At 44.2% G+C, this 576,716-nt stretch overlaps 5 protein-coding genes, 3 long non-coding RNA genes and 2 other non-coding genes across 70 annotated transcripts; 5 read left to right on the top strand and 5 right to left on the bottom strand.

The window, feature by feature from the left end:
• Positions 1 to 25,930: 25,930 nt before the first annotated feature.
• CXXC1 (CXXC finger protein 1) lies at positions 25,931 to 45,756 on the top strand. 6 transcript variants are annotated; one of them, XM_070221116.1, is made up of 17 exons: positions 25,931 to 26,773; positions 29,611 to 29,906; positions 39,524 to 40,200; positions 41,029 to 41,147; positions 41,248 to 41,348; positions 41,656 to 41,730; positions 41,983 to 42,186; positions 42,593 to 42,619; positions 42,697 to 42,942; positions 43,109 to 43,216; positions 43,388 to 43,572; positions 43,899 to 44,106; positions 44,186 to 44,296; positions 44,429 to 44,478; positions 44,628 to 44,724; positions 45,083 to 45,235; positions 45,317 to 45,756. In XM_070221116.1, the coding sequence occupies exons 5-17, from the start codon at positions 41,265 to 41,267 to the stop codon at positions 45,461 to 45,463; spliced, it is 1,695 nt and encodes a 564-aa protein (XP_070077217.1). In that variant the 5' UTR covers positions 25,931 to 26,773; positions 29,611 to 29,906; positions 39,524 to 40,200; positions 41,029 to 41,147; positions 41,248 to 41,264; the 3' UTR covers positions 45,464 to 45,756. The 6 variants fall into 6 exon arrangements, with proteins under 6 accessions (XP_070077217.1, XP_070077215.1, XP_005612960.2 ...); XM_070221114.1 differs by having other exon boundaries at positions 41,656 to 41,891; XM_005612903.4 differs by lacking the exon at positions 29,611 to 29,906 and having other exon boundaries at positions 25,955 to 26,773; positions 41,656 to 41,891.
• Positions 45,757 to 46,289: 533 nt separating this feature from the next.
• Positions 46,290 to 64,083, top strand: MBD1 (methyl-CpG binding domain protein 1). Of its 50 annotated transcripts, none has more exons than XR_001377362.3 (18): positions 46,290 to 46,978; positions 48,360 to 48,494; positions 51,486 to 51,600; positions 51,699 to 51,865; positions 51,953 to 52,035; positions 52,189 to 52,229; positions 52,611 to 52,757; positions 52,852 to 52,980; positions 53,146 to 53,220; positions 53,338 to 53,457; positions 53,541 to 53,609; positions 54,185 to 54,352; positions 54,708 to 54,995; positions 55,089 to 55,226; positions 55,558 to 55,689; positions 55,776 to 55,837; positions 59,002 to 59,289; positions 60,764 to 64,083. XR_001377362.3 is itself a non-coding variant. In XM_070221090.1 (18 exons), exons 1-18 carry the CDS (start codon positions 46,563 to 46,565, stop codon positions 60,778 to 60,780), a joined length of 2,463 nt encoding a protein of 820 aa, XP_070077191.1. In that variant the 5' UTR covers positions 46,290 to 46,562; the 3' UTR covers positions 60,781 to 64,083. The 50 variants fall into 50 exon arrangements, 23 of the variants coding, with proteins under 23 accessions (XP_070077191.1, XP_014583181.2, XP_070077190.1 ...); XR_001377356.3 differs by having other exon boundaries at positions 58,995 to 59,289; XR_011421067.1 differs by having other exon boundaries at positions 56,996 to 59,289; positions 60,764 to 60,883.
• On the top strand, positions 62,044 to 105,802 carry CFAP53 (cilia and flagella associated protein 53). Its single transcript, XM_005612936.4, has 8 exons — positions 62,044 to 62,184; positions 66,330 to 66,559; positions 67,049 to 67,222; positions 80,230 to 80,533; positions 86,029 to 86,247; positions 94,876 to 95,092; positions 97,153 to 97,255; positions 99,983 to 105,802. The coding sequence occupies exons 1-8, from the start codon at positions 62,116 to 62,118 to the stop codon at positions 100,209 to 100,211; spliced, it is 1,545 nt and encodes a 514-aa protein (XP_005612993.3). The 5' UTR covers positions 62,044 to 62,115; the 3' UTR covers positions 100,212 to 105,802.
• Positions 105,803 to 123,026: 17,224 nt separating this feature from the next.
• Positions 123,027 to 471,454, top strand: MYO5B (myosin VB). Of its 5 annotated transcripts, XM_070221084.1 has the most exons (40): positions 123,027 to 123,600; positions 262,570 to 262,680; positions 275,075 to 275,246; positions 278,833 to 278,977; positions 314,437 to 314,593; positions 323,217 to 323,360; positions 324,942 to 325,023; positions 330,475 to 330,582; positions 334,467 to 334,576; positions 340,299 to 340,564; positions 351,369 to 351,450; positions 351,977 to 352,117; positions 360,855 to 360,977; positions 361,744 to 361,827; positions 373,170 to 373,325; positions 374,238 to 374,335; positions 380,769 to 380,855; positions 394,393 to 394,504; positions 399,298 to 399,509; positions 401,370 to 401,526; positions 403,387 to 403,626; positions 409,870 to 410,103; positions 421,261 to 421,345; positions 422,658 to 422,806; positions 423,975 to 424,094; positions 426,215 to 426,355; positions 429,848 to 429,913; positions 431,912 to 432,151; positions 433,049 to 433,149; positions 439,669 to 439,746; positions 442,228 to 442,426; positions 445,991 to 446,084; positions 448,783 to 448,926; positions 452,034 to 452,185; positions 453,901 to 453,990; positions 456,226 to 456,376; positions 458,539 to 458,824; positions 459,441 to 459,615; positions 461,005 to 461,085; positions 467,294 to 471,454. In XM_070221084.1, the coding sequence occupies exons 1-40, from the start codon at positions 123,574 to 123,576 to the stop codon at positions 467,444 to 467,446; spliced, it is 5,553 nt and encodes a 1,850-aa protein (XP_070077185.1). In that variant the 5' UTR covers positions 123,027 to 123,573; the 3' UTR covers positions 467,447 to 471,454. The 5 variants fall into 5 exon arrangements, with proteins under 5 accessions (XP_070077185.1, XP_070077186.1, XP_070077184.1 ...); XM_070221085.1 differs by lacking the exon at positions 439,669 to 439,746 and having other exon boundaries at positions 123,178 to 123,600; XM_070221083.1 differs by lacking the exons at positions 123,027 to 123,600; positions 439,669 to 439,746 and adding an exon at positions 230,083 to 230,235.
• A 53-nt stretch (positions 471,455 to 471,507) lies between these two features.
• Positions 471,508 to 477,144, bottom strand: LOC138915298 (uncharacterized). Of its 2 annotated transcripts, XR_011421058.1 has the most exons (3): positions 476,679 to 477,144; positions 475,168 to 475,223; positions 471,508 to 473,423 (listed from the first exon to the last, which is right to left on the bottom strand). It is a non-coding gene; the product is annotated as an uncharacterized lncRNA (long non-coding RNA). The 2 variants fall into 2 exon arrangements; XR_011421059.1 differs by lacking the exon at positions 475,168 to 475,223.
• Positions 476,927 to 476,996, bottom strand: LOC111774862 (small Cajal body-specific RNA 18). Its single transcript, XR_002810163.1, has one exon. It is a non-coding gene; the product is annotated as a small Cajal body-specific RNA 18 (non-coding RNA).
• On the bottom strand, positions 477,075 to 477,218 carry LOC111774865 (small Cajal body-specific RNA 17). Its single transcript, XR_002810166.1, has one exon. It is a non-coding gene; the product is annotated as a small Cajal body-specific RNA 17 (non-coding RNA).
• A 627-nt stretch (positions 477,219 to 477,845) lies between these two features.
• Positions 477,846 to 508,507, top strand: ACAA2 (acetyl-CoA acyltransferase 2). Its single transcript, NM_001309272.1, has 10 exons — positions 477,846 to 477,891; positions 486,791 to 486,957; positions 494,856 to 494,984; positions 496,595 to 496,711; positions 498,044 to 498,191; positions 500,139 to 500,314; positions 500,849 to 500,978; positions 504,635 to 504,705; positions 506,684 to 506,838; positions 508,091 to 508,507. Exons 1-10 carry the CDS (start codon positions 477,876 to 477,878, stop codon positions 508,173 to 508,175), a joined length of 1,194 nt encoding a protein of 397 aa, NP_001296201.1. The 5' UTR covers positions 477,846 to 477,875; the 3' UTR covers positions 508,176 to 508,507.
• Positions 508,508 to 538,733: 30,226 nt separating this feature from the next.
• LOC138915299 (uncharacterized) lies at positions 538,734 to 551,561 on the bottom strand. 2 transcript variants are annotated; one of them, XR_011421061.1, is made up of 3 exons: positions 551,423 to 551,561; positions 539,794 to 539,876; positions 538,734 to 538,918 (listed from the first exon to the last, which is right to left on the bottom strand). It is a non-coding gene; the product is annotated as an uncharacterized lncRNA (long non-coding RNA). The 2 variants fall into 2 exon arrangements; XR_011421060.1 differs by having other exon boundaries at positions 538,839 to 538,950.
• A 5,744-nt stretch (positions 551,562 to 557,305) lies between these two features.
• LOC138925412 (uncharacterized) lies at positions 557,306 to 562,923 on the bottom strand. The gene is made up of 3 exons (XR_011441527.1): positions 562,679 to 562,923; positions 562,345 to 562,411; positions 557,306 to 561,496 (listed from the first exon to the last, which is right to left on the bottom strand). It is a non-coding gene; the product is annotated as an uncharacterized lncRNA (long non-coding RNA).
• Positions 562,924 to 576,716: the final 13,793 nt, after the last annotated feature.

The following is a 576,716-nucleotide window of genomic DNA, read 5'->3' as shown; positions in this document are numbered from 1 at the left end:
ATCTTTGGGCGCTACGCTTCAAATTATCATGCGTGCTGGCCTTGAGATTGCCTATGATACAAGATGACTGCCAGTTCCTGTCCTCAGGTTCCTGTCTAGGCCGCAGAAAAGAGTGAAGAGTAACAGGCTTACCTGCCAGTTAAGCCAGCTACTTTACAGAGTTTCTCTGGAAGCCACAAGCAGTGGCGTCTATCTGCTTTTCACGCACAGCTGCAAGGGAGACTGGAAAAAAAATCATTAAAAAATAACCTGATCTGGATAGTTACATTGCATCCTCAACAATACAGGGATTCTGTTTGTAAGGCAGAACAAAAGTGTAGATTCTGGGTAGGCCACTAGTAGCCTTGGCCAATTCTACTTGTTACTTTGATTATGGAAAATTTCAAACATGTAAAGTTAGAAAAGTATAATGAACCTCATGCTCAACTCATCACCCAGCTTCCACCATTATTAACTTATTGCAAGTCTTGTTTCATCTATACCGCCTTGCCTCCCATCCCTTGCTTACTGGAATATTTTGAAGCAAATCTCAAACATTGTATTTTTTATCCAAAAATATTTCCATATTTATCTCCCAACAATAGAAACGTTTTAAACATTACCATGTTAGTATTATCACATATTTTAACAATTATTCCTGAATAACAAATATCCAGTCAATGTTCAATTTCCCCCAATTGTATATAAAGTATTTATTTAAAAAACATTGGTTTGTTTGAATTAGAATCCAAACAAGATTTAAACATTGTTATTTGGTTGATACATTTTTTTAAGTCTTTTCATCTTGACACACCTACTTATTTAGAGCTAAATTCCTTTAGCAGGAACAAAACCTTTCATTGCAGGACTAGATGTGAGGCTTAAACTGTCAATACTCTGGGAAAAATAACACAGTAACAGAAATTCACCCTGCAGCATCAAGGACAAACACTATCAGATTATTTCCCCTAAGAAAATAAATAGGAAGAAGAGAGCACAAAGGCACTAAATACAAGAGGAGGGGGGGAAATGTGGAAAAAATATAGAAATGAGCAATTGGATCACATGGCCCACTTCATATTTCCCTTCTAGGACTGATTTATTTGTCAGGACTCCTTTTTACAATAACAGAAACTCAATCCAAACTGACTTAAGTGAGAAAAAAAGACTTATTTGGCTTATAAACTGTAAAGTGTGTGTGTGTGTCTTCAGTTACAACTGGATTCAAGTCCTCAAACGTGCTGTCAGGAAGCCCTCTCTCTCTCTCAGTCTGTACTCCTCTGTGTTGGTCCTGTTGACCAAGGAAAAATCACTGTAATTTAAACAATAGATATTTATTTGGGCAATTAGAATTGCAATTCAGGAGATGCAGAGTTAGGCAGAAACCCAAAATGTGCTCTGGAGAAGACAAACAAGGCAAGGGCTTATAGAGAGAAAAAAGAGAGAACACACACAGGTTGTTTTGCAACACATGGGATGCTAGCAACAAGATGGGTGCTGGCAACAACTGTTATTCCTTGGCTATGTGTGATTGGTTGCTAGGGCCATTTCCAAGGCAAAAAAGTTCTTATCTAGGGAAGTAAGCACTTTTCTATAGAAGTAAGTGTTTTTTCTTTTCGTAAAGAAAGGTCAAGGTAACAACAGTGGGGCACAGTTCAAAAAGTTACATTCCATCTGGGCAGAGACATGGCATACATGCATAAGCCTCACTTCCTCAACGGCCCCCCAGCTCTGTTTTAGAAGCCCTGACATATGTTACTCCATTTTGTTATCAACGTCCACAGTTCCATTCTCAGGCAAGCTTTTTTCCATAGTGACTTCTGGTACCTCTGGACTTATACTCTTACAGGTTAGGAGTTCTCGCTTTCCTAAGAGATCTAGGGAAGGCCCCAGGATTGCATCTCCTTGGCCTGACTTGGGTCATCTGCCCATTCCTGAACCAATCCATCTATTTAGAGGGATGGAATGATCTGATCAGCCAAACACCTGGAAGCTAGGGGCCAGGTCACCCCTACCCAAAACATGAGGTCTGAGAATGGGACAGAAATGTTTTCTCAGAAGAAAATCTAGCCACTTTTATGAGACAGTAGGCACAGGGAGATGTTTGGAGGCAGATAAAAATGGAACAAAACCAAAACCTGTCTTCTTCAGGATTGTAACCACATATATACAAAAGGGAAAAAATGAAAAGAGCAGGGTGTAAGAAATTGCTGAACTGTTCCTCGCATAAATATGAGCAAGAATAAAAGTAATGTGAACTCTGGTCTTCAGGAAAAAATTAATAACAATAGCATCAGTTAGCATTTATTGGGTGCTTGCTCTAATCCAGGTATTTTATGTATATTATCCTATTGAATCTTCGTAATAAACTTATGAATACTTATAATCATGATCTATACTTTATGGATGAGGAAACTGAGGCTTATAATTAAGTAACTTGCCCAAGTCAATAAATGGCAAAATGGGGCCCTGACCTCAGAGCCTGTCCTCTTCACCATGATGCTCTGCTGTCTCTCAGGAGCAGGGGGTCATTTGTTCCCAGGATTTCTGTTTCTGAACCTAAAGACTTCCATTATTGTTTAATTCCCTCATGTCACTTACATCACCGCTTGAACAATTCTAGATTATTTATGAATTGCAAGGTTTTGATATCCAACTGACTTTGAGAGGAAAGACTTTATTCATACTGTCCATACTTCTCTTTGTCTTTTTCTCCCAGCTAGGTGTCAGGTTTACCTTCTGGATGTACCCAAGTCAGAGTTAACCGAGGGCCTCATTGTCGAATAATGATCAAGGATCTCTTTGAGCAACAGGACTCTGCATTTCTGGGCAGCTTGGGAAATCTTTATTTCTCTGATTTTGTCCAATGACTAACAACCAATTCGTTCAATAAGTTTGGGGACAGCTTCATAGCTTTCTGGTGCTAATGGGTCTTCCTTTCAGAAGAAGGAAGGTTCGTTCTAAGAGATGGGGCACCTTCTGAGATGCCTCACTGATCAAAAGGGACAGATTAACATCCAAGGCAGATTATCTTTTTACATTTCCTACTAAATTACAGTCCTTCGGCTTGTTTTTAAAAGCCATCTTCCAACTGACAAAATTATAACCCAAGGCATTTACTTGTAATACAGTTCTCACAGGGATCATTTCTCAATTCTCATCAGCAGTCATAGCAGCTGAGATGAATCATCCCAGAAAATCAAACTTCTTGCTTTTCCCAAGTCTCGTACCTAAAATGAGTTATAGCTCTGGCAGTTTTTTTTTAATCAGTAAGGAGAAGAAAAAGAAAAAAGCTTTTAATTTCCCCTAGAGTACTTCCTTCACGTTATTGAGTCTTTCTCCGGTGTATATTTTTTCAGTGTTATAGTCAGAGCCCCAATTTCTGTGCCACCAGGCTGCCCTTAACAAAGGCCCAGAGGTATGCGGTATGATTAGAGGCAGGAAGGGAAAGTCCCCACCATGAAAACTACTCTATCTCTTTCTCTCTTTCTGTCTCTGATGTCTAATCCTCCACTTATTAGGGAGACAGAGGAAAACCTTTTCGTAGTCCCACTCATCACTAATTGCCTGTGTGAACCTGAGAAGTGAATGACTTCCAAGATCACTTCCAGCTCAAAGCATTAGGTTCTTTTTTCTTGTGAAACATATTTCCCCCTTCCGATAGCCTGCTTTTCAAATATAAATATGACTAGGTAGAGGATAGTAGACTTTTAGGTTAAAAAGGAAAATCCACAGATTTTTCCTTCCCCTACTTAACAAAATGCACCAAAAATATATATTTTTTTAAAAGCATCCCTCCTCCCCCCAAAAGGGGGCACTAATAATTGCCAACGAGGAAAAGGAGCTAATATAAGGTAATACACTTTAAAAACTTTTGTCAAGGAGGGAAGCAAGATTCTGGAGCAGAGAGGAGAGCTGGGACACGGCCTGGCTCCTAACCACAGTGCCGCTCCTGAAATCACATTGGAGAGCCCATAGCTGTAAGAATTGAAGGGGATGTAGAGATTAGCAACTGAGGGATACCCTTTCATTCTTCCTTCTTCTTGGCCACGGCTCTCGCTCTAACTGAGTCTAGTTTCCCACTGGGAAATGACACGAAGGTTGAGAGTATTCCCCAAAGGGATGGGCTAGTCCTTGGAATTGTGAAGAGTAGAGCATTGGTTCAGGGCATTTAATAATGAAATCAAATGAAAGGGAAAAAAAAGGAGAAAAGGAGGCAAGAAAGGAAGAAACCATGCAAAGACTGGTAAAGAAAATGACTTTACAGAAATACGTAATTAAAGGAATAGCAAAAAACCTATATCTATATGAAAAACACCTTTACACAATAAATACAGTGAAGTACAAATAACAAAGACTAGAAAAGAGACCTTTGAAAATCAAGTTAAAAGAAAAGCTTAAGATGATCACAGTCCATGCAGTTGAAAAAAAGAAGAAATTAAAGCAAATACAGACAAGCCCACAGAAACAGAAGACAGAAATGATCCAACATGAGGATAATTAGTGTCCTAAATGCAAAGTGCCAAAAAAAATGGACCAGAAGAATCCAGAATATATAATAAAGGTGATTACCCAGAAAAAATTGAGCCTCTAAATGGAGGTGCACATTGCATTCCAGGAAAATTTATTAAGAGACTCTCTATAACTAGAAATATCCAAGTTAAGTTATTCAACTTTAAGGATAAAGAAAGAATTCTTCAATCATTCAGGTGAAAAGCAAATTGGCTACAAGAAGAAAAAAACTAGGTTAGCTGGCCTTAGACAATTGCACAGTAACATTTCCCCCCAACTTTTTATTTTGAAAAATTTCAAACATACATAAAAACGGAAAGATTTGAACAACAAACACTCATATACTCTTCACTTAAATTCTTCAAATGTTAATATTTTGCAATATTGTGCTCCCTATATATCTATACATATAATAGTGGTGGTTTTAAAACTCCACAAATGTTATAATATGTTGCAAATTCTAGAGAAACCACTAAAAATATTTTAAAAGAAGTATAATTGTTTACTAATAAAAAATGCTCAACTAAAACCAGAGAAAGTAGGAAAAGAAGCCTTTGACAACAGATAGAAAATAGTTGCCAACATAGTTGATACTAACCCAAATATATCAATAATCATATTCAATGTGAACAGGTCTAATTACACCAATTAAAAGACAGAGATCCTCAGAGTGGATTTAGAAAAAAAACACATAAGACCTAACTCTATGTTGTCTACAAGAAAACAACTTTAAATATAAAGAATACAAGAGATCAAAAGTAAAGGGATGGAGAAAGATATTCAATTATGATACTAATCAAGAAAAAGCTGAAGTAGCTGTATTCATTTTGGACAAAGTAGACTTCAGAACAAGGAAAAGTATCAGGGATAAACAGAAACACTACATAATGATAGAGGGGTCATTCTCCAAAAAGACATACAGTCCTAAACATGTATGCACCTAACAACAGAGCATCAAAATATGTGAAGAAAAACTGATAGAAATGAAAGAAAAATAGACAAATCTGGTATTATGTTGACACTCTCCCTGTCAATAACTAATAGATCAAGTAGGCAGAAAATCAGTAAGGATATGGCTTCTTAGCAGGCATGAGAATCATTCAGAAAGCTTTTTTTTCTGAGGAAGATTTGCCCTGAGCTAACATCTGTGCCAATCTTCCTCCATTTTGTATGTGGGCTGCTGCCATAGCATGGCTGTTGAGTGGTGTAGGTCCACACCCAGGATCCAAACCTGTGAACCTGGGCTGCTGAAGCAGAACATGCCAAACTTAACCACTACACCACAGGACCGGCCCCAGAAGGCTTTTTAAAACACAGCTTCTAATTCACTGCATCTGAGATGGGGCCCAAGAATTTGCATTTCAAGTTCCCAAGTGATGCTAATGCTGCTCATCCAGGGATCACACTGAGAACCATTGGCTTGGATCAAAGGAGCCATTGGTCAGGCTGAGCTAAACTCTGTGACCTCATTATTTCAATTACAACTTGAGGGAGGGATAATTCATTGAAATATTGATTTGTATAGGTACACATCTTCTTCCTGCCTTTGCAAGGAGAGAACTTGATCTTTAGCAATTTCTTACCACATGTATTCTTTGCAAGGTGTAAGGAAGAAGTTCTTTGAACTCAGGGGCCTTTTATAAACACCTACACTCAATTTTAAAGAGTTTATTCCAAGTCTCCTTGAGACAGAGGGGGAAAAAGAGGTTCCTTTGAGATCCAAAAGAAAGATGTCTTGCTTAGGCTGGAGAGAAATCTAAGGTCTATAGTCAGAGGCCTGTGATCAGAGGGGAAGTTGACACATTTTATAATCATGTCCTAGAGATATGGCAAAATCCCCAAAATTGGAGCCTCAGGTGAGAGTGGTCCTAGTCTGGGCCTCCCAGCCTTGCCCATGATTCTCACACCCTGCACATGGGGCACAGAAGCAGCAGAGCAATCGGGATACAGGAAGTTGTGAAAATGAACATAGGGAGACTCTGAGTGATGACTAAGGGACTCCCCTCACCCCTATTTCCAATAATCTGCTACTATGTTAGACTTTGGGCCTCTGACAGCTCTGGAGGAGGGAAGCACCATAATAACAGAATGGATTTCTTGCCAGCTGAGCACAAGGGAGGCTTGGAGAAGGATTTAGATAAATTTAATGACAATAAATGTTATTTCTTACACATCTGAGTTTGTGGACTCAGAATTGTACTTGCTCTTCTTTGTTAAGATGGAAATTGTAAAATTATTTTAAGAGAAATTGTGAAACTAGGAAATCACCACTTTATATACATTGTCCATGTGTTTTCAGGGAAAAGTCTAATAAAAAACTTCATACTTGGGCCCAGCCCAGTGGTGTAGTGGTTAAGTTCATGCGCTCCACTTTGGTGACCTGGGGTTCACCAGTTCAGATCCTGGGCATGGTCCTAGGCACTGCTCATCAAGCCATGCTGTGGCAGCATCCCACATAGAAGAACTAGAATGACCTACAACTAGGATATATAAGTACATTCTGGGGCTTTGGGGAGGAAAAAAAAAAAAAAGAGGAAGATTGACAACAGGTGTTAGCTCAGCTAACCAAAAAAAAAAAATGTCTTCTTCTTCACCAAAAAAAAAAAAAAAAAAAAGCAGACGTCTAGAGAAAAAAAAAAGCTAAGAGGTGACTTCGTGAGAATTTGAAATAAAAAACAATGGAGATTTTGGTGTAAAGCAATTAAAAGGATGCTTGTAGCTCCTGTTAAGTAATCAGAACAAACTAAACCACAGGCCAGCTAGTTCACCAGAGAGAAGCAGGGAAAGATACAGTTAAGAAGAGCCCCTCTGGGGTCAAAAAAAACTTCAAAGACTGCCTCAAAACTGCCCCTGTCTAACAGATTGACTTCCGGCATGACAGTGCGAAGAGTTCCACTCACCCTAGCCCCTGTGAAATCGCTGAAAAGTATTAAAAAGCAACCAATTGAAGCTGCTGAAAATGGTCCTAAGGGCAAACAGCAAATGAAGAAACATCAATTATGATAACCTAGTCCCATTTTTACAAAAGTTTTTCTTCCTCTGTAGCTATTTCTGCAATCACATATGGGATCAGAAAGTTGTGTGAAATGATGTTCACCTAATAATAACTATGATTACTTCTGGACAGTGGGATGTGGTGTGACATTTTTATTTGAAGTTTTGCATTTCAAGTCACTCTAAATTTTCATATCTGAGCATCTATCAATTTAATGAAAAATTAAACCAGTATGAGATTTCTTCAAAAAAAAAAAGGGAGGTTGGAGTGGAAGCAAATATGCCAACTAGATTAACAGTGGTTCCCTTCATTGTTACTGCTATTATGGGATTTTTTTCTGTATTTGCAATACACCTAAATAAAACATACACTAGTCTTAGTCAGTTCAGGTTGCTATAACAAAACATTATAGACTTGGTGGCTTAAACAACAAATATTTATTTCTCTTCAGTTCTGGAGGCTGGGAAGTCCAAGATCAAGGTGCCGGCTGGTTCAGTTCCTGATGAGAACCCTCTTTCTGGCTTGTAGACAACTACCTTCTCGCTGTGTCCTCACGCGGTGGGGACGGCGGTGGTGTGGGGGGAGGGGGCCAGGGAGACAGGAAGGGAGACAAAGTGTGATCTCTTCTTCTTATAAGGCCACTAATACTATCAGATTAGGGCCCCGTCCTTTATGATCTCATTTAACCTTAATTACCTTCTAAAATTTATATCTCCAAATAGAGCCACATTGTTGGGTTATGGCTTCAACATGTGAATTTTTAGGGTACACAATTCAGTCCATAACATTTATATATTTTTTTAACTATGAGAGGTTAACCTTTTATGTCTCTGGCTTCTAGAGTCTAGCCTTTTAATGCGACAGAATGTGTATGTGTAATAAAAGGTTATGATGAGAGGACCAGTTGCCTACGAGGGAAAAGGACACAAAAGAAAAAAATTACTTAATAATTTTTCAATAACAATCATAAGAATATCTGTCCTCTTTCTAGTTCACATATTCTAGGGGATGGAGGCTGCATATGGATTGTAAAATGTCCAACCCGAACAGTAGCAATCACCCCTTGAATCCTGACAGACTGCGGGCAAGCTGACCTCAAGAGAGATTTAGAGCTGCCTGGAAACTGGAGCTTTGGTTTCTTCTTAAAGGAAAGGAAGATGAGACATATTAATAAAGCAGTCTGAGAGTACAGAATTTCTCCACACAATCGAGATTGTGTTAGCACTTTTTGCCATATGCTTAGTTCACACAAAGGCAAAGAGTGAACACACTTCAGCATTCAAGGTGTTGGCAAAAATCAAATGGAAAATTCACATTGGATACTTGGAGGAGAATTTAACAGAAAGGACTACTTAAAGTGTGTGGGCATGGTTTAGGGAAGGTAACAAGGGATGGTGCCATTCCCCCAAGGTTTGCCACCTCAGGGGCAGTTATTACCTCTAAGCATGACGGCTAATGGTCACATAGCCTGGGGAGGCAGCTCTGTGGAGGGTCCACCTGGCAGGAGCTATGGCCTCTGGCTAGGTTCAGAGCACACTTGTCAGGAACCCAGCAGGAAGGAAGCTGGGACAATAAATATCTGCCTCCATTCTCCTGCCACCTAAGGGTCTTCTGCTAATAACCTGCACTTCCATTGACTGGACCCAACCTGAAGCCAGGAAGCCAAAGGAAACTCTTGAAGCCATCTACATAGGTCAGGCCTCCTGGGTCCAGGGCTGGATGGCAAACCATGGAGAGTGGATCCTGAGGGCCAAGCGGAAGACAGTCAGCACGTACACTCAGATTATGGCATTCATGTATTGACATACTTTGTGAATTTGGCAAAAATAGTTCTTAGAACAGGCATCAATACTTTATACATAAATATTTGAAATCAAGTACTATAAGTTACATAACCCTGTCTTTTATTTCATAGACTCTTCCAAAACATTTAAAGGATATTGTCATATTGGTATTTACAAACTGGGCAGTCATGCAATTCTTGAGGTAGAGGGGAGTAAGACTTGCCGAATTTTCCAGAATCAATTAATTGTGGAAATACCTGCCAATCAGATCTCCAATAACAGGGGTCACAGGAAAGCCAGAAAGGAGCATTTGTATATCATTTATATCACTGTGTTCATTTTACTGAATATATTCTAATCTCCTGAAACCAAGGTGTTTTTCTTGCTTACCTTCTGAAAGTTACTTTTCTTAAGGAAAACTTAGCAATAGAAGGGAAAACTCAGAATTTCATTTTATTAACTGTCATTATGATATCCAAGTCTATATAATGATGAAATTTCCATGTTTTGGAAAACCTCTGTCTGTGTGGATATGACCAAGCATACTGAAGTACATTCTGTATAACAGGGTATGTTTTTTTTTTATTGAGTTATTGATAGGTTACAATCTTGTGAAATTTCAATTGTACATTAATGTTTGTCAGTCATGTTGTAGGTGCACCACTTCACCCTTTGTGCCCACCCCCCACCCCACCTTTCCCCTGGTATCCACTAAACTGTTCTTGGTCCACAGTTTTAAATTCCTCATATGAGTGGAGTCATACGCAGATTATCTTTCTCTTGCTGGCTTATTTCACTTAACATAATTCTCTCAAGGTCCATCCATGTTATTGCAAATGGAATGATTTTGTTCTGTTTAGCAGCTGAGTAGTATTCCATTGTATATATGTACCACATCTTCTTTATCCGTTCGTCTGTTGATGGGCACTTAGGTTGCTTCCACGTCTTGGCTATTGTAAACAGTGCTGCAATAAACATTGGGGTGCACAGGACTTTCGGGATTGCTGACTTCAGGCTCTTTGGATAAATACCCAGTAGTGGGATGGCTGGATCGTATGGTAGTTCTATTTTAACAGGGTATGTTTATAGCCTGACTCATTGCTATCCATGGTAGCTTTGGAATTGATAATAGCGTCCTTTGTAATGGTCAACTCACACTTGTTATTGTTTACAAAAGTCGAATCAGAATTGTGATTCAGCTGACAGGAGGGCAGCCAAATCAAGGAGGCTGGGACAGGATGGTCAGGAGTGAGTTGAGTAATCATGGTTGTGGTAGGTCTAAAGTCTCCCTTTCTGAAATGCTGAAATTGAAGCCCTTTAGCAAGATGCACAAGTCCACCCTTGGCCTGGCCCCTGCCTGCCTCTTCAGCTTCATCCCCCAGCACCTCTTGCTTGGAAGTTTGTCCCGCAGCAACAGATGCACGCAAGGATGCTCCTGTGCCCCTGAATGTGACCCCAGACAAGACACACACAAACCCTGCCAGCCCATCCGTGCAGTTTGTCACCTCTACATCTTTGCTCACAATGTTCTTCTCTACATCCTTCTTTCTTTTCTGTCTCAATTATTTCCATTCATTTTTCAAAGTTCAGCAAATGAATCATCTCCTATCTGAAGCCTTCCTTGATCCCTCTTTCTTGGGTTAGATTTCCCTGCATATTTTTGTCTGTAATTCTCATTCAGTTGGTCTAGCGGTGGGGTCTAGGATTAGAAACTTTTTAAATTCTTCAGATAACTCTAATATGCTTCAAGCTTTAAAAGCATTGAGTGGGATGATAAGGAAGATAGGAAGAAACAAGGAGGTAGGGATTTGCAGGTACCAACCTGAAGCTGACTGGTCTCCTACTGAAATGTGACATGAGGAGGTGTTATGGGGTGAACCGAGCACCCCCACTTCAAATTCATATGTTGAAGTCCTAACTCCTGCTACCTCCGAATGTGACCTTATTTGCACATAGGGTCTTCACAGAGGTAATCAATAATGACTGATGTCATTAGGTGGGCACTAATCCAGTATGACTGGGGTTTTCATTAAAAGGGGAAATTTGGACTCAGAGATCCATATGAAGGGAAGATGAAGTGAAGAGCACAGAGAGAAGATGGCCATCCGCAAGCTGAGGAGAGGAGCGTGGAACACATCCTTTCCTCACAGAAGGAATCAACCCTGCGACATCTTGATTTCGGACTTCCAGCCTCTAGAACTGCAAGACGACAAACTTCTGTTTTTAAAGCCGCCCATCTGTGACACTGTGTTATGGCAGCCTTAGCAAACCAACAGGACGTGACAATAAGAAACTCCCACACTATGCCCTAGATTTACTGATAAGCCACAACTAAACCTGGGCTCTTCCTGATGATGGAGATATTGTTTAAAAAGACCATGAGATCTAAAGGAAAGGTTGTTGTGTTCAATATACTCTGTTTGAGAAAAGAGTAAGAATGTTCATTTAATTTTTGTGTAGTTTGTAAAGAGTTAAGCTTTGAGCAGAGAAGCTATGTCCCTTGATGATGCCAAAAGGATGAGATATTACCATAAAACAGAATACTTCATCTGTATCTGGTACCAATTAGGTTTCAACCAAATCAAAGTTTTACCTAGAACTCTGTTTATTTGTTGTCTTCTTCAAACTTGATAAAACAGATGTTTGCTTTATTGAAATGCTGGTTGGAAGGCGCTCCTGCCGTGTGGCCACTAGGTGGCAGGGCAGCATCATTCTTCTTGAGAGCACCAGCAAAACGAATTGCAAACTCAGGGATACGTGGCCACAGATAGGAAGTCCACCTGCTCTAAAAGTTTATGAAGCCAAACTTCACTATCTTCCTTTTTAGGCACTCACTTTTTCTATTACAAAAGGAGCACATTTTTTTAATTGAAAATTTGAAAAATACAGCAAAGTATAAGGAATAAAATGAAAACTCTCATTATTCCTTCTGTCAGAAACAAACACAGGTCCAGGTCCTGCTCCCCAGGATAAAATGGCCAAATGTGGACCATTCCCGCGCTCTCTGTAAACACTCCCTGTTCAGCTCCCTCCCCTCTCAGGTACGACGAGTTTCACCCAAACCTAACCCTAACCCCAACCCGCAATCCCTCTTTTAATAATGGATAATGGATACTTTTTGAAATATGCTAGCAATGTGGGAAAAGGATAAGTTCACCATTCACAGCCCTCACCATGAGTATCAAATCTTGTGACAACTGCAGCAGCAGGTACCAAGGTAGGTAAAATTGATAAGCTCTGTCATTTTTAAATCTAGGTAAAACACTGACATCTGAAGAGACATCACAGAGAAATTAGACTTTGGTTAAAGAAACAAAACATATATCAGACATAGGAGTTTTACTTATTTTTTGGTAAAATTGTAAATTTCTACTTTTAAATTAAAATACAGTAAAATTGAGTTTTTATAGGTTTAACGCATGTATTGATTTGTGTAAATACCATGATAGTCAGATGCAGAAGAGTTCCATCAGCCCAAAACAACTCCTTTGTCCCTCTGTCATCACACCGTAATGGCTAATGATGCTGAGCATCTTTTTATGAGCTTACTGGTGAAATATATATTCAAATCTATCACTTTTTCTTTTTGTGAAGAAGATTGGCCCTGGGCTAACATCTCTGCCAATCTTCTATTTTATGTCAGATGCTGCCACAGTGTGGCTTGACGCGGGGGTGCTGGGTCTGCGCCTGGTGTCCGAACCTGTGAACCCCGGGCCACCAAAGCAGAGTGTGCGAACTTAACCACTATGCCACTGGGCCGGCCCCCAAATCTATTGCCTATTTTTAAGATTGGGTTGTTTAATTTTCTTAATGTTAAGTTTTGAGAGTTCTGCATATGTTCTAGATAGATGTCCTTTCTTGGATATGTTATTCAAATATATTCTCCCAGCTTTTATCTTGTCTTTACATTTTACTATCATTCACAGAGCAAAAGTTTTGAATTCTGGTGAAGTTCAGTTTATCTATTTTTTCTTTGATGGATCATACTTTTGATGTCATGTCTAAGAACTTTTTGCTTAACTCCAGGTCATGAAGATTTTCTCCAATGCTTCCTTCTAGAAGTTTTATAGTTTCACATTTTACATTTAGATATCCGTTTTCAGTATCTTTTTGTATAAGGTGTGAGGTTTGGGTTGAAATTCATTTTTTCTTTATTTTGCCTGTGGATGTCCAATTGTTTCAACACCATTTGTTGAAAAATACTATCCTTTCTCTAGCGAATTGTCTCTGTATCTTTGCAAAAGATCAGTTGGCCATGTTGAGTGAGTCTATTTCTGGACTTTCTATGCTATGCATTGATGCACATGTCTATACCTTCATTCATACTATATGTCTTGATTACTGTAGTTTTATGTCTTAAAATCAAGTCGTGTGAATCCACCAAATTTCTTCTTCTTTTAAAAATTGTTTTGGCTATTCTAGTTCCTTTGTTTCCATATAAATTTTAAAATCAACTTGTTTATATATACACTAAAAATCAAGCTAATATTTTGACAGGAATTGTGGTAAGTCTGTAGCTCAGTTTGGGGATGAGTGACATCTTAAATACATTGAGTCATCCAATCCATGTGCCTGACATGTCTCTCCACTTAATTACATCTTCTTTGATTTTTCTCATTAGTATTTTGCAGATTTCGGGATACACATACAGCACATATTTTGTCAGATTTATACTTATGCATTTCATTATTTTGGAGTTATTGTCAATGGTATTATTTAAAAATTTTTGGTTTCAAGTTGATATGATGTCCACATAGACATATGATTAATTTTGTTTGTTGACCCTTTATCCTGTGACATTACCAAACTACTTGTAAGTTCTAAGAGCTTTGTCTTTAAAGATTCCCTGGGGTTTTCTATGTAGAAAACCATGTTTTTTGGGAATGGGGGCATTTTATTTCTTCCTTTCCAATCTATATGTCTTTTACTTCTTTACATTGTCTCATTTTACTGACTAGGACATAAGCATGATATTGAATAGGTCAAGCATGATAAGCATGAATGTTGAGAGCAAAGGTCCAGCAAGTGACACCAATTTCCTAGGAGCAACAACCCCAGGATGTCAACCCACTGCATGGTCTACAGGTGTTGGGGTAGCCAAGAAAGACATGACTTACAGACATGACTCGTGCTGGATAGAACAATGCTTTACTCACATAGAGAAGAGACAGCAAGATCAGCTTCAATCGTGAGTATCTGTTCCCCATAGTCAGTAGGCTTACCCCACAGCAAACACAAGGAGATGGTCGGCCCACACCTCTCTTACGCTGCAGGCAAAGGACCCTATTACCTCCCTTCCAGGAGCAGATGTAGCAGTGGGGTTGGTCAGGTGGCATATGACATACACACTTAAGCAGAACAAAAAAGTACACGTTAAGCCTGGAACAGAGAAAGATATTCCCAAATAAAGAGATATGCCCAGCACAGGATGTAAGAGCTCTTTATGTCTTTGCAAGGAAATGTTCCAGGCCCGAGGCCACTCTTGCACAACCATGCAAGGGGCCAGAAGCTTCATATGACTGCCTTTCCTGACAGCAGACATCCTTGCATTGTTCTCAATCTTAAGGAAAAAGCATACAGTCTTTCACTATTTAAGTGTGATGTTAGCTATAGATTTTTTTTTTTTAGATGTACTTTTTCAGGTAAAAAGTTGATCCTGTACTTTGTACCTTACAATTTTGTTGAATTTGTTAGTAGCTCTAGCAGTTTATTTTTTGTGGATTCTTTGTGATTTTTTATCCACCGGATCATGTCATCTAAGAATAGAGATAGTTTTTCTTCTTCCTTTCCAATTTGGGTACCTTTTATTTCTTTTCCTTGCCTAATTGCTCTGGCTAGAACTTTCAGTAGAATGCTGAATAGCAGTGGTGAGGGTGGCCATTCTTGTCTTGTTCCCACTCTTAGAGGGAAAGCTTTCACTCTTCCACCATTTACTATGATATTAGCTGTGGGTTTTTCATGAATGCCTATTATGTTGAGGAAGTTCCCTTCTAGTCCTAGTTTTCTGGGTGTTTTTACCATGAAAAACCATTAGATTTTTTTCAAATGATAACTTTCATCATTTGAGATGTTCTATTAATGTGATATATTACATTAGTTAATTTTCTTTTGTTGAACCATCCTTGCATTCCTGAAATAAATCCCACTTGGTCATAGTGTATAGTGGTGTATAATTCTTTTGATATTCTGTTTGATTCAGCTTGCTAGTATTTGGTTGAGGATTTTTTGCATCTTTATTTATAAGGGATATTGGTATGTAATTTCCTTTTCTTGTGATGTCTTTCTCTACTTTGGTATCAGAGCTGCTGGCCTCAGAAGATGAGTTAAGAAGTTGCTATAGCCTGAATGTTTGTGTCCTCCAAAATTCACATATTGAAACCTAATTCCCAAGTAATGGTATTTGGAGGTGGAGCCTTTGGGAAGTGATTAAATTAGGAGGGTGGAGCCCTCATGAATGGGATTCATGCCCTTTGAAAAGAGACTCCAGAGAGCTCCCTGGTTCCTTTCACCATGTGAGGACACAGTGGGGTGACAACTACTTATGAACAAGGAAGCAGGCTTTCACCAGACACAGAATCTCCTGGTGCCTTGATCTTGGACTTCTCAGCCTCCAGAACTGTGAGAAATAAATTTCTGTTGTTTATAAGCCACCCAGTCTATGGTATTCTATTATAGCAGCTCATATAACAAAGAAGCATTCCCTCTTCTATTTTTAGGAAAAGTTGGAGAAGAATTAGCATTAATTTTTCTCTAAAGTGTGGTAAAATTCACCAGTGAAACCATCTGGTCCAGAACTTTTCTTTGTTGGGAAATTTTTTAAAAAGGATTTTCAATTTGGGAAATGTATTTCTTTGTGTGGTAGAATATGCATAACGTAAAATTTACCATTTTAACCTTTTTTAAATGTATGGTTCAATGGCATTAAGTACATCCACATTGTCCTGCAATGATCACCACCATCCATCTCCAGAACTTTTTCATCTTTCCAAATTGAAACTCTGTATCCATGAAGCAATAACTTCCATTCCCCTCTTTTCCAAGCCCTCGGCAACCAACTGGGAGATTTTTGATTATTCATACCGTCTCTCTAGTTGTTATAGGTCTGTTTGAATTTTCTATTTCTTCTTAATCAGTTTTGGTAATTTTGGTGTTTCTAGGTATTTGTCCATTTCATCTACATTATCTAATTTGTTGGTATACAATTGTTCGTAGTATTCTCCAACAATTCTTTTTATTTCTGCAAGATTAGAGGTAAGGTCACCACTTTCATTTCTGATTTAGCTATTTGTGTCCTCTCCCTCTCTCTCTTCATCAGTCTGCCTAATTTTTGTCCATTTTGCTGATCTTTTCTAAGAACTAATTTTTGTTTTCATTGATTTTCTCTATTATTTTTCTATTCTCTATTTCACTTATCTCTACTCTAATCTTGATGATGCCCTTCCTTCTGCTAACTTTGGATTTCATTTGCTCTCCTTCTTCTAGTATGTTGAAGTATAATGTTGTTAATGATTTGAGATTTTTCTTTTTTAAAGATTGGCATCTGACCTAATACCTGTTGCCAATCTTCTTTCTTCTTCTTCTTCTTATCCTCCCCAAAGCCCCCCAATACATAATTGTATATTCTAGTTGCAGGTCCTTCTAGTTGTGCTACGTGAGAGTGCTCAGTGTGGCTTGGTGAGCAGTGTTAGGTCCACACAAAGGATCCAAACCAGCAAAACCCTGGGCTGCTGAAGTGGAGTGAGCAAACTTAACCCCTTGGCCGTGGGGCCAGCCCCTTGAGGTCATTTTTAATGTAGGCATTTATAGCTATGAATTTACCTCTGAGCACTTTTGCTGCATACCATAAGTGTTGGTATGTTGTATTTTCATTTTCACCTTACCTATAGAGGAGCAAGGATAAGAATTCAATTGGACTTCTCTCCAGAAACTGTACAAGCAAGAAAAGAGTAGAGTGAAATATTTAAGGTGTTGAAATAAAAAAAAATCACCAATCTAGAATTCTGTATCCAGTAAAATTTTCATTCAAGACGAAGAAGAAGTAAAGACTTTCTCAGACAAACAAAATTTGAGGAAATTTGTCTCCAGTAGACCTGGCTTGTGAGAAATAATAAAAGAAGTCCTTCAGTGATAAGGAAAATGATAGAGGTCAGAAATTTAGATCTACATAAAGAAAAGAAGAGCATTAGAAAAGGAATAAATGAAGGTAAAATAAAATCTTCTATTTTTCTTATTCTTAAGTGATTAATAGATAGCAATTTGTTCAAAATAATAATAATGGCAACAATGTATTTGTAATGATAGCTGCTGGATAAGTGCAATGAATGATAGCAATCTTCTAAAGGATGGGGGAGGGATTAGGAGTATTTTGTTATTATAAGTACTTGGCACTGCCCATGAAGGGATAGTATGTTATTTGTAAGTGGACTTGGATTAGTTGTAAATGTATATTGCAAACTCTAGGGCAAACACTAAAAAAAATTTTAAGAAAGAAGTATAATTGATACTAAGAGAGAAGAGAAAATACAATCATATAAAAGCCTCATTTAAAACCAGAGAAGGCATAAAAAGAGTGGAAGACAAAAAAAGAAACAAAGCAGGGTGATGAATTAAAAAACAGTAACAAATATGGTGGATACTAGTCCAACTATATCAACAATCACTTTAAATGTCAATGGTCAAAATACACCAATTAAAAGACAGACACTGTCAGAATGAATGGAAAACAAAGATCCAACTATATGTTGTCTACAAGAAACCCACTTTAAATATAAGGATATAGATTAAAAGTAAAGGGATAGAGAAAGATATATCATGGTAACACTAATCAAAACAAAGCAATATTAATTTTAGCAAAATAAATTTTAGGCAGACAACTTCAGAGCAAGGAACATTATTAGGGATAAAGAGGGACATTACATGATGATAAAAGGGTTAGTTCTGCACAAAGGCATAACAATCCTTAATGTACATACACTTAACAACAGAGTGTCAAAAGATATGAGGCAAAAACTGATTGAACTGCAAGGAGAAAAAGATGATCCACCAGCACAGTTGGAGACTTCAACACCCCTTTATCAGTAATTGACAGATTAAGCAGAGAGAAAATCAGTAAGGACATAGTAGAGCTGAACAACTGGAACTAATTGACATTTATAGAATAGTTCATCCACAGCAGCAGAAGACACATTCTTCTCAAGCTCATACGAAATACTCACCATGGTAGACTACATTCTGGGCCATAAAGCACATCTCACAAATTCAAAAGAATAGAGGGGCCGGCTCCGTGGCCGAGTGGTTAAGTCCATGTGTTCCACTGCGGCAGCCCAGGACTTTGCCTGTTAGGATCCTGGGTGCGGACATAGCAACTGCTCGTCAGGCCACGTTGAGTCAGCATCCCACATGACACAACTAGAAGGACGTGCAACTAAGGTATACAACTATGTACCAGGGGGCTTTGGGGAGATAAAGCAGGAAAAAAAAAAAAAAAAAAAGGCTGGCAACAGTTGTTAGCTCAGGTGCCAATCTTTAAAAAAAAAAAAAGAATAGAAATTATACCAAATATGCTTACATACCAAAATATAATTAAACTAGAACTCAGTAACATAAAAATAGCTTGAAAACCCCAAAATAATTGGAGATTAAACAACACACTTCTAAATAACACATGGGTCAAAGAAGAATTCTCAAAAGGAATTTAAAAGTATTTTGAACTAAAAAGCATAGACTAAAATCCTCAACTGAGTAAAACATAGTGGAGAGAACTATTCATAAAAACTATCTGTGTACATAGAGAAAGCTCTTTTGCGCTCAATAAGAAGGGGAAATCGTGGGATGAAAGACTTTCAGTATTATCAGAAGAGCAATTAAAATCCATTGAGTGCTAACTCATACTTGTCATTGAAGGGTGGCACTTTTTAGAGATGAAAATACAGTTTTCAGTCTTGCTTTCAGGGTGAGCATAGCTCACACAGTGTGTATGTGTGAAAAAACATAGATGAACACAAACGATCTGATATGAGAGAGGGTGAGAGAGAGATAGAAACATAAGGTGCAGGTGGCTGGGAACCAGAAGGGAAGAGATTTGCTAACTTCACAGAAAGTAGTAACAAAGAAGAGTCTGGGGCATCTGGGGGCATCTGACCCTTGGTACCCCAGCAAGGAGAAGTGCAAGAAAAGAGGCTCGTGGAGTTCCCACCAGTCAAGCTGACATTTTCAAACGTAACTTCACTAGGCATTAAGGGAGAGAGAGCATCAAGAAAACACAAATGAGGGACAGGCCAGGTGGTGGAGTGGTTAAGTTTGCACACTCTGCTTCGGTGGCCTGGGGTTTGTGGGTTCAGATCCTGGGTGTGGCACTATACACTGCTCATCAAGCCATGCTGTGGAGGCATCCCACATACAAAGAGAGGACAATCGGCATGGATGTGAGCTTAGGGCCAATCTTCCTCACCAAAAAAAAGAAAGAAAGAAAAGAAAACACAAATGAGAGTATTAAAGTATTAAACTCACAGAACACCCGTTGTCATACCTTTCAACCCAAGGGATAGTCAATTTTTTCAGCCAGACTTTATGGCTCCCTTCCATCTCCACCTCTGAGTCTGCCACATAAAATAGGTTAAATCTCACCCAATTACAAGGGAGAAGATGGCAGGGCCCCTTGTCTCCTCCAGGTTGGAAGGAAAAGATCAGATTCCTGTTTCTCTTCCAGAGCCACCATACATCGTGCCGATTTCTAGATAAAGGAACCACCTAATGTGAGTTAGCAAAGCACCTGAGGGTGCTGGTATGTACAGGATGACTGGAGCCCACTGTAATATAAGCACACCTGGGCTGTTCTCCATGGCAATTGGGTGAAGTACTAGAAGTCTGCAATTCTTATCTGTACGAGTTTATACAAAGTAAAAAAACTTTTTGTGATGTTTCTTGGGTTGCTCACTGTGAAGGTTAATTTTATGTAGTAGGGCTCTGCCAGTGTAGACCAGATCCCTTTCCTCTCCTTGTCCTCAAGGCCCACTGGATAGTGTGGACTATGGGGGTTACTTCAGCCGGAAGATTCCTCAGGAAATGGCTGCTCGGTAGTCTTATGCCCGAGGGGGCTGGTGACCGCAGACCCCTCGCCCCAGCCTGCCCATTGGGGGTTTTCTTAGCCTCTTGCTCCGCGTTCTGTCTCTGTTCCCTGAGGCCAGTGATGCACTTCCTGGCTTGCGTGGGGTCTATCCTCTTCCCACCTGGGGACGCTCCTCGTTCCACCTGTCCCCAGATCTGAACAGACTGGTCCCTGGCTCTGCGATCTGCCTCTCCAACGTGGAGGCGGAGGCTGAGTCCTTCCGGAAGGATGGGAGCGGCTTGGCCGCCGACTCTGGTTTCCCGGCGAGAGTGAAGGGCAGCCGGTGGTCGGCTGCAGACCTCGGCCAAGGAAGGCGCGCGGCCCCCACCAGGACCCCGGGTCTCCACTGACAGCCATCCTGGTCGGGAGCGTCTGCAGGGGTCTCCCCGGGACAGTGCCCGGTGCGGGGACAGCGCGGGTCTCCTATCGCTGAGTTGAGGCCCCTCCTGCTTCAGGTGCGCGCTGACCGCCCGAGAATGCAGGATTTCCTTTATGGAAACCCACCCTCCCAGAAGCAGGTTCGGAGGTGGGACAAACCTGCACAGAGCCGACGGACCCCAAGCGGGACCCAACTACTGGGGGCTCCTTTGCGTGATGGCGAGCTCTTGGAGTGCCCACTGTCTCTGGCTGGGGCGCCTCCCGCCGGTGCCATAGTGGAGGCACCAACAGGCAGCGGAGGCGACCCGGCGGGGTGCAGGGCTGCAGCTGCTGAGGGACCTGGAGGGACCACCGTGGCCGCCACCATGACCCCTGCTCTCTCCTGCCTGCTCCAAGAGGGCACCCGCCTGTCCACCCCCATTTTAAGCCGGTACAGTTGAGATAGAAAAATAACCAAAGAATCCTCAGGCGCTATGAAAGCCCTGCGTACTTTTAAACTAGATGCGATCTACCTAGGACTTTACAGTTATTATAGTTTATAAATTGCAGGTTATAAAGAGATTGTAATTAGACCCTCGGCTTTTCTTTTTCTCCTTAAGGAGGCTCTACACCGCCTCTGGGACTGAAGCGGGGAGGAGCGAGAAAAATGTGAAGATCGCACAGGCTCAGCTCCTCCTCTCTAGGAAAACGTCTCGAGTTCCTGCGTCCTTGGTTCCCATGGTGACAGTTCACCTGCGCTCTAAGCCTCGCGGGATGCACACACCATGGCAACCAGACCGTCGTGTCCCAGAAGTGGGTCCCTCGGCCCCGCAGGTCGCTCTAATCGTGGGATCCCCATTTCAGAGGGGACACGGGCAGTGGGCTTCGGGAGGCAAAGTACCCATTCCCTACATGGTGATCTGGTAAATGCAGGAGGGCGGTGAGTGTTAGGCCCCCACCCCTAGCCCTATCTAGTCCAACTGGGCGGGCAGTTAGAATTCCCCTAAGAGAAGAGTATGACCTGGACTGTTGTGTTGAGATTTGAAAGATGAGAATATATAAGAACTCTAACCCCTGCCCCCTTTTGTGACAGGCATAGTACAAAATCTCCATCTCACTGCAATCTATAAGGATCTATATTTAAAGAACCATAACCTGGGCATCTTGGCCGTCTTTGAGTCTAAGGTGCCCCTGGAAAGGCATTACCTTGAGATGGGGAGCACGTGTCACCAAAGGGCACTGTGCCGGGCAGCAGGAGATCTGGGTTCTGAGCTGGCCATTATGCAGCTGCACCTCCTGGAGCATCCTCTGTGGACAGGCTTGAGCTGCAGATGTCTCTCAAGCCTTTTTCTGAGCTTGCTTCGGGGTATTAACTTGACCATCTCAGCTGCTGTCAGAACTATCCCTGCTGGCCTGGCAATGAGACACAGGATAGATGCTTTGTGAGGACTGGGATGGTGGGAGGAAGACAGGGGAAGACCCCTTCCTGCAGGATGTTGACACAGGCACAGAGCTACGGACACAGGCAACATAAACTACTGTATTGGCCTCAGCACCTGGATTCCTTTTTGATGGCAAAACCAATTCCAACAGGCCGGAAACTCCTCTGTCTGCATGTGGGCAGTTACAGAGGTACTGACTGAGTCTCTGCTGGGTACCCTGCAGTGTGGGAGATACAGTGGTGAATACAATGACCCTAGAAGGCTTATCCTTCAGGACACACAAGATTCCTGCCTTCAGGGAGCTTATACTCTAACTGGGGAAACAATTTCCCTACGCATGAAATCATTACATATGAACAGAGGAGGTAATGATGTGCTACATTGTTTGTAATGGAAGATTTGAGAAGAGAGAAGAGAGAGAAGGGATAATTAAGGGGAAATAGATGGTGGACACAGAATAGTAGGCAACGGTTTTGTGATGCTCCATTTGGCGCATAGTGAACTTCATTCAACATACAGACCTGCTCCCTCTTCTCTAGGTCCAAGGACCTTAAAAAACCTGGAGCTAGAAAGCAGTAGACTGGAGGCTTCTGCAGACTGTAGGATTCAAGGTGATATTTACAGACCGACTTTGTGAGAGACAACACTGATCTACTCAGAGGCTGGACCATAGATCGGGGGGCTTTTTGTAGGAGTCAGTAGGAACTGGACAAACCTACCGCCGAACCAGAGGAGCAGGCCTGTTCAGTACTTTGAGCTTATAGAGGAAGTAGGCAGAAACGGAAGAGAGAGCAGACAGTTGGTGCATCTGCTCCAACTGGTGCAAATCCCAGGAGGCTGAGTGTGAGAGGAAGTGTGGATATTAAGGATGGGGGAGCTGGGGTGGAGGAGGGGATGTAAGTAAAGCCACTACAAAACAGCCTAAATGAGCCACCTTCAAAAATGATTTGAAATGGCTTCTGGGTGAGACCTGGCAGTGTCTCTAAACATTTTCTCAGGGAGACAGCAATTGAAGATGTAATGTTAATAAATGAGGACAGGAGTTCCTCCTATGGACCTAATGTATTTAATCCTGAAAACAGTCTTTTTAGGAAGACATTGGTTTTGCCAGTTTTTGCAAATGAGAATACTGAGACTCAAAAGAGATGAACTTTCCCAGTATCAAATATCCAGTGTTGACAGAACGTAGAATCAAACCCAGGTTATAAGACTTTGTTCTTTAAGCCACTAAATTGTACACTGGAATCCTGGAAACTATAACTTTAGACATTAAATAGTAATAGAAGCTTTCAGTCACCTTGAAAACACAAGATGGATAGCCAATCCCTTGTTCTCCTCTAGGCTTATAGCCTCTGAAATCTATATAATTCTCATGTGGCTTAGTCACTTTCCATTTCTAACTCCCACAGGACCCAGCCCTCTGCCACATACCTTCTTCCTCCTCCCCACCTCAGCATTGCCCTACCTCATTCAACCCAAATCTAGGAACGTGTAAGTGCTCCTTGAGCCCAATTTCTGATGTTGATTTGTGAACTATAATGATGTAAGTAAATGAATTTAATACTCAATATGATAGAAAGATTCTCATATTTTTAAAAAACACCATTCAACTATATAGTTTGAGACACACTCAAACCAAATGGACCCAATTATATAAAAAGAAAAAGAACAGGCTGCACGTGGACAGCATTATCCTTCCAATCTCATCTCCAGGTTAAGTCTAACTCCGTCAAGCCCAGAAGTGGTAGTGGACTTTGATTTTAGAAATACTATAGACATATTCAGGAGCAGACATCTTCAGACTTGCAGGAGCAAATGTGGAAATGCTGGACCTCTTTCCTCTTCCCACCTACTCTCAGGGAAGAGGCAGTCATCCTGCCCTTATTTAAGGACTTGGTCCATTAAATTCTGCCCTCTGTTTACTGTGTAATTAACATCTTGTCCAGGATTTTTTTAAATAAACCTTCTTCTGGCATTGATTAATTAACTAGCCAATTGATAAATCATTCAATACAACTGAATTTTCTTGACTTTAATCCTTCTGCTTACAGCATTGTTTTCCATTAACCTTTTTTTGTGTTGTCTGCTTTGGGATCTCAGTGAAGCCTCCTGGTGAATTTCCTAGCAACACCACCTGCAGCTGGGGAAATATGTCCCTCAGTGGGATCAGGGCAGTGCAGTACAGCATCTACTATACCTGTACTTTCTATCGCTAAACTATTTATCCTCCAGAATGGAATACCTGGATGGTATGGCCCACTACCTATTGTGCTGTTCTGGCCTTGCCCAGCTCCTGGTCCTGCCCTTTCACCTGGCTTGCCCCACAGATGTTCATGACAGATTTGGAATCAACAACAGCATCCTCTTATGAACCACCATGCTCAGATATGTTATTGCTTATAAAAATAGGACCGGATTTGGAGTGCAGCTGACAGGAGGGGAATGAGATCAGGAATGGCTTGAGACAAGATGATCACCGGTGATGAATTGAAATGGCAAGCAATAGGATATATTGGAGTATATGAGGAAGCCATTTGGTATAAACCTAATTCGGCCTGACTTTGTTTTTTCCAAAAGGGCCTGACTGTGGCCATTAAGCATGCATTGTATACCTGCTTAGACATTTCCTATGACAAGAACAAAGGCCCTTGAGATAAAGGTGCAACTTCCCTCCCCCTCACAACGTTGGCATCTCCTTAAAGATTAAGCATCTTTCCTTAGGCTAGGAACCGATTGCAGCGCTCACCTGTGACCACCCAGCTCGAGGCAACAGACCTGCCACCCTGCTGTGTTCACCGAGACAGCAGACCTATCTGCTGTTTCCATCAATCACTGTGCCAGCCTCGTAACTATTGTAAAAGGGACATTTCAATCACATGTGAAACATCCTCTTTGAGGGTTATAACCACCCTGTATAGCCTCACTTCTTTGGAGTGCTCTGTTCCTTTGTGGAAAGACTCTCCTGGGTTATAATCCTCACATTTTAGCTCAGAATAAACTCACCCAAATTTTCATTTATAGATTGGTTATGGATTATTTTCATTGACACTGGTGGGCAGGGTGATTGTGGTGGGACTCAACGCTTCCCCAACAAAAGTGTTTTCATGGCTCCCTATCATCTTTAGAGGGAAGCCCAAGTTCCTTGGCATGATACGCAAGCCCACCGTTGTTCTGGATCCTGCCCATCTCACCAGCCTCAGCGACCACCCCCTCTTGTCTGGTAGTTAATCCTACAAGAACAGCTGTTTGTGCTGACTGCCACGTCTGCGTGCCCCCCAGCCCCAGTCTGCCAGTACATACATGCTGTTTGACACCTCTACGTCTTTGTTCATGATGTTCTTCTGTCTAGAATATCCCTCAGTCCACAAACTCTTTTTACCCTCTCTGAATAATTCCAAATCATCTTTCAAAATTGAGCTCAATAATTCCCTTGCATGCCATCTTCCTTGATCCTTTCAGACTAGGTCAGATTTTTCTGAAATTTGCATTCCTCTATTATGGATGGTACTTTAAAAAATTACTGAAATCGTTTCCTTTTATATCATCTTTCCAACTACATGGTAAGTTTCTCATGGGAAAGGAAGCTATGGTATACACCATAATAGATTTCCTGAGAGTCTCCACCTTTCCACCCGAACCCGAGAGCGAGCGAGTTACGGAGACTGAGAGTGCGACCAATGGAGAGGTGAGGACTGCGCAGACTCAGCAATTCAACCCTAATAGGAAGTAGCGAATCCTGGCGTCTTCGGTTCCCATGGTGACAGAGCCCACTTCCGGTCTCTTACCTCAGGGTATCCTCTCTGAGCGCGCCGCGCAAAAATATAAGGCCAGTGGTTTGACATTGTGCAGCAGGAGATAAAGGGCCCCACTTCCAACGTGGTGAGCATGGTAAAACGCGGGAGTTGGGGGAGTGTGCAAGACCCCGAGATTTCTCCGGCTTTCCCCGCCCCCAAACCGCATCCAGAGCTCTAGTTAAGAAGAGAGTGTGCTCCAAGAAGAGGTGTCAAACAGCATGTATGTACTGGCAGACTGGGGCTGGGGGACACGCAGACGTGGCAGTCAGCACAAACAGCTGTAAGGAGATTTGACAGAAGACTTCACCACCTACCCTACCTCCAAGAAGTATCCTCCACGAGTCAGCTTTAATGTATAAATTATGTCTCCGGAAAATCATCTGGGGTCTTGAAGGCCTTTCAGTCTCCAAGACACCCAGGAGGGCTGTTCCCTTGTGATAGGGTATGCATGCCCCAGAAGAGACACAGGGCTGGGAGACAGGAGATCTGGGCTCTGAGCTTGAGATATGGGACTAGTTCTACATCTCTTGGAGTGTGGTCTGTGGAAAGTGATGGAGCTTTGGGTGTCATGCCTACGTCTCTCAGCCTTCTACGGCTGCTTTATTTGGTCAGTCAACCCTGAGAGCTGCTTGGCCGGACAGATTCAGTAGACCTGAAAACTGGAAGAACGATAGATGACTCAAAGGACTGTGGTTGTGGAGGAGACCAAGGGAATGCTGCTCACCAAAGAATGTTGATGGGTTCCACATAGCGCTGCAGACTGTTGGTATTAGCACCCGAATTCCTTTGTTTCTGCCTAGCAGGTACAGTATTTCAGAAACCTCTCCATCTGCACTTATGTAATTACAGAGATAGCTATTTAGCCCCTGCAGTGTGTGCAGCACAATGAAAGACCCAGGTGGTCTCCATTATCCCATGCATTACTGGTGGGAATGTAAAATGATGCAGCCACTTTGGAAAACAGCCTTGCAGTTAATCAAATGATTAAATATAGAGTTACCATATGATCTCCCAGCAACTCCATTCCTAAAAATATATCTAAGAGTAGTGAAAATATATGTCCACGCAAAAACTTGTACGCAAATCTTCATAGCCGTACTATTTATAATTGCCAAAAAAGTGGAAACAACCCAAGTGTTCATCAATGAATGAAGAGATAAATAAAGTATGATATATCCAAACAATGGAATATCTTTTGGCCATAAAAAGAATGAAGTACTAATACATGCTACCACATGAATGAACCTAGAAATTATGCTAAGATGCCAGTCACAAAAGACTACATATTATATGATCCCATTAATATGAAATGTCCAGTCTAAGCAAATCTGCAGAAACAAGAAGTAGATTTGTGACAGCCTAGGGCTGGGGAGGTTGAGGGTAAATGAGTGACTGCCAAAGGGCACAGGTTTCTTTTTTGAGGTGATAAAAATATTCTAAATTGATTGTGATAATCGATGCACAACTCTGTGAATAGACTAAAAATCATTCAATAGTACACTTCAAATGGGTAAATTTTATGAGATATGTGAATTATATCTCAATAAATTTGTGTTTTTAAAGACACAAGGAGATAAAGAAAATAAAATATATTGCTGGTGAAACTGGTACAGCCACTTGGGAAGAGTTTGGCAGTTTAAAAAAGTTAAACATATACTTACCATATCACCCTGCAATCCGACTTTGGTATTTATTCAAGAAAAATGAAAATTTATGTTCACAGAAAAAATTATAAGGAAACATTTATAGCAGCTTTATTCATAATCACCAAAAAATGAAAACTACCTAAATGCCCTTCAATAGACAGATAAAATATGGCACATCCATAGAAGGAATCCTACCATAATTAAAAAGAAGGAGCTATTGATACATGCAACCACTTGAATTGAAAAGCATTAATCCAAGTGAAAGAGGCCTGTGCAAAGAATTCCTTCTGTATGACGTTTTGGAAAAGGCAAAATTCTAGGCAGGGAAAATGGATCAGTGGTTTCCAAATGCTGAGGATTGGGGAAGAGGTTGGATACAATGGGGCAGCACAGGGGAATTTTTTGGGGGGTGATGACAGAGTTCTGTATCTTGATTGTGGTGGTTGTTATATGACTATATGCATTTGTCAAAATTCATGGAACTCTACAGTAAAAGGGGTGAATTTCGTTATATGTAAATTAAATGAACTAAAAAATAAATTTAGCCTGTCATGCCCTTCCTGGTTTCCATGAGGTCAACACCATTCCCACCTGGGGCCACTCCTCATTCCACCTGTCCCTGTATCTGAGCCACAATCTGCCTCTCCCCATGTAGGGGCAAAGGATTGAGTCCTGAGGGGGATGACAGTGGTTTGGCCATAGGCTCCTATCTTATGCCGCCATGTTGGGACTTTGTTAAAATAACATTTGTTAAGAGGAGCACAGGGTGCCAGGCGGTGAGCCCCCCGAACCCCCTTCAACAACAGAGCACAAGAGAAATTGAAATAGAGAAGTTTATTACTCACAGGTCCCGGAGGAAGTACACAGCATGGCTCCAGGAGCCACACTGGGAGGTCAAGGCAGAGTGCAGACAGGAAAGGCAGGACCTGGTGCACATGCCTTTAATAGGGTTCCTGGTTGGAGTGCTTTGGAGTTCCCCAGGCTGGGGCTGGATTGGTCAATTCAAACCAAAAGAATGGGGTTTTGGCAAGCCCCATGGGGTCTTATTTAATGGGTACATAAGGCATAGAGGTGCTGGGAAGCTGGGGAGACTGTTGATCACAAGGGCTGTTGGGGAAGTCATATCAGGAACATAGATTTGCTTGTGACTTTGTGGCTGCCGTCTGGGGCATACGCTTGCATGAGGGGGCTAGCGTCGGTTTAAGACCCCTGCAAGCCGCTTGGCCAGACAAATGGATGCAGAGACAGCAATATCATGGAGTAGCTTATCTAAACTCTCCATACGCTGACATGGGTTTTCCAGTGAGAGTGAAGGGCAGCCGGTGGTCGGCTGCAGACCACGGCCGACGAAGGCGCGCAGCTGCCACCGGGACCCCGTGTCTCCGCTGACAGCCACCTTGGCGGTGGGCAGAGTCTGCAGGGGTCTCCCCGGGGACGGTGCCCAGCTTGGGGACAGCGCGGGTCTCCTGTTGCTGAGCCGAGACCCCTCCTGCTCCAAGTGCGCGCTGACCGCCCTAGAAGGCAGGATTTCGTTTATGGAAACCCATCCTCCCAGAAGCGGGTTCAGAGGTGCGACAAAGCTGCGCAGAGCTGACCGACCGCAGGCAGGACCCAACTTGTGGGGGGCTCCTTTGCGGAATGCTGAGTTCTTAGAGTGCCCACGGTCTCCAGGCGAGGAGGCCCAGCGGGGTGCAGGGCTGCGGCTGCTGAGGGATCTGGAGGGGCCACGTGGCCGCCGCCATCACCCTCGCTCTCTCCTGCCTGCTCCGAGAGGGGCGCTCCTGCACGCCTACCCCCATTTTAAGCCAGTACAATGGATACCAAAATCTTCCCCACGTGCTAAGAAAGCCGCAATTGTGCACGCTTGGAACCAGATGAAACCTAGCCAGGCATTTATACCTATTATAAGATACAATTAGCTGCATAAATAGAAGTTGTATTTAGACCGACTTCCCCAAGAAGAAAAACGTACTAAGACTTAGTTTGCCTTCCAGGCAGAACCCGGAAAATACCCAGCGAGGAGAGAATTGCGCAGACTCAGCTTCTCAGCGCAAGAGGAGGTAGCTAGTTTTGGCATCCGCGGTTGCCATGGTGACTCTGTTCCCTTCCGGCAGGATGCAAACACACCCCCAACCACCTTGCTCACGGAGTGAGTAGCCCCTGGCAACCAGATCGCGGCATCTTGAAGCAGTCCTCACTGGTCCTATTTCTGGGAACCTGCCTAGGAAGGTTCTGGCTCTGTGGGGCAGGAGGAGGTGAAAGGCCACACTCTCCCTACTTGGCGATCATGGTAATGGTGGCAGCTGAGGGGTTGGACGGGAGGGAAGCTAGAAGTGGGAGGAGGAAGCGGAAAGAAGGGTGTTAATAACTTGGGCGCTAAACCCTAGACACTTGTCCAGCTGCCCCCATTTCTAGGCCCAGCCTAGCCCAACTGGACCTGCAATCAAGGCTCATGTTAACAGGAAAGGGTGACATCGTATGTTTGTAAATTGGAAGACTTAATATTGTTACCATGGCAGTACTCTCCCAAATTGAGCTACAGATTCAACACAACCCATAACGAAATTCCAGTTGATTTTTTTTTTTTTGCAAAATTAGACAAGTTAATCATAAAATTTGTATGGAAATTTAAGGAACTCAGAATGGCCAAAACAATGTTTAAAAAGAATAACAAAGTTGGAGGACTCACACTTCCTGATTTCAAAACTTACTACAAAGCTACGGTAATCAAGACACATAGAAATGTAGTTCTTGCATAAGGGTAGGCATACAGATCAATGGAATAGAACTGAGTGTACAGAAATGAACCCTCAATTGATTTTTGACAAGGCTACCATAACTATTCCTTGGGGAAAGAGTAGTCAACAAACAGTGCTGAGATGACTGGATACCTATATGCATAAGAACGAAGGTGTGCCTCTACTTCACACCATATAGAAAACTCAAACTGGATCTTTTAACTCAGAATGGACCAAAAACCTAAATATAAGAGCTTAAACTATAAAACTCTTAGGAGAAAACATAGATGTGAACCTTTGTGACCTTGGATTAGGCCATGGTTTCTGGCTATGACACCAAAAGCACAAGTGACAAAAGAAAAAACAGATAAACTGGACATCATCAAAATTAAAACTTTTGTGCTTCAAAGAACACCATCAAGAAAGTGAGGAGACAATCCTCAGAATGGGAGAAAATGTTTGCAAATCATATATCTGATAAAGGATATGTATCTGGAATATTTTTAGAACTATTACAAGTAACTAATAAGAACAAATAACACAATGAAAAAATAGGCAAATGATCTGATTAGATATTTCCTTAAAGAAGATATAAAAATGGCCAATAAACACATGGAAAGATGTTCAACATCATTACCCATCACGGAAATGCAAATCAAAACTACAATGAGATACTGCTTCTCACCCACTAGCATGGCGATAATATAAAAAGCAGATACAAACGTTGGCAAGGATGTGGAGGAATTAAAACCTTCGTATACTTCCGATGGGAATGTAAAATGGTGCAGCCACTTTGGAAAACAGTCTGGCAATTTCTTCAAACAGTTAAATATAGGGTAACCGTAAACCCAACAATTCCACTGTTAGTTATATACTCAACAGAAATGATCGATATGTCTATCCTTACGTGAGTGATGGTCTATATGCCCCCCTCTTGTGCTGTAGGCGAAGGACCCCATTCCTGGTGGGATATAGTGGTGGAGTTGGTCAGGTGACATATGATGCCTATGCTTTAAGAAGACCAAAGGAGTACACACTGAATCTGAAACAAGGGAAGATGTTCCCACACAAGGCAATAAGGGTCCCACTTGCCATAGGGGAACCAATGCCCACTATTGAAGCTGATCTTACTTCATCCCTTCTCTATGTGAGTAAAGCATTGTTCCATCCAGTGCCTCTGTGAGTCCTGTCTTTCTTGGTGACTCCAAAACCTACAAACTATGGAGTGGGTTGACACCCTGACACTGCTACTCCTGGACAGGCATTGTTACGTTATTTGCTATGCTCCATGCTGTGGGATTCCTCCTCTGGGAGTGGTAACAGATGTCATTTGCTCAACATTGGCAGACTGTAGAATTCAAGTTGATATTTACAGACCAGTTTATGAGGGATAGAAACTGACCTACTCAGGGACTGGATCAAAGCTTGGTTGCTAGGGCTTGTGTGGCAATCAACAGTAAGAGGAAAAATCTACACCAAACTGGAGGAACAGGCCTTTGTGCTTTTAGAGGCAGTAAGTGGGAAAGGAAGAGAAGATCAGAGTGGAAAATTGGTACATCTGCTCCTAACCAGGAGTCTGAGTGTAATAAGAGGTGTGGATGTTAGGGATGGGGGAGCTGGAGGCAGGGCTGGGGGTGGACTGTGTGGATAGAGTTAAATTCACTATAGAACAACCTACTCAAGTCCTCCTCATAAAGTTTTAAGTGTCTGGTTCATGACATTTGGCAGTGTCTCTAAACATTTCAGGGAGACATCAATTTGAAATGTAATATCTGAGAAGAAAGGACACTTATGTTGGAGGTCCCAAGACCAACATCAAGTTCAACGATTTGTCAGGACTCAAGGAGCTCAGAAAAGTTGTTAAACTCACAGTTACAGTTGATTACAGCAAAAGGATACAGATGAAAATCAACAAAGGACAAAAGGCACATAGAGCAGAGTTCGGGAGAGACCATGCTCCCAGTTATCCTCTCCCAGTAAAGACACATGCTTAGGAGTCTTTGGTAGATCTAGGCTCATCTCTCCTGTTCCTATGGTCCCAGCTTGTGCTGGGGTCCCATACTTGGTTCTTCACTCCGTATTGCTTGTTCCCCTGACTAAGATCCTGATCCCTGGGGTCTGATCACCTGGACTTCTGATCCCTTTCCTGACTCGGATCCACTGTGATCCTCAGCTTTCAGAAACTGCTCCATCCTGCAGCTGCTCCATCCACCTTTTCATCTAGCTGCTGTCATCCTAGGCTTCCCTCAGTCTGTGCCCCGATTTCAGCCCACTGACAAACACTCACGGTAGGAAGAATTTTTAATAATATCAGATTCATTATTCCTGCCTGTGTGTGCTGGCAAGAGACTTAGTCTCCCTGAGTCTCAATTACTTTCACTGTAAAGTGTGGATAATAATCCTTGCTTTCAGAGATTTAAAAAAAAATTTTGATATTAGTTTTAGAATTATTCTTAAAAAATTTAGGGACGTGGAAAAGTATTCCTCCAAAAATGTTAGCTCAAAACACCAAAATACAGGTGCTAGCCCCATTGCCCAGTGGTTAAGTTCACGTGCTCCACTTTGGCAAGCCCAGGGTTTGCTGGTTCAGATCCTGGGCACAGACCTATCCACTGCTCATCAAGCCATGCTATGGTGGCATCCCACATAGAAGGACTAGAATGACTCACAACTGGGATATACAATTACGTACTGGGGCTTTGGGGAGAAAAAAAAGGTAGGTTGGCAACGGATGTTAGCTTAGGGCCAATCTTCCTCACCAAAAAGCATACTTTAAAGAAAACAACAAAATAGAGTGATAGGAATACAGTCTAATTCCAAATCTATTTTTTAGCGTGTTTATGTACATATATGTATATAGCTAAATACATTAACATCTTAACAATGCCTATCTTTAATCATAGGATTACTGGCCTGTTGGGGTCTTTTATCCCCCTCCCCAACCTTAAGGTTGAGCATTCTGTCAAATTGGAAGTACGCTTCTGGAAATTGCCACATTACTACGTATCTTATTGTGTGCTTTACTGGAAGCTGAGGTTTTATTGTTCACTTATCTAGTTTCTCTCTTAAGAGTCCATTCCACTCAAATCAATAACCTAGCTTTCCAACTTCAAATAAATAGAAAGAGGAAAGTGAAACAAATCCAGAGTGATCAGAAGGAAGGATAATAAAGATTAAAGTGGAAATTAATGAAATAGAGATGAGAACAACAATGAAACAAAGAAGTAGTTCTCTGAAAAGATCAACAAAACTGACGAACCTTTAGCTAGAAGGACCAGCAAAAAAAGAAGACTCAAATTACTAAAATGAGAAATGAAAGAAGGGACATTTCTAACAACTTTACAGAAATAAAAAAAGAATTATTTTTTAAAATACGATGAGTCGTTGTATGCCAACAAATTAAGTAACTTAGATGAAATGGACAAATTACTAGAACAACACAAACTACAAAAAATGACTATAGAAGAAGTAGAAAATCTGAATATACCCATAACAAGCAAAGAGATTGAATTAGTAATTTTAAAACTTCCCACAAAAAAGCCCATCCCAATTGGTTCCACTGGTGAATTCCAGGAAGTGTTTAATGAATAATTAATGCCAAAAAAAAAAACAGACAAAGAGGTAAAACTTCCTAACTCGTGCTATGAGGCTAGTATTACCATGGTACCAAAACCAGACAAAGATTTTGCAAGAAAATAAAGCTACAGATCAAGATTCCTTATGAATATAAAACACAGTATCCTCAACAAGTTACTAGCAAATCAAATCAAACAACACATAAAAAAGATTATACACAATGACCAAGTGGGATTTATCCCAGGAATGCAAGGATGGTTTAATATACAAACATCAATCTTTGTAAATCAATATTTATAGACTAAATAATAAATTTATATGTGATCTCAATTGACACAGAAAAGCATCTTACAAAATCCAACAGCTTTTCGTGATTAAAAAAAAAAAAACAACTCAACACACTAGGAATGGAAGGGAACTTCCTCAACCCGATAAAGGGCATCTACGAAAACTCACAGCCTACATCATACTTAGTAGTAAAAGACTGAATGCTTTCCCTCAAGATCAGGAACGAGACAGAGATGTCTACTTTCTGTCTTGGTAGACTTGCCTATTCTGAACATTTCAGATAAATGGAATCATATAATACATGGCCTTTTGTGTCTGCTTCTTTCATTTAGCGTAATGTTTCCAATTTCATGCATGTTTAGCATATATGAGTACTTCATTCCTTTGATGGAATAATTTACATTTTATGGATATAACACATTTTGTTTATCCATTTGTCAGTTGATGGACATTTGGCTTGTGTCCACTTTTTTGGTTATTTGCTGCTATGAACATTCATGTACAAGTTTTGTATAGACATATGTTTTGTTTGTGGGTTTTTTGTTGTTGTTGTTGCTGAGGAAGATTAGCCCTGAGCTAACATCTGTGCCAATCTTCCTCTATTTTGTCTGTGAGTTGCTGCCACAGCATGGCTGATGAGTGGTGCAGGTTTGCACCCAGGATCCAAACCTGCAAACCTGGGCCATTGAAGTGGAGCACATTGAACTTAACCACTACTGCATGGGGCCAGCCCCTCTATGGACATATGTTTTTAATTTATCTTGGATATATATATAGGAGAGGAATTGCCAGGTCAAATGGTTGCTCTACTGCCAAACTTGTTTCCAAATCAGCTGTACCTCTTTACACTCCCACCCATGCATGGGGATTCCAATTATTTCCAAGGACCAAAATGGTATGGCTAGAGTTGGCTGATTAGACTAGAATAACACTGTAACCTGAGAAAATGTGAAGAGTGATCAGTTATTATTGGTTTCCCCCAACTCAGGGTCAAGTGTTGTATGTGGTATGTAGTCAGTCTGTCAGGAGCAGGTGGGGCCAATGCCCCATGTAATGTGGCCTACTTCACTGTACACAAATGCACACTTGTGATAGGAATTACAAGTCTGCCATGTAGTCGTGGCTTCTGCATCAAAACCAAGGAGTCCTTTGCTTTGTGCCTAGTCGCTGATGGTGGATGCACTGCAATGTCTGGTGGCGATCTGAGCAATGCAGTCTTGATTAGCAGCTTGATTCCATTCGATCTCACCAGAGAATAGTCCCTTACCATGGGCATCTACATGAGTGACCAGATGGTCTGATCAGGAGCAAGTAGTTCACAGCCCCAAAGAAGAGTGTCTTACTCTGCCAGGCTGTATTCTTAAGTGGCAGAGCAAACAGCCCAAGAGTCAGTAAATAAAATAACAGATTCATGAAGGGGAGTATTGGCTGGGCCTATGAAAACGGCTTTTAAATTCTTTCCACAGAGCACAGCGACCACACCTGCTTTTGATTCTGTGTAGAGGACAGTGAGGTTCAACAGTGGTAGTAGAGTAGCTGCCACCCTTTATGCAAAACCAAGATGACCGTAGCACTGGGTCAACTGCACTCAGCAAGCCCTGTCTAGTGAAGCACGTCCTATCTGGGGAAAAGATAGCAGTTTTTTCTTGACTCCAGAGAGCCTGAGCAGTGTGAGCCCATAAACCCAAAAAACTTAGCAAATAGGCCCCTAACTTTAGGAGGGGGCTGGTTATCAGCCTCTTGTGGGCAGAGGTATGATAACGCCTTAGGTCATTGACACTGAGGCTTTGACCTGCCAACCAACAGGTTATTATCTAGTTAGTGAAAGCTTTGGAATCAGGATAGAAGCACTCGCCCTAAATCCTGACCCACCGACTGGTGGCAGTGGCAGGGGAATTTGTCCCATTACACTTTCTAGCTGTAGCTCTGTCCTAAAGGGGAGAATCTCCCCTGGAAGTTTATGAGCATTTATAGGACAAGCATACAACACATCAGTTTCACTATATATTTGGCAGAGGAACATATAACGACAGTAGATTAATTGGCCTAAGGCCTCAACCATATGGTCTCTTTAATTTTTTTTCCTTTTCACTGTGAGTTTTGCCCAAACCCTATCAGGAGATCATGTTACCTTCTGGCTGGGAACTTAAGGAGTGCAAGAGGGCGGTGGAGGGTGGGTGGCAGAGCTGTGGAACCTTTTTTATCCTTTGGCTCCTTGCCCACAGGATGCCTTTTCCTCCCCTGTGCTTGTCTTCCTTGGTTTGGGAGGAATCCAGGGCATTTTACCAAGGCTCAGTTAGACAGCAATTAAGCTTTGCCTGCTTGGCCTTTGTGGAGATGTATAAGGTCATCAGGGTCCCATGGTATAACTATTCCCCTGCAATATTGCAAATATTAAACCAATTTTGCATTCTTGGGATCTTTATTCATGGTATAAATACACTTCCTCATGGTGTATTATTCTTTTTATAAGTCGCTGGGCTCAATTTGCTAATATTTTGTTAATGACTCTTGCATCTGTGTTCTAAAGAATTTAACCTTGCCCAAAGAGAGATCTGGCATTTGCCCTCCTTGGCTTCTGGGAGGTAATCTCTAGCCCTTTAATGTCACATCTGACAGGAGTACCTTTGTTTGCCTGGAGGTCTTTGGTCACTGGATAGTCTAATGATGTGATTTAAGGTGAGGGCTTTGGGTCACATGTTAGCAACTCAACCTCCTAAGGGGCTAGGAACTGAGATCTGGCACATGGACAGTCAATGGTGCCTATGTAATGGAACTCCAGCAAAGACCCTGGACACCAAGGCTCAGGTGAGCTTCCCTGATTGACAGTTCTCTGTGCATATTGTCACATATTATTAGTGGGAGCAGCTACCTCTGTCCATGAATCCTCTGGGAGAGGATAACCAGAAGCTCTGAATTTAGAACCCTCTTGGCCTCTGTCCCATGGCTGATTTCAACCTGTATCCTCTTCCTGTGATAACTGTGAGTGTAACAGCTTTCAGTGAGTTCTGTGAGTCCTTCTAGCAAGTTAGTTCGGGACCCCCAAACTGGCAATTGGTGTCAGAAGTAGGCATGATCTCCTTACTCTTAAACTTAAACCCTTGAACTCTGCAGTAGCATCAGAAGTAAAGATGGTCTCTTGGAAACTGTTCCTCAAATTTTGCAGGATCTATGCTCATGTGGTATATTGGTCTGTCATTTTCTTTTCTTGTAATATTTTTGTCTGATTTGGTATCAGGGAAATGATTCCCAAAATGAATTGGGAAGTATTTCATCCTCCTCTATTTCCTTAAAGATTTTGCCTAGGATTGCTCTTTTATTTTTATTTTTAAGATTGGCACCTTAGCTAACATCTGTTGCCATCTTTTTTTCTTCTTCTTCTTCTCCCCAAAGCCCCCCTGTACATAGTTGTATATTCTAGTTGTAGGTCCTTCTGGCTCTGCTATGTGGGACGCCACCTCAGCATGGCCTGATGAGCAGTGCCATGTCGGCGCCCAGGATCGGAATGGGTTAAACCCTGGGCTGCCAAAGCAGAGTATGCAAATTAACCACCTGGCCATGGGGCTGGCCTAGGATTGCTCTTTTTTTCTCCTTAAATATTTGACAGAATTTACTATTGAAGCTATTTGGGCTTGGAGTTTACTTTGTGGGAAGGTTTTTAATCAGAAATAGAAATAACTTTGTAATGATATGGCCACTCACATTTTCCATTTCTTCATGTGTTAGTTTTAGTAAGTTGTCTTTTTCAAGGAATTTGTCCATTTTATCTAAGTAGCCAAATATATTGCATTAGGTTAGTATAAATGTGTGCATAATATTCTCTTTTTAACATCTGTAGGATCTGTATTGATGGCTCTTTTTTCATCCATGATGTAGGTAACATGTTTTCTCTTTATTTTTCCCTAATTAAATAAATCATATTTAATTTGACAAGTTATATTTAAAAGTATAGTAATTGAATATAAATTTAGTTAATTCAATTTAATTACATGACTATAAAATTTAGTTTAATGAATTAAGGTGAATTTGAATTAAAATTTAAATATGTTAAATTAAATTGAATGACTTGAACTGTCATATTAAATAAAATGTAATATAACAAATTAAAATTGAATGATGCACAATGACATCAAACTGAATAAATTAACTAATATTAAATTATTTTAAACCAAATTACATTTAAAAATCAAAATTCAATTGTTAATTTAAATTTAACTTGAGTAATTAAATTTAAGTTAAACTAGAGCTATATTTCCTTAAACTTATTTTCATACATCCAATTGTAATTAAATTAAAGTTGAATTATATAAAATTCAATAATCGCTGTTAAAATAAATTTATCTAAGTACCTGTTAATTAAAATAAATTACAATCAAATTAAGAATAATTCAAAATTAATTAACTAATAAAAATAAGACAAGTCTTATGCTGGATCTGAAGGTCGTTGTCTCGTGGATTAAAAATCCCTTTTGAGGAGAAGGTCACAGAACCTTTGTTGTGGCCGTTGCCTCTTGGTGTCTGTGAGGGTGTGGAGGGGACCATGTTTAAGAAGGGCGGGGGGCGGGGAAAATCAGACCTCCAAAGCCAGGAACAGCAAAATCATCAGTAACAAATAAGCTGCTACTATGTCTGGGCCAAGAAATCCAGAAAAACTGTCAGCCAAGGGTTAAACATCTCTTTTTGCCCAGACCCCTCTCCTCAACCGGAAATAAAGTCGTTCTGACTTTGGAAGTGGACGTTTACTATGACCATGACCGTCGCATCTAGGAAATGGGTGTTGCATATAAAATAACGCTGCATGTTCTATCTCATTTGATCTCTATGGTCGCCCAGGTTTGACCATTATCCTGGGGAGACGTCTAGCTCTCTGACTTATACAGACTTTTTTTATTGCACATAATTTACATTAAAAAAAAATTAAAACTAACTTTATCGGAGAGAATATTGAATTTGTATGAAAGAAGAGAACCAAAGTGGACAGCAATAGGAAACAGGCAAATCTACACTCGGGGGCGGCGGGGGTGGGGGGTGGGGGGTGGTCAGGGCAGGGCTTGGTGAAGCCAGTTGTCCCTGATTTCAGAATTTACTTTATTCTGGCCACTTCTCACCAGAGGAGGTAAGGCCAACATCGTGTCTGGCCTTCCTTCGTCTCTCGGGACTAATTCTGAGGGATGAGAGCGCTCTTGCAAAGGTCCACAGGCTGAACCGTGCCAGGCCCGGTTTAGGAGCTGCAAGGAGTAAGAGCGGGAAAGAGTGGTGGGAGGTGACGTCGGAGACCTAACAGCGGGGCTGGCTTCTTTTGCAGCGCAAGGCACACAGTCTGCCGGCGTCCCATGAACACAAGTGGAAGGGAAAAGTGATTGAATAGAGGAACGAACACAGCTTGAGGGAGGTAGTGTTTCAGGAGCGGCCGCTTTCCCTGTGAACTTTTCTGCAGTACAAGTTGCCGGCGTACGGAATCGACCGCCAAGATGGCGGCGCCCTGGCGGAAACCGCGATCAGGATGCTGCCATGTGTTGCCTGTAACCGTACGGACTCGGCCATCTTACGGAATCAATTCCAAGATGGCGGCGTCTATGTGGAAGTCGCGCGGTAGGCGCGGCCATATTGCCTGTAACGTCGAGGCCGTACAAGAAGATACTGTACGGACCTGACCGACAAGGTGGCGGTGCCCACGGAAAAGTAGCGATAGAGGCGCGGCCATATTTCTGCAGTGTATAGACTCGGACGCCATACAGTGTCAGTAGTCAAGATGGCGGCTCCTGAGAGACAGAAGGAGCTCTAGGCGGGCGACCTGCTTGTTTGTCGTGAAGCCGACGCACCGGGCCTGCGCAGTCGGAGTACGGTGCCCGGGAGGCGCCACCAGAGGCGGAAGTAGCTGTGGGCGCCTTTGCAACCGCCACGGACGCTGCCGAGTAGTCTGTGCGGGTTCGCGGGTCTTTGGCGGGGGTCGCGAGGGGGTGTTCCCGGAGCTGAGAGATGGTGAGTACGGGTCCGGGGAGGGGTCCGGCGGTAGAGGTCAGTGGGATTGGTCATGGCGGGGTCCGTCGGCAGACGCCTGGGGGTCTGTGGTGAACCGTAACAGGAGTCTGTGGGCAGAACGGTGCGGGCCTGTGGTGAACCGTTACAGGGGTCTGTGGGCGGCATGATGGGGGTCTGGGGGTCTGGGTTTTTTTCTGATGTGTGAGTTCTGTGGGAGTCTCAGAGTTCTGTGATGAGCCATATGGGGGTCCGTAATGGAAGTTTAGTGCGAATCCCTGATGGTAGTTCCAGGGGGGTCCAGAGGGGGGCTTCTTTGGGCAGAGTGACGAGGGGTTTGCCATGAGCCGTAGTGGGCGGTCTGTCGTGAGCCGTGGTGAGTCTGTATCAAGGGATCTGTAGGGAACCGTAATGGGGACAGGGGTGTCAGTGGAGTTGTTAACGGGGGATCTGTGGGGACCCTGATGGGAAGTCTGCGGAGTAAATCACAGTGTCTGTGAGAACCTGTGGTGGGGTGTGTGAGGAGCCGTGATGGGGGCGGTGTGGGGTGAGCGGTAGAGTGTTTAGTGAGCCGTTATGAGTGTGGCGATAGTGGGATGGGCTGTCAGTGGGGTAAGCGATGGGAGGTCTGGGGCAGAAGGATGGGGTTTATTAGCAGAGCAATGGTGTGTCAGGGCTGTGGGGACCGTGAGGGGGAGGTTTACGAGGAGCCTGTAGGAAATGTGTCGGTAGAGTGTTGGGGTCTGTGGCTAGCCATGGCAGAACCTAATGGAGGAATGAGGCGCTATGATGGGGGTTCTCTAAGGAGCCATAACGGGGGGACTCCCACAGGAGGGGGATGGTTCAGACCCAGAGCCTCCAGACGCTGGGGAGGACAGCAAGTCGGAGAATGGGGAGAATGCGCCCATCTACTGTATCTGCCGCAAACCGGACATCAACTGCTTCATGATGTGAGCCGGGGAGAGGTGGGCGGGGCTGACACCTGGCAAGGTTGGGCAAGGCCATAGGTCTGGCCCCTCACATCTCCACCGCTCACCCCATCCTCTGCAGCGGGTGTGACAACTGCAATGAGTGGTTCCATGGGGACTGCATCCGGATCACTGAGAAGATGGCCAAGGCCATCCGGGAGTGGTACTGTCGGGAGTGCCGAGGTGAGGGGGATGGAAAGGACAGGCAGTGAGGTGGGACTTCGAGGGAGGAGGAGGAGCCGTAATGGGAGGTCGGGTCATGGGGAGTACTGATATGTGTCTGTGGGCAGAGTAATTGTCGGTCTGTGGTGAGCTAGAATGGAGGCTCCATCATGAGCCATAATAGAGGGTCGCACCAGGAGGGGCACTTCTGCCCTGGAGTAGGGGGACACAACAGGTGGGTGGGAGAGAAAAGAAAGAAAGAGTTCTAGGACCATCCAGATCCCCCAGTGCCAACCCACCCTGGCCCCACCATCTGCCCCCTCTGCAGAGAAAGACCCCAAGCTGGAGATCCGCTATCGGCACAAGAAGTCACGGGATCGGGACAGCAATGAGCGAGACGGCAGTGAGCCCCGGGATGAGGGTGGAGGGCGCAAGAGGCCTGCCCCGGATCCGGATCTGCAGCGCCGGGCGGGGTCAGGGACAGGGGTTGGGGCCATGCTTGCTCGGGGCTCTGCTTCGCCCCACAAATCCTCTCCACAGCCCTTGGTGGCCACACCCAGCCAGGTGAGTGGCTGTGGTGGCTGGGATAGCTCAGGTGATCCCATCTCAGGTCCTCCTTGAGTTCTTGATTTCTGTTCTGGGTCCCTCCCACCAGCATCACCAGCAGCAGCAGCAGCAGCAGCAGCAGCAGCAGCAGCAGCAAATCAAACGGTCAGCCCGCATGTGTGGCGAGTGCGAGGCCTGCCGGCGCACTGAGGACTGTGGCCACTGCGACTTCTGCCGGGACATGAAGAAGTTTGGGGGCCCCAACAAGATCCGGCAGAAGTGCCGGCTGCGTCAGTGCCAGCTACGGGCCCGGGTGAGCCTGGGTGGAGTTGGGCAGGGTCAGGTGTTGGGGGGCAGTGTGTCCAAGAAGAGCTAAAATGGGTGGGCCAGGTGGGGTGGGGTCTAATTACATACAGACAGATGGGAAGGAGCCTGGCCTGTCCAGATGAATTGGGGCATGCCCAGGTGTGCTGAGCCAGCAGGGGAGCCCACCAAACCCAGGTGGGCAAAGTAGGACCAGATGTTTCTAGGTGGTCAGGCATGTCAGGGCAGGTGGCAGAGGCCTTAGCATGTCCTGGTGATGAGAGGAGAAGGGGCAGGTGTGTCTGGAAAGGCACGGCAGGGCTAGTTGGTGGGGCCAAGCACCTGTGGGAGGGGCTAGGGCAGGGCCACCTTCCATCTATCTGGGGCTGACCTGGGCCTTCCTCCTGCCGGCACAGGAATCGTACAAGTACTTCCCTTCCTCGGTGAGTCCAGCCTCCCAGGGCAGGGCAGGGCATGCGGGCAGGGCAGTCAGGGCCAGTCCTGAGATTCTGCCCTGCAGCTCTCGCCAGTGACGCCCTCAGAGTCCCTGCCAAGGCCTCGTCGGCCACTGCCCACGCAGCAGCAGCCACAATCATCACAGAAGCTAGGGCGCATCCGTGAGGACGAGGGGGCAGTAGCATCAGCAGCAGTCAAGGAGCCACCTGAGGCCACGGCCACGCCTGAGCCACTCTCTGATGAAGACCTACCACTGGACCCTGACCTGTACCAGGACTTCTGTGCGGGGGCCTTTGATGACCACGGCCTGGTGAGCAGGCAGTGTCGTGTGTTGGAAGGGTAGAGGTTACCGAAATAGAGAGTATCCATAAGGTAGAGAGAGGAGGCCGAGAATATGGAAGGCCGATTTGTGAACTGAGTAGGTGGTGGGGGAGTCAAGAGAGGGGCAGATGGGCCAGTGTATGCCTCATTTGTAGCCCTGGATGAGCGACACAGAAGAGTCCCCATTCCTGGATCCTGCGCTGCGGAAGAGGGCAGTGAAAGTGAAGCATGTGAAGCGCCGGGAGAAGAAGTCTGAGAAGAAGGTGATGGAGACGGTGAAATGGATGTGGGAAGGCAGAGGGCAGGGTGAGGAGGGAGAGGCAAAGGCCAGGGGCCGCATGGGGTAAGAACCAGAAAGGGATGGAATGCAGGGGGAGACAGGGGTCTGGGGCTGCCTTCAACTCCATCCTGACCTGACCTGCCTCGTCCCATAGAAGGAGGAGAGATACAAGCGGCATCGGCAGAAGCAGAAGCACAAGGACAAGTGGAAACACCCGGAGCGCGCTGATGCCAAGGACCCTGCATCGCTACCGCAGTGCCTGGGGCCTGGCTGTGTGCGCCCTGCCCAGCCCGGCTCCAAGTATTGTTCAGACGACTGTGGCATGAAGCTGGCAGCCAAGTGAGTCATTCCTGGGGGCTTTAAGGGAGTCAGGCAGTACTGGGTAGGGCATGACCAGAGCCTTCTGTATGTCTACCAGTCACCTGTCCACCATTTAGTTAACCAGGCACCCACCTGTCCCTCCTCCCACTCACTTATCCATCTGTCTCTTCACTCTTCTATATACCATTCAGTCACTGTTGTGCCCATCCATCTACCATTCAGTCACCTGTTTACTTATCCTTTCACCATTTAGTCACCCATCCATTCTGCCATCCTTGCATCATCCCACTTACTCATCTTGTTGCTTGCCACCTGCCCGCACCCAACCAACTGCCTCCCTGCAGCCGCATCTACGAGATCCTCCCCCAGCGCATCCAGCAGTGGCAGCAGAGCCCCTGCATTGCTGAGGAGCATGGCAAGAAGCTGCTCGAACGCATTCGCCGTGAGCAACAGAGCGCCCGAACCCGCCTTCAGGAAATGGAGCGCCGATTCCATGAGCTTGAGGCCATCATTCTGCGTGCCAAGCAGCAGGCAGTGCGTGAGGACGAGGAGGTGAGCAAGTATGGGCATGGTAGTGCAGGGCCCAGTACCTGGTCCTGCCTGGCCTCATTGTTGCTTCCACCTCATGCAGAGCAATGAGGGTGACAGTGATGACACGGACCTGCAGATCTTCTGCGTCTCCTGTGGACACCCCATCAACCCACGTGTTGCCTTGCGTCACATGGAGCGCTGCTACGCCAAGGTCGGGGTGTCAGCCTGAGGGCTGTGGGAACCTCAGTGGGCCCATGGGGGTCAGATGTGTTTTCTGGGTGTTGTTTTGGGAGGGCATGCAGCGCACATCCACAGTTCCCTCCACTTGTGCTCATCCCTCCAGTATGAGAGCCAGACGTCCTTTGGGTCCATGTACCCCACGCGCATTGAGGGGTGAGTGTGGGCGCCACGCGGAGTCAGAGGAGGGAGGTTAAGGCTGGGATCAGAAGTGGAATGGTGGGGCAGCATATGGGTGTGGGCAAGGATAGGTGGCCCCCCTTCTTCTCTCCCTCCACTACCCTCTCTCTACTCCAAACCCCCAGGGCTACACGACTCTTCTGTGATGTCTACAATCCTCAGAGCAAGACATACTGTAAGCGGCTCCAGGTCCTGTGCCCCGAGCACTCACGGGACCCCAAAGTAAGGTTTTCCCTCAACTCTGCCGCATTCTGTCCCTCCTCCCCTCCTCTTGCCCCACATTTAGCTCTTCCTTCCTCACCTCCCCTGCTTCTTTGCCTTTTTCCTACATGACCATTTCCATAACCCCCCTTTCCCTGCCTCATCACTCTTCATTCCTCTCCTTTTTCCTGTGTCATCACCTCCTAGGCCTCCCCTTTCCCTGCCTCTTTATCCTCTAGTCCTTCCCTTTTCTACTCCTCTCCACCCTCCCCTGAACTCTCCATTCCTTCCCTCCTCCCTCCCTGACCACTCCCCCATTCCTGTCCTCCTTCCTGGCTTACCACCTCACATTCATCCCCATCCCCTGCTTTCCCTGCAGGTGCCAGCCGATGAGGTATGCGGGTGCCCCCTTGTACGTGACGTCTTTGAGCTCACAGGTGACTTCTGCCGCCTGCCCAAGCGCCAGTGCAACCGCCATTACTGCTGGGAGAAGTTGCGGCGTGCTGAAGTGGACCTGGAGCGGGTGCGCGTGGTAGGTTTTGATGCTGGATGTGGCCAGGGTCAGGCAGGGCTTCTGGAACCCCTTCTCATGGCTCCTCTGCTCTCCTGGCAGTGGTACAAGCTGGACGAGTTGTTTGAACAGGAGCGCAATGTACGCACAGCCATGACGAACCGGGCAGGACTACTGGCCCTCATGCTGCACCAAACGATCCAGCATGACCCACTCACTACAGACCTGCGCTCCAGTGCCGACCGCTGAGCCTCACTGGCCCAGATGTCCTCACACCCTGCATTCCAGGCAGGAGTGCCTGAATTCCCCATTTGACTGTTCTGCCATTCATCTGTTTCTCCAATGGTCCCTGAGTTTCTCCCTGTGCCCATCCACCATTTGCCCATCTGCCCTTTCCAGAGGGTCTCAGAATTTCCTCCCGTTTTTGTCTATTCTCTGTCTCTCCATTCTCTCTGCCTGGGTGAGACTGTGGAGTCTGCTCACCCTTGCCTCCCCCATCCTCTGGTTTTGTTAATAAAATTTTGAAGAAGCAAGAAAGATTACTACTGATGGCCTCCACAGTTTATTCAGTTGTAACTACATTCCCAAACCCCTAAGGTAGATGGGCCATGGCACACCTGTACTCAGGAGGGCTGCAGCATATGTGCAGGGCTGCAGGTGTACAGTTGGCACCCACTCTGTGCTCTGCAGACTGCCCCTTGGGCTGTGGGATATGACCTGCTGAGAGAGAGCCTAGTGACCTACATTCTCTGCCTCTCATTTTGAGACAGTGGGTGCACAGCACTCAGTGTGTGGCTGATTTACCACTCCTGTGTCAGCGTTAATATTCTCCAGACCAGAGGTGTACTCAATGACGGACACGAGGCCCCCTCTTTCCCTACAAACCCCTTTTCGGAAATGTATACAGCAGGAGCCCACCCCGCCCTCTCGTCGGGTCCAGTCGGCCCCACAGCGCGGCCTTTCCGGGATGGACCCGCCCTCGTCGGTTGCGCGGACCTGGCCTGTTTACCTGCGGCGCGGCATCGCCGCCTCCCGGGTTCCCGCGGAGGAGCGGGGCCAGCGCGCGGCGGGACTCGTCTCCGCGCTCCTGCGACTGTGCAGCGGGGAGGACAGCGGGACACAATAGGCCTGGGGGGATGTTCCGAAGGACTGGAGAGCACAGGCTCGACCCAGGCAGGAGGTGGGAGAGGAGGGCTCCGACACAGTCCCAGCCTTCGGAGCACCCCCAACCTTCGGAGTCCCTCCCTCCCGGTTACTCCTTGCGGAGGTGGTCTAGGAAACCTGGAGCGCAGAGCCAACCCGAACCCTCCACGCCCCCTTAGGGCGGGACTGGAGAGCGCAGGCGCAAATGAGGAGGGCGGGGTGGGGAGAAAGCGCTGGTTGGCGACGCGAAGAGCGCAGGTGCTCCGATAGGGGCGCAGGCAGCAGTTGGACGTCAGCACGCAAGCGTAGCAGGTCCTTGGCAAGGGGCGCGCGCCGCTCTAGGACTCAGTACGCAGGCGCGGGGGTCCTCCCTACTAAGGGCAAGTGCCAGCGGGGCATTAGCGCGCAGGCGTCTCGCCGGGGGCGGAGCCCAAGAGGCAGGCAGTGTATTTCCGGTTCCGGGAGCAACGAACGGCCGCGGCGGCGACAGCTACCGCTTGAGAGGAAGAGGCTGCAGAGGAGGAAGAAGAAGAGCAGGGCAAGGCGGGAGTTACAGGCGGGACCGTTGTCATGGGTCTGCGGACCTAGAGCGGCGGGAGCTACTGGCCCAGTGCCGAACTGGTGAGACAGTCGTGGGGGTGGAAGTGGAGAGCGCTCAGGCGGAGGATAGGGAAGAATTGAGGCTCAGAACGCTGACGGAGAGGAATGAAGGGCCCTCAGGCCGATGAGTGGGAGGAATGGCGGCGTCGGAATATTGAAGGGGAGGAATGGGGAGATTTAGGCGGGGTACAGGGAGGAATGGGGCTCAGAACGCTGACAGTTGGAAGTGTCGGGATCCTAGACGAGGACGGAGAGGAATGGGGGAGGATTCAAACGCTGAGGGGACACATCGGGGCCTTTCAGGTAAAAGAGAGAGAAGTGGGAGTTCAGAGCGCCGAGGGGGAGAAATGAGGCGCCCTCATGCAGATGAAGGAGAGAAAGGGGGGCGTGGGATGCTGAAGAAGGAGGAAAGAGGGACGTATATGGAAGACGAGGACAGATAAGTCAGAACGCTGACAGTTAGGAATGGCATGATCCCGGGACAGGAACAGGGAGGGAGTTCAGAATGCTGAGAGGAGAAATCAGGGTCTCTCAGGCTGATGAGAGGAATGCAGGGTGAGGACGCTGAAGGGAAGGAGTGAGGGAAGTGTTCAGCTGCAGAGAAGAGGAATAGGGAGGTTTGGGGGCTGAGATTGGGGAGTAATGTGGCTCAGAACAGTGACAGAAAGGGAAACTAAGTGGGGGAGGCTTTTAGGCTGAGGGACAGAAGGAATGAGGGACTGTTCAGGTCAAGGATACGGAGGAGTTAGGGGCTCTCTGGCAGAGGACACAGAGGAAATCAAGGCAGTGACACTGAGGTAGCAGGATAAGAGGACATCAGACAGGGAAGGAATGGGAGGGTTAAAAGACTGAAAGAGAGAAACTGGGGACTCCTGGGTCAAGGAAGGGAGTGAATAGGAGGTCAGAACACTGAGGCAGGGTACTAGGATCTCGGTCTGGGGACAAGCGGAATGAGGGCCTCTTGAGCTGAGGATGGGGAGTATGGAGGTTTTGGGGTGACAAAGGGGAGGAATGGGGCCAGGAGGTCAAAGACAGAGTGTCTCCTGGGCCAAGGATAGGGAGAAATGCGGGGGAAGGATGAAAGTTTCCTAGGTTGGCAGTGGGGAAAAATGATGGGCTCTCAGGCTGAGGATGGAGAATAGGGCGTCAGGACGCTGTGAGGAATGAGAACCCCTGAGTTGAGGATGGGGCTACTGTGTCAAGAAGTGGGAGGAGTGACAAGCTCCTGGGCCCAGGACAGGGGAGAATGGGGGTTTTCTGTTGCTTATATTGGCCAGTTGCCTGTGGCAGGTCCCAGGTCTTGCACAAGCATTAATAGATATCAGTGGGTTTGTGTGGCCTGGGGCACAGCATTTCTTCTCCTAGAGCCTCAGTTTCTCCCATTGACCCCTCCACATTGCAGGCTGCTGCTGCTTCCTGTGGCCCCAATGGCTGAGGACTGGCTGGACTGCCCAGCCCTGGGCCCTGGCTGGAAGCGCCGTGAGGTCTTTCGCAAGTCAGGTGCCACCTGCGGACGCTCAGACACCTATTACCAGAGGTACTGGGTGGGTTGTGGACAGAGTCAGGAGTAGGGCTGAGCTTTGTTAGGCATGGTGAAATCAAGGGGTGTGGTTCAATTTATGGGTGGGGTTAAAATTATGTATATACAATCACTCTTCATTATTTGCAAATTCCATATTTACAAATTCGTCTACTCATTAAAATTTATTTGTACCCCAAAATCAATACTCACTGTGCTTTCATGGTCAGTCATAGATGTGCACAGAGCAGCAAAAAAAATTTGTCGCCTGACGCATGCATTCCCAGCTGTGGTTGAACGAGGCCTTCTTATTTCAGTTCTTGTACCATAAATTGTTCTTTTTGCGGTCTATACTAAGTGCCATGTTTTTCACTTTTTGGTACTCTTTATTGGTGATTTTGCTGTTTACGGTGGCTGTTTACAGTTTATGGTGTTTAAATGTAGTTCTGAAGGGCTGTCTAGGTTCTAAGTGCGAAACATTTGTGATGTGCTGTAGGGAGAAAAATACACGTAAAATATGCTTCATTCACGTGTGAGTTGCAGTGCTGTTGGCTGGGAGTTCAATGTTAATGAATCAAAAACACTGTATATCTAGAAAAAGAAGAGGAAATATGCCAATTTGTACATGAGGCTGCTCCAGAAAGTGCTGAAGTAACATCTATAGTATGTGGTGAAGCTAAGGAAAAGGTAAAAAGTGTCCAGATTTTTGTGGATCCACGAGATGACCAATAAAATAAAGTATAGTGGATGGTGTTGTGAGGCTGAAAGCCAAGGACGTTGATAGTTGTGTTACCCAGGGTTAGGAAAATGTTACACCTATCCCAGGTAGTGCTTGCTGGTTTACACATTTCAAAAGGTGATACATTGTGAAAAATGTTAAATTTGCATGCAAGGCAGGTTCTGCAGATGAAGATTCTGTGGAAGAATTTTTTAAAATAGCTGTTATTTTTTATTCCACAAAAGGGTTATGTTGAAGAGTAGGTTTGCATTGCTGATAAGACTGGCTTCTTTTACAAGGTGTCAACGCAAATAATCAATATTCATTCTATAATAATGTAAAAAGAAAGTTTTATTCAAGACAAAACGGAGGATTATAGCCCGGGAATCATAGCCTTCGCATGTGAAGAAAGTGCTCCAGAGAAGAGCGATTTTTCAGCACAGTTATATACCATTTCAAAACAAAGATACATGCATGAAGCATGACAGGGGCACATTCCTTCAGTGGTTCAAGGAGATGTTTGTTACAGATTAGCACATACACAGCAGGTCAACATGACTGGTGTCATGGGAAGGGAGACTTATCTTCAAAGAGTACTGACGTCATAAGAAGGGAGGCATTTATTCATTATCTTCAAAGAGTACATTCTTTAGGGTAATAATTAAAGCAGATGTACAATGTACATTTCACAGGCTGTAAGTCGGGCTTCTCTGGTTCAAATAAAATTCAGGCCCACTCAAGTCTAAACCAGGATGGCTTCCCCATATACTTGGATATATAAAATTTCTCATATCAAAGGATGTTGGCAAAGGAGCCTGTATAACACAGATAGCCTCCAAAGCTCCTGGCTTTAAGTCATCCAGAGGCCATGCAGTTAATTATTTGTAAGATGGATATATTAAGTAAGGTGTCTTTAAACAGAAACATACATAAAACAAGGTTACGTATTGATCGATTGACAAAAATGTTGTGACCAGAGGCTTGCAGGAACCTAACCTGTAGTTCCGCTAGGAGGACTTGTTCTGTATTCACTAATTTAGCATTCAAGGTGACTTTATAGAACATAAACATAACATACTGTGAATAATGAGAATTGACTATAAATACTAAACATACATGTTTATAAACAATTTACATTTAAGGATTTAAGGTGTTTCAGGATATGTTATAAGGTATGTCAGGATATTAAGATTTTTACACTCTTTTTGAACTTTTTTTGTATCTGAGTTGCTGTTTTCCTGGAGGAATATAGTAAAATTATAAATATAGTTTCATTTGTTTATATTGTTATACTTTTATTTTTGTATTTAGAAGTTGGAAAAAACGTTCAAAGTTTATAAGTGCAATTATCAAGAACTATAAAGGATCAGAGATTTTATCCTGATTAGAGCAAGGTAACAGGTGGATATGTCACAGTCTTGTGGATGTTGGTAGGAGATATGAGACTCCTAGGTCAGAGATGAAAGACAGTTTATTACTCACAGCAATAGCAATATCCAGAATATCATTTTTGTGCCAGATCCCCTAACACCGGTTCCCAGACAATAACATAAAGAGAGCTAATAGCACCTACTCATGCCCTGGATTGTGTTGTAGGAAAGGAACCCTGAGCTTAGGGACTCTCATTTTTTTATAATGTTAGGACAGCAAGGATGCCTTCCCTTTGCTCTGGAAGGAGACCCTATCTCTTATCTTCCAAGGCTATACAAACATCCTTGAAAAGATAGTTCATAACAAAGGGCAGTCAGTGCTTCTCTTGCAAGACATGCAGAAATGCAAGAGACCTGTGGAGTATCATTTCCCAAAACTGGTTCTTTATACTTTATTTTATATGTAGTTGCATTTACTTATTTACAAATATGCTTATTTGTGTATATACATTTATTTATATGTATATTTTTAAATATTTGTTTCTTATGTAAGTTTCTTTGTATATTTAGTATGTGATCCTAGTACATTTACATGCTATTTAATATATTTGTGTTCCTATTTGTGTTTATTTTCATCTCTGTAGAATACTACTAGTAGCATATGTTATAAATATTTCATATTCATTTGCATTTATATTATTTCTTAATGTTTGTATACACACTGGTGTTTATAAACCTTGTATGTTACTGCTATTCAAGGTTATTTGTGGTAAGGCCTGGTCAGGGCTTCCAGGCCTATCTCAGGCTGCCTCCTGTATCCCACCAGCCCTGCAGGCCTCTTTACCAGCCCAGTGGGAGGGTTATGTGGGTGGAGTGGCAATAGCTCCACCTGGGGATCTACTCATCCTGGCCCACCCCCAGCCCCACAGGAGACAGGATCCGAAGCAAAGTAGAGCTGACCCGATACCTAGGCCCTGCGTGTGACCTGACCCTCTTCGACTTCAAACAAGGCGTCCTGTGCTATCCAGCCCCCAAGGTACTACACAGTTTGGGGTATCCAGGCTGGAGTTGTTGAGCCACCTACTGCTCACCCCCACTGACCTACATTCTTCCTGCCCTTGCTCTCATCTCTAGGCCCATTCCTTGGCTGCCCCCAGCAGGAAGCAGAAGAAGCCTTCAAGGCCAGCCAAGGCTCAGAAACGTCTGGTTGGACCTCAGAGGAATGAGGTCAGGAAGGAGGCCCCAGGGGATGAGACGAAGGCTGACACTGATACAGCCCCATCTTCGCTCCCTGCACCTGGGTGAGTGTTGGCCTAAAGTGAGCCAAGTGGGTGAAGGTTGTGGTTGGAGGTGCACTCAGGGCCCCACATCCATGTTTCCCATCCCAGGTGCTGTGAGAATTGTGGAATCAGTTTCTCAGGGGATGGTATCCGAAGGCAGCGGCTCAAGACATTGTGCAAGGACTGCCGAGGTGAGTGCCCCTAGGGAACTGGGAGATAGGAGTTAGAGCAAACCTGGTGTCAGGCTTGAGGTTGAATGGTGGTTATCAAGGTAGAGGCAGTGGTTGAGGTCGGATATCTGATGCTCCCTTTCCACTTCTCTTTTTCCCTCTCCCTCCCTGCAGCGCAGAGAATTGCCTTCAACCGGGAGCAGAGGATGTTTAAGGTAAGTATGACCTGCCTCCTCCTCACAAGTGTACTGTGGGAGCAGGATGTTATGGAGGTTGGTGGAGGGTTTGAAGGAATGGTGACGGATCCACAGGATGTCAAAGTCATTTTGTAGGGAGCTGCCATGGTCAGCAGATAGTAATGGGAATTACCGGGGTGTCAGTAGACACAGTGATGTGGTTAACAGAGAACCAGTAGAAATTGTGATGTCCTCAATGATGGTGGCTAATCAGTAATTATCAGATACAGTGATGAGGCAAATAGGGGACTAGTAGATATGGTGATGAGGGCTAATGTGAGGTCAGCAGACACATGAGGGGCAGTGCTCCTAGAGCCACTCTGTCTGGGCCTGTGACCTTGCCCCACCCATTCCTGGCAGCGAGTGGGCTGCGGGGAGTGTGCAGCCTGTCGGGTAACGGAGGACTGCGGGGCCTGCTCCACCTGCCTTCTGCAGCTGCCCCAAGACGTGGCCTCAGGGCTATTCTGCAAGTGTGAGCGGAGACGGTGCCTCCGAATTGTGGAAAGGGTGAGTCGGGCAGGTGGGGTGTGCCCAAGGCTCACCCCAGCCCCTGGCCCTCAAAGCCCTGGCTCTATGCATCACACCTCCGGCCCCCCCACAGAGCCGAGGGTGTGGAGTGTGCCGGGGCTGTCAAACCCGAGAGGACTGTGGCCGCTGCCGAGTCTGCCTTCGCCCTCCCCGCCCTGGTCTCAGGCGCCAGTGGAGGTGCGTCCAGCGGCGCTGCCTACGGGTGAGTCAGGCTGGAGGGGCCAGGGCTGGGGCAGAGCTCATTTTACTATTAAAGTTGCTGCTGCTGCTGCTTCCTCCCAACCTGGTCTTGCCCACCTCATGTCTTCCTTTCTTTCCCACCCCACGCTCACCTCCCTGGCCCCATCTACCTGTCCCTGTCTGCCAGCACCTTGCCCACCGCCTCCGTCGCCACCATCAGCGATGTCAACGACGCCCTCCCCTAGCTGTGGCTCCCCCTGCTGTGAGTGCTCCACCCCCACACTCTGCCTACCTGTCCAATGCATGCTTTCCGCACGGGGCGGGGTCCTGTTTCTACCTGGTGCCACAAGCGTAAACTACCCTTTTGGCTTTCTCCCAGGGTAAACATGGCCGCCGCAGGGGAGGCTGCGACTCCAAGATGGCTGCCCAGCGGCGGCGCCCTCGAACCCAGCCGCTGCCTCCACCTCCCCCATCTCAGCCTCCAGAATCCCCAGAGCTGGTGAGGCCCTAGTGGGCAGGGGGAAGGCACAACCCTAACTTCACCCAGTACCTGCCCTGACCCCACCCCATTTGCCTCTGCAGCACCCCAGAGCCCTGGCCCCCTCGCCACCTGCTGAGTTCATCTATTACTGTGTAGACGAGGACGAGCTAGTGAGTGGCCCCACCCTACCTGGATAAGCCTAGACTTTCCCAGGACACTTGGTTAATTCTAAAGAAGCAGATCTTGCAATGGGCCTAATAGGGGAACAGCAAGGCACAGTAATGGGTATTAGTATGGGATGAGCAGACAATGGGCGAGCAACTAATGTAGGATCACCAGGTGCAGTGATAGTACCTAATGTCAGATGAACCAACACTCTAGTGGGGTGAATAGAGAGAAAACTGCTCACAGACATAGTAGGCACAGTGATGGGAGCTAAGAGAGAGTCAGCAAAATCCTGCTGGAGGTGACCGTCAAAGACATTATCTTGGTAGCTAGTGGGGGACTAGCAGATAGAGTGATGGATAACTTTGTTAGAGCAGTCACAATCCTAATGGTATCAAGGGCCATCCGGTACAGTGTTAGTGCCTGACACTGGACTAGCAGACACTGAGGTGTGACGAGTGAGGAGTCAGATTAAGACTGTTGTGCAACCAACGCCCTCTGATGGGGCTAGTGGAGGAGCAACAGGAACAGCACTGTAATAGTCCTAGTGACAGTACCCCTTGTTCTTCCTGTCCCCCAGCAGCCTTACACGAATCGCCGACAGAACCGCAAGTGTGGGGCCTGTGCAGCCTGCCTTCGGCGGATGGACTGTGGCCACTGCGACTTCTGCTGTGACAAGCCCAAATTTGGGGGCAGCAACCAGAAGCGCCAGAAGTGTCGTTGGCGCCAATGCCTGCAGTTTGCCATGGTGTGTGGGGCAGGAAGGGTCAAGTAGGCAGGATAAGTTGGGTGAGGGCCCCCAGTACCTGGGCGTGGTGGGCAGGCCTGGTACGTGGGTTGACCAGGTCAGATGGGTCCTGCAAGTTCAGAGGGGTAGGCAAGCAATGTATTTGGCCAAGGATTAGCAGACTGTGCTAGGGTAAATGAGGAATCTGGGCGGCACTGGCATTGCTAATAGATTAGCAGGCTCAGTGATGAGGGGCTCATATGTAAGCAGATTCTGTGCTGGGACTGTTGGGGCATTAACAGGCTTGTTGATCAGGGTGGGTTAGTGTGTTCAGTCATTGCACCACATGACTATAACACTCCATCTTTCCTCCCAGAAGCGGCTGCTGCCAAGTGTCCGGGCAGGGTCCGAGGATGGAGCAGGGTCGCCCCCACCTTACACTCGTCGAAAGAGGCCTGGCTCTACTCGACGGCCCCGTCCGAAGCCCCCCTCAGCCACACCCACAGCCCGACCAGACCGTGCCCAGGTTCCAATGAAGCAGGAAGCAGGCAGTGGCTTTGTACTGCCCCCACCTGGCACCGACCTTGTGTTCTTACGGGAGGGTGCGAGCAGTCCCGTGCAGGTGCCTGGCCCTGCCCCAGCTTCCACAGAAGCCTTGTTGCAGGTGAGGGCCCTACCTTATCCTGCCCTTCCCAACCCCACCCAGCCTCGTGTCAGGAAGCTGGGACCAAGTCTGCTGCAATCCTCCTTCATACAGGAGGCCCAGTGCCCTGGCCTGAGTTGGGTTGTGGCCTTACCCCAGGTGAAGCAAGAGAAGGCGGATGCCCAAGAAGACTGGACACCGGGCACAGCCATCCTGACTTCTCCTGTATTGCTGCCTGGCTGCCCCAGCAAGGTGGGGGTCAGTGATGGGTGGTCATGACAGTGGTTCTTTGAGCAGAGCAGTAGGTGTGCTGATTGCAACCTCTTCACAGAATTACCCTGCCTGTCTGACAGATGCCCTATCTTCCCCAGGCAACTAGCTTTGCTTGCTTTGCTGCTCAGCTAATAGAAAAATGGATATCTGTGAGGAACGAGAAAAGTTTGTAGGCAGAGAGCTGGTTTTTCTGTGCCTGAAGTGTGACAGCAGTGGGATTTGTCAGCACAGTGCCAGACTGGCTGATAGAGACTCTTTCCTCAGGCCCACCCTGTCCTTCTGACTGCTGCCCGTTTCCCACCTCTCCCAGGCAGTAGACCCAGGCCTGCCACCTGTGAAGCAAGAGCCACCTGACCCTGAGGAGGACAAGGGGAAGGAGAGCAAAGATGACTCCACCTCTCACTCGGCCCCAGAGGAGGCAGGAGGGGCTGGCACACCTGTGGTCAGTGCTGGGGGACACCTCACCCTGCCCTGACCCTGCTTTAGCCCCACCAGCCATGTTGACCGATGATATTAATTCTTTCCCAGATCACGGAGATTTTCAGCCTGGGTGGAACCCGCCTCCGGGACACAGCAGTCTGGTTGCCAAGGTGTGCCCCGCACAGTGAGAGGTGGGGATGGGGTGGGTGCCGGTCAGATGTGGGCCCTGAGTTTTGAAAGTACAGCCAGCAATTTGGCATAGTGCAGTGGGAAGTAAAGTCCCCACACCACTGCACTGCACTGATCATGAGTAGTGAGGGGGTATGTGCAGGACCCTAGAGATTCCTCCTGAGGTCCAGGTCAGGGCTCTCCTTGAGGATGTGGTTGGGCAGAAGACTTGGTGCCCTGTGGTGAGATTTGAAAGAAAAAGAAAGATAGGGAAAGTCTGGTCCTCATCTCCCTAAGTAAATCCAGCAGGGGTCAGACTTAGTATATAAATTTTTATTCAGAGAATCATCATTTGGGGTCTTGAAGGCCTTTGGAGTCTCTAAGAGATGACCAGGTGGGCTGGGCAGTGGTAGATGGGCAGGAGATCTGAGTCCTGAGATGTGGGTCTGTGATCTGGTTCCACACGTGACTGTGGGCTAGTCCTGCACCTCCCTGGAGTATCCTCTGTGGAGAGGTTAGGCTGTGTTTCTTGAGCCTTTCCTGAGCCTGTTGAGGTTATTAACAGTTTCAGCTGCTGCACAGAACTGTCCCTGCAGGCCTGGCAATAGGACAAAGGCTAGGTGCCTATAAGGACTAGGATGATGGGAGGAAGACGGGGAATGCTCCTTCCTGCAGAATGTTGACAGGCCCCGCACAAAGCTACAGGCACAGGCAACATAAACTATTGGCCTAAGCACATGGATTCCTTTGTTCCTGCACATAGTTTCTGCAAGCCAGAAACTCCTCCGTCTGCATGTGGGCAGTTACAGAGGTACTGACTGAGTCTCTGCTGGGTACCCTGCAGTGTGGGAGATACAGTGGTGAATACAATGACCCTAGAAGGCTTATCCTTCAGGACACACAGGATTCCTGCCTTCAGGGAGCTTATACTCTAACTGGGGAAACAATTTCCCTACGCATGAAATCATTACATATGAACAGAGGAGGTAATGATGTGCTACATTGTTTGTAATGGAAGATTTGAGAAGAGAGAAGAGAGAGAAGGGATAATTAAGGGGAAATAGATGGTGGACACAGAATAGTAGGCAACGGTTTTGTGATGCTCCATTTGGCGCATAGTGAACTTCATTCAACATACAGACCTGCTCCCTCTTCTCTAGGTCCAAGGACCTTAAAAAACCTGGAGCTAGAAAGCAGTAGACTGGAGGCTTCTGCAGACTGTAGGATTCAAGGTGATATTTACAGACCGACTTTGTGAGAGACAACACTGATCTACTCAGAGGCTGGACCATAGATCGGGGGGCTTTTTGTAGGAGTCAGTAGGAACTGGACAAACCTACCGCCGAACCAGAGGAGCAGGCCTGTTCAGTACTTTGAGCTTATAGAGGAAGTAGGCAGAAACGGAAGAGAGAGCAGACAGTTGGTGCATCTGCTCCAACTGGTGCAAATCCCAGGAGCCTGAGTGTGAGAGGAAGTATGGATATTAAGGATGGGGGAGCTGGGGTGGAGGAGGGGATGTAAGTAAAGCCACTACAAAACAGCCTAAATGAGCCACCTTCAAAAATGATTTGAAATGGCTTCTGGGTGAGACCTGGCAGTGTCTCTAAACATTTTCTCAGGGAGACAGCAATTGAAGATGTAATGTTAATAAATGAGGACAGGAGTTCCTCCTATGGACCTAATGTATTTAATCCTGAAAACAGTCTTTTTAGGAAGACATTGGTTTTGCCTCTTTTTGCAGATGGGAAAACTCAGATTCAAAGAAATTAAATAACTTGTCCAGTGTCAAACAGCTAGTACTGATAGAGCCTAGAATCAAACCCAGGTTGTAAAAGCCATGTTCTTCAATCCACTAAACTGTAAATTGTAATCCTATGTTCAATAACATGTAATAATAATATAGTAACAAGTTTCCAGTGACCTTGAGAACAAGGTGGATTACTCTAAGCATTTTTTGTGGGGGGAGGTGGGGGGCAAGATTAGCCGTGAGCTAACATATGCTGTCAGTCCTCCTCTTTTTGCTGAGGAGGGTTGGCCCTGAGCTAGCATCTGTGCCCGTCTTCCTCTACTTTATATGTGGGATGCCTGCTACAGCATGGCTTGACAAACGGTGTGCAGGTCCACGCCTGGGATCTGAACTGGCGAACCCCACATCGCCGAAGCAGAGTATGCGAACTTAACCGCTACATCACCAGACTGGCCCCTAGGCAATTTTAACAAATCCCTTACACTGCTGCCTCTAGTGAGGTTTAGGGAATGCCATCGCTGTATGGATGGGGTCACCTTGTCAGAGCATTCGTGCATCCAGAGACTGGGTTCTTCCCATGCCTTGTGTGCTGTGTAGGATTCCTCAAACCCTAAAGGGCATCCTTCCTCACTGGCTGCTGTCCATCTTGTTTGTTGCCTTCACTACCCCTCTTCAGCCGAAACAGCCTTCAGAAGTAAAGCTGCCAGTCTGGCTCATCTTTGCTGTGACAACGTGCATCCCCTGCCCCTTGATAACCTTTGTGCTTGGTTTCTTCTCTCAGCCCTTCTACTGGGAGTCTGAGTCCTGCTTCAAGTCTTGCCTAAGGGCCAGTCTTGGCTCAGCCCCTGCCTCCCTTTCCAATTTTTCATAGAGTGCCAAAAAGATTAGACTTGTGATTCTTAGCCAGCTTTACAGGGCCAGGACTGAGTGCTTGCCTCCTTCAGTTTTGTAGCCTCTGTGCCTCCTAGTCCTGCAGCTTTAGATAATTCAGATGTAGATTAGCCATTTCCCTGCTGTAACTCATGATATAGCCCTCTGCACCTTCCTTTGCCTCACTCCACCTACTTCAGCCAGAGTCAACTCTGGATAATTTTCTGATATTCTTTTGCTCCCCTCAGGATCCAACCACCCAACCCTAGTATTCTGGTAATTCTGAAAGTGATATCCTAAGTGAAATTTATTTGATTGGCATTCTGACTCATGAGATAAGAGTCTGGTTACCATGTTTATCAGGGTTCAGTCAGAAAAGCAGCACCACTAATAGAAAGATTTTATATATATATATATATACACACACACACACAACATATATAAGGGATTTATTATAGGGATTTGACCGTAGGCAATTGTGGGAGCTGGTTAAACAGGCTCAGTAAGGCTGTTATCTTTGCATCTAATGCTGGAGCTTGAAGTCTGCAGGGCAGGCATTCGGGAAGGGAAGATGGATATAAAGTGTGGGAGACCGAGGACACATTGGCGCTCACGAGCAGGAGCTGGAACCCACGAGGATGGCCTGGAACCCATGTCAGTCTCTCACCACCTCCAGCTTCGATGATGTGGGTGTCCTGCAGAAGAAGCTGGTGCCCTTCATCACAGAGTTAAATATGCATCTGACCCAGGAATTAGAGAAGCTGAAGGAAGATTCCGGGGAAGGTGGAGCAGCTGCAGGCCTGGCTGCAGGCCTGCCTGCTGCCCCACACCAACGAGGTGAGCCAGCAGATACATGACAACATGTGTGAACTGCAACAGTGCCTGGTGCCCCTGCACCAACCTTCCAAGTGTAAAAACAATATGCTGCTGCTTCACTTCTGCCCTCCAGTTATCACGCAAATGTCTCTGGTGGCCCATCCTAACTGGAAGCATACGGGGAAGGGAGTTCTGGGAGACGTAGCCTAGTCAAGGTGATACATTACAAAGCCACCCTGCCATGAATCAGCTCCCAAGGGTCTCACTACTCACCTGAGGATAACTTGATAAAGCTACGTTGCTGAAAATGCAAAGCTGAAGACCATGGATTTCATGGTGACCCCAGCAAGTACAGAAATTCTGTCAAGCCCACCCAGAAAAAACTTGCTGGTCTCGGCTATTTTTGTGTGGTTCATTCAAGTATTGAGAACCTGGCCCATGGTAGGCACTGTACTTAATACTGGGATACAGGAATGAGAAAGATATAGCCCATACAATTTTATTAAATGCATCAATATGTATTACAAATGGTGAATGGAGTTCCAACTTTATCATGGAATTTAATGGTGAAAATATAGAATTCAGGAAACTATCAGGAGGACAGCCTTTGCGTGAACCTTGTTGGGGCACAATAGGAATTGGAAGTAATGTGGTTTCTATCCCTAAGCTGTTGTATTTTTAAATTATTTTTAAATGATTTTTATTGTCCCGTTTGCTGATTCATATACTTAGTTGTTTCTTTTGGGAGTGTCTTGATGGTGGTAACAGTGTTGACTGCCTCTGAGAAAGTGGGATAGTGGGTAGCAAGATCAAGGTCAGGTTCTGTCCAAGGACCTTGGGCGAATCTCTTCTCTAGGCCGCCGAAGGGATTTGGCTAAAGGCCAGGGCTTACCGCACCGGGGGGCCGGGCCGGCCCCTCCGACCTCCGAATAGGCTCGCCAGGGGGCGCCGGGGCCGCGGTCCTCCCACTGGGGTCTGGAGACAGCTGTCCCCCAGCCCTGGCCTGGGCGGCCCTGGGGCGTGGCCTCTGCTCGCCGTTTCCCTGGGCCATCCCAGAGGGAAGCCGACTCCCCTTCAAATGGTGGTAAAGCCGGCAAAACCCAATCGGAGTTAAATTATCGGGCTCGCCCAGGGTGAGGGCGCGGCGCGACGAGCTCGGGACCAACGCTAGGACGTTCGAGGGCAGCCGGGTGTGGCCTAGGGTCGGCTTCCCCCGCGCCGAAAACTTCGACGGGACTCTCCAGGCTGTACGACCTCGGGGGGTGCCCGACCGGCGTCCCTGAATCTCGGCGGCTTCGCCCAAACCCCGCGGCTGGCGTAGGGCGTTTTCATTGTCTCCCATCTTCCCCAAGGGTGTGGTGTGAGGGGTGGTTCTTTCCAGACCAGCCGTCAGGCCAGGCCCCCGTGGGACCCAAAGATCAAGGAACTGGCCCTCAAGACTCCGTCCAGGGAACCGAGCTGACCGTCTAATTTCTGTCTTTTTTGTTTGTTTCAGGCTACGTAAACTCTTAGCAGTAAATGAAAATGAGTATTTTACCGAACTGCAATTGAAAGAAGAAGCATTATAGGAGAAAAAAGACAAAATGATAATTATTAAAAGATTATTGAAAGAGAAGAGAGACATTATTTTGTGGCTGAAAAGCTGAACCAGCAATTCAGGAAGTGGAATCCAAATCTAGAAACGTACCACATACAAAATCTGAAGTGGGTGGATCACAAATGATTAAGGAATGCTAATTTACAGTAAATTGCGGCCTTAAGATGGTATACACAGTAGTTGTACTTCGGTTATTACTACATGTCAGTGACGGACTGGTACTGGTTTTTTTCTGTGCTCTAGTGTTCTATGCTTGCCCCCACTTGAGAAGCAGAGTACCAAAGTGTCATTCACAATTGGCTTTTAGGTATTAACTACCACCTTGCTCTTAACTGGGAGTACAGCTATGGTCTCCACCTGTGCTGAGGGCCTGTTCCCCTGCCTGGGATCTGGATTCTCAGGGCCTGATTACCTACACTTCTCATCCATGTCCTCACCCTGGTCCACTGTGACCCTTGGCTCAGACTCTTGGTCTTTATTTTACCCAGCCAGGTTGTGTCAGTGCCCTACTGGACCATCTGATCAGCCACCCATCCCAGGGTACCCTGAGTCTAAGCCCTGGTTTGTGTCCAGTGCAGTAGGAAGATTAATAACAGTTGTCTCATTACTGGTTAGGTGGGCTGTCAAGGCAATTAGGATCTCTAAGCCTTAATTGTCTTAGCTGTAAAATGAGGATAATGCCTGCTGTTCCATCAATCCTATAAGATATTTGTGAGGCTCAAAGGTTTTATGTGTGAAAATACCTTGCAAATTATTGTAAAGAAGTACACAAATATAAGGTTGTCCTGTGATGATTATTACTGTCATCAAGATTAACCTAGAGATGGGCACAAAATTTAGCCTTCCCACAAAATGTCCGCTAACGTTTCTCATGCTTTTAGACCGATTACAGGATATAAATAGCAAAGTCAGTTGGAGTATAATTAGATCTTCGCCTTCACTTCGGGTTAAGGAGGCCTTTTTCTGCTATTCTGATGAACCCTAGAGGAAGGGAGCAAGGTTGGCCGGAGGCCTGGCCGAGGGCGGGATGAAGACCACGCAGACTCAGCTCCTCCGCTGTAGGAGGAAGTCGCCAGTGCCGGCGTCTGGTCACCATGGTGATGGGACCAACTTCCGCCCCACCCACCTGCCCCTCACCCCGCGAAGCGCACCATGGCAACCAGATCTCTGCGTCGCGGAAGCTGGTTTCGCAGGTCGCCGCGGTGGGGAAACCTCGGCGGACACCGCCCCCATCCTGAGGGGACTCGAAAATGTACAGCCAGCGATTTGGCATCGTACAGCGCGAGGTTAAGGGCCCCACTCCTAAAGTGGTGATCGTGGTAAGCAAGGGATGTGTGTGCGAGACCCTACCGCTTTCTGCATCTCCCAGCACTCCAGGTCCAGCTGATCCCAACCTGGCCCCTAGCTGGGGCTCTCTCGAGGGGAGTGGTGCCTGACGCAGTGTGTTGAATTTTGAAAGAAGGAAGAATAAGGTCGTTCACCTGCTCTTATACTCCGTCCCTCCCCCAACCCCGCGTCAGTGATAATATCTAGTTCTCGATTTGGAGAATACCCCTTGGAATCTTAAGGATTTTCAGTAACCAAGACTGAAGGAGACCTCCAGAAGAAGGTCTGTCTCCTTGCGATGCGGAGTGTGTGTGTCATGGAAAGGGCGCTGTGCCAGGCAGCAGGAAATTGAGTCCCAACACAAGGAATGGCACTTGAGCAATCAGGGTCTGGGCTGGCGGTGGTTCAGCTGTATGATCTTGGGCTGTTCTGCACCTCTAGGAAAGTCATCTGTGGAAGGAAGATTGGGCTGTGAGGGGTTGTGAGCGGTTGTAGAGCTCTTCCTGTGCTGACAACCATACAGAAGTGTCCCTGCAGGCCTGGAAATAAAACAGTTAGTTGCCTCTAAGGTGGTGGTAGGAGGCCAGGAGAATGCTGCATGCTGCAGAATTTGATGGGTTTGGTCCATGCACCTGGATTCCTATGTTCCTACAAGCTAATTTCTAGAGGCTAGAAAACCTCTGTGTGTAATTAGGCAATTATAGAGGTATTACTTGAGCCCCTGCTGTGTGTGCATAGGGGTGAATACAAAGACGATGGGAGGTTTACCCTTCGTTAGAAGTCTGATCTCTGCCTTCAGGTTGCTTATCATCTAGTTGCAGAAACAACTTGCTCATGCGTAAAACCATTTAAGGTTAACATAGTAGATACTGATGTGCTATATTGTAGGTGATGGCACTTTATGGAAGAAAGATAGGGATAGTGAAGGATACAGTTTTATTATGCTCCACAGTGCACATGGCAGTTCTCAGTCAACTTATAGACCTGCTCCCTATTCTAGGTCCAAGGACTGTAGGGTCTGAGTCTGGAAATCAGTAGACTGGAGGCTTCTGCAGACTGTAGAGTTCAAGGTGGTAATTACAGAAAGATTTCATGAGGGATAGAAACCGATCTACTTTGGGTTTTGTATCTGAACACAGAGCTCAGGGTTTGGGCTATTGCTCAGATGCCATTGCTTGTACTGGGAACCAATAAGGAACAGGAAAAAAAATTTACCACCCATCCAGAGAAGCAGGCTTATTGAATAATACACTGAGCTTATAGAAGAATAAAGAGGAAAAGGAAAAAGTCAGAGTTGGTGCGTCTCAGATTTCAGAGTGTGGTAAGAAGTGTGGATATTAGAAGTTGCAGAGTTGTGGTGAGGGAAGAATTAAAGTCACCAGAGAGGAGACTTAAACAATTCCTCCAGGAGAAAGCAATAAAAGATGTAACGTCTGAAGTAATGGAGAAGTGAAAGGAGCAGCTATTTGGTAAGTGCGCCTAGGGACCCAATGACTTAATTCTCAAAATAGTTTTTTCAAAGGACATTTGCTTATTTTGACAGATGAGAAAACTTAGAGATGAAGTAACTTGCTCAAGATCACAGTAATGGGTAGAGGCTAGACTCAAATCTAGACTGTAAGACATTGTTCTTTAAGACTTTAAACTGTAATGCTAGCAACTATAATTTGAGATGTTCCAGTAACAGAAGCCTTCAGTGTCCTTGAAAATACAAAGTAGTTATTAAATCCTTTGTTCTCCTGACTTTAGCATGGTTTAGAGTTGCAGTGTGCAGTTTGGTAGCCTCTAGCCACACATGACTTTTGAGCGCTTGAAATGTGCTTAGAGTCACATGGTGAAATGACAGTATTTTGTATATATATTGGTTAAATAAAATATATTATTAAAATTAATTTCCCCTGTTTCTTTTTACTTTTTTAAATACAGCTAGTAGAAAATGTTAAATTACGGATCCATCTTACATTATATTTTTATTAAACAATGTGGGTTTTGGGTAATGCCAAGACTGTGCATAGATTGGCATCACTTTGTTGTTGGAGAACTCCAGGTCGTACCTTATTCATCCAGAGAGAGACTGGATCCTTCCTGAGGACAGAGTCCTGTGTAGGATACCCCAAGCCTTAAAAGGGCTTCCTGACCCCCTGGCTACTCCTCAAGCTGTTTCTCACCACCTTCCATCCCAATTCCCTTCTTTAGTCAAAATATACCTTAGAGCACGGTTCTGCCCTGACAACTCAAGACAATTGATTCTTGATGAGCTGGGCGCTTGGTTCCTGTTCTCAGCCCATATGTCTACCGGGAGCCTGAGTTCCTGTGTGTATCCTGACCAAGGTGTAGTCTTGACCCTGCTTTGCTTCATTATCACTGAACCTGCATCCATAAAATACCATACATATTAGAGAACAGTAGTTTGTTAGTTAACTGGCTCTAGGCTCTAACTAATTATGGTACAATAATCCCCCCCTTACCTGTGGTTTCACTTTCCACGGTTTCCATTACCTGTGGTCTGAAAATAATGCTATGTCACAATGCCTACCTCATTCACCTCATTTCATCTTATCATGTAGGCATTGTATCATATCATCACAAGAAGAATAGTGAATACAGTACAATGAGACTCGGGAGAGAGACCACATTCACATAACTTTTATTATAGTACATTGTTATAGTTGTATTTTGTTATTGGTTATTGTTGTTAATCTCTTACTGTGCCTAATTTATAAATTAAACTGTATCATAGGTATGTTCGTATAGGAAAAAACATAGTATGTATATAGGATTCAGTACTATCTGCAGTTGCAAGCATCCACTGGGGGTTTTGGAATGTATCCCCCACAGATAAAGGGGGACTACTGTATGGATTAGCTCCTTCCTGTGATATAACCCCCAACATCATCTCTCCAACCCATCTCAACCCTACCTTATCTTGTTCAACCATATCTAGGTACCCAAATGTGTACTGTGAACCCTGAATGTTTTCATCAGTCTATCTTCAAGTGTTGATTTTCTTTCCCCAAGAAACTCCTTTACCAAGCCCCAAACCTGGTATTCTGGTAATCCCGACAGTGATGTTCTAAGTGTAAATGATCAGATTGACTCTCTGCTACATGAGTTAAGCATTCTGTTGCTGTGAATCAGCACCCCAGAGTCTCAATATTCACCTAAGGATGACTTGATAAAACTGGCTGAAAATACAAAGCTCAAGAACATGGATTTCACGGTGGCCCCGGGAGGAGCAAAAATTGCATCAAGCCCACCCAGAAACATTGTTTCATTCATTCATTCTTTCACCCATATAGAGAACCCGATGGTGGTAGACATCATGCTCGATGCTAGGAATACAGAGATGAAAAAGATATAGTCCATGTGATTTTATTAAATGTATCAATATGTATTTAAGTGGTATATGCATTTCCATCTTTTTAGTGGAAGTTTGTGTAAAAAGAATGTACTTACAGAAATTCAAGTTATCCCGAAATGTCAGGAGCATAGCCCTTGCATTAAACTTCTGGGCACAACAGAAATAGGAATCAAGTTCTACCAGTTTTTCTTTCCTTTTTTTCTGTTCTTTCCCTTCTTTCCCTCCTTCCTCCCTCTCTCCCTTTCTTTCTTCCTTCTTAGTAAACGGTTTTTCATTGTCACAACTCATATATATCCTATATACTTAGATAGTAGCTTCCTTTAACTGAAAATATTTAGATCGTGGTAACTATGTTGTCTATCCCTGAGAAACAATGTGGCATAGTGGGTGGCAAGATCAAGGTCAGGAATTAGAAGAACTCTAGTTCTTGTACTATCTATATCTTCCCTTTTGGAGCACCTTGGGCAAATCACTTAATGTCCCTGGGTTTGATAGATAATCTCTAGAGTTCCATTCACATTTTTAACTTTATAATTCCATGAACTTTTACTCAAACGGCACTGGAGAAATATTTTAGACTGATTTGATAACATCTTAGGTATAGACTCAAAGAATCAAATAAGTTACACCTTAAGCATATAAACTGTAGTAGTAGCAGGATGTATTGGTATTATATACCCAATTCTATTTAGTATGAGTATGAGGAGGTCATGATTACTTGAAAATATGCAATTGATTTTGGGTCTGTCATAAGTGATAGTTGTTATTTGTTTTCAGAGAGCCAAGCCTCCCAAAGGCCAAGGGGCTGAGCAACGTCTGGAAAGACTCCAACGTACCCATCAGAAACATCATGCTTTTTTGGCTTCTATTAAGTCAAAGGAGCGGGATCGCTTGAAAGTTGAGTGGGAACAGCACAATGACCGCAAGTTTGTGGACAGTCTTGTGAAAGCAAGAATGAAGGATGCCATGCAAGGCTTTATCATCAACACAGAAGAAAGACGAAACAAGTAAGGCTCATAAACCTGGTGACTCAGACTGTGAAACATTCCTAAAACCACAACTTGAGACTGACCAATTAAAAACCAAGTGAATAGTAAGGATCATGGCTAGGATATTCATATTCCTACCAAGTCAGTAGCTATTGTTTATTTATATTTTCATTTGTGATAACCTACTACGTTTGATAGAAAGCAAAAGAATATATTGTTTCGTATTTTGTTGCTTTAACTAAAATATGTTCATTTTATTTCTTTTGTTGAAGATAGACATTACGTATCTCATCTGTATGTGATCAAATAAAATATGGCACAGATCCGTCTCTTTATTGCTTTAAATGGCAACTAGTCTTATTTTATGGAAGACTGCAATGATTTTTTCCTTTCTTACAAAATTTATGATTAAACGTACTTCTGAAATCAAAATTAACTAAATAAAAATCATTTAGTAAAATGGTGCGTGTGACATGACAGTTTTAATTTTTTTTCATTTTGTTTCAGGCTCCGTGAACTTTTAGCATCAGAAGAAAATGAGTATTTTACTGAAATGCAATTGAAAGAAGAAACAATGGAGGAGAAAAAAGATAAAATGAGGGATAAAACCAGATTATTAAAAGATAAGAAAGAAAAAGAGAGACAGGATTTTGTGGCTGAAAAGCTAGACCAGCAATTCAGGTAATGATGTCTGAAAAACACACACACACACACAATCTGAACTTGTTTGTATTAAAAATGATTTAGGAATGCTAATTTGCAGTAAAGTATAACCTTAAGAGGGTATGCACAGTAGTTATATCTTTGAGTCTTGATAATTATGTACACGTCATTGAATAATACAAGCACTGAGGGTTTTTTTGTTTATTTGTGGTGAGAACACTTAAGATCTACTCTCTTAGCAAATTTCCGGTATACAATACTGTATTTTCTGTAGTCACCATATTGTACCTTAGATCTCCAGAACTTATTTATTCATCTTATAACTGAAAGTTTGTATCCTTTGACCAACATCTTTCCATTTCCCTCACCCCTTAGCCCCTGGGAACCACCATCTACTCTCTATATGTTCAATTTTTTTTTTTTTCAGATTTCACATTTGAGTGAGATCGGACTGTATTTCTCTTTCTCTGCCTGGCTTATTTCATTTAATATAATGTACTCCAGGTTCATCCGTGTTGTCTCCAAGGTGGAATTTTCTTCTTTTTTGTGCTGAATATATTCCATTGTATATATATATAAGACATTTTTCTTTATTCATGCATGCATCAGTGGACATTTAGGTTGTTTCTGTATCTTGGCTATTGTGAATAATGCTGCAGTGAACATGGGAGTACAGATATTGAGATACTGGTTTCATTTCTTTTGGATATATACTCAGAAGTGGGATTGCTAGATCATATGGTAGTTCTATTTTTAATTTTTTGAGGCACTTCTAGACTGTTTTCCATAATGGCTGTACCAATTTGCATTCCCCCTAACAGCACACAAGGGTTTCCTTTCCTCTACATCTTTACCAAGTCTTGTTATTGCTTGTCTTTTTAATAATAGCCATCCTAACAGCTGTGAAGTGATATCTCATTGTGGTTTTGATTTGCACTTCCCTGGTGATTAGTGATGTTGAGCACTTTTTCATGTACTTGTTGGCCATTTTTACATCTTCTTTGGAAAAATGTCTATTGAGGTCCTCTGCCCATTTTTAATCAGATTATTTGGGTTTGTTGCTGTTGAGTTGTATGAGTTTCTTATATATTTTAGATATTAATCACTTAGAAGATATATGGTTTGAAAATATTCTCTCCTGTTCCATAGGTTGCCTGTTCATTTTGTTGTTTCCTTCCTGTTCAGAAGCTTTTTAGTTTTCATATAGTCCCACTTGTTTACCTTTGCTTTTGTTGCCTTTGCTTTTGGTGTCACATCAAAAAAAACTTTGTCAAGACCAATGTCAAGGAGCTTTTTCCCTATGTTTTCTTCTATGAGTTTTACAGTTTCAGGTCTTATGTTTAAGTCTTTAATCCATTTCCAGTTAATTTTTTTGAATGGTCCATATAGGGGTCCAATTTCATTCTTTTGCATGCGGATATCCAGTTTTTCCCAGATGATTTATTGAAGAGACTATCCTTTGCCCATTGTGTGTTCTTAGCCTCCTTGTAAAAGACTAGTTGACCATATATGTGTGGGTTGCTTTCTGGGCCCTCTATTCTGTTCCATGGGTCTGTGTATGTGTTTTTCATGCCAGTACTGTAGTGTTTTGATTCCTATAGCTTTGTCATACAGTTTGACATCAAGTGGGTGATCCCTCCAGCTTTGTTCTTCTTTCTCAAGATTGCTTTGGCTATTCAGGGTCTTTTGTGGTTCCATACAAATTTTAGGATTTTTTTTTATTTCTGTGAAAAATGCCATTGGAATTTTGATAGAGCTTGCATTGAATATGCAGATCACTTTGGGTAATATGGACATTTTAACAATATTCATTCTTGCAACCCACGGACAAAGGATATCTTTCCATTTATTTGTGTCTTCAACTTCTTTCTTCAGTGTTTTATAGTTTTCAGCATATGGGTCTTTAACCTTGGTTAAATTTATTCCTGAGTATTTTGTTGTTTTTGGTGCTATTGCAAATGGGATTGTTTTCTTTATTTCTCTTTCAAATAGTTTGTTTTTAGTGTGTAGAAACCCAATTGATTTTTGTATGTTGGTTTCCTATCATGCAACTTTCCTGAATTTGTTGATTAGTTCTAACAGTTTTTTTGGTGGTCTTTAGGGTTTTCTAAAAATAAGTTCATGTCATCTGCAAACAGGCAATTTTACTTCTTCCTTTCTGTTTTGGATGCCTTTTATTTCTTTTACTTGCATAATTTCTCTGGCTAGGTATTACAGTACTATGTTGAATAAAAGTGGCAAGAGTGGGCACCCTTATCTTGTTCCTGATTTTAGAGGAAAAGCCTTCAAATTTCCACTGTTGAGCATGATGTTAGCTGTAGGCTTGTCATATATGACCTTTATTGTGTTGAGCTACATTCCTTCTATATCTAGTTTGTTGAGAGTTTATATCATGAAAATATGCTAAAGTTTGTCAGATGCTTTTTCTGCATCTATTGAGATGATCATATAATTTTTAATCCTTCGTTCTGTTAATGTGTATCATATTTATTGATTTGTATATATTGAGTCATCCTTGCATCCCAGGGATAAATCACATTTGATCATGGGGTATGATCCTTTTAATATACTGTTAAATTTGGTTTGCTAGTATTTTGTTGAGGATATTTGTGTCTATGTTCATCAGGGATATTTGCCTCTAATCTTATTTTCTTGTAGTGTCCTTGTCTGGCTTTGATAAAATGAGTTTGAAAGTCTTCTCTCCAGTTTTTGGGAAGCATTTGAGAAGGATTGGTATTAGTTGTTCTTTAAACGTTTGGTAGAATTCACTAGTGAAGACATCTGGTTCTGGGTTTTTCTTTCTTGGGAGATTTTGTATTATTGATTCAATCTCCTTATTCCTTATTGGTCTTTTAAGATTTTCTATTTCTTCATGATTCAGTCTTGGTAGGTTGTATGTGTCTAGGAATTTATCCATTTCTTCTAGGTCATCTAATTTGTTAGTATATGATTGTTCATAGTTGTCTCTCATGATCATTTGCATTTCTGCAGTGTCAGTTGTAATGTCTCCCCTTTCATTTCTGATTTATTTGTCTTTTCTCTTTTTTCCTTAGTCCTGCTAAGGTTTTGTCAATTTTGTTTATCATTTTAAAAAAGCCAGGGGCCGGCCCCGTGGCCAAGTGGTTAGGTTCGTGCTCTGCTGCAGCGGCCCAGGGTTTCGCCGGTTCGGATCCTGGGCGTGGACATGGCACCGCTCATCAGGCCACACTGAGGTGGCATCCCACATGCCACAACTAGAAGGACCTGCAACTAGGACATACAACTATGTACCGACGGGGATTTGGGGAGATAAAGCAGAAAAAGAAAAAAAAAGATTGGCAACAGTTGTTAGCTCAGGTGCCAATCTTTAGAAAAAATTTAAAAAATAAAAATAAATAAATAAAAAAGCCAGCTCTTATTTTCATTGATCTGTTCTATCATTTCTAGTCTCTATTTCATTTATGTCTGCTCTGATCTTTGTTATTTCCTTCCTTCTGCTAACTTTGGCTTAGTTTGTTCTTTTCTAGTTCCCTGATGTGTAAAGTTCAGTTGTTTATTTGAGAGCTTTCTTTTTTCTTAATAGAGGTGTTAATCATTATAATCTTTCCTCTTAAAACTGGTTTTGCTGCATCTCATAATTTTGGGTATGTTGTGTTTCCATTTTTGTTTGTTCCAAGATATTTTTTGATTTCCCTTTTGGTTTCTTCTTTCACCCATTGGTTTTTCAGGAGTGTGTTGTTTAATTTCCACATATTTGTTAATTTTCCAGCTGACTTCCTGTTATTGATTTTTAGTTATATACCATTGTGGTCAGAAAATATATGATTTCAATCTTCTTAAATTTGTTAAGACTTTTGTGACCTAATATGTGATCTATCTTGGAGACTGTTCCATGTGTGCTTAAGAAGAATGTGTATTCTACTGTTGGGTGAAATGTTCTCTGTATGTCTTTTAGGTCCATTCAATCTAAAGTGTAGTTCAAGTCCAGTGTTTCCTTATTGATTTTCTGTCTGAATGATCTATGCATTGTTGAAAGTGGGGTATGGAGTATTGAAGCCTCCTGCTATTACTGCATTGCTGTCTGTTTCTCCCTTCAGATCTGTTAATATTTGCTTAATATGTTTAGATGCTCTGATGTTGGGTGCATGTATATTAACAATTATTGTATCCTCTTGATGAATTAAACTTTTTATCATTATAAATGACCTTCTTCATCTCTTATTACAGCTTTTGAGTTACAGTCATTTTGTATGATAGAAATACAGCTATCCCTGCTCCTTTTGGTTTTCATTTGCATGGAATATTTTTTTCCATCCCTTCACTTCCAGCCTATGTGTGTCCTTAACAATGAAGCAAGTCTCTTGCAAGCAGTATATAGTTGGATCTCGTTTTTCAAACATTTAGCCATACTGACAGAATAATTTAAAATTACCTGTCTTTGAGGGGCTGGCCCCGTGGCCGAGTGGTTAAGTTCGCGCGCTCCGCTGCAGGCGGCCCAGTGTTTCGTTGGTTCGAATCCTGGGCGCGGACATGGCACTGCTCATCAGACCACGCTGAGGCAGCGTCCCACAGGCCACAACTAGAAGAACCCACAACGAAGAATACACAACTATGTACTGGGGGGCTTTGGGGAGAAAAAGGAAAAAATAAAATCTTTAAAAAAAAAAAAAATTACCTGTCTTTGAGTTCTCAGATTTTTTTCTATACTTGATTAAATCTGATGTTGATGCTCTCTCTTGCATTTTTCATTTCATCCATTGTATTCTTTAGCTCCAGAATTTCTGTTTGGTTCTTTTTTATGATTTCTGTCTCTCTGTCGAACCTCTCATTTTGTTCATGTATTGTTTTCCCGATTTTGTTTGGTTATCTATTTGTGTTCTCTTGTAGCTTACTGAGCTTCCTTAAAACAATTATTTTGAATTCTTTGTCAGACGATTCGTAGATCTCCATTTCTTTAGGATTGTTTGCTGGAAAATTGTGTTCTTTTGGTGGTGTCATGTTTCCCTGATTTTTTGTGTGTTCCTTGAAATATAGCATTGCTTTCTTCACATTTGAAGAAGCAGTCACCTCCTCCAATCTTTATTGACTAACTTCAGGAAAAAAATACCTTCACCAGTCAGCCCAGCTAAGGATTCTGAGGCTTTCTCTATGAAAATCTTTCTCTATGAGATCTTTTCTATGCATGTGCCTACTCCACGCTGTTCTCTCTTGGGGGTCAATTCTTAAGATTGTATGCCCTCTCTTGATCTTGCAAAGCCAAGTCAGATGCTGAGAACCTCCAATTTGTTTTCCCTAGTGTGGTGCCCTGAAATACTCAAGTTTGTAGCTTCTCCGAATCCCACAGAATCAGGCCAACTTTCTGCGCATACTCACTAGCCATCTGCAAATGCTCATACTCATCATCCACTGGAGTGCACACAGGCAGCTGGCCATGGGGCATGTTGTAGAGTGTTGTGGGTGCCCATGGGCCAGTTTGGCAGGTCTGCAGGAAAGGCATTCCCAGTGGCTCACGGATGGGCTTCCTCATGGAGTCCATGAGGAGTCCAGTTAGGAGGATCCACATCCTTTGATAAGATCCAAGCCCTAGGTGCTCTGCTCTCAGCCTCTTCCAACTCCTCAGCCATGCAGATCACCTCACTATTCTGGGTGGAGTGAGAAAGAACTGGGCCTCTTGGGCAGCTGGGGAAGTCAGGTGCTAACTTACTTCCTTTGTCTTTCCCCCATGGGAGAAATCGCAGACTGAGGGGGTCTCTCTTGGCACTGAGCTCTGCCACCTTGGGGAGAGGGTGACATGGATAAAGTGAAGCTCTTCTTAACCTCAATTTATCTATTATTGGATTTTTTGCTCCAGTGGTATTCTGTAGCTTTTCTACTGGACTCCCGGACTCCAATAAAGGTACTCTCATCCATCGGTGACTATCAAAATCAATATTTTGTGAGGAGATAGTGGTAGAAAACTCTTCTTCTCCTGTCTTGCTGATATCCATCTGCGTAGGTACTGAGTTTATCTGAGTACTGTGCTCTAATGTTCTGTGCTTGCCGACCAATTAGAATGGAAGTACCAAGTGAGAGTCTGTTATTGAATTTTAGGTATTAACCTCCACTAGTGCATGTGTACTTGGTTCCATGTTCTTTATTGTTTGCCTGGTGTCCTGACCCTTGGCGTCTGATCACTTGAACTTATCACCCACTTCCTGACTCAGATCCACAGTGACTCTTAGTTTTCAGATCCCTGGTCTTCACTGTACTCAGTCAAAACCTGTGGTTGCCTCCATCAGCTCTTTTCATTTTGCTTTTTCCATCTGGGAATATCCTGAGTCTATGCCCTCATTTCAGCCTAATACTCTGCACTTACAGAAGGAAGATTTGTATGGAAGTACCAAAGGAAGTGCTTCTGAGATGGTCTATAGTGTTATATCATCAAGAGCTTGGCAAGTGCTTTTAATTTCACAAACTGTGAGAGATTTCTTACCTATAAAGCAAAGACATACTAAAAAGTCTCAATGTGTTTCACTTCTTCTTAGATCTATAGCTCTTAGAACAAGAACATATTTCCATATTTATAATTTATAATTTTATTATATATGTAATTCCTCAGTTATATTTTCAGTAACTCTGATACTTCCTTCTAAGAGTGTAAACATCAAGAATAGTTATTATATATCTCAGGATGTTTTGTTCATTTTGCCCCCTTTTTTCATTCATGTCTCTTGATGTCTTGTGATGATCACATCATGTGACCCATGGAATGCCCCAAGTCATCCACTTTATCAGTCTTTTAAGTTTAGAGTAACTGACAAAGATTTTTTTCTTCAGAAGGGATTTTTAAAATTCAAATACTACCTGGAAATGTTTAAAACATAGCCATTAGCATTCATTCAATATTTTCCCTACTTCGTGTCAGGCCCTATGATTGAATACTGGATTGATGGGCTTCACAAAAAAAACGGAAGGTCACATAGGCTATCAGGTCACCAAGTGTGAGTGGGGCAGGTTGTGTATCATGTTACTTTGGATTCAGGAGCAGAATGGTCCAAGATAAAGTAAATGTAAACCCTGAGTTAAAGTCTACTAGAATACAGAAGGAATACAAGAATTCATTTTGCACTGCACTCAACATTTGTGGTGAGAAATCTGAAGGTCAACAAAGTGTGAGAAAACAGCGAAACCAGGCATATGGAGGAATCAAGACATTGTTCAGAGACAAAGCTTTTGCCGTCTCCTCTCTCTCTGCCATGAAGTTGCTATTAATCATATAGACTGCCCTAAACCATCCTAGTAGAGGTACAAAGGAGAAGTAAGCTATTGCAATGAATAGTGCACACAAATTGCAGATGCAGCTGCTAACAGAGTAAATTAAACTGCTAAAATTGGAGAGAATGGGACATTTCAGGGCTTAGGGAGCTGCTGAAGGAGGGCAGTGAAGAAAACCAGATTAATGATGCATATGGCCAGACGGGAATTGCCACTCTCCCCATCTTGCAGATGGGTAATTTGAGTTCCACAGATAGTAATTTGCCTAGGTCTTCAAGCTTGCAGTGACCAAGACAGGATTAGGCTTAGATTTCCTAGCCTCACTGTCTGTTCTTGGTAGGATTTGGACACTCTCTACTGGCTGCTGGAGGAAAAGATGCTGTGAGGGACAAAGGGGACACCAGCAAGTGAATTTCAATGGACCCTTCATATATTTTCCACTCCCTAGTAAATGTTTCTCAACATAGTAAGAAAAATGAAGTTTCATAAGTGGTTTGTGCTCTTAAAATAGTCATTAATTTGGTAACATTTTATAGATTTCATAGATAAATCTTGCATAACTGAATATACAAGAAGTTGTATAACTTGCTAGTTAGATGAATGGTTAGAATTTTTGAGGAAACAGTTATATCCTACGGCAATATAATTTATCTGAAAACAAACTGTTTTCAGTGTTTTTAATGCAATACTGCCAACTCTTCGATATAGAACAGCAAGCATAGTTTTAATTAATTATGAGAGTGAAGGGCCAGGGTTAAATTTTGACCAAGGATGTTAAATCCGGCCCCATTACTGAAAATATAATTGAAGGTTTATTATATATATAAAGCAAGATGAAATTCTTCTTCCCCCTTTCCCTCCTCCTCCTTTTTGTATTCCATTGTATGAATATACCACAATTTATTTATTCATGCTCCAGGTGATAGGCATTTCAGTTATCTCCAGTCTGAGACACTTATAAATAAAGCTGCTGTGAACATTCTTCTACATGTCTTTTGGTGGACGCATGTATTCATTTCTGTTAGGTATATTCAGTGGCATACCTATAATATTTGATACCTGGAATGGGTCATTTTTAGTGCTCCAAGACCTCTAAACAGTGAAATTATTTTCAGTAATAATAATGAAATGAATAATAATGACAAGATAACCAGTGATTTAAAACTTTTTTTAATCTTTAAATCATTATATATTCATGGAAATTACAAAGATAGCACAGAGGTCCCAAGTACCCCTGCCCCAGTTTCCTCCAATATTTATATCTTACATAACTATAATATAATATTAAACAAAGAATTGACATTGGTACAATATGAATGTATAGTTCCACGCCATTTTATCACATGTATAGATCCAGCTAACCCACCACCACAATTAAGATACAGAACTATTCTGTCACCACAAAGGTCTCCCTGATGCTACCCCCTTTATAGTTGTACCCACCACTCTCAACCCCATCATTCCTAACCTCAGGCAACCACTAATTTCTTCTCCATCTCCGTAATTTCACCATTTTAAGAACAGTGTGTAAATGGAATCATAAAATATGTGCTCTTTTGAGATTGACTTTTTCACTCAATGTAATGCCTTTGAGGTCCATCCAAATTGCTGCATGTATCACTAGTTTGTCCTTTTTATTGCTGAGTAGTATTCCATTGTATGGATATACGTAAGTTTGTGTAAACCATTCACTTATTGAAGGACATTTTGGTTGTTTCTAGTTTTTAGCTATCATAGTCGAATCTGCTACGAACATTTGTGCACAGGTTTTTGTGTTTTTCGTTTCTCTAGGATAATTGCCATATGCTATTGTTGGGTCTTATTTGTATGTTTGTTTTTTTTAAGAAACTGCCAAACTGTTTTCCAGTGTGGCTGTGCCATTTTATATTCCCACCACTAATATGTACAAGATCAAGTTTTTCCACACACTTGTCAGCTTTTGATATTGTCACTATTAGAACGGAAGCGTGTAGTGATATCTCATTGTGGTCTTAATTGGCATTTCCCTAATGGCTGGTGATGTTGAATAACTTTTCATATGCTTATTTGCCATCTGTGTATCCTCTTTGGTGAAATGTCTCTTTGTGTCTTTTGCCCATTTTATAGTTGGATTAGGTATTAATTTTTGGGAGTTCTTTACATATTCTAGCACAGAGACATTTGCAGGATATGGGGTTTGGAAATATTTTTTCCTACTCTGTAGCTTGTGTTTTATCCTCTTAACAGGGTTTTTGATAGAGAGAAAGTTTTTAATTTTGATGAAATACAATTTATCAATACCTCTTTTATGGATCAATACCTCCTTTTTATGGATCATGCTTTTGGTACCTCATGAAATTTATTTTTAAGTGTCCTATATTTATACACAGTTAGTGATTAGACCCCAGATTAAGGTAGGCATTTTTTGGCTTTGTTTTGGAGTGTTTTTATTAAATAAATACCCTAGGATGTGGTCAGAACACTTGAGAGTAGTCCTGCCTCTGTCAATTACTGGCAGACATGATTTAATGAAGTACCAAAGAACTTAAAATCTAGGACCAGACTTCAGGTCTTCAGTCCCAGCTCTACTACATACTGTATTAAATGTATGAACTTATGTAAGATGCTTAACTGCTCTGTGCCTCCATTTCCTCATCTGTAAACCAGGGATAATAATAATAATGAACTTGCAATAGTGTTTGTTGCACTATGTGGCTTGGGAAGATACTTAGGCTCCCTGAGTTTCAATTGCTTTAGCTCTAAAATCGGAATAATACTTGCTGCCCCATCTGAGTTAGAAGGCACTTGTGAGGGTGAAATAAGATTTTATTTGTGAAAGTACCATATAAAGCACTCACAAACAGTAAGTCCCTTTTATCAATGATTGTTATCGTTAAAATAGATATTCTATCTATCTGTAGATAAAAGTGAGCATCCCTAAATCAAGGGTTCCCTAGGTCAAATGAATGGGTGAATCATTAGGGTGGAGGAGGAAAATATTTGATGTATTTTATCTCATCTCTTTTTAATTTTAATTTTTGCATATATTTAATAATTTTATAATATATTTACATAGTAATAATGGCATATAATTTATAAATAATCATTTGTTTGTGGGTGCTAAGAACTTTTCTACTGAAAGTGATACATAATCAAAAAAGTTTGGGGCCAACCCCAGTGGGCTAGTAGTTAAGTTCAGTGCGCTCCACTTCAGTGACCCAGTTTCAGTTCCCTGGTACAGACCTATAACACTCATTTGGCAGTGACCATCCTGTGGTAGTGGCTCACATACAAAGAGAGGAAGATTGGCAGTGGATGTTAGCTCAGGGCGAATCTTCCTCAGCAAAAAAAAGTTTGAAGACCTACTGATCTAAGGAAATACTTGATATGGGCTCTTCATATACTGTTAATTCAGGCTTTCTTGGCAGCATGCGTCAACTGCCTTACCAATGTTTTTGTACTCTGATTTTTTCTTAAGGAAGGAAATTACCTTAAGGAAATCATCAGAGATAAGTAGAAAGAGCTACATTTAAGAGTGTTCATTGTTGGGCCAGCCCTGTGGCTGAGGGGTTAAGTTTGTGAGCTCCCCTTTGGCAGTCCAGGGTTTCTCTGGTTCGGATCCTGGGGGTGGACCTATCACCGCTCATCAAGCCATGCTGAGGCAGCATCCCACGTAGTACAACTAGAAGGACCCACAACTACAATATACAACTATGAACTGGGTGGCTTTGGGGAGAAGAAGAAGAAAAAAAACGATTGGCAACAGCCGTTAGCTCAGGTGCCAATTTTGAAAGAAAGAAAAAAAAAGAATGCTCATTGCAACATTATAATAAAAGAAGTAACCTGTATGTTCATCAAATAGGGAAATGTTTAAATAAACTGTGATTTATAGGTTCCAGCCTATGTTGCACAGCTTGGCAAGCTGTAATAAAGTTTTAAAGTTAGAAATTATTTCAAGGAATTTTTCGTGACGAAACATTCCCAATATAATGTTAGGTGGAAAAGTTAAGATACAAGGAGATACAGATATAGGTATGCAGAATGACTTCAACTCTAATAAAAATGTACATACATAAGACCGGAAAGAAACACATTACCATGCTAATAGTGGTTATCTCTTGGTAGTAGGATTAAGTGTTATTTTTAGTGTTTTCATACTTCTCTATATTTTCCAGTTTTCCTGCAATGATCATGTATTAGTTTTGTACTTAGGAAGAAAGAATTTTTTTAAAAAGAAAAAATATCATAAGCCATACTTGTTATTCTTAGGCTTCAGATTTTTAATTAATTGAATAACTTTGTAGGAGTATGAATCACAGGATTGGGAAGGACTTTAATAAGTTATCATGGCCAGTTTTGAGAATTTCACTGATCACTTTCAGGCAGATGAATTCATTTTTCAATGTTAAAGTGTATTTTGTTTTTTTGGTAATCTAGCAATTTCGGCTTGTTATCTTTTTAAGCCTTCCACAGAATATGGATAACTGCTGGTTATCACTTATGTTGCTAATCAGTATGATTATGTATCAGTTAAACCAACAATTATTTATTGGGCATTGGGTAGGTAGTATGGGACATATATTCCTGAAATATATTCCTGAGTCCCAGCCCTCAAAGAGATTCCAGTTTAGTTAGGGAAATGAGACTAATCCTTGTCAAATGGTGAACAATACTCAACAGTATTTGACAAATGTCAATTTGTGTGGTATTGGCCACTCTTGCAATAAGACTTTAGACATCCTTTCTTTCAATCTTAGCAAGTCAAACTTCTTCAAAAGTTCTTTATTGAGCCCATTCTCCAAACTTCAGCTTCTTGGTGCAGAATTTGATTTAGAAACCAGGAAGACTTGATGTTTATAAACAGTGCCTTCAGTCAGAGGTTCTCAAACTTGGCTGTCTGCCCAAATCTCCTGAGGTGCTCCGGAAGAACACAGATGCCTGCATCCTACCTCTGGATATTCTGATTTAACAAGTCTCATCTGAGAAGGAGGGAGGGAAAAGGAGAGAGGGGGACTTTGAAAATATCCCTGAGTAATTCTAAAGTATAGACAGTGTTGAATATCACAGCTCTTAAATTAAAAATGGGCTCAATGAAGAACTTTTGAAGAAATTTGAATGACTAAGACTGAAAGAAAGGACAAGGTCTAAACACTTTCTGAAAAAGCATTTCTTCTTTAATGGTGACATGAACTTGGGTATGAAAGGCAACAACAGGGCTGTTTTTACGACCCTGGCAGAAACCCCTTCAGTGGACTTGTGCCCTGTGAGGAATCAGGGCAATGGGGGAGCCTCACTATAATATGCTGACTCTACCCTTGGATCTTTCCTTGGACATGCATGTGGGCTATCTTCCTACCAAAGCCTTAATCCTCTTGCAATATTGCAGGGACCCGTCCCTCTTCTATTTCCTCTATCCCTCTGTTTCCTCTAATAGTCATCATTTATTGAGCTTCTGTTATCTACCAGGTGTTTACATCCATTACCTCTGATCCTTACCAGAACCTTGAAAGACAGTTCTTTTACCGATGAAGAGACAAAACAGGCTCAGACAGGGCAAGTTTTTGATCCGAGGTCACAAAAAAAATGTCAAAACTAGGTGTGAAAGCCTGCTCTGCCTGACTCCAGTGCCTATTTTTTGTCTGTGACATCATGGTGCCTGCCTCCCTGCTGCTCCCTCACATGTTTCCTCTGCTCAGATGGCCTACATGCTGGTCTTTTACTTTTCTTACTTCAGTGTCTGTGCAGATATGTGCTTAAATAGAGCGGTGTCTCCTGAAAGGCTGGGTTTTGCCTTTTTAAAATTCTCCTTTCAGGGAACGCTGTGAGGAGCTCCGTGCTGAGTTGTCTTGTATCCATGAGAAGAAGGTGTGCGAGGAGCGGAAAGCACAGGTTGCATTTAATGAGGAGCTGAAAAGGCAAAAACTGGTGGAAGAACAGATGTTCTCAAAGCTCTGGGAGGAAGACCGATTAGCCAAGGAAAAGCGAGAAGCCGAAGAGGCAAGGAGACAGAAAGAGCTGGTGGAGAACACGCGCCTGGGGCTGAATGCCCAGATCACCAGCATCAAGGCGCAAAGGCAGGCAGAGCAACGACTGAAGGAAGAAGAGGCGCGCCTTGTGGTGGGTCTTTTAAAATGCTTGTCACAGGATTATCCGCTCAGTGGGTATACTGCGTAGTTTGTAGGCCTGTTACTGTACAGTTTGTCTGATGGGCCTGGGCTGGCTCACAGGGCGACAGACCGTGGTCAGAGCCTTGCATTTCAAGGCCCAGCTAACAGTGCCGTCTCCTTGTATAGGGGACTGCTGTGACTCAGTTTCTTTATCTGAAAAATGAGGCAAAAGAGCGCTTGTCTTTGTTGTGAGGATGAAATGGGGTAATCGTTAGCAATGCCGTGGAAGGCTAGTGGCAATTTGGCAACATCCCCCCATTCTTTGATATGGATAATTGGCAGTTTCCAAACCATATGTAAAGTGCTGTACAACAGCTACAGTGATCTCCTGGCCACCAACATCAATAATTTCTTTCCAGGGGCTGGCCCCGTGGCCGAGTGGTTAAGTTCGCGCGCTCCGCTGCAGGCGGCCCAGTGTTTCGTTGGTTCGAATCCTGGGCGCGGACATGGCACTGCTCGTCAGACCACGCTGAGGCAGCGTCCCACATGCCACAACTAGAAGAACCCACAACGAAGAATACACAACTATGTACCGGGGGGCTTTGGGGAGAAAAAGGAAAAAATAAAATCTTTAAAAAAAAAAAAAAAAAAAAAAAAAAATAATTTCTTTCCAACAAGATTGTAGCCCCTGCTGTACAGAAATTAGAGCTGTCACTGGAAATGCATGAAAGCATCAGAAAAGTAGCAATTTTATATGTATATAAAAAAGCTTTCAGAACTGGTACTTCAACACCATTAAATTTAGGAAAAAAGGTATTATTTTCCTGGGAAAACTCAAGTATTGAAATTTGGAACCATAAGAAATGTCAAAGGTAAGGTATTTCAGAGCTCTAGAAGCCTTCTCTGGGTTTTTTTTTTTTTTTTTAAAGATTTTATTTTTTTCCTTTTTCTCCCCAAAGCCCCCCGGTACATAGTTGTATATTCTTCGTTGTGGGTCCTTCTAGTTGTGGCATTTGGGACGCTGCCTCAGCATGGTTTGATATGCCATGTCCACACCCAGGATTCGAACCAACGAAACACTGGGCCGCCTGCAGCAGAGCGCGCGAACTTAACCACTCAGCCACAGGGCCAGCCCCATTCTCTGGGTTTGAGACGTTTCTTTTGAAGAGTTTACTAGACGATGCTAAATATTTTAGCTTCTCTAAGAAAATCAAAATACTGGGCCCCAAACTGCCTTATATATGTGCATCCTCTGGTGTAAGATACGTAGTGAGCCATTTTTACTCACAACACTTCTGACATCAAATGTGTGGGGGTTTTTCCGCACACTAAACAATTCTCTGATTCTCTGTGGACACCAGCTAGGTGTCCTCCAATTCAATTCAGTTCTGACACTAACTGGAAATAGCATCAGACTCCACAGGTGTAAGGTCTCAGTCCCGCAACACTGCCTCCACTTCAGATGCCAGTTTCAAGTAGTGGGTCCCCAGGTTACCTACACTTCTGTTCAACTTGACTATAAAGTCAGAGGTTCTCATGACTCCCCTTCGCTATTTTCTTTTTTGAGGAAGATTAGCCCTGAGCTAACATCTGCTGCAATCCTCCTCTTTTTGCTGAGGAAGACTGGCCCTGAGCTAACACCCATGCCTATCGTCCTCTACATTATATGTGGGACTTCTGCCACAGCATGGCTTGCCAAGCAGTGCATAGGTCCACACCCGGGATTCGAACCAGTGAACCCTGGGCCGCCAAAGCAGAATGTGCGAACTTAACCGCTGTGCCACTGGGCAGGACCCTCCCCTTCACTTTTAATAGTTCACTAAAATAACTCAGTGGACTCAGGAAAGTGCTTTACTTACTATTACCAGTTTATTATAAAGGATACAACTTAGGAACAGCCAAACGGAAGAGATGCATATGGCAAGGTATGGGAGACGATACACAGAGCTTCCATGCCCTCTCTGGGCACACCGTATTCTCAATACCTTGATGTGTTCACCAACCCAGCTCTCTGAACCCTGTTATTTGAGGGTTTTTATGGCGGTGTCATTATGTAGGCATGATTGACTAAATCCTAGGCCATTGGTGATTGAACTCAATCTCTAGCCCCTCTCTCTGCCCTGGAAGTTGATGGGTGGAGCTGAAAGTTCCAACTCTCTAATCACATAGTTTGGTCTTTCTGGTTACCAGCCCCCATCCTGAAGCTATCTCGGGAAGCCAGCCACTAGTCATCTCATTAGGATACAAAAGAAAGTCTTACCACTTTGGAGATTCCAAGGGTTTTAGGAACTATGTGCCAGGAATGGGGGACAAAGACCAAATATTTATTTTTTATTGTACTACACTTAGCTATCTCTATTTCTACCTTCCTTTAAAAAATTTGTTTTGAAAATTTTTTTGGAAATAATTTTAGACTCACAAGAAGTTGCAAAAAATAGTAAAGAGTTCCTGTGTACCATTATATAACCAAAGATTATATGTATGTTTATATATATTATAACTATAAAAGCCAGGAAATTAACATTGTTGTAGTACTTTCAACTAAAGTTTTTCCTTATTCAACTAAATTAAACCTTCTTTGGATTTCATCAGTTTTTGCATGCACTCTTTGGGGGAGAAAGGGTAATAGTTCTGTGAAATTTTATCAGATATATAGATTTATGTAACCACTACCAAAATCAAGATACAGAACTGTTCCATCATCCAAAGAAACTCCTTCCAGCTACTCTTTTATAGTTAAAACCTCCCTCAACCCTAACCCCTGGCAGTTACTGATAGATTATTTATCCCTATTATTTTGTAATTTTTGAGAATTTGTGTGAATTCCACCCTTTTTAATGTTTTATTATGAACATTTTCAAATGCATGGAAGTGGAGAATACAGTTGCAAAGAGTTCCTCGACCCAATTCCAATGTGTGTGTGTAGGCTTCCCCACACCGACAAGCAGTTCCAGATGCCAGCAGGGTGTTGGAGAATTCAACTCAATTCTGACAGTCTCCCCAGAGATAGAATCAGATTCCACAGGTAAAGAGCTCAGTTGCACAAGACTGCTCTCCACTTCGGATGCCAGCCACAAGCCCAGGTTGTTATCTGCGCTTCTGACTGACCTGCTGTAAACTGGAGGTTCCAACAACCCTCTCCAACTGAGGATGCCAGTCTCAAGTCCAGGTTGTTGCCTGTACTTCTGACTGACTGGCTATAAGTCAAAGGTTCCCACGACCCCCTCCTTGGGTTCAATTAATTTGCTAGAATAGCTCACAGAAGTCAAGAAAACCTATTTACTTACTAGATTACCAATTTATTACAAAGGATATTAAAGGATATGAATCAACAGCTAGATGAAAGGATACACAGGGTGAGGTCCCGAGCCAAGGAGTTTCTGTCCTTGTAGAGCTTGGGGCTTGGCACAGTGGCAGTGGAAGTGTTCTGGTTCCCCAAACTAGAAGCTCTCCAAAAAAGGGCCAATGAGCTGTCCTTTTAGGTTGTTATGGAGGCTTCATTACCTAGTCATGATTAAGTTACCGGCCATTGAGTGGGACTCAGAGGTGCAATCCTCTGATCACATGACTGGGTCTCCTGGCAACCAGCCCTCAGCCTTGGAGGGATGGGAGTCAGAAAGTGAGCACAGAAGCTCCTATTGCTCTTACCACTCAGGAAATTCTGAGAGTTTTGGGAGCCATGAGCCAGGAACTGTGGATAAAGACCAAATATATCTGAGAAATGTATTTTGGTCATCTGAATGACCAAATATATATTTCTTATAAATCACAGTAATATAACAATGACCCCCATGTACCATCTCCCAGTTTCAGTAGCCGTTATATTTGCCGTACTGGTTTCCTATATCCTCCCTACTCGCTCTGTTTTCATGTTTTTAAAAAAATCCAAGATATGTCACTTCTTCCTTAATTACATCTCAAGTATGCATCTCAACAACAACATAATTAAGAACATTTTCTTATACAATGCCAATATCATACCTGAGGAAAAAAATAATAATTCCTTTTTATCATCTAAAATCAGCATTAAATTTCCATCATTGTCTAAATTATTTGACACTTAAATCAGAATCCAAACATGGTTGTTTTAAGTCTCTTTTAGAAAGAGTGACTGTTTATTATTCAAACCAGGGAACATTTGAGATAGAAAGGGTGCAATAAATTCATTACCTGAGCACAACAGGTGTAAAATCAGAACTATGCTGGTGAAGCCAAGACATGGTAAACTAGTTTTAGGTCTCTTACTCTTGAACAGCTCTCCCCCATCTCATCCCTACCATCTCATAGTCTGGATTTGGCTGATTGCTTCCTCCTGGTGTAGTCAACCTTACTTTTAAAAAAGTGTAACCTGCTATTCCACTGGCTTTCGTGTTTGATGCCCATTGCTTTTCCTTAGATACAGCAGAGCATTTTCACTTTATCTCATTTGACTTTCAAAATTCAGTGTGGATTTACTGCTCATGGCATTAATGGAAAAGTGTAGCATATAATTCCCCTCTCACAAATCAGTAATCGTAGTAATCATGCCTGTTGTGAGTCTTGGTTAAATCAAGTCAAATTGGGAATTGTGTCCCATCCTCACTATTGCTACATCATCTCCTGTCCCAGCTGGGCAAGTACTTATCCCTCCAGGGGAGTTCAGCTGTCTCTGGCAGGAGGACTGATGCCTGTTTATAACATACCCAGATTTTCTACCAAACCTACAATGCCTAACTGCGTTGCTGCTCCAGTTAAAACTGCTTGACTGGCCAGGCAATTAAGACAGCCAAGAGGGTCAGAAAGATAAGAAAATGAGAGCAATGAGAATACTTTTATTTATTTTTATTTTTAACTGAGCTAACTACTGCCAATCCTCCTCTTTTTGCTGAGGAAGACTGGCCCTGAGCTAACATCCATGCCCATCTTCCTCTACTTTATATGTGGGATGCCTACCATAGCATGGCTTTTTGCCAAGCGGTGCCATGTCCACACCCGGGATCTGAACCGGTGAACCCCAGGCTGCCAAGAAGCGGAATGTGCGAAATTAACTGCTGTGCCACCAGGCCAGCCCCGAGAGAATACTTTTAAAGAACAAAATGCCTAAAATTTAATTTTCTATATTTAGCTGATGTGCACATTTCCATTTTTGGACTCTTATTGCTGCTTAATAATGTATCCAAATCTAGATGTGCATAGAAGAGGAAAGTCTAAAAGGCCAATACACGGAAATGTTGACAGTGGTGGTGGGTGATGGGTACTAGGATTAAAGGTGATTTCTCTTTATACTTTTATGCATTTTGAACTCCAAAACTATTACTGTGTAATCAAACACACACACATACGCACAGCAATTTCACAAAGCCTTGTTGCTAACTCAGCAATGAAAAGACAAATTTTATTTCTTATAGTCCCTCTAAATCCAGGTGTATTTCCAAGAAACCCTTTATTCTCATCTGCTAAATGTATTAACTTGTTTGTTTTGTTGGACTGTACTGATGCATGATCTTCATTATTGTTCTACCTTAGGAAAAGGACAAAGCACAGGTGAAACTTGAGAATGAACAGGATAAGCTAAAGACACAGAAGACAAAAAGGGAAATTAAGACTGCTTTGCAAAAAGCCCTCCAAGAGAAGATAGAGAAAATTCAGCAGGGTTACAGAGAAGAGCAGGACTTGGACATGAAGCTTGTGCAAATGGCCCTTCAAGACTTACAGGAAGAGGCTGATAAAAAGAAGCAAAAAAGAGTAAGACATTTTTTCGGTGCCTGCTTTGTGCTGAAAGGAGATTCCTTGTTGAGCTCTCAGTCTTACAGAAGCCAGCATCTTGTAGAATGAACTATAATAGTGCTACTATAAGTGTGGTCCACAAACCCACAGCATCAACATCAGCTGGGATGGTGTTAGAAATAGAAATTCATAGGCTCCAAATCAGAATCTCCAAATCCAAATCTTGGCAAGGGCAAGAAATTTGTATTTTAACAAACTCCCCCAGGTGATTCTGATGCTCACTGAATTTTGAGAACTCCTGTTCTATAACATGGCCTTAGCACTGTGATGACAGTTTGGGATTGCAGGAAATGGAGTGATTAAGTATGCCTGGAGTTGGGGAAGACATCACTAAGAAAGTGGTATTTGGGCTGCACCTTGAAGGATATGTATAGTTTTGTCAGGCAAAGAGAGTAAGGTATTCCAATATTTATTTAGCTGTCTGTTCCTTTGAAATTTGTATTGAACTCTTAAGGGTGTTGTGCTTTTCCTATAAGTACTATTTTTTTTCATAGACTTTATGTTTTAGGGCAGTTTTAGATTCACAGCAATATTGAGAGAAGATAAAGAAATTTCCTACATGCCTCCTGCCCTGACACATGCATAGCCTCCCCCTTTATCAACATTCCCTGCCATCAGAGTGGTACATTTGTTACAATTGATGAACCTACATCGATACCTCATTATCACCCAAAGTCCATAGTTTACATTACAGTTCACTCTTGGTCTTGTACATTCTATGGGTTTGAACAAATGTATAATGACATGTATCCACCAAGAGAGTATTATACAGAGTAATTTCAGTGCCCTAAAAATCCTCTGTGCTCCACATGTTCATCCCTCCCCTCACCCCCAATCCTTGGAAACTATTGATATTTTTCCTGTCTCCGTAGTTTTGCCTTTTCCAGACTGTCATATAGTTGGAGTCAGGTAGTAAGTAGGCTTTTCAGATTGGCTTCTTTCATTTTTCAAAATGCATGTTACATTTAAGTTTCCTCCATATCTTTTCATGGCTTAATAGTTCATTTCCTTTTAGCACTGAATAACATTCCATTGTGTGGACGTACCATAGTTTATTTATCCATTGCCTACTGAAGGACATCCTTGGTTGCCTCCAACTTTTAGTGATTATGAATAAAGTTGCTGTAGACCTCCGTCTGCAGGTTTTGTGTGAACATAAAAATCTGGGTAAATACCAAGGAGCTTGATTATTGGATCATACAGTAAGAGTATGTTTAGTTTTGTAAGAAACTGACAAACTATCTTCCAAAGTGGCTGTACTATTTTGCATTCCCACCAGCAATGAATGAGAGTTCCTATTGCTCCACGTCTTTGCCAGCATTTGGTGTTGTCAGTGTTCTGGACTTTGGCCATTCTAATAGGTGTGTAGTGGTATCTCATTATTATTTTAATTTGCATTTCCCTAATGACATATGGTGTGGAGCATAAGGGTTCTGAGCCCAATTCCAATGTATGGAGGGGGGTTTCCCCCCTATACCACCAAGCAATGCTCAGGACACCAGCTGAGTGTCCTACAATTCAACTTAATTCTATCGCTATTTACCTGGAGATAGCATCAGATTCCACAGGGAAAGGGTTCAGTCCCACAAGACCTCCCTCCACTTCAGATGCCAGTCACAAGCCCAAGTTGTTACCTGGGCTTCTGACTGAAGGGCTACAAATTGGAGTTTCCAACAACCTTCTCCAACTCAGGATACTAATGACAAGTCAGCTTGTTACCTGTACTTCTGACCGACTGGCTATAAATCACAGGTTTCCATGACCCCCTCCTTGGGTTCAATTAATTTGCTAGAGTACCTCAAAGAACTCAGGAAACTCATTTACTCACTACATTGCCAGTTGATTACAAATGATGTTAAAGGATATGAATTAACAGCCAGATGAAGAGATACAGAACATGAGGTCCTGAGCAGAGGATCTTCTGTCTTCATGAAGTTTGGGGCCCGGCACAGTGGCACATGGAAGTGTTCTGGTTCCCCAACCTGAAAGCTCTCTGAACCCTCTCCTTTTGGATTTTTATGGAGGCTTCATTACATGGGCACGAGTGATTAAATCATTGGTCATGGGTGATTGATTCAACTTCCAGCTCCTCTCCCTACCCTAGAGGTCAGAGAGGTGGGACTGAAACTTCCAACCCTCTAATCACATAGTTGATTCTCCTGACAACCAGCCTCCAACCTTAACTGGGTTGTTTCTTTTCTTATTGTTGTCTTTTAAGAGTTCTTTGTATGTTTTAGATAACAGTCCTTTATCAGATATAGCTTTTGAAAATATTTTCTCCTAATCTGTGGCTTGTCTTATTCTCTTGACAGAGTCTTTCAAAGAGTAAAGATTTTTTATTTTAATGAAGTCTGGCTTATCAATTTTCTTTCACGAATTGTGCCTTTTGTGTTGTATCTAAAAAGTTATCGCCAAATCCAAGGTCTTCTAGATTTTCTCCTATGTTATCTTCTAGGTCTTTTATAATTTTGTGTTTTACATTTAGGTCTGTGATCCATTTTGAGTTAATTTTCATAAAGAGTCTAAAGTCTGTGTCTAGATTTTTTTTTTTTTGCATGTGGATGTCCAGTTGTTCCAGCACCATTTGCTGAAGAGACTCTTAGTTTTATTGTGTTGCTTTGTTCCCTTGTCAAAGATCAGTTGACTATATTTATATGGATCTATTTCTGGGCTCTCTATTCTTTTCAGTTGATCTATTTGTCTATTCTTTCACCAATGTCATACAGTCTTGATTACTGGAGCTTCATAGTAAGACTTGAAGTTGGATAGTGTCAGTCCTCTGACTTTGTTCTTGTCTTTCAATATTGAGTTGGCTATTCTCGGTCTTTTGCCTCTCCATATAAACTTTAGAATCAGTTTGTCAATAACCACAAAATAACTTGCTGGGACTTTGATTGAGATTACATTGAATCTAAAGATCAAGATGGGGAGAACTGACATCTTGACAGTATTGAGTCTTCCTATTCATTAACATGGAATATCTCTCTATTTATGTAGTTCTTTGACTTTTTTAATCAGAATTTTGTATTTTTCCTCATATAGATCTTGTACATATTTTGTTAGATTTATACCTATGTATTTCATTTTTTGGGGTGCTAATGTAAATGGTATTGTGTTTTTAATGTCGAATACCACTTGTTCATTGCTGGTATTTAGGAAAGCAATTAACTTTTGTTTATTAACCTTGTATCCTGTAACCTTGCCTATACTTATTAATTCAAGCAGATTTCATTGGTTCTTTCAGATTTTCTACATAGGCCATCATGTTATCTGTGAACAAAGACAGTTTTATTTTTCTTCCCAATCAATATACTTTTTATTTCCTTTTCTTGTCTTATTGCATTAGGTAGGACTTGTAGTACAATGTTAAAAATGAGTGCCGAAAGAGGACTTCCTTGCTTTGTTCCTGAGTTTAGTGGGAAAGTGGCTAGTTTCTCACCATTAAGTGTGATATTAGTTGTAGGTTTTTGTAGATGTTTTTATCAAGTTGAGGAAGTTCCTCTCTATTCCTGGTTTACTGAGAGTTTTTAACATGAATTTATGTTGGATTTTATCAAATTTTTTTTGTATCTATTGATGTGATCATATGATTTTTCTTCTTTAGTCTGCTGATGTGATGGATTATATTAAGTGATTTTTAAATGTTGAACCAGCCTTGTATACCTGGAATAAATCCTACTGGGTTGTGGTGTATACATTGTTGGATTTGATTTACTAATACTTTGTTGAGGATTTTTACATCTATGTTCATGAGAGATACTAACGTATAGTTCTATTTTCTTGTAATGTCTTTGGTTTTTGTATTAGGATAGTTCTGGCTTCATATAATGAGTTAAGAAGTATTCCTTCTGTTTCTGTCTTGTTAAAGAGATTGTAGAGAATTGGCATAATTTCTTAAATGTTCAGTAGAATTCGCCAGTGAACTCATCTAGGCCTGGTGATTTCTGTTTCAGAAGATTATTAATTATTAATTCAGTTTTTAAAGTAATAGACATATGCCTATTCAGATTGTCGCTTTCTTGTGTGAATGTTGGCAGATTGTTTCTTTCAAAGAATTGGTCCATTTTCTCTAGGTTATCAAATTTGTGGGCACAGAGTAGTTCATAGTGTTTCTTTCTTATCCTTTTAATGTCTGTAGGGTCTATAGTGGTGTCTTCTCCTTCTATATCGTTCGTGCTGGTGCCTTTGGGTTTGGACTCTCCCTCGTCATTGGAAGCTTTGATTATGGTATTTCCCTTTTCCCACATGGAAGGCTAGAGGGGGCCCAGAGTTGGATATTTCCCTTCTCCTGGGTCAGTTAGGTTCTGATAGAAGCCCAGCATGTTAGACTCTGGTTAAATCGTGTCTCCTAAGGGCAAACCTTGTTAAGAAGAATAGAATGCTCTGGTGTATTTCAAAATGGTTCCTTTCCCCCTCCCTCAGCTGGAAGCATTGGGGGATTTTTCTCTGATATTCACTGTGAGAACCTGGTAAAAACTCAGGAAGTAAAACTTGCAAAAGTGTGGGGGCTCCCATGACTGGGTCCTCTTAGAGTTTTTAACTCTTAGAGTCTGGGTCCCCTTAAACTCGCTGAGCCTCTAGCAAGTCATCTATTACAGATGAGGTCGTTCTATCCCAGCACTGCTTCCTATGGAAGTTTCTGCTCATGGGTTTCAGCTACGGTGAGTTGTGATTCTCTGTATTCACCTGTCTGTCTCTCCAATTTAGGGGGCAGTGGTTTGCCCTGTGCCCTCACTTCTCTTCTGGATCTAAGATTAGCTGTGGGCTTTTCAGTTTGTTGAGCTTTTTACTTAGGATAGAGTGGCAACTTCTAAGCTCCTTACATACCAGACTGGAAACCAGAAGTCTGCTACTGTGTTCTTTAATTAAACTTTTATTTTGAGATAATTGTAGATTCACGTGCAGTTGTAAGAAATAATACAGAGAGATCCCATGTACCTTTTACTCAGTTTCTCTCAATGATAACATCTTGCAAACTCTAGTGCAATGTCACAGCCAGGATATTGACATTGACACAGTCAAGATACAGAACATTTCCATCACCACTAGGATCCTTCACATTTCCCTTTTATAGCCACACCAACTTCCCTCTTGTCCCCACCCTTGGCAACCACTAGCCTGTTCTCCATTTCTATAATTTTGTCATTTCAAAATGTTATATAAATGGAACCATATAGTATATAACCTTTTGGGATTGACATTTTTCATTCAGCATAACTCTCTGGAGATATATCCAGATTGTTGTATGTGTCAGTAGTTCTTTTTATTGTTTATTGCACCACAGTCTGTTTTCACTATTTACCTCTTAGAGGTCATCTGGGTTGTTTTCAGTTTAATGGCTGTTATAAGTAAAGCTGCTATAATCATTCGTGTATAGGTTTTTGTGTGAACACAAATTTTTGTTTCTCTGGGAAAAATGCCCAGAAGGGCAATTGTTAGGTCATTGTTTAGTTTTTCTTCAAGAAACTGCCAAACTGTTTTTCAGAGTAGCTACTACTATTCCACCAAAAATGTTCATTCCCACCAAGAAAGTATGAGTGATCCAGTTTCTCCACATCCTCACCAGCGTTTGGTGGTGTCACTATTTTTTGCTTTAGCCATTCTGATAGCTGCGTAGTGATATCTCATTGTGTTTTTAGTTTGCATTTCTATAACAGCTAATGATGTTGACCAACTTTTCATGTGCTTATTTGCCGTCTGTATAGTCTCTTCAGTGAAATGTTTCCTCATGTCTTTTGCCCATTTTCTAGTTGGATTGTTTGATTTTCTTTCTTTTTTTGTTACTGAGTTTTTCTCGGTTGGATTGCTTTTGTTTATTTTTTAACAGCTTCATTAAGGTAGAATTCATATAACATACAATTTATCCATTTAAAATGTACTTTCAGTGGCTTTTAGTATATTCACAGATATGGGCAATCATCACCACAGTCAATTTTAGAACTTTTTCATGATCTTGCTTATCCCTCTTTCCCACTGCCAACCCCTAGTCCTAAGCAACTACTAATATACTTTCTGTCTCTATGGATTCCCTATTCTAGACGTTCCTATGAATGGAATCATATATTATGTGACCTTTTGACTGGTTTCTTTCACTTAGCATAATGTTTCAAGGCTTATCCATGAATACTTCATTCCTTTGTATGACTGAATATGTTCCATTGTATGGATATACCATATTTTGTTTATCCATTTGTCAGTTGATGGACATTTGAGTTGTTTCCACTTTTGGGCTATTATGGATGATGCTACTCTGAACATTCATGTTTAAATTTTTGTTTGGCCATATGTTTTTGTTTCTCTTGAGCAAGTACCTAGGACTGGAATTATTGAGTACCAGGGTAACTCTATGTTTAAGCTTTTGAGTATTTGCCAAATTGTTTTCCAAAGTGGCTTCACCATTTTACATTCCCACTAGCAGTGTGTGAGGGGTCTGATTTCTCCACATGCTTGTTAACACTTGCTATTATTTGTCTTTTTTATTTTAACCATCCTAGTGTGTCTGAAGTGATATGTGATTGTGGTTTTGATTTGCATTTCCCTAATGGCTAATGATGTTGAGCCTCTTCTTTTCCTTTGCTTGTTTGGCCATTTATATATCTTCCTTGGAGAAATCTATTAGCAGTCTATTCAAGTCATTTGCCCAATTTTTGATTGGGTTGTCTTTTTATTATTGAGTTGTCAGAGTTCTTTATATGTGCTAGATACAAATCTCTTATCATAAGTGATTTGTAAGTAGTTTTCTCATTCTATGGCTTGTCTTTTTACTTTCTTGATGGTGTCCCTTGAAGCACAAAAGTATTTAATTTTGACAATGTCCAATTTACCTATATTTTCTTTTGTTGCTTGTGCTTTTGATATCATATCTAAAAAACCGTTCCTACTCCAAAGTCAGGAAGATGTAGTCCTATGTTTTCTTCTTCGAGTTTTATAATTTTAGCTCTTAATTTTAGGCCTTTTGATCCATTTTGAGTTACATTTTGTATATGGTGTGATGTAGAGGTCCAGCTTCATTCTTTTGCACGTGGATATCTGGTTGTCCTAGCACCATTTGTTGAAGAGACTGTTCTCCCCTATTGAATTGTCTTGGGACCCTTGTCAAAAATCAATGACAGTAAATGTGTGGGTTTATTTCTGGACTCTGAATTCTATTCTGTTAACCTATAGCTCTCTCTTTAGGCCAGTATCACATATCTATATGTCTCGATCACTGTAACTTTGTAGTAAGTTTGAAATCAGGAAATGTGAATCCTCCAACATTGTTCTTATTTTTCAGATTGTTTTGATTGCTCTGGCTCCCTTGTATTTCCATATGAATTTGGGATCAGCTTGTTGATTTTTGCAAAGAAGGCAATTGGGATTTTGATAGAGATTGTTTTGAATCTGTAGACCAATTTGGGGACAATTGCTATTTTAATAATATTGTCTTCTGATCTGTGAACATAGAATGTCTTTCCATTTATTTTGGTTTTCTTTAATTTCTTTCAAAAATGTTTCTTAGTTTTCAGAGTGTACGTTTTTTGGGGTATTTTTTTTTGGTGAGGAAGATTAGCCCTGAGTCTGTGCCAATCTTCCTCTGTTTTTTATGTGGGATGCCCCCACAGCATGGCTGATGAGTGGAGTAGGTCTGCGCCCAAGATCCGAACCCGTGAATCTGGGCTGCTGAAGTGGAATGCACAGAACTTTAACCACTTGGCCATGGGGCTGGCCTGCCAGAGTATAAGTTTTGCACTTCTTTTGTTAATTTTTTTCGTAAGTAAGTATGAAACTATGTATATAAGCCTTTCTGAGGGTGCAGCTACACCCTCAGACCTTTCTAGTCCTACCTCAGATCTATGATATTCTCGAAAGAGATCAGATCAGAGATTGGATGAACTAGCACAAATATAATACTATGAAAGACAGAGAAGCCAATTGAAAATGCCTGCATTATAAAGCCCAGTTCCCGCCCTTTGCTGCACATTAAAATCACCTGGGGAACTTAAAGGCTGCCCACTAGATAGGAATCTCTGGGGGTGAGACTCAGCCCTTAATGGTTTTTAAAGCTCCCCAGGTGATTTCAAAGTGTAGCTAAGATTGAGAATTGCTATTATAAAGTATGAGGTGATTCATCTTTCAGTCAGAGACAGTGCTATAATAATAGTATTGACTTACTTTGTTTATCAGGTTAAGATTTCATCCATCCAGATGAAAATAAATGAAAATAAAGCCGTATAGTTGAAAATTATTTGAGAATCGCGTCGACAAACACTTTGGGAAAGTGTTTGAGTTAACTTATTAAAAAATGTATTATAAAACATTTCAAACAGATACAGAGAATAAAAAAAGTGAACCCACCTGTGTCCATCACTTAGTTTCAACAAACATCAACTAATGGCCATTCCTGTTTCATCTACCCCCACGCATTCCCCACCACCACCCCTGAATATGTTAAAGTAAACTCTGGACATAATATTTTATTTGTGAATGTTTCAGTATGTAGCTCTAAAAGATTGGGATTGTAGCTCTAAAAGATTGTCTTTAAACTTATCTTCAATATCATTATCACACCTAAACATTTTAACGTGGGGTAATTTTTATGTTATGAAGGAAGAGATGGTAAGAGAACAGAAGATATATCGTCAATATCTGGCACAGCGGCGTGAGGAAGACAAAGCTCAGGAGAAAGAATTGGACAGAATATTGGAGGAAGAGGAGAAGAAGAAGTTGGCTGAGAAGGACAAGGAGCTAAGACTTGAAAAGGAGGCAAGGAAACAACTTGTGAATGAGGTCATGTGTACAAGAAAGCTTCAAGTTCAAGAAAAGTGTAAGGAAGTGAATCCTAATTATATTATAGTTGGGCCTTAATTTAAGTAGCAACCAAAATATTTATTAAGTAGGTATTATGTGTGAAATACTATGGAGGATGTTAAAAGGATTAAGGTACGATCTCTGTTTTGCAGAACTTATCTAATTGAATACATAAAGTATAAACACATGAAGAGTTTTATATCCCAGCAGATTCTGAGCAGTCATGGGGGAGATGTTCTCAAGGTTAAAGGAACAGTATGTCCTGAATGCTCTTGTGCCTTAGTGATTATAGAGGAGAATGAGAAGGTAGGGCTCAGACACACACCTCCTCCTCCTCCCTTTTAGCTGTCCCTCTTTTTTTTCTGCAGGTATCTCCACACCTCCATACCTCCATACCTTTGCTTGGGTAGTTTTCTCTCCCCTGTGATGCTTTTGATCTTGAGTCATCCCGCACATCCTTCAAGACCAGCTCAAATGTCTCATTCCTTGTGAGGTTCTCTGTGTCCCCCTATTCATAATAAATCCTCTTTCGGGGGCTCTCACTGTGGCTTGCTCACATTTCTGTCTTAGCACACCATTGTGTTCTCTCAGCTTCCAACAGTGCTTGGTCACGAAAGGAAATATTTGTTGAGAGGATGTCCTGCCGTCTCCAGATTTTCACCGTTCCATGTTTAGCCCAGTGAACTGGGGAGACAATAGATGGACAGATTTACTATTAGAGAACCATTAGATTTCACACTAATTCTCTTTACAAGAGAAAGCTCATCTTGGTTCCTTTGATTAATTCTCTACTCTAGGAATGATAACAGCAGTTGAAAATTATTAAGCTAGTATTATAGTTTTAAGAAAATGAGAAGAAAGCTTATAAGCTAAAAAGATTTCTGTATGCATCCATGATAAATGTTTTAGAATATATTAAGAAAACATGGAAAATTTAAGGGGCTGGCCCCGTGGCCGAGTGGTTAAGTTTGCACGCTCTGCTGCAGGTGGCCCAGTGTTTCGTTGGTTCGAATCCTGGGCACGGACATGGCACTGCTCACCAAACCACGCTGAGGCAGCGTCCCACATGCCACAACTAGAAGGACCCACAACGAAGAATATACAGCTATGTACCGGGGGACTTCGGGGAGAAAAAGGAAAAAAATAAAATCTTTATTAAAAAAAAAAAGAAAACATGGAAAATTTAAGTATTTGGAACCATTTATAAACAAGGAAATAAAGTCAACCATAATTCCACCACCCAGCAATAGCTACTATTCACAACTTCATGTATTTCCTGCCAGTATTTTTACTATGTATATAATTTCCCCCCACAAATTAGGATCATGTTGTATATATTGTTTTTCAGCCTGCATTTTCCACTTGTCATAAACATTTTTCCAGGTCAATTATAGGATTTGTAATGCTGCCTAGAAATCCATTATAAAAATGGACCATAATTTACTTTACCTAAACACAAGTAATGGACCTTCAGATCGTTTTGAATCCTTTTACTACTATTTTAGCACTGCAGGTTACTATCTGTCTACATAATTTTTTTGGCTTATATACGATTGTTTAAGATAAATTCCTATAAATGGATTTTTGGACCAAAGATATATACATTTTGGTTATATTTATTCTTTTGTGAACTCTGTTTTCTTTATAATTTTTTTCTACTGGGATGCTTAAGTTTTTCTTATCTAACTTATAAGATCTTTAAATACTGTTTTTCCAATATTTATTTTGTAGTAAATAAACTCTTATTAACATAAATAGCAATAGAAAGAACTGTTTGTCCTCAAGAAGAGAAAGGTAAGAAGTGTTCTAACAGTGGCAATCTGGTATGAAAAGGACTGACCACGGATTTTCAGTGAAAAATGATTAAGAGAAAATCTGTATAGATTGCAGCGCTTATCAACCTAAACCCTATTCTTCCCTCAGTGGAGATGACTACTACCTTATTGATCTAAGATCCAGCCCAGTGATTCTAAGCTCTGCCTCTCTAAAGACAACATAGCATTGATGCCCAGAAAGATGTCAGCAAGTCTTGTCTGAAAAAAGTCATTTAGCAAACATTACTTTTGTGTTTCATAGTGCAACGCAAAGCAAAAGAACAGGAGGAACGTGCTATGGAACAGGAACGCATAAATGAAGGTCTTAAAGAGCTTAACCGTGAAGAGAAGGAGAATTTTGCAAGGTATGATTTTTTTCTTTATTATTATTTACTACCTAAAAAACTATGGAGATTTTTACATAGAGAGGGGACGATGTGCCATAGTTCACATATTATCGATGTTATTTTACATCAGTATTACATTTGTCCTAAAAGCTCAAGTCAGTTTACAAAATTTCGTATAAAAGTAAGCACCAACCATCTTGGTAAAATCAAATTCTGTTGCCATTGTGTGCTTTCTGATTATACATATTAGGTATTGAATTAGATGTACATCTTAAAAAATAAAATAAATTAGAAACAATTTTTATGAAATAGGCACCAACCTTAGATCCTAATGAAATAAGATTTTTTCCCCCATGAAATAAATTCTGAAATACAGTGTGACCTAATTAGTTAAGATTAGCAGAAATGGCTTATGGGGATATGATTCCATGCAAATGTCCCCAGGAGGAGTTGTGTAGCTTCACTGGGCTGGAAAACTGAAATGCTCTGGGTGCTTTGGGAAATTCCACTGCCGTCCTCTGACAGGTGTCCCTCTGATCACCACAGTCAGGCTCAAGTGGAGGAAACAGGCAGGCCCCTCCTTGTGGCCTTTCTCAGACTATAGTAATCCTTTTCCCCTGATGGCCATGGCACCCAATTCAGGAAACCAGTGTGGCCGAGGAAGAGGACCCATCTCCTCTGATTGCTAGTCACCCTCCCTGTCCCTGGGGCCTGTCCCCTGACTCACCCACACTTGGTGCATAGAGATAAGCTCTTTTCTTACTAGAAAGAGTATGGTTTATGTACCTGGGGCTATTGTCAGTTAGGTGCATTAACAATGTCTAGCCTACGCTACTGACTTCCTGCTACTGCTTCTCTGGAGGTGTTTCCTTTCTGTTTTTGAATAGTCTGTTATTGGAGAGGTGAGGGAACTTAATGGATAGTAACTGTCTTCCCTGCCCAACTTCTGAATCAACCGAGAGATAAAAAAAAAAAGTGTGGGCCGAAGGTATTACAGGTACCTATTGGTGCATAACAAAACACCCCAAAATTTGTGGTTTAAAGTGAGTTTTGATTGTCTTTCACGAGTCTGTGGTTGACAAGGCTCAGCTGGTTGGTTCTTGCTTGGGATCTTTCATGTGGTTCGAGTCAGATGTTGGCTGGGGCTACATTCATCTGAAGGCTCAACTGGAGTGGACACCTAAGAGACCTACTCATATAGCTGTCAGTGTGTGCTGACTGTAGTTGGGAACCCATTCTGGTGTTATCAGCCTGAACATCTACATGTGGCCTCTCCATGTGGCTTGGGCTTCTCACAGTGCAGTGGCTGGTTCTGAGATGGAGCTTCAGTAGCAAGCCATTTCAAGAGATAGGAGGATGAAATTTCCAGGCCAGTTAAGGGCTACACCTGTGACTAGCATGGCATCACTTCTGTCATATTCTTTTGCTGGTAAAAAGGGCCCATCCAGATCCAAGGGGATGGAGAAATAAGCTCCACCTCTTGATAAGGGGAGTAGAGGTTCACATTGCAGAAGAGTGTGTGGGAGAGGAGATATTACTGTGGTCATCTTTGGAGAACAGAATCTGCCACAGAGGTACATGCATTCTATAATCTTTATTTCTGATAAAAGCTGATATTAAAATGTAGCTTACTGATTGTAAAATGGTGCAACTGCTATGGAAAACAGTATGAAGTTTCCTCAAAAAGTTAAAAATAGAATGACTATATGATCCAGCAATCCTGCTTGTGAGGATATATTGAAAATAATTGAAGGCAGGGCCTTGAAGAGATATTTGCACAGCTGAATTCATAGCAGCACTATTCACAATAGCCAAGAGGTAGAAATAACCCAAATGTCCGTTAACAGATGCATGGATAAACAGAATGTGGTATACATATAAAATGGACCATCAGCCTTAAAAAGGAAGGAAATCCTGTCAGATGTTACAGCATGGATGAACCTTGAGGACATTATGCTAAGAGAAATAAGCCAGTCACAAAAAAACAAATACTGTATGATTTCACTTACCTGAGGTACCTGGAGTAGTCATATTCATAGAGACAACAAATGGAATGGTGATGACTAAGGCGTAGGGGGAGGGGGCAACGGGGAGTTACTTATGGGTGCAGAGTTTCTGGAGAAAGATGAAAAAGTCCTGGAGATCTGTTTCACAGCAATGTACTTAACACTACTAAACTGTTTACTTAAAAATTGTTAAGATGGCAGATTTTATATTATGTTTTTTTTACCACAATAAAAAAAAGTCACACTATAAATTTTAAAATGTGTCTTATATTTGGAGGAAATTGTCTAGTTAATACTGAATAGAATGAAGCAAACTAGCCCACCCAGCCACCAGCAATGTCACACCACTGCAGGCCTCCCCTGCAGGGCCATGGCCCTCTGACAGAGAGCAGAGGGGAAAACAGGCAGACTAGCCTGTTCCCAATAGGTAAGTCCCCTCTTCCTTAGAGAGGAGCGAGAGAGGGAGTGGAGAGAGGCAAGGACTCTCTCCACAAAGTAATCAATGTTTTGAGTGTGGAAGAATTCCCTCCCTAAAATCAATATTTCTTCTAAGATTATCTTAATTCTTATTATGTAATAAACACATTATTGAATTTTTTTATCTATTTCTTCTTCACTCACTCTGCTTTTAATGGGAATTTTAATTTGACCTCACAAGTTACATTTTAATTTTAATGCCCTAAGTAAATCCAAATGCTTACTTTTATAATTGGATACTTTGTCATTTCTAACACTTTAGACGCTCCAGTTTAGTCCAGGAGTACAGGAGGCAACTTCAGATGCAGATGTCCTACCAGCAGCAGGCCCGGGAAGCAGAGAAGGAAGAGGAACGCCGAGAGTTTGAAGCAGGGGTGGCAGCAAACAAGCTTTGCCAGGACAAGATCCAGGAGGTCCTGTCTGTCCACCACGTGCTGCCCCGAAACATTCATCCCATGCGGAGGGGGTGCCCGAATAAGCTGCCGCCATAGTTTCATGAGCATCAATATTGATTTTCTCAGTCTTTTAATATTTTTAACTACAGTATGCTTGTATGTTCCTTTTAACTCATGGATAACTTTTTTCCTCAGAGTTTGCATAATTATACATAATTTTCTTCCTTCAAATTAAACTTTGTTCCTTTTTTAGATTTTATAGACTTAGGAATCTGAATGATGTACTTCATATCACACAGTTATTTTCCTGACTTACCCCATGCCTCCCTTTCTTGTTCATTTATTAAGAGCTACACTTTCTTCCATCTGTCTACCAATATGCCTATTCCCTGTTGCCTCCTTTCTCTTCTCCCTCATATAAGTAATTCACAATATTAGCAGGGCATTTTTGCAGACAGAGCTGGGACTGGCCGCCATTTTCATTAACCCACTTATTCAGTCGTTAAAAAAATATTTACTGAATGCCGCCCCTGTGCTAGACACTATTCTGGATACTGAGACTTCAGCAAGAACTAAACAAACCTCTTGCTTTCATGGAGCTTACATCCTAGTGGAGGAAACTAGGAGATGAATGTTAAGTGCCATAAAACAGGAAATGGCAGGAGTGCTATTTTATTTTATATGTGGTGGTCAAAAAAGATCTCTTTGAGCAGCTGGTATTTAAATGAACCAGCCATATGGTTATCTGGGGGGAAACATCCCAGGCAGAGAAGAGAGCCAGTGGAAGAGCCCTGGGGCAGAAGTCTGCTTAGTGTGTCTGCTGGAGTAGAGTGAGGAGAGACACGTAGAAGATTAATCAGAAAGGTAGTGGGGGCCTGATGATGTCAGTCCTTGGGAACATGGTAAAGACCGGCTTTTATGTGGCTATAGGAAGCTGTTATAACAGGGTTTTGAGCAGAGGAGCAACATGATATGATGTAAGAGGGTTGCTGGCTGCTAGGGTGAGAGTAGACTTCAGGGAGACTGAAACAGGGGTTCAATTAAGAAGCAAACACAGTAACCCAGGTGAGAGGTAACAGTAGTGTGGTAGCCAGTCTCCAACATGGCTTCTTGTTTTGTGAAGTGTCTATTCAAATATTTTTTCCCCATTTTCTAATTGGGTTGTTTGTCTTCTGATTACTAAGTTGTAAGACTTCTTTATATATTCTGGAAGCAAGTTCTTTATCAGTTATATGATTGGCAAATATTTTCTCCTAGTCTGAGGCTTGTTTTTTCGTTTTCTTAACATCTTTTGAAGAGCAAAAGTTTTAACTTTTGACAAAGTCTAAATTATTTTTTTCTTTTATGGATCATGCTTTTGGTGATGTATTTGAGAAATCTTTGCCTAACCCAAGGTCACAAAGATACAGCAGATTGGAGCTTTCAGCCCCACCCAGAAAAGGGAGAAGCTCCAGAAAGGGGAGAGGCTAGAGGCTGAGTTGTATAGAAATGCTTGAATAATGATGGTCAATGGAGAGCTCCAGTTGGTGAACACGTGGAGGAGCTGGAAGGGTGGCACATCTGGAGAGGGCGGCACATCTGGAAAGGGCATGGAAGCTCTGCCTCCCCCGTACCTTGCCCTATGCGTCTCTTCCATTTGGCTGTCCCTGAGTTGTATCCTTTATAATAAACCAGTAAATGTAGGTAAAGAGTGTTCTTGAGTTCTAGCAAATTATTGAAACTAAGAAGGAGGTCATAGGAACTCCCGATTTATAGCCAGTTGGTTAGAAGTACAGGTAGCCCAGGACTTTTGACTGGCCTCTGAAGTGAGGGACAGTCTTGTGGGACTGAGCCTTTAATCTGTAGGGTCTGCACTGACTCTGAGTAGTTAGTGTCAGAAGGGAACTGAATTGTTGAACGTTGGTGTCTGAAGAATCACAGATTGGTTTTTGGTGTTGGAAAACACCCCAGTTAGTAAGTGGTGTTGCTGGCATTTGAACCCAGCCTGGATTATAGAATCTATGCTTTTGTCTCTCTGCTTTACTGCCTCCCCACAATAGGTAGTACAGGTAAAATCAATGAATTAGAGACTTTTAGAGCTTAAAAACCCATCACAAATATTTTAGGTTTCTTTAATTTGCAAATAAACAGAAGCCCAAACAAATCTCCATCTCTTGGTTCAGCACTTTTTCCATCACATAACATCATCATTTCTTCATAAAATCCAATTTGTTATCAAAGCACTCTTAATCAACCAATATGCCCTTTAAGGCTTGTTGTTTGAACACATATAGCAGGAGGCTATTTTCACTCCATTTCCATCACTTTGTGGTCTCTATCCAAATCTTTATTTTTGCTAACATAGCATTTTGTCGCAAATCCATCAAGCACATCCATAAATCACACATGCGCATGAATACTTTTTCTTCTGTAAACCATCCTTCTGATATTTCAATTACCTCACATAAACTGGGCAAACAGCCTCTCAGAATATAGATGAGGATTTCATCTGATAAAAAAAATACATTCCTATGTAGAGAAGCCTCTGAGATAACTGGAAAAGGGTATTTTATCACACTTAGTGCAGGTCACAATAAAAAGATGTGATTCTGTTTGTCTCCTGTGAAGCTGTTGGCTGGAGGAGGGCTCTGAGATCCAACATGCCTCCGATGTCAATTCTTTTCTATAAAGTTATAAGACGTGTGTTTTGGATAGAGGCTGAGGGTTATTAGCTTAGTGCTGCCAAGCATTGTGATGTGGGACTTTTATTTGAAATGACTTGGTAGATACGGTTTTGGGGCAATTGACATAACATGACAGTTTCATGCTAGATTCTTGCCCCATGTACCATTAATCAGCTGTGTGATCTCCGGCAGGACTTCCTGGAATTCACTTTTCTTGTCTAAAAACTGAGGTGCTTCGAGAGCCGAAAGGGACCTGAGAGAGTGTCTCATCCAAATCCTTCGCTTTATAGATGAGAAAGTGAATTGGGTTTGGTTGCCTATGAGGACTTGGCTGCGGTTATTTGGTAGGTGATCCAGGAAGCAGAAGTGTCAGGCAGGCAGAGCAGCGGGGGAGGAGCCAGAACAAGAATGTGTTATAGGCTGGTTACCGCTGCAGGCAGCTGCGTCTCATTCCACCTGGGGGCCTTCTGAGAAAGGGTGTAGAAAGCCTCGCAGGTATGGACAGCCCAAGTGGAGGCTGGGGCATTTATTGCCCTAGTCCTACCCCCTTTGCTTGAGGGGTACCCTGGGGGCACTGACTCCCCTCACCAGGTGGGAGGCTCAGGAGGCTGTAAGAAAGCCCTGGGGCAAGATGGTACTGATACAGGGCATGTGCTCGAGGTGACCCTGGCGCCCTGGACAGAACCATCAGTGGAATCAGGTGGACAGAGGGGAGCAGCGACATAGAGCATCGCAAGGCCACGGAAGTTATGAGGACTTAGGATATGTCCAGCAGCACACAGCTGAGACTATGCTTTTTCTTTTTTTGCATATTTTCCATGTATGTGTGTATGTGTGTGTGTTTTTCTCCAATTAATTGCTTAACAACTGAGTTGCTTAAAGCAGGTACCAAGTCTTAGACAACTTTGATGGTCCCAAGCTTTCAGCACAAGGCTTTGCCTAGATCAAGGCCTCAGAAAGTGTTTCCTTATTTGTTCTGGAGGACAAAAGGAAATATCAGTGGCCAGAGTGAAAGGGTGACCATCAAGCCTTCTTTCCTATTCCTTAGCACCCAGACCTAAGAAGGCCAAGCAAGGCTGAAGTGGGATAAAGCCAGGGCGGAGAGACACAGGCCCCAGAAAACAGCTGAAATGGCCAGCAGCAGGCTGGAGCTGAGCGTGAGGAGGCAGAGAACCCTGACGATGAGGAAGCTATGCAAGACCTGAAGCAGGCAGGTGGTGGGCCAGGAGATGAGTCGTCGGAGGTAGGAGACTTGGACATTTCTACAGCCGCCAGCTCTGGACAGGAAATGTCTTTTAGCTTTAAGTAGCCACAGACACTGGCATAGAGCAGGGAAAGGGCTCCTTTCGTATACAACTCTCTGAGCACCGAGAATCCAGCTACCCAGAACGGACTGTCACCATCACCCAAGCAGACACCCTCCCTGTCCACGCATGCACATTGCCCCACTGCTGTGCCTTTACTCAGGGTGTGGCTTCAGGATGTCATGTCCTCCCTGCCACATGCCCCGTGGAATTCCACCCTTTCCCTCCCTGAGAGCTCAACTCAAATGTCATCTGCTCTGTTTGCCCCCCAGACTCCCTGAGGGCGCCCTGCCTCCCTGCTCACTCCCAGCTCTGAGTTCTCTTTTCTATCACATGTCACAGTTTAGCTGGGATCTGGCCTCTGCTTGCTGCTGGCTATGAGCTATTTGAGAGAAAGGACCCACAGTGACCTGAGCTGTGTCCTCCCAAATTCAGGTGTTGAAGTCTTAACCCCTCAGTGTGACTGTACTTGGAGATAAGGCCTTGAGGGAGGTAATTAGGTTTATGAGGTCATAAGGGTGGCGCCCTAATCTGATAGGGCTGGTGTCCTCATTGGAAGAGGAAGAGATACCAGAGATTGCTCTCTCTCAGTGTGCACAGAGAAGATGCTATGTGAGGACACAGGGAGAAGGTGACCATCTTCAAGCCAGAAAGGGAGGCCTTGCGATAAACCAGGCTGTTGGCATCTTGATCTTGGTCTTCCAGCCTCCAGAACTGTGAGAAAATAAATGTCTGTTATGTAAGCCACTCAGCCTGTGGTATCTGATATGGCAGCCCGAGCTAACACAGAGACCTTTCTTTTTTTTTGAGAAAGATTAGCCCTGAGCTAACTGCTGCCAATCTACCTCTTTTTGCTGAGGAAGACTGGCCCTGAGCTAACATCCATGCCCATCTTCCTCTACTTTATACGTTGGACGCCTACCACAGCATGGTGTGCCAAGCGGTGCCATGTCTGCACCCGGGATCCGAACCGGCGAACCCCAGGCTGCCGAAGCGGAATATGCGCTCTTAACCGCTGTGCCACCAGGCCGGCCCCAGAGCCCTTTCTTATTCCCTTTAAAAATCTCTCGCAGCACCTGGCATATACAGACCCCCCGAAGCAAATGTTTGCTGAACTGAATTGTAATCCCCGAAGGAATGAGAGATAGATGGTGCCACTGGGGCCCTGGTCTGGAATCTCTGACAAACCCAGTGGCCAACCCTACTTCATATACACAGCAGAAGCCAGCCCAGCCAGCAGCCCTCACCTACAGCTGCAACATCCAAAAAGCTCTGACTCCGGAAAGTCTGAGGCTGAACCTCATTTAGGAGCAAAACCTGACCTGAACAAGAGCGAAACTACTTAAAATTATTTCACTAGGTTTTACTGTAGAGCTATTAATGTTTTTGATCACTGGGCATTGCCCCAGTTCTGGCTGAGAGTGTTATAAAATCTATGCCTTAGGCATCTGCTACCTTTCTAAAATCCAAAAGACTCAGAATTCCAAAACATATCTGGCCCCAAGGGATTTGGATAAAAAATTGTGGACCTGTGCTACATAAGGGTCCAAGCTTAATGCCATAATGCCAAGCCCACCGCTGTCAACTCGAGGAAGACCATGGGAAAAGCTAATCATCTATGTAAATAAACTGCAATTGGTATTTGAACAGAAGGAGAAATAACTTAAACCCAATGTGGGGAGATGCGTGATTGGAATTAAAACATGTTTATTGATACGCACGCTACAGATGTCAGTGTTGTTTTTGAGCAGTTTATCTCATTAGCCTGCAAAATGTGCTGAGTATAGTTTTTAAAAACGTAATGAAAAAGTACAATCTCACCTTGGAAAATAGCAGCAGTGCAGTTTAAAGTCCAATTGGTTTTTTATAAATTGTGTTTAACAAGTGGAGAAATCAATACAAAATGCAATAATAAGGACACTAACAATCATTCATTATGACTATCAGTATTACTAGTATAAATAATATGAATAAAATTAATTTGCTGAATTTACAAAATATAGTATGGTTTTAGCAGAACATCTCAACGCCTTTAGTAACTAGTGCTCTCTTGGCTACGTTAAGCCCTCTGCTGGGCCCTGGGGAGCATACAAAGTAAGAGTGACACAATTTCTTCCCTTGAGTTTATAGTCTTGTTGAAGATCAAGACCTACAGACAAGAAATAATTGAGAACAGTATGAGCAACATGCAATCAAGTGCTGTGTTAAATATAATCAAATGTATAGAACAGACTTAATGCTGAGCCCTCTGAAAGGCTCCAGAATTTCTGTGTAGCTTGGGCTTAAGGGAGGCCTCTGGTTAGGAGACAGGCTTAGAGAGAGTGTCTTGAAGCTGCATTTGAATAGCAGCATACTGTCTTTGTTTAGCGTTTTTGGTTTGTTTTTCTTTTGGTGAGGAAGATTGGCCCTGAGCTAACATCTGTGCCAATCTTCCTCTGTTTTGCATGTGGGATGCCACCACAGTATGGCTTGATGAGTGGTGTGTAGGTCTGCACCTGGAATCTGAACCCACAACCCCTGGGTCACCGACGCAGAGCGAACGTAACCTCTACGCCATCAGGCTGGCCCCTGTCTTTGTTTAGATTTTATGTCTATTTGGAGGAGCTTGGAAGAGGAGGTTTTGGTGACGTGGAGGAGGGTGGTACTATCCAAGCCACACTTTGGAGCCACACCACTGCTGCTCTGGGTTTTTGGAAAGGGAGAATTTTCCCATGGAAGGGGCTATCAAGGAAGGCTTCCGGGAAAAGGGGGCACTTGAGCTGGACTTATAGGTAGACTGTAGGTGGTTTAGCGAGGGAAGAGGATATTTGGAGGCGAGTCTGTCAGGGGCAGGTCCACAGTTAGAACTGGACTCGACTCAATTGGAGAATCTATCTTGGGAGCAGGAGGTCAGAGCATTCTGTGGCAGACCAAAAAGTCCCATTTCCCAAATGAGAGAAAGGAAAATTTCCTAAACCCCACCAATTTTCAATAGAGATTAACTGCCTGTAGAATTTCGATCGCTGCACTCCCCATCTCAGGCGTGCTTCACGACCAGACCGAGTCACCTCCTTTCTCACTAAGGGCACGGTCTTGATTATACGGTTAACACTACCAGCCGTAACCATTTGCACAGAACTCCAGGAAGAAGAAGGGGTACTGTTAGTTGCCTGCAGAGCCATAGTGACTTCGAGAGCTGGGGCCTGGCTGAGTGGTTGACTCACTTCCATGGCCAGGTGAGAGGTCAAAGAACTGAGGGCAGCAGAGCTAACCTTGCCTTGACTGTTAGGAAATTCAGTGAGATGATACAAGCCCAGGGTTAGCACTCAACAAATGCTCATTGCTATAATTCAACATTAGAAATATTACAGACTGTAATACGTATCCTATCCTTCCAGTGAAATAGGGTAACTTCCCAGAAGTGCTCAGTTTCTATTATCAAATTAGTTCTGATCTAAAAGAACAGTATGGCTTTCTTGAGACTTTAACATCTTTCTACCACATTGTTATCACTTAACAATAAGCATTCATACGTGTTTGGTGTTTCGCAAGTGTGTCTGGTTTACTTGGTCCTCACCATAGCCAAGGACACTTTATGGGGATTTTTTTTTTTCTGTAATTAAGGTATAACAGTCCTACAGTAAAATGTGTAAAGTGCACGGCGTGGTGAATTTTTACCTGTTTGCCCCTGTATAACCCCACCAGATCAAGATAGAGAACATTTTCCGGCATCCTGCAGTTTCTCTCATGCCCCCTGCTAGTCAGTGCTCCCTCAGAAATAACCACTATTCTGACTTCCACCACCATCCATTCGTTGTGCCTGATCTTGAACTTCCCATAAATGGATCATACAGAATTGCAGTCTTGTGTGTCTGGCTCCTTTCACTCGACATCATGTCTATGTGATTCGTCCATGTTGTTGCATGTATCAGTCCCGTCATGTGTCGCTTAACGACGGGGATACATTCTGAGAAATGCGTCATTAGGCAGTTTTGTTGTTGTGTGTACAACATAGAATACACTTACACAAACCTAGATGGTATAGCCTACCACACACCTAGGCTCCATGGTACTAATCTATGGGACCACTGCCAAATATGTGGTCCCTCGTGGACTGAAACACCGTTCTGCGGTGCACGACTATAGTTCATTCTCTGTCATTGCTGGGTAGTGCATCATTGTGTGAATATACTAGAATTTACTTATTGTCTTGTAGGCAGGGATTAGTAAATAAAGTTTACAAATGAAGAAATCCAGGGCCAGAGTCTTAGTCCCTTAGACCCTCAGGTCAGGCTGCTGGGAAGGCCAGGGTTTGAACTTGAGTTATCTAGCCCCAAACCCAGTACTCTTTCTAACAAACCCCTTTGAAGCGGTGCTTCCTGAAACTTTTTTAGGTTACAGAACTTTGAGTTACATGGCTTGTAGTATCTTGAATCACTTGAAGAGTATAAGTAGCTCAATCAAAAAGCAAAAGCAAAAATAAAAAACCCATTATGTTGGAAAGCCTCATGTGAAAATGTAGGTATGTACTCAAAATGAACACCATGCCCATGGCAGTCCTTGAATAAATGCTTAATGGTCCTGATTCATATGGAAGAAATCCTGGTGGGGGGGGGGGTGTGTGTGTATGTGAACTTAGCATGCCACTAACCATGGTGAAATTCCAAAGCCCTGCTGTGCATATGGGCATATGCCTCTCCCTGCATTGGAAACTGAGGCCCATTGCTCTGCCCCTGCAGATCCCCCCCAGCCCCGCTGCCGCCAGCCCACCCCCCAGCTTTCAGAACCTCTGTCTCAGGAACGAGTGTGGCCACTCTAGCTCTTCGTTCAAAGGACTAACCGCAGTCTCGCTGCGGCCCAGGGAAGCAGCCAGGGGCTGGCACCTGACTCAGGGAGAGAAGCTGGAGGCAGCTCAGAGTGATTTGTAGAAAACAAGGGCGGGGAAAACAGAGCCAGACAAGGATTTAGAGCAGTTACACTAAACAACAAATCATTTCATTGAAATGCTGCAAATCAAATTCCAAGTCTGAGGCCAAGAACTGGAGAAATTTATGTGAGGCAAAAAGGCAAGGGAGGAAATCACTCAGATTGAATGAGCTTTCCCAACAGCGTGTGCTAAATACAGCTCGGTACAGTCAGGAAGAGGGGGGACTGCTCTGTTACTTAGTTGCCTGCAAGAGGAGTCACCAAGGCCACCCAGGACACAATGGTAAAAGATACAAAAATCAACTTTTATCTCTGGCAGTTTCCGTGTCTGCTCTCAGACTGCTGCCCTCCTCCTACCTCATGCTGTTTGGCTCCTCACAGCCCAGCACCCAGGGGGTAGGGTCCCCTCTCCCTAACCCCACCTGCTGGACACATCTCTCACACTTGTTTCTCCCAAAGGACACATAGCTACCCATCCTCCCCCCACCCACAGCCAGTTCTCCTCTCTCTCTTTTCTGACCCCAAACTTACCTGTTCTGGGTCCCCATGTGTGCAATGCCCTACCCTTACCACAGAATGTTCTGGTAAACTAATCTCCAAGACTGCTATGACCCAGGTTTGGACCAGTATCTCCGTGGACAAAATTCCTTAGGGCATTGTGCTACCAGGAGACTCCTGTAGATGGATATTCAGGTAGTTTCCAGTCTTTTGTTATTTCAGGTCATGCTGCCATGAATAAACTCACGAGCATACCAGGAAAGTAAATTCCTAAAGTGGAATTTCTGCATCGAAGGGAATGTGCATTTTGATTCCTGATCATTATTGCTGAGCAGCCAGCACTATGCACCTCCATGCTACTGACCACCTTAGAAGAGGAGGGGCTGGTTGATGACTCCAGGGCTCAGGTATGGGAGGACGAACCTGACCATGTCATGCTTCTTCAACTTTTCCATGTATATTGCAAGTCAAACTTTAAATGCCGGAATATTTGTTGAAGCATCTGAAAGGATTGAAAGACACAAAACTAGACAAGTTGGCAGTGATTACAACATGGTCACCACTGTAGCAGCGCATGCCTCACAGTGTCTGTAAGAGCACCCGGGCCAGCGGACTACACGCTGACCTCCTGCGTGTAGGTAGACTGCTTGACTGCACCATCCACACTCTCAGCCTGGATGTGCCAGCAAACATGGTACCTCATTTCTTACCTCTCAGTCTAAGCAGATGACATCCTGTTCATAAAAGTGTGTTCATCTTCAGTCATAACAAAAATAAATTTTACACTGTAATCAGAATTTGGTGGTGCAATAGTGACAGTTCACGGTGCTGCATCCGTGTGCCATGGGACACTGACCCCCAAACCAAGCAGATCCCACAGGGCGAGCAGAAAGTCTGGGAATGTCCTAGCAGTGGGTCACAGGAATCCTGACAGGTGAGTGAATCACAGCATCGGGAATCTGGAAGCAAGCTACAGGCAGGTCCAGGCATCCAGGAGGAAGTGCTGCAAGTATTGGGACAAAGTCGTAGACCTGGGCTGAAAGATTAGATCGCGGACCAAGCGAAGACTGTGAGGCCGAGTCTTGTCCCAGGAAAAGCTGGATATGACGTAAGGAACCAGGGAAAGATGAGGGCACTAGGACAAGAGAAGGATTCAGTTACTATAACCAGACTGCGACAGAGGCTGGGTGAACGAATAAAGCAGGATCCCAATTACTGGAAGAGGAGTGTAGTTCAAGGCAAGATGAGCGTCAAGACTGAGTTAGACAATTTACAGACTTTAAGCTTAAAACCGGTTGCAGTTCCAGGACCCAGCTTGCCTGTGGGTGGTATCAGAGGTACGAGGAGTGGGAAGCCAGGGGCGGGACAGTTACTTCACCGACCACTTGTGGAATAAGCTTTAAGACCAGCTTGAGCAGGAATGGCACACGCTTGAGTCAAAAGACATCTTCTGTATGTGAGAATTTTACAGCCTAATTTATGGAGTAACACAAGTTGAAGAAAAAGCACACCATAAAGTTTTAGCTAGAGCATAAAAATGAAATCCTAAATGACATACCTCCCCACGCTCCAAAGCTGCTGAGGCTGGGGAAGCAAATATTATCCGAGACGCCAGCAGGTGGCTGCTACCGGATGGCCCAGGAGGGGAAAAGCTGCCTCTCACCGGGTGGGCAGCACAGGACCAACCACACTGCCCACTTGTCATTGCTTTTCCTCACCAGCCTGGGCACTCCTGGGGGTAGGGGGCTTGCCTGTCACTTTTTTGTCTCGAGCGCTTAGCAAATGTCTGGCTCTATAAATGTTTGTTAACTAAATGGGTAAAGAAAGGAAGGAAGACTTTGCTTCATATAAAGGATAGTGGCTCCAGCCCCATGTCTTTGTCTTGATGGCACAGAACTGTCACTGGACAAGGACATCCTGAGATGATGAAGTCCTAACCCTGTGTACCTCAGAATATGACCTTACCTGGAAATAGGTCCATTACAAATGTAATTAGATAAGATGAGGTCATCTTGGAGTAGCTGGGCCCTTAATCCAATAGGACTGGTGCCCTTATAAAAAGAAGAGAAGAGACAGAGACACACAGACACACATAGCAAGAAGGTCATGTGGCAACGAAGGCTGAGATTGGAGTGATGCAGCTGTAAGCCAGGGGACCCCAGGCGTTGCCGGTCAGCCCCAGAAGCTGGAAGAGGCAAGGAAGGATTCTTCCGTATGCAAGGTCCTGCAGACACCTGATTTTGGGTTTCTAGCCTCCAGAACTGTGAGACAATAAATGTCTATGGTTTTCAGCCACCCAGTTTGTGGTTCTTTGTTATGGCAGCCCTAGAAAGCTAATTTATCACCCAAACTATCACTTCAGTCTGGAAAGAACCAGGCTTAAGGTGAGGATGTCCCTAAGAATTAGAGAATAAAACAGATTACATTCTTGAAAGGCGAGGGAAACAAACAAATAAACAAGGAAGATCTGTAATATGCTAGACTGTGATAATGGCAGAGAGAAAAACACAAGGAGACCGGGTCTGGAACGCCACAGGGACGTGCAGTGTTAAATGAGGCAGCAGGAAAGGCCTCAGGGAGAAAGGCCCCGAGGAGACGGGCGGCGAAAGCCATGGAGACAGCAAAGGCAAAGACACCAAGGAGGGACTGACTGTGAGGTGTGAGGGACAGCAAGGGGCTGGTGGCTGGAGTTGGCGGGGAGTAGAGCCAAGGCCGCTGAAAGTGCGTGGGGAAATCTAGGGAACAACAGGAAGGGGACATCCTGGCCAATGGAATGTTTGCAGTCAGGACCCATGCAGAGGCTGGGGCAGGAGGCCAGGAGAAGGATGGGGGTCACGCTGATGAGCACTCTGGGCCCAGGAGAATGGATGGTCATGACCAGGCAAGAACAAGGGAGCCATACAAGACTCAGAAGTGCAGGCATCACAATGAAAGCATGCGTGTCTGAGGATTTTGTTAACGCGTTTTCCCTTCAGGGGTGTTCGTAGTTTAATAATAGATACCTAGAAATACAAATCTCCACTGAAAAAGAATGAGTCATTTTCCTAGGACACACCAGAGCCACAGGCCAGAGTATCTCTTAATGAGAAGCTCAGAGGCAGCGGTAAATGGATGTTTTCTGCACGGCTGGAGAGTTTAAATGTAGCTAATTTGAGTTAGGCCAAGTTTGAATACGAAAGGTATTTTCTGTACTCGGACATGAGCACATCTTGTCTGCACTCTGTAAATAGCTCTTGTTAAATTGGTAAAATCAGGAATAGTAGAGGCTTCCTTCAACTCTAGTATTCTATCTGGTTTTGTCTCCATGGGTCCTTTCAGCCTTCAGACCCCGCCAGCCACAGAGGGCAGCTTGGCAATGAACTACGCTGGAAGGAACCTCACCTGTGAGCTGCTCTTTGTGTCTATTCCCACATAGGAGTTTCAGTCCCCAGAGGCTCAATGCACATAACATTTGGTGAGCATCTCCTATGTGAGGGACACTCTTCTGAGGTCTGGGAGTCCAGCAGTGAACCAAGCAGGCAAGGTCTCTGCTTTTGTGGAGCTTATATTTGTTGGGTCATAGGGATAGTCAGGAAATAACAAGAATATGAATAAGGTAATTTCAGAGTGGGAAGTGATCAAATGAAAAGAAAAGTGGGAGGTGCAATCACAGGTAGGGTGATGAGGAACGGCCTTTCTCATTAGGTGCTATTTGAGGTTAGGAAAATGAGAAGCAACAGCCCTGATGGTTGCAGGGCCAGGACTAGGGTGAGGTGAGTGAAGGTACTAGCTTTGGGTGTAAAATTTAAGGGGCAACAAAAAACTCAATCATCAAGATAAACAGTATTTTTAAAAATCCAGATTTATGCAAAAAAATCCATGAGGAATGAAATATAAAAATTTTAAATAAAGGCAGGATCTGAGAGTGGCATGGGCTATCAGAGCTTGAGGCCAAAGGAAAAATGTATGTCCCTATGTATGTTTTAATGTGTTTCTTTAATGGTTACCTTTTTCCAGAAGAAGATTTTAAGAATATTAATGATGAGTTTGCTTCTTTAAAGCCAAATAAGTAAAATTATAATAAATTCTGTCTTGGGGATTGAACAGTAAAGGATTAACTCAGCAGGCTTGGGGTGTTCAAGCCCTTCACATTCCAAAGAAAGGAGTGATTGGTCCTTAATCAGCTCCTGGGAGATAACCTACGAGCCCTTGGAATCCTGCCTAGGAGTGTCTTCGTATACCTGGGCCTTGGGCCGCACCAGAGAGTTTATACTACCAATGTGAATTATGGTGAACGCCTGCTTTTGTTTCCCTGGGGGCTCTGGGCAGTGCTGTGTCAGTTTCACTTTGGGAGTGGGGGGAATGGAGAATGAGTAGTTCAGGTCAGTCACTGTGGTCTCCACGACTACGTAAGCAACGCCCAGTAAAAACCCTGCAGGCTCGGATGAGCTTCCCTGCTTGGTAACACTTTGTACGTGTTGTCTCACTTCATTGCTGGGAAAAGTAAGCACAGTCCTTACAACTCCACTGGCTAAGGACAGCTGAAAGCTTGCCCGTGTCTCACCTGGATACCGCCCTATGCACCTTTTTCCTTTGCCCATTTTAGTTTGCATCCTTTCACTGTAATAAACCAAAACCATGAATTTAACAGCTTTTCGGAGTTCTATGAGTCCTGCTGGGGAATCATCATACTTGAAGGTGGTCTTGGGGGACCCCCAACACAAGCATAAATAAAGCATTTAAACTTAAAATAATGTTGTGAGTTTTAATACACTTACTTTACAGTTTTTCAGTGTTTTTCAACTCCTTTAATGTCCTAGGAAAAAAAATCAGCATTTAAAAAAACATAAACGCATATATATAGGGGCACACATTTTTACTTTTGCTTCAGGCTCTTCTATGGCTCAGCATGGCACTGATGAATGCTGTCTTTATTTAAAATTGTGATATTTTGTTCATCATGAACTTTTTACATTTATTATTTTTTTTTTACTATTGCCTTAAAATAATGTCTTGATTGATGAGATATTTGGTGCCCCCTTAAATTTTGGGCCTGAGGTGAATGACTCGATTACCAGCACATTCAAGTACCCTGAGCTGAGAATCAGCTCAGCGTGTTTGGGGAGCAGAAAGAAGGTTTGTGGCTGGAAGAGCACGGTAAGAAAGGAGAAGGGCAGGAAGAGATGAGGTCAAAGGGTAGATAGAGGAGAGCAGTTGGGTGGCCTTTGCAGTGTCCAGCAGGAAATGGCTGGGACCTGATGACAGTAGAGATGGAGAGAGGTGACAGATTGGAGCAAGCATTGGACATTGGGCTGTTGGGCTTTGCTGGATGGTTTAGAACAGAGAACTGAGGGAAAGAGAGGAATCAGGGATGACTTCTAGGTGTTTGGCTTGATGTTAGATGGTGAAGCCATGTATCAATACGGGTAAGATCTGGGGAAGAATATGTGTAGGGGGTGAAAATCAAGACTTTTTTTGGGCAGTTAAGTTGGAGATACCCTGAGACATCCATGTGGAAAAGTCAAGTTGGCTATTGGATGTCTGAGCTGGGGCCCTAAACATATTTTATCTTTAAATATCTAGTACGTTGTAGGGTTCGTGTAACATAGTGGGTGTTTAATAAACAACGTTTAGATGGATATTTTTTAAAAAGAATCAGAAATATACAAGACTCCGAGTTAGAAAATGATCTAGGTTTATCTGGTCATACACCACACTTGGGGGCTTTTTGGTGGATAACAGTAGTTGTTGAAGAAACTTGAGCTCATGGCTACAGGTTATAAAGAGAGTAGTTCAGGTCAAAATTCTGCCACATATACAGATGTTACTTAAAGAAGCCTTCATTGACAAGTAGGTAGAGAACAGTCATACAAACGGCTTTAAAAGCTTGATGAAGTCCCAGTGCTCTGACCTTTTAGGGGCTCTGACTATACCTGTAAGGCAGGGTCACTCTAGGTTCACCTGAACAAAAGCTTCATTCACTGCAACATTTCGGAGGGAGAATTTCAAGCCTTCTAGTCAGCACCATACAATCAGACATCCTCCTAAACCATTGGCTGGACACAGGACCAAACTGGGATCCAGCCTCGGGCACCCTCCCTAATGACACAAGCTACAAGGAGCTCAGGACTCTTGTTCCAGCAAGGGGTAGGAGGGTCTGTAGCCAATCCAAAAATCTTGAGTACCTTTAATTTCACCAGAGACAGCCTACTTCTGACATCCATTCTGCTATTTAAGTTTCACCAATAACAACTCATTAAGACATTCAGTATGCTAATAAGCCAAGACTTGGTTACTGATTGAGATGTGAGTAGCACAAGGACTTCTAGTGGCTATGTATGGAATGTGGCCTTTTCTGATGTGCCACTCTGGAATGGAAATTCTTGATAGCATATTATCCAGCTACCCCTAGAATTAATACTCAAAATAAGCACGTGTACTGAAATATTTCAAAGCATGTTACAAATATTGTCAATCTCAGGTACCAAATAGAATAGAAACATATATCCATGTGGTGTGGGAAGGCTTCATGGAGAAGATGGGATACGAGGTAGGCCCTAAAGCTGAGGTTCTAGACCTTGGCTCTGGTCTTGAATTACCTGGGAATGTCTAAAGACCACCCCCCAGAACAATTAAATTGGAGCTTCTGGGATGAGATACAGGGATCACCTGTTTGAAGTGATTCCCAGGTGATTCTAATGTGTAGCCAAGACTGAGAATCATGGCCCTAAAGGATGAGTGGGATTTGGAAACAGGCAGCATATTCAGCATATTTCAGGCAGGACTTGTTAATTTTCAGGGTTGTGTAATTAACACAAGCCCCAAGGTCCATCCTCAGCCCAGCGTCTGGCTCTGATTCCCTCTCACTTCATCTCAGGATACCAGAAAGTCTCACCTGGAATCAGGAATAAACTTGAGCCCCACAGCAAGACTTCAGTTTAATGTTTCAATTTTGATTTATTAATGGGTGATATGGGGTGAAGGGTACACTTTCTGAGCAAGGCAGGGGGGGAGAGATTGTGAGTGAAATTCTCTGCTACTCAAGCAGGGCTTGTGAGCCCCTATCAACTTCCTAGTTCTTCCCAGAAAAGTCCAGGCCAAGAGCAGCTAGGCCACCAACCAGCTGTGTGGCTTTGGGCAGGTCCCACCTCCTCTCTGAGCCTTAGCTTCCTCATTTTTAAAATGAGAAGGCTGGACATTTATGCGTTTGAGGCCCTTCTAGTTATGACTTTGAAAGATCAGGGAATTATAGAATATTGAAAATGAGAGAAAAAGCAAAAATAAAACCAGCTGTTGGGAAAAGTATCCAGAAGAGGGAGCAAGATGCTGGGGATAAACCTGATTGTGTTCCTGGCCGTCCTCTGGAAAGGGATCTACCTCACCTGAAAGCAAGTGACAGTGAGGGGGGCATTGTTATTATCGGAGGACTACAGGCTCAGAGTCACTTTAGTGCGGATGTGTAGACTGTGGGCATGCAGGCTGTTACGTTTGCATTTACTCGGATCCATGCCACCTCATTTTCCTCCTCCCTTCTCTCCATCCAAACCCCAGTAGATTTGTCATTCCATTCTTGGGGTCATTACAGTTGTTTATACAATTGCCCTTGGCCTTGTGAACAGTCCCCGTGAACAGAGATTTTGGAAGTTCTGGGAAAGGTTTAACTCCACCCTTTTCTCTCCCTCTTCTCTCAAGAAAAGAATTCAACCCTTCTGCAGCTGAGTCAGGATACCTAGTAGGAAGCAAGCCTTTCATTCCGTTTAGAATTAAAGTCAAGCTTTAAATGAAACCCCCCTAAAGGGAACACAGGACTCACAGTCTTACCGAGTTGTAAAGGACCGATATCAGATCTTCCCAGGAGCGAGCTTTGAGATGGGGGTTTTCTTCCTTCGAGGTTATCAAGACAGCATTTGTGACCACAGCTCTAAACTTTCTTTGGAGTCATGAGCCAGGTGTATGCAGGGCAGCCACCAGGCCACAAACACTGACTCCTAGCAGTGGCACAGCCAGTCCTCCCACCCAGAATCTACAACATCCTTGACAGTGATAATCTAAACTCTGCCTGAATTCCTCCAGGGCCAGCAAGCTCACTTCTTCACAAAACGCCTGCTCCTCTCTTAAACAGCGTTTCTTGTTAGAAGTTGAACTTATTTGTTATGGTTGTTCAATATCTATCACCCTGAAACTTCCTCCCTGTGGTCTGGATCTGGCCTCCATTAAGCAGAGCCAGCTAATCTCTTTCACATGACGGATTTTCAAATATTTGAAAACAGTTGTGACATCCCCACTTCTCTTGTGGGGGCCCTCAGCTCTCACCATACCTCAGTCCCCAGAGTCTTTCCTTTCCCAAACCAACCTCCTCCCAACTGTCTTCAACCATCCTCATGCGTTAGGGCTTCCACACTGATCACCACCCACCTCTACCCCGTGGAGGAGTGCCCATGTGAAATCCAGGCTGGGGTCTGTGTCAGGGTCTCCTCTACACAAATAGTGTCAGAAGTCACAGCTTAAACCCTCACAGGCTGAGTGCTAACTTAGAGCAGGTGAAAAGTAAGTCTCCACTGCCCCAAGGGAGACCCAGAGACGCCCACTGAGCAAACCACGATGCTGAAAGTATTCCAGAGCATCAGGCTGTTAACGTCATTCTCAATCCTGAATTCCCAATAAAGATCTAATTGGGAGATCATGGATGTGGCTGCCCTCTGCTCCATGGGCTTCAGACTTTCTTGCTCTCAAACTCTCTAAAGGAATTTTGAAAAACCATGTTTGTCTCCGTGCATTTTTAGGTTAATAACTAAAATGTTTTACAAGTTTAAATAATTGAAAAAGACATAATTTCTGGCATATTGTAGATATTGTCAGTTTACAATAAAACTATGTCAATCTTTTAAATGAACCCAATGGACTCTAACTGCCATAGCAGTTTGATACCCTTTATTGCCAATTTTAAAAAATACACCAGTTCTTTAAAACATTCATTTTTTTCTTGAGCCTGAAATTCCATTCCACTTTCCCCACAGAATTTTAGCCCACATTTTTTATGCTGGAAACTCTTTTTAACAATCACCCTATAATACTTATCTATAGCTAAAATATGTATATGTTAACATGTTTTAAAAATTTCCAGTGGTCAAGTATTAAAATTATTCTGAACTGAATTGTCTTCACAGCTGGTATCATTATACAACTTAAAATCTATTATTTTTGTTATATATATAAGTGTTATATATTTGTTTACATAAACAGATAGATGGTAAAGGAAGTTTTGTTAGGACAGTGTCCTCGATTCTTAGAATTCCTTCTGAGTTGCCAAAAATCTCATGGCAATCCATCGAAAGATTATTTTTTTTGAGGAGGATTAGCCCTGAGCTAACATCTGCTGCCAATCCTCCTCTTTTTGCTGAGGAAGACTGGCCCTGAGCTAACATCCGTGCCCATCTTCCTCTACTTTATATGTGGGACACCTACCACAGCATGGCTTGCCAAGCTGTGCCATGTCCACACCCGGGATTCGAACCGACGAACCCAGGCCGCCAAAGCAGAATATGTGAACTTAACCACTGCACCACTGGGCTGGGCCCCAAAAATTATTTTTAATAGTCAGCTGACAACTGGATCAGGTCCTCCTTCAATTTTGTGGATAACAGAATTGGAAACCACCAGACCTGCACAGCATGTGGCTCCTTCATGAGAGTCACTCACTTTCTCAACACCTAAGTTTCGCTTTGTTTGGTGTCCTACAGGCTTTTGCTCCCCAAGCACAGCACCCCCCCCCCCCCCCACCCCACACACTCTTCAGGAGGATTGAGAAATGTGCCTTTCTTCTGCAAAGTGAGAGAAGTGAGAGGCAAGATCTGAGAATGAGCCCCCATAACAGCAGGGTTGTTTTTTGGCAAATTGGTGTTTAGAAGGAATGAATAAAGAGATTTAGGATCTGGAAACTGACTCCCTTAAAACAATCTACGGAATAACAACTCCTTGCAAATTCTTGATATATATCGGGGAACCACAAATCCCAGTTTGAAGATGACGCCTTAGGACGTAGGAGCCTATGGGAAACCAAGCCGCCATGAAGGGGAGGAGAGAAATTGCTAGGATGAAGTTCTTGCCAGTAAGTCATCATAGAGTACTTTTTGTATGTGATTGTATTAGTCACCTATTGCTGCATAACAAATTACCCCCAAACTTAGTGGTTTCAAACAACACACATTTATTACCCCACAGATTATGTGGGTCACAGACTTCATTACCTCACAGTTTTTCTGGATCTTCTGCTTCAGTGTGTATCGTGTGTCTGCAATCAAAGTGTCAGCTGGGGCTGTGGTCTTCAAGTTGAGTGTGAAGGTTTGACCGGAGAAGCATCTGCTTCCAAGCTCACTCTCTTACCTATTGGGAGAATTCAGTTTCTCGAGGGACATTGGTCTGAGGCCACCCTTAGTTCCTCGCCACATGGGTCTCTGTATAGGGCAGCTCACAATATGACGGCTTGCTTCATCAGAGCAAGCATATAAGACGAGCCAGAGAGATTTCCAGCAAGACAAAAGTCACAGTCTTATAACCTAATCATGGAAGTGACATCCCATCACCTTTGCTGTATTTTATTTGTTAGAAGCAAATCACTAGGTCCAGCCCATACACAATTCACCTACTATTTCCTGAGTTCTTCTTTGTGCAAGGCATTGTGCTAGGAAGTGCAGAGATACAAATATGTGTCAAGTGTGGATCTCATCCTTAAGGTCCTTCAAGCCTAGTAGTGAGGAGGAGAGAGGGATATTAGCACACATGCAATGCAGGGTGCAGTCAGGGGAGCTCCTTAAGAGAGGTGCAAAGGAATGCTTTGGAAGTTCAAAGTTCTTCCCCATTTGTATGTGATGGAAAGCCCCACCTGTCAGGAGCGAGACCAAGGCATACCCAATGGATGTCTTCTCTTTACTTTGAGAAGCCATGGGGCACAGAACAATATTTCTTAAAGTAAGGGCCCTACACCACCTGGGGTACTCATTAAACATGCAGACTTGTGGACCAACTGAATTAGCATCTCCTGTTATCCCCTTAGTCCTGATACCCACATTCAAGAATCACTGGTGTAAAAAGCAACTGCTTAGACTCTAGAATGAGATAGAGTTCAGCTGAATACGAGCTCTTTGATCTAGAATGTTCCTCACTCTTCCAGACTCACTTTGCTTATCTGTGAAATAGAATTATTATTCAAACCTTCTTTAAAGGATTGCTCTGAGACTCAAATGAGATCACAGAAGTAAAGCACTTGGCATGTTTCCTGGCACAAAGTAAGTTTTAAAATATCTTTATTATTATTCAAAGGAGGGAAAGACCTTTTCTGATTGTGGGATTAGAAATTCACAGGGATCTGGCCAAGAGTAGCATTCTCCTCAAGGGCATGACTCAGTTCAGTCAGTATGCATTGAGCTTTTAATTTGTGCCAGGTAGGATGGAAGCCAGAAAGTTGGAACTGGGTTGGGGGTGGGGAGGAAGGATGGAAATGAATGAGTTTCAGGTTGGTCTGAGGTCCCAGTGGGATTGTTAGCCTTGCCTATCTGGCAGGTGGAAAGGTGGGTCTCAATTAAGGTTAGAATTAGATTTGAGAGTTAACCTTTCAGTAAGAGGTGAAATAGGGGACGTGGATGAGAAGAAAGATGAGGTCTGGGAAATGGGCCACAGTTTTATTCAGGAACCAGGAATAGGAAGCAGAGCTAGAAAAGGGCATCACAGAAGTGTGGTTAGAGAGGCTTGGAAAACAAGAGGAGAAAAATGATAGATGCCAAGGGAGGACATGGTTTAACATGGTGGGAAGAATCACTTAGCACCCCATGCTTCAGAGGGAGAAGGCAATTTCAATAGGATGGGGTTGAGTGGGAACCACTTAGGAAGGAATTAAAGCTGCAGCTCTTAACCTTGACTGTCACTAGAACCACCTGGGAGCTCTTAAAAATTCCTTTGCCCAGGCAGTACCCCAGACAAGTTAAATCAGAATTTCTGGGAATGGGAGCCAGGCATCTGTTTTTGTAAAAGTCATTCCAATATACAGAAAGTGTTGAGAACCAGTGAATTATGGAGGGACTGGGTGTAAGTGGAGCCAGCTGGTACCAGCTACCACCTCAAGAAGTTTAGCAAGAAAGGAGAACAGGGAAAAAGTCAAGAGCCAGTTGAGAGAGAAAGTTGCTGGTAGAGAGACAGGACCACTGATGGAGCATGAAGCGGAGAAGCGAAGGGAATCTGGAGCACATGTGTGAACTGCACCTTAGCAAGGGGTCTTTCTTAGTCTGAGGGTGGAGAATCCCACGAAAGGCGTGAAAACACTGAGTGCTGGGTCCCACCCCCAGCATTTCTGATTCAGTACATCTGCGGTAAGGTCTGATAATCTGAATTTCTAATAAGTTCCCAGGTGATGCGGATAGCCCAGGGGCCATGCTTAGAGAACTACTGGACTACTGGGAAGGAATCAATGCAGACAGATTTTTGAGAGAGAAATGATGGAACCATTTCCTTTCTGCTCTTGACAGTGGTATGAAGAGCTCCATTTCGGATCCAGGAGAGTTGCCCAAGCTTTGGTTACTGCATTTGTCAGCCCTGGAAGTACAATCCTTTAGACTATGGAGGAGCTTAAAAAATTCAGATAATTCCCATTCTTCACCAATAAATCTGAATTCCTGAGGGGGCGGGTCCTTTCCTTGGAATGTTAAAGCTCCCCAGGTGACTCTCCTTGAGGAGTCGCAGTTGAGAAGGGTCCACGGCGGGGGAATTAAATGGGGATCCTGCATTCCACGTGGGAAGATCTTGAATGAGATGAGTTTAAGAATCACCTTCCAGGGAATGGGGCTCCAGAACAATCACTCCAGCGGTTATAGACAGACACTCTGGCTGAGAACCACCCTCAGAGGCCATCCCTCATTCGAGTACAAAAGCCACCTTCAGAAAACCAAAGCCATGTCCCCGCCTATAGTACTTACTCTCCCTCCACCAGCTCCTGTCAACTATTTTCCTTTTTGGCTGAAATTTCTATTTTTTGCTGGAAGTTGAAGAGGGACTAAAGTTGCTGTAGGCAGCCAAGGGACACTGGCAGAGGGGACAAAAATGAATGCGGCAGGGAGCGGCAGAGGGACTGAGAGTGTGAGCGTGGGAGAGAGGGGAGAAAATATGAGACTTCCCAGACAGGCCAACAGTCGCCTGATGGGGGCAGCCGAGAGCCTAGTTGGAAGCTGTGAGAGAACCCGGCCAACAAAGTGAAGTTACGACTCCCATCTTCCTGGTGAGGATTTCAGCGCAGGGAGCTCAGTTTGGCGGAGACAGTCTTTGGTATATCCAAATCACCCTAATAACAATCTACGACATAACTGAATTTTAATCATGAAAATGTTGAATGCAGCCACGTAAAGTCCAGAGGAAAACAAATGGAGCCTTTCAGCCACAGGCATCTTTTATATTCCTCTCTTCCCCTCGGGTTCTTTTCCCTCTTTTTTTTTTTTCTTGTCGCCACTACATCCCTGCGCGGCTTCCCAGGGGCGCAGCCCGCCTGAGGCAGAGCGCGGCGCGGCAGGTGCGGGCGCCCGGCGCGCACCTGTCCCCGCGTGCGCTCGGCGTCCAGCAGGGGGCGGCCGGCCCGGCGCCTCGCCCGGCCCCGCCCCCGGCCCCGAGGACCCCGCGGCGGCGGGGGCGCGGGAGGGCGCGTCCAGCCCGGCCCCGGCAGGGCTCACAGGCGGCGGCGACAGCGCCCCGGCCGCCCGCTCCGCCCTCGCTCGCTGGCTCCCGCACCTCCTCCCACACCTGCGCGGGGAGCGGCGCCGCGCCGCCCCCTTCCCCGCCCGCCCGCCGCTCCGGCCGGGCCGCAGCTGCGCCGCCGCGGCGGGAGTAAAGGTCGCGCCGGCCAAGAGCGAGCTGGCCGCGGCGCCTCCAGGAAGCCGGCGGGGCAGGTCGGGGGAAAAGGACAAGAACCAGAGAAACTCCCGGTCGGCACAGAAAGATGGCGCCAGGCGGGCCGACCGTGGACTGAGAGCCGCCGGGCCAGCGAGGAGCCGGGCCCCGCCACCCCCCGGTGCACGAGCGAGGGCCGCCCGCCAGGCACAGCGCCCCGGGCTCGGCCCGGCCCGCGGGGTCATGTCGGTCGGCGAGCTCTACAGCCAGGTGAGTGCCGGCTGCGGCCCGGGCGCGCGCAGGTGAGCGCAGCGGGGGCGGGGACGGCGCGCTCCGGCCACCGCGGCCCTCGGGGGCGCCTTCTCCTGCGGCTCGGGGAGCTGGAGGGCGACGGAACACGCCGCACCGACTCCCCCTGGCCGCCGCCGCCTCAGCGCCCCGAACTTCGGGTGGCGGAGAAAGTTTGGCTGTCCCGGGAGCGCCCCGCGCTGACCGGCCGCGCCGCTGCCCCTGGCCAAGGCTGTGCCCCCTCCCAGACGCCCTCCCGTCGCTTTCGTGGCCCAGGGGCCGCTCCCGCTGAGTTCCCCGAACTGCAGGGGCGTCCCCCCGAGATCCGAGCCCGGGGCGTGGGGACAGCACCCCGCGGTGGTGCCCTGCGCGCCGCCGCCCCCTCCATTTGCTGGTGGACCCCACCCCAGGTGCTCCGCAGCGCGAGCCTCCAAGGGCACCCCTCTAAGGCTTCCTTTCCTTCCACGTGCCGACGAGGGAGGACCCTGAACTTGAGGAGGGTGTTCCTGCGCTTGGGAGTGGAGAGAAAAAGGGACCCAACCTGGTGTGAGGGGGGAGGCAAGCAGTGGGAAAGCGAGAGGCGCTCGAGGGAGCTCTGGAGATCCCAGGGAAGCGCGTTCTTCCTCTGCCGGCGATGGGCATTTTGAGGCGGCCCCTCTGGGTGGGTACCAGCCGGGCGTCGTTTATTGTAGGGAGGGGATCGCAGTAATGCTGACTTGGGTAATGACCTCAAGGTCAGAATGGATGTGCGGGGCTCGGCCCTCAGAATCGGGAACAGGTGTGGCCGGGCGGAGACGCCCGACTTCCGCGGCAGTTGCTGTGGTTAAAAGTTAGGGACCAGCCACCGCTTCCCCGAGCGCCTACGGCCGCGCTGCAGCCGCCGGGGCCTCCTCGGGTTTCGGCATCTCTCCAGGGATGAGGGGGGCAGGGGCCTTTAAACACCCTTCTCGTCCCCTTAAAAGAAATAAGTTTTATATGTCCCGACTCCTCATGTGCCTTTTCTTCTTCTCTGTGGCCGGGACAGGTTTGACAGTGTTTTGTGCGCACGTCTCCGTGCAGAAGTGTGCGTGCGTGTTCCGTGCACGCGCGCGGGTGTGGGTGTGCGATTCCCAGGACTCCGGCCTGGGCCAGCAGGTCTGGGCGGGGGAGGAAGAGCTACTTCCGCATCCTCACCTGGCGATTGCTCGCAGCTGCCCCACGCGTGGGCGAGTTCTCGGCTGGATGGCTGGCCGGCCACTCCTTTTCTTTAGAGGAATTTTCTAATCCCTTCTCCTGGAGGTGGGCAGGGCCGAGATGGGCCGACAGGAGGTGGCCGCGGAGGCTGTAACCTGGCTGGGGGTGGGGTCACAGCTGCATCTGACACACGCTCCGCCCCCACTAGGGTACCGCGCGGACCCCCTCCCCCCGCAGCTGTCACGGATGGACTCCAGTTTCGAGGAGAGGAGAGGGTGTCGGTGCCGGCCAGGGGGTGAAATCTCTGGCACTGCTGGCTTTGGGAAAGAACGCCACCCCGTTTACCCGTGGGAGTCCTGGGAGGAGCCCTCAAAGCTCCAGCTTTCAGTTCTTTTCCTGAAGCGGGCTATCCGGAACTTCTGGAGGCTGGAAGCCAGCGAGGCCGGGTAAATATGCACTGGAGTCTTTAAAGCACTGAAGCTTTGTTACACTAAAGTGCACGAAAATACCACTTGTACTCCCAAGGATAAGTGACTCAACTGGTTACACCTGCAACGTATCGTAAAGTCCTTTATCAGACAGTAATTAATTGCTGTATTATATGAAACTACCGGGCAATTGAATAAGCCCTTAATTTTTGGAGCCCTGACTTTGAAAAATGAGAATTAATATTGGGATTGCTTTTAAAGACAGAACTCGTTCAGGGGAAAACACTCAACGTGATTTTTGGTTAGAAATGAGTATAGTGCACTTTCATTACTAGGAATTATGAGTTAGTGGAGGTCTGAGCTAAAGAATTTTCACTGTACTTTTTCCAGACTTACAGAGATAGAGACAAAACTGTTTCACCAGAGAAAAGTCTTGGGAGGACAGATATTTAAAAAAAGTGTGAGGGTTTGGCATAATTAATCCAAAAACAGTATTGGTTTCTCCCTAGGGCTGGTGGACTGCATCTCACTCTGTTAATGGGTTTCTAGTTCTTAATTGTCTTTAGGGTTTTGAATCTGAAATTAAGATTTTCCGTGGCTGATGCAGTAGCTTCTAGATTTGTGTTTGGAGCTCTGTGTGTGTGTGCTCTCGAGCAGAGTTGAGCACACTTACGCCTTACTATGAGAAGCAGTTGCGTTGTTTCCTAACCATTATCACCCCTCTTGCTAGGCTGGATTTTCAGCACGTGTGCATATGAATCATCAATTATACAGAGAAATCGAGCCTGCTACTCAGACTCACTTTGTTTCTTGGGAGATTTAGTTTTAGTGTATTATCAAAATAGACAGTGTTCCCTTTTATTTTTAACCTGCTAGTGGGCTTTTCTAATGTGATCAACACTGGATCTAGGCATGCACTTGAATGCATGATGGAAATAATTATCCATTATGCCCACAGCATTTATATGTGGATGGAAATTTTAAAGCCCTTTATTGGTCATACCTGTTGCTTTAGTGACATAGTTGGAAGATGTTATTATTGAATATGAGAGACTTGAGTGTATAAATTAGCCCGCAAGTATAGTTTCAGGTAACAGCTTAGTTTATGTCCATTCCTAGTTATTCAAGAAGAGAGTTTCTTCTTTTCCATCCCTCCAAGTTACTCTTGTCTTGCTCTTCTTATCCATCTGCTCCCTTCAACTGAAGGCTCCTATGTTATTTGAATGGTTTTTTTTTTTGGAGTTGATTTTAGTCATTGGCAAAGGACACTTCCTGTTAACAAAGGCTCTCCTGTTTTCAGAAGACCCAACACTTCACCTCTGAGAAATTGCTTTCTTTGTGGTGAGGTTTTTCTGGATGAGAAAAGTAAATCAGAGTGAATGCCAGCCGCTTTGACGGTGATGTCAAGGTGAGTCAGCCCCATCCACGCTTGCAGAAAGGTGGAGCTGACGATGGGCGTGCTCGTCCCAAGTGGTATATATGTGGCAAGTGTTGGTACTTTGGTTGCAACCCACAGGAAAAGACAATCTGGGCTAATTTGATTTGCACAGGTCCCACCCAAGAAGACGCCCAAACATGTGCAAGCATGGTATGATTCGATTATGGTAATTGCAGAAAATAGTCTGATTTTTAGAGTAGAAAATGTACAACCTCCCCCTCGGACTGAATAATGCAGCTCTTCTTTATAGAAGGGTTATTCTGGATGAAAAATTTAAATATTGCTCTTTCAAATAATGAGATTTTCAGTATACTGCTTTGATTCTAGCCAGCAGAGTGGGAAATCACCAGACTGAAACCAGTACCTTCGAATAATCCTTTTCCTAATGGGTTTTTGATTGATAGGTGGTGTCCGAGCAGTGGATTTTTGAATACTGTTAGGAGGTTGCTTTACTGGCGGACACGCCCTGTGTATGTCAATGGTGGCTTTGAGCACAGAGGCTTTTACTAAGGGCACCGATTCGGGGCCGGTCCTTTGGAAAATAGAACTTATGTGCTTTTGGGCTGGTGTCCTCTAACTGTCCCTTATCTGTACATCTGGTAGTGTAGGTTCCTCCCAAATGTCAGTCTGTAAGGCAGGAAGAGCTCCTCTTCCCTCTGGACCCACCTGCCCGGATTGGAGGGACTAATGAATCAGCCTGTTGGCTCCCAAGTGCTGTTGTCCTTTAAAAAGGGGGTGATGTTAGGGACACAAAGGCTGGCAGTCAATGGTGGCAGATGCTGGTGGTGGTCCTCTGTCTGCCCTTTACTCATCTCCTGCACACTGCCTGGTGCTTGCTTGCTCTCAGTAGCCAGCAGTTGTGTCTCTGTTAGAGGTTCCTAGAGCCTGAGAAGTGACAGCCCCCCAGCAGGACAGCTCTTTAATCAATGGGAGTATCACAGCTGTAGCTTCCTATCCCCCCACCTTGGGAATGGGACAGCTCTAAGGTGTGTCCCACACTGTTTCCAGAGCTCCTGTGCAGTTGGAGCCAAAGTTGCTCTGCCTGAGACTTTCCTGACTGTCATGCCCCTGCTTGGCTTCCTTCCCTGGCCCGTTCCCCACTCCCTTTCCTGGGAGCACTGCCTAATAGATCTCTTGAACAGGAAGCGTCATCTCAGGATCTGATTCTGGGAGCCCAGGTGAACGCAGGACCATCATGACCTGGCTGAGTGGGGGTTGGGCAGCTCAAGGGTTCTGGCCTCCTTAGGGCCCCAGGTGAGACTAGGGAGCGGTGTGGAGGTTGTGTGCCACAGTCTGCTCTCCTTCCCAACCCCATCCTCTGCCTTGCCTCATGCCTTCTTTCCCATTCCTTGCTCCCAGTCCCTTTCCCCTCTGTTCCCCCTTCTCAGGTGGGCCTCTAAACCCAGTAGGACCTTCTTGGCCCTGCCGGCCACCGCTAGAATTCCAAAGTTTGCATGGAAATTGTTATTCAGTTCAAACGGCATGTTCTCTGCCTGCCTGTTACCTGTATGCTTTGAGCAAGCTTCCCCTGTCCCTCTTTGTTGGTAGTTTTTGTGTCATGTCACATCTCCCCAGTTAGGCTGAGATCTTGGGGAGCAGAGGTGGTATCAAACATTTTTGGGAGCCTCCAGTATGTTTAGTGCTCTGCCTTATACTTAGTAGGTAGGTGCTTGGGAGATTGTCCCCCTGTACCTCAAAACCCTTTGAAGTCCTGCTGGGTCTGAACTTCGTTGTAAGACACCGTGTCTCTCCACTTGGGCCTCTTGGGAAAGCTTGCTTTTTAGCTGCCAGTTTCTTCCCATTTCCTTTTGGTTAATGTGCTCCTAATATCTCATTAACTGCAGGATAACCACCCATTAGAAGGCTTTTTGACAGGTGCAGGTCTGGTTAGAGTCTAAGTGTATTATTGCACTGATCTTGTTCAACAGCGATGCCATTCTCTTGCTGTTGGAGGGCCAAGGCACCTCGGAGTAGAAACTAAATAGACATTCTAAATTATGGCAAGTTTTCTTGTTTTTAATACTATGATTTTTCTGTGGTAAGGGTCAACCCATAAAATATACTGCTTACAGTATATAAGTCCAAATACTGCCTTCCCTAAGTGATGGCGGATTTGTCACTATGCATACAAGGTAAACCTGTATGGTTTGAAATAGTAGTTGACCTCTCTTTTGTTCTTCCTTAGGTTCCTGGAAACCACACTACAAAGCAGCCCATTTTAAAGTGAGCAGAGCGTGTGCACACTGATATACTTGTCTACGCGAACACATTTTGCATTGTCATTGGGCAGTCAAACCTAAATACACTAAGTTAATGAACAAGACAGCGTTGCCCATGTGTCATGAGAGGAGTGCAGACAGTTTCAGGCATTTTGCAGAAGCTGTGGTCAGGTGGGCTGCGGTAGTGGGGAAAGACTGACTTTAGCGGCAGTGGGACATGAGGGGCCTTGAGGAATGAATAGGATTTGAATTCACATGGAGCCTGGGAAGAAGGGCACTCTCAGTAGGAGACGATGGGAGAGTGAGTTTAATCATGGGGGACAGGAATGAGCTAGACGTATGTGGGGGTAGTAACCATAGTAATATTTTAAAACTCTTTGTTATGAAAGAATTTTAGACTTACAGAAAAGTTGTAAAAATAGCAGAGTTCCTGTGTATATTTTTCTGGGTTCCCCTAACGTTAACACCTTGTGTGAGCGTAGTGCAATTATTGCCACCAGGAAATTAACATTCATACAATACTATTTACTTGTCTCCAAGCTTGTTGGAATTTCACCAGTTTTTCCAGCAGTGACCTTTTTGTGGTGCAGGTTCCCATCTAGGATTCCATGTTGTGTTATCATCATAGCTCCCTAGTCTCCAACTGTTACAGTTCCTGTTCCTTTTCATCTTTCAAGACCTTGGCACTTTAAGAGTAGGCATCAATTATTTTGTAGACTGACCCTCCATTTGGGTTTGTCTAATGTTTTCTCATGCTTACTTGGAGGTTATGAATTTTTGGCAAGAACACATCAGAGGTGATGTGCTTTTCTCAGTGCACCATCTCAGGAGATATGTGACATCAGTGTCTCATTGCTGATGGTGTCACTTTGATACCTTGGTAAGGCAATGTCGGTTTCTTTTTATTGGAGAATGGTATTTAGAAATGAAGATCTGGGTGCTAGGTGTGTTTATTATTGCTTCTTATAGTCACTTAGAGATTATTGAGCCTAGAACTCAATACATGTTTGATTACACGGGTGAGGGAAGGAGAAGAGTGAAATATGACCTTGAAGTTTCCAGCTTGCAGGTAGACAGACAGAAGTCGGGATAGCGTAAGGTTAATGCTTGATTTTGACATGTTAAGTTTGGGGTGACAATGGTTTGTCTAAGTGGAAGTATTTACATTTGAGGATATATGAATGAGCTTAGAGGAGAAACGTCAGGATCTGTTGTTGCAAATAAAAGATGCCTGGGATTTGCTCTTCTCTAATGAAGAAAGGCAATTGCCTTACAGCATGATTTTAAGAAAGAGGAGATCGTGACCTTGGTATAGGCAGTTCTGGCCTCTGTGGTCATGATCTTGGTGTGGACTGTCCCGGGTACTGTGGTTAAACACTCTCAGCTCTGCCACCTTGGAACAGACACTTTCTGAGCCTTGATTTCATTATCTGAAAGATTGGGATGGCACCTGCCTCATGAGAAGGTTATTGGAGGATTGTGTGATCTAGCATACGTAAAGTGCCTGCCAACACAGTGTCTGCCACACTGTATGTGCTCGGTGAGTGATCGTTAGTTTGCTTACCCTGTAGTCTTGGTGCTGGGTGGTGGCCTTTTCTTCTGGCCATCCCCTGCCATTCTGTGGGGTGGATTGGTCAGAAGGGGTCTTGGAGAGAAAGAAGGGGAAGAACTGCTACAAATACTTTACTCCTGGAGCAGCACGCGAGCGAGGCCTGGGGAAAAGCTTCCCGCTCCACACCACCCCCTGGGGAAGGAGCAGTTGGAAAAAAGCTTTTAAATTTAAGCTGTGCTTTCTAGTCTCCTATTAGAGCTTTAAAGGAATATTAAAAAGCATTTTTCACAATGCTCCTTTTTGTCTTTTAATACAAATGATTATTGAAACAATTCATACAAGGCAGGAAAGGCAGAGGCTCTGTAATCCCATTCCCAGAAACAGCTACTGTTAACCACTTACATGTGGTCTCCAGACCTGCATTGTCCAATGGTGTGGTAACCACGTGTGCTACTGAGCACTTGAAATGAGGCTCACCCAAATAGGGGTGTGCTGTATACACACCAGATTTCTAAGACTTAGTACAGACAATGAACGTAAAATATCTCATTCATACTTTTTTATATTGATTAAATGTTGAAGTGATAATATTTTGGATATATTTGGCTAAAATATTTTGATTTACCTATTTTTAACATGGCTTTTAGAAAAGTTCCATGTGTGGTTTGCCTTATATTTCCATTGGGCAGCCCTGCTTTAGACTTAAGCACAATACAATATATTCTTAAAAAATAAGTGGAATCAGCCATACATATGATGCTAAATCTTAATCTACTGTGCCTTTTTTTCCCCCATGGCATGTACAGTCGTCTCTTGGTTTCAAGGCATGAAAATTGGTTCCAGGATTCCCGTGGATACCAAAATCCGCGGATGCTCGAGTCTGTTATATAAAATGGTGTAGTTTTTGTGTATAACCTACCACATCCTCCCTTATGCTTTAAATCATCCCTAAATTACTTATAATACCTGATACAATGTAAATGCTATGTGAATAGTTGTAATACTGTATTGTTTAGGGAATAATGACAAAAAAAATCTTACACATGTTCAGTATGGACGCAACCATCGTAGGCCTTTCAGTCTGCCATTGGTTGAATCTGGGGATGTGGAACCCGTGGATACAGAGGGCCAGCTGTAGAGGTAACATTCCCATTTTAATGGCTGCATGAAATGACCTTGTGTGGATGTACCACAATGTTTTTAACCATTCCCATGTTGATGAACATTTAAGTCCAGTTTTTTGATGATGTGAAAAATGTTGCAGAACACTCTTGGAACCTCTTTCAATGATTTCCTTAGGGTAAGTTTCGGAAGGTGGAGTTGCTGGTGTGCACATTTGCAGTCTTCATGGATATGACCAGTAGCCTCCAGAAAAGAACTGTTTCTTCACCCCTCCCCGGCACTGGTCAGTGTTCTTCCCTGTAAACCTACACTAAACGTTTCATTCTTGATTTAAAGTTGACTTTCACTGGAGCGTCTTTTCATGTGCTTGGTGTTTTCATTTGTAGTTTTCCTTGCACTTCCTTATTAAAAGGCAATATTTATAACTAGGTTTTTGCTCATTAAATGATTATATTTTTAGAGATAGGAAATCATGGAAACAAGAGTGTTCAGGATAAAATATACAAGTATATTTTAAATAAGGCACCTCGGCATGTATTTTTCTTTTCGTTTGGAGCTTGCGCATCTCTGAGCTCTACATCTGGAAGACGGCTAGTTCTGGTAGCTAATGTTTATTGAGTGCTTTTGAGCCAGGCCATTTCTACGCACCATGTATTAACTCATTTAACAATAACCCTAGGATGTAGGCACTACTGTCATCCCCATTTACAGACAAGGGACCTCAGGTTTACATGACTTGCCCAAAGCTGCACAGACCCCACCTCCAGGTGTCTGGCCAAGGGCCTGGCTTCTGACCTCTCTGCTCTACTGCCTTCTACAATGTTCTGTCCCATTGCTGGTGGATCTGGAACATCATTTGTGCATTAAAGAGGCCCTAACATGGAGGGTCCTTTCTACCTAGCACTGCCCTGCCCCCCCCAGCAGCAGAGAGAATCCCCCTGGTCGAAGAAGGGAGAAAGGAGAGTCGGAGTGCAGAAAGAAGGGCAGATGGTCTGCCCTGCAGGTCTTTCCTTTGGGAATCTGCTGCTTTGCATCCTTTTGCCACCACCATTCTCAGCCCCATGGGTATCCTGGTGCTTCTTAAAACTGTCCCAAATGTAGGCAAAACCCTTGTTTTTGGCTTTCCTTAGGCCACGTAAGCCCTGAAAGAGGGTCACATCTTCAAAAAAGGCTAAATGTAACAAAGAAAGATGTATGTGAAACTCAAGCAGAGTAAAAATATTTATTTCTGATTGTAAGTTTAACCATCCTTTCTTGCCGGGGCATCATCTGCTTTCCAGGCGCTTGGCTCCATCTCCCCTTTAAAACCCTGCAGTGAGAGCATCTTCTTCTCCACCATGGTTGATGTCTAATGGCATCTTGTTCCCTTTCTGAACTACAGCCGGTGAACCAGGAATGAGACTCCTGGAAACCCTCTCCCATCTGCCCTTTAAGTCAAAGTTCTTCACATTTATGGGCGTGCCCTGCTTACTGCCTATTGGCTGGACAGGTGTTTGGAAAAGGAGCTCGCCCTCCTTGTTCAGGTTGTCAGCTTGGTCCCCTCAGACAAGACTCCCTCCTTCAGCATCTTAGGAGAGAGCCCTACAGGAGGAGACCCAGGATCCAAACCACTCCCCATGATAACTTTAGATGCTTATTGGAGGCTTTGTCAAAGCACCTCAGAAGCATCTTTCAAGCAGGGGCATTGCAGGTTGGACAGGAGCAAGAGGTCCTCAGGTTGTCTGGATCCTGGCGTAGATGAGCGCTGGTAATATCTTGCTAATTTGCTGTGGGGATGATCATACTTCTATGTTGGAGCTCCAGGTTAATGGCTTATTATGCTCCTCTTAACACTTATTCACTGGCTCATGAATTAGTACCGTTCTTTGAGTGACTCTAATAGTGACACAGGTCCTGCAGGCTTCTCTCTCCTTTGCTGAAGTTTGAGGAGGAATGAAGGGATCTGTTTTGAAAAGTTACTTTATGATTTTTCCCAGAGAGCTTTTGCCATTATAAAATTCAAACGCATTGTGACATGAAATCCTAAAAGTAACCAGAACATCCAGATGCCTTCTGCAAGAGATTCAAAGACGTGGTTTGTAATCTCTTCAGCACTAGTAAGTTCTGGTCCTCTGGCTTAGAGACTGGCCACCACAAGTGAAAAAGGATACTGGGCAATAGAATGCCAGTTCTGTCCATATTGTGACTTGGTTACTGTGTATCTTTGGTGAAAGATGAAAAGGTAAAATATTTGGGGGCGGGCCCAGTGGCGTGATGGTTAAGTTCCCATGCTCTATGGATCCAGGCATGGACCTACACGCTGCTTATCAAGCCATCCTGTGGCAGGCATCCCACATATGAAATAGAGGAAGATGGGCACAGGTGTTTTCTCAGGGCCAATCTTCCTCAGCAAAAAGAGGAAGATTGGTGGCAGATGTTAGGTCAGGACTAATCTTCCTCCAAAAATTAAAAACGGTAAAATATTTGAGCAGGTAAGTTGTCCTGTATTCAACTATCTACTTTTGTGCCCTGGCCATTCGCTTTAGACTCTGGTTGAACTTACTTTGCTAACTGCCCGCCCAGGTCCCAGTATAGTCTCACCAGATGTACTATGCATGCTCAGAACATAACATTTGATTTTATATGATGCTCAGCTTATCTATTATTTAAGGTGCTTTGGAGAAAACTATGTACAGAATACCACTTTTATGAATTTCCGAAATAAGCAAAATAAACACTATTGAAGGACACCTGATAAAACTGAGGAAAAATCAGGGAATGAGGGAAAAGGAGCTAGAATAGCAGTTACCGGGCAGTGGGGGTGGCGGTGCTGTTTGCAGTCTGCTAGATTGCATGGTGAGTTCATAGGTATTCATTTTATTACTATGCTTCATTAGTTAACATATCAAAAGGTAATTCTCCGGGGCTGGCCCCATGGCCGAGTGGTTAAGTTCGTGCACTCCGCTGCAGGTGGCCTAGTGTTTCGTTGGTTCGAATCCTGGGCGCGGACATGGCACTGCTCATCAAACCACGCTGAGGCGGCGTCCCACATACCACAACTAGAAGGACCCACAAGAAGAATATACAACTATGTACTGGGGGGCTTTGGGGAGAAAAAGGAAAAAAATAAAAAATCTTTAAAAAAAAAAAAAAGTAATTCTCCTGAAAAGAGGATAAGTCACAAAGCCAAATTTTAAGAAGGTTTGAGATTATACGTAATTTTGGATTCTCTGTTTTATTTTATGTGCATGCTATTGACGATGGTGCGTATATATTTGTAAAATTGCTCTCATTGAAGATGTAGGTTGACTCTTATACTTACATCCCTCACAGTTCCCAAGATATGGCTCTGCATACTGTAGGCACCCAATAAATGTCACCGAATTGGTTTTAAAGCCTGGCTGTACTCCCCTCCTGTTTCCAGGCCGAGGCTCTTCCAGGAAAGGCCTGTTTTCACGCAGGAGCCACCTTTCCTGTAGTGCTATCTTCTCCTGTCTTGGTGCAAGGCTTTGTCTCAGAGTGCCCAGTGGAAAACCCATCTGTTTCCCCTGGCACTTGCCTAAATCTATGGGATGTGGAGTCCCTGTCAGGAGATAATTAAATGTTTTATTTTTTTTTATTACTGTGCCCAAAGGCTTAACACAAGGTGTTAATGTCAATAACAGCAAATAACATTTGTGGATATGAAATCTGGAATGACTGCCTTCTTTTTGAATATCCTAATTTTACACATAATTTTGATTATATATATATTTTTTTGCCCATACCTTCCTAAAATTATCATTTACATTAAAAACATCATCTTATGTTTTTCCTCAATTAACTCACTAGTTTTTATTAATCTCATGAAGACTCATGGATATTCACGTGATCAGATGGAGATGCTACATTCAAATGAGAGGCTCCACACGGATGGATCACTGGAAGGTATGGATCCCCATCCTTCGTGTGAGAGCCAGTGAATCAGGGAGGAACATTAGATCGAGTCTGTTTCAGTCATCTTCTCTGCCACAGGAACAATAATAATGCTCATAGTTTTCATCTGAGGATCAGACCATCTTTTATGTTCATCACTCAGCCAACAAGTACCCAGAGTACCTTCTACCTGCCGTAATGTGCATCACAGCCTGCACATGAGGCAGAGGGGAGAGCCCATTCCTGCAAAGCAGTCTTTTGACCTTGAGTTCTTCCAGTCTGGTGGTTCATTTGTTGTATGAATCAGCGTTAAGGAGGTATTAGCACACTAAAAGGAGATAAACTACTTTCTTGTCTCATCATCAGATTTAATCACATTCTCAATTTGCCTGCACTTGCCAGAGGGCTAATGTTTACTTGTAAAATAAGGAAAATAAATGTCTCCTCAGTCAGAAACTAGTGTGTGTTTGCTGTCAAGCTGCTTGCTCTTTTAATTGTCATGTTACTGGGTATACATGTGCATAACTATGTAACAAACTATGAGTACCAAAATGGTGAGAACAACTGACTTGATAACCACCATGCCAGATCCTACCCATCTGAACGAATGTTGTTTCCTTCTGGATGGTCTCTTTGGCAGAGGTCCCCTCGGCCTTCTGGAGCTCGTGAGTCCCTCTTCTGAAATTGGCTTCAAGTCTGATGTATTCTTCTCTTTCCTTTGTCTGGCAGCAGAACTTTATGCTTGGAAGGTAGGCTTGCTGTTCTAGAAATAGCCAAAAGTTATTCAAAGAACTAAGCTGCTTGAGTAAGGTAGAGATTCGCTGACTTTTATTTCTGTTATAGACAAAGTGTGACTTGCAGGTATTAATGCTGGTTCTGAGTGGCCTCTTGCTAGCTGTCATCCTCAGGAGGAGTTACAGTTGGGCTTCGAAAGCTCTTGGTGATCCATCAGTGTAGAGCCTCTCAGGCTGTCAGGAAAATACTCATTTGAATGAAGCAGTTCTGGTCTGTTTGATTAAAAATTTAAAGGCTCTCAGAATTTTGTAGTTACACTGATTTATAGTCCCATACATTTAAATATATGTATATTAATATAATTAACTTAATACATGGGCCTATGATTGCCTCAATGTTATGGCAAGTATAATAGCATTAATAAATATCCATTGATTGAAAAATCAGAGAGCCCATGTCACCTAATTTCCTGAAATGCTCTTTTGAAAGTAGATGGAAGGATGCTCTTTGTACTTTCCCCCTGCTGTGTGTCAGGCGGGATGTCAACCACTGAATATAACCTAAGAAAGGAGAGTGGAGCAGCATTATTCACTATAGCCAAAAGGGGTGGAAGCAGCCCAGTGTTCATGATGGATGAATGGATAAGCAAAATCTGGTACCTTGTGTGATGGAATGTTATTCAGCCTTAAAACGAAGGACGTTCTGACACATGTGAAACATTGATGATCTTGAGGACGTTATGCTAAGTGAAATAGCCAGTTAAAAAATGACAAGTATTGCATAATTCCACTTACATGAGGTGTCTACAGGAGTCAAATTTATAGACAGAAAGTAGAGTGGTGGTGGAGGGAAGGTGTGGGGGTAGTTGTTTAATGAGTATGGAATTTCAGTTTTGCAAGATGAAAAATTCTGGAGAGGGATGGTGGTGAAGATCATACAGCAGTATGCATGTACTTAATGCCACTGAACTGTATGTTTAAAAGTGGTTAAGATGGTAAATTTTGTATATTATGCAACAATTAAAAAAAATTAAATTCTGGAAAAAGGCAGGGAAAATATAGAGGTGAAGAGCATAACCTTTAGATTGAGTGGACCTGGATTTTGAGTGCTGGTTCCCTGTTTACCACCTGTGTGACCTTAGGCACTTACATAACCTCTAGGCTTCAGTTATCTGTACAACGTGGGTCAGGAGCTAGTACAAACCTCAGAGGCTTGCTGATGAGATAAAATGAGATAATACATGAACTGTCTTAATAGTTGCTGCTAGTCCTATTGCTAGGAGAAGGTCTTGTGCCACAGTCCAGCTCAGGGCGGTGTTGGGGTGAGAGCTTGGAGGGCTGAGAAGGGTGTTCTGGGTGATGATTCACTGGCTCTCGCTCCTCCATGTGGGGCTCCTCCGTGTGGGGCGGCCAGCCTTGGACTAGGTCCTCTAACCTAGTGAAGCACCAGCCTTGGTGGAGAAGCTCTAGGGCTCTGCATGCGCGTTTCCATTTTTAGGTGTGGGCAAAGAAGGAACAAAAGGAGTCTTAAGGTCCTGGCTTTGAAGACCACCTGTCATCGCAAATCTTCAACCTTACAGCTCCAAACCTAACTGTTCCATAGCTTACAATTGCGGGACTGCCTCCAGATTGTACTGAGAAGAGCACCCCACCTTGACACCACTAACAGGATGCCTGTGTCTATCTTTAGCCCTTCCTGGCACTTGGCGTACTTGGCTATTTTGGTTGCAAGGGCACTTCAAGATGTAGGCTCTATTCTAAGGATGCTCTCTCAGGAACCAGGCTTAGCTGGTCTGAGCAGTCTGGCCTAACAGGCCAGCACGGTATTAGAGGACCACAAAGATGCTCAAAACCTCCAAGGCTCTAGGGACCGGGTTATCCTGTCTGCAGCAGGGATACATTTCCTTCCATGCTGATGTGATCAGTGTGACTCAGTTACCCTTGGCTCTGTTCTTCTCACCTCTGCCTTGGATTAAACACCCTTTTCTGAATCTCCTGCTCTAGTTTAGATTGGTCCCCTTATCCATTGTTATTCCTGTGCCACTAATGACAAAAGCGCTAAAGCTTTTGTAGAAGGCAGACTCTTGATTGGCTGCTCCTGGGCAGGTATACCTGGTCCAGGTGGCTTTGGCCACGTAGGCCCAAGGAACTTCCCAAGATGGCTCAGGCACTGGGAACCATGTGTTTCCCTCAGCAGAGGCTGTGAATGTTGCAGGCACTAGAGCCGTGGTTTTCCCACTTTGGGGTGCATCAGAAAGACCGGAGAGCTAGTGAAAATATGATGCGTCTCACCCATGTAGAGTAGGATTTGGGAGATTTGTCCTGGGCCTGGATCATTTCTTGCTAGATCATGGTTATTTATGGTACTTGCACCCTTGTGCTTGAGATTCCTAGTCTGGCTTCTGATTATCCTCAGTCCCTGCCTTGGCTTCTGATGGTGGTTTCCATGTTTGGAAGAGCTGTAACCTGCTGTCACACTCATTGTCTTTAAATGCTAGGATATGGGCTTTAACACTCATTGTCTTTAAATGCTAGGATATGGGCTTTAACATCTGTATTACAAATAGTCCAACAATAAACATCTTTTTTCTTTTTGTATTTTGTCCATCTCCTCTGCTAAAAGTGTTATAGGTCCTCTCCTTTTTTTCCAGTTACTTCTTTCACTTCTTTCCTTCTCCCTTGCCTCACATTCCTTAACCTTCTGTAATCCATCCTTAATAAAGGCTCTAGGGATTGCCCACTGTGTTAATATCCTTGAAATCTGACAGGCAGTGTGAAACCCAACCCCACTCAGCAGGCTGCTGGGGTTACACAACGCTCAGCCATGTAGAGAGTTCTTGCTGAGTGGGACAGATGCTAAGGGTATCAGTCTGAACTGTGCTTAAGTCGCAATGTGAACCATCTCAGAAATCAAACTCCCTAAATGCTGGCCAAAGAATAATGTGTCCAGGGCTGTAAATAACACCAGCATCCCTGGAACACTAGCCTGTATCTAAAATGATGTAGTTAAGTGCCAGCTAAATAATTAGTTAGGCTATAACTGTTTTCTACTTTATCTCAATAAATCAACTCTTGGCTTAATGCTGGAATTTAAAATCTCACCTTATGCTTCTTGTGCTTTGCCCGGGGGGGAGGGAGTGGGGCGGGGGAGGGTCACTGGTAGCACTTTCCCGCTGAGCTGTGTTCATGCATCTGTAGTTTTTCTGTTACATTACTGTGCAAGAGGGACACCTTAATAAATCGTAATTTTTCGTAGTTATTCACTGTGGTAAACAGTGGTTAGTATTTGAGAGAGTTCATGGCACTGAGATGGGGAAGTTGGATAGTTGTCAGTCATATACTCTGACTTAACAGAAAGCTATACGGATGGGAAGTAGCATTGATTCAACTTTGTGCCAGTTTGGGTTGTGAACTCTGCAGGGAGTCTGAAGCTCTGTTTTGTGGAGTTGTCCACTTTCAGCTCATTGTGTGTGCCAGAACTGCCCTGCCCCGGAGATGAAACGTCTTCCACTCTCGGTCTCCATGGGTTGGGCAATGCTGTCTAACACGTACATGTTTGAGAATCTTCTTGATGTCAGGCACAGTGCTGGAGGTGAAAGGTGCATAAGATATAGTCTTCATTATGAAGGAACTCACAATTATATTCAGTGTAGTAAGTGCTGTCCAGGAGTAGTGTGTCAAGGAAGCATTTTACCAAGATGTTAAGAGTGGTGGAATGTGGCCCCCATCGAGTTAAGAAGGTGAGGTTCCTTGGCTGTTGTGGCAGCTCTTAAGATAGTGGTTTGGAGGACGTCTCACCTCTCCCTCCCGGCAGTCCCTCACCGTGCCCTTCTGTCTCTGCCTCTGAGCACTGAGGAGGGCACTTCTGCTTGTCTAGTACCGCACTTCAGTAGGTGGGGATGAAGATCAGAAATGCATCACCGTGGTGCTTCCAGCCCCCAGAGCTGTTCCCTCTTCTGACCTGCTCAAAGAGCTCGCTAGAATGGGCGCCTCATTTGTTCACCCAGAAAACCGCTCTTCCTCCCTCTAGCCTCAGGGGCTCAAGGCTATGTGTAGGAGAGTGGGATAGAGGGGTGACAGCCTGATTGGATGGGGCAGGGTAGGGCTGAAGCTTGGTTTGCAGAGCCCTTCAAGATAGTGAAAACATCAAATATTGGTATCAAAAATGATTCCCATAAATTACCATGCCATTTGAAGAGGAAGGTAAAGATAGGAGTATATAAAAATCCAAACAGAAAAAATGGTAACAAGCTGTTATAAAAGCTTATTTAGTGTATTCTTTTAAAAAATGAGTTCATCTAGAGCATAAAAATACAATATCCGAAGTATGGAACATTTTATTTGCATGAGTCTTTTCAGGACTGCCTCCGACACACTGAGCTGTACCTTCTGTCTTACCCATGTCGTCCTTTGGAGCTTATTTTCGAGAACAAAGTTAATTTAACACCAACTTTTTTTTTTGGTAAGATGGCCTGTGTTTCCATAAAATTAGGATTATCTTGATTTATGTAATTATGCTTTAGTTTTGCTGTTTTGACACTGTTTTAAACAGGGGTGTCATGTGAAGTTCTTTCAAAGCTTGCTGTTCATAATCCCCCTTATAAAATAGCACTTTTTATCCTAAATGAATAAGTCTTAACTGTGGTTTGTCTGCTGCTGGGGTACTCCAACATGACTTAAGGTGACTTTAAGTATAACCAGAAATACATAGGCAAGAAACTTGTGCCAATAATTTTTTCACCCTGGATGATAAATGATGAGTGCACAATTGTCTTCTAAGCAAAAAAATTATAGTTGCTTAAATTGTTGCAGCCTCTAGAAAAGGATAGTGCTATTGATTTTATGTACTATGGTAAGATTCCTATCACATTAACCTCCTTATGAATGCTTTTTTATCAAGACAATAATTTAGAATGGTGAATCTTCAAAATAGAAGTTTTGTAAAGTTTTTTGGGTGGACTGTGCCCAGCAGTGGCTCCTTTTTGGCCATCGTGAAGTGTTGGCCTGGATTGAGGACCAGGCATGGAGGGGAAGTTGAACTTGAAGACCCGAGGAAGACAGATCTTCTTTGAGGAGAACTGGGTAATGGTGGCCCTGTCCTACAGCCAGGTGGTCCTGTCCTGGGTAGATCTGGTTCATGGATGCATTTAAAGTCAGGAATGCAGCAAACGTGCTAGGCAAAAGAAGACAATCCCCAAGGAACAAACCAACTGGAAAACAAGAAAAAATTGTTTTAGTTGCGTGAGTGATCCCCCTACTTGGTGAGGATGTGCCCTGGGGTGACAGTGAGAGAGAGGGAGGGAATATGTTTCCTTCAGCAGTTCAGAGCTTCTGCAAGTGAGAGCATCTCGCTGTGAAGATGGACAGTGTAAGGGATTTTGAAGGGTAATTTTGGTGCTGCGTGACTTCTGCTGTACTATTGGCTTTAGCATTGAGCCTCCTTCCCTTCCAAGAGGTGACTCCACTCAACTATGTTCTGATGTTGATGACGCATTTAAGGGGATCTCAATAAATGGAGCTGATCTGGAGGTAGCTGCCTGGAACAGAGAGGGCCTGGAAATCATTTCGTATGAGGAACAGCTGGGGGACTCAGGGCTTATGGTCCAGAGAAAAGGAGATATAATCCTGAAGCACCGCAGGGCTGTCACATGGAATTCTCGTGTCTCCTCTCTGAATTCTTCCAGAGATCAGAGTGATCAACCGTGAGTATATGTGGCAGGGAGGTAGATTTAGCTTGGTGTGTGGAGCACGTGGCCAATCAGACCCCCTCCGCCCCACCGCCCGCCCCCCAGGAGTGGAACGGGCTGCTTTGTACAGAAGTGAAGGCTTCATCCCTGTAGGTGTCTGAGCAGGCTGGGTACCATCCAGCAAGGATGCCATAGGGGAGAGCCTTAGAATGGGAATTTTATGCCTATGATCTTGAAACTGCCTGCCCTCCTGAAATAGCTAGAAATGACTTCTTGTTGGGAAGGAAAATAAAATTAAGGTGAAAAGAGTAATTTCAAATAAACAGGAAAAGAAAGGAAAGAGGGAACCATTTTGTTCTTGAGATTCCACTTATCTATGGAAGTAACCCTAAAGGAATTGATTGGTTTTTGTTTCCCTTCGAGAAATAGGTTTCCAACTCACTTGAATTTATTCTAAGAATGGGAATTACAAAGCATTATTGATTCAGTACGAAATAGTTTAAATGTGTGTTAGTTCCATGTTTGGGCGGTGGTTATTTAGTGGTGGGAAGTAGAAGGGCGATGTGAAAGGACCATCTGTTACCTGTCTTTTAGGATGAGCCATGTGTAGGTTGCAAGTTTGGATGCAGACGGGAAAGGGATAAAAACGAATGAGGGAGATTAGAGAGAGGAAGGGCAATCCAGGTGGAGGAGAGTGAAATTAAAGAGGTACGGGGCACAGTGTGGGCTCTGCCCCTGGCTGGGCTGGCGGTCCATGGACCCCCTTGCACAGAATGTTGCTCAGCTCAGCCCTAGAAGAAAGGCTGCTGCAGTGAAGTGGGATCAAGTCCCCTGAAAGGCTGGCTAGGACCTGGTTTGCCTTTTTTTGGATGTCAGTTCCCTATAATGTCCTGGAAGCTCATAATTTTGCTTTGGATCAAGCATCTGATCAGTGATAGATTCCAAGATGTGCTGTGCCTTCCTTCTGACTCCCCCAGCTGCCACTCTACTCGTCACTTGATGAGAGCCCTGGCATGGGGTGTGTCCTTCTAGGAACAGGGCCTGATGTCTGAGGTCTGAAGTTACAGCATATCTGCATCAGGCAAATCACTAGCACCTTATGTAAAGCATTTGTATAATCAGATGAAAGAAAACATGTTTTCTACTTCCTGCGTGTGCATCAGTGTCTATTACTGCCCTTCCCCAGTGCCCTAATGCTGGCCATGTGGGAAGGGAGAAGTGGCCTTGAAGGAACCCACAATTTGTTGGCTTGTGCTTTTCCCCTTCAGAAAATATCAGCTATTTATTCTTAACAGCAATATCTTATATTTTTATATACACTTTATACTTTCCAAGTTGTGCACCCATTTAGTTGTCATTTTTCTTGTTCACAAGAGTCCTCTGAGGTAGGGAAGGTAAAGAAGGAGCTGAGACCCTGAGCTGTTGAGTGACATGCTCAAACTTACTCTGCAAGGTAGGACTGGAAGGCAGGGCTCAGGCCCTGAAGTTAGGGTTCCAGCACGTGCCTGCTGGTGGTGTACCTCATTAGGAACTGTGGGCTGATGGGGTTGAGGGCATGCCATCTCCTGTGTACTTGCTATGTGTGTGTGTTTTCCTGGAGACTAAGTGGCTTGTTTGTATCTAAAGGAGTAAGGCCTATGTCACTAGTTACAATACTGTGTGTGTGTATTTTTTCCAGTTTCCAGTCTATTGGTGTATTCAGGCTGTGACACCAGAAATAAACATCGATCTGCTATACGTATCGTGATAAATAGCATAGAGGCTGAGCACATGCAATGGAAAGAGCACTGAGCTCTCTGCTTGGAGATTTTGATTGTAACATCTTATGTGACACAACTGCCTTGACACTAATAGTGACACTTATGTGACACTAACTTGGGCAAGTCATTGTATCCCTCTGGCCCTCAATTTCCTCGTTCGCTAAACAAAGGGAGTAGGACCAGATCTCTTGGGTCCTTTTCCATCTCTAAGATTCTGTGAAAGTGTCACTTAATCTGAGTCACAACTTGTACATTTGAAAAATAACAGTGCTGCCTCTTCCACAATTTTGCGGATCCACTATGGAGAGTGAAATGGTTCAGCCTGAAAGTGTGTATGTTTCTAAAAGTGGCCACCTCCCAACAAAAGGTGCTTAAGAAGCAAACTTGTTTGTTGCTCTTCCTGTTTCTCCCTCCAGGTCTCCCTATTTCAGTAAATGCCAGGATCCAGTTAGTCTTCCAGAACTTAATCCTTAAGCCTGGGATCCAGGCATCTCCCCTCAATACTCACTCTATCAGCAAGGCCTGTTGACTTGACTTCCAACCAAAACCCAAGTCCTCACTTCTCATCCCCCTCACGCCCCTGAACTCTCCAGCCCACTGTGGTCTCTGGACCGTATAGTGGCAACAGTCTCCTAATTGGCTTGCCTCCTTCTTCCCTGGTCTCCTTCCAGTCTGTTCTTCACACTGTAGCCAGATCAATCTTGTAAAGTGTCAGTTGGATTCTGTCACTCTTCTGCTTGAAACCGTCCAACTGCTTCTCTTTGCTTTTGGAAGAAAATCAAGCCCCTGTTGGTTCTACGAGGCCCTGCATAATCTGGCCCCTGCCTGCCCTGACCTGTTAGTATCCCTGTCTCCCTCACGTGCCGGCTCCATACACACCAACCTCCTTCCTGCTTGTTCATCGAACACTGCAAGCTTCTTGCCTCCTTAGTGCCTTCATTCCCAGTCCTTCTGCATTGGTGTCCTCTCCCAGGCCTTTGCACTGGTGGCTCCTTGTCATTCAAGCCTCTGGTGAGTCACCTCCTTGGAGGCCTTCTCCACCACCCGCTCGATCTGTCATCTTCTTTCATTTTTTTCCTTGCACTTATCCATACCTGGCACATTTGGTGGCTTGTCTTCCTTAAGTAGGTTCTGGGCTCTGTGAGAGCAGCCGTTGGCTTGTTCATTGCTGAATCTCCAGAACCTAGAACATTTGTAGCACGTAGAAGGTGCTCAAGAAACACTCTTTAAACAAATGAATGACTTTACCCTATAAAGTGAATCTTTAGTGTAATGCTTCAGTTGGCAGACTCCCCTAACCTGTTTCACAGATGTTCCAGTATTAGAATGAGGGAGGTCTACCCTGTCACTGAGTAGGAGAGTCTTGCTTGGGTACTGAGCCTGGCCAAAGCTCATTAGACAGGACCTCACTGTATCAGGACTATATTGGGAATTACAGTTTTCTAGGCCTGGACATCAGTGTACTTTTTCTTCTGGGCCATCCTATAAGAGATGAAGTGGTATGGGCAATCTCTTTGCATTCGTTCGTTCACTCACACACTAGTATGTTAAGGAAGGTTCCAGTGCAGTTTTGCTATAATTAACACGGGTCCCCAGTGGTCGTTAGACTGAAAGTCTCTGCTGAGTCTACAGGCTTCGAGCAGCCATTCTGATTAGATCCCCTTAATATCCCATATGTATTTTTTGATAAATATGCATTGGCAGGAAGATCTATTGTTGCATTTCCAAATCTCGTTTTGGATTTGGCTATTAGATGAGGAGCCTCTTCTGGCTTTTCTCCTGTAATCTTCTCTCTCAGGTTCGTTTTAAGGGTGAACTGTATGGGACAGTGCTCAGCACTCACTAAATGGTAACCATTTGTGGTGGTTTCTTCATCCAGGATCATCCACACCCCATTGTGACTTCTTGGCAGAAGTTTCATCTTGACAAAACCCCCTCCCCTGTGCAGCCATGTGTCCCGGGCTGAAACAACACTAGAACTTACCAGAACTCTGGACTCGGTGTCACATGACATAGCAGTGTCCTTCTGTTTACAGTTTGAAGCCTTTCTTGTAGCCAGAGCATCATGTCTGATATACTGTCAGTTGACTATTGCCTTGTATGATTGACTCCCACTGGCGGAATTTGGTCCACTTGTCATCTTCTGAATGTATCTTGAGTTTTTTTGCATCTGCGCTGTATCTACCTGGAATATTCTTTCCCTCTCTATATCTAAGTTCATTCTCTCTCTCAAAACCAAGGTCAAACTTTAGCTTTTTCCATAAACCCTTCCTGACTACCTCAGCCTAAGGAGTCTATTCTGTGTACTCTGAAGAGTTACTGTAAATAACATCCATCCATTACTGGGTCTTGCTTGGTATTTGCCCATATCCTTCTCTTATGCCTCTGCTCCTGTCATTGATCAGCACTTATTTGTTTCTTGGGTCATTGCTTAACTTTTTACATATTTGCCTTATCTCTTCAACTTACCCATGAGGCTGTGCCAAGGGCCAAGCACTGTGCCTTACATAACAAGCACTCAGTACTTGCTGTACTCAGTACTCGGGGCTGCACGGGGACTGGCAGCCAAGCATTTGCAATTCTCATATTTCTGTGAAGTTTCCAAGGGCCTGGAAAATCCTAGCTGAGGCAATGCTTGCTGCAAGGAGAGTCTCAGGAAGGCAGGTGTGGGCTCACCCTGGGGAGCAGTGTTTTGCAACTCTTCACTTCTGAAGCAAATGTGAGCGAGTAGAGGAAGATGGAGGAATGCTGAATTTCCTGCACATTCTTTCTTCTGAGGTTAGGTAAAATACATGCATTCCTTCCCACTGACTATCTTCTGACCTTGTGTTCTAGCCAGTTATAGTGTAGTCATAACATAATCTTCTAATCTTAAGAAGGCAGGGAAGAAATGTTATAAACTGACAGTGTTATTAACGATATACCATGCAGTCGGGCAGCAGAACCCTGGAGTAGAGTCGTGGTTCAGAATTCTTGTTTCATTTATGACCTTTCCTTCCTATGAGAACTTGGGCAAGTAGCTTAATCTTCCTTAACTTATGTGTTAAATGGAAGCAGTTGGATTTACCTCACAGGGCTGTTGAGAGTGAGAATTAAATTAAACTTAATGGTATGAACTTCAAAGATTAAGGAAGGAATTGGCCCAACAAGGTACAATGATGCTAAAAGTACATTGTGATTGGAAAAATGAAATGTAACTTGACGCCTAAGAAACAAAGTGGAATTATGAATGGAATAGCTGTTTATAGAATTCCCCAGTGTGTTGACAGGTTATATTCCAAAGGTTACTTTAACTACAGTGTCTTAGTCCGTTCAGGCTGCTATAACACAGTACCACAGACTAAGTAGCTTATAAACAACAGACATTTATTTCTCGTAGTTCTGGAGGCTGGAAGTCTGAGCTCAGGATGCCATCATCATCAGGTTCTGGTGAGGACCCTCTCCCAGGTTTCAGACGCTGACTTCTCCTTGTATCCTCCCATGGCAGAAAGAGGGGGAGCGAGCTCTCTGGGGTCTTTTTTATAAGGCACCAATCCCATTCATGAGGGCTTCAGTCTCATGACTTAATTACCTCCCAAAGGCCCCACTTCCTAATACCATCACTTTGGGGGTTAGGATTTCAACATATGAATTTGGAGGGGACAGAAATATTCAGTCCATATTGTCCAGAACTTAGAATCTTTCTCATTGAGACTGTTCTCAGTGGCGATCCAATTGAAAAGCAAGCACCTGAAAGCCTATTTAACTCATCCCATATCTGAAGCAGGTGCAGCTGTGCTACACAGATTGAAAATGCCGCTGAAGACGTCTTCTGTCCCTCTTTCATCCCTAGTCTATCAGAGTCCTACCTCGAACCTCATTACTCCTCCTCCCCCACCCCCTGCCCATTTTTGGTGGAAATGGACCTGCTATGGTCGTTTCTGGCCACGCCTCCTTTACTTACTGCGCGTTGCTGCACAGAACATGCAGCTTCTCTGCCGCCTTGTCCCTGGAGCAAGTCATAGCTTTCCTGACATTTTTGGTGGGTTTTCAATTACCAACAGTGGGAAATAGGAGTGGAGTTAGGAGTCTTTCACCTATGAAATGTGTTAGGATGGCTTTGGTTGTGAGCCACAGAAAACCCTACTACGGTGACTTGAACCATTGAGGGGTTTATTTTCCTCCACATAACGAGAAGCATTGAGGTGGGCCAGCCAGGGCTGGTGTGGCACTTCTACAGCTCCTATATACTGTTCTGCTATCCTTACCTACCTTGGGACTTCATCCTCGTGGCAGCGTGTCTGTGTTCCAGGCAGAAATAAGGTGAAAGGATGAAGAGCAAAAGCTGTTTCTTTTAAAAAATATTTCATTTTGAAACCATTTCAAACTTATGGGAAAATTGCAAGAATAATTCAAGGAATTCCTGTATACCTTGAGTTGACCCAGTGATGTCTTTTATAGTAAAGGATCTGATTCAGGATTACACATTACACTTGCTTGTCGTCTCTCTCTAGTTTCCTTCAATCGGGAACGTTCCCTCAATATTGCCTTGACTTTCATGACTTGGACATTTTTGGAGGTGGTGGCCCACACACTGTTAGAAAGGCTCTCCTTCTGGGCTATTTTGGCCAGATGCTGTGAAGATGATTGCAACCCATTGGGTGGCACATCACGTCTACTTTGTCCTGTTACTGGTCCTGTTAACTCTGATCACTTGTTCAAGATGGTATCTGTAAGGCTTCTCCTTGATGCAGTTGCTTTTTTCTCCCCTTTGTAGTAAATATTTTGTGGGGAGATACTTTGAGACAATGTCTCTGGCTTTCACCTACTGATTTAGCCTCCTTTGATGTTTCTTACCTGAACTTATTTTTAGTATGGTGGTTGCCACCTGGCGATTGGTTATTACCATCATTCCTTCTCCATTTGTTTGTTGGCTTCTATTGTAAGGAAGTGCTTTCTCTTTTCCCCATACATAGCCATTTATTCACTTACGTGTGTGGGCTCACAAGTTTGTATTTTGTTCAATAGGTTATAATACATGACTGTAATTTATCTTGGTGTTCGAATTGTCCAACATCAGGTCAGTGGGCATCCAATTAAACTGACGTCTATGCTTTCTTGACATGATCTCAGTTTTCACCACAACATAATGTTCCAGACTCATCTTGTGCTTCTCTGCCCCAGCCCAGAGTCAACCACTTCTTTGAGGAGCCCTGGTTCTTTTTAGTGAAGAGTGGTAGTTGGAAACCAATTTCTGGGCATAAATATGTGGTTGCTCCTGGGGTGTCACTGCCCCTAGGTCCTTTGGACAGAGCTGGGAAATGATTGTATATACACATGTAATCCTCTACACTTAGGGTTTTTAATATAAAGAAATACACGTTCACACCAATGCCTTCAAATCCCAGCCAATCTCACTTTTCTGTATTTGTTCTCTCTTTCTCTGAGGGCCTGGCTTCCACAGTCTTACCCTCAGTGTGTGGCCAACCTCCCAACCTGGCTGGGTGGACTCCCACCCGACTTGTGTTTGGGTCCTGACTCCACACATCTCCTTGGGCTTATCGTCCCTTCCCCCAGGCCACCTACTTGTTCAGGCCTAGTGGCTTAAAAAAATTAACTCCTTATTTTGAGATAATTGTAGATTCACATGCAATTGTAACAAAACAGAATGATCCTATGTACCCTTTACTCAACTTTTCCCAATGGCAGTCTTCTTGCAAAACTATAGTACAATGTCACAACCAAGATTTTGTCATTGATAGGCAAGGTACAGAACATTTCCATCACCACAAGGATCCTTCATTGCCCTTTCATAGCCACCCCCACCTGTGCCCCTCTGTCCCCTGGCCCTTTTTTTTTTTCCCTGCTTTATTTCCCAAATCCCCCCGGTACATAGTTGTATATCTTAGTTGCAGGTCCTTCAAGTTGTGGGATGTGGGATGCCGCCTCAACGTGGCCTGACGAGCGGTGCCATGTCCGTGCCCAGGATCCGAACCCTGGGCCACCGCAGCGGAGTGCGCGAACTTAACCACTCAGCCATGGACCTGGCCCCGCCCTGGCGCTTTTTTAACCTCCAACAACCAGTAATCGGTTCTCCATATAATTTTTCAGAATGCTATATAAGTGGAATCATACAGTATGGAACTTTGTGGAATTGGCTCTTTTCACTCAAGACAGTCCTCTCAAGATTTATTTAGGATGTTGTGTGTATTGATAATTCATTCCTTTTTATTGCTGGGCACTTCTTGGTACGGATGTACCATAGTTTGTTTAACCATTCACCCACTGAAGGACAGCTGGGTTGTTTCCAGTTTATGGCTGTTAAGAATAAAGCTGCTATAAACATTGGTGTACAGGTTTCTGTGTGAGCATAAGTTTTCATTTCTCTGAGATAAATGCCCAGAAGTGCAGATGCTGGGTTTTATGGTTGTTCATGTTTAGTTTTTTCAGAAACTGCCCCATGTATGAGGGATCCAGTTTTTCTACAGCTTCATCAGCATTTTGTGTTGTAATTATCTTTTTAAATAAACTAACTTTAGGACAGTTTTAGATTTACAGAAATTGCAAAGATAATAGAGTTCCCATACACTTTATGCCCAGTTCCTCCTATTAACATTTTATATTATGCTACATTTGTCACAACTAATAAACCAATCTTAATACGTTATCATTAACTCAAGTCCATACTCTATTCATATTTCCTTAGTTTTCCCTAGTGTCCCAGATGGTACTGGTGTAGCTGAGGACCAGGCAGTGGGGAAGCCCCGCTTGTCTCCGGGACTGCAGTGGGAGGGAGAATCGAGGAAGAGCCCTTAACTGGGGCAGCCTTTCCCTTCCAACGTGAGAGACAAAGGGAATTCAGGTTTGTTCAAAGAAGAGAGTGTTTTCTCAAATGCCAGGTGTGAGAACTGTCCTTCCTTTCCTCAGTCTTCTGGAACTGCAGGCCTCTGAAGGGACCTCAGTCAATCACCTTGTCACCAGATTTTCCACTTGGCTTCCTTAGCTGTTGAACAAGTTTGACTTGGGTGGATGAAGGCCCTTTGGTGTGCTGTGGCAGTTTGAATGGCGGGAGGCAAGTAGAGAGGTCTGTCTCCGATGCTGTTAGAGGCAGTAACAAAGCCAAGAGGATTGTTTGGAGCTGGGCTTGTGCCTTAGGGGTTCGCATTTTAATTAGTAATCTATCAATGCAGTGCTGAATAATTTAGAATTAACAAAAAGCCAGCGAAGGCCCCATATGCTACTTCATATAAGTGCAATATAAATACTGTAGAACCTTGCCCTATGTGAAATTTTACAGCTTTCGCTAATGGTGTATTTTATTTCTCAGTTGTTGGTTTAACCTAGACTGTAAGCCCCAGGGCAGCAGTGGCCTTTATGCTGTGGTTTCTACAAATGATAAAGTGTTTTTGCCTCATGGGGCCAGATGGCAGATGGGCTTGGCTTTATTTGTTTTGCAGACTTGAACATTCAAGTTACATATATTGCTTTAAAAAACTGAGGAATGAGCCCTAGGCCTAGGAGATAATCTCCTGACTGTGGGTCACGGCCTGTCTCAGCTGGGGAGGCAGGATGGGGAGAGGGCTTCTTGCAGGCCAGTGGGTCTTAAACCAGATCGTAAAGAGCCAATAGGATTTGGGCCAGAGGACAGTACGGAGGGAAAGCATTTCCATGACCTTTCATGGGGTAATCCAATTCTGATTCTTGCAGCTACTTGCCTCCTATGCCTTGTTTCTCTTCTGCTGTGGATTGAGTCTCTAGAGGTTGGGACGGTTGATAAATAATTTCTAGATTGAAGGGGGAGGTTGAATGGTATGGATCAGAGTGTGGACCTGAGGGAGGAGGAATGAAACAGATGCCTGGGATCCTTTACACACATCATTTAGGTAACTTAAGCTTTATTTCAGGGGTCAGTAACAGAAAGTCTGAGCTTATATATTAAAAGACAAAACAAAACAGAAAGCCATCCTCAGTGCCTGGAGACACCTGGTAATGCCAGTGAAAGCGCTCAACACATTGCCTCATAAAATGGTCTTTGAACTTTCAAATTGTGGATGCATACAAGGGGGCAAAAGTAGAGGGGGCCTTGTGCATTACACAGCAAGAATTTTCCTAAGGAAATCTGTGAAATTCTTTGGTTTTTGTTCAAGCATTCCCAGCTAGGGTGTGCTTGCCAGGGTGATAGTCACTGAAAGTATGCTTCGGAGATTCAGTTAACTTTGTAGGTTTTTAAATATCCTTTCCAGGGAGTTCTTCCTTTAAAACTTTCTTGGCATCTTTTATGTTCCCTTAAAAGATTGAAACCATTGATTCAGTATGTGCATTCAAGACTAGCTCTTCTTTCCAAATGAAATAAAAATTGATGTCCAAGATGGTGATCTTCATAAAGTAAAATGTTGTGTAGTTATACTTGGTTTTGGTTTCCCCTTTTCTCCAAAAAAAGTTGTGCATTGAGTCCCTATCAGTGGCGTTTTCATATGCTTTTAACTCAACCTAATCTCCTAAGAGCAATTGTATGAAATCAAAGCTCTGTGGTTTCTCTTGGTAGGTTGGGGTGAGAAGTGGGGATAAGGAGGGAAATTTTACTTAATATTTTGTGTCCAAAGCAGTTTAAATTTTACTTGATTTATTTTTGCAATGAGTTTTTAACTCTTAAAGTCCTAATAAATTAGAGAATTTTTTTTGTGTGTGTGAGGAAGATTGTCCCTGAGTGATCATCTGTTGCCAATCTTCCTCTTTTTGCTTGAGGAAGATTGATGCTGAGCTAACATCTGCGCCAATCTTCCTCTCTTTTGTATGTGGGATGCCATCACATCTCACATCATGGCTTGATGAGCAGTGTGTAGGTCTGTGTCCAGGATCCAAACCTGCGAACCCCGGGCCACCAAAGTGAACTTGAACCACTATGCCACTGGGCCGGGCCCTAGAGAAAATCTTTAAGGACCAGTATAACAGCCTGTAATTGACAAACCAGGTTTTTTCTTTTTTCAACCTGATGTTTAACAGAAGACTTAACAAACTTGCTTGTGTCTGTCTTTCCTGTGGCTTAACTGAAAAACTAGACATGGCCACTTCAGAAAATAATTTGGGCTTCATTTATCAATATTACCCATCAGTCAGATGAACTCATCTAGAAGATCACTCATAAAATGTGTGGCCGTTAAGTCCTGAGGCCGGTGTGTATTCTTGGGAAAATATGAATGACATGCTACCCGATATCCGGCATAAGGTAATGACTCCTCTGGTAACTGATTAAAAAAAAACAAAAAGAGGACAGGGACAAGTTGTTGTCTGAGTTTAACTCTCATGTTGGGAGAGAATGTTTGATTGTTGATGATCCATCCAAACCTTAGGGTGTAGGAGAGCCATCCACCAGCCGTGCAGCTTAAGGGAACTGTCTAGTACCTTCCGTCAAGCCGTCTTGTTACCCTGAACAGACCCCTGGGAAGGAGAATCTGGCTGGCCCTGGTTTCGCAGCCAGGTTACTTTAGACGTTAATCAGTGGCATTCTGGTAGATGTATGTGTGTCTCTGTCCTGAGTTGGTTCATTTCCTGGTCTGCAGACTTGCAGCCAACACCTGGTTCTCTGGTGATCCCTCCTGCAAGGTGGGGGTCATGCCCAGCACACCAGAGACACTCCAAAACCCTGCCAGATATCTGATGAGCCGCATACCCTCCTGATAGAAGAGAGGTGAGGGACCTCCACAAAGCAATATACAGCTCATGATATGTCAGCACTGAGTTGACTCCCAGTCTTAACATTTCTTAACCCAGCTTTAGCTCCAATAGGAAGCAACGTTTTCTACTTATCACTCTTGATAGAAAATTTTTTAAAAATCATCACAATTTGAAAACCTTTTTTTATTAAACAGATCTAATTCCATAGGAGGTATTAAGTCACAGATTCGGTGTATAATGTACATGAATACCTTAGCAAGGGGACCTTTCCCTTAAATGAAAATACTGTTAAATGTGGGGGGAGGACACTCACAGTTGTCACTTGAGCTACCTGTCTTTCTCAGTAGACTCTCTCCCTGACAGCAGGTGGAGTGTGTTAGCAGCCATGATGATGGTGTCATTGGCCAGGCTGGGATGTTATGCTTTATTTGGAGAGAATACCACCCATAATAAGGTATAGACTTTAGGAGGCACATTTTAGGCTTGAAATAGAGGGTGAAAAAGGGACCTAAGTAACTACTACATAAAGATAACTAAAGCACAATAATAATGCAAGAGGTACCCCAGATTAGGAGTAGTGAGCCACTTGACAGCCTAAACTCAAAGGTCACTGTGGGCCAGCTTCTGTGTCTTTGAGTCCTGCATGAGGATCTGTTGGCTTTCTTACCTAAAACCATCACTAAAAACCATTGTGGTTTCAGGCAGAAGAGAGCCACTTAGTTTCCTTGAATTTTTCTTTGCCTGGAATTATACACCTCCGATAACGTGAACTTATTTCTTGATGCTATGTGTGTTAAATGAAATAGGATTCTGTTCCTGCCTACATGGCTAACTTATGAAGTTAATAGAGTTTAGACGTAGAAGGGATGCTAGAGGTCATCTAATGTGTTTTTCTGGGATCTCAGAGCAAATTAGAGTTTGCATCACAATCATGCCTCCTCTCTTCTCTTATTACTGATACTAGCAAAGTAATCACCTTCAATCAAGGCTGGCATGGGAGGCCCAGCTCCGTGGGTCACTTTTTCATCTTGCTGCAGCCTGAATGATCCTGGTTGGCGAGAGGTGCCTGGTCTCTGCTAAATGAAGCCATTTTTACTCAACTAGCTTTTAGATGCTGACTGGACCTGTGAATGTTTTTTTTAGGAAAGGTGCTCACAATCCTATCAGAAATGCAGTGCAGAAAGTTTCCCACAGTATCAGGCACCTGGGCTGCTGGCGGTGCCTAAAGGTACTGAAATAAGATAGGAGGAGAAACTAAGATTATGTGCCCCAGGAGAGTGGTGCTGTTTCTGCCTAGAGCTGCTGCCAGGTGTTCCCCTTCTCCCTTAACGTGACAGGTTGAAACAGTAAAGTGGCCTTGCCAAGGTGGTGTGCAGGACTGGGCTGCCATTGCGATGGAGGGGAAAACCAGAATGTGAATAGGGCCCCTGTTTGCCGGTCTCCTGGGAGAGTGGAGGCACCCAGAGGAAAGACACTACCCTGAAGTGAGCAGGGCCAAACTCTCTACCCCTCCAAGTTCTACATCAGGATGCATTAATTCCTATGCGTGGCTCTTCCTGCTTTGGAGAGTAATGAGTTGGTATGGGGAGAAAAGGAATAAATAGAATGGGCTTGGTTGGACTTCTCATTCACCAGAGGTCTGTTTACACAAGGTCTTGAATCATCTTGTGTCTTGAAAAGTTGACAACCTTGGGACAATTCATTTCAGAAGGTCTGATTGTACTGCGTTGCACGAAGTCGTTTTTGTTATTAGCTACAGTTGCATGAACACCGAACAAAAAATCATTGAAATGTAAAATGTGGCTGCCTCAACCAGTTTGTAAAAGGAGGTCTCTGTCAAGGGCACTTTGCTTTGCTGGTGGATGTTGCTATTCGTAACCCAGGATGTGAGAGGGAGAAGCTGCCCTGGTGGGACTGGAGTGGGGTCAGCTGTGAGATGCTGTACAGCGGAAAGATGCATCTTCCAACTCCTTGGGCAGCGATGTACTGACCCTGGGTTACAGGTGACACTGCCTGAGAGAGGTTGGCACACTGTAGGACTTTGGGGTCCGTGGACACTCCATAATCTGATCCGATGTCCTTCAGTATCAGCCCGTGAAGGGGAGGTGCTTAAGGGGTTAATGTGATGTGGTTGAGGGCTCAGGGGTCCCAAGTTGGCTGCTAGAGTACACCATAGATTTCCTGAAGATCTGACATATTCTAGTGTTTGCCTTCTCTCATTGGTTCCATGAGGCTGTGGCTGAGCAGTGTTGGCAATCTTAGAGAAAATATGCTCTGTAAAGGCAAAGTGTTGTTTGTGGAAAGTCTGCTCTCACTAGTAGATCAGCACGGTCTTTCCAGATTGTTTAGCCACATAGGAGACATTCTTCTGCTATCCTTAACTTGTGGCATCAAAAACCAGGCACTGGGATTCCTCTTTGGAGTGATGATGACATTTCAACCATATGCTAGTGTTTGGCAGGAATCTGCTTGGAAGTGGGAAGGTGGGGGAAGTGTTCTGAAGGTTATTTTCCTCACACTGTAGCTGTTGGAGAATGTCAACATGCGTAAATAAATTTTAGAACCTGATTTAAAAGTTGGGGCCAGGCAGGACGGTTTTAGAAAGGGCCCGTTTCCTGCAAGATCGAAGCACAGAGGGATTTGAGAAAGTAGTGAAGCCTCCTTGCAAGAGTGGTACCTTCTCTGCCCTCTACTGGGAGGAACCACCAGTGAAAGAGTGGCTGTCAGCCATCTGCATTGTCTGCTGGCTAAATTGCATGTAGTCATTTCCATAAACCAAAAAAAAAGATGCCAAACCAGTTTAACAAAAAGCTGGTGGCCCTGCCCTTGGCGAGGTTCCTCAGCCTCCCAGCTTCCTGAATTGGGGCATCTTTGAATCCTAAAAAACAAAAACCCGACGTCATGCTCTGTTTTTCCTGTAGAAACTTTCGTCCTCTGCCTTTGGTTTGGCAGCGGGGAGGGGGACCTGCCCCTTGAGTTGTGTTTGACAGTTCAGGACATTTGCCTCCTGGTTGCCCCAAAATGAGGACTCTGTCCGGAGCTTGATGATCTGTAAGGATGCTTTCTAGGGGCCACTAATGTCCCTACTTCAGGGACTGAGGGAAACTGAGGCATCTGGGCTATAGTAGGCAAGGTCAGAGCTGTATGCTTTTTGATTGTTTTGTGGGGGAGGTGGAATGTGGTAAGAGCAGTGACTCTTGTGCTCCTGGAACACCAATCCTGATAACACCCCTTCCTGTAAGTCTCTTCAGTGTCTGTGGTCTACTCACACAACTTAGTCTTCAGGTGTAGGCAGAGTTGTTCTTCCTTTAATGTGAGTTAATCTTTTTTCTCAGCCAGACTGTGAACTCCACAAAGGAGCAACCATGACTTTTAGTGCTTTGTGCCCAACCCCCCAGCAGTGAATCCTGTGCTCTAAGAGGGACCCAGACAAACTGAAGAATATCTTGAGGAGAAAGGCCAGGATGGTGAGGGAGGCAGGAAACCATAATGTGTGGGAAATGGCTGAAATATTTCAGGGGCTTTTTCTAGAGGAGAGAATGAGTTCAGAATGCATTGATGTTGGTAGTTGGGGATGGGCATTGGATATGGACGCTGTCTCCACATAGTTCTGAGCTTAATATGGAATGGAGTAGGGAGAGAGAGGGAGAGTTAATGTTATTGAGGGCTTACTTTGTGCCGGTCCTTAAGATTTGTTATTTCCTCTCCCTGAGGTCACAGCTATGATTAGTGGGTGGAAAATCTCAGGAATAGAGATTCCAACCCAGTCTAAGGACATAACTTTCAGATGACTGGAGTGGCCCACCGAGCTGCCCCCATGAGCTCCCACTGCCAGAGGTGTTCAAACAGAGGCTGGCTGACTGTTCATGGGGAGTGCACCCTGTTTACAGGAATGTATTCATTGCAGGACCATCCTTTTATGAGGTAGTCTTTCAGGGAGGATTAAAATGTCTGTTCTTGTAGAGAATGTTGGTGATGGTCTCTGAAATTGAGTAAATGTTAACTGATCCACAGATTTTCTTTTAGAGGGCAAGGTTGCTGCCTAAGACTTACCTGTAAGGCCTGTTTCAACACTGAGGTACTATGGCTGTGGCCTCTGAACAGGTAACTCTTAGCTTGCTACATAGCCTTGCCCTCTGTAGATGGCTGCTAAACATTAAAAAAACAAAACAAAAATACATGACTCATAAAGTAGAATTGTCAGGAGAGCACTTACCCTGGATTGATCCTAAGTTAGGGATGTAGATAGACCTCTGGCAGACCCCACTGTTGCTTCTGCTTCTATCCTTATGTTGGATGTTCTTGCCTGACATGCCATCCTTAACCTAGGAAGTGTTGACCTTGGCATGTTGTGCTTAACACATGGTCCCATGAGTTTGAGGGGAGCCCTTCTCACACCTGTCCATGCCATCTGTGTCTGCAAACATCCTGTTCACTTTGTGACTCGCCAAATCCAGCTTCGTTATGTTCATTCATGAGTGTCTGCATGCTTGTCCTAGTTCTGTGGGGGTGGATGAGGGTTGAGCAAAAGAGTTCCTGCCATCTGAAGCTCAGACTTGAATAGGACAGCAGCAGCACAAATAGTAACAAATAGAATATGCAGTAGAAGATAAGTGATGTGGGGGTATGAAGGAGGGTGCAGGTTGTGGCCACTATGACCCGGAGTATTCTACACAGTGGGACTTGAAAGACCTTGGGAAATGGACAGGGGCAGAAGGGATGTCATTTCGGAGGCATGGAGCAGCATAAAGGCCTGGAGATGGAGAACAGTGAAGGGACTTTCTTTCTTGGAGTAGAAGATTCCTGTTAGAACACTTGGGAGATAAGTCTGCCTAGGTGACATGGAGGTGGAGGAGTTGGGAACTGATGTGCTGTGGGAAGAAAAGGAAGCCACTGTGAGTGTGGGAAGCCAGGTGAGGTGATGGCGTGGTGGGCTGGGAGAGCAGCCAGGAGCCAGCAGCTTGGGTTCTGCTCCAGCTGGGTGACTTTGGATGTCACTTCACTTCTCACAGCTTGAGTTTCCTGGGTTGAAAGTTTGGGCCCAGCCTTGGAAGATGGTTGTGAGGGTCAGAGAAGATAATAAACATGGGAAAGCGCCTTGAAAATGCCAGGGAGTTGGAATGTACGAAAAGTTTTCCACAGGGATTGAAATCATTCCACATCTGAGTCAGGAGGTAGAGGAAAGCATCTTTTCTTTGACAACATAGCCAGGAGGAAACATGTGTTGCACCAAAACTTGAGCATGATTTCTTAGGAGGCCTTTCCAAAGGTCAGGGGAGATCTGCGTGGGGTTAGTTGTGGGCTTGGTTAACTTGACTTTGAGGCTGACTGTGTACCTTCTCACCTAGGGTCTGTTTATTTTCAGAAGTGGCTGACAGCTGTAGACAAACCCATCTGACTTCTTCGGGAGTCCACCGAGGGTAATGAGTTACACCTTCTCTTTGTCTCTCAAGCTTGTTAGTCTTCGTGCATTTACAGTGCTTTGTGCAGCCAACTCTCCTCTGGAAAAGTCCATTAATAAAACAATGATAACAGCAAATGTCATGGTGCAGTGGTAGTAGGTGCAGGTTTATGTTTAATCTGGAAACTTCATGGTGATTCATGCACATTATCATTCTTACTAGTCATCAGATATTCAACAAGCTTCTACATATGCCAAGAGTTTGATAACCATAGCTCCTCCCTCAGAACATCGACTCCTTGGAGAGACAGTGACCAGGCAGGCTTTAGATTGGGACCAGGTGACATTGAGGGGTCTTCCCAGGTACTTTCCATATTACGTGAGTCTATGATTGTTCACATACAAAGGCCTTACATGATTAAGTTGTAAAGACATGTACAGTACAGGTAGTAAGAGTTAGGAATTCACACAAGGGAATATGTAATTGCAGATCCTAATTGTGAGGAATGCCTTTGCCGAGAAGGTAGAAATGGAGGTGAAAAATCAAAATATCCTGGCACACACACCACCTCGAAATGGATTAAAGCCTTGAACGGCAGACTTGAAACCGTGAAACTTGTAGGAGAAGACCTAGGCAGAGTGCTCTTTGCCATCTGTCTGAGCCGCCTATTTGGAAGAAGCATGTCTGACTGGGCAAGGGCAACAAAGGAAACAAGTGTAAGAATAGGAAATGGAGGCTTCCCTGCCCAACTGAGGCGTTAGGTGTAGGAAAGGACAGATCTGATTGAGAGTCCAGAGGTTCTTGGCAATATTCTTGGGTGAGCTAATTGGGACCCAGGGATCTCCTCTCTACTTTTTTGTGCCATAAGTATTTGAGTGTCTATGATATGCCAGACACTGTTTCTGCTTTAGACATGTGGCCCCCAGAAGACCTTATCATGTCAAAAACAAGTACAACTTGTTTATTGATGACTTGACCTCAATACTTGCTCGTCCCTATTATCAGCTCATGTTCTCAGGGAAATGGCTTCGTGTGCCCCATTCCACATTAGATGTGTTCCTGCTATCCTCTGTTTCCACCTATGGAAATACCAGCATTTAGTTATGGGAATCTCTACTGTTATATACAGGAAAACCTCCAAAGTTTTACTGTAGAGTTCTAGTGAATTCTTATTGAGAGTTGGAAAAAAAACCCAGGGTCCATATTTGTTCAATCAGTTCTTTAATTTCACCGTTAAGTATTTATACCAGGTACTGAGAATGCATTTGTAAACAAAACAGATGTGGTTTCTGCCCCCAAATAGCTTTTGGTCTTGTGAGAGAGACAAACACTAAATTCCTACACAGACCAATGTAAGATTATCATTTGGATGGTTTGTATAGTGAAACAGAACAGCATGGCGCAGGAATAACAGGAACCTATTTTAGAGTTGAGGTCAGGGGTGAGAAAGCAAAAGATAAGCAAGTGAAGAGAAAGAGTTTGGTTGGAGTTGGGGAGAAAAGTCTGTCTCCAGCAGAGGGAAAGCCAGTGCAAAGGCCCAGAGGCAGGAAAGAGCTTGTAATGTTGGAAGAACCATAATGTAAGAAAGATCAGAAGGGCAGGAATATGGTAAATAATAGGGGAGGGGCTTGAGATAAGGATAGGACAATAAGCCAGGGTCACATAGGGCCTTCTGGTGAGGTAAGAATTTTGGATTTTATCCTATATTCAAAGGAAATCAATTGTTGGATTTTAAAGAGGAGAGTGACACAGTTCTGTACAGATTTAATTAATCATTCTGCTGCATTGTGGAGAATGGTTTGGAGGAGGACAGGAGTTGAGGTGGAGAGATCAGTTATAGGGATGGTTGTGGCTTAGGTGACAGATGACACTTACTGGGACTTGGGTGGAAGTGACAGAACTGGGTGATGGCTGGGATGGGAGAGGTGGTAGGGAGAGGTTTCAAGGTTGACTCCTAGCTTTTGGCTCTGTCATCAAATGGAAATGCTTAAATAAGAGATTATCTCTTATATAAGAGATAAGAGATAAAATGTTGAAACTCTTTCCTAGAATGTATTGGGCCACTTTTATACTTAAGTAAGTAGAGCTAAAAACATACCTTTTTCTTTGAATGTGGGTGTTAGAATCATGAAACAGCAAGTTTTACTGAATTTGTTCTGTAGATGAAAACAACATAAGTTTGGCGTTTTTAAACAAAACATACTTTTACCATACAATCCAGCAGTTGTGCTCCTTGGTATCTACCCAAATGAGTTGAACACTTATGTCCTCACAAAAACCTGCACACGGATGTTTATGGCAGCTTTATTCATAATTGCCAAACCTTGGAAGAAACCAAGATGTCCTTCAGTAAGTGAATGGATAAATAAACCGTGGTACATCTAGACAATGGAATATTATTCAGTGCTAAAAAGAAATGAGCTCTCAAGCCATGAAAGGACATGGAGGCTTGGCTCCTTGAATATGTATTACTAAGTGAAAGAAGCCAATCTGGAAAGGCTACATGCTATATCATTCCTACTATATGACATTCTGGAAGTGCGAAACTATGGAGACAGTAAAAAGGTCAGGGGTTCGTGGGGAGGGAGGGATGTCTAGGCAGAGCACAGGGGATTTTTAGGGCAGTGAAACTACTCTGTATGATACTATCATATCGTTATACATTTGTTTAAACAGCTATAGACTTAGAGTGATGTCACAGTTCATGAACCTACTTTGACACACTAGCAAATGTACCATTCTTGAGCTGATGTTAGTGGAGGAGGCTGTGCATGTGGAGAGAAGTGGGGAGCATATGGGAACTCTGTATTTTTCGCTCAGTTGTGCTGTGACCCCAAAGCTACTCTAAAAATAAGTTCTATTTAAAAGAGGGAAAAAGGCATAGGGGATTGTGTTGAGTGCATGCTGATACTAAGTGTCCCCTAGAAGTTGATTTTAAATATGAATGTATTTTCTTCTTCTTCCATGTTTCTTCTGGAAGTCCAGTGGGCTGGTTCTGGGTAGTTGAGTTCTGGTTAATTGAGATTTTCCTTTAAATTGGAATAGTCTGAAGCCTCTGTTGTAGGCTGTGGTCCAAGAAAAGGCATAGGACCTCACTGGAACCTCATTGGATGTGACCACAGCAGGTCCCATTTTTATCCTCAGGATCCTGGAATGGGAAGAAGTTGAGAGCTCTTCTAGTTCATCCTCTTGACCTGTTAGTATTAAAGGACTTGAAGTTTAAAAACATGTTGAACTTATGTTGAAGTAGTCTTTGATACTGTGATCTTTCATATTTCATGAAGCATTTTTGGATCTTAGTTTGTAGTGGTTTCTGATTCTCATTAGTGCTTAGAAATTCCTAATTCACACAAACCGCTCTGAGAGATTACTTTTCTGATTGGTAAAAAGACAATTGCCAAGTCTTTGGTGAACACACTTAGCTTTTTGCTCTTCCTCTTTGCATCTGCTCTGATGCAGGAAATAGAATGAAACGACTCACTGTGTTTATTGGGAGAGCCAGGCAAAGCAATTTAATGACTCTTCTGTGATTCATTTGGGAGCAGTCGGGTCTCTTTCATTAGCATGTAGATAAACTGCTGGAAGGTGGTTAGAAGCAGTGATGGGTGTACAAAAGTTAACAAGATCTTAACTCAAAATACTGAAGGTGAGATGAAAGAAATCTGTTACTCAAGGATCACCAAGATATGTAGTTGGTTGAATATGAACACTTGTAAGTTTTTTTAAATCTTGCCCTAATGTGGGTCATATTAAAAGACAATGCATAAGAGCTATATTTTCGTTAAAGGCGTAATGTAATAGAAAAGGTAACTCTTAGTTCACTGTACTTACATGAAGTGAGGTCTGGTTGTTTGTGCCAAAGGATTGCTTTCTATCTGGAGTGGCTGCAGCTACTGTTTATGGAGCATCTTCCCAAGCCAAAAACTTTATATACATTAAGCATATAAATTTGGAATGCAAGTTTTTTTTTTTTTAACTTATTTTTCAGGTTAATTTGTGAGTTCAAAGCACTAGAAGAAGAGTTGCCGTTGGGATGAAGGCATGTCTGCTCTACAGCAGACCTTTTCAGTCTGTTCTGCTCTCATTATTGTGTTACAGGCGAAGTACCTAGAAGGCACATAGTCTTTCAAATGCTGGCCTTGTAAACCTGAGTCTGTAACATAACAGCCAGTGTCAGGCAGGACTCTCGTAGAACTGCCTTGGACAGGTGGGAATCTACATGATTTTAAAGGGTCTTCAGAGAAGGGCGCTTCAGCACCCTCCCCTGACTATTCATTCCAGGGCCTCACACAGCCCTTGTGTTAGGAAAGCTTTCTGACTAATTTCAGTTACTCCGCCTCAGTGTGGCCTGTCCCAGTTAGAAATGCTTGTTGACCAAGCTAATGGATTATTAATCTGCATTTCTACTTGTGAAGCATATGGTGTTAAATACCCTCATGGTGCTTCCAAATAATAGGTAACAAATGTGAACCCAAACTGATGTGTTTCTGTAGACTAGAAACAAGGTGCTGAGACGATTGAGGACTGCCCAAGCTCTTGGGGCTCCACATTGACATTACCACTTAAACTCTGCCTGCCCCTCCCCAGTATGCTGATGCACTTGAATTACCTTTCCAGTCAAGGAAGGCAGGTGGAGCATTAACTGTTTGAATTTTCACAATTAAAGGAGCCAAATTTAGTGTACAAAGAGGGGACTCTTGACCTCTGTGTTGTGTGGTCATGGATTGTCAGATGTTTCTTCTGGTTAACATTTTTGCTAAGTTTCAAAAAATTTTGCAGACCTGATATGATGTGGTAACATTTCAAACAGTGTAGGGATCTCTAGAATAAGAAGTGAAAGCTCATCCCCTTATCCCTCCTTCCTCAGTCTCTCTTCCTTCCTCAGAGGCAACCCCTGTTATTCTCTAGGCACATACCGTCTACACACTTAGATATATGCAAGTGTGGAGGTTCATGTTTTTACATAAATAGGGAAGGCTTGTGAGGCGACCACACACCTGTGGAGCCCTGGCCATGGCTGAGAAGGGTCCTGGGTGTTCAGAGCCCACGAAAAATGACAGTCCTTCTTGGATTCAAACAAGGTCCTTGGCCTCGTTGGCATCTTGCTATCCTAGCTGGTCATGTTCATCCTGACAATGGGAAGTCACAGATGGTGGTAGAGATGTGCACTAGGGGTTGGGGGCATGGACACTGCAATCTTGGACACAGGCTTTACTCAAATCCCCACTCCCAGGCTAACCTGGGTTTATTTTTATAAGGAAAATGAAATATTCCTCCCAGGTCTCAAGCTGCTGTGCTCATAAGTTGTCAGAGTATAATACAGTCTACTCGGAGTCTCTTATATTCTGGGTCATGTGTTACGATTAAGATAACGTCTCATTGTGCACAGGATCCCTCCTAGCTTGAGTCACTGTTTTTGAAGTGAGCACTATATTCTTGTACCTTCCACAAGACATCCTTACTTTCAATCTTGCGAACGTTGATCATGACCATAACTGTTATTGAAATTACTTAGCCTTTTAGGTAAGCCGGAATTTAATTCGGGATTAATTTGTGCTACAGGACATTGATATTCTTGTGAAAGACCTAATCAGGAACTCAAATTACTTGCTTTATAGCCATGACAATGAGACAACCACTTCAAATCTGCATTAACATGCCACTAGTAGTAACTAGTTTGGTTTCCAGCATTTTTAATAAGGAAAAGAAAATCTAGTTGCTACTTGTCCAAGGGTAGTATCTGTAATTCACCAATGTATGAACAGGGTCATGAGTTACTTTTCACTGTGACGCTATTTAATTTTTTTAGTTTTGCAGAATACATACATTTTTTTTTAACACCAGCTGATATACAACAGTAGTTTTGTCACCCACTCTATGTAGGTTTTAAGAACCCCAATATCAGAACTTAGGAAATGATATTTTAGCTTTCCCAAGTTTGATTTTAAGACTATAAATCACAATAAAACATCTTAGGTTTCTTGAGTCATTAGAGCCTGTGGGTGCTTTTGTAAACAGATCACCTGCTCTCATATGTTCTTATCTGGGGAAGCTTGTGATGTCAAGACCTGTGGGCTGTCCGTCTTATAGTGATCAGGATAATGGAATATGCTTTTAAGCTCCCTTCTGGTCCTAGTGCTTAAGGTTTTAGTAAATTCTGAAATAAAAATCACCAAAAAGCGATCCTTTAGAATCATGCTAAAAGCAGTGGCCCCTCATTTACTAGACTATACCTGTCATCTTTCATCTGTCTTCATACAGGAGTGATGCCTTTAGTTTCTGAACCCAGACTCATCATCCCAGAATACTCTGCTCAGATTCCAGTGAGGAAGGGCCCTCTCTGGGTCAAGCCCGGAAACACCCAGGAAGCTCTGAAATTCTATTAAGCAGCTTATGCTGTATGATTAGGCAAGTGGCTTTAATTAATTGCCTGCCACCTCAGCAGAAAGCATAGGGTGCTTGACCAGGACATGGGATCAGCAGGCTGCGCGTTCCACCAAGGCCTGAAAATCGAACTGCTGTATAATGTATTGGTCTTCAGCTGAGGAATTGTGGTCTGGAAAGGATTTCCTTTTTATGATGGCTCAGCACTCTGGTTTACGTAACTCTATATTCCAGTTACCACCGTCAGCATGCCCCCAGCTATCTTAGGTCAGAGACAAGGGAGGCTCTGAGCTGGGCAGGTGTCTCCTGGGGCAGGGGCTCTCCGCGTTGCTGGTTTCGTGCATCCCTGGAGCCTGGAAGTTAGGCTGAGGAAGCTGGAATCCAGGAGTTGATAGGATTCAGGGTGGACCTTGCCCCAAAGAAACTGGGCAGATCACCAAGATGCCAAGTGACCAGGTCAGAGAGCTGATCTCCCTCATGTCCCTTGAAAATAAAAGTACACACTCCAGAGGCCCAAAACGGAGTTCTCTGATGCAATCCAGTGCTAGCTCTGTTCAGGCTTTTTAACAAATCAAAGTTCTAGAGGAAGGGAAACTAGCATATATTGAACTTTTAGTAGAACCCAGCAGTTTTTGTCCATAGTCTTATTTGATTCACTTGACAGGGGTTGGATTTTATCCCAATCTTACGAGCGATGGAGCCAGTATTTTATGACAGTGAGAATTTTCTTCTATTGGACTTTGCATATATGTATAATTGTGGCATTGAAAAATAATGAACTAAATCGGCAAATGCAGCGTTACAGTACAAAAAAGAAAACAGGAATTAATACTTTTAAGTCACATTAATGTCTTTTTGGCGAAAAAGAAAAGCAACACATTAAAGACTTGCAAAAGAGTGAAGCCATGAGGTTCAGAGTGATTTGCACTTGGGACAATGGCGTGGAGGTCAGTCAAGCATAGAGCCTGTATTGAAAACTAGATCTGTCTGACATCATAGCTCGCCAATGTCCAGGAAGGCTTGATAATAGAGTTTTAGGATCTTATTCTTTGACTCATGGTCCTTGGAATTTAGACCCCTTACGAGGTGGCCCAAGACCCACAATGACTCAGTGACTGCTTCAAGGTGATAGCCTCTCCTAGTTGGTGACAAAGGTGGGGAAGAACCCAGTGGTGTTCAATCCACTGTCCCCAGGAAGAATTCATGGCAGGTCGTAGTGTGATGGAAACTCTTTATCCTTGGAATATCGGACTGGCATGCTAATCCTGAACCAGGACACCTTGGCACATTTATTTTTCAGTGCTGTTTCCACTGAGTGTGGAGGAATGTTGGGTGGGAGGGAGCTGAGGGAATTAGGAAGAACAATAAGGCAAAAGCAAAACTGAGCCCTGGAGTGAAGAGGAAGCCAAGGTCTCTGAATCACATCCAGGGAAAGACCCGAAGCTTGTTTTAAGAGACACCATCCAAGGCAGGCATCCAGGGAGACAGAGGCAGGCTCCTGAAAGCTGGACTTGAAAAATTAACTTTAAAACCTGATGCACATACTTGCTAGTGACTGTGAGCTTTTATAGGGCAGAGGCCAGGTCCTGTGTGTTCAGTGTATCAGAGAGCACCTGAAAGCAGCAGTATTCAGGGGGCAGTTGCGTATAGAGTTGTCCGTGTAGCTTTGTCTTTGGCTGTGTGCTGTGGCTTCCTCTGCCTCATTTTTCACATCGGTCAATGCTGGTACCTGTTTCCATCTCTTGTCTACCCCACAGGATCCTAGGATTTAGCAACGTAATTATTGTTTCTTAGGAAGCAGATACCTTATATTTCATATTTCTGCATCAGTGTGCCAGGCACAGGGGAGAGGTGAGAGATAGAGTAGGGCCTTTTTATAAAGATGGTTTTCATCCTGTGGGAAAGATTAAATGCACAAGTACAGGACTGTGTGCAAAGTGCTGTGACAGAGGTCTGCACAGGGACTCTGATGAAAGTTGTCAGGATGAATCATGTCAGGGAGGGCTTCCTGAAGGAGGTGACACTTAAACAGAGATGCAGAGGACAAGGTAACTAGGCAGACTGGCCAGTGGGAACAGTGCATAGAGAAGCATGAGAAAGCATTGTGCATTCAGAGAACTGGCAGTGGTCCAAAATGCCTGGAGTTTCGGGGGTAGGGAACAACAACTGGTAACTAGTGAGGTGGGTGAGGTTGTTGACGCCAGAATCAGGAGAGGCCTCTGAGCTACCCGTGATGTAGCTGGATTTTGCCTGAAGCAATGGAGAGCCATAAATTCAGTTTCATCACTAGACTGTAAAGTCCATGGGGGCAGTGTCTGTTTGGTTGACAGCTGTCTTCTCAGGGCCTAGGATGGTGCCTGGTATGTAGTACTTGCTCAGTGAAGGCGAATGGATGAACTTTATCAGCTTTGTTTATTAAATTGACCCACGTGCCATGTGGTGGGTTGTGGGGGATGTACTAGAAGCAGGTGTCTCATCAGGAGGTCAGTGCAGTGACTCAGGATAGAGCAGTGTGGTGATGAGAGGAGAAACACCTACTTTGAAAGAGGTTCCGGGCAAACCTACAGACTTACTAGGTGTGGCGGTTAAAGGGAAGGAACTGAGGGTGACTCCCAGGATTCCGACTTGGGTGCTTAAAGGAGGGAGCCGAGTGTGGGGAAGAAGAGGGGAGGATGCTGAGTGCTGTTAGGTGCATGTAGGTTGAGGATTCTGTGGAACAGCTGGTGCTACTGACCTGCGAGCCTTTGGACATTCAGTTCTAGAGCCTAAGAAGGCATTCCAGGCTGGAAATAGAGATTTAGCGATTCATTAGGATCAGGTAGAAATGGAAGCTATGGAAGCTGTCACTCCTTTGAGTGTATAGCAGGAGACAAGACGGCGGTCCCCGATGGAACTCTGAAATGATGATGCTTAGGGTTCAGGAGAGGAGAAAATGTGCAGGGGACTGATGGAGGGTAGTGAGACATTCTCGTATTGAAAAACAAAAGTGTAGAATTATGTGAAGTAAAGTCTGTCCCTTTCCTTTCCCTCCTCACACCCTCCCCAGAAGCAGCTGCAGAAAACATTTCATCCTGTATTCTTCCAGCCGTTTTCTGTGCCTAAACAAACCTAAATATGTATGCTTTTTATTTTTACCCAGAATGGCTTGATTTTTATAACGTCTCCTTCAATTCTAAGAGTCTGTGATTCATATAGAAATACATTTAAAGAGATTGAGTCTTATGGCTGAGTTAATTCCGATTTAACAGCCCTTGATGAAAGTACAGAATTTTAAAATGTGGATCCCAAACACCAAGGGTTAGATGATTTGGCGGTGGTTGTGCTTCTTCACTGAACACATGTGGATGTAGGGTGGAGAGCACAGCCTGTGCTCCGCTCCCTCCCTGGTTCCCTCCTACCTGCTGTTTGTGTTACAATGCTCCTTTTTTCCCTGAGGTTGCCAGGTGAGCAGTCTCCTGCTGCGCTGAACTGAAGCTGGCCCAAGCAGCAGGACTCCAGAGGCATCGAGGCTCCCTCCTGCTTTGCTTCCTTCTAGCCAGATGATGTATCCCTTGCAAGAAAAGGGCTTTCTAAAGTCCTTCTTCCTGCCTGGATAAGACTGCCATTCACTGGCTGTGTGACCTTGCACAGGTGACTTCACCTCTCTGGGCTTCAATTTTCTCACCTCTAAAATGAGGGGCTTGGACTAAGATATCCAGGACTGTGTCTGGCACAAATGTTTTGTGATACCCTGCTAGGGGTTCGACTGAGTGAAGGCAGAACGTGAAAGTGTGTTGAAAAAAGACTACATAGTATATAACTTGCCCTCAATAAATCATAATTAAACTGAGCTACTGTCTTGCATCCCCTTTCTACATTCTAGGGAAGTGGTGGTAATTTGTGTGTTGGGAGGAGCTGCCCCTTTAATTTACAAAACAAAAAGTTAAAAAAAAAATGAAGGAACCATGCAGAAAGTGCTTTGAAGTGTATCAGTTTTGGGTAAATGGTTTCTTCCATCAGTGTCACAAGCACCAGTGAAGGCCAATGGTGTAACAAGTTTGTAGGTGTAATTAGAATGATGCTTGAATTTCTAAAACACCACCTTAGTGGAAAACCATTTTTTTTTTCTGGTATGCTTCAGTACCTTCAAATGACATTTTCCCCTTGTTTGCAGAAATCTCTTCTGGGACTGCCACTGGTAAGTTGACTTCCAACCTCTTTTGACTTTGGGTAAAGCTGGTTGGAGATTTTGTTGTTGTTAGAATATGTTTTTTAAACTAATGGAAAAAGACACTTTTTATAATGAATGAAGTACATTTTTAAAGCTCTTCCCATCAGCATTTTTTATTTAAATACCTCAACTTTCGGGGATGATTCTGAAGGGATTATTGCCCTTAAAACTTTGAAAGACACCTGAAAGTGGGTCACTTTGTAGTCATTCTAATTTTTACATCCTGGCGGGAGCTTCACCTTCCGTCTGTGCTGAGAAAGACGTGAAAATGCCAGGCAGAGACTTTCTCCTGCAGGGAGGTGCTCGATTGCTGCCTCTCCGGGAGTTCCCTGTTTTAGGGTGACTAGCAGATCAGTTGAAAGTATGTATTGAGCCCTGATGTGTCCCCGACGCTGAAGGGTCTGAAGAAGTGTGGACGTGAGTCCTGCTGCCAGAAACTTCCTGGGGCCTTGACTCAACCAGCTCGTGCACGTGAAGTGATTTGGAGGAGGGGGGTCTTTATCCTCTGAAATTTTGGCGCATGTTTGCTAGATGAACTGTGCGCATCTGTTAGGTGCTATCTCAGGTATGGCGAAGGGCCTTGAGAGTTTATAACCCATACACTTCTTTCTTTAGACCCCTGTTGATGTCTAACTTAATGTTTTACTCGGTTGGAATCCCAGCGTCTCCCTTCATCCCAAGCAGTCCTTTATGTTGCTGAAGAATAAATTTCTCTACCTCTAAGGTCTCTTGAGGGTCTTTTCCAGTTTTTTTGGCGACTATTCGGCATGCATGTAGCTTGTAGAGAACATGGTCCAGAAGCTTCTCTTATATTTTCCACGTAAGTCCTGTTTCTGGATGAGAGAGTGAAAAGTGAACGTCACGAAGGCCTGAATTGTTATTACAGCTGTGCCTCTTGTCAGCTTCGTCACCGTAAACCAAAGACTTTGGATGAGAAGGTGATAATGTTTTCTGGCTGGAGAATTGTTTATTGAACACCTAGTGTGTGCTCAACCCTAAGCAAGACCTTGGTGGGAGTAATGAAAGGGCAGAAGATACTGTGTAAGTCACCTGAGGGATCTAGGCGGTGCATGGGAAACAGTAGGGCGGGTCTGTGTGCAGACCCAGTGTTGCACACTAGGTTCTCACTTTACATCGTGTCCTTCCCATGGTGCCAGGGAGACCTGTGGGAGTTTTCTGGATCTGGTGCTGTTTCAGAACTATTTCATTGTTCCTTATTCCTCACCTTCATGTATCCAGATAAATAATGATGTAATTAGAGTCACCTAGGATCCTTAGCCCCATACAGGTCAACCACTCCAGCACCCCTTTCCAGGGCTAGTGTCAGCCAGGTACTCCTTGACACCTCCCAATGGCAGAAGGCTGTGGTTCTGAGCCTATGGAATCCTTACCTGGTTAGAAGGTGGCTCTGTTCTCAATAACTGAGGTCTTCCTCCTGAATCCCACCTGCCTGTTGACTCTACTTCTGCCCTCCAGAGTTGAGGAGAATGCTATTGTGTTCTACACAACTGCTCTTCAGATGTTTTTAGACAGATGATGTTCCCAAGGCCTCTCCAAGCTAAATAAACATGTCCGTTCCCCTGCGCTATTACTCACTTAACAGACCCTTGACTGCCTCTCCCGCCGATGATGACTACTTGCTCGTTTGCCAGTGACTTTCTTAATGTGTAGTTCTTAATGTGTAGTGCTCAGGGCTAGATGCTGTTACCTTGATGGGTTGGAATAAGCAAGATAAAACTTAGTAGAAGTGTTAAATGCTTCATTGAGGTTAAAACAATCCAATAATGCAAATACCAAATTCCCCTTGCCTGTATGGCAGTCTGTGTGAAGAAGTGACGGGGTTTTACTTTAGCTCCATACTGAACAGAGTCGATAATTTATCAGGAGTTTCTGTGATACATCTTTTTTCTGTTCTTGAAGAGGCATTTCCCTGTCGTGTGTCTTTTGGCATTGTCTTCACTGTGAATTCCTACAACTAGAATGAGGATGATGTAATTTCAGGCGGTAAGTCGGTCCTGCTGGATCTGCAGATGAAGGTGAACATGAGTGTACCTTGTTGCTGGCTGTCAGGCTTGGGTTACCCTTGAAGCTCTTGGTACAGCTCTGGCCATCGTCTTGTCTTATGTTGGAATGGTCATTTGGAGGTGAAGGGCTACTAACCTCCTGTGATGGGGACTTCGGACCTCTGACACTGATACTGCAAAGCAAGATAGACATGTGAAACTGAAACGTTTAGTTCTGCAACTATTCCACTTTACTCTTTGAACTCAGTACAAAACATTCCCTTTACACCTTGGTGTTAGGGACCAAGCACAAACCCCCAAATTCCTAGTCAAAACCCCTTTATCCCCTGTCAGGATGTGGATGAGGAGATTGCTACTTTGGTTGGGAAATGGATGTGGTAGGGGTTTGACTGCCCATCAATATCTGGTCCTCCTCCTCTGACCATCTGGTAGACTTATACTTCCTCACCCAGTTGAACTTGGCATGACCATAGGGTTTGGTTTGGCATAGAAAATGTGAGTGGAAGTGACGTTTCAGACAGCACATTTTGCCACTCTCCTTTCCTCCCCCCCTGCCGTGGTGACGAGCACTGTTCCAGGTAGGAGCTGCTCCGTCAACCTAAATTCCAGAATGAGGCTGCTACAGAGCAGAATCCCCAGCCAACCCATGATGAAGGCAGAGCAGAAGCGAGAAGCAAACGTTTGTTGTGTGCCAGTGAGATTTTGGGTGGTTTGTGATCACAGCAGAACTTGGTTTAGCCTCATGGATGCATTAGATTAGCAGGCTTCTAGTTAGCTTCCAAAAAAGTAGCTGGAAAACTACTTGGTGGAATCAGAACAAACTAAGTCCCATTGGTCATGCAAGCAACACTAATTTCCCATGGAGAAACTGTCCTTTTAAAGAAGAAATGGTATGTGTACTTTGTTTTAGTCTTAAGTTTCCAACTCATTGTCACTGCCATGCTCTTCACCCCCTTTTAAAGAGAGGTGTAGTAGGAAAGAAGAGCGGGCTGGCTTTAATTCTAGGAGGCTGACTGACCTGGTTCCTTGGCTCTGTGTTAATGGGTCTGTGTATCTGACTTTATGCCTGGCACAGCCATGTACCCCCTGCATATTAAAAAATTTAACCTTGCCCCACAAAGAGGTCTGGCCTTTGTCATGGGCTAACAATGTGACTTAGGGTGGAGGCTGGCCATTTCAGAAAGACCAACAATATGATTTCGTGTGGGAGCTGGCCACACCTTAGGGTGGGGTGTGGCCATGCCAGAAAGACCAACAATGTGACTTAGGGTGGGGACTTTGGGCTGTGCCCAGAGGGGCTGGTGACTGGGATCAGCCACGTGGGCAGTTGTCTGGGAGAAACACTGGTTTCCTTTACTCTCGCATTACTGCCACACTCACACCTGACACCAGACGTATAGTTTTTTCCCCACACTGACCAATTTCCAGATACCAGCTGGGTTGTCATACAATTAAATTCAATTCTGACAGCCTACCTGGAGTTAGCATCAGATCCCACAAGTGAAGGACTCAGTCCCCCAAGACTTTGCTACTTCAGACACCAATTGCAAGTGCCAGGTTGTGACCAGTACTTCTGACCAACCAGCTATAAGTTGGAGTTCCCACTAGCCCCTCTGTTTGGGATTGGTATTTTGCTAGAAGAGCTCGCAGAACCCAGGGAAACACACATGCTGGTTTATTATAAAGGATGTAGATGAACAGCCAGATGAAGAGACACATAGAAAGGGTCCTGAGTACAGGAGCTTCTTTCCTCGTAGAGTTGGGGTGTGTCAGCTTCTTGGCACCTGGATGTGTTCATCAACCTGGAAGCTCTTTGAACCCTATGCTTTAAGGATTTTTCTGGAGGCTTCATCATGTAGGCATAACTCAATTTCCAGTCCCTCTCCCCTCTCCAGAGAATGGGAGATGGGACTGAAAGTTCCAAGCTTCTAATCAAAGCTTGGTCTTTCTCTTCACCAGCCCCTATCCATGGGCCCACCAAGAGTTACCTCATTAGAACAAAAGGCATTCCTATCACTCAGGAAATTCCAAGGGATTTAGAAGCTCTGTGTCAGGAAACAGTCAAAGACCAAATATTAGGAACTGGTGGCAGAAAAAATACATATCTTTATTATTTCACAGCAGTCATTCATGCCTACATAATGAGCCCCAATAAAAACTCTGAACACTGAGGCTTGGGTGACCTTCCTGGTTGACAGTGTTTTGTGCATATTGTCATACAGTGGTGCCAGGAATGTAATGCAGTTGGTGCTTTGAACTCAGCCCCATATGTGTCTTCCTTTGGCTGATCCTGTCTGTATCCTTTCCCTGTAATAAACTATAACAGTGAGGGTAACAGCTTTCGGTGAATCCTTCTACTGAATTATTGAAGCTGAGGACCTCTGAACTTGCAATTGGTGTCAGAAGTGAGGTGATCATGTGGACTGTGCCCTCTAACCAAGCAGTTGGCTCTAATTCTTATCACTACCTCCTCTGCTTCATGGCTCTTCAGGAGTTCATTGGATCCTGTTTCTACTTCTCAGCTGAATGGAAAGAATAGGTTTCCAGTCCTTTGGAGGCCGTTTGCTGCTTTGATTGTAAATCTGTGAAAGGAAGAGAATAATTTTCTGTGGGTTTGGAGGATTTCCATCCCATAGTGGGTGTGAGAATAGACACACCTACAACTTTGGTTCTTCTAACTGTGGAACCACCAGCTCCTTATGGGAAACAGTTTATCTCTCTGTTGCCTAACAGCACCATTAACGGGAAACTTCTCTCTCTTGTCAATCAACTAATTCCTGTACATTGAGTCATCACATCAGGCTTCTTCTCTGCTCACCCACTTAGCCTCATGTTTGGGAAGAGTTGGTACCTTTTAGCTTTAAAAAGAAGATAATGTGTTGCTTTGGGAATTTTGCAAATAGCAAGCAGTCACTCGTTTTCCCAAAATGGTAACTAATAAGGATAGTCTAGAGCAAGCAGCATAAAATCATTTTAAATGTTAAATCTAGAGCCAAAAATGAAACTTTTGGTTCTCAACAGTTATATGGAGTTTTATGGAATGACTAGATGTCACACATAGCAAACAATGGAAGTATAACTTTACACTTCCAATCTATGTTGATGCCACTTTTTTTTTAAAGTTTGGTACTTGAGCTAACATCTGTTGCCGGTCTTTCTTTTTCTTCTCCCCAAAGCCCCCTCCCCTGCCCCCCCCCAGTACATAGTTGTATATTCTAGTTGTAGGTCCTTCTGGTTGTGCTAACTGGGACGCTGCCTCAGCATGGCTTCATGAACGGGTGCTAGGTCTGCGCCCAGGATCAGAACTGGCAAAACTCTGGGCTGCCAAAGTGGAGCATGCAAACTTAACCATTTGGCCATAGGGCAGCCCCAGATGCCACTTTCTTAGTAGTGCAGCTGATTAGGTTTTTCAGTCTTATTTTCTCTAGGGTGGTTATAATTTTAAAATATGGAATTTTCTGAATGATGCTTCTCATCAGAATTCAGTCCCATCAACTATGGTGTTTAATTTATTAAATTGATTCGTAGTAAATTTGTTTGTATAATACATTTATGTAATTTTTTTAAGTAGTTGAATGGGTCAAGTCACCGGTGTGGGGAAGCAGTGTCATGTCAAGTTATGCTGGAGTCCCTTGCTCCTTTGCCTTGGAGCTGTTTGGCTGCATCTTCTTAGGAAACAGAATGAAGACAATTGCATATATGGGACTAGCATGGATTGTCACTTAAATCCAGGACCCTTGTTACTGATAGTGTCTGTGCAGTGACTTGCTAGGCAGTGTGGTTTCAGGAAATGCTGGCACCACTATTCTTAAGGAACTTCCTTCACTCACCTGCCTCTTTTCCATTGACAGTCTCTGACTTTGTTGTACCTAGATCATGACAATGAAGAAAGCCTATTCTAAAAATGCCAATAACTCAAAAGCTAAGACTCTTGCTTAAAGATTTATTTGGAATTTCTTAGTTGTTGGAACAAAAGTAAAGTTGGAAATCATTCAGTTTGATCATAGCTCAGTTTGAGGGAACCTAGGGAAAGAGCCCGTGATCTGCTAGGGCCCAGGCCAAGGGATATTTTCTGGCCCCAAGTACGTATCCCTTTCTAGTATGACTGAGTCACCTTAATGCACAGTGCAAAGTTGGGAGAGGATGCTGGCTACTACCCTATGGATCCCTCTACACACCGCACACCCTTGGAATTGGCAGTGTCTCCAAGAAGAATCAGAGGATAGAAACACAGGGATTTTTGAGAATGAGCTTTCCAAAGGCCTGTAGACCTAAATATTTCCTGTACTCTGGCCTGCCCAAAGTGCAGTTGAGAATTCCTCAAATTAGCAAAACATGTTTACATGGTTATAAAGGTTTTGGGAAAGGTAACCAGGAATTTATTAGCATGCATTAACTTATCTTGTTTATTGGTAGAGAACAGGGTCCTGGGAAAATAGAAATAGGAAGTACTTGTTGTTGAGGGTTGGGGATTCACCTAGGCTGGTCATTGTCATGGGGCTGGTGGCACAAGGCTCCTGCTTGTGAGAGCCTGGATCTTATTCCTCAAAAGTGACATCTCAGGCCTTTGAGTGTTCATCTCTCAGAGGGAGAATAGCTGGGCTCTGATACTTAATAAGTTTAAAAAATTAAAACAAATACAAGGAAACTGTTCCTCTGAACCACCCCCAAATTGGGTAATGGGTTCTTCCTTTTGTAGATAGCTAAGAGTTTAACTATTTAGGCACCAACGTGCTTCTTAAACTTTATTTTAGGAGGATATATCAAATAGAGGCTACTGAGCATAATTTCACTTTTTCTTTTTTTTTTTTTTCTGCTTTATTTCCCCAAGTCCATAGTTGTATATCTTAGTTTCAGGTCTTTCTAGTTGTGGCATATGGAACGCCGCCTCAACGTGGCCTGATGAGCGGTGCCGTGTCTGCGCCCAGGATCCGAACCAGCGAAACCCTGGGTCGCCGCAGCGGAGCGCACGAACTTAACCACTCGGCCATGGGGCTGGCCCTGCGCTTTATTTTCTTGATGATTCAGGAGTCGCCAAAAAAATGGAACAGCAGTATTTCAGTGTGGTTTAGCCTGAGAGTCCTTCAGGATCTCATGAGGTGGGTCGGGCCTTCTATCCCATTTCTAAATGGAACCAGAGTACTTTGGCACCTCTTTCTTGTGCTGGTCTTCAATTTAGTCATCCTCTGAACTGCCCACTCCTTACTGTAGTCTCTGTTTCTGCTCCAGGCAGCATGGCTCCCATTTGCTGCCTCCCCTCCCCCTCCATTGGGCATACTTCACATGTTCTCTTTGTCCCATAGCTCCTTGCCATAAATAATTTGTTTCCTGGGTGGGAAAAATGGCAGAAAGGAATGCTGAATACTGATATCTCTTTGTCATGGAGATTGAAGTGACAGTCGTTCAACTTCATTATGGAAAACATTTAACCGTTATGTACTACTAAATTATGTGTTAAAAATATACACATATATTTTTAACATGTCTCCAAAGTCAATTTATTAATAGACTAATTGACATAGCTGCAATAGACCTTGGAGATAATCTATCCAACTTCCTCATTTCCAGCAGAGCCAGCTGAGGCCCAGTTGGAGATTGGCAGAACAGGGCCTTCTCTATGCTCCTTTACTGTTTGTGTGATCTTTGGTTGATGTCACTCTATTACACCAGGGCCTCTCTGAAGGTGCCTGCTATTTCTCAGTCATCTTTGGATCTTCTAGGGCCTTGCACAGTGCTGGCATACAGCAGGCCGTGAAATAATGTTTACTGAAAACGTCAATGGAGTGTGGATTTTCCCTTCTGGTAGATGGGACTAAGAATCTTTTAGAGGAACTGGGAGTGCGTCGGTGGTGTGTGTACCTGTAAAACCTTTTGACTGTTAAACTGCCCTTGTGGCCTCTGTTCGTTTTCCAGTTGCTTGAAACTTGTTTCCCCTTGAATTAGCTCATTGCAAGATATCAGAGGCATTGTGGTAAATAGCTTCTTACAAGAGGCTCTAAGGGATATAAAGGCAACAATTAGCCTTCCTTCCAGCTCCCCACCCCCAAAGTGGGCAGATAAACTGTTGACACCAGTTGCTATAATGCATGAGTGCCCACAACAGGGCCTGCGAGTGTCTTGGCAATTGAAGATGGAGAAATCATGGCAGAGATGATTAGGGGATGTTCCACGGAGCTAATAGTAATTTATCAAACACCTATGTGCTAGGCACTGTGCCAAGGGCCTTAACCAATATCTCCTTTGATTTTGCTATAATCCTCCAAGGTACGAGGTTGTCTCCTTATTTACATTGAGAGAACTGAAACAAGAGGGATGGTGCTTTCCCTAAGAGCCACTAAATGGCAGAGTTGGAGTTTGTCTCAGAACTCAGGCCTGTGTTCCTTCTCTTCTCTGTCCCACCTACTCTGGCTGCACTCAGAACTGCACTGGACACACACATATACACATGTGCACATGCACACACATACAATGGCCTTCTGGAGGTCAGTTTTGAGCTCAGCCTTGGAGTGTGACTTAGATATGAATAGGTTGAGAAGATGGGCACAGGCCTTCCAGGTAGGGGAGATGTCAGCACAAAGGCTTTCTATTTGTCAGCTAATGTTTAATTGTATCTCACCTGGTAATTACAGTCACAACCTCGTTTGATTCTTTCTTACTAATTTGCGTGGATACAAAAAAAAAAAATACAAACCAGTTGATGTAGTCGTTTCAGAGTCTGCAGGCAAGTAGGTAGTAGTATGGGTGTAAGGCTCTCTTGGCCCCTACAGTGGATATTCCAGTCAATGGTTGTTATTCTCATTAAATGACAAGAACACAGGAAGCCTTCTCCATGGCCATGCTATATGACATTGGGAACATCATCTGTGTTATCAGTTTCATCCTCTGTGAATCCTCTGAACTAGCTGATCTTGTAGGTCATAGAGCTCCAAAGCTCTGTCCATGAGAGGCCATGGAAAAATCTTTCAATGTGGACTCAAGGATCTACTGCTTTCAGGCTGTGTTACTGTGGGCAAGTTACTTCCCCTCTTGATTCCTCACCTGTCAAATGGGATAATAATGAACATTGTCTGTTGAATGGGTTTTTGTATGGATGAAAGGCAATGACATAAAAAGCACTTAAATGTAGATTCTAACACATTATAAAACTGTTAGACACTTACAAACAGAAACACCAAGGTCCTACTGTGGGTGCTTAGCACCTAGCCTTGTGCCGTATTTCCTCCCAAGTCCGTGGACAAGGTATCCAAGTTATTTCACAGCAGTTTCTAACAGTCTGACGGGATCTAGACTGTCAAGAGCCTGCTTTTACTGTAGTGAGACTGATAGTATGCAAGGAATCTGTTATTTTTAAAATTCCAACTTATGTTTAAGGAGTAAACAGAAGATTATTCAATTTAGCAATTCAAATACTTACACTTGCTACAATCTGCAAATGATCAATCCAAACTGAATTTGTAACACTAAGTCCAAGACGTGGCTTTGAGGCAGTCTGGAATCCCTTTACCTACAGGGTTCTGTCCGTCCAGAGGAAGGTGTGTGTGTATATATAAGTGGGAGTGAAGTCAGCTTTAAAGTGGGTTTTTGGCTCTGGCAAAGACAGATTTGATCAACCCTTGGTTTGTTGGATTATCCATTCTCCTTTCATCATTACACAGTTGAGATCTTTGAGCTTCTCCTCTGCTTTGTAGTTGTCTTCTGGACCCACCTATCAACTAGTGTCCCTAGTTGATCTCAGGCTTCCTTGAAGGAAGAAGAGAAGTGAAACTGTGGGGCAATGTGGCCATTTTGATCTCTCCATGGAGTAGAGGGAATGGGAATTGGGAGAGGGTCTCAGGAATATGAGGCAGAATGCAGACGTATGAGGGCAGGATTCTGCTGGAAACTTGGTCATGAGGAATAAAGGCTGTTGTCCTGTATTTTTCCAGGTTGGAGTGTGAATTTAAAGAGGAAAAGGGGGAGGGTATTGTCGTCTTAGAGGAATATATATCTTATAATCAGGCAGAGCAATTCAAAGCGGCCTTTATAACAGCTGCTAGGAACTTAATTCCAAAGCTCAGAGTCTGTCTCTAAATGACTTTTATCTGACGCACAGAGGACTCTAAGTGGCTGTAGGCACTGATTGACCCTAGGTATCAAGGGAGACACTAAGATGGTTGAGGAATAGTCTTTTCTTGCAGAGTTTACAGTTGACTTGGGAAACAAAATTCAAGAAGAGGCCACACGACCGTGCCTCTTGAGCAGGTTCCAGGGCGCGATTTCCCTAGCAGGAAGTTGGGCTGTCTCCACTTTGACTTCTGGAGCCCAGGCAGCAGCCCCAGGCATGGGAGAGGACGACCCTGGGCCAAAGCTCATGGTGCTTGTGTGCAGGAAAGCCTGAAACTTTTTTCTTATCTTTGATATTTCTTGTCTCTTCAGCCCACATCTTCTTCAGAGTTGAAGTAACAAAAATGTATTAGGTAATGTATTGACATAGTTCAAAATTCAAGAGATTAAAAGGAACATGGTGATATCTTTTCCTTTTACCTTTGTTCCCAATCAGGCATTTCCTGGCCCTGGAAGCAACCAGTGTTACCCATTTCTTGTGGCTCTTTTTAAAGAGATTGTGTATATAGGTACGATATATATATTGCATATATGTATATTTTATATATATACACTATATATACATACAAGTATATATATAAATTTGTATATATTATACATAAAATACATATCTATACATAAACATGTATATATCTATATGTATGCAATCACATGTATGTGTCTCCCTTCCCCATCCTTTAAAAAATTTTTTTAGTTTTTTTTGTTTCTATCCCAGTTTTACTGACATAATTGACATATTGTGTCAGTTTAGGGCACACAAAGTGATGATTTGATACACTTGTATATTGCAAAAGGTTTACTACAAGAGTTAGTTAACACCTCCATCACCTCACATAATTACCATTTCTTTTTGTGGTGAGAACATTTAAGGTCTCCTCTCTCAGCAACTTTCAAGTATGTGTAATACAGTATTGTTAACTATAGTCACCATTTTGTACATTACATCCCCAGAATTTATGCATCTTATAACTGGAAGTTTGCATCCTTTGACCAACATCTCCCCATTTCCCCCACATCCCAGCCCCTGGCAACCACCACTCTATTCCCTGTTTCTATGAGTTTGGCATTTTTAGAATATACGTATAAGTGATATAGTATTTGTCTTTCTGTGACTTATTTAACATGATGCCGTCAAGGTCCACCCATGCTGTCACAAGTGGAAGAATTTCCTTATGGCTGAATAATATTCCACTGTGTGTATATGTATGTGTGTGTACGTACATATATATGTGTGTGTGTGTGTATGTATATCTACACATATATACAACACATCTTCTTTATCCATTCATCCATTGATGGACACTTAGGTTGCTTCCGTATCTCAGCTATTGTGAATAATGCTGCAGTGGACGTGGGAGAGCAGATATCTCTTTGAGATCCTGATTTCATTTCCTGTGGGTATATACTCAGAAGTGGGACTGCTGGGTCATATGGTAGTTCTATTTTTAATTTTTTGTGGAACCTAAATACTGTCTTTCATAGTGGCTGTACCAATTTACATTGCCCTAAACAGTGCACAAGGGTTGTTTTTTCTCTACATCCTTGCCAACACTTATCTCTTGTCTTTTTGATAATAGCCGTTCTAACAGGTGTGAGGTTACATCTCATTGTGGTTTTGATTTGTATTTCCCTGATTAGTGATGCTGAGTACATTTTCATATACCTGTTGGCCACTTGTATGTCTTCTTTGGAAAAATATGTATTCAGGTCCTCTGCCTGTTTTTAAATCAGAGTATTTTTTTGAGTTGTTCTATGAATTCCTTATATATTTTGGATATTAACCCATTATCTGATAGATGGTTTGTAAATATTTTCTCCCATTCTGTAGATTGTCTTTTCATTTTGTTGATTGTTTCTTATGCTGCGCAGAAGCTTTTTAGTTTGATATAGTCTCACTTATTTTTGCTTTTGTTGCTTGTGCTTTTGGTGTCATATCCAAAAAATCGTTGTCAAGACCGATGTCAAGGAGCTTTCCTCCTATGTTTTGTTCTAGGAGTTTTATGGTTTCAGGTCTGTGTTTGTCTTTAATCCATTTTAGTTAATTTTTGTAAGTGATGTAAGATAGGAGTCCAATTTCGTTCTTCATGCAGTTATCCAGTTTTCTCAACACAATTTATTGAACAGACTCTCCTTTCCCCATTGATTATTCTTGGCTCCCTTGTCAAATATTAGTTGACTGTATATGTGTGGGTTTATTTCTGGGTTCTTGATTCCGTTCTCTTGGTCTATGTATTTGTTTTATGCTAGTACCATAGTGTTTTCATTACTATAGCTTTGTAATATAGTTTGAAATCAAGCGTGTGATGCCGCCAGCTTTTTTCTTCTTTCTTAAGGTTGTTTTGACTGTTGGAAGTTTTCTGTGGTTCCATCTGAATTTTAGATCATTTTTTCTATTTCTGTGAATTTTGATAGATTGCTTTAAATCTGTAGATTGCTTTGGGTAGTATGAATGTTTTAATAATAATCTTTCAATCCAAGGGCACAGGATATCTTTTCATTTGTCTTTAATTTCTTTCATCAGTGTCTTACGGTTTTCAGTGTATAGAACTTTCACCATCTTGGTTAAATTTTGATACTATTGCAAACAGGATTTTAAAAAAAAATTCCCTTTAAGATGTTTCATTGTTAGTGTATAGAAACACAAGTGATTTCTGTATGTTTATTTTTTTGTATCCTACATCTTTACTGAAATAATTGATCTAATAGTTTTTTTGGTGGAGTCTTTAGTATTTTCTCTATATAAAATATCATCTGCAAGCACAGATGACGTTACTTCTTTCTTTCTGATTTGGATGCTTTTTTTTTTTTCTTGCCTGATTTCTCTGGCTAGGACTTCCAGTACTAAGTTGAATAGGAGTGGTGAGAGTGGGCATCCTTATCTTGTTCCTGATCTTAGAGGAAAAATTTTCAGCTTTTCTCCATTGAGTATGGTGTTAGCTGTGGGCTTGTCATATATGGCCTTTATTGTGTTGAGGTATGTTCCCTCTATACCCAGTTTGAGAGCTTTTAACATGAAAATTTGTTGTATTCTGTCAAATGCTTTTCTGCGTCTATTGGGATGATTTTAATCTTTTATTCTATTAATGTGGTAAATCACGTTTGTTGATTTTTGTATGTTGAGCCATCCTTGCATATCAGGAATAAATCCCACTTGATCGTGGTGTATAATCCTTTTAATGTGCTGTTGAATTTGTTTGCTAATATTGAGATTTTGCATCTATATTCAACAGGGATATATTGGCCTGTAGTTTCCTTTCCCTATGGTGTCCTTATCTGGCTCTGGTATCAGGGTAATACTGATCTGCTAAAATAAATTTGGAGGTGTTTCCTCCTTTTCAGTTTCACAGAGAGTTTGAGAAGGATTGGCTTTAGTTCTTTGAATGTTTGGTAGAATTTGCCACTGAAACCATCTGGTTCTGGGCTTTTCCTTGTTGGGAGGTTTTTCATTACTATTTCAATCTCCTTAGTTGCTATGGGTCTGTTCAAATTTTCTCTTTCTTCGTGATTCAGTCTTGATAGCTTGTGATGTTTCTAGGAATTTTTCCATTTCTTCTAGGTTATTTGATTTGTTGGTGTAAAATTGTTCATAGTAGTCTTATAATCCTTTGAATTTCTGTGGTATCAGTTGTAATGCCTCCTCTTGCATTTCTGGTTTTATTTATTTGAGTCTTTTTTTTTATAGTCTGGTTAAAGATTTTCCAGTTTTGTTTACTTTTTCAAAGCACCAGCTCTTAGTTTCACTAATATTTTATATTTTTCTGTTCTCTATTTTATTTCTGCTCTCCTCTTTATTTTCTTTAATATGCTAATTTGAGACTTCATTTGTTCTTCTAGTTCCTTGAGGTGTGTAAAGTTATGTTGTTTGAGATCTTTCTTTTTTCTTAATGTAGATGTTTATTGCTATCAACTTCCTTTTTAGAACTGTTTTTGCTGCATCCCTTTAGTTTTGGTATGTTTCCATTTTCATTTCTTTGAAGACATTGTTTGATTTCTTCTTTGATCCATTGGTTGCTCAGGAATCTGTTAATTTCCAAATATTTGTTAATTTTCTACTTTTCTTCCTATTATTGACTTCTATTTTCATACCATTGTAGTTGGAAAAGATATTTGGTATGATTTCCATCTTAAACTCACTAAGACTTGTTTTATGACCTAAAGTATGATCTGTCTTGGAGAATGTTCTGTGTAGACTTGAGGAGAATGTGTATTCTGCTGCTGTTGGATGGAATGTGCTCTATATGTCTGTTAAGTCCATTTAGAATAAAGTATAGTTCAAGTCCAATGTTTCCTTATTGATTTTTCTGTCTGGATGATTTATCCATTGTTGAAAGTGGCTATTAAAGTCCCCTGCTGTATTGTTTTTTTCTTCCTTTAGATCTGTTAGTAGTTGCTTAATATGTTTAGGTGCCCCAATGTTGGGTGCATATATATTTCATATATCCTCTTGATGAATTGACCCCTTTATTATTATATAATGCTCATCTCGATCTCTTGTTACAGCTTTTGAGTTAGTCTGTTTTGTCTGATATGTGTCCTTAAAGCTGAAGTGACTTCCTCGTAGGCAGCATATGGTTGAGTACTACTTTAAAAAAAAATTCTACCTAGCCACTCTATGCCTTTGTATTGGAGAATTTAATCCATTTACATTCAGAGTAATTATTGATATAGGTAAGGACTTACTAGTACTACCTTAGTATTTTTTTGCTTTTATTTTTATAGTTCCTTTGTTTCTTCCTCTCTTGCTGTCTTCCTTTTGGAACTGATGATTTTCTATAGTGATAGGCTTTGACTTCCTTTATCTTTTGTGTATCTGCAGTAGGTTTTTGCTTTCTGGTTACCATAAGGCTTACATAAAACATCTTATTGATATAGCAGTCTGTTTTATGCTGATGAAAACTTAACTTCAATCTCATACAAAAACTTTACCCTTCTACTCCTCATCTTTTTTTTGGTCACCATTTACCTCTTTTTATATTGTGCATTCGTTAACAGCTTATTGTAGCTATAGTTATTTTGAATACTTCTGTCCTTCACCCTTTTTACTAGAGGTAAGTGGTTGACATACTACCTAATTACTGTATTAGAGTATTCTGAATTTGACTATAAACTTACCTGTACTAGTGTGTCGTATATTTTCTATGTTTTCATGTTACTGTTAGCATTCTTTCACTTCTTCTTGAATAACTCTTTTCAGCATTTCTTATAAGGAGGTCTAGTGGTAATGAACTCTCTTAGCTTCTCTTTGTCTGGGAGCATCTTTATCTTTCCTTTATTGCTGAGGGATAACTTTGCCTGATAAAGTACTTTTGGTTGACTTTTTCTTTTCTTTAAGTACTTTGAATATATCATCTCACTCTCTCCTGGCCTATAAGGTTTCTGCTGAGAAATCCACTGATAGCCTTATGGGAATTCGCTTTTAAGTGATAAGCTTCTTTTCTCCTACTGCTTTTAAGATTCTCTCTTTGTCTTTGATTTTTGACAATTTTATTACTATGTGTCGTTGAGAAGATCTTATTGAGTTGAATTTGAGAACCAATGAGCTTCATGAATTTGGATGGCCAGATCTCTTTCCAGCTTTAGGAAGTTCTCAGCCATTGTATCTTTAAATAAACTTTCTGCCTACTCCCCACTCTCTTCTCCTTCTGGGACTTCAGTATTTCACAGATTGCTTCCCTTAATGGTATGCAGTAGTTCACAAAGGCTTTCTTTACTCTTTTTCTTTTTTTCTTGTTCTTCTCTGACTGGATAATTTCAATGATCCTTTCTTCTACTTCAGACTCTTTCTTCTGCTTGATCCATTCTGCTCTTCATGCTCTCTGTTGCATTTCTTTCATTTCACTTTTCAGCTCCAGAATTTCTGTTTGGCTCTTCTTTAAGATTTCTATCTCTTTGTTAAACTTCTCATTTTCATGTATTGTTTTCCTGATCTTGTTGAATTGTCTTTCTGTGTTTTGTTACAGCTCATTGAGCTTCCTTGAAACAGCTATTTTGAATTCTTTATCAGGTAAACCACAGATTCATGTCTCTGAGGTTGGTTACTCGAAGATTATTGTGATCCTCTGGTGTCATGTTTCCTTGATTTTTCTTTTCATGTTCCTTGAAGTCTTAAGTTGCTGTCTTCACATTTGAAGTAGCAGTCCCCTCCTTCAGTCTTTACTGACTGACTTCCTGAGACAAATACCTTCTGTCAGCCCTGCCAGGGATTCCGAGGCTTTCTCAGACCTATGGATACACATGTTCCACATTTCTTGCTCCCTCTTGTGGCAGAATTCTTCAGCTCTTCTCCATTCTGTAATGCACCAGGGCAGGTGCTGACAGCCTCCTTTTTGCTTTCCTGTGGTGCTGCTAGAGCTCAAGTTTGTGGTCTGTCCCTGGCCTGCAGATTTTGGCCGGCTCTCAGAGTATCTTCACTAGCCATCTGCCAAAGCTTGCTCTCACTGACGTCAGGAGTACACACAGGGAGCCGGCCATGGGGTAGGGGTGTGTGGGGGCCAGGATTATGGAGTGCTGGATTTGCCCATGGGCCACCCTGGGGGAATACACAGGTGAGGCATCCCCAGCCGCTCACAGGTGGGCTTGTGGTGGAGTCTGCAATGTGTTTAGTAGGATCTGTGTCCCTTTAATATTCTCCGAGAATCCTATCTGTTGGTCTCCCAGCCTTTTCCTCCCACCGCCCCCCCTGGCCTCCCACTGTCATGAGCTCAAGACTCAGTATTCTGGATGGGACAGGAGAGAAATAAGCATCTTTGGCATTATCCTGCATAGCTGGGGAAGCTGGGTGCTCCCTCATATGCTCTCACCCTCCCTCGTCCCCCATGAGAGAAATCATGGGCTGAGGAGGTTCTCGTGGCATTGGGCTGTGCCTCCTCGGGGAACGGTGATGTGAGTGAAGTCAAACTGTTCCTCTTACCCTCTCCAATGTGTCCAAACTCAGACAGTCACCCAGGGGTGAGAAAACCTTTGTGGAAGTCCAGGAGTCCAGCGGAGAATCCCAGTGCACCACTGGAGCAAAAAAAAAATCTAAAAGTCAGTGTTCTCCAGGACCTTCTAGACTTCACCCAAGAGGGGCTGGAACCAGTTTACAGGTGCTTGAGTCCACAGCCGGGACTGAGGTCTGTAGGGCTGTTCTCTACATGGGATGCATGGGTGCGTGAGACTCCTCCTGTGTTCCTTGGCAAATAGTGCTGGATCCCATAACTCTCCCAAAGGCACTTGTGTCCTTGGTTGGATGGATGCCAAATTGTTGTTGGGGGGCGGGGGAGGGTATGAGCAGATGATGTCTTATTTGCTGGTCTTGCTGACGTCACTCTTCTCCCTTTATTTTTATTCCCCCATCTTCTCTTGCACATATGGCAGCATGCTAAACACACTGTTCCGTACTTGCTACTTTAACAACATATCTTGAAGATCGTTCCCTTTCATTGTTTAGAGAATTTGTTTTAGGTGGCTGTGTGGCAGTGGTTCTCAAACGTTGATGTGTACAGAATCACCTGGAGAGCTAATAGAGAATACAGGGGGCCCAGACTCCTTGGATTCAGACAGGGCCTGTGCCTTTGCCTTTGAGCACATTCCCCAGGTGATTCTGACAAGGACCACAGATGAGGACCACGGCTCTGTGGTATATCATTATCTGGCTGTGCTGTATACGTTTACCCGGCATCACTGTAAAAAGTCAAGCTGTTTCCAGTGTTTTGGAAACCGTTTAGGGTTTTTGAAGCTGGAGTGTAACACGCCAGGGCACTGGTGGGGAGGGGCGGCGCAGTGGCTTACATGTTCTTCACTCAGCTTCTCTTGGTTCTCGGTTCTGAGGAGCAGAGCAAGTTGTGATCCATTCCTTGGCAGTTTCTGCAGTTGTGTTGGCCCTTGCCTCTCCCTTCCAGGTCATGTTTCTGAGGGCCACAGTGGATGAACTTCATGAATCTCTTCTACATCTTTCCACCACTCGTTATCCTTTCTTTTCTTTTCTTTTTTTTTTTTTGGTGAGGAAGATTGTCACTTAGCTAGCATTCATGCCAATCTTCCTCTATTTTATGTGGGATGCTGCCACAGCATGGCTTGACAGGTGGTGCTAGATCTGTACCTGGGATCCGAACCTGCGAACCCTGGGCTGGCGAAGTGGAGGATGTGAACTTAACCCGTACACCACCGGGCTGGCCCTGTCTCTTTTCCTTTCTTTGTCTGCAGTGCTTCAGGATGCTGCTCTCCTTCCTCCCTGTCAATCAAACACTCCTGGAACTGTCATTCCCAGGGCAGTGTTCAGAGGGAATTGTTGTAATCCCTCAAACAGATTCTTTTGTGTGGCTGTAGGTAGTAGAAAATAGAGGGAGAAATGATTATTTGAAAAGCTTGTGAAGCTTGGGAAATGTGCTTAAATGCAGTGGTATCAGGATTTATTGAAGCTGAACACTTGGTCCATCTTGCTGAGTAACTATTCCGGGTTTACGCCGGGTATGACTGCAGTGGGTTGGTGCTCCTCACACTGCTCCCTCCAGCTTTGAGGGGCTCTGGCCTTGTGTGGAGACTGCAGATTCCTCTGGAGTGTAGGGCAGGCCTGGTGTGGGGTGTGAAGGAACGACAGTGATTTTTGATCATCCTTGAGTTTTAGACTTCGGATCTCAGAAGTCCTCTTGGTCTTTGAAGTAGCACTTTTCATTAAAGGAATCTCCTCTCTAATATCTGATAGACAAGTATTAAAATTTCTGAAAAGGTAGATGATGAAAATCGCAGACCATGGGCAGGGATTTGCTCTTCCTTCAGCATTTCACAAGGGGCTACTACATAGGTTTCAGACATACATTCTTTTCAGTGGTTCCTCAAAGATATGGGAAGGTGATGACTAAGGTTCTACTGCAGATTCTTTCAATACTTTGGACAGAATTAAGACCTAAACCGTAGTCCCACTTAAAGCAGTAAGCATTCTCATGAACTCCTCTCTGATCTGGGCCTGTAGAATCTTCTTTGTGCTTATTTTTTGTACTTACTTTTACCTTTTCCAATTGAGGAGAGCTCCAAATAGAGAAAATAGAGAATAAAGAAGGAAGATAAACCTCTTTTGCCTGGGATGTGGTAGTCCATGTTGAAGTGCTTCTAAGGGGGCATGAATTAGGAGTGACTTGAGACTCGCTCCTCCTTGCTGGTAGTTTTGCTTTTATGGGAAGGAAGCCGTTAGATCCTGGATTAATTCTGTCTTCAGTAGCATAGACTCATCTTGGAGATTCATTTTCAAGGCTTTTCAGAAAATACCTATGAACAGTGGGTCTCAATAAATTAGTAGAAACCTCCCTCCCCTCCATTAATCTAGGTTAATACTTTTAAATACCATTTGTCCAACTGGTTGAACCTGTGGATGTGTGTGTAACTGGGGTGCTGTGAGAAAGAGGTGGAGGAAAGAAATGTGAAGGATTTTAAGGGACTAGATGGTGTTTATGTATAGAATTTACTTGCCTTTTAAGTTTCAGCTGAAGTACTAAAATTCCCGTTTCACACCCCTACTTAACTGTTTTTAAACATTGGTGCTTAAACCAGTGCCTATTTTCCCTTGCCATTTCCTTGATGACAACCACCATAACATGTTACTGGGCAAATTCTGAGCAGGCAGCCCTAGTCCCAAGGAGAGAGATGGTAGAGAAGAAAAGGGGAGCTTGGCAGAGAGAGGAGTCTTAGTGAGTATAGTGAAATAAGCTATTATTCTTATTTTCTTCCCAGCCTATGGCAGACTGCTATTGGCCAGGCTTGTTAGTCCTAGAAAGAGTTATTGTTAATTATTAGCATTGTAATGTGAATCATATCAAAATATCACAGCGTCTGACTATTAACCTCATATTCAATATTTACTACTGTGGAAAGAGGGAAATTTCTCTTATCTGTATTTTACATAAGGGAAAACTGAGGCCAGAGAGATTTAGTAACTTGGATAAGGTCACACAGCTAGGAAGCAGCAGAACCAGGATTTTTGAGCCTCTAATACATAACCACTACACTCTGCTCCCCGAAGCACGTTCTGATGTTCATTGTCCTTGAATTTCTGGAGGATCCTTGAAGGACTGCAGGAGACACTGTTTTAAAGCAGAGAGCAGATGGTGGTTTGGGGGATAATTTTTTGTCCTTGATTTTATGTGATAGTACTCAGTCCTTGATTTTGTTCTTAAAGTGGAGAGGAGGTATTGGGAAGGGGAGAAAACAGGAAATGTTGTCAGTGCCCACTGTGGAAGCAGAGGCCCCTTTCAATAAAGAATTCTGCAAATTATTATTTGTTGGGGGAAAATGGTGCTGATGGGGAAGACAGCAGGTACAAAAGCTAGAAATGTTCTTTTCACAAAAAGTTCAGCACAGATCTGATTGTGGACTGTGGTTGGTGTGGCATTCAGCCTGCTGAATAATTAGAGTGATTCACAGTTCATGCAGAGAGTATGTTAGGAAGTCCAGTGTTGCTCCAAATAATAGAAGGGAGGTGGCTTTCTCCTGCTGTTTTGAAACTTGTGAAATGTCACATTATCACCTCCTGTCACCGTGACAAGTAGGCTTTTGCACTGATCTCAGTATCCAGCTAAATGCTTTCAAACTGCCTGTTGCCCCATAGGTTTTTGAGCTACAAATGCTTTTAAAGCACCACTCAGCCTACCTTGCTATCAAAGACTAATAATAATTATGATGATGACTTCGCTCCGGGGAGCACAAAGTGCTGTGCTCAGTGCAATGGCAGCATTTAAGTGCTTGGGGCCAGTGTCAGAAAGGAGGCTTGTTAGGTGGGCGTTTACAGGGGGTGGCACATGGGCAGGGGTTCAGCACCTATTACTTTTCCATTGACTCTGATTTTAGATGTGGCTTGAGACCATTTCCAGCAGGGATTTGGCTGTTTGTCTTATAGTCCTACTGATATATTCAGAGATTCATGGTACAAGTTGTGCTTGAATGAAGTGAAATGTCCCCTTTAGTTAGCTAAAGCCTGGAAATGCTAGGCAGGGAGTTCATCCATGAAGGGTTGGAGCTTGAAAATACTGGTTTTCAATGTTAATATGCAGGCATAGGCCACCTAACGATGTTTCAGTCAATAAAGGACCACATATACGATGGTGGTGCCATAAGATTAGTACCATAGAGCCTAGGTGTGTAGGGGGCTATACCATCTAGGTTTGTGTAAGTACATACTATGTTGTTTGTTCAATGATGAAATTGCCTGATGACACATTTCTCAGAATGTATCCCCCTCGTTAAGCTACAAATGATTGTATTGTGATTAGTTAAGAGGAATCTCTCAGGTAACTAGTTCCCAGGAATAGTTAATAGAGAAAAACTTATGGCTTTTTTTTGCTGCATGTGTGTGCATGTCTTAGATTCAATGCCATCCCTTTACCATTATACTCATGTGCGTTTTTGTACGTCCTCTTGAGAGGGAGTGGATGGGATAGTGCTAGACCCAGTAGCTGGGAATTGCTCCATCTCTGCACGTGCCCGTGAGAGTGAACCTCAACTGGCATTGACCTGTCCCTGGAGGAAAACAGTTCAAGCCCTGCTCCAAAGATGTTGCGTTCAGTCTTGTCCATCTCACTCTGGGACTTAGTAATCAGTCGTAAATAGTCACATATGAAACTTTTTATTTCTGTCGGTAGACAGTGGTGGGAAGCAGGATGTGAGGGTAGGAGACTGGGGCTCTCTGCCTTAGGTTTGATACCAAGGAGGAAAGCAGGTGTCTTTTCTTTCTCAGTTAGGGTCATTCACAAGGCTACAGGTAGGAAGTAGGGAGGGGCAGAAGGGGAGGGGGTGGAGGAGTCACTGGGGACTCGATTAAGCTGAGACCCAGTTAGGCCTCCAGAATGGAGTCCTTGCTCCACGCTGCATGGAGGAAATGGTCTTGGCTCTCAAGGTTACATTGTAGATGGGTAGATCAGATGACCCTGTCAAGTAGCTAGTGACAAATAAGTGCTAGGTTATTCCCGAGCAGTGAATCAAAGTTGACTTAAAGAGTGAAGGCTCCCCGCTCTGTCAACAGGCTGGGGGTTTAACATGCTTGGACTTAGAGTTTGTGGCATGTGGGGTTTGGGATTATGTGGGGTGGGGAATATGAGACTAGTTTCACCTGCTGCCTCGAGGTAGGGGAAGTGCCTCCTCAAATGTCTGGAGTTCGGTTGCACTGAAGTCTAGTAGAGGAGCGATGGAGAATTATCCATTATCCTATTTGAGTTTTCAGAGCAGAGTTACCTTCAGCAGTTCAGATGTGCTCTTCTCAGCCAAGATGAAAGTAGGAATTGTGGTGAAAACAAATACGAGGGATGGAAAATAGAAGACCTAGAAGTACTATTTTGAGTGGGCTCTCATGTGGTGCTTTGTGTATCCATGCCATCTGGCACACCATGAGCTCCACCACAGGGCCCTGGGAACGTAGGAGTCATGGAGGATGCTGTCAGAGGGATTCATCGAGATTTCTTGAGTTGGCAGCAGCCCCTGCAGTGACCCACACTGAAGGCTGACCTGCTACTGATTCTTAGAAGCACTTCTGTCTTGCAGGAATTCATGAAAAAACATGGGGAGTAAAGATGTTGTTGACTCTGGAAATGTTACTTGTAATTAGGCATGTTAAGAGGAACCTGGAAAGAAACTTAAAAGATGAGAGTGAAAATTTCAAATCATGGCTTAGAATTCGATAACATTGGAGCTAGAAAGAACCTTAACAGTTATCTCACCCAATCCCCTCCTCTTACGAATGAGGGCAGTGTAGCTTGAGGAGAAGTGACTTGCCCTTGGTCACAGAATTGGCTGGTGGAGCTGAGACTGGAATCCAGGCTAACCAGTGCCAACTCCTTCCACCCCTATTGTGGTCCTGCATTCTTATCCTGAATTCTTGTTTCTGTTCTGTCACTTGGAGTCAGGGAGCATGAGGACTAAAGGAAATGCTCAGGCTCCTTTGGGGACACTGGAGGGGGGAGGCCATCAGTGCATCACAGGCTGGAGGAGCAGGTGGGGCCAATGGGAGGTTGGGAGAGGATGAACCTGGGAATAATCCTGTGCATTCTAGCTGCCTTTTAATTCTGCTCCTGTGATTTCCTGTGGGCCAGTGTGGGAGGCAGGACACTGTTCTCCGGACTGAGTAGCTGGATGTCTTTTAGAAAAGGACCTAATCAATTAGATCCTTTATCAATTAATATCAACGTATAAATTGGTTGACCATACCTTCATGTAACAATGATTTAAGGAATATTTGGGTTTTGTTAGGGGTAATCATTGTTTTATTATAATTTCAGTAAGCTTTTTATAGACATACAACATTGTATGCTTTTTCTGTCTTAGTGTTTGTGTCACAGGAAAGTGTGGAATGCCTGATTTTCACCTCTGATCTTTGGCATTGGGGATAACACACTCTTAGCATGTCTTTTATCCAGTGGGGCACAGGATCAGTTCTTTACCCAGGACATTAGATGTCAGCAGTAGCATTTTGGACATCACCCAGAGTCTACTTGTGAAGGGGGGATCATCTTAGAGGGATGGTGGCTAAAACTCCCTTATAACCCCCTGTAAAGGTTGGTCCTAAACAGGTCCATCTGATTTCTTCCTCTGTTATTTAAGATAGCTGGATTTCATTCAGTGTGACAGTCTAAGTCTCTCCTGCAGCCTGAGTTTTATTTGTTAAGTGGTTTTAGCATTAGGACTCCCTTTCAGGTCTAAGTTTCGATGCATTCCATTCTGTGAGTCAATGCAGTTAATGACTAATATTGGCTGGCATGGAGCTTTGTTTCTGAAGTGCCATGACATACATTGCCTCATTTGATTCTTTCAAAAAAGTCCTGTGACCTGAGCAGAGCATGGTTCTTGTCATAATGGAGGATTGGAGGAATAGATATGCCCCATACTCCACAGCGGGAACATGATAGGCCTGGGGCCATAGTTCTTCCTGCCTTGTAACTGCTCAGCTTTGGATAAATGATGCCCGGAGTTCCATGGCAGCAGAGAGGGAGGGCTGCAGAGTCCACAGAGGCAGGTGGACTGGGGCAGAGGGACATGCACAGAGGAGCCTAGGTAGGGTTCTAAAGCCCTGGGGAAGCTGCATTCAACCCTCAGGGAGATGAATTCATTCCAGATTCGTGAAACGTTTTCTATTGGTCAAGCACGTCACAGAACTTTATAAAACCAGTCTTTTGCATCCTTGCACAGGTAAAGAATGTCCAGGGAAGGGTTGGTGGCATCCTGTGCACATGATTTTGTTGGTTCGTCTGTACCACCCTTCTAGCTGGCTTTTTCACCCATGGGGTGGAAGGGATGACACACCCCATGTGTGCTTCCCCAGGGCAGATGAGCCCTCCTAGATGTTCATGATTAAAAGCTAAATCCACTGAGGGTGCTTTTTATTTCCTGATTCCTGTATCAACACTGCTGGTTCTCATTCTTGTTTCCTTCTGAAGGAGCCTTTGCCAATGCTCAGTAAGACTTTCTGTAGCAGCCCCAGCGATGAAGTGTGTGTGCACTTATCAGGGTAACTTCATGGAGAAGCTATGGAGGTTGTCCAAACCCCCATCTGGAAGCACTAAGGATGTTTTCAGGCATAAGCCATCCTTGTTGACTCCCATCCACCAACGTCTACAGGGCAGCCAGGGAGTTTATCCCTCATCCAAAAAGACTTAATTACAAGTCCAAGTGCCTTCTGCTGGCTAATTGTTACCCAGCAAAGCTTTTGCTTTGTTGAATAAGTTCTTGAAAAACTCACAGGAGAGGTTTTTTTTTTTAGATGCAGCTGATGTATTTTTAATTGTACTCCCAGCATTAACCAACACTTCTTAATCGGATCACTAGGTAGCTGACAGCTGATTCCAGCCTAGCCTCTTGGCAGCCTGCCTGGCACTCAGTCTTGTTGTAGTTGCATTGGCATTTCTGTTTTTGAGGAGCTGGTTCAGTGCAGGCTGCTCTGGACATGCTGAGTGTCCAGGTGGGCCGGAGAGCTATGTGCTGCTGGTCTCCTGGGGGCTACCCTGGAGGCAGGTGTGAAGGAGGGTAGGGGGTCATTAAAAAATAGGTTTGGTTTTTGTTTTTGTGCTGAAAGAAGCACATCATGTTCCTTTTAGAAAATTCACACAAGTCACTCTGCTGACGTTTGTTGTGGGGCAGAGGCTCCTATCCTTTAACCCTGTTATTTACCCTTTAGAGATGCAAAGTAGAGAATATCAGGCTGTACTTCGGTACTCTGTGAAGGGCACAGGTGTGGGAACCAGACTCCTGTCTGGGTTTCCATCCCAGCTCTGCTTCTTACTAGTGATGCTGGGTAACTTACTTCACCTCTTCATGCTTCAGTTTCCTCATATGTGAAGTGGGGATGCTATCTCACAGGGCTGTGGGGATGAAGGAGTTATATGTATGTGAAAGGCACTAGGAAACAGGACTGGACACAAGGTGTGCTGTCTGTGAGTGTAGCTGCTATTCTTACATCTCCAGTATCACCCTGCTCATCGATCATTTGTCTTTTTTCCCTAAAGTCGAATGGAGGATGTGTGTTCCAGTTGTTTGAGTTTTCTGCCTTATTGGAGCTTGCTATTTCCTGTTTCCTTTCACATTCAGGCACAGAGCATTTATGGTGTCCTCGTTACAGTGGTTGTGCATGACCAAGAGTTAACACAGGGCAGAACCATGCCCATGGCAGAGCTCCCGGGTAGGGAAGGGATGCCCTGGGTCCGCAGTGAGTGTGCTGTTATGGACGGTGTTTGCCGCAGTGTATGGGTTTATAATTGTGGGGTTTCAAGCACCAGTTGCAGGAATTGCTTTATTTGGAGACCCTTGCCTTTTCCAGGTTCTGGGTGTGCCTCCCATCTGCATGCATTAGCCCCACATCGACCACCATGGGGCGAGCCCTAGGCATCTCCTTAAACTTCGCTGAATGTTCCCTGCCATGTAATCATACCTGAGCTGGCTGTGACATCTGGGTGTTAGTGTGCACGGAAGGGGTGTTTGGTAGTGATTCATTGCTGAGATTTAGCAAGTTGTTTTCCTGTGACTTTAGTTAGGCCCCGGGTGTGTTTTATGGAGGCAATGCTCTGCAGGTTTGTCAATAAGAAGCCTGCTCTTCCAGTGGACTGCAGGCTGATTCCGTAATTTGAGACTTCACTCCGGGGCAGTTTCCACTGGTGCCTGCCTTCTCACTGGGCTACTGCCTCCTTTAATGTTCTTTCACATTGCATATTTTATCCTCATAGTTCTTCTCTGAGGTAAATAGCATGGTTCTCCATTTCACGGATAGGGAAACTGAGGCCCAGGGGGGTTAGTGAGGGCCATAGGAATTGTTAACCGATCTCAGGTTCTTAGGCACTGGCAGGTGGCCTTCTCCATGGCCTGTTTGACCTTTGTACCCGGGCAGGGTGTTGAACTGCTCCCTGAGCTGTTGATGGAGTCAAAGAGAGTGTCAGCATCTTCTGCTCTCACAGGAGCAAGAGATTTCCTATCCCCATGCCCCTGCACTGCCATCACACATGTACCCATGTCTCCTCCTTCCTGGACAGAGCGTGGCCACCTTGTCCAGCCCTTTCTACTCTTCTCCTGGTAGGATTCCTTCTCCTAAAATTCTGCATTTGTGTGATTCACAGGATCTCAGGCATCCTGTCTGCCTGCCTGCCTGGAGGGTCACATTCAGACTCTACCAACTATCCTCGCTACCTGGTCTCCCTCTCAAGCCTCATTTCTCTGTGTGTCCTCATTCCCCCTTCAAAGTCACTTTCTCATGGCCTTCCTTAGTCATTCATTTGCTCCCAGCTTCTTGCCTCTTTTCATTCTGTTTCTTAGACTTCTGGGAATTTTCTTCTCCCCTTCTCTTTGCCAAGCCAATGATAGGGCATTAGTGCATTAGTCTGGGTTCTCCAGAGAAATGGAACCAACAGGAGGTGTGTGTATCTATGGGATTAGCTCATGTGATTATGGAGGCTGAGCAGTCCCAATGTTCTGCTGTCTGCAAGGTGGAGACCAGGAGAGCTGATGGCTAGTTCCAGTCTGAGTACAAAGGCCTGAGGACTGGGAGAGCCAATGGTGTAAGTTCCAGTCCCAAAGCCAGCAGACTTGAGACCCAGGAAGAGGCGATGTTTCAGTCTGAGTCTGAAGGCAGGGAAAAAGAGATGTCTCTGCCCAAAGGCTGTCCGGCAGAAGAAATTCTCTTACTCAGCCTTTTGGTTCTATTCAAGCCTTCAACTGATTGGATGAGACCCACCCACATTAGGGAGAGCCATCTGCTTTACTCAGTCTACCAATTCAAATGTTAATCTCATTTAGAAACACCCTCACAGACAAACCAGAATAATGTTTGACCAAATACCCGAGCACTACAGACCTAGTCAGGTTGACACACAAAATTAGCTATCACAGATAGTGATCCTTAAAGCCTCATTTAAATTCCACCTGCTCCACAATGTTTTTCCTGACTGTATCAGCTGACACTTGACTCAACCTAGCTGGATTCCTCTTACTCTTGTTGGCTCTACCAGAGCTGGCAGCATTTAGGGGTACCCACTCCTCCATTGTTCTCTAATTATTTTTGCAAGGTACCTTTTGCCTCCTCCACCCGGTTTGGAGGACAGATGCCGTAAGTTCTACCGCTTCTGTCTCCTGCATGGGCTAGAGTGCTGGATCTATGGCAGATGCTCAGTAAAAGCTCATTTCTTATCTTAGCTCAGTTTCCCAGTGGATGAAATGAAAGATTCTGAACTTGGCTCCTGGGATTACAGACCAAGGTGATAGTTTTAGAGAACCTGGGATCTTGCTGCCTACAGGCAGCTGTAGAAGTGGTGGCCAGTATTTGATGTATAGTAGGTGCCCAAATGTTGTTGAAGTGCTTGAAATTTTCCTCAAATTCTTTTGGGTTGTTGTAGTATCATGATGTGGTGGGGAGAGCAGTGGACTCCAACCAGCTGCACAGTCCCAAGCAACTTGCTCTCTTTCTTTGCCCCATTTCCTATCGGCTAAATGGAGGCGGTTGGTCCTGCCCCACCTGCCTCTTGGGTCTTGTGAGGATGGAATAAAGTGACAATAATAATAGCTAACTTTATTTTTACATATGGCAAGCACTGTTCTTAAGGCACTTTTCCCATGGCAACTCCATTGCTTAGCCCTATGAAGTGTATATTTTCCCATTTTGCAACTAAAGTCCAGAGAGGTGTAATAATAACTCACTCAAGGTTACGAAGCCAGAGAGTACAGCAGGGCTGGGATTCCAGCCCAGGAAGTCTGGTTCCCCGGTGCACACTCTTACCCACTGTGCTGTGCTGTGAGGTTGCGTGGAAGGGCATTGGACGCTTGGAGTGCTGCACTTGTTCTGAGGCCCCTGTGAGCAGGTCCTGGACATGATTAATGTGTGACTGCTGTCCCCTGGGGAGTTTGCCAGGCCTGGACCACACACGAGTTGAGAGCAGGAATGTGTGCAGCAGCTCTTGACTTGCCAACGCCTTTGCTCACCAGAGTGACCTGTTGGATTTGTTACACATGTTTCAGGGACAGCTCGGGATTCTGCTCCTTCCCACACAGTCTGTCTTCATTTCCTCTGTGATTTGCCCTCTTCAGGCAGTTCCTCACCTTTTGGCCTGTGCCTCAGTTGTAGTTAAATGATAATTGGTGTCTGTTTCCCCAGTGGAGTACAGGCTGTGTCAGGACAGGGCAGAGGGTGCTGGGTTGACTGCTGTGTCCTTAGTGCCCAGTGTGGCATCTGGCTGGGGGCCAACATCTGGAAAATGAGCATTACTGTAATGGTCCTACTTAATAGAGTTACTTTTTGTTTTTACTGTGCTAAAAGACACAGAACAAAATTTGCCATCTTAACCATATTTTAACCATTTCTCAGTATATAATTCAGTAGACCTAAGTGCATTCACGTTGTTGTGCAAGCATCACCACCATCCACCTCCAGAACTTTTTCATCTTCCCAAACTGAAACGCTGCACCCATTAAACAATAACTCCCCATTCACCCTTCCCCTTAATTTGCCTATTCTAGTTCCCTCATATAAGTGAAATACATAATATTTGTCCTTTTGTGTCTGGCTTTGTTTCACTTAGCATATGTCTTCAAGATTCATCCATGTTGCAGCATGTGTCAGAATTTCCTTTTTAAGTTTGAATAATTTTCCGTTGTATATATATACCACTTGCTGTTTGTCCATTCATCTGTCAATGGACATTTAGATTGTTTCCACCTTTTGCCTATTGTGAATAATGCTGCTATGAACATTGGTGTGCAAGTATCTGTTTGAATCCCTGCCTTCAATTCTTTTGGGTATATACCCAGATGCTGAATAATCACAGGCTTGTTTAGAAGATTAAATGACCTAGTAATTGTGAAGCTCTTAAAAACAGTTCCTGGCACATAGTAAGCACTAAATATAAATATTTGCTAAATAAAAAACTCAAAGTATCTTCACTTACCTCTATGGATGCCTTAATTCAGACAGTTTCTTTTTAGTTTACTGTTGAGAAAGATGTATGCATAGTACCCTTTGAGGAAGGAGAGCTGTGAAGTGGTTTTGTGCCCCCTCTCTAACCCCGCCCAAATGGCCAGGCTTCCCTGGTGCCTGTACCCACGAGGAAGAGTTCAGAAGGGACACATTTTGGCAGCCCCTGCAACCTCAGAGCGGTGGTCTGGGAGCAGCAGCCCGGTTGGGGGATGAGACTTGGTGTCTGAAGGCTCCTGTTCCAGCTGCTCATATCCTGTCCCTGATTTGACTGTGGGTTTCAGTGCTGCCATCTCTTTATTGATCTTGGTAGCCTTGCCTCTGTCCTCTCTCAGTATAAGGAAATTAAAGTAGGGCTTCTCCATTCTTATTTGGATGCCTGGAATTTATTAAGAAGGGTAGTATAACATTCCTGAAATATTTTCAATTGAAGTTTACCTTAAAAAAGTAGCATGTACCATTCAAAATCATCAAGCAGCAGGAGAGATGTGCCAAAAGCAAACAGTGGTGTGGAGTTAATGGTGGGAAGGACACCATAGTAAACGTTTGACACTTTGCTCACATAGGTTTATGCATTTTCTAGACTGGAGATTTGCACTGAGATTCCCTGCAGTTCATACATACATCTTCCCTTCTGGTTCCATGGGATTCCTAGTCTTTGAAGGATTTTCTTTCCACTTTAATGTTCACTTGAAAACAGAGATGAGGTAGAAAAACCATTAATATTTTCCCTAAGCCTTTTAATAAAACAAAAGAAATAGCATGGTGATGGCTTCCATAATGGAAATGCCACTACCCCATGGCTTGAGGGCGTATGACGGGACCATGGTGCTTGGGACAAGATGTACCCGTCTGCCCTTTGGGAATGAGTGTCTAGTCAACTAAAAAAGCCACATTTTGATGAAAATGTTTTAGCGCTGTGTGTCAGAAAACTCTTAAAAAAGAATCTCATGGTTTTACAGTGAAATCTGTAAAGCTTCAAGAATGAAATTGTCAGTTGCTATAATAACTCTCTACTGTCAAAAACCAGTTTATGTAGGCAGTGTTATCAGAGTGTATCTGGCATCAGTGCACAGAATACAGGGAAATTTCTCACTAATCATACGTTATAGCGTGGTTAGTATGGTTTTGCTGAATTTTTAGATGTCAATTCAGTCACATTTACTAAGTAGAGCAAAAGCACAGTGACATGCTATGATGGAAGTGGCCTTATTTGTATACACACAGTTCATGGACCTATTAGAAGTCACTCTAAGCAGGGCCGGCCCCGTGGCCGAGTGGTTAAGTTCACGTGCTCTGCTTCGGCCCAGGTTTTCGCCAGTTCAGATCCTGGGTGCAGACATGGCACCGCTCATCAAGCCATACTGAGGTGGCATCCCACATTCCACAACTAGAAGGACCCACAACTAAAAATACACAACTATGTACCGGGGGGTTTGGGGGAGAAAAAGGAAAAATAAAATCTTTAAAAAAAAAAAAAAAAGTCACTCTAAGAACTGAGCTTTGAATGGGAGAAAACTGTATTATGTTCTGTGGATGGCATATGTCTCTTTGTGTGTCTTGTATGTATGCGCAAACAAACCCTATTTGATGACATAAATGATCCACTAGGCGATAGATATGAGTATCGAGCCCAGTACCTGGCACACAGCAGGCTTCCAATAGGTATTGAGAATGACTGAACAGTGACACGTTTGTATCCTACTTTTTGAAAATGGAAAATTTTTATTCTTTTGTAGAGCCTTTAAAAATTTTACTGAGGTGAAATTCACACAATACGCAGTTGACCATTTTAACATGTACTTTTCCGTATCATTCAGAACATTGACAATGTTGTGCAACTACCACCTTTGTCTGGTTCCAAAGTGTTTCCATCACCTGCAAAGGAGATCCTGTACCCATTTCTCCCTTCTGCTAGCCCTGGCAACCACTAATCTTTCTGTCTCTATGGATTTGCCTATTCTGGATATTTCATATAAATGGAATCATATAATATGTGACCTTTTGTGTCTAGCTTCTTTCACAAAGCATAACATTTCCAAGGTTCATCTGTATTGTAGCATGTATCAGAACTTTATTTCTTTTTAGGGCTAAATAATAGCCCATTGTATGGATCTACCATATTTTGTTTATCTGTTCCTCAACTGACAGACATTGGGTTGTTTCTACCTTTTTGGCTATTGTGAATAGTGCTGCTGTGAACATTAATGGAAAAGTGTTTGGCTCCCTGTTTGCACTACTTTTGGGTATATGCCTTGGAATGGAATTGCTGGATCATAAGGTATTTGTGCTCTACTTTTTCAGGCAACATCAAACCATTTTCCACAGCAGCTACACCATGTTACAGTTGAGTCAGCAATACGAAGCTTCCGATTTGTCCACATCCTTGCCAACGCTTATGTTCTGATTTTAGCCATTGTAGTGCATGTGCAGTGGTATCTTACTGTGGATTTGATTTGCATTTTAGGGGCTTGGCTTTTAAAATAAGTAACACCAAGGAAGGAACCACTTTTTACTTCTCTTAGGGCAGACTTCCGGGAGGAGTTACTTTTAAAGTGAATTTTGTGTGATCAGGAGATAGATGATTTGATGATGAAAATTACCATTGAGTGAATGCTTCCTCTATGCACAGTCTTCGAGTGCTTTCTGCATGTAATGTTCAGTTCTCAAACCACCTTACTTTCTGCATGAGGAAACAGAGACCTAGAGAGGCTCAATTATGAGCTTAAGGTTGCATAGCTGCTAAGTAGCAGCTTTGCAGTTCACTTCAGGGCTGCCCATCTGTCTCCAGAAGCTCCAGAGAGCTCCTGCTCTTTCCATGGGGAGTTGGAATCTTGGAAGTAGGGAAAAGGAAACTAAAGATGATATCCAGTTCAAATATTTTAGTAGAAAACAAATACTTTACAGATTGTAACGAAAAAGGCCTGTGGGTGCTTGTTTGGGGTCTCAGGAGTCTGAGATGTCTGCTGTTACATCCGTGAGTCGGGGCCGTGGCTGCTGGGGCATCCCTGGGCTGGTGGCTCCTGAAGAGATGCCTGCTTGTTTGTGGGGATGCATGATCTCTTTCGTGTCCCAGCGACTCCGTTAAGAAGAGACTTAGTAATTGCACTGAATGATGCGGCTGAGGAAGCACACAGGGCAAGCCCCAACTACAGTGAGTTCTGAAGAACACCTTCCATTAGGTGGTAGTTTGTTCTCAGTAAATGTTGCCTGAACCAAATTGAGTGCAAGTACCTGAAAAAATAAATATCAGACTAAGTCCTATTTTAAATGCATGGGAACCTGATATTTAAAAAAGAGTCCTCTGGTGAATCTTGTTGTACATAACCCTTCAGATGTATCTTTTAGGTAAATCTGATTTTCACATATTAAGTTTGTTTAGTGCGAGATACCACCAGCATTGGCAATGTACTTGAAAAGGTCATTGATACTATAACTCAGTTATCTCACTTTATAGAGATACCAGTTCATGTATTCTAACAGTGTTTGATGGCCACTTTGATAATTGACACTGGGGATAAAGGAAAAATTGAGATCTCAGCGTGCTTATAAATCTAGTAGGGGGAACAGATATGCAAACTGTAAAATAAAGACTGTGTAGGTACACTAGGGGTGCACACTGGGGCTCATAGTTGGGGCTGACAGTGATCTGGGGAGTTCAGGGAAGGCTTCAAGAAGGCACTTGAAGAGAAAGAACTGAGGACAGAAAGGCTTTGCACAGAAGGGACCCACACTAGGCCTAGAGGAATTTGAAAAGCTGAGGGGAGAAGGGAAAGAATTCCAGGTATGGGGAGTGGTGTGTGCAGAGGCCCAGAGGAGAAAAATGCAGCTAAATCACCAATAAGTTGCTGGAATGGCTGGCTTTGGGGCTGGAGGGCAGGTTGGAGGTGGATGGACAGAAGAGATCCTCAGTTGCTGAGTTTGGCCTACAAGTTCCTGGAATGTTTGAAGGCTTCTAAGCAGGATGTGGGTAAGTTCTCACCAGCTACCAGCTATCTGGAAGTAGCAGAGCTCATCGACTAGTCTTAGTGGACCAAGCTCAAGGTGTAAGCTGGCAGGGTGGACTCCCCCAAAAGCAGAGGCAACCCCTTAACCTGGCACAAAGCATCCTCCAACCCCAGGCCAAGCAGGGGTTATCGTCTTCTTTTCACATAGGAAGAAATGAAGCTCAGATATGAAGTGACCTGCCTAAGGTCAGGCAGCTTGCTTAGAGGAGGGCCAGGGCTGGACCCAGGAAGGCTGACAGATCTAGGCATGAGGAAGTGTGAAACAATGCTCCTGGCAGCGTTGACAGCTCCACTTCCTGAGAGTGCTTCCTTAGGACATGACCCACTGGGACCTTACCCAGGGTTCTCTGGCTCCCAGCAACAGACCAGTGCTGCCCTGGGAAGAGAGGTGTCTCCTTCCTCCCACCACCTTCTTCCATTTTGCACCTTCAGTGAGTCAGGGAAGTGTTTCAGAAAACATTCTAGAAACCTAGACAAGCTCTTGCGTCTTGGCCAAGGGAAGACTGTTTCTGGGTGGGTCGCCAGGTAACGTGGGGAGCGTGGGCTCTGTATGAGGCCTGTCTCAAGCGGACCTAGCCTTCAAACCTCACTTGAATCCCCTTCCATTTAGACTCAGAGTGTTCCCTCCAGGAGAAGAATGCTGCCTGTAAAGGTCGGGAAGCTGACCAATTTCAGATGTGGTGCTCTGTCCCCAAAAGGAAATCGAAAGGAAAAGCACTGCTTTGTTCCTTCTCCCTAGATCATAGAAAGTTGAAGTGGATTGCTTAAATATTAAAGAAATTTAGGAAATGGATACACACGGTATTCTGCTTGTGGACTACACAGTGCTGTTTCTTGCTTAATACCTTTTTGAATGCCCCGTGTGCTAGAAGCTAGATATTTTAACGAATTATGTTCTTGGTGAACCCAACATTCAACTTCAGAGTTGCGAGTATGCTGCAGCTCCCAGCCCTGCCCCTTACAGGCCACTCTGGGGTAGGGGCTAGTGAGCCATATCATTTTAAATATTGGTACCTATTAGAAGGTTTCCAAAGCAAACTAAGATTTATTCTCTTTTAGAATTTTCTAAGAAGCCCTGGGAGAAATACTTGAAGAAGATCGGGAGTGGAGCTCAGTGATGCACCTGACTTGAACAACTTGAGTTGATTTCTATTGGTGGAGTTTTTCCCCTCTAATACGTCCTCCCTGAGGGGAAAATAAATACTTTATCTGGAGATCAAGGGAACTAAGTATTTCCACTCACTGACTTCTTGCAGGCTGCTGTGTCCCCGAATCCTTCTCATCTTCGGAGTGAAGAGATTGTCCTTTCTGCCTGAATTTCTCTCTGACCCTGTCATGCGAACTGGGTGGAGCATTGAGCAGAAAGCTTCTGCAGCCCGTGAGATTACTCTATCTGCAGCGACAGCAATCTCTGAATCCACAGACAAAAAGGTTAGGGAGATGGAATGCAGCTGTTGGTGTAATGAGTGAGAAGAGAAAATAGAATTTGTTGAAGATTAAAAAAATATTAAGCTGAAAGATGCGAAAAGCCTGGAGCATAATCGCTACTCAGCTCTTTGTTCACAACGGGTGTGATACTGTCCAAGGGCCTCTCCTGCTGGAGATCTGTGCTCCTCACAGTGGTCCTCTCAGCAGAATCAGCATCACCCAGGAGCTTGTTAGAATCCAGCTTCCTGGGCCCGCCTCAGACCCGCTGAAGCAGAATAGGTGGGGAGGAACCCAGAAATCCGTGTTAACCAGCCTTCAAGGTGGTTCTTCTGCATGCTGAAATCAGAGAAACACTGTTCTAGAAGCCCAGCATTTGAGGAGAGCTTAGGGAGCATGTATACTTCTAGGGGAAGAAACAAGCTGGAGAGGTCGGTGGCTTCCGAGGAAGGCCTATAGGTGACTCAAGCTTTGTCAGCAAGTTAATAGTCGAGCTGTAGCCTAGGCTGTTACTATTCCTAGCGTGCTCTATGACCAGCAATGTCAGTGGCACCTGGGAGTTGTTAGAAATGCAAATACTTGGGTCCCGGCCAGACCTATGGATTAGAATCTCTGGGGGTTAGTAAGCCTTCCAGAAGATTCTCAAAGATTGGCGTCCATGTGAACCACTAGCCAAGGCTCCCAGCTCTTAAGTTTCTTGGCATGAGGAGCATTCACCTATTTTAAGTTACTAAAGGCTGTGATGATCCTTTCCTGAGACTTGTTGGGATTCCGATTGGAAACATGTGGTCCTATCTATAAATTTGTTTTCCTGTAGCAGCAGACTAGGATCTGCTGGTTCAACGATGACCACCTGTCCCAGTTTACCTGTGATTGAAGAGATTTCCCAGGACGTAGGGCTTTCAGTGCTGAATTGAGAAAGTCCTGGACAAACTGGGACAGGTGGTCATCCTAGCTGGCCTCAAGGCTTAAAAAAAAGTTGGTTGTATCCTACCAATACATGTGGAATTACTTGATGAACATTTGCTTGATTACATTGAGGAGGAGGTGGCTGAGGTGGTAATAAAAGGCCATTTTCATTAAGCCTGTGGTAATGTATGGCTGTTATCTGCTCGAATCCATTATCTTTTTGTTTCTTTCATCTCTACGTGAAACGCAGCCATGCGGAAGCACAGTTGTGGGGAGAAGGTGGGACAGCCCAGCACTCGTTTTTGCTCCCTTTGTACAGTAAGTGGTTACAGTAAGTGGCGGGGAGATTCTATAAGCTGGAGAGTTCTGTGGGCTCGCCCCGAGGCAATGGAGGCAGAGCAGGCTCTGAAAGAGGAAGGGGTGTTTTTAGTACCAGAATGGTCTCCGTTTCTTTGGGCATCCCTCCTTCTCCGCTGGGCGGTACCAGGGCCTACAGATGGAGAATAATGGCCCTGTTTTCTTCATGCACTTATTTTTTCTTTTTCTGGGCTTTTCAGATTATTTAAGGAGCAAGTAGGTATTGCTAATTCTTCTTTTTTATAGATTATACGTTTGGGTTCTAGAGGGGAGGAAAACCAGACTCTCTGGGAGAAAGGGGGTGATGGTATGGTGTATAGAATTATATAATCCAAAGTTATTTTTCAAATTGTGTAAGTGATGTCTCCTGACACTGTTTCTTGTACTATTCTTCGAGATCATGGAGACCTGTTCCTCATCTCTGAATGGGGCTGGAAGTGTTGTCCCAAGCTTTTGGAGACTGGCTTTATGCAAAGGTTTGGGAGGTTGGGTCTTCCTGGAAGGGCCTTGAAGAAAAAGCCCAGAGAACTGACGGTTCAGGGGCAGGCCATTTTCCATGGGAGTCTGAGGTTTTCTCTTGAGACTTATTTGTAGAAATTTACTGCTGTCCTTTGCTTTTTATAGGACCTTGGTCATAGTGATCCTCGCTTAAGTTTCTTTTCTTTACTCCCAATTGGGGCCAAAGAATATATTCAATCATTTTTTGACAAACGCAGGGCATTTTTGACACGTTACCAAATACGCAGATGAATATGCAGAGATTGCTTATTAAAGAGGATAGGACTAATGTTAACTTACCTCATAGCAAAATATCAATTGCTGAAAAGTACTTACTAGCACTTAGTAAAAGCTTGTAGCAGTCAGGTGTGTCACTGCCTAAAAGATTGGTTGTGAGTGGCTTATGTATGGAGTGTGTTCATATCTAAAGGGCATCACAGATGCTGATGCTGTGTATCATTGGCGTTGTGTGCTCTGCTTTTTGTACCTCACTGGTTTTCAGATTTTGGTGTGTATCAGAATCACCTAGAGGGCTTGTTAAACACAGATTCCCAAGTCCCACCCCTGGAGCTTTGATTCAGCTGGTCTAGGATGGAGCCAGAGAATGTGCATTTCTAGCAAGCTCCCGGGTGAAGTTGGTGCTGCAGATCTAGGGACCACAATTTGGGAACAGCTATTCCAAGTAGAGCAAGGGCTAAGCCCCCTGAGGTCAGGGACTGTCTTCTTTGCCTTTCTGTCTCCCACCACATTAATCTAGCGTTTTACACATTAGTGAACTCAATAAATGCTGCAGGTCTTGCTTTGGAGTTGGAGCTGAAACAGTCTCTTGCTACAGAAGTGACAGATTCCAGTTTGCGTCAGTGATATCAAGCCTATGTCCTTTATTGGCAGAACTGTTTCTTAGCTCATATCTGAACCTTCCTCTTTTGGATTTGGGAAACAAGCATCCTGTTCTCCATTTATTCATTTGGTAACAGCGAACTTCTTCTAAAGACTGACTGTAGAGCGCGTAGATGATGGCTATTGACTAGAAAATAAATTATAGAGGCCACTCTACACTTGAATTGCTCCATCCATACAGCAAGGAGAAGGCTGTTAGTGAATTTCTCTACAGGCTACATGTGGATTGAGAATGAAAGAAAAGTAGCCACATCTTTGGAGTGATGTCAATTCCCATATGTCATATACCTGAGGACTTTGGTCTCTCAGGACCACAGGGATGTATGACATGATTATTCCTAGGATTCTGTCCTAGACTTCCAATTTTTCTTAATTAAATTTGTTTGATCCATTTGGAATCTTCTAGGAAAACATTAGCCCAGTTATTAGGGAAATTACGATATTTTAATTCAGTGTGTAAAGTCCTGAAGAGATGGGTAACCTGGGTAGGGACTGGGTAGGAGATGGAAGCAGTAATGATGTTGTATTATTTCTTTCTCTTGCCATCTATGATTAATTGTAGGTGGAAATATTCTAAGCCTGTGTTTCAAAGTGGAAGGGAAGCAGCTAAGTGCTACCTTTTAAAAGGTAAACAAAACTCCCCAAACCTCACAAATAGCACCCCTTTATATATATACACACACACAGTCCTCACCAGAAAACTTAGTCACTGTTCCTAAAAAAATTCCCCCAACGTGTTACAAGAGCAGGTATCTGATAACAGATTTAAACATTGGAATAGTCTATTTGGTGGTTCTAGAATGTTCTGTAAGACTTTGAAGCCATGCTAATGATTAGACCTCTCATCATAAGTGGACTTTATGAGCTTCAGTAGTAAACTGTCAGCTCTGTGAGGACAGGGACAATGTTTTTTCGCCACTGTCTTTCTGGAGCCTGGCACAGGGCTTGGCTATGGTAGGATCTCAATACATATTTGATAAATGGGAAATGGAAGTTCTCTTTGCAGGGGAGGTTACACGGCTATCGACCTCCTTTATGTAAGGCTAATTGAGTCCAGCCTTAAGAATCAATTCCACAGACAACTTTTGAAGATTAGCCAAGGGCCTCCTCCTGTCTGAGTATTGTGATGAGTGTGGGAAGAGAGAGTACCTTGCAGTGTGTGCGAGGAGCTGAGATGCAATGAGCAGGATAAGCAGTTCAGGCTCTTAACCCACCTTGAGGATGAGGATCAGTGCAGAGTGGTTGTTTCTAATAAGACAGGGATGAGGGGGCAGAGGACAAAGGTACAGGTATGGAGTCATGTGTGAATCATGGGCAAGTGCAAACTGAGGTGCAGCACCTGAACGACCCAGCAAGTCATGGAGTCAGACGGGGCCGTGACAGTGATTTCAGTTGTTCCCCTTCTGTACTGGGGAGGAATCTGAGGCTCAGGAGCAGGGAAGTGACTTGTCCAAGTCAAACCACCTGTTAGTGGTAGAGCCTAGAGTAGAACCCAGGTCTTCTGGCTTCCCAGTTCTTTCTCTGCTACATCTGTGACTTTTGAAATGCTCTATGAAGTGACTAGGAGTCTCCTGGATGAGGAAAGAGGGCAGGCAGGCAACTATGTGTATCTTGTTCAAAGGAGGGTTCCATGGATAAAGAAGACCTTGGAAAGCCCTGCACAGGCTTCATTGAGGAGGCAGCCATCCAACCCCACATTCCACTTGTTGATGTAACACCAGCATTGCTAGTGTCCCCAGCACCTCCTAGCTTTGCATTCCTGTTGTATTTTTGCTCCCAGATGCAACGGCACTGACCCCTCAAGTAGAAGGATGAGCTCTTATTTCTGCTCTGGTCCTTCGGCTCTTTGCCAGATTCCCTCTAGGGCACTGTGAGTTGAGGCTTTGAAGGAGTCAGCTGACATTTGAACATGCTTGCCCAGCTCGGACAAATGTCTGAATTAGGAACGGGTTATGTAACTTTATTACATAAAGGTGATTCTCGCCTGGGCCTCAGTCACCCTTAATTAGAAGCCAGCTGCCTTTGGAAGCCTGGCTGCCCCTCTGGGCTCTTTGAGGATTATTTGGGTACGTTTCACATGATGAGCCTTCCTAAGTGATAACTTGGTGACCTGGAAGAGTTAGTACAGCTTTGGAATGTGCCTGAGAAGTAAGGCAACTCGACGATGCTGTGACTTTCGAGCACGTGGTTTTTCTAATGATTCATTTTTATTTTCCGAAAGCATCAGTCTGATGGTTTGGAAATTTAATACGTGATCCTTCACCACAGATTGAGAAAGTCTAAGTCATCCAAAGCCTTACCCTGTCTTTAGTATTCATAAGAGTTAACACATATAAAGCACATGGTCTGTGTTAGGTTTTATGCTAATTGCTTTAAACATATAATTTAATTCTCATCGTCACCCTATGGTGGCATTACTCCAGTGTACTCATATTCCTCTTTTAAAATGTGGAATCTGGGCCTCAGGGGGCCCGTAACTCACCCAGAGTCAAATGGGTAGGAAATGGCAGGGCAGGGACTTGACATGAGGTCTGCTGCTTTCAGAGCCTGGCCTGCACTGACCGCCTGAGCCCCTCTGGTCTGAGGGGGATGGCAGGCAGGTCAGCAGGTGGTTCCCAGGACTAAGCTGTGGCCCTGCACTGCACTGGACTTCACGGGTGGAGGAGTGTCTGCCTCTTGAAGGCTCCTCTTTTGTCTTCCTCTCCCTGCCTCCCTGGTTTGTGCTTAGGGAATATGTGCTGCAATGAGAAGATGATTTCTTGGTCTAAATGACAATAATTGCCATTCATTCTTACGGAACACATTATTTTTTTGACCAAAGTGTAATGCCTTCTGTCAAGCACTAAGGTTTTGGGGAAAACGGTCGCCTGTGGAAATTAATTCTGTAGTTGCAAGTGTTCATCTTTAAAAGATAGCAGTTGGCACCCTTTTCCGTTCCTCCTCGCTGATGCCTAGACTCCTTCCTCCTCTCTGTCGGTCTGTGGGACAGCAGACCTGACTTGTGAGAGTGACTGGAGAATGGGCATAAGGCTTCCTAGGAGTCCATTACCTCTATCCTTGGGCCATAGTTCAGACATGGGCTTTCTTTGGGCAGCTGTGACTTTTTGGGCATTCTCCAAATTTTACATAGCATAAATTCAGTATTAAATAACATGATGTTTTCAAAAATACTAAATTCTTCCACCTTTTCCTTCTTATACCTGTGCCTCAGTTTACTTACCTGTAAAATGGTGATACCACCTGTCCAGTGCCACTGCTTGCTTCGTAGGGCTGACATGGGGCCAAATGCAGTAAAAACCTGATGTGCTATGTAATTTAAAGGGAAAAGGCGAAGGACCGTGAAATCAAGCTCAGGTGGTAGATGGATTTTTAATACTGTAAGTGGGCTGTGAGATGGAAGTTTAATCTTTTGCAATCTGATCCCATTTGTTCAATCTCAAGACTTAACTTAGGAAATCAATAAAATGAGTTAATTGTGTTCCCTTTTTTCTATTGGTGTAGGAGCTCTTTAGGCTTTGGACAAAAAGCTAAGCTCTCCTGTACTTTAAGCTAAAATAGCATTTGAGATGCCTGGGAGATAAGAACAGCAGCCTGAGTTGCTCCCAGCAGATTAACAATGAAAACCAGGAACAGGGAGAAGGGAAGAGGGGCTTTTAGGAGGCGCTCCCCGCTGGAGCCTGCCACAAGAAGACCCCTGCCCTGACTTCATCCGCATGGGCCCTGCAGTACCTATCTCTGGGTAGTTGATGCTTTTCTAGACATTCTTTAATGTACAGAAATGAATTGCAATTCCCTATCTGAGCCTGATAATTACAAGGCCACACTTGGTGTTCAAGACATAAAGAAAAGGAAATAGCAGCTTTCTGACTTGAATAATGAAACCATAGCAGAGCAGCCTTCTGCAGCCCGGGGTCGAGTTTGTTCTCTCACATTGACCTATGCCTTAATCTTGAGCACAAATGCAAAATGTAGTTATCTGCCACCAAATCACAGTTAGCCCTGTAGTAAGTTGGCAAAATTTGTCACAGCAGCAGGGAGGCATCAGCGACTTGTGGGATAGCAGATCAAGCTTCTGATTTTATGTCAAAGCACCACTTGAAATTGCTTTAGAATGGTAAACTTCCCCAGGGTAGGGAGTTTGGTCTGTGTTGATCACGGGTCCATGCCCAGGACTTAGAATGGTGCTGCCCGCAGAGATGCTGAGCAGGTATGCTTTGGAGAGAGGGGATGGGAGCTTTAGAAAATACTTACATTCAGCAGTGTGGGTGGTAGGGGACAGAGGCAGGGAGGCGAGAGGCACAGTGGAAACAGATCTCTTCGGGAAACAACTGTTAAATCCTGGTGATGAGAGAGGGCTCTAGTGGTACGTTATTCATAAGCAGTACTCAGCTTCCCCGTAACCTTACTTAAATGAAACGATGTAAAAGTTTAATGTTGGTGATGGGCTGGGGTGTTTGAGATTTGATGATAGTGTTGCATTTGTACATGTCTGACTGAAATAAATGAACGAGTTGGTTTTAATACAACGTTAATGTAGTGAAAGTAGAAAGCCCCTTCATAAGGTGGTATGTTGGTGGAAATTGGTTCATTTTCGTAAGCGTCTTGACAATAGGGATTTTATTATTGTCATTAGTCATTGTTATTTGTTATCTTTGATCAAACAGTTACTGAGCTTCTACTGCGTGCCAGTTGAGAAACCTTCAGTGGGGAGTTGATTGCTAGAGTGGAAGTTTGTAGATGGGGTAGTTAGGACCAGAAGGGCCTGCGTCTACCCGGGGCAGACAGAAAAGGACTCTTCGCAGGGAGCAACTATGTCAAGTATCATGCACAATGGGTGCTCAGAGAAAGACACTGCTGGTGGTGGTGCTTGACTGATTAAGGCATAAAGGAGGTTCTGAGCCTAGGGGCACGGGTGCCCAACACCACGTGTCTGCCTGTGGAGCCCAGTTTGGTGGGTGTAGGTAGATGGCTGGCTCCATAGGAGCCCTGTCTTTACCTCTTGATGGAGCATCTCAGCGTTTGTGCCATACTTAACTGTGACGGGCCAATCTTGTCAACGTTGTGGACAGGGGACTCCATGTTTATCCTACAGCAGTGTTTCCCAGACTGAGGTGCTTAGAGCACCTGTGATACAATTGCTTTGGTTGTGTTATAAATGTGGATTCCTGGACCCACCCTAGATCCTTTGGAGAGGGCCTTTAATTCTTTTTATTATGCTTTCCCCCACTTACTATGTACAGGCCTTGCTTCCTCGTGTCCAGTTTCCCTTCTCAGTTGTCACTTCCTTGGAGAGGCATTCTTTGACCACCCTGTCTAAGATAGCACTCTTGGTTCCCGACTTGGGTTATTTCCAAGCCCCTCAACATGCTTTGCTTGTCTTTGTAGCAGGTATCTGTGAATCTGGTTTTGTCTGTCTCCTCCACTAGAATGTGAGTTCCGTGAGTGCAGCAACATCGTCTTTTCCTCTTCTTGTCCCCAAGTGCCTATAGCCTGCCTGGTAAATAGTAAGTGCTCCATAAATGCATCATGTAAAGGTCTCCAGATGACTCTGGTGTATGCTCTGGTTGCCTTATGGGAAGAGGGGATGAGTTGGCAAGAGGCAGTCCTTCAGTAGGCTAAAGAAATGACTGAGAAGGCTGAGACTTCAAAACTCTGCTCCTAATGTTCAGTTAGTAAACTTACAGTTTACCTTAATGAGACAACTTAACCAGCATAAACTGCAGAGAATTTAAGGACCTTAATGACTGTTGGTGGTAATTGCAAAACATTCTCCAAACGTACAAAAATAAAAACGATAATGGCCACTGTAGATCTTAGTTATGACTGAAAGATAGAATTTTCACAGATTCCTGGTTCTTTTGAGTTCTGTCTTAACTAATTTAACCCAGAGAACATGTATTTGAGTGAAAGATGCAATCTGTCAGGAGAACTCACTCCACAGCTTGCAAAGAGGACGAGGCTCAGAAGGATCTGTTCTTCTGCCTACTAGTTGAAATCATAAGCTTGAAGTTGGCTGGATATCTGTTTCAATTTGTGACAAATCTAATAAAATAATGTACTGCTCAGTTCCCTTTGCAGGGTAGGGACTTGCTGGTTTTATGAATAGAATTTGCTTCTGTAAGATAATTAGTTTAACTTGTTTTATTTGATGTGTCTAGCAAGAAATGCTACTGATTATAAATGATGGTAGTGACACTTTTAGTGCTGGTCCCACTACACACCCTTGAATTGGTAGTGCTTAAACCGAGGTGTTAACAGTATTGAGAATAGAAGACACAGCCTCAGTTCCCACTCTGGTAATCCTGGAGCTAATCCAGTTTGAGTATTATCTCTTTCTTCTATTTATTCCTTCTTGCCATTACCTTACTTAATATGATCTCCACCAAAGAATGAAAACCTTAACAGAAACTTTCCAGAGGGAATATATGACGTAATCCTGAAAAGAAATCTCAATATTGTAGAAATCTCATTATGACCATTTAAAAGTAGCTCTCATATCTGCTGCTATTGGTTATAGTACACTGTGATTATAGGATCCTCTTTGGGTGTATTTGTGTTTAATAAGGCATTCTCTAATCTGAATCTGTAGCTATTTGGCTTTCTGTTTTCCCCCTTTATCCTGTTTTTAACTAAGTTCTGTTATTTATTTATATACTTTTTAACAGATTCATATTCTATATTGTAAAGATCTCCCAGGTGGTTAATAGTTCTAAGAAACTCTCACCAATCTATGCTACAAACATGTTTGGAAATTCTTTACTAATGGAGTAAAAGTTTGGTTTCTTAGCTTCCATCTTCAGTGAGTCCTACACTTAGGGTTCTGCATTTATGGAGTGTGACTGGCTGGTTTGAGTACACATGTTTAGGGATAATAAAAAGGGCACATTTGACTGACTTAGGAGAGTCAGGGTGGATTCAGAGCGTTGCTTTGGAGTCCCACAAATCTAGGCTCAAATCCTAGCCCTGGTAATTTTCAGTAAGGTATGCTTGGCAAAGTGCTTAATGTTGCCAATGAAGTACCCCACTTTATTATGTAAAATGAGAGTAAACACTATTTTATTAATTCAAATCCTTGAGTGCCTACCAACTGCTGGGGATACCTAGAGCCGGTGGTGGGAGATGGGTCCAGCCCACATGGAACTTATAGTGAGGGAGACAAGCAAGATAAGTGTCCATGATCTGAATACTTTAAGTGCCAGGGGAAAAAAATGAAGCAGAGAAAGGAACTATGAAGTGAGGAGAGGTGGGCAATGGTGAAATTTGAGGCTGTGCTGAGAAGTTCACATTTGGGCAAAGTCTTGAAGCAGGTGAGGGAGCAAGCATCATGGATGTCTGGGAGAAGAATATTCCAGACAGGGAACAAGTGCCTAGGCCTGAGTGCAGTGTGCCTGACAGTTTTGAGTAACAACAAGGGTGCCTTTGGCTAGAGCTGAGCTGAAAGAATAGGATATGAGATGAGAGAGTTGATGGAGGTCAGGTTGTGTAGGACTTTGGAGGCCACGGCAAGGCTTTTGACTTTTACTGAGATGAGGAACCAGTGGAGGATTTTGAGCAGGGCAATGACACCATCTGTCCTTGTTTTCACATGACTTCAGGTTCTTTTGAGGATTTGCATTTGTGTATGAAGAGCATCTGGCATGTAGTAGGCACTCTGTAATACAATTTACTGTAATACTACTATTGGTAGGATGAGGACAGAACGCGTGCTCTTGTCCACTAAGCACTGCTGCCCTTGAAAGCTACCATCAGTGGACCAAGTGTGGGTGAAGTTGGCAAGCTGGTGATCTGCAGTGCATGTTGCTGATCTGCAGTGCATGTTGTACAGGACCTCTTAACTCTTGGGGGCATTTCTCAAAATTCGTGCTGATTCTCTCCCTACTTGGGTGCCCAGCATTCATGGTTCTTCCTTCTGGTCCTGTAACAAATTCTGTTTTCTTGGACAGGTATGTGGTCTGTCATTTAGACTCTAGTCTCGACTGTGATTGAGTTGTCATGTGCCCTCTCTTAGGGTATTGACATTAGAAATTTTCTCATTGTAGTTCTTATGGCATGGTGGAAGCTGTGGATTGGGAGGGGTAAGGGTGGGTAGGGTTTCTAGGGTGACCAGTTAGCCTTGGTCCATGTAGCTGGTCTCAGGATCATCAGCCCAGTGACTTTGTTCTTCTTGGAGCCTTGGTCAGAGAGGTCAGAGTTCTAGCACGTGGGATTATCCAAAGCCAGGTGAACTGTAATGCATGAAGGAAAGAAAGGGTGCCTCACCCAACAGCTCAGCTCTATATTGGAAGCAACGCACGTGGCCTCACCTTCGACTTGAATAATTCAGAGCTGGTTGGGGGAAGGTAATCACAATTTCTATCTACATACCTGGTGTCATCAGCAGTAGAGTAACTACATATTTTTATTGATTCAGATTTATTAGCAAATAGCAAGACTTTATTTTTAGGACCCGATATGATTGCCGTATACCTGCTAATGAAGCACTGAGGATTGTTGAGGATTCGTGTTTGTAGAAGGTCCATCTGGATGATTTCCTATTTCTGGGCTTTTTAGAAACATCTAGCCAGTGAAGGCTGCTTGGCGAAGTTGTCATGTTTCTACCTTGGGTACTCGGATATTATCATTACAATCACGTTGAAATCATGTGGACTCAGTTGACCCAATGTTGATGTTAAAACATGGGGGGAATATCCTTCAGTATTTAAAATAGATCAATACATTGTGTTGCTTTCATACAATGAAATAGCACACAATAGCTAAAGTGACAAACTTGAGTATACATGGTAACATGAATGGATCTCACTTTTTGCAGAGCAGAAGCAAGACACAAAACAATACAAACTCTATGAAGTTCAACTATAGACAAAGCTCAGCTCTGTCATTCAGAGATTCTTATATAGGCGGTTAAATTATAAAGAGAAGAGAATTATTTGAGAAGACAGGATAGTGGTTTGCCTCCAGAGGGAGGGACCCATGGGAGTGGAGGCTTTGGGGTGCTGGTGTTCTTGGCTTGGGGTTTGGTTACACAGATATTCATTTTCTAATAATTCTACTCTACATACACATAGGCTATGTGAACTATAGGATACACAATAAAAAATGTATAAAACAAAACAAAATGGTGGGAGAATGATTAACCAAGATATTTTTCTCTTTAAATTGCTCCAAATCTGTGTAGCTCCATGTGGTATGAAAACCTGGATGGAGTGCTGGAATCTTGAGGCTAGTTTTTAGCACTAAATAGCTGTGTGGCCAGAACCAGTCTCTTAACCACTCTATGTTTCAGTTTCGTATCTGTAAGTTGAGGGTGTGGAATGGAATTTGAAGGTCTTGTCAAATTTTAACATCAAAACTCTTCTTCACACCCAATCTTAACTGAAGCTCAGGATGGAAGAAGATATAACTGTTCTGGTTGTGGTAGGGTGGGCTGTCTGAGCCCCCCGTATCTCTGGTGGGGGGTGCCTCTTAGAGCCCTTGGGAGTACCTTAGGGTATGGACCAGGTGACCTCCAAGATAACCTCCAGCTGTCAAAAGCACACAATTCAGAATCAGGACAGCAGTTTCCATAATGGGTTAATTCCCATTGCCCCACTGTTGAGGGCAAGATTTTCTCTTCACCTTGAATCCTTCCATGGTGAAGGCAGCAAAGTGAGTCTTGGTTAATGGGCATTTTTTCCGGGCTTGCTGTATGAGGTGGAGCAGGATGAGACCACACCTTACTCACGAGAAGCCGAGGAGTCAAACTTATTTGACAGCAAACCTTTAGCTCCTGGCTTAATCTAGGTCCTGGAGATGCAGCAGTGAATAAGATACTCAGCCCTCGTGGCCTTGGGTTTAGTCGGGAATGCAGACATGTTGCCTGACAACATAGAGTTATAGGGGCTGTGACAGGGGAAGCGCAGAGGAGAGGGGCATATATCTCAGGCTTGGGGAATTGGGAGCACTTCCTAGGGGAAGTGAAATCCCGAGAGCATTCCAGGCAGAAGGAGGGGTAGTATAAGGGTCTAGAAGTGAGAGAGAGGGAGGGAGTGTGGCATGATTAGAGCAGTGAAACTAGTGTATTTCTAAGGAGGAAATGGTTAGAGATGAAGCTCTAGGGGTGGGCAGTGGCTAGATCATGCAGGACCCTGTTGATGCATTAGGACTCGATCACTGGGGAGGTCGTTAAGGAGTTCTGAGCAAGGGAGGGAAATGATGAGATTTGTATTTTTGAAACATCACCTTGGCTGCACTAAGGAGAATCGGTTGATTTGGGGGTCAAACTAAAGGCCAGGGGTCCATTGCATTAATCCTAGTGAGAAAAGGTGGGGCCTGAACAGGGATATTGGTGGTGGGCATGGAGAAAAGTGAACAGATTCAAGCGAGAATCGGGAGATCTGTTTGGTGAATTAACAAGGCAGAGAACACATTGTCCAGGCTTTTTACTTGGGCTACTGAGAGGATAGTCCCCCTCTCTGAGACAGGGAGCAGCAGGAGGGGGTCGGGGGTGCAGGGTGGGAGGAGATGAGTTCAGTTTTGAATAGAAAGAACTTGAGGTAGTTCCATAAGAAGCAGCTGGAGAGGATGCCTAGTGTGGGCTACATAAAAACGAGGCCAGTTTATGAGAGTCCTTGAGAGTCAACTGAGAGCTCTGTCCTGCCGGAATCACCAGGAGGAGTTGACGTGGGCGGGCTGGGGAGGCACTTGTGGAAATGACTCCGTGGCTTTGTCCTCAATGCATGTGCCCAACCAGGCTCCATACTTAGAATGACCTATGTGAGGCCCTGGGCTTTGGTTATTCTAAAGCAGTGGCTTTCTTAACCTTTTTAGGTGTTACATATCCCTTTGAAATGAAATGAAACCTTTTCTCAGAAAAATGCACACTGCCAACACACAGTAATTTTTAAGTTTTATTTAACCTGGCAACCATTGATCTGTTCTTCATTGCTGTAGTTTTGCATTCTCAAAAATATAAAAGTGGAATCATGTGGTTTGAACAGTTTGTGACTGTCTCAGGTGTATGTTTTCCCACGTTTCTTGGATTCTGTGTAGCTAGTCCAGAGCTCGCAGGTTAAGGAGACATTGCCCCAGAGCCACACTGTTATTGGTTGGTGGAAAATAATGGTTAAGACTCTGGATATTGTAGTGATATCCTGGCTCCAACATGCATTTGATCTTCACAACTGAGAGTCCCTCGAAATCCTGCCATGCTGGCTGCTGACTCAGCTCTGATGTACTCTGGGACCAGCAGCTGTTTGTTGCTTCTTACCATGCCATACACTGCTTGCTTATTCCCAGCTGCTAGTGACTGGACTTTGTCTTGTTTCTTCCTCCAGCCTCATCCTGGTCTGAATTCCTACTTCGATTCCATTTTTTTCATACCTCAGTCTGTAGGGAAACCATTCTTCTCCTAAACCCCAGAAGCCAAGCGTTTACTTCCTGCTACCAGATATCCCTGTGTACCTCTTCTTCTCAAGTCCTCCTGGTGTGGGAGTCCTGTGGTGCCCAGAGGCTCGATTTTGCTCTTCCAGCTGAGCCCCAGTCAACTCACAGGTGTTGCTGCTCTGGCCTTTTGTGGTTCTGTGGTTGCCAGTGTTGACGATGCATTCCGGTGGGGCTCTTCCATCTGCTTCCAGTTTGAAGTTAATAAGAGTAGATGCTACTTGTGGAGTCCACCTCTGTGCATCTATGGATAAAAGAGCTGACCCCAGCACCCTGCAGAGGCTGGATTCTGATGTCATGGCAACCTGTTCACCACATTGGCTTGATTTTCACTCCCCACCTTACATCTCCACATTTGATGTAGAATTCAAACACTGTCTCATCTGAATTGCCCTCTTCCCTTTTCTTTTTCCAAATCTTATTGGTCTTAAAAGGTCTAATATCTTCATCCTCTTTCCTACTTCTGCATGTACTGGGTGCTCAGGTGCCCACCTGCTTTCTACAATCGTATGCTCCTAAGGTGTACGCCACTGTTGTGGAGAGTTTAGAATGGATTTCACGCATCATGCGCCCTGCAGACTCTTGGAGGTGCTGCTGCTTGTGCTGATGACTCCAGCACAAAAGCCTGAGGTGGTGACAAATCCTGTTCATTCTCCTTGCTGGAGTATGGTGGCCTGCTACTGTCTACCTGTTCTTGGTCCCTGTTTGCCTGAGTGTAGTCCTTTGAGGAGCATGAGGAGGGACCTCAAAAGCTTCAAACTACTTCTGTATCCTTATATTTTTTTCTGGTGGTAACTTTGTTTCCAGGGAAACCAAGAATCAAGGTTATTCATTAATTGAGGTGTGCAAAAGCAAATCAGAATTGAATTGAGGTGGGAGGAGGGAAGACTAATCTCTCCATTGCTCTCTGCCTTCCCAAAGCCCCAGACTCTGTTGTGTGTGGGCTCATGATGGTTCCGCACACCTGAGGATTTGGGGGTGTCTTAGCAGTTGAAGGGTGTCTATGTACCTGCCCAACAGAGCCACACCCATTTGATAGGATTCTTTGAATATGTGCATGTGAGGCCAGGTAAATAGACCAAAACTCTAGTGTTATGGTTATATAAGTTCAGCGTCAAAGAGTGTGAATTGTCATTTTCAAACTTGGAGAAAGGCCATGAAAGATTTGTATTGACTTAGCTGTAGCTTAAGGGAGCATAGTTTGAATTCATTGTTATTAATATTAATGATATAATTAGTGAGGAACCGGTTCCATTGTTGTAGGAAACCCAAGAATGTCTTCTTTCCTGATGCCCATGTTATTTTAGCATTGTTCTTTATCCCAAAGGAAGACAAGAACCATAACAAAGATGAACAATTTAATTTTATAATCTTTCACAGTGGCAACCTAAAACTAAGTCGAAACACTTTTTTAAACTGATTATTTTAACTAAGAAGATTCTTATTACATTTAGCATAACATGTAAACCATGTTCAAGAATGATACTTCCTGGGTGCTTTGCCCAATTGGAACTCCATGCTCTCAATGGCAAATTATTAGGATTCACTGAATTTCAAAGAAGGTTCTGGTATAATGTTAGAGTTGTTAGGAATTTGACTGGAATCTTTATAAAGAAAAAACAAAAGGATTGAGATTTAATCACCCCGGGTAAAGGATTTTGAACAAGGGTGGGATTGTGAGATACTGATATTAGCTTCCAGGGAAGGTTGGTCTAGAGTGTCTTTGGTCCTCCCCAGCCGCCATGGTTTGGGTTGATAGAATGTCCACACAAAAACTGGTTAGAAATGGGGAGCAAGGTCGTGGCTTAAGGAATGGCTAGTCAGCACCCTATTACCCTCAAATTCAGGACTGTTGGTAAACTGTTGAGGTGATGGTTTTGCCAAAATGCCAGTTTTGCTGAGCCTACAAAGCAGGCCACCTGATCTGCTGGTCAAAGGAGGCTGGAAGCCCAAGATGAGCCTATAACCCTGAGCTCAGGTAGAACAGGGAGGGGTGAGGCGGGAGAGGTAGGAATGAGAGCAGAGCCTGTTTCAGAGCATAATAACTCTACCCACTGATAATATCCAATCCTTTGGATTAGCTGTTCTTCTCCTTTGAGAGAGGAATGAGTTGGGGTGAAGAAAGACAAAAGACTCCCTCTTTCTTGCTCCTGGGACATGCAGAAAAGTCTGTTATCAGCTGAGGCAGAAAGTGGGAATAGGAAAGAAAAGACTTTGAGAAACTCTGGGCTAGGACAGGATCATCTAATTCTTTTGCCTTGGTGGTGCCTCGGGGAGAAGCTTAAACTTTAATATACACACAGAACGCCTGGGGATTTTTTTTTCCCATTTAACGGAGATTGTCATTCATTGGGTCTGGGTTGGAGATTTTGCATTTCTAAAAAGCTCACAGGTGATGCTGCTGCTCCTAGTCTGTGGACCACACTTGGAACAGTTTCTGATGCCTTCGTCCAGGTCATGCTGGACTGGGTTGGAGCAGCCATTGCTCTGTATCAGGGGCATTTTACTAATTGCAGACCCTCCGTCTGGCTTAATACTCCTTGCCTGCAGCTACCCCTACATCTCCAGGTTCTCAGTGGGTCTGTACAATGTTGGACCACTGGGGAGATTTGTTACCTGGCTTTTCTCCATCCAGGCTGTATTCCTGCTGTGAGTTCTCTGAACATTCTGTCTTCTTTCTACAGGGTTAACACTTGGGGAGGGTTTTTTTTTTAACTTACCTTTTTCTCCTTAGTATATGGCAGTCAAGATTGCCTTAGGACTTAAGGTGAAGATTACATGGTACGAAAGATGTTATGGTCAAGGACTCAAGGATGCCTGACTACTGCCTCACTAATACCCTTCTTTCCTGTGGGCTTCTTAAGGAACACCTGCCAAATAGTAAACAAAGTTCTACTAGCTTTTGATTGGCCTTGAGCCCAGTCCTTCCAAAGCAGAGTTCTGGTTGGAGCGTTGCAGTTTTGGGTGGTGGTATTGGCTCCAGCTGCCCCTGAGCCACATCCATATCTAGCGGTCTTACTGTGCTCTGGCTGTCCCTTGCAAAGCAAAGACAGAGCAGAGAGTGGGCCTGACACTGAGGAAACTTTAGCTCTGGTTCAGTTTACTGATTCCTAGATTTGGAGGAGAGAAGGTAAAGAGAAAGAAGAGGCTCTGTGTGTGGCCTTTGGACCCCAGTGACCGTGCCCTAATAACCGTCAATGTCTTGGAATTGAACTAATCAGTATTATGTGGTTGGGAGAAGAGTAGGAAACTAGGAGAAGGTGGTGGGCACCCTTCATACAATGCAGGCCATTTCCTCCTTGAATATAATTTAAGGATAGCTCTGTGCACGGTAGCTGAGGTTTTCTTGTCAATGGGCCTGTTGCTGCACAGTAATAGATGCTTCATAGATGCTCAGTGAAGCTGGGATTCCCATGTCTGAAAAGGTATTCTCCCAAGGCTTCGCTTGAATGCGGAAGCAGCATCATGCATCAATGTCTTCAGTGTGACAGCTCAGGAGGAAACAAGCTCCTGATTTAGCAGAAACAGATGTCACATAAAATACATTGCTTTAACCATGACAAAGTGAAACTGAATTACTCACTTAAGAATTTACTCTAGTGAATATCCAAACAGATGTGCTAACATAGAAAGGAAAATACACCCCTTCCTTGCTGTCATTGGACCATGCCTGCTTGTGGTTTTATATTCTTCCTCCAGTTTCCAGCCAAGGCTTTACGAAAGTATCTGGGCTATGAGTCTTTGCTCTGAGCGTGGGAAATACCCACTGGATTGAGGGAGGTAAATCCCTGGAGGTGGCCTGAGGATACTGAGAGTCTGTGTGTGCCCTAGGGAGCCATGGCTCTTTGTCTAGTGTCTTCAACTGGCCTAGTGCACTCATGGCAAGTACATGGGCCCTGTTAAATATCTGTCTGTATTTAGTTAGCCCTTTTGGTTGAGGATAAAGGTAATAAAGTATATAATGTTCGATCCCTATTATCAGTGAAGCTAGTTGGCTTTGCAGGAGAGAAATGGCAAGGTATCTTGTATTCCTCAGCTAACCATCCTGCAAATGCACATAAGGACAGTTGCTGAAAGGGTGTCCAGCTCCATCCCCACCACTTAAAATAGCTTGAAGCTCAACGAAAAATGTCTCCTGACCTCATCAAATGTCTTCTGGGGGTCAAGATCACCCCTGGTTGAGAACCTCTCGTTTAGAGTAAGGTGGTTGTGTTCTGGGGTGAACCGTTGGAGGTGAGAATCCCAAGAACCCACTATGTTTTACCTGCCTAAGAGACAAGGCTGGTGGCTCTGCATGTAAGCCAGACCTTTGGGAGTGGAAGGAACCACAGGAACCGTGTCAAACTTCTCTCATGTCTTCTGTGGCCTCTACTGTGTGTATCACTGTTGCTGGACAACACGTCGCTGACCTGCTCTGGAACCTCTCACAGCTTCCTGTGCTGAGAAGCCTCTATATTCTGCTGTACTCTACCTGTCCAAACCCATTTCCCACTATTGCTTGATATGCATTTTCTGTTGGAGGTGTTTTGTTTTTCTTCTCATATTTCAATTGTTTTAATTCTGAGCAATAAGTACAGAAGGTAAGGACATAGATATGTCTCAGGTTGGAAATGTGCAACCTCAGACTCATTGAGGAAGCCCAGATTGACACAGGCTGGGATGTGACTGCATCTTTGGTCAGAGAAGATGGATTAAATGGAAATGAAATGGGAACCTTGTGCTTGAAGTCTAACAGCAGTTGCTAAGGGTCACTCTGCTCTTATGGTTGTGCTTGGATTGTTCATATAGAGGCCACTGCTATTTGTTCTTCAGATTCATTCAGTCTAATGTTCACAGTGGCTGGGTGCTGAGGGAGATACATAGGGAAAAGATGGCTTAGGCATCCTTGAGGTTTTCTTCTTGAATCGCAGGAGTTGGGCTGCTTGGATCTGAGGTTCTGTGGTCTGATCTCTTCCCCTCTGATGAAGAAGGTCTCCTCTCTGAACCACTCCTCAGTTGTTGTTGGACTTGAGTTACCTGCTCCAAGAGCAGGTAGCTGCGAGTTACTGCCTTGATTATATAGGAGAGCTTACTACTTTGTCTGCCTTACATTACCATTGTCTACATTAGTTCATTCCTGTTTCTAAGCCTTTGGCCTTTCCTTTCCTTCTATTTAAATCCTATCATCTCTGGCATCCTTTTCCAGTTAATCTGGCCCCTGTGCTGCTGCACCTCCAACTGTACCATACAGTTGAATTCTTGACCCTTCAAAGCTAAACTGTAGCTTACAAGCTACTTATACCAAGGGCTGCATTTTTCCTTTCTCTGTATTTTCTTTATGACAACACTTAGCTTGGTAGTTGGTGGATATTTTAGTATTGATTTTGATGGTGCTCATTGGGACATCGAATATGAATGTTATAATTTAATTGAAATCCAGAGAACATGGCAACTAGGTTTGGAACCTGTAGCTCCAAATGCAACAATTGCCAGTTGATATCTTGGCCCTTAAACAGTTTGAGCAATGTACCTATGAGATGAACAACTGATTTTAAGCAGTATAGTAACTCCACAAGTTGGTGAGTATTAACTGTTATTAAAGTATACTACTAAGTAAATACACACATTGACCTGCTTGATGGAGAATATTAGATATAAGCAAACTATATTGTGGAGGCAATGTTAAAGTAAATATTTTATTTTGCAAGGAATCATTTACTCTGATCTTGAGAGGTGGTTCTTGCCTGGACTTCAGTGAGGCTGGTCAGTCTTGTCCTTTCCTGGCTCACATCACCAGGCTCTTGGCAAAAACAATGTGTAGTTTCCCTGTTGTTTAGGGTTGAGTATCAGTTTCCTGGCTGATGACTTTTCTTTGTCAGTCCCCAGTTATGCTGTCTCCAGTTTGCTCTGTTTCTTTCTCTGCTCTATCTCGGTTTCACTCGAATCTTGGTTTCACCAGTGTCTGTGATCTACTGCCGTGGTTTCCTTGTTGGCATCAGGTCCTTTGGTACCTACAGCTGCTTCACGAGCTGTCAAGGGTTTGCCTCTAGACCTTGCACAGCTTGGGACTGGTATCAGAGGTTAACCTTCTTTCACTGACCACTGGCTTGTGTTGTTTGATGGCACCTTATTCAGAATCTAACACTTTTTGCCTCTTACGTTTACAAATCCATCATGCTTATTGCCTGGAAACTAAGCCCTGCATTCTGCTGCTAGAAAGTAATGAATGATTTTTAACAAACATACCAGAACTTACGTGTCTAAATAAGTTTTATTGTTGAGTGAAGTCACTTCAGGATTATTTTAACCACACTGTTATTGCTCAAGAAGTTTTGGAATTTCTCTTATGATGTGTTCAAGCCATTTTATAAGTTACACATGGACCAAGTATGTTTCATCAGTATAACTAAATAAGTCTTTCTGAGGACTTTTGATGGGCCAGGTAGTATGGTAGGTCCAAACCTTCTATTGTATTGGGAATCAAAAGAATGATTAAGGCGATGTCTGCTTTCATGGAGCCTACAGTCTGGTTGAGATAAATCTATGAATGACCCTGGGACAAGCCAGGATGCGTTGACATACCATGAGAGAGGCAAGGTGGACTCGAGAGGTTCATCTGTGGGGAATGGGTGTGGGAGGAAGGTCAGAGAAGGCTTTTCATGAAGGATTTGGAGGTATTTCAAGAGGATAAGATAGGGTAGGGGGCATTCCAGGAAGAGGGAACCCTATCAGCAGCAATATTTTGAAAATCCTTGGGTTTCTCAGGAAATGGAGTAATTCCATTTGACTAGCTTAGTGCACACTGCAGTGATGGTTCTCCGTCACAGTGGCCCTGTAGGTGGGTGCCGGGTGAGACTGCAGGGTCTGTGCTGGCTCAGCTGAGGGTCTCCCAGAGGAGCTGAGAGCAGAGGTAGGGTATATTATAGTCGCTTTGAGGAGCCAGCATAGAATCCAGTGTTGGACCTGGGGGCTTGTGGGAAGTTACAGACTGAGGAGAGGAGTTGGGGAGAGGACAGGAAGCAGAAATGGAGGGCAGGGTGAGGGGGATTAGTTTTGTTTGTTTGTTCGTTTTTAAGACTATTCAGTGTGAACCAAGCCAGTGACAGAGGACTTCTACTTAAATAGAGTGGATCGACTGACCCTGGGGCAAGCAGGTGCATCGTAAGGTTTGGGCTGAAGAAGAGAGTTGAAACAGTCGCCAGTGGAGGTCAGAGCCCAGAGGTCCTTGAATAACAACCTGTGAAGTTTAGACTTAATTAGAGAAGCTCTGGGAGACACCAATCCTTCTACAAGGAGTGACATCGCCAGACCTGTGTTTTAGGATGGTGAATCTGCTAGCTATTGGTGGGATGGGTTAGAGGGGAGAGAGACTGAAGGCAAGGAGGCCATGGTACTTGCCAGCCTAAGTTGAAAGAGAAGGGAAAAAATGCTTGAACCAAGATGGTTCAAATGGAAAAAGGGGGGTGAGTTTGGTGTGGGAGGCAGATGTGAAAGGGTTTGGTGATGGCTTAGATGTTAGGTGACCACTCATCCTTGTTTGCCCTGGAAATGCCTAGTTTTGCCTGTTGCCCCAGCATAGGTGATTCATAGGAAGCTGCCTGTCTGTAGGTCAAAAATGGTTAAATGTGGCAATTTCATATGGTTGAACTAATGGTGAAAGTGCTTCCTTTCACTCTCAGAAGTGTCCTGGTTGGACAGTAAATTACTGTGTTTGGTCATCCTAGTTAGATGTGGGGAGATGAGGCAGAAGAAAGTCTTTCCAAGATTCTGAGCTTGGTGACCAGGCGAATAAACTGGTTCCGTGAAGGAATTAGGATTGGAAGGTGGGTGATACTGATGTGCCTTGTTCGCTCCATTTGGGACAGACTCACACTTGACTTTCAAATAATTCCATTCCCTCTCTAAAGATGGAACGTTTTCACCACTGAGGTTATATTTGAGAGTATAAAGCCTCTGAAGGTGGTTCATGCAGGAGCCATAACAGCTATCATTCAGGCTCTTGGAAGATCGATTTGAGTGGCATGACTCACATCTGGACATGTCAGTTCTGGTGGGTTCACATGAGGCCCCCTGTACTATGGATATTCCTCATATACAGGTGGTTGGAGTAAGTGGCTGGTCAGCCTAGGCCATGCGGTTCATTCACTTAACCGTGTCTGTTAAATGATAGACTCTTTCCTAAAAGCTACCTGCCTCACAGATGCTTGACCTTAGTCACAACAGAGGCTGAGTATGGGTGTGTCGGTGGCTCAGTGCAGACCCACCTCCCATGTGAGGGGACAGCTGCCCTCACTCATGTAGCCCAGTGCACATGCCTGCTTCATTATGTAGGCAAGTCCCAAATGTCTAGTGGAGAACAGTGATAAAGCTGTTTTTAGTCTTTTACTTGCGAGATCTTGATTCAGTCCCTTGATTTCATGGGTAACTGCAGGCCCTGGTGTACTGAGGAGGGAAGTGCAAGTAATTACTCCTGCTTCTCTTTCATGGGTGGAATTACTGGCCACACCAAGGCATCAGTCCCCAAAGGATAAATGGCTTCGTCAGGCAGACCATGACAGTAGAAGATAGTTTAGTAGGAGCACTTTTCCTTTTTGAAATAGGCACACTCAAGAGGGTCCTGCTGTGGGAAATTTTGTGCAGGAAATGTTTAAAACATACAGGTTTTTTAATCATTGGATGGGTCCACAGGCAATGGGTCCTAGCTTCAGTTTTTGGTGGCCTCATAATTACAGAAAGAGTCAGTACCACATGAAGTGGCATCATGTGTTACATACCAGGTGTATGCATGAAGAACACCAGAGTATTTCAGTCTATGTTAAATCTTGGAAAAAATAAAAAGTGATCTGCATATAGTTTTTTCTTCTTTTGATAAATGTTCTTATGGGGCAGTCATCTCTGCAGGTCTCTCCTAGATGGCTTATTCCTCCCCTTCAGAATGAGCGACTGTTTTCTATATGTTTCATTATGAAATATTTAGCATTTTAATGGAATTCTTCCTGACTACGAAATAACTCATGAGTATTACAGAAAATTGGGAAGACATAGAAAACAAGAAAATAAGTATCATCCGTAATAGTACCACTCTTTCTCTGAACACATTTCTTCCCTCCTCCTTCTAATTCTACCTATTCAGAGATACGCTGTTAAGTTTTGGTGTAAACTTTCCAGATTCTCCCTTTGCATACACAAACCTTCTATTGTATTTATAGATCCATGGAATTTTTTAAACAATACAAGTATCATACTATATATAATGTTTTGTAACTTGTATTTTCGTTTAGTATACCTTGATTATCTTTCCAAATCATACATATTAGTCTCCTACTACATATTAGTTACTATGAGATATGCATGGATGACTGCACAATATGTTACCACCCCACTGTTGATGGAAATTTAGCCAATTTTCAATTTTTGCAATTATAAACCGTGCTGCAGTTCACATACCTATTATTTACTTCTTCAGCATCAGGCTAGTGCTTTTGCAGGAGAGACTCCTAGTCTTAGCCTGACTAGCTTAAGTTGTCCTCCAGGTTTAAGCCGTTTTGCATTTCTTTCAGTGGCATGAATGTGCCTATTTCCTCATCTTTTGGTGTTACCAGTCTTTTAATTGTTTGTAAAATGCATAAGTTAAAAAATGGCTTCTCATTGTTTATTGGACATTTCTCTAATCATGAGTGAGGTCGAGCATCTTTTCATATGTTGATTGACTCTTTATATTTCTTTGGTGAATTATCTATTGACAAATTGGTCATAATTCCTCATTTATAGGAGCTTCAGGAATAATAGATATTAAACCTTTCTCTGTACATTTGTGAATGTTTTGTCTTTTGTCATTCATTTTTAAATTTGTTTAAAATGCTGTCGAATCTGTCAGTCTTTTTCCTTTATGGGTTTTGAATTTTATGTCAAAGCTTAGACTTTGAAATTCTTGAAATTAAAGTGTTTTTGGAGCCCAAGTGTCTTGACATTTATTCAGTGATTCAGTAAGTCAACCAATTACAGAATATCTACTTAATATGTTCCTACTTATTACAGTATCATTTCCTCCCCCCTTTAATTCCATTTTGAGCTCCACTATGTCACTGGCATTCATTCATGATGGTGGCTTTTTAGGAAAGTGAATATCACCCTGATGGAAAGCCTGAATGTTGTGGTCCAGCTTCCAGGAACCCCATGGTTTCCATGGTATCTTTCGTAACCTTTCATAGCTCTTTGAGCAGACTGGGTACCTTTTTGTTAAAAACTGACTCTTAGCCAAAGTCATGGGCTTTGCACACACCGTGCTTTACTGAGATATATTAGAACAGTGCCTAGAAACAGGAGCTCCATACTCTAATCTCCCTTCCCCACTAAACTGTGTGACCTTCGACCTGTCACTTAACCTTTCTAGTCTCCTCTACTCACTTTTCAAATCTAAGGCCCAGTCATCCCTTTTAATGCCTCTCCCATCACTACTTCTTGGTTTCATGATTCTTCTGAATTTTCAGCTTAGGGCTGTGTCTGCTACTGTGGTTTTCTTGCCTATCATTTTTCTTTTCTTTCCGTCTTTTGAGCCTCTTATTCAAAATCCCTTCAAGGCAGGCAGTTATTCATTTTGGATTCTTCTCTTTGTTTCTACAGGACCTTATATGTGTCTGCCTCATTTCCTGGACTCTGTCTTTGCAGCTGAAATTAGAAACCTACCGAAGCATAACAGATGCTAGAATCTCATGAAGTAACAGGCCCAAAATAGCCCAAGTCTACTGGCAGAGGGTTTGACTATAATTCCAGTGACAGCTCTCGATAAGGCTGCCCTGACTAGGTAATCAGATAGCTCCCCTATTTCTCATAGATTTTTAAGGATGGCCTCAGTGCATCATCATCTCCTTGGACAAATCCTTGCCTTTTCAGCCTCGTTTCTCTCCTTTTCCCTTTTAGTGTGTTAGTATTAAAAGCTTTGGAAATTTTCAATACAAACCTGTATGTAAATGGGGGTTTAAATCTGCAGAAGCTGTGAACAGGCACCGAACAGAAATCAGGGGATACTGAGCTGCATATAACAATATGTGGCAATAAGTCAGGTGGCTCTGTGGCACGTGGCTCATTTGATAAACAAATGGCTGCCTGTGTACCCCAAGAGCTTCCTTTATGAGGAGAGAAGCTGCCTGGAGCCATGGAAAGAAGGCAGAACAGTAGCCAGATTTGGGTCGAAGTTTGGGGGCTAGCAGTTGCTTTGTTTTAGGTACATCCCTTAACTTCTCCATGGGATGGTTTTGAGGATTAAGGGATAAGATTCATGGATGTTGAATATTATGAAGTACCATCTATAAGTGGTAGTGATAGCTTTAGTACTTGTGGTGGTGATTGAATTTCTAAGACTGGAAGAACAGGTACGCAAAGAAGTTGAATATGACTAGAATTTGTAAATGCCCTAGGAGACTTTTCAGATAGAGTGATGAACTTGAGAGGAGAGAGCATCTATCAACCTGGGTGTAGGAGGGGAATGCACAACATTTGTATCACTAAATACTCATTGAGTCATCAAAGCTGCTATGAGATGGGCTGCCAGATATTTAGCAATTCCTTTATAAATCTCCAATGTGTTTGAATGATAGGAGAGGACTTTGTGTGGTTTCCTTTGACGACGTGGCGAGTGGTTTCACTGCATCTATATGCAAAATCGTAGAAACATGTACGTTTACTGATTTGGGGCATATAGGCTGTGTGGGCTGTCCTGGAAACCTATCAGTTCTAGGATCATTTCTATGGAAAAAATGAATTCTGAGTTCCAGACTTAGAACTTAGAACACAGCTGGTTTGCATACTGATAAAGGAAACCCTCACCTACAGGAGGATGTGGTACCGTGCAGTAGGGAAAGTGGTGATACAATGAAGTTCTTTCTGAATGGATCCGAGAGGTAGTACCTCCCCTGTGTTGCATTGTAACGCATGCCAGGTCAGTTGTAGGAAGACTTCGCTACATAAAATGCTAGGGAGCTACTCTGCTTTGATTTAAAAAATGACAGTTTAAAATCTTGTTTTAAAAAAATCGCCAAGAAGAATAAAAAGGAGAGGGCAGCAGCAGCAGTAGCAGGAATAGTGGCAGAACCCTCCCCCACCCCCCACTCCTCCCATGGTGGGATGGTGGTGATTTCCCAGTTCAATGTAAATGCTGACTGTAGAGCATATGGATGTTGGTGTTTGAATTCCAGGTGGTTGTGGAGACAAACCCAATGAGGGATACTAGTTAACATCCTATAACTGTCCTTTCCTGAAACCCCTGTGTCTTAGTCCATCTTGGCTGCTATAACAGGGTACCATAGACTGAGTGGCTTATAAACAACAGAAATTTACATCTCACAGTTGTGGAGGCTGGGATGTCCAAGATCACAGCACTGGCAGATTCAGCGTCTGGTCAGGGGCACTTCCTGGTTGCTAGACAGCTGTCTTCTCGCTGTGTCCTTAAGTGGAGGAAGGGGTGAACCCTGGTCTCTTCAGCCCCTTACAGGCACTAATTATATTCCTGAGGGCTCCACCCTTGTGACTTAATCACCTCCCAAAGGGACCACCTCCTAACACCATCCATCAGGGATTAGGTTTCAACATATGAATTTTGAAGGGACCCAAACATTCAGTCCATAGCACCCTGTGAACAAGCAGTGGTTTCGTTCTCATGAGCAGACCTGAATCTGTCTTCCGTGAGCACCCTTTGTTAGTTTCCTTCAGAGGGGAGACTTTGATTTGCTTTTCATATTTTCAACCATTGAGGAAGGGTTCCTGTAACTTGAGCTTCAGATAAACTTTAAAAAATGTTTAAAAGGGAAACTGACTTTTGAAGGTTACTGTGTAGGTGACTGGCCAGGAAAAGTGGACATTTTAGAGAGACTTTTTTCCCTTAAATGATATTAGCAAGGCTGGAAGCAATAGAAATCAATCAACAAGGATCCCTCAGGCCTTCTACTCGACCGACTATTTTGGAAGAACCACAGATACGTAATACACAACCCTTCATCAAAAGAAGCTTATAATGTAGATGGGTAGAGAAGATAGATATGCAAAACAATGAATGGAAAAGACTATGAAGTGAATTGCTACAAATCATTTTTGGAAGATGGGGATATAAATTATACATACATGAATGCTTATGTTTTAAATGGCAGTGTGCTCAAATGCATAATCCCGACAATTAGAGAAACTAATTTCTGAAGTACAGGTTCGAGCTGGTCCTTAAAAGAGGTCAAGATTATGTGTTCTGCAAAAGGTTGTGTCAAAATGTAGATTTAAAAAAATTTATTGCTCTGTTTTATTTCTAACGACCTAACCTGGAGTTAAATGGAGAGGAATCCTTTTTTTGTTTTAAAGATTTTAAAGTCACCTGAGAAATATTTCACCTCTGGTTTCACCAGCGTGGCCACCCGTATTTAAGCTCTTGGGTGGGGATAAATGGTCTCCAGTTCACTTATTTTCCGGATATGAATGGTAGCTGTTCCCACGTATTGGCCAAGTGAAATTTCCTGAGGCTTAGTTCTGAGCTCACCTTTATCTGGTTCAGAAACTTCCAGTAGCTTCCTATGGCATGAAATCCTCTGTCCTTCGCATGGTGTTTGGGGTCCTCCATCATCTGCTATGGTCCTCCAACTTGATTTCCTACTACCTTCCTTTCTACATCAAACCCACAGCCAGCCTTACAGCCGGTCCCCGTCACTCACAAAGGCAGCTGTGTCCCCTGCGTGAGGGCCTCCTCCTGGTACACCTGTTCCTTGTCTGCACGTTCAAATCTTGCATGTCATTCAAAGCTTTGCTCAAATGTCACTACTTCCATGAAGACTTCTCTTACCTTCCAGCTAATAGAATCCCTGACACCCCCCCAAGTTTCTGTGGCACCCAACCCTCACTGCTTTTGTGGCCCTTGGTACTTACTCCTGTGGTGTTGGTTTCTCTGGAAGTTTTTCTCTGCCCAGCGTGAGAGAGGGCAGGATGCCCAGGCCCTTTTCATCATGGTTTCCCTGCACCTGACATCACCTGTGCTTTCCACACAAGAGGCCTTAACCAGTCTGAGCAAGGTGCCTCATAAAGCAGAACTGGCAGCCTTTACTTACTTCCCTGTGCTTCGTTACTCGGTCCTTCAGCTCTACTGAGTGAAAACCTGGGTTGCTTTGTTGCTACTCTTACATGTTTGTTTGGTGTTTTTGCTGACATCTGCCTAGGTGATGGACACATGCAGACAAGCATAATGTGATTCTTTTCACATTCTGCTTTACAACAGGGTCTCCAAGATGTAGTTTTATCCAAGGGAGAGTTCACCAGGGCAGCTGGTGGCACAAACAGGCAATCGTTTGCAAACATCAAAATCCTGCCTGGCTGTAGCTTAAGGAAGGTGCTCGCAGGATGCTGGGAGCAAGCTGAAATACCAGGGTGTGTTCCTGGCCCCAAGATGTCATGGTGTTGGGTAACGTCGAGGCCTGGTTGTTGTATTGTCCACAGCTGTCAGACACACTGCAAGTTCCAGATGTGCTATCATTGTGAATCTCTTGCACGATTTTCTGTAGAGTGCTGTTACTCTGAGTCAGTCTGATTTGGGGATGTTGGGAGAGTAATCTCCTGTTTTGGTTATCTGTTGCTGCATACAAACCACCCCAACATTTAATGGGGTCGAGACAACAGTCTGTTTCCATCTCTCGTGTTTCTGTGGGTTAACCAGTCCCATGCGTCCCTGTTGCCAGCTCGTCTGGTCTCATGGCTTCGACCTCCACCTGTCAAGGTTAGGGCTCTAGGCTCATTTCTTAAGCCTTTGCTCACTTCCTGAGCTCTGGACATAAATATCCAACTGACTGCTGGCATAGTCAGTGGGATTTCCCCCATCTTGGCATTTCCACAAGGGAGTTCTGTATCTTTGGCCCGAATGCAAGAATTATATAATTTCTCTTTAGGTCTCTGGTGCCAGTATAGCATGTGGCACACATAGTAGATTCTGAGTAATACCTGATGAATTAATAAGTAAATGAATGCTTCTCAAAGCCATCAGTAGGAGAGTGGATAAATAATAGTACACACACACACACACACACACTGGAATACTAAAATGAGTGAACCAGATCTACATGTTATATCAACAAGGATAAATAGCAATGGTGAGTGGAAAAAAGAAAATTATGAAATATGTAATATGCTACCATTTATCTAAAGTATGCAATCAAACAATATTGTGTATTTATGGACATATATTTATGTAGTCATGGTACACAAACATGGATGTGAGGAAGTCACTCCACTGTCTAGATAATGGCTATCCTTTGGGGTAGAGGGAGAGCAATTCCATGGAGAAGGAATCCTCAATAGCAACTTTAAATTTGTTTTAAAAATCTAAGGTGACGAGGAGTGGGCTATAAAACACGTTACAACTCTGTGTTGGGGATATGGATGTCGCTGTAACTCCTCTGTACTTAAAAAAAAAAAAAGTCTGCAACATTTTATGTTATTTATTATTTTTTCGGTGAGGAAGATTGGCCCTGAGCTAACATCTGTGCCAGTCTTCCTCTATTTTGTATGTGGGACACCGCCAAAACATGGCTTGATAAGTGGTGTGTAGGTCCATGCCCAGGATCTGAACCTGCGAGCCCCAGGCTGCCAAAGCAGAGTATGTGTACTTAATTGCTATGCTGTCAGCCTGGCCCCAATATTTTATTCTTCTAAAAAAGAAATGGCAGTGATGTACCAGAGTTCATAGGAAGTAAATTCAGTGGACCTCACTGAGAAGTTAAGTAGGGACTTGATGAGGGTCACACTTCTGTGCCAGAGATAAGGACCCTGATGACATGGCTCCCACCCACAGATCTTTCCACTCCACCATGTCATCCCATTATACTCAGATCTAGAATGTTTTGTAAAATTATCATTTTGCAGCCACATTGATTTCGGCTGCTTATTGCGTGTGTTAGTCAAGCTCTGTCCCAGGCACAAGGTAGCCAGATAACATTTAGGACCTGGCTTGTTATGTCAGTGTTTTGACATCTATTTAAGGAGCATCTCCGTTAGCATCCCTGTAGTACTGGTGGGCCTCTCATGAGATTGCTTAATAGATATTCACAACATGGGCACTATATATGATCCCAGAGGGCTGAGGAGGGATGGTCAAGCATTGGGAAGTGCTGGTCTGCTTGACTCAGTGCCTCCCAGGACTAGGAACCATGACTTAATTGTCCATGCCTCTGTCCTGGCACCTGCCACACTGTGCTTAAATATTTATTTGAATTAATGGATCCAAGAATGTTTTATTAATGTGGCATTGTTAATCAGGATGAGGATGAGACCTTCTCCCTGTATGCTGAGAGTAAAATATGATTTATTAGATTTAAAAAAGTAATAACAGAGCCTGGAAAGAAACTTCCCACCTGGAAAGAGTTTCCTGGAAGCAACTGTGAGGTTCCTTTGTAGGAGATCTTGAAGTTCTGACTTGAAATCCATGTGCTTGAGTAGTGCTGGCTGGTTTCCTCAGCTTAGCCAGGGCGGGTAGCCACTGCCCCTTTCTGTGCACCATTAGGCGCACGCGGCATGTGGCTCACAGGGCTCCCCTCCTCTTCCCCACTTCCACTGTGATGGGAAGCCCTTCACTGTCAGCTCAAACACTGCAGCATCCCAAAGAGTTCCAGCAAGTAAAAAGGACCACGTTCCCAAAGAAAGGCAACCAGACTATTTCTGGGCACATTGCAGTTGGTGGGCTGGGTCTGGGTCGGGTGGATGGTAAGATAATTGTGTCCTCTCTCCTTGCCCATCTCACATCTACTGTGTTAACTGTTACGGTGATCAAAGCTGAAATGGGCAATACAGCTTCTCAGAAATGAACTTAAAACAAGGCAGGTTTCTATCTTATTGTGAGCGGTTGCCCTTCCCTGGGGGCAACAGTTTCGTCATGAACAGCCTGCACATGTTAAATGATCTTTGTGCACTTTTACGGCTGATTACATCACCGTATAACTTAAAGTTTTAAGCAGTCTGATTATCTCAATTTCCTATTATGTGTAATTTCAAGAAGGCGGTGATAGGTGAATGGCTGCTGTCCTATGGGAAAGTAACTGGATGAAATATTCTGAGTTTAGCCTGGGAGTGGAGATGGGCCTGGTTATTAGCTAATCATTACTCTAGATGTTCCAGATTTAGATTAGAGTTTATGAAAGTCTAAAGACTATATGATGTGTGAATGCTTTTTTTGTTATGCTTTCGGTTCCCTAATTAAACTAATGTGCCAAGCTGCCACTGATCACTCAAGATGAATTTCCTAGACAGAATGAGCAGGAACGGCTGGGAGAACCATTGATGGGTATTCTTTACATGCAGGGGTAACTTGGGCAGTTCAAGTTTCTGAACTGGGAGGTGGGGGGAAATGGACTGGAATTCCTAACTTGAAGTTAGAAGACCTGGTTCCAAGAGTCCTGGTTCCTGACTCAGCCGGTTCATGGGAAAAGTCGGCAGAATCACCTAAACTCGCTGAGCCCTCACCCCTCCTCTGCCCCTTTATTTTGCCAGAGATGGAATAATCCCTACCCTACTTACTTCTCAGAAGAATTCTAAGGTTTGAACTAGAAAACACGTTAAAGTCATCCAGACTATAAACCAGTTCTGTTGTTGTCACCGTCACAGTAAGCATCAAGATTCTCTGGCAGTATAGATTTGGTCACAAGTTGCCAGGAGGTAGGAGTGTAAAGAACTTTGGAAGTCTCCAGCACAGCAAACAGCTTCTGGGTGAGTAATGAGTTCCCCAGCTCTGAGGGTATTTAACTCCAAACTGGGTAATCATCTTCCTGCCGGCTACTCAGGAGAAGGGATTTGAACATTGAGTAGACAGTTCCTTTCCAGGTTCTCTCCACTCTCAGATGAAGTGGTTTAGATTCCCTGTGAACATGTTTTTGTGTCTACCAATCCACTGTGAGGGATCGAAAACAGAACAGAAGGAACAATAAAAATGCTTAAAGCAGAGACTTTAAAAAAAACTGAATATAACCCAGAAAGAGAAAGCTAAGTGAGGACAAATATTCGACTCTGTCAGAATTGACACTTGATTCATCCTGAATAAAGGACTCAAAGCAACAGATCTTCTGTCGTTTCCCTCCCCTCATTTTACAGATGAGAAAATTGAGGCTCAAGTGGAAGATGTGCCACTGCTAAGTGCTAGCTAGCAGGTGTCAGCCATTGTGCTACAAACTCTCAATATGTCATGGAATTCGCCCATCTACTCTATGAGAGGGAGCCAATGATAAACTGGGGCCCAGGGAGGTTATGTAACTGGCCCAAGTCACACAGCTACCAAGTGGCAGGCAATCTGGCTCCAGAGTGAGTTTTATTGTGACACTTCCGTGGCAGTTGTTCAGGGAAATGACAAAAATCGTATTGTGTCATTCACTTTTAATTGCACATCTCCCTCATAGTGGACTGGATTGGTGTGCCTCAGGATGAATAACTTTGAGATTCCTAGTGGTCTTGGGGATCAGGACGGTGACTCCCACTAAGGGATGTACCTCCCCCTACCCCCAGAACTGAGCTCCTGTATAGCCATGCACCACATGATGATGTTTCAGTCAACGATGGACTGCATATAAGATTAGTATCATATAGCCTAAGTGTGTAGTAGGCTATACCATCTAGGTTTGTGTAAGTACACACTATAATGTTCACACAATGATGAAATCACCTAACAACTCATTTCTCAGAAAGTATCCCCATCATTAAGCAATGCATGACTGTGTTTGCAGAATGCCTGGCCAGATGTAGGAAAACCCTCTGAGGCTGTGAATTAAAGTGAAGTCAATGTCCCCAAAAAGGACTGAATTCTCTGCTTTGCCTTGGCATCCTCAGCGCTCTGTCCACATGTCACACGCAACCTGCTTGCCCAAACTGGCTTTTTCTTCCTCAAGTCTGAAAATCTATTGTGTAGGGGTGATAGGTTCAAGTTCTTAGCTAAAGTGAAATGAACGTCAGTGACTAACGGGCTCAGCTGTTAGGAGGCGCAGAAGTTGGAGAGGGTATGTGTGTGTGAAATTTAAGTCCTAATCCTACAGTTACCATCAGGCCAGACATTCCCTTGAGGTAGGAAGGACTGGGGCTCAGAGTAAGTTCTGTGTGATGTCAGCATTTTTCACCTATCTGCTCACAGTCCTCGCTTTAAGCATAGTAAAGAGTGAAGCTCTTGGTCTGAGTTGGTTTCAGTTTTCAAGAATGCATTTTAAATGCAGGTAGCCCCTAATATCAATAGATTGTTATAAAAAAATTCTTTGATGGAGTATTTGGAGTTTTAGGATGCAGTTTTCCCCTAGAAATAATCTTTTTGTGGGTGGCTGTTTCTAGGTCAACCTGTTCGGTCCATAATATGATTGAACTATAATATTCGCAGCGCGAGGCTGAGTGAGGCCTGGGTCTTGGAGTCCGTGAACACTGGGGTAGAGGGTATGGTTCAGAGGTGACTGTGAATTCTGGCGTTTGCCTACCTCCTCTTTATATTTGACCCTCTTTTCAAACCTCCTCCAGCCCTTGGTGCCTTTATGAGCGCTCAGTGCCATCACACTTGAGGGTGCCTTGACCATGGTAAAAAGACATCTCCTCTGAGCACCCGCTCTCAACTGTTTTTCTCCAAATGCCACTGGACTGATTTGTTGGAAGGGTGAGAATCACCAGTGTACCATGTTCCTCTTAGAGGTATATTTGCATTTTTAGAAAAGCATACTGTTAGACCAAATGAATCCCTTGGTAAAATTTCAAGCTGGATAACCAAGAATTTGGGAAATGTGAAATAAGAGCTAATGGAGCAAAAAAGGGCCACTAGACTAGCCTCAAACCCTCCTCCCTTCCACTGTTGCTTCTTCGTATTCAATTGTGAATTTCTGGATTCCAGGTTTTATTTTCTGACAAAGCTTACATGACAGAGGGAGGATAGAGAAGGTTATGTGTGTGAATCAGAATATTAAATGTTATCTGTGCTGAGAAAAACTGCCCAGAGATAAGACTCTTTTTTTTTGCATATGAATCTTTCTGTTCCAGGACACCTGATTTGTTTACTTGGTCAAAAACCAAACCCCAAAACTGCCCCAGAATATGGTCACTCTTTGTTTTGGAGAGAGCTTTTTAATGTTATTACAGTGCAGGGATTGTACACCTTCACAATGAGGACTTTTTTCTCATGTTTTTTTCCCCCCTTTCCCACCACCTTTACAGTCATTGATGGGTGAATCACCTGTGTGTTGAGTATGAGAATCAGCTGGCAGCATCCTGAGCCATCAGTTAGCTCCTGTTGGATGTTGGCAAGTTGTTTAAAAATAGCAGGTCTTTGTTTTCCTAAGGGTTGAGGATCCTCACATTTGGAAGAATGGACCTGAGGGTCCCTTAGGCTCTGGGAATAGGTTGTCTTCTCCCAGCACTGCCAGCCAATCCCTGATGACTGTAGGTTAGGATAATTTATCCTGAGGGCTGCTGGCCCCAGTGGAGGGAAGCACTGAAGAGGCTGCTGGCTTTGTCAGCCTGTTAGAAGGTAGAGGAGGAGGAAGGGAATGCTGGCAAAGCCACTTGAGAAAGCAGAGCAGATGCTTTCTTGGAAGACATGTCTGAGTCTCAGGTGACTCATAACTGTCTTCCAAGTTTAGCTTGCTACTAGCTCATGAAAATAGTTTTCTTAGCTCCCACCTCCTGGTCATTTTTAGGTTTAATGATCAGATTCAGTGTTTTAAAGAAACACCCAACTTGAGAATGTAGGCCCTTGGACTGAGTGGGATGGGCAGACAAGTGACTCAGATGACCAACGACCCCTCATATACTCTCCTCCCTGCTGCAAGGACACCTCATTACACTTAGTGGCATGGCTTTGCCCCCATGCCTGTTGTGACCTTCTCTTAGCATGGGAACATGGTTCATCCTTGCATCTTACACAGTGCTTTGCACATAGCAAATGTTCCGTAAGTAGTTATTGTTTGGCACCGTTCTAACGAGGATTTTGATAAGGCAGTCTTTTTCAGTTTGTCCCTCTTCCCATTGTCTTGTTCTACTGCTTATGGCACATAGAGGTCTGCTGGCCTCTCGTCAGACCATAACTCTTGGGGGCAGTTGTGGAGAAAGTCACTGTTGGTTTCCACCATATGCTTTGTAAAAATGTCTACTTTGGAGTAATAGGTGCTTCGAGAGTCTTGGAAGGACAGGTGGAGAAATGAGTGTAGAAGTTAGGAGAGGCTCTCTGGCAGGTTTGCTCAGATGAAGGTAGATGCCTTGATGGGCTGTCCTGGAGGTGAGGGTGTTATCTCTTCCCTCCTCCTTCACATATTTCCTCCTTGAGCCTAGTTGCAGACCTTTTGAGAAAGGGCAGTGTCTTCAATCTTTTGGGCTACTATAACAGAATATCATGGACTGGGTGGCTTAAACAACAAACATTCATTTCTCACAGTTCTAGGGGCTGGGAAGTCCCAGATTAAGGCACCAGCAGATTTGATGTCTGGTGAGGACCTGTTTCATGGTTGGCAGTCTTCTTGCAGTGGCCTTACATGGTGGAAGGGCCAAGGGAGGTCTCTGGAGTCTCCTATAAGGGCACTGATCTTGTTCATGTGGGCTCCACCCTCCTGATTTAATCACCTCCCAAAGGTCCTACCTTCAAATACCATCTAATTGGGTGTTAGAACTTAACAAGTGAATTTGGTGGGGGGACACAAACATCCAGTCTATTGTAGGTGGTTAAATGGGGGTAATCTGGTTGACTGATATCAAACCACTGTAGAATCAGGCTGCTCCCAAGGGCTTGCTGAGACACTCCCCAGTTCCCTCACCCTCTATCTGCCTAGTGTAGACTCACCCAGGCAGAATTGAGGGCAGCCATTCCTTTGGAGACTCCCTGGTTGGACTGTAGCCTAGGGGTGAAATACCAGATGCTTTGCCCCACACTTAGTCAGATTCCACTGGTGCAGAGGCTCGTGCCTGTTCCATACCTTCTCTCAATGCCAGCTCCTTTGAGGCCTGGATTCTCCAGGGACCTGGGAGAGTAGGAAATGGCTGTACAGAAGATGTGGCAGCCATTCACGCAATCATCCATTCATGATCTTCAGTGTCAGTGAGACTAGAACGTATTTAAAAGTGAGTGAGATTTCTCTATCCCAGGGCTAGAGAGAGGGCTATGCCCAGAGGGAAGGAAATGAAGAGGGCTTTCATTAGGCAGAGCTTCTAGCTTGTAAGTGGAGGAAGGAAGACAGTGATTGGTCCGCGGGGACCCACAGGTGGATTCTGTTACCCCCACCTTCTCAAACCTGGGGGGTATGTGGCAATATCTGTGGGGGAAAAGAAGCCACAGGTGAAGTGTGGCACATTTTCCTAGAATGTGAATTTTATTGAAAGATTTTGGGAAAAGCTGAAATAATATAGACACACATGTGAAGAGGTTGTACAACAGAATGCAAAATTCACTAACTTCTTTAGTAAATATTTTGTTGGAATAAAACACCTATTCAGAAAAATACATAAATCATAAGGCTACAACTTGATGTGCTATCACATTTTGAACCCACCCCTGTGACCAGCCCCTGAACAAGACTCAGAACTTACCAGAACCCCAGAAACTTCCTTGGTGAACCCTGGCAGTTGCTGTACTCTTTCCAAGAGTAACTGTATCTTGACTTCTAACACCACTGCTTACCTCTGCCTGTTTTTGAAGCTGGTATAAATGGAATAATTTAGTGTGTATCTGTATTCTTTCACTCTACATTATATTTGGAATTTATCCTTGTTGCATATGGTTGTAGTTTCTTTATTATCATTGCTGTATGGTATACTACAGTGAAAATATCCTGGAATTTATTTGCCCATTCTAATATTGATGGATATTTGGGTTATTTCCAATTGTAGGCACTCGAAAAATGCTGCAGAATAGTCTTGGACCTGTCTTGGTAAATGTATGTATGCATTTCTGTTGAGTACTTATCTGGGCGTGGAATTGCTGTGTCATAGGGGATATTGTGTTCAGCCGTGGATACTGCCAAATAGTTTTCCAAAGTGGTTGTACCTGTTTACACTTCCAGGAACAGTGTATGAAAACTCGGATTGTCTCACATCTTTGCCAATGCTTGCTTTTGTCTTTTTTGTTTCAGCTATTCTAGTGAGTATATATCATGGTGGCATATAGTGGTATCTTGTGTTTTTAGTTTGCATTTCCCTGATGACTAAAGTTGATCACTCTTTCAGATTCTCATGCACTATCAAGTGAAACGTGCCCATCAGAACTCTAGTGGGTGAACAGTATGAATCTACCCTCTCCTGCCCTCCGGGGACTTAGGTAGAACAGTTCACCTTAAAACCCGCCAAAATGTGCTTTCACACTTTTGTCAATATGGTGTAATAAGACTGAATGGCATGTGATGGTGTGCCCAGCCTGATGCAAAGGGACCTAGGTGGAAGTCTGCTTCCCAAGGTGCTCAGGGACCTGGAGCTTACTTGTCAGAAGCTATCGAGGGCTCATTCGTGCCTTTCATCTGTAGGACCTCCTCCAGTAGGGTATGCACTTAAACAAGAATTGGATACTTACTTGGAAACTCTGGTATAAGCCCTGACCTTGAGGAGATGGGTTGACTTAGGGTAAAGGGAGTATTCCCACTTTCCCTAGAATTCATTACTGGCCTGGCTCCTATGTTGTAATCTTGCTTCCTTGACTGCCCCGCCTCCCCAAGTCCAGGCGTGCTGCTTTGTGAGCTAACCTGTGTGTTTCTTTTCCTCTTCGTTTCAGGTTTTTGGTGATAATGGGAATTTCTGGTTCACGGAGAGTGTTGACTAGAGGCCAGCAGATGTATTATTTATTGTAGCATGTAGGGACCAGCAAAGTGGCTGGAAGAGGAAACTTATAGTAGGAACATAGAGCCTTGGTGTGAAGAGGGTGTCTTGTTCCCAGGTCACAGAGCAAGTGAGAAGCAGAGAGGGCTCCTGGCTCCTGTTGAATTGCTCTTCTCTCTGTGCCTTTGTTTCCCAAAGTGTGTTTCATGGAACAGGAATACCTCTCCAGAAGTTGTGTTCCTTTAAAATATAAAGCTCCTTAGTCAGATATAATTGAGAAATTCTGATTAAGCAGACTTTTTAAATGCAGAACCTTTCGGAACCTTGAATGTGCAGATGAACATTATGAACCTATAAGAAATAAATGGACCATGCGGCATTCCTGAAGTGTGTTTGACCACTGAATCTTTGACCTAATTTTCTTGTCTTGATCACCTGTTAGCACATGACAGGCATGAGGTAAGTGGCTGGATCTAGGGCCACTTTGAGTTTATAGTCTCATTTCTCTTAGAGAAGGATTTCTTAGTTGTAATCAGGCATGCAGTAAAGTAGCAAGCATCTGTGGTTTCTAGAACCCTGCTTATACTCCAAGCAGTGGTGTGCTCCACAACCTGAACACGTAGACCAGTAGTTCCCAGACTTTGGATTTCATGAGCTAGTAAAAACAAAAAGAAAGTCTGATGACAAGTCACTGATGTAGGTTTTCAGCTTTTTTTGACCCTAAACAAAAAACCCTAACTGCAATTTACATCCCCATTTTTTTCTTAAAAGAGAAGACATTTTTCAAGGACATAATCTCAGCATAAAGAGTAGTCCCTCGCATATAAAGACAGTTGGCATCCTTATAGAAATCAAAAGGGAATATATTTAAAGAATATTTGTAATGAAGAAAAATATCCAAAATTTTATTTTATGCTATTATCTTGTTTGGTTTGGTTTTAAATACAAATTTGTTAGTTTGGATTTCTTTATTTGTAGTGTAACACAGAGCAAAGCATGAGTGTCCTGTCTAGTTTTATCACAATCATTGTCAAACTTGTTTAATGTTACTTCACTCAATTGGGAATATTCTGGAAGAACTCTGAGAACCAAACTAGAGTAACTTCTGTTTGTTTTATTGGCCTTTTCTTAAAGGAGCTGGAAGGTAGCAGAGGCAATGGTTTAGATGTCTGGCTGTTGAAGACTGTGAATAGAGCTAGCCAGTCACTCCTGCCCAGGGCCAGTTTATACGAGAAGGGTGCCATGGCCTAGAACGCATCAGTTCATGGCCAACTTTTGGAAGTGTCTTATCTAGACCAACTACTGAATCGCCTTTGTCATTCCTAGGAATACGACAAGACTGTGGCTGTATTATAACAGGGACAGAAAGGGCAGGAATGGATGCCTGGTGTGTCCTGATGAGTTCAGAGTTCTGAGGAGCTTGGGAGGCATTACTGCAGATGTGTATGCACCTAGTGCTTTCCTTTCCGCTGGACTGGTGTACAGAGTTGGCCACAGGATGCCATAGAACCAGAGTATGTGCTGGTTTGGGTCACTCGTACCCATGCCTTTTCCTTAGGGCAGAAGGCTGTTAACGCCCAAGTGAATAGATCCCTGAACTAGCTCATTGGAATCTTGACCCCAGTTGACCAATTCTGAACAAAAAGGAGGTGACCATTAGCTAGTACACTATTGCTAGGAATTAATATACTTTTTTCCTCCACTTTTTCTCTTTTTTCCTTTTCTCCCATTTTGTCAGTCCTTTCCCTCCTTCCTCTTTTTGCCTCCATCCCACGGCGGCAAGTCATACCTCTCCAATAGAGGGAACATAGTATGACAGTCCATTGCTGCCGCTTCAAGTGCGTAAGCTCACGACTGGCTCACTTTCCATTCAGTTGGCACAGCCAGGGGAAGGATCTTGAATTCATGCTTAGCATTTCCCCTCAGCAGTGAATGAGCTCTGCCTCTGCTAAAGACTTCTCTTTGACACACCTTTTGCAATTAAAAAAAATGAAAAAGAAAGAAACAGGCTGCCAACGCTTCCTTCTTGTTGCCCTCACAGCTGTGGCTTCATTTGAGGCTATTTTTCAAGTAATGAGATCATCCAGGAGATGTCAGTGGAGGGTTAACAGGAGTTATCCTGGAGACACTCTTGGATTCAGATTGCAATTTGCAGTAGGAGTTGCTGAGCTGGAGTCCAACCCTTCTCATCATTCTGCAGCGTGGCATGCCCTGGCCTGATGTACGTTTATGGTAGAGCTTCACATTGCCACCGATGTTTATCTTTGGAAACGGGGTGGTGGTGACAGGAAGGAGTGCTGGGAGCCAGAAGTCATTGGCCCAGGTTTCTGGCTGCATACTCACAATAGGGACAAAAGCTTGTCTCTCCTTGAGCCAAACTGAGTATCACAGCTTGTTTATAGGGGACTTGGGCTTCCTGTGCTGTGTTCTCCTTGCCTTGAGCACATGCTACTTTGAATCCAAAAGCTCCTGGTTTCCTTGGGGAACACAGTACAGAGTGAGTGGAAAGGGAAAGACCTCAAACACACTGGGATCCGACTTGCTCTGCCATTGCTGCATGGCCTTGGGCAGAGAGAGATGCACCTTCTGTGGGCTACAGCCCCAGCATTTATAGAAAAGAGGGATATAGTGCTTCACTGGAAGAGTTATGAGGGTTAAATGATAACAGATAGAAATGCTTGGTATGAAGATTGACTCATGGTGGTGCTCAGGAAAGCCAATCTTTCTTTAACCTGCTGTGAAGAAGGGAAATAGTAGACTAAGTCATGCTATGGAATTAGTGATGCTGCTCCTGTGTGTCAGCCTCCCTCCCCCCATACTTCTCACTCCCCAGTAGATGCTTAAAACACGGATTCTTCAGTGTCTTGGCATGTACCTTAGAGATCTCTTGTTGTTCTCTATCCTGTCTCTTTTCTGTGAAGTCTCCCCACACCCATGGAATCCAGAGACCTCTCTCCAGTCTGAACCTTAGCACTGGAGCAAGGACAACTGGAATGCTCCCATTTCCTCCAGAGGGGAAGCACCTGTAATAAACATGGCTGTTCTAGCTCAGATTTGGTTCCTCTGCAAATATTTGAGCGCTTGTTGTACACTGGGCGCTGTTCTTGGCACTGGAGATGTACCCTTGAACAAAATAGGTCTCTAACCTCCTGGAGCTTACATGTATGACCCTGAGATAGGCAAGAGATGAACACCCTCATTTCAGATAAATACTATGAAGAAAATACAAGGGGGCGTGGGAGAAAGTTATTAACAGGGCCTGTTTTTAGACTAGTTGGTCAGGAAAGTCTCTTTAGAAGGATGATATTTACGCTGAGATTTATGACAAGGCAGAGCCACGGGAGGCTGAAGGAGGGTTGCAAATTCAAAGGCCCTGAGAAAAAACAGGCCCATGTGGCTAGAGCGCAATGTGCTGGGGGATGGAAAGGGATAGGGTTGGTGGAAAGGACATGCAGGGCTTGACAGCCTCAATGAGGAGTTCAGATTTTATTCTTAACGCAGTGCAAAAGTTTAAGGAGGGGAGTGACATGATCTGATGTACTTATAAAAACAACAACAAGGCTGACTGCTCTTTAGAGAATGATTGTTAGGGGTTGAGAGTGAAGCAGAGACCTGGTCAGAGGGTGTGGAACAGTCCAGGAGGGAATGGAAGGGACAGGGTGAATGGGGAAGTGTCAGGTTCAGGATATCTTTTGGAGACAGAGCTAACGGGACTTGCTGATGGATTGGATGTGGATACGAGAGAAAGAAAGGAAGCCAGGACAACCTCTAAGCTTTTGGCTTGAGCAACCAAGTGGATCGAGGTATCCTTTTCTGAGATGGGAAAGAAACAGGTGAGGGGTAGGATAGGATTCCAAGTCCCTGTTTGGCCTTTTGAACTCTTGATACATATTAGATACTACAATAAAAACATTGACTTGGATATGTAGGTCTAGATCTCAGTGCAAAGGGGGGGGGCTGTGTTACACGTGTGAGAGCAGCCATAGGATTCCATCAGGATTTTATAGAGAGAGGGAAGAATTAGTGAACTAAACAAGGAAGGAAGGAAGCGGGGAGGGGGGAAGACCAGAGTTTGGTCAAGAAAGCTGAGTTGTTTCGGAAACCTGGCTTCTAACAGTACGTTCGTGTAGAGGAAGACACTGGTTTGATTTTAGTTGCTTAGCTTCCAGAAGTTCTGGGCTTTTCTTATCTTGCCAGTTCCATCTGGAAGCAGAGTATTTTTAAGTGATTAAACTGATATAAATTATTCACTGGTCTATCTTTTAATGTTTTTATTCTGCCATCTGGGCACCCTTTACACGGTGCAGGGCTTCAGTAGGTGCCAAGAATAGCAATGATAACAGTTTGCATTTGTATAATGCTCGACAGCTATAAACATATTTTGTACTCACCAGCCAACTGCTCATAAACTTTCTCTGGCGTCTCCCACGGAGAGGATTAGGTGAGAATCTTAGCTGGGAATTAAGTCCTCTGCTGGGATGTGACTCTGACCTGCCTTTTTGAAGTTACCTCTCACCACACCTGTCCGTAAGTCCCTAGTTCAACCCAGCTGATGGCCTTGCACTCTCCTGCCTGGAATATCGGCCTTTGTCCCACAGCTGCTTCTGGTCATGCAGGTCAAGTTCTGTTCAGGGACTCCTCCTGGATGTCCAGCTAGAGTGAGCTTCCATTTCAGCATCTCTGAGGACTGGTACCACTAACTGGGTTTCATTCTGTGCTGATCTCCAGTAACTCTGCATCCTGCCACTTACCTTTAATTGATGATTAATGTTTCCTTTTTTACGCGTTGTCTGTTTAAGAATGTTGTTTAGCTCTCCAAGGGCAAAAATGTATCTTGGACTTCTTCCCTCCACAGTGCCTGGCAGCATCATCTTTGGCCCTAGGAGGGGTTTACTATCTTGGAATTGGATTGGATTGGAATTATTCTCCTTTGATGTCCTTGTGTGGTGGGACAGGCAGTTCCTGCAAATGAGGAAACTGAGGAAGAAAGTGAGTCTTTGTCAGTGAAGACACAGTTTGTCCCAGTCACGCAGCAGTTAGTGACAGGGCTGAGACCGGCATTCAGACGTCAGCCCCCATTTCTAACTTTTCTTCAGGCCGTACTCCCTGAACATGAGACCATTCATTGTTACTGTCGTCTCTTCCACAAATTGTGCTGCTTTTCTATCAGCTTAAGGTGCTTTCCAGACGTGGCACTGGATCCTTGAAGCATGTAAGAGCCTCAGCTGGACTATGGCCTCTTTCCTCTGTCCTCACAGGTTGGAGGCAAATGCTAAGTACTGTTCACGGTTTTTTCTTTTTTTAGTGGTTTCTGGTTACGGAAGCTGCATCTGGCTACTTTTTGCCTGGGCAGTCAGAGTACCCCTTCTCCATAGCATTCAGTTTCTTCAGGGCTGACTTCAGTGTTTTCTGGAGCCCACAGAGAGGTTTTGAGGGGAGTCCCTGCAGAATTAACCGGGCCTGGAGGCGCCTAGGAGATCTTGATGACTTCTAGTTCCTCCTGTTTCCCTTTAGCCTAAGCTTTGTGGGTGTTGCTTGTTCTCAGTGATGGAAGATGGATAGTCTGTGTGACGCAGCGCATCCTGGAGGTCAGCTGTTGATCTGTCCCTTGAGAACAGGGCAGGAGCCTGGGACTTTCTAAAATGTCTCTTGGGTGCACCCTATAACTGTTAGTCCTGTGCTAAGGATCTTGGTTTTGGTGTTCTTCCAGAAACACAAAACATTACATTTATTTAACACACCCATTGAATCAAAGTTTTCTAAATCTGCAGAACCCAGAAATTCTCACAGAACGAGGAGTTCTGACAGATAAGACCTAAGAAGTTACAGGAGCTGTGGCTATTGCTAACTCTGCAGAGAGAAATGCAGCATCATCAGACGTCGCGTAGAAGTTCGAAGACAAAGCTGCTTCTCCTTGTGCCCAGATGTTCAAGCTGGCGACAGCCCTGTGCTGACGGGCTAGTTAGATAGTACTATACTTAGCATTTCCGCCGGGAAAGAGGCTGTAGTTTCTCGCTATGAGAAGCAAGAATCTACAGTGCTGGAGTTCATCCATTCAACCAGCACCGACTGAAGTACTTCCCAGGCCCTCTTCTATATGTGTGGGACATAAAGATAAATGACATTTTATTCCTACACTAGAGGGAAGGGAAAAACCTGTCAAGTGAATGTAATACAATTAACGGCTGTTATAGTGAAAACATAGAGGAGAGAGACCGCTTGGACTAGCGGAAACAAAAAGGCTCAACAAAGGAAGTAATGCTCAAGCTGGACCTTAAAGCGGGAATAGCAGTGGGGAAGGGAGGAAGATATTTGAGGCGGAGGAAGAAGCACGAGCAAAGGCACACAGACAGGAAAGCTGGTGAAGTATTTGGAAATAGAAGGTTAGTGTGGCAGGAGGGTAGGAATAGTGGAGGGGGAGGTCTGAAAATTCATTTGGGCCAGACTGTGAACAGTCTTGTATGAACTTTGTCCTGTGAATAACATGGACGTTTTTAAGTAAAGGGATGACTTCATGAGGAATGAGGAGTTTTTATTTTTATTTTTATTTTTTAGGATGATAACTCTAGAACAGTTTCTCAATTTGGCCCTATTGATATCTGGGGCTGGATAATTCTTTGTTGTGGGGGCTGTCCCATGCATTGTAGGATGTTTAGCATCCTAGTCTCTACCTACTAGATGTCAGTAGCACCACCAGCCTTCCCGCCCCAATTGTGACAACTAGAAATGTCTGGAGACACTGCCAAATGTCCCCTGAGGACAGTTTTGTCCCCTACTCTCACCCCAGTTGACTGTTCCAGAAGCAAGCTGTCTAGAAGGTCAGTTGGAGTAGGGAGAGATTGGAGGCATGAAGACCAATTAGGAATAGATTGTAATATTTCAGGTAAAAGATGAAGTCCTGAACTGAGGCAGCAGAGTGGGAATCTAGAGAAGGTGCTGAAGTAGAAGGAGATGTCAACAGTATCTGGCGTGTTCTAGGTGCCTGAGTGAATAGGGTTGAACTGACAGGTCTTGGTGACTGATTGGAATTCTTCAATTAAGCTTTGAATATTGGGTAGGGCTTGGAGGCGTGAAAGGAACAGTAGTTGGGGAGTCAGCTCTGTTTCTGGGTCCCATTCTTTTCTAGGGGCCCTAGTTGGCCAAGTCCCTTACTCTCTTTGGGTCTCAGTGTCCTTCATGTGTAAAATGTGTCTAGGAGCACTTATGCTTTGTCTCTCATGGAATTCTAAGACTACATGTTTGTGAAAGCTCTTTGAAAGCTGCGATGCACTTTCTAAATAAAGTACTTTCTTAGCTGCACAGCACTTAGGAGTTGGGCAGTGGGGATGAGCATGTGCAAGACGTGAATGGAAAGGAGGATACTACAGATGAACAGTGGACAGTGTGCCTCGTCCAGCTGTGGGCTAGTGGATAATGAGGCTGGACAACATTAAGCTCGTATGAAGCCCTTGAATGTGGGGTGGAATGTTTGGACTTTGCAGGGAGAAACTTAGTGACATTTTGGTGATTTAATATCTCAGCTGTGAGGGGTGGAACTCTGTCATAACATGATACTATTCTTCATCCTTCTGTCAGCAGTAAAAACAGACTCCAGAGCTAAGCGTTAACCAAAATATGAAGGAGCTGTGTTAAACACAAGCAGATGGTGGATCCAGCAGGAGAGGGAAGGGCCAATAAGTGGTCTATTTTAAACATCTGGTGATTATTTTTTACCAGGGAACTTTTCTTCTTTCACCCATTTACTGCTGGTTCTTAGGACATTTTTTTGACTCTAGAGAGCAGTGTGCTCTTGTGTTAGGTACTGATTTTCTGGGGGCCTTGTTTCCCTCACCTGCTAAATAAGGAGAGAACCTTGTTTATCTAAAAACAAAACACTGGGTTCCTGTGGTCTCTGAGATCAGAGAGAGGCCTTTCTTTCGAGTCACAAACCATGGTCTTTCCATGGATGTGTTGGAGGTTGACATGAAAAGACTTTTGCCATAGGCAGCCCTCTTATTGAGAAACAGGGAGGTAGTTGAATGATAAGTGCAGACATAGTGTTTAGAGCTTCTTTTAGTTAACCCTACTCATTGGGAAGACCAAGGCCTGGAGAATTTGAATAATTTATCCAAGGCAGCTCTATTTGGATGCCGAGGGAGGTCCGTACCCTTGGCAACCTGCCTTCCAGACCAACACACCAAGACACAATTGGATTTTGCTGGACATTTTCAGCTCTGTGTTCTCAGTTGTCTTGGAAAGAATAACTATGACTCACCCTGTGTCCAGAACTGGACCGGTTGCTTTTCTTTCCTTTTGTACGTTTTCAGTTTGTTGAAGGTGGGGACTTCTCGGATCACTTAGCTTTGTTGGTGATGTTGTGGTTGTTCCGTTGTGATGTTCCCCTAAACTCTCATCTGTGCTGTGCTGGGTCTCCAGGAAGACCTTGGAAACAGGAAAGTGGCAGAGGCACTGGGTTAGGCTAGAACTGTAGACCTGGAATGCACCCCTATTTTAACACCTAAATGGACCAGAAAGAACAGTGACTCAGACTTTGTCCAGAATCTGGACAATTGAACACCTTGCCTTGTGTACCTGGGATGCAACACCCACCATGATTCCCCTATGCATTTGCCAAAAGCTTATTGGTTATCTAGTGCATGAGGCATTTGTATGAAAGTGAGAATTTTGTTGGGAAATGGGACTTCCTCATGTTGTCTCGGTTTCTGAGCTTTTCTGGGTTTAAAATGTTTCCAGTTAAAAGTGTTGTGTGCATAACTCTTCTAGAACGTGCTTGTAGTATACTTGGTAAGGTGAACAGCACCAGCAAGCCTGGAGTGTTTCTTTGTCACCTTCCCTCATGGGTCACTGTGTTTTTAATAGTAGCCATGATAACTCAGACCCTGAGCAATAGCGTTCCAGAGCAGCACCGCTCACCTAATGGTGTGTTCCTGCCATTCAGGTGAGTCAAAGAGGCAGTAGGCAGAGACTTCAACTCCTACATCAAAAATTAGGTCCAGCAATAGACGACCCATGTACAAATTCAACAGGAAGTAATGGTGATCCCCTCGCTCATTTCATACCTCCTCCTCAAATGGTTTTTCGTGATGATTGATACCTATTTGGGGGGGGGGGGGCAGGGAAGTTTTAGACTGAGAGGATGAACCCACGTTCTCTCACTTTAAGTTTTCTCATTGAGATGAGTCCCCCCTACATATGCCCAGAATCTTTCAGAGTAGAGTGTCTAACGGGTGCATTTCACACCAACCACCTCTGTCCTCTGCTATTTTTCTGGAACTCTCCAAAGTCTTTTCTGGTTAGTAACATAGAGGGTCAGGACAGCAGTTCTCTCAAGCTGCAGACCCACTTTTCAACTGGACCTGAAGCGACACTTCAGTATAAAACCTGAATCGGTCTTTAAAATACAATCATTTGGCGTAGAGTCAATGAGTTGGCTGTGATCATCCTGGGGAATTAACACTGAATAGAACTCTCCAAAGAATGACTCTGTTCCAAATAGGCAGGATGCATTATTGATAGTGGCTGCTCAGTAATTCCTCTCAGCACCAGGATGGAAATCAGAGGCATCATTTTAAGGTCTTTGGTTAATGGTGATTTAAGCAGCAGACACCCATTTAACTTCCTGGCTCTAAAGTCACAATCAGTTTCGTGGCTGCTACTCGGTGAGTGTGTGTGTTGGTTCTGGAACATTTTTCCCTTTCCCCTGAGGCGACAGAATTTTAGATGCTATTACTGTGCCTGTTTCCTAATGTACCCAGATTGAACATTGCCTTTTCATTCTTAGCATTAGTTTTTTCCACTCAGCTCTCTGAAACTCCAAATAAGTTCCATGTTGAAAAATACAGTGGAAAAGAGTTGGAAGACCTGGGTGAAGATGAAATAAAATAATACAGGGGTAAAGAGGAATCAGAAGCTGTGTATCACTAAAGAAGTGTGGTGGAAATGACAGTTTAGCAGTCTGGAATGGTAAAGTATCGAGTAAATGAAATAGGAATATTCAGGAACAGAATTTCGAAGACGGCTTGTTTGGGGACGAGGCAGAATTAAACGATGCCCTTGGTTTCATTTTCGTTGTGAGTGCTCACTGAGGACAGTGGGGCAGGATGCAGAGCATGCACATTGGAAGATTTAACTACGCTCTTATGTCGAGGATTCTATTTCCTTACACATCAATCTGTAAGTACTGATCCATTAATTGTGCAGTTTTGACCGTGTCCCTCTTCATATTTAAAGCCCATGCATGGTTTTCCATTGGCCATGGAATAATTGAAAAAATCTGTAATGTGGTTCCTAAGAACCTCCTGCATCTCTCCCCAGCATCATCTTGAGGCCTTTTCCTCTGTACTGTGTCTCACCCCTACTGGCTTTCTGTTAGTTGTTCAGGGACCTCTACTCCTTCCTGCACGAGGCTTGTGACACAGATAATGTCTCAGCCTAGAACACCCCTCTCTCTCCACCATGCCTAGCCAACTCTTTACTATCTAGGTTTCAGCTTGAATCTGGCTTTTTCAGCGAGGCCTTTCCTGATGATGCAGACTAGACTAGGTCCCCTATTGTATGCTGTGAATTTCTGTGCTCTTGAAGCAGTTACAACCATTGTAGTAGATTAGTTGCATAATGTGGTCTGGCATCCTTGAAGATAGGGACCTGTATTTTTTTTCACTGTGTCTTAGCACTTGCACAGTACCCGTCACATGGTAGATGTTCAATAAATACTTACTGGTGAGTGAATGAACTAGAATCTATGTTCTGGTTGGTGGGCCTTGTAGCTTGTGGGGGACGTGCACCAGCTGAAGAATATTGACTCACTTCAAAGATGAAGTGTGTGAATACTCGGGGATGGGGAGGCTAGTGTGCTTCATCCTGTAAAAGGAAGATTGAGAGCTGGCTTGAGTCCCAAATGCCAAGTATATAAGGCATTTAAGTTCTAAGATAGATGATCTCTTAAAGACAAAGGAAAAGCAAATGAACGTACTGATGTGTCCAGAGGCACAGGGCAATTCCCCTAAATTTTTCCTCAGAAAATAGTAGTGTTCCAATGAATGCATTCTTGCAATTACTTAATTTTGATCACTGAACTTCTGTTTGCAGAAGACAGCTTAGCCTGAAATGACTTCAGGCAGCGCTGGCTTTGATTGCTTAGAGAGATCAAATAATGGAAGAGGTTTTAAATTTAAAAAGTGGAAGCAAACAGATTTAACTGGAACTTGGTGAAGATTTCTAGGGCTGTGCCTTTTAATAAACATTATGGTATCGTAAACTGTTAGACTGTTTCTTTGGGAAAAGCAGTATACCGGTCTTTGTGAAGATCAGGAGTGTACACCTACAGGACAAAAGGGAAAAGCAACCATCCAGTAATGGTCATGCATGGATTTGAAAAGTAGGGGTATTTCACAGAGCTTATGTGGAAATGAAGGTGGCGTGCTCTGGAAAACTATTAAATGACTTACATTTGTAACCTGACTTACATTGCTCCTTGTAGAGAGAATTTGCAGTCCAAGAGATGTAGTCATGTTGCTGGAAGTAGGATTTCAACAAAGCTTTAGCTTCTTGATAGGATCCAGACATGTATTTAGCTGCATGAAATGTACTTGCTTTGAGTAAGTCTTCCTTTTTAGCTTCTTAGGCAAGCAGGTTAAATGGATGTAACAGTGCAGCCTTACAGAACTGACTTGCCGTAGACATACCGCTTCTAATCGGGGAACTTTCAGTGATCTTTCCAAAACTTCAACATCTGCACTCTACTCTACAGCTATTTCTAAGCCTCTGGTATCACAGCAGCTCCCATCATCAACAAGTGCTTTGCTGGTATAAACTGGCTGGATAAAATGACTCAGCAATGTTCCCTGAAGATCAGGGCACTTGCCGTCTTGTCCATTTATCATTTGAGGACATACTGCTTACTCTATTAACAACATCTGCAGGGCAGTAAACAGGTAAATTTTGCCTACAAAAGCCACACAGAGACTTGGTTCTTCATTAGCTTCAAACACAGATAGAAAATGTGGGTTAAGACATAAATTGTGACTGATGATGTAATCAGAGATCAGAAAGAGTTGAATCTTTCCTCAAAAGACTGGGTTGAGGAGACATAGTGCTGTGAGCATAAAGGATAGCAAAGATCAAAAATATGATTGTGATGCCCAGTGCCAGAAATATGTAGATTGAGCTGCCTTTGGTATGTTTGACTTTCGTTTCATTGACGTGATGGGAAGTATTGGGTTTCACTGTAACTATGCTGTTTAACTGTGCATTTAATACGTTATAGAATGAAGTTTGCTTCTCTGCTTTTTCTGTCCTCCTTTACCCCAAGGATGCTGAGTGGCTTTTTGCACTCCCAATCTCTATGCCTTAAATTCCTCCCAGCATTAGGCTTAACTTGGTTCTCTCTCTTAGGAAAGAACATGGAGCAAGTTCAGAAGAGGTCTGGGTTGAGCCTCGGAAACCTACCTGATTGGCCTAGAAATCAGGCGTGGATTTTCAGTTACTTCGTCCGCTCGGGATAAACAGTATATGTACATATAATTCTCTCTGGCTCTAAGTCACAGGGAGCTTCCCAGTGGAGAGCATTTGGGGAAAAGGGAAGGTTATTACTGTACCAGGAAGTTTGTAGTGGGATGAGTAAACAGAACCCAGGAAGCTTGAGTTTCTGCTGGTGGAGGAGGAGTTAACTAACGCAGGAAAGACTGGCAGGGGTGAGCCTCTCTGTTCCCATGGCATTGTGTGCACGTGGTTCTGTTGGGACTAGGTGGCTCTGGCTGTGCTCTCCTAGAGGGAGGTCTCCACGTCCCATTCACTCCCAGGGCCTGAGTTCCTGACATAGTAACAATAACTATTGAGCACTTACTTTGTGCTGGATACTGTGCTAAATGTTTTATATGCATCATTTCATTTGATCCTAACAGCAACTCGAATATGGAAGATATTTCTCCACTTTTCAGATGAGGAAGCTGAGGCTGGGATGGGAGTTGAGGCTAGTACCTGATACCTGAATGTTAACCTCCTTGCTCTCCTGGTGGGAGCTCACTGATGCGAAGGGTAGATGCTGGGTGACATACTGGTTGGGATGGTCTTGACTTTGGCGCCCTAAATTTGGGGGACTATTCATCACCTCTGCGTTCAGGATGCAGTTGGCATCTGGGCCTGTGAACACAATCTTCAGACATCAATAACTGTGCAGAGGATTGTGGGAAGTTCAGCTCAGATAGGGTAAAAAGCCTGGTCTTTGTCCTCCAGACTCCTACTATTGCAAAAGAATGAAGTGTGACCCACTCCCTACCACAGGGCCGCTGGATAAGTTGTTTTCATAGTTCTTTCAACATGGCAGTACCCTACTAGGCACCTGGTACCAGGGGAAACTGCTCTTGTGATGGTGCTAAGAGGAAACTATTAGCTTAGTTTGGAAGTGTTTTTTCTTGCTTCCCCCTCCATAGAACTATTTCTTTAACAGGAGAAGCTTCAAAATGGACACACTTACACCATAAAGGAGGACACTATTTATGACAGTTTTGAGCTGTGTTTAAGTGTCTAAGTGTGTTTTCCTAACCTCACTAAAGAACTGAGCTATGGAATGCCCGCCTTTTATAAAGGGGCATGCGTACTTTGGCCTCGAGGGTTCTATAGTCTCTCAGCTGTGGTTCTCAGCACACCCTTGCAGCAGTTTGTGACGGGACCTGGGGCTCCAGGCAAGGCTGGGGAAGCAGCTTTCTGTTCTTTCGCTGGGTGTGATCTTTCGGGCTTCGGGCGGCCTGAGTTCCAGGTCTCACCTCCCTGCCTTTTAACGATTATGTTTTCCCTTGAAACCCACAGCCTATCCCCTTACTCACGTTTGTGCTGGTGACTTTTGTTTGTTGCTGCTTCTCTCTATGATCTTTCTCAGACTGGTCCCATATGGAGAAATTTAGTGGCTTCTATGCTTCTTGTGGGATGGAAGCTCACTAACTTGATCTTGCGTCGTCTTCAATGAGTTCTAGAATGAAATTCATGTCCTGAATAGCAAGTGCTCCTGAGTACTTTCTCTGTTTTATCAAAAGGGCTCCTGTCCCCACCCCCAACCAGAGCGCTGATTTCAGTTATGGAGCAGTTCTTGAGTGCCTGCTAAACCATGGCATCATGTTAGCACAAGGGGCACAGCCATGAACGAGGCGGACAGTGTGCCTGCTCCCTGTCCCCTAAATGTGAATAGGAATGGACAGTCAGTTTATCGGGTCAGCCACCACCTTAAGCTGTGGGGTCCCCTCTTGTTCACGCCCCGGGGGACTGTGCCCTGACTGCCTTGCTTCCAGTCGTGGCTACGTAGCAACCGAAACTTCACTCGACCTGTTTCTTAGCTCTGAAACTACCTGGCGGCTTAACTGGGTGTGTCATTGTAAATGGATGTTTGCACTTTTTCATGGGTAATTACGAGACACTTCACCTGTATAAAATATATACTCTGTGGGACCTGGGCTGCTGTAAGAAAGTCAGTATTTCTCCATGAGGGGGACAGTGGAGGACTCAGAGTCTGAGACCTTTTCTCTGGTTCTACTCCAAACTCAGCTGTTCACTGTGAACATGGGGAGGTTGTGTAGTGCTTTGTACCCTCAGTTTTCTCTTTTATGGAATATTAGTAACAACCCTGCTTATCTTACCTCAGTTCTAAAACTAAGTTGAAATGATTAAAGTACTTAAATTAGCATAAGGTTACGGAGGTGGCATTAATAATAATTCCAGGGCATCAGTGTTTCCAGTGTTCTCTCTCCTCTTTTTCCCAGAGGTCCACTCTGGTTCTGAGGCTCACTCTGAAACAGTGGTTTTAACTCTGATGGCATAGTCATCACTTGGGAAGCTTAAAAAAAATTACAGTGCTTTGGCCCTACTCCCAAAGGTTTAATCTTAATTATTCAAGTGTGGGACATGGGCTTTTTTTCTTAAAAGATCTACAGATAATTCTTGTATGCTAGCCAGAGTTGAGAATCACTTCTCTCAGGTTGCGGAGTTGAAGTAGGCTAGATGCAGGTACTGATTTTAAAGCAAAGCATGGCTACTTATGTACTGTCACTCACAGGACATCTGGAGGATCCCAGTCACATGGAACACCTAAGGCTTGTTATTTGCCCATTCCCCTACCCTGATGCTGTGCGAGATCCCACAGGATCCTTCCTTTTAGACTGCACAGTCTACGGTATCATAACCATCATCACCACTGGATAATGCTGACAACACTTCATGAGGTACTTCTCATTTTTACCCCACTGTATAACTGAAGAAACAGGCTCAGACCCACTCATCCACTTAGCCAAGCTGATCAATGCTGGTTGGAATTCTTACCCAGGCTGTCTGGCTCTAGAACCCACACACTTAACAGCAGTACTATCCTGCATGGTCATTCGTCTAAGTGGAGAAATGCTGTACTCTTCTCGATGTTGTATTTACATTTCAGCAGGGGCTCCCTGGAAATAGTGCTTTAGCTCAGGAGAAGGAATCCACTGCTGGAATTTCATGTTCAACCACAGGCTGGTGGGGAGGGGCCTCTGGGCACACGAGGGTCTGTGTTGCCCTGAGAATCAGTTACCAAATCAAACTGCATAGAGAGCTGGTTCTCAAACTTGCCTACACATTGGAGGCACCTGGGGAGCTTTGAAAAACACTGCCTGGTTCCCACCCCCAGAGATTGATGTAACTGGTCTGAGGGGGTTGCCTGGCATGGGAAGCTTAAAAGCTCCCCAGGTGGTTCTAATGTGCAGCCGGGGTTGAGCACTGTTGCCCTAGGCAGCCACTCCCCACAGCTGTGTGTTGGAGAAGTGCCACTGGTGCCGGCACTGTGGAGATGGAAACGATGAACCAGGGGCAGGAGGCTAGCTCGGGCTAATGCCTTTCATTTCACAGACACATCTGCCTTCTCCAGTTAATACACGGGACTCTTTCTGAAAGAAAAATCACGAGCTTTTCTTTGATAACTAGGTGAGACTTGTTCTTTACCTTGCTATGATGGAATTAAACATGGTTAAAACAGGGTAGTGACAAACTTAGTGGCACTTTAGTTGGGTTATGAGAGTGAGCTCGTCTTTCCTGCATTCTACTGCTTCCAGGAAGCTGCTAGAGGTCAGACTTATTTGAAGGAATTCCTTGAAGGTGAGAAAAAATTAAGAGGCAACACAGAACCTTGGTTCTAGCGTGTTTCTATCTGGCTCATAGAAATGGTGGCTTTCTGTTGAAAGAATAGACTGCCTTCCCAGAGACTAGAAGTGAGAACCCGTCCCAGGAGAGTGTGCAAAATGCTGTCTGCATGTTCTGCAACCAGTGTGTGTGTGTTTTTTAATCGAGGTGAAATTCACATAACATAAAGTTAACTATTCAAAGTGAACAATTCAGTGGCGTTTGGTATATTCACAGTGTTGTACAACTCTATCTAGTTACAAACATTTTTGTCACCTGAAAGGCAACCTCTCCCCTCCAAATCCTTTCCATCTCTACAGCTCGGGTCACGTGTGTCTTCTTCCCTCAAGTCTTTCCTGGCTACCGTGGCACTCGTGTCTCTCTTCTGAGTTTGTATGTCTGTTCTCTTGGCTGTTTACTTTGCACTGCCATGTCCTGCCTTGTCCTGCGTTACGGAGGCAGTGCATCTTCCTCGGGTGGTTAGGTCTCAGGGGAAGGGACGGTGGTGGGTTGTTTGCAAGTCAGCATGTAAGGCAAAATTTGATTATAGTTAAAATTGCCCTTGGGAGGCCTATAAATCGCTCAAGTGTGGTATGTGTGACTTTGGGTAGACAGCCGTGCTCAGTAATTTGTATGCACCTTAAGCTGAGGAGCCATGAAGTAGGATGAAGGAGGCAGCATGCTGAGGGGAGGCCTGCTTGCAGTTGTCACCCATCCGGCACCGACACAGCACGAACTTTACTTCATCCTGGTTTAACAATGAACTACTACAATCTCAGTGCACGTCCACATGGGTCTTTATTGTGGAAATGAAGGGAAGATATGACAGCATCTAGCACAGAATGGGTGCATATTAGGTGCTCAGATATTTACTGGACTTGAGTCTAAAACATGCTTGATAAGATCTATAATACACACTGTCCTTTAAAAAGTTACATGAGGGGCCTGCCCGGTGGCGTAGTAGTTGAGTTCCTGCACTCCTCTTCAGCGGCCCAGGGTTCACAGGTTCAGATCCTGAGCACGGACCTACACACCACTCATCAAGCCACCCCATGGTGACATCCCACATACAAAATGGAGGAAGATTGGCACAGATGTTAGCTCAGGGCCAATCTTCCTCCTCCTCAAAAAAAAAAACAGTTACAGGAGAGTTTGGCCACTTGCTTCCTCTCTATTGACACTATTGTTGCCTTCCATTCCCTTGTCCTGCCTGACCCCATTGAATAGCTATTATTCTCCTTAGGAAATGGTCGCATCACACCTGAGAGTATATTTTTATGTGAATTATCTACCCAGCTAGATTATATGTCCCTTGAGATCAGGGGCTAGATCTCCATATTTGTACCTGATTGCATGGTGCTTATCACAGTGTGTTTTAAGTATAAAACCAGGTGGCTTATAAATACACATTCTCTGTTTCCTAATTCCCATACTCAGCGAACATTAATTGAGCATCTACTACATGCCAGGGATACAAAGATGGTCAATAGTGTATGTGAACGGTCTTCAAGTGGTGAGATAAAATGGACATGAAAGAAATGAGTGTAAAACCATGAAGTTAGTCATAGAAGAATGGATTGTGGCAGCTCAGAGCTGGGAAGTGCTAACTCTGTAGGGGCCAGGGAAGGAAGGGTTTAATGAAGAGACAGTGGTGGAACTTGGACCCTGTTTACATGGACAGGGGAGGGAAGGGCATCCTGGGCTGAGGAATCGGCATGTACGAAGGTAGAGGGCAGCAAACCTTTCCTGTAAAGGGCCAGGTAGTACATATTTTAGGTCCATAGGGTCTAGGTCACAACTGTACAGCTTGCTTGTTGAAGTGTAGGAGCCACCATAGACAGTATGTTAATGGAATATGTGGTTGTGTTACAATAAAACTTTATGGATACCAAAATTTGACTTTCCTGTAGTGTTCATGCGTTACCATGTGAATATCATTCTTCTGATTTTTTTTCAGCCATTTAAAAATTTAAAGACCATTCTTAACTTTGGGCTGTATAAAATCAGATGGCCACCAGATTTGGCCTGTGGCTGTAGTTTGCTGTCCTGTGTCCAAAGGCAGGGAAGAGTGAGATCACGTTGCAGGAACAGAACAGCAAGTCCTAGGTACGCACATTCCGATTCAGTGGCTGTAGGTGGAGGCTGAGATTCTGCATTTCTAACAAGCTCCTAGGTGATGGTGAGGCTGATGTCCTCACTTGGAGTAGCAGAGAGCTGAAGTATCAGTTGGGCCCCCCATGCCCCTGAGGTTGTGATGGGTATTGTAGGTATGGGAAAATATAGAAGACGATTTTTCTACCTACCAGGTACTTTCAGTCTATTTAGAGAGAAGAGACTTATATAAGTAGAAAGATAAATGGACTCTCCCAGAGTAAGAATTAAACAGAGACAGAGCCAGGCCGAGAGATTCCCCACTGCTGGGTGCAATTAGCTGTCCAGTGAGTGGCACATGGGTGCAGGGTGAAGGTCAGGTGGGTCCCTGGGTGAGTTGAGCCTGGGTTCCTTGGCTTCCAGCATGTCTGTTACACAGCTTGGTGATATCCACACGTTGTCACCACCTCATTCCTGTGGGGAGTCCCCTATTCTTAGTTAATTGTCACTGTTATCTTGAGCCATTTCTGACATAGTTTCCACCGGGTGGAGACTTTGCTTTGAATAAAATACCTTGAGTCTGCTGCACTCCTCTTGGGAGCGTAACTGAGAGGGACGGGGACAGGAGTAAGGTTAGGGTAAGGTCCCTCACCTAAAGCTTAGGGACAGGAGCTTATGGGTTATCACAGCTGGATGAGTGGTGGGCTTAAATGACAGTGGAGGAGGTAAGTTAGAACACCTCGGAGGAGAAGTGTTGACAGTTAAGTTCAGCAAATGCTCAGAAAGTTTTCTCTGGAGATACCTCAGAACATTCTTAATGCCTTACTCCAGGGCTCGCAGGTCCTGTAAAGCTCTGGAGTATCTTCCTATAAAGATGCAGAAATACCTCATTGTAAGGCAGCTCAGAGGCAGAGAGGAGGTGCCATGAACATGGTTCTTTAAAATGCCAGAAACAAACGGGCTGGGATGTCAGATTGGTTGTTGTTTACTTTCCCAGGGATGAGTGATCTGAGTCTGTAGCCTCGGGACTTTCACTGCTCAATAGTGAATTAGAGACAAGTGTCACAGGGGCTGGAGTCCCACTCAAAAATGGCCAGTGACCACCTGGAGGAAAAGTAACTTACTGGCTGCCAGGTCTAGGCCAGGAGCTGTTTCCCCATTTGTGAAGTGGATTCTGTTGATCCAAGCGCAGATTCTGGCTGGCCTTTGGTCAAAAGAGCCATTAGTTTCAGGTTTACTAAGAATAGTCTGGGGCCAGGAAACCGTGTGTGTGTGTGTACGTGTACATGCACACTGATGGCTTCTAAAGCAAATAGGCTCTGTGGAAATTGCATACCTGTGAAACAAAAATTCAGAAGCTGTCTGACAGATGTAACGATGACAGGAGTGATGGCCAGTCAGTCCAGAGTGTGATGACAGGAGCGGTGGCCGGTTGATCCAGATGCTGCTGTTTAGTGCGTCAGACCTGTGGTTCTCCCTGGCTGCACCTTATACTCACCTTGCGAGCCTTTATGTCACCTCAGATTCTGCCCGCGCTGGTCTGAGGTGGGATGCGAGTTCCCAGGTGATTCTGATGTGCGGTCAGGGCTGAGAATCCCCGAGTTCATTGAGAACGCATCAGCACTTACCAAGGGCTGTGCTCTTCCCTGCCCAGATTTGGCCAGCTTAATGCCTTTGCAAATCCAGGCAGCTGCTGGGGAAGGTTGAGTGGGATTTTTGGGTATGCTTATGGCTTAAATAATGCTCAAATAAAAAATTGAGGTTGCTGACAAGTTAGGGATACATAAATATGCTTTCAATTTGAGCACTTTATTTCACTTCTGCAGGAAAATGGCTTGGTCCCTGAATGCAGAATATATGAGCGGAGCTTCCCAAGCTTTGAAGATTTGTGATGCTGTCTTGTTGAGTTTTGTGTGTGTCGTTTTGTCATTTGTAGCACACTAGACACTCCCTCTGACACTGCTGTTTTGGTACCACCCTTTGAGAGGATGGCGCAAAACTCTGGTGGATACAACCAAATGCAGGCTCGGCAGCCTTGCTGGTAGAATTCTGGTTTCACTGATCTGTGATATTCTCTTAGAATCTAGAAGGTGCCCTCTGTTACCCAGCCTGTGAGTTATTTTTTATGGTGGTACTGAATCACGTTGTGTCTTGCAATGAGAAAGGAAGAAAATGTGCCGAGATGGCTTTAACAGTTCTCCTGAGGGCCCTCATTTAGCAGCACATCTTGAGAAACCTGAAAGCTTCATTTTATATCTAAGTTTCTTCTGTTTTAACCTTTCAGTACACAAGGGTCTGGATCCCTGACCCTGATGAAGTGTGGCGCTCGGCTGAATTGACCAAGGACTACAAAGAGGGAGACAAGAGCCTCCAGCTCAGGCTGGAAGATGACACTGTAAGTCCAGGTCATGGGGGGCGTGGGAGTGCAAGGGGCTGCGGAACAGGACTGGGTGGTACACGGTGGGCTTGAATTTTTCCTGCAGATTCCAGAAGCTGCTGAGCCCCTGGCATCTTTTTTGTTGCTGTTGATGATAATGACATCACCATTGAGAGTGATGAGTGCTAAACCATGAAACTGCTCAGTGGCTGTCTCATCACAAATAAGTGCCATCAGTGTTAGCAGCTGAGAGATCACCGGTGGCTAAGACAAAAATCTTCTCAATGGAGAGGAGAGAACCAGGAGGGTTCCCTCCATGGGGTTGAGGCATCAGTGGGAGGTGAGCGGGGAGCCACTACAAGAGACAGTGCATGTGGTGGGTGCACTGGCTCTGGACCCAGCCTGCCTGGGTTGGGATCCTAGCTTGGCCCTTGTTAGCTTTGTGCCCTTGGGCGAGCTATCAATCTTTCTGTGCCTGTTGCTTCATCTATGACATGGGGCGATAGTTTGTCTAGGGTGCTTTTGAAAAGAAAATGAGTTACTATGTGACAGGTACTTAGAGTAGTGCCTGGCACATAAGTGTTCAACATGTGTCAGCTGCTGCTGTGAGAATTGTTTATTATTAGTTGGCTTTCAGTTGATTTTGCTGGAAAGGAAGATAAAGTAGTAACTGAAATCCTATTCCTCCTAGAAGGTCTGATTTAGTTTCCCTTTCCACGAACCTTTTATGACTGTCTATGTGTGATTTGTGCATTTCACCAATATTTAAATGCTCACTCTGTGCACTGTGCTGGCTCATGGGGGTATGTGGGTGAATAATTGTGACCCTGCCATTTGGGGGAGCTCAGATGCTAGAGGGAGTTATGAACATGAACACACAAGTATGGCAAAGTGTCTTGACGAGTTGCAGTAGGCCGGGAAGTAAGTGGACGAGGTGCGAGAGGGATGATAAAGGAGGGAATGTGTTGAGGGAGGAGGGGATTGTGGAAAGGAACCAGCCGTGGAAGATTCAGGGTGCACTGGGGTGAGAGCAGAGAGCATCCCAGGCAGGAGTTGGGTGTGCCAAAGCCCTGAGGCCTTGGTGTGTCCCCTTTGGGTGTGTCAAAGGGAAGGAAAGGAGGCCAGTGCACCTGAGAGCCACTGGAGAAGGAACAGACAGGTGGCTTGAGGCTGAGGATGCAGGCAGAGGTCATTCGTGCAGGGTTTATGGTGGGGGAGACTGGGAGAGAAACAGGCTGTGAACGAAGTGGCAGGAAGAAATCATAACTTGGCTTTGGGATGGGTTAAGTTGGGAGGCTGCAGAGCAGGCATTGCCTCGAGGAAGGCTGGGGCTGGACAGATTATTCCCTCCCTCTGAACTGCAACAGCAGAAAGTTTGTACCACAGCACCTAGCCTTTGATCATTTACTGTCTGATTGTTTTTCCTTCTTTCAAGCATTTTGGTCTCGTCTTTCTAGATCGTAATGACCTGCTTGAGAAATGGACCTTGTCTTATGCTCTGCTCACACAGTACCCGCTGTGGTTGGTGATTAACCCGTGGTTAGGAGGAAGATTGAACATCTTCCCCTACTAACTTCTCTTTTCTTCAACTCGAGCCTATCATTTGGTAAAACTGGGGCAGTGAGTTTGTTAGAAGATGTTTACACCAAGGTGTGCGCCTTGCCTCCGCCTTCCTGGCAGGCAGACTTTGCTAGCCTTGTCTTGGTTTTGAGGTAAGAAAATTCCCAACAGATGGAATCATGTTTACCTTTTGAATAACGTCCCACTCCATGCCCAAAACAAAATGAAAGTTCACCCACTTGAATGGCATCTCTTCTCCAACAGATTTTATTTCAGTTGGTCTTTTAAGGGGGTGGGTGTTTTTGAAGAGTTGTGTGGAGGTAATGAGGAATGATAGGCTGTGTTGCTAAAACAGCAGCAGATGCTTGCCTCCCCAGCTGAAAATGAATTCTGCCCTGCGTGATGTATCCTGGCCGCTGCCCAGGACCCCTCTCTTCCCTCCCTCCCCTGCTCCGTGGCTGGTCAGCATGTAATCAGCAGGGATGCCTGAGGCTGGAGATTAGCACCTCTTGAGAAATAACGGGCTCTGAACATCTGACTATGTCCAGGTCTCCAGTGAGCTGTGGTCTGTCCACTGTGGGCTCCGAGCTACCATTAGGAGTGACTCCGCTGAGCTGTGGACCAGAGGCAGGAGAACAGAAGTTAGATGGCTGGACTCTGAATGCTTGAGGTGTCTCCTCTGTAGCTGAAACCATCCTATACCAAGCTGGCCAGAAAATCCACCTGGCTCGCTCTCACACGCGCTCGCTCTCTCCTCCCCCCCCCACTGGCTCCTCCCTTGGAAGTCTAATAGTGTAGGTTTAACTGTAGTGACAAAGGATAGAAATAAATTCTCTTCGAGAACAACAGTGTTCTTAACCCCTGGCTTCTACCTTATTGCTAAGCTGTGCTCTCTGTTCAAGTAGGTCAAGCTTCTTGGTGTTCCTCTAAGATGTTTCTTTCTCCCTGTTGCTTGCTTATTTCTATTGTAAAATATACAAAATATAAATTTTGCCATGTTAGCCATTTTTAAGTGCACAGTTCAGAGGCATAAAGTACTTCCACGTTGTTGTGCAACCATTGCCACCATCCGTCTCCAGAACTTGTTCTTCTTCTAAGACTGAAACTCTGTACCCATGGAACAATAACTCCCCATTCCCTCTTCCCCTGCAGCCTCTGGTAATATCTATTCTACTCTCTCTGTCTGAGTTTGATTACTCTAGGTACCTCATAGAAGTGGAATCATTCAATCTTTGTCCTTTTGTGTCTGGCTTGTTTCACTTAGCACAATGATAAAATGTTTTATATTTAAGCCAATGAGAAGATAGGAAACTTCTTAGGGGGAAAGAATAGTGTCTTCTCATTCTCCCCACAGCTGTGATGGGTGCAAGGTATCTAGGTATGCCAACTCTTAGCACAGTCCTGTTTTTCAACTGGATCAAGCATCTCTGTGTCTACATACCTTGGTGATAAATGCAGCTTCCTCATTCTTTGTCTGGAGTGGATCTCTGCCTGGCCAGCCTTCTCTCTCCTGCTCCCACCTCCCTTACAAACTGCTCGACTCCTGCCCTCTGGTGGCAGGGAAAACTCTCCCCGTTTCCATGGTTTTGTATTTAAATTCTCTTTTCCAACCCCGAGTTTGTATGCACTATCAGCAGCCACCTTGATGGAGAGTACTCCTTGTGTGCAAGGGCCTGACTTAGTGTTCTTGGGTGAGAGGAAGACGGGAATATGTGATCTTTGGAAAGAGTAATGTGTGTTACCTGTGTCTCAGCATATTCAAGCCCTCAAACTTTTATGGGGCCAGCGCAAGAGTATAGATGTGAACCTACGTCATTTTAGATATTAAAAGCATATTTTATCAGAATTATTTAAGTAAATCTGGAACTTCTAGTTCTTGAAAATTAAAACTTTTAATATATTAGAAATATATTTGCACTCTACTATTCAGTCTCCATCTAGTTGCTGATGTAAAGAACCACCGTCTTGCTTTAGGCATGTTAAACCTATACCTACACGTAAACAAATTCAAGAGTAATGTGCATTGTTCAGTACTGCAAGGTGTTCCTCGTCTGTCAGGTTGCAATAGTAGCAAACACTACTAATTTGTGAGCATCTCTGGAGCCACACTTAGAACATTTGGAGAAGTGAGGAAAGGGACATTCGGCCCAACTGGAAAATGGTGTTTCATTATATAGGAATTTTCTTTGCATTTCTGCTATCTAAAAGGAAGGATTAACATGCTAATTTGTCTCCTAAGTGTCTTTACTGCCCAGTTCCTCCTCACACTCCAAAGCAGTGTCTGTCTCTGACATTGGCAATATTACTGCCCACCAACCTTTGAGACACCTGGACACAGTTGTCATATTTTGAGGACATGGGGCAGGAGGTGAGCAGAAGCGTTTCCCTGGGGCCTGAAGGCATTAGTCACAAGAGTATATGTTGAGGGTTGCAGATCTCAGTGTGAGCATTAAACTCTGATCCCAAGGGCCACGTGATCTCTAATGAGCTTATATTTTGTGTTTGTGGAGCTGGAGCCCTTTAAGATGCAGGGCCCAGGGAAGGGCTCCGCTTGCTCAGGTCTAAGGATGGTACCAGACATAACAAGATCTTCTAGCGAGGAGATAGCAAACACAAGTCTTCATGTCAAGAAGCAACAGAAGAGGGGCTGGCCCCGTGGCTGAGTGGTTAAGTTCACGTGCTCCACTGCAGGCGGCCCAGTGTTTCATTGGTTCGAATCCTGGGCGCGGACATGGCACTGCTCATCAAGCCATGCTGAGGCAGCGTCCCACATGCCACAACTGGAAGGACCCACAACGAAGAATATACAACCATGTACAGGGGAGCTTTGGGGAGAAAAAGGAAAAAAAATAAAATCTTTAAAAAAAAAAAAAAAAGCAACAGAAGAACTAGGATGTTGTCTTTGCACATTGGTGCACTCAGACCCATACACCTTGAGAACGCCTGCAGAGCTCTTGTAAACCCAGTTGAAGCTTACGGCCAACTGTGTACACATCTGGCCAAACCAGAGCTAAGAGTACCTGGTAATACTCATCTGGTACCAGTAAGGCTTCTCAGTGAAGGTAAGTTGGATTACTACTTTTTTCTTTTTGTTTTACTGGTTATTTCTGTTTTTATTTATTTTAATATTGCTTTGTGGGTAATCTAATTTTTCTTTGTTTTGCTCTCAAATGCTAAATCAGATTGAGACAGTATTATATTTTGTTGATTGGATGGCAAGAATAATATGAAAAAGACAATATTCATCATGTTTATATTGTACATATGCAAAAAATGTTTCCTTAAAGTTATAAAATAGCATTGCATATAGGGGCCAGTCCGGTGGTGTAGTGGTTGAGTTCACGTGCTCTGCTTCGGCAACCTAGGATTTATCAGTTCAGATCCTGGGTATAGACCTACACACTGCTTGTCAAGCCATGCTGTGGCAGGTGTCCCACATATAAAGTAGAGGAAGTCGGGCCACAGATGTTAGCTCAGGGCCAGTCTTCCTCGGCAAAAACGAGGAGGATTGGCAGCAGATGTTAGCTCACAGCTAATCTTCCTCAAAAAAACAAAAAAACCATAAAAAAAGGAAAAAATATTATTGCATATAAGTATCTATCTATTGGCAATATTGTCACCAGTGCAATCAGTTATCTTGTCTAAAGTGGATTTTTAGTTTTTTAATTAAAAATATTTTTATTGTAAAATATGCATAAAATTTGCCGTCTTCACCATTTTTTTAATGAATTTTTTTTAATTTTAAATTTAAATTTTTTTTTTTTTTTGAGGAAGATCAGCCCTGAGCTAACTGCTGCCAATCCTCCTCTTTTTGCTGAGGAAGACTGGCCCTGAGCTAACATCTGTGCCCATCTTCCTCTGCTTTGTATGTGGGACGCCTACTACAGAATGGCTTGCCAAGTGGTGCCATGTCCACACCAGGGATCCAAACCGGTGAACCCCGGGCCGCCGAAGTGGAATGTGCGCACTTAACCGCTGCACCACCGGGCTGGCCCCGTAGTCTTCACCATTTTTAAGTATACAGTTCAGTGGCATTAAGTAGTCACACTGTTGTGTAACCATCACCACCATCCATCTCCAGATGGATCTCTGTCTACTTTTTGTCATCGATCTGTTCCCCTGCTGTATTAGTGATCTTTTCCATCAGTTAGGATATTTTGCCTGGCTGCTTCTGTTTAGGGATGGGTGAAGCATTGATTTTGCTCAGCTGGGGACATTTGGCAATGTCTGGAAACGTTTTTGGTTGTCATGATGGAGGAGGAAGGGTTTGCTGCTGGTGTCTGTGGGTAGAGACCAGGGATGCGGCTAAATATCCTATAATGCACAGGGCAGACTCTTCCACCCTCCACCCCTGCCAGTCCTACGTGAAAACAGTGCCGAGGTTGAGAAGCCCTGGTTTAAGCCCATAGAGGAAGTGGTCTGGACTGTTGATTGCTGAAAGACACCAAGTTAAACACTAAACTGGGACTCTGTGATTCCAACAGAATGTGTAAGCTGTGTTCCCTGCAATAAATCGAAATCAAAAGATTAACCTTGACTCTGTATCTTTATGCTGCTGTAATTTTGTTTCTAATTCTAACTTCAATTCATTGTATGTTTTCATTTATGGCCTTTTAATTACCTGTATCACCATTCATTCGTTATTCGTTTATTTAGAACAATTATTATTGAGCAATTATTGTGTGCCAGGGTCTGGTTATACAGCAATGAAAATGGCACATCTGTGCCTTTGTGGAGCGTTCAGTCTAATTTATAATGAATGTAATACATATACAAATAGAGGATTTAGAATATGACAAATTCCAGGCCAAGAATCTTTACAAGTCTATTAGAAGCCAGGCGAGACACGTGGCTCTACCCTATGGCACCCTCTCTCCTCACTCCCCTGACCCCACCCTCTTTTTGAAACCCCCTTGGGCAGCTACCTCTGAGTTCTTTGCCGACTTCCCAAAGCGGGAACACTTCCCGTGGCAGAGATGATATCTGAATGCTCCACCATGGTTTTCAGCCTCCTTGCAGTTAGGCAGGACCTTGTGATTACTTTTGTCCAGAGAGCTCTAGGTGGAATTGATGGAAACTCTTCCAGGCGGAAGCCTAGAAGAGGTAGCGGGAGTTGGCCATGCTCTTCTCTTCCTCTGCCTGGTGACTGTGGGGGCAGTGTGTTGATGCTGGAGTGAGCTGTGGAGCGGAGCTTCTATACCAGCCAGCCGTGGACACCTAGTGTTAGTGAGAGAGAAACCTTTGTGGTATTAAGCCATTGAGATTTCAGAGTTAATTTGTTACTTCCTCATAACCTGAGTGATCCTTCCTAACCAAGAAGTTTACATGAATCACAGAGTATTGCATTTTTCTCTGTGCCTGCTCTGAACTTAACCCTGTGCTAAGTCATGAGGGGAAGAATAAGAAGGTTCTTTTTAAGAAGCGTGATCTTTTTGGGGACTGAGAAGATGGAGATAAAACTTAATCACAGAACTATTACAGAATAAGACACAGCAGAACATTGATTCAATAAATATTTGTGCTTTTTGTATTTGTTTAGGACATAATGTAAAACAACCTTTTAACACATAAAATACACCTAGAGCCACACACTGGCTACTACAGTGAGTATAAGTGGTTTGAGCTTGAAGTCTCCTATTATCTGGGAATATACTTCCCTTCACTTTGTTTTTTCTCTGTGGAACAGCTTTCCTAATTTCACAAAAAAGAACATCCCTACAACCACTGACCTAAGCCAAATACGTAGGCCAATAAATTTGGAAGGGCCCTCGAAGATTGTTGGGACCAGTCCTCTCATCTTACAATTAGGGACACTGCCATCTACGGAAGTGAAGTGATGGGCTTCAAGGCCCAAGTTCAGTGGTTCTCAACTTTGGCTGCACATTAGAAACCCCTGGGGAGCTTCTAAAAAAATATGTCACCAAGTCCAGGTAGTAGCCAAACTACTTAAATTGGAATTTGGGGATGCGACACAGCAGAGTATCTTTTTTTAAAGCTCCCCTTGGGATTCCAAGTACAAGAAAAGTTGAGAGCCACTGCTTCAGTTGATGGCCGGGACTTGAATACAGGGTTTAACTCCTAGTTGGGTGCCATTTCCACCAGAGTATGACATGTAGCTCCTCAGGGTCAACCCCAACCCCTTGCCAGCTGGTAACCATATTTTTACTAGCTTATTTTTTCTCTAGATCTTCTGGTTCTGTGGGTAGATGAGGAGGAGAAAGAAGCTGGCTTTCTTTATCTACCATATATGCTTGTTACCAGCTCCAAATCTTTGTGCTGGGAGTTGTCATTCAAAGATGTTTTTAGTATATTCTCTTGCTGTAGTTCCATGTACATGGACACAAATTGAGGTATAGGAGAGCTCATGAATAGATCAGACATTCTATTCAGCTAATATTTTTTGAGCAAAATCATAGACTCAGAGCAGTTAGAGCATTCTAGACCAATGTTCTCCACTAGAACACTGTGCTACAGTGGAATGTTCACTATCTGTATTGTCCAGTATGGCAGTCACTGGCCACATGTGGCTCTTGAGCCCTTAAAATGTGGCTAGTGTGACTGGGAAACTGAAGTTTTAATTGTGCTTAAGGTAGGGGAGGAAGACATTTCCTCTACCTGCTCTGGGTCCTTCTGGCCGGAAAACAAATCAAATTCACATGAGACAGAATAACAGTAGAAAATTAAACAAAGCTTTATACCATGTATACATGGGAGAGGCTCAGGCAAACTGAGCAACTCACCAAAATGGCGGAAGTTCTCATCTTAAATACCACCCTCAGCTAAAGACAAAGGAAGATGTTAGGAGTGGGGGGAGTCAGTTATGGGAGATTACCACACAAGTACAGTAAACGAGAGTCAGGTTATTATGCAGACTTGAGTCCCTGCCTTCCACATTGATGAGAGTTTCTAGAGCTAGAAACCCCCCTTCTTCCTGGTACACAGAGGGAGATGCCTTTACACGTGGAGATTTCCTTTACAAATGTAAATGTCTCTTAACAAAGGGTAAGTAAATTCTACTTTTCAGAGTTTCTTTCCTGTCTGCAGTTTTTAAAAGTAACCGGCCCAAAATAATCCTCATAACAAAGAGACATATCTTGGTATGGCCAATTCCAGTCCCCTACATTAACTTTAATGAATTTAATTTGAATAGACACATGTGCTACCCTATTGGAGTGTGCAGGTGTAGACCAATCCCTTTGCCTGTCCCTCTCTCTATAGTCTCAAGTGTTGTCTAGTCCCGTATGTTTGGTCGGGACCAATTGGAGAGCCTCATCTGTTCCTGGTCTCAAGGGGAAGCTGAGGTCTATTCCAGGAGGATAACTGAGCATTACTTTTGTGACGGGTGTTAACTTTCAGCCTCTTGTTCACCTCCAAAGGCCCAGTTGTTATGTAGGGAAGTCTTTTGTGCCAGAAAGTTCATGGTCCCTGATCACATCATAAACACTTAGATTTCAAATAAAGCCATGTTTGCTGTAAATGTTCGACACTAGCAGCAGTGTTAGAATCAAATTCCTGTTAAAGAAGGAAAATCTGTTCTTAAGTCTTGCCTTCCCTCGTTCCCTCTGGGTGTACACACACTAGGAAATCTATAGCTTTGAATGCTGAGCTCGCAGCTCCTACCTCTTTTCTGCTGCTCTGGGCATTTTTATTCTTTATCAATTTAACTGTAACCACTGCCACTGGCTTATTTGTGGACCGTGTTTTCACAAAATTGCATATGCGTTTCCCTCCTCCTGCTTGGAGGAGAGTCTTTTGAGGGGGAGATTCATTTGAAAATAGATGGAATGCCTGCATTTCTGCCTCAGGGTTTAATGACACTGGGCTCAGGTCCCAGTTTGCTAATCTGAAAAATGAGGGCTTGGCTAGGTGAGCTCTGTGTTTCCGCAACTGGCTGTGCGCCGTGCTGCTTACCGAGGTTGGGTGGAGATCCACGTCTGAGATGCTCCTGGTGGGGAGGGCTTCTCCCTTGGGAAGGCTTCCGAAAGACTCAGGAGGAAGATCTGGCTAGAGTCCCGCTAACACCACTAACTCCTCTGGAGATGAAGGGGGCCATCAACTGTAGAATTTAGTGGATTAAAATCAACTCTCAACACTCCATTTCCCCTTGTTTCCCCACCTTTTGGAAATTTTGTCTGCGTCTTCTTCATGATAGTCGGTTGTTTACTGGTCTCCTGTGTGGAAGAAAGTTGATATAAAAAGAGCTTTCCACAGAAAGAAAAGAGCCCTGATTGATATAAAAAAAGAAAAACCAACAACCGGAAACTATACAAAGAAGAAAATCTGACTAACAGATAACCGTTGATATTTTGTGGGGCTGTTATTCCAGACAGACTTGAATATACAGTTTTAAATAAATGGAGTCCTGTTATAGATTTTGTTCCGTAACATGCCTTTTCTTACATGCAGCAGAATGCTGTGGGTAGCTGCCTGATCGTAAATACAGGTCTACGTCATGTTTTACTTTCATATTTTTAGCTTCGGTGAGTTGATATCTTTGCTTATTTCTAACATTATCTCCTGAGGCCAAGGAAGAGTATGTTCATGAAGAATTCTGACTGGGTGTTGCCAGCTGCCCTCCAGAAAGGAGAAATCGATCTGAACCTGTAGGCGGTGCACCTGTGTGCCCACACCCCTTCCTAGTTAGGGTCTTCTCAGTTTTTATACCTTTGCTTTTCTGATGGATGATATTAATGCTAATAATCTTTTATTTGCATCTCTTTGGTTAATGGTCAAGTTGAATAGTTTTTCATATGTTCATTTGTAGTTCTTATTTTGTGGCTTATTTTCTGTGCACAATTTTCTATTGGGACGTTGGTTTTCTTTTTGATTTCTTAATTCTTTGGCTATTAAGATGATTCATTCTGTTATATAATGCAGAATCACTGTCTCCTTTTCCCATTTTACTCTTCATATCCTGTGTGTTATGATGGTTTTAAAATTCTATATTACAGTCAAATTAATGAACACATTCCTACATTGCTCTGGCTTTTGCATCATCCTTTAAAAGTACTTCCTTCCAAAACTTTTACAAATATTTGCCCACATTTTCTTAATGGTTTCGTTTTTCCTTTCTGGTTTCAATTCTCGCATTTGTTCTATCTAAAATTTATTTTGGTGTAAGAGAATAAGAGTAGAACACTTTTCATGAATGTTGCTAGCATATCTACCACTGTTATTTGAAAAATTCCTTTTACCTATTTATTTGTAATTTTAACATTATCATGAACAAGTTTTCCATATTTGCTTGCATTTATTTCTGGAGCTGCTGTTACGTTTCATTTATCTGCCTAATTTACTGCTATTACCATAGTACTTTAATTGCTGGCTTTAATAATATACCTTAAGATATGGTAGTACAAGAGCCTCTAAAAGTGGGACAGGAGAGGGCACTGATATTTACATTCTCTTAAAAATTGACTATTATCCTGGAAAATTGAGGCTATGTCCATAGAATTTCCTGAAATGCTCGTATAGATTAATAATTCTTAAACTATGATCCATAGGCCCCCTGTATCAGAACTACTTGGGGATGGTTTTAAACATTCAGATTCCTGGGCTCCACCCCAGAGCTCCTGAAATATAAATTGTGTTTGGGAAACTGTGTTTTTACAAGCTCTCAGATGAGTCTTAAGAACGCCATAAGAAACTTAACACTCAGATAAAACATGGTAAGCAGCAGCCAAGTTCCTCCTGTTTAAATGTTAAAAAAAAAAAAACACCACTACCATCTTTTTATAAATTACATGTATATGTATATATGTGTATATACATATAGTCAGTTATAAATGTATCCTGTCAATGAACTTTTTTTTGGAGGAAGATTAGTCCTGAGCTAACATTGATCAGCAGCCAATCCTCCTCTTTTTTGCTGAGGAAGATTGGCCCTGAGCTAACATCTGTGCCTATCTTCCTCTACTTTATATGTAGGATGCCTGCCACAGCATGGATTGACAAGCAGTACGTAGGTCTGCACCCGGGATCTGAACTGCCGAACCCTGGGCCGCTGAAGTGGAGTGCGTGAACTTAACTGCCGCACCACCAGGCCAGCCCCTCAATAAACATTTTTGAGTGCTTGTATAGTCCAAGTGCTATGCTAAGCATGTAAGGATAACACCTTGTGTTTGAGGTTTGACCTTATGATATATAATCATACCCCTAATTACATAAATATGTCTGTCTTATATATATATATATATATATACACATACATATATACACACACATACGTATACATACATATATATACACACATACATATACGTACACATACATATATATCTCTCTCAAGCTCTTATTGGACTTTAGGTCAAAGTAAAATTATTGCCTTGAGTAGCTTGCATTTAGGTTGTGAAAAAATACATGTACAACTTGAGAGCACTTATAGAGGGTAGCTCATTAGTTGCAAGACCATCCAAATAAAAAGTGAGTGTGTTGGTTGGTGGAGAGTAAAAAAACACCAGCATCGAATGGGGTCAACCAAGGAAGGTTTCTTAGATGGGGGAAAGAACGGTACCCCTATTGCTGCTGAAGTTAAAGACTAGTAAGTATTGTTTTCATTGAGAAGCAGTGGAACACTTTATTAAATCTGTTTGTGCTTCCTGAATTTCTCGGGTCATTCAGTCTTTCACCCTGATATACTGAGATTATGTTATCAGCAGATTTTCCACCTGGGCTGGTCTCTTACGTAGCACAGGTATTGTATTCAGTTTGCCTTTCTTTAAAATGTGTTATTTATCTTTGTCACTTATGATTGTGTTAGGATAGCGATCCCAGCCAACAAGACAGGGCATTGAATACAGGCTAAATGCCTCCTAACTCTGCCTTTTTGTGTCTGTTACTTGTATTTCTTTAGATTGTGCAATACCCCATTGATGTCCAAGGCAACCAGCTGCCCTTCTTGCGGAATCCGGATATCTTGGTGGGAGAAAATGACCTGACTGCCCTTAGCTATCTACATGAGCCCGCAGTTTTGCATAATTTAAAGGTCCGTTTCCTGGAGTCGAACCACATCTACACTTACTGTGGTAAGTGGGGGGCATCTATTGGCTACATGTGTTTGAAAGTGCTTACAATGTTCAGACTTGATGGGTTAACCTCCAACGGTTAAGAATCCTACTTTCACTCTCATTTGTAAGTACCTCTCATCTGAGACCCTGGAAAGGTTTGCAGTCAATGACTTTGACTTACTGAGGCTGCCCCACATCTCTGGGTGATGGGTGTTAATCACAGCTCAACCAGGGAGGAAGTGGGCCACACCATGCAGCCTGACTGGCTTAGGCACAGTCCTGGAGTAGATGGGAGAGCAGTAACTACATCCCGGGCCCTAGCTCTGGTGTCTGCTCTCACCACCTAGCACCACTCCTGTCAAGGTCTACTTGGCTTGGTTTTGTTTTCTGCTTGGGAAGGTGCTGCCGTTCTCTCTGACCCTCTCACTTGCCCGGTACAAACATGGTGCGTGATGATTATTTGTCGAATTCATGAGCAGATTCCAAATTTTGGTTTCTGTTTTTAGAGTATTATTAACTGGTATGGTGAAAACAAGAACCCTATTCACTGTTTGAGGGGCAAACCATTTTAGAATCTGGTTGAGGGAGGAGTCAGGGCGAGGGCTCCTTTGTGGGGGTTGTCCGGTGTGCGCCCGAGCCCTGGTCTTGTCCGGGATCACAAGTGAGGCCTCGGGATTGGGATTCTTCTCACATGATGTTCCCTTTGGTCTGCAGTCGATCATTTGGCTGCTAATTTAGCGTGAGCTTTCCTGCTGGATTCCAGGAGCTGTGAACAGCATGTTGACATCAGTGCTTCAGAGTTAGTTTCCCACAAGCTCCTTTACCCTGTTTATTTAAAAGAAACTATCAATTACCAAAGCCTTCAGTAAGTTTTTTATTTTTCCAACAAGATGAAGAAAAAACTCCCTCTTTAGGAGGAAGAGATGAATGACCATCAGCTTCACTTTTTAAAGGCATCCCTTCTAATAGAGGTCCTGGTGTTGGTACGTATTTATCCCATTGCACCGTGGCTTCAGCTTCAGCTGTTCAGAGTGACTGATGGAGCACAGAATTCTGTGTCATCAAGAAGCGCTCGTTTCTGCTCTGGAGAGGGCTGAGACGTTTTAGGAAAATGTGTGACCTCAGAGTATGATATCAAAATTTGCACTGAATGCTACATGAATGTTAGGGTTTTATGCAACTCTCTCATAACCAGTAGAACATGTGAGGCTATTTTTAAGAGAGTGTTGCAAGACATTAGCTTTATTAAGTGGAGTTTGTCAGAGTTCTGGGCCCGATTGGTCGGGCCAGGTTGTCTTTTCAGGCTGACTTCTGTCTGAAGAGGACTTGGTGGGAGTCTTTTTCCTCCTTTCGCCCTTTACTTGGAATAATTTAGTTTATTGCATTTCAGTTTTCCTATCTGTCTCTCTCTTTGGTATTTTTCTCCCTCTTAAATAGACTTTGCTTTTTAAAGCAATTTTAGATTCACAGCAAAATTGAGTGGAGGGTACAGAGATGTCCCATGTACTCCCTGCCCCGACATATGTGCAGCCTCCCCCACTATCAACATTCTGCTCAAGAATGGTACATTTGTTATGATTGATGAGCCCAGAATGACACATCATTATCACTGAAAGTCCATCATTTACATTAAGGTTCATGCTTGGAGGTATACATTTTGTGGGTTTGCACAAATGTCTAATGACATGTATCCACCCTTATGGTATCATAACAATAGTTTCACTGCCCTGAGAGTCATCCGTGCTCTGCTTATGCATCTCTCTCTCCCTGCTAACCTCTGGCAACCACTGATCTTTCATACTGTTTCCATAATTTTGCCTTTTATAGAATGTCATATGGTTGGAATCACAGTATATAGCCCTTTCAGATTGGCTTATTCCACTTAGTGATGTGCATTTAAGGTTCCTCCATGTCTTTTCAAATCTTGATAAATAATTTCTTTATAACACCAATATTCTATTGTCTGAATTTATCAGTTTATTTATCCGTTCACCTATTGAAGGACATCTTAGTTGCTTCTAAGTTTTGGCAATTGTGAATAAAGCTGCTATAAACATCCATGTGTAGGTTTTTGTGTGGATGTTTTCGGCAACTTTGTGTAAATACCAAGGAGTATGAATGCTGGGTCATATGGTAAGAGTATGTTTAGTTTTGTAAGAAACTGCCGAAGTGGCTTTACCATTTTTCATTGCCACTAGCCATGAACAAGAGCTTCCATTGCTCCATATCCTTGCCAGCATTTGGTGGTGCTGGTATTCTGGATTTCGGCCATTCTGTTAGATGTGTAGTGGTATCTCATTGGTGTGTTAATTTGCATTTCCCTAATGATAGATGACGTGGAGCATCTTTTCAGATGCTCATTTGCCATCTGTCTGTCTTCTTTGGTGAGGTGTCTGTTTAGGTCTTCATTGGTTCATTTCCTTATTGTTGAGTTTTAAGAGTTCTTTGTATATCTTGGAAAACAGTCCTTTATCAGGTATGTTTTTTGCAACTGTTTCTCCCAGTCGGTGGTTTGTCTTCTCATTCTCTTGACTGCGTCGCTTTTCAAACACCAGAAGGGAACACAATGTAGGAGATTGCCCATCTTGGCGATGACCCTTTCCATTCCTGCCTCCTCTTCCCCAAGTAACTAGAAAAGCTCACATATTTTTTACCCCATCAGTGGTTGTCTTGAGATCCAGAAAGTGCTCTTGTGTGAAAGAAAAAGGTATGGATTTCTACCTTGTCTTGAAGATTGAATTTGTATTTTGTTCTCCTTTCACATTTTCAAATATCAGTTTACCTTGCCCTCATAAAAGATCTGAAAGGTTAGAGGATTTTCTGACTCTTCATTCAACATCTATTTGTTGAGTCCATCCTTGCGATGTATCCTTTTGGGGACACAAGATGAAAAAAAAAATGATGAAATGAAGGATAACTCATGATATAATGTGATGTGAGATAATAATAAATAGCTAACGCTCAGTGCTTACTATGCAAGGTGCTGGTCTAAATGTTCTCTCTCTCTGTTAATCATTTTATCCTCAGGATAAACAGGTAAAGGCAGTTATTATACCCATTTTACAGTCCAGGAAACTGAGGCACTCAGAGGTTAAGTAATTTGCCAAAGTCACACAGTTAATAATTGGCTGAGCAAGATTTGACCTTAAAATGTGTAAATCATATTTCTTCTCTCCAATTTCTTTGTATTTTAGTTAAGATAACCCATACACCAATGAAACATTAATTGCCCCTTTCCTAGATTTTACTTAAGTTTTTAAGCCTCTAACACCCATTGGTAGAGTTACATATCCCTTTCTCTCTGATCCTGCACCACTTTGCACGTGCCTATTTTGTGAATTCGGTTTTTGAGTGTGTGTGTGTGTATGTGCTTATTCCATGCTCTGGGGTATTTGTAGGCCTGGCCTGTCATTTTTTTCCTCCACTGGAGCCTAGCACAGTGCCTGGTAAACACACAGGTACGTCTTGATTTAGTTGAGTGATTCATTATGACTCATGTTACTCTCTCATTCTTTAGTTTTGATGTAAATGAACAGGGGCCTTTAAAAACTGATGCCAGGTGGCCATCGTGCTATCAGAATCTGACTGCATCGTCTGTTTGCAGGTATCGTGCTTGTTGCCATTAATCCTTACGAACAGTTGCCAATCTATGGACAAGATGTCATCTATGCCTACAGTGGCCAAAACATGGGGGATATGGACCCCCACATCTTTGCTGTGGCAGAGGAAGCCTACAAGCAGATGGCCAGGTAAGAGTAACCGCAGCCCAGAGGTCCTCCTGGGTAGCCAGGGAGCAGAAAGGGGAATTTCTGCCTTTCTTCGCTGCTTTTGCTCAGTGGTGGAGTGGTGATTCTTCGGTTGAGGAAATGTCTTGGAAACAAAACCAGCCCGGGTTCTATTTCTTAGCACATTTCCTCATGTCGTCTTGTTCTTGTGAACCTGAACCTGGGCCTAGAGAGCAGTGGCTCCTTAGACTTGATTCATCTTTCGAGCAATGAAGTAAGTGCCTAGCATTTCATCTCTCCTTGACTTCCTTTTGGCTTTCTTTCCTCCCCTCCTGGTGTAATGAATCCGTTTTATAGCACCAGCATTCATTTTAGAGATCTCACTGAAGGCTCCCTTTCGAAGGAACCAGGATTCCTTGACAGCTTCTTGTGAGGCCCAGCATTTGGGGCAGAAATAGAAATTTCAGATTAGCAGTCATACATAGTGGTTTTGGACTTTTAGCCTGGAAGTTAGAGTTCTGTTTAGACACTTAAGTAGATCATCTCACTTTAGTTCTTTTTCTAGCTCGGAAAGATAGGTACAGGTCTGTTTCATCAGAAAATGGGCTGGGTGACTGTATTAGTGTTTTCCAGGGAAAGAGAACCAATAGGATGGGGGAAGAGTGTGTGTGTATGGAGGGTGGGGAAGTGGGTTTTTTTAAGGAGTTGGCTCATGCAGTTGTGGAGGCTTGGCGAGTCCATATCTGCAGGGTAGGCTGGCAGCCTGGAGAGCCACAGAAGAGCTGATGTTGCATTTGGAGTCTGAAGGCAGTCTGCTGTCCTAATTCTCTCTTCTTTGGGGGAGATCAATTTTTTTCCTCATAGAGCCTTCAACTGATTGGTTGAGGCCCACTCACGTTATGGAAGGCAATCTGTTTTACTTAAAGTTGACTAATTTAACATTAATCTCATCTAAAAAATAACTTCACCAGCAATATCTTGACTAGTGTTTGACCAAATATCTGGATACTGTGGTCTAGCCAAGGTACACGTAAAATTAATCATCACAGTAATGGCCTTGAGCTGTTCAGGCATAATGCAGGGGAAAGACAGTTTTACCAAAGTTTTGGTGGAAATGCATATTCCTGTTAATGTTAAATACTGGATCCTTTTAGCAAAATCTTTCTTGCCACCTCTAGAGAATGTCTTATGGAGCTAGCTGCAAACATAGGAAAGTCTTTTTAGGGGAGGGGGCTGATTAGGCTACTTTAGTGAGAGGAGAATTCCATTTAAGGTGGTCTGTGCTTCAGCGAGTCTCGGAGTATATTTTCAGCCCAATGAAAGTTTCCATGAGGGAAGGCTGTTTTGTAGGCTTCCTTACTGATTTGTAATGTTTTATTGCTGGACATGGAGATCAGTACATAAAAAGTTGGCTTCCTTAGAGATATACAGTGACCATATTCAAAGTAAGCAGTGATTGAAGAACTGAGCAATTTAATAAATAGTCTATAACCATTTTCTTTCTCCAAAATGTGGTAAGAGACTGCAGAGCTAAAATGTTTGCAACCTTTGGCCCCTGTAATGCCCTGAGAAAGACCACCTACTATATTTATCGGCTTCAGGGCTTGACAAGGAGTCACTTAGCTTGGTAACTTATTGATGCAACCTCCTGAGTATGGTTCAAGGGCAGATCATGGGCAGAAAAGAATGAGTTTTAGTGTGTTACAGCACACAGCCCCTTCACGTGTTACTGTTGGAGGTCAAGTGTGTGGCACAGTGGAGGGAGATCTGAGGTCTGGACAGGCTTTCACACCTTGAGAGAATCACTTAAGCTGAGTTTTCATTTGCTTCATGTGAAGATGACTATCCTTCCCTCCTTTGGAGGATGGTTTCTTTATGGTTCTAAAACAGAGACTGAGCATGGCTTAGTTCTGATGACTTTCTGCCAGGCTCGAAGTTCTAGTAAGTCTCTAAGGCTTGTTTTTTTCTGGATATCATTGATATTTGATTGTTTTACATCTCATTCTCCTCTCTTAGCCAGTTGCACTTAGATGTATCAGAAATTACTGCTCTTTATCAAAGACTTCTTGAGGCCCCTCTATAGCTTTGAGAATCTTCTGTCCTCCAGCTAGCTTGATCCACACCATAGATCCTCTTGACTAGATGCCTCCATTTTTCCCTTCCATGCCTGAAGCTGGGCTTTTGATTTTTCTACACTTGGATTATTTCACTTGTTTGAGTCCTCATTCCCATTCATTAGAGGGCGTCCAGGGTGGTGGTAATACCATCTTGCCTAGGTAACACATTTGATGATTAAAGGGTGTGGATGTTAAAGTTGGACCAGGAATTGCTTCCTTAAGAGTTTTCTTTAAGATTTTAAGGTTTATACTCACTTTACCCACTGAGTCTTCAGGGTGTAGCCAATTAATTTTGCTGAAATTCTTGTGTAGTTTTTGCTCATGAACGTGCATTAGAAATATAAGACCAGCACGTGTGGCCACAGGAGAGAGCTATTTTTGAATGTTCTGTTGTCAGCAGCTCAGGGTTTCTGTTATTGATCTGAGAGATGCATTAGAAACCCCAGCAGAATCTTTGTTGTGCAGGGAAAGAGGAGACCCGCTGGTCAGATGCAGGGAAGATTTTTGCTGTGTTTCCAGTATGGGCCTTCTCTGTCAACTTTGAGCGCTAGAACACATTTGTCTGACAATACTTGCCGACTATGTGTTGTGTTCTTCCTGACTCATCAGCAGTTGAAATAATTGTTATGTAATTCAAGTAGCCATGGCCTGGGACAGTGTGCTTTGAGTCTGAGCGTCTAACAACTGGGCAAAATAAAGGGGTAAGAAACTAAAGTTAATGACTTCCAGTATTTGGAGGCTATGACTCAATTGGGTCTTGGACTCAGCAATTCTTTCTCTTGATTCACTGAGGACTGGATTTTCTTTCTTAATGTTGTTCATCTGGGGACTCTTCAATTCCTCATGCTTTCAGTGGGTGAGGGAACTCTGTCAAAGCTCGAAGGAAGAAACCCAGACCTTTATCTCCATCCTGAGAGTTCTTAAAGTCTTGTTGTGCAGGAGGAAAGTAAGAGAAGAGGATTGGTTCACTGTCCCTAGCCCTGTTGAGAGTAAATGGAGATTCACAGTGAAGAAAAAGAAGGTTAAAGCAGTATAACACATCAAACTCATTAATTCTGTCCTCTGCATAAGGACCTGTAGCTGTGTGAGAAGGGAGACTGACCTCCACTGCTTGCTTCTTTCCTTCTGCCCCTCCCTCTCAGTTCGAGATCTTTTTATCTGCCTCAATTCCAGCCTCAGCTCCTACTTTAAATCATATAGGGCAAAGATTTGTGAAGTATCAGTTGTTTGATAGGCTCCTTACTGAATGAATCCTAAGAAATGTAAGACCTCTCCCCACTTCTTAAGGAGCTCACAGTCTGATTAAGAGAGAAGACTAAATAGGCCAAAAAGTCTATAACTTCAGGAAGTATAACTAGAAGCAATGTGTGGGGTTATTTGAATTGGGTTCGGAAATGAGGCTGTCACAAATGGTCAAAGAAAACTGCAGGATTTAAGCTGGATCTTGATGAATTGGTTGGATACATAGAGTGAGAAGAAGGCATCTAGGTGGGTGGAATAGAGTGATCATAATGTCAGAAGTGGAACATCAAAAGGCATGGTCACAAAACTACAATAAGGTTGCTTCATACCCACTAGGATGTCTATAATTGAAAACACATAATAAATGTTGACAAGGATGTGGAGAAATTAGCGTCCTCATACACCACTAGTGGGAATGTAAAATGGTGCAGCCACTCTGGAAAATAGTCCGGCAGTTGTTCCAAAGGTTAAACATAGTTACCTCATGATCACTCTCATATATATTCCACTCTTAGATGTATACCCAGGAGAGATGAAAACATATATTGACCCAAAACTTATACACAAATGTTTATATTAGCATTATTCACAATAGCCAAAAGGTAAAAATAACCTGAATATCCACCAACTGATGAATGGATAAACAAAATGTGCCATGTCCATACAGTGGAATATCGTTTGGCCATAAAAAGGAACAAAGTACTGATACACACTACAACATGGATGAACCTTGAAAACATAATGCTAAGTGAAAGAAGCAAGACACAAAAGACCACATGTTGTATGATTCCATTTATTTGAAATGTCCGGGATAGAGAAATCTATGGAGAGAGAAAGTAGATTAGTGGTTACCGAAGGCTCGTGGTTTGAGATGAAATGATTAGTGATTGTTAATGGGTATGGTGTTTTTTTGGGGGAAGGGGGGGGGTGAATGATGAAAATGTTCTAAAACTGATTGTTGTGATGCACAACTCTGCAGATGTACTAAAAACCATTGAATTGTATACCTTAAATGGGTGAATTGTGTATTCTGTGAATTAAATATCTCAAAAAAGCTATTGTAAACAAAAGGCATGGTCAGGGACCAGTACCCAGAAGAGTTTACCGTATGTGGTGAGTGGTCTGTAGGGCTGTTGGAGACTGTGCAGTTAGGGTGGGGCCAGACTGTGGAGGCCTGTGAAGAGGGTGAATTTTGGGGAGAAAATTGTGTTCTACTAACAGAGGCTATGAAGATGGTCAAACGAGTTCGGGAAACCCTGGATTTATCATGTGAAACATCTTCCTTTAAGGCAGGGCTTCTCCTAGCAGTTATGTTGACATGCATTCTGAGTCTCCAAGATGGGGATGCATTATGCTGGGTTTGCAAATCATGTGTAGACACAAAACTGTTTTCAATGATTATCTCAAGGGACTAATGTTCTTTACACCCCTCTTTGGGAATTGCTGGCCTAGAGCAACAGAGACATTTTAGAGCTTGTTAGATAAGGAGATAAGATGATACAAGGGATGTTCAAAGAAAAATTTTTCTGATGGACCCTATTTCATAATGATCTTTTATTCTCCATATTCCTATACCATTTCCAAGGATGAGAACACCTTGTTGTGAGAAGCTTAGATTCTTGTGGAAGTATCTTGTCTGTTGTAAACGACCTGTATACAGTGTGTGAGACCCTGCACACCATGTGATGATCTATTTCTTGTGTCACCAGCACTTTACCTGAGGGCACATGATTGGTGTTCAAGGAATAGTAGAAATAGTCAACACATTAATGCGTTTATTTCTCACAACTGTGAAGTGAGATTAGTTATTCCCACCATGCAGATAAGGATAGAGACATGAGGACTTAGAACTATTCTCCAAGGTCATGAAAATAGTACATAGGTGAAGCTCAAATTCAGACCCCATCTGTTTGCCTTACATTAGCGGCGAAGCCAGTCTACCTCCCTCAGTGGTACCTACTGACTGGCCCCAGACAGTCTTCCCAGAAAAGAGCAGACTCTAGTTCTCAGGGTACCATAAGGGGAAAAGGATAGACCTTTTCCCTTAATAGTTCAAAAGTGTCTGAAATTCCACAGTGAGACTAGCGTTTTGGTGCATTTTCTAGCTTTGCTGGTGGGAGTGGACCATCTTATTGGGCTGGCCAGGTCTGGTCTCTCTTCAAGCTGTTTGTGGTGGTTTTCTGAAAGAGTGGGGACACTGCAAAGCAAAGTTATTTGCTCAGGTAGCCAAGGTAATTGAGCACGCACTTTTCCATCAGTCCTTGCTCTGTTGCTAAGCTGTGACTAGTAGTGAAAGATGGGACTGCTATTACCTGGGAGCCCGGGGAGGGAGTGCACCTAGGCACACCTGTGGTGGATGATGGACACAGGCCCTCATGCATGGGAGTGTTCCTGGAGATGTGGGAGGAGCTCCTTGAGAGTGACTGTGCTCACTGGGTTGGAGGGTGGGAATCTAATTCATAAACCCTGCTGGGGTCTTGGGAGAGGATAGCTTGCTGGGTTTGCGCCCCACAAGCGTGAAAGGTTTGGAGAGAATTTGATGCCCTTTCAGGGTAACAGTATGAAAGTAAGTGTCCATAGTGAGAAAGGCACCCCCTCCCCCACCAAAAAAAAAAAAACCTAGAACTGCTTCACTTTGTTAAGCAGGAGGAAGAGATTTTAATGATGATGGTATGAGTGGAAGTGAGAGACTGTCCTCTGTGGCCAGTGACAACCAAAAGCAAGCACATTAGCTCTTCTCAGGGCAATGAGAAAAATTCCTGATTGTAGAAATGTGTTGGAAGGGAGAGGAAATGAGGAAGCTCTGCATTTCCATTTTTGAGGTCAAAAATAAAAAATAGAATTGACACCTTTATCTTGCCAGTCTTTGCGCTGAAATACTCCAGGATATACAAGACTGGACTGAGGACTTTTCAGGATCTCTTCAGCTGTAGACTCTGGAATTTGGATCTTTGGGAAAACAATTTTTAAAAGGAATTATACATAAGTGAACCAAATCCATACTTTGCTTTGAGATTAAGTTTTAACTAGGATGATGTCAGTTTCTTCCTTCCTTTTTGAAGTAAGGTGATTTATTATTCTGCGTTGTTGTACAGTTTGGGGCAAGTTTGGGACGTGAAGTACTCGGTGATTAGACCTGATGTTTTCAGTGAAAGAACTTCATGTTACTGCTGAGAGCAGAGCCAGGTTTTGTTTCTCTGTAAGTTGTTTGCTGTGCAGGAGTGTCCAGGCTTCAGTCCCTGGTAATGTTGTCTCCCTCACCTACTGTGTGTTGTGGACAAAGCTTTGCCCCTGTGGTTCTCAGTGTCCTCACTCTTTAAGGAGAACATTGGCCCAGTCTCAGAGAGACTTGGACTTAGTGAGAAGTCATGAGGAAGCTTGGACGCCATTGAGCACTGTAAAAATCTGGTGTGCGGATGTTAAAGCTGACAGACAGCTTCACTGACTGTTGCTTAATATAACAAATGATGGAATCACTGAGGAGGTCAGTAATTAGGGAGCAATGACTTGCTGAATTTTTACAGTGAAATCTGAAACCATGACTTCATTCAACCCTGACTTTTTGGATGAAGTTTTGTTTTCCTTCCCACTCATGATTTCAAGTTGAGACTGGTCAGGACCACGTTGCTTTAGGACAAGTATAGGAGATGCTCAAGAACACAGGAAAGGCTTTTAATTTTTTCTCAGGCATTATCTCTTATTTCTAGAACATGCCCTGAGTAGTTCCCCTCTGTTCAGAGTCTCCCTGGGATGCTCTCTTCACTGGGCTGTTCACCGGTACCTCTTCTTTCTGCTCTCCTCTGTCTCCTCTTCCAGCCCCTCCTGCCCAGCCACGCCTGTGCACACCACCTCCCTCCCCAAGGGACGCCGCAGCAGTGAGGTCTGTAGCATCGTTTTGATCCTTTATAATCTTTTATGTGCTATCATTCTTTATATTTCTACCTATCATGTTTAAAATTCTAGTTTTATCACTTGAATTTCTGAGTGTAGGGGAAAGTTAAGTGTGCAGTGAATGTGGCTAATGATGTCCCTGTGTTAAAAGAAATTGATAGTAAGTGGATGCTGTTGTCTCCTTTTAAACTTGTGAATTTAGAAAAGTATAGGACTGGACCATTCCCATTGTCTAACTTTGAGGACCCTGCAGAGGTCATGAATGTTATTAATAGTTGCTTATCTGCAGTGTATCTAACATGCTTCATGAAGATGCTTCTGTTTGCTTTCACCCGTGGGTCTGAGCTCTGTCCCGTGCAGTGGTACAGGACAGTGAGTGTTTCCTCACACATGGCAGCCCTGCTGGACCCAACATCCTGGCTCCTACAGCCATTCTGAGCATGGTTTTCAGACCCTCTCCCATTGTGGTAACCTGTGGACACCATCTGGTCTTTGTGTTGGTGGTCACTGGATGTGGTCTGCCAGATGAGGGGAAGAGTTACTGCTTATACAAAACTTCTGTTAGAGGAGCCTGTAACTGCAATGACTTTTGGCAGACATTACATATTGTTGACTTTAATAAGTTTGCAAGCTGCTAAATTCTATCCACCCCCTGCCTACATATGCACAAACATTATTTTATTACAACTTTAATGAGATTTAATTGACTGGCAATAAACTGCGCATATTTAAAGTGCAGTTACGCACCTTAAATTGGAGATACAGTTTGACACATCCTGACATGTGTACACACCCGTGAAACCACCACAATCCAGATAATGAGCATTTCTTTAACTCTCCCAAATTTTCTTCTGTTCCTTTGAAATCCACCCCTCTGCCCCCAGGTAACCACTGATCTACTTTCTGTCACTATAAATTCAAACTCCTTTTAAGATATGTTGCCCTCATTCTGCACTGCTCAATTGATTTTTCACGTGCTGAGCAGGATTCTACAGTCATCCATATTAAATTTCACCTTTTGTGCCTGTGTCCCATTATTCTAGCGAGTGTGTCTTTTTGAATCCTGATTTTTGCATCTGACCTATTAGGTCTCCCTGGTTTGATGCGTGTGCAAATTTAACAGATCGGTTTTCTCTCTTCTCATGCACTGATTAAGAAGTGTTAATATGGTTGCATTCCTATAACATGCGGGGAACGGTTCTTTCTCTAGGTACTAATAATTTAATAGAACTAAAAATTTAGTCAAGTACTTACCTGTATTTTTAAATCTTGTTAAAACCTGTGCACACTGGGTTGGTCAGGCAGGATTTTTTTCACTGTTTATGTTCAAGGAGCTGGGCTAGCACACACCGCAGTTAACACTCCAGCCTCACTGCTTCCTTCCCATCGTATTTTGCTCTGGTCAAGTTCTTTCACTTAAGACACTTCCATTTCCTCAACCGAAACAAGAGAATGTGTGTGTGTCCTTCCCTTCTCAGGTTATTGTAAGGAATAAATGGTGCCTCACACACTTGAGCCTAAGCACAGAGTCCCGCGCTGGGCACTGCCCAGTGGACACAAGCTCTTGTGGTTACTACAGACTGTTCTTGTTCCACAGCCTTGTTCTGATGTCAAAGTCAAACTTAGCACCCCACGTGGATTTCTTTTGGAATTCATAGTGGTGATGACATCTGAGTAAGACTTAGTTTTTCAAGGTGTCTGAAATAATTTTCAGTGTAAAAAGCTAATGAAATGTGAAGCCTAGCAGAATGAAATGGCATTTCTATTTACATTGTAGTAATGCCTTTCACGCCATGTTAACCACTCTTTTTCTTTTTTAACTGCAAATTTTTACATTTATATCCTGGAAAACAGAGTAGCTGTAAACCTAGTCTAATGGGCCTAAGTTTGTTAGGAAAGGAAGATCCATAGCAAGTTACCTAAGTTAACCTCACTTTTCACCAGTGCCTGCATCTATAAAATGGGGATAAAATAGTGTGTAGTTCATAAGATTGTTTAGAATTAAACGATTTGATAAACTGAAAAGTGCTTAGGTGATTTCTGGCACAGAGTAAGTGTTCAGTAAGTGTTCGATATAGTGATGGTGGTCGTGACAATAATGATGATAAATAATATGTGATGTCCATCATTATCGTTTCGTAGCGTCTGAAAGAAAGAAGTGCTGGAAAGAGAATTCAAAGCTGAGTTGGGATTCCCTCTGTGGGTCGCCCTCAGAGAACACATAGTCCTTCAGGGCCAACAGAAGAGTATAAGAATGGCAATTCCATGTGGTTAACAATGTTCTTTTGGACTTTTTTATAGGTTTGTGTTTGAAATTAGCATTATAGAAGTTTACAGGTGGTTGCCAATCTATCTAGAGGAAATACAGCGTCAATTGCATTATGTTTAAACCTATTTATTGTCATATACAGAAGCCAACAACTTTCAGTGTTGAACTTAGAGTGAAATTGCACTGTTACTGTCCGAGCAGCCCCTCGCATGGTGATAGAATGTGGACACCCTGCCCTTTTGGTGATGCCGTCTGTAAGCTTAAGCAAAGAGAAAGTACTACATGATGCTGCAGGAACTGAACGATTATTCGATTATTTCCTAGGCAGTTGCTTGAAGGACAGCCTGCCAGATACCACTACCTGAGCATGTTGTGGGGGCCAGAAAGCAGCTTTTCACAAGTGGCCAGAAGTAAGACTTGGTCACTTCTGGTGCCTGCGGTGGTGAATCAGCTGGTTAGAGCAGCGGTTTTCAAACTGTGGAGCTGTATCAGTTTTGGGAAGATGATTCACTGGAGTGTGGGAAGAAAATATTAGAACTTTATTTTTTTGCATCTTTTTAAGATTTAAAGTACCATTTGTGTATCTTTTATAATGTGCACAGTATATTAGTATAGTAGCACAGAAAGTAATTTATAAATATGTATTTCAGGGGAGCATGCTCACAGTTGCCATTATTGATGGAGGTGCATGTTCAAAACAGATGATTAGCGTCCAGGGCATTGTCTAAAGCCACAGAGGAAATAGTCTTTGTGGACCAGTTCATGATCCATAGAGGAAAAACTGTCCCCCAGCCACTGCTGTGGGTATTGTGGTTGCGCTACAAATGGGAAAAGGGTGAGAGAAGGTGGCTGGTTCAGTGCAACCCATCCCCATCATAGGAGACGTAATCAAGAGTGCGTACCATTGTCCCTGTATCAGTGTGCTCTTTCTAGACTGGGTTAAAGAGCACTGCTTTTTATAGTAGCTCTTCAGTTACATTACGACATAGGTGTACAATGATGGTCTTGTTATTTAGCTTAAAAAAGCAAAGAAACCCTTGGGGAGGTCCTTTATCATGGCAATAAATTGTTAGACTCGAATCCCAGTATGTGACTAGGTCTGGCCTTTCCCATAGGTGGAGTAAGCAGAGGTTCCCATAAATGGCTCCACGTCAGAATCACTTAGGGACCCCCCCTCACCCCACCCCTTACTGAAACCAAAATATCTATATTTTTTTAAAGCTCTACGAGTGATTCAAGAAGGAGTAAGCCTTTGGACTAGTGTTTGGGGAACTTCTGGAATAGATAAGTATCTATGATTTCTGGGATTCAGAACTGGTGCTCACAAAAAGAATCTGTGTTACAAGATTTAATAGTCTCCAATCTTTAAGTTCTGGTTGGTTGCTTTTGACATCTCAGTATGAATTAAGGATCTAAGAGTGGGTTTTGATCAAGGAAGGAAAGTACAGAATTTGAAAGCCTATTAAAAGGTAGAGGATCCTTGAATTGTAGTAGATGCCCAGCCTCTTCTGCAGTGACTGTCAACCGTGGCTGCACGTGAGAATCACCAGGATGGTTTCAAAGCACTCATGCCCAGGCCTCACCCACAGAGGTTGAGTTAATGAGTTGGGGCTCAGGTGTTGATATTTATTGAACACTCCCAGATGCTATCTGTGTGGGGTCAGCGTTGAGAACTTTGCTGAAACCACCTGTGTAAGTCAAGTACTCCACCTGGTCTTTGTCAACAGCAGAGTCTTGGGAGGTGAGAGAACTCTTCTGTGCATGAGGAGTGTTGCAGAAAGCCTGCAGGCGGTGCAGCACGTCCAGGAGAAAGCCCTGTGTTTATGTCCTTTAGAACCACAGTGGATGGACTTAAAAATAAATACTTTGTGAGCCTGCCTAGCTCCTGCCCCTGTTATAGATCAATGATATTAGAAGACAGAAGAGGGGCACCTATAGCCAAAAGATGACAGAAATTAATTTGGTCCTCTGTATTCCCAGAACTGGAGAACAGAATGCATCATGATCAATGGCCTGCTTTAAAAAAAAGATGTCCTTTTTGGTTAAAAAGGGAATTAACCTTCTTTGGAAGAGCAAGAACTAAGAGTACTTAGAATTATGGGATTTCTTTTTAGAAAATGCCTTTCACCTAGTACCAGAGAGAGAGAAAGAGCAGTCGGGAAATCCTAGCACTCAGCCACTTCTGATTCATCCTTATGTACCCCTAACCTTGTGTCCGCTTAGAGATTGAGGACATGTTGATATAGACATGTGAACTATTGAGAGTCTAGCTGCACTTAGTTTAAATGTGTAGTACCAATCTTCAGATAGGGTATTGGGGATCAATTTATGCTCACTCTAGCTTATTCTTCCCTATTGGGTCATTGGGCTCCTAGAGTTATTTTCTATTTGTCATTGCGCCCATTGATCCTTCATAATTACCTGTTGTGTATGAATTGTAGCTCAGTGATCCAAAGCAGAGATCTTTTTTCCCATCTGCATGAGGTTGTCATTTCTACAGTTCTGTTCATTTTACTTCTTTGTATTTGTACAGCCCCTTATATTTTATGTTGCAGAGTATATGTGTTCATGAAATGCATAGAATGACTTAAGATTTTCCTTCTTGGAGTGGGAAGGCTTTTGAGTTCAAAATCTTCCAGGATAGGGGTTCCTTTTTCAGCATCTTCAGTTTTGTGGTACCTAGTCTGGGCTGGAAACTTCTAGACCCTCAGGAGGCAGCCATTCCACCGTTTGAAACTCTTAGAGGGGAACAGATATCTGTCTCCTGTCTCTCCCACCCTAGGGCCTTCCTCTTTTCTGGAGCAGTCCCCAGAACAGACTGCCCAGGGAATCTCATTCAGTCTTGTCTTCTTCAAACTAAACTCTTCCGGGCCTAGCTAGCATTCCTCATGTGACAATTCACTGTTCTGATTGACTTCCCCTGACTATATCCCAATTTTTTGATAAATTCTGTGAAATGTGCCATTCGTAGTTGAGCCAAGAGTCTAGATCTAGACTGACCGGAGAAGATTGTAGCCCTCTTCTTTTCTCTGGGATAGAAACACTTGGAGGCTACATTAATAAAAATTTGCTAATAGTTTGTTGCTGTAATGGTTGATAACAAGTCAACCAAAATATTCCAATGCTCTCCTCTGAACTGCAGTCACGCCACTGCGTTGGTTTGATATAATACCGTTGTGATGTGTGTTATGGACCCTGTCCAGATCACAGAGCTAAGTGGCAGTGTCCATTTTAGCACCCAGGTTTTCCTGTTCTCCAGTGCTTCCCCTCTCACTGAGTTGGGCTGATGATGGAGTGTTCTTAGAATTAATCAAAAGTGTCTTCACTGTCAGCAGCAGTAAATCGCCAAAATGACTTTTTCACAAGCCATCATAGAGTTTCTCACTTAGGGGATCTGTAAGAAGAGACTAGATTGTTTACTCTTAAAGAAGTTGTCTGGAAGAGAAACAAGAAAATTCCACTTCCTGTCATCCTGCAGCCCCATCCTATGGGTCATGAGTTGCCTCTTCCACCGGTACTGGTGTGCTGTCAGTCTCAAACCAAGGATACCAAAGCTGGACTTGGCTTCCCTTTGAGGCTTGGCTTCTTCCTTAGACTGGTCCAGGGGATTCCCCTCAGCCAAGAGGTGGGAAGTAAAGGGCCCAAATTGGGAATGACACTGCTTGCTTCCTTTGGTTCCATTGCATCCCTTCCCCCAGGGCTTCCACTTCCTGCACCAAGAAGCCTCTCCTGGTTCCCCTCAACAGGTGGGACTTCCCTCACTTCACATCCTGAATTCCTCAGGTCCATGGTTTAGAGTGAAACTGATGTTCACATCCCCCAGGCCTGGATCTTGATATCTGAATGAGAATTTAACAAACTTTAAAAAAATTCATTTCTCCACAGCAGCAGGCAGGATTCCAAGACAATTATCATTCTGGGAACTCAAGAATCTTGTTTTGGTACTCAAAGCATGAGCTTGGGCACTTTTTATTTCTCTTTGCCTTCATGTTAAAATAATCCTCATTATCCTGAGGCATTACTGGCTTGAGTTAAGGAAGGAGAATGCCATGTTAAAGAAATGTAAGAGAAAAGTATATTAATGTATTTCAAAAGTATTTTCCTTTTTTGTTGATATGCGTGATAATAATCGGGAATGTTCTCTAACATCATAAGTGATGTATGAGTGCTACTTAATTGTCATTGCAGCACTAACTCAGTCTTACAGGTTGCCAATGGAATCACAGAAGTTACACATCTTGCCTAAGGCCTGTAGCTGGCAGTTGGCAGAGGTGATATGAACCCTAACTCCAGATTGTGTGCCCTTGAGCACTTTGGTACACTACTTCCTGGAAAAAATGACTGCTGTGCTTCTCGCTTGGGAAACTGGGTAGATGAAAGTTCTGTCTGCTGAAACCAGGAAGATGGGGGAAAGGAGGAGGAAAAACTAAGGGGGATTCAAAATGAGTTTGGGACCTGTTTCATTCGAGATCCCCCCACCTCTACCCCCATCCCCCCACCCCCAACATCCACATAGAGCTTGTCTGGTAGTTTAATACATGATGAAGTTGAGAGAGGTCTTGGCCTATAGATGGTACTTAAAGCCTTTGGAATGGATGATGTCATTCAGGGAGAGATTGCTGGGGAAGAGGAAACTTCCCAGATCTAACCCCAAGGAACAATAGCATTTAAAGATCTGGCAAAGGAAGAGGAACCTGTAACTAAGAAATCTGGGCTGGTGAGTGAATCTTAGCTGGGGGTGATGCCTCCTCCTCTGGGGAAACTGGAAATGTGTGTAAGATTTTTGTTTAACACAAATGAGGTGGGGAAATTGGGGTAGTAATGTATTGATTAGATTACTGCATCCATTGGGTGGTGGTTGGGAATGTGGAGCAACCTGCAATGTGCTGTGCAGTCCTGTGCATCTGAGAATTGCCTTCCATTGCTCCACCCCAGTGCCAAATGATCTTTAACATTTTTTGTAACTCTCACATTTATGCTGCCCTTTAGTTTTCAGGCCCTTTATCTCTCCCTTACCTCACGACTCCTCACCGAAACTCAAGGAGGGTGGAAGGGCAGGCTTTATTGTATCCCCTGTTGAGAACTGAGGCCTTGAGAGGGTTGGCCAAAGTCACCAAGCTCATGAGTGGCACAACTGGTGTTTCAACCCATTCTCAGGCCACTACTCCAGGGTTGTCATTGTTTTGTTCTCCTCCTCCTGTGTCTCTGTCTGGCCTGAATCTGGAGAACCTGGGTTTCTAGCCAAACTCCCACAGGGATGCCGGGCTTGTGCCAATTAACTTGCTCCATCTGATGGGAAGTTTTCATGGCTGCTGCATGACAGTGTCTCCTGGGAAGTGTGAGAGCCGCCCTTTTGGACACCTGGATTGCTCCGCAATGGATGATCATAGTACAGGTGATAATTCATCCTTGGTAGATTCCCATACATGTACTTTGAGTACAGAGCCAGCAGTGGATTTCAGACAGACACATTCTTTGCTTTTCCCTGTTCTTAGCATCTCTCTGCACACTTGATGTGCTGCATCTGTGCATATGTGGATGACTCTGGGTGAGCATAAAATGTGATACAGGAATGTCCTGGGTATGAAAGTTTCTGCCCTGGAGATCACAGTAGCCCTTTAAATTTTCAGATTAGACAAGTAACTATGTAATATTAATTAGATGGCTGTCCAAAGATTCTCTTGCCTAAAAATATCCATCTCTCTGGCCTATCACTTTATTTGAAGTGTTACCTGTCTTCTCAGCTATGAGTCAAAAACTATTAAAATATGCATACTATCTGAGAGGGAAAATGTCATATGTCACACCTTTAAAATGCGACTTGGGTCTATTGCCTCTGATTTCTACCACCACTGCTTGAGTTCAGAGCCTCATACCCCATTTGGGTCACTCCTGCAGCCACTGAATAGGGCTCCGTCTTGCCTGTGTTTCTTCTAACTCCCGAGTCCATCCTCCATGCTGCTGGAGAAGAGGGAGTGTGTGTTTGCTTTAAGGTAAATGATTTCAGAATGTGAAAATGCTGATGGAAAGGAGCTAGTTGGGAGGGAAAGGTTGAAGCCACAGAGGATGGAGACGGAGGATAACTGACAGAGTGGAGTGCCCGATGTGGGGGTGGGGTCCAGAGCTCAGATGATGAAATTTACCTCTCTAAGAAGGCAGAGTTCTCTTGTTATTAGAGAAGCGGGGAGAAAAGCCAGGTGCTGCTGATGCGGGAAGATTGGTAGATGTGGTGGCAGGAAGTTGAGGAACTGTTCCGGGCCTTGTCCTTCCATTGTTAAGATCCCTGTGTTCTTGGCACATGATAGAAGCTGCCATGTTGGATGAAAAATGCGTGGGTTTTATAATGTCTCATTGTCGATGTCCCCTGGCAAATCCTTGGGATAGGAATAGGTCACATGTGTTTGGGGGAAAGAGAGTCTGAACCTGAACCTGCAAAGTGTGCTGTGAGCTAACATGCAGTCACTGCAAAGCCAGGTGGGTGGCCGGATGCAATGACTGTGTCTCTCAGGACAGGTGCCTGGGGGTGGGGGGAGCTGCAGTGTTTTTCTAAGGAGGCTGTGGCAAGCAAGCTTGGACAGCTGTAGTGTGGTGTTGAAGACAGTCAATCAGTGTGATACCCTTGTGGACCTGTCCCCTCTGCCCTGGTCAGTGGCCACAGACTCTCTCACTCAGGTTCCCTTGTTCTTGTCACAGGTGGGATGGAGAGACCACGCAAGAGAAAGTGGGATAGAGTCAGACCTTGACAGCTGCAGAGATTCTTAGATATATTTTTTGCTCCAACTCATTTATTTTACAGAAAATGTGAAGTTGAGCGCCAAGGAGGAGAGGGGGCTTGGTAGGCTGTGCATTGGATTTGTGCTGAGGCTCCCAGGGTACCAGACTCCCAGTCCAGTGCTCCTTCTAACCTTCTGTGGAAAGGCCAGCTCCCTGGGTGTGATCAGACCCCCAGTTCTGCTCAGTGCCTGTGTCTTGATATGAACTGAGGAAGGCCTCAGGCCCAGACCTCCTCATGCCTTGGCCAAGATGGGCATCAGATTGAGCCATTATGTGAAATAGTTGTTGAGACAGATTTTCAAAGAAATGGCTCGTTGACTTCTGGCCTTTAAGAGATGAGACCACAGAAACAAGTGAGTTGTGAAGAGAGGGATAAATCCAGGACAGAGGATAGTGTTTTCCAGAACAACGTAGAGAGTCCAGCATGAGGAGGGCAGGTGTGGTTGGGTCCTCTAACGATCTGGAAAGAAAGCAGGAAGGCAACAGAGGTGGACTCGAGCCCTGAGCAGCTGGTGCCCTCTCATTTGTCGTTTAATAACCACCCTTACCTCTTCTTTTAAAAGTTAAAATAGTAAGAACTGTGACTTCTATAAGTTTGTGTAATAGGTTAGAGTTCCTCCACTAACTACTTGATAATAGTATATTTTAAAAGAACGTTTATGAACTTTCCTTTTTCAAATGTCAGTCAGGTTTTATAGGGGGTCTATTTTGTCTGTGTGGGATGAAACAGGGTTTCACATTATGCTTCTAGACAAGAAAAGTACAATAGTGCAAGCTGGGGGATAGATCTTCACCTGAGCTAGTCGGAGAAAATTGTGCTGCTACTACTTTGGTTAGTCTGGGATATCTGTCTGTCTACTTCTCTCCCTCCCTCCCTCTTTCCTTGTGATTCTTTAAAATTGCTTACTAAAGCCACCATTTATTAGCCTGAGAGTGCTAGTTGAAATGTTTACATGCGAAAACAATTGTGCTGTGATGCCGTGGCACAGCAACAGCTCCCTCATCTCGGAAGCAGCCGTCTGGTGGGATGATTAAGAGTGTGGATGCTGGAGCTGCCAGAGTCTGTCTCATGCTGCTGCTCACTAGTGGGGTGACCTTAGGCAGGTCATATAAGCTTTGTGTGTCTCAGTTTCCTCATCAGTAATGTGGAAGTAATAAGAAAGGGTCCTATTCCTAGGAGTATTCTGAGGATCAATTGTTGGACACATGGAAAATGCCTGACACATAGAAGGTGCTACATGTTAGCTAATATTACCATTTTTGTAAAGCATTCCGTGATTGACTATATAAATCCAATTTAAATAGTATCTTCACATTTATATTTTAAAGATTTTAAATGGTCCTTTAGACATTTCTACTATGGGTTCTATAGTATACAAGGAAGGAAAAAATCTAAGAAATTAAGGTCTTAACATGTCTTTTATTATTAAGACTTGTTTTAGAACAATTTTAGGTTCACAACCAGATTGAATGGAAGGTACAGAGAATTTCCATAGATCCTCTGCCCCCACACATGCATAGCGCCTCCCTCATTATCCACATACCCCACCAGAGTGGTCCATTTGTTATAACTAATGAACCTACATTGACACGTCATAACCACCTAAAGTCCATAGTTACCTTAGGTTTCACTCTTGGTCTTGTACATTCTGTGGTTTTGGACAAATGTATAATGACATGTATCCATCATTACGGTATCATACAGAGTATTTTCACTGCCCTCAAAGTCCTCTGTGCTCCACCTATTTATCCCCCACAACCCCTGTCAACTACTGATTTTTTTATTGTCTCCATAGTTTTACCTTTTCCAGAATGTCATATAATTGGAATCACATAGTGTGTAGCCTTTTCAGATTAGCTTCTTTTACTTAGTAATATGCATTTAAGGTTGCTCTATGGCTTTTCATAGCTTGATAGCTCATTTCTTTTTAGCACTGAATAATAATCCATTGTCTGGAGGTACCACAGTTTATTTTTCCATTCACCTACTGAAGGAAATCTTGGTTGCTTCAAGTTCTGTCAATTATGAATAAAGCTGTCATAAACATTTGTGTGCAGGTTTTTGGGTAGATATAAAAGGGTATGTGTGCCATTAAGCAAAAGGATATGAGTGACTGAGGAAAAAAACCCCATCTTAAAGTGGCCCATTTGGCCCTCATATTTGAAGTCAGATGCAAGAAACAGAAACAAAAGAACTGCCTAAATAATCATTGAAATCCCCAAATCAGATTATCTTTTAAGGGATGCTTGAATTTTCCAAAATTTCTATAGGGAATTAACTAAAATTTAATGTTAACTGGCATTTCTAGGAGTCAGGGAAGTCAAATCAGGCTACTGGCAAAGGGTATCACAGTTTGTTTCTTTTTTAGTGTTTTATTTGATAAACATTTGAAGGGAAAGAACTCTTCCATTTGTCAGATAAAACACCACAGAATTAAGGGATTTCTGTTCCATCTTGGCTGCTTAAAAAATCACCAAACATAACTTATTGGGGAATAAAGGGACTGGAATTGTTCTTGAATAGTTTGCTGTGTCTCATCTTTTGACATAACTTGTAGATTTTGATAGGCTCAAAGTAAAAGGGATTTTCAGTGCCTATCCTTCAAGAAAACTCACCAAGTTACTATTATAATCCAAGAAAAATTAAAACATGTCCACAAAAAACCTTGTACACGAATATTTATATTTACTCATGATGGCCAAAAAGTGGCAACAACCTAAATGTCCATCAACTGAAAAATGGATAAACAACGGTGGTATATCCATACAATGGAATATTATATTGTTCAGCCATAAAAAGGAATGAAGTATTGAAACATGCTACAACATACTTAAAACTTGGAAACATTATACTAAATGAAAGAAGCCACTCTGAAGGTCATATAATATATGATTCCATTCATATGAAAGTAGAGATTAGGGGAATCTATAGAGACAAAGTAGAGTAGCGAATGCCTGGGGTTAGTGGGACTAATGGGAAGTTAATAATAATGGGCATGGAGCTTCTTTTTGGAGTGACGAAAATGTTCTAAAATTGATTTTGACAATCGTTGCACAACTCTGTTAACATGCTAAAAATCATTGAGTTGCACACTTTGAGTGAATCGCATGGTATTTGAATTATATCTCAATAAAACTGTTACCCCCTGCCCCCAATAATGAAAGAGGTAGATAGTAGCAGATTTAGTGATGCTATTTTAGAGAAGGTGGACAGGAACTACTTCTCTTAGATGCTATCATTTGAGCCTAGACTTGATAGTAAGGTTGAGACAGGTGGAAAGAAGGCAGGGAGGCAGGTGTGAATAATATAGTGTAAAGAATCCCATCCTAAATGATTTGTTTGTATATCTGTACATATGCACTACCTTGAGAAGAATTCAGTGCCACATGTTCTAACCAATATGCATATAAATCTACCTTATTATTTAAGAGAAAGTGTTTCTCCAAATCATAAGCCAGCCTTTTAAATTTAAACTTCATTAAATATAAAATGACAATTTAAAAAGAAGACATTTAAGTTTTAGGTTCATATAAGACTAGATCCTGGGCTAATCTTTGTCATGGTGGAATTGAGAGTCAGACACAGCATGGTAATGAAGCAAAAAGAGAATGGGACTAAAGAGAAAGCATTTCAGCAGCTGGGCAGCAGGGCCCATCTCAAGGTCAAGGTTGCACAGCCCTCTGGTCTTGCAAAGCCTTGCCCACTGCCTAACACATCCCATCTTTAGCCCTTTCCCTATGTCCCTTTTCTACCAGTCAAGAAGTCAAAACATGGCTTAGCAAAATGCGCCACCAAGTTGTGGTGGGTGAGCAGGTTGACCAGGTAAGCTTTCCAGTCTTGGAGCCTGTACTTCCAGGAGACCAAGACTGAAGGTCACCGTGGTATCAGCAAGAATATTCACATGTTCCAGATCAGCGTTTGACAAATGTAAGATGGAGCACAATCACAGAGCATCTAGAAGGAAAAGGTGCTACTTACAGCAGGAGCAGTTTCCTTCAGCAGGTGGCACTGAGGGAGCTCCTGAAAGAGGTGCTTTGTCCTGTCGGTGGTACAGAAAGAGGGAGCCTTGTGAGCTATGTGGAGGGCCCTAGTAGATGAGATAACATGGTGTGACTTTAGGTATCCTCAAAGAAGACCATTGGTAATGCCCAGGAAGCCGGGCTTCCTTTACCCTGGGCACACATGCTGCTGCAGTAGATACTTCTTAAAATTTAAAACTCCTGTAGTTCTTGATAAATGACACTAAAAAATACTTAACCATTTTGGGTTTTGCAACTGATGAGGGACTTCTCACAACTATTATTAGAAATAGCCCTGTTTTAGCTTTTAAGATTATTAAAGGAAAGCCTAGAATGGGGGGGGGGGTGTATGTGTTTTTTCCAATTAAAACGAAATAAACAGCAAGAAAATCCATGTCCTGGGAATATTTGACGATTGCTTTGATTATGTTACCCAGCCCCCAAAAGCATGCAGATACTCAGCCAGAGTATGCTTACTTGGAAAGCTCAAGATTTTACCCTACGTAGGTGGGCAGTAAGAACTGTCATATGACTGGTGGACAACTGATTCCCCCCTTCATCATGTCCTTCTCCTCCCCTTCTTGGTGTGGAGAGGTTTGTAGGCACTCAAGTAGGGCTTAAAGATTCCTGCCTCTGAAGTAGAACTCTAATTCTCGGATTCTTGCCCATGTTAATCCACCACCCCCGTCCAAGGGCACCTCCGGCTGTAACTGGAGGAAAGTACTCAGTGCCACACCTGCTGCTGGGCTTGGCAGTGGAGGGGGAGGGAGCAACGTGGGACTCTCTGAGGAAACTCTGACTTTGGATAAATCACTATACTTTGTACGGGTTATTGTGCCTGTAAAGTGGATGAAGGAGTGTTATGTGATCTGCCTCCCATTGTCAGCAGAAGCGTAAACTGAAATTTTAGATGTGATCTAAATTTAATTTATTAGATGTGATCTAAACAGTAGGGTAGAATTAATATTGATTATTGTGAATTTTGGTGATCCCTGATGTAGGTCTCCTATTTTACTGCTAACTCTCGGCCGCTTGCGTCTGCTGTATAAAAAGGCACTTGAGAGAGGGCAGGGAGGTGAGTAATCAATAGGAACTCTGTTAGAACAGGATCTTGGTTACTCTCTCATCCAGCCCAAGTAATTGGAGGATCTTGTGATCTTCCCAAGAAGACAATCCTGCTATTGCAGAAGTTCAGGGTGTGATGTAAGTGTTGTCTTTTCATCTATTGAAATGGTTTCATTTGCCATCTCAAAATCTCAAGATGTGGGTGCAGGTAAGGAAGATGTCTTGGCTGACCTCAGAGGCCTGAGGAGTACCGTGAGGTGCAGGGCAGGTACATTTAGACCTTTAGGTAGGATTTCCCAGGAGAGACAAATGTAAGACTGTATCAGAAGCCTATGTGGGCTGAAAGAAGGGAGTTAGCTCTCCTCAATTTTAGTTTTCTTAGAGATGCTTCTGAGAGTAGGCAAGTTTTCCTGACAGCCTAATGAATGATTGACTTGCTTTCCATTATTAGGTCTTTTCCAGACCATTAAAGTGAGTCTGTCTTTTGAGACTCAGATGTGTTTACAGACCCTATGGGTATAATTCATTTGTATCCCAGGATCCACATCTGGGACATTGTACTAAAAGAGATCCATGGATAAAAGAGTGCTGTTGATAAACAACCAGAGCCGCCATTCATTGTCCGTTTGCTCTGAGCCCAACAGCTATATGAATTATTGACTAAGCCATGAGGTTGGTTCTGTCTTTGCTTAAACACATTTGGTCTGAAGCAGATTGTTTTACGAAGCAGGCTCTCGTGTGGTTGAATGCATGATGTGTTTGAAGGGCCCTTGCATGGAGGAAGGGAAGAATGCTGGACTGGATGTCCAGTTGGGGCTCTGCAACTTACAAAGTGGCTTTCAACAAAGCATTCAACTTCTTTACACACAGTTTCCTCCACGGGGGGTGGTGTGAGGGGGAGGTAGCAGCACCTACTTCCAGCTGTATTTTCAGGGCATGTTTCCTAGAAGATGGCCTTTGAATTGGGCCTGGAGGAATAAGATGGGATTTGCATAGGAAACGGGGAAGGAGATAGAGAGTTAGACGTAAAGAAAAATACAGGAAGAAAGATGTAAGAAGGTGTGGCTAAAAGTGAGAGAGGGAGAATAGTCCCATTTGGCTGGAACTGCTAAGTTTTTATATGACTTAGATCTAAGAGCAGCTTCCTTATGACTTGTAGTCATTAGTACTGGTTCTGCCCCCGCTGGGGGTGAAGCTCTCAGGGTCAGGCTGATTTCTCTGCTGCCCTCCCTTCCCCCCAGGATTTCTCAGATCTTTGCCGCTTTACATTGCAATCCCTGGTTTCCTAATCTCCCCCTCCTCACAATCCTGTATGTCAGAGGCTGTCTCAGTGTGGTCCACTGGACACAGGGTCCCTGGTGAGGCTGGATAGTGCAGAGAACAGTGGGAATTCACCTCCAACCTGGCTCAGTGGCAGCTCCCTGTGCTACCTGGAATGGAGGCAGCCAAGGAAGACCTTTGATCTGGCCAAGTGAGGCCCTTCACTGTGCCATATTCTCTCACCCTCTACCTCTGTTCCCTCTCTTTGGGCAATGCCGGTGAAGTGATTAAAAGCTGGAAGCGGAAGGTATATGAGGGTGTGTTGACACTTAGGAAAGAGGATGTTGAGGAGGAATGGACAGAAAACTCAAGAAGTAAAAGTTAGCCCTTCTGTAATCCAGAGTTCATGATGGAAATGGGTAACTAATGTGTTCCATGCTCAAGGCCTTAGCTGCTTTGTCTTATGAAACTGTACTCCATGCTGTATGTCAAAGAAAGCTACATAGAAGAGCAAATGGTATCCTTGATTCTCCAATTTCGTATTCTTCTCTGAGAATCCTAAACAGACACTCTCACCTATCTAGAGTCCCCACTGAAGGGAGAAAAGTGGAAAAGTTCTCACCCTGCAGATCTATTAGCAGAACATGGATATTGACCCTAGAACTTCTGCCAGTTTCCCTATTGTGCCACTGACCCCCCCCCCCCCCCCCCCCACCGACGACTGACTTCTGCCCTGGAGAAAGGCATGAGTCGTCTACCCCATATCAAATATCCCCTCTTCAATGTCTCTTGGAATCTTAGTTCCCACTCTCTTCATCTGGGAACAGTCAGCTTTCTTATTCTTATGGAAGGACAGAGAAATTAAGTTGCCAGTATTTGCTTTGCCCTGAGTTTCCCTGGTTCCCTTATTGTATCTTTTTCTTAAAAGCTTTACAAGTCTACTCAACTGATGCTTAGGCTCCAGTGCATTGTTCAGTGTGCCAGCTAGAATATTGGGTCCTAAGTGAGATTCCTAAGGCAGTTAGCTTCCTTGAACTTCAGGTCTGTGGTTTTGTGCCTGGGAGTAGCAGTCTAATTTTTAAGCTATATAGGCAGAGCACTATGAAGATTGAGCATTTATTTTTGTAATCGAATAAAGTCTACAGCAGAATTAGTCTAACATGTTTAATGATATTCATAATCATTATGCTACATGATAATTTAGTCATAAATATTATATAGCTGACATGAATGACTGCAATTAGTAGTATCTTTCCATAGCCAAACTGTCTTTTGAGTTCTCTTTTTTCACCTGCAGTATCTATTCATTCATCATGAAATACTGAGTGCCTGCTGGGCACCAGACTCTAATGGTTTGTCCACAGTAAGCCGCAGGGCCTTAAGTTCCCGACATCACCCAGTGCTGAGCATCTGTCCTCATTTCCCACCCCCACCCAGTCCTGAGTGTCTCATACTCAAAGGTTGAACAATTTCTGGGCCAGGAAGCTGGCGTTGCTGGCGTTGAGGAAAGGGAAGGGTACAGAGAAAGCTGAACCCAGTGGGGGTCTCTCTGGATGGAGGTGTGTGAGAGCCTCGTGGCAGCCAGAGGAGGGGAGATGGGTCCACGAACACTGTGTCTCTTGAGCCAGCCCCTTGCCCTCAAGAAGGCACCCCAAAATAACTGAGGCAGATTCAGCTTCAGGCCCTCCTCTTATATGACTCATGACCACAGAGGAGAATCATGAAATTTCAAACCAGCAAAGGGATGGTTATTCTCAGGGTGCTCACACCAGTAACATCAGCATCATCTAGGAACTTGTTAGAAAGTACCCCTGAAAATCATTGCACTGCAGGGGACAATATTAGACTACTAAGGACAGTAAGATGCAAATAGTATGAGAGGGTCATTTAGCCTCCTGTTTTGCTTCAATTTCAAGACCTGAAAGTTTATAAACCAATTTTATGGCCTAAGCTATAATGTTTTCCAGTGGAGAGAACTTTGCCCCATATCCTAAGGGGCTCTGAGATCTGACCCCCCATCTCCACCAACAAACTTTATGGTGTTTCTGATTGGCCCTTGGAAAACACAGAAGGTCTGATGCAATGTAAGAATGGCTTCCTTAAAAGTTGTTGTCGTTAATGCTGTGTTAAGAGGCATGGTTTTGCAATCAGGCAAAGGGAAAAAATGTTTGGAAAGAGGATCAGGGGTTCTTAACCTTTTTTGTTCCATTTAACATATTTAAATGTGTCAAATATAATATGTACAATTAAAAGGACTGATTATATTGAAATTACCAAAATATTTTAGGCACTCATGACAAAGTAAATATAAGGAATTGTTTATTAATACATTAGTGGCAGATCTAATAACCATCATTTTGAAGTAGTGAAGAATGTAAATATTTAATGATATCTGCAGCAACTGTAATATTATGAGGTCAAGTTCACAGGTTCTGTTAATTCTCTCTTTTTTGTCTATGTTCTTAACTGAAGGAAATGTTAAAGATGTTAGAATTTAGTAAAACTAAAGATGTGCTGGCTTTTTTTTTTTTTTTTTTTTTTTTTGCTGAGGAAGAGTTGCCCTGAGCTAACACCTGCTGCCAATCTTCCTTTTTTTTTTTCCCCCTCCCCAAAGCCCCAGTACATAGTTGTATATCCTAGTTGTACACCATTCTGGTTCTTCTGTGTAGGATACCACCACAGCATGGCTTGAGAGCAGTGTGTAGGTCCATGCCCAGGATCCCAACAGGCAAACCCCAGGCCACCAAAGTGGAGGAGAAAAACTTAACCACTTGGCCACGGGGCCAGCCCCCAAGATATGCTTTTTATTCCATCTAAGGTAATGGATCCCCCTGAATTCTATTCAGGCCCCAGGTTAGGTACCCTGAAAGTAGGAGATGGTGTGAAAGTGTTATTTTCCCCAACTATAGGCATTAGCAGGCAGTCGCATGCTCATTTTAGTGCGTGTGCATCTGTGTGCTTCTAACATCCAACACGGACCAGTCTGTACTGTTATTTCAACTGTGTGGATATCAACAGTGTAGATCCAATTAGCGAGGAAACTCTACTTTGATTTCTAGGTGATTTATCGTCAGCTGTTAGCTGGAGCTCAGAATTAAGTATAAAGGCTCCTATTGTCTGCAGCCAGAAATAGTGGTGAATAAATTCACAAATTAAGGACTGTTTAGCCGCTTAAAGCTAATCTTTAAGTTCAATTTTACATTGTATTAGGCTAGTATTGACCATGCGTAAGTTACAAGGTATTTGAATCACTGCAAGTACCTGACTGTATTTATATAGTGACCCATTTAATTAAGCTTTTGAGTCTGTAGTGGTTGGTTCTTAAACCTAGCAGAGCTCATGTTGTAGTAGAACATTAGAATCACTTGTGGAATAAAACAAACATCTCGGCCCAACCCCCAGAGACTGTGATCCATTTGGTTGGTGTGGGATCCAGCAGAAGTAGTTTCATAAGCTCAAAGGTGTTTCTGATGAACAACCAGGGTCAGTGAACAAATGATGGTTCTTTGCAGTCAAAGTGTTGCAGTGACTTGCCCATTGGGATCTGAGTGCCCTGTCACCCTCTTCCCTCAACACTCCTGGGCTTTCTCACTCTTTGCACAGTCTGACACCTCTGCCTGGAATGGTCTCTGGGAATAGATCGTGAAGGCATGGAATGCAGAAGACGTTGACTGCTTGTCACAGGCCACGGTGTCTCATGCAAGGGCCTAGATACGTTCAGATGAACGTTTTGGAAATATCTTTCCAGCAGCAGTGAGAAGAATGGATTGAGTAGGGGATAAAATAGGTACAAGAAGACCAGTTATACTGCCATGGTAGGATCCAGGAAAGAGAGGATGGGGGAAGACTTGGGGGATGGATTAAAGAATCCAGGCAGTACAGTCAGCTTTGCCTGATGCAGTAAGGGAGAGAAAGGAGTCAACGGCTCTTCTCGAGTTCCCCTCTCATTGCTGTGTGGGGCGCCAAGCCATCTGCTCGGGGAGGCAGGATGAGGAGCAGATTGGTGGGGAGCTGGAAAGCTCCATTCTGGACATGGAGGCTTTGGGGGGCCTGTGCAGCCTCCAAGTGTAGTTGTCCAGTGGGTAGTTGTGCATATGTGTTTTGCTCTCGGGTGAGATCTGGGTTGGGGAGATATATCTGAGTGTGGACAACTTTTGGATGGCAGTCATAGTCACAAGGGAAGGTGACATCTCCTTAGAAGCAACCTGGAGAAGTGAGAGGAGATGCTGAAATGGCCTTCAGGGATGCCCTAAATTTAAAAGATGAATGGATAAAGCAATATCTATAAAAGAAATAGTAAAAGACCTTGTATCTTGCTGGTAACTTGGCAGAGAGTGCAGTGTGGAGAAAGAAAATGGACTTTAGACTGAGGTACTCCGATGCACCTGGCTTCAGATACCAGCTGGACTAACCAATGAAAAGCCATTTTACCTGAATTGGCTAGAACATCTTCCTTCACTGCAGAATAGTTTTCAAGTCCAAATGAAATCAAGTTCGGAAAGTGATGTTATTTTGGTACTCTAGGGTTTAAATATTATATGTGTATATCATAGTTCCCCCAAGCTAATGACAACATTGACCAAAACAAGTCTAGAAAGTATAAAATCACAGAAAACTTTGCCTCTGTTGCTCACCGTCACCCAAGTCCACAGGTCTCTGAGTTCCAAAGTGTTTTTGACATTAGCAGTAACTTTGACATTGGCAGGTAACAGGTAGTTGATGTAGAATGTATCAGACAGCTCAGTTATAACTTGGATCTGGAATCACAGAATACCAGAGTAACAGGTGGTCTGGGGATCATCTTCCAGCCCCTTGTTTTAAAAGCAGAGAAGCCGGCACGTTCTCATTCACAACAAGGAGCCTTCTAACCAGTGGTCCATCTTGCTCTGCCCCTGCTTGTCTACCAGTGAGGGGTGGGTTTGGTTCTTTCTGTCATGCTGTCACATCTGAGAGGAGACAGCCTCTCTCGGGAACAGCAAGTAAGTGGAAGGGACAGATTCATTTTCTGTACCTGTAACACACTACACCATGGAGTTTTATAAATAGAACTTAGCACTCCCAGGGCCGCTGTGAAACTGAAGTGGGAAAATGATCCCTGGATATTAAGCGTGCTAAGTACTTATCTCCTACCTTGACAGAAGGCTCAATTTCATCTTACCAAGTGGATACTTAGGATTCTGACTGCTAAATACCAATTAAGCAGTTTCCAATGAATATTTATGACAGCCTTCCTGAATGGCTTGTCCTGAGTTCTGGGCTGTACCTGAGCACACAACCCTACCTGGTGGAGGGGAAGGTGTGGCAATGTAGGACATCGCTGCCTGATGGTGAGGTGCTCGGGGGTGTTCATCTGCCTCCCTTACTGCTGGAACCAGGGCTCTCCCACAGGCGCCCTCCATCCAGGTGCCCAGGATGTATTTCTTCCTTCCCACTTTGAGGGCTGCTTTCTTGTTGGAAGCCTTCACAGGGTCTCTTCTTGGAACTTTCTGTCCCAGCCCCTTCTCACTGCAGAATGTTCTGTCTAGTGCTCCCACCCTGGGAGGAAGCCTTTAATTTGAGACTCATTGTAATTGTGTGGCTCTGTTTTGAGCCCAATCTGCCTGCCATCATTTTCTGTATCCCTCCCGCCTAACTTACCCTCCATCCCGGAACCTTACCCTCACCTCCCCACAGAACCCAGTTCCGTTCCCCAAATCTGATTCTGCCCTCCACGTTACTTTACCTACCTTCCCCACTCTAACAGGATTTTGATATCATTTTGTTTTTATATAGTTGTGTGTTTGTATCCCTAAGCATTGTGTTGTTTCTTTCTGCTTATTTGAGTTTCTAAAGATAGTATCTTACCATATATAGTATTGTCATTTTTTTAGTCAGCATGACTTCTGAGATTCGTTTTAATTATATTTTCCTAGCCTGTCTCCCAATTATTAACTCTTTCCATGATACACAAATATCTTTGTTGAACAGAAATTCATAATTAAAAATTCTTTGTATCCCCGTTCTCTAGCGTAGTCTTTTTTTCAAACTGTAGTAGATGACTTGTATTGTGATGACGGTGCTGAAAACAGAATTAGAGACTAGACAGACATAGGCAAGACACAGTACATTGATTATCCCATTAGCGAACAGAATATGTTCTACAGACACACCCAGATTTTCAGATGATCAGTTGCTAGAGAAGGAAAGGATGGAGGGGCTTAATGATGTGTTCAGATACGGGGCGTCCTTCCTGCTGTGCCTTAGCCATGCTTCCTCTCCCTCCTGTTTCACAGCTGTGCTGTGTGTCAGGGGCTTTAGCACATGTTGATCCCACTTCATCTTCCTCTCTCAGGGAGTGACCAGTTCAGGGAAATAGAGCTGTAACTGCCTGAGGCTCAGGCCCCCACATTCCCTTTCCCATGGCAAGTGTGGGAGACTGAGCACAGGGCAGGGACCACCAAGTTCAGTTTTGCACAAATCTTGGGGTCACCAGACCCTAGGTGTGGCCTGTATGGACCACTATACATAATAGCCCTTGCTAGGGCTCTCTTCTTTCTTTCTTTTTTTTTTTTTTTTTTTAAAGCTTGGCACCTGACCTAACAACCTGCCAATCTTCTTTTTTTCCCCTGCTTTTTCTCCCCAAGTCCCCCCAGTACATAGTTGTATATTTTAGTTGTGGGTCCTTCTAGTTGTAGCATGTGGGATGCCACCTCAGCGTGGCCTTTCAGCGGTGCCATGTCTGCACCCAGGATCCAAACCAGCGAAACCCTGGCCCGCTGAAGCGGAGCGTGCAAACTTAACCACTCGGCCACAGGGCCGGCCCCCAGGGCTCTCTTCTTGACACAATCCAAGTGCTGGCCTGCCCATCCAAGTCCCTCCATCTGAGATTGGCCATCATGGGACTTATGTTCTAGCGGGAGAGACGAGAGTGTAAGGTAGACTAAGTAAACAAAATATTAGTAAATTGTATAGTGAATGCTCTGAAGTTAGGGCAGTCAAGAAAGGGCTTCTGAAGCTGATGTTTCAGCTGAAGAGGTAATGTTAAGCCACCCGGTGCTGAGGACACCTGATTCAAACCTAATCTCTTACACTGAGGCTGGATTTGTTAGGGAGTCTTCGTTAAGGATGCTGTGTTATACCAGAAGGTGAAATCATAATACAGAGATGTCACAGCACAACCCAGAGGGAGCCTGTGCAGGGAGATGGAAGGCTGTGTTCAAGTTCGGGCTTGTTGTCTAACTAGCTGAGTACTCTAGGCACATTGCTTGGCCTTTCCGAACTTCATTTCTAAGAGTTTTGTACATTATTCGAGCGTGATGTAAATAGGCGGTTAATTAATTAGACTGAAAAGCAGTAATACCTGAGCTGCCATAAGGCAGAAGATGATTGAGTACCAGGCATTAAGAGTTGTGAGATCAAAGAAGGGAAAATCGGTTTGAGCTAAAATAGCTTCAGGCACCTATAAAGTAGGAAGGAATAAAGAAAGAATCCCTGTGTGACTTGAACACAGTGAACAAAGAGAAGAGTGACACTTGATAAAGCAGGAAAGAGAGGTGCTGGCTCACACAGGGCCTTGAACACAGCAGAGCTTGGGTCTTTGAGGGCAGAGGGATGCCATCGAAAGGCTTAAAGCAGGGGAGAGGTATGACCCGATATTTATGTATGGAAGGTCATATAAGGAGGATGTATTATAGGAGGAAGAATGCGAGGGTTAGAATGATGTTGATGGCTGGAACTCTGGGGTACAGAGAAGAGAACAGACTATACTGGGAGATGAATTCAATAGGACATCCTGATGCGGAGCTTGAGGGAAAGGAAAGAATCCACAGTGCCTCCTAGGTTTCTGGCTGGAGTTGGTGAGTGGAGGCTGGTGCCACTTACATGGAGAAGGTGTGGGTCGGGGAGTGGGAAGGGATGGAGAGGCTTTGCTGCCAGGAGCCCTGGGGATTCAAGGTTAAAGTGAGTGCCTGCCCTCCGTGAGCTCTTAGTTCAATGAGTAATGTGTAGACTGGCTGTGGCTGTTAGAACACAGCATGCCAGGTGTGAGGATGGTGGTGCCACTTGTGTCCATGGATAGGGCACCTGGCCTTGCCCGTCACAGCTAAGATGGTTGTTCTGGAGTTCTCTGGGGCTTCTCTCAGCCAGAGATGGCTGGAGCAGTGTCTCTCTGAGGGTTCTGTGTATATACTGCTGATTGGGAGGCCACAGGTGACAAATTATTCTCTGCAGGAAACCCAAACAAGACAGCACCTCAGCAGCATTTCTGAAAACAGAGTTCTCGGTGTTTCTGTGGCTGATCAACAGGGCTCTCCTTCGGTGGAGTGACTTCAGGTGCCTTGACATCCATCCGCTTCACCATCCTCCCCAGGGGCCCCACCCAGAGATGGGGAGGGGGAGGTCTGTTGACCTTGCTCAGGGAGCTCGCAGCACTGCAGTGGTTTGGTGGGAAATGTTTGCAGGAGGAGGTGGCTTGGCAACAGTTCCGCCTCTCAGGCGTTAAAGATGGGGATCCAGTGTGAACTGGGGAGCAGCTGTGTGTGCCTGTGTTTGTTGTTGGTGTTTTGCCTGAAAGCTGTGGGGTGGCTGGGTTCTTCACCTCAGAATCCTGGGCTCTTGCCTAAGATTTTTCCTGTTTGGGGTAATGTATACCTTCCTGAAGACAGCCTGGACCTGAATAAAGGGTGGATAGCAAATTCCTTGGTGGTGGTTTTCTTTTTCTAAATAAAGGGGATTTCACTGGACTCAGGAGAAAAGGATATATTGAAAGCAAATTAACCCAAGTTACCAACTAAGTCATATCTATAATTGGGCTGAATGGATGGAGCAACCCATCGATTATGATTATGTCTTTCAAGGGTATTAGAATTTCATACTTAAAAATATCTCTCCCCAAACAAGCCATTAATAATCAGAATTTGAAACTGAAAGCTTTTCCCTACCTGTACTTCCTGTTAGGATTTTGGTCACAGAATCTTTGAATGTCAGAGATAGACAAGGTCACTTGGCGAGTCCAAGTCACAACCTGTATCGTAGAGATGAAAAGACAGAGACCCAGAGAAAAGAAGTGACCCAAAGACACGCAGCAAGTATAATGACCACGCAAGAGCTGACATCAGTATAAGGTGAAATGTGACAGTGGTACAAAGCAAATGATGTGGGACTTCAGAAGATGGAGAAATAATTGCCTGCAAGGATACCCGAGTCAGGATGGAGTGGACTTTGGACATGGGTAGGACTTCAGTAGAAGGGTGTATATTGAAGGCAATTTCAGGTAGAAGGAAAACTGTAAACAAGAGTCCTGGGAAAGTGTGCAGTTTCAGAGATGGACAAGTAGTCCAATTTGGCTGGACTACAATACTATCTTATAAGAAGTGTAGAGCTCATCTCATGTAATCTTGCAGCAAATCTGTAAGATGAGGGTATCCTCTATAATGTGGTTAGTACTTACAAAGAACCAGGACTCAGGCCAGATCCTTAGACTGAAATCTCAGTGTTCTTTTCACAGCACTACAGTTGGCCCTCACTTGTTCAGGTTTTTAGCATTCAGGGTATGCCTGGTAGGGCGTTTCAAATGCTCGACTAAGGAGTTTGGACTTGATTCAGAAAGTAGTGAGTAGCTGCTTAACTGTTTTGAGCAGGGACAACATGATTAGAGCTGTGCTTTGGACATTTAATCTGGCAGGAGTGTTAGCATGAATTAGAGACCTAGGTGCCTAAGTCAAGGCGCAAGCACCTAGAAGAGCATGAGCATAGTTAGGGGTCCAAAGTCATAGGAGACGGAGCTGAGATAACCTGGGATCAAATAAGTTAACTACCTAATCTAAAGTCAGACAGCTGATCACTATAAACAAGGTTCAAATTCAAGTTTGCTTTTAATGCCCATATTCTGGTTTTGTGTTCTCTATTGAGTTGGAAGCAAAGCTAATATATGGAGAACAAGGTGAGCACGCCATTGCACATCATCCCCTAGGCCACTTTATGGGCTGTTAGAAATCGTGTATATATATATATATAATGTGCCCCTAGCCCTGTAATAGACTAGGAATGGGGCTGGGTGGTATGTGCAAAGTGCAATGGAGCCAAGTAAAAAACATCAGCTTTTTGAATATTTTAAATTGGTCTAAGGTGAGAAAGTTGTTAAAAAGTATTTGTTGGTCTGAGAAGAGGTGAATTTACCCGACTTAAGCCTACATGTGAGCATCAGATCTAATATCCACCAGTTAGGCAGGCGTTAGCACCAATGGTCATTGCTCATACTTCCCCATGCCCAAGAGCCTCAAATGTGAAGATTTTAAGAACTCGGGGATATTTATAACTCCTGATAATAGCTTGGACATGTACATGCATTTTCACGCGTACACCAAAATTTACCTCCACATCCTGCCAGGTTTTTTGTTTGCCTGCCTTGATTCCTTCTCCTTTTGAGTTCCTGACACTTTGTTGTTACATAAACCAGCCCGCTTTTTGGCTTGCTAACCATTTACCCTTAGAACAGGCTGCTTGCTTCTCAAACTTTTCTGTCTCTTGTATGAGTCATTCTCTTCCTGAGCAGTGCATGACTTTTCAGTCATTTACCAGATTGTACAGGGCAGCTCCCATCTTGACACTGCAAGTGAAAAGAGACAAGTGTCACTGGTCTCTGCCGTATTTATCTGTGCCAGCTGTAATATGTTATCGGGCTGTCCTCACAGTCCAATTTCCTGTGTGCGGTGTTGCCGCAGGGAGACTGGCAGCACTGACTCCCCCGCCCCCACGGATCTGAGTAATTCTCTCCTGGCATCTGTTATGTTGCTCCCAGGGATCTTTGTTAAGTTCTTTGGACAGTATATGCCTCTCCGTTCGACATGGTTCTCTGCTGAGGACTAATCACTCAGACATATCCTGCACCCATCCATTTATTTTAGGTTAAACATACAGACTTTGGGTAAAACTCTGAACTTTTGGGTGTGGTTCTTACAATCTGGTTCCCCTTGTTGCAGATACAGGGAGTATAAGACGGCATCCAGTTTAGGTCCATTTCAGACTGAAAGCCCAGCTTGTTCTACTCTTAATCACCTGGGATGTTTGTGTTTCTGAGCAGGTCTCTAAGGAGTTGATTATGAAAGTATTGAGAGGAGAGGTGGCACCTGTCATGATCCTCAGGGTCCAGTGGATGTCACATAAAATTAAAATAAAAAATAAATGAGAATGGGAAATATAAGCATCCACAGGCCTCTTTAGAGGCTGCCTTTCAATGTAAAGATTTCACAGGAACAAGGAGAGAAGAAACAGACACTCTGACAACAATGATATGCTAGAACTACAAGGGATCCCAGAAAGCCACTTCTTAGTCCATCCTCCACATACTAGGTAGGATTCTACATACGTTTTCAAGTAATTGGTTCTATAGCCAATTTGAAAGATCATTTTTTTTTTCTTTCCAGTTTCATCTTCTCACCAGTGTCTACTAGCCACCTATATTCACTCAGGTCCCTCCCCATTTGATGACTGTTTATGAGCTGAGACCACGTAGCTCTTTGCAGACCTTAAAGAGCAGCTGAAGGTTCAGGTTTCTTCAGTCCAGCGACCACACCTGACTCTCCCACCTCCAGCCCAGTTCTTTTCTGTCTTTCTAGTCCATCTATAGTTGACGTCAGTATCATCACCCCACTTTTCCAGCTTCTTGGCTTTTGGCCCAGATCAGAAGCAGGGCCAACATTCATTCACCTCTGCTGATAAGCTGCAACCTATTGTGTTCATAATTAGCGAGTTGGGGCAGGCAGCCTGTGGTGGCTTTCTGTTCTTCTATAGCCCACTCTACCCAGGAAGCCACAGGAGCTAGTATTAGGAGTGTTGGGCTGCTGCCAGGAGACCTGTGTTCTAAACCTACCTTCACACATCTCGGTTTCCTCATCTGGAAAAGAAGGGGGCTGGTTGACCCCTAAGCTGCTTCCACTCCAACAATATATATTGAGTATGTACTTTGTACCAGGCATTGTTAGAGGCACTGGAGATTGAAAGCAGAGTGCCTGCCCTCATGCTAGTGGGTTTGTGAACTTGATGGCTGAGTATGGTCCTTACATGCAATTCATTGCCCAAATGTTCTCACTCCCTGCTTGAGCATCATGTTTCTTGGAGACTGAATAGGCTGCTCTTTCCATTGCTTGTCTATTTTCCTACTATCTGTTTTAAAGTGATAAATATAGATGCATTTTTATCTGATGTAGAGTATCTTCTTTCTTCCTTTCATTTAGTCTGACTGAAATCCCTCTTATTGCAATTGATAACTATTTTATCTAATTTCTGGGAAACTTGAGGCAAGATCAGCCTGGTGGTTAGTAGCATTGTGATACATCTGTATGAACAAAAATGTTCAAAACTGTGTCTGCTGGGATGCTAGATTCAAACACAAGAGGAGAAGAAAAGATTCTTATTCTTGAAGAAAGTATAGCTTACACAGTGACACAAGATGGGCATGTAACAGAAATGAAAGTATATATGTAAATTCTCAGAGGATGTGTATATGTGTGTGTGAGTGTATACATATATATATATCTCCCATATATATATGGGAATGATCTAAGGGGTACTGCACCCAGAGAGAACTTAGGAGAGTGACCAGCTGGCTGTGTCCCCCTTCCTGTGGGTCATAAAGAAGGGTATGTGCCATTTGTAAGCCTTTTTCAAAACTCCTGTGTTTCTCCCCATTTTCCAATCTTATGCAGGCATGTGAGGGAGGGTGGACTATTTTTATACTGTCTCTCATATTTATCCCTAAAAGAAGGAGAGACACTCCTGATCGGGCTCAGGTCCTTGTCAGCAGAATCCCTGGAAGGCAGCAGAGCCTTTCCACAGCCAACAACTGACCAGAGCTTTCTCCCTTCCAGAGATGAGAAGAACCAGTCCATCATAGTCAGCGGGGAGTCTGGAGCCGGCAAGACCGTGTCAGCCAAGTATGCCATGCGCTATTTCGCCACAGTTGGTGGCTCAGCCAGTGACACCAACATCGAAGAGAAGGTCCTAGCATCCAGTCCCATCATGGAGGTAAAGCCTTCCAAACGTCCTTGGCCTTCTTGGCTGGAGTTCTTTCAGCTGGCAGCGAGACTTCTGGGTGTCCAGCCTTGCATGGCTGATCACAAAGGTCCTTGGAAACAGCTCACATGGTTAGCACTGGGGCCTCTCCCTGAGAACCCATTGTCCACTATTGAGGAAAAAATTATGAAGGTGCCTAAAGACTACAGATTTGGGAGTAATCTGACCTGGTAGTGTCTTACAGGGCCCCAGGATTAGGCAGAGTGTCCTCTTCATGTCTTCCTTGTCCTTTGACTCTGCTGAATGCAATGGTGACCTCTCTTCTTCATCTACCGCCACCTCTGCTGCTGTTCCCCTCCCCTGCTGCCATGATGTGTCAGCAAATCAGTGCTCCACCGAAACCATTTGATGCTGGGAAGGCCCGTGAATCAGGAGGGCAATTCTCATAGGGATGGAGAAGCCTGGGTAGAAGATTCCCTTCCTCCCCTGCCCCAAATACTTAGACATTTTATCTTTGAGGGGAAAAGCAGAGGCAAAAGGTAGGTGATAACATGGAATGTGTTGAAGATTCTCAGAAAGTGTTACCTGTGACGGCGTGAACTGACCAAGGGCAGGTCTTGTCTGTGTCTTCACCAGCCCCTCACCTCCCGGGCTGGGTGGGCTGAGAGCAGTTGATGAAAGTGCAGGGCCAGAGAGATTTCCTAAAACTGAGAGCTTGCTGTAACGAATCATATTACAGGGCTGGAACTCCATTTCTCTTTTTCTTCCTTTCCTCTGTAAAAACTTAATTCTGATGGAGTGGAACTAAATGGCCGCACAGTCGCTGGACCAGCTTTGATTTCCTGCCTTTGAAGGGGATGCTCTTCATTGTTGTCTGGGTTCCAGTCTGGTGGGAGTAGGCCCTTCTGCCAGCCCTGGGCAGCCTCTTTGTTTTAGTAAGAAGAAATTCAGTCGAGGCCGAAAGCTGCCAAGATAGCATCAGATTTCTCTGCACAGCCTTGAGCCCCATGGATTAAGACACGAGGCACCAATATGGTTGGTCTTTCAGATTATTTTGGAGCTAAGGGGAACAAGGACTTGCCTGGACCTTCCCAGGTTCCCCCTCTCTCTTTCTTTACCAAGTGCAGGAGTACATTCTGAGTCGCAATTCATAGGAGTTCATTGATTATCCAGACAAAATCTCCTGCCTAGAGAGTTGCATTATCTGGAGAACATTTATTCTCTGCTGAGTAAAAGGACACAGCGTATTCACTAAGAATTTGACAAAAGAAAATTTCAGTATTTGTTTTTATGTGAGTTGGGAAATGGTCAATACAGTTGAAGGCATTTTTACCAAAGAGATAAAAACAACAATAACAAAACTTCTATTCGATTACAATGGTTCTTAAACTTGACTGTGCATCAGAATTGCCTTGGAGGGCTTGTTAAAGCAGATTACTGGGCCCTACTCCCAGAGTTTCTGATTCATGTCTGGGATGGGCCTGAGAATCTGCATTTCACATAAGTTCATAGGTGATGCTGATGCTGCTGGTCTGGGTCCCACATCTTGAGAACCATTGACCTGTTAAAAAGGTAAGAACAACTCCCTGGAAAATATGAAAGAATGAAAGGAGATAATCCCCCATGATCCTATAGCCTGCTGATAATCGTTCAACATTTTGTTATATTTCCTTCGAACTTTTTCACTGAATGATAAGCCTTGTTCCCATATCATTAAGCTTTTTATGAATTGTCTTATTGGCTGCAAAAATACATTATATATATGCTTTTACCATAATTTAACTCCTTATTGTCAGTCCTTTAGTTGGTAGCCTGTCTGTGTCTGCTCATAGCATTTGTTCTAAGCCCTGAGGCAGAGGCCTGGCTGTGGCCTCAATTCAGAAGGCATCAGCTGTGGGCTTTGAGCTTGGCCTCCCTTGGACCACCTGCTGCATTTAAATTGAGGTAGCTAAGACGGCAGTCTACCATTAGCATCGTGTTTCATCTCAAGTGGGGGTGAAACCAGGATTTCAGCTTCTCCTTTGCCCCTGAGGTTCAAAGTTCAGTTCATCTTTTAGGTAGTAAGATTTCAAAGACACAGAGTGCCTCTTCTTTTGGAAATGAAGTAAGTAGTTATTCTGGGCAAAACAGAAGGGAAGAAACCTGTTTGATCTCTGGTGAGTGAACAAAGCTGTTGTTAGTCAAGATGGGAATTTAGTGAAGACAGATCCCCATGTTATTAAACAGGTATGAGACACAGGGGCAATGCTTTCTTAAATTTTGTTGTTTTGTTGTGGTAAAATGTACATAATATAAAATTTACCATTTTAACCATTTTAAGTGTACAACTAAGTGGCATTGGGTACATTTACAGTGTTGTGCAACCATCACCACTATCCATTTTCAGAATTTTTCATCATCCCAAACAGAAACTGCACCCATTAAACAATAAGTCCCTATTCTCCACTCCACCCCTCCCCAAGTAACTTCTCTTGTATTTTTCTGTCTCTCTGAATTTGCCCTCCTAGGTACCTCGTATAAGTGGAATCATACAATGTTAGTCCTTTTGTGTCTGGCTTATTTTGCTTAGCATAGTGTTTTCAAGGTTCATCCATGTTGTAGCCTGTATCAGTGCTCTGTTTATTTTTATGGATGGATAATATTCTACTGCAAGAATATACCACGTTTTGTTTATCCGTTCCTCAGTTGAGAGATACTTGGGTCCTTTTCCCCTTTCGGCTAGTGTGAATAATGATGCTGTGAACATTGGCATGCAAGTGTCTCTTTGAGTTCTTGCTTTGGGAATGCTTTTCAAATGACAGTGGTCTAAAATGATCTGATGTTTTCGGTATCCATTATGGCCTGAGTAGGCTGGTGGATTGCTGGAGAGGCAGGGTGATTTGGCTTGGGAGAAATGTGAGAACAATATGCACCCCAAAATACACAAGACATGGTTCAGTTGCCAAGGTCTGAAGGAGGAGAAGTGTGTACGTGAACCGAGCCTAATCTTTCATGATGTCATATAAATAAATGGTACAGCGGTTTGGGCTCAAAACCTTCAATTCTACATTGTGCAAATTGGTACTTTGGAAACTATGTGGGTAAGTCCTGAGGGCTCATTCTGTCAAATCTAGAATTTTGTCATCATAGAGACTATCCCTTGAGCAGTTACTGAGTGTTTTATTTGAGAGAAATCTTGGATATGAACATGGAAAGGAAGAATTATAGCCAAGAAGAAGTCTGGATGGGATTAGAAAGAGTGTTGCCAAGCAGAGAAAGAGCAGCTTTTGCCCTGCCAAAACCTGATTTTTCATTAAGTTTGAAGTCTAGCTGACCCCTTGTGTCAGGAGCCCAGTCAGCTTTATCACTCCTCAGAGGGTTACAGCCAACACAAGACATGTCTTAATCAGGGGACAGCTGATTACTGATTACCCTGCCCCTGTCCTGGGGAAGGATGGCACCTCCCGATGAAGCAATTCTCATTATTTCCACAGCCCAGCAACTGCACATGCCTCCTGGGGAGACGGAGAAAGAGTTGAGGGCAGTCTAAGGAGGCAGAATTCCTGCTGGCTTGCACTAACTGGCATTTGTTTGAGTTAAAGGTGACTTGAGGATGGATTGGGATTGGCTGGGGCAGACTGAGATGATTTATTGTCAGTGCCAGAGCTCTCTGACCCCATTCTGTGTAAGAACTTGTCAGCATCCTGGGAGTGATTTGTTCACAAGTCTGCACTGATTAAAAGGACATTGGTAATCAAGAGACTGTTAGAGTGGGAACAGAACCAGGTCCAGGCCAGAGGAGTCATGTGGCTTCTTGGGGTGACTGGAGTCTGCAGGCATACAATTCCAGGAGCCACAGAGACTCCCCCCATCCTGAGAGAAAGCAAGAGGGCCAGGGGTACAGTGAGCAAAGTCGATAGAGACTAAGAGCAGTTGCTACATACTTTTCAGGGTTTGACTTTTTTTTTTTTTTTTTTTTAAGCTAAAGAAACAAGAAGGCCTACCACTATTATTAACCTCTTCATGCAAGAATCTGCCCCAACATACCTTACTGAGCCCCCATGTCTTCTCTCATGTTTCAACATACTCTAGCCACTCCACTCTTGTCCATTCTCTCACATGCCCCAATCCCTTTGCCCACGCTATGTTCATGGGTAGAATCCCTTCTCCTTCTCTGCTGATAGGATTCTACTTTAAGATCTGCTACATTTTCTACTTCTTAAAGCCTTTCCCATTCTGCTGGGCGTGGCTAATTCCTCCCTTCTCTGTGTTTCCACACTAGTCGGTATGTACCTTGTTATTGTATAAATCTTAATTATATTGAAATTATTTGTTCCAGCCCATTTTTGTTTTACTGCATATTTGTGTATGCATAAACCACAAAGAAGGTTGTTCTGTCATATATAAATAGTACGATATTCTATCAACCGGTTTGTGACTTGCTTTTCACTCAACATTTTTTAATTTATCCATGAGTCATACTCTGGTTTGCTTAGTTTAACAGGTTTATAGTATCCTGTTATGTGAATATGCCACATTTTATCTATCTGTTCCCTCTTATTGGTAGATATTTAGGTTATATTTCTTTTTTATTGTGAAATGTAGTCTGCACTGAACATTCTTGTGCACACCCAGTTGTACACTTATGTGAGTTTCTCTAGGTAATATCTAGAAGTAGCATTGCTGAATTGTTAGGTACATGTATGTTCACTTTTACCAGATGTGCCCAATTGCTCTTCAGAATGGTTGTTCCAGTTTACGTTTGAAATAGCAGTATATGAGAGTTCCCATTTCTTCACATCCTCATGATCATTTCTTACAAAGGTCATAGTTATTGCCACTCTGTCATTTTTTAGTCTGCCTTTCTCTGATTACTGCCTAGGTTGAGTATCTTTTCTCATGTTTATTGGTCATGTGAGTTTCTTCTGTGAATTTCCTGCTTATATCATTTTCCCATTTTCCGAATTTTAACTACTTGCATCGTACCTTCCTCTTTTGTTGCCTGTGGACTCAGTGAGGGTCAAAGCCTGGGTTTTTATCACCTATAACAGCTGGACTTGCTTTCCTCATGTGTCAAAATGTTGTCTAAGTCAGTAACCAGAAAAATCTGGCAGGGATTTGAAAGATAACTACATGCAGGTCTCCCACTTCTCAGAGCAGCCTAGGGGGTGAAGAGGATAGATCTTTTGGCAATGACTTGCAGTTCAGCAAGCTTTCCCTAAGCTATCTCAAGAAGCGATCTCAGGTATGGTAAAGGTTCCTACTGCCATTTTACAAATTACAAAATTTGAATTTTTTGAAATACTGGAATTGAGACTTATTTGTTGGAACTAGATTATCCTTTAGAATATTCCACAAACCGGCTTTTGCTAATTCCATCTTCATAATGTTGTGAACATGTTCCTTTGTCTCCTGTATTTCCTGTAAAAGGGCAGTAAAATTTAGAGGCTTGATTAGATTCAGGTTTGATTTTTTTTTTTTAAACCAAGAATCCTTTATTGGCAGTATTAATAGTGTGCTCCCACCAAGAGGCTCAGAATGTGTAGCTGTCTCTCGGTGATGTCAGCTGCCATTGATTAAGCCCAGATCTGGTAATTCATCAGGAGAGGCAAAAGGGTGATTTTTCCATTCTCTCTTTCCTCCTACATTTAGCTGAAATAAGTCTAAGAGGAGAAACTTCTCCTCACCAACTAGTTACCCTGAGAGAGATTCCTAACTTACTAGTTGTCAGAGTAATGAGTCGGTGCCCTACCCTCCTCTGAGAGGCTTTTCGCCACTTTCTCATAAAAAGATAAGTGAGGGTTAATGTCTTTGTCTTTATCCTTCCATTTGACCTGGCTATTTGAGATGTGAGAAGTTACCCAACGTGTGGCAGCTCCTGTCCTGTGAATGGTTTGGAGAGTTGGGGGAGGACTGTGAACCGAGTGGAATGAACACAGACTTTGGACTCAGGCATGTCTGAATTTATATCTTGGTGTTGCCACTTCCCAGCTGTGTGACCCTGGGCACACCTCTCAACCTTTCTGTGCCTAAGTTTTCCCATAAGTCTGATGAAAGTTGTTAATGCCTGTCTGCTAGGGTCCTTGTCAGGATTAAAGGAGACTACAAGGAGCCCAGCCTGGGATGTGGCTCATGATGGAGGCCACTTTTACCAGCATTGTAGGGAACACAGCCCTCCTTGCCATTTTCCAGATAGAATTGGCTTACAAAAGTGTGACACTGGCTAGTCATGTGGTGCTTTGAAGGATCAGAGAGCTCCATGGAGGAGAAGTGGGTGCACAGAGGCCTCTGTTGAGATGATGAGGTTGGTGGATGCTGGGGGGGGTGTGAGTCTTCCTATCTTCCTTGACTGGGGGGAGCTTAGGACATAAACTCGTCTGATTATCATCTCTTTGCGAGTCATTTCAGCTTGGCCGGACTCTAGCCCTGCCCTGCCCTTGGGCATGCTCTATGCTCCAAGATGTCCTTCAGAGCAGCCCAACATGCCGGGGTTACACTGTCCCCCACTTCTCTGCAGAGGTACACACTGTATGTCTGCTGGATGGGTTGCTTTATACATTTTAAACCCAAAGAAGAAGTTTATATTGCAGCCTCAATGGGAGATTTTAGGGCCATAGTGTGGCAAGTGACCTTTGAGGCCAAGGACCCCAAAACTCTCATTTCACGGGAAAGAAAACAGAAACCCAAGTTCTTTTACTCTTGCAGTCACTCAAATATTTTTGAATGCCTGCTGTGTGCTGTGCACTGGGATAGGTGCTGGAGATCCCATGCTGAAGCGGGTGGGCATTTCTTGCTCTCATGGAGACAGAGGGTAACATCTCATGGAGCTACGTGGGGAGGGAAATGAGGGAAGTACAGAGACCACGAGAGCATGTGGCAGAAGGAGCTCGCCCAGCCTGTGAGGTCAGGGAAGACTTTCCTGAAGAAGCAGCACTGATGCTGAAACTGGGAGAGCGAGGAGGAGTCAGCTAGGTGAAGGGGCCATGGGAAGGCTGTTCGCGGCACAGGAAACGGCATTGTGAACTTGGGTGGGGGCGGAGAGAACATAGGGCTTTTGAGAAAGAGAAGAGTTCAGGATTGTTTGAGGCTGGACCTCAAGAGCAAGAGTGACAAGAGGCACACCTGGGTCATCCTGCAGGGCCTCGCCAGCCATCCTGAGGATTTATAACTTAGAGGACAGTGGAAACCACTGAAGCATTTTACACAAGGGAATGTAATAATCGGGTTTACATTTTAGAAGAAAACCCTGGTGGTAAAGTGGAGAATTGACAATGGGAGAGGAGAGTGGCCACACGGAGGTCGGTTGAGAGACTGTTGTCCAGGAAAGAGACATTGACAACTTGGGCTTAGGCTGCAGCAGTACAACAGAGAGCAGTGGCAAGACGTGCGACACGTTTGGGCATCATGTCAGGTGCACGTGGAGGGTGAGTGGTTGTGAAGAGTGAGGCCAGCCTGGGCTGAATAGCCTCCTTAGGGCGGAGCCAGGCTTGGGTGTCTGTGAGTGAGTACAGGACTCGAGGCCGCACTTCATCATCTCGACAATAGGAACGGTTGATAATTTTCCTTATCAAGACTTAACAGGGGACATTTTCGTGAGTGTTCGTTGTAGGTCAACTTTTTGACCTTTTAAACAGCAGTGATTTGCTTTCAGCTGGTCTGTTGGCCTCGTTAATCACAGATGCCAGCAGAGCCTTATTCGTTTGAGGCCTGTCAGGAGTGCCTTTTGAGTACCTACTCATGGTTCCGTGGTGTGGATCTGGCTGGCAGCAGTGGAGGGTGGATTAGGATTTTGGATTTTCTTTCAACCTCTTTGTGCCCCAAACTTCCTAGACCACTGAAAAGTTATAGTGGATAGTTTTCAAGTGTTTTAACTACCTAAAAAGTAAACTTGAAAGGGATTAAAATATTAATATATTCATTACCAATCCAGTAGCAATGTGATGTTTTATGGTAAGTGAATATTTACACAGTGAGGCCAGTCACCTAGCCACTCATTTTTTAAAAATTATTAAGTGTTTTGAATTGTTCCCCTGCTGCTGTGTAAGAAATAGTACCAAGAGGGAGGTGGCTTTTCAATTTGTCCTAGTGATGAGGTTTGGAGGGATGGGTGTTGGTCTTTGGTCTCTTTCTAGGAAATACCACTTATCAATTGGGAATGATATTTGCTTAATTGTGTAGATCTGATCAAAGTGAATTAAGCACAGGAGGTTTATTTTTCTCACAAAAAGTTCAGAACTCTTGGGTACTGGCATTGGGTTAGTGACTGAAAAGTGTCAGGGCAGCAGTCTCTGTGATTCTCTAGACCTTTGCCTCACGGTCCCAAGATGACTGCCACAGCTGTAGCCATCACGTGCATATTCCAGGCAGGAAAAAGGAAGAAGAGAGGAAGGACAATGGGATGCACCTTCGAGCTGGTTAGTCCCCTTTAAAGAGCCCACAAATAAACTCATTACTCTCATTGGCCATCCTTAGGACTAAAGGAGGCAGGAAAATGCTCTTTTCTGTTTTGTTTGTTTTTAGTTCATCCCGATAGCAGAGAGGTTCTGTAATGGAGAAGAGGGAGAAAATAGAGGTGGGTGCTGCCACAAACATACAATCCTGAGTTCAAGAGAGCCCTCCCTGTTTTGCACCCCTCTTGTTTGTTTGTCCCGTACAGGCCATTGGAAATGCTAAAACCACTCGCAATGACAACAGCAGCCGCTTTGGGAAGTACATTCAGATTGGCTTTGACAAAAGGTACCACATCATTGGAGCCAACATGAGGACCTACCTGCTGGAGAAGTCCAGAGTGGTCTTTCAGGTGAGGGGTGTGACTCAGGCCTTTTGGTATTTTTTCCCATCCATTATGCCCTCCCTTGCTCCCTGCCCCCTCCCTTGCTCCCTGCCCCCTCCCTGTGCCCAAAGAGCCACTCATCTGTTGAGCTTGGAATTGGATATACTTGTTCTGTCTTTTCTTTCATCGACAAGTATTCATTCAAGTGCTACAGGCATCAGGCCTGATAAATCTTTTACCCAGTATTGTTATTTTTCAGTGGCTATTGTTTCTAGATTCAATCAACAAACATCTATTGAGTGCCTATTACGGGCTAGCCCTGTGGTAGACACCAAAGATACAGTGAAGAATAAGACAGCCCTGCTCCTTATGGATTTTAGAGTCATGATCAAGGGAATGTCATATAGGGTCTGGGGGTTTCAGCTTTCCCTAGGACCTTTCTTATTTGGTGGGTTATATAAAAAAAGAAAAAAACCAACCCTTCTTGGCCACATATTTAGTTTCCTTTTTAAATAAACAGAGTGCCCTCTTCTCACTTGACTCAGTTCTTCATTGCTCTTTGCTCACCTTTCGTTCCCTCCTTCCCACTGCTCTCTGGCCTTTTGGTGACCCTCTTCCTCCTCTGCCCTGGCCTTTGGTGGTCAGCGCAGCTCGCAACCCCGAGAACAGTCCTCCTCCAGCCTCCTTTCAACATCTCGTCCCTGAACCGGGGTGATGGTACGTGAGCCGGCCGCGTACTCTCCCCCTGAGGTGGATGGCTCCCCTGCCCTTAGGTTTCCACTGCCTTCGGAGGGGATGTCAAAATGCCTCGGCTGTTACTCTCAGTGACACTTGTCTCCGTTCTGATACTTGGCCAACATCTAATGAATTTTTTAAGCAGCTTTATTATTTTTCCCACTTTTGTGCTAGGCTTTCTCTCCGTCTCTCAAGTTTGGTTTGACAGCCCCACGTCCTTCATCTCACTGCAGCAAAGCAAACAGCCTGTTGTGCTGGGGGTGGATCGGATGTGCTGGCTGTGGCTCTAGCCAGACTCTTCTCTGAACACCCAGTGAGCCTTTCTTTTTCTTTCTCTCTCTGCTCAGGCCTCCTGAAGCAGCCCCTGCCCCACACCACTCTGCCAACTTCAGGCACATGTGGCCTGAGTGTCCACTGGAAATCCTGCCTCAGTCATGGACCTTTCCTGACTGCCCAGCCTGACATGAGGGCAAGGGTGTAGCTTTTACTGAGTTCCAAGCCTCACAGAAGAGAAGGGGAGCCTACCACAGGGCAGTTACAATCTGAGCAACATTAGCTGGGCAGCACCCGTATCTGAATCAGTGTTTGTTGATTGACTAATCCACTATTTGTGGAACAGCGATGACGTTCTATGTAGGAGGCATAAAAACACATGTTTTTGCATAAGTCCAGAGGTAAAAATCCTCGGGTTGGAAGAAGCCCCTATAATAGTGAATGGAAAATCTGGTGGGAATTGAAGGTGGCAGAGGTGTAGTGGAAAGTGTCAGGAAAAGTCTTGACCTCTGTCATCCAGAACACCATGGGATTAGACTGGGCGGGGCGATGATCTTGGGGTCACTGCCCTAAAACTGCTTACCTTTTTTCCTCCTTCAGGCAGATGACGAGAGGAATTACCACATCTTTTACCAGCTCTGTGCTGCCGCCAGCCTCCCGGAATTTAAAGAGCTCGCACTAAGTAAGTAAATGGGTGCGTGCCCTTCCTCTGGGGTGGGCTCTGCTGCGGCAGGTGGTACATCTGGGGGCTCTGAGAGGAGGAGGGGTGCCCTGCTCAAAGCCTCCCTCATGGGGTCTTGCCTCAGCTCCGCCCCTCATGTGGGCATGTCCCCTAGACCTCTTTGAGCTTCACTGCCCAACTAGTAAAAGAGGGTTAATTGTACCCAGGTTACCTGCCACAGAGAATGTTCGAGAGTGTTAGAGGCAGGGGTGGAACAGCATTTTGCAGAGCATAAGAGAATTTCCATGCATCATTGTTTTGAAAAGTGTTTCCACTGTAGACATCGTAACAAATGCATCCCAACCCTGAGGATCTAGAGATCTAGCGAATGCACATCACTTCACTGTGGCCAGTGCGTTTTAAGTCATATTTAAGGACTGAGACAGAAAGAGGAGGGAGGGAGAGGAGAGCAGGGATGAATGGGGGATGGCTGGAGAGAGATTGCGGAGCCTGGGCCTCACCGCAGAAGATGAGGCTGGGTTAGAGGAGTGACACTGGACTGCTGGGCGTTAGCGGGCACAGTGCTGATTTCTCTGGGACAGGCAGGGAAGCTGTGGCACACCCATGCTGGAGCAGGGGAATGGAGCAACCTAAAGTGCCTCTCAACTGGAGCCAGCGGGATGTCACCTGCTGTTCCCATCAGATAAAAAGGCAACTTTTCATTGGGTCCTAGTCACCCTTTGTTTCTGCTAATGCTGTTTGCCAAGGGGTCTTATGAGCTTCAGTTTGTCTTGAGACTGTTGACTGAGCCAGGGCAAAGCAAGAAGAGGGAGCAGGCGTTAGCTCTTGATCCCACACCAATGCAGCACCTCTCCCTGGGGTCTGGGCCCTTCCCCCTTCCATGCACAGGGGCTTTGTCATGGAGTATTGACTGACTCCCGCCACTGAGTCCTCACGGCCCATCTCCTAATGGATTATGTGATGAGGGTAAGCCTGGGGGCCATGCAGCATCCTGTGTTTGTGGCACTTCCTGTCCCTGGCCTGTTGTTGGTATTTTTGGAGGTGTGGGGAGGTCCAATACTAACAGATGGTATGAAGAGCTGAGTGTCTAGACAGAGGTTGGTTGGTCTTTGCAACTGTGAGAGATACAGACTTCTGAGGCTTTGCTGTCCTGGACCCACGTCCTATCCACCTTAAGAGCCCAGCACCAGATCCAGCTCTGACCACTCCAGCCTGTTCTCCCAGTTGGTAAAATATATCAAGTGGTTCAAACCTCAGTCTGCCCCCTAACGCTCTGCTTTACTTGCTTATGAATTCCTGTAGCATTAGGTGCCTGTGCCATGCAATTTAGCATTGATTCCTTCATTATTCATTCATCAAACCTTGCACAGGCAGTGTTAGGCACTGGGGAGGTAGTGTTGAACACAACAGTTGTGGGTCCTGCCCTCACTTAGCTTACAGTCAATTACAATGCAGAGTGATAAGGATATGCTGAGTGAGGCATGGCCGAGGTGGGTCAGAAGATTGCCAAGGGAAGTAAACTTACATTGGGACCCAAAGGAGGAGGCCCTGGATGGCATATATTACGCTGGTTTTTTGCTGTACTCTAGGTGTTCACTGCTTGCAAGCCTGATTCTCCCGAGTGAAATCATAAACTCACTGGGGACAAGGGCTGAATGTTACAAGCCTTGTCTGAACACTGCCCTGTGCTGGCACCGTGGGGCTCTGATGTTGGCTTATGGTTGCAAGGGACCGAGAAGGCAAGCCATGTTCAAGGCCACTGCCATCCTGTTTCCTGCCAAGAGTGGGGCCAAGGGCCAAGCTGGGTTTTTCAAGGCCAACCTGTGGGAAATGAAAACTTTTTTCTAAGGTCAGTTTTATAGAAAATGAACAAGTGCTGGCAAGATCCATCTAGCTGTATTTGGACCATTTTGTCCCAAATGTAGCTTTTAGGTAATAGGGAAGAAATCCTCCTTATGTTTTTTGCACTTACATGAGTGTATTGAGGTGAAAATTGGCTTTTCCTTATTCTGTGTCTTGGCAAGGTGCAAGCTCCTTGGGCCCCTGCTGGAGCAGTTGAAAACTACTCAATTCCATTTATTGCTCCTTTACCTGCATGTGCCCTCTGAGAGCATCTTGTTGGAGCGAAGTGAAGAGCCTTTGATAAGCTCTCGTACTCGCCTGTGAGGCTGTCTTCAGCCTTACGGGTGGATTGGCTGTGAGCCCTGAAGCTTGACGATTAGTTCCGCTGATAACCCCGGTTGAGTGGCTGGAAACATCAAGTAAAGGAAGGACTAGCCAGCAGCTCCTGGTGAATATTTAGACTGCCTCACCCCTTTTCTTCACCTAAAGCGTGCTGTTCAAATGCACAGAAGTCTCTACGAGACCCTTTGGCCCAGCAGGAGTTTTGTGCGTTTTTCTGAGAGTGGAGGGAACAGATTTGCATCCGGTCATCCACACTTTCCTCTGCCCCATTGTTGGTGGTCTACTGCATTAAAATGGCCTCAGGATGAGATTTTTTGAAAAAAAAGTCCGATGAATAATTTGTTATAGTGTGACTGAATGATGGTAAAAAGAAGTGTAATGAGCCCACATTCCCTTAAATATAGCCTTCAATTAATAAGGAATAAATTCTCTTTCTTATTTTTCACTCCCGTAGGTGTATTGATACAGTTTATAAATAACCTCCTCTGCCTTGCACAGAGGTAAAGTGCAAGCCCTTGGCTGTGACTTTGGTGGTCCACCCCTCTAATCACTGGCTTCATGCCCCTTCTGTGGTCTGTACACTGCCTGATCCAGTGTCTGCCTGTTGAGCCAGCTAATATGGGACTTTGTGGTTTATTTCTCCTTGAGAATTCTAAGTAAAGAAATAACCAAACTGGAGGACAAGAGACATTGCTCTGGAGTGGGACAATCAGTGACAGCTTCATGGGCCTGAAAGGAGAGCTGAGATTCAGGCAGGCTAAGCAGACAGGAGAAGACTGCATCCTGTTGGGATGTCTGTCCTAAGAGGGTCTGGGGAGTGATGTAACAGAGGTGATTGCAAACCTTGAAGCAGATGGAGAGGAGATACTAATTTTAACTGGATTCAATTCATTTAGGAGAGAATGCTGTCACTGACCCAGGGGGCCCCACCTGGGAGGGGTTGCCTGCCAGGCCTGAGTTTAAGAACTGGAAACAAGGGGAGGTAGGGGCTGGTCTGTCTGACTCAGAACATCAGGCAGTTGGGCCCTGGCTGTTGACAACGAAGGGTCTTTGATAGGTGCTGAAAATGCCTCCTTCCTCCAATACGGCAGTCTGGTGTCCTCCTTTGGAGTCTCAGGTGACCATCTTTCTGGTGTCTCAGCCAATGCTTCTGATCAGTTAGGTTGTGTTTATGGCATGTCATAGATAAACAGCCATCTCCACAATAGGGTGATCTCGTAATGGACTCCCAAGGCCTGGCCAGACTCAGGGTGAGCCTGGGCAACCCCTTAAAGCCCTAGGTTCCTTGGTTTGCCTGTCAGAGAAATGGGAGTAAATGGTATATTTGATCGTCTTCATGTGCACACTGTAAAAACTGTCAAATTGATGTACTTTGAAAAGGGAGTGTAAAAGGCAAACTGAATTGGTGCTTTTATTAGGCCTTTGAAACTGTTATATTACTCAGTGCCAGAGGTCGCAGGGTGATTAGATATGAAAGACTAAATATGCCGTCTTCCACAAAGACCTAATGTGACTTCCTTCATAAAAACTCACTTCTGCTGTGGCTGTGAGTGAGTTCAGGGCTGAAGTCCTTCCTCTCCCGGTTCAAGTGCCTCCAGTCATCAGAGTGGGTTAAGTTACTCCTCCAGGAAGCCTTCCCTCATAAAATACAACTGAAATTCTGCTATTCGTTCCTGGAGACAGATGTGTTCCTTGATGGGTATAGCTCAGGTTGTGTGGGACTGAGGTTGGGGGCTGGGTTCTGCCACTTCCTAGCTGGCCCTGGCAATGAATGCTTGCTTGGCCGGAGGAATTGGCGCAGTTCAGTGTGTCTTGGAACAAAGGATACAAAGTGGGAAATGGGAGAGACCAGGAAGAAGTAGGCCAGGCCATGTAAGCCATGAGCAGGAAGTAGAGCTGAGGAATGACAATAAGGAAACTGGTGTATCTGGGATGTAGAGATGAGGAAGGAAGGACAAGCCATGAGTCTGGAGTGGCAAGAGGAGGCCACTTCAGGAAAGATCCAGGAGGGTCTTTGAGAGTGTTTGACCTTTGCCTTGAGGCCAGTGGGACAGGAACGGGGGTCTCTAAAGGGCTTTCAATAGGGGAGCAGTGTGATCAGAGTTGCCAGCAGTTTGGAGGTGGGTTTGAAGGAACAGGATCAGAAAGAGAGAGACTGGTTTAGAGTCTTTTGCAACAGTCAACAGATGCTGAAGGTCATTCGAGGGCAGTAGCCATCAGGGTGGAAGAGGGAGAGACTCAAGAAATTCTTCGGAGATCACACTGGAAGGACTGGTGTTGAAGGAGGACTGGAGTCGCAGTGAAGCTGCGTCTCAGCACCTTTAACTGATGTGCGTTCCACCGTCACACCCAGGTCAAGGGAGAAGAATTTAACTGCGGTTTTCAGGGGAGGAGGAAAACCAGCCAGTGTCCAGTGTTGGCGTCTTGTCAAAATCAAACATTATACACTTAGAAATGCCAAGTACTGGGCAGGTTTGTACCACACAAAGATACTATATTTTGCAGAAAATTTAAGTAATTTCAAGGGTAATTTTGGTAGATGCAGTTGTTGCCGTCAGTGCTGACTGCCCAGCCCTGCACTGCAGATGCTCTCTAGGGCTTGTTGCATTTTTGCCCTCTGCTGAGATTGGCTCTGAATCCTACGACAGAACCGGGGCCACTCCTTACCAGGTGTCCTCTGGGCTGTTACCAGAGGCCCGACTGAAGAGGGATTGAGCTGGGGGATGAGAACAGACATGTGAGGGGCTCAGCCTGCATTTGTTTGTGTGTCCGAATAGCTCAAGGTACCCCAACCTGGTCAAACAAGTGAACAAACAAAAAACCATTTCTCCTTGAGCACATCACTGCGCCTCATTTGTCAAAGAGAATGTCAGACTAAGATGATCGATGGCCGTGGAAGTCTGTGATTCTAGGGTGGGTTTACATTTCACCTGTGTATATCGATCCTTTTTAAAGACGAGTCTGTGGTGAATCCTTCTGTAAACTGAACTATTCATGACATGTCTATTATGTTCACATGTTTTTCATGTACCAGCTTAACACAGATGCAACAGTGCTTTCTGTCCTTGTAGTTTTCTGTCTTTTGTTATCCAGTTTTCTCTCCCATTTGCCATTGTCAATAAAGATAATATTTTAAAAGGTTCCGCATCTGTCTGGGAATAAAATTTGGTCTGGGATGAGTAGACATTCTCATGGGTTGGGATCTGCGGGTAAACCAGGATGCAGCTTCTCCCTGATGCCTGATGCCTTACCTCCTTGCCTTCACAGCATGCGCGGAGGACTTTTTCTATGCATCACAGGGAGGAGACACGTCCATCGAGGGTGTGGATGATGCTGAGGACTTTGAGAAGACTCGACAAGCCTTCACACTCCTTGGTAAGGAGCTTCTGAATGGGGGCGAAGGCCCCGAGGGTTGATTTCGTGGAGAGAAGAGCAGAGCAGAGCAGTGTCCCATTTGGCTTGTCAACCTTCATCAGCTGATGGGGAAGCCTTCTTGCCCTTGGTGAACGTTTTCTTACTTTTGTATTCCATCCCAGCCCTTGGGCTCCAAAACTTAAGGCTTGGAGCTCTGTTGACCTTTCTTAAAATACGAATTTGAGAGTTGCTCTCTCAAGCACTGCAAAGTATCCCTTTTCACTCCCTCAAGCCATTGATGCCAAAGGAGGAAAACCAAGAAGAGCTAGTGTTTTCGTGCTGTGGTCTGGGTTTAGAGGCAGTGTGTTCTAGCAGAAAGAACATGCCTTTGGGGCCAAGCCACCTATGGACCGCAATCATGGCATCTGAGTTGGAAGCACACTGTGAAGTGTAGTAGCTCTGTCATACGTAGTGTTGTTTCTGTTATCCTGTTTCCATACAGAGCTTAGTAGTGGAATCCTTCAAACAGGAAGATATCTCTGTCTTCTGGAGCGTAAAAAGCAGTAGAGCTGAAGAAAGTAGCCCATTCTCCCCTGCCAGTTTTGGGGGAGCAGAGCCCCAAGTGGTAAAGTGGAAGATGAGCCATTCTTAACTGGGAAATTGAAGGGGTAAATTCTCAGGACCTGCAGCCTGAAAAAGCAAAGCTTGGGACGTCAGCCTGAAACCCACAAAGTGGCTCCGAATGGCCCTTGTGTTTTTCCCATGCCTTCCCTGACAGAGACAGACGTTTGGCTTCTGAGTCATGTGACTAACCCCGAGCAGCATTTCTTAGGTGCTTTGGTGGGAATCAGGGAAGTTTTATCCAGTGTCCAAATAAGACATGGCCAAACAGGACACACTCTAATCTCTATATGGGGAGAAAACCAGGACTTCATGTGCTGAAATCCAAAGGCTGTTCACTTCTCTGGATAACTGGTGGGGAGATATGCTTTGTCTTTTGTACGGATAAAATATGAGTCAGGACACAGAAACCACATTGGTTATTCCAACAGAGAAAAATTAATATGAGTAATTGTTAGCAGTTCATGATTAACTACTAAATGGGGACTAAGAGGACTTCAGGGGTCCAGAAGTAGCAAGTACAAAAGAACACTCTCTAGGGTGAGCAAGAGCAGCCAAAAAAGGAACTACTGACTAGCAGAGCTCCTCACCTGTGGCTGAAATTTCAAGGACTTCTGGGAGGATGTGGCTCCCCAGATCAGGAAGCCCACTGATGGTAACAACATCTGCCTGAGCGTGTGGGCCAGCACTGGTCTGTACAGGTAGCCTGCAGTTGCCTCAGGTGTGGTGGGGACAGAACTTCTTAAAGACAGCTGCTAATGGGGAGAGCATGGCCTGAGGACACAGCTGGAGCTCACCTGGGAGGTTGCTGGGCTTCCAAGATGAATAACAACTATGGAGGACCAGAACCGAGACTGGAAATGTCATCTCGCTGCTGTTGCCTGGCAGAGTCACTGCAGTGCCCCCTGTTGACCAAGCAGCGGAGGGAAAATGTTTATGGGGTCTAGCTCCAGGATCACAAAGCAGGGCAAAGAAGAGCAGATTTGAAGCTGAGAGATAATAAGTTGATTGTTGGCCCGCCTGACTTCCCCAGCATCACAGAGCTGTTTTATCCTCCGGAGGTGGGAGCAAGTTTGGAGGAGGTGGTGTTGAGCAGGATACATTCTGCCCAGTTTGTCCGAGAAAGGAGAGGCCTCTGGTGACTGCCTCTGTGCTGCTGTGATCAGTGGGCATGAGCTGATCCAAGGAGAAGGTCGTTCCCTCTAAGCCTCTAAGGAGACTGGGTACTTTCATTCTCAAAGCAAATGGCATTTGTGAAATTAATTCTTTTAATAAGCCTTTCTTCCCTACTCTTTATTAAAGATGTCCATTTTTTTATTCCAGTGGTTGGCAAAGTTTTTCTTAAAGAACAAGACTGTAAATATTTTGGGCTTTGTAAGCTATATGGTTTCTGTAGCAACTACTCCACTTTGCCATTGTAGTGTGAAAGTAGCCATAGGCAAAATGTAAATGAGTGGCCATGACTGTGTTCTAATAAAACTTTATTTACAAAAATAGATTATGGGCTACTGGCCATAGGTTGCCAACCCCTGCTTTAGTCCTTCGGTTTTATTGTTTGATTTTGTTTGCTTTGTTTTTTGTTTCCCATGGTGAGGTACTGCTTTTTCAGAGAATCCTATATAAAGAAAGGATTTTTTGGTAGATATAGTGCAGGAGTCCTGTTAGGATTTAGTATCTGCTACGTAAATTCCTACCATGACAGGGTGATTAGGTCTTTGGAAATTGACAAAGCATTGGTTCTTAAGAATAAGTGCAGGAGAGAAAAGTGATATAACCCTCTGGTCCTGTGATGGTCCCAGCACCTACTTCCTGACTAGTACTTCTAATGGGACCTATTTGAGAGCAGGACACTCTAAGCTCTGATCAAAACCCAGTGCTTTACTCCCTACAGGGTACATAACCGTCTAACTTCCTGTCTTGTCCTGGCTCTCAGCCTCTGGTTTCAACCTGTCTTCCTTTTTCTGGTCTTATTCAGTTACACTGAACCCAGATGTATGCCTAAATTTTTTGGCCTCTGACTGTTTTTTTGGATTATTAGATTAAATAAGACCAGATATTTGACTGATGCATACGTTTCTGTAGACATTTGCAAGTACTTGCAGTCTCTGTAACAGCCATCAATTCAGTCATTCTGTCACTCATGTTTCTGAGTACCTACTATGTGCCAGGCCCTGGGGATATAATATTAAGCCAAAACAGGGATTTATTGTATTACTTTTCTTACTTTGTATATTTTGAAAATATTATGTAATAAAAATTAAAAAGTAAATCCCTGACGCTCTGAAGCATGCATGGCCGTGGCCATCTAACGTCATTGAAGTCTAGAGTTAATTTGTCTAGTTCGTGTTTGGTTGTCCACTTTATGGATGATCTGAGTAAAGTTTTTAATCCTAGAATGACATATCTTTACTCCTGTTTAATGGGTGTCACTGACTGTTGTTAGCTCAAGTATGGCCTTAAAATGAACTGCACTTGGGGAGGAATATAGACAAACAATTGTATTATTTCTTAAACTGAATGGTAAATTGGCATTCGTGATATTATTCTGAAGCCTTTTTTATAAGTCCAAAATTTTTGTGATTCAAAAAGAAATGATAATACCTTAAAGCTAAATATAAATTTTAAGAGATTATTCGTGTCTTTGATAACTTATGTGAGTAAATACACTTGACAATAGGTGTTTGCTGCCACAGTGATTCCGAGGTAGGTGTGTATGTCTATAACTATGAAGGAGCATGTAGCGTGGCGGACAACAGACCCCATCGGGGAACAGCTAGGAGCCAGCTGGCCATCCAGCCCCATGACAGCACTCCAAGGAAAACTTTCTCCTCCTCTTCCCCGATTGGCACTTTAGATGTGTGTCACAGATGATTGCAGGATATTATGTTGGGAGAAAAATGACTGCAGATAAGAGACCATTCTTATTAAACCCATAAAAACATCCATAAAGTGTTTGGTTGAAATGAGGTCCAAAATGAGCCTACATGATTGCTGCGTCTCCTTTGCTCCTGGAGAAGTTAAAATGGTGGCGTGACCCATCTGGTTTGATCAGGACAATCAGAGACAGGATATTTCCCTTTTAGTCCAGGGAGCCCCTTTGCCCTCTGAGCCATTCCTGTGAGTGGTAATTACTTTGAGAAGAGCCTGGATCATTTTAGGAGTCATTGGCCCTGAAAGGAAAATCAAACCTTATTTTTTTTGAAGTCCTTAAAAAAAGGGTAAAATGTCCTTTCTATCCTACCATGGATATTGAGTGTCATTCATTCATTTTTTTTTTTCCCCAGGAGTGAGAGAGTCCCATCAGATAAGCATTTTTAAGATAATTGCTTCTATCCTGCACCTCGGAAATGTGGAGATTCAGTCTGAGCGTGATGGTGATTCCTGTAGTATATCAGTAAGTTATGTACCAGCACCAGAGATAAAATGTACACAATTTACTCGGTTCTTACAGTTTTATATGACTGAAATGTGTCTTTACACCTAGGGGACACTCCTAGGTTATTTATTCTTAACAGTAATGGTTTCTGTTGCCTTGCTTGCTAATATTTTAAAAGAATGCATCCTTTTCAAATCAACTGCCATGAAATTTCTATCATGAAGGACAGGGAATTTAGTAGCTATTCAATAAATTCTTTTTGATTCATTAGTTTTCCAAGTACCCCGAGGTCCATGGAATTCTGCAAAATGTTAACAATGTGTGAGTACTTTCTGAGCTCCCGACTGAGGTCCGTGCTGCAAGGAGATGAAGGAGTGTTGGATGCTGTATTTGGTGACTGTCTCCAGGGAGTTTACAGTCTAATGGGTAGACAAAACAGACGACAACACTTGCCAAGATTTTTATAGTACCAGGCGGAATATTGAGACATCTGTGTGAAAGTATTGCAAACTGTAAAGTGCTCCATAAATGCTCATAATGACTGTTATTTTCCTGATGTTCACTGTAGGTAGTGCCTGATATGTGTTAGAAAAAAAAATGTCTAGGTGGCTGGATGTTGGAGTAGGGACCCGTGCAGTAGTATAGACAGCAACTGTTGTGTGCTCTCTGGTATTTAAGGGCGCCTGGCTATGCTAAAACTGGTATTCTGACCTTGAATAAGTGAATCTGAAATTGCTTATAATAGACTTTTTTGTGCCCATTAGTGGCTAAGTCCTTGGAGGTACAAATTATGATTCTTTCTCCCAAGGATTTAGAATTTAAATAACCAAATTCTGCGAAAAGACAGAAGACGATACTAGAGAATATGAACGTAGGCATGTGTCCATGCCACTCACAACCTGATGCTTTTCCAAATGAGCAAACATTTATTAACCTCCTACTGTTTGTCTAAGATTAGGGGTTATCAGAGTTGAACCTGGCCCTGCCTTTAGAAAGAAGAAGACCTGAATTGTAGCTGGCATCTGGCAGAACTCATTGCTTTCTGCCCTTTGCCCCAAACATTTTCCCTAAAAGAGAAACGGTGTTAGGTTTGGGGAGTCCCCTGGGCCTGTCAGGGCTGCTGCCATCTCAGCACAGTCTGCAGCCTCATGAGAGCTTTCAGGCTCACCCACCTGGGCCCAGTGTGAAAGGAGGGACTGTCTGAGCTTGGCAGTATTAGACGCCCATGGACATGAATGTGCATGTACATGTGTGTGCGCGCGCGCCCGTGCAGTGGGGCAGTGAGGCTGGCAGTGATGATGCTGTGAGACAGACTGGGATGTGCAGAGGAGGACCTGAGTCTTGGAGGGGTGGTAGGTGGGCCCCTGGTGCAGGACAAACACTCTAGTGAACTAGTCTGAGTTCTTAGGGCCAGTAAAGTATTGCCCCTGATATCTTTCCCCTCGTGAGAAAGGTGTAGGGGGTCTGTGCCTTCCCAACACAGTTTCTTAAGGCAACCATACTCTACTGGCATCAGGGACAAGTGAGATTAGGAACTCCTGGTTTAGGATGGTAAGATGCAGGAAAGATGACAAATGTTCCCTCAGCCTCCAACCCACCCAACACGCTGCCCCTCCCTCAGTCCCCTTCCTCTCAGGGTCACCTCCTGGTCGTATCCCCTATCATGGATTCTTACAGCATCTGCATCTCTCCTCCATGGCGCTTAGCATGGTTGTAATTTTACATTGATCATGTGGTCATTTGTTGCATGTCTTTCTCCCTCATGAGATCCCAGAGTCTATGAAGGCAGGGACTGTTCTGCTCATTATAATATCAGCAGGGCCCGGCACTTGGTCGGTGCTGGATAAGTAGGTGGATGGACGAGGGATTGAGGGTCTCTAGGCTCAGGCGTGATGCAAGTGAGAGTAGAGTGAAGGAGCAAATCCGAGGTCTCAGTAAGGATTGATGGTGAGCTTCCAGAACCAGGTCCAGTGGGTTCTTGGGCACCTGCAGTTGGGGGTGGGGTGGGGCCAGGGCCACTTTGGAAAGCCAAGGCTTGGGCTTATAAATGAACTGTCTTTCTGATCTTCCACACCCAGCCTCTGAGGGGATGTTCAGGTGAGAAGAAAGTGAATGTTTATTGGTAGTATTTGATCAACACCTGTTTTCCCACTAAACTCTTGGGCCGTGTCTGTTGTGCTCACTATTGCAGCCCTGACACATGTTGCCACCCACTCAGGGTTTTGTGAAGACTGTATGAAGGTGGGAATATCAGTGCACACCTGGGAAAGAGTGGATGGAGGACACAGGTGGTGGTGAGGGCAGGGAGGAGAGAGGACGCCTGACAGGTAGAGGTTTGGATACCACATGGCACAGCAGGCCCTTTGTCGCAGAGACAACCAGGAAGTCAGAAGGCTTTTGAGCACAGACACATGGTCTAGGCTAGTCTTCTATTGTTCGCCAATTAGAGGTTGTGCAGAGAACTAATGGAGAGTGATAATGCTTAACCAGGACTGCCAGGGTTCAAATCCTGGTCCTGCCACTTATTGATAGTCACTTACCCTTTCTGTACCCTCATCTGCAGAGTGGGGGTGATACCTCAGCACAGGGCTCGCCTGATTGAGTTCTTGACTATTATCATCATTGTTGTTAGAACCAGAGTGGACCTTATGAGTGTTCCTCTCACTTCACAGCCAAGAGAGGAAACTGTTTCTCTAAGGTCATAGTGACGGTTCATGGCAAAGCCAAGTCCGGGCCCAGCTAATGTTCTTTCCCCTACACACTGCCAGTCTTGCTTCTTCCACTAGACTCTCAGTCCCTCAAGCTAGGTCTGCCCTTCACAAGCTTGATGCCCCCCATCAGCGCTGGGCACACAGTGTGTGCTAGAGAAGTGCTTCACTGCATGGTTGTTCATGAAAGTCCCTCTCTCGATGGATTTTGGTTTTTCCTTGGGCACATAAAGTTGGCCTCCTGCTGGAAAGGCTGTCTATCCATACACAGTGTGCCTTCTGCTCGGTAGTTTTTATTTTTAATTAAAGCATGAAAATGTGTTCCATGACTGCCAGAGTTACCTTGGAGATGCAACAGCATGCAATTACTTGGACACTAGAGGCAATTTGTTTCTTGAATTTGGTGATACGGGCCCATAAAACCAATCTGCTACCTATGATGGCTGGCTACTTTTAATGGATTTAGCATCACTTAATTAAACTTAAATGTAATTGCACAATTACAAATCAGTTTCGGTTAGCACCTTTAATCAATAGTCAGAAGGGGGTAATAGAGGGGCAAGGCACGCCCCACTGGAGCAGATGGGAACCTGTCCCAGGGTGGTTATCAAACAGTTCCTGGGCTTGTGGTCCTTTCACCACTGCCTCCGCCGTGGGAGGCACAGGGAGGGGAGGGAGCCTATGGGCCAGTGTTGGGTGGTTGTGTTTGCTGCCATACCCATGTCAGGGAATCTAGCTGCAATGGATGAATTGCCTAGCAGTTAAAAATTTCTTGGAAATAGGTCAGATTAACAAACTGGACACTTGCCACCTCTGAAACTGTTGCCTGTCAAGCAGTCCCCAGGCACTTGAGCACATTTGGCTTCCTGTCGGGGGGAGGGGTAGGGTCGGTGGGGGTGGCTGCAGAGTAAAAGGCTCTTGGCCAGGAGAAGTGGCCTTGGCAACCCCACCTGCTGAGCGAGTGAGAAGATAGGGCCTCCTGTGCCCACCAGGCCCAAGCTCATCCTCCTCCCACACTGGGCTAGGTGCTCTGAGCGACGGGAGCCTCGCTTTGCCTCATTTTCCTCATCTAAACATAAGGGAGATTGGATTACAATGACAGTTCTTAAGGTATTTTCCTGGGAACCTTAACCCTTGGCAATTTCTTAGGAAGATAAGGGTTCTTTGGTCGATTAAGTTCAGGAAATGCTCTGTAAAATCTCTCTTGGTGCTTACAAGGTACATTAACAAACCAGCTGAGCTGTGTTTAACCTGATGTCAACCCCTCCCCTTCTGTTAAGTAAAGCCAATTAATGTTCTTTGTAACTACTCCACAAACCATTCTTTGGAAAAACACTGGCTTTAGTGATTTTTGGAGGTTCTTTCCTACTTTGACATTCTATTTTATAATTGTGTTTGTTTGGGGTAGATAGATTTTAAATATCTGTAGGAGGAAAAAATAAATAGCCTGGGGATATGGTGTTTAGGGGGAAATGATAGAATTATTGGTGTTGATTTTTGTTGAATATGCCCTCATTTAAATCTTACAAGGCAGCCTCATCAGAAAATGAGTCCCACAAGCAATTTAGGGCTGTTAGGAGGTGGCACACTATGTTCTAAAGGATTCTCTTTCAGCTTCAGAGTTAATAAGTTCTCCAGCAGGCTCCTGGCTGGGTTATCAGCTTTCCCTGGGGGGATTTAGAAGAGGGAATGAATAATGGGTAAGAGGAAGCTCCAAGGAAAACCAGGTTTGCCATGGGGTGCCCAGAGTGGGCAGCAAGGATTATCTGAGAGACTTACATATTTAGATGAAATAAGATAAGACCCTGTGGGTGATCTGGTTATCAGTGACTAGTAGGCCGGTGGTATGGTTGTTACTTTGGGTAAATGAAGGTCAAGATCAGAGACAGCTGGGAGAAGCAGTTGGTGCATTGGGTAGAAGGAGGTGGAAGCTACCCAGGAGAGTCGGCACTTCTCTGGGACGCAGCTGTATGGAGAAGGGACTTGAGCAAGAGGAATTCTTAGGTTTTCTTCCAGCTCTAAACGTGTGATCTTATCAGTTAGCATTCCAAGTGATCATCTCAGGTCAAAATTTGTTCCTTATTTTTGCCATTTGTCCTAGCTTTCCATCTTGATTCACATTTTTCCCCAAGCAGCAAGTGCTTTAAGAATATAAACTTCAATTGTGTGTTATTTAGAGTCACTGAGGCTAGGATGAAAGAAAGTCTGCTTGGAAACTTAGGACAGTGCAGTGTCAGTGCGGGAAGGGACAGTGTCCATTTGGGTTCAGCCCAGGGTGCATTTCCAAACATGCAGCTGTTAGACTAGGTGCTAGTTGAAGGTGATACTTGTAGGTGAGGACTTCCTTCTGGGCTGTGGGTTAAGCACTGTGTGTGCAACTCTGCAGATGAAAACCACACATTCACTGTGATTCTGCTGCCTTCTGACTCCTTACTCTTTGTTAGGATTATCTGTTCCTAAACTATCAATCCTCATTCTCCCTTCATTTGGAGAACCCTCTTGGACCAGTTACTCCACAGCTGGCTAGCAATGGAGGATGGGACAGGAAAAATGGAGAGAGGTTTTTTTTTTGTGCGTGTGAGGAGGATTGTCACTAAGCTAACATCTGTGCCAATCTTCCTCTATTTTGTGTGGGATGCTGCCACAGCAGGGCTTAACGAGCAGTGCTAGGTCTGCACCTGGGATGCGAACCTGTGAACTTCAGGCCCCCAAAGTGGAGCATGTGAACTTAACCACCACTCTACTGGGTCGGCCCAGAGAGTTTTTGTTTTTTAAAGCCCCAAGAATGTGGTCATTAGCAGATGTAATGATCAGTTTGAGCAACGCTCTTTGGGCCCTAATTGTCATCTGCATTTCGTGATGTGAGAGTGCAAGAGGCTGCTAGAGCAGTGGCTAGGGATGAAATGGGGTTCTAGAGTGCTGGGGAGGCCTTGAGTTGGGCTCATTCTCTCCCTCGGCAGTGGGGGGAGGGCATGGTGGCGGGCTTATCCTCCTGCCTCTCCTGAACCCTTCTCCGCCTGTGTCTCTTCCAGCCCGAGGATGAACACCTAAACAATTTCTGCCGCCTGCTAGGGGTGGAGCACAGTCAGATGGAGCACTGGCTGTGCCATCGCAAGCTGGTCACCACCTCGGAGACCTACGTCAAGACCATGTCCCTGCAGCAGGTGGTCAATGCGCGCAATGCCCTGGCCAAGCACATCTATGCCCAGCTGTTTGGCTGGATTGTGGAGCACATCAACAAGGCCCTGCACACCTCCCTCAAGCAGCACTCCTTCATCGGGGTCCTGGACATCTACGGGTAGGCCTGTGCCCATCCTCCTGCCTTTCACTGCACCTGATGATTGTTGTCTTCCTGCCAGCACTTTAGAGCCAGCGAGGGCCTTGGAGACCTCCCGGAGGCTCTCACCCAGGAGAGTGTGAAATGTGGGGTAGCGTTTTTTGGTTGTCACAGTGACTAGGGTTACTACTGGCACCTAGTGGCCTGAGGCCAGGGATGCTACGCTATGTCTTGAAATGGGGAGGACAATCCTGAGGAAGAATGGACCCTGTCAGCACACCAGTAGCTCTTCCACTGAGAAACTCTCTAGACATCCCTTTTTACAACAGGGAAGCAGGCCCAGAGAGGGAAATGTCTTGCCCAGCATGAGACTGGAACTTAAATTCAGGTTTTGTATCTGTTACATTTTATTTAAATCTACCATTTGACCTCATTCACTATATCACCAATCAAGGTGATTATTTTAATACCATAATTTTGCCCAGCACTATACAGATTTGTGTTATGTGTGGTAGTTTTTGAGGTTTCTCTTCCTGTCAGCGTTCTAGCCAAAGGGAAAGGACTTTTATTTGTAACAGCGTATTTTGCAGGGAGAGGCACCATGGTACAGTGGGAAGTTTACTTGACTGGGTGTTAGGAGACTGGTGTTATGACACATCACTGTCACCAGTTAGCTAAATGACTCTCTACAGATCATAGACCCTTTCCGGTCTTTAGTTTCCATAGCTCAAAATGAAGTTTTGAGCCACAGTCTCGGAGGTCCTTTCCAGATCCTTCTAGAATTGTTTAAAATGATGTGTACTGGGTTGCAACCTCCCTTGCACTTCTTCTATGATCAATATCCTACCTTCTTTAAGCTAATAATAGATTAAATCCTCCTGGATCTTTATATCGTAGAAGTCACGGCTTCAGTCTTAAAATAGAAATTCGGACCCATAGAAGTGCAGAGTTGTAAGAACAGCGATGCTCTAGTGGAAACAGCTGCCTGTGGGCTGATGAACTGGGGCTCACCTTATGTTGAGGCTGTAGTAAAGGAAAATCTCTAGAAGCAGCTACTTCCCCATACAAAGATAGGCTGTCCTGCTTGCATCTCTGATGCTCTTGGTCATCATTGGGGTTTCACATCAAACCATGTTGCATGCTGTGGGAAGAAGACAACACTTGATTTCTGGCATCACAAAGGCCTCTGGAACATGCTAAAGAGTTAAGTTACGTGCACAAGCTACATACTACAAGAGGCAACAGAAGCAACTGTAGCAGGGTCAGTCTGAGGGTTTGGACTCAGTGCTGCATGAGTTTCAAGCGTGCGGGAGAAGGCATGCCTGTTGGCAGTGTCAGGGAAAGCTTTATGTGGAAAGTGAGCTTTGAACTGGCTCTTTTAAAGGGAGGCAGTATGGGAGGTGGGGGAGGCACCTTTGGGGAGAGAAGCACAGTCAAAACTGCAAGAAAAAGCCAAGTGTGAAAGGAAACCTCCTAGGCGATGAGAAACAAACAGTGGAGAGTCACCCGAGTGGGAGGAGGAGAATGTATCCTCCTCAAGGCCTTAGCCCAGTGACGGGGCAGGCCACTGCTCCCTCTGGTCAGTTGAGTGCCTACTTTGTGCTCAGCCCTTCTAGCTGCTCTGGAGAGAGCATAGAACAGCCTGTGCTCCCTGGGAACGTACTGCCTAGCTGTCAGTAATTACTTCTGTATTGTTCCTCCCTTTGCTCTGAGTATTTTCAGGCCATTGGGGAGAAACTCAGGCTGCTGCACCTGATCCAATTCCCTTAATCTACGTGGACAGGAATCTACTTTTACTGAGGTTTTGATTTGGGAAGATTAACCTGCAGACTCGCTGTTAATAGCATGTGAAAATGTTATGACTTCAGTGCTGATACGTGAAATATCCTGCCTCAGTCTGTTGTAGTCACATACTGTCTTAGCAGTGCCTTGAGTCTAAAGAGGTGGCTTCCTCCCTTCCCAGGGATCCCCAGTGAAAGGTGTTGCTCATTGATGGGGGGCCTCTGTGAGTAGGGCTCCTAGTGCTGTTGAGTCTGGAGATGTCAGCTGGGCTCATGCAAGCTGAGATTTTTGTGCTTAAAGTTGCCATTTAATTTTTATAATTGAGTTTATTTTCTCTAAGTTCCTGTGATTGCCTAAAGGGGAGAAATAGACTGCAGGGAAGACCTGTCTGTGGTTTGAAAGGTAGACTTGTCCATGAATGGATGGAGATCCTGAGGACTCTGCCTCCTGTTTTTGGTACCAACGCCTGACCTGTGCATTTCAAAGTGGCCCTGGGTTCCTTTGAGAACATCTGACAGCTTTCTAGTGAGGGCAGGTCCCATCAAAGGGTGAATCAGCATGGGGCCACAGACCAGCACTCTTGGGAATTTCCTACCCTTTGTGCTTCCTTCCAGGCCTGCTATGCCATTTTCTTCCTTTCTCCCCACCCTCCGCTCCGAGGGAGTTTCGCCTTAGCTAACATCTGCCACCAATCCTCCTCTTTTTGTTGAGGAAGATTGGCCCTGTGCCCAAGATTGGCACCATCTGTGCCCATCTTCCTCTACTTTATGTATGGCACACCTGCCACAGCATGGCTTGATAAGTGGTACATAGGTCCGTGCCCAGGATCCGAACCAGCAAACCCCTGGCTGTGGAAGCAGAGCACATGAAACTAACTGCTACACCACTGACCCAGCTGCACTTTCTCTTTTTTTAATCCTTGTTCTTTCTCAGAAGCTAATGTGTTTTTTCAAACTGTCATGAGGTGGTCACATTTAAAAAGTGACTCACTCTCCTCTGGAGAGAGGAATGTCATGCGCGGTTCCTTCTCCATACGCCACCTGCAGGGCCCAGTTCGCACCCTACGGGCAGAGCTCAAGACAACATTTTAGACACGAGGTTGGTCCAGAGTTCACAAGCTGGCTGTCTGTCTGGGCCATTTGTTGCCAAGAAAGCACTTAGAGACATTCCCAGAACGTAACATATGCATGCTCCTCAACAGTTCTGGTCTGCTGAGAGATTATTGTATAAATTTGTACTGGCCTAGGCGCTCTTCTCTGATCAGAGGAGATTAAAACCCAAAACTTCACCACAGGAAAGCAGGTGACTTGAATCTGGAAGTGCTGTTTCTGATCCATCAGGTCAGTGATCTCATTTATTACTCTAGGAGTAAAGGGCATTTGGTGGAAATCTAGGATGACTTGTGTGAGCTACTTACTGTCATCTCCTTTTCCCAATCGTGGTGTCTTTCTGTCTTACTTCCTGTGGGCTTCAGACACCTTCCAGAAACCTGCCAAATCTCTTTTTTTGGTGTGGTCCTCCCACAGTTATCTGGAAGTGGGCAGCACACTTGATACTCCACCTCTCTAATCACCTCCCTCCCATTTCAAACTAATTCCTGCCTTTAGGGTTCATTTATGATATAACTGTATAAAGAGCATTTCGTCCTCTGTGGCATCAGAAAATTCCAGCATTATGTTTTGGTTTTTGAGATTTCTACCCAAATCCCTGACCACCAAACACTGGAGAGGGGGAAGGGGCCTATCCATTACCTCGCTCGTCGTTTCTCAGCCCTGCTATGGGGATGCATTGGTGCACATAGAAGACACCCTTGGGATGACCTGATGTCTTTGATTTTCTTACCCTTCTTTGTCACTTGTGAGCAAAAGAGTGGCGTGTGGAAGCTGGAGAGAATGAGAAGTATGGTGGAGATGTGCTTCTGAATACACTAAACCCCATTCTTTAAGAGGGAAGGAATAAGGAGTTGGCTCCATCTTTAAATTAGGTCAGAAAGGCCCAAAGCTAGCATATAAGAGTGGAACTGCCACCCCCAACCCCACCCCCGCCAAGTAGGCACTAGTTACTTCCTGGGGTAACTGTCCCCAGACGAACTGTAGCGCCTATCTAGGGCATGATTGGCCCACCAGCCAAGTTCATTCTAGAGACACCTCAAAAGAGTTCTGTAGTGTAGAAGCCACTCCAGATTTTTTCTCTAAGTGTTGAAAATGTTACTATAGAATCAGCCAGAGTGAATAAGCATTCACTTCTGTATATATAAGCAAGCAGTGCATGAGCTAGCGTCATATACACGTATCTCCCTTATGATGTTCTAACTGGTAGATAGTTCAGACAGTAGATAAGGCTGTGAACTCCTAAATAAATTGTATGAGCCACAGCTGCCTCCATCACAACCACGGTGAGGCCCTTCCCCCAGGCTCTCCTGAGCATCCCCAGACACCCATTGTCCTGGTAGAAAGATGGCTTCCCTACATCTTATTCCCCTACCCCAGCTCCAAAAAAGTGCAAGGAAGCAATACCCAGAGCAGTTAGCCAACCCAAGCCAAGCTCTTTTCCTTAACTAAGGATCTGTGAAGCTGCATGCAGGGTATTTCTTACTAGGCAGGGGATGGAAATTAATAGGAGAGAGCCAGGCAGCTATTGGCCGGGGTTTCCTTTTCATGTTGCACTAACCAGCATTTACCTCTACAGGCTTGATTAATTGCACCCTTAATCCTTTATTCCTCTCCCTTCCTCTCCTCAAGGCAATAAAAAATAAATGCCTTCAATTTGGGAAAAATACACATTTATTTGTCTTTGACTTTAACCTTCAAAATGCCAACATAGTGGGGGGCTTTGGCTATGGCCAGCCCCTTCTTGATGAGAACTGTTGGCCTAGGAGACTTCTGGAGCAAGGCGGGTAGACATTTGGGCCCCAGGAAGAGGGAAATGGGATTTGCTGGGATTTTGTATCCTCCTCAGCCCTTGTGTTACTTTCTGTCTCTTGTGATACTTCCTAACTTTAAATTAGCATCCAACTCTATTCATTGCTTTTTAATGATGAGTTTTTTAAATCGTGATAAAATAACATAAAATTTACCATTTTTAAGTGTACAGTTCAGTGTGTTAAGAATGTTCACATTGTTGTACAACAGATGTCCAGAGCTTTTTCACCTTTGAAAACTGAAACTCTATAGCCATTGAACTACTCCCGTTTTCCCTCCCCCCAGCCCCTGGTGACCGCTGTTCTGCTTTCTGCTTCTATGAGTTTGACTACTTTAGATACCTCATGTAAGTGGAGTCACAGTATTTGTCTTCTTGTGACTTGCTTATTTCACAATGTCCTCCAGGTTCATCCATGTTGTGGCATGTGACAGGATTTCCTTCTTTGCTAAAGCTCAATAATATTCCATTGTATGTATTTACCACGTTTTGTTTATCCATTCGTCCTTGGATATGGGCTGCTTCTACCTCTCGGCTATTGTGAGTAATGCTACTATGAACAAGGGTAAACAAATATCTCTTCTTTTAATTCTTTTGGGTATATACCCAGAAGTGAGATTGCTGGGTCATATGGTAATTTTATTTTCAATTTTTTGAGGAACCTCCATGTTGTTTTCATAGTGACTGCACCACTTTACATTCCTACCAATAGTGCACAAGGGTTCTAATTTCTCCACATCCTTGCCAACACTTATTATTTTCTGTTTTTCTGGTAGTAGTCAGTCTAATACGTATAAAGTGATATCTCATCATGGTTCTGATTTGTGTTTCTCTAATGGTTAGTGATGTTGATTATCTTTTCATATGCTTCTTGGCCATTCATATATCTTTGTTTGGAGAAATGTTCAAGTTCCTTGCCCATTTTTTAATCAAGTTATTTGTTTTCTATTGTTGAGTTGTAGGAGTTATTTATATGTTCTGGATATTAACCCCTTATCAGAAATATGATTTGCTAATATCTTCTACTGTTCTGTGGGCTGGCTTTAATGACACACTGTTTGCCTTCATCATTTTGATGGAAATTATTTGTTTCTTTGTTTTGTTTTCTTGGTCTCACTTTTCAAAATAGACTTACAGATAACTTCATAGTCTCAATTTATTTGTTCAGAGAGGACTACCCAGCTCCTCTCGGACCCATATGAAAAGATTTCATGGAGAATGGAAGGGGAGAAGTAAGCAATTGCATTTATCCTCCAGCCTGTGCACAGTGGGCCAGCCCTGGCAGCGCAGAAGATCCCTGGACATGTCATCTTCAGGATGGACGTGCATAGCTGAACCCACTGTTCTCAGATCTAGCAAATCACCCTAAGCCATTGGCTTCACCCTGGAATCTGTCACCGCAGAGAGCCTTGTAACTCAGAGTGCTCTGAAGTCAAGCTCAGCCTTCCAGAATTGCTCTGACACAGCCCTCTGGAGTGTGCCTGGAGCCAGACACCCCTAAGTACTTCTAAGGTTCACATAAAGTCCCATTCTCTCTGTCCATGCCAGCACACCACCTTCATAAACTCACTCTAAAAACTTACAACACATAAAATCTCTTCCGTGGGAGGTTTCATATTCTGGTTTTCTGTCATCTTCCCAGTAGCTCTTTTGGGCAGAGACTATGACTTGCTCTTATTTGCAGCCTTCACAATTCTTGGGGCAGTTGGCTGATGGATTGGGAGAGGATTATCATATGGTGGGCATTTTCCTGTCCCACATTGGAATTTCAGGCATGAAGTGGATCTAGGAATTGGAGCACGTGAAAACTGAATGGACTTGGGTCCTTAGATTCCAGAAGGATAACTGCTCTTGGCCTCAGACTATAGGCAGTGCCTAGGACTGTGATTCCTTGAAGGACAAGTCCTGTGTTGGGGACGTCTAGACACAGAGAGAAGCACATGAGCAGAATTCAAGTCCTGCCGTTCTCAAGTGTGGCCAGCATCCTAAATTGTTTAGTAAAGAAATCAGAAGGGTTGACCTCCCTAACAGACCATAAGGTGCCCTTGTGAGATTTCACAGTCTTCAGGAAGGAAAGAGACCTTGAGAGGACTTGTTTGACTTTTAGTAATCATTTCCTAGAAGCTCTGCTCTATATCTGCCCTATATCCCATATCTTTTCATTCAACCTTCGGTAGAATGGTAGAGAGTGGTCTTTGTACGATAGACGAGGCTGAACTAAGAAATTCCAGTTCCTTTGACCCATGCTCCAGGGGAAGAATTGTTGCCCAACCTTCAAAGCATCTCATTGCCTCTTTGCTCTGGAGCCAGAGGTTCATGGAGGTTAATAATTAACTCAAAGTGACTGGTTGACTTCTTTTTATTGCAGTTTCACTTTCTAGCAGACATTACCTTATTTTTAGAGGCATTTGTGACCCTTACCACACCCTGAAATTGGGGTTGAGTGAGAAGGAAGTTGTGTTCTTTTCTACGACATGCTGAAGATAGGAGGAAATTGAAGTAGGGGTGACAGTTGTATACCACAAGTACAGATCTCAGGTCACAGCATCAAATCTTCTGTGTTTTGACCTTCCTCCTACCCAAGGATTCTGGTCTAAATATTCTCAACATTAATTTTACAGGAGAAATCTAATTCTCTCTAGTATATAAATTTCTTTGTGATGTTTTAATGTTGTGAACTATAAATTGATCCATCGTGTTTATTTTTAAAAGTCATCTCTGTTGATGGGAAGAATAACTACAAATATAATTCCACTGTAGAGGAGAAGTTGCCCTATCTTCCTGACTGTGGTTTTCTGAGGTCAGTCATCTTAGACGTTTTGCAAGCTACCCAAACCCCTCATTCATCTCTGGTCCTCCGGCATTTCAGTAATTACACTAGATGGCAGAGGAATTGTTACCAGATAATATCTTGGAAATAGGGAAATTATGAGCTAATTTCAGTCCATCTCAAATTAATGAGAATGTTCTTTGTGGAGTGCTACCAACGTAAACCTTTAAAAAATGACAAGTGGGAGATATTTAAATCCTTTATCTGTGGAGCTCGGTACAAGCTCTGCCAGCATACCCGATTGCTATTATCTGGCCAATTGCTAGGTTGACTCTTTTATCTTCCTTCTAGGTTTTATTAATTAAATTTCCTCTGGCTGTTGTCAGCAACCTCTCTTGTGGTGCGATGGGGGGAGGGGGAGGAAATGAGGTTCTGAGTGATGTACCTCCATCTATAGGGCCGTCATCTGGGCTGGAAGGGACCCAGTCTGGCAGACACGGTTCCTCTTTCTTGCGTTGTCTGGAGTACAGCTCCAGCTTGGACCTGGAATCTTTGATCTCGTTTTATTAACCTCGAATTATTTCCTACGTGGGCATGACCAAAGCTGTTCTTTAATGTGGTTGTCTCCGAGCAGTTGGCTCCTTTGATCTCAATGATTTCTCACTTCTCCACGTCTTATTCCTTGGTTGGGGAGGTGGGTGCAGAGGAGGAGGAGAAGTCTGATGTTTTCTGGGTGCTGACCCGGGGTGCCTGATGCATGTGTTTTCCCTCTGCATAAGGGGCCCTTTCTCCACCACCACCGTCCCCAGCCCCCACCAGGGGCAGCTCCAACATTTCTGTTTGGGAGTGGAAGTTGAGTACAATCTATTTGGAAGGGCTGGCATCAGTCTATTTAAGACTGAGAAAACTCACTTGGCCATATTGAAGACTGAAAGGGGTGAAGATTGAGGTTATGGTGAAGGCCGAAGCCTGTGCCCCAGCCCCAGGTGCCTCACTGATACTGCCACTCTCCCACCCTCCATGTGCTCACATACCTCCTCTTCTGGGAGGTTTTCCTCCTTGTTACAGCACTTCCAAGTCACCTCTTCCTCCTTTTCTTAATGAAATTTACTCCTCTCTGACTTAAAAATGCAGTCTCAGAAATCAGACTCTCTGGGTTCAAATACTGGTTCTTCTGCCTACTGACTCTGACTTTGCGCACCCCGTACCTTAATTTCTTCAACTGTATGATGGGATTAATAACAAACCCTAACTCTTCTTGGTTGGTGTGGGCATTAAATGAGTGAGAGCTCATGAAGCACTTGGGGCCTGGGGCCCTGCCAACTCATTCAGCCCATTGTGTGAATGAAAGAAAGGCATCTCTTCCTCCTAGATTTCTGCCCCTTCTTACTGCCCTGGCCTGATGACATTGCTCAGGGTGTAAGTCGCCCCACTGGTTTGTAGCTAACGCTGCTGATGCTGTTATAATGTTCCCAGCTTGGTGAGCGACCACATCCATTGGTTGTACAAATGAGTCTCATCTGCGCCCCCTGTTGGTTATTTGAAATCAGTCCTTTCCTTTCCACCTTCCTTAATGTCTTCTGAACCTTTCAAATACTTGTCCACCACCAGCGTGTCATGCCCTGATTGGATCTTGCCTGGGTTATTACTCCGCTAATAATTGACTTACTCAACTTCCTGCCTTCAGTCTTGCACATCTTCCTGCAAACAATTTTCTTCCACCTTCCTGCCAGTTTCTAAGATGAAAATCTGATTGTCATTTCTTATTTTAAAATCCTTCAAATTCTCCCTATTGCCCCTGGTAAAATCCCTCTGTGTGTCATACAAGACCAGCAGGCAGGACCCCTGCCTGGCTCTACAATGCCGTGTCTCATCTCTACTCATCCTCCTCTCTGCGGACTCCACCCCACCCCTACCCTGCAGTGATGAAGCCATATTGAAAACATTTGAATTGAGCAATGAATGAATGCGGTGATGTTCTAATGTATGAAGAGCTCAAATAAGTCCATTTTTAAAGTTAAAATCCAATAAATACTTTACCAACCATCACAGACAATTCACAAAGTACAGATGACTAATATGTACATACAGAAAAATGTTGAACTCTATCAATGATCAAAGAAATGGAATGCAAACAAAAACATTTTTCATGTACTAAGTAGCCAAAGATTTTAAAAGTTAATCTACACTGTTGACCAAAGAGCTGTGATGCATTAATACTCCTAGTAAGGGGCAAGGGGGACTGACCTGGATGAAGCACAAGGGGACTTTTTGGGGTGATAAAAATGTTCTATATCTAGATTGTGAGGCTGGTCGCACACTGAATAATATTTGTCAAAAACTTATCAAAATATGCCCTTAAAATTGGTGTATCTTATTGTGTATAAATTTTAACTCAAGCATGAATTTTTTAAAAAAACGTATTAGCCAGTATTAGAAAAAGGTACTTTCATACATTGGGAGGCATGAGTGAAGGTGGGCTGATAACATAAATTGGTTCTATCTTTCTGGAAGTTAATTTGCCTCTACCATTTAAGAAAACAAACTCTGACATGGTGATGCTCCATCTAGAACAGCATCCTAAGAAAAGAATCATGAATTCAAACCTGTATATACAATATTTGTCACAGCATTGATAGCAGCTGAAAACTGGAACAAGAACCAAATTGTCCTGCAAGAGAAGGATGGGTTAAATTATGATTCATCTGCCTGGAGGCCACTGCTAGCCCAGGAGGGACCTTTGTGTGAACTAGAAAAAGGCATTCCTCCAGGCTTGAGGGGGCACCAGCTAATTCACCCCTACTTGTCCCCTCACCTGGGCACCTTGTGCAAACTCCAGGCCTAGGGCATCATCTCTGCCTCATCAGCCATTATGGGTCAGACATTAAAACTGATGCGTTTGAAGAACAATGGCATGGGGAAATGTTAAATAACAAATGCGATGTTAAATGACAAAAATAGGTATAATTTCACATATAATTCTAATTTTGTTTAAAAATGTGAAATCACCAGAAAGAAACCTACCAAAATGTAACTGGTAGTCAATGAGCAATTACATCATTGGTGACTTTCTGTTTTTCACACCTGCCTTTTCTAAGTTTTCCTACTGTCAGTCCTTTTTCTAATTATGAAAATGGATATTGCATTCCTACTCTCCTAATTTAATAGGGCTTTCTGTTGGGCCTTGCAGCAGTGTTCTCTTTGGGCACAAGAGCAGAAAATAGGACTTGTGTGCCGGAGTTAAGGGTGGAACTGGATGGGAGAGGATGAGGGCAGCCTCGGTGAAGTCCCAGTGATTCCTTCAGTAAAAGGCCGTGTCTCTTAACTTTGTCCTCTCCTCTTTCTGTTCCGCAGGTTTGAGACGTTTGAGGTGAACAGCTTTGAGCAGTTTTGTATCAACTATGCGAATGAGAAGCTCCAGCAGCAGTTCAACTCGGTAGGCTTGGTTTCTGGACCCAGAGATGTTGGGGTGGGGATCCTCTCTCTCTTCCAGGGAGGACATCCCACACTACTTCTCTTCCATCCAGGGTCAGTGTGCTCTAGCTCTGCCCTGACCTTCCCCTGATTTCCTGGTGGTGCCCCAGCTTTAGGCAGGTGCTCCCCACTGCTCGGGAGGAGATTTGAATTGGGGCAGCTGGATTGAGGGGGTAAAAGATCCTCTTCTTGTCTTTGACTCCCACTCCTCCTGAGCCTGGCCTTTTGGTGTATTTGAGCAATTCCCAGCCAGATGTGAGCTTTCATGTGCGTGGTTGGGATATGACAACGCAGGTGATTATTAGAATGAGGATCACCTAACCAAGCTTTTCTTTACTGTAGTCATGACTGTAACTTTGTGCCCAAACCTTTTCTGGTGGATATGCACCATCCTCCAGGACTCAGAACTCTTGTGGTCAAAGCTCGGGAGATCAGAGTTAAAGTGTGTCTGCAGTTTACTAACCTTGACCTTTCACTTCTTACCCTAGCATGTATTCAAACTGGAGCAAGAGGAGTACATGAAGGAGCAGATCCCTTGGACCCTGATTGATTTTTATGATAACCAACCTTGTATCGACCTCATAGAAGCTAAGCTGGGCATCTTGGACCTGTTGGATGAAGAATGTAAGGTAAAACTGATGATGCTATCGTTGAATTAGTTCAATTCTAGGCTTGGGGTGTGGGTCAGAGGACAGCTGTGTGGTGCATAGGAACATGTGAGATCTCAAAAAAGCTGGAATTTCATCTGTGATTAGCCGGCCTTTAGTGTGCTGGGAAAAGCATTGGTGTCCATTCTGCATACTAGAAAGTACTAGAAGGTAACACATTGAGCATGATTGACAGGTATTGCTACGTTGATGATCATGTGCCTCTTTTGGTAGAGACTTTTGGTAGTATGGAGTGGCATGTTGTGATGGTGGTATGGATGTGGTGCCCCAGATATCCTAGGTGCTGAGAGAAGGACCCCAACATCCAGACAGGCATCCCCAGACAGTGAGGGCTCAAGAGCTCAACATCGTCTTTGTCATGCCAGATGGCTTGTGAGTGCTAGAACTACAAGGCTTGGTGGCAGGTTAGATCCCTAGATTTTCCCCCATGTAGCTTTTTGTGGACTCTACCTGATATGACAGGAGAGGTCCTGAATGGTCAGCATGGAGAGAACTAGGCAGCCTTGGGAATAAGGGTCGGGGAGATCTGGATGTTATCAATCACCTAACTTTGGCCTTTGGTTTCCTGCCCTACGAATTGGTGGGGGTTGGATCTGATGATCTTCAACATTTCTCCCAGTTTGTTGGTTGGTGATAGGGAGGTAAATGTGTACCAATTTCTCCAGTGATAGGAACTCTAATCAAAAGTTGTAGAAAGCACATGATTCTTTGTATTAAAAGGGGGGAAACCCGTTGCTTTTACTTTCTGGTCTCCGACGTCTTGCCTGTAAGGGATAGAGAGTGCCCTGATGGTTTGGGAGGAGCAGATGTTTCCTTTCCAGAAGGACTATCTGCATCTCATTGCCTTTGAAAATGAAAAGGAACAGTTAATGAAACCATAGAAGACAGTGAAAATACATTGAAATCCACAGCACGTTTTTATCTAACGGTTTTCAGCGCTTCTTCAGAGCTGCGGACTTTGTCTGGAGTCAGATCCAGGAAGAGGCAGGCGGGTGTGTGCCTCGGCTTCTTCCACCTGCGAGGTTTCAGTAGAGGTGACAGGACAGATGTCCCTGCTCAAGCAGCACTGGCTAAATGACTGAAGTCATAGCTCAGGCCCTCCAGTCTCCCCTCCTGGTGTTCACCATTCCCTCCCTCCCTTGCTTTAGCATCCATGCCAACAGCTCCCTTCTGACCCCCAGCCAGAACGTGCTCCTCTCCCCTAGTCTCCTGTGATCCTGTCCATAAGCATCTCCTCCTGCTCCACGTCCCCAAACCCAAAGGCAACACAATGTCCTTCTGTCCAACCCAGGCCTCTGGGCTGCTAAGCCAGTTTAGCTCCCCCAGGCCCGGGCCCCAGGAGGACTCCAGCTCTTCACTCCCCTACCCATGGTGAAGCCAAAGTCATACACAGCCCAAGGAGCACATGAGGCAGACGGTCTGTCTTACACTGCTCTACCTGGTTCTGTGATAAAGTGCTAACCATAACAGAAGCCATAACCCCAGGGTCATGGCCTCTGCTTTCACGTTTGCACACACCTCTCATAAAAACACCTAAATCCTTCAGGGTGATTGATTTTGTGAATTGAGTAGCTGCCTAATTGATTTCCAGTGAATTATCCTACCTTTAGTAGGCAAACTAGGGCCACTTGTGGGTTTTCTTTGGCTTGTGGTTTGACATTCTCAGAGGTACCACTACCCAAGGGAACATGTCATAGGAATGTCGAGTCACAGTGATGAGAACACTGGTCCCAATGCACGAGTGCAGAGACCTCAAACTACTGTCCGGAGGATGGGAGACAAGCCACTGAGGGGAAACCTGGAGCCGTGTGGGGCTGGGGAGCAGGTGGTCACAGGAGTGGTGGGAGAGTACTTATCAGGGTGGCAGAAAAGGAAGCAGCGCTCTGCGGGGAGACCCAAGATGCAAATATTCAGCATTTATGAAAGTAACTTCCCCAAATCCCTCGACTTTGCAGCCTTGGGTCGTCCCAGTGTGATAGGGCCCCCGACTGTCCTGCTCTCAGTCTCCTCCTCAGTGCACACCGCCTGGGGCTTCCTTTTAGAGACTGTTTTACTGTTGAGAAGCTAAGGGAAAGTAAACTCTAGCTCGTGCCTATGTTGGTGATCTCTGTCTTATGCTCTGTGGAGCCTTCTCTTTGGGTCAGATTGGTAAAATTAGGTGATTTAAGTTGAAGGCTGTATCCAGCTCAAGCTCCTGCCACTGCAATCCATCAGGCACCCAGAACCTGCTGTATGTCTGGTCTTGGCGGGGGGAGACCCTCAGGAGAGGAGGAAGGGATCTCCCTGCCTGCCAGCAAAGGGGGAAGAACAACAGGGATGGTACTCAGGAGGAGTTTGGCCTGAGGGAGTGGGAGTGGGTTGGGGGAGGGCTCTGGGCAGGGACCAGGACTGTGTTTGGAGGTCAGGGTCCCTGAATAGGCTGGAAGCGGCATAGGTCACAGCCCAAGGGCAGTAGAGTGACAGCTAAAGAACATCGAGGCCAGGGGACAATGACTCAGAAAGACTGCGAGGTGCACGCGGCCACTATGGTTCTCTTCCTGCTTCTCTGCCCCCCAGGCTCCTTAGAAGGGCAGGTCTGAGGAAAGCCTGGATTTCCTGCTAATCGAGCTGGTGGGGGCTTGGAGTGTTGAGATGTGGAATAGTACCATGAATGTGACAAGTTTAAACTCACTGGCAGCCGAGGCCATGAGTACAGCAGGGGAGGCAGAGATGAAGACCAAATGAAAGAATCATATAAAACCCTTTCTATCCGATTCAGTTGTTCTGGGAATTTAGAGTGAGTCAGTATAAACTGATGCAGCTTCTAGTAACAGGTAGATTTTAAACCAACAGATGTTATTACATTTGTTAAAATTCATGGAACTGCACACTTAAAAAGGGTGCGTTTTACTGTATGGAAATTACACCGTAATAAATTTGACTGAAACATAGGGCAGCTTGCTGCACCCTTCTGGAAGCACCCATGGCTTTGAGCCTAAGCAGGTTGGGAATTTCCATGTAGTTGGTCACAACTGGGCAACTTGGCGTCCCTCGGGAACCATCCTGTCGGACAGTGGAGCTGTCTCAGGCCCATGCCTTTCCTCCGCTGTCGCTTGCTCTGACATACTCTGTGGGATGAGAAAGAATAATGAGATGGCACTGTGAAGAATTGTGTTCTGTGACCCCCGTGTGACAGGACACAAAGCCAAATGAAGGATTAGATTCATGTTATAAAAGCAGCCATTGGGAAAATCACTTTTCCTGGAGGAGACACGCAGTGGCAGGCAGGGCCGGTGAGCTAAGATTTAAATTAGAAATATGGAGATGAGGTGGCCACGGATTGAAGCGGGCAGCACTCCGGGTCGTTCTCCCCAGAGCCTGTGGTTGGTGCCAAAAGCTGCAGAGGAGGCACGGGGACCAGAATATTGAACTGTCCAGATTCCTTCAGGTGGAAAAGCCCCTTAGCAGTCATGGATTTCTAGTCAGACCCAGACTAGGCCACAAATGACAGCTGCTCCTCAGGAACCAAGGGGGCAGGAGAGGGTGTTTGCTTGTAGGAATGTTAATCTCCAGGCTGCTCTGAACAAAACTCTGCCTGCAGTGCTCCCTAAGGCTGCTGTGGGGGCTGCATGACAGAAGCCATATCTAAGCCATATTCAGACTGGGCATTCCCTGCCTGCCTCTTGGAGGAACAAACTAGTTAGCACTGATAGGATATAAGACGTCAATTCATATTTCCTTCTAAGTGACGTGTTTGCGTTTTAGCAGGAATTTTCTGAAAATGATACCTTGACCCCTGACAGCAATTTTAGTGAGTAAAAATAAAGATGGTGTCTCAGGTTGGAGAGACAGTGTTAGGTTCCCACAAAGGCAGGCCTGGACGGGGAGGGGAGAGGCGAGCTCTGCCCTGTGTGACTAGGAGTCTTTTGTGGAACCTAGCCTGAAGAGCTGACTAAGATGGACCTTCCTAATTACTGGGTATCTGTTGAGGCCATGGAAGGAAAGCTGGCTGAAGACAGTGGGGAGGTGAATGCCTTCTGTTTCCTTCTCTGGGCCCAGCCTGCTCTCAGGAGAGTTTGCTGTGTGTTAAGATCAAGGGTTCATGGTTTCTTAAGAAGTAGCCCCAGAGGTCTCCTGGTCCAATGTGTTTGTGAACAGGTTTGAAACCTGTGATAGAGGGCGGTAAACTGGTTTTCCCACACTGTTCATTCGTCCACCAACAAACCCCACATTCCTGTGTAACTGACTGACCCCTACCCTTTGACACATTTCTGAGGAGGAGGTGACCGAGAAGAAAGAGTGTCATGGGGAAAAGCGTCCCCAAAAGAGCTGTGTAAGCAGAGAAGTCAGATGAGGGGAGGGGTATTCTGGGCAAAGGGAATGTCGGGTCTGCAGAACTTGGGGGGATCTGATTTGTCCAGGGTCTGGTGGTGGCAGGTGAGGTTGGGAAGCAGGAACCATCAGAGAACGGGAGGCTCTGCCTGCCTGGAGAAGGCATTTGGACTTGACTCTGCAGCTGCAGACGCTGGGGATGGAAGGTGTGAAGCGGGGGAGAGATGTGACCAGATCTGACTTACCCTTCAGCAGATCTCTCTGGCGACTGTGAAAGCTGAGGTGGAGAAGGAGACGGCAGTAGGGAGAGCAGTGGCCATGTTGCTGTGGTCGGGGTGGGAGAGGATTAAGACTTGAAGAGAGGAAGCAGGGAGGTCAGCAGCCTGAGGGCCTCAGAGGGCCGCTGCGTTTGACCGCGAACTGTTGCTTAGAGCAGTTTCAAGGGCGTTGTCTGGAAGAAGCCTAGTTTCAGTAACTTGAGGAGAGGCTAGGAGGTAAGGCAGTAGAGATGGCAGATTTGAATTCCCTGGTGGAGGCTTGGCTGTGAAAAGGAGAAGGTGAGAGAGGAAGGGCAGGAGAGCAAGCAGCTGAGGATTCCGAGGGAGGGAGGGTGGGTAGATCCCGCTCCCTAGGAGGAGACAGGGGTGGGTGGCTAGGATGCCAGCCAGGAGAAGCAGCATCTGTCCCCTCTCCTGGACAAGTGAGAGGGGTAGGCGGTATTAGGGTGGCTATGGATGCAGATGAATTTCTGCATGTAGAGCAGGAATTTGAAGTTTCCTGCTTGAAAATGAGGCATCTGCTAAGTGGTGATAGAGTTAAAAGCTTGAAGAGAATGGAGGAAGAGGGCATGGCATCCTATAAACAGGGAAGAGAAATACCAGAGTGCATAGATCTGTTTGCTGAGATCAGAGACCATAAACAGATAGAGGAGTTGTCGAGGTCAACTCCCAGCTTAGATCTGGGCACAGTGTCTTAATCTGTAGGAGTGATTCCCACAGCGAACTTTGATTTTATTTTTTTGGCAGTAATACTAAATTATCAACAGAGTTGATGAAGGGAAGGGAGTCGATGCGTAATCCTAGCCAGGCACCAGCTGTGGGAAAGGACAGGATGGGTAGTTGGGTTGGTATAGAATTGGTGTTCTGCTGAGCACGCAGAGGGGTGTTTTGTGAAGGTGGAAAAGTAAAGGCCTGGAGCTGGCATGGGGATGGCTGCTGCCTAGAGAGTTGTTAGGATACAGAGTCCTGGGGTCCCAGCTGGGCTTCTGTGAGGGCAAGGAGGATCCAGAGGTGTTGATGATGGCATGGTCATTTGGGAGGTCAGCAATGGTAGGAGACATCAGGGATTCAGGGAGCCCCCAGAGGTGTGTGATGGAACAAGATAGTGAGTGAGTGACTGTGAGGCAGTCATTGGTGGCAGTGGCCCAAGAAGACAGGAACAAGAAGCAGAGATGGAATAACTGGCTGTGGGGTCCTTATCAGTCAGCTTTTGTCTGCTGTTGCATTGGGGGCAGGCTTTGGCTCCAAGTGATATCCCAGGCCAGTGATGGCAGCCGTCAGAGAGCAAGCACAATTTCTGCTCAGGATTCCAAAGAGGACCTTGGTGAAAAGTTGTCCTGGACCACAGGCTTTGTACCCCAGGCTTTTGGGGAAGAGAGGCTTAATAAGCCCAAGGACTTTCACACCCCCCACCCCATTTTTCTATTTTATTTCATTAGCAAAAAGTAAAATCAGGTTTAATATATTTTTAACAGCTTTATTGAGATATAATTAACATATTGTACAGTTCATTCATTTGGAATACACAATTCAGTGGTTTGTAGTATATTCACAGAGTTAGACAACCATCGTCACTACAATCGATTTTAGAACATTTTTGTCACCCCATAAAGAAACCCATTAGTGGTCAATCTCCCTTCCTCCTCAGCCCTAGGCAACCACTAATCTACTTTCTGTCTCTATAGATTTGCCTATTCTAGACACTTCATATAGATGGGACCTTCACTTTTTGATGTGACCAGTGGCCAATACAGCAGGTCAGAGGGACTAGGCCTCGGAGGGAGAGTACCCACCTAGGTGAGGACAGAGCTGGGACCCAGGCTCCTGGTCCAGTGCCCTCTTCACATTGCTTTCAGAGGAGAGTAAGGATGCTTGTATGAAGTCACTTATAGATTGTTTTTTAAAGGATTCGATTCACTGCATATTTCAGGCTATACTGATAGTCACAAAACTAAATGATTTTGTCAAAATGCAAACTTTGCTTTCTTTCTCCTGTGCCTGTTTTAAATCTACTTTTACGGAAAGATTTTCGGAGATAAGTGCCTTCTGCCTGATCCTGCCTTCGTGACTGCCTTTCAGACTCTCTGTTGTCAGGCAGGAAAGCATAATAGCGAGGAGTGCGTGCTCCAGGCCAGCCTATCCTGGTTTGAACCCAGCTCTGCTACTTCCCAGCTGTGACCTTGGGCAAATCCCCTAACCTCTCCACCTCGGTTTCTTTATCTGTAAAATGTGTATAAACGTAGCACCTTCGCTCATGGGATTATCGTGAGGATTAAATGAGTTGATACTTCTAAAATGTATAGAAAGCTGCCTGGCAAATAATAAGTGCTCTGGGCATTTGCTATTAGTATTATCTAAGAATCTGAGTTGTTGTGAATTCCTGCTGGCCCTTATTTTTAGTTGAGGGTGGGGAGAGGTGAGAAGAGACCCTGACCCTTGTCAAGAAATATGTATACACATGACCTTGCTCGTTGATTCATGCCAGTCTGAATTGTGGATATGTAGGATTGAGGAGTCTTCTACTAGAAGTCCAATTTCATTGTCAAGACAAGATGATTTTGATATTGGCAAGTATAAGCACTGACCTAGGTGGGGCTTCTCCTAGTCCTGCCCCTGCTGTTCTGTCTGCCCCAGTTCTACCAGCCCCGGGTCCATTGTGTTCCTATCCTCCGGCCTCGTCTCCTAACAGCCCTGCCAAGCTGACCCCTCCCTTCCCACCCTACCTGGTATTTCTCAACATGGATGCTTAGAGACAAATATAAAACAGTATATATTTAAAAATGCTGAACTAAATATATTTTATTTTGTCTGCCCAACACAATTATTAGCCTCCTTCAAAAAACAAAATTTCTTGAATTTCCTATGGCATTTAGCACTGAATAGTCAATACTAGTTACACCAAATTGAATATTGAGAAAAAATTCATTTTTCTTACAGGGTATTTGGGAAATTTTTTCTCAAGTGCGTAAGCATTTTTCTTATCGGACAGATGTTAATTTATTAGACAAAGCCCTCTTTAAGTGGCTAGTGCAAGGGTCACCTTCAATCATTCCTGATCCAAAGGTACAATCTAAACTAATGAAGGACAAGTCAATTAGTGACCCATAACTGAGGAATGGGTGTGGGCAGTGGTGTTCAGTGATGACAGAGGAGGGAGCACCTTCCCATCGGAAGAGTTACCATCATCCTTGACAATTTGGTCATTACAGTCATTCTGTGTTACATTTTGAACAAAGCAAGATGCCCTTTCACTTTTGAAGCCATCTCTAAAGATATTGAAAGGGGCTGCCCTTCAGAATTCTTAACGTATTGAAACCTCTAAACCTAAATTTAAATTTGAGGGAAGCAGAGATTAGTACCACGTAGCTCAGTCACAAGATACTTAGTACCCAATGTGTGACCAGAACCCAATTCTAAGTTCTTTGAGGGGCAGGAAAAAATGGTAAGACATGGTTCTTGAAGCCAACAGACTTGCTTTGGGGTGACAAGACAATGCACAAAACCCAAAAATGAAGAGTATTATGTAGTGAATGTGTAAGAGCTTGATTGTGAGGAATCTCAAAGTGAGATCAAGAGGAAAGGCTTCAGAGAAGAGGACGGACTTGAGCCGAGACTGGACTGTGGTATTTAGATGAGCTTAGAGAGAGACAGGGCAGGTTTCCTGCTGCAAGAGTTGGCCTGAGTGAACAGGAGCATGGCGCTGGATGTGGATGTGGTGTGTTCATGACATGGAAGTCACTGACCTGACTGGAGGAAAGAAGCATCTTCAGATTTGTCCCAGGAGTTATGACTCTACTCCTGTGCCCTTGGCTCCCACCCTCATCCTCTCCTAACCCTTCCAGCATCTGCCAACAAGCAGGCTCTTTCAGGTTCAACACACTCCTGCAAACACCATGGGAGCCAACCCACATGGCATGTTGACACGCCATGTCAGGATCCTAAGTGTCCACTGTTGAATCTTGTTTTCCATGTCCACTTAGGGTCCAGGTCTGAGGGCCAAATCCTGCCTCACGAGGTCAACTTACTGACAGACTTTATCACTCTGCCTCAACTCTTTGCTTCTTTTTTTCTCTTCACAAACAACTCCACGCTGTTTTGTGGTTCTGCAGGTCCCCAAAGGAACTGACCAGAACTGGGCTCAGAAGCTCTATGACCGACACTCTGGCAGCCAGCACTTCCAGAAGCCCCGCATGTCCAACACGGCCTTCATTGTCGTGCACTTTGCAGACAAGGTGCGTCTCCTCTTTGTGGGCTTTGGTGCTCCATTAACCCCGCCCGAGGTAGACTCAGGATGTCTGGGTTAAGAGGGAGCTGTCCCTTTTGAATTCAAGTGGTCTGAAATCTCCATAGGTAGGGTTCCCTTCCACTCTTTCTTCCCCTCCCCACTCCATCTCTGTGGTCCAACAACCTGTTACTCCATGGCAGAACCCCACAGGGGATAGAGTTACCCAGTTATATGCTTAACAAACATTTGTTGAGGGTCTCTTTCCTGTGATTGTAGCAACATGTAAAATAGTCATGAGTCTATTCTCCTGGACCTTGCGAGAGAAAGGAAAGGGTAAAAACGGAGTGGTCTCTTCTTTGGGGGCTTCTTTCCCAGTAACTGGTATATACGTGAAATTTTTCTACATGGATTTCTGTTCTGTGTGCACTAGCCCAGGGCTTCTCAAATTTCACTGTGCACCTAAATCACCTGGGGTCTTGTTAAAATGCAGGCTCTAATTCAGTAGGTCTGAGGTGTGGCTGACAAGGTGCATTTTCAGCACCCAGAGGAAGCCTTTCATTTGAGGGGATCCTTTTGAAAACAGTATGTTTTTCCGTAAAATGAATACTCAATTTCCTCTTTGTAAATCCTGATCACATCTTGGGTTTGCATTTTAAATAGGAACATCTGTGGGTTTCCTATCTACTCACAACTCTTTTCAGAAAACACTGGGTGGATGAGATGAAACTGCACAAGCAGCTGCTGAAGCACGAACTACTGTTTCTGTTTCCTAGGTGGAGTACCTTTCCGATGGCTTTCTGGAGAAAAACAGAGACACGGTATATGAAGAGCAGATCAACATCCTGAAGGCCAGCAAGGTAGGAGCATCAGAAGTGGGAACTAGAGCAAGAATGTCCACAGCTAGAGCAGCAACAGTGCATTTAATTTCTATTTAGCAGTCTACGGAAGCTTCCTATAAGCAAAAACGTAAAATAAATGGATTAGAAGGTAGGATTTAAGAGACACTTAAATCTACTATTTTGGAATGTTACTTTCTATTATTTCCAGAATGTATTTCCTTCTCATGAGCATAACAAAAAGATAGCAAATCGTGTGTCCGTTCTACAGGTAGAGGAAACGAGGCCCTCATTCACATACACGGATATTTATTAAGCACTTACCTTGTGAGGCACTGCCCTAAACACGCCCAGTGTCATACAAAGATAGAGAAGACAGATTCATCCCTCCAGCCGATTACATTCTAGTGAGCATGAGTAAGCAGATAAATGCACACACAGTAACTGTGCAGAGAGGAGGCATGGGAGTGGGTCATGCAGCCTTCTGCAGGGAGAAGTGTGGGTACCACCATTCCAGAAGGCTGACGCCTTGATGCAGATGCTGTTGCTGGCTTTAGCCTTTCAGAGGAAACCCAGAAAAGGGCTCTCCAGGATTTAGGAGGCTCTCTCTCAGATCACGTGATGCTGAGTTCACTGCAGGGGCCTGATAACACTAGAAATGGCAGATTAATGTCTCTTAGTGATAAGCTTTAGATGAATTTAGATGAATGCAATAGGGCGAGATGATGGCGTGGAGAAAATACACCCCACAAGATGGACCCAAGTACATAAAGGCAAGTAATCCTTATTAAGTCACGTGGCCCTCAGGCAAGGGGTTTAGGAAGGATTTGTGTCAGTACCAGTGTGTGGGCAGCCCAGGCAGACCCTGCCCAGTGTCCTCTCTGGATATCTGGAACATCAGGGAATTAGTTGTCACTGGGGCAATTTGCTTTGGGGAAATGTGGATATCATTTTGGAGTTCAGTGCAGGATTAATCTCTCAGCTTGCCAAGTTTTCAGCTCTCTAGTCCATGGTACTTAATAGGACTTTTTCCATTCTTTACAAGGGTGAAGGGGCACAGGAGAGGAGCCACAAGCCACAGGGAGAGAGTGGAAGTAGATGGTTTGAACACTAGGAGCACATTTCCTCATCAGGCATTTCTTAGAACTTAGAGGCCTGTGACCTCCTGTTAGTCTGACGCTGGCCTCAGAGGGCTGAGAAACTTTACTGTCTTGATGCAAGTTGCTTCTTTCAGGTAGAAGCACAAATAAGGGGTGAGGGAGAGAGAGTCGGGTACTTTCCATTAAATACAGAGTTTGGTTCTGACAGTGTATGGATTTTTATCTTAATTTGAGTATCTCTCAGGGATCGTAGAAGCTAAAAAGGAGTCTCTCACACTCTCTCTGGCAGAACATCTTTTATTAATAACTGAGATTTTTCCCCCCTTATTTTTATTTGACAATTTTATTGAGTATTTGTGTGATATATAGTGGTGACAAATACATATAGTTAACCTCATGGAACTTACGGTCTAGTGAAAAAGATATACAGTTTAATTACAAATTTGGATAATGCTGTGAAAGTCAAGAAGGAGCTATGGAAAAGAATAATAGGCATAAGTTGGGAGTCCTCTGGACCACCCCAGGTTCAATCAGTTGCTAAGAAGATACTCAGAACTCAACATATGGTCAAACCCATGGCTATGATTTATTACAGCAGAAGGATACAGAGCAAAATCAGCACAAGAAAAAGGTGAATGTGGGGGACACCAGGTGCAAGCTTCCTGGAGTCCTCTCCCAGTGAAGTCGCACAGAATGTGTTTAATTCCCTCAGCAGCGAGTTGTGACAATACCTGTGAGGTATCTACCAGGGCAGCTCACCTGAGCCCTGGCATTCAGGGTTTCGGTTGGGAGTCAGTTCTGCAGGCACCCTTTGCCTAGCACATGCCAGACGTCCAGACTCCCAAAAGGAGAGCAGCTGTTCAATATAAACCATGTTGTTTGCATAAACAGTTTAGGTACAGTGAGCCGTTCTTATTAGGAGGTGGTGAGAATCCTCCTGAAATCTAAATTCCCAGACACCAGCCAAGGGTCAACCTTGTAAGCAGGCCTTTCTCAGGATAGCAGTCTCAGGCCTGCTCTGTCACCTCTTTTCTGTACAGGGGGATCACTTTAGATTGAGGGTACTGCATCTACGGCCATACCACCCTGAGTGCGCCTGGTCTTGTCTGATCTCAAAAGCTCAGCTGGTTGGGGTCTGGTTAGTACTTGGATAGGAGGTTGAGGGCACTGGATTTTTGTTAGAAAAGAAGTAGTCATGTGCTACATAATGACGTTTCAGTCAATAACAGACCACCTATATGACGGTGGTCCCATAAGATTAGTACCATAGAGCCTAGGCGTGTAGTAGGCCATACCCTCTAGGTTTGTGTAAGTGCATTCTATGATGTTCGCATAATGACAGAATCGCCTAACGACGCATCTCTCAGAGTGTATCCCTGTTGTTAAGTGATGCATGACTGTTTAGGCTCATAAAAAATTTAAATAGTATAGAAATATATGAAATAAAAGTATTCTCTCCCATTCCTTGACCCACCTTTTCATGAAACCCCATTCTGCATATACAAGCATATTGGTACGTCTTTTTAAGATTGAAATGAATCACGTTATACATAGTCCTCTCTAATTTAATTTTTCACTTGCTGTTATATCTTGACCACCTTTCCACATGAATACATATCTATTTCTTTTTTTTTTTTAAACAGCAACTGCTATTTTGCTAATTCAAATAATGCTAAAATGAATGCCCTTTGCATATATCTTTGCTTACTTGCATAATTATATCTGTCAGATAAATTTTTAGAAGTGGAATTGATGGTTCAAAGAGTACGCACTTCAAAAGTTTATAGCTATTGCTAAATTGGAGCACAAAACAGGTCTGTGATCTACTCTTAAAAGGGAATCGACTCCCTCTCTTCCCTGCCCACCTGGCGCAACCCTCGCTCTCCCCTTTACCAACGAATATTTCTGAAGAACCGATGACCTTGTTGCCAACCCCCCACCACCAAAAACCCTATGAGATGCTGTGAGGGTAGCCAGCAGCACTCAGAGATGAACCAAGAGGGGCTTCTAGGCCCACTAGACCCTAGCAGGTGGAGAGCTAAGAACTCTCCACGCTGAACCCATTCAGCGTTTCAGACATCCCAGAAGATAGAAAGCAAAGATCGACACCAGGTCACTATAAACCAACAGACAGGCTCTACACAGACTGCAGCAAATCAGAGGGATTCAAAGTGTGCTTTAAATCATTTGACGGATGGACATGTGTGGCAGCATCTGTCCTTGTAGCATTTTTAAAGCTCATTGTTTACTGAACCTCTGTTGTTTTCTGTAAAATTTTTAGTTTTCACATCAGTCCTGTGAGGTTTATAACTCTGTGCTACAGTGAGGAAAATAAAGACCTAGAAAGATACAAGGCCTATGGCATGGAGGTAATGCCCAATTTTTTATTGGTTTGCATCTCACTAAGCATAGATAAATCTCAAATCTTGTATGTCAATTCATAGTTTTACTTAAAGTATTTTTATTTTATGGAAGACCTATCAGCTTTTTTCTTTTGTGTGGCACCCTGACAAGAAATGAACAAATCATTGTGAATGATAAAGCAGAATGGGATGGAAGACTCCCGTGTACCCTACCAGCCAAAGGGATGTTTGAAGAACTCCTACCAAGAGCAGTGAAATAAAATGGTGCTAATGAGAATGTAATTAGTAAAGCAAGTTACACTGCCGACGAGCTTATAATGTAGCTAATTGCTTTCTCAGCTATCAGAGTGCTATAAATAGAGACTTAAGTAAAGAAATGCCTCTTTGAAACATAACTTCAAATTATTAACAGACTGATTTGTTTTAGATACTAAAGGTGGAGGTTTATAATAAACCTCCCAGTGTTTATAATAAGTTTATTATAAATTTATCAATCTGAAGGAAAAAAATCTCAAAAGGAGAATATTTTCCTCTGAAGATGTCCCATTCCAGGACAGCACAGAGTGTAGGTCAGAGGGACGAGGAGTGGATTGAGAGTTTATGCCACTAAGTGCCAGGCAGCAGGGGCCGTTCTGGGCAGTGTTCCTAGGCAGGCAGTCCTGATACCATCTCTCCACTCCATCCCAGCAGAAGGGATCTTGAGAGCAATATGGTCCAGAGGTCAGGTAGGTCATATTGGCCCAAAGCCACCTACCCTGGGCCGTGACAATCCCTCAGGTCCAAGAGTCAATGGAGTAGCTCAGACAAGGCCCAAATGCGCTCTCTCCCCATCTCCTTTCTGCTGCTTTGGCTTGACTTGAACTTACCAAGGAATGACCATGTACATGCATCCATTGCTTTCCACACTGATTTGTCCTTACGGGTTACACACACATTCTATTTTGAGCAAATACATTTGCTTTTTTAAAAATGTATTATTTTTAGTTTATTTTTTATATAACAGCTTTGGATATACTTGACATACTTTAAAAATACTTGCTTTTAAATATATTTGGGGTGCTTCCTGTTTAAAGTCAGTTTGTGCTGGTAGTTAAAAAGCTTCTAGCAATATTTAGAATGAAGAGGTCACTATGCAAGAGAGCTTTTAGTTGATAAAACAATATCATCGTCCTTTTTGCAATACAGAAAATCCACCTTTTTCTTCTTCAAAGAAATGAAGTGCTGTGACTTTTCCTCCAAAGCCCATTTAAAATTTTTTAAACAAAATATTTCTTACCTAAAAGTTGGAGATTTTTTTCCATAGGGGAGCATTGACCATGTAAAAGAATTGATTGCAAAGAAAGTGTATTTTTTTATTATGTTTGCAGCCAGAGTTTCTAAAGATAAGATTCTAGGCAAGAGATTCCGATCAAATGGTTATTATCGCGTCTTATTTTCATCTCTTGTGTCTGTTTTAAAGGAAAGATATTTTATGTTCTTATAAACAGAAGTGAATAGGCATGATTTCCAAGGTAGCAGCTATGTAAGTAGCTATAATTGACATTTTTCTTAAACTGTCAAATGGTCTTTAGAAAGTGTTTCCATACTTCTTTTAATTCCTTTTCTAATAGATTTGCCTCAGGCTTTTAAAATCTATATATAGACTTGAATAGCAGAGAATACCAAAGCCATTGCCTATGGACACTTTCACATAAGTGACAAACAGGATGAGGGAAAAGCTGGGTTTGTTTGAAGGTATTATCCTAGTGTTTTCAAGATTGAAGGGAACAAATTTATAGAAAGGCCCAGGTGGATGCTGCTTCCTAGGGCTGCCCTAAGACGAATTGTAGTAGTTCCATTACTGGGCAGTCAGCTTATAAACACACTTTCCAATAGCTCAAAAGGCATAACTGGTGTTAGTCAATTAAAGGAAAAACAGCTTTCTCTCCCTCACTCAGAAATACGTTCTTTTGCATGAATCCTTTGTCAAGCAAGAGCTTGGCAACTACTTTTTATTGGGACTTCAGATTTATGTGTAATTGGGACACTCCTGGGACAAGGAGGTCCCTGTCTGGCCCAGCCCCCTTATCCTGGTGAGTAGATGTGGGTGGGGAGGTGCAGTAATCAATATTTCTTGCCTAGCCTTTTACTGTTGCCTACAGCCCAAGGTTGAACATGGTACTTCTTGGCCTTTTGGTCCTGTGGTCAAACTGGATGTCTCTGTATGTTCACTGAGTTTGTAAAACAAATTCTGAATAGAATGTGAAGCCCACCCCTTCTTCCTAGACTTAATTTCCCAACAAATTCATCTCCCTTTCCATCTCAGAGATCCTCCCACTTACAGTGTAGTCTCAACAGTAGCGACCTACAATTAAAACATAGCTTTTAAACTAAATACCAATGCTCCAGACTAAACCTTGGTCATGTTTGTTCCCAAATTAAAGCACAGAGTCACTGTAGGTTAAAATCTGCCTTAAACAGAAGTTTTCATTTTCTCCTCTCAAGTTATAAATCCTTTTATACTTCAAATAAGTAAAAGGCGTAGCTTCTCTGATTGAAACAAGAGAAGGGGACTTACATTTTTAAATACTCTCCTTGTGGAATCTAATTTCAGGGCTTCTCATGTGATTTTAATACGTGCTCCTGACCTTAGAACTTTACAGGTTTTTCACAGAACAAGCTACTATTAATTAATGATTTCTGTAAACTAGATCCCTCAAGCAGTGTAATCATGCAGTTGGTAACTTCTACCCATGACTCAAACATCTTGGAAATCCATTTCAGAAAGTATATGAATTAGAATACTTTATCAGTCAGTGCTTTGTTTTGACATGACAGTCTGAGTCACTGATGTTTTTAAAATGTGAACGTGGGGCCGGCCCGGTAGCATAGTGGTTAAGTTCGTGCACTCCGCTTCAGCAGCCTGGGGTTCATGGGTTTGGATCCTGGTTGCAGACCTATGCACTGCTCATCAAGCCATGCTGTGGCGGCATCCTACATACAAAAAAAGAGGAAGATTGGCACAGATGTTAGCTCAGGACAAGTCTTCCTCACCAAAAAAAAGTAAACCTGACTTCAGCCTCCTATTACTTCCTTATGGAAATTTCTTGGTGCCCATCTGACTGGGCACATGACCCTTTCTCACATGTGCCTTGGCTCTCTGGCACTAGCCCACAGAGCCCCCTCTGTCTGGGCTGTCCTCTCCCTCCTCCTCCAGTCCCTCTGTTCCTGCCAGTTCTCATGTTCAGTTAATATCTGTGATGATGGCTTTCTGCCATAGACTGAGAGCCAATGAGTCTTTAAACAAGGGGTTACTAGATGCAGTTTGTATTTAGAGAAAACTGACTGTTGGGAAGACTGTGTTTGGATGAAGTTGTGCCCGGAGGTAGGCACTTAAGTTTTAGGTGACGGCAGTGATCCAGGTAGGCCTGAACTAGGGTAGCAGGGTTCTGCTTGATTAAGAAAGGACTGCTGAAACTTAACCATTGACAGAACTTGGTACTTGATTGGGATAAGAAGTCGGGTGATGGCAAGATCTCTAACCTAAACTGGGGGATTTGGTGGGTGAAGACGGTTTAGGCTATGTTAAATTTGGAGTTTCCAGTGGGACCACCCAGAGGGAGGAAGATACTGAGCAGAAACTTGGAACTATGGTTCATGGTGGTAGAAGAGGATCGAGACAGGCTTCAAGGTGATAGTTGAAGCCATAGGCTTCCAGGGAATGAGTGTTAGAAAAGATAAATGGTGAGGATTCTGTTCTGGGAAACAGCAAAGCAAAGGAGAGAAGTACAGGAAGATGGAACAGTGAGAGAAGTAGGAGGAGAGTTGGAGGAAAGTGGAGCTGGTGGGTCTCAGGGAAGAGGTCTTCCAAGGGGAGGTGTGGAGGCCTTCAAAGATGTCACGTAGGTTGGAGAATGAAGCTGCACCACTTACAACCACCGGATTTGTTAAGTAGGATCCCCAAAGGTTGCTCTCAGGATCAGTTTCAGCAGCGTGGGGAGGAGGCCCGAGAATGTTTGATGGAGGCAGGTCTGAGACGGGATGACTTGGAAGGCGGACTGTGGACGCCTAGCCTGAGGTGGCCAGGGGTAAAGTGCGAGAGAGGAGAAACAGCCAAACAGAGAGGTTTTTAAGCAGGAAAGATGCTTGAACACAGTTATGTGTTTAGGGGAAGGAGCCAGTGAACAGGGAGAGGTGAAAGCTAGGAGAAAATGCAGGAGTCTAGGTCAGGCAGGGGTTTAAAGAAATCATCTCATTCAATTCCCTCACTTTTGCAGATGAGAACATTGAAATCTAGTAAGGTTAAGAGGTTTGCCATGGGTCACACAGCTGATTAAGTGGCAGAGTCACATCTAAAAATCAGGTCTCCTGGCCCTAGCTTAGTGCCCTTTTGACTCTGCCACCTCACCTCCTAGAGATCAGCTGAGTTCTAAGCTCTCCTAGTCTCTCTGAACTCTTCTAGGTGCCTCTTGCAGCACTTCACATGCAGTGGACTTGAGCCTCTTCATTTGGCTGCAGCCAGAATGGTCTTTTCCTAAAGGTCACTAGCCATTGCTCCCCTCTGTGTCATATTGTTGCTTGGGCTCTGAAGTCAGGCTGTCTGGGTCTAAATTATTGCTCTGATCTTGTACCCCCAGCCTCAGTTTCCCCATGTGTAAAATGGGGTGTAATGATACTTACACCACGTGGTTATTGGGCGAATTGAATGAGTTCATATGTGCCTGGCACATTCTAAGTGCTCAATAAATATTAGCTCCTCTTATTTTTTAAAAACCCTTAATGGCTTCACATTGCTCTTAGGATAAAGACCAGAATCCTCAACCAAGGTCCTGCGTGAGCTGGTTCCTCTTGCTTCCCCCTCACTGTGTATACTGTAGCTGCACTGGCTTTTTATTAGTTCTCTGAATGTGCAATTACTTCCCACCATAATGTGCTTTCCTCAAATAACCCACGAGCTCAAACATCCCTTCCTAAGAAAATCCTTTCCTGATTCCCCCTACCCGGGCTCCTGGTTCAGTCATGTCTAGCTGTTGCTTATTTCCTTTAGGATGCTCATATGCTTTTAATTGAGGGGTTAATTAATTAGAGTTCACCTTTCGTGCTAGACCATAAACTCCATGGTGTGTCAGAGGCTGTGCTTGTTTTTGTTCACTTCTGTACTCCCAGCCTGGCACGGTATTTGTTGTGTATTTAGCAGTCAATAAGCATTGGTGAGTGAACGAATGAACGAACCAGTCAATCTAGTTTCTTGACATTCAGTGACCTAATATTTACTTTCTCTTTGAAAACACATGGAATTGAAACTAATAAAAGTATCAATTTTATGATGTTGACACACGCAAATTTTAGCCACAGATTTATAAAATTATATCCGAGTCTTTTATTCCTCTGACAGCCTAATTACTTTCCACTCTAGGAAGACAATATTTATGACTTGAAATACCAAGTATGGAGAGAAAAGGAGGAAGAGGGTTCATTTCAAAGATGCTGGGAATAGGAACAGAATGGTCACCTGCTGGCGGCTGAAACTGGGAGACGTCCTCAGTGATCTCGTTAGGGTGACCCTGCAAGTCACCTGCCTGACAACAAGGCCCTGTAGCAGGGGTCGGGGCAAGGGGGTGCTTTCCTTGGGAATATGGTAGCTTTCCCTAGTGTTCTCATGCTGTCACCAGCCTATTCCAGCCACAGAACAGACAGCAGTGAGGAGGGACTTGAGTCATTCACCAGAGATGGTCATGGGCCTTAAGGTCATTAATTGGTGCTTTTAGACTGAACTTAAAACCCAGACTGTGGAGCTAAAGAACCACAGCTTTTCTTTGCATGTAGATCACTGTGGTAAAAATTGGAAATCAGGTGCCTCTGATGGCTGGTGTGGCTGTACCGCTCAAAGCACAGGCAGTTGCTGGGCTACTTTGTAACCTGTACGGCCAGCTGATGTGTGGTGTAAAACGAAATACTGACTTGTGGTGTGCAATTACTTTTGACTCTAAAATTGAACTCCTAAAAAATATAAACGGGTAATACCTAAGAGTGTGAGGGAGGAGGAAGTAATTTGTTTGTATCTTCTGTTTTAGTTTAAAATACTTAATATAGAAGATACACCCATAATTTCAACCAGCATTCGATGGTGGTTTTGAGCGTTAGCCATCATAACCTTGTGTATGGGGGTGAGCACACTCGCTCCACTCCTCTGTGATTATAAAGTATTCTTTGATCTATGAAATTCATGCAAGTTACCTTAATATGCAAAGAATATCAGAGGTCTTCAGACTGAGGGATGCTCAGTGAGCCACGCATCTGCGTCTACCTAGTTTCTTATGGAAAAAGGCCTCAAATTATTGCCAATGGTTCTCTGTGTGTCCTGGGGGAGGTCAAATGGCAAAAGGTCCCAAGGGGATGGGATGGTCACCGCATGTTTTATACCACCAGTCCCATCACCCGGCAACTCAAGCATATTACCTACTGAGGTTGCAGAAACTGCCTTTGAGTAAGTTGAGTCGCCTGGATCTAACATCCAGGTTCTGGAACAGTTTTACTGGGCCACTAGCACCATCTTGCTCCTTTCTCCAGACTTTGTGGTGTACTGATGTTGAGACATCACATGTTTCTGGTGATATCATGACCACGCACTATCAGGCATCTCTGATGGCAGGAGGGGATGAGCCAGGGCCTACCATAGATTATAAAGTGAAAAAGCCCCTATGTGTTGCCTAATGTTGATATGTTTCTGGGACTTTTTGACTACCCCTGAAATACTGATGTGAAGTACTGGTGGATGTATGCCATTGAATTATCTTGTGGATTTCAGACCTCTCCTTTAGATGATTCTTTTACTTCCCAAGCTATTGGCATGGTGCTCAGGAAACACTCGATTAAACTGGGACTGAACTTGTGGAAGGTCTAGGAAGTTAAATGCAGAAGAGTATCAGAGCATGAGCTGACTGTCACCACCATTTAGGACCTGTAGCCTTACGTGAAGGTGATGTTGCACCTTGAGTTTTCCTTAGCCTGAGTCTCCTGCTGTGAATTTCGGAGGATATTGTCAGCTGGAGAAATGTTTCATGAAGTGCCCTTCTATGTGGTTAATCTTCCTCCTTTCATGATGACAAGGACCCTGTTCTTGCTACCATCACATCTAAGAATGGGTCACCTTCAAAAAATCAACAGTGGATCCACCAGAACCTCCCCCCGACACACACACATGAAAGCCTCCAACAAGGAGGATGCTATGCAGATACCTCAGAGATAGACTGTGTCTTAAACCCATTTTTGTTTCCACTTCCTTGATATTGCTGGCATAAATAACCAGGGTGTCTTTGTGTATTGAAACAAGCTCTGACCTGGTCATCCAGAGGCCAGGGTTCTATCCCTGGCTTAGCCATTAACCAGCAGTCCTGGGTGAGCTGGTACTGGCCACCAGGCTGGTGCTGGGCAAATGGAGGTGGAAGCAGGATCCTGGTAGGTCCTTTCTCCCTGAGCTCCTCTTTCCTCACCTGCCACGTGAAGAGTTGATCTTTATAGTTTTTCCAGACTTAAAATTTGTTGATTCTAAGTTTCTTCTTCAGCTCAAAAATATAACCTCCTTGGGCATCTGTACTTTTCCAGTTTAGACATTTTTCATGTATATACCCCCTAATAAAATCAATAGAACTAGATGATGTTTGAGTGCTTATTATATGCTGCGTACTCTATCTTACGTGGGCTATCTTCTTTAATTCTCTCCTCAGCCCTCATCAATGGCTTGTTTCCACTTTGTGTATATTATGAATAATGTTACTATGGACATTGGCGTACAAGTTTTTGTGGGGACATGTGTTTTCAATTCTCTTGGGTATATATTGGAAAGCTACTTTGAAAGAGTTTAAGCAACATAAAGGGCAAGAGATCTTGTTTGCATAATTCTTTGTATGTTTCTTTCTAGTTCCCACTAGTGGCTGACTTGTTTCATGATGACAAGGATTCTGTTCCTGCCTCCACCACATCTGGGAAGAGCTCATCTTCAAAGATCAACATTCGCTCCTCCAGACCCCCCCTGAAAGCCCCCAACAAGGAGCACAAGAAAACCGTGGGCCACCAGGTCAGCCCCAGGCCTCGTGGCAGGAAGCTGCAGGCTGTGGCACATGTGGCAGGGCTGGCCTCTCTCTAGATGAAGGATGGCTGCAGAGTCAGGGGGAGGCCACAGTCACCTCAGCATCTGCAGCCCCAGCCACCCAGCTCAATCCTTCTGTGTTCTTTGAAGAAGGAAACCCCAAAAACTTCTCTAGAGGGAACTGACAGGAGAAAGAGGGGAGATGGCTGTAGCCCCAAACAGTGCATTTAATCCCATGGCAGGACCATGTTAGGAGACCATAGTCACCTTGTGGGAGAGGCAAGAGGGTCTAGAAGTCTGCAGGGTGGAGAGGTGGCCTAAATAAGCCTGGGGACCAGAAAACTGAGAAACAACTTCTGCTGTGGCATCTTCATGGGACTTTATGTCCAATGTGTCTCCCAAGAGAAGAGAGTGTGTGCCAAGCCCCTGGTGACCAGTAACTTTTCTATTTCTGTGAATTTGCCTATTCGGGACATTTCTCATTAATGTAATGATTTCCAGGATGCCTGGCACTGGATGCCAAGGCTCCAGGGCCTCAGGTTCAAGAACAGGCTCTGATCACAATGATTATCTTTCTCCTATCTCGTAGCACTTGCTCGCCTTTCATCTTATTTGATCCACAGCACTGAGTTAGACACATTAAGCACTAGTCTCTCCCCAATTTGATTTGAGGAGACCTGAGACCAGAATACAGGAGGGGCTTGATTTTGGTCATCTGGCAAGGTGGTAGTGTCAGAGCAGGTCCCTGAATTTCTTCCCATCCTTCTGGATTAACAATAATAATCAAAATAATAATAGTGACAACGAATGCTTCTACCAGTCTATGGGCATTTCTTTATGTTTATTATACATCCACAAAATGTTAAACACATAACCAGGCACTGACTTTTGTCTCCCCAGTTCCGCACATCCCTGCATCTTCTCATGGAGACCCTGAACGCCACAACGCCGCACTATGTCCGCTGCGTTAAACCAAACGACAAGAAGCTCCCCTTCCAGTAAGTGCCTGTGCGAGTGTTAGCCAGGCTCCTTTCTGCTGGGGTTGGGCTGGTCAAGCCCAGCCTTTACATGTTTCCTTGGAAGTTCAGGGGGAACAGGGACAGGCACAGTCTCACAGGGGTCTGCGGTCTTCAGCATGATGAGTAATTGCTCTTACACTCCCCAAATGGTTTATACACTGAATACAGCCCACAGACATTTACCAGGTTCCGCCTGTCTGCTGTCCACAGGATTCAAGAGGATGAGAAAATCTACTTCCCCGTCCCATGTTGCTTATGGTGGTGTTGAGGAATGTGCACACTTGGATCAAATAGAGGACCACATAAGAGTGTGCCATTAAATGCAGGTGTGAGTGCGTCCCACAGCAAATGTTTAATTCAAAGACGGGAGAGTTGCTGGATTGGCCAGGGAGGGCTTTTTGCATTGAGGAAACTTGATCTCAAATGACGCGTTGAGTGATAAGACATGTGGATGGTTCTATTTCCACATCCCCTCTACCGCTGAGCTTCCAGAGTGATCCACACTTGCTCACCTTCCCCTCACTCTTCAGCCCACTTGGATCCAAATTCTGCCACTACTCTTACCTTCAAAATTTTCTTCCAGTTCTAGCTATGCTCCCATGGTAGAGCTCACCTAAATCTATAAAATACTGGTACTTCAGTATCTTTGTCCATCTCTGATTTCTGCCAAATTCCAGGCCACTGTTTCTGTATGCCTACTGTAGCTTCATTGGCCAACTCACATTCAACATGTCTGAAACCAGACTCCTCATCTTTTTACCCCCCAAAATGGTTCCTCTTTGTTTGGTCTCTCTTGTAGTAAATGGCATAACCATTCCCTAACATCTCATCCACCCACCAAATCTGATCTTCCAAACCAGAAACCTGAGAATCGCTCTGGACCAGTGGTGTCCAATAGAACTTTCTGTGATGATGGAACTCTTCTATAATATGCATTTATCCAACATGTAGCCATGAGTCACGTGTGGCTATCGAGTGTTTGGAATGTGGCTCATGTGACCGAGGAACTGAATTCTTAATTTCACTTTAATTGCATTCACATCCCCATAGGTGGCTAATGTCTACCATATTGGACCACATAACCCTTGGTTCTTCCTTCTCCCTTACTCCCCAGTGTCCAATCATTGTCAAAGTCCCATGGAGTCCACTTGGAAGTTTCTCACACTGCTCTCCCTTTTCTCTTCCTTCTACTATCACTTGTTTCAGACTCTCTTCATTTCTTGCCTAGAATACTGCCCTAAACCTTTAGAACAGTCTGCTACTTACCTTTGCAGCCTCTTCTTCCAATTCCCTGAGCTTCCACACATGCCATTCCCGCTGGCCTGAGGACTTATATTTTTAAATTTTTTAAGCACTTTATTTCCATCTTTCCGATTTCCTTTTTGGTCCTGGCATAATTTCTTCCTGTGAAATAATTTATTTTGGCAACTCTGACTCTCAGAATGAATATCTGAACTGCCCTCTCCAGTTCCTATCATTTAATGAAGCTTGACATCCACTCAGATGGGCCTTGTGCTGGAAAAGGTTAGGAAGACAATATTGAATCAGCCTTCTTTGAAGCATGCTGATTATTCAGTCTTTTCTCTTCCTTCAGGTTTCTGAGACATGCTTAGGAATTCCCCCCATGTGGCATCTGTTTACCAGCTGCCTCCAGAAGAAAAGAGACTGTTCGAAAAGCAGCATATGTGAAAGACTTAGATTATGTGTGAAGGGCAGGAGCGATGTGCTGGCCCAGGGGGAGGAGAGTCGAGGGCTGGGTACCAGCTCTGCGCCCAGCCATCCATGACCTTGGGCAGTTCGTTCATCAGAACCTGGTGCCTGCCGTGTGCCAGATTCTCTTGGCCGGGTTTCCCATCCCGAATGAGAGGAGATGCTGGGGACTTTCAAGGGGACTTTCTAGTCCTAAAATTGCATTTTGCTAAGACCCTCCTTTGCCTTCAGGACCAAAATCTTCCTCCCAATAAAGAAAGTGGGGAGAATACTGAACCAAGACAGAAAACCTGGATTCTAGTCTGGGTTCTGCTGCCAAGTGTTTGGCTAAACCCAAGCTAGTCCTTTACCCTCATTGTCTCATTTCTTCATCTGTTAATTGTGGTTAAAAACTAATTGTCTTGATGGAAGAATTCAAGGAGATAATGAATGGGGATTATCTGGGAGAAGAATAAAAGTTTATATGATTAAAATATATAATGTTGACATTCTAGAAAGGAAGTGCTGTATCTTTCCTCCCATCTCCTACGACTGGGCTTTCTTAACCTCAACACTCTTGACATTTTGGGCCAGGTGGTCCTTTGTTGTGGGGCTGTCCTATGCACTGTAGGAAGCTTAGCAGCATCCCTGGCCTCTATCCACTAGATGCTAGTAGCATCCCCTCTGTTGTGACAACTAAAAATGTTGTAAGACATTGCCAAATGTTCCTTGAAGGACAAAATCGCCCCCAGTGGAGAGCCACTGTCCTACACTAAATGCTTTCATGGCATCTCTTGTATAAAAGTCTTTGTCCCTCTGCTTCTTCCTTTATTCAGAAACCATCTATCATACCAACTACTCCCTGGGCACTAGGCCAGGACAGGTGGAATGACAATAAGGCTCCTTAAGGAGTTGCCAGTCACAAATAACTGATGACAACATAGAAGGGACTGTCAGTGGGTCTATAAAAGTGCCGCGGGAGCAGAGAGGTGAAAGAGCGATTAAGTATCCAGGGAGGAGGTGACCTGGGGCAAGTGTGATAATCTGGGATGCTTTGTAGGAGGAACTGGAGAGGTCTCCTGAAGGCCAGTCCACTGGTCTCGGAAGGGGCCATCCTGAGAGTCTCAGGGTCCTGAAGTGAGACTGCAGAATGCCACAGAGCCCAAAGAAGTGGGTGGGGAGCTTGCAGCCTCTGCAGAAAATCAGTTAAGTGGCGCGTGACTGCTGACGCAGAGCCCAGTTCTAACGCTATGGGATTCTCACTCTGCGTCCCGCAAGCTCCCAGCTCTGCTGAACCTGTATTTTATTGGGAGGGGAAAGTATAAACCTGGATTTCAGCAGTTTGGCCCTATATATCTTTGGTAATTTTTCAGTCCAGACTTAGATGTTGCCTGTCTGCACCATGGTCCTCCAAAATTTAGTAGGTGGAAGGGCGATTTTTGCTCCCAGCCGACTGACAACCAATGCAGGGAGGCGGGTTGAGAGGTGCATTTGACAGTGAGTTTTCTTTACTAGTGAGGAGATAAGATTAAAATACAGAAGACTGGCTGGGTTTACTTTCCCCCTGGGGGGTGTGAACATGGAAAGATGATGGCAGTAACTTCTTTGTATAGTGTCTTTTTGTTCTGAGAGCATGCCTCTCTTACATCATTTGATCATTATAAGAAACCAGTGAATTATAGATGGAGAGATATTCTCAGCTCCCATTGAATGAATGAGGAAAATGAGTTACAGAGAGATTGTGTTTTGCCCAAAGCAATACTAGCTGTTAGTGGCAGAGCTAAGGCCAGACCAACTTCTCCACTGCATCCTTGCTCATTCCCCCCAGCCCCCACAGTGGAAGAGAATGTGCAAGGAAGGAAATGATTTTGTTGAGGTCATCAAGAAGCTGGGAAGAATGTTAAAGCTGAGTTCAACAATTATTTGCCAAATGCCTTCCATGGGACCACCCTGGTGGGTGGAGGTTCCACAAGAAGACTGAGACAACACGTCCCCCCAAAGAACTTAGACTACACTGCATGGGAGTGGGGGGCTTACACTCAGCAAGCCACATCTGGCTGTTAGACAGGCCCCAGTGCAGAGCTAGGTGCCCAGTGGTCACAGTCCTGATACAGGGGTACCAGAGCAGAGAGAGACAGGTGTGCTGGAAGAGTAACAGTCCTTTAAAGGAGGGAAGGGTCTCTCAGGGTGAATCAGCTAATTTTTCCACCAAGGAAGCAGTGTTGGTCCTGGAGGAAGTAGGGACCCTAGCGAGACCCACAGCCCTCAAAGGACTGGAGGTCACAGATACTTGCCAAGCACGCTGCCCATCCCCACCATGTGCAGTGGATTGAATTTGACCCTGTAGTTGTGCCAAACAGAGGGAAGAAGCTGATAGCCAGCCTGGGAAACACGGCTGCTGCCATCAGGTGCAGAGTGCCTTGAGGGAGAAGCCTGCAGGCCGCAGAAAACCTTTCCCAAAGCCCTATCACATTGACTTTGCGTTCGTAACTCAGGGCCCAACTGACACGCCTTAGAGAAGAGAGGAGCAAAACCGTAAACAGCATGGCCTACCTCCCAAAGGCTCCTCGGGTCACTCGAGGTCACAAGCAGCCTTTATGTCCTAAGGAGCTTCTTATGAGACTGATCGCTGCCACCGCATATTAGTAATGTTCTCCTTGGATCCCAGAACTGAGCTGGCATCCTGGGGAGGCCTCAGAACAACTACTAAGGGGATGGCAGAGTGAAAGGCTGCAGCCCACAGCAAAGTCTCAGCACGTGTGTTTCCTTCTGTTTCCTCTCATCCTGTATAGACCTATTTGGAGCTTTTTCTCTACTTAGAAAGATGACATTAACTCCTCTGAAGTAACCCTCTTATTCAGGACTCTGCAGAATTCAGTGCTCAGTTGTGCCTTACACATTCCAAGTGCCGTAGCGTCTTGGGGCTGGAGTAACCAGGAAGACTTTATGGAGGAGCTGGGTGTCCAAAGAAGGCAGGACCTGGGCAGGCAGTGGGAGACATGAGGAAGTCAAAGCGAGCACAGGCCTGGAGAATGTGGGTGTCTCCTGGGACACTGAGCCCCAGGACTGACGTGGAATGCAGAGGGTGCCTGGAATTAAGGTTAGCTCATGGTCTTCAGTCACTGGAACCTGCCCACTGCTTTCCTACTGCCAAATGCTTGCTGACCCAGGCCTTTCCAGGGCACCATCTGCCTTCATGGGCTTCTGGGTTCCTGGCCCAAGTGCAACTGTGCATGAGAGAGCCACGAGGACTCAGGGCTAGACGGGTCGTACAGAGCCATGGGAGGACAGAGAGGGAGTCTCTGATGGAGAGAGATGAATTGAGAGTGGCAGACACCAGACCAGATTCTTCCTGCAGAGTTCCAGAATCCTGAATGGGCCCAGCTGCTGGGAAAAGGAGACCTGGGGTTGTCAGGGAGGGTGGCAGACTAGTGTGGTGAGAGGTTGCCCACTGGCCATTGTGGATCCTGGAGGTAAAGAAGCTGTCAACTGCATTTATCCAGCAGGGCAAGCAGGCTGCCTGACTGTCCAACCAAGGTGTGTGCTGGAGCCAGTATAATCCCAAAGATGTGAGAGTAAGCCAGGTGGGCCTCACCCCTGCCCTCCCACTTCCCAGAGTGGAACGAGCAAAAGAGGCATGGCCCTTGGCCTTAGCTGGGCTGTAGAACAGCCAAAAAGAAAAGGAGCATTTATTTCTCATCCTTTCTCACCGAATGGGGCAGTAGTCTTAGCAAATTATGAATAGTGATCAATTCTAATTCAGCATAATTCTTTCTCTGTGAAGACTTCCTGGTGACTCCAGCCAACCTGCCATCTTTCCCTCTGGTTTCTTTCAGCACTTTTACTGTGTTTGTCACGTACTGCCTTGTAGTATACCACTTCTATACACTTTTCAACTCTGCAAGTGTGGATACTCTTAGAAAGCCCAGACTGTGTCTGACTTTTTATTCTACATTATCCTACTCAGTATATATATTTGAATAAATACTGGGTTTTCAGCGCTAAACTTAGCATTTTAGGGCACGTGAGTTGTTGAAGACATGGCTCATATCTCTAAAGATGGGAAGATAAACTTCACTTCTTAACTGAGCAGCTGTCATGATCATAGCTGACAATACATGTGCTTGTACCAGGCGCTGTGGTAACTGCTCTCATGGGCCATTACATTTAATCTTCACACTGACCCTATAAAAGGGATCCTATTATTATCCCCGTTTTATAGACGAAGATACCAAGGCCCAAGGAGGTTATGTTACTTCCCCAAATTACACACGCAGCTGGTACATGACCACGTCACAATTCAAACCCAGATCTGCCTGGCCTGAAACACTCACCCTTTTAACTCCTGAGACAAACAATGCTTGTGGTGCCAACCGTATACAATTTGGCCACTGAATTAAGGTAGATGCCCCTGTGGGTGGAGATAAGCAGGGACAGCTCTGGAAAGGAGGCAAGAATGAGTCTTGGAGGGTGGGCAGAGTTCAGGTAGGCAAAGCAGAGGAGGAGTATCCAGGTGACAATAAGAATGTGCACAGAACAGAGATGCTGAAGTGGCTTGTGTGCCTGCCTATCGATGTCTTTTAGTCTCTGCTTGGTCCCTGACCTGGAGCTCAAGGGTGCACGTCGGTCTGTACCTCGGTGCAAGAAGGGGTCATCCTTCCCTCTCTCCTGCTGTGTTTCTTTGCCAGCATGGCCACTCATTGCTTTTCTTGTTGTTTCGCAGCTTTGACCCAAAGAGAGCAGTGCAGCAGCTCAGAGCATGCGGGGTGTTGGAGACGATCCGAATCAGTGCAGCCGGCTACCCGTCCAGGTAATGTGCCCACCAGCCGCGCCCTCCAGCAGCAGCCAGAGTCTGCCTCCCCAGGGAACCCTCCTATGTGCTGTCAGCCAGGGAGGGATCCTCCAAAGAACTTCCCAACACTGAGGGCCCAAGCAGGATGCTGGTGGATGTGAGAATGTCAGTTTGGTCTGAGAAGTGTGGGAGTCAACAGTGACATTCTCTGGGGCAGCTTTTCAAATTCCAAATTGGCGTTGGTGTGGGTGATGAGCTAGCTAGAGTTGCAAAAGAGGTTTCTCCTTTGCTTAACTCCCACCTCATCCCCTTTACCTTTATTTTTTCTCCACTTTTTTATTGTGGTAAAATAATAATATTTACCGTTTAATCATTTTTAAATACAGTTTGGTGGTATTAAGTACATTCATGTCATTGTGCAACCATCACCATGATCCATCTCCAGAACTCTTTTCATCTTGCCAAACTGAAACTCCATATCTGTTAAACACTGCTCCTCATTCCCTCCACCCTCCAGCCCCTGAGAATCCCCATTCTGCTTTCTGTCCCTATGAGTTTGATGGCTCTAACTACATCATATAAGTGGAATCATACACTATTTGTCTTTTTGTATCTGGCTTGTTTCAGTTAGAATAATGTCTTCAAGGTTCATCCATGTTGTAGCATGTGTCAGAATTTCCTTCCTTTTTAAGGCTGAATAATATTCCATCGTATGTATATACCACATTTTGTTTACCTATTCATCTGTCAATGCACCCCTTTGCTTCTTAGTATAGAATCAAATCTATAGTGGAAAGTACAATTTCTTTGAGTTAAAATACAGCTATTGTGATCTAACTTGCATTGTGGATAAGCCATTGAGTCACACCAGCATCTGTTGAAGCTATGACAAGACTCTGGATCTCCTCTGGACACTTGCCTGAAATAGGAGTGGGGGGGTGGACGGTGACCAACTAGCTCTCGTGAAATCATACTGCGTACCAGTGTCACATAGGCTAGACATCTCTGCCATGAATTGGAGCTGCACAGAGCCGTCAGGGACCTCCTATCTGAGGAAGTCTCGTATGTATCAGGAAGCAGAGGGAGCCAGAAATGGGGCGGAGGAGATGCACTACAGGCCTCCCCTCCTCCCTGCCATCTCTCCACCTAGCTCTTTCCTACTGCAGTTGAAGAACCGCTTCAATTGCAGTGGTTAATTACCCAGAAACAACTTAACCATCAACAGTTCCCAAATGTTAGGCCTGGGGAGGAAGTTGCTGATGGAATTAGGAATTTGCGTTTGACCTGGAAAGTACAAAAACTGTCACTAATCTTCAACATCTAGGCAGCTTTTCAAAACCCAGCAGTTCAAGCATCGTTCAGATTGATCTGCTCTAGCCAGGACTGAAGGCTATTATTTTCTTTTCAACCACATCTCTCCCTATTTAGAAGAAAGACAGGGAGTATCCTGGGGCTCCATCTCATTTTTTGACCTTAGAGTCTGAAGACAAATAGCTGACAACTCCACTATTAATGAGGTGGGCCATGTTTGTACTTCTTAGATGAAGGCTGTGCATTCCTTTGTCCTGTCCGCCCTGTGGTGTCCAGCATCAGCCTTTGTATTGAGGGAATGGGGCTCAGGCCACGGGCACAGTAGTTCAGTTTTGAGTTCAAAGTACTATAGTCTGGCCATTAGATCGCCTTTCAGTGACTGCTCCAAGCACAGGGTTCCGATCAGGCCTAGTTCATTCAATTTAAGAGCTTGACAGAGACCTTAGGGAGCTGCTGAGCCACTGATTTTCAAACCGTGTTCCATAGGCAGCTGGGCTCCACTCCTGCTCCCGGCTCTTCCATCTGCTGAGCTCCCGGAAAGGTTTCTTTAGTCCACCACCTTTAGTCCACTGTTTCTCAAAACGGCATCGTGGTGCGTTAGTGAGTCAGTGGGTTGTGACCAATATCTTGTTTTTTTAATAAAATAACTTGTTGGAAAATATAAGATGGCAATTTGTGGTAGAAAGGGCATTGTGGCATGACCTGACTGCAGTGTTGCATATAGGTATGGGTGCGTCATGATGTAAAATGGGCTTTCACTAATGAGACCCAGAGAGGAAGTGAACTGCTCAAGGTCACCAGCTGGTTGGTGGCTGAGTTAGGACTAGAACCACCCGTCTTCCTCCGCTAGGCAGTTGTGGCCAAGCATCTTACTGCTCACATCAGTGAGGTCTTGCCATCCAAACAGGTTTATTGGAGGAGTAAGGTAGAGGGTGGGTCCTATGGGACTGCCCCCCACCCCAGGGGTGGGCCTAGACCTGAGGCCTGGTGTGAAACTGCTCCCTGCTCTCTCTAGCTTGCAAATAAACGTCCAGACTGCAAAACTATGGCCTGGGCTAGAGCCACAGGGGTCCACTGGTTGAACTCTGGGCTTTGGAGTCAGGCCTGGATTCCAGAGTCAGCTCCCATACTGCTTGGCTGGGTAGCCTCAGGCGAGTAGATGCATCTCCCTGAGCCCGGTTCCCTTACGGTTAAGTAGAATGATTGTACTTACTCTATAGGTGGTTGTATGAATGGGATAATGCATCTGAAGTCCTCAGCACAGTGCTGGGCACTTAAGCATTTAATAAAATGTTTATTACTCCTCCAGATATGAGCAAGGAGTTGCATCCTTATGGGCATAATTATCTGGGTAGAACATATCGATACTAGGAGTTTCTAGCTTTGTTTTTGTGAAATCTCGATGTGGGATCACCCCAAAAGAGCATTCTGAAGTTCCCAGAACTCTCCAAGCGATTGAAAAGGTCAGTTTAAAAATTGTCTGAAGTCTTTTAAAGCAAACTAGAGCTAAGATGTCCCAGGTTAAACTATTTAGGGTCATTGTGCAAGAATCTTAGAGATCGGGGTCCTCACAGCCTTACCTCTGCCTCACGGAGCAGGGGCCCAGAGGTGAGCAGAGAAACGCAGGTGCTCATCTTTGTGTAAAACGCGCTATCCATGCTAATGGTGGGCTTGTCAAGTGGGAGACATGAACATCGGGACCATGTCAAGCTGGGAAGAAACAAGAAGCATATAATAATGAGATTTTCTAAAGCTGGTGGAATCCTGGGGACCCTTCTTAGTGTATAAGGAGCCACCTGTTTCGTCAAGAACTTTCCAGCAGAATGAATTGTTTAATGATAGGACAAGTGACTTGCAGAGGGTGTGACTCTTTTCTTGGAGAGCGTCAAGGAAAGGCTCGAAGTCTGGGTCTGACCTGGCTAACCAGAGACCACACTTCAGGCAGGGGTCCTTGCATGGCTCTGCTACCTCTGATTCACCGATCGAGCTTACTCACAGCCTCAGTGTGAAATCAGTGACAGCGTGTGACACTCACACTCCTGCAGGTTTTGCTGGCACAGTACAAAATGATCTATTTTAAGAGGTGGAAGAGGAAGTGGAGTTTTACTTCTGTGGGCTCACATGAGCTTTATGTAGAATGGGAAGGTTTTCTTGCCATCATCGTATCCTCCTCTCCTGCCAATCTGTCCTACTCCACGTCTCTTCCCGTTTCGATCATCTAGCTCTATGCCAATTGCTGTCGGAATTAAGGATGGAAGGTACGGCCTCTGCCCACCGGGAACTCACAGTCTAGGAGGAGTGATACAAGTCTAAAACAGAGAAGAGCATAGAATGAGGTGCAAGTTTGGGAGGAGCCGTGGCTTCACAGAGGAGGTGAAATTTGAGCAGAGCCTTGAAGGGTGAGGAGGATTCCGATTGGTAAGGAGGCCATGGGAGGACACTGCCAGCAGCATGGTGTCCAGGGACGGAAGGGATGATAACTTGCTTTTCCTGTCCAGTGCTCAGGGAAGAGGCTTTCTCTGCCAGCTCTGGCCCCGTTCCTAATGTTGAGTGCTCCAGTCGTAACAAGCTGAGAGGCCAGCTGTGCATTTCGCCTCATCCGGACTACTCTGCCTTGGCAGCTAAAAGAAGGCATTCCCTCCAAGACTTCAGACCCACATGGGAAACGGCTCCCCTCCTGTGCCTTCCACCTGGCTGCAGTCAGAGTTGCCCACAAACTTGCAGGCCTCTTATGGGGCAGCTGATGGGTGTCTTTCCCTGCCCCCCTAATTAGTTCAGACTTCTCTGGAGCAGATTGTTAGAAGGGCACCTGTACCTTTTGTTTTTGCAATTGCAGGTCTTGTGGAAACTGTAAGGAAGGAAGGAAAGACTATATTTCTGGTATCACAAAAACTGTTACTTAATGCTGTCATTTAAATGTTTGGGCCTAAATCCAGAACACTGCCTTCCATATCCTCCTCACATTTGCTTGCTTACAGATTTTGCTAGAGGGTCAAAGAGAGGATTCCCTCCCCAAGCTGCCATTTGGAATGTTAACTTTTAGAAAGAGGCACCATAGTTTTCTGGCATTTTTGTTAGTATTGGGATGGAGTTGAATCATCCCGTATTATTTTTTTTAGACCCCAATCCTCTTTCACTGTCTCCCCGCGGCCAAGCCACAGCACCTAGGGTGGCGTTTATTTGGAAGATGAGTGGTGAGGGGGAAGGGCTCTGGGGCAGAACTGCCACACCTGTAAGCCTCTGACTGCACACATTGCCTAATTTCTGCACCTGCCAACCAGGGTAGCTATTTGGAGTGACCTCACAGGTTAAAAAAAAATGCTAACTGCTTCATCCAGGAAATTGGTGTGTGTGTGCCGTATGTAGGGATAAAGCAAGTGATGTTTTACAGATACCGTGTGCCCAAGAAGATGTTAGCTATTGAAGGAAATACACAATGTCATGTGTGCTGCCTCAGAGTGTAGAGATGAGCAGTCTTTTTGTTGATCTGACTTTGAGAGACCTTCGTGGGCCCAGAGGGACCTGAGCAGATTGGAGGTTGTTGCAAAAAGAATCCAGCTCCTTGGCTGCCGAGACTCAAGACAGCAAAGTGGTTTCACTTGCATTAGCTTGTCAGGAAACTGCACAACTTAGCACAGCTGTTTCCAACGGAAACTTCAACTTAAATGAAGTTTCAATTTAATTAAACTTCTTTAATTAGAGGAATTAGAATTTATACCGTTTTTTGACATTCCTCCTATTTAAGTGGCCTGAGGGCAGATATAACTTTACAGAGAAGAAAATGGCAAAGAAAAGAAAACGCATGGTCCAGGATCACAGGGACTTATAATCAGTGGTCCAGAGGGCAGCCCTTTTCAGCTGGGCATTTCCGGCCAAGTTCCTGCATCCAGCCTACTCATGACACAGAACTCTTAGCCCTGTTCCAAAATTAATATACGCCCAGTGCCGCCAAAGGCCACCAAGCTGGAGAGGACAAATGCAGAATTGCAAGCCAGCAGTGGCTCTCTGGTGCTCCCTCACCCCGCCCTCAGGCTTCAGTATACCTGTCTATTTTTATCTTTCCTAAGAATTATGGCTCTCAGTGAGTCTGATTTAAAATGAAAATGTATCATTCAATTTGAAATGTGCTGCAGGGGCTAAGAAATATGTTCATTATCATGTCTATAAAGCACTGTGATAAATGCACTGTCCAGGGAGAGATGCTCGTCCACGTATCACCCAGCTCCCCCTCAATGTGTCTGATGCCTGTGCAGTCATCTGTCTCCCTCTTCAGGGGTCCAGAGCAGCTTTGTGTCCTGGAGGAATTGTGAAGCAAATACCACTTAACCAAAAAGAGTCTGTGTGTGGGACTACTTGAATATGCAATGTTTATATTGAAAAGAAAAACTCATCATAAATATTCACTTCATCTCATTTTCTTCACTTCAGAAAAACTCAGTGGTGTTTCCGAGATTTCTACTCCTTCCCCAGTTTCCATCCTCCACACAGAGTAAATAGTGTAGGATTGTAGGACTAGACGGAGGCTTGAGAAATTGCCTGGTTCATTTTCCCATTTAATCATGATTAAACTTAGACACATAGTTACTTGCCTTGCTATTAAAAATCCCACAGAGAAAGAATAATGAAGAACTTGTTTTGGGGTGAAATAATTCTTTATCTCAGGATCTTACAGCCTTTAGTTCTGGCTCTTTTGCCTGAGAGCTGTGCTCAGTTCTTAGGGTCTGACGTAGGCTCTCACCCAGGGCTGCGTATCACGGGCACGTGGAAGCATTTAACAATTCAGAAGCCAGGACCCCACCTCAGACCTGTTATGTCAGAATCTGCGGCTGTGCCTTGAACATCTGCCTTTTGGCAAGGTTTCCCCAGGTGATTTTTTAAAATGCATCCTGCCTTAAGATCACCGTCCTGGAGGCGAGTGTTGGTCACTGGGTAGACCACGTCTAGGCAATGCTGGGTCTCATCAGATTTTCCTCTCTCCTCGCTTTATGTCTTGGCTCCAGCTCAAATCCAGTGGGGAAGAATTATGATTCCCTCCGCCTTGCAGCAAAGCTTGGCAACTTTCAGACCTGGGGCCACCTCTGGGGCTGAGCCTGTGTTCCCCGGGAGGCCCAGGACATGGGTGCAGCATAGAAGGGGAAGCAAACAAGGGGTATCTGGTGGGTTGATCACCCTGCCACCTTTGTGCTAGGAGCCCCTCTCAGTGTCAGTGCTGAGATAATGACACAAATCCTGTGGGTATATGTTAGTTTACGAAGGCCACCCACAAACCTCATCTCATTTGCTCATCACATTGACTCTTTTTATTGAGTTGTGTACTGAAAAATTCACCCTTTTAGGGTGTGCAAGTCAGTGGTTTTCATTATATTCACAGAGTTGTACAACCATCACCACTAATTTCAGAATATTTTTATCACCCCAAAAAGAAACCCTGTACCCATTAGTAGTCACTGTCTCCTCCCCGCTCCTCCTAGCCCCTGGCAAGCACTAACCTACTTTCTATTTCGATAGATTTGCTTATTCTGGATATTTCATATAAATGAAATCATGTAATGTCTGGCCTTTTGTGTCCAGCTCCTTTCACTTAGGATAATGTTTTCAAGGTTCATCCATGTTGTAGCACGAATCGGAACTTTATTCCTTTATATTGCAGAAACTACTTCATTGTAAGGATACACTACACTTTATTTTATTCATTCATCAGTTGATGGATGTTTGGGTTATTTCCACTTTTTGGCAAGTAATGAATAATGCTGCTGTGTACATATTTTTGTGTGGACATATATTTTTATTTCTCTTGGTTGTATTTACTTAGGAGTGCGATTATTGGGTCGTATGGTAAATCTTTTTGTCCTTTTGAGGAACTGCCAAACTGTTTTCCCGCAGTGGCTGTACCATTTTACATTCTTACCAGAAATGGATGAGGCTTCCCGTCTTTTTATTACAGCTATCCAAGTCCAAATCCAGGGAGAGCAGGACTAAGTGTGAGTTGTACCCCTGAGGTCGCTATGACTCCATATAGCATGTGGATATAGGGTGTGAAGTAGTATCCCATTGTGATTTTGATTTGCATTTCCCTGATGGGTAATGAAGTTGAGCATCTTTTCATGTGTTTATTGGCCATTTGTATATCTTCTTTGGAGAAATGTGTGTTCAAATCCTTCGCCTACTTTTTAAGTGGGTGATTTATCTTTTTGGTGTGAGTTGTAGGAGTTCTTGGTATATTCTATATACTGGATCCTTAACAGATATATGACATGCAAACATTTTCTCCCATTCTGTGGGCCATCTTTTCACTTTCTTGATGGTTTCCTTTGAAGCATAAAAGCTTTGTTCCTTTTTTTGCGTTTGTTTGTGCTTTAGGCGTCATATCTAAGAAACCATTGCCTAATCCAAGATCCAAAGATTTACACCTATGTTTTCTTCTAAGACTTTAAGACTTAAATCTGTAATCCATTTTGAATTAATTTATGTACTATATGATGTGAAATAGAGGTCCAGCCTCATTCTTTTGCATACAGATTCTAGTTGTCCCAGCACCATTTGTTGAAAAGATCACATTGACTCTTGAGGTAAGCATGGTAAAGGGGTATCACCTCCAGTTTACAGATGATGAACCGAATCCCATAAAAGTTAAGTGATCAGATTAAGTCCTCACAGTTAGAAAGGGGTGGAACCACCATCACTCTCCCATGGGTTAAGGACGCCTGCCCTTGTGACTCTTTGAGAAAGTGCCTCTCTCCTCTTGGCTTTGGCCTCTTGAGTCCCTTTGAAAGTTTTGTCTATCTGTGATACAGTTCCAAGGAAACCTCTTGTATCCAACATCATTTATTTCTCTGATAGTTTGTTACTTCAAAAGGGAAAACAAGGGAAGGAAGTGTATGGTGCATGGTGGCCATAGTGAAGGTTATTTCTACAACTCAATATCCAGAGTCTTTTGTTCCTGGTTAGTGGACATCACAGCATGGCTAAACACCTCTTCCCACAAACTTCTCTTGGCCTGTGTGAGACATTGTGGGGGACGAGGCCCCAACTGGGGCTCACAGGTTCCTGCAAGGTTCTTGAACTAGAAAAAGGGAAGCAGGCTCCTTATGTTCCATATTGGCATGACCAGGATCTTTGACCTAAGTTGAGTGTCACAGGGCAGTGGGGTATCTGAAAGTATAGGTTGACCCACCTAACCCTGACCTGAAAGCTCTGATGGATTCTTCACCATTTTCTAGGAGCTCTTATGATAACCTGACATGCCATCTTCAGAGATTCTTCTTTGTCACTTGATGTCATAGAGATTGCGAGACTGAGAGCCTCATACCCTGGTCTTACTAGAGGGACTCTCAGAGCTTGTCTAATCCAGCCAAGCGCCTCGTGAGAGAAGCTACCCAAGAGAAGGGAAGCACAAAGTGCTACCCCTTTGGCAGATCCACCCGTCTGTTCACACTGGTCCATTGGGGGCCTCTCAAGCAGGCGTGTTCTGCAGAATGTTACCACATGTAGATGGTTAAATCCAGCATTGGGCTCCAGATGGGAATGCAGTCAACCAAAACATCACCCTGCTGCGTTTGCTCCACTGTTCACAGCAGCTGTATTTACCACACGCTGTCATGAGCCCTGAGGAACTTGTTAGAAGGAAATGTCTTTCCATACGAGGTGGGGCTCTGTTAAGTGCTTGCTGGGCTCATCCTGTGTGGACTTTGCTTGCTCCTTCTGATCTCCCTGTTTGTACCAGGAGCTGTCACAGGTCCTGGGCTTTTCCCACACACCGAACTGTGACTACTTTACCATATCGGGGCACCTGTTCCCCAGCAGGCCAGAGGCACACAGGGTGATGCAGGCCTTTATTCCAGAGAAAAAAATTATATTGAAGTCTAGGATAGTCAGCCAGGGCCCTGGCAGACAAGTCCAAATCCAGGGAGAGCAGGACTAAGTGTGAGTTGTACCCCTGAGGTCGCTATGACTCCATATAGCATGGGGTTGGGGCCATGGTTTGGATCTAGTAATAGACTTGGGATGGGAGCTCTTCTCCCACTATTAATAAGAAACGGAACGGAAAAACAGCCGGGCCCAGAATTGGCTTAAAAGACACCTCCAGGCCAGCGAGCCACAGAGCCATACTGCGAGTGGGAGAGGACGTCTCCAGGGCCACCTGAGGAGGGCGGGAAGAGCGGGGAAGGAAGCAGTGGGTTCACACTGTAGAGGCACTTGGCCATCACGGTTGATTGTTCTCAAGAAGAAGCTTTCTTGAACCAGAACTACATTCTGCAGTAAACATTTTGCAAACGTTTGGGAGCATTTTTGGATATCTCAATGAATGGGGTGGTAGTTAATGGTCCAAAGATGCTCTGTGTCCTGTATTGTGGGGCTGTCCCAAACACTAAAGAATTGTCTTCCCCAAAGCCAATAGTGACCCCCTTGAGAAACACTGGTAAGAGAAAAGCTTTAACACTAGGGTTCCAACTATTTTGCTGATAAGGAAAATAGCAATTTTTTAAAATGTAATAAGTAATAAATAATAAAGGTACCTTATTATGATAGGTACTGGGAGATTTAAAAATATATCAGAGGATGACCCTGGCCAAAGAAGGCTCAAGTCTAGCAGAGAAGCTAACACATATTCAAAAAATATCTATAATGCAAGACGGAAAGCTCTGTGTCCCACATGGAAACAGGAATAGCTAAAATGCTGTAGGAGGGGAGATTCCATCGTGGTGAATAACCCCAAGGGGAAATCCTGGATACCCTGTGGTCTTAACAGGTAGTCTTGCCCAACATTTATGTGGTCACAAAAAATCTCCATTCAGAGAGCCCTGCCACATCAGAAAGTCCTGTTAAATTGTACTTCTGGAAAAAGAATCACATGTTCTCTTTAGCTTCACTTTGAAGATTTTCCCCTTAGAGCTGAGGGATCCTTTCCTGTGAGGAGTTGATCTCCGAGAGCACAGAGGTCCATGGAAAAGGGGATCCACATTTGATTCCAGGTCCTTCAGTAAAGGACGCTTGTACATGCACAGACCCCATAGCGAGCACATGCCCCTTTTGGTACCTCCGGAGAGGGTGCCTGCCCAGGCCCTTCTCAGTGGACAGTGTGCCTCCTTCAGGCATCCTCCCCCCTCGGTGGTTTCACCTTGGTGCAGGTGTCCAAAGAAGCCTTTGTAAGAGAAGGGGAGGGGTCTTGGGCAGGAAGGGAGAGTGATTTAGATCTTCAGGAAGCGTTGTAGCCTTCCAGACACTCCACATCCATGAACTTACGGGCTCCTGAAGCCCTGGGAGGGACTTCGTGAGCTGGGTGATGTTCTCTCTGTTCTGCGGATCGGGAAGGTGAGGTGTCCAGGCTGTGAGTTGCCTGAGTCTCGCCGCTGGTCAGTGTCAGAGCAGGCTTCTCTACTCTCTGCTTGTTCTGTACCGGCCTTGATGCCTTGGCAGTCACGTCTCCTTACTCTCTCCTAATTCCTTTGGCCCTGTAATCTCCCTGAGTTACGGAACTGTCAGCAGTAAGAGATTTTTCAAATTAGAAGCATTTAAGGTTTTTTGCACAGCTAAATGCTGCTCTAATTATTACCCTGGAGAAATTGCGAACTCATAGGAAGAAATAAGACAAGTGAGTACACAAATAACCGTAATGCAGAATGTGGGAAGTGCCCTCAGAAAGTCACTTGGAAAGTGCTGAGCCCCTGTCAAGGGAGAGCCCACACCTCAGCTGTGGACAGGAAACTCGTGTTACAAGAGGCAAATATTGACGAGTGGGCCTGGGGGATAAGGAGACTTGGACTTCTTGAAGCCCTTTTTATGTGTGCATTGTTCCGTTTGATTCTTACCCAAATCCATCTTACGCCACGTGGAAGAACCGGTAGACAGAATGGTCTATGTTTAAAACTTGGGGGCTGGGGCAAAAAGAGCCTGGAAAAATTCAGTAGCATTTTGCATATATTAAAAACAGAAGGAGCATCTGCCCTCTGACCCTGGGCCTCCAGTATTAAGATCAGTCAGGGCTTCAGAGTTTTCTTGACATTTATTGTGCATGATTGAGATAAATGAAGCAGCATTTAGCTAGATAAATAACCTTAAATGTTTCCATTTTTAAAGCCTCCTGTTAGAGATGGCCGGTAATTTGGTGGGTTTGGTTTGTAGTCCCTCTACAACTGAAGAGCAGTAAACAGTTTCTGCTCAGGGAGTAAGTGAAGGGCAAAGGGCAACAGGAGCCTTTCCCAGGCCAAGAGGCCGTGGGGTCTCCAAGTGCCCTCTGCCCTCCCTCCTGAAGGGATCCACTATCGTGAGCCTGTTGAGCAGAGCCGTGTAAATACCCAGCCAGCTCTTAGCAGAATAGGTGCTGTCCTTTCCCTTGTGCCATTACATTTGTGACAGAACCAGTTGAAAAGGTAAGAGGCACGGAGACAAAGTAGATTAGCGGTCACCAGGGTCTGGGAGGGGGGAAGCATAGAGAGTGGATGATAATGGGTGTGGGGTTTCTTTTTTGGGGTGATGAAAATGTTTTGAAACTCAATATTTGGGATGGTTGCACAACTATGCAAATAGACAAAAAAACTATTGGGTTGTACACTTTAAAAGGTACCTTTTATGGCATGTGAGTTAAATCTCAATAAAGCTCTTATGAAAAAAGAAGGTTGGGTTCAACCTCTAATCAGCCATTTTATGTAGAGGGGAGAAATAAGGGGAAAATGCCATTGTGTTATTTGCTCTTGCACTTGCTCCCTGTCTGAGACCCGTAGCTATGTTAGAAATCTTCCACCAGACGGAGTGAGTGCTTACGAAGGTTGGGGCGAGGCGGTGAGCTCAGTCTGCATTTTCCTTCTCATCCCAGGGAGTAGAAATGAGTGGCCTGGGAGGGAAAAGAAGGCTGGGAGACAGACTGGCACATGATTGTGGAGCACAGGGAGAGGAGCTCTGAAAGAACCGACTTCCCAGGCCCATCGTGTATCCACTGCTCACCAGTGGTACCTGATATTCCACGGTACTCATTGTTGTGGATAAAATTTCTGAAGGACCCCTTTTAAAGGCAAATTTGCTGCAGGAGAAGGGATGCAATCCATTGACTCTCCATTAATACTTTAGAATGAGGGGGATTATCTGAGTAACTGGACAGTCGCTCAGCAATATCGCAAGGTGATGGAAAACGGTAGATGCACGGTCTCAAGGCAGCACAAAAATGACTTTCAAATGAGCAGTGTGGACCTAATGAGCATATGCACCTAAGCTGGGATGTGTGTAGTGTAGCATCTCCTGATGCCTCTGAGGGCCAGGCTGGAGCTGATTGAACACCTCTGCCCAGGACGCAGGATGATGGGGATGGATGGGCTGAATTCACCTTCAGAGGGATTTAGACCAGAAATTCAAAGTCTCCTTAGAGTAGAATTGCACCGAATTGGAATATACGATTATCTGAGGCAATTGTGAGCATCCCCTGAAAACTGAGACAAGAAGCAAGGAATGTCAGAGGATCTGTATGAATTGAGATAGTTTTCAGGAGAAATGGGGTAGACCCTGCCTAGAAAATAGGGAATTTGCTCATTGAGAAGGTTGCATTTGTGGAAGTAGAGATCTCAGAGGCCAAGGGATACAAGGGATAAACTTAGGCCCTCTTAAAGATTCCCTTCCAGAACATACCGAAACAGCACTTACTTATAAAGGTAGTGGGATTATAAGTGCTTCTTATTTTCTTTATGTAAATCACTGGATGTTTATAGTGGGTCTACATGCCTCTCATGATCAGGGGAAAAAAATCATAAGCAAAATCTACTTGGGGAGGAAAATGGTTTCTTCTAAACTATACCAAAATGTGTGAATAGTGTTGTCTCTAGGGGTTAGGGTATGGCCTCTCTTTATTTGCTGATGTATACTTTTTGGCATTAAAATAAATGTTTACAGTGAGCAGTGTTTGTTTTGTAAGAAGAAAACCAACGTATGAAAACCAAGCTGCATTCCAGGTAAGGACTCACCGTGGCAGAGTGGACCGCCACGTGCTCAGGCAGAACCTCTGTGAGCGATTCTGCCTCTGGTTGGTCCTCCCAGAGGAACCTCCAAAACTCTCTTTCCCTCAGTCTTCAAGCCACAATTCTGTAAATCAGCGACACACTGAAATTCTCGGAGGACGTGGTGGAAGGACAAAACACCCCAGATTGTTTTTTGCTGCTCTGAGAACAGCCTTATGCTGGAAACATTGACCCCGTGGGGCGCTGTCTGAGATCACTCAAGGCGGGACATGTCACCTGACACATGTCTGCTTTCCCTGCAGGTGGGCCTACCATGACTTCTTCAACCGGTATCGGGTGCTGGTCAAGAAGAGAGAGCTCGCCAACACAGACAAGAAGGCCATCTGCAAGTCCGTCCTGGAGAGCCTCATCAAGGTGAGCTGGCACATCCTGGACGGCCAGGGCTCTGAGAAAGGCTTGACCAGAATGCCCTGAGCCTTGGGCAGGGAGGTGTTAACTGCCCTTTTTGATCTTCATCCTTATTGAAACTGTCTGAGATGTTAATCCGTTCTCCTACATCAATGACTGTAAAAGAAAAGCCCCTTCACGTATCTAGAGTACCTCCTAGCCTTTTTCACATCTCAGTGCACATAGAAAATGAAATTATTTGTACAGCCCACTGGGGTTTGGGATGAGGCCCCTCCTGGCTACAAGCTGCTGGCCCCAGATCTCCGGTTTCTCCATAGCTCAGCCCACCTGCCTGCACTGGTGCACCCAGCCGGGCGCTCTGATCTGCAGCCTGGGCACAGCCTGGAAGCCTGCGGAGGGGAAAATAGCTGTCTTCTCCTGTCTTCTTTGTTGTGTAGCCCTCCCCAAGATGTTTGTTTTAAATAAGGCAACAGATTTCACTTAATTAAAACAACCTGAACTCACACCTGACACCTGAGACTAGAGAACTGTAAAAGCAGAGCTACTGGGGGCCTTTTGTGAGGGGCAGATCCTTAAACATTGTTCCAGAGTATTCTGGGATTACAGCAGAGTATGAACACTGATCTCAGCAAAAGGTGAAATTATATCAAAACATCTTCCTTTTAAGAAGGTAATAGAATTAAAAATGTTTAATGTTTAATTATTTTGCTAGGAAAATCTATTCATCTGGAGTAGTTCATTGCTAAATGATCAAGATTTAAGGTCGTGTTATTTAGTAAAAGTGATGGTTACCCTCTGAACATCATCTTAGCTACTCGAGTCTGTGGTTGTAGGCAGTGCAGAATGTCGTGCTAAAGATTTAGTAGAGAGTGAGAGGATGACAGTCTCATTGTTGAAGGTTGCAATTAGTTATTTGGACTCTGGTTAATTGAAATTTTTACTGTGGTGCCTCTATCAGTGTCCGCATTTTAGCCTCTCAGTTTTAATGGATAAGAAAAATCTGTCTTCAAGATCAGCTGATTCCAGTCTTTACCTTTGTGGGTACCAGGAGCTGGCCTCTTAGTGTGTGGTCAAGGTGCACAAGTAGCCCACTCTGCCATGTGGCTGCCTTCTCCTTTGTCCAGGGTCAGACTTCCACTCCTCCTCTCCCTTTGCTGCATTTCTCCAAGTTTACCAGCCGAACCTCTGCTTCCCAAACAGAGGGCACTCTAGAGGGGCCCCAGGCCAGACTGGCTGAATCAGCTTCCACCCACTCTGCTCCCCTCCAGCCAATGGGACCAACTACCACTGCCTGGGGCCTGCCCTCTTGATGTACTGAGGCCACTGGGCCTTGCATGGCTCAGCTGCCCCTCCTGTCCACTGATGAGGAGCTTGTCAGCATGTAGCTTAAATGCCTACTCTGCCTTCCTGCTTTCCTCAATCCAGCACTGGACTCTAGTACTTTGTGTCACTCTCCGAGCCCATAGCATGTTGTCCTGTGTTTTTGCAGAGAGCAGTCTTTGCATTGACACCTCTCCCCTAGTTATGAGCACTGAACTTAGCACATGGAAGTAACTCACCAAACGTGTGGAATGAATGAACAAGTGAATTGCCTAAAGGAAGATTATATGAATACATGCTGTTTCCTCTGCCTAAAATGCTTTTTTCCTCTTTTCCCTGTCTTGTCAAGTTCTATTCTCCTTCTAAACTGAACTCTAGAACACTTTCTGGTCTGTGAAGCCTGTTCCCAGATGGAGTTAGTTACTCCATCTTCTGTTGGCCAATAGTATTCAACTTCTACCTTCCATTATTGCATTTTTCCCCTTGTATTGTAATTGAGGGTTTCTCATTTCACCAGACTGTAAACATCTAAATGGCAAGAGTCCCGTTGTCATTGGCTTCCTGGCACGATTACCGGTTGTCACAGGAACTGAGTTTGTGCAGGTGACTGTGTGGCTGACTAGATGGACCTGTCATTACTGGAAACCTGCCATAATGGCTCACAGTTATCAAGCACTTAGTAGGAGTCAGACATTTTCTAACTGCTTCATGCGCTTCATCTACTCCTCGTGTTGTCTTTTTATGAGGAAGATACAAACATGACCCCCTTTTACAGATGAGGAAACTGAGGCACAGAAAGCTGATATAAATTGTCCAAGGTTGCACAGGTGGACTGACCCAGAAACCCCCGCAGTCTAAACCACATTGCCCCCTGAGCCAGTCTCATTGCTTAATTAATGTCACTGCATAATTATCCATCCTGGAGATGAAATAGGAATCAGGGCTTCAAGACTCCCCTGGAGACCTTGTATATCCTCATTTTTGTTTTTTCCCCTTTTGGAGGGCCACATATTCTAATCACCAATTCTCCTAGTGCTCGTGCTAAGTGACCTGGGACTTCAAGTCAAGCAACTGAGACTTGGCAAAGCCACATGTTAGCCTAGAAGGACACATGCCAGCTCCCTGCCCTGTCCAAGAGTGCTGAGTGCATTTTAGGATGATTAGGACAGAATCAGTGATGAAGGTGGGTGCAGGCCAGGCAACAGGCTCTTAACAGCTGCATTCACCAGGGGCTGGGGGCTGCTTCCCAAGGCTATTCATGAGTGATAGTCTCCTTCTGCAAGGATGGTAGGAACGCCCTTCATCCTTAACCTGAATTTGTTTTTTCTTTAACTTCACAAGGATGTGTTGAGTTCTTCCTACATACTCTTAACCTGGAGTGGTCAGTGAGAGGGTTATAAAGAGTGTAATACGTGCGCCCTGCCCTCCAGGACTAACAATCGAGTGTGATTGTTCACATCACTGGAGGAATCGTACCATGGAGACTGGCCATCATGCACACCTCAACCTTCATCCCGACAGTGAAGGAGCCTATTAATAAGCATCCATTGGGAACCCAGGGAGCATAAGGAACTATGTTTATGTGAGGAGGGTGAAAAGGAGATGGTGTTACAAAAGGGGCGTGGTATAGTAAGAGACCCCTGGCCTGAGAGTCCTGGGTCTTGGGTTCTATTCCTTGATATATTTAGTGAGACCTTGGGCAAGGCACCTCACCATTCTAGGCTTTGGTTTTATCATCTTTGAAATAAAACAAGTGGCTTGGGATGGATTGCTAAGATTCCCTTCCACTCCCTCAGTCTGTGATTCTCGGAGAAGAGTTCTCAGAAGACAACCCCCAACTGATGGATATGTGAATAGTCTAGTCATTAAGTTCTAGGGGTTACAGAAAGCAGACCTGGGGCAGGAGAAGGGCTCAAGACACGTGGAGTAAGGAGAGCCCAGCCAGTGGTGACTGGTTGTAGCAGGTAGGCCCTTCAGACAGATCCATATTTGGAAAAATAGTGGCTTTGCAGACCAGCTTGTCACCTTCCTGGTGATTTTTCCTGAATAGGAAACAGAGAATGTGTCCTATGATTCCTGGGATGCATCAGGCACCCCCCAGGCTGGAGCTCTGTGGGAGCCCAAGCAGCCAGGCTTGTCCCCCCACTGTGAGGGCTGAGCCACCCACCTTTTGCTTCCGGGCCCCTCCTCACTGCGAAGGTGCCTCTCCCAGCAGGACAGTGAGGAGCACATGCAGGGATGAGAACCAGGCCCACACCTCGCCCCTCCCAGCAGCCTGGCCATGGAGGAGAGTCAGCGACAGTCTAGCTAGACACTGTGTCCCAGCTCAGCCACAGCTTAGGCAGCACTGTCTTCTCTGTGTGTGGAACCAGGTTCCTCTTAGCTTAAGGGCTTAAGCCGTGAAGAGCAGTGAGTCAGCGTTATTTCAGAGCCCTGTGTCAATGTGACACATATTCATGTGTGTGGTGTTTTCCTTAGACCTTGACTCGTTAACTCCCTCCTGTTATAATCTTCATGCCAGTGAGCACAAGCAGATGGAAGTTTATTTACAAAGAGCACTCAGTTATCATGGGTTAACCATCAGGTGTCCTATCCCAGCCTCATCCACAAGCACACTCCTGCATCATCTTTCCTTATCCACTGGAGTGAGCATAGGGAAAGGCGACTAATTTTAACCTAAATAGATGTGATTCAAACAGTAATTATATGTCCAAAAAAAATCTCGTAAGATAGTCTGAAACCAAATAAAATTTATTTGGGAAGTTATTTGCAATCTGAAATTATGCAACAACTGTGTGGCCTTTTGAGGATAATCTCTAAAATGTCAACCAGATCAGGTCATTCGCTTGCTTAGAGCCCCCCAGTGGCTCCCCATCCCAATTCTGCAGCCTCCAAGGCCTTTGATGGTTGGTTCTTCCTACCACCCACCCTCATTTCCCCACTCAGCCATCCTGGCTCTCCTGTTCCTCAAACATACACAGCTTGTTGCCACCACAGGACATTTGCATCTGCTCTGCTCTTCTTTTGAAGTCTCCTCCTCCACACTTTCCCATGGCTGCCTCCTTCAGTTCATTCAGCTCTTTGCTCAAATATCACCTCCATAGAGATGCCTCCCTTGATTATCGTATGTAAACATCCCCATCCCACCCTCTGCCCCCAATTTTATTGACTTCCTAATCCTCTCCACTGCCTGAAAACATCCTGTGTCTTTGTTAACTCGTCCGGCTGCCATCACCATGTCAGTTGCTTGAAGGCAGGCATCTTGCTTACTGCTGTGTCCAGGACACCTAGCTCAGGGCCTGTCCTGTAGGTAGGGACAAACTCTCTGTTAAACGAATGCTGAGAGGTAGTGTGTATCTAGGGAGCAGGGACACGTGAGATCTGGCCAGGGAATTCTGCATTGAAGGAAGTGGGGTGGCGGGGCAGGTGACCTCACGGCTCGCTGATGATGAACTAGCTCCCCTCTCCGCCTTGTAAAGGATCCTGACAAGTTCCAGTTTGGCCGCACCAAGATCTTCTTCCGGGCAGGCCAGGTGGCCTACCTGGAGAAGCTTCGGGCTGACAAGTTCCGGGCAGCCACCATCATGATCCAGAAAACTGTCCGGGGCTGGCTGCAGAGGGTGAAATACCGCAGGTTGAAGTGGGCTACCTTAACTCTGCAGAGGTACTGCCGAGGATACCTGGCCCGCAGGTGAGTCATGCTGGGGCACGTTTGGGGCAGCAGACTGGTGGAGGGGTGTGGGGCAGGGAGCGGGGGGCTGGCACTCTCAGCTGGTTGGCCTCTCTCAGCCTATGTAATTAGAGTGGTTCCTGTTGGGCCTTCTCTGCACTCTTTCTCCTAGCAGCTGGGCCCATCTCTCTCATGCTCTTCTCACCTGAGAGAGTAGGTCTAGTTCCCTGGTTCTCCCAATCTGTCCCCATCCCACCAGCACCAACCTGGGACCAGCTGGTTTTGCCACAAAACCACCATTTTCCCTTTGTTTAAACTCCAAAGTAAAATAATCTTCTTTTAGAGAAAGAGACAAATTCAGCCTTTCCGTCACAGTTAACTTACATTTAGCTTTGTGATTTAGACCACCAACTTCAAAATCCCTTTGGAGTTTGGTAATCAGGGCTGGAAAGGTCCTGGGAGGTCCCTTTTATGAGTTGTTGCACCGACCTGGCACAGAGAGGGTGGGACTTGTCTAACGGCAAGCAGCTACCCAGGGGCAGAGCCCGGAAGCCAGTCAGGCTCCTCTGCCCCAGCCCAACACCGTGCACAAGAAACTACTTTATTTTAAATGTTTCCCTCCTAACTGATGTCGTTGGGTTGACAAAGCACTAAAGCGGTGTGAGCATCTCCGCTGAGACCGACCCAGAGGAAATGGCCTCCTGTAAGTCCCACCCCCAGGCCTTCATACAAGTCATCACATTTTGGACCCAGTCCTGGTTCAAAACCAGTGACTTCTGCAAATAGGGATTTCCCTGGAGAAGTGACAATAATTGGCATGTGGAAGCCAAAGTTTCACGAGTGGCTGCTCAGTCATCTCTGCTTGGATGTAAAAAAACAAGAGACCCCCGAGTTACAAGCCAAGAGCAGGCATCCTTTGTATCATAAAGTCAGAAAATTGCTCCTGCTTATCCTCATGTCCTTACTATAAGCTGTTTATCCGAGCATGACCAGAGATGATGAATGCCATTAATTACCTCCGAACAGTTGAGAGATGATCTCTGGAGCAAAGGCTATAGAAATGAGAAGATTGTCAGCAGTATCAACACTGAGTAATTACCAACAGTCTGTGCCAGCTAGTCAAGTCATCACTGAGCATCCCTTGTGCGTAGGACTCTGTCACCTGGGTGGTGAGGCCGTGAAACAGAGCTGGCCTGCATTTTCCCTGCATGGTGTTTGTCTTCTAGTGGATATGCAGGGCACACGTGTCTCTGAGCACTTGCTGTGAGCCTGGCACCAACAAAGCCCCTGGGAGAGTAAGAAGTGTCAGACTGACTTTCCCTCTGACTCTGGGGTGTGATGGGGAATGTCAAAGTAAAGCAGGACAGTAGATGTCCACAGGCAGTACAACCCGGGCAGATGGGGCTGGGGAGATGGGAAAACAGGGCCCCAGAAGGTTCTAACCATTCAGAAGATATTTACCAAGTGTCTACTATGCCAGGCCCTGTACTAGATGTAGGGGGTACAAGGAAGTTTGGGACACAGCCCCCGACATCTCCAAGCCTAGTGAGGTCCAGGGCATAGATAGAAGTGTAAACACATGATGTCATTGAGGAACTGCCCAGTTACAGTGAGGGGCTCGCAGGTAGGGGTGTGGGCAGATGAGGATCACAGAGCTGGTTAGACTTAGACTGAGTTTTCAACATGTGGAAGGATTCTTGGACAAAAGGAGGAAGCTCATTTTGCTGTTCTGAGCCTGAGCTTCAGGTGCCCAAGGCATTGCTATAGGCGGTAAGGGCGATGAGGGTTGGCTTGGCCTGGGGCTGTGCGGGCAGGGGCTTGCATTCATGAACAGCTCATGGGCATCTGTCAGCATGGCCCGCCTGCTCTCTCCCTCCCCAGGCTGGCCGAGCATCTGCGGAGGACCCATGCAGCCGTGGTGTTCCAGAAGCAGTACCGCATGCGGAGGGCCCTCCTGGCCTACCAGAGACTCCGCAGGGCTGCTCTCGTCATCCAGGCCTTCGTGCGGGGCACGTTTGTGCGGAGAATCTACCACCAGGTTTGTAGCCCCCCAAGGGACTCACAGGCTGTGACTCAGAACGAGAGCAGCAGCAGATGGGTTGTCACCAACACGGAAGTTTGTTGGGTGCTCCTAACTTTTTTCTAAGTAATGCACGACTCTGCTCTCACTTAATCCTATCCGAAGTCCCATGAGGGGTTGTATTAGGGTTCTCCAGAGAAATAGAACCAATAGGAGATATGTGTATGTATATGTGTGTGTATATATATCTGTGTATGGAGATTTATTGTGAGAAAGTGGCTCATGTGATTATGGAGACTGAGAAGTCCCCTGGTCTGCCATCTGCACGCTGGAGACCCAGGAAAGCCAGTGGTATAGTTCAGTCTGAGTCTGAAGGCCTGAGAACCAGGGGAGCTGACAGTGTAAATCCCAGTCTGAGGGCAGGAGAAGATGAGAGGAGATGTCCCAGCTCAAGCGGTGAGGCAGGAAAGAAAGGAGCAAATGCCTCCTTCCTCCACATTTTGTTGTGTTCAGGTCCTCCATGGATTGGATGATGCCCCACTTACATTGGGGAGGGCAGTCTACTCTACTGAGTTCCCTGATTCAAATGCTAGCTCATCCGGAAGCACACTCACAGACACACCCAGAAACAGTGTTTAATCTGGGCACCCCATGGTCAGTCAAGTCCACACAAAAGAGTAACAATCATGGGTAGGAAGGGTATGTATCATCGTACCCCTTTGACAGCTGAGATGCTTGGAGAAGCTGAGTCACCTGCCCAAGGGCACACAGTCAGCCCATGGCAGAGCCTGGTGACCCATCCTGGGCTCATTCAGACTTGAGAGCAGGGGTGATATTAGGCATCCTGGGTCCAGCCCCTTCGTTTAACTGATTAGCACCCTGAAGCCCAGCGAGGTGAGGTCAGGAGAGAGATCCTGGCAGCCTCCCTGCCAGGCCATTATCCAGTGAATCCGAAATACCTAGTGAGGTAGCCCTAAATTAGGATACGTCCATTCCACCAGATCACACAACTGAAGCTCAATGCTAGGATGAAAGAGGGATTGGAAGGAAATGTCTAAAATCTAAAATGGTCTTTTTTTTCTGAAGTGAACATCAGTCTTTTCTATGATCAGAGAAGGTGTGATTTTTCCAAATAATAATAACTAAGGCACTAAACTGATAATGAAAACACGTGGATGGAGCACACCCTGATATAATATGTGGAGAAACCCGGGCCAGTGGGAGAGGGTTCTGTGAATGTTCCTGGGAGATTGGTGACATCTGTGTGTTGACTAGGTTTGAACCCAGCTCTGTCCCAGATCCGTGCATGATACTGGGTATATTAGTCTTTGAGTGTTTTTGCTTGTTGATTCCATGAACATTTATTTTGCAGGGTATTAGGGCTAGAACATTGATGGCTTTAATTTTCTGAGTAGTTTTTAACTTGGTAGAAAAAAACACAGTGAATTATGAGCTAAGTTTGTAACTGTAGGCCATTAACCCATTGTGGACTCTCAGTAGAGAGTCTTTCTTTGTCTCTAGGTCACCATCATGAGGATGGGATCCAACTCTGTTGAATGGGGAGATGTCAGCTGGATAATCTTTGGGTCCCTCCAAGGTTGAGGTCTTTAGACTGTGGTTTCCTAACTAATAAAACAAAAAGTAAAAAAAAACTAAAAACAAGAGTTTGATAGCTGATTCCCAACAGGTACTAGTCAAACTAGTTAAAACTTGTTCATAAAACGAATGGCCACTAAAACCATAAGTCTTAGGGAGTCATGTCCTCTCTGAAGCTCCTGAAACCGAGGCTGACCTCGGCTCTTGCCTCCTCTGGGCAGCATGTGAGCCTCGCTTATTCCCATCCTGCGGTACAAACCCACCAGGCTTTGTCTCTCACAGGTCCTCAGGGAGCACAAGGCCACCATCATCCAGAAGCATGTGCGGGGCTGGATGGCACGCAGACGCTTCCAGCAGCTGCGAGGCGCAGCCATTGTCATCCAGTGCGCCTTCCGAAGGCTCAAGGCCAAGAGGGAGCTGAAGGCCCTCAAGATCGAGGCCCGCTCAGCAGAGCACCTGAAACGCCTCAACGTGGGCATGGAGAACAAGGTGGTCCAGCTGCAGCGGAAGATCGATGACCAGGTCAGTGTCTGGAGCTCCCACCAGGGGTAGGGGGCTGTGTTGGGACTCCAAGGGCATGTTGGAGAAGGCCCATAGCTTCCTCAGGGAACTGCATGTGCCGGAGACCCAAGAGAGCACAGATGTCCTCAGGGTATCGCCCCACTCAGCAGGAATGGCTACTGATTATGGCAGACAGAATAACGGCCGCCAAAGATGCCCACATCCTAATCCCCAGAGCCTGTGAACATGTTACCTTACATGGCAAGAGGGACTGTGCAGATGTGATTAAGTTGAGGATCTTGAGATGGGGAGATGATCCTGAATTATTTGAATGGGCCCAGTATATTCACAAGGGTCCTCGTAAGAGACAAGCAAGAGGGTCAGATTTGGAGAAGGAGATGCGATGACAGAATCAGAGGCTGGAGTGACCAGGGCCATCACTGAAGAGTCATTCCTTTTCTGTGTACTTGCTAAGATGGGTTCCTGGAGTTGAAAGCAGACACATTGTCACTTGACTCATGCGGAGTATTAAGATGACCGCAAGAGCTGGCTTCTGCAGTGCCCGGAGAGTTTCAGGTGCCTCCTGAGAGAGGAAAGGGAGAGAGAGAACGCGAAGACTATACCTGATGTAGGGGTGTGGAAGAAGAGGGAGAATCAGAGTGGGGGCCACCAGGCATTGCCTTGGAGGTGACTTGGTTTTATTGTATGTCTTCTATGCCAGGCATTTTTTAAGGTTTTCTTGATCCCAGTAGGGCGAGAAAATAAATGAGCCATTTTATACCTAAACCAGCTGCCCCAAACAGGAGCCCAAAAGCAGTGCACAGATAGCAGTCAAATGTTCCTGCTTCTCTGCTCTTGCAAAAGACGAGGCTTCCTGAGAAGAGAGCATCACCCTGGATGTTTCTGTTCTCTGTGAGTTCTAGAGGGTGTCTGGATTGGCTTGGCTCCCTAGTGGGGAAGCAGGAAAACTCAGTGCTTGGTTGTAGGGTGCTCAGGACCTGTGCCCTATTAGCCTGCAGTGATAGGCCAGGTCAAGACGGGAAGGCACAGCTGCTCAGAGGGACAGGAGTGGAAAGGAGAAGGTCTGGTCTCTGGGACTGGCCATTTGAAAAATGCAAACACAAAGATGACAAGATTTTTATTATTATTATTGTGACTGTTGATATCTGGCCAGAAAAGACATTTGCATAGTCAAATTTTGCCAATAAACCTTCCAAGCAAAGTGTATAGTTAAGAGGGACGAGTAGGCCTTGTTGGCACCACTGTACCCTACAAGGAGCCCTTGTACCACCAGCTACCCCTGGGTTTCCAGCCATAGGGCCCTGCATTGGCATTGCTGATTTCTGAAGTGATTTGAGAGGTTAAAAATAAATCTGGTATTTTACAATCCACGTGACTGAACATCAAAGAGAAGCAGATTTAAAAGGCCTATTTTTAAAAAGAGCTTTTTGCCTTAAGCTTCCTGCTTGGCAAACATCTGTGAGTGGTGGCAGGTGTTACCCACCCCGGGTAGGGTGCCCTGTCTGCAGAGGGTGATCAGAAGAGGCAGGAGGGGTAGACTGGATCTTGCTTTCTTGAACCCCTCCCCATGATGCCCGAGTAGGTACCAGGCGCAGTTCTTATGTATTAACTCATTTAATCCTCACCACAACCCTATGAGGTAATATTATTCCCGTTTTAAACTGAGGCACAGAGAGGTTCAATAGCCTTCCCAAGTTCACACAGCTAATAAGTAGGACAGCTGGGATTGAAACTTGGCAGTCTGGTTCCGGAGTACGTTCTGCCACCTCCAACCAAGTCATAAGATGTCTGCCCACTGGGAGACTCTTGGGACATGTGAGAATTCCTCAGTCTAGGGGAGACTCTTAGGCTTATTTTGGGTTCATTCTTATACAGAAAGCATCCTCCTTGGACTGGCTGGCCTTTTACAGTGGGGCGTGTGGCCCGGTGTCAAAGAACATGCTTGGCGCTCTGTCGTGAGAGGAGGCATCAGCATAATCTGGAGCACCAGCTCTTCAGATTCTTGTCTTAGTGCAGTCTCTTAGCAGATGGGGCCAGCCGTTTGGAAGTGAATGGGTTTCCGTTCTTTCTGTGATACCTGGAGACAACTCGGGCAGCTGCTTCCCTGACACACAGGGTTCTTAAGTCAGAAGGAGAGGATACACGTATGCCAGGGATCACCATAGGTGAAGGCATCCCAAGGGGTTTGTCAGAGCAGAGTGGGGTTGTGGACGAAGTCCCAGCTGGACAGAGACCTGAGTTCTGCCTCAATTATATTTGCAACCAGAGATGACAGCTTGAGATTATGGCCGAATCTCTAACTGGGCCTTTTATTCTTTGGAGGGGATTGGCCTAAGATTTCTAAGGTAACTTCTAGCTCAAAAATTCACTGATACCATGATGTGGCTAAAGGAGTGGTTCCCAGCCCAGGCTGTGCTGTGGAATCACCTGGGGGTCGAGGATGCCTTTGAAACAAGTGTCCTCGCTCTCAAGAAGTCAGAGAAGGAGGAAACCGAAAGCACCCAAAATGTACATCTAAGATTTTGTGCACCCAATTAGGAAACACAAGTTTGGTGCCAAGTTCCCAAATAAACAACAGAAAGAAGGAAATAGGATCACTTGAAAGTTGTTGAAAGAGAACTAAAGTAGTTTAGGAGGATCGGAGCTGTCCTTGGTGCTGAGATGTTTTTCCTGTGGGTTTTCATCATCTGTGATGTAATAAGGCACATCCTGCACAATATCCTTCAGCAATAAATACAGTGACAGTTCCTAGGACCACTTCTTACAGTGTTCCTGGTGTAGGCCTATGGCGTGACATTTTTCAGCCAAAATGATATAACCTATGAACTCAGCTCTCTACCAGTCTGGCTTTGTTCAAGCACAATGTGTAAAGTGACTAGGCCAGTTGCACCTATGATTTTTTTAATAATGAGAGTCAAATTTCCCAGGCCTTTATGAGTATAAGGCTATATTTAAATATATTTTGTCTGAAGAAATATGACCCAAACATAAGGATTCAGTCAGTAGCCTTTTAAATCAATTTGATTCAGTGCACTTAGTATACACTCAGTAAATATGTTAAATTAATATTTTATGACTCACAAAAGCATCCACATACACTTGAAAAATAGTATGTTATGAGTCACAGCTTTTTGGCCTTCTGTGCCTCAGTTTTCTCAACTGTGAAATGTGGATATTAATCAGCCTTAGAACATAGGATTTTTTTTTTTGAGTGAATGAGTTAATATATGTGAATCACATAGCCCAGTGCCTGCCCCATAGTAAGCACCCAGTAAGTGTTAGTACTGTGTATGGAATGTGTTCTTTTTCACGTTGCAGGCTTTCTTAGAATGATTTTTCCCCCTCCGTCCAGGGGTCTATAGACCATTGGTTGGGAACCACTCAGAGCCTCTTGTGTACAGTTCTAAAGGTTGTGCTCTGCACAGGGTGACTGGCTTTGGGGACAAGTAGGGCTAAAATCCAGCCCACACTCTGCTCATCTGACCATGAGCCCTGGTGCAGTGCTGCCCTAAGGAAGGAGTCGCCTCCGTTCCAAGCTGTGCTCCCCTGGGGCTGTGTCCACCCAGAGGGGCAGCTCTGTGGAGCTCATCCCCCTGGAGACACTGCCTTTTCTGGTTTGCACAAAAGTGCTATAGAAGCCAGCAGTGGCCTGGGGATCACTGACCAGAGGAATGGTTGGTTGCCATATCCTTCAGGTGGGGGAAACATTTCAAGCATAAAAAGGTCTTGCCTAGGCAAACCTTTGAGAGAAAAAAACAAGTTTTTGAAAAAGTAACAATAGCAGAGAGTCTCAAGTTACCTTCCCAGACAGGTTCCTTGTTGCCAGTTGAGGACAGATCTGTGCCCTTTGGCCGTAGGGGCAGAATGAGCATCCTCTCAGGATGTCTGAGGAGCCCAAGGACAACAGAGGTCTGTTTAGAAATCTCCAGCCCACTAGCATCAAGAAAACGCTCCCACTGGTTCAGGACAGAGCCAGCCAGGTTTCTGGGTCACACTGATAGAGGCAGCTCTGAGAAGCTTAGCCTGCCATCGCAGGGAGGGTTTCTGGGGTCTATGAGGGAGCAAGTGCCCCATGCCACCCCGTGCTAGGCTTGGCTGCACAGCCATAGGCCCCTACAGGTATGAGGAGGAGGCTGGAAACACACGGCCCTTCTGGGGTCTTCCTTTCTAAAATCATACATCCAGAACACAAAATGGACAGCTGCAATGAATCCCCATGATTATTTTTGGATGCCAATCATGATGAAATCAGGACCTGCCCAGGTTCTGCTGTTAGGAATCTCCCCACCCACACCCCGAGCAACAAGCCAAGAGTTCAGAGCATCTCTCCAAGGGACCCCTTAGAGAACGCAAGATGAGGATAGCACTTCCTGTGTGCCAGGCAGCAACTAAGCACTTGGTCTCCCTGAGTTCTTGATACCAACCCTATGAGGAAAGAGTTACTGTTATCCCCGTTTTACTCATGGGGAAACCAGGGTGCAGAGAGGTGGAATGAAACTGATCAGACATATGCAGCTGAACAAGGATGAAGCTGAGATCTGAACGCAGGCCTGTCTGACTCCAGCCACTCTTAACTCCCAGACTTCCCTGAGCCTGCTCTCAGCCTGGGTGTCCTAGACGCTTTGTCTTTGCGTCAGAGTCCTGGGGTGTCGTCTTTGTCCATAGCAGGATGCCGTCATCTGCCTATCTGCAGAACATAGTTCTCCCTGAGAATCTTCCAGGGTAGCAGGATGTGCCCATGCCCCTGCCACCTCCACATTTGTGCCTCTCTCCAGACCCCGCACCAGACCGTTCCTCCCCCATCTCCTGGTGATCTGACCCAGCCTGTGCCACCTGGAGATGGCAGTTGGGCTGAACCTCACTTCCAACCCAGAGTGGAGAGAAGTCAAGGTGCCTAGTCTGGCACATGTTCCCTTCCTGAACTCCACTCCACTTGTGTAGTGACCCTTCACCCTGCAGGGTGGGCCCAGACCAGGGAGGACAGTAGAGATGATATTGGGTTTTTTTTAAACAGATGGTGCGTAATTAGATTTCTTATTTGTGATTACTTAGAGCAAGGCTAACTTGCAAACCAAATATAAGGGCTTACCAGGTTGTAACTGGGAGATTTCCACAGACTGGGAGGATCTCTGTCTGCTACATCAATGTGGAAATGTACTGCTTGGACACTGACAGCAGGTCTCAGCCTTGAGGTCCCACGGCGTGCATGGTGTTGTACTGGGTTCAACAGCTGTTCTGTTGCTGTTCCTCCCTGCTTTCCATGAAGCTTAATTTCTGATGTGAATTAGTAATTGATTGCTGATGCCCCAGCATATTGGTATTGTAGCCAATAGCTCTGCTCTACTTGGAGCTTCTGCAGAGAATAGCCGTGGAGAATAATCAATGGCTTTGTTGCCTGCTTGATTATTTAGAGAACGCTGCTTCTTCCTCTCCACTTTCCCCGCTGACCGCCTTCAGCTGATACTCTCAACTCCTGCAGCACTGGTTTCTGCCCATGTGTGCACTAGCACTCGACACCGGCCCCAGGTGCTCAGTGCTGCTTCTGTGTGAGCTCATCTACAGTCCACTTCCCAGGCCCCCTCCATACCTGTACCAGGCACATGGGGAATGCTTCCCACTTACCTATCGCTTGAGTGGGTACATGATTGGGTACCCAAGATGCAGGAGAACACCACGGACAGGTTCTGCCAGGGCATCAGTTTCTGGAGTCAGAGTCTTATGGGTAAGCTAACAGGTGGTGAGAGGAATCCCGAGGCCCCATGGAGGCCTCCTTGGAAGAGGGGATGCTGAAGGGGTCCTTTGTCTCGGAGCCGGCGATTAGGTTGCAGCTCTTTGTGCAGTGAGTCCAAGGGCAGGAGGGCCCAGTGTGAAAGAGCAGGGGAAAGCTGCAAAGCAAAGGCTGCAGACCCCGGAAGCCAGCCACGCGTTTCCCACAACTGAAAAACCAGGCGTGAGATCTCTCCAGCCAGGCATAGAGGCTGACTGCTGTTAGCCAGCTCCCAGCTCTGCCGCTGCTTGTGAACGCTCCCTAAACAGCAGAACTGGTGTTTTTGTTTTCCTGTGTTTCTCCCAGGCTCACAGCAGAGTTTTGTCAGGGAGATGCCAGGAAAGCACTCAAGTGTGCAGTGATGGTGAGGTTTAATTCCACCTTGGAAGCTCCCTTTTTAATTGTCTTCATGTGTTTTCCTGCCCAAATAACCTTGTTGTCCACCTGTTCTCCCTCTCCCTGTTTGCTGTCCGCAGAACAAAGAGTTCAAGACACTGTCGGAGCAGCTGTCGGCGGTCACCTCCACATACACCATGGAGGTGGAGAAGCTGAAGAAGGAGCTGGGCCACTACCAGCAGAGCCAAGGTGAGGACGGCAGCCTGAGGCTGCAGGAGGAGGTCGAGACCCTGCGGACTGAGCTGGAGAGGGCCCACTCAGAGCGCAAGATCCTGGAGGATGCCCACACCAGGGAGAACGATGAGCTGAGACAGGTATGGCGAGGCCAGAGGTGGGGCTTGGCAGTGGGCTGGCTTACAGCACCCTCTCTGAGGTGATTTCTTCTTCAAGCTGTGAAATTGCCATGGACTTCCCTGGGGCTCGTGCCCACAGACTAACCATCCCTCTGTGTTTAGATATAAAGTGCCCTTGCTTTGGGGGAGCCCACACAAGCACATGTCCATTAACCTACCAAGTATTGATTGAGTTTCTGCCACTAGCTGAACACTTTGTCAGCCCCTGAGAGGGATGCACAATGGCTAGCTTTGGGCATCTTACTGACAATCTAGAGTTAGCCACCAAGTCAGCTCTGTGGCTTGAGTCTTTGTTGACAAGAGAGATGGTACAGAGGTAGTGGCTTTTCTTCTTGAGGTTGCCTGCAAGGATTACAGGCATCCTCTAGACATTCCTCTCTATAATAAATCATCAGGATTTGGGGAATTTGCCTCAAGTTTAAGTGTTGATAGTTTCAGCTTGACTTGCCCACTCTGGTTGGTATGCTCCGTAGGTTTCCTCTCCACCCCGTAAAATAGTGCTTCCTGGGATCAGCCCCCACACCTGCATCTTAAAAGCCAGGATACAGACATTCCCTTCTCCACTCCCCAAATAGCTGTTCAAACCAGGGAAGTCCCATATGCCACTAGAGAGCCTTCCACGGACTTGGGACACTGCTGCCCTTTCCGGCATCTCTACAATGACCGACAGGTCACCTAACACATTGCCCACTTGGTTGGTACCCATCCATCCCTGAGAGTTACAATGGGTTGAGAATCTAAGGAGGGGGGATTCAGTGTTCCTAATGTTGGAATAACAACCTTCAGCACTTAAAAATTGGGGCAGGCCAAATGCTGCCACGGAAAGTGTCCTCGGGTAGACATGAGAATTTCCAGATTCTCATCCCTGCTCTGCCAAGACCAAGTGCGTGTGGGAAATCTCACTGGCCTTAGTTCCCTCATCTGTTTAAAAACAAAAAAGTTGGTCTAGATCATCTCTAAGGCCCCTTCTGGACTTGCATTTGGCCAACTCCATAAGATTGTATTTGATGGCTTCTAGAAGAAAAAAGGACCTCAGCCCTGCTCTGTAGTGCCTCTGTCTTCCTCTGCCCCATTACCTTCTCCTGGGATGAGCCCTCAGACCCAGCTGGGAAACATGCAGTCTGCCATTTGAGATGACAGCCTGTAGAGGCAGCTCGTGTAGGGTTTGCGTACGTCATTTTCCTATCCCAGGCGGAACTGCAGTCCTGTCAGCCACTGATTTCTCCGGATCTCAGGGATTTCCCAGGGGTCAGACATGGGATCCACGAGGGGATTAGGTGATGAAGAAAGACACGGGACTTCTTGGTGCAAGCAGCCTGGCACAGCAAAGGCCCCTCCCCGCAGCGTGTTGCCCAGATAAACCTGCCCTTCACCCAGCACAAGGCGCGAAGTGGACTTCATTCTTTGGGATGAAGCTTGTGGTGCTAGGACACTACTGTTAAAATGTAGCTACAAGCCTAGAACCTACAAACCATGGACTTCCACACTCGTCTGTCGATCCTTGGGAACAGATAGATGGTAACCCTTCTATGTGAATAAAACACAAGAAGATGCAATCCAAAGGCAGAGAGAAGAGGCCAAGCTTAGAACTGGAAACTCTTGAGATTGGTGACACTGGGAGGAAAGAAAAATCTGTTCCCTGCTTGTGTGTGCCCGTCAGATGAGACCGTGGGCAGTCTCTTCGCCCAGGGCACCCACAAAACTGGGTCTCTCCTGTCTCTACTTGACCACTTGACTCATCAACTCCTCAGTTTCCTTCCCTGCTTCCCCTGGGGCACTGGGATTTGGGGACTCAACACTTTTAAAATATCCAAGTCTCCGAGCAAAGGAGCCTAAGGGTTTATACTATGAAAATCTTCCTTGGCAGAGCAAAGAAGAGAAGCAACTCCTCCTCTTCTCCTTGAAAAAAGTTACTGCTTCTTAGGAGGGTGTTGACCTAGGGCTTAAATACAATGAGAGCTTGGAACTGGCAAGAAAAAAAATTCAAGGACAGTGCTAGAAGGGAAACAACAGGCGCAGAGGCAGAGCAAGAAAAGCACCTTCCCAACTCCAAACACAGGCAGATCCCAAGTTAGTAACATGAGAGAGCCTGGCCGAAGATGCAGCGTCAAGTGCAGTGTCCATCTCTTTCCAGGAAGAGAAAAAGTGGAAGCAAAATTTCCTCCTTCCCCAGGGTTTTCAGAACCTTTTTATTCTGGGACTGGGTGAGGGGCAGGTAGGGGGCTGGCTTTTTTTCCCCGCTTCATCTTCTGTGCCTATTCAGGGTTTAATATTCATCTAAGGCACTGTGTCCAATCGTAAATGCTGAGTAATCAGACAGTTGGTTCTCTCTCAGGCTTGTCCGGGGGCTACTCCGCCTTGAGCGAGATTGATGAGACAGGCGAAGCACGTGAGGGAGCCAACTGCTGGTAGATGTTTAATTAATGCATTTGCTACTTCTGTCAGCAAGTGCTGTACTGGAACTGGCATCCTGGAAAACTCTGGGCTCCCCACCTGACAATCTTCATTATCAGGCCGCGTGGCTACACTACCTTGAGCTGTGGGAGGCCAGGTCTCCCTGGGGACAGGAATTCATTCCTGTGTCTGCAGAGCCTGGGGCAGCCCCACCTCCACCCCAGCCACATAAGTTAGCTGACACCCTTCCTACTAAAGATATCCGTTGTTGTGGCCTCTCCCCAGAGCAGTCCATGCCTGACCTTTAGTCTTGCTTTTAGCCTGTGCAATGTGTGTGCTTTGTTCTCTTTTAAAGCTATCAGTGATCACTATGCTGACTGTCTTGTACAGCTGTGCTGTCTTGTACAGCTGAGCTGTTTTGTTTCCCTAATGAAAGAGATGTGGCTCCCAGGACTGCCCTTGGCACAGAGGCAATGGCTCATTATCCAGAATCTGGTCAGAAGGTCTGAACCTGCTTGGTGAGGCCGGTGAGGCCTGGCTTGGTGCAGGGTTTCGGGTGGGTGAGGAAGAGCAGCTCATAGCCAGGCACTTGGCTCCGAGCGAGGGTCCTTGGCACTCATCAGGGATGAAGAGCAGTCTCCAGGTCCAGAGCTTTCCATTTGTGAGGTTAGGGTTGTGCATTGTATCGTGTCTTCAGTCAAAGAACCACCAGTCACTAGTTGGTTACGTTGAGTAGTTCCAGTATAAAGTTTGGGGTTTTTCCAAATAGAATCAGAGAGGCTGACCAGGGGGTAGTGGGATTCTCACAAGGAATGTTGGGAGCCTTCTCCCCAGAGATGCAGAGCAAGACTTCTTTTGCCATCTGCAACTCAGAGTTGTGTTCTCTGTGGCTCCAGGATTCATGGCTCATAAGGAGGCTGATGGTTGTGAGAAAGAGGACCCCACTCCACCTCTATGGGAGGACATTGTCTTACTGCAAAAATCCTGGAGCTCGGGGCCCTCCATTCATTCACCAGATATTTATTGAGTGCCTGTATGTGTTGGGCACTGTTCTACTCACTGGAGCAAAAGTGAACAATTTTTTAAAATCCTTCTCGTTCTTGTAGAGCTTAAATATTTGGGGGTTATAGGAGAATGTACAGACAGGAATCAAATGCAAATTATCCATCATGTGCTAGGAAGAAAAATAAAGCAGAGTAAAGGGAGTAGAGAGCAACCTCTGTGGTTTCATTTATGATGGCCAGAGACAGTCTCCCTGAGGAGGCACCTGACTGAGGTGAGGGGTGAGCCAGGAGGATTTCTAGGGAGCAGGTGACAAAGGTAACAGCAGGTGCACAGGCCCTGAGGGGGGCGTAGGCTGGGAGGGTTTGAGGACCAACAAAGAGGCCAGTGGGCTGAGGTGGAGAGAGCAAGGAGAAGGGTAGAAGGGTGGTGGGGTCACATCAGGAAGGATCTCTGACCTTGAAGGCAACATTAGCTGTGAAGCCTCAAGTGTGATGAACAACTGTCTTGGGCAGTTGGCCCCTGTAGCATGCACCAGTTCCCTCCTGCCCTGAACTCCTTCCTGCAGCTCTGGCTGTCGGAACCCATCATTTGAGGCATGCTCCAGGCTGTCTACACCACTGTTCTTCACATGTCAGCCTTCTGAACTGTCAGGACACAGGGTGGCCTAGTGGTCAAGAGCCTGGGCCTCAACCCAGACTGCTCAGGGCAAAGCCCAGCTGTGCCCTTGCCTGGTGGGTGACCTTTGGCAAACTCTCTAACTTTTCTTAGTTTCCTTACAAGCAAATGTTGATGCTACCTACCTCAAATGTATTATGTAAATTTTTAACTGTGCCTGGGACATAGTAAAAGCTCAATAAATATTGGCTTACTATTCCCCCAACTAACCTGTAACTTCGCAGAGTTCATGAACTCTGCTGTAACCTACCTGGACTCCATCCGCATTCCTGGCCTTGTGTCCTGGCACAGTGCTGCTGAATAACAAAAGTAGCAGCCATGGGGGCCGGCCTGGTGGCTCAGCAGTTAAGTGCGTATGTTCCACTTCAGTCGCCCAGGGTTCGCCAGTTCGGATCCCGGGTGCAGATGTGGCACCGCTTGGCAAGCCATGCTGTGGTAGGCATCCCACATATAAAGTAGAGGAAGATGGGCACGCATGTTATCCAAGGCCAGTCTTCCTCAGCAAAAAGAGGAGGATTGGCAGCAGATGTTAGCTCAGGGCTAATCTTTCTCAAAAAAAAAAAGAAAGAAAGAAAAGAAAGGATAAAAAATAAAAAAGTAGCAGCCATGATGCCAGGCTGGGGGTTTAGACGCTGCCGGGGCTCTTCTTTGAGTGGTGGGCAGACACTTCCCTTCCCTACAGCAGTGAGAGCGCCCACCCTGGGTTTTATTTCTCCAACTTGTGTACATGCCTAACACGGCCATGTGTCCCAGGTGAGTTCCAATTTCATTTCTGCACAGTCGTCTATGCATTGTCTACTCCTCCTCTTCTCTGTCTTCTTAGGCCCATTTCCCTTTGACTAAAAAACTTCCCATTTATATAGGGTATTCATGCTTATTTCCCTTACTCCCAGGGAACAGGACTCTACAGGACTTTGCAGAATTAGAAGTGCTGTCCCTTCCACGGGCCATGCCTATAACTTTTTATTAGATGGTAGATACACAGCATTGAGGACAGAGGACACAGCACGCAACAGGGGGCAGACGAGCCTTTCCTGATAGGCATCAAATCTACTTGTCCCATGGTTTTCTGCTAGAAACCTTGTAATTGGCTCTTTTTACAGTACAACTACCCTACTTGAAAAAATAAGTCAAAACAAAACCAAAAGCCCAGAGCTGCCTTGTATCCCCAGAGATTAACTGTTCAAGGCAGTTCTTGCTTGTGGAGCTGGGGCATCTGTTTCATTCAGCTTACACAGGGACTAAGTTAGACTGATAGTAACAGGATTCACCCCAGTGTTGGTTCTGATGATCTGTCCCAAATAACTTTTCAGAAGTAAATCACTCCCACTAATATTGCCTGCAAGAGTTAGAAGATCCCCCCCAAAAACTGGAGCTGCTGAGCCATGTTTAATGAGTCCCAAACCCTAGCCAAGGTGTTATTGATCCTGCTGAGGGAAACACGCCCGCCTGGTCTGTGTTGTTGAGTCTCTCACTGCAGCCACATCCCTGACAACAAAAGGGAAGCCATTTGGCTGCAGAAGTTTGTCACCTGCCACATCTGCAAGCAAACTCTCCACGTGCCAGCTGGCTCAGAAGACTGGGGGTGGCCAGTACCTAAGGAAATACAGTGAGGGCAGCATTCTCTGCCTCACTGGGATGTGGAACTGAGTGTGGTGCCCATCCCTCCTGCGGTGCACTGAGGAGCAGAGTGGGCCTACCTCCAGAACTGCTCAGGAGAGGAAGAAAAACAAAGCCCCCAATGCCACTTTGATGCCTGGCTTAGAATAACAAAGTCGAGTTTATGAGAGGCCTGTGTTCTCGAATCAAAGCCTTGAAGGGAAGAAGCGAGGCTCAAATACAACAGAAGACTTCAGCGGGTACTTGCTGTTAACCATGGCTCTCCCAAACTGTAGCCTTGGCTGAGATTTTAGGTCACAAGTGGTTGCAATGAAGTTACATGATCCTTAGGCTGCATTCGTAGGAATGCAGGTCTCAGGTCCACTCTAGTGGTGATGGCATGCAGTCTGGACTGATCAGATCACGGGTTCTACTTCAGAGAGACGTTGACTATCTGTAGGACTCGCAGAGGAAGGTGATGAGGAAGGTGAGAGATCTTGGAAGCCGTCTCAGATGACCACCTGCTCTGTGACTGTCTGAGATTCAGAGGGTGGTTCGGGGGAAGCAAAGTCCTCGTTCCATAGTACAGTCCGGTTACTTCACAGCCTGCTATGAACACCCTGCCCCGTAGTCAGCTAATTCAGAGGTTCCAGCCTTGTTCCTGGCCAAGGGCGACTGGAGTCCTGCCCTTCTGATCCTGGCATCAGGTCGACCTGCACTTCAGGCTCCACCCTGGGCTGTATTCTGTAGAGGCATGCACCATGTGGTTTATTCTGCTGGTGGTTTTCAGTCTGACTTGACTTGTGCATCTAGGAAAGTGAAAGCTACTTTATTTGCCAAGCTAATGAAAGGCATACATAAAGTTATTGAGGGGTGGACTGCCTCCAATAATAGCAAAGTAGATGCATTTGAAGAGTGTTTTATATTATATGTGCCTCCTGAATTTGAATTGTTTGATTAAATAAGCTCATATATTCTAGATGTTTTAGTCAACTCTAAACACATTTAAAACAAAAGACTTTAAAGGAGCCCTTATTTTTTTTTTTTAATTATTTTTTTCGGATGTACATCATATTTCAAACTCTGGATATGTTACATCATGTTCACCCCCCGAACACTAATTATAGTGCATCCCCTCACATGTGACCCTAATCACCCCTTTTGCCCTCCCCTGTCCCCCCTTCCCCAATGGTAACCACCAGTCCAATCTCCAATGCTATGTGGTTTTTTTTTTTTTTTGTCGTTTTTATCTTCTACTTATGAGTGAGATCATATGGTATTTGACTTTCTCCGTCTCACTTATTTCACTCAGCATAATACCCTCAAGGTCCATCCATGTTGTCACAAATCGCTGGATTTCATCATTTCTTATGGCTGAGTAGTAGTCCGTCATGTATAAATACCACATCTTCTTTATCCATTCGTCCCTTGATGGGCACCTAGGTTGCTTCCAAGTCTTGGCTATTGTGTATAATGCTGCAATGAACATAGGGGTGCAAGTAGCTTTATGCCTTTGTGTTTTTAAGTTCTTTGGATAAATACCCAGCAGTGGAATAGCTGGATCATATGGTAGATCTATCCTTAATTTTCTGAGGATACTCCAAACTGCTTTCCATAGTGGCTGCACCAGTTTGCACTCCCACCAGCAGTGAACAAGGGTTCCCTTCTCTCCACACCCTCTCCAACATTTGTTGTTTCCTGTCTTGTTAATTATAGCCATTCTGACCAGAGTGAGGTGATACCTCATTGTAGTTTTGATTTGCATTTCCCTGATAGCTAATGATGTTGAGCATCTTTTCATATGCCTGTTGGCCATCTGTATTTCTTCTTTGGAGAAATCTCTGTTCAGATCTTTTGCCCATTTTCTAATTGGATTGTTGGTTTTTTTGTGGTTGAGCTGTATGAGTTCTTTGTATATTTTGGATATTAACCCCTTATCTGATATGTGGTTTGCAAATATCTTCTCCCAATTGTTAGGTTGTCTTTTTGTTTTGTTGATGGTTTCCTTTGCTGTGCAGAAACTTTTTTAGTTTGATGTAGTCCCATTTGTTCATTTTTTCTTTTGTTTCCCTTGCCCGGTCAGACATGGGACTTGAAAATATGCTGCTCAGACCAATGTCATAGAGCGTACTTCCTATGTTTTCTAGAAGAGACTTCTGGAAGAAAACATCATTTGAAAATTATTAATAATGTCAGCATCTTTAGGTCCTTCCTCCTGGGTGATCAGATTCTTTGAAAAAGGAACTTCTGTCCTGCTGGGAGCATAAATGGCTTGTTGCCCCTGTTCTTGGGGCCAAGGTGCGGAGAGGGCTGGAAGGAGCCCTTATTTTTGACTGAGGAAAGCTAAGGTTCATTTATTCAACAAGCATTGGGGTACCGGCATTGAGCACCCCAATGCTGACACATCTGATGATGTGACAGCCTGGCAGCGTGGTCCCTTGGTCCACATTGAGGCCCCTGGTCCAGGCTTAGCAGGAGGTTGAGGAAGCAGTGACAGGGGCTCTCCAGGGAAGTGCAGGCCCTGTAAAAGCAGAGCACTAAGCACAGACCCCACCCCACACTTGCAGTATAGGAAGGCTTCCTGGAAGAGTGACAGTCCAGAACTAAACAATGAGAAGAAATTAACTAGTGAAGAGTGGGGAAGAGAGAGCTTGGCAAAAGGAACAGGGGAACACTCAGGCAGAAACTAGAGGGTGTGGAGAAGCTGGGCCCTGCTAAGGTGCCTTTTTAGGGACATATGGAGAAGTTCAAAGGTTATCCCGAGGACAAAGGGAGAGAAGCCATTCGCAATCTGGTTCTCACTCCCTCTATCCACCCAGCCTCCTCTTTCTCAATGCCACTGCCCGAACCATAAGTTACTGCATCACAGACCTATTCACATTCCCAACCACGCCATCATCCTTCATACCTTTGCACCAGCTGTTCTTTCCACCTAGACTGCGCATCCCCTCAGCTGCATGGGAAATCCCACATCGGCCTGATTCAGAGGACCCACTCTCCCTGTGAAACCTTATGGACCTGTGGTCCTCTTTATCTCCTTTTCCTTCTGATTCACTTCATAGCAGTGGTTCTCATCAAGGGATGATTTTGCCCACAGGAGACATTTGGAAATGCATGAACTCATTTTGGTTGTCACAACTGGGTAGGGGGACAGGGTTACTGGCATCTAGTGAGTAGAGGCCATGGATGCTGCTGAACATCTGACAATAGGATAGCCCCCACCTTGCCCCAAGCAAAGAATTATCCAGCCCAAAATGTCAGTTGTGCCAAGGTTGAGAAACCCTGCTTTGTAGAAATCTACCACGGCCCTTACCAGTCTTCTCACTGTTACATACGCGGCCCTCACTCCTGCTGGGCTGAACACTCTCTGATGGCAGCTACCTTGAACCTGGTTCATTTTGCATCCCCCAGCCCCTGGCAAGGCTCCTGGCACGCAGAAGCATGTCAGGAAGTGTCTGATGGATGAATGACAACCTTGCCCTGTGTCGCCCCAGGGGCCAGAACTAGGCCTGATGTGTGGGAGCCTCTGAGGATAAAATGGCATCACACAGTCAGTGTTTTTTCTTCTATACCTTGCCCTCACCGCCACATCAGATTTAGTCACTGTAGACACAAAACATCAGTTGCATTAATTATAATAGACAATAAATTGTCAACAAAGAATAACAGTGGTATAACTAGTTACGTGCATCTCTCTCTGTACCAGCCCTATCTCATTTGATATCCTGTGGGGAGGCAGAACACGCCCCTTTGTCTGACTCTCCATAAAGAGAATCCCTGACCGTGCGGGGGCTTGGAACCTACTTGGCAGGGAAGGGGTCTGCTGGGTATAGATAGGAGACCAGTGCTTCTTAACCTAGAGTAGTGTCAGCGTGGCACCTGCTCTTCAGTGCCTCGTTCCTGTAACTCTCGGCAGTACAGCCGCAGATAAACTGATGAGAGAAACAGAGTCCATCCGAATTGAGAGGATGGAAAGGTGTCACAGTGTCCTGTAGTGGGAAGGGACAGTTTCCTAGAAGGTAGTTTTAAGCTACTTTTTGAAGGAGATTGAAAACTCCTTGAAATTGGAAGAGTTGGATCGTGTTAATACAGTGTTAACAAAGTACTTGGAGCCTTTTGCAGGCCACTGACACTGTTGTGTATCTGCATTTCTCTATATGGAGCCTTAGCATGCCACTTGCAGACCATCAGCAGCTCCCCAGAGGAGCTGAAGCTCCTAAATGGGAGTCACTGCCTTCTGTGTCCTTAAGAGGAGGACCCTGAGCTCGCTCCTGGCCCCAGCCTTGTGGAAATTCTCTCTTTACCCTTTCTATGTGATGCTGAGTGGGGTTAGGGAAAGCAGTTCTCCTAACTCACTTCTTGGTGCCTTAAGCTTAACTGTAAAGCCAGGAGGGAGAGAAGATAGCATTTGAGCATAACCAGTTGAAATTCACACCTCACAATGGCTTCTGCTGTTTAGCCAGAATCCTGGGGTCTCCTTTCTTTCTTTTTTTGCCAAAGGGGTCGAGCAGAGTTTGAAAGATGTTTCTCTGCTGGCAGTACAGGTGGGTCCTCAGGGATCTGTGTGGCATCTCTCCGTGCCACAGTCTCCCAGGTAGCAATCCCAGTAGGTCCCCATCCGGTCTCAGCTACTGTGCACATGCTAGTTAGTACCTGTTGTTATTGTTCTGAGGGGGTCATTTTGAGGCTCTTTCTACCAACCTCAGAAAGAGTCCTCCCCAGATTAGATCATAAAACATACCAGAGATGGCCCGAACTGATTTCTTGAACCAAAGAGGGTGAGGTCGTTCACTGTGTCATTCAACACAGCCTGGAGAAGCTCGTCACTCAGACCAAAACCTGGGAGCCTGTCTTACTACTTGTCTTTTACGACATCTAGCACAGTACGTGCTTCCTAGATTGGTTTATTCATGGAGTGATTTTTTAGCAGCTTTATTGCACATGATTCACGTACCACAGTTGACTATTAATAGCAAGTCTCCTCCCCTTCCCCGCATCTGGACTATGCTGGTGCACTATGACAGGCAAGGCAAGGGGCGTGAAGAGCAGAGCCGATTCTTCATTGTGAGCTCCAGGCTTTCCTGAAACTCAGATTTGAGAGCTCAAAATTTACCAAGGCAAGCAACCCAGTGCCAGAAAGTCTGTGATCGTTGTAGGTTCCTGAACATGTCATATGTCATGTGGGCTCAAGGTAGACTTTTCATGAGGTTTTATAGGGGTTGGAAGACCATAAACAGTGGTGAACTCATCTGTCTGGTTTTAATAGGATCTTTCCTTCAGTATAAATTTTTTTCCCTTGAAATGAAAGCAGCTTTGGTTGATTCAATTTTCTTAAATAAAAAGAGCATTTAAACTACCAGTTGAAATTCAAACCTCACAAAAGAAGCCTTTCCTTTTGTGCCGCTTCACAGGGGAAACATTTTTCCCTGTTGCTCTCTGTTTCAGCGAGTTGCAGACCTGGAGCAAGAAAATGCTCTCTTGAAAGAGGAGAAAGAACAGCTTAACAACCAAATCCTGTGCCAATCGAAAGGTAAGGACCAGAGTGCCTGATGTTTCATTGTAAGTGTTCATTTCTTTTCCATGCTGATTTTCCCCAAAGACTCTTTACCAGGCGTGTGGTTAGCCAAGATGCTGCAGTGGGGAAAGGGCCTTACTAGAAGAGAGATGAAAGAGAAGAAGGGTGATCTTTAAGATGTGCTGCGACATTTGGTTTCAGGAGTTGAACACAGTGGGACGCACGTAATCACCAATAGAATGTGTGAGATTTGAGTCGGGGAGACTGCGCTCAAAGAATGACTACCGTGTTGTGCTGTGTGGCTGCGAGCAAGTCCCTTAATGACAGTGGTCCTCCGTTTCTTCCTCTGCAAAATGGACGTAAAGGTTCAGATCTCAGAAGCGTGGAGTGCTTAAAATGGCACGTGACACATAGTGAGCACTTAGGAGCTGTCATTATTGCTGTTTTAAAACTTATCTTTACCATCCATAGTACCTGTCTTGGTTTCTTCTATCCAGTGGGTCATCTGTTAATGTTTGCTAGAGAGAAGGTCTTGGGTCAGATCCAGGTCACCCCTCTCAAGCACCCACCGACCCCTGGGCTGCCATCAACCCCATGTTCCGCTTGACTGAAGAGGAGCACTGGGGGTCCACAGACCCCAGTTCTAGCCTAACTCAGTGTGGCCTTAACAAATCACCCCCCTTCTCCCATCCTCAGGGTCCTCCCCTGTACTGCAAGAGAATCCAACCACTTGAATGCACTGTCCCACCCAGCAGGAAATCTTGCTGAAAACTTAAACTGTGTTGAATTTCACTTTAAAAATTATTTCTTTCCACTGATATGAATAGTAAGTTTTGGTGGGGAACAGGCCATCCATGTTATCTTTTTGTCTTCCCTCCTTCCTCCAATTTAACTTCTGGCCTTATCTCCTCAAATCTCCTTTACTCTCTCTGCACTCTGAGAACCAGAAAGATCAGGATTAGGGAAGAAATCCTGGGACAAAACCTGGGTTCTTCCAGGAATGCTGCCAGCAGTTGCTGTGACAGTGGTCACAAGAGAGAGGCTGGGGCATTAACTGCGGGAGTTGTCACGTATGCTGCCTGCTTCTCTCCCCCATTTCCCCAAGAGCAGATGGTCTTTCTTTCCCTCTCTGAAGACTTAAGCCACAGTCACAAGCTTCCTTTTGCTCTGCATAGGCGAAGTAGTTGAATAAACTCATCAAGTGTCTATGTTAGGAGCTTGTCATGGGCAGCCTTTTAACAAGAGATTAATCAGAAGGCATGAGTCAACACATGTAGGGGAGTCCATTCAGAAAGCAGAACTGTAGCTTAGTGTGCTTGCTTTCCAGATGAATTTGCCCAGAACTCTGTCAAGGAAAATCTCCTGATGAAGAAGGAGCTGGAGGAGGAGCGTTCTCGGTACCAGAATCTCGTAAAGGAATATTCACGGTTGGAGCAGAGATACGACAACCTTCGGGACGAGATGACCATCATAAAGGCAAGGAGGGCAGTTCTGCTGTCCCACCGCGCCAGCCCCCTCTGGCTTCACAGCCCTTGTTCTTGCGCAGCGCCAACCCCCTGCTCTGCTGTCTGACACACGGTGATGCTCAGTGAATCTGTGCTGTGTGCACAGTGCTGCTTTCCAAAAGCATCTGTTCTTGCCATTCCTGAGGAAAGTTACCACATAAGAAAGTAGCTGAGCCGTCTGATCATTCATTCCCAAGGACAGCTCCTTTTCCAACTTTGGGGTCTTATAAAGATCTCAGTTAGGAGTTTAAGGAAAATTCCACCCAAGTGTGTGTTATCTTTCTTGTTTTCTGCTCTGGGAAGATCCCTGTGTTGAAACAGTAATGGTGTAAGGGAGTTCTGATCTCAGCTTCATTAGTGTGTAATGCAGAGAGGCCCACAAGGGGCTGATCATTGCTCCTAATCTTTGGTGAAATGCAATATACGTATAAACATTTTCATATTTCAGGATTTGTCATTCTTTTTTACCCCATGTAAATATTCCTTCCAGAAATGCATATTCGAACGAGATTGAATAAGTTAATTGTATAGAAACCAGGCAGAGAAGCTGAATAGGAACATATACAGAAATCTAAAATTTTCCTACAAAGATCAGTTTTCACTCTCAAAGCCAAATCAGATGCAAGGGGGAAAAAATAGGTATTTTTAAATGAACAATATAAATGGTAAACTCCATTTCTAATGTTTATTTTCATAAAATTGGTAGAGTGCAGGTTGAAATAGGGGACTGTTAGGGGCAAATTTGCAACATTCTCTTCAAGAGGGATGCTGTTGACAGCTCTGTCTTTGTTGGCTTTCAGGGCAAGACCAGGAGTTAAGCATTGTTTCCCGGGACTTTTCAGAGAAATTGGCCTAAGTGTTAGGGATTTGTATTCCATTAAGAGACAAGGGAACTCAGTCCTTACCATGGAGCTGTGATCTCTTCTAACTGTCATTTTATTGGGATGACTGTAAGAATTGTAGGTGAAATTTTTTGTGGTAATAGCTCTATTTAGCCATCATTCCAGGAAACGATGATTACCTATTTTTATTGACAAATAAGGCAGAAGCCCAACTTTAGGACCTACTGTTCTTTTAAAAGTAATAGTTCTTATTAATAGTAGTTCATCATGAGTTTTTACATTCTTCTTCTTGAACAGCAAACCCCAGGCCACAGGCGGAACCCGTCAAACCAAAGTAGCTTAGAATCTGACTCCAATTACCCCTCCATTTCCACATCTGAGGTTGGAGATACAGAAGATGCCCTCCAACAGGTGGAGGTGAGTAAGGCAGGCTCTTGGCTGCTGTCCGTGCTCCAGAGGGAACATGTACCCCCTGCGTAGAGCACCCCCAGAGATTTACTCTTACACTGGGAGAGACCAGAGTGCCCAGGGGCTCACTCCTGACAGCAAGACCACTTGGACTGCAGTGGGCTTATAGACTATACTCTAGAGTTAACATTCACTGTGCAAAGCAGTTCATTCTCGTTCACTCTACCCACAGTCTAGAAAGGAAGGAAGAAGGTAGAGCCCGGATTTGTCTTGCAAAACTGCAAACCTAGTGCAGAGAGGTGAAATGGCTGGCTTAAGAAGGAACAGCTAAGTCATTAAAATAGATATCTTTATCATCCTCATTGAGTATCCACAGTGCGTATAGTAATAGCAATAAATATACAAGAAAATTTTCCTTCCTGACTTAGAAGCTGGATAGAACTCAGAGAAGAACAACAAATATTTGCTGAGTGGCTGTATCTTTGTCACTAATAGCCTCTTAGAGTCACTAAATAAGGTACGCCACAGTGGACTTCGTGGTCTGTGTGTAATTTTGTCGAAGGTACACAGACACACAGTTTTTCCTCTGGCACATGAAAAGAAGAAGATCATAAGCGCATAAAAGTTTATGAAGCACATGAGGATAGACGTGGCTAGAAAAACAAATGTGCTTTGAGCACATCTTTGTGCCCGGCACTGCAGGTGGGTCCTGGAGAAACAGTGGTGACCAAGCTGAAGAAGGTCCCTGCCCTCGGGGAGCTTGTCTGATGGAAAGTTAGGAATAATCAGTTGATGGAAGAAGTTTGTAATTTAATTATGGGTACCGTTAAGTGTTATAAAGGAAAACAAAGGATGATAAGAGATAGCAAGTGAGGAAGTAAAGGGTGGAAGCATAGACAAGGATGTCCTTGGGATAAAAGGTATGGCTGTTGTGCAGTTTGATATGCTTGGGTGCTTGCTCTACTCACTTAGTAAGCATTTAATAAATGCTAACTTAAGGCCCTTAGTTTTGCCACTGCAGTCTCCTGAGTCTGGGTCCTGGAGGCTTCAGTCGGCCTGAACTCTAGACACACCACCCAGGTGTTTGTATATGTGACCATTTACATGCAGACATAGCACTTCCATCAGTGGATTTATGTTCTTCAAGGAAGTGGAGACTGGCTCTTGGGATTGACCAGAGCAGCGAGCACAGAGCTGGCTAAGCACACAGCACTTATTATATGCCAGCTGAACCAAATTACATTGTCACATATGTACATACATGTACTTAGAAAATCCATGTGGATATGCTCATGCAGATACCCATGTTTGTACAAGGACACTCACACATGACAGAACTCTGCAGGGCAAACCCAGGCATGAATCTGAATGAAAAAATGTGGGAAACTGATGCTGTAAGATCTGTTGGATAGGAGTCAGCCCTGTGGCCGAGTAGTTAAGTTCACGTGCTCCACTTTGACGGCCCAGGGTTTCACCAGTTCAAATCCTGGGCGCGGACATGGCACCACTCATTAGGCCATGCTGAAGTGGCATCCCACATGCCAGAACTAGAATGACCCACAACTAAAAAATATGCACCTATGTACTGGGGGGATTCAGGAAGAAAAAGCAGGGGGAAAAAATCTGTTGGATAAATGAGTTCCGTGGCAGGGCAAGTGTTGGTTCAGTTGCAAGGTGCAGTCAAGTGGTGGTTGACAGCACACTTACAGCGATTAGTAACCACACTGTTTCTTTATCAGGAAGCATTATATCCTGCATTTTATAATTTCTCTAGTGTCAAACCATTTTCTAGAAGTGAGCTCTTTTAACTTCCAAATAAAATGGTTGTGTCTATATCCATTTTTTCTTGAAATATATGATGGGTCATCTGAAGTGGCTCACACAGGAGGAATACAAATGGCTGAGACACAGATGTTATCCAGACAGAAAATGAGCCTGGAGCACCAGCTTTAATATGTGAAGTGATGGTTGCTTGACACTGGCTTTGTATCTGAGGGCACAGATTGATGTTTGGGAGGCGAGAGAAGACAGACAGCTGATGCAGAGGTAGGCAGTGAGGTGCTGTATGTTCCCTAAGGCATTTAGGCTCTTAAAATCTCCTCTCCCCTGCTCCCTGTCTTCCTCTGAAGGAAATCGGCCTGGAGAAGGCGGCCATGGACATGACAGTCTTCCTGAAACTGCAGAAGAGGGTGCGGGAGCTTGAGCAGGAGAGGAAGAAGATGCAGACGCAGCTGGAGAAGAGAGAGCAGCAGGACAGCAAGAAAGTCCAGGTGTGTGAAGGGGCTGGAAGCCTGCAGCAGTGCCCTTGTACTGGCATCAGAGAATGATCCAGCTCCCTCCTACCAGGGCTCATATGGCAGATGTGACCCCATGAGGTTATGCTGGTGCTGGGTTTCAGAGAAGAGCTTCCATCTTGTGTTGGCATCATACTGAGTCTTCACTGCAAGTGCTCCAGATCACCCCAGTTGAAGGGGAGTAAGCTTCCCAAGTGTTCCCAGGCAAAGGATTTCCAGTGGTGAAGCTAGTGGGGAGCCTGTGGCACCATCAGCCATTTGCATAGAGGACCAGGATGTGTAAATAAGGTATAAATATAAGCAGAAGTCAGATTTTAGCAGAGAAAATCAATTGCCCTCTTGTACCTTGCAATCTGGGATGGACTTGAATTCACCCCCATTGGGTGAGAGGTAGACCAATTTTGCAGCCACTCACCCTGCTATCCCATGACTGCATCCTGGCCTCAATGCAGATGATCATCAGTATCTTGGGTCTTGAAAGGTTATTGTTTGAAACCTTAGTGTCCCAAGACATATCACTCTTATCTTGAGGACCTATTGGGCACCTATGCTACACTCAGCACTATGCCAGTGCCAGGCTCATAGTAGGTCTTCAAAATGTTTACTTAATGAGAGGAGATAAAAATGTAAGAGAAGTCCCCAGCCCCCAAGGAATTTTAATCTAGTTCAGGAGGACCAGGTGAAAAATAATAGTGCCCAAATGAGTGCAGGGTTGGGGCACAAAGAGATTGGTGCTATAGGAATAGAGACAACCATTGAAGTTAACGGTGATGAGGAGGTACGAGCCACTTGTTGTTTCTTGGGGGGTATAAGACCCACTTCTAATGGGATACAAGGATGATTCTGAGATGGATCATAGCATTAGCTGACCCCATAGTGGGTTTGTCAAAGGCCTTTGGTTTGTTCTCAGGCCTGAATTGCCTGTTGTAGGATTCATCCCCCTCCCCACACCCTCAGCCTTGCCCCTGTTCCCACCTCTATGCACTGTCTCCTTTTTTAATACCTCACGTCTCTTTCCAATCAAATACGGTACAGACTCTGATCTACCGATCTAGTAAATTCTTGGGGGTTTTTCCTGAGCAGTAAGTGGGGAGGTAAATCTTGCTGATGGTTTTAAATCTCTCAGGTGGATTAGATTCAGAATGGAGAGTGAAAGGATTGGGTATATAAATGACTCGTTCGATTAGAAGAGAAGCTGCCCTGACAGGCAAGCATAAATCAAATATATGTAAAGCTGCCTAGATGACATCAGACATGCCCGACGTGAAAGTTCCTGGCCCACCTAGCTGCCTCTAAAGATTCACTTTCCAGGTTCCACACCACAGAAATGCCAAATAATTTTGAAATCCTGACTTTAGGACTTCTGTTTGTCTTGATACCAAAGAAAAAAGGGTATCTTTTTCCTTAAAAAATAATCACTGAAGAAGAGTTAGAACTGTAGGCTTGGCCCGTAGCCCTGTGGTGTGGGTTAAGGATCTGTTTAAGGAGAATGACCTTGTTTCCGGCAGAGTTTAGTAAGAGAAGCAGGAGTGGGCAGGAGTATGGAATCCCTCTACAGTACCCTGAAGCCAAGCTTTCGGAGGTTGTGTTCTTGAATCTGCCCTTGGTCTTGAGGAATCCTGAGCCACCTGGGTCTTTATTCTGGAGAGATATGGCCCAGGGTCTCAGCTCTAGAGAGAGGCCAGGCTCTGAGTGAGGAATGACACGGAAGTCTGTGGAATGTACCATCAGGGTGGGAGTGACTAAGCCACCGTGAGGATGGGGCCTCTATGACAGCCAGCCAGGCTGTCCATGTATTTGACTTCCCGTCCATCCAACTCTCTTTCCCCGGGCCTAGCAAAGTCATCTTGGCCACCAGAATGATTCCAATGGATTGTCCACTTAGAAACATGACTGCCAGCGCATCTTAATACTCACAACGACTCAAATTTGAGTGGGTGATCTCTGTTTTCCAAGAACCTAATGCACTCAACAATTATCTATGGTCATATGGCAAATCCATGCTGCGTAGAACACAGGTACAGTCCTCTCACTGGTGCAGCAGGTTAAGAGCTACCCCTGAACAGTCACATCCCCATACCACTGGTGATGGTAGGAAGCAAAGCAGAGACTGGTACCTTGAAGAGTGGCTTTCCTAGGTTGCAGAGCTTGAAACAACGCAGTAAAAGTAGAAATCCTTGATCTGGAAGGAGCAGCAGGAGATGCTCAGATCCAGTCCCAGTCTCTAAGCCTGGAGTACATCCAATCCATGCACAGCTGGTGGTGGCCTTACCCTTGGATTTAAGGTTGCTTAGATAATATGTTGATAATCTAATTAAGCACTCTCTGGTTTTAGCTTCAAAAACCCTTCTTATTCACAGACTATCATCCACTACTTGAAATCACCCAAGGAGTTAACCATTTATGAAGGTTGTCTACCCCTTCTCCTTAAAGTGCAATAGCTGCCAAATAATTATATCTGTCACTGGCCCAGCTGAATCCTAATGGGCTAATTTTCCAGTTGTTGCCATCCACATCTACTAGCTTTGGAGTCTGAACATCTTAGGGGGCTGGCTGTCATATACCTGTCATAGACAGAAGAAGCAGGCTTCTCCACAAGGTGCTTAGGGTGACTTAGTTGGGAAAACAGAATACACATCTGCACACACACATATCCCAAAAAACCTAAGAGTAGCTCATTAACCTTATTAATAAGCATGTAATTAGTTATATATTAACCTCTTTATGAAGTACATAAGTCTTACAGTGCTAGTTTCCTAAAGCTGCTGAAACAAAGTATAACACACTGCATGGCTTCAAATAACAGACGTTTATTCTTTCATAGTTCTGGAGGCCAGAAGTCAGAAATGAAGGTGTCAACAGGGCCATGCTCTCTTTAAGGCTTTTGGAGAGAATTTGCTCCATGCCCCCTCTGAGCTTCTGGTGTTGCTGGCAGTCCTTGGCCATCTTTGGCTTGCAGCTGCATCACTCCAGTCTCTGCCTCCATCTTCACACGGCCATCATCTTCCCTGAGTGTGTGCGTCTTCTCCTCTTCTCATAAGGACACCAGTCATGTTGCATTAGGGCCCATCCTAAGGACCTCATCTTGACTTGATTACATCTACAAAGATCCTATTTCCAAATTAGGTTACATTCACAGGACTTCAACGTATCTTTTTAGGGAGTGTAATTCAACCCATAATACAGTGTTATACATATTCAACCTGTAGTTGCCTGCGAGAACCATGTGAATAAAGTGGCCAAGGTGGGGAGGGCTGGCAAGAGGATGATGTTTATGGAGAGCTTCATGGTGGCCTGAAGTAGTGAGCTGCATTTTGGAGGTGGGAAGGAAGTAGACTTATGGAGGGTTGGAGTGCTGTGTACTTGTGCAAGGGCAAAACGAGCAGATTTTGACCATGGGTGGAGATACTTGTGTGGAATAGCTGCCTAGTAGTCCATGCTCACCTTTCTGTCTCTCTGTTCTTGCAGGTGGACCAACCAAAGAATGACATAGATGTGGACCAGGATGCAGATCTAGCCTACAATAGCCTGAAGGTAAGATTCTTGGAAGACAAGCTTCCTTGAACTGTCACCCTGTAGAGAATAGATGATGAAGCTGGGCGGCAGCAAACCTGCTCCTAAACTCTGGTCTGCTAATAAGCGGAGCCATAAGCACACAATTTCCCTTTGCCACACTTTAGTTTCTTCATCTTTGAAATGAAGGAAAATTTAGATCTGCTACAAGGGACTATAATGTATGCTAATAGGAAACTGTTCCCTCTGTTCACAACACTTCTGACAGAAAATATGTAGGTTTTCCACACCAAGCAATTCTCCCATTCTCTGCCTACACCAGCTGGGTGTCCTACGGTTTAATCCAATTCTGGCACTAACTACCTGTGTTACCGCACAAAAATGGGGTTTTCTTGCATGATGCGCATAAACAAGCCAATTAATTATGACATCAGCTTTGGGGGAAAAATCAGCTTTATTCTGCAATATCGATATGCAGGGAGACAGGGGGGTGTGTGGCCTCAGATCTCTCTCCCTAATTCAGGATTTGGGGCGAAATTTAAGAGGCTAGGTAGAACAGGCTGGAACGCGGAAACGCTGGTGGGACAGGTTTTGATTGGTGGACTGCAAGCATTTATGATGGTGAGATTCTAAACATTTATGACAGGGTTCTAAACTTTTATGATGAGGTTCTGAACTTTTATGATGAGGCGAGGAAGGAATTTTAACACCGGGTCTTCCTGAATGAGGCACCCCTCATTTCTGATAAGAGTCTGACTTTTAAGTTCCAGTTGTGTTCCTGGTCTTGTGGTTCCACAGTCATTTCAGGTCAAAATTTCTTCTTCTGCACATGCTCTGGCTCCATGACATTGCAAATTTTCTGAAAGGCAATTCTGAATCACTTTGTTGATAAGATGGAGTCAGTTGAACTGGTCCTGGAGGGCCCCCAGTTACAAGAAGCACATGTTTTGGACACTGGGCTCAAGTGCTATCTGTGGGAGTGAGATTGGGTAGAAGGGTCCTGGGGCTGGTCACACCTGGCAGAGCATTATCCAAGGAGGCCTGAAGTGTGGCAGGGCTGGTACATTGGCCTCCCTGGACCAGGCGTCAGCAGTCCTGGGCCGTAGTCCTGTCTCAGCCTCTGTACTCACTGTGAGCCTTCACTCCATTCTCAGCTTCCACATTCAGAAAATCAAAAGATTATATCCAAAGGGCCCTCATTTCTATATTCCTATGACTCTGTAATAATTGTGCAACTAATGCCTGCTTTCCACATTTTTGGGTTTTCCTTGGGATATTTTGAATCTCAGATATTTCAGAGCCCTACTATCAATTTGTGATCATCAGACTTTAAATCTTCTGACTTCGTCTCAAACACAAAGTTAAATATTTTATCCAGAAAACTTTAAATACATTCCAAAATCTTTCGGTATTATTTTTGATTCTATATACAGGTAATTTTTCTTCCACTGGCATTGACGGCCAGTGGCTTTCTGTATGACCAAAACAACAAAACAGTGTTTTTGATGTATTCTCTAAAACATTAGTCCATGTGATGCACCTTGGGGAAAAAAAAGGGGGCTGTCTAGATAAATAACTTGAGGAAATCCTGCATTCCATACCCTCTCTTGGAAAGTCACAAAGTACGTTAATATATTAAGGTTCTAGGAGGTCCTGCGTGAAATGCATGAAGTTTAAAACTAACCTGGCTTTTCCACAAGGATGGGTTTTATTGGCTAAATATGCTTAGAATACAAACACTACTGAATCGCTTCAGGGAATGTTGCCATAGAGGCGTCGTGTCAGATGTTTCACACCAATAACTTGGGGTTATGGGTTCAAATCCAGGCCCCAGCTCTGGCTGCTTCCTGATGCCAGTCAGAACTTGTGCCTTATATTTCATCATTAAGATGGGAAGGTGGCTCTTAGCTCCCCAGGAGGACAGGCAGGTTGGTTAAGGAAGGTGGAGGAGGAAGCCCACATGGGGACAGTGCCCTGGATCTAGGGACCAACAGCGTGTATCACACCACTGTCTTCCAGAGACAAGAGCTGGAGTCAGAGAACAAGAAGCTGAAGAATGAACTGAACGAGCTGAGGAAAGCCATGGCCGACCAAGCCACACAGAGTGACTCCACCCACAGTTCCCCAGACAGCTACAGCCTCCTGCTGAACCAGCTCAAGCTGGCGAATGAGGAGCTTGAGGTTCGCAAGGAGGAGGTGCTCATCCTGAGGACCCAGATTGTCAGTGCTGACCAGCGACGACTTGCTGGCAAGAGCACGGTAACAAGATGGCAGCCGTGGTTGGGCTTGTTAGGGGGTGACAGTAGGCAACAGATTTGGTGTTTTTCTTACATATCATTACCCACGAAGATCTTAAACCTAAACCTAAAAGAGCAGAGTCTTTTGCTCTAGGGTCTCCTCTAAAGGCAGAGTGAGGTACTTGCTGCCCTCTCAGCATGACCTTTCATGGAAGTCTTTTCTAGAAGTTTCTAGAATCTTCTGAAGTTGCTCAGTATGAACGTGTTCAAAAAGAACAAGGCAGAGAATTAGAGAGACACAAGGGCGACAGCCTGAGCAGCCCCCTTGGCCTGGTTTTTCACTCATGCCTTGCCCCTTGCTACTTACTTTGTTACTGAGGTGGAGAAAGTCTTCCTCACTCTTAGTCCTCCCAGGGTAGCAAGTCCAACTTAGCAATTTTTCCTAATGTTTTCACCTTCTGGGGCAGATTGTAGAGCAGGAGGGAGGGGACAGAGGCCACCTGGGTCATTCTGGGCTCTAAGAGGCTGGGTCACTTCTGGGCATGGGCCCTGGGGCAGCATGGGGGTGGGGGCAGGCAGGTGTTATCGAGTGTGGAGGGTTCAAAAGTGAGACAGACTTTAATCACATTCTCTGGATTTGAGGTGCTTTCTCCTTTCGAGACACTGTCCTTGCCATCTTCCTCCTACCGCTCCAAACTCAGTGCCTTTCTCAACCAGGCTTGTCATTCTGTGACTCTTCCGATGTGACCTTTTAAAGTCACATTCCTGCCTGGATTTGACTACTGTTATCTGAAGTCGTCCCTGGCTTTTGTTGTTTTCCAAAGGCTTATTTTTATACCTCTGTCTATATATAGTCATTTCATGGCAATTGTTTGTATAACCAATGGAGTTATTTATTTTTTAATCTGGGACTTTCTAGGAGCCGAACATTAATGCCAGGACAAGTTGGCCTAACAGTGAAAAGCACGTGGATCAGGAAGACGCCATCGAGGCCTATCACGGCGTCTGCCAGACAAACAGGTAAGTCCCACCTAGTGGTCCTCCATCCCTGGAGGAGGTGCTGGCAGAGGGGCCCAGCCCAACCTCATCTCTGAAGGCTGCTCCTCAGGCATCCCTGTGAGCTCAGCATCAGGGTACTGCTCACTATAGAAGATACATGATTAGGAGCAGACTCGGTGAGTCCCATGCCCTGAGGAAGCCCACTGTTAGCTTCACAAGACTCCAGTAACACACCTAGAGCATCAGAACCCAGGTCCTCTGGAAAGCATTCGCAAAGGGAGCTTCCCTGGGAGGTTTGACAGGAGGCAGAGGAAAGGGAAAGACTGGCTGAGGGTGGCTTTTCTCCTTGCGAGGGAAGCCAGTGCCAAGTCAGCCCAACCAGTCAGGAGGAGGGGGCCAGCCCCAGCTGTTTGCTGCAATGCCATCTTTACTCAACCGGGCTGGTGGGCCTTACACCATGGTGAGCCCCCTTCTCTGTCATTTAAAAGAAAGGGAACCCCAGCTAGGCAGTACAGAGGTTGGATGGGAGAATCTGACTACTACCATATCGGCTAAAATGGGATTGCCCTGGATTTTAGTTAACCAGCCACCTCTGGTCCCTCCTCAAGGATGAGCCAACCCAGGGTCAAGGCAAAAGAGTGACCGTCGGAGGGAGGCAGCAGGGCCCTGAGACGTAGGGCAGAACAGAGACCCCGAGGTGCTATGGCAGAGCGCCTGAGAATGTGGACTCTGGAGTCCATTCTCTACCAGTTGTTTAGTAACTGCTTCATAACCACTCAGTGCCTCAGTGTCCTCCTCTGTGAACTGGGGACAGTCATAGCAGCGTACCTCCTGTGGTGATTGAGAAGATCAGGTGGGTTAGTCTGTGTAAAGTACTTAGAACAGTGCCTGCGCGTGACAAGCACCCAATAGATGTTAACGTTGTTATCACTGTTGTTATTATCTTTGCCTCCTTGCGCCTCTGTGGGCACTTGTAAAAGTGGAGGTGACCTTTTCCTTGGCTGCCTTTCTCTCTTACCTCAACTAACTGAATGTTGAGCCATCACTAAGCATTTGTTCAAAATTGCTGAAAACATCAACCACTTCCAGCAAATGTCAGTAGGCGGCACCAGGAGTGTGCCGTGAACTTGGCGAGAAGGTCGCAGGATCGCTGAAGATTTCCTAGTGCTCTGATCTCCAGATCTTCTCATCCAGCCCTCTTTCTGCAGACAGGGAAACTGAGGCTCAGAAGGGCTGAGCTCCTCGGGCTCACAGCCAGCCTGTAACTGAGTCAAGGTAGAATCCAGAAGGCCTGGCTCCCAGGCAGGGCTGCTTCCAGCCACACTGTAGGTAATCAGAAGGTGAAGGTATTTAGCAGCGCCCAGCGGGGAGGTAAATTTATTTCAGGAGAGATGTCATTCTTTTTGCTAAAGGAGGGAGAGAAGGAAATGAAGGTGAATCTCTCTCAGTGCTAAAACTGGAGTCAAGATTTAGTCATTTTAAATTATCTTGGGTGAAGATAAGAAGTGAGATGAATAAGGAAAAAAGCACAGGTGATATTTAAAATTTGAAAAAATCAAAAGAAGGAAAAAGCCATGCGTGAGTGTGCATATCTTTCTTATCTTCAGAACCATCGCTGTTATCAGCTCCCTATTTCTTCATCCACATCATGGTCAGGGATCCAGTCTCAAGTACACGTTTTGCCAGGGGCTGCTTAATACCCTGGATGTGTCTTCCTCTGCAGCAGTAATAATGCTAGCGATAAGATATAAGAAAAGCTATTTTTACGTTAAAATAATTCCGTTCCCAGCAAGCACAGGGTACAATAGGGAAAGAATAACCTGTGAAACCGAGTTAAGTACAGACAGGAGCTGCTGCCTGGGGAGGGGAAGCTGGAAGAAGCAGTTCCCCAGTGCCTGCCATACCTGGAAGTGACACTCGTGGGTTTGTGTCTCTTCCAATTTGGCAAATCCCAGCAGTGAAGGAGGACAGCAGGGAGCAGGCTGGCAGGGCAGGAGGATGCGGACTGTGATGCCTGGCACCCAGCTGGCAACAAGGGCATCCTGTTACAACAGGGGCTCCCCCAATGACACACGGCGGCCCCGGGGACAAGGGTGCTTTGAAGACAGAGTTGTTTTTCTCTCCTACTGTTTCCTGTAATAGAGAGTGTTCTGGCTTCAATAGAAATTATATTATGCATGGGTGGTTGCGGGGGGAGTTGGGAAATCTGTCCAGTCCCTAGGAAAATTTACATTCATACACTGAATTCTGCTTAGATTTCTGAAAGGAATCTAGACACACACACATTCGCATGCACACATACTCCACCATGCCCAATGACAGCCCTTCAAAGCATCCATGGTCCCAAGTTCAGAACATTTTCAGTTGCTAACTTTCAGGGTTGACAGAGTTCTGTTATGATCTTTACAATTGCGTCTTTCCCTTTCTTTTTAAATTTGAGGAGGGAAGCCAGTGTTGAGAGCCCACTCTGGGAATCACCATAGGAATATGTACAGCACTTCTGCTTCCAAAAACCTGTCTCATTTTCACATCGTGGGAACAAAGAGAAACCAGCATCATTGTCACCATTTACACATGGCAAAACTAAAGTAAAGAGAGGGTGGTCCCTGCCCCAGAGATAGGCTGCTGCAGGCAGAGTGGGGTGTCTGGAGAGTCTGCCGTCTTCTCAGGGCTGTCTGCCAAGGTGTATGGGGAGGTGGGCTAGGAGAGCAGGGGTTCCTGCTGCTCTCAGGCTGGCCTCACCTGTGGCACGCACTCAAGGTCGCAGAGCTAGGTAGGGGCAGGAGTGTGGCCAGGGCTCAGGTCTGGCTCCAGGAACAGTGCGCCTTTGGCCACTGGCCATTTCCCCCCAAGCCTTGCCAAGTCTAGAACTCCAAAGCGAGGCTTAGGGTGCATTAGTGGACCTTTCCTCGGGCCCCAGGAAACATCCTTGCAGCCCCTCTCCACCCAGCAGATCCCAGCAAACAACAGGAGCCTCTCAGCACAGAGAGTAGCTTTGCTGTTGCCGCCTGGGCTTGGGCAGGTAAACCTGGGGTCATTGCTCACCCCATAGTGGGCCTGCCTGGGACAGCAGAGGCAGTGTTTAACCAGGAAGGGTGTGTGCGCCACCTTAGGATGGGCTTGGGGTTTACGGCTCATTTGGCCTTGAGCCCTAGCTGCTGCGGAATGTCTGCTTGGAATGGCAAAGAAGGGCAAGAGCCTGATTCTGCTCCACTCCTCTCTCACAAGTCCTCTCTTTAACTGCTCATGGCTAGAAACTGTCAGCTTTGCTCTAGGAGATGATCATTCCCTGTGTTTCCCAAAATTCTGTTGGTCCTGAGCCATCAGCACCATTTCTGTCTGCGGGAATTCAGTGGCGTAACCATGTATACCCATGAGCAGTTCACCCTCGTGTGGCCAGGCCTGTAGGTTCATGATTCTCTCTTATTCATGATGTTGGGGTTGCTGCCTCCCATTTCTCAGAGATCCCCAGGAATTTCCTAGGCAGTTGGGTAGAAAGTCTAGGTGTGGACTAAAGAAATAAGAACATCCATGGAGCACAAAGTGGTCTTCTTAGAAATGACCCTCTCCCAGCTGGCAGGAACCTGGCCTGTTTCTGTCCACAGGGAGGCAGGTCCTTAAGCTGGGGCAGAGGGGTGGGTGGTGGCTCCTAGTTTTCATCACCTCCACAGTGGGGAAGTGAGTATTATCCCAGGCCTTTTCTGGTGCATGACCTTTACAGCTTAATCAGGTTATACAATTAAAGATCCAGAAGAAACCTCGCAGATCATCTAGCTGAGCGCTCTCACTTTACACATGAAGAGATGGGCCCAGGCGTGTAGGTAGGTGATCAGGCCAGGCCTGGCTCATCAGCCCTTTTCCTCAACTCTGTGTCTTGCTGCCTCCTGCAGTCGGAGACTCTATCTGCTGCTTATTCATGTACGTCTCTGTGGCCTCTTTGGGCGTGGGGCTCAGCACAGTGGCGTATACGCAGGAGATTTTTCATGAATATTTGTTGATTTATTAATTGACGTCAAGTGCTGAGGTTAAAAACAAAAATTCCTCTGAGCAGTTTGGGATTTTCCTTCTCTTGCCACCAGGTGGCGCTCCCACCCAGCCTTCGCCCCTAATGGTGGGCCTGGAGCGGGAGGAGAAGCTCCTGTGCAGACTTGTCTTTCATCTGGGAACACAGGACAGACCTGGAGGTGGTTGACTGGTTTTTAATTTATTCGTGTGCCTGACTTCCTGAGCACTGTGGGCTGACTGGGCCGCCCAGTTCCCTACTTTTATCTTGGTGCATCATGCCTGGCCTGTTACAGAATTAAGAATTCTGAGTGTCTCCTCTGAGGCTGATGACCTGGGAATGAATGCTAACTTCTCACTGTTTAGCTCAGCAGCATCCATGCGTCCCCCTGGAGAGGGAGTGGGAGCATCTGCCCTCCTGGGAACTACAGGAGTGTGGTGACCCTGTGAGAGAGACCGGGCAGCCTCTCCTGGGGGTCTTGAGGGCCAGCCAGCATGGGACAGGAAGAGAGCTTTAGACCAAGGTCGGGCGGCCACCTGGGTTCTAGCCCAGGTGTCAGTGTCAGGCAAGTGACGTCCATCTTGGCATCTCTCCACGTGTGCAAAATGAGGTGGTTGGAGTAAAGGATCCCACATGCCCTCTCAGCACCGATGCACTCGCCTCCCGGCCCACCAGAGAAGGACAACACTGTGCCTGGAAGTCCTCCCAGGGAGCCCCCCACTTTGGGTCAAAGCAGTAGGTACTAAAAGGCCCTAGTTAAAGGTTAGTGTCATACCTGAGCAGGGAAAGGTGCTGAGCTCTCTGCTGGCCCTGACACAGCCCAGGTGGCTTTGGAGTTTGCTAGGATGCATGGAACACACAGGACTGCCAAGTGCTAAGCATGGGAGGGGATAGCAAAAGTCTACAACCAGGGGCAGCCTCCAGGGAGGCCAGGCCTGGGTGAGGCTCTGGACCTTTGAGGAGCCGGAGTCCGGAACAGGAAAGATCCCAGGATGAGCTTGTTGGCAGTAATTCCCCCGCTGCCCCATTGCGGGGAGAACATGCTGTGACAGTAAGGGGTGGACCCAGGGAACTGAAGCCCTAGAGTAGCCCCAGCAGTCCAGTCTCCACTATGCCCCGCTCCCCTCATTTCCTTCAGACTTTCAGGGTGGGGCCTGGTGTTGACGAGACCAGCTGTGTCCAAGAGGCAGCCCGGGTGGGCCTTGCAGGGTCTGAGGCTCTTCTTCATGAGGCTGAGCTGGGGGCAGTACCATGACCAACCATGGCCCACACCACTCCTGGGACAATTGTTTCCCCCCATAGGGGTAGGAAGGGGTTACTGGTCCTGTTCTCCAAGCAGTGTGGATGCAGCTCCCACTCCTGGTTCCTGCCAGGAAAGCTGGGCTCCACCCAGTAGGAGGAGGTTCCCCTGGAACAGAGCCCCTTGGAGCAGGGAGGGAGCAGCACAGTCCTGGCCAGAGAGCATGGCTCTGCCTGCCGCCCTCCACCCAGTCCCGCTGGCCTCTGAGTGTCTCTTGTGTGCCCAGGGCTGCACGAGGTGGAGAAGTTCATGGGTGGGGGCCATGTCACATGAGCCTCATCACCAGGAGCTGCCCTGCTGGTGTCAGGCAGACACTGGGCAAAAGGAGAGGGCAAAAGAATTTACCAGGAGGAAGCATCTGGCCTCCTGCCTTCCACGTTGAGTAAACAGGAGTATTGCACCCCAGGTCAAGGGGAGAAAGTTCAACTCTCATCCTGCTTATCACTAAGGTTCTTTTCCCATAAACCCTGGGCCACCAAAGCAGAACACACAAACTTAACTACTACGCCAGCACTCTGGCCCCCATCACTAAGTTTTTATTAGCTGTTTCTTTATGTAAGATTCTGCAGCAAGGGCTGGAGTTGAGATGAGTTAATACTTTTGTGCCCTTAAGCAGCAGCAGAAAGGAGATACACATTGAAAAGCAGGCAAAATATTGTCTCTCTCTTCCTCCTCCCTACAAAGTGCCTTCCCTGCTGCGGGGGTGTGGGGGCACACAGCATCCCGGGAGGCTGCCCTCCCGCCCTGGACAGTGAATGCCTGCTCAGCCTCTGCAGCTTCCCCCGTGCAGAGTGCTCTCCTCCCCGCTCTGTGTGCATCTCCCCTGATTCTCCCTTTTATTTTCCAAATCAGAATCATTCTGGGAGAGAGAAGGACGGTGTGTGAGAGCATATCACTGCCTCCGCCCAGCTTGTGCACTGTTTTTTACAGTTACCCAAACAAGTGCATCCCTTTGTTCTCTCTTCAGCAGCATGTGTTCTGGCCTGAATGACCAGTGAGACTCACATGAGAGTGCATGAACCCCATTCCAAGACAGGAACTGGGAGACAGTGGAGAAGCTGTTTGCAGGCACCCAAGTGCTGGTGGCGGGAGAGGAAGGAGGGAAGCTGGGAGTTCTTGAGCCCTTCCCCTTTTCATTTCCAAACCTTGGCTGGAATCGCTTTACCGTCCTGGGCGCTCTGCCTGCCTGTCTCTTTCCTCTACACTGGATGCCCTGTTTTTTATCCTTTATTTCTAGCGAGACTGAGGATTGGGGATATTTGAATGAAGATGGAGAACTGGGCTTGGCCTACCAAGGCCTAAAGCAAGTTGCCAGGTCAAATATATGCCTTTCTTCCTGTGTCTGCCATGTCTGTTCTGCCTGCTCATGTCTATGCTTAATTGTTTTTCAGCTAGCATGGATGTAAGGGCGCTGGGCACCATTCACGGGTGGATGTGGGGGGTAGCCCTCAGCTCACCCATATGGCACTTTGTGTCCAGGCTGCATGGATGAGGTCAGGGGAAGCTGCTTGTTTGGATCAAGGTGATGGCACTTGATGGTTCAATGGAACCTTTGAAACCACCTGGTCCAACTCACTCTATGGGAGAAGGAATACACAAGGGGCAAGTTAACGTGGCAGCAGGCACACAGCTATTTAGAACAGGGCTGAGAAGGATATTCTTGGGTCTCCTGAGTCTGTGCTGCTTCCATGCTACCTGTTGACCATCTAAACTCTGCAGGGTCAGCCCTGAATGTTGGCTGGATGTGTGCTGCTGGTTGTGCTCTGTGCACAGGGCTCCTCAGAGCCTGCCCTCAAGCATGCCCAGTGCAGTGACTGCCTGGAGCTGACAACAGCTAACGAGCCCCATGCTCGGTGCGCTGCATGTGTCAAGTCTGACCCTCACCACACACTCATGGGACGAGGACATTGAAGCTTGCAGGATTTAAGGAACTGCATAAGCAGAAGATCCAGAATTTGAACCTGGTTCCATTTGATACCAGAGTCAGAATCCATAGCCCATTGGCCTCCAGCCATGGCTAAACCATTAGCAAGCAAGGTTAGACATGCACAGAAATAGCTCAACATTATGGTCTCGTCACACCTTTGTTGCCAGTGTGTGGCTTTTCAGGGTGGCGGCTTAGCTTTGTGCATTTGAGACTGCCAGCAATAGATGGGATAATGGTCTTCAGGCTTGTTCCCCAGAAGAGGAAACTGAAGCTCGGTGAGGTGGAGTGAGGGCCGTGCCCAGCCCACTCGGCCTGGCAGTGGCGGAGCTGGAACGGGAGCCTGGCACACTCACACACCATCTCCAAAGTTCTGCCTGCTGATGACGTAGTGGAGGTCCCATTACAGCAACAAGAGCATCTCTTCTTGGAAAAAGAAAGTCCAGGTCAGCTGGTTCTCAAGGCAGTGTGTCTCCTGGCTCTGGGTTCAAATATGACCCCACCGTCTCTGAGCAAGGTGACATCTGTCGCCATTACTCGCTGGTAGAATGTGGATCACAACAGGACCTGCCGCCTCAGGTCATTATAAGGAGTAGTTAACACAGGTAAAGCACTTCACACATGCCTGGCATATAGTAAGCATGGAAGGACTATTAGGTGCTACTTGCATTATTATAATGGATATTATTCAATGAGGTCAGATTCCTATCCCACCCAGAGATCTGTTTTATTGGAGGGGGACACCCGTGTGTGAAACCAGGTAATTCCTCGAGGCTCTCTATCAGGAGATTGGACATGGTTTAATACATAAGCAGGTGAATGCATTAAAAGTGCAAACAAAGCACAGGTCTATGCATCAGGAGATCCGGCTTCTAGAACCGGCTCTGCCACTGGCTGTGGCCTCAAAGCTCTCTTGCCTTAGTTTTCTCACCCGCAGGATGAGGTAGCTAGTCTGACACTTGGGCAGGGGTTCCTGGACCACGTACAGGACCCTAGCCCAAGTCACCAACCAGAGTCTACGTGGAGAATAAAGATGTGAGCTTAAAGTCACAGCCCAAATCAGGAACTGATCCTTGGGGCAGAGTCCCTAGAACCCCAGCGTTACTATTCTCTCTCTCGTTAAATTTATAACTTACTGGTGATTGCTTTTAGTGGATTGTAGCCAAGATTGGATGTTATCTGAATGTTGTATGTCCTCTAAAATGCTGATTTAATTACCAAATTATTCCCCACAATTCTCACATTCTTACTGCTTTCCCTTGGTAATGCTGCCAGTAGTGAGTGGGCAAATCAGTCATTTCTTCTGTCATTTCTTCATTCATTTTGTGTAACTGTGTTGAGAATCCACTGGGAGCCAAGCATCGCACCCAGTGCTGCTGTGAAGCTGACTGAGCTGCCGAAAACGTAGTTGATTCCATCTGGGAGTTCGCAGTATAGATGTGCCCCTCTCTCTAGGTCCCTTGTAGATTTGCTCCCTCCTCCAGATGCAAATACTTTTATTTAAAAGATGCTATGAGACATTTATTTCTGCTGATGACATTTTGACGTGGAGATAACCTCTCAACACCAAACCAACAGAGTGTGCTTCAGAATGAGGAACAAGGGGAGGGGGGTGGTCACGACAGAGGCCTAAGACCAGGGGTGCTGAGTTTGGCCCCGTTTCCTGTCATCTGGAAGGACAGGCTGGTCTGCTTGCCTGAGGAGCTCCATAGATCTGTTTCCCTCAGTGTCTGTCCCCTGTTGAATTCATGCAATTGCCGCTGCTGCTCATGTGTGCTTGGCTGCTGCCCTGTTGCGTGCCCATCAGTGGCCCCTCACATGGGGGCACTGACCCTCGCCCCATGGTGACCTGCCCTCCTCTCCCTGGCACAGGTTGCTGGAGGCACAGCTGCAGGCCCAGAGCCGGGAGCATGAGGAAGAGGTGGAGCACCTCAAGGCGCAGGTGGAGGCCCTCAAGGAGGAGATGGACAAGCAGCAGCAGGCCTTCTGCCAAACGCTGCTGCTTTCCCCAGAGGCCCAGGTGGAATTTGGCGTCCAGCAGGAGATAACCCGGCTGACCAATGAGAACCTGGTGAGTAGCCGTGCCCAGTTGGCTCCCGGCTCTGGGAAGTCACATTTTGGAAGAAAATGGGACGAGGAATGGACAAGGTTCATGTCCTTGGCCCTGTAGCAGGAACAGAGAATCTAGAAACTTCTAGTCAGCAAAAGTTTGTGGAGCTGTTTCCAGTTCTCTGTTACTGTATAACCAACCTCCCCTGACCGTAGCAGCTTAAAACAGCAAACACATTGTGCAGGTCAGCAATTCTGGCAGTGTCGGGGGCCTTACCTCTGCTCCGCTGGTGTAGGCTGGGCTGGAGGATCTGAGACAACCTCCATCCTGTGTCTGGAGTATCGGTGCTGGCTGTTGCCTAGGGGCCTTGGTTCCCCTCCATGTGGTCTCTCACCACATGCACTCTCATCGTTCGTTGGCCTACTCTGAGCTTCTTTACTTGGTAGCTGCCTTCCAAGAAGATGAAAGCAGGATCTGGGAGGCCTCTCCAGACCTAGTCCCAGAGCCGGCACAGGGTCACCTCTGCCACGTTCTGTTGATCAAAACAAATCCTGTTGCTAGGCCGGATTTAGTGGGGGGTACACTCTTCCTCTCCCTAGGAGGAGGAAAGGGAGGTATATGCTGGTGGCCATAATTGCAGACAGTCACCAAAGGAGCCCTGGCAGACACCAGAAAAATGGAAGACAGTCTCTGTCCTCAGAGAGCTCACAGGTTAGTAGACACACACGAAAGAAGTGAAAGAAGATAGTGTTTCTAAAAATGTGATTCTACGTGGGATTAACAAGTATTACAGAGAATTGTAAAGGAGGCTTGGCTGAGGCAGGAGGCGTGGATGGGATGTCAACCACGTAGACAGGCAGAGAGGAGCAGGGAGAAGAGGGGCGTGGACACAGGCACTCAGGAGCGAGGGCAGGCGGAGGATGGGGTGGCACAGGAGGGCCACTAGCCTTCTGGAGCTGAGAGTGCCTGTTCTGGGAGCCGCAGGAGGTGCCCCGAACCTAGCCGGCAAGTTCATGCGCCAGCAGACCTTGCCGTCCAAGAGCCTTTCCCCTTTATACCCAGGTGACCCAGTGATGGGTGACCAGTTCAGTCAATCCCGAAATTCAACAGGACTTGTATTCCTCATTCCTTCCCTCTGATTCTCTCTATCTCTGCATGTCACTGTTATACACACGTCTGTAAACTGGCAGCTTTATGAAAAGAAATCTTTGTATTAAATTGTTGGACTTGCTTCTACCAAGTAAAGAAGGCAGTGTGGAAAATGCCTTCACCAGCCCCGTTCTCCCTGGAGGGACCATTGACCAAGTGGTGTGGTGGGACGAGTGCCACGCCTTCACCTGTCCATCCCATCCCCCAACCACCTTATAAGGAGGGCTGTGTTCCATGGAGGAATGCACCAGCTCATCAGGAGGGCTTAGGAGTCAGTACTGTGACTGCTGAGTAGTGGGCCTGGGACCTGAGCAGGGTTGCTGGGCGGGCGAGGCTGAAGACGAGGTGAGGAGGTCTTCAGCTTGCAGCCTGATGGGAGACTCCTTCTAGAGCATGGTCCACCCTGTTTGCCCAGGCAGAGGCTGGGGCTCATAGGGAGAGCCAGCAGGGCCAGGGGCTTCTGTGATTTCTGTTCCCTTGCTGAGCAAGCATTAGTACCTCCTGTGGGCCGGCTGGCGGAGCCCTGACAGTGGCGGCGAGGATGAGGCCTGTGCACCTGAACCACAGCATGGAGCGCTGGGGTGCCTCAGAGTCGAGTTTAGAGGAATTCGGGCAAATGGCTTCTAGCTGGAGTGATTGGGAAGGCTATGGATGCTGACAGGAGGATGACATGCTCATCTCTGTTTCCAAGATTCCTCATAGGTTGAACTCATTCTTTCGTAAGCCATCTGTAAGGTTAGCCTCCTCTGTGACTTTGGGCCTCAGTAGCTCCCCACATTTACCACTCACTGTGGCCAGCACCGCATTCCCTGTTGTTTGTCCTAAATTCATTGCTTTCAAGCTTGAAAGATCCTCAGGTAGTTCCAGCATGTGGCACTGGGAACCACTGCTCTCTACCGTTCCCCTTGACGTGGTAAGGAGTGCAGTGCTCCAGGACTCGAGGGCAGGGGGTGGGTAGAAAGAGCTAGAGACACCACACGGGAGCTGAGCCGTGCGAAGCCGCTGTTCAGTGACGTGGATCAGAAGTACCCCTGGCCCAGTGGTCCAGGTGGAACACTCTGTTTCCTGGCTCTTTGTCCAGAAGCTGGCTGAGACTTCAGAGCTCTTAAAGACAGAAGATAATAGCCAAGGCCTGGCTACCAGATGTGTGTGATTTTTAACTGTAAATAGGTGGTGGAGCATTTATTATCTGACTGTCCAGGGTATAGAGAAAAATTTTAAAACAGTGGTTGAAGAGACACAAGCATGTTTTTGTCTTTTGGATTTGTAATGTCACATAGTGACTCTGGTCTGGAGCAGCTCAGGGTTCCTCCTTCACTGGATTGGCCAAGTCATTTACCTCCAAGCATTGGTTCCTCCTTGCAAGAGGAAGGGCCTCGTGAATCAGCGAGCATTTGGGGCGGCTGGCTGTTGTGAGGGTTATGTGAGCACCAGGTAGGGGTGGGGGTGGCACACAGTGAAGCCACTGGAGCTGGGGAGCCACAGGGACACTTGCAGGCTTTGGCACAGCTCAGGAAAGATGCCTAAGGATGAGATGGAATGTGAGTAGAACTGAGGGTTCATAGGAACCCTTATGTGCCCCAAAGAATCTCATCTAAAGTTTCTTGAGGTACCTAGGTTGATGGGCTGACTCTCACTTGCCGTGCACTTGTGGGTCCCTAGCCTGGGTTTTACTCTGTGGTTTATCATGGCCACAGCACTGAGATTGAGCTTTTGGCTGACTTTTGTCTGTAGGCCAACCTTAAAAAATTATCATGTCACCCAGATGTTTTCTGAGGTTCCTCAGTGGCATGTTTGCTTCTGTCTTCCATGTCGCTCCTAGTCACAGAAACTATAATGGTGATGGAGCTCCCTGCCTTGCCGACCACAGAGGACCACTGCCCAGCTGGGACAGAGGGGACATTAATGCTGTTCCAGGTCCCAGTGGGCTGAATGGCTTCCAGTGGCCACGGTTGCTAGGGATTGGGCAGCCACAGAGGGGCCCTGGCCGGGGTCCTGTTTGGCTTCTGGACCCCAGGTAATCTCACTGCCTGTCAGCTCTTCACCGCCGAGTGCCACGCCTTCACCTGTCCATCCCTTCCCAGGACACTGCCCACCCACCCACCTGGAGACACGTGGGCTCAGTGTCTCTTGGGGTTTGGTATGGTGACCTGAGGAGGCCTGGCCTGGAGAACCTTGGGGTTGACCCTGGTGCCAGGCAGCCTGAGCCAGGAGGAGCTGGCCCTATCTAGAGTGAGGGAATGAACTCTCACCCTTTTCCTCCTTCCTGGGTCCAGACCGGGCAGCAGTGAGCTGCTTAGGGTGGGTGTCCTGACTGGTCATGGAGCCTGGCCTCCTTGGGTGGCTGCCTCTGGCCACGCTGGGCCTCAGGATTCTACCCTCTGCCCTCCAGGGTGGGGTTAGGTCTGTTCTCACACTGCTTCCTTCTGCTTTCAGGACCTTAAAGAACTGGTAGAAAAGCTGGAAAAGAATGAGAAGAAGCTCAAGAAACAGCTGAAGATTTACATGAAGAAAGTCCAGGACCTAGAAGGTAGTGTGGGTCTGTGAGTGTGTGCATGCATGCGTGTGTTGTGACGCACAGGTGTGTTCAGCCATGCCTGAGGGAAAGAACTGCCTACCTCCCTCTGCATGCTCTTTCCTCTTCACCAATTTCCTGGGATCTGTGCCCAGTCCAGGCGTGTGATAGAATCATTCAGACCACACAGGCTCCAACACTCTCAGTTGCCAGAATCTGGGCTAATGACACTTGAATTCAGCAGGTGGTTGGGTGCTTACTCTGAGCTCTACAGGGCTGGAGGGAGGGGCAAGCCCTGCCCTCAAAGGGCTTAAAGCTGGGAGACAAGACTGTGGTGTGAAAGATTACTGCATAACGCGAAGACCCAAACCCCAGGGGCCTCACTGCATGCGATGGGTAGTCGAGAAGGAGAGAGCTCAGTTCTGCGATTAGACTTCCAAACTGGAATCTGGCCCAGAGGGCTCAGGCAGAGATTTAAATTGCCGTTCCAGAAACATGCAGAATGTTCTCTTCCTCTGGCTCCCTGCTGCAAATCTAATCGTGTCACTCCACTGCCCCTCTTTGCATATGCCACCTTGCCTGGAACTCTCGGTGCCCCTTACCACCTGGATAGCCCCCAACCACCACCTGGATACCCCCCCTTCACCTGGATAACCCCCCATCACCTGGATACCCCACCACCACCTGGATACTCCCCCTCATCACCTGGATACCCCACCACCACCTGGATAACCCCCCATCACCTGGATACCCCATGACCACCTGGATACTCCCCCTCATCACCTGGATACCCCACCACCACCTGGATAACCCCCCATCACCTGGATACCCCACCACCACCTGGATACTCCCCCTCATCACCTGGATACACTCGTCATCCTTCCACCCTCAGCTCAGGAGCTGTGTCCCCAGGACTCAAGTCCCTTCTTTCACTGTTCTAACACCATAGGTGTTGTCTGTTTGTTTAATCACCTAATTATGTCCACCTGCTGCTCTAGACGAAGCTCTAGGAGGGCAGGTATGTCTGTCCTATTCAGCGACCCTCCATCTTTGGACTTTTCATTTCTGTTCCTTAAGTTCTTATTCTCCTAGTCACGCAGGCTTCAGGCTTCTCCTTTTTGCTCAGTCTTGAAGACCTATCGTGCTCTCTCCTCAAATGCTTCTCTGTTCACCCCTCCTCCTCCTCCATGACCAACCCTCCTTCCAAGGTTCCCAAATGACTATAGTAGCCAGCCAGTTCCCCACCTCTGCCCATGGTGCTGTCAGTCCTCTGTCACCTCCTCATTGCCTGCAGAGTGAAATCCCTGCTCTTGTCTGGTGCTCCTCTCCAAATTCGCCTCTGCCCTCACAGAGCCTCCCCTCCAGCTGGCAGAGTGCTTTGAGCACACTCCCACCTCTGGGTGCTCGCTCTCCCTGCTCCCCTCCTGTTTGTGCCGAGCCTTGTGGGGCTAGTGGGTCTATGGATCAGCCTCTTCCCACCTGCTCTTCCTCCCACCTCCTCCATCTGGTCCTGTAGCTTGCCCTGTGTGCTTGAGGATAACTCTGTAGATACCCACCACCCTCTCCCATGCTGTCAGGCCGGGGAAAGTCCTGAGTGAGGGATGACCAGGCCTTCATACCCTCAACCAAACCACTGAAATGCCGCTTGAATAATTACCTTATGTATAATGTGTTGCTCCACAACGGGCATACATTCTGTGAAGTACATTGTTTGGCGATTTCATCATGGTGTGAACATCTTAGAGTGTACTGAAGGGGAGCAAAACTTGCCACCCCATAGTGTGTCTCTTTAACATGAGGATTATTTTAGGCTAATTATTTTTAAGAAACAAAAGATTCAAAGTTTTTCTTGTTACCTCTCCCTTAACTGCCTAAAAGAATTGAGATTTAAAAAACCTGCCTCAGGAAGCAGTCTGTCACCCTAGCATAAGATGAACCAGATGGTAGACAGGGAGGAACCTAGAAAAGCCTGTGTGTTGGGCTCCTTTCTGTGTTCTTCTGTTTCTGTGTAGCCAAACACTTGTTTTCCAAGTGTTTTCTCCTTTTCACCTACCTGTGAATTGTCTTCCTTCCCTTTGACCTCCCTGACTCTCCCCACCCCCAACATCTCCTTTTGTCTTTAGCTGAGGATGGTATTTAAGGTGAGGGCTTTGGCCATTTTGGCATGTTACTCAGTTTTCCTAGGTCTCTCCCATGTATACATGTTGTTAAACTTTGCTTGTTTTTCTCCTGTTAATCTGTCTCATGTCAATTTAATTCCTAGACCAGTCAGGAGAACCTAGAAGGGTAGAGGAAAATTTCTTCCTCCGCCAACAGTACTTACAAGAGTCTCCAGCCCCCAAATGTAGATCCAGGAGCAGGACCTGCTAAATGCAGTCTTTGCAACTACAGTTACATGCCACATGACAATGTTTCGGTCAATGATGGACTGCATATATGACAGTGGTCCCATTAGATTACTACCGTATACCATCTGAGTTTGTCAGGTCGGGTCCACACTTGGAGTGTGGGCCAGGTTGCAGAGCAGACCACATAAGGAGTGTGGGAGCTCAGACAACCGGAACAGTGGGTCCCCAGGCCCAAACCCTACCCATCTGTATTAATTATTGTTAATTAATAATTAATTAATTATTGTTAATCTGAGACGTCCCCTCCCCACGGGCCTGCAGCCTGAAGGTCTCTGCTCATGCTCCACCCTCTCTTTCCTGCTCAGCTGCCCAGGCATTGGCCCAGAGTGAGAGGAAGCGTCATGAGCTCAACAGGCAGGTCACCGTCCAGCGGAAAGAGAAGGACTTCCAGGGCATGCTGGAGTACCACAAGGAAGACGAGGCCCTTCTCATTCGGAACCTGGTGACAGGTGAGGGCCCTCTGTGGCACCACCCTCACATCTGTCCTCACCATTGCTGACCCAACATAACCTGCCCCCACCCCCTGCCCTTCACTCACCTGTCCACCACCACAGACAACCCCCCCAATCCCCCGCATGACCCCTGCCCGCTCTCACCCTCCACCTCACACCCATCACTTCAAGCTGCTGCATTTCTAGTGAGGTCCCAGGTGCTGTTGACGCTGTGGCCTGTGCGCCAGTGGCACACAGGGATCTTGGGAGCTGCTTTCCTCGCCAGCCCCAGGCCTGCACCAGCTCCCTCCTTCTGGTCTCATTCCCATCTGGCTTCAACACACCCACCTTCCTGCTCTGTGTCCATCCCAGTGCAGCAGCCACCTGCAGAGCCAGGAAGAGGAGTCTTTGAGGAGAAAGTCCTGGGTGGAAAAAGGAGGACTCTGTAGTGGTCTGGTCCTCTGGACCCACCAACTCCATTCTCTGGTGCCTTAATTCTGCCGTCTGTAAAATGGGGGTGAGGCTACGGACCCTGTCTGCCTCATCGCGTGGAGTATAACACCAGTGAAAGTGCTGTCTTAAGGCCACAGAACCCTTCTCAAATGTGAGGAATTCAAAGAAGTGGTAGCTTTCGCAGGGGTATTGGAAGTTCAAATAACAGGTACACATGATTTTAGAGAAACTTAAGTTTATCAAGATCCCGCTGTGCTGAGCGTTGAAGGCTACAGGAAGAATGGAGCATGACTTCCGCCTGCCAGATTTTGTTTCAGCTTTGGGTATTTTTAGTAGCTGAGTATTTTGCTCTTTTTATAAAGGTTAATTTCCCCTACAATAGTAAAATATTTACATGTGATGTAAGCGCATCTCAAGCTTCCTTAAACAGGCTGCATCTTGTTCAAATGCTGCTAGGAATGAACCTGTCCTCTGTCATGAAGGAAACTCAGAGTTCACAGCATCAGAGTGAAAGATAATTAATAACAATGCAGACTGCTCATGCCAGCAGACGGGTGGCTCCTTCCACTGTCGTTGCTCAGATGGTCCCAGGCAAGCTCATGCCCTGCTAAGCTGCCTGCACACAGCACCCAGTCACCTTCCCTCCAAAAGACTCCACCCAAACGAATGCCAAGACTTTAGCAACCACCCCTTAGGTACCCAGCACTAGCTAGTTGCTGTGGTGGATTTGTCCCTGCCCTCAAGATACTAACCTTCAGCTGGGCAGACCAAGCAAGCCTATGGGAAATGGGATTCCAATCACAATAGAGCGTTCCAAGGCAGGACAAGCTGTTTGCAGTCCGCACAAGGGTCAGGCTTGCAACAAGAAGCTGTAGTTTGGAAGTCTTGGCTTTAAAATACATTTTCTGGATAAATGTCATTGGTATTCTAATTAGAGCCAAGGGACAAGCCACAGCCCTCTGTTGAACCTATGAAATGCCCAAATGTTAACCATGTACCCAGAGTATTACAGCCTGTAGTTAGCATTTAACTAGAAGGGTAGGATGATTTGAGGGGACAGTGTAAGCCAAGTACCAGCTAGAGATGCTGGAAGCACACCCCCAGCCCCAACCCAGGACAGCACTAGCAGAAGACTTGCGGATGATGCCCCTTCCCCTCCCCCGGCCCACCTGCAGGTGGAGGCAAGGTGGCCTCCCTTCATTGCCATTCCAAGCCTAGAGGTGGCTCCTGAGGCCTGGGCTGGGTGGATGTTGTAGGTGGAGGTAATGAGAGTAAAGGGTCATGCCTGGGAAACAGCACGGGGGCCACAGTGGGCACGCCTGGAATCCAGTGCCCAGGGTCTTGTGTCTGGCCGTTCTCATCGTGCATCCTTCCTTTAACCTGGGTCTTTCCTCCTTCCCTGGGCTCCTGCCACCACTCACTGCTCTGAGCCTGATTTGTTGCCTCCCCTGGCTTCCTCTGGAAGGGAAAGCAGTCTGACAGCTTCTCCCTAGCCCTCCAGGCGCTTTGGCAGGGAGGGACCAAGGGGCTGGGTAGGAGTCTGCAGTTCATGGGGAAAGTCACAAGCTCCTTCTAGTCCTGCCAGAGCACGCCTAGTGGGGCAAGGGTGTGGGATACACGAGAGGGTATTGGCAGATGGAAAGGGACCAGGTATTAGCTGTCCCTGACAGTAGGCAAGTTAGCACTGGCCAAGACAGAGGCTGGTGAGACACATGTAAAGTGATGGCACTGGGGAGGGCGGAGAGAGTCTGTGGCCAGTCAGCAGCTTACTTGATCTGTTGGTTCTAAGAAGGCCTGGGCAGGCACTGCCAGGTAATTAGTCTCAAACTGACAGCTAAAGGGGTAGAGGTTGCTCCAGCTGTCCCAGCCCTACATGCTGGCCCTTTTTTGGGTTTTTTTTGAGGAAGATTAGCCCTGAGCTAACATCTGCTGCCAGTCCTCTTTTTTCGCTGAGGAAGACTGGCCCTGAGCTAACATCCATGCCCATCTTCCTCTACGTTGTATGTGGGACGCCTACCACAGCATGGCTTACCAAGTGGTGCCATGTCCACACCCAGGATCCCAACCAGTGAACCCCAGGCCACCAAAGTGGAACATGCACACTTAACCACTGCGCCACCAGGCCAGCCCCTAGCTCTGTCTTTGAGGATGTACAGTTTGCCAGGTTCTCCTGGGAGCAGCCCTCACGTTCTTGCTCTGAAGAGCCCTCTGTGCCCACATGGGACGTGCTGTACACAGGAGTCAGAGGTTCTCGCCCTGTGTCCTTGCCGGTGGGGAGCCAGCTCCTGTCTTCAGCCAGCCTCTGGCCACTGTCCCCTTCTTGGCGAGGACCTTGGCCTCTGTGTATAAACTCAGGGAGCTCCCTGTGGGCTCCTTTCCTCCATGTTGTCAGGACGAGGTGTTAGGAGCCTGTTTTAATGTTAAAGTCCAAACAGTCAGGAATGTGTTTTTGTTAGTTTGGGGTTTTTAACTAGTTTCAGAAACTACTAGTAGTTACTGTTAGGAGGCGTTTGAGTATCCAGAGAAGCTTTTTCTCGCCTCCTTTCCCAACCCCCATGAGAGGTCACTCTTAGACGAGCTACAGGAAAATACTGAAAAGGTTTGTATTTCAGACCAGGATTCAGCCCCAAGCATCTGCTAGAAATCAAACTCTTGCTGTTTGTTGCTGTTAGACCTGAAGCCCCAGATGCTGGCGGGCACAGTGCCCTGTCTTCCCGCTTATATCCTCTACATGTGCATCCGGCACGCGGACTACATCAATGACGATGTCAAGGTGCACTCCTTACTCACCTCCACCATCAACGGCATTAAGAAAGTCCTCAAGGTAAGCATCCTGTGCCAAAGGAGGGGGTTCACGGTGGGCTGAGTGAAGCCAACCCCTCACCGTTGTCTCTCTCTCTGGGTTTTGTCTGTAGTGAGTTCTCAAAGCCTCCAACTCTGAAGGTAAATGGTATAAGCACAGAAGCAGCTCACCCACGCAACCGGGATGTTCAGGCAGGTCCCAGAGAAGGATGTTCAGGCTCAGAAATGGCAGGAAGCCCAGAAATCCAGTGCAGCCCTCTGGCCACCTCCCTGCTAAGCCTCCAGGAGCCCCTGCTTTCAGAAGCTTTGACCAGAGATACCCTAGGAAGATACCCTCAGCCCAGCGGGGCTGTCCCACCCTGGAGTGACATTCAGGGATACAACCTGAGCACAGGCCCTTTCCCAGAGCTCTCCAAGGGGCTGGGTGTCTGCTGCCCAGGGTGGTGGCAGAGGGAAGGCTGTTGACAGTCAACACCTCCCAAGGTGAGGCAGCCTTGGCTGGGACACTGCTGCCCCCAGGCTGGGCTGCAAGGAGGTGAGGCCCGGCCACACAGGGCCCAGGGCCAGAGGGTGGGAGGTGAGGTTTTTGAGGGAGATTAGCCCTCAGCGAGAGGGTTTATCTCGCCCAGCAGGCCGAGCCCCAAATGGTACTGCTCTTGGAGACTGTCTTTCATTCTCTAACACACTGCCACTTTCAGGATGTAAGCCGTCTTACAAGCACTGAGTCCAGAGCAATCCTGAGATCCACTCAGCCACATTGCCTGCCCCCTTTCCCTTCTGTCAGAGTGCCAGAGCCAGCCTTTAACTTCTAGCTTTGTGCCAGCTCTCTATCAGTAGCTACACCACCTTCCCTACCAGGGGCTCTGTAGGCATTATCCACTCCCAACTCTAAACATATGTCATCTACATGCTGGTAACTCTCAGATTTGTGTCTCCTCCTTGACCTCTTTCATGAGCTCCTGCTGGGGGCCTGTGTCAGTGGAAGTGAGTCTAGGCCTGAGTTCAAGTGTCACTTCCTCAGGGAAGCCTTCCCTAATCACTGGGCTCAGTTAACATCCCAAGCCCCACCACTCGCTTTTGGTGCAACTCTCTTGTTTTACTGACATCATAACTCAAACCTCTCTCTGCCATTTAAATGATGATAATGCTTATTGACAGAAGGAGCTCTGGGAAGTCATTGGCCTGAGTGCGGAAACTGCATCACGGCTCTTTGGGTTGTTGAGCAGCTTTTTTCATTTGGTTGTGGTTTGTAGCCATTTTCCAGAGAGTTGAAACCATTGGACGTCTGACATCTAGATAAATGGCAGACCAGACTGTTTCGTTGGCATGCTCCCTAACATTCCATATAGTTCAGCATCTGCCAGGGCCAGCTATCTCAGTGGTTACAGTAGAGCCCAGGGCTGCTGGTGTCTAGCCTCATCTGTGTCACTGGCTTTGTATTCTTCAGCCGGAGAGGCAGCCTGTCGTGTGTGTGTGTGTGTGTGTGTGTGTGCGCGCGCACACCACCCATCAGGGGACCTGGAGAGGTGTCTGTGTGCCATCCCCAGTAGTGGAGGAACAGTAATGCAGCCTCTTGGCAGTGGGTTCCATGTCTGCGACTGGCAAGTGTCTGCCCATCATCAGGTCTGCTTGGGGCATGCTGGGAAGAGTGGGACACAAGGACGAGAGGTGCCAGGTAAACATTTAACCAGATAGAGACCACTTACTCATGACTAGGAATGTCTTTCCTTTTCACAGAAGCACAATGAGAACTTTGAGATGACATCATTCTGGCTCTCCAACACCTGCCGCCTCCTTCATTGTTTAAAGCAGTACAGTGGGGATGAGGTGAGTGCTGACGTAAAGTGCCCCAAATCCTTCAGCAGTCAGGTTTTGTTTCTGTGGGCACAGCAACATGTGTTCCACTTCAGAGCACCTCAGATCTCAGGTCAGAACAGGGATCAGGGTGTCAGTCACGGAGGGTGTCCTTGCTTTGTCCAAATGTGGTCTCCCCTAGGGAGAGGACATAAGGAAGGTCTCTGGAGCACTCTCTGGGCCTCAGGCCTGGGCATGCCTTACTACGCTGATAGCGAGAAGCAGGAATAAAGCAGGCCACAGAGAACCTGCCTCCAAGTGGCCTCAATGATTCCGAGGGCCCGGGAGAGCACCCTGAATCAAATAATTAGATTTGGTGGGGAAATGAGTTTGCATAATGCATCTGTTGTCTGAGAGCCCAGGGACTCTCCAGGAAAACCCTTGTGACCTTAAATTTCTGAAGCAGCCCTAAAAGAGCCCCATTTCAGTGCATGTTGGAAGAAAGCTCCATTGTCTGGTGTGTAAGACTGTCTCCTAAGCCAACCGGTTTGTCCATTTTCAGGCAGACAGAGAAGACCGCAAGAAAAGGGGCACGACATGATCGAAGTACATTTGTACAAACTGACGTTGAAGCCCAGCTTCATGCTTCTAACCAAATTTGATTCCTTGGCCTGAGGCCCAACTGGCCCCATCATTTCATGTTCTGCTCCGGACCTCTAGGGCCCAGCTTTGTCCAGAACTCACCATTCCCAACATTGGTCCCGGAAAGAACTTTTCCAGTGCTCTGCATTCCGCCCAATGACCTAGTAACATATGGTGTGTTTTCTCTCTAGTTTCTCCAGTCAGAATCCCAACTCGTCCCAGACACTGCTCACTTCCAGGTCCCTGTGGGTCTCATCAACTTTCCTTTCTACCCTTTATTTCACATAGCTCACTCTCCACCCTTCCCAAGGTCAATATGTGCTGTAAACCAATGTAGCGCAACAATTTTTAAAGCTTATCTTTATTCCGTCTTTTGTGCCATAACAAGTTTTGTCAGACTCTTCTTCCTGGGATAATGAAAAGATATCCCATCCCCGTCAGTCTTGCCTTCTTTGGAACATGTCTTAACTCCATATCTCTCCTCAGAATCAGAACTTCATTTGATTACCTGCCTCTGTGACGAAAGGGAAATGTTTTAAAAAACAAAAGGTTTACTGTGTTCTTGGAAGAAATGGCCTTCATTTCAAACCAGATGTCCTCTATTACATAACCCTAAAAAGCTTATTATATACAAGCTTTTACTTTAAGCACAGAACTGCGTTTAATGTTATTTCATTGAGAGTCACTGCTTGACCTAATGTATGTATTCAAATGGAGCATTACTTAAGACTAGGGAGGAAGAATTCCAATACATTAGGTTGTTGTTACATGTGCTTATGTTCTTAGGGACAAGACGTGAACCACAGTAGAACCAGATCTCTGTAATCTAAATAACAAGGGAGAAAAAATATATATATATCTATAGCTATATCTCAATAGCTTAGCTATCTCACTTATCCCCTCTCGCACCTGCTTTTGTTTTTATTAAAAATTGCTTTGTACTTGCCACCGTATGAGAGGCTTTGCTGGGGATAGTCACTCTTCTGGACACTGATCTGTTGGTTTCCCTTGGCCCGAATACAGCGGGACATTGGTCACATGAGTCCTTTTGGTGTTAACCTTTCTTTAAACTTACATGTTATTTTATCTTGTTAATATAGGAAGCTGAGAGGACACGGTGCTGTAGCTGTGGAATTGTTTCAGGTCCTCTATTCTGATATGCAATGATAGAATCTATGTAAAATTTCTCATTGTAAAAATATATAATCTGACCCAGGGCCAGACTCCTTTCGGGACTGTGTATAATCTACCATTTTAGGGTAACCTGGTATATTGGGAATAGAATTGGACAAAGAATCAGAAAGTAAGGACCTCTCTTTTCCTGGACCTGCTACCAACCTGAGTTTTCTACCCTAGGGAAATCGCTTCACCTCAGGGATTCAGACTAAAGGATTTAGGGCTTCTTAATTAAGCAGACTTCTTTATCATGCTGAGTTTTTACATCACCTTCAAATTTAAGAGCCATCATTGAGACCTCAAAGAACTGACAGGGTCTTGTAGAGCACCATATAAATACAGAGACTGATAGGGCCTCACAAACAGTTGCGAAAGTGACTGGAGGCCGAAGTCCTGCTGAGTCCAGCAGACCACAACACCTCAGTAACGCTGCCGCCTCTCCCTCTGCAGGGCTTCATGACTCAGAATACCACCAAGCAGAATGAGCACTGTCTTAAGAATTTTGACCTCACCGAATACCGTCAGGTGTTGAGTGACCTTTCCATTCAGATCTACCAGCAGCTCATTAAAATTGCTGAGGGCGTGCTGCAGCCTATGATAGGTAAGCTGGCCACAGAAAGATCTCCAGCACTCATCGTGGGGTCTGAAGTGAGGGTAAGCGCTGCCTCCTTTTAAGGAGCTGGATAAATTGGGCACAGCCTCTGGAAAGCCAGGACCTTCCCAAGAAAGGCAGCTGAGGAGGTGTGTCCCATGTGCTCAAGAAAAGCTATGAAATTTTCAGCACCATCCTGTCAAAATACCTGAGGCTTGGATAGTGAGGGGTTATAGCATTTTTCCTTTATCTCTTTTTCTGTAGTATATTGTATTATTTTTTCCCCAAAACACACTATTTTCCATAGGAAATAAATATAAATTCAAAAGGTATAAATGCATATACAGTGAAAAAATATAATCCTCTTGCCTATATATATATATATATATATATATATATAGTATATATATGCCTATATATATATATATATGGGCGCTTACAAACTCAATTCTGTATTGGCTTCTGTGCCAAGAGTCCAAAGGTTGAGAACTGAGCAACTTGAGTGTAGTCCTATCCCAGCCACTGACCTGGGCTTGGACCCGACATCATCCTGCTTTACACACACACACACACACACACACACATACATACATACATATACATACATATGCACTTTACTCATGAAAAGAGGAAAGCATCGAGTGGTTTGTTCTTGTAAAAGAATACAGTAGTAAGTACTCATGCAATAAATATTTATTGAACACTCACTTTGTCCAAAGCAGCACACTTGAAATCAGCATTGAAAAATAAGAGCAGTTACTTTTTTAAGTTAAAAAAAAAAAAAAGGGTGTCGGCCCCGAGGCCAAGTGGTTAAGTTCGCGCGCTCCGCTGTGGCAGCCCAGGGTTTCACCGGTTCGGATCCTAGGCGTGGGTGGACATGGCACCACTCATCAGGCCATGTTGAGGCAGCGTCCCACATGCCACAGCTAGAAGGACCTGCAGCTGAGATATACAACTATGTACGGGGTTGGGGGCGGTTTGGGGAGATAAAGCATTAAAAAAAAAAAAAGAAGATTGGCAACAGTTGTTAGCTCAAGTGCCAATCCTTAAAAAAAACAAACAAAACCTGAAATGCATATGCTTCACTCACTGTGTTCCATGAAGGCTGGGGAGGAAATGGTCCCCTGGATCTATGTGTAATGCTGTCCCCAGGTTCTTACAACACAAGTAGGTTATAAGTGAATTCCAAGTAGGACAGAGTCTTTCATGCCATCCAGAAGTGTATCCCTTGGGCCAAGGTTCATTGCAAATTCTTCTGGCTGCCTCAGAATCTTCTTATGAGGCACCATTTATTCTTCTTACCAGACATAGGGAGAGCTGGGGATACTTCATGACTCAGAATAATGTGGTGATCAATGGCACCAGTTCTAGAGTCAGACAGACTTGTGTTCAATTCCTGGCCCTGCCACTTCCTAGCAGTGTGACCCTGGGCAAGTTATTTAAACCTCCTTATGTCTCAATTTCTTCATCAGTAAATGTGTTGTTGGAAGATTAAAAGAAATACTGAGGGGCCAGCCCGGCCCGGTGGCGCAGCAGTTAAGTTCGCACATTCCGCTTCGGCGGCCCGGGGTTCGCCAGTTCAGATCCCGGGTGCGGAATGGCATCGTTTGGCACGCCATGCTGTGGTACGCATCCCACATATAAAGTAGAGGAAGATGGGCACGGATGTTAGCTCAGGGCCAGGCTTCCTCAGCAAAAAGAGGAGGACTGGCAGCAGGTGTTAGCTCAGGGCTAATCTTCCTCAAAAGAAAAAAAGAAATACTGAACATAACGTGCCTGGCACATGGTTAGGTGATGTGCAATAAGTACGACAGACCAGCTAACCTAATATTTACATGGTCAATAGCTCAGGAGAAGAGCTGTTTGAACAGCAGCAGGATGATGTCAGCTCCAGGCCCAGGTCAGTGGGTGGGCCAGGACTACACTCAAGTTGCTCAGTTCTCAACCTTTGGACTCGTGGCACAGAAGCCAATACAGAATTGAGTTGGTACATTTAAGTGAAAATTTGGCCTACCATATAGAGACCAACACATTAGAAATTCTATGCCAAATGCTGTAAGTTCCCGAGCATATCAACACGTACACCTCTAGATGTATCATTGCCAAAGCCCTGAGTATTATATGATCTGACTGATCCAAAAACAGATCTTCTAATCATGCTTTTCTTTCAGTTTCTGCCATGTTGGAAAATGAGAGCATTCAGGGTCTATCTGGTGTGAAGCCAACTGGCTATCGGAAGCGCACCTCCAGCATGGCAGATGGGGATAACTCCTACTGCCTGGAAGCTGTCATCCGCCAGATGAATTCCTTTCACACAGTCATGTGCGACCAGGGCCTGGACCCTGAGATCATCCTGCAGGTGTTCAAACAGCTCTTCTACATGATCAACGCGGTGACTCTCAACAACCTGCTCCTGCGGAAGGACGTCTGCTCTTGGAGCACAGGCATGCAGCTCAGGTAGGAGAGGCGCCTTGCCCCAGCAACAGGGATGAGGCTGCACACACCGGCTGGGTTCAGAGCACAAGACACTTGTCTCTGAAAATGAAATCCCAATCTAACTGATAGTTCTTGTCATGGTCAGGATGTGACTCTAATCTATCACACCTTTTTGTTGGTGAAATTCATCAAACAGGAGTTGGTACTTAGTAAACAAATTAGTTCAAAGCTTAAAGACATTTATGTACTCTAATTTAAAGATTGTAAATACAATGTGGATAGATCAGAGAGAAAAAGCAATGAGTTAAGAGCCATGAAGGCTAACACAGAAGGATAAATATGTTTGTGAGTGTTAAATATACGTTGTTTTAGTTAAATATATTTAATGCCTCTTTTTCCCATTAACTTATACAGACACTTTAGATGCTTCATCTTTGCTTGATTTTAAGCACCCATTCATTCAACAAAAAGTTACTGAGTGCCAGGCACTTTTCAGGCTTTTGCCCATGTGAGATAATTAAGGTGAAGAGAATGATAACACTAGTGGCAGCTAGGCTGCAAAATAAACACAACAGTTGTGCTCATCCCAGTGAAGCAGGAGGACGGGCTTAACACAGCTCTCTTACCTATGTCTAAGGTACAATATAAGTCAACTTGAGGAGTGGCTTCGGGGAAGAAACCTCCACCAGAGTGGAGCCGTTCAGACCATGGAACCTCTGATCCAAGCAGCCCAACTCTTGCAGTTGAAGAAGAAAACCCCCGAGGACGCTGAGGCCATCTGCTCACTGTGCACCTCCCTCAGCACCCAGCAGGTATGGTCACTGGATCCCCATCAACCATGGGGCTCAAGCCCAGCTTCCATTTCAAGTCTGTTCTTGCCAGTGGTTTTGAGGGTTGCACTTTCAGCCTTTATATACCCTAATGACACAATTCTGAAGTGGCAGCAGATGAAGCAAAGACCACTTTGGTCTGTGAAACAGATGCCGCTATTTTCCAGTAACTTTCTGGTCTCTCTTGCTTACTTAGAAAGAGAAAGTAGTAAACCCACAAAACATCAAGCTTAGGTTAAAAACCTTTTTTTTTAAACACTTACAATGAATTCTGTAATGTTTCTCACCCAGAAATTTAAATCTCTTCCAGAAATTGGCAGCATCAGGTATTTGGCATTAAATAAATAGTTTTCTTTACAATGATACTTTCATTATGGTCACGTTTTCACCTAGAATCCATTTACATTATTTTAAATAAAGTCAGTAAGAACCTAGAGCCATTTAAATATTCCTTTCTTTTTCCCTCCAAAATTGTATTATAGTGGGATTCGGTTGCAGAGATAGTGCCAGTCTATGAAAAGATAAAGCCTGTCCTCAGGCAGGGCACCTTGCCCTCCATCATGAATGTGCCTATGTAGAAATAGGCCACTGCACAGTGGTCTCACAAAATGAGACCAGCACAAGGAAATCACTTGCCAAATTACATTACATGCCTTCTCCCTGTCCAGCACCTAAAAAACAACAAACTCCAAACTCAGTATTGCAAAGTGAACATACTCTTCCTTACCTCCTCCACTAACTACTAAAAGATCAAATACCAAACTCTAAAGAAAACCGCTTCCTTCTACAAATGTACTAAAAGTTTTCAAAGTTGTTTTCCCCTTTTTAGTATATTTTACTTTCCTAAGTGTACTTATAAGTGTACTTTGCATTTGAGCATGCTACTTCCACCAAACAGTAGGTAGATTATCCTCTGTCCAAATAGGGAAAAAATCTGTTCCTTCATAGATTTGAAGGGTGGTGGGAGGTAGGGAGGTGTGGTTAAGACCTTTTTTTCTTTTTAATCTAAAGTAAGATCCCCAGTACTCTTCTGATGAAATCTCTAAATTACTAGTAGATTAGAGGCTGAGGATTTGAGGCAACAGTTTCCTAAAATCCTCATTATTTTGTAAGCCATGGAGCATAGGGGAAGGGTTGAGGTGGATATGTAGGAGGTAGGAATGAAGTAAGAGGGCTCAGATCTACCAGCGAAGCTTATGGACTTGAGTTTACTAAACGTAGACTCCTGAGCGTCAGTCTAGCTCCATCTAAGCTTTAGCTTCTATCTAAAGAAGATTTTACTCTTGTGCCAATGTCATATATTCTTTAAAATTCAAAAGTTGTCTTCTGCTTATTTAGCTCTGTGCTAAACTTTTGTTTTTATTCCAACAGATTGTCAAAATTTTAAACCTTTATACTCCTCTGAATGAATTTGAAGAACGAGTAACAGTGGGCTTTATACGAACAATCCAGGTGAGTTTTAAAATACTAATCAATTTTATAAAGTCCTAGTCTAAGACTAATAAAGGAAATCACAAGTTGAGATTTTTAACCTTGCTCCTCTTTATTAATGAAATACTGGTCACATTATAGGATAAATGACTACATTCTTAGGCTTTCTCTTTAGGTAAATATGAGCCACATCAGCCATGAGTAACTTATTACGTACACACAGAAGACTGAAATTTTATAATCCCTGCCTCCCAGATTTGAGACACAGTCTAAATATTATTGCATGTGCCCCTAGCATGTTACTGAACTATAGCACCAACTGGAATTAACAAAGCAGAATATCAACCCTACCCCCAAATGAATTAAGAAACATTCTTTTAAGAAAACAATTAGAGCTTTTAAATCTTTTCTCTAGAACTTATAATACTTGCCCTAGGAACATGCTTGAAAGAAACATATTAGGGAAATGATTAGTTAAATCTATTTTTTCTGAAGATTATGGGAATTTTTTACTTAAAGAGGAGCTTCCTAAAGCTGAGCCTGAGGTGATTTTGGCTGATGGCCTAACGTTTATGGGTGAGGAGTAGCTGACAGCACCAGAATGCTGAATCACATCGAGATTGCTCAGAAAACTGGTGAACATTTCTCCCCTTATTATATGTGGGCAACACCTTGAGGAGACATAATACTGTCTCAAACTTTTAAACAATCCCTTTAGCCAGTGAAGTGATGCCAATACAAAACAGGGATCAAAAGAAACGGGGAAAGCGATCAGAGGAGAAGGCAGGGAAAGGGGAAAAGAATAAATTAACTTTAGCATTATATCTAAGTAGAGAATGGAGGCTCAAGGTCAGGGGATGGATGCCAAGTCAGATGGAAGGTTGTTCTCCTAAGGGCAGTGGGGAAAATGCAGTGGGTTATTAAAGATGCAGACCATGGAGAGAAGCAGGCAGTCCCCAACACAGACATCTCAAAAGGCAGAGGCGCTCATGGAAATGATCCAGTTGGGAAACACGTACAGTCAACTGCCAAAAGGAGAGGAAGACTTTGATGACAGTAAAGAAGCCACTGAGATATGTGACCCCCTACTGAATTTTATGGAGAGTTGATAATTTACACAAACCAAAGTGCATGTTTAGAAGGTCTTATTTGCTTTTAAATATCTGAGACACGTATTAGAGGGAGAGCTGTAACTGCTTATAAGTTGAACAACAGTGGCACTGTTTACAAGAAGAGAATTCAGGCCAAAGGTCAGAGAATATACGCCAAGCCAGACGTTGGGCTTGAATTAAAGACATAGGAAAAAGGGAATGGAGGTTGGTAAGATATTCTCTGAAGATGTGTACATAGTTTTATGTTCTGTTTCCCTAGACAGTGCTCAGAGGAAATGGTGGAACAATCCCCGCCATCCTCTATATTAAAACATATCTTATGTAGGATAAACACAAGTTGCTCCTTAAACCATTTGCTGGGGCTGAATGGCCGGAATATGCTGATCTTTAAAAATGTAAATTTGAGGGGGTTGTTAAATTCACCAAAGGATTCACAAGAGGATTCCTGTGAAATGACTACCTTGTGAACTTTGAATAATTAAATGTATACACAACTTTTGCTGCTGAATTGTAACAATATAGGTATTAACTTTTCTTTTTGGTCTCATTTTTATAACCTCCTCTAAATGCCTTACAATTTCTTCAAACCCTTTAAATAGTAATGCCTACTGATATATCTGACTAATGTAGAGAAATAAAAGGACCTTAAGTGCTGTGAAAAAATTTTAAGAGCCTCCTGCCATTTCACATTTTATGTACATTTTCATGTGCTGTGTGATAGGTATGTAATAATAAATGCAGCAAAGCTCAAAGTGAGCTGAGTGCGAGCTGCCAGTGATCCTAGAGAGAATGCTCTGCCAGGGTCACATCAGAGCCATCATTTGGTATCTTAAATTAATAAAGCTGGTTGCTTATTCGTCCCTAAATGTCCTTGCCTCTTTTAAACTTCTTTTCCTATTATTTCAAACTAATTTTTCAAAGTGTTAAAATTACTTCAAAATTTTGGGCCATCTTTCAAGATAACAAACACATGGGTGTTTTTAAATTGACACGTGGAAATTTAAACAGTGTTTTCCGTTCATTATTCAGGTTCAACTCTATAGGTTCCTCTGCCACTGCAGAACCACCTCACAATCCTACCCTCACACTGATTTCATTCTAAAAACCTATTCCCCAGCACTTTTCAAAGGCTACTGCTTACTTACTGACCTCACCCCCTGCTTGAAGCCTTAGGGGAAATAGAGGCACTCTGAGTATGAGTCAGCTGTGCCATCCGATACTGGATGAGTGTAGCAGAGTAATATCCCTTGGTCTTCTCTAAGACAAGGAAATGATGAAACCTCTAGAAAGTTACAGCATATCAAAATATTGTCACTGTTGGAAGCAATGATGGTGCCTTGTCCTAACGAGGAAAAGCCAGTTTTTATACTTTAAGTTAGACTGGGATGGACCTCTGTTTTCACAAAATCAGGATATATTGATTTTCCTCTTCACAGTACTCTCACAGTTAGCTAGTCTCAATGGCCTTTCTAGAAGTACAGCTCCTACCTGGAGTTCATGGTTCCAAGGTTGATGGTGTGTGCACAGACAGAAGGAACTAAGGAGCATGTCATAAAGATAGTCATGAGCAAACGTCACACTTACCAAGTACCAGAGACTGTTCTGTGTGCTTTACAAAATGTTAATTCTCTTGATCCTCACAATCTTAGGAGAGGACTCTCCCCATCTCATTTTTTTAAATGTGTTTTACCATTTTAACCGTATCTAAGTGTACAATTCAGTGGCACTAACTATATTCACAATGTTATATAACCATCATCACTGTATAATTCCAGAACTTTTTCATCACCCCAAACAAAAACTCTACCCATTGAGCAATAACTCCCTATTTCCCCCTCCTCCCAGCACCTGCTAACCTCTGTTCTTTCTGTCTCTTATTATTCTAGGTATTTCATATACGTGGAATCATACAATGTTTGTCCTTTGGAGTTGGGTTTATTTCACTTATAATGTTCACAAGGTTCATCCAAGTGATAGCATATATCAGAACTTTACTCCTTTTTATGGCTGAATAACATTCCCTTGTATGTACAGTCATGCTTCACTCAGCCATGGGGATATGTTTCTGAGAAATACATCATTTGGCAATTTTGTCATCGTGCAGACATTATAGAGAGACTTACACAAACCTAGATGATATAGCATACTACACCTAGGCTGTATGGTACTAATTTTATGGGACCATTGTCATTGACCAGAATGTCATTATGCGGCACATAACTGTATGCATACAAGGCAATATTCTTGTATTTTTATATGTTGAACCACCCTTGCTTTCTGGGGATAACTCCAACTTGGTCATGTATGTTTGTTAGGTCTAACTGGTGTATCGTGTTGTTCATGGCCTCTCTTTGCTGTTGATCTTCTGTCTGCTTGTTCTATCTATTATTGAAAATGGGGTCTTAAAGTATCCAACTATCATTGTAGAACTATTTCTCCCCTCAGTTCTGTCAATTTTTGCTTCATATATTTTGGGCTCTGTTGCTAGGTGCATATATATTTATAATTGTTATGTCTTCATGATGGCTTGAAACTTCTATCAGTATGTAATTTCCTTCTTTGCCTCCTGTAACCTTTTTCTACTTAGAGGGTATTTTGTGTGACAATAAAGTAGCCAGTCTAGTTCTTTTTCAGTTACTTGAAATATCTTTTTTCATCGTTTTACTTTCAATCTCTTTGTGTCTCTAAAGTGTCTTGTAAAATAGCATATAGATGGATATGTTTTTTTAATCCATTCTGTCGATCTCTGCCTTTTAGTTGCCTTTAAATGTGCATTTAAAGTAATTACTGATAAAGGATTTACTTTTGCCATTTAGCTACTTGTTTTCTGTCCGTCTTATATGTTTTCTGTTCCTCAAGTCTTCCATCACTGCCTTTTTTATGTGTTTATTTCTTGTAGCGTACCATTTTGAAACCTACTTTCCTTTTCTCTATACTTTTTAGTGATTTTCTTTGTGGTTACCTTGGTGATCACAATTAACATCTTAGATTTATAGCAACCTAGTTTAAGTAATACTAACTTAGTTTCAATAGTACATTTATACTCTGCTGCTATACATCTCCACCCCTCTGCCTTAGGTTGTTATTGTCATAGGTCACATGTTATATATGTGTGCCCATTGACAGAGATTTATAATTTTTGTTTTCTACTTGTATATAAATCACATACGAAAAAAGAGTTACAAAGCAAAAGTATAATGCTGACTTTTACATTTACCTATGTAGTTAGCTTTACCAGTGTTCTTTACTTCTTACGGCTTTGAGTTACTATCTAATGTCCTTTCATTTCAGCCTGAAGGACTTTCTTTAGTATCTCTTGTAGGGCAGGTCTACTGGTAAATAACTCCCTCTGCTTTTGTTTATCTGGAAATGACTTAATTTCTCCTTCATTCTTGAAGAATAGCTTTGCCAGGTATAGAATTCTTGGTTGCCAGGTTTTTTTCTCTTGGGACTTTAAATATGTCATCTCACTGCCTTCTGGCCTCTGTGGTTTTTCATGAGAAATCAGCTCTTAATCTTATTGAAGATGGCTTGTATGTGATGAATCACTTCTCTCTTGCTGCTTTCAAGATTCCCTCTTAAATTTTAAATTTTTTTTCCCTGCTTTTTCTCCCCAAATCCCCCCAGTACATAGTTGTATATCTTATTTTAGTTGTGGGTCCTTCTAGTTGTGGCATGTGGGATGCCGCCTCAACATGGCCTAATGAGCAGTGCCATGTCCACACCCGGGATCTGAACCAGGGAAGCCCTGGGCTGCCAAAGCAGAGCACGCAAACTTAACCACTTGGCCACAGGGCCAACCCCAAAGATTCCCTGTTTGATGTTGGGTTTTGATAATTTGACTGTAGTGTGTCTCACTGTGAACCTTTTTGAGTTTATCCTGCTGGGAGTTTGTTGAGCTTCTGCGTAGGGGGTGTGTGTGTGTCTGTCTTTCATCAGATTTGGGAAGGTTTTGGCCATTATTTCTTCAAATATTTTGCTGCCCCTTTCTCTCTCTCTTCTCCTTCTGGGACTCCTATGATGTACATGTAGGTATGCTTTATGGTGTCCCACAGGTCCCTCAGGCTCTGTTCACTTTTTGATTCATTCTTTCTTCTATCTGCTCCTCAAACTGGAGAATTTCAATTGCCTTATCTTCAAGTTAACTGATCATTTCTTCTGGCTGCTCAAGTCTGCTGTTGAACTCCTTCATTGAACTGAAATTTTTCATTTCACTTATTATACTTTTCCTAAAATGTCTGCCTCCCAATAGAGGGGAGAAGGAGAGGAGCTCTATCCCTTTAAATCTTCCAGTTGGTGCCACTGCATCCCAAGAGAGCCAAAAACCAAGGCAAGCATCTGTGCCAGTCGTTCAGAACCGCCAGACCAAAGTATACAACCCCAAATTTATGGAGGACAAAGTCCCACTGCCAGACCTGGCACCAGCCAGCTGCTCCAGGAGTGTGAGGGCTATCCCCACAGCTGCAGTGGGGCTGGAGACTGGGGAATGGTAGCTGGTTCTCACACACCACTCTCTTGGCAAAGATTGGCAGCTTTCCCTTCATCAAGCACTCTCCTGGTTGTTGTCAGTGTCCAATCAGGGTCCAGAGTTCCGAGATAATTGATACCAATTGCTTTTTCCAGCTCAGTGGTTACTTCAGTGGAGGGACTGACCCCTAGGAGTTCCTAGTCTGTCACTTTGTGTGATGTCACTCTTGCCATTCCATTTTACAGATGAAGCATAGAAAGGTTCAGGAACTTGCCCAGGGTGGTGCCAGGATTAGAGCTTAAGCTGTCTGCCTCCAGAGCCCATGGCCTTCACCAGCTCATCACACTGCCTCTCCACATGATTTGCACCTGAAGTATATTTTTCTAGTCTCCCTTAGATGGAAAATTGTTAAAAGAATGCTAGAATTAGGAGGAAGGTTGAAGTCATCTGATCTCCAACTCACCTAAACCAGGGCTTCTTTCCCTGCTGAATATCTCAGGGATAGGACACCACATGATGCTGTAGTCCTACCTAATTATCTTAACAGAAGTATTTCCACGATATGTGCCAATTCACTTTTGCGAATTCACTTAAACTGGCTATTTCTAGGTGGAGGAAGTATCTTACATGATCTTACTCTTCCCCACAGGCACAGCTACAAGAGCGGAATGACCCTCAGCAACTGCTGTTAGACTTCAAGCACATGTTTCCTGTTTTGTTCCCATTTAATCCATCTTCTCTGACCATGGACTCGATCCACATCCCAGCATGTCTCAATCTGGAATTCCTCAATGAAGTCTGAAAATGCACATTTCCAACTTGGGCTCAATGGCCAGTGAGAGCAAGAAGGAAGCATATACCATAAAATGATTTTAGGGATTTGTTAAATCTCTAAAAGTGCATCAAATCTGAGATTGAGAGCCTGTGCAGAGTGCTGAACTATACAGAATAAGACACATCTGTCATTATTTTTTTGTACCTACTGCTCGGAATAAAAACACTTGAAATGTGGAAGTTTTTTTTTAAGTATGATTTCGGTCTAAACAAATATACATTGTAATCTACAGCCACCAAACAGTCCCCATGGCCGTATAAACAGTGCCAGACTCTAAAAGAGAAACTGCCTAGTTTTAATCTTTGCCTATAACTGGAGAATGTCCAAAGTAAAATAAAAATATGTAAATTGTATAAATTGCCTTCCGAGGACTTTTAACAAATAATGCTATTAATAACCATGTATTTGTCATTTAGTGAGTGACGTTTCCCCAGGTAAACAAACCATAGGTGTGGATGAGTTTGTGGGGAGGTGTTTTGAGGAGGAAAATACAGGCCTGGGCCTTCTGAGAAGTATCCCAAAGGTTAATTTTAATGCCTGCTGATGCAGAGACCATGGTGTAATTGACTTCCAGACTAAACATTTTTAGTAGTGGTTTCTGAAGCAAAATTACAAGTCTCGGTCCCTAATGTGCTCAAACCCTTTGTGTAGTCTTGGCTTTACGGATGAGTTATGCTAAAAATGCTGCTGTCCCAAACCTAAAATGTGAGCAAGATGGAAAGACAGCCTTCTTTGTTTCCAAGGCTAGTCCATGCACTTACTGAGTCAACAAAACTTTCACAAAAATCTATATAAGCTAAGTGTTAGAAAAGAATAACAACTGTTGTTTTATTTACAGATTAAAAACCAAATAAGTCAATATGAAAGCCTGCAATCCCTTACTGCCATTAAACCTCCACTAAGAACATCACAGAATGCACTAGAAATGCCAGATAACCAAAATAGTAAAGGAACAGATTATTTGAACAACTTTTTAAAAAATCACTTCAGGAATTAGTAAATTATTATCCAAAAGTTTTTGAATTTTTTGTGTGTTCTTTTTTTTTTTTTAAAGATTTTATTTTTCTCCTTTTTGTCCCCAAAGCCCCCCGGTACACAGCTGTATATTCTTCATTGTGGGTCCTTCTAGTTGTGGCATGTGGGACGCTGTCTCAGCGTGGCTTGATGAGCAGTGCCATGTCCACGCCCAGGATTCGAACCAACGAAACACTGGGCCGCCTGCAGCAGAGCGCGCGAACTTAACCACTTGGCAACAGGGCCAGCCCCTTGTGTGTGTTCTTTTTAAAGAGAATAGCTTACGTCAACTTTCCCTTTTCAGGTGATTTTCAACATTTTTCAAATTTACCACATAAAAATCATAAATATCTCTGCTTTGAAATAAGGACTAAAAGAGTATGCAGTGATAATGTTCCAACAGATTTTATGTTTGCTGCTTTTATAAATTTTTTTCTAATCTCTTTAAAAGCAAGCATTCAGTTAGAAAACCCAATATATTCTTTATGCTCCTTTTTTACTATTTTTTTCCATATTTCTGGTAAATGATAGCATGCTGTTCCCATGACAGGAACAGATGGTGTTTGCAAATCACAGAAGAGCCTCTATATTACATCAAGAAGATAAAATTTCCCCATGAATTGCAAGCACACACACACACCACCTCCCACCTTCTTCAGCCACTCAATTCATCAGGCTCTTGGAAACACAACACACTCCAAGCCCTCCAAGTCTTGTGTACTGGGTCCTTACAGCTCAGCTTCCTCAGTCATTCTCCTTGCCCGCTGGGCAGAACCAGGCACAGCACCTGGGTGAAGACTGCTGACCATCATGTCCAAATCAGCGTCATGGGCATTATCCCCTCTACCTCCACATTAAACATCCAGGCTTCTCTCGGGGGTCTGCACAGAGCTGTGCCTTCCCTTCTTACGGTTACATAATCGGACATCCACAACACACACCCTTCAACCCACACACTGACTTTGGAAGGCCAGTCTAAACCAATTGGGTCTGTGGCTACCTCTTTTTAAAGTTAACCATAATTTGCTTTTTACTGCACTTTAGTTTAAAAATGAGTCTTGCATGTAAGGACTGTCCTAAATCTTCAAGATAACCAAAAATGCCTTGTTAGAGTGTTAAGGAGTTTGAAAAGCAGTGATTCCCTAAATGCAATGGCTTACTGTCCTTACGTACGTACTGTCTTAACGCTCATTCTCTAGATCTCTTTGGGTCACTACCTCTCTGCTGTCACTGGTCGGTTAATCACTAGGTGCCAAAGACTGGAATAAAAGCTTGGCAATTAGAATAAATGAGGGGTCGGACCTTATGAATAGTTGTCTCCTTAGCCTAAGGAATGGCAGATTTAGTTCTCCTCTTCCAAAAGACAAAGGTATTTCACTGGAGCTGTACTTAATTTAGAAATACTTTACAAACAGTCTTTTAGGGACCACTAACAATAAAGAAATATAGTAGTTGGTTACTTAAATGTTTAGATCTGCCCTATTTAACTTAACACGTAGAGATTGGAAGAAGCATCTTTAGGGAAACTTTAATAATCTTTTGTTAGCATTATTAATATTTGCATTTTTTAAAAGTCAGTTCAACTCAAACATTTTCCAATTTCATGAAATCAGTAATGACTAACTTATTTCAACATAAAGATTTCAGCTCTGCACCAGATATCTTTATTTTTCAATATTTAAAATCTAGTTGACACTTTTCTCACTCGGTGCCTTTAGCAGTTACTAAGATAACTGACATCAATTATTTCTCTGAAATAAGTGTTGCCGTGGGAAGAATTTTAATGTTCAACATAACATCATGGTAGAGTTTTGATTTGTCTTTTGAGACATCAGAAGCATTTTAAAGATTACTCAAGAATCAAATATTTATAGATTAAACAATTTGTGTTTTGAGTATTAAATGGGACCTATCTGTTCACCTATAGTAATGTGCATATGGACATATTAATGGATAATTGTTGCTGAAGCTGATGAGCACATAACCCACATGCATTGTCCCTGTGCCATCACAGCTACAGGTAGCTTGATGGGAGCTGGCAAGTAGATGAGACCCAAAGGAAAATAGACATTTTTCCTCCTTTCCATGGAGCATGTTAATAGGAGTTTCTTCCCTTGATATTCCTACACTAAATTTTAAGCCTTTTGTAAAAACAAAAGACAAAACTACAAACTTGAAAAACTTAGAAAAAAATTAACACTACTACCATCAATTCATAAATATTTACTTAGAGCCTTAATGAATGTACTAAGATTATGGTAATAAATTAGAATCCATTTCTTTTGCATATAGTAAATTTAAATGTTTTCACACATTTGACCTAATTCCAAAGCAGCAGGGGTATTAAATCACTTGTACAGTGCCTGTGGGACTAAACGGTGACTAAAATGTGACAGCATGGGGCCGGACCCTGTAGTTTTTCATCATAGGTATTTCTCTGTGGTAAGTTTCTCAGATTAATTTGCTGCATGAAGCCAAATAGTCATAATTCACTTTTTGTACACGTTGGTGCCATAATTAGAGAGTTAGGGATATAGAAAATTAGAGGTTGATGCCAATGACAATAAAACATAGGACTGTGTTTTTTTCCTTATTGTAAAGGTCATTAGATACTAAAGATTGTTTTTCCTAAAAAAAAATTTCTAATTCTAATAAAAGGGATCAATCAGAAATGAATTTGAGCTACTTTCTAAAGTGATATTGTATCAGAATAATCCAGATTTGGATACAACATTTTGCCAACTGATGTTTAGATAAAGGACTGTTCCTCTGACGGGGTTCACATCTTATTCAGGGCTGAATCTAACATTGTAGAAGAAATACTACTGATAAAAATATTTTTCCAATTTTGAACAAATCTGTAAACTACATCTTTGTTTATAGCAAAATACTTGTATTAGTCACTGTAATATTCAGCTGTGGATAAAAATTTGTGGAAATAAATACTTTTTAATAACTAAAGATCTGTTTATTTCCTCCACTGTATCTCACATTTAGGCATAATTCACTTCACATATGTTCTCTAATTTTTATTTTCTTCATTACAAAATACACAGTTGACTGGCTTAAGTTCACAGAGTGTCAGTTTAAGATAAAATGTGCTGATTTTGGCTCACATAAAGAATTCTATTTGGGTTTCAATTTTATCATCAGTAGTAGTATTCAATGTCACAAATAATTATTGACTGCCTCCCACGTGCCAGGCACTACACTCACTTAGCAGCATTTTTAGTTTGTCTATTTTCCACTCCTTTTTGATAACTGTTAACACTGAATTCAATAACAAATCAAAGCAATTGCACAAACCTTTGCAAGACATTTGGTCCAGTCCAAAACATCCATGGAGACATTTGCTCCACGCCAAAAGGTCCTCAATATTTGGTCCTATCCCAAACGTCCATGGAGACATTTGGTCCATGCCGAAAATGTCCTAGGTCCTTGATATTTGTTCCTGTCCTAAACATCCATTGAGACATTTGGCCAATGATTCGTTAAATAATACATTTAACTTCATTAAAATTTTACTTACATTATTTTATGTAATTCATGATGAATTCTGGATTTCACATTTGTTCTTCTTCGTCATGAAGTTTGGCAGGGTTACTCTTAAGTCGACGAGCAATTGCTCTCAAGTATATATTGACCTGATTATTGGCTTTACATTTGATATATCTGCTAACAATTTCTGTTATACAAATTTGATTTTGTTGCTATTGTGAAGTTGGTGGCCATATTTGAGTGTGACCACCAAGAACCTGGGCGATAACTTGTTCATCGCTTTGCTGTTTCTTTTAACACTCCAATATCTCCAAATTGAAGGATGAGGCACTACCATCAGCTTTTGAAATCTGCTATACCAGCCTTCCACTGCATTGTTCATCCTGTGACCACTGTTCAGTATTGCTGTATAAATATTTTGAGTTTCTAGTGGAAATCTTGAAGCTTCTCATCCTCTTTTGCCCCTGCCATGCCTTCCACTGATATATACTCTCTCAACACAGCCCATTAGCTCATCTAAATTTTCTTCTGCATTCTCCACAATATACTCAAAAGTTTCATTTACATCTTCCAAAGGCACAGATCAAAGTCCAAACAACATGGATGCACACTTACAGGTGTTACTTTCCATTGTCAAATACTTGTGTTAGACCTAAAGAAGATATTTTTCGCCACAGTGATTGTGAAAAGTGAAACAAACATCCTGTTACTGTGCATTTGGTAGGAGTAGTCAAATCGCATTCATATTTGCAATCTCAAAATTCATCATGCACAATGACGTGTTCATGTTGAGGTTTCTTTCGCGTGCAAGTGAAGGTACTTCCTCACATATATACATCTGTATCTTTTCACTTTTTCATAGTAAAGTGTAAGTCAATGGCATAGTATAACCCAATACTATACCATGCACAGTAAATAACTGAGTGAACTGTGTTGGTGCCATCACTGAATAATGTGGTATTGGCACTTAAATATCGAATACTGTCATAAGTTCTGTAAATAAGAATTCTTTCATGATCTTGAGCACCGAAATCATGGATAAAAAATTGTTCTCCACGTCTAGTCACTTTGTAGTCCTCTGGAATTTCAATTCCATGCAATGAAGTTGGGTGTGGAGGTAGATGTCTGTTTTGAATTCTACTTACTTGCATCTTTAGTAAGTTTCTTTTTGGTAGGATTAACAGGACCTCTTCATCATGAATATCACGGAGGGTTCTCTGAAGTACATGAGATGGCATTACATTTGACTCTTCTTCTGCATGTGTTTTAACCTATTCAGGGTTTTCCTTCCTTCCCCTTCAAACTAACGTTGCGCTAATGTTTTCCTATCTCATCTTGAATGATTGTAATGTCATCCAGATCCTGCCTAGTCGTGCATTGGGCATTGCAGACTCTTCTCTCTTCACAGCACGGGTACCTTTTACTCCTATCTCTGTTAAAGGGATGGAAACAGTAACCAAAACCATTATAATGTAATTTTGGCTTTTCATTTTGTGAGTATAATATTTCTGCCATATTCTGCTGAGAATTTTCAAATAAAGACATTGTATTGCCAAGCAACAGAAGAACGGTTATTTTTTTTTCTTTTGTAGCCATCTAACTGATGGTCACTGGTTTACTGGTAAGGGAAACCTTACTAATGTCTTATAAATTCAACACTCAGTTCAGCCAGGGTGGACCAGTAGGGAGGCACCAACTGAGGGCATGGTGGTCCACAATGATTGGCAGCTAAGTGTGGGAGTCACACCCACTAAAACCTCTCCAAATAGTGGTGGACACTTCTTTCAGTCTACTGCAATCATACCTCTATAGGACATCATTCAAGGGAAACACTGCCAATTAACCCTGGGTGATGGGATAGTTGCAGGGAGGTTAATTAGATGCCCGGTATCCCTCTCATGGCAGCTATTACACTTGACTGCTATGTGGTAGGAGAGCCACACCCATTCTCATGCCTCCCAAGCGAGATGCTCTGTAAAGTGTTTATTTCAGTGCTTTCACTACCCAAGCTCCTCCCTTCAAACTCCACCCTTATTGAAAGACCCAGCTACATCCAACCAAATGCCCAGTGACATATTAATGATATTAATGCACCATGCACCCCAAGATCTCATTCTCGACTTGTTGTCCTCTGTGCATTTCTCTAACTATAGGACTCTTCCTTGGTGCACATAGTTATTATAAATCCTGCTTTTCTGCAAGATTCAAACCCCCACCCATCTATTAACCCCATGTGCCATTACCAACTAGGCTACCGAGGAAACAAGGGTTATTATTGGCAATACAGCCACAACACAATTATTGGGTCAATAAAACATGACAGTATTTTTTTATATATTAATCCTACAAACCAAAAGTATAAATAAACATTATGAGCTATTTGAACCGAGGGATGTTTTCTATGCATGGACGTTTTTGCCAAGGACCATTTGGCATGGACCAAATATGCTCATGGACATTTTGGACAGGACCAAATTTCAAGAACCTTTTGGCATGGACCCAACGTGTCCACAGACATTTTGGACAGGACCAAATGTCTACTAACCAGACAAACAATGCTATGTTCCAAAGAGAGAACACTGCTAAAGCAGAACTCTTGATTGACAGGTAGTGCCAAAAGGCTAGAGCTCCAAATTCTCAATCATGAGCTAAGATATGAAAATCCAAATGCACCATAGCAATTTAGAGATGTCGATATGCAATATGAGAGGGTGTAGGCTGTATGAAAGTCTACTATGTAATTGCTAATAAAGGCCTTTGTGGCTGACACTGATGGTCACCTACCCAACAGCCTTCTCCAGATTCTATCCTTACTGGCAGAGCCCACTTTCCAAGACAGAAGCTGAAAAGGCCAGATATCTTTCTTCCCAGCTGCTTCTGCTGCTATGGCATGGGCACACAACTCAATTCAGGCCAATGAAACTGGAGAGGAAGACATTCCTTCTTGATAAAGAGGCTACCTCTGTACCCTCCTTGAGAGAACTGAGAAAATCGTTACTCAAATCATTTTCTGTAGGAACCCTGGTTGAGAAGGGCTGATCTAGGAATGACAATATTGACTCACTTCTCCACCTACCTGAAACTACACTTTATCTCACACCCAGTCCCCCAAAAAGCAAATAAAGCTTCTGAACCTAAGCTACCATATACTGCCAAGTATAGAAATTTATCCTTACCAAGGTTTCTTCCAAAATACTTTATTTCTTCCTCCAAAGAAGAGTCACCTCCTTTCCTGTTTTGTGTAACATACACCTTAGTTAAGGCTACCTGTCTGTTTTTCTATCCCCACTCCTATATTCTGCATCCCATAAGCTCTGGAGACAATGTGGGCCTTGGCTTCTGCGTATCAAGTATTCAAAATTTTACTTCAGCAATTTTCTAGATTTGAGGCCTTGGCAAGTTCTTTGGTTTCTCTTGGCCTAAGCTTTCTCATCCATAAAATGGGAAAACCCCACCTATTTAATTAGGTTGCAGAATGTCCCTCAATTTGGATTTGTCTGATGTATATGCGTGGACCGATTTTTGGGACCCCTCTCCGTGGCCTAACAGGTGAATCTAGCAAGCAAACTGCTTTAAGTGAGTACAATAAAAATCCACGCTGTACTATGACGCAGCCACACAGTCCACCCTCAGCTTGTGTCAGAATAACCTTGCAACCCCACACCTCATGACTGAAGACACCAGCTGGACAGATCCACAGCAGGAAAGATAAAAGGGGAACTTCGCTCTCACATTTCCCAGCTGCATGTTTTAGAGACTGAGGGAATAATTAACTACCTGGTCCTTGCCTCCCTCCACTCAGAAATAACACCAGCATCTCTGAACTTGTTTAATGTACAACCAAGGAGATCTTATTTATGTTACTTTCAATGTATAATCTAGAGAAAAGCCCAGATGTACTCTATCCCTTTTTTTGAAATCTAGTTTTAAATTTTTCCTTTTCCTCTTCCCTGCACGTACACTGTTTTGTGAGAGATCTAAGCTGCATTTAAACTCAGACCTCAGAGCAATTCCATCAGAGTGCTCTGTTGAACTGTTTCCAGGGGTTCGACCTCCTCACACTGATTATTGAGTAACTCCCTCACTAATATCACCTAGATTCTTCATTTCAGTTGACCAATGTTATTCTATGTTACATAATAGTTGTTACATGACCTGGGTAGACAAATATAAACAGTGTACGTGAGTGCCTGGCACAATGCTGGGTGCACAGTGTCCAGCTTTTATCATCACTCGTCATTCAGAAGATGCAAGCGGAAAAAAACGGTCCTCTGGTATGTGGCAAGCTTTGATCTACTGTTAAAAAAAGAAATAGGCCCAAAAATGGCCCCTGTGACAGCAAACCAAGACTTAATGGCAGTTTTCAACCTATCCCAGGAATGTGACCTTTGACAGTCAATATGAAATTTCCTGATTAGCAGCAATGAGGTAATCTCCATGATAAAACTCTTGTGGTTCCCTTCCCCCAAGATGATGTCCTGGCATAAAAATAACCCTTTCTCTTCTTTTGTTAATACCTGCTTGCCCCACCCTCCTTCTGCCTATAAAAACTTTCCATTTCGTGTAACTCCTCAGAGTGTCTCTCTGCTTGCTGGAGGAGGTGCTGCCTAGTTCATGAATCGCCTAATAAAGCCACTTAGGTGTTCAAATTTACTCCATTGAGTTTTGTTTTTTTAACACTACTCACCATCAGAATTCCACTGACTACAGATACTTGCTGTGAAAACGTAGTTTACGTATTTTTTAAAGTTAATACCCCTCGGAACTTACTTCTGTATTGAATTGACTCTTTCCCACATTCCCTCAAACCAAAGCAACACAAAGAAGAAAAGGATTAAACCAGAGTCAAGTTGCCCACCCCCACGCGAACCAAGCCAGAGGCAGCCTGGACCACCTCGGAGCCCCGCGCTGCGGATCTACCGCGTCCTGCTCGCCCGGTCTCAGTACACCCTCCATCATGGTTCCCAGAACTCAGATTGCGCAGTGGTCACGTCATCATCGACCAGGGCTCACAGTCACAGTGGCAGAGGCCTCCCGAAACCTCCCTCCTCTCTAGCCTAAGCGGCTGCCCCTCATCTGCCCGCCCCCGGTCCCCTGGCCCCACCTCGCCCAACACGTTTTCATAATCCTCTCAGGCTCCAGGCAAGCGGCGCCGCCAGCAGTGGGGCCTGATCATATAAGGAAAATACTGCGAGCTCATCCGGGAGCTGCACTGGGGACCACGGGGCAACCCTGCCCTACGACAAACTAAGCACCCCTTACACGCCAACCTCACCGCCCCCACACCGGCCAAGGGACTCCGGCCTCGGCCTCGGCCTCGGCCTCTGCCCCTGGTCTGCGCAGCCACCCACTGCAGCCCTGCGCGGCGGCTCAGCCAATCCTCTCGCGCCGTCCTCGGTGTCCCGCCCACGCCCACCCTCCCTCAAACCACTTCCGCTTTTGGAATCTTGGCGTCCGGACGCGTAGTCCCATGTTTCCAAAAGAATCCGCGGTGGCCATCAAGGGAAACGCTAATTCGTTGTCGGGGGTGGATTTAGAGACCAGGGATAGGATGAGTAGGGTAGAGTCAGATCATTCTCTCGACTTGGAAACAGAGAGGTAAAGTCTCTCAAAACAAGAAGGTGAGGCAAAAGTCCGCTCTCAAGGAACGCTCTCTCTAAGGCCCGAAGCCGGAGGCCCGTTTTGGCACGTTTGCTTCCAACGGGCTGACGCGCAGAGGGCAGCAGCGAGCCTCCAGAGCGAGGAGCCGCGGGCGGGGCTGCCGGACGGAAAGTAGGGCAAAGGGCGGGGTCGTGGCCTCGCGGGGCACCGCCCCCTGCTGTTAAAGACCGGGTGGCGGTGGGGGGCGCCCTCTGCGTCGGCGGAGAAGAATTCCTGCGCTGCCATGGCCCTGCTGCGAGGTGAGCGCCGCGGCCCCGCCTCTCTTCCCCCGGGGGTCTTGCCCTCCCCTGCCGGGCCTCGCGTCCGGTCTCGGCGGAGAGTCGGGGGCGTCTCATGAGCCCTAAAGGGGACTTGACAAAACCCAGCCCGGAAGGACTTAAGGAGAAAACGTACTTGCAAAGCACTGGTGACAGTGACTGCGCTGCCATTTCCAGTTGAGAGCCGAGCCACGGTTTGCTTGCTTCTGGGTCATTCCGCTTCTTCGTGCGTCGGAGACCTATCTCCTTGGAGTTCAGCTCGTAGGAAGCCTGGGCCGGCGCCGTAAGCGGGAGGCGGCCTGGGGGGAGCAGGCGTCGCAGACGAGCCCGGCTGCCTCGGACTTGGTCCCGGGGTGGGCAGGGCGCGCGGGGAGGAATGGGTGTTTTCTGCGGGTCGCCAGGGGATTTTTGCCCGAGTAACCTGCTCCCCCAAAATGCTTGGTGGCGTTCTGTTGGAAGACCTGCCTTATTCCCTCCCCGTTCCATCCTTTTGAGTGACCGCAGGAAAGTACAGTCACTAAATATAAAAGTTATAGGGTTAACTTTAGGAAAAAAATACACACCTCCCTTTTCGTAACAAAGTCACAGTCAATGGAATTTTAGTTTTAAGGGTGTGAAAGCTTGTCCTTGTTTAATGTGTCCCCTGAAGAACATTCAGGTAGAGCACTTTATATCGAGGCTGCGGGGTAGGCAAACTCTTGGCAAGATCTAAGACCCAACAGCCTGGTAGTCCAGGGTCCTGCGGGCTCTGTGAAGGGGGGCGGGGGGCGAGAAGGAGGTATTCTAAATTCAGTGGAAGGCAATGGAAGACTTTAAAAGTAGGGGAAAGACAGGATGTGATTTCCACTCAGGGCTATCAGGCTGTCTATGTAGCAATGAGAAGTTCAGACCCCTTAAGAATCTAATGCAGGGGGCGGCCCCCGTGGCCGAGTGGTTAAGTTCGCGTGCTCCGCTGGGGCGGCCCCTGGTTCGGATCCTGGGCGCGGACATGGCACCGCTCCTCAGGCCACGTTGAGGCAGCGTCCCACATCCCACAACGAGAAGGACATGCAACTAAGATATACAACTGTGTGTGGTGGGGCGGGGGCGGGGGCGGGGGCTGGGGCGGGGGCGAGGGTTGGGAAATAAAGCAGAGAAAAAAAGATTGGCAACAGTTGTTAGTCCAGGTGCCAATCTTTAAAAAAAAAAATGCAGAGGTCCAGGCAACAGCACATGATGGTTTTGATTCCAGTGGGGGGAAGTGGATTTGGGGAAAGGGGGAGGAATGATTTGGGATAGATTTGGAAGTGGATTTGATAGAATTTGGTGAGAGGTTGGATGTATCAGGTCAATGAGAAGGAAATGTCAAGAATGACTTCATGTTTCTGGTTTGAGGAATTGTGTTCAGGATGGTACCACTTACAGAGTGAGGAAAATGGGGGAAGGGATAGATTTGGAAGAGAAGGTTGACACACTCAAGTGGAGATGTCAGGTAGGCAGTTGGTTAGGGGATCTGGAGCTCTGGAGAGCCAAAATGGCATGTGAATAGTTCCAGTGAAAAGCAGGTATTGTAGGACAGAGGGTAGTGTATCCAGTTTCGTACAGTTGGATTTAGTTCATCAGTGCTCTTTCCAACTCTGAGTTTACTACATTTACTTAATAAACAGCATATTGATTTTTTTTTCTAGACAAGGTGTTCAGAAAACCCAGTTCATTTAAAAGCTGTGTTGTGTTGCACCAGCCCAGATGGCCTGGTGGTTAAGTTGAGCATGCTCTGCTTCATGAGGCCCAGAGTTCAACTCTGGGTGTGGACCTACACCATGCACCTATCAGTGGCCATGCTGTGGCGGTGACTCACATAGAAAAAGAGGAAATTGCAGTGGATGTTAGCTCAGGGTGAATCTTCCTCAGCCAAAAAAAAAAAACCAAACCTGCATTGTAATGAACTTTTTAAAAAGAAAATAATACTTCTATTGATTTCTGTTTAATATTTTATCAGTGGTTCTTACTATTTTCTTGTAATACAAACCCCTTTGAAAATTTGATGAAAACTATGAACCCAGTAAAGAAAAAGAATGTACACTAACACCTCTACTAAGGAAGTATAAAGTTTATAAATTTGTGATACAGTTTACTGTGCTGGTAGAACTAGTGATCCTTTTTTTTTACCCTTTTCTCTGTTTTACAGATGAGGACGCTGATGCCTAGAAAGGCAAAATAGCTTGTCTGTGATAGTAGTTATTAACAGATAATTAGAGGCTGTGACTACAACCCAAGCCTGAGCTTCAAAGGGTGATTGTTGTATAGGCTAGTTAGGATACATTGTAGATAGGCACTTCTCTAAAGTGGAGTAGCAGGGGCTTGCAGGACTACAGGATAAGAGAGAGGAAGATGTAACTGATTATTGGAGGGAAAAGGACAGATGTGAATGCGAGCATAATTGACTTTGATAAAGATTGTCGTTAACTTACCAGATTTCTGTCAACAAGAAGCAGTCCTCTGTTTTTTATTAGCACCCATCCCAGTTGCTTTTACCTAACAATGTGATAAAAAGGAAGGCAGCACTCCGAACTATTTATCCTCTATTGTTGTTTTTGCTGTACAGTCACATGAGCACACCTTGCCAGGCCCTTTCTTGGCATTTCTGACTCACCCTGCTCTGGATTAATATGTCTTTTCACTGTCTTTGGAAATCTGTAGCTTCTGAATTTTCAGAGCCTTTTAAAATAAGCAAGATTTTAGTTTGTTGTTAAAGATTGTTAAATTTTAGACCTTTTGACATTTACATAAAGTTGACACCAGATCAAGTAATTATTAACATGATATCCAGTTTATGAAATTACAAGAAAAAACTCTTTAAATTACCTAGTCTTTGTAGCTGCACATTCCAGGTTATTTTTTTAAATATATTTTGTAGCATTTTCCCCATTCAAAACAATTGCATCGGTTGGGTGTTAGCCTTACTCAAGCTGACATTTACAATCTGGGAGCACCAAGTAAGCAGAAATGTTATAAATAAAGGGCAAGTTCTTGCTTTTGTTTTCATTTCACACCTACACTCTTTTGTAGATATCTCATATTTCACCATTAGCACTTCCCCACACAAAAATGCTTTCTGAGATTATAAAGTATAGGAAACAAACTCATGAAAGGAAGTATGTGGATAGACAGATAAAATTAGCCTACATTGTTTCTGATAAGTCAGTGGTCATTGGAATCATTTCCATATATAGAATGTGCAATTTTTTCTGGCTTTTTATATTATCACTTTATCTTTAGTTTTCTGAAGTTTGACAGTGTTGACCCAAAGTGAGTGAGTGTGTGTGTGTGTTTTGCATTTATTCTATTTGGGGTTTACTGAGCTTTGTTGACACAAATAATCAATAACCGTTCTAGAGATAAGAGAGATAAAGTGACCTGTACTTGAGTCGGGCTCAGGACTGTTAACCCTGAAGGCAGTCTCCACAAAGGAAGAAAGCATCCTGGAGAAGCATGGTTTTCTGTACAGTTTTATACCTTTTTAGAACAAAGAGCATACATCACACACACCCAGGATACATATTCATCAATGTTTCAAAGAGGTATTCAGTTGCAGATTAGCAGGCCAACGTTACCCTGATGTCCAGGAAAGGGAACTAATCTTCAGGACTAAGTACCACTACTGGCTTACAGATGGGGTGTTGCTGATACTGGCTTGGTGGGAGGGGAAGTATGCATTGTTATCTTAACAGAGTGCACTCTTATTTTGAGATAATGTTTAATGCATGCTTTACTTTAATGGTTAAAGCAGATGTACAATGTATGTTTGATAGGCAATACAGGCTTCTTTAGTTCAGGCTGAATCAGGTTTAAACCAGAATAGCTAGCTCATATACCTCAATATGTGACAATCTCTTGTCAGTTCAGATCTGTAAATGTATGTCATCAAATTGGGAGAATTTTCAGCTGTTATTCCTTCAGATTTTTTTTTAACCCATTCTCCTCTCCTTCTGTGATGCCAGTTGTGTTGTCAGTCCTTGAGGTTCTGCCATATTTTTTTCTATCTGCCTTTTTTTAATTAATAAACTTTATTTTTTTGAGCAGTTTTAGGTTTATAGAAAAACTGAGCAGAAAGTACAGAGCATTAGTGTATACCCCCTTATTTTACCCTGATATCCCATTGTTAATATCTTGCATTGGTGTGCTATATTTGTTACAACTGATGAGCCAATATTGATACATTATTACTAACTAAAATCCATAGTTGACATTAAGACTTACTCTGTTTTGTATAGTTCTATGCGTTTTGACAAATGTGTAGACAGGGATCTACCATTACAGTGTGATAAAGAGTGGTTTCACTGCCTAAAATTCCCCTGTGCTCCACCCGTTCATCCCTCTTTCCCTCCCCAACCTCAACCCCTGATCTTTTTACTGCATCTCTAGTTTTGCCTTTTCTAGATGTCATGTAGTTGGAATCATACAGCATGGAGCCTTTTCAGATTGGCTTCTTTCACTTAGCAGTATGCGTTTAAGTTTCCCCCATCTCTCTTCGTGAGTTGATAGCACATTTCTTCCTATTGCTGAATAATATTCCATTGTCTGGATGTACCACAGTTTGTTTATCTATTCACCTACTGAAGGACATCTTGGTTCCTTCCAAGTTTAGGCAATTATGAATAAAGCTGCTATAAACATTCTTGTGCAGGTTTTTTTGTGGATGTAAGTTTTCAGCTCATTTGGGTGAATGCAAAGGAGCAGGATTACTGGATCATATGGATAAAATACCTTTAGTTTTAGTTGCATAAGAAATGCCAACCTGTCTTCCAAAGTGGCTGTACCATGTGGCATTCCCAGCAGCAGTGAGTGAGAGTTTCTATTGCTCCACATCTTCACCAGCATTTGGGGTTGTCACTGTTCCAGGTTTTGGCCATTGTAATAGCCGTGCGGTGGTATCTCTTTGTTATTTTAATTTGCACTTCCCTAATGACATATGATGATCATCTGATAGCTACCTGCCATCTGTATATCATCTTTGGTGAGGTGTCTGTTCAGATTTTTTACCCATTTTTTAGCTAGGTTGTTTGGTTTTTCATTATTGAATTTTAAGAGTTCTTTGTATATTTTGGATACTGGTCCTTTATCAGATAAGTGTTTTGCAAGTATTTTCTCCCAGTCTGTGGCTTGTCTTTTCATTCTTTTAACATTGTCTTTCACAGAGCACAAGTTTTTAATTTTAACAAAGCCCAACTTATCAAATTTTTCTTTTATAGATTGTGCTTTTAGTGTTGTATCTAAAAAGTTATCATCAAGCCCAAAATCACGTGGGTTTTATCCTATGTTATCTTCTAGAAGTTTTATAGTTTTGCATTTTACATTTAAGTCTATGATCCATTTTGAGATAATTTTTGTGAAAGGTGTACAGCCTATGTCTAGATTCCTTTTTTTTTTTTTTGCATTTGGATGTCCAGTTGTTTCAGCACCATTTGTTGAAAAGACTGTCCTTTCTCCATTGAATTGCCTTTGTTCTTTTATCAGACTTTGAGATTCTGCTGATGGTTTTTGTTTTTTCTTTCCCCTCAGTCTTCTGCTTTGTTTTTCAGATTGGTAATGTCTATTTATCTATCTTCAAAGTCACTGAATCTTTCTCCTTTCATTTCCATTCCGCTGTTAAGCCCATTCAGTGAGTTTTTATTTTAGATATTTTTTTCAGTTTTAGAATTTCCTTTTATTTTATTTTTTAAAAGATTGGCACCTGAGCTAACATCTGTTGCCAGTCTTTTCCTTCTTCTTCTTCTTCTTCTTCTCCCCGAAGCCACCCAGTACATGGTTATATATTCTAGTTGTAAGTCCTTCTGGCTCTGCTACGTGGGACACCACCTCATCATGGCTTGATGAGCCGTGCTAGGTCCACACCCAGGATCCAAACCAGTGAAACCCTGGGCTGCCTAAGCAGAGTGCGTGAACTTAACCACTCGGCCATGGGGCCAGCCCCTAGAATTTCCATTTTGTTTTTTCTTTAGTTTCTACTTCTTTATTGAGATATCCTATCCTTTCTTATGAGCATATTTCCTTTTACATCCTTAAGCATAGTTACCATAGATAGCTGCTTTAAAACCCTGTCATTCTAACATCTGGGTCATCTTGGGTTGGTCTCTGTTGATTTCTTTTTTTTTTTTGAGGAAGATTAGCCCTGAGCTAACTACTGCCAATCCTCCTCTCTTTGCTGAGGAAGACTGGCCCTGAGCTAACATCCATGCCCATCTTCCTCTACTTTATCCATGGGATGCCTACCACAGCATGGTGTGCCAAGCGGTGCCATATCCGCACCCAGGATCCGAACCAGCGGACCCCGGGCCAACAGGAAGTGGAACGTGCGAACTTAACCCCTCCGCCACCGGGCCAGCCCCTCTGTTGATTTCTTTTCTCTTGAGAATGAGTCATGTTTTCTTGTTTCTTCATATGTGGGTTAATTTTGGATTGTCGCAAGGACATGAAGATGAAACATTGTAGAGACTGGATTCTGTTTTGTTTCTCCAAAAAGTGTTGACTTATTGATTGTTTGGTTGGCTATTTATTTAATTCTTGCAAGCAGTTAATTTGGCTGAACTCAAACTGCAGACTCTTGTCTCTCCTGTCTAAATTCAATCCATTTAGCCTTCGCTGAGGTGCTTGTATTTGGTCCCACAAATGCATGGCTAAGGGATCAGCCAGATATTTGGGGAAGAGTTTATATATAAAATGTGGGCCCCCCTTCTGTGGTGCTCTTCTTCCCCAGATCCCCCCTCACTTTCTAGTGGCTGTAGTTGCCGTGAACTCACTTCTCTGATTCTTCAAGTCAGTAAGACTGTGAGTTTCTAAGTTCTAGTCATTCCATGCAGTGTGGACTACTGGCCTTCAAGTTAGAGGCTATAAGTAAATTGGACACCATCCCGTGGTGGTCTCTTCTTCCATATCTGCCTAGTTTTGTTCATTCTCTAAAGACTTCAGGTTGTCCTTATATATCACCATCGTTATCTGCTGGAGATTTAGTCAGATAGGAGCATACTAGGCCATGACCAGAAGCAGGACTATAATGAAACTAGGAAGAAGAGATGGAAAGAGGAAAGAAAAATGAAATAAAGAAAACACTGATATAAAAATAGGCAGAGACCATTAAGCAAGGAGGCTTAGGGGACATTTGAAAAGATTCAGGAAGGCATAATAGCACAGAATAACCCATCTATCAGAAAAAAAAAAAATTGTAACTCACCAAACTAACATTTGTGGCCTTTTGTAAATATCTGAATGTTATATCTGTAAAGAACTGATTGGATTTGTTCTATATTATATATGTTGCTCCTAACATTGTTTTGGACTGTAAAATCAAAGTAAGAATGAAAGGAGGAGCTGAGATTTTTTAGGATAGGTTTAGTTGGTTCCATGGAAAGAGATCACTACCATAAACAGGAGGACTATACTTAGATACCAGTAGTGGGATAATGTTTGAGTGGTCTCAATTATAGTTTAATATCTGGGCACAAGCCCATTGGTAAAAGTTCCACAGTTTCTAGACAACATGTGAAAATGTGTGCTCAAGATTGTTTTGGGGGAGAGTTAGTGTATGCAAAGCACCAAACATGATGTCTATCATTTGTAAGTGCCACTTATGTGTTAGCTATGATATTGACCTTGCAGAGTTGTTGGGAAGATTAGATATTACATGAAAAGTGATGAAATGTCTAGTATTTAGTAGGTGCCTAATCAACGTTAGTGTGATGAGACTGCTGTAACCAATGCTGCTTCCCAACGTGCGGGTTTTGCACTACACAACTCTAGGGGGTGCCACTCACATCACAATCATTGTAGATTTGTATAATCATAACATTTTTTTTTGGCAGGTGGCAGTAGAGAGCGCCTTGGGAAGGGCAATTTTTATTTATTTGTGCAAAGACACCAATTGAACTGCTACCAACACTGCAAACTTGTAGTCATAGTTTGCATTAATAAACGTATGCACGATTCCTCTGTGTTCTTTGTGGTTAGGCCAAATGCAGGGAACTTTGTTGTATTCTCAGTGACACGTTATAATAGAATATAGCAAACTAGAGTGTCTTCAGAGGAAAACAACCAGAATTAATGTCAAATAAAGAACTGTTGAAAGAATGCTTTTTATTTACTTGAAAAAAAGAGTCATTGAGTCTGGGGAATTTTACAGGTTAGCTGACTCCACATACTGCACGGGCTACCCATATAAAAGGTGACCTGTTTTGCCCATTTTATTCTAAGGGTAAAAGAAAATTGTTCGTGTTATTTGAAATTTGTAATTTGGGTTGTTCTGTAACTCCAGAAGCAGTGGTATATATAATTCAAATTCAAAGCAGCATATATTTTAGAAACTATATATCTGTCTGACTTTAGGATGCATTTGTGCAGAACTAGAATTGGTGGACAGAAGACTTGGTAAGCTGAGCCAGCTCAGTATGAGGAAAATCATTAGTTTATGTTGTCCATTTGTGGGCATGCTGCTTCACACAGCGGAGTATGCCTTCTTAGTGAAAGTTTCCCAGCAGAAGATAGAGAGAACCTCTTGTCAGGAATCTTCTAGAGGAAGTTCTTATAGGATGAGTAGTTGCCCTCAGACAACCTTAAGGGACTTTCTAGTTAGGTGATTCTTTAATTCTCTGTGTAGGCAGCATACTCCAGCACATAGAAGAAGCATTTCAGTTCTTGGTGCCTGCATGTAGGTATTGCTCAGATTGATAACTCTTAAGACTGCTTCTATGAGTGTGACCTGTTCTTTGTATCATTATGTGACAAAAGTTTTCGGTTATCTAATTGAAAATTGTACTTTACAATAAGGTTTCACAGTGAGACTATTTAAAGCATCTTAGGGACACTGACTAATCCATAATTACTTACAAATCTCTCCTCGTTGCAATAGGTGTGTTCATCGTTGCTGCTAAGCGAACACCCTTTGGAGCTTATGGAGGTCTTCTGAAAGACTTCACAGCTATCGACTTGACTGAATTTGCTGCCAAGGCTGCCTTATCTGCCGGCAAAGTCTCACCTGAGATTGTTGACAGTGTCATTGTAGGCAATGTCTTGCAGGTTAGTAGGGCAGTAGGGTGGTTTTCATTGCTGTTGCTTTATTTTATCAGTTTCTAAAAATAATTTTTTTAACATGTCATAATGGTGAACTAGTTAATCATAGTTAAAGGTATTTATAATTTAAGTAATCCTCTGACTCCAGAAGCAATGGCATACATCATTTGAAGGAACATATATTCTGGAAACTATATATATATATCTGATTTGGAATACATTTCATTACTTGTTTCTTTTTTTTCAATTTTATTGAGATATAATTGACTTATAGCATTGTATTAGTTTTAAGTGTGCAATGTAATGATTTGATTCATTGCTTCTTAAATAGCAGATTAATCTCCTTGACTTGTTTGAAGTTAATTGGTTCTCTCTGTGTGCCCCCTAAGGGAGGGTAGCAAAGTCAAGCAGTATGACACATGTCCCATAATTTATTATACACAGTAGGAGCTTGATCAGTGTTTGTTCAGGAAAATATCAAAGTGTGGCCTAGAAGTGGGGGCTGCCTTCCTCCCAGCCCTCATTGATCGGACGGAGGCTCTATGTTGAGTGCATTGCCGCTGAAAGTACTGGGGCCCTAATCACTATTTTCCTGGCTTGTAAGGTGGTTGTTCCATACTGAGAGAGGCAGGCTGAGAAAACTTGAGGCTGCTGCCAGCCCCGCCACCAAGTGCTCAGCTTTTGGAGCTGGGATAAGGCTCAGAAAGAGGTGTGCACTTGTCCCACCCCCAGCTCTAGAGCCATGACACAGAGATTTTGCTTCTACCAAGAACTGATTTTTTTTGCAATGGAGTGTGGAGGCTTTCATTCATTTTTATGGCAGGATAATATTCCGTAGTATGGATATACCACATTTTGTTTTCCCGTTTTTCAGTTGAGGGACATTTGGGTTGTTTCCACATTTTGGCTGTTATGATTAATGCTGCTTTGAACATCACGTACAAGTTTTTCTGCAGACATAGATTTTCATTTTTCTTGGGTATATACCTAGGAGTAGAATTGCTGGGATATGGTATCTCTGTGTTTAATTGGTTCAGGAACTTTCACGCTGTTTTCCAAAGCATCTGCAACATTTTCTAATCCTACCTATAATGTATGAAGCTTCCATTTTCTACATCCTTGGCAACACTTGTAATTGTGCGTTTTTGATTATAGCCATCCTAGCGGATGTGAAGTAGTATCTCACTGTGCTTTTGATTTGCCTTCCCATGATGCGTAGTCATGTTGAACATCATTTCATGTGCTTATTGGCCATTTCTCTATCTTCCTTGGAGAAGTGTCTATTCAGAGTCTCTTCCTGTTTTTTAATTGGGTTATTTCTCTTTTTATTATTGAGTTGTAAGAGTTCTTTATATATTCTAGATACAAGTCCCTTGTCAGATGTATGACTTACAAACATTTTCTTCCATTTTGTGTTGTAATTGTATGTCTTGATGGTGTCCTTTAAAGTATGAACGTTTTGGGGCCAGCCCAGTGGTGTGGCAGTTAAGTTCACACGTTTCTGGGGTTTACCAGTTCGGATCCTGGGAGTGGACTTACACACTGCTTATCAAGGCATGCTGTGGCAGGCATCCCACATATAAAATAGAAGAAGATGGGCACAGATGTTAGCTCAGGGCCAATCTTCCTTAGCAAAAAAGAGGAGGACTGGTGGTGGATGTTAGCTCAGGGCTAATCTCCCTCAAAAAAAAATTAAAATTAAAAAAATAAAGTCTGAAAGTTTTATTGACTTAATTTTTGTCCCTGTTTTCAGATATGGGTCCAACTTTATTCTTTTGCATGTGGCTACCCAGTTGTCCAAACACCATTTGTTGAAAAGACTATTCTTTTCCCCTTTGAATGGTCTTGGCACTCTTATTAAAAATGTTGACCATAGACATTTGATTTTATTTTTGGACTCCCAGGTCTATTCTTTAGATCTACATGTCTGTCGGTGTCGCAATCCAATGTACACATCAGGATAGATGCGGAGAGGGCTGATGGCCAGTCTGAGTTTATTATAACCAGCGTTTCAATATATACATAGCTTACGTCTATTAAACATACACAGGTGTTCTGGATGAAGTAATTAGCGAATGCCAAGAATTCTTAGTGATTTCTCAAGGAGCCCTCCCTCGGCCTCTGTTTTGATATTATCATGTTTTTGTTGTGCTCGTATATTTTTATCTTGGAGCAGGCAAGGGCTCCTAGGCAACGGCCCCTCCTGCTCCCAGTATCCATATCGTGTCTCCATCTGTGCTCCCAGGCGACTGCGCCTGGCTTAGGTTGCCTCCCCCTGGAGGTCTTACCCGTCACTGGCTGACCAGCCTTCTCACCTCTGGGTCACAGTTTGTTGGCAAGCCTTTTCCAGTGATTATTAACCCTTCCTGCGTCAGGGGCGGCTACAGTGTCCATCCTTTTTATGTCAGTTCCACACTGTCTTGATTACCCTTACTTCATAGTAAGTTTTTAAATCAGGAAATGTGAGTCCTCCTGCTTAGTTCTTCAAGATTGTTTTGGCTGTTCTGTATGGCAATTCGATATGAATTTTAGAATCTGTCAGTTTCTACAAAGAAAACAGCTAGGATTCTGACAGGGATTGTGTTGAATCTGTAGGTCAATTGGAGGAGTATTACCATCTCAACAATGTTAAGTCTTCTGATCCATGAACATGAGACATTTTTCCATTTGTATAAATCCTCTTAATTTTTTTCAACAGTGTTTTATAGTTTTCAGAATATAAGTTTTGCACTTATTTTGTTAAATTAATTCCTAAGTATTTTATTCTTTTTGATACTACTGTGAATAGAATTGTTTTCTTATTTCATTTTTGGATTGTTCATTGCAAGTGTATAGAAATGCAATTGATTTTTGTATATTGATCTTATAACCTGAAACCTTGTTTCAGCTATTGCTTCTAATAGTTTTTTAGTTGATTCCTCAGGATTTTTTTTTATATGTAACATTGTGTCATCCGAGAGTAGAGAGAGTTTTGCTTCTTCCCTTTCTATCTGGATTTCTTTTATTTCTTTTTCTTGCCTTCTTTCCCTGGCTAGAAACTCCAGTGTTGAATAGAAGTGACAAAAAGTGGATATCCTCATCTTGTTCCTGATATTATAGGGAAAGCATTCAATCTTTCACCATTAAGTATGGTGTTAGATACGGTTTTTTTGTAGATGCCCTTTATCAGGTTGAGGAAGTTCCCTTCTACTCCTAGTTGAGTGTTTTTATCATGGAAGTATGTTGAATTTTGTCAGATGTTTTCTCTGTGTCAATTGAGATGATCATATGATTTTTGTTTTTATTCTATTGATATGATATGATATATTAATTGATCTTCAGGTAATGAAACAACCTGGCATTCCTGGAATAAATCCCACTTGGTCATGGTGTATAATTCTTTTTACACATTGCTGGATTCTGTTTGCTAGAATTTTGTTAAGGATTCTTACATCCATATTCATAAGAGATATTACTCTTTGGTTTTCTTGTGATGTCTTTGGTTTTGGTATCAAGATAATACTGGCATCATAAAATGAGTTGGGAAGTGATCCTTCCTCTTCTGTTTTTAGGAGTTTGTGAATAATTGGTCTTGATTCTTCTTTAAGTAGAACTGAGTGATGAAGCCAATCTGGGCTTTTCTTTGTGGGTACTTTTTTGATTACCAATTAATTCCATCTCTTCACTTGTTATAGGTCTATTCAGGTTGTCTATTTCTTCATAGTTATATTCTATATAGTCACCATGAACACCGAATTAGTGACTATTGAACCACTGCTCCTAGGGGAACTACAGGGTTAGGTTCCTGCAAGCCTCTGGTCACAAGATTTTTGTCAAACTGATCAATACAAAACCTTGTTTTATGTATATTTCTGTATTAAGACATGTAATATGTATTGTTGATTCATTAACATTAAACTCACTGCCAACAGCACTGTAGCTAATGCTGAATGAAGTTTATCTAACACATGTGTTTTCTCCTTGAGGCACATCACGGCCTTCTTGCACTTAGAAATAGTAGACAGCACCTCAGTGTTACACTTGGGGGCCATTTTAAACAACAAAATCAACAAAAAGCACAAAAGTGTGAAAAACATGGCACTAAATGGACTGCAAGAAGGACACTTGTTTATAATATGAGAGCTATGTCAATGCAAATAATCCATAATCAATCTATAAATCAAAATTGGGGTGAGCTTATTATGATCCAGTTCTAAGGACTAGCCCAGGGCCTTCCTCCCCAAGGAAGGAAGAGCACCAAAGAAGCAGGGTGTACAGAGTGGTTATATACCATCTTGGAACAAAGAGCATACATCATATGTGACAGGAATGTCCCTTTTACAATAGTCACGAGATTGCTTTGCTGGCACAACAGGTTGGTGTTCAGCAGGTCAGTGGTCACAAGGTGAGCACAGCAGGTCACTAATTAATCTTTAGTTCCCAGGAAGAGATGCATATCCTTAAAGAAATGCTGATATGGGGGGAAGCCACATCCCTGTCTTTAAGGGCGTCATTCTTGTCTTTGAGACATAGTAAATGTTTAAAGCAGATGTACAGTGCATGCTCAACAGGCCACATCAGGCCCTTCTGGAAAAACAAGGTCAGACAGAATTAGTTTTAACCCAAATGGCTTCCTCATATACTCTATTATATCCTATTGCTTGTCATTTATTTATCAGCTAAAACAATAAGGCAGAGTGTTGCCTTGTTCATCCTCAGCTGGAAAAGTGCTTATCATGCAACTAAAATTTTTCTCCACTTTGCACATGTCTGGGAATGACCACAAAAGTATTGATTTTGGGTTACAAATAAATTTTAGCGAGTAGGTGAATTTGCAAGTACGTATCCATGAATAATAAGGATCAATTGTATTTTGAACATACATATTTATGTCCTGCATGTTTTGAAAGGTGTTATAGTTCTTGGTGTTCAGAGTACTAATGTATTCTGTTCTAAGAAATTCTAATTTACGAAAATAGCTCTGTAATAAGGAATAATTAGAAGCTTTTTAAAAGATAAGTTCAAAGTGAGATTTATGGTATGTTAAAGAGCCAGAAGAAACCCTAGAGATTTTACAGAACTCCAGCCCTCTCTTAACACATTAGGAAGCCTCCAGAGAAGTTTCAAAGACTCACGCAATTTAACTTTAGGTCGTCTGTGATGGTCCTGGGCTAGAATGCAGATCTCCTGACTTCTAGTTAGTGATCATTGTCTTCCTAGACTAAGTTCTTCCCACAAATCTTAGTATCTTAGTATTAAAAGGGACTTAAAGTCATTTCATGGGAGCACTTGGAGAAGATATAACAAAAAATAAAAGGAAAAATATCAGTTACTTTCTGGAAAACAGTGGCCAAAGTAGAAGCCAGTTACATCTGGTTTATATGCATCAGGTAGGACCATATTCAAAATATATATGCAGGTAAGAATGTATTCCATTGGTAAAGATCTCCAGAAGCTACTTTTAGTCAGTCAGTCAGACTAGGATTTAACAACTCAATCAAAGATACTCCACTTCTTTTATTTACAGATGAAGCACTTGTAAAGCCGTTTGCAGATGACTCTTCCCAAATGAGGAACTTGAGAGTCAGATAAACCAGAGTTCACACTGCTAGTGAATGACAGTCTAGATTCAAATCCAGATTTCCTAACTCCTAGCCTAATATTCTTTCTGTTACCTGGGACTATTGCTTGATTTTTTTTTTCTCTTTTTCCTGTCTACCTACCTTGCTGAATGATCTTTTGAGTTCTCAGAGATCTTCACTTGATGTTCCTGAGTTGTCAGGGAGGTAATTGTATCCTTTACATGGGGTGCATTGCAGGACTTCAACTTTGAGAAATGCTGTCTCCTCACAAGCAGGAGGGGCTGTGCCTCACCAACACAGCAAGTCAGACAGCTGCCTTGCTCTGGACCAGGTCCCTGGCTCCCAACAGTGCACCCCTCTCCTTGTACTTGGGTTTGCAGCTCCGTAGTTGACATAATAGGGACTTTCCCCCACAGGAAGGGACACTGGGAAGGGCTCTGCCACCAGCTCCCCCAGAGTTGTCTGGCAGCAACGAGAGACCCAAAGGCACGAGTAATGTGTTGGTAAAAAGAATTGTCATTAAATCCTGGGGGTGAAATTGAGCCTTAAAGGGGCTTATCCTTGGTGCTCACAACCTGATAGATGGGTTCTTAGTAAGAAAACAGGAATGTAAAGTGTTTACTTAGACGTGGAAACAGCACTACAATCATCCCTCATCTTCTCATGCTGCTTCCCAATTTTCAAAACTATTTTCACATTTGTTGGCTCACTTTGTCCTCACAATAAAAATAAAAGTTAAAAATAATACTAGAAGACAGTTATACATGTATACGGTATATTTATATAATGCACAGTATATAGTGTATGTAGTAAGGAATATATGAGATCATCCTTGTCAAAGCACTTAATGCAAGGTCTGATAGGTCCACAAACATTTGATAAATGTTTCATATTGATGTGGGCTCGGGAAGCTGAGGAGTCAAAAGAAAGATTTCTTGGACCCTCAAGGTCTAGTTATCAGCTGGTTGGATATCTTTGGATAGGAGTAAGGTCAAGACGTCTTATACTTCTCTGCTCCCATCCCCTATCCTTTCCCACTCCTTTCCCCTCCCCTCCCTTCTCTTTCCTCTCTCCTTCCTTCCTTCTTTCCTCCTTTCCCCTCTCCTCCCTGCGCCTCTCACTCCTTTTCTCTCTTCTTTCCTACCCGCTCCTCTGCTCTCCATGACTATTGCTTAGTTTTATAACACCTATTTTACTAATCGGGACTTTAGAGAGTATATAAGAAAAGTGACTCCAAAACAGAAAACCCCAGCAAAAGAATATCCATAGATCAACAGTGTTTTTGATGACAATAATTTATAAAAATAAGATGATTTCATCACAGTGAACAAATGAAACATTCAATCAATGGATTAACTGGTGTTATACTGAGCTCCTCCCACTTCCATCTTCATTCAAAATCGCTAACCTATAGATGTGGTGAATTTGTTGAATTTCATTTCGAAAAATTTCAAACCTGTATGAAAGTAAAACGAATAGTGAACTATTCAGTGAACACCCTAAGACCTCTTACCTTGATGGACCAATTCTTCACATTTTATGATATTTGCTTTAGCTCTCTCTACAGTAAAAGCTGTTGTTTTTATTGGTTTTTTTAAAAGTCATTTTATCCCTTCTTACTCAAAGAGTGATCCTTGGACTAGCAACATTGGCTTCACCAGGGAAATGGTTAGAAATGCAGAATCTTGGGCAGTCCTAGACCTATTGATTGATAACCTACATTTAACAAGATGCCCCAGTGTGCATTTTCAAGTTTGGGTAGCAGGGTCTAGTCCTACCTCTTACCCTCTGACCAGTTGTTCATCTGTCTCCTCCCTAGGTCAGCAGGTCTCAGACTGGGGTGCACACTGTAATTACCTGGGTGCCTTTAAAAGTAACTACTGATGGCCATGCCCCACCTCCAGTCTTTCTGGTTTAATTGGTTTGGTGAGGGCCTGAGCATCAGTATGTTAGTAAAGCTTCCCTGGTTATTCCAGTATACAGACCAGGTTGAAACCACAGCCTCAGATACTTCCTCTGTTAGGGAACATACTACTTTGAGACAACCTATTCCATTTTTAAGCAGCTCTAATTGTTATAAATTTCTATCCTCTATTGAGGACTTAGTGTAAGGATTAGCCATACTTAGTATGTTTAAAAATCAATTGATGAAATTATAGTTTTTATTCAAATCATAAGCACATGTATTATATAAAATATGCTGTACATATATACATTGTATGGTACCTTAGAGCCGTATGGTTTATAATTTTTCATAGATTGCCAACATTTCCATATATTTTGTCCTTCTTCTTAATTCCTAGATTGATAGAGGAAATTCTTTTTCTTTTCCCTCTGTTCTAGAGTTCTTCAGATGCTATATACGTGGCAAGGCACGTTGGTTTGCGTGTGGGAATCCCAATAGCAACCCCAGCTCTCACTGTTAATAGGCTCTGTGGCTCTGGTTTCCAGTCCATTGTGAATGGATGTCAGGTATGGGCAACGCTATATTTAATTCTCTGAAAATATGTTAAAAGTTATTAGAGGAAATGTCCCACTTCAATATGACACTGAAGGGTTTCCTTTTATAATGCTTATTAGGAGAGGTCAATATTTGATTTTTTCTTGGAATATTATTCACAGGAAGGAAATAGTTTCTTAAAAGCTAATAATGAACTTTGAAGGCATTATGCTAAGTGGAATAAGCCAGTCACAAAAGGACAAATACTGTATGATTCCACTTACATGCGGTGCCTAGAGTGGTCACATTCATAGAGACAGAAAGTAGAATGGTGGTTACCAGGGCCTGGTGGAGGGGCGGGGAATGGAGAGTTATTGTTAATGGGTACAGAATTTCACAAGTTTCAGTTTGGGAAGATGAAAAGACTTCTGGAGGTGGATGGTGATTGGTTGCACAACAATGTGAATGTACTTAATGAACTGTACATTTAAAAGAGGTTAAAATGGTAAATTTTATGTTCTACATATTTTATCATAATTTTTAAAAAAGCTGATCATGACTGTCATTTTTATTGAGTGCTTCCTATATGCCAGACACTGTGCTAGATTTACGTTAAATGTCTCACTTAGTCTTTACAATCATCCTATGAGGCAAAAACTATTATTATTCCTATTTTATAGACAAGGAAACTGATTTTTAATGGCATTCAGGTTAATAAGTAATAACAGCAGAATTTGAACCAAGGTCTGCAAAAGTTTCCTGTTAGGCAGTTTGAAACACTGAATAAAGACTATAGGGTGAGGGAGAGAGTTGGAGAATTCAGGGGATAATAAGGAATGTATTTTATTACAAAGGAACTGAATGCTCATGTTGGTAGAAATACAAACTAGTATGACCTTTTTAAGGGGTAGTTGGGCAAATGCATTTGTTCCCTTGAGCACAGGGAAAAGGGATACAATAAAATCCAATTTTATTTGTCAAAGTCTTCATTTTATTACAAAATAAAAGACACAGACATATTGTAATGAATAAATTATTTTCACATTAATTTATTTCTATAACAAAACATCTTAAATGGTGATCCTGATTTTCCTAGCAGTCATTTTAAACATTGGGCTCTTAGAGGCTTTTTATTTGCTTCTTTTCTGAGAAATACAAATAGTGAAAAGAGTTGGAAGAAGGAAATGGGTCCTTTTTATGTCCTCTCGGTTAATCTAGTTCTTGTAAGTCTGTGGTCTCCTTCAGATTCATTCATTAATAGTATAAAATTTTACTTTTGCCTTTTTAAGAGATTTATTCTTTATCATCTGCTGGCAATATGTACGTTTATGCCAGACATTGATATCTCTCCTGATTTTCAAGATTTGTATTGAGTTAAGAATTACTATTCCTTGACAAAACATAGGTAGAATTTGTTACTTGCGCACAAATGATTGAAGTCTGTTGGGTATTTTTCCCCTTGTATCTAGGGAATAGGATACCATAGCATTTGCTTTACAATTACTTGAAAAGTATTTTCTTTTGAGACGTTGTAAGCTAGGATACATTACTTATTAGATTTACAATTAGTTTACTGTTTAATACATACTCTGTCACAATAAAAGGATTTTTTTGTTGTTGCTGCTCATTTGTTTTGAAATAGGAAATTTGTGTTAAAGATGCTGAAGTTGTCTTGTGTGGAGGAACCGAAAACATGAGCCAAGCTCCGTTTTGTGTCAGAAACGTGCGTTTTGGAACCCGGTTTGGATCAGATCTCAAGGTTGGAACCATTAAAATTTTTTAAAATTATCTTTCATGTTATTATACTAATACTTTTAATAACACCATTTTGGGGAAAAGAAAACTAATTTGAAACCAATTTTGTTAATGGGGATTGGCAGGATAGAAATGATTGGAAATTTGTAAACTATTTCAAAACTCTGCTTTGGTTGTTAGTTTTGACATTTTAACCTACATAAAATTAGACCTGATCTCAGCACACCTCTGGTAGTGGAATTAACATCTTGGGAGACAGAGGAAAGGAAGAAGCAGATTAGAAAGGCAGGCAAAGGTTGAATTCATCTCTCTACTGAATAAATGGTAAAACAAGTCATTAAATCTTTCCTATGATTTATGGAAGTTTTATTTCTGGAGCAATCTCCATTAAATAGATTTCTTCTCCATCACAGAAACATTTTCTTTGAATATAGATTATATTGTCCCAAATCAGTCAGACAAAAACTGATTCTTACATCTTTGAGGCCTCCAACATGAGGTGCTAGTACTGAGAAAGAATGATGGTATGCTGTCCTTCCCTTGTGAAAGGGCAAATGACATTTTATATTTTTAGTGTTTCCCAGTAGTAATGATTGATTTACACTGTTCACCCAGTTTCTCTCCTGGCCTTTTTGAAAATTGAAAGGAGTAAGACTTAGAAAATATGAGATAGTCATTTAGACACCAAATATATTTGAAAAAACCTTTGGAAAGACATGTCCGTGATGAGGCAGTCTAGAAGAAACAGATGGGACAGTCTACAAGAAACGAGTCAGAGAAACAGTCTTTTATCAGAGACTGACTGATGTGATAATAAGTAACAACTTTTTCTGTTGCTCAAGGAGGCTGTCCCAGGTTCTTTTCAACCTCTTAGTAACTGACAGAACCAGCTGTTCCTATCACTGAAGGCATGGGATGAAAAAAGAATAGCGATAAACCCTTTCCTACAGAGCTCACAACTGGTTTACCACAGTGGCTACAGGGAAACACTGCACAAGGACTCAGTGTAGGTTTCTCACAAGATGGAATCTTGAGGGTTTAATTTTGATTGTAGGACAACTTCCTGCATTCTCACCCTGCACATTTACCACATGGGCTCTCTTTAGAGCCCCACATTTAGAGAGAGAGGAGAATGTTATGTTTTATTATGGCATTGAATGCTTTTGAAAAATGTCCCAGAACCGATTATGAATAGTAATAATAGTAAATGCTTATCAGAAAATGTAATTGTACTTCTCTATATTAGGGCTATTAATTATTTAAATTTAAAGAAATTATAGCATATTACTTTCAAAAGATATGTTTTAACAAATCACTTTATTAATATCTTTAATAGCTGGAAGATACTTTGTGGACATCATTAACAGATACGCATGTCCAACTCACCATGGCGATTACTGCAGAGAACCTTGCTGTGAAACATAAAATAAGCAGAGAAGACTGTGACAAATACGCCCTCCAGTCACAGCAGAGGTGGAAAGCTGGTCAGTGAAACTGGATGTTATAAATATCTACAGAGAAGAAAACTATAGGAAAGATTTTTATCATTTCAGATTGTAATAATCATATAATATTAGTTTAAAATTGTACCTTTTGAAAATCACATTTTTTCATCATTCCTTTGTTTTTAGATGATCAGATAGTCTATTAATGACTGCAAAATTAACTGGGAATTTCTCTTTTGAAATACGTTGATACAGCTTAAAAAGTGGTATTGTTAATTGGCACTATCTGGACACTCGAATTTTGTCCAGAACTTGTCCTGGTGTCAGTAGAATACTCTCGAGGGTTATGATACACTCCATCAGAGATGACGCCTCACTGGGGCAACTGGGATAGAGAGGATGTCCTCCCCTGTGAAGCATATCATAATCAAAAGGAGGGGATGACATATTTGGAAAAGACCCATTGGGTATCCTTTTATGCCGTCCCCCTCCCATTCCTAATTGAGCATCACTGCACCTGACTCAGAGACTTAGCATGAGTCCAAGGCCCTAGTTCTGGTGCCCTTATGTAACGTTGCACACTGCTGTTGAACCAGTCCAAAGTGAGCAACATGACTCCCCTTCTTTTATCAATACGGTGAGTTCAAGAAATTTGATAGTCCTCTGGAAAAGATTTTTAACATTAAACTAATATAAACAAGTGGAAACTCCGATTTAGAGGTAAATACTTAGAATAGTGAGGATAAAGTCCACCGTAGCATTTAGGAGGGATGCATGGAACAGAGCTGATGCCGTCCAACTCATCCTCTGTGTTTGTCCATTAAACATTTACAGTGGAAGAGTATTGCTCTAGAGGTCAGGAGTTATCAGTTCTATTTCTAGTTTTGCCACATACAAGTTATTTGACCTCAGTCAAGTTATTTATTCACTGTGCATCTGTGAAATAGAGATTAATCAAATTTATCTGTAACAATAGAGATAAAAAACATTTGCCTTCCCTATTTACGTAATAGAATCATCATCAAAACCAAATAAGGAAAATGTTTAGCCTGTTAGAAAGTGATATCAAAATTAAGGTGGTATTATTCGTGACTTATCCTATTTCTGAAGCTTTAGATAGTCCATTCCAGTCAGTGGAGGTAGAAGTAGGTAAGCTGTTTTACTTAGAACTGTGTCAGTAATAGCTCATATAGTTTCTTTCAGGTTGTCTGTCATGAAATTTCAGTCATAGATTACATGGTGACATAGACAACTTGGTAACTTTTATTTTTTTATTGTGGTAGGAACACTTAACATGAGATCTACCCTCTTAAATTTTTTTTTTTTTGAGGGAGATTAGCCCTGAGCTAACATCTGCTGCCAATCCTCCTCTTTTTGCTGAGGAATACTGGCCCTGAACTAACATACATGCCCACCTTCCTCTGCTTTATACACGGGATGCCTACGACAGCATGGCATGCCAGGCAGTGCTATATCTGCACCCGGGATCCGAACCGGCGAACCCGAGGCCGCCAAAGCGGAACATGCGAACTTAACCACTGCACCACCAGGCAGGCCCCAACCGTCTTAAATTTTTAAGCGTACAATACAGTATTGTTGACTGTAGGTACACCTTGGTAACTTTTCAGTTACTTCTTATCTCATCCAGAGAAGTTAAAAAAGGACATTAAATCCATTCAGTGCCATTAGATACGTAGCTAACAAACACTGCTAACAGTCTAGCAGTACCTTATTAAAAAAAAGGTAATAAAAAAATCGAAATTGCAATTTAAAAAAGATGCAGAGTGCACCTGCATGGATGCGTGACAGTGTAGTTAATCCTCCAATAGGCAAGGTAAGTTATATAAGTAGTAAAGGCTCTTATTACAGCAGACTGTGAGGAAAGGGTAGACCAGAAATTAAAATGAAGGGTATGTCTGATTTAGTTTCTTTTCTTGTTTCTCTTCTTTTTTCCCCATTCTTATGATAGTCTTTCTACTATTTCAGCTAATGACGCTGGCTACTTTAATAATGAGATGGCACCAATTGAGGTGAAGACAAAGAAAGGAAAACAGATAATGCAGGTAGATGAGCATGCTCGGCCCCAAACAACCCTGGAACAATTAAGTAAACTTCCTCCAGTATTCAAGAAAGAAGGGACCGTCACTGCTGGGAACGCATCGGTAGGTAGCCCTGCAGAATTTCTTGAACTCTTCCTGCTGTGTTCAATGCAAAAGCGTTATGCAGAATCTTTTAGATACTCTTCATAGTCTTAGTTATTTAGCTTAAGCTAGTAGTGTTCATATTCTATTAATTTGGATTTTCATAGTCCAAAACAAAATATTTTAGCTGGAGGCCTTATATAATACTGTCCCAATTCCTTAGTCTTTTCAGAATGTTAGAAGGAATCTGCCTGGTTTATTTCAGTTTTCATACTTTTTTGTTTCTCATGTATACAACTCATCAGATTTCTTACATCTACCCACATCTGGATATAAGCTTTTCCTCCACACTCTTTCCTAGTTTCCCTTCATGAAGTTGTATTCTGAAAAGTAATCTCTTTAACCCACCAAGAGTACCACTAGTACTGCTGGTTGCATTCCAGATTATGGCACTGCTTCCTGTGTGTTACCTTAACCTAACACTACTCCTTTAGTTTAAACCTCGAAAACTGGGTTCCTTTACCCTCTAGTTAACCTTCTGTTTTTGTTTCCAAGGGAGTGTGTGATGGCGCTGGAGCTGTTATCATAGCTAGTGAAGATGCTGTTAAAAAACATAACTTCACGCCGCTGGCAAGAATTGTGGGATACTTTGTGTCTGGATGTGATCCCTCTCTCATGGGTATTGGTAAGTTTGTAGTGAAACACGCTGGTTCTGTTATAGTTCTGGAGATAAGTCTCCTTTGGCATTCAGACTCCTGAAACAGTAGCCAGATCAAGATCACTTGTGGAGAAAAGGAGATTGGTAATTAGTCATTTAAACAACTAATCTTTATGAAAAACTGCTAGGCACAATAGGAAAACCAAGACCATGTAAGCTCCTTGTGGGCAGTAACCATGTCTTATTGTCCATTTGAGATATTTAAAATTAACACACAGAAAATAACAGAGAAGAATTACACAATATTGACAAGATAAAAGAAAACGTGAGATGGGAGAAATCATGCAGTAAAGTAGGCAGTATGGAGAATAAACACCCTACTGGGTGTTTTACACATGGTCCTTAATATATCTCATTTAATCTTCCCACAACTCCAGTAAGTGAGACTTCTTGATGAATGAGAAAATTGAGGCTTGGGGAGGTTGTCATGCAAAGTTCTAAACCAGTAAGTGTGAAGCCAGCATGTGAATCCAGATCTCTCTAATTCAAATGCTCTTTTCACTGTGTTGTCTCAGGAAGTCAAAGTAATACCACCCCTGGCTCAGCTGAGGCTTAATAGGAAAATGAAGAATTATAACAATGTATCTCAATTAGCAAAGTACTAGTAAGAGAAAATTTGGAACTCCCTACAAACATGTACAGTCTTGGCTCAAGAAATATGAATTACAAGAACAAAAAGCTTTTTGCTGGATGCTCTCCTAAGAACCACAGATGATGCTGAATTTTCATAGCTCCCATCATCATTCTCTGGGAAACAGGGAACCAAATAGGTGCTCACTTACAAAAATAAAATTGATGCCCAAAGGCTTTGATCTATCCCATCTTTACCCTTATGCCCCAAGGAAAGGCCTGCCCTAGGATATAGATTCAGATTCTTGATAGGTCCAAAGGTTTTTCTATGAGCTTAGTTAGGCCTTTTTTGGCTAACTAAATTGGTCTTTGAAGTAGGTCCCAAGACAGAAGGGGGGATCACCTGTTGCAGACCAGCCTTCTCAGAGATCCTTCGGTGTAAGCCTCCAGGTCCTGCTCAAATAGTACCACTCATGCTGACCTCGGACTAAGTTACTACCTAACGTATTTGCTGCCATGCCCTTCAGAGAAGATTTATCTGTGTACAGAATTCCTAAGAAAGAAAGATGGCATGTCCTTACCTTGTCATCTTTCATGTGCTGCCAATTATGTCAAGTAAAACAGCAAGCTATGTAAACAGCTGTTAAAAGTCAATTTTTTTCTGTTTTGTTCTTAAAAGCTTATTAGCTTTCACCCACCCACTATCAGCAAAACATAGCTTTTGTCAGAGATGGAAGGTAGCTTGAAAAATTAAACATCTGTATATTGGTATGGATGATGTTTATCATTTCAGTGTCTAGAGCAGTGGTTCCCAACCCCAAATAATCATCAGAATTCACACATCTCCTCCCCCAAGATTTTGTTTCGCTAGGTCCAGGGTGGAGTCTAGGAATATGGATTTTTTCCAGTGTCCTAGAATGTTTTGATGACCAACCAAATTTATGTGATATAGATATTTTATAGTTCTTTTTCAGTTTAATCTCATTTATTAGGTTCTGATACATTAACATAGTCAGTGAGGAAAGAAAATATAGTTTCCCTTCCTTCTATTCCAGGGCCTGGGTGTGTGCCCTTTAGTACAATGAGTGCCATTGTAGAAGGGTTGTCTTTTCCCTCAGGGCTTGAACAGAGCTATACATCGCAAATGTCCTATAGCGTCTGATGTCCCCTCCACCTAGAAAGCTCATCTATCATTGTGGTATGGGATTAAACAAGGGGACTGCATGGAGTACACCAGATGAATGGGCAGAGGAGAATAGATTATTGAATACTGGTGGGGAGTGATTTGTCAGTCCAATTTCTAAGAATAGTTGTTCCTCAGTTATGCAGTTATCCAACATACAGCAGTCCTTAGCCCTGCAGAGTAGCTGCAGACCCAGAGAAAATGGGAAAGCCGGGACTTATAGAGAACAGTGGTGGCTCTGAGAAAGGACACAGTCATGGAAAGGCAGTGCTCCCTGTAACTCCCCAGGGATGGCGATGGTGGGGTTGGCGGGTGGAGCTTTGAACCTCTTCAGCTGGAACAGCTCTAGCTTTATCTATTATTGGGCTTCATTTGTAGAAAGGATTCCAGTACTTGAAAAGAAAAAGGCTACAAACCAATTCAGAACACTTCTGATGAGAAGCTAACAGCCCAAAAAGGTGCCTGAGGTCACACAGCTATTTAGTGGTAGGAGCAGGACTAGAACTAAGGTCTCCTTTTCCCAACAAGAATACTATACCTTTCTGAGTCCCAGTAAGTAGCAGAGTGGTATGGGAACTGTCCTTTAAAAATCAAGTTGTGGTCTAGCATATTGTTACAACCGACTGTGATGAGTTAGAGTTAACATGAACACATTGAGTCATGCTGATGGTGGTTATGAGGACCGGGAAGTGTGTACCATGGTTTTATACCCTCAGCTTTTAGTTCTGTGTATCTTTGACCCCTGTAGGATACTTCATCCCCTAACCATGCTTGATAACTGATGCTCTACTATTGATTAGCCATTGCGTTTTCATGTCTCAGAGATACAAAGAGAATCTGGAATTAGATTCTGTACTGAGTCAGTAGCCAGCAAACTGGTGCTTTAAATTGAAAAGTATTTGGATGGCCCTACCAATCAGCAGACTGTTGTCCAAAGAACGTTTTAACTAGGTGACAAAATAAATTGCATTATATTTAGATTGCGTTATACTTTTCTTTTAAAGATTGATTTCCCATTTACCTTAGGTATGTTTGTGAAACTTATTACAGAATATTGGACTACTTGAATTCAACAGAACATACTGTGTATTTTTCTTTTTAGACAGTTATGGCAATTTCATTCTCTAAGAACAGATAGAGAAGTAAATAATCATACCTAGCCAGATTTTTTACCTTCTGGGGAAAAAAATCTATTTACTTAAAAATTGTGAGCAATATTAAACTGTTATTGGGGATCATCAGGAATCTAGGAGCTAAAGTTTCAGAAGTCTTATTAAGTGGATTTGCATTTCTTCAGTGGGGGTTATGTTTTATTTAAATTCTCTGCCTGCCATTGGAGTTAGAAAGGTCTCCTTGCCTCAGATATCTTTTCCCTAAAGGGCCTCATAGCTTCCTGTCTTGCTTTGCCTGTATAGAGATACTGCTGCTGTTTGTTGCCTTGTGTCCAGATGGGCCTGAAAATTCAATCTGTAGCCACATTCACTTCTATACTAGAAATGCATGTGATTTGTATCCCAGGGCAGCACTCAGTCTGCCTTCTCATTTGGTATTATATCTATAAATGAGTGCAAAATTCCGTATATGACTCCTTTGGCTCTTTGAATTCTTAAAGCCATTTATAGTAGAACTTTTCAAGTAAGTCTCTCATCTGCAGTTTGAATACATATACAGCTTTTCACCTTGGTCCCATTTTCTGTTTCTTTATTGTCACATCATTGTGACATTGATAGCAGTGATGGTATGCTATCAAGGCAGCAAGATTTGTGGCTACTAACAACTGTCACATTATTTCCTCCTTACTTGCCTGTTTAGTAAAGAAGGAGAAATTTGATACTTAAATACAAGATGAAATTGATTTTTGTTCTTATAGGTCCTGTCCCTGCTATCAATGGGGCACTGAAGAAAACAGGGCTAAGTCTTAAGGACATGGATTTGGTAGAGGTAAGTGTTCTACTTTGTTACAATATCAATAAAGCACCAACTTCTGTAGCATAAATGGCTTTAGTCGGGTCTTTTATAGCTCTTTTTGTTTTAGTACGCTAAGCCTTTTCCAAGTGATGTGCATCTAAATAAGTATCACTTTCATTATATGCCTTTGTTGGTACTTTTCCCTACCTGATTAAAATGCTTTATTTATATTTGAATAATTAAAGCAGCCTGATTTCTCCCACTAAAGTATAAATTCCTGGAGACTTCTTAGGACCTTATAAGACTCTATTATATTTTAGAGTATTAATGTGCTCGTTGAATTGAATTGAATATTATGTAAGGTAAATGAAAAGTAAGTAACTTATTGTACCCATTAAAGTGAAAAAATACAAGTAAAAGAATTGACCTAATAGAAAAACAATATCTGGTGCCAAATTTGGAAGTTTCTTGCCCTCCCTGCAAGTTAAACATCCCCCCACCCCCCAAACGTACCCTTTTACACCGTAGTTGTGGCTTGTTTGGGGACACACCTATCCTAATTTTTGGCATTGGACACTTAAATTTATTGGTAGAGTGATTTTGTTTTTTAATATTGGTTTAGAACAAAGGCATCTTAAGTATTTAGATATCTTAAGTAAAAGAGTGGGTGGAGAAGAAAATACTTGAAGATGGACTATATACATTCTGCATTTGGGGAGTATTTGAAAATTTTAGGTAATTAAGCATATGCTGCTTGATATTGGGAAATAACTAATATAACAAAGAAAATCTCTCTATTTAATTGATAAAGAAGGGACCTTTTCACTCTAGGCACATACATGATTTCTTCTGTGGTTATCTCTCACCCAGGAAACCATGGTGTCAGACAAATGGTTTATCCTTGAATCTCTTCTTCCATTCTTAGGCAATCAACAGTTCAGAGCCTTAGGAGGGCTACTTAATTACCATATTTGTATTAGCAAATAGGACCACTAAATTTCTGACTTTAGATTTCACACTTTAAACTCCGTTGAAATATATCAGCTCTACAGAGCTGTTTATAATCATTTACAGATGTATAAATACACAAGGACATAGCTCTCAACACCCTGATGTGATTGTCTTTGGGGTGTTTGATGATCATGCGGTGGTTTTTCCTAGGTTCAGAAGCCTCATTTCACAACATATTCTAGGTCTCTTAGTACCTCCTTGAGCATGACTATATAAAGTAGAAAAATAATGTCGGATCTAAGGACAAATAAGGCAGCATCTTGGGAGAGCACAAACATAGTAGCACAAGACTGCATTTTGATCCCAACTCTGTAAAAGTTACCCTTCTTAAAATCTGTTTCTTTTCTATAAAATTCCCCAGCTAAGATCCTATGAAAATATAGCGCTATAAACTTGAGGGAAGGTAATTCTCATAGCCAGCCTTGTCAAGTATAATACAACAATCTGATACTTTTCACTTCTGCCACATTTCTTCATTGTCTATCAGTCTCTTCTTGGAAGTATGGCTGGTAGCACTGGGTAATAATAATAATAATAGCAACCATTTCTTGAGTACTTGCCATGTGTCAGGTAATACACAAGACACTTAATACCCATGATTTCATTTAACTTTGACAGCACGTTTTACTGTTAAGGAACCTTTATTGTCGAGAGAGTTTAAAGAACATGCATACAGCTAAGATCTGAACTGTCCATCTAGCTCCAGAACCTATGGGTTTTCTACAGTATCCCACTGCCTCTAGTAGGTATCCATTTATAATATTACTGAGGATTTCTTTTCTCTGAGGGCTACACTTAAAGTATTATTTAGTAAATAAACCCATTTTCAAACCTGGTATCTTTACAAAGAACGATTGAAAATAAATTAAAATAACCTTTCAAGGTAATTTAAATAGGAAAAAAAACAGCAAAATTAGCTATCAATAGAACTAGACAATTCTCAGTTAAAAATCGTTTTGTGAATAAGGATTTTTTAATTAGTGTTTCGATTGTTTTTAAGGTGAATGAAGCTTTTGCTCCCCAGTACTTGGCAGTTGAGAAGAGTTTGAATCTTGACCCAAGTAAAGCCAATGTGAATGGAGGAGCCATCGCTTTGGGTCACCCATTGGGAGGATCTGGATCAAGAATTACCGCACACCTGGTTCATGAATTAAGGTGCTTGCTAGAAATTGCTGCATTTCAGATTTGCTGTCTTTTGTAGAAATGCATGGGTTTAGGTTTCCCCAGTACAATTCAACATTCTTCATTCTTCCTCAGATCCCCCTGCACTGCTTCTCACGAGGAATAAGTTATTTGGGCACCCCTTTTCAGCTGGCCTTATAGATGACTTAGTTGACTGGTTAGCAGCTCTGCTCTTGGATTGCAAGCTCTTTCTCACATTTGCTGCATGCTCAGTGTAGCCGCTCAGCACATGTTCACCAAGGGCTAGCCTGCGTCTGGCCCATCCCTGGTGCTGGTGCACAGCAGTAAGCAAATAATGATGGCCTGGTTCTCGTGGCACTTGCACTCTAGTGCCAGTTGGAGGAGTAAGATAAAATTACTTAAGGAAACAAAAAACTGAGAGGGTTCTCATCTAGATGCTGTCATTTAAGAAACCTAAGCAAACTGGCCATGAGTCTGGGCTGTTTTTCCTTCACTGTTTCCAGGGTTGTAGGAGGAGCCTTTTGTGTGTTTGATACTTCTCAGTTTTGAGAGAAGAGCTCCTCCTTATGGTACTGTGTATTTTGGACCATTTTGCTCTGTTAGGAAAATTGCAAACAAACCAAATATGTCAGGCCAAAAAGTCATGCTCCCTGTTAGGTTAAAGTAAATGGGATTCTTATTTCACATAATGATTCATTCAGTTGAAATGCGTGATTGACATGCACAGAAATAATTCCTGGGTGGTTTTCTCAAGGTCATTCTATCAGGACTGAGGAATGAGAACAGATGGTACTACACCAAAGGAGTCTAATTTTCATGAAAGGGACATGAAATGTTTCTAAATTATCTACCCTTTCACGTGGACAAACTTCACTAATTACACTTATTCTAAGGTGCCATAAAAATATAAAACCATATAAATCAGAGGGACTGAATGTTTACTCCCCCTTCCTCAAGCTCCTGTCTATACCAGTTACCTTCTGTCCTCACTCCTTTCTTACAGCACACCTTAGCTTGTATGTTGGTTTCAGCCTCTCCTTTCTGTGTTACTGCTTTTTTTTAAAATAAAAATAGCTAGCTTTCCAAATTCTTTCTCCTATCGTGACTATATACCAATATTCAGGTTTGGGGAAAAGATTGAGACAATGAGCTGAATAAGAATGCATAATGCAAATGTGATCATTATTATTTCTATTTAATGATGTCTAATTAATTCTGTTAATTCTTTATTCAAGTAGATTTTAGCTACTGCTTTCTTTCTTAGGCGTCGAGGTGGAAAATATGCTGTTGGATCTGCTTGCATTGGAGGTGGCCAAGGTATTGCCGTCATCATTGAGAACACAGCCTGAGGAGAGCACGGAGCCCGCTGTGGCCCACTCTTACTTTACTTGGCCAGGCCACAGTAAAACAGGTGACCTTCAGAGCAGCTGCAAAACCAGCCATACTCCGCCACTGAAAGTGACTGAGTTTGATCTAGGGATGGCGGGGCAAAGATGCATTTATCATGAATAAGAGCCCATACCACAATAGGTTCTCTCGAATTTGCACCAAATATGATGTATTTCTGAACTAAAATCCAGCTATAGAACGCCTTAAAAGGAATCGTATCCTTGCCAAATAACCACCACTTATGCCTTAGATAATGATTGCAAGGAAATTGAATAAATACTGCCTTAACTTCAGCTGATCTTTTCCTGTCATTTCTTGTATTTTTTAAACATCTTTAATTGAGGTAAAATACACATAAAATTTAACATCTTCACCATTTTTAAGTGTACAATTCAGTGGCATTAAATACATTCACATTGTTGCGCAACCGTCACCACCATCCGTCTCCAGAACTCTTTTCATCTTGCAAAACTGAAAGTCTGTACCCATTAAACAACAACTCCCCCATTCTTCCCTTCTCCCAGCCCCTGATAATTACCATTCTACTTTCCGTCTCTGTGAATTTGACTACTCTAGGAACCTCATATAAGTGGAATCATACAGGATTTGTCCTTTTGTGACTTGCTTATTTCACTTTGCATAATGTCCTTAAGCATTATGGACATCCATGTTGTGGCATGTGTCAGAATTTCCTTCTTTTTTGAGGCTTAATAATATTCCATTGTATGTGTATATACCACATTTTGTCTATCCTTTCATCCATCAATGGATATTTGGGTTGCTTCCACCTCTTGGCTATGGTGAATAAGGCTGCTAAAAATGGGTGTATGCATATCTGTTCATGGCCTTGCTTTCAGCTCTTTTGGGTTCATATCCAAAAGTGGAATTGCTGGAGCATATGGTAATTTTATTTTTAATATTTCAAGGAATTGCCACACTGTTTTCCATAGCAGCTGCACCATTTTACACTCCCACCAACAGTGCACAAGGATTTTAATTTTTCCACATCCTTGCCAATACTTGCTGTTTTCTGTTTGTTTTTTATAGTAGCCATCCTTTTAGGTGTGGGGTGACACTTCATTGTGGTTTGAGTTGCATTTCCCTAATTGTTAGTGATATAGAGCATCTTTTCCTGCACTTACTGGCCATTTGTATCTTTTTGACCTTAAAATATCTATTTTAAGTCCATTTCCCATTTTTTAAATTAAGTTGTTTATGTTGTTGTTGTTGAGTTCTATTTTTTTTTAATGCTTTGAAAATCAGTTTAATTTGTATGTTGAGTGATGTGCATAACTCATTCTGAGATAAATGTCCAAGGAGCAAAATTACTGGACTTAGCCTTGATATTAATAAATGAGATCAGGAGCCAGAGAAGGGGGCGGAGCAAAATGGCGGGGTGAGCTGACCCAGGATTCTCTCCCCTCCAAAATACAACAAAAGATTGGAAGAACTGAATTTCAGAGAATAAACATAATGCCAGCTCGTTAGAGACCTACAATACCAAGAAGCCGGAGATCATAAACCTTGCTTACACCTTCGGAGGTGCTGGAACGGTAGGAGAGAACATCGCTCCCTCCCCTAGAAGATCGCTGCAGCGCGGGTCGGGAAGGAGCGGGGGAGGGGCCGCGCCACCGGGGGATCATCCAGGACTCCTGCCGCTGATTCAGTGGAGACCCGCTGATGGGGGGAAAGCTTCCGTCCACGGGGACCCTGTAAATCAAGGGCTTTGGGAGACCAGAGAACAGAACCGATCTGAACCCAGACTGGCGCATGTGAGTAACAGCCCCTCCCCCCCAGCGAAGCCAGTGGGCGCAGCCATCTTGCCCCAAGGCGGAGAGCTCATAACATGCCACTCTCGACCCCCATCTAGTGGCGACAGGCTGTAACTGCAACTGAATTCTACCACCATGAGAAAAAACCGCTCCTCTACCATCCAGCAATTTATAAAAGCCCCAGACCAGAAGGAAAACAATAAAAACACAGAAGTAAGTCCTGAGGACTTGGAATTAGGTAAACTAAGTAATAATGAATTCAGAGCAGCTATAATCAAAAAACTCAATGAGGTAGAGAGAAAGATAGAGAAACAAGCCGAGTTCTGGAGTTACTTCACAAAAGAGATCGAAATCATAAAGAAGAATCAAACAGAATTACTTGAGATGAAAAGCACAATGGACCAGATAAAACAGAATACGGATTCCCTGAATGCCCGTGTAGACAACCTAGAGGAGCAAATCAGCATAATCGAGGACAGACAGGCTGAATGGCGCCAGACAGAGGAAGAAAGAGAACTAAGAATTTAAAAAAATGAGGAAAATCTCCGAGAGATAATGGATTCAATGAGGAGTAAGAACATAAGGATCATAGGAATTCCCAAGAATATGGAAAAGGAAAATGGAGCAGAAAGTATGGTTAACGAAATTATTGAAGAGAACTTCCCAAATCTAGGGATCAACGGAGAAATGTGTGTAGAGGAGGGTTTTAGATCTCCTAGATTTGTCAATGTAAAAAGACCTACCCCAAGGCACATAGTAGTCAAGTTGGCAAATAGGAATGATAAGGAGAGAATACTCAGGGAAGTAAGGAAAAAAAAAGAGAATAACCTATAAAGGAGCCTCTATCAGACTGTCAGTGGATTTCTCTACAGAAACCCTACAAGCTAGGAGAGAATGGAGTGATACATTCAAAGCTTTAAAGGATAAAAACCTTCAGCCAAGAATACTCTATCCAGCAAGAATTTCCTTCAGATATGAGGGAGAAATTAAATCTTTTCCAGACAAACAAAAGTTAAGGGAATTTGTAACTAAAAACCCTCCATTACAAGAAATCCTCAAGAAGGCTCTCATACTTGAAAAAAGAAAAAAGGGAGAAAGGGGACACAATCCACAGACTATGGAGACCGATGGATAGAACCAGAACAGGATAGCAAATATTCAATTATAGCATTAGGGTAAAGGTAAGGAAACTACCAAAACAAGGACGATCTTAGCATTCTAACTACAGATTAATAAGATGAGTTGGAATAAAAAATGAAAATAATTATTTAGGAGGGGAAGAGCAAAGGGTCTAAATCAGTATTGGTCGAGTAGGTAAGAGACCACCAGAGAATAGACTATATTATACACGAGATTCTAAATACAAACTTCAAGGTAGACACTAAAATAAAGTACAGAACAGAGTCACAAATCATAAATAAGGAAAAATCTAAGAAACCCAGCATACGAAATTGCAGTATTAAATGGGTAGTCTAAAGCACACAGGAAAAGAAACAGGAAAACAAGATAATGAGCGACAGATTAACAGCATTAAGTCCACATCAATAATCACTCTCAATGTGAACGGATTGAACTCTCCAATAAAAAGACACAGAGTGGCAAAATGGATTAAAGAACACGATCCAACAATTTTGTTGCCTCCAGGAAACACACCTCAGCCCCAAGGACAAACACAGACTCAGGGTGAAGGGGTGGAGGACAATACTTCAAGCAAATAGCAAGGAAAAAAAGGCAGGTGTTGCAATTCTCATATCAGACCAAGTGGATTTCAAAATAAGACAGGTAAAGAGAGACACAGAGGGACAATATATAATGATCAAAGGGACACTTCATCAAGAAGAAATAACGCTTATAAATATCTGTGCACCCAACACAGGAGCACCAAGATTCATAAAGCAACTATTAACAGACCTAAAGGAAGATGTTAAAAACAACACAATAGTAGTAGGGGACCTCAACACCCCACTCACATCAATGGACAGATCATCCAGACAGAAAATCAACAAGGAAATAGTGGAGCTAAATGAAAAACTAAAACAATTGGACTTAATAGACATATATAGATCACTCCACCCTGAAAGAGCTGAATACACATTCTTCTCAAGTGCACATGGAACATTCTCTAGGATAGACCATATGTTGGGAAACAAGGCAAGCCTCTACAAATTTTAAAAAATTGAAATAATAACAAGCATCTTCTCAGATCATAGTGCTATAAGGCTAGAAATTAATTACAAGAAAAAAGCTGAGAAAGGCACAAAGATGTGGAGACTAAACAACACACTACTGAACAAGCAATGGATCATTGAAGAAATTAAAGAAGAAATAAAAAAATACCTGGAAAAAAATGAAAATGATAGCATGCCATACCAACTCATATGGGATACAGCAAAAGCTGTATTAAGAGGAAAATTCATCACAATACAGGCACATCTTAACAAACAAGAAAAATCCCAAATAAGCAACCTTAAAGCACACCTAACTGAACTAGAGAAAAAAGAACAAATGAAGGCCAAAGTCAGCAGAAGGAGAGAAATAATAAAAATCAGAGCAGAAATAAATACTATTGAAAGGAAAAGGCAGTAGAAAGGATCAATGAGACAAAGAGCTGGTCTTTTGAGAAGATAAATAAAATTGACAAACCACTAGCCAGACTTACAAAGAAAAAAAGGGAGAAAGCTCAAATAAACAAAATCAGAAATGAGCAAGGAGAAATAACAACAGACTCTGCAGAAATACAACAGATTATAAGAGAATACTACAAAAAACTATATGCCAACAGAATGGATAACCTAGAGGAAATGGATAAATTCTGGGACTCCTACAATCTCCCAAAGCTCATTCAAGACGAGGCAGACAATTTGAACAGACCAATCACAAGGAAAGAGATTGAAACAGCAATCAAAAACATCCCAAAGAATAAAACCCCAGGACCAGATGGCTTTCCTGGGGAATTCTACCAAACTTTCAGAGAGGATTTAACACCTATCCTTTTCAAGCTATTCCAAAAAATTAGGGAAGATGGAACACTTCCTAACACATTCTATGAGGCCAACATCACGCTGATACCAAAACCTGACAAGGACACCACGAAAAAAGAGAACTACAGGCCAATATCACTGATAAACATAGATGCAAAAATTCTAAACAAAATTTTGGCAACCAGAATTCAGCAATTCATCAAAAGAATCATACATCAGGGTCAGGTGGGATTCATACCATGGACACAGGGATGGTTCAACATCCGCAAATCAATCAACGTGATACACCACATCAACAAACTGAGGAATAAAAACCACATGATCATCTCAATAGATGCAGAGAAGGCATTTGACAAGATCCAACAGCCATTTATGATAAAAACTCTGAACAAAATGGGCATAGAAGGAAACTACCTCAACATAATAAAGGCCATATACAACAAACCCATAGCCAACATCATACTCAATGGGCAAAAACTGAACCCCATCCCCCTGAAAACAGGAACGAGACAAGGATGCCCTCTATCACCACTCTTATTTAACATAGTACTGGAGGTCCTGGCCAGAGCGATCAGGCAAGAAAAAGGAATAAAAGGAATCCAAATAGGGAGGGAAGAAGTGAAACTCTTGCTGTTTGCAGACGACATGATCTTATATATAGAAAACCCCAAAGAATCCATTGGAAAGCTGTTAGAAGTAATCAACAACTACAGCAAAGTTGCAGGGTATAAAATCAATTTGCATAAATCAGTAGCATTTCTATAGTCTAATAACGAACTAACAGAAAAAGAACTCAAGAACACAATACCATTCACAATCGCAACAAAAAGAATAAAGACTAAGAACAGTTTAGTGGATACCAGGGGAAAGGTGGGGTGGGGGGTGGGCACAAAGGGTGAAGTGGTGCACCTACAACATGCCTGACAAACATTAATGTACAATAGAAATTTCACAAGATTGTAACCTATCAATAACTCAATAAAAAAATAAATAAATAAATGAGATCATGTTAGATTTTTTCCCTTGAATAAAGACAGTGCTCATTATGTATTTTAACTTCGTCAAATACATCTGAGTGGGAACATAGCTTCCTTAAGGAAGATTTATGTTCATTTTAAGGACCATATTTTTAAATGGAAAATGTGGGGCTGAGAAAAGGCCAGAAGTCAAGCCTCAGAAGAAGGCTTGTGGCAGCCCTTCTCTGGCGCCACCAGCACTTCCCAGCGGTCCGAAAGGAATGTTACCGTTAACATCTGCTACACAGCCCACTAAAATGGGGAAACTGAGACAGTGGATAGTAGCTATTGTAAGTCACTGAGCTTATGCGAAAATTTAGAGAAACCTAACTGAATGCCGTCGGGGCTACAGACTGAGGAAACCAAACTTGTGCTTGGACTTCATCCCCTGTCTTCAGTTTTTCAGGTTTATCTGAATTATGTCCTGTCCTCATTCCTTTTCCATGCACACCCTTAACCAGTGGCTCTCAACAGGGGACAGTTATATCCCTAGTATACAGTGGCAATGTCTGGAGATGCGTTAAGTTGTCATGACTGAGGAGGGGGTGCTACTGGCATCTAGTGGGTAGAGGCCAAGGATGCTGCTAAGCTTCTACAATGCACAGGACAGCCTCCCGTGACAAAGAATTATCTGGCCCAAAATGTCAAGAGTGCTGCTGTTGAAAACTCCTGCTTTAACCCTAAATCCACCCATTCCCTTCTCATGTCACCCCCCCATTCTGTGTTTGTTTATATACATACATAGGTTTTAATATAACAATATTCAGCTTTCCAAATTCTCCTGCTGTGATTATGTATAAACCAATGTTGAGGATCAGGGGAGAGATTGGGAAGGTGAAGTGAACGGGAAAAGTAATACAAATATGACCATTATGAATTCTTTAGAGCATAAGCTCCTTGTAAACACAGGGACGTCTTAAATATAGCTCACAGGTAAGCCTTGTCTCTCTTGCCCCATACTCTCAGGTCTGGATGTGGGTCGATGGCCTTGCTGCCCTCCAGCGCTGCTTCCAGACCAGGCATCCCCGCCCTTTGCAGAACCCTGTGCTATTTTGAGGTTCATGCCACTATCTGTATTTCAATCTACTGGTTTCCTGCTGCGGTCCTGTCCTCCAGTAACTATATTATCACAGCCTCCATCACATTTTTTTTTATCATTAGATTATGTCTTAATTCTTAGGAACTTTAGCATCCAATTGGTCAAGGACCTCTCAGTTCCGTGACCAAAATACCAGTGACTTTTTCTTCATTCTGCATCAGACACCACTCCTTTGATGACATCAGCAGAGATTGTCACTGAGCAAGTAGCTGAAAAGAGCCCCCTCCTAGGGAATCTCCTGGCACAGTCCTTGGTAGAAGTTTATCACTTTTCCCCATAAAGGTCCTGTGTAGTTATATTTGAATGAGCTCTTTTTTTTCTATTTTATTTTCTATGTGGTTGTTGCTAATGAATTGCTTTTGGATATTATGTATCTAGCCAGCTTGCTGAACCCTTGTGTTCTAATCATGTAGACAATATTGCATTTATTTTTATTGCCTTTTTGCATTGGGCTGGGACCTCTAATGTAAGATTGGGAGGAAAAAAAGTCAAACCTTGGGAATGTTCATATTAGTTCACCATTCAGTGTGATCCTTACGATAGGTTTCAGATGAATGCACTTTATCAAAGTAAGGAGGTTTACTTCCATTCATGGTGCTGCTCAGAAATTTATGGATAGTTCACTCATTCTTCAAACCACTCTAACCTGGCATTGCCTCTACCACTTCACCCATCTGGCTGATGTCATCAACCACCTCCATGTTCCCAAATCTAGTGGAAACTTTTCCGTCTTCATGTTATTTGACTTCTCCAAAACATGACAGATGTGACCCTCCTTTTGGTCTTCTTTTGCAACTCTTCCTCTCCTAAACCTCTGCTTGCGAGTTTCTCAGGATTGGTCCTCAGTGTGTCTTCTCTCCCTGGGGGACTTCATCCCTAGTCCCATGACTCATCACATTTCTATCCCACTGGTCTTTCCTCTGACTCCAGACCCCTATATCTAACTGCCCTCTAGACATTTCTCCTAGGCATCTCCATCTTACACGTGGGCCACACAGTAACTTTTACCTCACTAAACCAAGTCCTCCTTCAAGTCCTTCCCTTCTCAATTCTAGTAGCTCAAGTCAGAAATCTGGGAGTTTCCTCAATCCCACTCTCTCCCTTACCCCTCATATCCAGTCCATCAGCAAGATTTTTTTTAAAGATTGGCCCTGAGCTAACATCTGTTGCCAATCGTTTTTTTTCCTTTTTCTCCCCAAAGCCCCCCAGTACATTGTTGTATATTCTAGTTGTAGGTCCTCCTAGTTTTGCTATGTGGGACACCACCTCAGCATGGCTTGATGAGCTGTGCTAGGTCTGCACCCAGGATTTGAACCAGCGAAACCCTGGGCCATGTAAGCAGAGTGCGCAAACTTAACCACTCAGCCACAGGCCCAGCCCCCCATCAGCAAACTTTATTAATTTTTTCAGAATATATCTCAAATCCATCCACTTGTCCTCTCCACCTCTGTCACTTTAGTCCAAGCTCCCAGAATCTCTTGCCTGCACAACCACGATAGCCCACCTCCATTCTTGCCCCTCTTCAGTCATTCTCCAAGAAACTGCCAGGGACATCTTTCAAAAACACAAATTATATTAGGTCCTCTTCCTTTAAAGCCCTGAAATGGGTTTCTAGCACACTTGAAATAAAATCCAGACTCCATACCCATAGTGACCTGCTCATGGTCCCTCAATACCTGAGGTAGTCTGGCCCCCACTTCTCTCTATCTGGAGCTCAGGCTGTTCCTCTGGCTCCCTGTCCTTCAAATATGCTGCCTTTCTTTGGGCTCCTCACATGCAGTGCTCTCTCATGCTTTGGGACTGTGACATCTTCTTCCTTCTGCCTGGAATGCTATTTCCTCTGCCTTCCCAGGAGAGGACCTTTCAAGTCCCAGATGCTCTCTCCTCAGTCGAGTGTTCTCTGTTCCCCCTAAGTGCTTCTTCCCATGACTCTATTGTAGCACTCTGACCTTTATGGAACTCTCCTGAGATTGTATTCACTTATTAGATTGTTTATTGTCTTTCTATCTTATTAGACTGTAAGTTCCATGAGGACAAGGACTTCATGTGCCTAGCACAGTTCCTGGCACATGGTAGATGCATCATCATGTTGAGGGGATGGACAGATGGATGGATGATATTTGAAGAAACTGAAGCATGGGAGAATTGCTCAAAATCACACAGAAGTAGAGCAAGTAGCAAGTAGCTGTGCTCATGTACAATTTATCTCTTCTATCTCCGCAGATGATCATGGAAGTGGCTATGTGCCTACCCATGCACGTGTGTGTGTGTGGTTTCAAAAGAGAAGAGTGGAGAACGGGGGGAGATTCTAAAGGTGTTTGCTGCCTGGCGCTAAGGATCAGTAAAAAGCAATAGAGTAACTATGAGCACTTTACTTCTAACCTAACTACATGTGGTAGAGAAGAGTTGGGAGAGAAAGCCAAATGTATCAGATTACCTCCAGGATGACCATAGAATTTGTCATCCAAACCGGGTCACTTTTGAGAGGTGAAAGGGGACACTATTCATAATTACCCTAGGGCAATGAGTGTAAACTGGGACCATCCTAGGCAAATTGGGACATATAGGCACCATACTTTCAATTAACTAAAGTACATTGCAGTGACTTCACTTCAAGTTCAAGAGAGCTGAGCAAATATTACTGAGTATAGATTGTTGGGTTTGAAGGTTATAAAGTAGTTGGTCAGGGTAGACCTCACTGATTGCTTGACAGTTGGACAAACACTTGAAGGAGGTGATAGTTAGCCACACAGATATCTGGGAGAAGAGAAGGAGAAACAGCCAGCGCATGGCCCTAAGGTAGGAGTGAACCTGTTATGCAAGGAGGACACTGTGGCTGGAACAGAGTGAGCCAGATGGAGAGTGGTTGGAGAGGAGTCTGAGAAGCACTCTGGGTGCATGTCACGTACGCCTTATAAGCCATGGTAGGGACTTTGGCTCTTATTCTGAGTACAATGGGGAGCCACTGCAGGCTTTTGACTGGTGGAAAGATGTCACCTGACTTATATTTAAAGGCTACCTCAGTCTGTTCTATGGAAATGAACTGTAGAGGGACAAAGTTGGAAGCAGGGAGGCCAGTCAGGATGCTATTGTGGTAATCCAGGCTGAGAAATAAAGGTATCTCAGATCTAGAGTCAACAAGAGGGCAGTAAGAAGTTGTCAGATTCTGCTTATATTCTGAAGCTAGAGCTTGAGGTTTCCTCATGGATTGGCTGTTGTTTGATAGAAAGAGAAGTCAAGGATGACTCCTGGCCTTTTTATCTTATCCACTGAGATGGCTAAACTGCAGGTGGAGCAGGTTTGGGGAAGTTCAGTAGTTCAGACATCCAAGCAGAGATGCCTAGCAGGCTCTTGGGGGAAGGAGTCTGGCGTTTGGGATGGAGCAAGATCTGAAAGTCATTTGCGTGCAAGTGGGATTTGATCAAGAATTAGTGGCCTCCATCCTAGATGGATCCAATTTTTTCTTCTATTAACACTCTTAGATTTTCATTTTTATCACTTAAAGAAAAATTTAAATGGCAATAAGAATAATATATAAAACCAAGTATGTCTATATTGCCCTTTTAGAGAGTGATCCAATTCTTTCATAGGTTTTCTCACTTTATATAATAAGTGCCATCTCTTCCACTTTCTTGGGAAAAAGAAGTTTGTAAATTTCTTCCTAAATAAATAACTTAAAATGTAGGATGAGAGCATATATTTTTAAAGGTAAGCTAAAAGGAATGCCTTTATAAAGGAGAAATAATTGAAATAATTTTTATGAAATAAGCAATGACTCTCTTTTCCCTTTCTCCCATCTCATTTTTTATTTTGAAAGTGAATCCTGGGTTTTCATATGTCGGGCTGACTTGCAGGGAGGAATCCACTTGCACCAGCAGTGAGCCCAGGGACGCCTCTTCCCCTAGGTGGCACCACAGGCCTGTGCTGCGTCGGTCCCTTTCTCAACAGCATCTCAGAGATGCTTCTCTCAGCAAAGGTGGCCAAACTCTTGGTCCTTTTCTCTTCCTGGGAGTTGAGGAAGGGAGAGAAGGAGGCTGCTGGTAAAGAAACCGAGGGCAGCAGGGGAGGGGCAAAAGTCCGTTCCACCTGCTGGCCAATGCGCCAAGTCCCTCAGGCCAAGGATGCTGCCCTTTATTTATTCTCAGTGAGAACAGCAGATGCAAAACCCCAGAGCTAGACAGTCAAGTGTTATACAGCCTCCGAGGGCTAGTAGCAGGTCATAGGCCCCCCTGAGGTCTGAGCCTCACTACAGCCCCTGCCAGCTCAGGGCACAGGGAGAGACAGCTAGGGACACAGTCTGGAGCAGCAGAGAAGATTGGGCAACAATGATGGTACTCCCCACGTCACCCTCCTGGACACTTGGAGCCTGGGGGGCTCCTATTCTTCACTCTGGATCCTATATTTATTTGAAAGTCCCACTTTCCCCCAACCTTTCACCTGCAGACAGAGCAAAGGCTATAGGGAGCTGCTCATATTCCCTCCTCACCTGGACATCAGCTGACTCTGGGGCCCATAACCTGTGACTCAGAGGACTTGGACAACAGCTAGGACACGTAGACAGAGCAAAGACAAGTGGGGACATCTGTGTCCCATGCTCTAGCCTTTGTCCCCAGGGACAGGAACCCTTCCTTAGACTCCATACACCCCAGTGCCTATGATATGAGAGACTCAGTACAGAAACAAGCATCTGATGGATGCAAAACTCTTCAGGAACCCGGCCAGTGTGGAAGATGAGGCCCCCTCTGCCTATGCTCTGCAACATCCACTCTCCCCACAGTTCCACCATGTTCCAAGAAGTTAGAGCAAAGGAAAGTAATGATAGGGGTCCTTCAAAGCCAAGCTTGGGTCCCATCTCCGCACAGCCAAAGTGCAGACACATTCAAGAGGCCTGACGCTGTTGTAGAAACAAGGGGCTCTGGCAGGAGAAGTGAAAACCACACTTGGGCTCTGAACATGCAGTTCCTCGGGAACCTTTTAGAAACACAAGACGAGATAAAATCAGAAACTGCCGAATGAGAGAACATGCTGATACCAAAAGCAGAGAGCAAGCTATGCTGGCTATTTAGATACACACACACACACACACACACACACACACAGAGTTGTTCCTCACACTGCATTTCTAGGTTGCAAAGAGAAGCAAAGTCCTCAGGAACTGAGGCCCACAGTGCAGATGAGATGGAGCTCTCAGCCCAGTCAGCCTTTAGACTGGTGCCTGGTCTGACCGTGTGCCTGGTGCTGGGAAACAATGGGATGCAGGAGCAGGGACCCTAGTCAGACCATCCCCCAGGGCTCTAGGCCTGCATCTTGAGGGAGAATCAGCAGCATCCAGCGAACTAAGCAGCACCCCAGGCTTGCCCTGGACCAGCTGTGTGCATCAGTCCTTACTCAGTCTTCTTTCTGGTTCCGTATGCAGTTCAGAGCCCTGAGGCCATGCAGATTTTCCCAGCCCAGATTGCCCAGGCAGTCTGCCGGGGGGTGGGGGGGTGGTGAGAAGTGCTCTTCCACATGTGTGTCCATCAAGGATGTGAGCTCCCAGATGAGGGCGTGGGCCCACCAGTCTGTTCTTACTGCACATGGTAAGTGGAGAAAATAAGACCTCCATCTGGAAAGATAATGGCTGAGTGAGGACAGACCAAGTTATGAAGGATACAGTCATGTTTAGCCCCTTTGAACTCTCTAAAGGGCAGTTTTAGAACAAAGGCAAGGAAGTTCTCTTTACACAGGTGCAAAGCAACTCCAGCAACTTTTCTCCAAGACATGGTACAGGGTAAAACTAGAAATATTCTTAAGACCAGAAATGTTAAGAATCAAGAGACAAAAATCACTGTAAGCCACAGTACACTGCTTTATAACTATGTTTTAAAAAATATGTATGCAAAGGAAAAACAAGTAATTACTTAAAATGCTAATGGTGTTCATATTAAGATGGTGGGATGGTGAAATACATACAGTGGAATACTATGCAGCAATGAAAACAAACTACTGACAGATGGATGAATCTCACAGCTATCATGTTTTTGAAAAAAATCAAACTGTGCATACTATATGATTCCATTTATATGATGTTCAAAAAATAGGCAAAATTAATCCATGATGATAGAGGTCAGAATAGTGGTCACCTTTGGAGGGAGCGTCTCCTGAAAGGGAGTATACTAGAGTGCCAGGAATGCTCTACATTTTTCTCTACATGCTGGTAACACAGAAGTACACATATGTAGAAATTCATTGAGCTCTGTACTATCGCTTGTGTGCTTTACTATATTTGTTACATCTCAGTTAAAAATACTATGGGTGGTTGTAATGAAGTGGTGAGTGGGTAATTTTTCTATTTTTCTCCTGTTTTCCAAATGTTTATAATAGGTTTCTGCTTCTTGGATTATTAAAAAAATTTTCATGTTTTCAAAAGAAATATGTTCAAGAAAGATATAGATAAGTGTCTCTCTGATAGACTCATAATGGTTTATTAAGGTAGTATTCGAGGAGACTGTGGTGGCCAGCATCCAAGGTGAACGAGGCCCTTCCACGGCACGTACGTTGGTGTTTTCACTTGAGTAGAACTGTTGCTGGATGGATCATGGGCCTGATATGGTGCATCCACAACTGTGCCATTTATGCCATTTTTCGAAATGATGAAGAAGATACCCATGGAGGTGGGCGCCATGGAATTTACAGCAGTGTCAGGTCACAACTGAGGGGCCTTAGGAAATCTAAGGAAAGGAGAGTTAAACAAGAACAGCCAGCACAGTGCACTTCATGCCCCTGGCTGAAATTCAGAGAGCCCAGGGAGGGTGGCTCGTGAAGCCCCAGAGGCCTTTTATTTCTACTTTCAGGCGAATATATTTCCTGAGTACTAATACTGCCCTTTCCCGAGAAAACCTGGTGACAAGAGGTTCCATGCAATGCATCGTGTGACGCAGGCCACAGCTGACTGACCAGAAGTTGGTGCCAAAGCTAAAGCAGCCATTTGTAGACCAGCCAATGGCCCTCTGCGGGGCAGGGCATGGGAACCTTGCCCAGTCAGGACGCTCTGCATTTTTAGTGACCAACTGAACTGAAAGTCAGCTTCTTGCTGCTGGGGAGCAGAGCTGTGAGCCATTCCTAGATGCAGGTTATGATAGTAGAAGCTGAGAGGGAGGAGAGAAAGGAGGAGCTGGGTCCCCACTGGGCCACTGCCTGCGTGTATTAAGGCCACTTCCAGAGCTTTCTCACCACCTGTTAGACTCCGTCACCTGAGATGAGCTAAGAGTCTTGTTCCCTGCACCCTGAAAGAAAGCAGCCAACACATGGGAGTTTCCCTTCCCACCCATCCTGTTCCCCTGAGCCATGTCTGGCCAGGGCTGGGGCCACCGGGATTCCAGACTCATCCCCAGCCTAGCTCCATGGCCCGTCCCTGTTTGTCTTGTCTGGTGGGGCTCTCTCTTAACCAACCATCTTGTGGTTCTCTATTAACCAGAATTCCTCATCCTCTGGCCATTCCTGGAAGCAGAACAGTGACTCTATTAATAAACTTCTGCATGGCTATGGTCATTGAGCATTCTTCTGTGGACCTACAATGGACGTCCACGGGTTCCAGAGGGCAGTGACAGGCAACCCAGGTGTTCTGAGTCTCCCCAGGACACTCAAGCTGGGTGGTTAAGAGAGAGCTCCACCAGACAAGACAAACAGGGATGGGCCACACAGCTAGGCTGGGGATGTGAGTCTGGAATCCCTGCAGCCCCAGCCCCGCCCAGAGGTGGCTCAGGATGAGGTGAGCAGGATGAGCAGGAAGGGAAACTCCCATGTGGTGGTTGCATTCTTTCAGGGTGCAGGGAACGAGACTCTTAGCTCATCTCAGGTGATGGAGTCTAACAGGTGGTGAGAAAGCTCTGGAAGTGCCCTCAGCACCATGCAGGCAATGGCCCAGCGGGGACCCAGCTCCTCTTGCTTTCACTTCTCCCTCTCCACCCAGCTCCAGAATGAGCATCGGAGAATCGATGAACTAGGATGGCTCTAATTTTATACAGCGTCAGAAAGCAAGAAAAAGTCCTGAAAATTAAAATTGCTTGAGTGTCTCTGAATATGTCTGACCCTTCCAAAGCCCCTCAGGGCCTCCAGAGCTATGTCTTTAGGACAAGCAGCGGACAGCGGAGCAGGCGGGAAGCAGACTGGTTTTCTCCTTGAAGAGATGCAAGAAAGGAAATTCCCCTGTGTTTCATTTCCATCAAGAAGCCAGCAGCACTGAGCAAATGGCACAAGGAAAAGGCATTGCTTCCACAGTTGCACTGAGAACAGGTGAACAGGGAGAGAAGGGCGCGGTGTGGGCCCTACACACAGTCTGCTGCCGGGGCCGCGGCTGAGGGGCGGGGTGCAGGGTGGTGGGGAGTGAGCATGTGTGACCAGCAAATCCAGTTACACCCCCAGGACTTCTGAAAGGGACTCCTTTGCTTCTCATACAGGGAGGGGACATGAAGGTCCCTGGAGGGTTCATATCCTATCCAGGAACCCACGCAAAAAGCCCTGAAATGATTACATGAAGCTGGTAAAGAATCATACACTAGGTGGTCTGGACAATGTGAGTCAGAGAAAAGAGAGGTCAAGGGCGAGCTGAGAACTGAGAAAGAGTTGCTTTGTTTGTTGCTTGCAAAGAAGTTTGCATAGAAGGGGGAGCTCTGAGATGAAGCTCAAAGGGTTGGAGCCACCAGTGCCTTGATGCCCATGGTCATTAAACCTTTCTCTTCTGCTTGGGATGCTGTGCCCAGCACTGCAGCTCTAGGCTCCTCAGCCTACCCCTCCGCCTCACTGCACCCATGCTCCAGGTGAGGGCTTGTCCTGAGCCTCCCCACTGCCCCTGGGCAGCTTTGGGCTGCTGCCCCCAGGCTGCCTTATTTGCAGAGGCTGTGGACCATGCGGGTCTCTGCAGCCACCCTCCCCCAGCTCCACGCCAGGGAAACGCCCTTGACTTGAGTGCCTGCCCTAGGAGGAGGCAGAATGCTCCCAAACACACAGGCCTGGTGATAGAAGGCCCTGGGACCACAGCGGGCACCCAGGCCCCATGAGAAGCCAGCTCTGTGCTCAGTCCAGGGCTCTTTCTCCAACATGAATCTGACCCTCCACGGCCTGAACATCTGCAGCCTCATTTCCCAAATATTTAGTGAGCATCTTCACATAACAGTAAAAACGGGAGAAGGGTTGTTATCAGCGGCATTCCTAGGAGTTTAGTTAATTCTAAAGGAAAAAAAAAAATAAACAGTGCGCACAGATGCAGAGGCTGTGACTGGCCTGGAGGGGCGTATTACAGACCCCTTTTGCTGTTCACGTGGAATCTCACCATTTGAAGCCTAACACTCGCCTTACCTGAAGACCCTGCTACCCAGAGGGCGAAATAGTTTGCCCAAGACCATGGCTCCCATCAACAGCTGAGCTGGTGAGAAAGCAGATGCCCCAACTTGCCGGCTGTGGGCAGGGTGGTCTCCCCAGTGCTGGATGCCATTTCAGAGGTCAAGACCTACCCAGGGTGGTGTTTTCTCTCTTTCTCCTTATTTTGTAAATTCTCAAAGCCCTTTCACTGATCTCCAAGGATGCCTTTTACAGCTGAGCAAAATAAGCTGAAATATAGCCTCATAGGGGTTCAGAGACCTCACTCCTACAACTCCCCAAGATTCTCCTCCCAAAACTTCCCACTCTGGACACCCCTCTCCCAACACGCTCCGACCCCGGGACCTGTGGCATTAAGAACTTTAACAAGATCCATCTACTTCCACACCAGCCTGATCTGCTCTTCCCAGAAAAGTCAACCTGGTTTCCCATGAGCTTAGGAAAACCTAAGCTTCTGTGGGTCACTCTTTGTGGCCGCTGACTCAGGGCATGTCACATTCTGAGCTTGCGGTGTCCTGAACAGCTGTGTCAAGAGCCACTCAGCAGCAGCCCCCACCCTCAGCCCACCCCAGGGCCCCAGACAGGAGAGGCCATTTGTCTTTATCACAAGGTCTCATCCCCTTCGGGGGCTGAGGGAGAGGTGGGAAGTCTGTCCACAGTGAGGACAGAACAAGGTAAGGAAACACTGGGCCGAAAGTTTCCTTGCTAGAGATGCGGAGCAGGAGAGATGAGGAGAAAGGGCGTCAGGAGGGGCCTGAGGAGGCAGGGACGGGAGAGAGGAGGGCCCAGAGGAAGAAGGGCCGGGCTAGGCAGGGTGAGGAGAAGGCCCCTAGAGGCGCGCGAGGGGAGCCAAGCGGAGATTGGCCGCTGGGCCTCGGGCCACTGCTCACCCCGGGAAACCCGAGCCAGGACGGGGCGGGGCTGAGCTGGGCCGCCGCCAGGGAGCCTCCTCGCCCACTCGGCCGCTTTGCCTGGATTTGGGCTTCACTCCCTACCACAGTGGCCTCCATCACCTCCTGGTGGCAGCCTCTTCTCACCCCCACCGTTGGTCACAGGTGGTCACTCTGGTGCGTCACTGTCCGGGGTGCTTCCGGCATCAAGACCAGAAAAACTGCCAGTTAACCAGGTGAATCCACCCTAGGGTCTGACATCACTGGTGAACCTTAACAGTGGTCTGAACTGCTGTCTCAGTTTACCCATGGGGGGGCTCCCATCTTTGACCCATAGAATCAAGTTTTCACCCTCAAAATAATGGCACAGCTGGAACTGAAAGGCTGGCCTCCTAGCCCCTCCCTGGGGCTAGGGTGCCACCTGGTCCCCACTGGGGCTCTTCCATCCAGCTCTGTCCTCTTGGGCCTCCACCGTCTCTGACTCTTGTGTCCTATCCATCAGCATTTATCCACCCAGTGTCCTAGTGGTCCAGGCCCCAGACGCTGTAGTGATAACGTGCTGCACCTACTAGTCTGTCCCCCAGTACGTATTAGCACACTGAGGACTGTTTGGAGGCCCAATGGACTTAATCCAAAGATTCTAACAGTAGAATTCTGGGCACTTGCTTGAAAACGTTTTGGTCAACAGGGCCTTCAGGCCCCTTCAGATCCTCCTGCCTCAGCTCAGGGCTGCCCCAGCTGCCAGATGCCACAAGAGGAGCCTCTCACCTCTCTCCTGGTGCCCTTCTCCATGGACCACTGGTCAACAGGACAGTGAAGGGCTGGCCCCCTGGTGTGAGTGTGTGTGTGTATGTGAGTGTGTGTGTGTGTATGTGTGGGGAGCCTGTCTGGCAGGGACTGGGAGCTCTGCCAGCTTGTCCAGGGGAGGTTGCTCCATCTCGCCCACCCCCACCTCAGATGTAAATCCTGTAAGAGGCTCTTTCAACAACAAAATACTTTGTTAGCCAGATGACTTAAACCAGACCAACTTGAGGCCTCACGAGGGGGCAGCTGGAGCAGTTTGAGAAGAGCGGGAGTAAGCTCTCACCCAGGCTTTCTTCCCAACCACGTCATGCGTGGATTTCTAAAGTGGCGCCTCCCCCAGCTGCCTCACATGGGCTGACTCCAGTATCCTAGTGAGGCACCTGAGGAAGAAGCAGCTTTAAAGGTGAGAGAGAAAGAAAAAAGAGATTTGCATAAAAATAATAACCGACATCATTGAAGGCTTGCTCTGGCAGGCCTTCAAAGCTCCTGCCACTCTATGGGGCAGGCACCATCATTATCAACCCCCTTTTCAGGTAAGGAACAAGAGACACAGAGAGTAGAAGGGACTTGTCCAACGTCACAGAGCTCATCGGTGATGGAGGCAGGATTTGAACACTCAGCCAGATTGGCCACCAAGCTACTGTTGCCACCAGACCCTTGCACCCGACACAGCGAACTCTCCACCCTTCAACCGTTGCCTCCATCCCAGACAGGCTGTCTCCTGGAGGACTGCAAACCCTCCCCCTCGCCTCAGGAGCCTCGCCGCACCCAGCCCCAGCCCCACACAGTTGACAAGAAGGTCGGTTCTGTCTCTGGCCAGTCCATAAGCTCCTTACAGCTGGAGGATGTCACATGCTTACTGAGACCTGAAGGCCTGGATTTCCCAGACAAGCCTGATCCCAAATAAGCTGGGCTGTCGTTAAATCCTGTATGTGTAGGCGGTCCACGCTGCCTCAGTAGATGCTTCCCCCATCCCTGCAGCAGCTCTTGGGGTGAAATAAGGGCTAGGGTTTCATGGCAAAGTAAGTTTGGGAAATACTGAGTTAAACTTACATGTTTCTTAACTGTGGGGCTTCTCAGAGCTTCTAAAAGGCTAAAGGCTCACTGATCATCTGTGAGAGGATGTGGTAGTACACAGATGTGGCAGCTTCCCAAAGGGATGTGACCAGGGAACAAACCCTTTGTCACTGAGTATCTCAAGGGAACCCACTTTGAGAAACACTTCCTAGAGAAACATAATTAGTCCCGGCCCAACATAGAGTCTCTAGAAGTCATCTCCATGTAGAGCAGCAGAAGGAAGCGTGGCAAGGGTGGCTACAACCACCTGAGACTTCACATCCTCAAATACCCAAGAATTTCAACCCAATCCTCCCGCCACCTTCTCCCCCCAAGTTGATCAACTTGAACTTGTTTACAACTTGTGGGCAGTTTACCTTCTGGAAGACCACAATCTGAAGCAGCCAGTAGAAAAAAAGGTAAAGTCAGGCTTCTGGATAATCAAAAAGTGAAACATCCCTTGCGAAATTCTGAGTTGGCTTTAAAGGAACTGGGGGTGGTGGGAGGGGAGGACGGACTGTGAAAACGCTGGCCTAATGCCATCTGGTACCTGGATAATGAGAAAATGCCTTATGTTGTGTGGTTTTGCGGGATACCTTCACATCCATTTCTTTACTTCTCCTCACAATAACTGTGTGGTGATTAAGACAAATATTTCCATTAACTGGTTCTAGAAACTGAGGCCCAGAGAGGGTAAGTGATCTCTCCAAGATCACACAGCTATTTGTGAGTATAGCTGGAAGCACTTTGAAGAAGGGCCCAGAGCTCATTCAATGGCCCCATTTCAAGCTTTTGGTTGTGGTATTTCTTTTAAGAGGATCTATGCAAATGTGCTTCCTAAGGAGAGAGACTGTGGGTAGTGCTCACCCAGGCATAAGGGTGCTCCCAGTACCCACCAACCTGTGCAAGGTCAGAGAGATCCATCCGGAAGCTACAGGTCATGCAAGCCCATGACCTCCTCCTCCAGGAGCTGCCCACTCATCCAGGTGATCTCATAAAGCCCCGCAGCCACACACAACATCCACTTTAGCCAAATCCTCTGATGTGTGCAGGTCCCCGAGGGATGCTCTGGACAGGTGAGACAGGCCCAGATTTGACTCCAGCTCCAGCCTTGCTAAAGCCACTTCGTTACTCCCTGAAATTCCACTTTCTCAGCTATGAAGCTGGGTAAGTAACCTCCGCCCTGCCTACTTGGCACATCTGTGTGAGGAGCGCACGAGAGACTGTCTGGGGGCTGCTGCATGCTACCGAGGTATCCTCATTGCTGCTGCTCACGGGGCTCTGGGCTGTGTGCCTGAACCGCAGGATAGCTTCCTTCTGGGCCTCTCTGAGGGTGTGATTGCAGAACCCCATTCTTGATGTCTTGCAAACAGCAACGGTGGGTCCAAGGGACTTTGTGCCCCTTTTGCCTGGTGGTGGCTGTGGAACCAAGCCCTGGGACCCAGGACCAGCTGCAGTGGACTGGGAGCTGACTCCACTCCAAAGAGCATCTTCTCTGTGTCCTCACACACCACCAGTCAGGGCCCAGAGGGACTTAAAGGAAAGAACATGAACACAATGTGAGAATTAGAGGCCAGGCGGTAAGGGCTGCCCACTGCTGCTCAGCCCTCTGCAGCCTCAGCCAGCTCATGCAATCCACCCAGTGGACCCTGTGTTATTCAAGCCCACTGTCACCACCACATTTTTCCTGGACCAGCATGTGCTGGTGTTGGATGCATCCTGCATGCATGCAGCAGGAGTCCCGGCTGCACCTGGTGAGCTGCTGGGCACCCCCACCCCAATATGTCTATTTGCACGATTTAAATGTCTTAGGAGGTGAAGATGTTTGTTTAAGGTAGTTTAGGGGAGGCTTGGAGCAGAGTCAGAGATGGCCTGAAGTTGCTTCTCCAACCCTCCCTCAGAACAAGACTGAGCCCTGTGAGGAAATAGTGCAGACAGAGCCAAAAGAACTTCTCTAAGCAACCCTGGGGGGCTTGAGCTGCAGGGCTGACATGAAAGAGTGAGTCAAGGTGGAGGAAGGCACATCTCTCCTCTCCATTCAGGATATCAGCGAGACTCTGTACTCCAGTCTATGGAAGGAGGCATGATTTGGTGGACCGTCTGTCCACCAGCCTGCCTCCACCCTGCCTTAGGCTTTCCTATCGGAGGCAATGATGGTTTAGCCCAGTATTCCCAGAGCATCTTCTCCAGAGCACCGGGTCCTTGGGATGCTAATGCATGTTAAATCAAAAGGGTTCCATGGTAAGTGGAGTTCGGGAAAGATAAACAGGTGCCCTCGCTGCAGAGTCTTGCTTCTCAGAGCCTTGAATATGATGATATTTGTTCATGGGCTCGATGAGGAAGATGTAGTGTGCTGCAGTCATAACTGCAGAGCATGCCACAATATCACAGTCACCTAGAAAATATTTTGGGAAAAGGTAAATTAACTGAAGCCCACAAATAAAATACACACATTTCCCTCCGAGTTTCCCTTTGTTATTAGTGCAGGATCCTGGATTCATTTCTCCTATTGCAGAGCTTCCACTTGAGGGGATGGAACCTTCAGGAGGCCAGCAGAGTTCTAGAGGGCAGGAGCAAGAAGGCAGATGATCAAGGGGTGTCATAGTCGTGGCTCCTCGGGCCAGTGATGACTAAAATATGGCTTGGAGTGATTGGTGTCTAGCTTTGCTCAGTGGGGTAAATTTGCAAGACAAAGATGTCAGGGCCTCACTGGATCCCTCCTACTCTTTACTGCCCGCCCCAGCCCCCTACCTGCGACTCCTATTGACTCTACCTCCATAACACATCCCAGGCCAGACCTCTTCCCTCCCCTCCAGTGTCACCCCAGTCCAAGCCACCTGGACATGGCCACATCCTCCTAAATGGTCCCCTGGCTTCTGCTCCTGCCTCCCTAGAAGTTAAATCAAACCCCTGCTTCAAACTCCTGGGTAGCTTTCCACTGCATCCAGAGAAACATCCCAAGTCCTTCCCTGGCTTCAAACGCTCTGCCTGCCCTAGCCCCTGCCTGCCTCCCAGCCTCACTCCATGCACCTCCTGCCCACCTGCTACCCTTCAGCCACACTGGCCTTTCTTTCTACTCACCAAAGACCCCAAGCTCATCCCACCCCAGACCTCAGCCAGGCTGCTCCCTTGCCCAGCGTGCTCCCTCCTCTTCATCCAGCTGGCTTCTCCTCATCTGAGTCTCAGTGGAACGTCAAGACCATCCTTGACTCGCCCACCTGCTGCTAACCTCTCCCTCACATCACACTATGTGAATGGTCTCTATGGCATTTATCCTGAATGCCGGTTTTCTTCTTAGTTTATCTGCATTTGATTTTGCCTGTCCCCGGGACCAGAATGTCAGCCCCACGAGGGCAGAGGCATCTGTCTTCATCCCCTGTGCTGAGAACAGCACCTGGCACACAGTGGACACACGGCAGAGGGACATTGAATGGTCAGTGACCTCTCTGCACCTCACCTCCCCATCTGACACTGTGTCCCAAAGGGATCTCCAGGTGAGCCTCCAGCTCTCACGTTTATTTATTCTCATTCCCTCAGTTGGGCTCCTCCAGAACCACGTATTCACCAATTACACGCTGGCTGGATTTGGTCCCTAAATTCTTTATTTCATCTTTGCAGCAATTCGGGGAAAAAAGGAGAAGAGATGGAGGAGAAAATGATCCCCAGGAAATGCCAAAGAGGTGAAGTCTCAGAAAGGAAGACCTTCTGTTTCCAGGAGCTGGTGAGGTGTTTGGCGGCCCCAGGCCCTCGCACAGGCTGCACTTGATTCAAAGTCAGAGCCGATCCTCAGAGTACAGCTGGTCGGAGCTGCTCCAGGGCCAGGCGGGCAGCAGGGGCTCAGGGAGCCAGCAGGGTGGGATCTAGAATACGTGGGGCCAGCTCTTTCCAGGAAGAACAAGAGGCTCATAGAAACCGGCCCCCGTCCATCCGCCAGACCAAGGCCAGCGGCAGGACAAACCTCCCTCCCATCCCAGGCTGCCGTCGGCTGACTTCTTCCCCTTCCCAGGCGGCCTTTGAGAATCCCTTTAACCAGGGTCACCATGTAGTTTATTGTTGAAGCAGGAAGACTTTTGAGAGTAAAAGGGGAGTTATTAATGATTATGCCAGGACAACAGGCATCAATTAGGCCTGTCCCAGGCTAACCAGGCCTTAGAGTCACTCTGTTTTTAACCAGATTAAAAATCACAAAATAAAAGGCAGGGAAAGAGAGCCCAATGTGCTCCTAGACAGGCCCACCCTCCAATTCTTGTAGATTCTGGAAATTGCTAGAAGCGAGGGAGGAGAAACGATTGGGATTTCAAATCAGGCAGATGACTCCCAGGTACAGAGGACAGGCCTTGGTGACAGTGATGCCAGACACAGTTACAGTGGCCTTGGGACCCTTCCTCCTCTACCACCTTCAGCAAGAGGGGCACAGGGGCCAGACCATAAAGAGCAGGAGGACCCTGAGAAGGGGATGAGCAGGTGGCAGGGGCACGGCTGCCACCACCCCCGGCTGCAGTTCCTTAGTATTTGTCAGGGAGTCGCAAATGGAGCTGAATGCAGTTGGTACAGACCCCCCACCCCCACCCCACCATTCACTCCCCATAAAGTCAGCAGACCATCTGGGAAACTCTCCTTAAATCCTTTCTTCTGGCTCAGATGACGCTAGACAGAGAAGGTGAATTAAAGTTATTTTATTTAAATTTTATTTTATTTAAATATTTCTTCCTCCCTCCAAAGGACCCCGGGTTCTGTTAAGTTGCCTCCGGACTGACCCACGCATCTTCTCTTTGCTTTCCCACTGGCTCGACTGGTTTCATTCCACTGGTTTTTCTCTGTTTAACTGTCTGCACTTGACTGGTCCATGAACTGCCCTGATAGAAATGTGGGAATTTTCTGAGTCCTCCCACAAAGGGGCCACATCCAGCACGGGGCTGCCGCCAAACCCAGCTGGGCTCTGGAGTGGAGCCTATGTGAGAGGCTGATCACCATTCTCTCCGGAAAGTCATTCACTGGGTCCCCTGGTCACCCTGTGTTGGAGGGTCTCCATGGACCTGAGAGCCCTCAAAGATGTGTAGGTGGAAATAAGACTCAGGGGCCAGTGATTCGGTAGTCATGGAGACTGAAGCCGTTCCAGTGTTCGTGACTGGTGGGCTTCACGATTATTCACCAACAACACCTACTTGTGAAGTCCTGCTCTGTGCTAGCTACTGTCCTAGGTGCTGGGGGCAGCAGTGAACAGGTGCAGCTCAGTCCCTGCCCCCATGGAGCTTAAATTCTAGTGGGGAGCAGACAAGTCACAGATAGACGTATACCATAGTGCCAGGTGGTGATAAGTTCAGTAAAGAAAAGTCAAGCTGGGTGAGGGGGTGGGAAGTGTTGTTGAGGGCAGTGCTGTTTCAGAAACAGAGTCAGAAAAGCCACTTTGAGCAAAGACCAGAGTGAAACGAGGGAGCAGGACACAGAAACTCCTGGGGAGCAGACTCCCAGGCAGGAGGGAGAGCAAGTGAAAGGTGGGAGTGGGCAGACCCAAGTGACATTCTCAAAACAGGGCAGACTCTGAGGGGTGAGAGCAGTGATGGAGGGAGAGGGTAGAAAGAGGCTGGAGGCAGTGGCCAGTGGCCAGATTATTGGCCTTCAGGGCACGGTCAAAGGGCTTCGGGATCCCTCCTAAACTAATGCATGATCGGGGCCTTGCACAATGCTGGCACACAATAAACAATCAGAGGTAGCAAGGATGATGACACTGATGATGACAAGAACATCTGCTTAGCAAATATTGTCCTCTCTTCCCAGTTACGTGGTTTGTGGGGAGCTGGCAGAGTTTGGCAGATGCAATTCAACTCAACAGGAGGCCTCTCTTTAATGGTTGTGCAATCTCAACTTGATACTTAGGGCCCTTCCCCATCCATGATCTCACCTGATCTTTAGAGCAATACTGTGAGGCAAGTGAGCGGGGTGATGCGATGCCTTCTCTCGCTAGTCAATTAACCTCCATGAGCCTCAGTTTCATCATCTGTAAAACAGGGAGAACCCACTCCCACAGAAGTGCTTTGAGGACTGAATGAGATAAAACGGGAAGGGAAGGCTTAGGTAAACACCAACCAAGTCTAAAGTGAAAATTATCTTCATTTTACAGATGATGAGACTGAGGGTTGAGCTCAAGAGCCCACAGGTTGCTCCCCCTTCTTGCAGCCAAGAGAACACAGGCTACTGAATCAAACGTATTTTGTGACTAGATGTATCTACCCACAAGAATGTTCATTTGTCCATGAACGCTCTTTTGATCTAAATGTCTGAGATGGTGGCTACAAGTAGACAAGTCTGATGTTAGGATGAAAATACCAAATTTCTGTCTTCTTCTGAGATAGTTAATCCAGAGGTAGTGGAGTGAGTTTACCAATAGATATAAGTCACTAGTTTTCTAGGTATCGGAAAGCTAGAGAGAACTGTCATGGGCCTTAGCTAGAATAGTGAGTCTAGTCCTCCACCGTAAATCCAGGACCTGCACAGCCCTTCTCTGCCCCACACGCCTCCCAAAGATCCCTTCAGGAAAGCGTCTGAAACTCACATGAAACACCAATAATATGTGTGTGCATGTGCACGGGGGGAAATGTGTACTTTCACAGAAATGAAAGAGTAAGATTAAGGACTCTACAAAAATATGCATTGAACAATCACGAACAGTTAAAAACTATTTTAAAAAGATATATTTTGATAGAAATCAGAACAGTGGTTGTCTCCAGGGCCGGGGGAAACTGACTAGAAAAGGACATGAAGGCAACTTTTGGAGTGGGGCTGGGAGCATTCTGCATTTTGCGAGGGGTGGCGGTTGTTACATCGGTGTGTACAGTTGTCGAAACTCATCAAACTGTACACCTAAAAGTCTGTGTATGTCGTCATCTGGAATCTACCTCAAAAAAAAGAGTATGGGAAAAAAGGATACTTTCCCCAACAGCAACAAAAATAGAAAGAATGAATCAATCTAACTGAAGATGTGTGAAATTTTAATGGAGAAAAATATAAAACTTACTATTAAGAGAGATGGAAGAACTTAAATAGAGAGATATGCCAAGGTCATGGATAGGATGATTCAATATGATAAAGATGTCAATTCTGCCTAAACTAATTTATGAATGTGTTGGAATGTTAATCAAAATCCTCTCTTGATACACTATCACTAAAATTTACATGTGGAGCAAAGGGCCAAGATAAGCCAAAACAATTTTAAAGAACAGCAAGATAGGAGAGGCTTGCCTTATTCTATCTCAAGAATTATTCAAAAGCTATGGTGATTGGGATAGTGTGGCATCAACTTGGTGACAGTAGCTAGGAAAGACACAGCTCAATAAGACTAGGGAAGCCCACATGTGACAGAAGTAGCATTGCAAATCAGTAAGGAGGAGATGGCCTGTTCAAGATATGGTGCTAGAAAAGTCATTCATCTACATGGAAAAAAATTATAATGCCAGCTCATACCATTCACATAAACCAGTTCCACGTGGATTAGAAACCTAAATGTCAACAACAAACTTTGGAATAAAATACAGAAGAATATCTTCCTGAACTTGAAGGGAAAGGCTCTCTGCAGATACAAGGGCAGGAACTTTGCTAGGTGTGCAGGATTGACTGCCCAAGGACTGGTGCAGACTTTGTAGTATCCTGGACTTAGAGAAGTGAGAGGCCCCTCTGGCTGAATTCTAAGGCATGGCTGTTCTAAGGCATGGCTGGGAGCCTGTCTCTGGGCAGGGATGTGTCCTTGAAATGATTCTGTCCTTCTCTGAAAACCTAACTCCACTGAATGGTCGCTGAGTAGGCCGGCACTTCAGACCAAGCTGGCATTGGTTCTCTAATGCAAATGATGACCAGAAACAGTCCAAGGCAGAGCTCCAATCTCAGTGCAGTTGGCTTCGGAGGCTTTACCTTCCCTTCCTGCATTGTTTGCTCCCGGGGGGGGGGGCCAGGTGTCTGGAGACCAGGCATCCAATGAGGTACCCACTGTTCTGGCTACTGCTTTCCCCAGCTCTGCCAGGGATCCCTTGTCTAACCTTGGGCAGGTCACTTAACCTCTCCCTTTCTCTGGCTGTATCTGTCTACATCACAAAGTCATTGGGGGATTAATGCACCAGTAGGTGGAAAGGTGCCTTGCTAAGTGTAAAGCACTCTCAACTGTGAGAGAGTGATGCCAGGAATGACAGCCTTGACTTAAGAATGTAGTTTTTGAGGAGAATTGGGCATCAATTGACAGACAGGTGAATTCTTTGGGGGCACAGTGGACAGGATGCTCTGCCTCCTGGAATTATACCACGGGGATCTACCCATCGAAAGTCTCGTCATGCTCAATGCACGACTGCTCGGGGTTGCAACTCAACGTAGCCATCCCTGGGCGGAATTGTTTAGCAGGGCTGGGCACAGCCAGATAATATTAGCTTCTTATCATCCAATACAAATCGTGTCATTTTCCTGTTCTCTTCACTGTCACTCATTGTTTAACGTTATTTGCTGCCACACACACACACACACACACACACACACATACACGTGCACGTACATGCATTTCTCACTTAGAAGTGTTTGAATATGTTGTAATCAAATTATGAGACTTCACATTTTCCTTTTTGTCTTACTCCTGTGCGTGTACGTGTGTGTATATGTTTTGTGTGGAAGGCCTTCCCTTCCCCAAGATCGTCAATATATTTCATATTTTCCCCTAATGTATTTATAGCACTCTAAAATGATTTTGGCCTTGAATCCATCTCCCCTTTATTTTTGTGACCGGTTTGAAGTAGAGTTACTGTATTTGTTTCCTAATGGATAACCAACTACCCCAGCACCGAATCGTATTTCCTTTCCTACTGACTTGAAATGATATTTTATATCAAATATCGAATTCCCATGTGTACACGACTGTGTTTCTGGGCTTTCCATTCTGCCCCGTTGATCCAGTTGCCTCTTGTTGTACCCATAAAATGATTTGTTTTTTATATACTTTAATGTCTTTGTAGCTCACCGTTCTTTCTTTAAATTGACTTGGCTGTTACCATGTATTTCATCCTTTCACAAGACTCAGAGTAAACTTATCATGATGCTCAATTTTGAAACAAGTCTATCAGAGTTTATTAATCTAAGTATGTGTTTTTCTCATTATAGATTATACTATTTTTTCTAACAGCAGTCTTTCTGCTGAGAGCAATTTTCAACTCCCTGTTGGGGATTGTCTTGCCAGTTGGCTTCCAGCAGCATGTGAAAATTTTCCTCTCATTACTGTTCACTTTTACAAACAAACAAAACAAAAACATGTTGCTACCCAGCTCAAGAACCAGGCCCTTCTCCAAACTGGGCAGGAGGGCCTGGAGCCCGGTAGACCACGCAGGAGGATGATAACCCAAGTACCACCAATATAGGCCCAGACTAGGGCGGGGTCGGGGCATGGAGAAGGGGAAAATCGAAAAGACATTTCGAAAGATGAGCTTAGTTGAGGACAGACTGGATATTAGAGTTGTACCCCTTGTACCAAGTCTTCCCCTTCCCACTCCACCACCGGCCCATCCCCCCATCTTTCTAGAACAAGAATCTGTATCGCATGCCTACTCCCAGGGATTCAAGCCTCTTAGAGTTTTAGTCCCAGCTCACCGTCCCAGTACTTGAGTCTCACTGCCAAATCCCCAAACAGGCCCTGGGGTCTCTAGTCTTCAGGACTTTATTTGAACTGAGCCCGCCACCAGGTACACCCTCCCCACTTCTTGGCGTGGCGTATCAGTTTGCCAGGGCTGCCATGACGAAGTATCACAGACTAGGGGGCTTAAACAACAGACATTCATTTTCTCACAGTTCTGGAGGGAGGAAGTCCAAGATCAATGTGTCAGTAGGGTTGATTTCCTCTGAGGCCTCTCTCCTTGGCTTGTATATGGCTGTCTTCTCCCTGGGTCTTCACATGGTCTTCCCTCTGGGTCCTAGTCTCTTCTTCTTATAAGGACAATAGTTCTATCGGATGAGGGCCCACCCTAATGACCTCTCTTTAACTTCATTACCTCTTTAAAGACGTTCTCTCCAAATACAGTCACATTCTGAGGTACTGGGGGTTAGGACTTCAACACATAAATTTACAATTTAGCTCACAACATGTGGCAAAATCCTACTCAAACTTGAAGGCCTTCAGTATGTCTACACTTTCCAGCCTCTCCCCTCATTCCAACTGGCTCTTTCCCTGGGACAAAACAAATGCCTCCCTCTTCATAGGATCTTCAGCCATAGGTTGACTCCTATCCCTCTTGCAGCATTTATCACACACCCTCCAATTAACTGTTCATGGGTCTGCCTTCCCCACTAAACTGTGAGCTACTTATACAGGACACTCCCCTTCAGCTCCTGGATTCTGTATGATATTAAACGGGTGATCTCCCCACTTTTTGTGTCTCAGATCTTCCATACAAATGAGAAAAACAAGGCTTAGACTTGGCAAGGCTCTCATCAATGCCTGCTTTCGCCATCAGAGTGTCTGGCATATGGTGAATACTAGAGTAGTGTTTGTTATTACTATGGTTACCTGACCTTTGTCCAAAAGTGGAGCATATAAGTATGAATGTCTCCAGAGGTGCAAAATCACAGACAGCAGGACTGAGACTGGGGGGAAGGGAAAGTAAATGCGCCACGGGTCAGAGAGCTCTTGAGATGGGCCTCATCCCAGGAAAGATGGTGCAATCATCATTAGAATAGGAACAGATGAAATTGGACACTCTACCGTGCCACTTTCACAGGCAAGACAGGTTCAAGGTCACACCCTGCAAAACTGACCTCTCTCAGAGGGCCAGGGATTTCTGGCTGCTAAGATTTCTTCTCTGTGGGTGCTGGGAAGCAGAGTGGCAGCAGTGGCCAATGGTTGGAGAAACTTCCCAAGAAGTAGGCAACAATGGGGCTGAGTCCAGCCTGCCCTATGATGCTGGGTCTGCTCTCTGCACAACCAACCCCCCACATAGCTGGCCAAACTGGGTCCTTCCTCCCTTCCATGTGGCTTGTATGCCATCAGATAGAACCTGCGGTATCCTCCACAGACACCAGATCGCTGCTTTTAGGAAAACCCCATGTCAAATTCACTTCAGTTGGATCTATAGTGCAATGGAAGTATGCAGGTGTCAAAATGAGAGGAACAGACAGTGAAGACTCCAGAAGAACAATCCCTTCCTCTCTCCTGGGCTAACTTCATTCCCTGGAGTAGAAAGCTCCTGTTGGTCCTTATTACACTTCCTTCTCCTGGAGGCAGACTTTTCTTCATTCAGGTACCTATATCCCACATCCGTCCACCCATGTAGTTCCAGTGGGGACCACCCATCATGGTTCCCCATCCCCTTGACCACAGGAGTGAGCACATGACCCAAGCTGGATCAATTAGACTTCTCCCTTGAAGTTCTCCAAGTCAGAGTCAGGGGAAGAGGCTCAGCTTCGTAATAGCAATGATGATCATGATAATAATAACAGCAGCATTAACAATCAACACTAACTAAATGCCAGTGCTGTGTTGTATATCTCCCTTAATTCACAAAACAGTCTTATGAAGTAGACTCTATTATTAGCTCATTTTATAGATAAGGAATCTGAGGTTCAGAAAGAGTAAGTAATTTGCCCAGAGCGAGGATTCGAATTCAGGCAGTCTGTCTCCAGAAACAGCACTCTTGGGCACCCCAGCATAGTGCTTCTTTCATGGTGAAACTGTGTATGTGAAGCCTGTAGAAGTTGGCAGCCATGTTCCCTGTTGTGTGGGAAAATCACATTAGAGCCAGCCTGCAGAGAAGCAGATATGAAAGATGGAAATAGTAACTTGGAAACATTTGGATCCTTAATTCTGCTTCCATTTGCTCTCTTCCCATCTCTTGGTTAAATGCTTGCATGAGGTAATAAATATTTTCCTAAGATGGTTCAAATGGTCTCTGTTGCTTGCACTCCAAACCACCCTGTAACTTCATCCCCTGAGTTCCATATCAGTCTTTGAATTAAAAACTTCCAGTTCGTGAACTGTTCTTATATACACAATAAACTCTTACTAAATACTACTTATTGATTTTGTGAGTTTAATTTTGCTATTTCTGGATTTTTGTCAGTTTCTGGTGTCAGAAGTGGAATCTAAAGAAGATCCCCTGCCCCAACAACTCTGAGGCCGGTGACCAAATCAAGGTGCCGGTACCTACAGAGCCCTGTGAGCTCACTGCTTTCTCACCAACCATGGAGTTCATAGGTTAAGTCTGTCTTGGATTTGAGCTCTGTTCTTTTTGCATTTTGAGCCCTCTGACTTTATTGTGCATGCTTATATTTTATGTATTGAAGCTTCTGGTTAAGTCACCCTATCCCGTTCAAGAGAGGGCAAAATGTGTGATTCCATTTGTTTTGGAACAGCCGTTGAAAACAGAACCCCTCATAGTTAAGATGTTTTAGGGAATCTAAAGTCAAAGATGGGTTCGACCTGGTCTAAAATTCTTTCTCTACCTCCCTTGAAAATTCCTCCTTCCTAAATGTATGGCCACTATGAACCAGGATTTTGTGCCTTTTTGGGAAATGGTTAAACTTTTGGATAATTTGGAATGATAATGGTCATTTTGGAGAAACTTTAACTTAGATAAGATAGTTCACCTTAAGTGGCACTCTTGAAGAGAGAGGATCCGAAACCTCTCAGAGACAGTGGAATGCGTTCTTTGATTGTTGTGCAGGAGCTCCTAAAAGACAAAATGATTCCAAAGATAGCTTCTCTAAAAGAATGCAAATAAAAAAGGATGCAAATGAAAAATCTTTAGTAAAAATCTTGGTCCATCTGAGCAGGTAACCTTAGTCTATCCACCAGAAATACTATTTGGATCCAGCTGTTCTTTCAGGTTTTGTATTATTGTACCTAAGACATGGCTAAAATTTTAAAATGAAAGCTATAGGATCTCTGCCTTTGTTCATCTATATATTTATGTATATCTATGTATCTGTGTATAGCACGTATATGTGATGTTTTTTAAAAGAGCTCTAATTGGCTTACAGAAAAACAAGCTTATGTGAATTAAGTATTCCTAAAACTCTCAGAAATATAGAAACTAACTCAAATATTTTTCAGGTTCATAAGATCTGGAAAATCTCTGACAAATAAAAGCTACTCTAAGTTGGTTGATTTAATAAAAACAGGCATATCTTCAGAATTGTCAACCTTAAATATAATGCAAACACATAACTTTTTCTACCTGGGTTTACCAGTCAAATAAGCTCACGCTATCTCTATGTTACAAAATTTGTCAAAAAGAAAAATAATTTAAGATGATGGTTAGCTGTTTAATGTCTAATCTAGGCATAATTGCTAAAAACAAGTAATTTAAATGTAAATAAGACAGAAGTTTATACCGAGTTCACTAAATAATGGATATCCATTGACTAGATCATTTCAAAATAAGATAATATACTAAGACATTATTTGCTAAACATAAGTTTATCTACTTCTTGCTCCCTAATTTTTTACAGAAAGACAAAAGATATTTGGATCTATTAATAAGTTTGTCTTTTGCCACCTTAAAAAATATACTGTGAAAAACATATGTCTCTAAAACATTATGTTTTTATAATTATGTATTTATAAATTTGCTAATCTACTACAGGATGCTAATGTATGATAGGCAGTCCACAAATGCCTACCTCCTAGTTTTCACTGGCAAGTAAATATTACTAATAATTAAAATTTATAATTAATATGTAAAAATAAAACTACTAGAAACAATAAAAGTAAAGGGAAACAACTTCGTATACAAAGTATGGGAAGAAAATGGAATATGTTTTTATGGGAGAGTATGCAAGGAATATAGAATGTATTTTAAAGGAAAAAAGAGAATAATTTTGTCCTAAAATAAAATAACTAGTTGTTCCAGAATAGGAAAAAAGAGAGAATAAGACAAAACCTAAATGGATATAGAAAGTAGCAGAAGGTTTGCAGAAGAGAAATTTTATGTTGTGAGATCAAACCTGGCTAAAATTGAACAAATTTATTTATAAGGCTTTTTTAAATGAGCTCAATAAAGTATTGATACAAAACTAGAGTTTAATTTTCTTTCTGTTAAAAATCACAAAATTTCTTAGATTATTGGTCTGCTCTTAGTAAAAAGATTATAAAAGGTTTTTCTTTACCTTTAATGTAATCTTCCTAGGAAACAACGATTCTGTGTCTCATGAAAATATTTCCTGTGCTTCACATTGTCTTTATCAGATCTTTGATTGTTTAGAAAAATTGCCTTTTTAATACTAAAAGACCTAAGGGTTTTTTTTAATGACTATGTAACTTTCTGTATTTGCCTTTCAAATTTCTTAATAGTCACTTTGGTTGAATGAATAATTAAGCATTGTTTCACAGTGACTCCTGTTCCTATTTGAGAAAGTGTTTTAAATCTTTTGACATTTTCGACAAACTTCCTGAAATCAAATTCTGAAGTCTTTTTGACCTTGAACTAACTTTAGGTTTTCCCAGAGGGCTCTTGGAAGAGCTCAAAAGATGTGTGGGGCTGCTCCGGTGGTGCAGCAGTTAAGTGCACACGTTCCACTTCGGCAGCCCGGGGTTCACTGGTTCGGATCCCAGGTGGGGACATGGCACTGCTTGGCAAGCCATGCAGTAGTAGGCATCCCACATATAAAGTGGAGAAAGATGGTCACAGATGTTAGCTCAGGGCCAGTCTTCCTCAGCGAAAAAAAAAAAAAGAGGAAGATTGGCAGCAGATGTTAGCTCAGGGCTAATCTTCCTCAAAAAAAAAAGATGTGTTCTCTCTCATTATAAAAAGAGAAATGTTATCTTATTTAGGCTTATTTGACATGTTAAATTGCATGGGAAACAGTGTCAAATAAAATGTAATGTTTAATCTTCTTAGATTGTATCTATATGAGTATATATTATTAATATATGTAATTCAGAAATGTATGGAATTCCTAAAGATCTGTTAAGTCCTAGTATAATTATCAGTCATAATTCTAACTATTAACCTATTGTATATCACAAAAATAACCAAATGTACCGGTCAACTGCATCATTTTTTCAGTAAACTCTCCCCAGATCCTTAACCATGACTGCTTTTAAGTCTTTTGCCCTTCAGAGACACTTATTGCTTTACTCTTGATTCTTCCCTGAAAGTATTTACAATCAACTACAGGCATAAATGCTTCATCTTCAAAGAAATTCATGGAAATGGCCCTGACAGGTACTCTAGAATACAGGTTTCTAATAACTTTAAGATCATCACACTGAACTGAGTAAGAATTTCTAAGATTCTAGGGGCCGGCCCGGTGGTGCAGCAGTTAAGTTTGCATGCTCCGCTTCAGTGTCCCAGGGTTCACCGGTTCAGATCCTGGGTGTGGACATGGCATCACTTGGCAAGCCATGCTGTGGCGGGCATCCCACATATAAAGTAGAGGAAGATGGGCACAGATGTTAGCTCAGGGCTAGTCTTCCTCAGCAAAAAGAGGAGGATTGGCAGCAGTTAGCTCAGGGCTAATCTTCCTCAGAAAAAAAAATAACAATTTCTGAAATTCTAAGGGAAAACTGATTCATAAAACTGCTAACCCAAAACCAAGCAAAACAAGAATTACTTGGGAATGAATGAACTGATGAAGATTACTCTAACTTTTATGACTTCGTTTAAAACATTACTGGTTATTTAACGTTTCCCAGAATTAAAGTACTCCTTTTCATCCTTTCTTCTAAACTAGCTATAACTCACAGCAATTTGGTAAAATATATTTTTGTAAACAAAAGTTGAAGCATTTACCTTTTTCTCCCTACCTAATCCCTCCAGAATTCCAAAACTCTTGTTAAATATTCTTATTTTTCATGACAATATGTGTATTTACGTAAGTGCAATAAGAATCTGTAGTCCTTGTGACAGAACACAACTGGACAAGTCCGTAGCTTGGCTTGTTAGTCTAAAGAAACTTTTAAATGTCTAATCTGAGATTCCCTATTACCAGACAATTTTAAAGAATTAAGATTGACTTTATGGAACCAACAAAGCCCCTTGAATATTACCAAAGATTTAACTGGATCGTCCTATTTGAGAATGTGCATAGAATCACTATTCTTACTGCAATTGGTAAATAATCAAGCCAAGTTTAGTAAGACTAGACTTATTTTACAAACAAATTAGTTTCTCTGTAATTATCCTTGATAAAAATGAGATGAGTAAAAAGAACTATATTTCCATAGAAAACCACAGTGTTTGTTATCAGATTCCAGTCCTGTTAATTGTCTTTGATATTTTGTCATCTACTTGTAAACTTCAGGGAAACCACCACAACAGACCGTGTATGGACAAGCTTCATGCCTGTTGCTGTGTGGGCCACTCAAGAGAGTTCACCAGAACACCTGATGACATTATCGAAGACAGTCTACTGGAAACCAGGAAAATCCATCAGATGGAAACTACCATCCTCATTCCACCATTTAAAGATGCTTCTAACTGAAATCTAGAAATTTTCTCAACTGGCTGTTCTCCAAACTCAGAAACTGAGTTCATAATTTGCTCAAACTATTAACCTTTGTTTTCCTTTTGTCTCAATAGAAATGCCTCTTATTAAGTTACCTAATTGCTCGCATCACATAGAGGCCTAACTTAGGAGAAAGCTCACTTACAACATTGCCTCCTGAAATAAAACATCCTCCTGTTCATCCTAACTAATCATGAGGATAAGTCATCCTAAGTAATCCATGTCCTAACTAATCATAAGGATATGTGATTGCTAATACGTCATGTTGTGCCTGTGAAAATAACTTAGAAAAAAACCTGAAACCCAACTACACATTATCCAAAACAATGTAGATTGACTTAGAAAGGTAAAACCTGAATCTGATTATAACCACATAATTTGTTTAATTGGTTAAATCTTGGATCCTCGGAATCTCTGCTCTGGGGAATTTTTCAATCCTTGGTCGTTAATTCTCCTTATAGTCATCATATTAATCTCGCTTGTGTATTGTATTCTCGCAAGGGTTTTAAATGCCTTTCAGCAGTCGCTCACACATCAAACGAGATCCATCGGGATTAGACAACTAGAAGAATTCAATGATCTGACTGCTCTTGTCCGTAATGACAATGCAACTATTGGTAACAGTCACTACATGACGCCTTGACGACTCAACTAGCAGAAAGAGCAAATATGTGATTCTTCAGCCTGACTACCTCAACAGCGGTAACCAAGAGAGCACTATACTAGTTGGTCATACTCTCAGTTTGCTGACAGAATGACTAAAAGGAGGGAATTGTTAAAGTTAAATACAAAATGGAGACCGGACTTGAAAATTCCTTGAACAGACAAAACCATTTAAGCCACATAAGTGAAACTTAATTTAGCTTATTTTGCAAAACAAGCAAAACAACTTGGGCCACTTCTTGTAAACGCTTGATAATCCTAAAAGACACTTAAGTCATTTCTCCATCTTTGGAATTTTTATTCCAAAAATAATAGAAGACAATCACTTTTAACTAATCCCTTGCCATCAGTAAACCCTCACCGCAATCCTTGTGAAGGTTAAACAACTTCCTCAGTTTCACTTTATCAGCCATCCTGTAACGTCATGCCCCCAGCTCCATATCAGTCTTTGAATTTAAAAGTTCTCAGTTTGCAAACTGTTCTTATATGGCCGATAAACTCTTACTGAATACTATTTATTGATTTGGTGGGTCTGATTTTTCTATTTCTGGATTTTTGACACCTGTCAATCTCATTCGTCTCCTTGTTTGGACATCCCCACCATGACTCTCAAATCTGTGCCTCTGCCCTGGCCCCTCTCCAATCCTGGTTTCACAATGGCCCTGAAGACAGCTTCACCAGCGTGCTCCATCAGCACTTCAAATTCAAAATGCCCCAAACAACACCTGGATAGTCATTCGAAAGATAGAACACTGGACTCATCCCTCGTACCATACACCAGAATAAACTCCAAATGGATGAGAGATCTATATCTAAAAGGTGAACTCGTGTAAGTATGAGGATAAAGAGAAAGATCTGCAAGACTGAAAATACGTACCATTTAGTAGGAAAAGTCTGTAACAGTAAACCCTCAGCCACATTCTGGCTAAACTATTAAACTTAGAAAATAAAAAATATATGTATTTTTCACATTCAGGACAAAAAGAAATGCACTTACAAGGAGAAAAATAAGGTCGGTTTCAGATATCCTTCCAGCAGCAATCAGTGCCAGAACAAAGGAGACACGTCTACAAGGAAAAGAGAGTATGATCCAAGTGGATTCTACCCAGCCAGGCTGGAGCTTAAGTATAAAGGCAAGAGCTCACATTTCCAGACATGAAAGGACTCAGAAAACACAGCATCCATGAGCCCTTTTGAAAAATCTACCTGATGATGAAATCTTGCTCACTAAAGGATGAATTGAAATAAAGAGCCCTGTCATTTTGAAGCCATAGAAATGGGCTTGGTGGGGAGCACAGAGTCCACTTAGATATAGGAATGCTATTAAACATCCAAAATAATTTTGCTCGAAGAATGCAAATGTAAACTCTGACAAAGTTAAAAAATATAAGCATCAAAATTGAGAAGAAAGAGAGGGCAGAATAGAGGGTATATCTAGGGGTTAATCCCTTATCTATACTAGCAAGTAATTGATCAGTCCTGTCTATATGGAAACTCACATTAAAAAAAAACCCCACAAGAATTCCAACTTCTTAAATTCCCTTAAATTTACTGGCATCTTTTAGGAACTTATTTCTCTTATAGAGAAGAAACAATTATCTAAAGTAGTTTGATCTAGGCATTTGTTTCTGTTAAATTCATTTAAAATGAAATGCAGTATTTATTTTAAAAAATATATCACATACAGAATGATACCATCCTTATATAATTGTCTTCATATCTTTTAGTGTTTCTCTCTCTGTCTCCCTGCCTCTCTCGTTCTCTTTCTCTAGATCCTTCTTTATATATATGTATAGAGAGCTGTCTGGAATGATGTCAACTACATGTTATCATCAGTTATTTTTAGGTAGTAGAATTTATGGTAATTTGTTGCTTTTTTGGTCATACTTTCCTGTATTTCTTTAATTTTTTAATAATCAGCATGTGTAGTTTATATTAAAATAATGACATACTTAAAGAAAATAAAGGGATAGAGAAAGGTACCAAACAGATATGCTCAGAAGGAAAGCAGGTAGAGATACTAACATCAGACTAAGTGGAATTTAAAGTCAAAAGCACTAATCAGAGAGTGACATCAGCATCATGGCAGCGTGAGCTCTTCCTTTAGTCTCTCCCACTCAGATACAATGAAAAGATATTCATAAACCAACAGAGGAGATTCACACAACACAACAGATGTCTGAGAGATCCACACAGCCCTATGTCTGAAGGTGGGGGTGCTGGATCCCCCAGGAGGCAGTAGAAGGAGATAAGTTGATCGCCTCTCTCTCCCCAATGGCAGCAATCTAGGGCACAGGACCTTGCATGGCAGCCAGTGCACAACTCTGAGAGAAGTGAGGAAAAGCAGCCCTCTGCAGGAATGCTTACACTCTCAGAGTTTCCTCCCAGCCCATAGTAATGCTCCACACTGAGGCAGCTAAGCAGTTGTGGGGGTGTCCCTACCAAGCCAAGCAGCTCAGGTGGGCAGAGAGCGAGTGCAGAGTGGGAGTGCCCCCTACAAAAGAAAGCACCCCTTCTCTCCTCCTACCTGGTGCACCAGCTCGGCCAGTTGCCAGAGAAGGGGGTCTCCACCAGATATCACAAAAGAGACCCAAACTATAAAAAACCAAACAGAAGTGTTGGTGATGAAGAACACAATAAATGAGATAAAGAAAAATCTGGAGTCCTTAAGAAACAGAGCTGATATTATGGAGGACAGAGCAGGTTAGCAAACAATTTTAACATTAAAGATAAAGGGAAGGAAAGTATCAAAAATAACTATAATCACTTCATTTTAATCACAAACTCACAACTCAAAACAGAATAAGTTGTGACAACTTAGTGAAGAAGAAAGGGATGGAACCTACGTAGACTAAGGAAATAAGAGCTATCAGAAAATGGACTGTCCCATCTACAAGATCTTTTATACAAACCTAATGGTAACTACTAAACTAAAAATCAGAACAGAGACAGAAATGATAAATAAAGAGAATACTGAGAAAACCATCATAGAGAACCACCAAACTGAATTGGCAGTCAGAAATACACGGGATGAGAAACAAATGAAATACAGAACAATCAGAAAACCAGTGACAAAATGGCAATATTGAGTCCTCATATATCAATAATCACTCTAAATATAAATAGATTGAATTCTCCAATCAAAAAACACAGAGTGGCTGGATGGGTTAAAAAACAAGAACCAACAATACACTGCCTCCAGGAAACACATTTCAGCTCTAAAGACAAACCCAGGCTCAGAGTGAAGGGATGGAAGACAATACTCCAAGCTAACGGCAAGTAAAAGAAAGCAGGTGTTGCCATACTTATATCACACAAAGCAGACTTCAAGATAAAACAGATAATAAGAGACAAAGAAGGGCAGTATATAACGATAAAAGGGACACTCCCCCCAAGAAGACATAACACTTATAAACATATGTGGACCCAACGCAGGAGCACCAAAGTACATAAAGCAACTATTAGCAAACCTAAAAGAAGATATTAACAACAACACAATAATAGCTGGGGACCTTAACACCCCACTTACCTCAGTGGATAGACCATCCAGCCAGAAAGTCAAGAAGGAAATAGTGGATTTAAGTGAAAAACTAAACTAGATGGACTTAATGGACATATATAGAACACTCCATCCAAAAACAGAAGAATACACGTCCTTCTCAAGTGTACATGGAGCATTCTCAAGGATAGACCATATATTGGGAAACAAGACAAGCCTCAATACATTTAAGAAGACTGAAATCATGTCAAGTATCTTTTCTGACCATAATGCTATGAAACTGTTACGACCTCAATAAAATTTTTAAAAAGCATTAATCAGAGTTATGAGAGTCATTATACTATGGTAAAAGGTACAGTTTGAAGCAAATATAACAGTTATAAATTTTGAGATTTCAAACAGTATAGTTACAAGAAACATGAAAAAAAAAACCTACTAAAAATACAAGGACTTAATTTAAAGCACACTTACACACCATAGTGAAATACTTTAATATACCTACTTCTGAAGTTTACGTACCTAGGAAAACAAAAATAAGTGACATAGAGAATCTGAATATGACAATCGACAAGCTTGATTTAGTACGTTCACAGAATTCAGTGTCCTGCTAGTGAAAAACAAACATTATTTTATTTTGCCCTCAGAATCTTTATAAAAGTTGATCATATATTTGGCTCTGCAGAAAACCTCAATAAATTACAAAATGTGGAGAGCTACAAACCAAATTCCCTGAGTATAGGGCAATAAAATTTTAAAAATATATGATAAAAACACACCCGAAAAAGTCATGAGTATTGAGAATTAAGAAACACTCTCCTAAATACCTCTTGCATCAGAGGAATTCAAATTTAAAATGTCTAGAAAATCATGAAAAGGAGATATATATGAATGGATGAATAATTGAGAGAAATGAGGGGAGGAGGGAAGAAGAATTAACCTAACTAAATATGTTGTGATAATTTAAAGAGCCAGCAGCTGCATGCCAATTAATAAAACCACACCATGAGTCAGCAGCTCTAGATTGTGGTCCAACCTTTGGTGTCATCCTGGTGTCAAAATTGACTATAGGGGAGCCATTTTAAATGGAATCAGATGTCTTTTAGTAAACGTGTCTTTTGCCACATGAAAAAAAATTTTTATGCTATGAGGAAAGGATGTTCTCAGTGTAAGGAATGGAGATTTTTTTTGTTTAGCAAGTAAATTGGTCCTAAAGTAAAATTGGTTATGAGAAAGAAGAAAGAACAAATTCTGAAAGTAAGAAAATTATAGAAGTTTTATGGAAGAGGAACCCTGAGAAAAGAGTTTGGGGCATGGTCAAGTTGGCAAAATTGAAATGAATTTAACTAAGTAAATGAGTTTTAATACCAAGAGTAAGCTGATGCAAAATTAGAATTTGGTTTTCTCTCTCTTAAAGAGATAGTTTTCTTGGACTTTTAGTCTGCTCTTGATAAAGAGATTATGAAAGTTTTTTCTTTACTTCTGAGTAAGTCCACCTGAAAGGCAGGGATTCTATGTTTTGTCAAAATAATTTCCTATGTTCAAAAACCTGAGGTCTCAGGGAGCGGCTCGGTAGAATAGTGGTTGGGTTCACACGGTCCACTTTGGCAGCCTGGGGGTCACAGGTTCGGATCCCAGGTGCAGACCTGCACACCGCTCATCAAGCTTTCTGTTGTGGCATCCCATATACAGAGTGGAGAAGAGTTGGCACAGATGTTGGCTCAGGGACCTTCTTCCTCAAGCAAAAAAAAAAAAAAATAGGAAAGTTGGCAACACATGTTAGCTCATGGCCAACCTTCCTCACACAAAAACAAAAACAAAAGAACACCTAAGGTCTCTCTACTAAGACAAGTAAGGGTTTTTAAAAACTGTTTAACTCTCTATGTTTGCCTTTAATATCTTCTGTTGTTGTCACTTTGGTTAAATGGATAACTAAGCATTGTTTAGCAGTGACCTATGATCCTATTTGACCAAGAGTTTTAAACTTTTTGATATTTTTAACAAACATACCAAAAATTTAAATCCTAAATAAAGTCTTTTTTTTTCACCTGAAAGTAACTTTGAGAGTTTCCAGAGGGCCCCTAGGAAGAATTTATTCTCTCTTCTTAGAAAAATATTAAACGAATTAGGTTTATTTGGTATGTTAAATTGCATGGGAAGCATTCTAACCTCCTTTATAGACATCCTTGTATGTAAATATGTTATTAATATAAATGTTCTAAAAATTACATGAAATTCCTAGAAATCTGATATGTCTTGGCATAATGTTATCAGTCATAATACTAGTCATTATCTTAAAACGTTGTATGTCACAGAAATAACCAAATTTCCTTGTCAATTGCCTTGTAACCAGATCTTTATCCACGTCACTTTAAGTCTTTCAACATTTACAGCTATTGTTTTACTCTGATGCTTTTGCAAATATGTTTCATCTTCAGAGAAATTCATGGAAAGGACTCTGATGCTTACTGTAGAGTACAGGTTTCTAATAAACCTTTAGTTCATAAAGCTGAACTGAGTAAGAAATTACAGAACTACAATGGAGAGAGTGATGGCTTCATAAAACTGCTAACAAAAGATTAGGAACAAATATTAATTATATGGAACTCCATGAACTGAGGAGGATGCTGTAATGTTTTGTTTCTCCAGATTTAAAGAAACCTTTTCTCTTAAGCTATCAACAATTTGGGGGGCCAGCCCCGTGGCTGAGTGGTTAAGTTCACTCTCTCTGCTTCAGTGGCCCAGGGTTTCACTGGTTCGGATCCTGGGAGCGGACATGGCACTGCTCATCAGGCCACGCTGAGGCGGCGTCCCACATAGCACATCCAGAAAGACCTACAACTAGAATATACAACTATGTACTGCGGGCCTTCGAGGAGAAGAAGAAGAAAAAGAAGATTGGCAACTGATGTTAGCTCAGGTGCCAATCTTTAAAAAAAAACAAAAAAGCAAAATCAAAAAAACAATTTGGTAAGATACACCGTTGTGAATAAAGATGAAACATTTATTTTTCTCCCTATCTGATCCCTCTAAAATCCAGGAACTCTTAGTGAGTATTCTTATTTTCATTTAATCAGGCCAAATTTTTTATAAAGACAAATTCATTCTACTGTGATTACCTTTGGGAAAAAATTGAGGGTACTTGTGGAGAAAAAAGTTATGTTTGCACATTTGTAGAAGATACTAGATTCTAGTCTCATGCTGATAACCAGCTACTGTAATTCCCTAATGTCTCATACTCAACATCATCAACAGATAAGGAAGCTTTCTTGGATTCCACTTGAAAGGATCCTGTTGACCACAGTCTAGAGCCTGGTGAGTGGATATTCTGGAAGCATCATCAGAGGAAGGCAGCCCTCAAGCCTCATTGGAAAAGGCCTTAACAAGTGCTCCTAACCACTGACATTGCTGCAGAACTAAAAGGCATTTAACCTCGGAGGTACAGCTCACAGCTAAAGAAGGCTCCACCTGACATGTGGTCCTGTGCAAACGCTGGGGACCTCCAAATCCAATTGACTAGGAAGAGAAGCAGCCGACATCTGAGACACACAGCTTTCCACAGATGGCCAGACCAGGCCTCTACATCTTTTAATCGCTGTTGCTTCTTACCTTATTTTCTCCTTTTCTTTGTTGGAAAGTTAGCACTTTTATCTGCATCTCCCAATCTATTGCAAAAGGGGTAAATTTTTCTGACTGGTTGTTTTGCCCTCAGAAGCCTCATTCCGTACGCGAATCTAGAAATTCTTAGTACATTTAATTACCAATATCTCTTCCATTCCTGCCCTAATTCCTTGTGCTAAGCATCTAGAACTCCTTGCAGAACCAATCAAATCCTTGGTTTAGTTGATTTCATCGTAATGATTCCATGATTTGTGCTCCCTTAGGGTATATTTTCACTTGTTCTTGGCAGAAAGACCTATGGGAACACACTGTTTAAATCAAAGGTCATTACGCAATTGGATTATTGCTTACACCTACTTCATTATATGATCAATCAGAAACTCAGTACTGGGCATCAGCTTTGAATCTGCTTCGGAGACTAAAATGTGAAACTAGTTGCACACACTGTCAAGGGTGTTCAATGCCTGGTGGGATCAACCCCAGCGAAGCTACTGGATTTGGAAAAATTATTTTTTTCCTTGGGTAGGTACTGCCATGAGTGAATATATGATCAGAAATTTACCTAAAACCCTGGGGATTATTTCTAAATCTGCCACTAAAGCAATAGCTGCCCAAGAAAAATCTTTGGATTCCCTTGCACGAGTTATGTTAGATAATAGGATTGCCCTTGATTACCTCCTAGCTGAACAAGATGAAGTTGTTCTGTGGTAAACGCCTCTTGTTGTACTTGGGTAAACACCTCTGGCAAAGTAAAAACTGAACTAGACAAAATCTGAGCACAGGCCAACTCGTAAAATGTTGTGCCCGCTGACATCCCATAGTCCTTTGATCTCTTTAGCTGGCTATCCTTAGGAATGGCCGCCTGGTTCAGATCTATTCTCCAATTCAGATGTAGCATTTTGTTTATTATTATAGGAATTCTTGCTATTGTAAAACTTTATCTCTTCTGCATAGCTCGCTGCTATAAAAACACCACTTGGATAATGGCCATTCAGTGCTTTGAAATGATTGCTAAGGATTCTAAGCCTTCAGTTGAGAAACTTCAAGCAACTACAGACAGTGTTTGCCTTTAAAGGAACTTGACAGGAAGGCTTTGCTCTGCTCTGACACTCTTGTTGCTCAAACGTGGCCAATGGCTCCTGAGGAAGCCACTTTCCCTCCTACGTGGGACACAGCATATGAGGAGTGAGCCTTTCTGGTGAAGAGGGACGATGCTCGAATGGCTGATCAGCAATGCTTTCCAATAGTCCATCAGCAATGCTTTCAAATGGTTGATCAGCAATCCTTTCAAAGAAAGATCTAGATCCAAAGAAGGAAATGTCAAAATTGACTATAGTGGAGCAATTTTAAATGGAGTCAGAGCTGCCTTTCCAGAGGAACTGCCTTGCCGTCTTAAACCTTGGAGTGAGCCAAATCTTTGGACTGGGCCGAAACGGCAATTCTTTTACACGCCCTTGTTTGACAAGTCAGCAGGTGAATGGACATCCTGATTATGGACTTTCTAAAGATAGAATCAATGGTCAATCAATGTTTAGCCAAGGCTAGCTCTCTGTCTCCAACTCCGATTAAAATCCCTTGTAATATAACCTCCCTTCCTCGTCTTTAAAGCCCCTGACTTTTACTCTCTAACAGGACACTATCTGGATTTCCACCTGAATCTGATCTCCCCGAATTACAATTCTTGAGACGCCAAGTAAACTATTTGCTTCTCTTGCAGTTTATGCCTCTTATTCATCGACACTGGCAAGACATTTCTTCCTCTGGTCCTCACACTTCCATCTCCAAATGAGAGATTCTACAACATGATCTCTAGGATCTCTTCTGCTCTATTTCATTTGGTTCAAACAACATCTTTTAAACATTCCAATCAGTTACCCGTATTGACATATTGGGAGATTTGACATGAGAATCCAAACTCTGCCTTTCTTTAAAAACCACAGGCTTAGGCGACACTCCTGGCTCTGTGTTAAGGCTGCTGCTCTGGAAGGGGTGCATTCTCCAGCTCCCCAGAGTCCCCATCCACCAGCTTCATCGTTGTCTGCCTGGTCCCATCGCTTTGAGGTTTTCAACCCTTGAGCAGAAGAAAGAGCTGTAGAATATCAGTTGTCACCATCTCCAGAGAAAACCTGAGACTCACTTTTTGGTTTTTTTCCTTTTTAGTCTTCCCCTTAAAGTGACTATTGGGCTCAGGCAGAGCAAAACCTAGATCTGATCTTCTAAAGTAAATTCTCATTTTTGTTCTTCATAAAAATTTCCATCCAGACACAATTTAAACAAGCCAAACCGTTTCCAAGAAAACAGGATGAAAAGCTGGAGAAACTGTCCCCACCCCCAGATGTACAAGTGCTTGTTACAGGCACCAAACCGCTCCTTGTCGTCTGGATCCCGGATGTTGAGGGTGCCTGGGCTGGGGACCCCATCTGGTAGAGGACTTCCTGTGGTTTGGCTGAGCTGCAGATACAAAACTTCCATTCTCAAAAAAACCCGAAATGATTCTTGCACCATATAAGGGAGTGGGAGGTAGGGATAAATGCTCCAGAAAGGAAAAAAAAAAAAAAAGATATGAAAATCCACATAAGCAACTCTCTTTGATCTTCTTAGGGCACTTAGTCCAGGAAGCTTCATCTAGTTTCTAAGGTAGCTGTTCGTCAGTATTAAAATAAATGTTTTCTTTTCTCCTCTTAAGTGGCCAAAGTTTCCTTTGCATCCCTTCAAATGGCCTAACCGCCCTGACCTCCTTTCCTACTGTGGCTGTGCCCAGAGAATCCAATTCGGCCAGGCACCCAGAAGGGGAGTGGAGCGGAGGATGGGGGCGATTGCCATGGATGGGGTGGGAAGAGCTGGTCTTTCAGACTTGATAAGTGAGAACAAGATAACCCCAAGTCCCACTATCCAGAAAGAATTACTGTGACCATCTTCCTAAACCCTTCTCTCGGTCCACACATTGTGCAGGTATAACTGTACATGGCATGCAATCATATACATACAGCATGCAATTTGAAATGATTATGATCATGCTGTTTTGCACTCAGCAATATGTGGTGACTACGTCTCGATATGGAGAAATGAAAGTCCACATAAAAGGTAGCACTGAACACAGGTGCAATTTAAATCCTTGGCTTCTTGATTAGTTGTATCCACTTACAATCCGACAACAGGGTAAGAAATCGCCTTACTTTTCCAAACCTTGACTACACTAAGGTTAATCTTTGCCAATCTGAAACTGACAAATTAGATTTTAAAGTTGAAATTGAAATAAGACTCGCTTTTCTCTGATCTATGTTAATAGATAACGATCATTATCTTTTCATGGTTATTGGTCTGTTATATCTCTTCCTCCATGATTTACAGGGTCCCATCCTCTGTCAATTTTTCTAACGGGGCACTGTGATATTGTGGTTTATAATAAGAAATACATATTTGGTCTTTGTCCCCATTTCTACCACGGAGCTTCTAAAACCCTTGAAATTTCCTAAGTGACAAGAGCAATAAAGCTGTCTTTTGCTATGTTACTGAGGTGACTTTTGGAGTGCTCCTAGTTCACCTGAGGATGAGGGCTGGTTACCAGGGGAACCAACCTGTGACTGGAAGGTTGGAAATTTTAGTTCTACCCCCGGAGCCCCAGGGAGGGGACAGGGACTGGAGGTTGAATGGATCACCTGCCAATAATCAATGATTTGATTAATCATGCCTATGTAACGCAGCTTCCATAAAAAAAACCAAAAGGCGGGGGTTTGGAGAGCTTCCAGGTTGGTGAGCAGGGGGAGATTCCAAGAGAGTGGTGCCCTCAGAGGGGGCATGGAAGCTCCAAACCCTTTCCCCTTACATTGCCCGGTGCATCTCTTCCATCTGGCTGTTCCTGAGTTTTATCCTTTTCTAACAAACTGGTGATCTGGTGAGTAAAATGTTTCTCTGAGTTCTGTGAGCTGCTCTAGCAAATTAATCGAACCCAAGGAGGGGGTCTTTGGAACCTCCAATCTATAGCCAGTCAGTCAGAAGTACAAGTGACAACCTGGACTTGAGAGTGGCCTCTGAAGTGGAGCGGATGGGCAGTCTTGCAGCGCTGAGCCCTTAAGCTGTGGGATCTGACGCCATCTTCGGGTAGATGGTGTCAGAGCTGAGTTAAATTGTAGGGGACCCAGATGGTGTCAGAGAATTGCTTGATGGTATGGGGAGGCCCCCCTCCCACACACACATTGGAATTGTGGGTACAGAACCTTTTAGGCTCCCCTTTTGTTCTTACTGAAAAGTAAATACTTGTTTTATAATAGGAATATTAACTCTTTGTCTTTTTTTCCTTTTTACAAAATTTTTCTCAGTTTGTGGCTGATTTTTCCACTCTGATTTTGGTGATCGTATTTTTCTTTTTAACCATGCTGCAGTTTTAACTTTCTATGCAGACACATCTGTAATCACAGGCCCTCTAGGACCAACTGACTCCATCTTATCAACAGAGTAATAAAGAGTCGACTTTCTGGAACTGAGAGTCTGCCCTTGTCCAGTTCAGGCCAGTTGAGACCACCAGCCCATCAACTGGGCCTGTGCAAATGCTCAATAAGTGAACTTCTTGACGTCAAGGAGCGAAAAACTCCACTCTCAGATCATGGTAATGCCGCCATTTTGAACACGCGTCCTATGAAGAGCCACGAAGCCTGACTATGCTTGTACAGGTCATCAGTTCCCTCACTTCTCCTCACCTCCAATCATCTATCTCCACACTTCAGACTGCCCTCCCCTTCATCCCATAAATTTTTGCCTAAGCCCTGGATCGGGGAGACAGATCTGAGAGCACCTCTCTCCTGTCTCCTTGCAGACGGATCTCTCAAATTAAGCTACTTTTCTTTTCCCGAAGGCTGATGCCGTAATAATTGGCTCTTTATGTGCATTGGGTGGCGAGCCCTTGCTCAGTAACACATCTTCAATCTATCTCTTCACAGAAAGGAGGACAGACATGTTAACAGATGGAGGGGAGAGGAGGTGGATCAGGTGGGAGAGTCTCACGATGAGAGCCTCATGCAGCGTGGAACTCACCTGGGAATTCTAACAGGCAACCTGAACCTCGGTCCAAAAACTGATGGAAAAGTGGACAATGGAGGGCCTCTGTGCTTTGGGTGAAACAGGGTTCTAGGAAACCCTGTTAATGGAAGGAATAACTAATAAAGTGGCAAATACACATTGGCTAAATACAAGTCTGAGGTAATTTCTTCCCTGGGGCTACAGACAGTATTTGGAGCAAAAGATAAAAATTATTAATAGTTTCAGGTAAATGGGCTCTCTTTTTACTAAAAAAAAAAAGTTTTAGAATATCCCTGGGCCAAAAAGCCCAACAAAGTCTAATTTTCTGCTCCCTCCCATCTATTCAGGAAATTTCACAGGAAGGCATATATTTTGAATATCAAACAAGGATAAATAACCAAAGTACCAGAAAACAAGGTTCTCTACTCTGGAGGGCAAAATACTCTCCAAAAATAACGTCTGTACCCCCAGCGAGGACAGCCAATTTCTCTCCAAGGAGATGGAACATGGGATGAACTCTCCATACGAGGTAACTTGATATAACATCTCAAAGACCAACAAGAGGTGACGAAACTTATGGCAGAACAGCATGTGTTTGGAGCTGTTTCATGTTTTGAGGGGTTTATATGTAAAAGAGTTGCTAGATTAGGACATCTTTATTGGAGGAAAGGTGACCTAGAAGAAAAGTAGATGGGCCATGTGGGAAAGCCCTAACTTCATTATCCCTGGACCCCATAAACCAGAACCAACCTACAAGTTGCAGCCTTGTTCTGGGCGCTGGCACCTTCCCAGGTGTGTTAGTTTTCCATTGCTGTGTAAGAATGACCATGGACTCACCATTTAAAGTGACACACACATTTATTGTCTCCCAGTTTCCATGGATCAGAAATCTGGGTACAGCTTAGCTCTTCTGCTCAGGGTCTCACACGGCTGCAATAAACTTGTCAGGTTGGACTGCTGTACACTCGCCTGAGGCCTGGGGTCGTCTTCCAAACCTGTGTGGCTGTTGGAAGAATTTGGTTCCTCGTGGTTGTAGGCCTGAGGCTCTTAGCTCCTAGAGGCCGCCTGCAGTTCTTGCCATGTGATCCTCTCCACAGGCAGTTTACAGTAGAGCAGCTCTCTTCTTCAATGTCAGCAGGAGAATCTCTAGCATGTGCTCGCAAGATGGAGCTATATATGTGTATGTATAATTGTTCTATCTGTCTGTCACCTACTTATCTATCCATCTATTGTCTATCATCATTATCTATCCATCTGTTGTCTATCATCTCTCTATCTAATCATAACATAAAAATGAAAATGACATCCTATCACCTTTGCCATAGTCTACTGGTTAATAGCAAGTCACAAGTCCTGCCTACACTCAAAGGGAGCGGATTATACAGGCTATGGACCTGGGGGCCCCCTAGTGTCTGCCTAGCACACCAGGCTCATGATCCCCTAGCCTAGAGTTTCCCAAAGGGTATACCTGAGGCACTAGTCCCAGAATATTTTTTTTAAAAATTGTACCTCAGTTCTACAAGTTTGGAATTGCTGCACATTTTCTCCCCATCTTGGAGATTCAAAATACATGTGAGCATATTAAATGTTCTAAGTGCTATGTTTCAGTTATGATTACATTCAGCTGCAGAAAACTCAACTATAGGGCTTTTTTTTTTTTAAGACAAGAAGCCTGGAGAGAGGTGATTCTGGCCTTGGTTTGATGGATTAGTCATGCCAGAGCAGATGTCATTTAAATTTTCTTGACCTTCCCTCACAATCACATGATGGCTGCTGTAGTTCCAGCCATCACATTTGTATTTTCGGCAGATAGTAGGAGGAAGGGAAAACCCAGTTTGGCTCTTGGTTTCGTTTATCATGAAGGCGTAAGCTTTCTCAGAACCCCCCAACATCTACCCTCTTAGGCTTCCATTTATATCTCATGTGTTAGAATAGGGTCACATGCTTACCCCCATCTGCAAGGAAAACTGTGGAACTGAATATTTAACAATTCCAGCATTGATAGTGAGAAATGGCCAGGTAGAAGGCTGTTGGGAGAGTCTTTGGGGGTAGCCAATTAACAATGTCTGCCACATGCAGCCTTAAAGAAATTTGCTTAATTTTTCCACTTCGAGTGCCAACATCTAACCATAGAAACACACCTCCAAAAATACAGCTGTCGCCAAAATCTCTTGGGATAAGAGAACCAGGGAAACGAGGCTCAAATTTTGTCATGTGCACCTGACACTAAAGTTTCCTCTGGTTCTCCCCAATCTTGAGAACAGCTTCTGGTCCCAACTGTGGGGTGAAGCGCAGGCCTCCTGGAGGTTGAAACTTACCATGCATCAGTTCCTCTGCCACACTCTACAATCTTTTCCTTTCAGGGCAGCCAATCTTCCTTTCTCGCCAGTTTTTCATTGGGGCCAGGTGGAATTAGTAGTTCCAGAGACTTCTGGGCTCTTAACTTTGAAACACAATGGCCCCAAACCCTACAAGCCCAGCACCCCTTCCTCTTGTGCCACAGCCAAGCAAGACCCCTCAGCTGGGAGCCACACCTGTTGGGGGAATGGCTCAAAGCCACTGAGTGGGAAACTGGCCCCGAGTCCAACCGGCCAGTTTCTAATAATACCTTATTTTCAAACTCCTCCTTTCTTCAGTTCATTTCTCTCTCACTTCTTCTTCTGACCCAAATGAGGTGCCGAGAAGTCTCACCAGTCTCTTTCTTGGATTTACACCTCAAATAAGATCGTCTACCCTTTATCCCCTCTAGTTATGGCCTCTCATTCTGGTTTGTGATGGCACCAGCTTCTGGGGAGTACTCTTGGCGTATCTGATGGCCCTCCAGGGATTGTCAGTGGAGCAGGGCAATGTGGTCTTGTAGAAAGAGAACTGGAGGGTTGCCCAGCTCTGCCCTAACTAGTGCGAGACTCTGGGCAAGTCTGCACAGAGAGCCTTTGCTTTAAGGAGGGGCTTGGTGAGGGGCTCCTGGTCCTGCAGCCTGCACAGCATCCCAACGGGAATCATCACGCTGAAAGAGCGTTTCAAGAGGCAGTGAATTTCACTCGGGGAAATTTCACTCCAAGAAAGTTCAGTGCTGTCAGAATCAACATCTTTGAGCCTGATCTCAGGTGTCCACTATCCTCATTTTTCAGGTGAGAAAGATAAGGCTTCCGAAGCCTGTAGTTAGACAGATCAGAACCCAGTGTTTTGTTCTGGGTTTTTTATCACCAGTCCCCATCCATGGGAAGGGTTCATTCATTCATTCCTGCATTTATGCATTCACCGACTCATTAACGTACATTTATTGAACACCTGCTGTAAGCTGGGTACTGTAGTAGGCATTGGAGACAGGAAGATAAATATATACCACTTCTGTTCCAAGGAACTTACAATCCAAAGGGGAGACATCCCCACTGCCAATAACAGCACAATTTAGTGACGACCATGCTATTGGGGTAGCAGGTGGCTTACGGGTGATTTCTGCCGTCAGGCAGGGGTTGTCCAACTGGGCTGGGTTCTTCCAGAAGGGCCTTGACAGCATCTTGGGGCACGGATGATGTCATTCTAAATAGAACCTTCAATGGGTGATGACCACGGTTGACTGGTGACCCTCAACGGCATCAGAGCAAAGGACGATTCTGCCTGGAGGCGCTTACCCGGCCTTGGCGCTGCAGAGCCTCCTGTGTTCTCAACCTCACACCTTCACCCCCTCCACAGAGTGTGTATAAAGGCTTGTGGGAACAGAAGAGGAGGAGTAGCTAGGTCTCCCAGGAAGGGGCAGGAAGGTTCTGGAAGAGGTGGCATTGTAGGTGGGGTGTAAAAGAAGAGAAGTCACAATGTTGGTGAAAAAGAAGGAGGCGTTCCTGGGAGAGGGAGAGAGGGGGAGGTTAGAGTCGGTGAGTCCTGAACAGTAGTTCGGTGTTGCTCAGGCGTCCCGAGCTGCAGGGATGAGTGGAGCAGGAGAGAAGGCTGCACAGCCCAGCCAGGGTCTTAGAAACAGTCTAGGAAAGCCCGCTTATATTTGGTCCTGTCTCAGTTTTCTGAGATCTCCCAAAATAAGTGCAATGCTTTCTTATTCTCCCCAGATGAATCCTCAAGGATATGAACATGAATATCAAAGCCCCCCAAACCCACATTTTAAACTACTCATCTCTTCTCCAATCTGAAAACCCCAGGGTGGTCCACATAGCCAAATGGCCCTTCACTCAGTCCCCGGGGATCTTGATCCACACCTCTCTACGGAAGACATCATGCGATAGAAAGAACTGGCCAATGGGGGCGCTAACGACTCACAATCACAAAACAAGGCTGGAGAAAAGCCATGTCACCCGAGAGGATCTCGCCTCCAGGCTGGCTCTCTTGTCATCATTCAGAACCCTGTTCTAGTATCATCTCCTGCTGGTAGCTCCCCTTGCCACCCCACACTGAAGCCATTCTTCCTAGCTATTGTTTTTGGGCCTTGCGTGGACTTGCGTAAGCGCACATGCCACTGTGTGTTCCAGTTCACTTAATAACAAGTTCTGAGTCTATAAATTCCTTGAAAGCAGGAACTGAGTTCTAATAATCTTTGTTTGTCTCCCAAAGCATAACACAGGGCCTGGAACACTGGGGAAGTCCAATAAATGTTTGTCAAACTAAGCTGAACTTTGAAAGCGTCACAAAAGGGCACAGGTGGGAGGTGCATCAGCATGAGTAAGATGATCAAAGGATGATGGTAGAAAATAACAGAGAGGTGGTTGATTTGGCACCACAGTGTATGCTGCAAATGATAGAACATCTGACTCAAATTCGTTATGTAAAAATACAACTGAAATGCTCTGGGAGAACTTCAGGTGAAGCTTGATCCAGGAGCCCAAACAATATTAGCAATATTCAGTCTCTCTCTCTCTCTCTCCTTTGTTCTCTGAGCTGTCTTCATTTTCAGACTCTATGCGAGGCAAAGGATCCATGGCAGGTCTCTCTCAAGGATTCCAGCTGAAGTAATTGATTATCACCAGCTCTGCTGACTTACTTCTCACCCTGAACCAGTCATTGTGGCTGGGGGAATGAGATGTTCTGATTTTACAGCTGTAAGATAAAGATAATGGCCAGTCTGCAAGTATTGTTCTCACGGCAAATCATGCAAATAGCTTTCTGGTACACATTGGCCCTGTGCAAGTTTCAGCAGGGTATTGCGGTTGAAAACTAATGGATCGGGCACTCCAGCTCTGCCAGTAATTAGTCTGTGAACTAGGCAAATCACTTTGCACAACTTCCCAGGCTTAAATTTCGTTTTCTGTAAAATGAAGTTGCATGTGATCTCCATGGGCCCCTCCAGCTGTAATGCTCACTCTTCAGTGATCTCTCTCGGGTACATTCCCTGCCATGTTCTAACCTTATGGCGACAGCCCCCTGGAGACCTGGCTGCCCTGATGCCTACCCCAGGCACAGCGAGGGTGGACCCTCAAGCTGTTCCCAGCTCCTGGCTTTCGTGTCTGACCACAGGTGGCATCACGAGCCTGGAGCTTTGGGTTTGGGGTCTTGCCCCTCTGGTTTCCCAGGAGCTGCTGCCAGTCCCAAAGGCCCTGAGCATTGGCGAGCAAAGGTCCACGTGGAGAATTCCAGACTAAGGACGTTTGCTGATGTTTGTACAAGCGCCGAACTTGAGCCACTGGAAAAATGTCTGAGGTTTTCTGACTCAGGGGCGGGCTCAGTGAGTGTGCTGCAAATTCGAGGATTTCGGGGTTGATTAAGGCAGAGACAGGACCACGAGCAGCAGTAACACACAACAAGCCTTACCGGGTGCCACTTGTTGAACGACGAATGAGAGGGGACAACCATCCCTGCAAGAGACCTTCCTGAGACAGCTGCACGAGGCCACCACCCAGAAGGGGAACAAGGCAAGAGGACTCCTAGGGGGCAGAGAGGGCACTTACGTATCTAGATGACATCACTCCGCAGCAAGCCAGGGCGGGGGGGAGGCGGTCTCTGAGTCAGAAAGCTCTGGAAGGCAACAGCAGTGAGACACAGGGTTTGTCTCATCTACGGTTGGCAGATGTTGGGTGCAGTTTCATGGGGTGTGCAAAGTAGACAGGCTCTAAATACCTCAGAATCTGTTTATCTGGGTTATATTTACAGCAATTGAATGTGTAACAATTTGAGTTGGACACTGGCAGGCTTCGGGCTAACAGTCCTGTGCATGCTGTGAATAAATAAACAACGTGGAAACATTTTAAGCCAATACACTGAGGCCATATTTGGCCCACTTACCCAACAGGAGATCCAGCTGAAAATGTCTCCTGGACAAGGGTTTACGAGCTAGGGAGGCCAGATAGAAAAGTTCCACTGGATGGTGTTGAAATTATCCCCAGAAAACTCAGCGCTTCTGGGACCAAGAAAGTTCTCACTGCGATGTTCTTTCAAGGAATTAAGCAAATAATAATCCTTTAAGTATGAGTGGCACTTTGGCCTTTTCAAAGCCCTTTCATTTTGATTCTTAAGACACCCTCGGAAAGAATCAGGATAGCAATGCTCCCCTCCTCCACACCTCCCCCTCCACCCCGCCCCCAGCCATTTAACAGGTGAGGACAGGTGAGGACGGAGCACAGTAAGAGCCAGGACTGAGATCAGGTCTCGTAAACTCCTAAATTCCTGCCCTTTCTGTTTTGCCAGACTGCCGGGAGAGCAGTCGTGCTCTCAGAAGTCATGCTCAGCCAGGTTAAGAGACAGCAGCCCAAGACTCTGCTCTTTTCTGCCTCGCTTCCTGCCTTGCACAGACTGACAAGGATTCACTCCATGACCATGGCCATGTGGCTCCTTTTTCCTTTTTTTGACGGAATGCGGTAGTTTTTGTAGAGGTTGAAGAGAAAGTACTATCGATGTCTTTGCTTTGTCTCGCCGAATTTCTCTGCTGGACAGTTTCTGAAAAGGCAGTTAGGCATTTGACAGATGGGGACACTGAGGATCAAGAGAGGAAGCATCCTGCCAAAGGCCACAGAGCTCAGGGCCCTCCAAGGCCTTTTCAGAGGCGGCCGCACGCCAGCCTTTGAACCCTAGGGGGCGCCAGCTAGCCTCATCTTCCCTAGAATCTAGAGCTGAGAGCGAAGCCTCAAGGAGGATGTCATTATCCACCAAAAGACCAGTGGCATTAAGAGGCCGATCAGCCTGCCACTTTTCAAGACATTGTTCTCTCCACTGTCTGTACCCCTCCACCCTGACCCTTCAGCATCTGAGCACAGTGCCCTAAGACCCACAAGGAGCCTGGCTTCCCTGCCCCATGGGAGTTTAGGGTCATAGCTACTTTCCCCAGTGCTGTCTTCATTGCTCCAAATTCTTTCACCTGCAACCAGGAAATAACTCTCCAAGGCTGGTCCCAGGCTCTGAGGCTGGACATGCCCTAAATTCTCTTCCCAGAGCAAGTTGCTGCACTGCTGAGGCCCAAAATGAGCCTTCAGCCGGGGGTAGGTCCAGGTTTTGAGAGACCCTGAACCTTATGCAGTTTGAGGGGCCTTCTTTAGGAAAAATAATCCAAAATGATGCATACAAAATACCCCCCAAGCCTCTAGGAGGTGCCCTGGCAACGAGGAGCCTGTCCTTCTAATCCCGGCAGGCTGGGGTTCTCCTGGAGGCTGCCCCACTCTGGGGAGTGGTGATTGGGGCTCCCAGTGGGGAGAGAAGAGCAGCTCAGAGGCACTCCAGTGGCCCAGCAAGGGGCAAGGAGTCCTCTGTGTCCTCCAATAGTTGCTGGGACTGTTTCGTAGTTAAGTCGCCTGGTTTCAAGCCTCATTTAACAAAGTAAGGCAAATTCTGCTTTACTCTTGGCCAGAGTGGGAAGGCAATGCCAAGTAGGCTGGGCAAATTTCCAGCCACCTTCACTCTTGGCACCCCTGTGAGTGCTATCAGATCAGGGTCCCACCTAAATGCCCAGAGTTCCCCAAGGATATTCACTCTGGCCTGAAACACTGCCATCTTGTGTGGCCAACTGTTTCCAGGGCTGTCCCAGCTTCAGGACTGAAAGTTTCATGTCCCAGGAAACCCCTCAGTCCTGAGCAAACCAGGGCACTGGTCACTGTACTGCCACCCCCTCACTTAGCACAGGTCAGCTCTGGGCCAGCTCTCAGCCCAGTTCTCAGAACCCAACCTTAAGTTCCGATTATTACTCCAAACAACGGTCAGGTAAGTGAGGATCCTCAAGGGGCCTGCCCAGCCTTGTTCCTGTCCAGCCAAGAAACAAGGCTTACGTATTATTATTTTAGAAAACAAGGAAGAACTTTGTGAGTGAAATAGGACTTTACCGTTGCCAGAGTAAATAATAATAATAATAGCATTATTCAGCCCTCAGCAAGCGCCAGGTTCAACACTAGGAATTTTGCAAACATTACATTTACTCCTCACGACAAACTATGAGGCAGGTATTTCCATGCTGATTCTACAGAGGGGGACCTGGCAGTTCAGAGACAGCAAGCAGCTGGCCTAAGCTTACCCGGCCCACACAAGCTCTTTCAAGCATGTCACCCTGGCCTAGGAGACAGGACATTTGGCTTCTCACCCCAGCTCTTTCATTAACTAATTGTGGGACCTTGAGCAAGTGTCTTAGAACCCAGAGCCTCATCTTCATTGAACAGCGAGAGCTCTGTGCAGATGCTCCCGAGTCCTTTCAGGCATCCAGCTTAATGAGGCTCTGGCCTCAGACTGGGCCAAGTGTGAATATCGACTCCACTACTTACAACACATGTGACCTTGGACAAGTTACTTGACCTGCTGCCACCTGTAAAATCAGGATACAACCTCAGGTACTTTGTGAGAAGGATTAAATGACATAATCCATGTAAGTTCAGCACCAAGACAAGGGTATATTAAGATTTAAATAAAAGCCAGCCATTATTGTTCTAGCTCTGACATGGTAAGACTTTGTGTGGTTCCTCCACGTTCTTTTCACTAAGCCCTTCGAACTTCTGTGTTGCCCCAAATATAGTGATATTAGAGATGGCTTCTTTACTCTTTTTCTCAAATACGTTTCCTGAAAATGGAAAAGATGTGTCCACGGTAACCAGAGAGAGGTGACCAGCAGAGATGGAGGGAGAAAGGTTGGCTCGGAAGTGGTCCAGAATATGTGAGCCTGGAGTAACTGTGTCAGCGCCTTTCTAGGCAGCTGCCACAGGAGAGCCAGCAGATTCCACCTTCCAGGATTTCAGAGAACCGAGACCATGGGTGTTGACTAGGTTTTCACAAAGGATCCTGCCCTGGTTGGGCTGCTTTGAATCCCGCCTGCCAGACCCAAGTCTTACGATCCAAACCGGGAATGAGCTGCTACTATGGAAAGTGAGATTTTTACTGCAGGATTAAGAAACCATCGCACTTTTTCAATCGCATCAGGCCTGACGTCCCCGGGATTGACTAGTCAGCTCATTTAAACCAGGTGCAGGTCTTGTGGCCGGTTCTTTAACGGGCAGACATTATTAGCTACCCTGTGGCTGTCTTTCTCATTTTTCTAACCTCTTCCAAACTTTGCAGACAGTTTCAGGAAGCCATGCACACTGCCAGGGGCCAAGGAGAAGCTGGGAGGTCACGGTGGTAGCAATGCGCTCCAGCATCACGGGAGCCAAGCAATTGCTGGCGGCCCTGGGTCTGCTCCCTTCCAATAGGAGAAAGACCAGCTTTCCTTCGACATCAGGAGATCCTCCCAGCCAATGCGAGGCCAGACCCCGGTGACTCACCCCACAGTGTGGGGTTTCTCAAGCAGATGTTCCTGGACCACATGAAAAGCTGGCAGAGTACTATTATCTGGTTTAATGTTCCTTCTTTTGTTAAAATTCCTGATACAAGGAAGTGGGGGATGGGGATTGAAGGAAGCGTCGTTTTACAGCCCAACGCCCTCTCCCTGGCAGCTCAGCTCTGGCTGGTCCTCCTGGGATGGCAGGAGGCAGAAGCGCTTCCCCCTCCACTTCTCCTTGCTTCTCCCTCCAGGAGGTTAACTTTACTGGAATCCATTTCAGTACAATGTATGGGGCCAGAGGGTAGGGGGGAGGGGAATAATTCCAGGGCAATTTGCTTGTAACCCTTCAGGCACTGGGAAGTGTCCTGGGGACACCTGGCACTCTGTCAGGATCCAGGGACAGGAACCAAGGCTCAGATTTCCAATCCCCGGGATGGAGACCAAGCCGAGAAAGGTGGGTTAAGTCAGGAAGTAGAATGAACGCTCTTTCCTCCACTTCAAGATACACTTTTTAAACTCTTAAATTATTTTTTATTTTCTTATTAAAATTCCAAACATTAAAAAAAAATGGAGTGAATAGTATAGTGAATCTCCACACACCCATCACCCAACTTTAATGATTACCCACACTGAGCATTTCTGAAAGTGGGATACTTATAGTCAGTGAGTGTATTTAATGTGTTTCCTTCCCCCGCCAGAGCTATTATCAAGTCAATGAGGCATCTGACAACTGGTTAAGGACGAACAGGTTGACGCACATAAACAAGGGAGAAAATCAACCAGGAAACAACCTCGCCCCACAGCAAGTTTCCCTGCATTTTTACCACCCACAATCCTTTTTGCTATTTTTCTTCTCCTTGACCTTGGGTTTTGACGGTTTTTATCTACCAAATTCCATTTGTTATAAATGTTTCCTCCATTTTTTAAATAATTAAAAACAAATAGCAACTCATACGCCAGTGTTCAGAGCCCCATTATGCACAGTAGCCAAAAGGTGGAAGCAACCTAAATATCCACCGATGGAGGAATGGATAAACTAAACGTGGTCCAGCCATGTGATGGGAGATGATTCAGACTTCAAAAGGACACGCGTGGGGGCCGGCCCCGTGGCCAAGTGGTCAAAGATCCACGTGTGCTCCACTTCAGCGGCCTGGGGTTCACAGGTTCAGATCCCGGGAGTGGACCTACTCCACTCAACAGCCATGCTGTGGAGCCATCCTACATACAAAGTAGAGGAAGATTGGTACAGGTGTTAGCTCAGGACTAATCTTCCTCAAGCAAAAAAAAACGAGGACATGTTACAACATGGATGAACCTTGAAGACATTATGCGGAGTGAAATAAGCCAGTCACAAAAGGGCAAAACAGTATGATTCCACTCACGTGAGCTTCCTAGCATAGGCAAGTTCATAGAGACAGAGGTGGAATGGAGGTTACCAGGGGCTGGGGGCAGGGGAGGATGGGGAGTCGTTGGGTAAAGAGCTTCCATTTGGGGTGATGAAAGAGTTCTGGAAATGGATAGTGGTGATAACTGTGCAACATTGTGAATACATTTAATGCTACTGAACCAAACACTTAAAAGTGGTTAAAATGGTAAATTTTATGTTATGTATATTTTACCACAATAATTTTTTTTAAAGGTGAAATTATTAAGGATTTCAAGACAGTGACAGAAGAGCATTAAACCAAGCGTGGGCCTTTCTGAGCGTGGGGCGCTGTACACAGGTCAAATGCTTGTGAAGCCAGGACTCCAATGCCCGGCGCTGGAGTCACAGGGGTGGGTGAGACCTAGGCTCTGCCAGCCAGGCACTGTGGGCAGCCCCAGATCCCGACACTCTTCCCCTTGACTCTGCCGTGGCTGGAAGAGCTCCTCACCAGGGTTTCCTGACTTGGGTGCTAGGCCTGGTTTCATCTCCTGCTCTAGGTCTTGTTTTCCCACCAGTGAAAGTAATAACTTTCACCTGTCTTACTTTCCTTCCTGTTAACACAAGAATCAAAAGAAAAAAGGGCCATGTCCTGGTTCCTAGATGAGCATCCGGGTGATGCAAACAGGAGTCATTGAGATCAGAGAGCAAATGGCACAGGGAGGTGGCCCTCGTGTGACCCCACCCTTTAGAGAGTCACAACCACTCTGGACTGAGAGTGTTGGAGGTGGGTGAATCAGAGGCGGAAATACTGATAAGGAGCAACGACCGAGCGGATCAAGGGATCAACCGATACCTCACTGCTGGAAAGGGGCCAGAGTTTCCACTTTGTGAATTACCGTGGGAAAGAAAGAGACTCTCAACTTCGGGACGCTTTTTGCTCAATCTCTACTTATAAGCAGAGATGCTGGCTCTGTCAGCTCTCACAGTTCTGCCCAGCCTGCCATCCTACCAGCACTCCTCGAGGTACCTGGCATGGGTCACAGACTGGACGAACTGACATCCCTTCAGCAATGGCTGTGAGAAAGGTTAGAGTCACATCTGGGGCTTCCCACCTTGCAGGGGTTGAAGCCTCTTGGCTTCAATTTGTCTTTCGTCCTCTCATTTCCCCCAGACATTCTTCTGTGTATGTAGGTTTTCCTTGAAACCGTCAGGAAGATTCACTGTGCAAACAAAAACAATGGTCAAAAGCAAGACAATGATAGCTCTTGTCTTAAATAACTAAATGCAGAAATACATGAATTCCCAACAGAACACGGCCATTGCTCATGAGTCAGATTAAAAACACTGATCCAGGAGTTACTGTTCTCAAATTACTCTAATCCAATCGTGTGGCCTTTGAGCCCTAGTTTCTTCTTGTGTCAAACGGGAATAACATTTATTACTTCTCAGAGGTGTTGTGGAGACCAAACAATATTTGGTATAGAAAGTCCCAAAACCCCATGGAGACGAAATTCACAAGGAGCCAACTTTAACGTCATGTTGGTCCCAGAGGGATCCCCTGATCATTGCTCATTCCACCCACGATGTGAAGGCCAACGGTTGGTTGTACGCAGCAGCCCAGGAGGGCTTCCAATAAAATTACATTCTACTCTAGAATGTGTCTATGTCTGTTTTCTTTCCAGATCTTCCAGCAAGATGTTTGTCCTGTGGTTTTGTGTGCCTGGCCCCCTAGTTTGAGAAGCACTGTCTTAAAGTGATGCCAGGACTGAGAGCCACTGTCATACTGCCTGTGTTGGAATTTACTCTAAAATACTTTGGTGTAAATAGTATGATGTGCGTATGTGAAAATTAACTTATATGTTCATTTGCTTAGCATAGGTAATACATTCACATGGCTAAAAAATCAAAAAAGGGGCCAGCCCTGATGGCCCAGTGGTTAAAGTTCGGCGCACTCCGCTTTGGCAGCCTGGGTTTGGTTCCTGGGTGCAGAACCACACCAATCATCTATCAGTGGCCATGCTGTAGTGGTGGCTCACATTAAAAAAAAAAAAAAAAAAAGGATGATTGGCAACAGATGTTAGCTCAGTGTGAATCTTCCTCAGCAAAAAAAAATCAAAAGACTATAAAATATATTACAGCAAAAAGCCCTGCTTCCACTCTTGCCCCTACTGGCCCTCTTCCCAATCCCCTTTTCCACTCCTACCCCTAGAAGTAACATTAGTTCCTGTCTATCCTTCCAGAGACTCTTTCTGCAATTATAAGCAAAAATAACTATAAACTCTCATTCCCCTCCTCCTCCGTGTACACCAAATGGAGCACAGCATTCACTTGCCCATCTGTACCTTGCTCTCCTCACTGAATCCTATGTCCGGGAGGTCTTTCCTCACCAGCGCCCAGAGAGCTTCCTTATTTTTTAATTTCAGCAGCAGAGTGGCTCACTAAATGATCGCACCGAACTTTCTTTAAGCAGTCCCGCGTTGGTGGGCATTTTGGTTGTTTCCAGTTGTAAGCTAACTTTAATCCACATCCTAGGAGTGGTGAGTTAGCATTTGAAGTAGTCTAATTAGGAAGCCACAGTCCAGAGGAGGTGAACGCAAGATTCAAATATCTTCAGCAATCTAAAGCATTCAAGAATTAATAGATGAGATGAGAGAAATAAATTTTAATTTTTCATTGAGGAAATGAATGTTGTTCAACAGGGTTAGCTAGAAAGATGTTACAGTACTCCCGACCCTTGCAAGACCAGGCCAACCCTACGGGAGTACAGCCTAGGCCTTGAGCTCCACTTGGTCCTTGGTTTCCCCACTTCACGGAGGGCTTTGTACCTGACTCACTGTACATTGACCAATCCTGCCATCAGAATACTGTTTCACCCACCTCAGAGTGAGCATATCACGCAAGGTGCTAGAGGCATGCCTGTGAGTGGGGACATTCCTGCCTGTACAACAAGAGTTTGTATGATTGCTTTTATGAAGGCTTGCTCTTGATAGAATTTGGTCTAAAACTTGCTTTTGTGTAACATGCCACCATGGGGACAAATTGGGGGGAGGGAACTAATTGCCTCTATCTACTTCCAATTCCTGGACATTACTGAGAGAATATGTCAAATGCTGGAAGACCAACAAAACTAGCTTTGGTCATTCCCAACGATCTTGGAGTCACATCTTACCAAAGTCAGAGTGAAAGTAGAAAATCAAATAAAAATTCCCCTTGAAAATCCCTTAAAGTTTCCAAAGTTTCACCACACTTGGGTTTTTATATGCAATCCTTTATCAGTTCCTGGAATTGTTAGTTAAGACTTCTTGAAGACCCTTAATTTATTCTTTTATTTCTTCTTCAAGGACCTTGGCAAAACCATCAGCCACCTGCCTGGCCACCTGCAGATGGGCAATACTTTCTCTTACACTGGTCAGGACCCGCTGGAAGTGACCCACGTGTTCATTCCACAGGTGTCTCCAGCACTGTTCCAGGCGGGATCACCTCCATTGCTCTCCACCATAAATGATGCAAGAGGAGTGAGGCCTAGAAGTTAGCTTTGCATCCCCATAAGTTAAATGTGCTTAGGAACAACTTCTGTGCCTTCCGCACGGGGTAGCTCCGGGGAGGAGCCCTGAGGAGGGAGAGACTCTCCAGGGAACTAGATACCAAAATCCAGGATGAAGACAGCTAGATGAGACATTCAGAGCCGGGCATGGGAAGAGAAAGCCAACACTTTTCTATATGTTTTTTTTTTTTCAAATAGCTGTGCTAGAAGTAAAAATTTAAAACAAAGCAAGGGACAGTTTTAAAGAAAGCCCATCCTTTTTGATATTCTACAGACACTAAAATGACTTTTGGTGACCATAGAGTTCCAAGGAAAAATGGCTTATGGCACAATGTTAAAGGGGGAAAAATCCACAGTGGATCATACAGTATTTTATGTTCATTCTGACTTTAGCTAAGTAGAGACACTAAACTAGGAGCGAACACACCCCAACAGTTGTGTTACAGTGATGGGAGTATGACGTTTTTTTCTCTTTTCTCTGTTTTCCAACTTTCCATGTATGGATATATTATTTTGGTAATTTTTAAAAATTATAAATGCAGGAAAGGTATACAAAGAAGTTAGACAAAAGATGTAAAGAATAACAATGGTTAAATGCAAATTACTTAAATCTACTACTGGATTTTGTTAAAATTTTTTTGCTGAATCTCTGTTCCAAATGCAGAGAGAGAATGAGAAAGAGAAACTTAGTCCTTTAAATTCAAGCAAATTCATTAGAAGAAAACTAATAAAAAGCCCAAAGCTGCCTGTCCACTGGCTCTTGGTAGCTCAATGGGCAGCGCTGGGGGGCAGGCAGCCAGCAGGCACTCCATCAACAGCTGTTTCCTGGACTTCTGTTCCGCTCTACAATCTGAACAGAGAAGGAGCCCGCACTTCAGCTGCCCCTCTGCCCCTTGGCAGTCTTCAGCCCCTTTCTGGCCCTGGCACCAGGGAGCCCACGTTTTCAGAGTCAGGCAGCCCCAGAAAGTGCAAAGACTGGCCCCTCCCCAGAGGAGCTTGGCAGTGTGCTGTCTTGGGGTCAAGTGCAAGTTTCTGGGAAAGTGCCTAGAACTATAGGCCTGTGACTTTTCTGGGTGTAAAACCCGCACTTCCTCTTCTGACTCTGGAAAGCAAAAGGAAGTGACGATGGGGGCAGCACCCTCGTGAGGACTGGAGACAGGAACACCATGGATCCCATTAGTGATGTTACTGGTGGCCTCTTTCTAGTCTCCTGTCCTCAAAAGAAACCAGGATTGAAAACATGGAGCCCGGTCCATCCTGGTTCCTACCTAATCAGAAACACTGCATGAAGTGAAAACCCTTCACAAACAGTTTCCTGAAGGCCTGTGATGTGCCAGACACTTTGCAAGGTTCTAGGCTAATGGAGGAGAGGAGATGTCTGCACCAAACGCCACCTGGATGTACTAAGTGCCCTCAAGGTGCTAAGCGAGCCGAGAGGAGGGAGCTTCTAACTGCCTGGGGGAGCCAAGAAAGGCTTTACAAAGAAGATGATGCCTGAGCCTGGTCTTAAAGGGTAGGTTTCCTAGAGAGAAAAGATGACAGTCCCCGTAGAGGGAATGGCAGGGCAAAGACTCTCGAAGCCAGGCTCTCTAAGCTTCTTTAATTGAATCGCAATTATGTCAAGATTTTGAGTAAGTTGCTCTCCGAGGTCACTTTCCCAACTGGAAATCTCCCAGTTCAGTGACACGCTTTTTCTGGGAACTTAAAAGGCATTTAGTTTATTTTTGAACTAACAAACACAGCATTACCCTAGGAGGCTGAATGAGGCTCAAACACAGTAAGACAGGAAGGGTGCAGGTGAGAGATAGCCAGCTCGACTTCCAGTTTGAGCAAAATTTGTAAAAATGTGTTATATCAAAGGCAAGTCATATTACCTAAACTGGCCTGAGCTTTTGATCTCAGAGATAGCAAATCTCAGCCCAAAAGTCTTGATGCTGACTTTGAACTTGGCTGCATCTTAGATATAGCTCCACCCTGAATCAGAAACCTGCTTACCAGTGCTGATGAGATGGGAACGGGAGGGTGTGGAGAAAAAAGCTCACTGAGCTCACTCTGCAAGTGAGAAGCTCAGGGAAGTGTAGACAGCCGGACAGCTCACATTCTTTTAGAAAGTCTCTTTAAACTGTGTGAATTAATCAAAAGCTGTTTAGGGGCATTTCCAGAAACTGTCTCGAGGTCAAGGAAGTCCGAATCCAGCCAGGACTGTGTCTTCACCACTGCTTGGAAACCAGCAGGTCCCCAGCCTGCGAACTGCCCTTAACTTGTGCAGGGGCTGCCTTCCAGTCTCGAGGGAGCCGACCAGACCTATCTAGGGGTCATTTTTGACCCATCTAGAAGCAAAATAGCTATGAATGAATGCTCGGGGGGGTTGAAACTTCCTTATCTAATATGCTAACCGATATGACTTTCCTTCTCTCTCATCTCCTTCTACCTTCTCACATCCCTGACCCCCCACACCTCCCATCTGGCCACCAACACACAGAGAGCAGCCTCAAAGCTACTCCGGGCGTCATAGCCTGTGCGGAAAGTCACATCCCGGAGTTGAATGAGGCAGTGTCGATTTCGTCATCATCCAGAGCCACTCCACATGGTAAAAGGTAAAAATGCAACCATCACGGTTATTGAAAATTGGAAGCATTTAAAGAGATAAGACACATGTATGAGGTTTTCCATGTATTCCATTGTATTTTTCCCTTTTCATTGATGACATATTTTAAATATTTTATTACTTAAAAATTCACAGATCTGCATGAAATGATTCTCACCACTAATTATTAGGGAAACACAAATCAAAACCACAGTGAGATACCACTCACACTCATTAGGATGGCTGTTATCAAAAAAACAAACAGAAAATAACAAGTGTTGGGGCCGCCCAGTGGCGCAGCAGTTAGGTGCTCACGTTCTGCTTCTTGGCGGCCAGGGGTTGGCAGGTTCGGATCTCGGGTGCAGACATGGCACCGCTTGACAAAAGCCATGCTGTGGTAGGCGTCCCACATACAAAGTAGAGGAAGATGGGCATGGATGTTAGCTCAGGGCCAGTCTTCCTCAGCAAAAAGAGGAGGATTGGCAGCATTTAGCTCAGGGCTAATCTTTCTAAAAAAAAAAAAAAGAAAATAACAAGTGTTGTCAAGGAAGTGGAGAAATTGGAACACTTGTGCCCTGCTGGTGGGAATGTAAAATGCTACAGCCACTGTAGAAAACAGTATGGTGGTTCCTCAAAGAATTAAATACAGGTTACTATATGATCCAGCAATTTCACTTCTTTTGTACCCCAAAGAATTGAAAGCAGCATCTCAAAGAGATATTTGTACATCAGTGTTCATAGCAGCATTATTCACAATAGCCCAAAATGTGGAAACAACTCAAATACCCATGGATGGATGAATGGATAAACAAAATGTGGAATATACATACAGTGGAATGTTGTTTCATCTTAAAAGGGAACGAAATGCTGACACATGCTGCAACACAGATGAACCTTGAAAATATTACGCTAAGTGAAATAACCCAGACATGAAAGGGCAAATATTGTGATGAATCCACTTATATGAAGTACCTAGAGGAGCCAGATCCACAGAAACAGAAAATAGAACGGTGATTACCAGGGACTGAGCAATGTTATTGTTGAATGGTACACAGTTTCCACTGGGGTGATGACAAACTTCTGGAGACGGATGATGGCAATGGTTGCACAACAATGCTTATACTTAACACCACTGAATTAGATACTTAAAAGTGACTAAGATGGTAAATTTTATGTTATATATTTTACCGCAATAACAAAGTTGAAAAATAAATAGTAAAAGAAAAATTCACAGCTCTCTTGGGAATACAATTAATTATAAAATATTTGAACAACATAAATAAAGCAAAAGGTCTACTGAATTACTCCATGCTTTCCTCAGACGTTGCCATTGTTTTCTGTTTCAGTGCATTCCTGCAGACAGTTTATATGCATTTTCAGTGGCGTACATACATAGGGAATTAACATGTTTCTGTTTTTCATTCAATTTTTACATAATTATTGTCATACTGAGCATTGTATCCAATCAAATTAGACTCCACTCAACTTCTCTTACCATATTCATTTCTGAGCTTATCATTGGACTTTCTTATCATTACTTCCTCTCCCTCATGGTTTTCTGACGCTTATTCTTACACACCCTTTCCTCCTTGCCTGATGACTCTGGGTCAAAAGGAGCTTCCTTTTCTAGAATTCCTAACAGTTTAGAGGCAGAGAGGAACTCGGAAAGTCTTCGGTGCGGCACTGGAGTAGTACATGACTGCCCTCACCCCCACACTGGCTTCCTTACACCCGTCTCGTCTCTCACTCGACCATCATCCCATGTGATTGTGAGCTTCCTGTGCATTTCCCCGTGCCTAGCATAGCAGTAGGCACTAACAGGTATGGGAAAGACTTCAAAAGCAAAAAATAAAATAATCAAACAGAAAAACTTGTTGCTTGATTAGTAGTTTCCCAGTGAATTTCTGAGTCCTGCCAGGCACTTGGAGGCGCTTGACAGAGAAGGAAGTAAATAACTGTCTGCTTGCTTCGCTGTTTTACACTAGGCAGCATAAATGTGTTTTTTTCATTTCATTCCAATGTTTGGAAAATTCATGAGCCAGCACCCTGCTCTGTCTGCTGACCGCATGGTGACCCCTTTCCTGGAGAAGCAGATCCCAGGGGACAGGTCCTCCTAGACCTGGTGCTGGTCTTCAGCAAGACCCAGGTGGGAATAAGCCGTTCCAAGAAGGTGACTTGAAGATTAATCAAAAATAAAACATGGCATGGGGGGCGGCAGAGAGGATGTGGGGCTCCAGTTCTTTTTGAAAGGCTCGTTAATGGGAGCGTGACCAGGCCTGCCGGTGAGGACATAGCAAGACTGTGGGACTCTTGCTTGTAGCCACTTGAAAATAGAAAACTTCGAGTTCTAATGTTATCTGCCAGCAAAAGGGCAAAGAGGTTTTCTCATGTACCCTTCTGGAAACCTCTAGAGCCTCTCACCAGCTGGGCCATTGATGCCAGCAGGACCAGGGATGGGTTCAACTGGTCACAGGGCTCTGGAGAGAACAAGGACTAGCTTTGGTGAGAATTTTGTGCTTTTTAAGCTAACTCTTTAAGATAGAACAATCTGGTGGTCTTTTTTTTAAAAACAACTTTATTGAGGTATAACCACATACAATAAACGATGCATATTTAAAAGGTGTAGTTTGATATGTTTTGATATATGTATACACCTATAAACTATCCCCCTAATCAACATATGGAACATTTCCACCACCCCAAAAGTTTCCTAATGCCATTTATGGAATCCTTCCTTCCCTCCCCACTCCCATCCCCAGGCAACCACTGACCTGCTTTTTGTCACTTTCTAGAGATTCAAATAAATGGAGTTGTATGGGATCTACTTTTTTTGGTCCGGCTTCTTTCATGTCAGCATCAAGATTTTGAGATTCATTCATGTGGTGGCATATATCAATAGTTCATTCATTTCTTTTTGTCGCCTAACAGTATTCCATTGTATAAATACATAACTTGCTTATCCATTCACCTGTGATGAACACTGAGGCTGCTTCCAATTTGGGGCTATTACCAAGATGGCTGCAGTGAACATTTGTGCACAAGGTTTTGCATGGATCTGTTTCCATTGGGTAAACACCTAGGAGTAGAATGGCTGGG

Source organism: Equus caballus, chromosome 8 (genome assembly GCF_041296265.1).
Source record: "Equus caballus isolate H_3958 breed thoroughbred chromosome 8, TB-T2T, whole genome shotgun sequence".
Taxonomy (NCBI): Eukaryota; Metazoa; Chordata; class Mammalia; order Perissodactyla; family Equidae; genus Equus; species Equus caballus.
Note: the sequence above shows the minus strand (reverse complement) of the source record. Positions and strands in the feature narration are given on the sequence as shown.

Bases quoted from the DNA above. Each gene is read 5' to 3' on its own strand.
- MYO5B (XM_070221084.1), top strand. From the start codon at position 123,574: ATGTCGGTCGGCGAGCTCTACAGCCAG. The intron at 330,583-334,466 runs GTAAGGAGCTTC...TTTTTTCCCCAG, and splicing joins ACAAGCCTTCACACTCCTTG to GAGTGAGAGAGTCCCATCAG. The intron at 453,991-456,225 runs GTGAGTGCTGAC...CTCCCTCTGCAG, and splicing joins AGCAGTACAGTGGGGATGAG to GGCTTCATGACTCAGAATAC.
- ACAA2 (NM_001309272.1), top strand. The intron at 496,712-498,043 runs GTTGGAACCATT...TATCTTTAATAG, and splicing joins GGTTTGGATCAGATCTCAAG to CTGGAAGATACTTTGTGGAC. The intron at 500,315-500,848 runs GTAGGTAGCCCT...TTTGTTTCCAAG, and splicing joins TCACTGCTGGGAACGCATCG to GGAGTGTGTGATGGCGCTGG.
- MBD1 (XM_070221089.1), top strand. From the start codon at position 46,563: ATGAGGAGGGCGGGGTGGGGAGAAAGCGCTGGTTGGCGACGCGAAGAG. The intron at 54,996-55,088 runs GTGAGGGCCCTA...TCCTTCATACAG, and splicing joins CCACAGAAGCCTTGTTGCAG to GAGGCCCAGTGCCCTGGCCT. The intron at 55,690-55,775 runs GTCAGTGCTGGG...ATTCTTTCCCAG, and splicing joins GAGGGGCTGGCACACCTGTG to ATCACGGAGATTTTCAGCCT.
- CXXC1 (XM_070221114.1), top strand. The intron at 42,620-42,696 runs GTGAGTCCAGCC...TCTGCCCTGCAG, and splicing joins ACAAGTACTTCCCTTCCTCG to CTCTCGCCAGTGACGCCCTC. The intron at 44,297-44,428 runs GTCGGGGTGTCA...TCATCCCTCCAG, and splicing joins TGGAGCGCTGCTACGCCAAG to TATGAGAGCCAGACGTCCTT.
- CFAP53 (XM_005612936.4), top strand. From the start codon at position 62,116: ATGTACAGCCAGCGATTTGGCATCGTACAGCGCGAGGTTAAGGGCCCC. The intron at 62,185-66,329 runs GTAAGCAAGGGA...ATTTGTTTTCAG, and splicing joins CTCCTAAAGTGGTGATCGTG to AGAGCCAAGCCTCCCAAAGG. The intron at 67,223-80,229 runs GTAATGATGTCT...TTCTCCTTTCAG, and splicing joins AAGCTAGACCAGCAATTCAG to GGAACGCTGTGAGGAGCTCC.